We start from the raw sequence: 536629 nt of genomic DNA, 5'->3' as shown, positions 1-536629 counted from the left end.
GAAGGAGAAAGAGAACTGAATTTATGCCCTGGAGTCTCAGAGCATCTTACAATCTCCTTCTCTTCCTCTCCTCATAACAGATACCTTGTGAGGTAGCTGGGGGCTGAGAGAGCTCTTTCGAGAACTACCCTCGAGAGAACAGCTCTGAGAGAACTGTGACTGATCCAACATCACCCAGCAGCTGCAGGAAGGGGAACCTGGCAACCGTACTTTGGACACCATCCCGCTCCCCAAGGAGAAAGCGAGCCCCACTCACAGCATGTGTGGCGCAGTTGGCAGCGTGCTCGTAATCCGTCGGCTGGTACCTGCGGTTGGACGGGACCCTGTGATTCATGAACCTGAAATCAAGAGCACGGAGATGGAGCGTCGGCACACAGAGACGAGACGCTACTAGCAGGCCAGCCTGGGCCGTAAAAGCATTTCTGAAACAGGAGATCACCAGGAAACCACACACAGCCTAAGGATACCGGTGAACCATACGCTCTGTGTGATTGCTGGAGGCTACTGCATTCCATTTGAAAGAAACTTGATTGAGACACTCATTGAGGAAGGACAGAGCTCTTGACGAAGGGATCCTTCTCTCCTCTTTTGGGACCGATTCCCCACTAGCCTTATGCCGGTCTCACGCTCCTCTTCTCCGCAAGGCTTCGGTTGGATTTCACACTATCTGCCCTGGGGCTGCAACTAGCTTTGCCTTTTTCACAGGGCAAACAGAAACTGGGTTTTAGAGGATCTTGTTTGCTGTGCAAAAAAGGCGGAACAAGTTGCAGCCTTGGGCGGATAGTGTGAAATCCCATGGAAGCCGTGCGAAGAAGAGGTGAGGAATCGGTCTGTCTCTTGTTCAAGAGAAGTCCCATTGGCTAAAGGAAGAAAGGAGGAGAAAAGCACTCTCTATGGGACTATATTTGTAGAACACCTGCTTTTGGACTGAAAAGGTGTTTCACCTTTTCATGGACTGTATCTATATTGTTTTACTGTTCTACACTGTAATATACTTACATGTATGTTTGTTGTGAGCTGCGTGGTCCAGCAAAATTCTCACAATGGACCCCAGAAGCAAGTATTTGGAGGGGGGGTTAAGAAAGAAAGAGCACAATAAAATTTAGAGGTTCCGGAGCTCCGTTCCTGTGAGCTCCTGTCCAAAATGAGGCCTGGATCCCAGCCCATCTTATTAATCTTGCCAACTCCTTCCCTCCTAGAATCCAGGTTCCAGCTAACAAAGAAACGTTTGCCTCCCCTCTACACACACACACCGCTGCCCCCCCCATGCCTGGATTTGCACATTCCATCTCAAATAGAGCAACCGTATCCCGCAAACAACAGCACATTATTCTCCCTGTTGTGGTTGCTTGGCAACCATCCAGGGCCTCACCAGAAACCCTCCATTTGGGTGCTTTTCATCTGTTGCTTTTTAAAAAAATAAATAAAATAACCCAAACCCTGAGCACAACAAGGTGACCACAGAAACGCATGGGAGACATTTTGAAATGCACGCATACACACACATACATAAAAGTCCTTGCTTGTCTCTCTCTCTAGCTTAACTCTGGAGAGAAGTAAAAGACCGCTCAGGAGCGTCACAAAAGATCCCAACAACGGCTCATGGTGGCCCACTCATGGGAACACAGTTTGCAGACGTTCCCTGCGTCAGCCGTGCCTGAATTGAAAAGCCCATGGAGTGGAAGCACTGCCAACGCTGATCTGCCTTTTGATCTCTCTGGGACTTTTAAATCACATTCCCACCCCCACCCCCAAAGGAGCTCAGGAAGAGGGGTGTACATGGTTCTGTTCTCCACTTTCACCTCACAAACAACTCCATCAATGCTGCAGCCATGCTACTAATGGGGCTCCCTTGGCAGGAGCACATTCAGCCTGTGTTGAGGGCACTGCGCTGGCTGCCTATTGCATACCGTATCCATTTTCAAGGTGCTGGTATTAACCTTCAAAGCCCTACATGGCCTAGGATCTTCCTATCTGCAGGACCGCCTTGCCCCACATGTTCCCCCAGAGAGCACTTCGATCACGTTCTCAAAATCTTCTGGTTGTCCCTGGGCTAAAAGAGGCTAGGCTTAATTCCACCAGAGCCTTCTCTGTGGCAGCCCCAGCAATCTGGAACAACCTCCCAGAAGCCATCAGGGCCCTGTGGGATTTATCACAGGTCCGCAGGGCCTGTAAGACTGAATTGTTCTAGACGGCATATGACATCTGAATAGGAGAGGGCTGCCACCCCACCTGGACTTATCTTGTATTAATACCAACTGCCTAGGATTCGATGGCTTTGGAGAGAGGATGACACCGTAGGATCCTGCCTATCAAAGATGTAGTAGCACCACTGTGGTTTTATTTGAGTGCCTCAGGGCTTTTTTTTTTGTAGCAAGAACTCCTTTGCATATTAGGCCACACCCCTGATATAGCCAATCCTCCAAGAGCTTACAGGGCTCTTAGTACAAGGCCTACTGTAAGCTCCAGGAGGATTAGCTACATGAGAGGGGTGTGGTCTAATATGCAAAGGAGTTCCTGCTACAAAAAAAGGCTCTGAATTGTTTTATTGTTATGGTTTTAATACTGGTTCTAATGTTGCCTTTGTTTGTTTTATGTTGTTAGCCGCCCTGAGTCTTCACAGAATGGGCAGGATAGAAATCGAACAAAATAAATAAATGAACGAGCCAGGTCCGTTTCCCCCTGTCTTCCCGTCCCGGTTTTTGGAGGCCAGCCCGATCCACGCTTCTTGCCACTGAACACTCAAACACGTTGCTAGCATCAGGCCCACTAGGCTGTGCTGATTTATTTGCCGTTCCCTTCCTTTTCTGGTTTTCTGTGCTGCTTTTAACAGCGATTTATGCCTTCCGGTATTTTTAAAACACTCCTTGCATTCTATATTGCAACCAGGGGCTGAGAGAGCCGGGCAGTTCCTGCCTCAGTTCTCTACACTCTTATGGAGGATTAGGTCAAACCACCTGGAGTTTACAGTAGGCCCTATAAGAAGAGCCCTGTAAGCTCTTTGAGGATTGGCTACATCAGGGGTGTGCGGCCTAATAGGCAAAGGCGTTTCTGCTAAAAAAAAAAGCCCTGATGATGTATGAGATTGGATATTCAGGTGCACCTTTTGGGTTACCGCTATCCCTTCTGGCCCTCCTGTGCTTTTAGAATACAGAGACATGGCGCAAGGAAAGTTTTGCCCACCAGGTCTTCCACTGCCAGGGAAAAGCGGTCCGTGGAACTGGCTGCCCATCAAAGGCACAGGAACGAGGATCCATTTAACTGATGTCAGAGAGTTGCCAAGTCCAATTCAAGAAATATCTGGGGACTTTGGGGGTGGAGCCAGGAGCAAGGGTGTGGCAAGCCTAATTGAACTCCAAAGGGAGTTCTGGCCATAGCATTTAGAGGGACGGCACACCTTTTAAATGACTTCCCTCCAACGGAATTAATGAAGGATGGGGCACCTTTTTGGGGGCTCACAGAATAGGACCCCTTGGTCCAATCCTTTTGAAACTTGGAGGGTATTTTGGAGAGAGGCAGTGGATACTGTGCTGCAAATTTGGTGCTTCTACCTAAAAAAACTGCCCCCCCCCGAGCCCCAGATACTCGCGGTTCAATTCTCCATTATTCCTTGTGGGAATTGGTCTCCATAGGAAATAATGGAATGCCAGGCAGACATTTCCCTCCCCCACTTTCTGAAGTGGGGGAGGGCCTCCAAACCAGGGGATCCGCTGCCCCCACCTGGGGATTGGCAACCCTACAGGGATTGAACCTGGGCCCTTCTGCATGCCAAGCAGACGCTCCACCACTGAGCCACTGCCTCTCTGCCTGCATTGGCAGGAAATACACAGAGAAACTTTTCAGCCGCGTGGAGATCCACGGGGAAGCCAGCGAATACCGGCACCTCATACGGCTGTTCAAGACATCAAGGACAGGCAGAGCGTTGGCAGCCTCACCAAGCAGAGATGGCGGGTTTGGGTGGCATTAATATGCACCGGCTGTGAACGGCCACTGAAGGGCTTCTCACCACCCTCTTCTGTGCCGGTCTTTCCCAGGGAGGTTTCCAAAAGAATGGTCTCAAGCCCCCACCCCACCCCGAGCTTTCTGGACTTGGAAACAAAGAGAGGCTTGTCTTGCCGAATCAAAGAGAAGGCCAAAGCCAGTCTCCCACATCCCCTTCCCTTTGTGTGGGTGTGTTTGTGTGTCACTCGCTTGCGCTCAAAAAGAAAGACCTGACGTTGAATGTCCAGCAGACGGAGCATTTGTTTTGGGGGGGTTTTTTGCTTTATATGTTGGGCTGATGGATTCTGAGAGGGAACGGGGGAGAAGAGAAGCCGAATGAAGAAAGGGAAAAGGGGGCATCTGAAACTTGAAGCACAATTTGAGACGGGGGCGGGGTTAGCTGCAGTTAGGACGCACCTGCCCCAGTTCCCCCTTTGATACAACATAGGGTTGCTAGGTCTGACTCAGGATTTTGGGGGCGGAGCCAGGAGACTTTGGGGGTGGAGCCAGGAGAAAGGTTGGGACAAGCATGATCGAACTCTGAAGGGAGTTCTGGCCATCACATTTAAAGGGATTGTGTTCCTTTTAAATGCTTTCCCTTTGTTGGAAATAATGAAGGATGGGGACACCTTCTTTTGGGGACCATGGACCCCCTGGTCCAATCTTTTTGAAACTTGGAGGCTTTTTTTGAGGAGAGACCCTAGATGCTATGCTGAAAATTTGATACCTCTGCCTCAAAAAACAGGGGGGCTCCCAGAGCCCCAGACACCCACACATTGATTCTCCATTATACCCTATGGGAATCGGTCTCTATAGGATAGGGGTGGTCAAACTTGCTTAAGACAAGAGCCACATGGAATAAATGTCAGATGTCCGAGAGCTGCAAGACATGAACATCAAATGTCCGAGAGCCACAAGACATGATTGTCAAATGTTTGTGGGAAGGAAGGAAGGAAGGAAGGAAGGAAGGAAGGAAGGAAGGAAGGAAGGAAGGAAGGAAGGAAGGAAGGAAGGAAGGAAGGAAGGAGGGAAGGAGGGAAGGAGGGAAGGAGGGAAGGAGGGAAGGAGGGAGGGAAGGAGGGAGGGAAGGAGGGAGGGAGGGAGGGAAGGAGGGAGGGAGGCAAATCAATGGGGCAGGGTGGGAGAGGTAAAAATAAAGCAATTTTAACTTGAAATGCATTCTCCAAGCTGCCATGTGGCATGGCTTAGAGGAGCATTTTAAAGAGATTTCTGAGCCACACGATATGTGTGAAAGAGCCACATGTGGCTCCCAAGCCACAGTTTGGCTACCGCTGCTATAGGGTATAATGGAGTGCTGAAGTGGACATTCAACCACTGCCCCCACTTTCTGATAACCCTGAAGCAGGGGGAGGGCCTCCAAACCAGGGGATCCCCTGCCCCCAACCGGGGATTGTGTAAATAAAAAACCTGCTAAGAGACACCATAAATTTTAAACAAGAAGACAGTGTAATGCAGAGGTCAGTGGTGCACTGACCAAGCTTGCACATAGAACTTCAAATAGAAAGCATGTAGCAAAAAAAAAACATAAACAGAAGACAATTCAAAAGCAGTCTTCCCAGTCACAACGGAGTGACAAAAGTCCAGTATTTAGTTCATGGAACTAAAAGAAGCCCTTCCAAAGATGTCTGTTCTAGATATCAAGACGTTTCAAGATTTCCAGGTTCACACAACAGCAGAAGGTGGCAGCAAGCATCTCCTTGTCTCCATCGGACTTTTTAAAAGCTTTTCACTCACTTTGTGGGTCCCACTCCATGACTGACGCATGCCCGATTTCTCTCAGTCATGTTAAAATGATGCATTTGCACCCCTAGATCTGGATGAATTTGTGCTTGTTTGTGCCCGGTTTTAAGGACAAACAAGCTTGTTTCCTTTCCTCCACAGTGAAGCATGTTCAAATTTTAAGAAAACAACTGAAAATTGAGAAGTTAAACTGTACGTCAGTATTGGAATAGACCAGTGTTAGAGCAATCTACTCGGTCACCACACCACAAAAAAGATATTCTCTCTCGGCTTGGCTTCGCGAACGAAGATTTAAGAAGGGTGCAATAGTCCACGTCTGCTGCAGGCTCGCTGGTGGCTGACAAGACCAATGCGGGACAGGCAGGTCCGGCCACAGTGGCTGCAGGGAAAAGTCTGATTTAGGGTTGGTGCTGTAGCAGTGTGATTCTTCCTCAATCTCCTTTTGTCCTCAAGACCAGCTATGCGTGCGTTCTCAAAAGAAGAGACAGGCTGGTGGATGGTGTGCCTCCATGCTTTGCGATCTGAGGCTAGGTCAGACCACTGGTGATGGTTGATGTGACAGGTGCCAAGGGATTTCTTCAAGGAGTCCTTGTACCTCTTCTTTGGTGCCCCTCTATTTCGATGGCCGGTGGAGAGTTTGCCATACAGGGCAATCTTGGGAAGGCGGTGGTTTTCCATCCTAGAAATATGCCCTGCCCAGCGCAGCTGCGTCTTCAACAGCAGTGCCTCGATGCTGGTAACCTCCGCCCGCTTGAGAACTTCAGTGTTAAGAACATAAGAACATAAGAGAAGCCATGTTGGATCAGGCCAACGGCCCATCAAGTCCAACACTCTGTGTCACACAGTGGCAAAAAATGTTATATACACACATACACTGTGGCTAATAGCCACTGATGGACCTGTGCTCCATACACTGTGGCTAATAGCCACTGATGGACCTGTGCTCCATATTTTTATCTAAACCCCTCTTGAAGGTGGCTATACTTGTGGCCGCCACCACCTCCTGTGGCAGTGAATTCCACATGTTAATCACTCTTTGGGTGAAGAAGTACTTCCTTTTATCCGTCTTAACCTGTCTGCTCAGCAATTTCATCGAATGCCCACGAGTTCTTGTATTGTGAGAAAGGGAGAAAAGTACTTCTTTCTCTACTTTCTCCATTCCATGCATTATCTTGTAAACCTCTATCATGTCACCCCGCAGTCGACGTTTCTCCAAGCTAAAGAGTCCCAAGCGTTTCAACCTTTCTTCATAGGGAAAGTGCTCCAGCCCTTTAATCATTCTAGTTGCCCTTCTCTGCACCTTCTCTAAAGCTATAATATCCTTTTTGAGGTGCGGCGACCAGAACTGCACACAGTACTCCAAATGAGACCGCACCATCGATTTATACAGGGGCATTATGATACTGGCTGATTTGTTTTCAATTCCCTTCCTAATAATTCCCAGCATGGCATTGGCCTTTTTTATTGCAAACGCACACTGTCTTGACACTTTCAGTGAGTTATCTATCATGACCCCAAGATCTCTCTCTTGATCAGTCTCTGCCAGTTCACACCCCATCAACTTGTATTTGTAGCTGGGATTCTTAGCCCCAATGTGCATTACTTTGCACTTGGCCACATTGAACCGCATCTGCCACGTTGACGCCCACTCACCCAGCCTCAACAGATCCCTTTGGAGTTCCTCACAATCCTCTCTGGTTCTCACCACCCTGAACAATTTAGTGTCATCCGCAAACTTGGCCACTTCACTGCTCACTCCGAACTCTAAATCATTTATGAACAAGTTAAAAAGCATGGGACCCAGTACCTGTCGGAGCGGGAGTAGCAGAGTGAGGGAGATGACTTGCCCGACACAGGGCTTCAGGAAAGAAAATCAGGCAGACACGTGCAACTAGTGCCAAAAGGTGTATTAACATATATACACGACAAGTGCTCTCTTGTGCAGTCTATACAATATCACCTCCACGGACAAAGTGCTTCGCCTAACCACCATCTCACAGGGAGAGACCTGTGTGATGCACACACAGATCATATATAGTCCAAGCAGCCAATCCTGGCCGTGCTGACTCAGCAGATTGCATCACTTGGCTTCTGCCGGCTCAAGCCGGTCTGCTGATCAGGTCACTGTGACCTAGCCTGGCAGCTAGATCACCAGCTGTCATACTGTAGCTGTCAGACTGGGTTTATGTAGATTCTTGCTCCAACACACCTCCTAATCTATTTAAACCCAGTGCACCAAAACACTTTACACAGTTTACATACATGTCCACCAGCAACATTACAGTTCATATTTACGTAGCTCGGAACCCTTTCCGGAATTCGTTCAGGAACTCATCATGATTGTAAAACACATCATCGTGTTCCTGTTCAGCCAGCTCTTTCAGACGCTTGGCTTCAGCCTCCTTCTCCCTTGCCTCGCATTCTGCCACCCAGGCTTTCCATTTCTTAGCCTTTTCTTTTAACATTTCCTCAAATCCGGGTGGGTCTGGATTGACAGTCAGAGTGACATAGGGACACTTGTACCTAGCGGGACGTTGGCCTTTGGTGGACCTGGCAGACACCCGTGGCCCTGTGCTTGGACCAGCTTTGTCTTCTTCGGGTTGCTCTGTTCCCACCTCCTGGGCTGGTTGCTCTGCCCCTGTAATTGGGTGTTGAACCTCCTGACTCTCACACTTTACCTCCAGTTCCTGCATTTGAGGCTCTGCCTCCTGACTCTGCTCGTCAGGCTCTGTGCCAGCATTCGGCTCACCTTCTCCAGCCCCACTGGGTGCCACCTCCTGGGCTGGAGTTCTGGGCTGCGCTCCAACATCGTTATCGCTACTTGGCAGCAGGACAAATTGTTTCTGCAAGGAGTGCAACCTTGGCCAGCTGCTTTCTTCATTGAACTGGGCACTCTTACTAAGTGTTATCTTGCTTTTGCTATTGCAGAAACGATAACACCTGGCCCTTGGCTTGTAGCCCAGAAAAATTAGGCTCTCTGCCCGGACATCCCCCTCCCCGCTACTCGTGGAGTGGATGCCAACCCGAGCCCGTGACCCAAAGACTTTTAAAGAACTCAAATCTGGGGTCTTGTTCAACAGTAACCTGTAAGGCACATTTTTCACAGTATTACACCAAACCCTATTTTGCAAAAAAACAGCTGCATGTATGGTTTCTGCCCAATAGGTCATTGGCAGTTGTGCATCCTCTAACATGCAATACATCACATTCTGCAATACAGCCCCATGCCCATTTTCTCGGGGCGTTGCCGGGTTCGTCAGACGGTGGGCGATGCCCTTGTTCTCCAGCCAACGTTTCATCTGGTTAGATAAGAATTCCCCCCCTCTGTCGGTTTGTACAGCCAGGAGATTAACCCCTAATTGTCTCTCCACTGCTTTGACCCACTTGGTGAATGTCTTATACACCTCAGACTTATGCACCATGGTGAAAACCCACGCGTACCTCGTGTGGTCGTCGGTGGCCACCAAGCAGTATCTCCTCCCCGACAGACTCTTTGGCAATGGGCCAATAACGTCTAAATGGACTAGTTCCAGGGCTCGTGTGCTTTCCCTTGAGCTTTCTTTAGCAACAGCACACGCCTTGCTTTTGGTCTTCTTGCAGACCTGGCAATCCAAGTAACATTTGCAAGGATTTACTTTCAAACTAGGCACAAGCTCCAGGGTTTTCTTTAACGCCCTAAATCCGCAGTGCCCGAGTCTCCTATGGAGCAAATGTATACAATTATTGTGCACAGGCTCATTCGACACCTGAGCCACCTGGGCACAATCACTCTGGACCACATACAGTTTACCTTCCCTCTTTCCTGTCACAAGCAACTTTCCCCCACCTCCCAGGATTTTGCAGCAGGTTTTCTCAAATCTCACCTGGTATCCCTGGTCAAACAGTGTGCTAACACTCAACAGGTTAGACTGCAGTGAGGGTACATACAACACATTTTGCAACATACATTTCAGTGCAGGAAATTCCACATTGCCTGAGCAAACAGAATTGGCAGTGGTCCCATCAGCCAATCTCACATACTTATGCTCAGGACTGTCAATGTTTTTCAACAACTCCTTCTCGCAGCAGAGATGGCTCGTTGCCCCGGAGTCTAAAATCCAAGCAGACCCTGTGCTCTCTACTGCAGACGTGACCAGCCGGGTTGCTTCCTCACACGGGCTGGCGGTCCTCCGCTCTCGCCGCACACGCCCCCGCCTCTTCTCCCTCTCAGGGCAAGCTCGGAGCAGGTGCTGCGACGACCCGCATCCATAGCAGCGACGGACTGCAAACGCAGTCGGCTCCACTTCCTCCACCTTCGGACGCCTGCCAGCAGCAAAAGCTGGCTCATTCTTGGCTGTCTTCCCGGACACACCGATAACAGCACGCTGCCCGGCCGACACCCCCGGACAGCTCACGGCCGCAATTCTCTCTTGGAAGTCAAGCAGGTGGGCACAGACGTATTCCATGGTCAGGGTCGCTACGTCCACCGTCTCCAGAGAAGTTATCAGGGGAGTGTACTCAGGTGGCAACGACGACAGCAAAATGTACACTCTGTCGTCTGGAGCTACAGTCTTGCCTCTTGCCTCCAGCTCAACGAAACAGTCCGTTAGCCGTTTGATGTGATCTTTCACACACCCTCCAGCCGGCATAACGGTGCGGAACATCCTCCTTGTCAAGGCCATGAGGGAACCAGCAGTGGTGCTAACATGCACCGCACTCAACGCGTCCCAGGCAGCCTTGGGAGTGTCCTTCCCTCGCACATAAACCAGCTGGTCATCTCCTATGTTGGCCAGTGCCTTATCCGATAACACAGTCTCGGCAGGAGATAAGTCAGCAGGGGGGTTACTCACGAACAGCCATTGCCCTTCACGCTTGAGGTAGTGTTGCATTCTCAGGCTCCACACCGCGTAGTTGGCTGAGGTGAGCTTCTCAACGGCTACTCCAAGCTGTTGCTGAGCCATCGTGCCGACTCCTCCTCACGGCTGGCTGCCGACGTCCCTCTGGCTCTCAAACAGAGAACGGTGGTGCTTCTGTGTCCTTCACCGGCGTTCCTCGCCTCCGGCTCTTTCCAAACTCACAGTCAGCTCAACTCTCAACTCTCTCCTCCGCGCAGCGGAAGCGTGCTGGGCCCATAACCCTGTCGGAGCGGGAGTAGCAGAGTGAGGGAGATGACTTGCCCGACACAGGGCTTCAGGAAAGAAAATCAGGCAGACACGTGCAACTAGTGCCAAAAGGTGTATTAACATATATACACGACAAGTGCTCTCTTGTGCAGTCTATACAATATCACCTCCACGGACAAAGTGCTTCGCCTAACCACCATCTCACAGGGAGAGACCTGTGTGATGCACACACAGATCATATATAGTCCAAGCAGCCAATCCTGGCCGTGCTGACTCAGCAGATTGCATCACTTGGCTTCTGCCGGCTCAAGCCGGTCTGCTGATCAGGTCACTGTGACCTAGCCTGGCAGCTAGATCACCAGCTGTCATACTGTAGCTGTCAGACTGGGTTTATGTAGATTCTTGCTCCAACAGTACCGAGCCCTGCGGCACCCCACTGCTTACCGTCCTCCACTGCGAAGACTGCCCATTTATACTCACTCTCTGCTTCCTATCACTCAGCCAGTTTTTGATCCACAAGAGGACCTGTCCTTTTACTCCATGATTCTCAAGCTTTCTAAGGAGCCTTTGATGAGGAACTTTATCAAAAGCTTTCTGGAAGTCAAGGTAAACAACATCTATCGGGTCTCCTTTGTCCACATGTTTGTTCACCCCCTCAAAGAAATGCAACAGGTTAGTGAGGCAAGATCTTCCCTTGCAGAACCCATGCTGAGTCTTCCTCAATAACCCGTGTTCATCAATGTGCCTACTCATTCTGTCCTTGATAATGGTTTCTACCAACTTTCCCGGTATTGAAGTCAGACTGACTGGCCTGTAGTTTCCCGGATCTCCTCTGGAACCTTTTTTAAAGATGGGGGTGACATTTGCTACCTTCCAGTCCTCAGGAATGGAGGCAGATTTCAATGTTGGTCACAAAGTCACTCCAGTGGATGTTGAGGATGGTGCGAAGGCAGCGCTGATGAAAGCGCTCGAGGAGTCGCAGGTGATGACGGTATAAAACCCACGATTCGGAGCCGTAGATGAGGGTTGTCATCACAACCGCTTTGTAAACATTGATCTTTGTGCCTTTTTTCAGATGCTTGTTGCTCCACACTCTTTTGTGCAGTCGGCCAAAGGCACGGTTTGCCTTTGCCAGCCTGTTGTCAATCTCCTTGTCGATCTTAGCATCTGAGGAGATGATGCACCCCAGGTAGCTGAACTGCTGGACTGTCTTCAGAACTGATTCACCCACAGTGATGCAGGGAGGGTGATAATCTTCCTGGGGTGCAGGCTGGTGGAGAACTTCTGTCTTCTTCAGACTAACTTCTAGGCCGAATAGCTTGGCAGCCTCTGCAAAGCAGGACGTCATATGCTGCAGAGTTGATACCGAGTGGGAGACGAGTGCAGCATCATCAGCAAACAGTAGCTCTCGGATGAGTTTTTCCATTGTCTTGGAGTGGGCCTTTAGTCGCCTCAGGTTGAACAGGCTGCCATCGGTGCGATAGCGGATGTAGACACCATCGTCATCATCTAGATCTACTGTGGCTCTTTGAAGCATCATGCTAAAGAAGATCGTAAAGAGAGTTGGCGCGAGAACGCAGCCTTGCTTTACACCTGTGCCTATTGGGAAGGGCTCCGAGAGGTCGTTGAAGTGTCTGACTTGGCCTCGCTGGTCTTCGTGTAGCTGGATGATCATGCTGAGGAACCTTGGGGGACATCCTAAACGTTCCAAGATTTGCCACAGGCCTTGCGTTGGGAAAACCCAGAAAAGGGAAAAGAGAATGATTCAAGGGTTGGAACACTTTCCCTGTGAAGAAAAGTTAAAGCGCTTGGGGCCCATTAGCTTGTAGAAATGTCGACGGAGGGGTGATATGATAGAGGTTTGCAAGATTATGTATGGGACAGAGAAGGTAGAGAAAGAAGCACTTTCCTCCCTTTCTCACAATACGAGAACTCGTGGACATTCAATGAAATTGCTGAGCAGCTGGGTTAGAACGGATAAAAGGAAGTACTTCCTCATCCAAAGGGTGATTAACACATGGAATTCACTGCCACAGGAAATGGTGGCAGCTACAAGCATAGATAGCTTCAAGAGGGGATTGGATCAACATATGGAGCAGAGGTCCATCAGTGGCTATTAGCCACAGTGTATTGTTGGAACTCTCTGTCTTCGGCAGTGATGCTCTGTATTCTTGGTGCTTGGGGGGGGGGGCAACAGTGGGAGAGCTTCTGGTGTCCTGGCCCCACTGATGGACTTCCTGATGGCACCTGGGTTTTTTGGCCACTGTGTGATACAGAGTGTTGGACTGGATGGGCCATTGGCCTGATCCAACATGGCTTCTCTTACGTTCTTAGTCCCAGAAAGTGTTCCTAGGATTATGCTGTAATGTAATTGAAATGTTTGTACCCCTCTTTTCTCCAAGGATCAATAGATTTGTGTGTCTCTCGCTTATCACACAACCCTACAAACTAATGACCTCCAAAATATCCTGTTGTTAACTGCTTTGTTCTGGTCCTGCAAACTGAGGGCATGGTCTCCTTGACAGAGTCCATCCATCTCATGTTGGGTCTGCCTTTTTTCCTGTTTCCATCAACTTCTCCTTGCATTCTTGTCTTTCCCAGTGACTCTGGTTTTCCCGTAATGTCATTAAAGTATGGTAGCCTCAGATTAAATCATTCTAGCTATATCTGAAAAAATGAGCAGCGATTCCCAAAAACTCATTCCTTGCCACAAATTTTGTCTTTAAGACGCTCCTGAATTCTTGCTCTTTTCCGTAGCCTGTTTTCGCTTCTTCTAGGGTGAATTTGATCCAGGCGATGTAGTTTACAATGTCTAATTAAATGGCAACCAATCATGAAAACTCCCAAATCCCTCCCCGACCTGATAAAATTTAGCTAAGCGCAATAAAAACTTTAGGGTTCCAGAAGATGTTGCTGACTTTAGCAGCAAAGGTGAACTGTTTGTATTAACTTCAGCTTTTGGGTTGAAGTTCCTAAACAGACGGGTACTGCGACCTCAGAGGCGCAGTTTAACCGCTTGCAGCTCAAATGCAAAACAGAGGACTTTGAAGAAGAGGTGCTGCTATCAGTACCTTTGCTCTTATCAATAGGAAACACTTTTACGGTTCAGGTAGGGCTCGGATGCACAGTGCTTGCTAACTGCCCTCTAGGGCAGGTTCAGCTAAGAAAGAGATAATGTGCATATTTGATCACAGGACTATTTTTGTAGCAGGAGCTCCTTTGCATATTAGGCCACACACCCCTGATGTAACCAATCCTCCTGGAGCTTACAGTAGGCCCTGGACTAACAGCCCTGCAAGCTCCAGGAGGATTGGCTACATCAGGTGTGTGTGGCCTAATATGCAAAGGAGTTCCTGCTACAAAAAAAAAAGGCCCTGCTTGATCATCATGGCAGAGTGGGGATTCAGTCCTGGGTCACCCCAGTTCGTAAGGAAGCTTACAAAACCCCCCTCGTCCAAATCTCTCCCTGGATTTGGGATTTCCACAGGGCCTTACAAATAAACCAGAATGAACACATTTGAGCAGGATTTTTTTTAGTAGAAATAGCCCAGCAGGAACTCATTTGCATGTTAGGCCACACCCCTTGATGTCACCATTCTTTCGCCCAGGGCTTTTTTAAAAGGTTTAGCAGGAACTTTTTAAAAAGGTTTAGCAGAGCCAGTTTGGTGTAGTGCTTAAGTGTGCGGACTCTTATCTGGGAGAACCAGGTTTGATTCCCCACTCCTCCACTTGCAGCTGCTGGAATGGCCGTGGGCCAGCCATAGCTTTGGCAGAGGTTGTCCTTGAAAGGGCAGCTGCTATGAGAGCCCTCTCAGCCCCACCCACTTCATAGGGTGTCTGTTGTGGGGGAGGAAGGTCAAAGAGATTGTGAGCCGCTCTGAGACTCTTCGGAGTGGAGGGCAGGATATAAATCCAATATCATCATCATCTTCTTCTTCACACTCCCTGATGCCAAGCCAGCCGGAACTGTGTTCCTGTGCATTCCTGCTTTAAAAAAAATCCAAAAACCTTCATTTGCGCCCACTCCAAATTCTGAACAAGGGATTGAACACATCCCCACTGAATATGTGAAGCAGCCTTCTACTGAATCAGACCCTCAGTCCATCAAAGTCAGTATCGTCTACTCAGACTGGCAGCCCCTCTCCAGGGTCTCAGACGGAGAGCTTTCACATCACCTCCTGCCTGGTCTTTCTTACTGGAGATGCCGGGGATTGAACCTGGGACCTTCTGCATGCCAAGCAGGTGTTCTCCCAGTAAGCCGCAGTATCAGTCCTACCCCTGTTTGCCCAGCAAACAGTCCATAGGGTTCAAAATGGTTCCTTTTATTCAAGCATCAGGAAATTGATGATATTGATGAGGATGATATATTGGATTTATACCCCGCCCTTCACTCTGAATCTCAGAGTCTCAGAGCGGCTCACAATCTCCTTTACCTTTCCCCCATATAACAGACACCCTGTGAGGTGGGTGGGGCTGAGAGAGCTCTCACGGCAGCTGCCCTTTCAAGGACAACTCCTACAAGCGCTATGGCTGACCCAAGGCCATTCCATCAGCTGCAAGTGGAGGAGCAGGGGATCAAACCCGGTTCTCCCAGATAAGAGTCCGTGCACTTAACCACGACACCAAACTGTCCCAGCCTTTGGCTCTGTTTGCATGTATGTTTCCCTTCCAGTTTTGCAAGACACTGGAAACCGCATGCAGGGAACCTTTCAGCTTCTTTTTCAAAGCATTTTCCTCTCATTTGCACATTGCTTTGCATTTTCTCGAGTTTTTTTTCTCAGCTTGCAATGCGATCGCGTGTCGAGGTGTTATCAGGATTCTTCAGACAGCTTCTTGCAGACCACGCCAGGGGATGCCCCCAAGAAATAAAAACAGAGAAAGGGGAAAGTAGGACCCAAATCGGTAGACGTCTGCCAGAGGCAGGAGTTGTCAGGGAAACAGAGCTCTGGGGAAAGCGGAATGGAAACGATCGCCCTCGGTGTAAGGGTAAGAGCGATGTTTTCAAAACCCAGCCATTTCAAACGCAACAGGAGCTCACAGACACTTGCTTCCAACGGCAAGCCCGGCCTAGTAAGATTCCGTAACGATTGTCAATGCAAGGGAGCTTCTGAATTTGAACAAAGTATTTTCCCCTTCACAACAGGGCCAAGCATCACAGGATACTGAGGCCCCAGAATTGGATTCCCGAACAAAAATCTGAGAAAGCTCCCTGGAGGGAAGTGTGAGAGCAACTGGCAGAAGAAGGCTAGGAAGAGGAGAGACGGGTTTCTCCCAAGGCAACCTGTTCCAGTTTGGTGTGGTTAAGTGTGTTGACTCTTATCCGGGAGAACCGGGTTTGATTCCGCACTCCTCCGCTTACAACTGCTGGAATGGCCTTGGGTCAGTCATAGCTCTGGCAGAGGTTGTCCTTGAAAGGGCAGCTTCTGTGAGAGCTCTCTCAGTCCCACCCACCTCACAGGGTGTCTGTTGTGGGGGGGAGAAGATAAAGGCGACTGTCAGCCTCTCTGAGTCTCTGATTCAGAGAGAAGGGCGGGGTATAAATCTACAGTCTTATTCTTCTTCCTAACCTCCATGGCTTTTCCAGGCTCTTTTAGGCCTAGGAGGGAAGACAGGAACCCGTATTGTCATTTCCAAGAAATTCCACCTCCCCAGAGAAGCTGTTCTCTCAAATGCAGTTCTCAAAAGAGCTCCCTCAGCCCCACCTCCCTCACCGGGTGTCTATTGTGGGGAGAAGAAGGGAAGGAGATTGTAAACCACTCTGAGATTCTGAGTGAAGGGTGGGGTATAAATTCCTCCTCCTTCCTTCCTTTCTCCCCCCTCCTTCCTCCTCCTCCTCTTCTTCTTCCACCGCCATGATATCAGATTCAATTGGAGGTCTAAGAACACTGAATGCCATCCTAAATCACACGGAATTAGCACCAGATTGTTTCATTTAAACCAAATTGTTTTAAATTGTTTATTTTAATGTTTAATTCAACTGTTTTTATTGTTATTCTATTGTGTTTGTGAGCTGCCCTGAGCCTGCTTTGGCGGGGAAGGGTGGGATATAAATCAACTAAACTAAACTACACTTCTTCTCTCCTAGCTGTTCACTGGGTTCTCTCATCTTGATAACAAAACAACATGCTAGGTAATAGAACTACATCTCTGAGTCATACCGGACAGCATATCTCGCTCTGTAAGCCTGTGGCTTACGGCCAAGAATTCGTCCTGTGTGAATCTCTGACCAGCGGGAGGGCTAGATGCCTGTAGTGTATCCTATTCAGCTACAATCCCATAACACTCCGGTGACAAGTTCTAGCAATAGGATCCTCTCTTATCCTCCTGCACTTATGAACAGGCCGCTTCTTGAGAATTTTAGAATGCATTTTTGAAAAGTGAGAATCATCTCAAAGACCCACCCTGATCCGGGTTGCTAACCATGAGGTGGTTAGCTGGAGATCTCCCAAAATTACAACCGGTCTCCAAGCAACCAAGATCAGATCCCCTCGAGCAGATCCCCGCGTGTGGCTCTTTCACACAGATTGTGTGGCTCTCAAAGCCCCCATTGCCTGATTGCCTGGTTTGCAGAAGGCATTTGTCTCTTTAAATCACTTCTTCAAACCAAGCCAGGTTGGAGAAATGGAGAATACATTTAAAGTTAAAGTTGCTTTCTTTCCACCTCTCCTTTCCTCCTTCCCAGGCTTCATCCCCAACCTCTCTAGGAATTTCCTAACCCAGAGCTAGCAACCCCAGCAGGAACAGACAGAAGTCCTCTCCCCTGCTCACGAATGGTCCTCAGTTTATCATGGAGGCCTTCAGCTTTCTGGAAGAGCGTCCTCTCCTATGCTCAAAGATAGAAATGCTCTAGACAGACAGGCAGAACCATCAGGCAAGCAGCTGCAGTCGTGGGGGTGAGATGAACACATGAACATATGAAGCTGCCTTCTAGTGAATCAGACCCTTGGTCCATCAAAGTCAGTACTGTCTACTCAGACAGGCAGCGGCTCTCCGGGGCCTCCAGCTGAGGTTTTTCACGCCTATTTGCCTGGTCCCTTTTTAGTTGGAGATGCCGGGGACTGAACCTGGGACCTTCTGCTTACCAAGCAGACGCTCTACCACTGAACCACCATCCCTCCCCAAACTATATGGAATTAAAGGCTTTAAGCCACATGAACCACCAACAGTTGGAGAACCAGTTTGGTGTAGTGGTTAAGTGTGCGGACTCTTATCTGGGAGAACCGGGTTTGATTCCCCACTCCTCCACTTGCACCTGCTGGAATGACCTTGGGTCAGCCAGAGCTCTGGCAGAGGTTGTCCTTGAAAGGGCAGCTGCTGTGAAAGCCCTCTCCAGCCCCACCCACCTCACAGGGTGTCTGTTGTGGGGGAGGAAGGTAAAGGAGATTGTAGGCCGCTCTGAGACTCTGTCCTTGAAAGGGCAGCTGCTGTGAGAGCCCTCTCAGCCACACCCACCTCACAGGGTGTCTGTTGTGGGGGAGGAAGTTGAAGCAGATTGTGAGCCACTCTGAGACTCTTTGGAGTGGAGGGCGGGATATAAATCCAATATCTTCATCTACCTCACAGGGTGTCTGTTGTGGGGGAGGAAGGTAAAGGAGATTGTGAGCCGCTCTGAGACTCTTCGGAGTGGAGGGGGGATATAAATCCAATATCTTCTTCTTCTTAACATGCATGAGGGTCAAAAAGACATTAGCATGTGAAATTCATTGCCACAAGAAGCATTGGTGGCTACAAGCATGGACATCTTCAAGGTGGTAGGCCCATCAGTGGTTATTACCCCCAATGTAGATGGAACGCAGTGATGCTCTGTATCCTGGGTGCTTGGGAAGGGGCCACAGTGGGAGGGCTTCTGGAGTTTTGGCCCTGCTGCTGGACCTCCTGATGGCACCTGGGATTTGGCCACTGTGTGACACAAAGTGTCTGACAGGATAGGCCACTGGCCTGTTCCAGCATGGCTCCTCTGATGTTCTTATATCTGGGGCAGTGATGCTCTGTCTTCTTGATACTTGGGGGAGGGCAACTGGCAGCAGCTCTCCAGGGTCATAGAATCATAAGAGTAGGAAGGGGCTGTACAGACCATCTAGTCCAACCCCCTGCTCCATGCAGGATCAGCCTAAAGCATCTCCGACATCATCCAGCTGCGTTTTGAAGACAGCCGAAGAAGGGGAGCTCACAACTTCCCTAGGCAGCTGGTTCTACCCCTGAAGTACTTGGACTAAAAAAAAATTTCTTCCTAATATCCAGCCGGTACCTTTTTGCGTTTCATTTGAGCCCACTGCTTCAGGTCCTGCCCTCGGCTGCCAAGCGGAACAGCTCCTTGCCCTTCTCTAAATGACAGCCTTTCGGATATTTAAAGAGAGCCCTCATGTCTCCCCTCAATCTCCTCTTCTCCAGACTGAACATTCCCAAGGCCCTCAGCCTTTCCTCACAGGGTTCTTCCTCCAGGCCCTTGGACATCCTCGTTGCTCTCTTCTGCACCCACTTGATTTTGTCCACATAAGAGAACATAAGAGAAGCCATGCTGGATCAGGCCAATGGCCCACCCAGTTCAACACTCTGTGTCATATAAGAACATAAGAGACGCCATGCTGGATCAGGCCAATGGCCCACCCAGTTCAACACTCTGTGTCACATAAGAACATAAAAGAAGCCATGCTGGATCAGGCCAATGGCCCACCCAGTTCAACACTCTGTGTCACATAAGAACATAAGAGAAGCCCTGTTGGATCAGGCCAATGGCCCACCCAGTTCAACACTCTGTGTCACATAAGAACATAAGAGACGCCATGTTGGATCAGGCCATTGGCCCATCCATTGCAACACTCTGTGTCACATAAGAACATAAGAGACGCCATGTTGGATCAGGCCAATTGGCCATTCAGTGCAACGCTCAGTGTCACATAAGAAAAGCCATGTTGGATCAGGCCAGTGCCCCATCCAGTCCAACACTCTGTGTCACATAAGGACATAAGAGAAGCCATGTTGGATCAGGCCAGTGCCCCATCCAGTCCAACACTCTGTGTCACATAAGAACATAAGAGAAGCCATGTTGGGTCAGGCCAATGGCCCATCTAGTCCAACACTCTGTGTCACATAAGAGAAGCCATGTTGGGTCAGGCCAATGGCCCATCCAGTCCAACACTCTGTGTCACATAAGAACATAAGAGAAGCCATGTTGGGTCAGGCCAATGGCCCATCTAGTCCAACACTCTGTGTCACATAAGAGAAGCCATGTTGGGTCAGGCCAGTGGCCCATCCAGTCCAACACTCTGTGTCACACAGTGGCAAAAAAAACCCCCAGGTGCCATCAGCAGGTCCATCAGTGGGGCCAGGACACCAGAAGGCCTCAACCTGTTGCCCCTCCCAAGAACCACATCTTTTTTGAAGTGAGGCCTCCAGAACTGCACACAGTATTCCAAGTGTGGCCTGACCAAGGCAATATACAGCGGAGCTATTCTATCTATCTATCTATCTATCTATCTATCTATCTATCCATCCATCCATCCATCATCCATCCATCTATCATCCATCCATCTATCATCCATCTATCTATCATCCATCTATCTATCTATCATCTATCTATCTATCTATCATCCATCTATCTATCTATCATCCATCTATCTATCTATCTATCATCCATCTATCTATCTATCTATCATCTATCTATCTATCATCTATCTATCTATCATCTATCTATCTATCTATCTATCTATCAATCTATCTATCTATCATCTATCTATCATCTATCCATCTATCAGATTTATATCCCGCCCTCCCCCGACAGACTCAGGGCGGCTAACAACAGTTTAAAAACATTGGCAATTTACAAACATATTAAAATTAAATACATAAAAAAAACATTTCCATACATATTAAAAATCCAAGACGGCAAGCTTCTGCTTTCCATTGTATTAGTTCAGCGAGATTGTCGGTGCTGAAGGTAATAGCCGCCTCCCCCTAACCATTAAAGGCGAGTTTGAATAGTTCGGTCTTACAGGAGCTGCAGAACTGTGGCAGGTCCCACGGGGCCCTGATGTTTTCGGGGAGGGCGTTCCACAAAGTGGGGGCTATTACCGAGAACACTCTGGCTCTAGCGCTGGTCAATCGAGCTTCTTTCAGTCCAAGGATCTTAAAGAGATTCTGAGACCCTGAATGTAGCGCTCTCTGAGGTGTGTATGGGGAAAGATCCCAGGAGGAGATCTTTCACATCACCTCCTGCCTGATCCCTTTAACTGGAGATGCTGGGGATTGAACCTGGGACCTTCTGCATGCCAAGCAGAGGCTCTTCCACTGAGCCACAGCCCTTCCACTTGAAAATTACGGGCACTATCATATCAGGTCTCTGCGGCAACTGAAGGCGCTCCAGGAAAACAACATACACAGTCCTCGGAAGGCTCTGTACCACTCAGATGGGGAGGCTGCTTGCATTCAGACCCGAAACTGATTCTCCTGCCACCTGTTCTTCAGGATTTTCCAACAGCAGCAGCAACGACAAAATGACTAATGCAATAATCTCAGCTCTGCCTCCTTAGCAGAGCCAGGAACACCTACACACGCATGCAAATATCTGTGCTGTACCCTGTTTCCCTAAAGAGCAAACGCTCCTTGGTTCATGTTATTTGTATCCCGGTTCTCCTACGCTTCCCATATGGAGCACCAGTTTGTGGAAGGTGAGAAACAGCCACCCTCCGTCTTCCATGTGGCTCTCCTTCCAGCTCTGGAAGAAAAACACCCAAATTGGGGCCAAGCCAGTGGAGGAGGAAGAAGAAGAGGAAGAAAATGATGATATTGGATTTACATCCTGCCCTCCACTCTGAATCTCAGAGTCTCAAAGCGGCTCACAATCTCCCACAACAGACACCCTGTGAGGTGGATGGGGCTGAGAGAGCTCTCCCAGAAGCTGCCCTTTCAAGGACAACCTTGAAGTGGAGGAGTGGGGAATCAAACCCGGTTCTCCCAGATAAAGAGTCTGCACACTTAACCACTGCACCAAACTGGTAGGGAGGGTGCAAGGCCTCTCCAGCAAGTGATTGCTGCAGGCCGATTAATTGCCTCATTTCCTGTGCAGTGCGCACTCGCCACGTCTCTGTGGACAGGTCCGTCACAACACTGGTAGAACTGGGTGGCCCGGTGAAAATAGCAGGTGATGCGGTGAATCCCTTTTATCCAGCATCACTGGTCCCCTCCCCCCCAAAAAAGATGCAACACTGACTGCCTTGCTCCTTTGTCCCGTCTACCCTCCCCAGTTCAAATTTTACCACTGCTGCTGACTGCACAAAAGCTGCCAATGTGTTCCACATGTACTATTCAGATCAGGGGTGTCTAGCTTGTGGCTCTTTCACACATATTGTGTGGCTCTCAAAACCCCCACTGCCCTGCTGGCTGCCTTGGAGAAGGCCTTTGACTCTTTAAATTACTTCTCCAAGCCAAGACAGCTGGCAGCTTGGAGAATCCATTTAAAATTAAAGTTGCTTTGTTTCCACCTCTCCCTCCCTCCATCTATTTTCCTTCCTTCCTTCCTTCCTTCCTTCCTTCCTTCCTTCCTTCCTTCCTTCCTCTCAAACACTTGAAGTTTATGTCTTGCAGCTCTTGTTACGTTAAGCAAGTTTGGCCACCCCTGATTCAGACCAACTCTCGTAACAGCACAAAAGGATGCCGAATGTACCCCATGGTTTTCAAGCCTTCTCATGGCTTACAATCTCCTTCCCTTCCTCTCCCCACAACACACCCCTTGTGAGGTAGGTGGGGCTGAGAGAGCTCTGAGATAACTTGTTACTGGTCCAAGGTCACCCAGCTGGTGGCTGTACATGGAAGAGCGAGGAATCAAACCCAGTTCTCCAGATTAGAGTTTAATGCTCTTAATCACTACACCAAACTGCAGGGCTAGAGGCTGGGTCCTTTTTTTGGAGCAGGAACGCACAGGGACGCACTCCCTGGTGGCTTGGTGTCAGGAAGTGTGGCTTAATACTCAAATGAGCTCCTGCTGAGCTTTTTCTACAAAAAAAGCCCTGTGTGAAACAATGGTGACATCAGGGGGTGTGGCCTAAAATGCAAATTAGTTCTGGGCATCTCACGCAGGGACGGTCTAGGAATTCCTCCCCCTCCATCTATTTTCCTTCCTTCCTTCCTTCCCTCCTTCCTTCCCTCCTTCCTTCCTTCCCTCTTTCCTTCCCTCCCTCCTTCCTCCCTCCCTCCTTCCTTCCTTCCTCCCTCCCTCCCTCCTTCCTCCCTCCTTCCTTCCTTCCCTCCCTCCTTCCCTCCTTCCTTCCTCCCCTCCTTCCTTCCTTCCTTCCTTCCTTCCTTCCTTCCTTCCTTCCTTCCTTCCCTCCCTCCTTCCTTCCCTCCTTCCTTCCTTCGGTTTCTTGTGGGGATGCTCTAGCAATTTGGGGAGGAAGCCAGGGGACCTTGGCAACCCTACTTCTTTGGGTTAAATTTTTCATCCCCTGTTTTTGTTTCCGGTCTTTAAAATACTCCCAGATTCAATTCAGAGCTTTGCAACGTAAACTTCAGCCACTTTAAATGGAAATTTTTCAAGTCGGTAGTCCCTGTGTAGTTCCCAAGACTCCAAAGCCAGGGAGAGAGAGAAGGGCCTCCTCTTACTTCTGCTCAGATTGCATCGATTATGAACTTCCGCCACCCACTTCACACCCAAGACAGTGTGACAAAAGACACTCGGCCAGCAAAGCAGCGTAACTTACACTGTGCCAGACGCTCTCGGGTCACGCAAAACAATGTAATTTATCTCTCCGAGGTGGTAAAACCGAGAGGAGGAAGCAACAGGAAAAACTGCTAACCGGAGGGTGGAAAGATAAAGCCGAAGGAACCCGATCCCCTTTGTCTTGGGGAGTAATTGACACCACTACCCCATTTGCGTCATGGCTGAATTTGGGCCCACAAGCGTAGAAGGTAATCCATAATCCCCCGCTGCAGAGGAAAGTGACTCACACCGCAGGCTCACCCGGTTAGGAGTGCCAGAAGGCATCACAGCCGCTGAACTGTGTTCACAACCCGCTTTGTTTCATGGACAACAATTGTTTGTGTGTGTTGTTTCTCGTGTTCCTGTTTTTGGCACCCTTCCAGCCATTGCCCTCACTGCCTTCCGCTTCCCTGCCCTCGCTGCCCTCTGGTCCATCTTCCCACAGCGACTTTTAGATCTACTGGCAACTGTGACCGCGAGGGCTTTTTTGGTAGCAGCAGCTCCTTTGCATATTAGGCCACACACCCCTGATGTAGCCAATCCTCCAAGAGCTTACAGTAGGCCCTCTACTAAGAGCCCTGTAAACTCTTGGAGGATTGGCTACAGAAGAGGGGTGTGGCCTAATATGCAAAGGAGTTCCTGCTACAAAAAGCGCCCTGATGACCCGTACAACTTTGTTAATGGCGTCCCGCTATTACATCCAACATCACAGACACCAACTAAAACTGGGAAAACACAGAAGGAAGGGAAAGTGCTGAGGTTAGGTTGCCAGCCTCCAGCTGGCACCTGGAGATCTCCTGCGATTACAATTGATCTCTCTAGGACCAAGATTTTCTCCTCTGGAGAAAATGGCGGCTTTGGCAGGTGGTTTCTATGCCGTTATACCCCTTCTGAGGTCCCACTCCAAAATCTGCCCTCTTCAAGCTCCACTCCCCAGATCTCTAGGTTTTTCTGAAACTGTAGCTCGCAACTCTGAGACACAGCAGTGAATCCTCTTGCAGACCAATGCAGGCGTCTTGAGAAATGAATATTTTATCCAAATTTATAGATCGCCTCTCCAGATACCTGCTCCAGGGCACATAACAGGACAACACAAATTTAACTCCACAATTAAACAATTTCGTCAAACAAATCTCCCTGCAATAAACTTAGAAGTAATTGGGCTGGGTGGAATAGGCAACTTCCAGAGCAAATCTTGAAATGTTGGAGAACATTCCATGCCCACCTGTATTTAGCACCCCGCCCCCCCACACTCAGCCGAACACTCATCTCCAAGTATGCAGTGTACCCTTCCCCATGGATGCAATCAGAACTTTGAGCTGTGGCCATCTTCAAAGGCAGACCCATGCAGAAAAAGTTTCAGCTTGTTGTGATTCTAGGCCAAATTCGCTTGACAAAAGAGCCACAAAAATAAACTGGAGAGCCAGTTTGGTGTAGAGGTTAAGTGTGCGGACTCTTATCTGGGAGAACCGGGTTTGATTCCCCACTCCTCCACTTGCACCTGCTGGCATGGCCTTGGGTCAGCCAGAGCTCTGGCAGAGGTTGTCCTTGAAAGGGCAGCTGCTGTGAGAGCCCTCTCCAGCCCCACCCACCTCACAGGATGTCTGTTATGGGGGAGGAAGGTAAAGGAGATTGTGAGCTGCTCTGAGACTCTTCGGAGTGGAGGGCGGGATATAAATCCAATATCATCTTCTTCTTCTTCTAAATGCCAGATGTTTGAGAGTCACAAGATATGACTGTCAGATAGAGCCCCAAATCATGAATGACAGATGTTTGACTGCTGCAAGACGGAAGGAAGGAACGAAGGAAGGAAGACAGATGGGGAGGGGAAGGGAGGTGGAAAGAAAGCAGTTTTAACTTTAAATGCATTCTCCAAGCCTCCAGCTGGCTTGGAGAAAGGGTTTAAAGAGACAAATGCCTTCTCCAAGCCAGCCAAGAGTGCAGTGGGGGCTTCAAAAGCCACACAATACGTGAGCAAGAACCATATGTGGCTCCCAAGCCACAGTTTGGCCATCCCTGTTCTAGGCAGACAGACGTAGCTACCTGTTGCCTGCTTTGCATGCGGGGGCTGCTGTTTCTCCCATTGCAAGGGGGGCAGCATTCTGACCTGGGCACCCATGCCTACTCCAAGGGCATTCCACTGCAAAATCGGGACCCCCAATTCACAGCCAGCAAGGGCATTCCACTGCAAAATCGGGACCCCCAATTCACAGCCAGTGCTGTTTTGCATGCACGCCTTCGGTCTCTTTCCGCTGCGGCCCTTGTCTGTCTCCACAAGAGATGTCTGCTGCATTCTCCTTTTCAGAGCGGAGGTTGTGGCAAAGCTTGCCAAAAAAACAACAACAAAAGGAACAACAACAAAACCAGACTCGCAAACCCTTTTTACATGCTGGCTGTACCACGAGGGAAGTAATGTAAGGCAATCAGCAGGCTGGTAAATTATCGTGGGAGTTTTGCTGGTCCCCCCTTGGGGAAAGCCACACTGGAGATAAGAAAAATCTACAAAACCATCCAAAAGATTGTTGTGGTCACGATTCTGTGCACAGCAATAATATTTTAACTCCGTGCCCTCTAGGGGAGCCAGGTTCCTCCAGCCATGAGGGGGAGATGGGGATAGGGTTGCCAACTCCAGGCTGGAAAACTCCTGGAGATTTGGGGGTGGAGCCTGGGGGTGGACAGAGAGGTAACAATGCCAGAGAGTCCCCCCCTCGAAAGCGGCCATTTTCTCCAGGGGAACTGATCTCTATAGTCTGGAGATGAGCCGTTATTCTGGGGATCCCCAGGCTTCAATCGGAGGCCCGGACAACCCAAAAATACTGCGGAAAATTAAAAGTATCATGCACTAAAAATTACTACTATTGAACCTAATTCCAAAAGTATCTTAAAAGTGAAACAGTCCAAAGTTAGAATACATATCCCAATATTATATATATTTCATAACTATCACAATAAACTCTAACAATCAAACATAAGTTATAACAACCAAATTCTCCATTCATTCAGTCACACATAAGTGTGTCAGTTTCCGGCTTCAGTCGCTTATTTACCACTTCAGTATCTTCGCCACACGCTTCTGTGGGACAGGTTAAAGTGCTAGTGCTCGTGCTGATTCATCAGAGAAAATGCCTTCTGATTTTTGGCAGTTCTTTCCTATTTCTAAACAGCAATTATAACAGCTTCAAACATCAACAAGTTGGGAGGAGGGAGAGAGGGAGGAAGGAGGGAGGGAGGGAGAGGGAGAGGAAGGGAGGGGAGAGAGGGAGGAAGGGAGGGAAGGTGAGGGAGAGGGAGGAAGGGAGGAGGGAGAGGGAGAGAGGGAAGGGAGGGAGAGAGGGAGGAAGGGAGGGAAGGAGAGGGAGAGAAGGAAGGGAGGGAGGGAGAGGGAGAGAAGGGAGGGAGGAGAGAGAGAGGAGGGAGGGAGGGAGGAATGGAGGGAGAGTGGGAGGGAGGGAGAGAGGGGAGGAAGGGTGGGAGTGGAGAGGGGAAGGAGATGTGAGGGAGGAAGGAGAGAGGAAGGAGGAAGGTGTGGGAGGGAGAGGGATGGGAGGTGAATGATGAGAGAAGGTGATGATGGAGAGGTGAGAAGGCGAGGAGTGTTGATAGACTGGAAAGTAGGAGTGAGGAGATTGAGGAAGGAGGGAAGTAGGCAGGGATGCTCGAACTAGGCTGCTTAGCAGACCTCAGTGCTTCTTCAAGTGCACCCTGACAACAGAATCAAAGCTCTCTGGTCTCCTGACAAGTCATTAAGTTCAGAACCCTACTGTCTCCTCCCCCACCCCTAGAAGCCAGAATCAGTTTTGGTTGGAGGGAAAGAGACCAGGGCTTTTTTGGTAGAAGAAGCCTAGCCGGAACTTATTTGCATATTAAGCCACACACCCCTGACATCACCACTGTTTCACACAGGGCGTTTTGTAGGGAAAAGCCAGCAGGAACTCATTAGCATGCTTAGGCCACAACCCCCTGACATCACCACTGTTTCACGCAGGTGTTTTTGTATGAAAAAGGCCCAGGAGGAACTCATTTGCATACTTAGGCCACACCCCCTTACATCACCACTGTTTCACGCATGGGTGTTTTTGTAGGAAAAGGCCCAGGAGAACTCATTTGCATACTTAGGCCACACCCCTGACATCACCACGTTCACGCAGGGCATTTTTGTAGGGAAAAGCCAGTAGAACTCATTGCACATTAGGCCACACCCCCTGCCACTAACCAGCTAGAACTGTGTTCCTGTACATTCCTGCTCAAAAAAGGGAAAAGCCCCGAAAGAGACACTGTTCCCCAAATTTGTGGGGTTTGTGTATGTTCCCTGGCCAGAGCCATTAGGAGGTCTGTGGCCAAGCCAAGGGGAAAAGAAGGGTCCGCTGTGTAAGCACCATTCGTTTCCGACTCTGGGGTGACGTTGCTTTCACAACGTTTTCACGGCAGACTTTCTACGGGTGGTTTGCCATTGCCTTCCCAGTCATCTACACTTTCCCCACAGCAAGCTGGGCACTCATTTTGCCAATCGCGGAAGGATGGAAGGCTGAGTCAACCTTGAGCCGGCTACCTGAAAACCCAGCTTCCACGGGGATCGAACTCAGGTCGTGAGCAGAGCTTAGGACTGCAGTCCTGCAGCTTTAACACTCTGTGCCACGGGGCTCTTATAAGCCAAGGGGACACACCTCTAAATGTGCTTGTTATACTGGTCAGTCACTGGTAGCACACCACCAGCGTTCCCTCTAAGCTGAGTTAGGGTGAGCTAGCTCACAGGTTTTTTTAGCCTCCAGCTCACACCTTTTTGTCTTAGCTCAGGAAAAAGGGCCCCAGAGCACACTAACTGATGCAGTCGCTCACCACTTTCACGCCAGTCGCTCACAACTTGAATACTAGTAGCTCACCAAGTAGAATTTTTGCTCACAAGACTCTGCAGCTTGGAGGGAACACTGGGCACCACCCAAAGGTTGCTTTTCTTTTCTTCCTTGTGAAGCCCCTGTGGATTTTATCCTCAGCACCCTGGGCCACCCCGTGGCATCTTCGCCGGCGTGTTGAAGACTGCCAGAGAGACACCATTTCTCCCGTCACACCCCAGATGGAGAATTAAGGAAAGTTGATAAGTTCCTCTCAACAAAAGAGGAACAGAAACAAAGGGGGAGCGTGCTTGCACTGAACCAGGGGTGGCCAAACTGTGGCTTGAGAGTCACCTGCGGCTCTTTCACACATATGGTGTGGCTCTTGAAGCCCCCACTGCCCTATTGGCCGGCTTGGAGAAGGCCTTTGTCTCTTTAAATCGCTTCTCTAAGTCAAGCCAGCCAGTAGCTTGGAGAATGCATTTAAAGTTAAAGTTGCTTTCTTTCTACCTATCCCTCCCCCAGGAACCCCGTGGTGTAGAGTGGTAACGCTGTAGTACTGCAGTCGGAGCCCTCTGCTCATGACCTGAGTTCAATCCCAGTGGAAGCTGTTCAGGTAGCTGGCTCTAGGTTGACTCAGCCTTCCATCCTTCTGAGGTCGGTCAAATGAGGACCCAGCTTGCTTGGGGGGGGGGGGGAAGTGTAGATGACTGGGGAAGGCAATGGCAAACCACCCCGTAAAAAGTCTGCCATGAAAACGTGAAAGCAACGTCACCCCAGAGTCGGAAACAATTGGTGCTTGCACACAACTTTTACATTTTTTTTTTAGCAGAGTGATATAAATTTTATAAAGGACACAAACACAAATGTATTCTTTAAAAAAAAAACTTAAAACATGCTTAAAACGTTAGCACTCATTGGTCTTAAGGATGCTTTCTTTGTATCTCTTCTGTGGGATCCAGGGAACTGAGGAAAGGAAGCTCTGACTCTTTCCTTCCTTCCCCAGGGTCTCGGGGGGGGGGGGGAGCCTCAGCCAATAGAGAGAGGCTTGGCTCAGTAGCTCTGCTGTGCAACTGAGAGAGCTTGGCAAAGCAAGCTATTCCTCTTCAAGGGAGGAGCCTCAGCCAATGGAGAAAATAAAGGTTTTGCTCTGTAGCTCCTGCGCAATTGAGCAATCCTTGCAAAGAAAGCTGTGATGCAGAAGGAAGCAAGATATAGGGAGAAGGAAGCAGATGACAGCCAGTTGCTTGGGGGCCTGATAGGAGACTTCCGGGGGCCTGATTCAGCCCCCAAACGGCATGTTTGACACCCCTGGTCTAGGGCAAGCCTTGTGCCCCAGAAAGCTGCACCAGAACCCACGGGTTGAAATGGAATCAAAAGAGTTCCTGGCTAAACATTAGGAAGAACTTCCTGACAGAGCGGTTCCTCAGTGGGACGGTGGAGGAGGGACGGTGGCTCAGTGGTAGAGCATCTGCTTGGGAAGCAGAAGGTCCCAGGTTCAATCCCTGGCATCTCCAAAAAAGGGTCCAGGCAAATAGGTGTGAAAAACCTCAGCTTGAGACCCTGGAGAGCCACTGCCAGTCTGAGAAGACAATACTGACTTGGATGGACCGAGGGTCTGATTCAGTATAAGGCAGCTTCATATGTTCATATGTTCAGTGGAACAGGCTTCTTCGAGAGGCGGTGGGCTCTCCTTCCTTGGAGGTTTTCAAGCAGAGGCTAGAGGTCCCTCCGACAGCAATGAAGATCCTGTGAATTGGGCAGAGCGTGAGAGGAGGGCAGGAAGGGCTGCATCAGGGCTTAGCTCTCGTGGACCTTTCTTACACACCCAGGGAAATGCTGATGGCCACTTTGGGATCAGGAAGCAGTTTTTCTGCAGGCCAGTTTGCCCAGGGATCTTGGAGGGGGTTTTACTTTTGCCACCTTCTGGGCATGGAGCAGGGGTCACTGGAGGTGTTTGCAGAGGGAGGGATTTGTGAATGTCCTGCATTGTGCAGGGGGTTGGACTAGATGTCCCTGGAGGTTCCTTCCAGCTCTAGGATTCTATGAACTCTTTGCCTCCCTGTGTTCTCCAATCGCCTAAGCACCCACCGGTTGCTCCGCTGCAAGAGTAGCCCCAAACTTCACCCCAGCCGCTCTCCAAACAGCCTCGGCCCACCTGCGATACATAACCCCTAGCCTACCTTGTAGGATTGTTGTAAGGGCAAGCCACAAGAAGGAGAAAATCCAAAATAAGAAAAGAACCTCTAAACACAAACGCGGAACAAAGCAGCCCCAGGGAGCAAATCCAGGCTTTCAAATTTGATCGAACGCAAGTGAAACACTTTTAAGTCGCCTGCGCAACGGAAGTCACTGTTGCCATGACGAGAAAATCCAGGGGAGAAAAGCCTTTTTGAGAGAGAGAGACACAGAGAAAGAGAGAGAGAGTCCAGGAACACCTTTAAGACTAACACATTTTATTGTAGCCAGGGGTGATTTTGTAGAAAAAGAGGTACCATAACTCATTAGCACAACTCTTTTGCATACGCCACACACAACCTGACATCACCGGAAGGTGTACTGAATTATATCAGCTCAGCATCTACCTTCAAATGCTTCTTGAATCATAATGGTCATCATAAAACCTGACTCCCCTCATACTTTTTAAATGACTTTCTCCTCTGTGGCCACAGTGGCATGAGGAAATTTCCACCTGCCTGCTTTCTATGTTTTGGTTCTTTCCCCCATTTTTTGAGGGAAAGAATATTGGAAAGTTTGCCAAATCTTATCGTTCAGCAAAATTCTCCCAGGGGGTTTGAACCATGGAGACTGGAAGCCACTATTTCGGGGGGGGGGGGGGGGTTTAAGAAAAAAAGAGCACAATAACATTTTGAGGTTCCGGAACTCCGCTCCTGTGAGCTCCTGCTCAAAATGAAGCCGGATTGTAGCCTAAGCTGCTGAGAAACACAGCTCTCCTGCTCAAAATGAAGCCGGATTGTAGCCTAAGCTTCTGAGAAACACAGCTCTCTTCGTCAGATGCACGAAGAGTGCCGTGTTTCTCAAAAGCTTAAGCGACAATAAAATTGGTTCGCCTAAGGCCTCATTTTTCTAACATTTTTCCTCACAAAAAAAATGTGGAAATAAGCAAAACGCAGAAAGAAACAGACAGAAATCTTCCTCGTGCTGCTGCGGCCACAGAGGAAAAAGTCATTTGAAAAGTCTGAGGGGAGTAAAGTTTTCTTACGACAATTCTAACTCAAGAAGCATTGGAAGGCAGATGCTGAGCGATTTAATTGAGTACACCTTCCGGGGATGTCAGGGGTATGCGGGAGGGCACACAGGAGTTATGCCCATGAATTGTGCCCATGAGCTCCGGCACCTCTTTTTCTACCCAATGACTCCTGGTTAGCCTTAAAGGTGTTCCCAAACGGTGTTCCCTCTAAGCTGAGTTAGCGTGAGCTAGCTCACAGATTTTTAGCCTCCATCTCCCACCTTTTTGTCTTAGCTCAGGAAAAATGGCCCCAGAGCACCATAATGTATGGAGCAGCTCACAACTTTAATCCCAGTAGCTCACAAAGTAGGATTTTTGCTCACAAAACTCCATGGCCTCAGAGGGAACATGGCTTCTGGACTATTTTGCAGCAAACAGACTCCCAGGGCTCATTTCCCACCCACCCCCCTCCCCGATCTTACAAAAGAGAGACTTTTTACCTTGCATATCTGGTCTTCTGGAAATCCAGCAACCTGGACACGAACATCTTGGCAGTTCCATGAGAAGCCAGCTCTGGGCAGGAGAGGAGCAGGCGGTGGGGGGTGGAGGTCAGCAACGGCTCAGCGGAGAGGGCTCCGAGAAAGCCAACCGAGGGATTGGGGAGAAGGGAATCTCTTTGCACTTCCCGGGAGCCCCGGTCAAAAAGCGGGACCGGCAGCCCCCACCCACCGTCCCCAACCGCTTGGGAAGCCGCTTCATCTCGCCTGCTCTCCAAAGGCAGGCATGGGCTGGGGGCTGGGGAGCCGCAGCTGGATCCCCCCCAAAAAGGACTCTAGCTGGGCAGGGGCTTCTCTTGCAAAGGCTGGCGGCTGGAGAGCGGCATGCGGGAGGGAGGGAGAGCAGGAGGCTTCAAGGCACGTGGAGCTGCCTGGGAGGGGAGAGGAGGAGCTGCATGCAAAAGGCTGGAGATGCAATTGCAAGGGGGAGGGTGGGAAGGAGGAGAAGGGGGGGGGGGCTTGGAAAAGCAGCCTCGGGCTGCCTTCGTGCTGGAGGGGGCAAAAAGCCAGGCTTGCAATGCCCGGCGGCCGACCCCCCGAAAGCCACTTGTCCAATCCAACAGGCAGCGAGAGAGAGAGAGAGAGCTCGGCTATAAATACCCTCCTCTCCCGGCGGGGATCAAATGGCAGCGGATTTGAATTTGGGAATGTAATTAAAGCATCTGGGGAGAGGGAGGGGAGGCAGGCTGGGCCGGGCCAGAAACTCACACACCCCGATCTCCCCTCCCGGAGGGGACAGCCCTTCTTCTAGGAAGAGTGGAGGCCACCCCCCACCCCCCACAGTCTGGCCCCCAGCGGTGGCCAAACTTGCTTCACGGAAGAGATAACAGAATAAACGCCAGATGTTTGAGAGCTGAAAGGAAGGGAGGGAGGAAAAGAGACGGGGATGGAGAGGTAGAAAGAAAGCAACTTTAACTTTTAAAAAGAGATAGAGTCCATCTGACAGTAAGAAGGAAGGAAGGAAGGAAGGAAGGAAGGAAGGAAGGAAGGAAGGAAGGAAGGAAGATAGACGGGGAGAGAGGTGGAAAGAAAGCAACTTTAACTTTTTAAAAAAGAGATAAAAGAGTCCATCTAAGAGTAAGGAGGAAGGGAGGGAGGGAGGAAAACAGATGGGGAGGGAGGTAGAAAGAAAGCAACTTTAACTTTTAAAAAGAGATAGAGTCCATCTGACAGAAGGGAGGAAGGAAAATAAATGGGGAGAGAGGTGGAAAGAAAGCAACTTTAACTTTTTAAAAAAGAGATAAAAGAGTCCATCTAAGAGTAAGGAGGAAGGGAGGGAGGAAAACAGATGGGGAGGGAGGTGGAAAGAAAGCAACCTTAACTTTAAATGCATTCTCCAAGCCGCCAGCTGCCTTGACTTGGAGGAGCGATTTAAAGAGAGAAATGTCTTCTCCAAGCCAACCGATGGGGCAGTGGGGGTTTCAACAGCCCCACAATATATGTGAAAGAGCCACATGTGGTTCCGGAGCCACAGTTTGGCCACCCCTGCTCTGGCCCTTAGGCACCCGTTAGGCTGCTTTATGCAGAGGTAAGCCTCACCTACATGCAAGAGGCTTCCTCCCAAGAGACTCTGTGCACGGGATTCAGGCAACTCAGCATCCGATCCTGTGCATTTTTGCACCCTTGCCCTGGTGCTTCAGGCGGGCCTACGGCAGAAGCCAGGCAGCTTTCCTTCTGAGTGCACCTGCTGAAGCACCCAAGCCCTGCAAAGCACAAGCGTGGGCTGGTTTACTCAGAAGTCAGCCCCACTCTGCCCAAGAGGGGCTTTGCCCCTGCTGGAATTCACTGCACGAGAGCAGGGCTTCTTTTGTAGCAGGAACTGTTTTTGCATATTAGGCCACACCCCTGATGGAGCCAGTCCTCCTGGAGCTTACGGTAGGCCATGTAAGAAGAGCCATGTAAGCTCTTAGAGGATTGGCTGCATCAGGGGTGTGTGGCCTAATATGCAAAGGAGTTATATATATATATATAAAAAACCCCTGTACCAGGAGATTGTAGCTCAGTGCCTTTTCTCAGAAGAGAATTCCACCACATGCACTTCCAAGGAAGCTACAGCAAAGCTAAACTGGAAAGCAAGAAATTAAGAAAGGGCCATACTAGTCATAATAGCAAAATACATAGACACACACACACACAATTGTCCCGTGTAGAAAGATGGGTTGGGTGCTGGTGGCATCTGATCTTTACATTAAAAAAAAAAAGGCAAGGAGTGTAAAACTGCCTTCTGCAGCCCGGTGCTATCCACATATCCTCATAAATCAGTGTTTATTTACCCAGAAGTTAGTGGTGATGCTCATGATCTACCACGTGTGATCCCCGGGATCCCTGAGCAGATGTCTCTGCATGTTCTTCAACCAGTTTGTGTCCTTACTGGTGTTATTTATAGTCCGTCCATCTCACAGGGACTCAAGGTGGATTATGTGGGATAAGTCCAAAACAATCAACAGGATGAGATGTCTAGTAGACAGTGCGGTAGGGTTGGAGGCATTCCTGGTGCGTGGGGGGGCAAGGGTGGGAAAACTTCTGGAGTTCTGGCCCCATTGATGGACCTCCTGAGGGCACCTGGGTTTTGGCCAATGTGTGACAAAGAGTGTTGGCTGGATGGGCCATTGGCCTGATCCAACATGGCTTCTCTTCTGTTATTATGTCTGGAGTAGTGATGCTCTGCATTTTTGGTTCCTGGGGGCAACAGTGAGAGGGCTTCTGGAGTTCTGGCCCTGCTGATGGACCTCCTGATGGCCCCTGGGTTTTGGCCGCCGTGTGACACAGAGTGTTGGACAGGATGGGCCACTGTCCTGATCTGACATGGCTTCTCTGATGTTCTTATGACTTGTTAGAAATCTCTGGAACCAACCATAAATCAGAAGCAATTGTGATGCAAACCATAAGTATTTTGTAAAATAGCTGTTATTTAAAATTATGAACAAACAAAAAATACAGTATTACTTCAGATACAGAACAAAAGCATCTTACTTTTAAGTTTTTGTATATTATAAGTTTCCTTTCCAATGTTTGTTTCTGCTGTTGTATTTTATCAAACTATTATCATATCTATGCTGAAAGAAAATTCCAGAAAAAGAAAACCATTCTGAAGCAAACTTTGACTTGTATACATCTGTATCTTTCTGCACTAGAGATTCTGATATGTTATATAATATACCAACCTTGCATGCCTTGGATATCCAGTCAGAAATAGCAAAACATAAGTATTAACATGACACATTAAAAAAATACAAAAATCACGTAGTGAAGAAGAAGACTGCAGATTTATACCCCGCCCTTCTCTCACAATCAGAGACTCAGAGCGGCTTACAATCTCCTATATCTTCTTCCCCCACAACAGACACCCTGTGAGGTGGGTGGGGCTGAGAGAAATCTTCCAAAAGGTACCCTTTCAAGGACATCCTCCGCCAGAGCTATGGCTGACCCAAGGCCATTCCAGCAGCTGCAAGTGGAGGAGTGGGGAATCAAACCCGGTTCTCTCAGATAAGAGTCCGCACACTTAACCACTACACCAAACTGGCTCTCTGTTGAACAGGATGGGCCACTGGCCTGATCCAAGATGGCTTCTCTGATGTTTTTATGACTTGTAAGAAACCAGCAATGGTGAGGACCACCTGACGCTTTTGCACAAAGTATGAGTCCAGTGGCATCTCTAAGACCAATAAAGTTTTAGTCACACTCTATGAGCTTTCATGTGCATGCACACTTCCTCAGATACATTGAAATGGAATTTGCCAGTCCATAAATATAGACAGAGGTGGACAGTAAATTAGGATCTAACAGGAATAAAGAGTGCTTAAAAATGAAAATGGTTTCCAGTCCTGAAAAACACAAAATGCTCTACAGCTTACAACAGCACTACAGATAAGATTTGAATTCCAACAGCCATTCCATATGCAAAGAACTTCCTAAGGAAAGCTCCATATGCAAAGAACCTCCTCAGGAAAGCTCCATATACAAAAGAACCTCCTCAGGAAAGCTCCATATACAAAAGAACCTCCTCAGGAAAGCTCCATATGCAAAGAACTTCCCCAGGAAAGCACCATATACAAAAGAACCTCCTCAGGGAAGTTCCTCCATTAACATGTCACAGCCTGGGAAATTCCTACAAGATGTGAGCCCTACCCCACCTTCCTGAGTAGATATAAATTCCTACCATTTTCTTTTTCTTTCCTCTCACTTTGATACAGAGAGAACTCTATCTTTCTGTGTTATACCTCTGAAGATGCCAGTCACAGCTGCTGGCGAAACGTCAGGAACTACTATGCCAAGACCATGGCCATACATCCCAGAAAATCTACAACAACTAAATAATGATTTAGCATTTAGCATAATGAAGATGTTTGGTCTTTGCATCTGTTAAAACATCTTTGTTATGTTAAACAGTAACCATATAAACTAAGCTTGCTATTCCTGAATCTGATAAATATTCCCGAATCTGATAATCTTCAGACCCACACGGATCTATCCATTAGCTCTTAACTCTGAAGAAAGGAGTCTGCTATTTGCACTAAGTTTACCCTAGATGGCAACAACTGGACAAAATTTCCTTATAAAATGCTTATGCCAGCCAGTGAAAACCCAAGATGAAGCCATGTTGCAACACCTTTGGAAAATGTGAAAACTGAAACTCAAAAGATTAATTCCATTTAATTCCATTTTGTTCAGAGCGCAGTGGATTTCTGCAGAACAACTATTGCTGTTTTTAAAATAGTTAGTTCAAGTGCACTTGAACGTTTTTAACTGCACTTCAAAGAACGAGAAATGTACGTGATTGGGCGTAATCACCTCGTAGTTACACTGCACCAGAGACTTTATAGTCTTTGTATCCTTGTAGGCTGCAGAGAGGTACCTCTGCATGTTAGCTTCCTCCAGCGACTGGCACGCTTGCAAGCCAGACATTAATTCTGCCAGTTCTTTAGCTGATCAGATTACCGCCAGGGATGTGGGCAGGAGGAGGAAACAGCAACTGGCACGCACAGCCAGTGACAAATCGTTCCAAGTTCCCATCACAACAGTGATCTCTTCTAGGATATTGTGGAGTCGGAGTCATACCAGCCTGGCGCAACACAGGAAAGGATTCTGTGGTCCCTTTGGGCTTGACAGGTACATGGTATGTATCTGCCAGTTCAGAATCCACCTCATGCATCACATGATAATGCCTCTGTGTACAGACCCTAAACAACAGTTCCTGTCATGCCCCTTTCAACAGCTAAAACGAACCCAAATTGTATTTCTCCTTTGCTAGAAGGGCAGAGAGCCCCGTGTTAGAAATTCTTAAGGGCATGAGAAACGTTAAACCTTTTCCCAACCAGCGCTATTCTTCGGTGGGGGGTGGGAATGGAGAGTAGAAGCGTTCAATTCAAGCACCCCTGTTTTCCCATGCTCTAATTTAAATCATCAAAAAAAAAAAAATCACCCCTCAAAACATGTACGAGGAAACCAATAACTATATGTAATACCAGGTTGTATTCACAGAGCAATTAGCCAGACGGCCAACATAGATAATAACATGTATTAAACAAAGACAAAAATACAGAACCATGGAAATACACGGTAGTGGATTCAGCACTGTCAGAACCCCCAGGGCTAGGGGTCACCTCCTCACTGGGATATACCATCTTCAGGTAAGGAAAGGGCATCGAAAAAACATATGAGTCATCGACTCCACCTCTCCCATAGCACAAGGACAGCGTCGGTCTTCATACGGGACTTTTCTATATTTCCCTTCTAGCACCTTTGAGGGCATGGCTGCGCATCGAGCCAACGTAAAGGCTCTTCTGTGGGCTGGTACCTCCAAATAAAAAAAGTACTTGGCCGTCCTCATAACATATTTGGTCTCAGTAGCTGCTAAAAAAGAGGGGGCCTGTTCTAGATCCCTTTGTCTCTCTATATCGCAGATTCTTTGTTTGATAATACTTTTTGCTTTGGCATAGCTCTGCGCCAAGAGGTTTTCAAGTGAGAATCCTACACTTTCTAAGTTGCTTCTGACCAACTGCAGCCACCTTGGCCTATAGGGGTCTTGAGTTATTAAAGGGAAGAGGCCTTTTTTGTTTTTATGGATCCTTAGCCATTGATATGCCGAAGATAACATAATTCTGGCCTCACGCAGTCACGCCCCATTCATGCCAGTTTGCCAGTCATCTGAGAAAAGGAAGTCCTTCTTCACCCAACGATACCTGGAACTCAATGCTGGAGGCAGTGGTCGCAGCTACAAGCACAGACGGCTTCATGAGGGGGTTGGATAGACAGAAGAAGAAGAAGATATTGGATTTATATCCTGCCCTATACCCTGAATCTCAGAGTCTCAGAGCGGTCACAATCTCCTTTTTACCATCCCCGCCCCCCCACAACAGGCACCCTGTGAGGTAGGTGGGGCTGAGAGAGCTCTTACACAGCAGCTACCCTTTCAAGGACAACTCCTACGATAGCTATGGCTGACCCAAGGCCATTCCAGCAGGTGTGTGTAGAGGAGTAGAGAATGAAACCTGGTTCTCCCAGATAAGAATCCACGCACTTAACCACTACACCAAACTGGCTCTGAAGCAGAAGTCGTAAATAAATGTGAGGAACCAGTCAAGGTCAGCTTGGAAGGGTGACCACAGGGAATTTTTTCTGTCACTTTCACCCAGTACCTCAGGCACACCAAATAAAATCCTGTCAGAAATCAATGAGTGTTTTGTTAGCCACAAGGCATAGGTGGAACACTATGTACGGGGCAGTAACGCTCTGTATTCTTGGTGCTTGGAGGGCAAGAGTGGGAAGGCTTCAGGCCCCATTGGTGGACCTCCTGATGCAACCTTGGTTTTGGGGCTGATGGTCCTCCTGATGACACCTGGTTTGGGTCACTGTGTGACACAGAGTGCTGGACTGGACAGGCCATTGGCCTGTTCCAACAGGGCTTCTGTTATGTTCTTATGTCTGGGACAGTGATGCTGTGTATTCTTGGTGCTTGGGGAGCAACAGTGGGAGGGCTTCTGGGGTTCTGGCCCTGCTGGTGGACCTCCTGATGGCCCCTGGGTTTGGCCACTGGGTGACACAAAGTGTTGGACTGGATGAGCCATTGGCCTGATTCAACATGTGTAACGTACTCGAAGCGGAGACGAGAGTAGGGCAACATAGTTTATTAGGAGCACGTTGCAAGAGAGAGAACACGCGGGCCGGGTCCCACTTATATACAATTCCCGGTACAGCCTACTGGGCCGGTCAGGCCAATCCTGACCGGTTGAACTTCCCGCCACAGCTGTTGATTGGCGGGGGATTCCGCAGCCGGCGCTGGGGCGTCTGGGACAGCCCAGTTGCCCCCGCGCCTGGTCGCATGTTGTTACTGATACACTACACCCCTCCCCCCCTGGTTAATGAACATAGTCTTGCAGATACGCGGGAGGACGGCGCTCCCGGGTGGACCGTCTAGGGAGGTCCTGTGGGGGAGGCGCGGCTACCGTGGCTGGTGCTTCGGTGGGCCCTGGTGCGGACGGATGCGGCGGGACTGGTTCTGCGGATCCTTCGGGCTCTGTCGGTTCCGATGCTTCCTGCGCCGGCGTTATGGGTGTTGGGGCCGCGTCCTCCGGTCGGCCCCTGGTTGGCTCCTCCCCGGATCTTGCCTCTTCTGTGTCCGCCGGCTCCTCCAGTAGCGTGCGGCGCCGTAACTGGTCTATGTGCCGTCGTAGTACCTGGCCCCCCTCGGTTGATATATCGTAGTGGCGGGACCCGGTCACCCGTAGCACTCGGCCCGCCACCCAATCGGGCCCCTTTGCGTAGTTCCAGGCGTAAACCGGGTCGCCCGCAAAGAAACCCCTGACTGCGTCCCGGACCTCGGGGCTCTCGCGGGTGTCTGAAGCCCGGTCGGGATGTAGTCTGTCCAGTCGGGTTATGAGCTTGCGCCCCATGAGGAGCTCTGCCGGACTAACCCTTGTGACCGGGTTGGGTGTGATCCTATTATCGAAGAGGAACGCGGCCAACCTGTGGTCCCAGTCGCCCTGTACAATTCGGCTCAGGGCTTCCTTTGTTGTGCGGACCATCTGCTCTGCCTGGCCGTTGGTGGCCGGGTGGAAGGGGGCCGACCTTACGTGCCTAATCAGATATCGCTGGAGGAACGCCTGGAAGTCGGCTGAGGTGAACGCGGTCCCGTTATCGGAGACTATGGTGTCCGGGATACCGTGTGTACATAAGACCCTGCGCAGCGCCTTGATTGCGGCGGCTGACGAGGTGGACCCTACGGGAATGACCTCCAGCCATTTGGTGTAGGCGTCCACGATTATCATGAAGATCTGCCCCTGGAATGGCCCCGCGAAGTCGAGGTGGAGCCTCGACCATGGTTTCCTGGTAGACTCCCACCGTGTCGCGGGGGCGCTGGGAGGCTCGGGCCGCGTTTCCTGGCATGTCTGGCACCTCCGAACCCAGGTCTCAATCTCCCCGTCCATCCCCGGCCACCAGACGTAGCTCCTGGCTAACGCCTTCATTCGGACTATGCCGGGATGGGTCTCGTGTAGGGATTCCAGGACCCGCTTCTGCAGCGGGGGCGGGACCACCACCCTGCTTCCCCATAATAGGCACCCTTTGTGGGCTGCTAGTTCCTCCCGCCTGGTCTTATATGGCTTGAATTCTTCCCCCATGTTCCCTTCTGGCCAGCCCCTCACCACCCAGTCGAGCACCCGTGCCAGTGTCTTGTGTTTCTGTGTGGCCTTGGCTACCTCCGCTGCGTGGAGGGGCTGCTCCGGGAGGCTCTCCATCAGCATGACCTGGTGTGCGGGGGCGGGGTCTGGACCCGTTTCAGGAAGCGGCAAGCGGCTGAGCGCATCCGCGTGACCCATAGCCTTGCCGGCCCGGTGAACCAGTGTGTACGTGTATGAGTTGAGGAATTGGTTCCACCTCAACACGCGCTGTGAGAGTATTTGGGGGGTTTGTCGGTCTGGGGCCAGTAGACCTAAGAGGGGCTTGTGGTCCGTGGCAATGGTGAACCTTCTCCCGTATAGATACTCATGGAACTTGCGGACCCCCGCCACGATTGCCAGGGCCTCCTTATCTATCTGCGCGTAGTTGCGCTCGGCTGGAGTGAGTGTGCGGGAGTAGTAAGCGACCGGTACCTCCCTCCCGTCCGGAAGCTGGTGCCCCAGGACTGCTCCCACCCCATAAGGCGACGCATCGCAGGCCAGGATGACGGGGAGGGCCTCGTCAAAATGGTGGAGCACCGCATTGGACACCAGGACGTCCTTGACCGCCTGAAACGCGGCGGCCTGTCGTTTGCCCCAAACCCAAGGGGCTTTTTTGTCCAGCAGCCGGTGAAGGGGCTCTGCCAGGGCTGCCTTTTGGGGGAGGAATGAATGGTAAAAGTTGAGCACCCCCAAGAAGCTTTGTAGCTCCGCTTTACCCGTGGGGGCCGGGGCTTGCACGATGGCTCGGATCTTTTCTTCCGTTGGGTGGATTCCTGCCGCGTCTACGGCGAACCCCAGGAACTCCACCCGTGGGACCCCCAGCAAGCATTTCTCCCTCTTAACCTTGAGCCCCGCTGCCTGGAACCGGCGGAGCACCTCTCGAAGGCGGTTGCCGAATTCTTCGGGGTCTGGGGCAGCAACTAAAACGTCATCGAAGAACGGCTGGACTCCTGGGATCCCTTTAAGGAGAGTGTCCATTATGCTCTGGAAAATCCCCGGAGCGACGCTAACCCCAAACTGTAGCCTCTTCACCCGGAAGGCCCCCCTGTGCGTCATGATCGTTTGGGCCTCCGCCGTCTTGTTGTCTACTGGGAGCTGCTGGTAGGCCTGTGCCAGGTCTAGCTTCCCAAATATCTTAGATCCCGCTAGGGCGGCCAGGACGTGGCTCACCACCAGCACTGGATAGGGGTTGTCCTGTAGTGCCCTATTAATGGTGCATTTATAATCGGCACAGATCCGCACCTCCCCGTTTGGCTTGATGGGGGTTACGATGGGGGTTTCCCAGGTGGCGTAGTCCACCGGCTCGAGGACACCTTGGGCCGTGAGGCGGTCTAGCTCTGCCTCTATTTTAGGCTTCAAAGCGAACGGGACCCTCCTCGCCTTGAGCCTAATCGGCCTGACTGTGGGGTCTAGTGGTAGGGAAATGGCTGGCCCTTTGTAGCTCCCTAGGGACCCATCGAACACATCCGGGAACTCTCGGCATATTTCCCCGAACCCTCTGGGCGTTAGGGTTTGCCCCACCCCCTCCAAGCGGATCCCCAAGGGTTTGAACCACGCCAGTCCTAGCAGGGTGGTAAGCTGGCGCTTTACCACCAGGATATCCAGCGGGCCATAGAAGGGCCCCCGCTCGACTTGCACCCGCGCCCACCCCACGATTTGCACCGGATTCTTCTGGAAGTCCCGGAGTATGAAGTCCGCCGGCCTTAGTTGCAGCCGTTGGCGGGGGCACAGTTTCCTCAGGGTTTCCTCCGCTATGATGGAGATGGAGGAACCCGAGTCCACCTCTATTTGGCAGGGGTTCCCTTCTATGAGGACCGCCATTTTAATTTTGTCGGGGGTGGCGAGGGGCAAGTTCAGTACCTGAAGGGACGTGGAGTCTGTGGAGTGGAACTCCGCCGACTCGTGATGCTTGGTCGACTTCCGCCGGTTGGGCTTGGCCCGGCAGGCCCGTGCGATGTGGCCGGTCTTCCCGCAGCTCCGGCAGTCCCAGGTTCGGTACTGGCAGTCCCTCCTGTCGTGGGGGTCGCCGCAGCTGGCGCACTTGGTGGCGGGGACCCTCTCCGTCGCTGGGGGTCGTTCGGGCGCTCGGGGGCGTTGGGCTGCTCGGCTGTATGGCCCGGCTGGGCGGCGCAGCTGGTAGGCTTCTTCCTCCTCTGGGCGGTCGTGGTCCAGCTCCTCGCGGTGGACGGCGTCTGCCCGAGCCTTGGGGAAGGTCCTCGCGGTCCTCTCGAACGCCACTGCTTCGTTGAAGGCGTTCTGGAGGGTGAGTTCTTCTTTGGCGAAGAGCTTCTGCTGGAGCCTCGCGGAGGCCCCACGTGAAGCGATCGGCCAGGGGTCTTCCAGCTGGGGGAAGTTGCAGTTCCCGGCGATCCTGCGGAGGGCCGCCAAGTAGTCGGCGGCCGATTCTCTGGCCACCTGGTCCCTTCTGTGGAACAGGAACCGGCGGGCCACCCGTGAAGGCTGAGGTAAGAAGTGGCCGGTGAGGAGTCTGCTGACCTCGGCAAAGGACTTCTCCGTGAGGCGGGCGGGGGCCGAGAGACCCTTGGCGATCTCGAACGTGGCCGCCCCACAGACGCTCAGGAGAACGTCCCTCTTCATGCTGTCCTCCGTGACCTTGTTGGCCCTCAGGTAGCATTCGACCCGTTCCAGGTAGGATTCCCAGGCCTCTGGATTCGCGGGGTCGAACAGCTCGATGTGACCGGTGTTTCCGCCCTGGCTGGCCATGGTGGCTGCGGCAGCGGTCGTGGCCGGGTGGTGCCCTTGATCTCCTTCGTAGCCGATGAGGCTAGAATCCCACCTTCGTCGCCAGTGTAACGTACTCGAAGCGGAGACGAGAGTAGGGCAACATAGTTTATTAGGAGCACGTTGCAAGAGAGAGAACACGCGGGCCGGGTCCCACTTATATACAATTCCCGGTACAGCCTACTGGGCCGGTCAGGCCAATCCTGACCGGTTGAACTTCCCGCCACAGCTGTTGATTGGTGGGGGATTCCGCGGCCGGCGCTGGGGCGTCTGGGACAGCCCAGTTGCCCCCGCGCCTGGTCGCATGTTGTTACTGATACACTACACCATGGCTTCTCTGATGTTCTTATCATCACTGTCTGCTTCCACCCAGGCTTTCTCACCATGGGTCCTGTCTGCAATAGGGCTGCCAACCTCCAGGTGATAGCTGGAGATCTCCTAGGATTACAACTGATGCTACTGGACTCTTGTTCTTTTCTACTGTTGAAGGAAGAAGAAGAAAAAGAAGAAGAAAAAGAGAAGGAGGAGGAAGAGTTGGATTTATACCCCACCGTTCGCTCAGAGTCTCAGAGCAGCTTCTGATCTCCTCCCCTTCCGCTCCCCACAACAGACACCCTGTGAGGGAGGTGGGGTTGTGAGAACTCTTTCAAGAACTGCTCTGGAGAAGGCATTATTCTCTTTAAAATCAATTATGTAAACTAAGCCAGCTGGCAAATTGGAGGGTGCATTTAAAGTTGCTTTCTTTCCACCTCTCCTTCCCCTCCATCTTTTTTTCTTCCTTCCTTCTCCCCTCCCTCCCAGCTCTCAAACAACTGACATTCATAACTTGCGGCTCTCAAACATCAGAGAGATGGGCCAAACTTGATTTTTTGTTGTATGGAGCTCATATGTATCATGTTGTTGTGCTTGGTAAATAAAATCAATAATTTAAAAAACAAACAAAACAAAACCCTTGGTGCAACACACTTCCAGTGCAGCCTGGAAGCGACACATATTTCACACACACACACACACACACTCCACCACTGCTTTTCTCTGCCAGCTAGCCCTTACGTAAGTGTCCATGTGCTCTGACAGAACCCACTGGTGGTTTTCTATGCTTCTCTCTCCTTTCCTCTTCAGTACCCACAGCATGGGAGAGTGAAAGCTAAAGAGCTCCGAGCATCACTTAGTAACCCCCCCTCCCCTCTTTCCTGGATCCACCCCATCTGGGAATAAGACTTCTCCCCCTTCCCCTCCACACCTGCACACCACTGTGCCCTTTGCTTCTCTCTCCCCTGAAATGCGGGCTCTAGCCTGAAAACCCAGTCTGAAACAGAGGGGACCGAAGCCAAGAACACAACTGGGGAGGGAGAGGCGGGCTGAAAGCGGCTCCCATTCATTTAGCAAAAGAGGTCAGCTTTCCTGGCTCGGTCACCTACGTGTTCTCTCCCAGGCGAGACCTCCTCCCTCTAAGCCGTGGAGTCTTGTGAGCAGAAATTCTGCTTTGTGAGCTGCTGGCGTTCAAGTTGGAAGCAACGGCATCAATCAGTTTGCCTTGGGGGCCCTTCTTCCTGAGCTAAGACAAAAATGTGTGAGCTGGCTCACACTAACTCAGCTTAGAGGGAAGTTGGATGGGAAAAACTTCTGTGACAGAAATGCCCTCATTTTGGCCCAGGCTTATAAACAATAGAGTGATTAGCAGACATTCTCACATTTTGACAAGCTACTGTTTTATCGTAGATAGATCCAAGCGGGCAGCCGTGTTGGTCGAAGTGGTTGAACAAAGCAGGAGTCAAGGCGCACCTTTAAGACCAACCAAGTTTTATTCAGATGAAAGCTTACGTTCTGAATAACACTTGGATGGTCTTAAAGGTGCACCTTGAGTCCTGCTTTGTTCTACTGTTTTATTGGTTTCTCACACTCATGCTACCCAGATCAAGGATTTGCTCAATTTGTTAATTTTGCTATTCTGTCATTGGATTTTAAATTTGTACCATTTTGCATTCTGAACCACTGCCTAACAGCTATATGTGGTTCTGCTCACTGTACCTGATTCCTCGTCTGAAGAAGGGTGCTTAGAGCACACAAAAGCTTACATTCCAAATAAAACTTTGTCGGTCTTAAAGGTGTGACTTGACTCCTACTTTTTTCTGCTGCTTCAGACTAACACGGCTGCCCACTTGGATCAGCTTAGAGGGAACATTTTCCAACATGATAATGACACCAAACACCCTCCCAAAACGACCACTGCCTTGCTAAAGAAGCTGAGGGTAAAGGTGATGGACTGGCCAAGCATGTCTCCAGACCTAAACCCTTTTCAGCATCTGTGGGGAATCCTGAAACGGAAGGTGGAGGTGCGCAGGGTCTCTAACATCCAACAGCTACGGGATGTCGTCGTGGAGGAGTGGAAGAGGACTCCAGTGGCAACCTGTGACGCTCTGGTGAACTCTATGCCCAAGAGGGTTAAGGCAGTGCTGGAAAATAATGGTGGCCACACAAAATATTGATACTTTGGGCCCCATTTGGACATTATCACTTAAGGGTGTACTCACTTTTGTTGCCAGCAGTTCAGACATTAATGGCTGTGTGTTGCGTAATTCTGAGGGGACAGCACATTTACACTGTTATACAAGCTGTAGACTCACTACTTTACATTGTAGCCAAGTGTCATTTCTTCAGTGTTGTCACATGAAAAGATATACTTAAATATTTACAAAATGTGAGGGGGTGTACTCACTTCTGTGACATACTGTATCTGGAGCTCTGGAGGGTTTTTTTTTTTTGGAGGGGGGGGTAGAGGCTCCAAATTTTCACCATAGCATCTGGTGCCTCTCCTCAAAACACCCCCTGTTTCAAAAAGATTGAACCAGGGGGTCCAATGCAATGAGCCCCAATGAAGGTGCCCCTAGCTGTCATTATTTCCCAATGGAGGAAAGGCATTTAAAAGGAGCATGGTCCCTTTAAATGTGATGGCCAGAACTCCCTTCAGAGTCCAATCCTGCTTCTCACACCCTTGCTTCTGGTTCCCCCTCCCCCCCAAAGTCCCCAGATATTTCTTGTGGAGGACCTGCCAACTTTAGCTCCAATCATTTTTTTTTATCATATTTTAGCCACAGTGTGTGTGTGTGTGTGTGTGTGTGTGTATATATATATATATATATATATATATATATATATATATATATATATATATATATATATATATATATATATATATATATATATATATATATATATATATATCCAGTGTTGGACTGGATGGGCCACTGGCCTGATCCAACAGGGCTTCTCTTATGTTCTTATGTGACACAGAGTGCTGGACTGGATGGGCCATTGGCCTGATCCAACATGGCTTCTCTTATGTTCTTATGTGACACAGAGTGTTGGACTGGATAAGCCATTGGCCTGATCCAACATGGCTTCTCTTATGTTCTTATGTGACACAGAGTGTTGGACTGGATAGGCCATTGGCATGATCCAGCATGGCTTCTCTTATGTTCTTATGTGACACAGAGTGTTGGACTGGATGGGCCACTGGCCTGATCCAACATGGCTTCTCTTATGTTCTTAATGCACAGAGCGCACGTCATACTGAACGCATGTGTTTATTTAGGTCAGGTGTGGCCACACTTGCTTAAGATAAAAGCCACATAGAATAAATGTCAGATGCTTGAGAGCCACAAGACATGAACCTCAGATGTTTGAGAGGCTCCAGGAAGGAAGGAAGGAAGGAAGGAAGGAAGGAAGGAAGGAAGGAAGGAAGGAAAGAAAATAGATGGGAGTAGAGAGGGAGAGAGCGAGGTGGAAAGAAAGCAATTTTAAATGCATTCTCTAACTTGCTGGCTGGGTTGGGTTGGAGAAGTGATTTAAATACAAATGCCTTCTCCAAAGTAGCTGATGGGGTGCTGTGGGCTTCCAGAGCCACACAATATGTGTGAAAGAGTCACATGTGGCTCCCGAGCCACAGTTTGGCCAGCCCTGATTTAGGCATTTATCTGCAAAGCTTGCTGGGGGCAAAGTGCAGATGACTGGCGAAGGCAATGGCAAATGAGGCAGTAAAAAGTCTGCCGTGAAAACGTTGTGAAAGCAATGTCACCTCAGAATTGAAAGCGACTGGTGCTTGCACAGGGGACCTTTCCTTTCCTGCAAAGCGTAACAGGTAGAACTTTCATTCCTCTGTCTGTTAGCCCCTGCTTTTATTTTTAAATCTCTTCCTTATGAACAAATGTTTGTGCACACTTGTATAGTTTACAAACTTGTAAGGTTTCTAGCTCTGGAATGAGAAATTCCTAGAGATTTGGAGGTGGAGTCTTGGGAAAGTTAGGGTTTATGGGGTTATGGAAGGGGGGAGGGTCCTCACCGGGATATAACTTTATGGAGTCCACCCTCCCAAGCAGCCAATTTCTTTGGAGGTCCTGATCTCTGTCATGTGGGCCTCAGCAGCACTTCCAGAAGGTTGGCAACCCAGAGTGCAGGACACACAACCCACTGCATTTGATGGTCTCTGATCCTCATCCCCTCTTTTCTCTTTTACCATCAGAATTTTTATTGTTTCGGGGTGCAAAGGCTCTCCCATCTCTTACCCTCACACCAGTGTGGTGTAGTGGTTAAGTGTGCAGACTCTTATCTGGGACAACCGGGTTTGATTCCCCCCTCCTCCACTTGCACCTGCTGGAATGGCCTTGGGTTAGCCATAGTTCTTGTAGGAGTTGTCCTTGAAAGGGCAGCTGCTGTGAGAGCCCTCTCAGCCCCACCCACCTCACAGGGTGTCTGTTGTGCGGGAGGAAGGCAAAGGGGATTGTGAGCCACTGAGTGGAGGGCGGAATATAAATCCAATGTCATTGTCTTCTTCTTCTTCTTCTTCTCCTCCTCTATAAAGTGCAGAAGAATAATTAACCATAAAGTGATTTAAAAAAAAAAATACCCACATGACCCCTGCCCCCCTCACACTTGACTTCCTTACAGCTGACACATAATCCCCTGTTGGTTTTGTGGCCTGGCCCGAGACCAAGCACTAAGCGGAGTGTTAAGACTCGCAGATCGCTTCGATGCTGGGCATTGGCAGAGTGCTAAAGCCTGGGATTCCAGGGATCTGCCAGGTTGACTGGGCCTTACTCCTTGGCTTGGGAATTCTTCAACAGGCATCTCTCTGGGCTTTGATTCGCAAGACAGCAGGAACTTTGGCTGCAAGCCACAAGGCGGTATAGGCAGGGGACTGAGGTTTCTGTTTCTTGAGCCAGTGCCAGGTTCTGGAATTGTTAGGGGGGGTCTTGAGGAATTACCATTTTATTTCAGCACTGGAGAAGGGGACGGAGGGGAGGGACTCTGCTGGTCTTTTAGCTTCATCCCCTTCCTTTGACCGCGCCCAGGGCTTTTTTTTGTAGCAGGAACTCCTTTGCACGTTAGGCCACGCACCCCTGCTGTAGGCCAATCCTCCTGGAACTTACCCAAGGCCATTGCAGCAGGTGCAAGTGGAGGAGTGGGGAATCAAACCCAGTTCTCCCAGATAAGAGTCCGGCCCGCACACTTCACCACGACACCAAACTGGCTTTAACCAGGGCTGAGCCTGCTGAGCTTCCAAGGGCTGATGAAATCAGGCTGTCTCGGGCTATCCGAGTCAGGGCAGATTCTAATGATGGCAGAAAGGGCCATCTGCAACTGTCTGCACGGCGACTCTGTGGGGTTTTTAAGACCAGCAGCGTTCATCAATGGTTTGCAATCCTCTGCTTCTCCGTGGCCACCGTGGACTTCTCTAGGTGGAGTCCCATCCAAGGCCGACGCTGCTTAGCTTCTGAGATTTGATGGAATCAGGATAGCCTGGGCCAGGGGTGGCCAAACTGTGGCTCGGGAGCCACATGTGGTTCTTTCACACATCCTGTGTGGCTCTTGACGCCCCCACTGCCCCATTGGCCGGCTTGGAGAAGGCATTTGTCTCTTTAAATCACTTCTCCAAGCCAAGCCAGCTGACGGCTTGGAGAATGTATTTATAGTTAAAGCTGCTTTCTTTTCACCTCTCCCTCTCCCCCCAATCTATTTGCTTTCTTTCCACCTTTCCTTCTGGCCCTGTGGCTCTCAAACATCTGACATTCATGTCTGGCAGCTCTCAAACATCTGACATTTATTCCATGTGGCTCTTCCATTAAGCGAGTTTGGCCTCCCCGGGCCTGGGCCGTCTGCGTTCACGCCCCTGGTATTCCTTGGAGGTTGCCCTTTCAGTTCCTAGCCACGGCTGGCCCTGTTTAGCTTCTGAAATGCAAAGAAAATACGTGCCAAGGCAGCAATGCAAAGGGATGATTTGTAGATTTTCTGTGCATATTTTTATTGTTATTGTTACCATATTGCATTCGTTGTCACACCCTTTTTTGCCTTACGTGCTTTTTTGTACGTCCATTCACTTCCAGTTTACTTTGCCTTTCCTGAGACTTCCGTAGACTCATAACAGCCCGTGGCTAATTACAATAAATGAACTGAACTGAGCACTGAGCTTCTGAAATTCTATGGGATCAGACTTGCCTGGGCTGTGCAGGTCAGAGTCAGTTCCCCCGGAGAAAATGGATGCTTTGTGTGTGTGTGTGGGGGGGGGGGAGGGGGGTGTTGTGGACTTTATGGCATTGTACTCCATTAGGGTTGCCAAGTACAACTCAAGAAATATCTGGGGACTTTGGGGGTGGAGCCAGGAGCAAGAATGTGACAAGCACAACTGCACTCCAAAGGGAGTTCTGGCCATCATATTTAAAGGGACTGTGCTTCTTTAAAACGCTTTCCTTCCATTTCGAATAATGAAAGATAGGGGCACCTTCTTTTGGGGCTCATAGAATTGGACCCCCTACGCCAATCTTTTTGAAACTTGGGGGGTATTTTGCAGAGAGGCACTGGATGCTATGCTGAAAATATGGTGCCTCTAGCTCAAAAAACAGCCCCCCAGAGTCCCGGATACCCATGGATCAGTTTTCCATTATACCCTATGGGAATCAGTCTCCACAGAGAATAATGGGATGACCAGAAGACATTTCCTCCCCCCCCCCACCGCTTTCTGATGACCTGGAAGCAGGAGGAGGGCCTCCAAACTGGAGGATCCCCTGTCCCAACCTGGGGATTGGCAACCCTATACCTCCCCAGGCTCCATCCCCAAATCTCCAGGATTTTTCCAACCCGGATCTGGCACTGGGGTGGCCAAACTTGCTTAACTTAAGAGCCACATAGAATAAACGTCAGGTGTCTGAGAGCTGCAAAACATGAACATTAGATGTCTGAGAGCCACAAGACATGACCATCAGATGTTTGAGAGTCGTAAGACAGGGAGGGAGGAAAGCAAATAGGGAGAGGTGGAAAGAAAGCAACTTTAAATGCATTCTCCAAAGCTACCCGTTAGCTTGGCTAGGAGAAGTGATTTAAAGAGACAAATGCCTTCTCTAAGCTGGACGACAGGGCAGTGGGGGCTTCAAGAGCTGCATAATATGTGTGGAAGAGCCACATGTGGCTCCTGAGCCACAGTTTGGCCATCCCTGATCTGGCAGCTCTATTCCACATCCCCCAGGAGCAGCCAGGGGAGACCTAGCAACCTACGGTAATGAAAGACAAGGTGAAGGAAGTGGACCTCTCTGCCCCAGTGCAACTCTATCTCCCGGCTCTAGCCTGGGTGGGGAAGAGGAGGGAGATGTTCCAGGGATCATTGAGACAGAAGAGAGATACCTGAAATAAACCCACCCGGATAAAAATAGCATTGGCCCTAAGGGCAAAAGACGAGCTGAGTGAAAAAATAGGCAGCTATTTTTAAACCCTGGATGGGGTTGTTATGGCAACGAGCGCCTCTTGAAGCAGAGTAGGCCTAACGAACAGCAGTGCCGTAGGACGCTTTGGAGCCCAAGAGGCGCGTCAAGTCGCAGACTGTCTCGAGAGGTCTTGGGACCAAGGGAGGAACGTTGTCCCCCTCCCCCCAGGCTGTCAACCTCCAGGATGGGCCCTTGAGATCTCCTAGACTTGCAGTCGGTCACCAGACTACAGAGATCCATTTCCTTGGGAGCAAATGGCCACTTCAGAGAATGGATTTTATGGAATCGCATCCCAGCTGAAGTCCCTCCCCTCCCCAAACTCCGCCTTCCCAGACTCCGCCCCCCAAGCAACCAGAAAGTTCACAACCCAAAGTTGGCGACCTTATGCCCCACAGGGTTGCCAGCAGGCCTTTTTTTTGAGCAGAAATGCACAAGCAACAGGCAGGCCGGAGCATTCTCCACCATTAATGTTACCCTATGTGGTAGGGTTGCCAAGTCCAATTCAGGAAACATCTGGGGATTCTGGGGGTGGAGCCGGGAGACATTGGGGGTGGAGCCAGGAGCAAGGGTGTGACAATCATAATTGAACTCCAAAGGAAGTTCTGGCCATCACGTTGAAAGGGACTGCACAGCTTTTAAATGCCTTCCCTTCATTGGATATAATGAAAAATAGGGGCACCTTCTTTTGGGGCTCATAGAATTGGATCCCCTGGTCCAATCTTTTTGAAACCTGGGGGGGGGCATTTTGGGGAGAGGCACTGGATGCTGTGCTGCAAATCTGGTGCATGTACTTCAAAAAACAGCCCCCTCCCCGAGCCCCAGATATTTGCAAATCAATACTCCATTATTTCCTATGGGGAAAAGACTCCATAGGGAATAATGGAGTGCCCAGCAGACATTTCCCTCCCCTCCCCCCGCTTTCTGATGACCCTGAGGTGGGGGGGAAGGGGCTCCAAACCAGGGGATCCCCTGCCCCCAACTGGGGATTGGCAACCCTAATATGTGGTTGTGGGGCTCTCCTGGGTTTGTTGAGGGAATTAGCTGCTAGGAGACCCGAACAAGTGAGAAGGGGTAACAAGCAGGATCACCAGCTACGTTTACCAGAATTTTTCCCTCAGGAGAACTCTCAAATGAATCAGGCCTTAATTAATGAAATGGTTTTTTATTAAAGAAAATTAAAAGAAATTAAAATCAAAGTCATTAATTGAAAAAGCACTTTTTAAATACACAGGTTCAGAAAATAAAGGTGGTAGCTTTATAGAGACAGGAAGGGAACTTATTGTACACAGGACTCTATTTACCTATTCCGGAACAGAGATTCGAGGAGAAAGGTGAGCAGGACGAACCAGCATTCCACTCAAGGGAGAGGATGTACCCAGTTTTGTTTTGGGAGTGTAATTTAATGGATCTCCAGATAATGCACACACAGACACAAGAATGTAGCCATTGTTATTTGCAAAAATGGAAACGTTCAATATTACCCGCAACTCAGGAACAGTTGATGAAGACGATGGAACTTGCAGAGATGGTTAAACTTACTTCTTTGATGAGAAGAGAGACATTATTGACATTTCTTGTTAACTGGAAACCCCTTATGGGCTTTTTGCATGAAACGGCGAGCCTCTGACTTCTTGAAGCTAGATGAAGGCATGTATTTCCTAAGTGTTACTGACCTCCAGTGGTACCAACCAGAACTGTAAAAACAATCCAAATGGTACAGGCCAAACTTACTTAAACTAAGAGCCACATAGATTAAATGCCAGATATCTGAGAGCCACAAGACATGAACGTCACACATCTGAGAGGTGCAAGGCATTGAAGTCAGAGGTCTGAGATCTGCAAAACATGAACGTCAGATGTCTGAGAGCCACAAGACAGGGAAGAAGAGAGGGAGAGAAGGAAAGTGAACAGATGGGGAGAGGTAGAAAGAAAGCAACTTTAACTTTAAATGCATTTTCCAGCCTGCCAGTTGTCTTGGCTTGGACAAGTGATTTAAAGAGAGAAATGCTGGCCAACTGGGCAGTGGGGGCTTCAAGAGCCACACAATGTGTGTGAAAGAGCCACATGTGGCTCCCAAGCCACAGTTTGGCCATCCCTGTTACAGGCCAAGGCACGAGCTGACCATTGTGGGTCAGGGATATGCATTTCTTCCCAAATGAATTTTTTTTGGGGGGGGCACAGACAACAATCAATGTATTTTGAATGAATAAATGCCTCCGATTGCCTCTTGAACTGCCATCTTCCCTTCTACGTATCAAAAACGTGGCAGAGAGGATTTCTTTATGCATTACAACCCAACTGGACCAAAAGCGAAAGACATAAGTTTCCCATCAAACCCAGCATAACCATTGCGTTTTTTGAAAATTCAAGCTTATCCAGGCGGGCAGCATCTGAACCCACATCTTCCCAGGGCTAGGTCACTATTTTGTTCTCATTATGAGACTCAAAGAGAACAAACATCAGTAATAATGAATGTAACAAAAGGGAATAAAACGAGAGTGGCCAAACTTGCTTAATGTACGAGCCACAAAGAATAAACGTCAGATGTTTGAGAGCTGCAAGACATGAATGTCAGGAAGGAAGGAAAAGAAGATATTGGATTTATATCCCACCCTCCACTCCAAATCTCAGAGTCTCAGAGTGGCTCACAATCTCCTTTATCTTCCTCCCCCGCAACAGACACCCTGTGAGGTAGATGGGGCTGAGAGAGCTCTCACAGAAGCTGCCCTTTCAAGGACAACTCTGTGAGAGCTATGGATGACCCAAAGCCATTCCTGTAGGTGCAAGCGGAGGAGTGGGGAAACAAACCCGGTTCTCCCACATAAGAGTCTGCACACTTAGTCACTACACCAAACTGGCTCTGGAAGGAAAGGAAGGGAAGGAGAGGAGAAAGGAATATAGATTAAATAATAGTAAAAAAATCCCTCACAGAGACTGGCATTGCAGCATGAGCAGAAAGTAAATGGTTTGGGGCTTGCAGCATTTGGGGACTGATCCATAAGCAACAACCGACAGTCAATAGTACAAGCAGGGACTTGGGAAATTAACAAGACTATAGTGGTATTTCTGACCACAAGCTGCTCCAGTCAGGGCCGGTTCCACATTCCTGGCGTCCCAGGCTCCTCTCCTCTCCTCTGCCTATCACTAGCACCCAGCAGTGCTCCCTGTAAGCACACAACTTTCATGCCAGTAGCTCACAAAGTACCACTTTTGCTCACAAGACTCTGCAGCTTAGAGAGAGCATTGCTGAGCATCCCTGTACTTCCCCTTCCCCCCCTCTCTTCCTCCCCCCCCTTACCATAGAGTTGCCAATCCTAAAGTGGGGGCAGGGGATCCCCCAGTTTGGAGGCCTTCCCCCCATTTCAGGGTCATCAGAAAGTGGAGGGAGGAGAGGGAAATGTCTGCTAAAGGTAAAGGTGGTTCCCTGTGCAAGCACCAGTTGTTTCTGACTCTGGGGTGACGTTGCTTTCATGAGGAAGTCTATTATTCAGTTTGGTGTAGAGCCAGTTTGGTGTAGTGGTTCACAGACTCTTATCTGGGAGAACCGGGTTTAATTCCCCACTCCTCCACTTGCGGCTGCTGCAATGGCCTTGGGTTAGCCATAGTTATCACAGAGGTTGTCCTTGAAAGGGCAGCTGCTGTGAGAGCCCTCACAGCCCCACCCACTTCAAAGGGTGTCTGTTGTGGGGGGAGAAGATATAGGAGATTGTAAGATGCTCTGAATCTCTGATTCAGAGGGAAGGGCAGGATATAAATCTGCAATTCTTCTTCCCTATGGAGACTTATTTCCATAGCAAATAATGGAAAATTGATCCACAGGTATCTGGGCTCGGGTGGGGGGCTGTTTTTTGAGGTAGAGGCACCAAATTTTCAGTGTTGTATCTAGTGCCTCTCCCCAAAATACCCTCCGAGTTTCAAAACGATTGGACCAGGGGGTCCAATTCTATGAGTCTCCAAAGAAGGTGCCCCTATCCTTCGTTATTTCCTATGGAAGGAAGGCATTTAAAAAGGTGTGCTGTCCCTTTAAATGTGATGGCCAGAACTCCTTTGGAGTTCAATTATGCTCGTCACACCTTTGTTCCTAAGGCTGTCAAGTCCGAATCAAGAAATATCTGGGGACTTTGGGGGTGGAGCCAGGAGACTTTGAGGGTGGAGCCAGGGTGTGACAGGCAGGATTGAACTCCAAAGGCAGTTCTGGCCATCACGTTTAAAGGGACAGCACACCTTTTAAATGCCTTCCCTCCATTGGAAATAATGAAGAGGGGCACCTTTTTTAAGGGCTCATAGAATTGGACCCCCTGCTCCAATCCTTTTGAAACTTGGAGGGTGTTTTGAGGAGAGACACTAGATGCCATGCTGCGGATGTGGTGCCTCTACCTCAAAAAACAGCCCCCGCAGAGCCTCAGATACCCACAGATCAATTCACCATTATACCCTATAAGAACTGGTCTCCATAGGGAATAATGGAGTGCCCAGCAGACATTTCCCTCCCCCTCCCCCCATTTTCTGATGACCCTGAAGCGGGGGGAGGGCCTCCAAACTGGGAGATCCCCTGCCCCCACCTGGGGATTGGCAACCCTACTTGCTCCTGGCTTCACCCCCAAAGTCTCCAGGCTCCACCCTCAAGGTCCCCAGGTATTTCTTGAATTGGACTTGGCAACCCTACCTCACCATCCCTCTCAGTCCCACCCACCTCACAGGGTATCTGTTGGGGAGATGATCTAGGAGATTGTAAGCCACACTGATTCAGAGAGAAGGGCGGGGTATAAATCTGCAATTCTTCTTCTTCTCTCACCACCTACACTCACAGATGTCTGCACCACCACATGCCTGTTTGCTGACAATGATGGGGACGGAGTGCACATGGCTGGGAGCATGGGTGGTAGAATGTTTGTGAGCCAGCAGCTGGGCAGCGGGAGGCACGTGGTCAGCCACAGTGAACCCTGCCTGTGAGTCCTGGGCCCCGGCATCTGCCCCTTTGCTGGTGCCGGCCCTGTCTCCAATGCTCTGAATTCCATCTCATGGTTCTTTTAGTATCTGTGTTCTTCCACCCCGCTCTGTTCTTCCTCATGAAAACTGATCCTGACATCTCCAGAAGGAGCTCTGGGGTAAGCAGATCTGTTCTACTTATCAGCTAATGAAGAAACCAGCCCAGGCAGCCTTTCCTGGGGTCAATCGCTGAGGCTGTTTTAAATCATTCCCCCGTTTCCCTCCTCCCCCTTCCTGGCTCATCTTCTGCTCTCTGGCTGCTGTATAATCCAATTCAGCTCAACGGCAGATCAAGTTAGAAACTGCCTGAAGGGGGAGAAAAAATACCTAAACAAAAAGTCCCTCCCGGTTTCTGGAAATGAAAATTACAGTTGTCTGGGACTCTCTGCCGGACAAAGGCATTACCATTTAGCAACAGAGCACTGTAGACGGTAAATATTTAATTCAGAACTGCACTGTGCTGAATCAGTCCTCCACAGTGCAGGCAGCAGATGAAAAGGAATGGATTATAAGTGAGCCCTGTGCTGTATCCTCTTTTTCCCCAAGTCAGCTACATATCAATCCCAGTTAGCTTGATGCTGGACTGCTTTGACGGGTACAGAGAATAAACGAGGAAGGCTTCATCTGATTTTGGCGGCTGATGAAACATAGAAGGGGGTGCCCTGCTGGCTATTCTGTTCTAGAAGTGATTCACCATAAGCCTGGCCTTTCGTGTCCAGCGCTTCCACACAAATGTCCACATGTATGCAATTGGCACATGCACAGTAGCCAAATGCAGATTTCATTATTTCCACGAAATCTCTATGAAAAATTCAAGAGAGAAATAATCTGTTATTTTCCCAACTGTCTGACAGGCAGAAACTCTGCCTGGCAAGCCTCTTTCCCTTTGTGCTTCTACACCCCCAAAAAGCTTCATTTGTTGAATTTCTGCCTGTCTGGAAGTTGACAAAATATCCTAGGGGTGCCGTGCCAGGGAATACTGATGGCTGCTTCTCAAGCAGCTCACCAGAAGCCTGCTTTCCTAGGAATTCCCACTCCAAACTCTGTGTTGATTCCTTAAAGCTGTACAGTATGTAAGGAAGTAAAACAAAAGTTCGGTGGTACCTTAAAGACTGATATGTATTAAAATATGAGCCACGCTCATGGCTGAACATGGATTCCATTGCTCCCCAAAAGTGATTTGAAAAATTAAATCAGCAAAAAAATAACCACCTAGGTATTTTAACAGCTGCCAGGCAGGGAGATATTCAGTGTAAAGTCAGTAAATGTAAAGGGGCCTTCACTAGTTGAATATCAGTCTATTAAAAGGCAGGCAGTCAACAGGTGAAGCCTTTTTTCATTTAACCCCTGTACTCTCCATGACAACTTCACCTCTGAAGATGTGTGCATGCACACACAAAAGCTTGTCCTTTGAATTAAACGTTGTTGGTCTTAAAGGATTTTAAGTTTGTACCACTTTGTATTCTAAACCCCACCAGCTATACACAGCTCTGCTTACAGTACCTCATTCCTCGTCTGAAGAAGCGTGCATACACATGAAAACTTACATTCTAAATAAATATTCGTTGGTCTTAAAGATGAAGCTTTTTTTTCTAATTTAACGACCGCATTCTCCATAACTACTTCACTTTTGCTGAAGCGTGCATGCACACGAAAGTTTATCCCTTGAATATAACTTTGCTGACCTTAAAAGTGCTACTGGACTCAAACTGTATTTAGCTTCACCTACTGAACGTCTACCTGTCTGGCAGCTAGTTGAAACATCTAGGGGGTTAATTTCCGGCTGATTTAATTTCTTTCCCCAGTTCCTCTTCCGAAGCGTCACCTCTTTGCCCAGCCTCCCACTCAATCCCACCACCCGCTTTGCTCCACTGCAGCTAGCAACAGAGAGCAAAGGGAGCCACGGTGCGCATGCGCCATAAGGACCGGCTCGCCGGCGCGCCAACCCTACGGTGGCCGCTCGGGGACCTTCCCGGTTCAGGCGCGCCTGCGCCGAGCCGAGAAGAGTTGTGGGTAGGGGGCGGGATGGCGCAGGCGCGGTCTGGCTCCGGCGGCTCCCGGAGCGTAAACAAGGCGCTGCCGTGAGGGATGAGGAGTCGGCCGGAGCCGAGCGGGGTCGCCGGGAGCTGCCGAGGCTGAGCCTCCTTTCGCCTTCCCCCGCCGGTCGGGGGCCGAAAGAAGCGCCATGAACTTGGCCAGTCAGAGCGGCGAGGCCGGCGCCGGCCAACTGCTCTTCGCCAACTTCAACCAGGACAACACGTAAGAGGGGGCGTGGCCAGAGGAGCAGGCGTGGGGGGTGGCATGTGGGGGCAGACGGTGACGTCACGGGGGCCTTCCTAGGCAGTCTTTTTCTACCCCCTCCCCCTTCTTTTTGTGCTGTCGGTTGCATTGCTTGTTGATTGATTTGCTGGAGAATTGGGTTTTTAAATTTTATTTTAAAGGCTTTCCATCACACTAGTCCTCAAGGAGGTCCCAGTTTGCTTGCTGCGCGTCCCTGCGTTGGGAACCTCGCGCCTTTAGGATTGCTACATTAGGGGAGGTAGTTTTAAACATAAAAGAAGCCATGTTGGATCAGGCCAGTGGCCCATCCAGTCCAATACTGTGTCACACGGTGGCCAAAAAACCCACGTGCTATCAGGAGGGCCACCAGTGGGGCCAGGACACTAGAAGCCCTCACACTGTGCCCCCAAGCACCAAGAATACAGAGCATCGCTGCCCCAGACAGAGAGTTCCATCAATACACTTTGACTAATAGCCACAGATGGACCGCCACTCCATAAGTTTATCCAATCCCCTCTTGAAGCTGTATATGCTTGCAGCCACCGCCACCTCATGTGGCAGTGAATTTCATGTATTAATCACCCTTTGGGTGAAGAAGGACTTCCTTTTATCAGTTCTAACCCAACTGCTCAGCAATTTCATGGAATGTCCACGAGTTCTCGTATTGTGAGAAAAGTACTTCTTTCTCTACTTTCTCCATCCCAGGAAGAATCTTGTAAACCTCGATCATGTCGCCCCCTCGGTTGACGTTTCTCCAAGCTAAGGAGCCCCAAGCGTGTTATGTTAGTTTTGTGTTAGATGTGTCCGCTATGGGCTTTGAACCAGGATGGCTCAGCAATCAGAGGTAGCATATCACTGGATGAAATGTGCTGCTTTCTACTAAACAAAGGTGGAATCCACTGGCACCTTTAAGACTGATAAGTATGATTCTGGGTATGAGCTTTTGTGTGCCTGCGCACGACAGTTTATACCCAGAATTGTTGGGTCTTAAAGGAGCTGCTGGAATTCCAGCTTTGCTTCTGATCGACATGGTGACCCACCAGAATCTCTGTATGCAAGTCTTGAGCAGCATTCCCTCTAAGCTGAGTTAGTGTGAGCCTCTGGTTTTGAGCCTCTGGTTCACATGTTTTTGTGTTAGCTCACAAAAAAATGGCCCCAGAGCAAACTAATTGATGCACTAGCTCACAGCGTTAATGCCAGTAGCTCACAAAGTAGAATTTCTGCTCACAAGACTCCGCAGCTTAGAGGAAACATTGGACTTGAGGAGTTGGTTTCAGTGTGTTTGAAGAAGTGTGCATGCACGCAAAAATTTATGCCCACAATCAAACTTTGTTGGGTCTTAAAGGTGCCCCTGGACTCCAGGTTTGTTCTCTTCCTTCAGACTAACATGGCTGCCCACCTGGATCTCTCTACCTACATAGAACAAAGTTGGAGTCCAGTAGCCCCTTTAAGACCAACAAAGTTCTGTTGAGAATGCAAACTTTCATGTGCTTTACATTCTCAATAAAACGTTGTTGGCCTTCAAGGTGCCGCTGGACTCCAACTTTGTTCTATTGCTTCAGACCAACATGGCTGGCCACCTGGATCTCTCTACGTACCTGTAACGCTTGAGGAGTCAATTTCAGTCTATCTGAAGAAGTTTGCATGCGCATGAAAGCCTAGCTTCTACCCAGAATTAAACTTGTCGGTCTTAAAGGTGCCACTGCACTTGAACATTTTTCTGTTGCTTCATAAATGAATCTCTCTACCTATACATGAGGCTTTAGGAAATTGGTTTCAGGGCTGCCAGTGGACTCCGAACTGTTGCTTCAGACCACAGGTGGTCAAACTGTGGCTCTTTTGCACATATTGTGTGGCTCTTGAAGTCCCCGCCACCCCATTGGCCAGCTTGGAAAAGGCATTTGTCTCTTTAAATCTCTTCTCAAACCAGCTGGCAGCTTGGAGAATGCTTTTAAAGTTGCTTTCTCTTCACCTCTCTCTCCCCATCTATTTGCCTTCCTTCCCCTCCTCCCTACTTCCCTTGTGGCTCTTGTACACCTGTTGTTTATTCTGTGTGGTTCTTAGGTTAAGCAAATTTGACCACCCCTGCTTCAGACTAGCACGGCTAGCCATCTGAATCTGCCTTCTGCTGTATTAGATTCTTGGTCTATCGAGGTCAGGGAAATACCTTAAGATTTTGGGGTGGAGTTTGAAGAGGGATGAGAGTTCAGTGGGGAGGCAATGCCTGCCATTTTGTGCAGAGAAGCTGATCTTTGTAACTGTGGAGATGAGCTGTAATTCTAGGGCCCACCTACAGATCGGCAACCCTAATCAAGGCTAGTCTTGTGCAGTCTGGCCAACAGTGTCTTTCCTGGGTCTTGGGGAAGAGCTGTCTTTCAGCCTGCCTCCTACTCAGTCCTTTTAATTGGAGACGGCGGGGATTGAACCTGGGACCTCTTGTGTGCAAAGCAGATGCTCTTCAACTCAGCCACAGACCCTCCCTGGCCCCAGTTGCTTGAGAAGGGAGGGGAGGCAGTGGCCTCTTTGTCTCTTCTCATAGGCCAGGGGTGGCCAAACTTGCTTAACATAAGAGGCACATGGAATAAATGCCACATGTTTGAGAGCCGTGAGGCATGGACGCCAGATGTTTGAGAGCTGCAAGACAGGAAGGAAGGAAATAGATGGGGAGGGAGAGGCGGAAAGAAAGGAACTTTTAACTTTAAATGCATTCTCCAAGTTGCCAGCTGGCTTGTGCTTTAAAGAGACAAATGCCATCTTCAAGCCAGCCAGCAGGGTGGTGGGGACTTCAGGAGCCATAAAATATGTGTGAAAGAGCCACATGTGGCTCCCGAGGCGTAGTCTGGTCACCCCGTCGTAGGCCATCTGGGGCAATTAGTTGACCACGGTGATATGCTCATCTAGAAGGCCATTTGTCTGTTCCAGTGGTCTCCGTGGCAGCTAGGTATACGAGAGGACATCGGGAACCCTTTCTTTAAAAATGTACTTTTGGCAACTGCAGCTCGGCTTGCAGGAAAGAGGAAAGCAGGAGGAAAGCAGCACCTTCTGAAGCTGTGTGCTGCTGTTCAAGTTTCTCCCTCCCCTCGTCTGCTTTTCTCTTCCAAGCAAAAAACATCCTAGAAAGAGATAACAGCAATGATGATGCTACCACAGCTCCTTTTAGGTCACGGTGTAATCCCCTTGTAGGTGCTGACAGCATCTGAAGGCTGGTGTAAAAATTGCCTACAGATGCCTAAAACCGCTGGGTGGCTCTCTGAAATTCCAGTATTCTCAATGGAACTTGAGCCTTAGAGCGCTGTGGCTCAGAAGGAAACGGAGAATGTGTTTTGCATACCAAAGGCCCCCTGCTCAATCCTGGATATTTCCATTTTTTAAAAAAAGGATCTGGGGTGAAAGGCTTGGCTTTCTGCTTATTGGGCTAGACCAGGGGTGGCTAAACTGTGGCTCAGGAGCCACATGTGGCTCTTTCACACACATTGTGTGGCTCTTGAAGCCTCCACCGATCCATCAGCCGGCAGAGAGAGCACACTTTGTCTCTTTAAATCACTTCACCAAGCTAGCCAGTGGCTTGGAGGATGCATTTAAATGTGCTTTCTTTCCACCTCTCCCTCCCTACCTCTATTTGCCTTCCCTTCTTCCTGTCTTGCGGCTCTCAAACATCTGATGTTCATGTCATGCAGCCATCAAACATCTGACATTTATTCTGTGCGGCTCTTACATTACACAAGTTTGGCCACCCCAGGGCTAGATGGTTTGCTCCCTGAGTGGGTTGCTCCTTGATGTGATTACTCTTGCACTTGGCAGAGATTAACCTACAGTGACACTGTTTCCAGGTGTATAGCTGACTACAAACACTTGACTTGTACGTGTTGAAAGCGTCCACATTATTCAGGCATTTGTCATGCTCCGAGCAGTTGTCATGTGGGTAAAGCAGGATGAACAAACAATGGGATAGATTAAGCGTTACTTGCCATTGCACTTTTCAGTGTAAATTTACAATGGTCTTGAGGGACTGCCACTGTAATATTAGTGAGGTGCATCCAAGTTAGGAGAAGGAAAGTGGGATGCAGTCCGCTGTAGCAGATTGGAAAGAGGAGAGGGCAAGGAGGAGATCCGTTGAGGCTAGTAACATGTATCGGGAACTGACTGGAAGCTGCGGTAGATCCTTCTTGTGGTAGAGAGCCAGTTTGGTGTAGTGGTTAAGCGCGTGGACTCTTATCTAGGAGAACCAGGTTTGATTCCCCACTCTTCCACTTGCAGCTGCTGGAATGGCCTTGGGTCAGCCATAGCTCTCGTAGGAGTTGTCCTTGAAAGGGCAGCTGCCGTAAGAGTTGTCTCAGCCCCACCTACCTCACAGGGGGTCTGTTGTGTGTGTGTGTTGTGTGTGGGGGGAAGGTAAAGGAGATTGTGAGCCGCTCTGAAACTCTGAGATTCAGAGCATAGGGCGGGATATAAATCCAATATCATCATCTTCTTTAGATCACCCTCCAGGGTGTGTTGGAGTTTCTAGTGTGTGTTGGATCGAGGGACATGGGAGAGTATGCAGTTCTGCGCTTGTTCTAACTGGTGCTGTATCACAGTTAAATACCTGCCTGTCTAAGTCATTTTAACCCACTCTTTCCGCCAAAAGCACCGGAGGCAGCTGAAAACGATACAAACAATTAAAAAGCAGCAGTGCCAGTTGCTCACTGGAGCGGCAAAAATAATTTGCACAAAAATCGGAGCAATCGCAGCGAATGTCTTTTGCCACCTCAGGGCAAGAGTAGCAATATGATAAAAGGTTGAAGTAAGCACAGCATCAGAACTAATAACTGAAATTAAACGTTGGTTTTTTTCCCACAATGTAGACCTTAAGCGTAGGGAAAGTCGCGCTTTGGCTTTTGAAGCAGTCAGGTGGTTTGCGGACCATCGCTCATGTGCGGGAATTGAAGCCCAACCGCGAGGCAATTATATCTTGTCAAACTAGTCAGCTGATGGTCCTGTCATCCAAGGAGATTAACTTCTGCCCCCATCTCGAATGGGTGTGACCTAGATTTTTTTTTTAATTACACAATGTCTGATCAATAAAATAGAGATGAACCAGCTTCTCAGATGGCAGCCGGACTGAGAACTTTTTCTTTATCGGTGAACTGTAGATAAAAGATGGGGATTAGGCCTTCATTTTCTAATTGGGCCCTTGGTAACCCTGCTTCTTCATGTCTTTGGATGGGAGAGAGAAAGTCTTCCTTATCTCAAAACTTTAAGCTTTTCTCTAAACGTTTTCAATTTCCTGCTGTAGGACTGAACCAGCTTGCCGTAATTCTGTCCAGTTTGGTGTAGTGGTGAAGTGTGCGGACTCTTAACTGGGAGAACCGGGTTTGATTCCCCACTCCTCCACTTGCAGCTGCTGGAATGGCCTTGGGTCAGCCATAGCTCTCGCAAGAGTTGTCCTTGGAAAGGCAGCTGTTGCAAGAGCTCTCTCAGCCCCACCCACCTCACAGGGTGTCTGCTATGGGGAGGAAGATAAAGGAGATTTGTGAGCCACTCTGAGATTCAGAGTGAAGGGTGGGGTATAAATCCAATATCATCATCAATATCACTGCCAAGTCTGCCTTTTTCCATCTGCGGCTGATATGGCAGTTGGCCCCTTTTTTGGAGCACTGCGACTTAGCAGTGGTGATCCATACTACAGTCACCTCGAGAGTAGATGACTGTAATGCCCTCTACATGGGGCTGCCTTTGACTCTGACTCAGAAACTGCAGCTAGTGCAGAATGCTGCAGTGCAGTTGTTAATGGGGCTCCCTCAATGGGAGCACATTCAAGCAGTGCTGAAAGAGTTGCACCGGATGCCTATTGTGTTCTGAGTCCGTTTCAAAGTGCTGGTCTTGACCTTTAAAGCCCTATATGGCCGAGGACCTTTCTATCTAAGGGACTGCCTTTCCCCATATACACCCCAGAGAGCTCAAAACCTATGCAGACTCAATGCGGCTAACAGCATAAAACACACAAACAATAGGCAATATTAAAACAATAAAACAACCAAATAAATTACGGTGGTGCTACTTCAGGTGGCTCATATAATATTTTTCTTTCTCATCGTGTACAGATCCTAGGCAGTTAGTGCTAAAGTGCGATAGATCCAGATGTGGTGGCAGCCGTTTCCCATTAGGTGTCATATGCCATCCGAAACAGTTCAGTCTTGCAGGCTCTGCGGAACTGCGATAAGTCCCGCAGGGCCCTGATGGCTTCTGGGAGGGTGTTCCAAAGTATTGGGGCCACGACCGAGAAGGCTCTTACTCTGGTGGAGTTAAGCCTAGCCTCTTTTAGCCCAGGGACAGCCAAAAGATTTTGAAAGCTTGATCACAGTGCTCTCTGGGGAACATGTTCCTAGTTTTGTGTGCTTTTTTGAAGACCCAAGCTGCTGCCAGCAAATGCTTTACCCTGGTCTTTGTTTTGCTGAGTCTCCTCACTGAAATAACATCAGGGTTCTGTTTTTTTTCTTCTTTCTGATGCTCGTCTCCTTGTAAAAGGCCCAGCATCGCTAGGGCGGATAGAGAGCAACGAAAGTTTTAACGCTGGTGATTTCCGTTGATATTCAGGATAGTTTGCTCAGCTCTGCATAGCGTGCGCGAGTTATCTTTGGAGATATTTTATCTCGATGCATTCTCTCTGCGCCAGTAACATCGTTAGCGTCATTATTTATTGTAAGCGTTTTGTTCTTTGTCAGTGTTTTGGCAAAGGGGAGAACAACTGCCCAACAATCTCTCTTCTTAGGGTGGCAAGTTAAAAACAACGACATAACTTTCAACTTTTTCAAAGCATGTATGCGTACAGGGAGGGGCTGTGGAAAAGTGGCGGAGCATGCAGAAGGTCCCAGGTTCAATCCCCGGCATCTCCAGTTAAAGAAGGACCAGGTATGCCCTGACATGGGTAGCCCAAGCAAGCCCAATCTCATCAGCTCTCAGAAGCTAAGCAGGGGCAACTCTGGCAGTTATGGGAGACCTCCTTGGAATACCAGAGGCGGAAGGCAGGGGCAGGCTTTATTCAGCCACCTTAATATCCTTCAGGCCTCCAGTAGGGGTCAGTTACCAGAGGTCGCGATGACTTCCAGAAGTCTGTGTATGAGCACACACATGCACATAAAAATACTAAAAAAGGGGGGGGGACCAGGCAGGAGGTGATGGGAACGACAAAGAAATGGGGAAGGGGAAAAAACTCAACCCAAATCTGAACAGTGGAAAAGAGAGTCAAGCTGCCTATACACCATTCATAAAATGTATAACATTTAAAGAATAACATGAGAGCCAGTTTGGGGTAGTGGTGAAGTGTGCGGACTCTTATCTGGGAGAACCAGGTTTGATCCCCCACTCCTCCACTTGCACCTGCTGGAACGGCCTTGGGTCAGCCAGAGCTCTCACAGGAGATGTCCTTGAAAGGGCAGTTTCTGGGAGAGCTCTCTCAGCCCCGCCCACCTCACATGGGGGAGAAGATATAGGAGCTTGTAAGCCGCTCTGAGTTTCTGATTCAGAGAGAAGGGCGGGTATAAATCTGCAGACTTCTTCCTCCTCCTCCCCCCAGAACAAGAACTCCCAATTCTTGCGCTAGTGATCAAAGAGAGCCTGTAGCAGAGATTTGCGAACGCATCCATGAATGAATTCAGTGTACTGGGGCTCCAGTAAAAGCAGCATTGAGAGAAGACTGTCGAAGGGTTACTCCTATAAAACCATAAATAATCCAGGAAATACGGTCTTTGTTCTCTCTAAGAGAAGTTGTACAGAAGGACGCACCCAACTCCACCCGAGGTCCGGACTGCAAAAAGCGGGAGAAGGCAATGCCTCTACGACCTTGACAAGGAAAAACCGACTGGGGGAGGAATGAGAGGGTGTGTGTTCTAACGTTTTGCTGCATGTATTGTTTTATATTGCACTTATGCTTATTTATTTACGCACTTTATGTGTGAGAGTAATAATTCAACCGGTGCAGTTTTGAATTTTGCCATTGTTGATACACCGGTGCCTGTGTTACTGCATCACTTTGATGTAGTACGCTGGCTTAAGTGTGTGAGCTGGGAACATCCCTGGTTCAGTCGTGAGTTCAGGAGGTGGTTCTGTGCTCACATGTGTCCTGTCCCTCTCTTTCTGTGGTAGGAAACTTGCATAAAACACCTTCAAGAGGTTTGGCTGGATAAAATGTGCCGTTCAGGGGCCACATAGAGCCACATAGAATAAACATCCGATGTTTGAGAGCCGCAAGACATGAACATCAGACGTCGGAGGGAAGGCAGGCAGGCAAATAGATGAGGGAGGGAGAGGTGGAGAGAAAGCAACTTTAAATGCATTCTCCGAGCTGCCAGCTGGCTTGGCTTGGAGAAGTGACTTAAGGAGAGAAATGCCTTCTCCAAGCTGGCCGGCAGGGCAGTGGAGGCTTCGAGAGCCACACGGTATGCGTGAAAGAGCCACATGTGGCTCCTGAGCCACAGTTCGGCCACTCCCGCGCTATATGACCGGAGGGACAGTGGCTCAGTGGTAGAGCATCTGCTTGGTAGGCAGAAGGTCCCTGGTTCAATCCCCGGCAGCTCCAACTAAAAAAGGGTCCAGGCAAAATAGGCATGAAAAACCTCAGCTTGAGACCGTGGAGAGCCACTGTCTGAGTAGACAACACTGACTTTGATGGACCCAGGGATTCAGTATAAGGCAGCTTCATATGTTCAAATGGTCTCTTTTCAAAAGAAAAACAAGGGTTGCCTAACAAACGGATATGTTAAAATTAAATTTTAAAAAGTGAAATAATTTGTTTCTGTCCCATCGTGGATGGCCCAGGCTAGCCATTGTCTGATCTCATAAGCTCAGACGCTCTTGTCTGATCTCATAAGCTCAGTGCTGGCAAGCACTCGGATGTGGGACCACGAAGGAAATCTAGGGTTGTTACTCAGAGGCTGGCAATGGCAAACTACCTCCGTTCATCTCTTGTCTTGGATACCCCGTGGGGGCGCCGTAATGCAGTTGCAGCTCGATGGTGTTTTCTACCACCACCAAGCTGTGTCTCCTTCTGTCCCCCCACCCCACCCCCGTCCTGGCACACTGGGGGGGCCCAATGGGGAGAGGCCAAGTAGCTATTGCTCCCTGGCAGGTCAATTGAAAGGGCCCTTCTTCCCTCCAGGCTGCCAGACTGCGGGCCAGGTGAATGAAAACCGTTACAACCACATCTGCGGGAAGTGAAATGGAAGGGATTGCAAGTTTATCGTGCCAGTAAAAGATCTCGACCCTCTGCCTTTTCAGGGTTATAACCCATGTCTGCTTGAAGTGGAATTTGCAGGGATTGTAAGTTTATTGTGCCGGTAAAAGGTCTTTGACCCTTTTGCTTTTCAGGGTTTTAAAAGCACACACCATAAAAAAATTTCCAGCATTCTGGAATGTGCTGCTCCCCAAGGGCAGCCTTGAGATGATACAGGAGAATCTGTTCTGTTGACGATCTGAAGTTGGGCTTATGGGTGCCCCAGACGAGAAGCAGCATCAGGCTGAAATGCTCACACACAGTCCTTCTCCTCACCTACTTTTGGGGGACTTGATGGGAAGCTATAAATACACTCTGGTGGGAAAAACAGGGAATTCTGACTGGATTGTTTGTGCCAGAGGAGCTTTTCTTGCGTGGTTGTCCTGCTGCAGTGCTCAAAAGGAACTCTTGAGGGTCTCATGGGCGATAGGTCAGTGGCCTTTCGAAACCTCAGGGAAGATGGCTTTGTTGCAGTACTTAAACTTGGCTTCACTCAAAGTTATCCTTCCAGTTGGCAGTGGGAAGATTCCAAGAGCTTGGGTGTATTTGTCACTGATAGCTTGGCAGTGTAAAAATGCACTTCCTTAACCTTGCTGATACAGTTTTGGTACACAATAGTGTGCTTGGTGTTACACAGACATGCATAACGATTTGGCAGTTTGGGCTATCAGCAGTTTTGAGTGGGCTTCTTCTGCCACTGAAGAAGAATTGCAGATTTATACCCCGCTCTTCTCTCTGAATCAGAGACTCAGAGCGGCTTACAATCTCCTTTATCATCTTCCCCCACAGCAGACACCCTGTGAGGTGGGTGGGGCTGAGAGAGCTTTCACAAAAGCTGCCCTTTCAAGGACAACTCCTAGGAGAGCTATGGCTAACCCAAGGCCATTCCAGTAGTTGCAAGTGGAGGAGTGGGGAATCAAACCCGGTTCTCCCAGATAACAGTCCACACACTTAAGCACTACACCAAACTGACTCTCCTTTGATCAGAGACCTCAGTATTTGCAGAAACAATGCAAGTTTCTAGTCCTTACCGTTATTCGTCAACATTTTTATGCCACCTGTGCACCTGGCTTAGGATCCCTGTGACCGTGAACAATCAAAACCTTTCCAGCAAGTTTTTAAAAAATGCATAACAATAAAAAAACATCAGTTAAATAAAAACCAGGAATGAGGTTCAGTGAGGTAATGCGAGTTTATTGTGCCAGAAAAAGATCTTGGCCCTTCGCTTTTCAGGGTTTTAAAAGCATACACACACACACAAAATCCAGCAAACAGATAAGTCTTTGCCCCCTGCTAGAAGCCTGTGACCGAGAGGGACCTCCCTAGGGAGGGAATTCCATAATTTTGATTCCTTGACCAAGAAGGGCTCCTGAACATATGAACATGTGAAGCTGCCTTCTGCTGAATCAGACCCTCCTTGGTCCATCAAAGTCAGTCTTATCTACTCAGACTGGCAGCGACTCTCCAGGGTCTCAAGCTGAGGTTTTTCATGCCTACTTGCCTGGACCCTTTTAAGTTGGAGATGCCGGGACTTGAACCTGGGACCTCCTGCTTACCAAGCAGATGCTCTACCACTGAGCCACTGTCCCTTCCCAAGATGTCCCTCCTGAAGATGACCACAATGGTGTCAGTTAGGTGAAAGCAGCAGCGGAATTCTAGCAGGAGCGCCTTTGCATATTAGGCCACACGCCCCTTATGTAGCCAATCCTCCAAGAGCTTACAAAAAAGAGCCTTGTAAGCTCTTGGAGGATTGGCTGCATCAAGGCCTAATATGCAAAGGAGCTCCTGCTAGAATTCCACCCCTGGGTGAAAGCAGTATACATTTTGCAAGGGCCCTGTTTGGTTAAGTTTCCCAGCCCGGAGGAGATTCAGGCAACTCTTCTGAGCAGCTGATTGTTAGCGGGTCTGAACTTGACCTAGACTGGGTGGCATCAAGGCACAAAAGGTTGTGGGGGCAGAACTGTAGGGGCTTGCGTCCTGCGTCGTAGGTTTCCTGGAATCAGAAGGATGGGCTGAAACTGTAGCTCTGCCAGTGAGAAGAACGTCCTCGGCTCTTTACTGGAGTCGTGTAAACAGATGCCCTGTTTGTCCCGCCTTTTGAAATCCTTTCTGTGACGTGCCTGCTAGCTGCCAATCAACTTGAAGGCGTCACCGACAAGGGGCTTCATGTTGACTTCCAAGATTGGCGTGTTCTCTGTGCAGTGCCTTTGTTTGCCCCTCCATTGTCACTGCAGATTGAGCAAATACTCGGAAGGGCGACCGAGGCCACTGGGGAGCCCACATTGCGATGGGTTAAAGCTGTGATCTCCAGAGCTGCGTTGCCAGCGCTTGGGTGTCACGTGGGGGAGGAGTGAATGAAGAGACTGAACTCGAAGAACCCTGCTCCCACGCGGAGGCAGAGAGGGAGCTGTCTTACATGGTAGTAATTCACAGTGCTGGCAGTGCCTCTTTCCAGTCAGCCTCTGCTCGGTTGCGTAAAAACTGGTATAACAAAATTATGGAGCAGGGCTAGCCTGTCTTCTGCACAGGTGAAATATAGGTTGGCCTTGTTACGACCAGGAGGTCTGGGGTGTCGAACTCATTTGTTATGAGGGCTGGGTCTGGCATAAATGAGACCTTGTGCAGCTGGGCCATTTGTGGACCTATTTAAGATTAGGTAGCAGAGATATCAGCTTTATAAAGGACACAAACACAATTAAAGGGTTTTTTTTGTTTAAAAAAAACTTAAAATATGCTTAAAACATTAGCACTCTTTGGTCTTAAAGGTGCTTTCTTGGTATTTCTCCCATGGGATCCAGGGAACTTGGCAAAGGAAGCTCTGGCTCTTTCCTTCTTTCCCCAGGGAACTAGAAGGGGAAGGAGCCTCAGCCAATAGAAGGAAGAGAGGCTTGGCGCAGTAGCTCTGCTGAGTGATTGAGAGAGCCTGGCAAAGCAAGCCATCCCTCCCCCCCCCCCCTTTCCTCCCCAAGGGAGAAGTCTCAGCCAATTGAGATAATAGAGGCTTTGCTCTGTACCTCCTGTGTGATTGAGCAAGCCTTGCAAAGCAAGATGTTATGCAGAAGGAAGCAGAGAGGGAGAAGGAAGTAGACGACAGCCAGTAGCTTGGGGGCCTGATAAGAGAACTCCAGGGGGCCTGATTTGACCCCCGGGCCACATGTTTGACACCCCACATGTGTGACACCCCTGCAAGAAAGACCTCAACCTGAGACCTTGAAGCAAGGGTGGCCAAACTGCAGCTCAGGAGCCACACGTGGCCCTTTCACACACATATTATGTGACTCTCAAAGCTACCTGCCTTCTCCAAGCCAAGCCAGCTTGTGGCTTGGAGAATGCATTTAAAATTAAAGCTTCCTTCCTTCCTTCCTTCCTTCCTTCCTTCCTTCCTTCCTTCCTTCCTTCCTTCCTTCCTTCCTTCCTTCCTTCCTTCCTTCCTTCCTTCCTTCCTTCCTTCCTTCCTTCCTTCCTTCCTTCCGACATTTATTCTATGCGGTTCTTACATTAAGCAAGTTTGGCCACCCCTGCCCTGGAGAGTGGCTGGCATTGAGAGACTGGTGATCTGATTCAGAAGAAGGTGATTTCATGTATATACTGTTGGCTCTGATATCCGATCCGCTATCCCAAAGAGTGCTGTTGAAGCACCCAGTAACCAAACCAGAGGTAAAGAAGGTGGGTGCAGAGGAAGCACTGCGGAATATAGGTCTTGCTAGCAGGGAATGATGGTGAGGGAGAAGAGGGGCCATCGCTCTGCTTGGCATGCAGAAGGTCCCGGGTTCAGTCTCCAGCATCTCCAGTTAAAAGGACCAGGCAAGGAGGTGATGGGAAAGACCTCCGTCTGAGACCCTGGAGAGCCATGAAGTGGTGCTGTGGCTCAGTGGAAGAGCGTCTGCTTGGCATGCAGAAGGTCCCAGGTTCAATCCCTGGCGTCTCCAGTTGAAAGGACCAGGCAGTAGATAATGGGAAAGACCTCTGCCTGACACCCCAGAGAGCCACTGCCAGTCTGAGTAGACAAGACTGACTTTGATGGTCTGATTCAATATAAGGCAATATCATACGGTCGTGTGCGCTGCTTGCACAAGAGCCGGTCCATGGAGTGATCAGCTATGTTGACTGCCTGTTATTTTTATCATGGTGAACTCTTTTCCTGAAGCTAAGAACTCCACTGTGTCAGTGGCAGATTCCCTTTGAATTTTGTTGCAGCGTTTCCAGGGCTTTTCTTGTAGTAGGAACTCCTTTGCATATTAGGCCATACCCTCCTGATGTAGCCAATCCTCCTGGAGCTTACAGTAGGCCCCGTACGAATAGCCCTGTGAGTTCATGGAGGTCTTGGCTACATCAGGGCTGTGTGGCCTAATATGCAGAGGAGTTCCAGCTACAAAAAAAAAAAAAGCCCTGGGTGTTTCTATTCTGGTCCAGGATAGGCAGGAAGGCCGGTGTTCTGATGATAACCTGCTATGACTGCAGGTACCTCCAAGCAGGAAGGGGCCACTGCAGTGAAGGACCTGTCCCTGTTGCTTTCACCTGCATCACGGTCCACAAAAACAGTGCCTCTTGGGCGGGTTCATACGTGAGGAGGCAGTCCTTCAAGAGTGTGCTTCATGCAATTAGGGCCCGGGCCCCGGGAATTAGATCAAACATGTGGTCGCCACTGAAAATTGTAGTTTTCTGTTAAGCTTGCTGCCTCCTCATTCTGTAACATAATTGGGGAGATGTTAAAGAGCCCCATGGTGCAGAGCGGTAAGCTGCAGTCCCAGCTCTGCTCGTGACCTGAGTTCGATCCCGGTGGAAGCTGGGTTCAGGTAGCCGGCTCAAGGTTGACGCAGCCTTCCATCCTTCCGAGGGCGGTAAAATGAGTGCTGGGGGGTAAAAAGGGAGATGACTGGGGGAAGGCAATGGCAAACCACCATGTAAAAAAGTCTGCCAAGAAAACGTGATGTGATATCACCCCATGGGTCGGTAACAACTCAGTGTTTGCAGAGGGGACTACCTTTACCTACAGCCAGAGGTGTGTTTCCTGGGTCGTAACAGCTTGGTGCTTGCACAGGGGACTACCTTTACCTACAGCCAGAGGTGTGTTTCTTTGTGTTTCTTGGGTCACTAACAGCTTGGTGCTTGCACAGGGGATTACCTTTACTTACAGCCAGAGGTGTGTTTCTTTGTGTTTCCTGGGTCACTAACAGCTTGGTGCTTGCACAGCGGACTACCTTTACCTACAGCCAGAGGTGTGTTTCCTGGGTCGTAACAGCTCGGTGCTTGCACAGGGGACTACCTTTACCTACTGCCAGAGGTGTGTTTCCTGGGTTGTAACAGCTCAGTGCTTGCACAGGGGACTACCTTTACCTACAGCCAGAGGTGTGTTTCCTGGGTCAGTAACAGCTCGGTGCTTGCACAGGGGACTACCTTTACCTACGGCCAGAGGTGTGTTTCCTGGGTCGTAACAGCTCGGTGCTTGCACAGGGGACCACCTTTACCTACAGCAAGAGGTGTGTTTCCTGCGTCGTAACAGCTCGGTGCTTGCACAGGGGACTACCTTTACCTACGGCCCGAGGTGTGTTTCCTGGGTCAGTAACATCTCAGTGTTTGCACAGGGGACTACCTTTACCTACAGCCAGAGGTGCATTTCCTGGGTCGTAACAACTCGGTGCTTGCACAGGGGACTACCTTTACCTACAGCCAGAGGTGCGTTTCCTGGGTCATAACAGCTCGGTGCTTGCACAGGGGACTACCTTTACCTACAGCCAGAGGTGTGTTTCCTGGGTCGTAACAGCTCGGTGCTTGCACAGGGGACTACCTTTACCTACGGCCAGAAGTGTGTTTCCTGGGTCGTAACAGCTCGGTGCTTGCACAGGGGACTACCTTTACCTATGGCCAGAGGTGTGTTTCCTGGGTCGTAACAGCTCGGTGCTTGCACAGGGGACCACCTTTACCTACGGCCAGAGGTGTGTTTCCTGGGTTGTAACAGCTCAGTGCTTGCACAGGGGACTACCTTTACCTACAGCCAGAGGTGTGTTTCCTGGGTCGGTAACAGCTCGGTGCTTGCACAGGGGACTACCTTTACCTACAGCCAGAGGTGTGTTTCCTGGGTCGTAACAGCTCGGTGCTTGCACAGGGGACTACCTTTACCTACAGCAAGAGGTGTGTTTCCTGGGTCGTAACAGTTCGGTGCTTGCACAGGGGACTACCTATACCTACAGCAAGAGGTGTGTTTCCTGGGTCGTAACAGCTCGGTGCTTGCACAGGGGACTACCTTTACCTACAGCAAGAGGTGTGTTTCCTGGGTCGTAACAGCTCAGTGCTTGCACAGGGGACTACCTTTACCTACAGCCAGAGGTGTGTTTCCTGGGTCGTAACAGCTCGGTGCTTGCACAGGGGACTACCTTTACCTACAGCCAGAGGTGTGTTTCCTGGGTCGTAACAGCTCGGTGCTTGCACAGGGGACTACCTTTACCTACGGCAAGAGGTGTGTTTCCTGGGTCGTAACAGCTCGGTGGTTGCACAGGGGACTACCTTTACCTACGGCCAGAGGTGTTTTTCCTGGGTCGTAACAGCTCGGTGGTTGCACAGGGGACCACCTTTACCTACGGCAAGAGGTGTGTTTCCTGGGTCGTAACAGCTCGGTGCTTGCACAGGGGACTACCTTTACCTACGGCCAGAGGTGTTTTTCCTGGGTCGTAACAGCTCGGTGGTTGCACAGGGGACTACCTTTACCTACAGCCAGAGGTGTGTTTCCTGGGTCATAACAGCTCGGTGCTTGCACAGGGGACTACCTTTACCTACAGCCAGAGGTGCATTTCCTGGGTCGTAACAACTCGGTGCTTGCACAGGGGACTACCTTTACCTACAGCCAGAGGTGCGTTTCCTGGGTCATAACAGCTCGGTGCTTGCACAGGGGACTACCTTTACCTACGGCTACAGGTGTGTTTCCTGGGTCGTAACAGCTCAGTGCTTGCTCAGGGGACTACCTTTACCTACAGCCAGAGGTGCGTTTCCTGGGTCGTAACAACTCGGTGCTTGCACAGGGGACTTAGCTTTACCTACAGCTAGAGGGGCGTTTTCTGGGTCATAACAACTCGGTGCTTGCACATGGGACTACCTTTACCTACAGCCAGAGGTGTGTTTCCTGGGTCGTAACAGCTCAGTGCTTGCACAGGGGACTACCTTTACCCACAGCTAGAGGTGAGTTTCCTGGGTCGTAACAACTCGGTGCTTGCACAGGGAAATGCCTTTACCTCCAGCTAGAGGTGCGTTTCCTGGGTTGTAACAGCTCAGTGCTTGTACAGGGCACAACCTTTGCCTACAGCTAGAGGTGGGTTTCCTGGGTCATAACAACTCGGTGCTTGCACAGAGGACTACCTTTACCTACAGCCAGAGCTGTGTTTCCTGGGTCACTAACAGCTTGGTGCTTGCACAGGGGACTACCTTTACCTACGGCCACTGGTGTATTTCCTTGACCCGTGCTCCACACGTTCAGTTGGGGCAGGGAAGCACGATAGAGGGATGAGTACATTTCCCTTCACTTTACAGCGGGAGAGGGAGTGAGCCGAACCCACAGCCGCCCGTTTTGGAGGTTGCAGAAGCCTGGCGGGTGCTTTTCGACATATCACTCTGTCTCCGAAACAGAGTTCCGCCTGGGAGCTTGCATCCTGTGGCCGCTTGCAGCGCTGGGCGTAATCAACAAATCAGAACAGGAATGCGGCGCTTTCTGGCTGAGCCTTGGTGAATGCAGAGAGGGGTCTCCTGGGAGCCTGCGCTGCTTCTTCTGCTGGAGGGGGGGGGGGGATGCTTCGAGCCGAGTGTCTCGCAAACCACAGCCCAGTTCTGGTTTTCTGACAAATGTTGTCTTAATTATTAATGTTCCTATCTCGCAGCATGTCAGTAATTGATCTCTGGCGCTGTTCCGGAAAGGTAATGGAAGGCCGAGACTGTGTGCCCGAAAAGCAAAAAGGCGCTTTTGTCTTTCAGGCCCGTCGAGAGCAGGTGGCAGAGAAAATAGAGCAAAGTCTCTGTTTTCTCCATTGGCTGACCAACGCCTGAAGTCCTGCTGCTCCACAAGGACTGCAGCTATGGTGCTATATTTTTTTCTGTGTGTGGGTGGGGGGAGGCTTTGTTGCAAAATCAACACAGCATCTTTGAATTTCCACCTTTAAAAAGCCGGTTCTGTACATATCTGGCTTCAAACCCGGCTTGGGTCAGGGGCATCGGCGTTCATGTTGCGTGAATCAGTTTGGGTGGGTCGCTGCACTAAATACCTCAAGGGGTTTCTTGTAGCTGCGTTGACGCATGTTTCGTGGAGTGGCTGACTTGGATTCTAATGGGGAGGGGTATAAGACGCAAAAACAGAAGACAGAACGGTCACCCTCCTTCCTGGTCCACAAATAGCAGCAGACCCCAGTGTCCTCTTTTGATCCAACTAAGAGAAGGACCATTTTCTCCTGTATGTTCCCACCTCGACTGCCTTGTTGACCAAAGAAGCTGGTCTGGTGGGTACACAAGAAAGGGAAGGGCCTTTTCAGTGGTAGCCCCACGGTTCTGGAGCGACCTCTCCAAGGATGTGCACCTGGACCCCACATTTGCAGTCTTTAAACAGTTTTATCTACGAGGGCATTTGATTAGTTCTGCCGCAGAAATTTTAAATTACTGATTTTTAACTAGTGGTTTGTATGTATTTTACTATTATATATATCGTAAGCCACCCTGGGCCCTGACCTGGGTAGCCTAGGCTAGCCCAATCTGGCCAGATCTCGGAAGTAAATCACAGTCAACCCTGGCTAGTATTTGAATGGGAGACCTCCGGGGGATACCAGAGTCACGGCACGGAGACATATTGCCTTTGAACGTCTCTTGCCTTGAAAACCCCCTGTGTGTCAGCTGTCTTTCCGCCCCCACCAAGCTGCCTTGAGCTCCTGTAAGATAGAGGCAGCTGACAGACGTTTTAAAGAAATAATTGCATACTTGTGGAGAAAGAAACTTAGCATAGGAACTTAGTTGGATTCACAGCCCGATCCGGCAGCTCAGATACATGTATGTATGAGTCACCTTCACAGTATTTGAGCCCACTTGTTTCAGAGTGGAGGGCAACGGAGGGGGGAGGGGGGCTGGGTCCCGTGTCCTGTCTTGCTGCTCCATGAGGACCGTAGCCATGGTGTTATATCCGGGGGGGGGGGGGGGGCTTTGTTGCAAAACGAACGCAGCATCTTTGAATTTCCTCCTTGTATCCCTTTTTTTTTTTAAAGAGCCCCGTGGCGCAGAGTGGTAAAGCTGCAGCACTGCAGTCCCAAACTCTGCTCACGACCTGAGTTCGATCCTGGCGGAAGCTGGGTTTTCAGGTAGCCGGCTTGAGGTTGACTCAGCCTTCCATCCTTCCGAGGTCGGTAAAATGAGCCCCCAGCTTGCTGCGGGGGAAAGTGTAGAGGACTGGGGAAGGCAAAGGCAAACCACCCCGTAAAAAGGTCTGCCGTGAAAACGTTGTGAAAGCAGCGTCACCTCAGAGTTGGAAATGACTGGTTGCTTGCACAGTGGGCTACCTTTTTACCTTTATCCCTTTTTTATTTCCTCAGCCGGCTTGTCTGTCAAAAGCACACTCAAATACATATTCTGGGTTCTCGAACATATGAAATGTAGCGTTGATGTTGGCTCATATCAGATGATTTGCTGAGCAGGTAATAAAAACCGATCCTGCGCTTCCTCTGCCTGACGATCCCTGGCTGGCAAACGACGGGATTATTATTAATCTGCTTCCCTCGCAGAGAGTCGGGCATGTTTGCTGGGTCGTTGACACAAGGGATTGCGGTCTGGTCCAGTCGCTTGATGTAGCATCTGTTGGAGCTGATAATGATTTCTGAATAGCAGGTGGTTTTGCAAATCTGTAGACAGTAACTAGTTTAAAATTGTCTCCTTTTAGTATGTTGTGTTAAGCCTTCCAGCCTTCCTACAAAGCTGTGTGAGTGTGTTTTTAAGGGGGGGAATGCCCTGTTCCCTAACTTTCCTCCCATGCTAACATGCAAACAGTTTTGGCTGTCCAGTGTCTGACTGTCTTGAGGAAGGGTGTCAAACGTGCAGCCTGAGGGCCAGATCAGGCCCCCAGAGAGTTCCTATCAGGCACACAAGCAACTCACTGCCATCTGCTTCCTACTCACTCACTCACTCACTCACTCACTCACTCACTCTCTTTCTCTCTCTCGCTTTCTTCTGCATCACAGCGTACTTTGTCAGGCTTGCTGAATCACACAGGAGCTACAGACCAAAGCCTCTATTTTCTCCATGAAGCAACTTATGGACAAAAGCTTGCAGTGCCCAGCCATTTCATGTTTCCCCCCCGAGTTTTAGGCTCAGAGCATTGACCGTGAGAGTTCTGTAATGAATGTCAGTAAATCAAAAGTAGACTTGCAGCTTATAGACACACACCTGACCAACACCCAAATGACATTCTCAAGATTACTACATCACTGACGTTGTCTCCAGATTTTGATGCAGGGATTCAGAGCAAGAGGTGTCAGTTATAAATAGACAATATTGCAAGAATGCTAACTTTTAAGCATGTCTGTTAAGGGTTTTTTAAAAAATATATTTAATTGTGTTTGTCTGTATCCTTTATAAAGTTTACATCCCTGCTACCTGGCATTACATTTTGTGATACGCATGGCCCGGCCTGATCTCATATATGACACATCCGGCCCTCATAACGAATGAGTTCAACAACCTTGTTCTTGAGGGTCTTTTCTCAGTTTCCTGGCAGAGACGCTCACCCAGCTTCTCCCAACCACTCCAGTAGAAATTCTTTCTATGGAGCCAGGCGTTCAGGGTGCAAGCAAAGCATTATCTTCTCCAAAGGTGCAAGCAAACCTTTACGGATGATCTCGATGCAGGTAGCCCATTTTGCTTATATTACTTATAGCCCGCCTTTTCTCTGGAACTGCAATCAGAAAGCATTAAGGCGTCCATACAATGGAATAGGGTATGGATTGCAGAACGAGAAAATGGAACAAATGGAAAACCATTGAAGGCGGTAAACAGTGCAGAATGTAGATCACAAACCTAGAAGGATAAAATGCAATTTATTTTGGGGCGCTCCAGCCCCCTTCCCAACAGCTGACAAACCATTTTTGCATTTCTGTTTGTGACAGTCTGTTCTGGAGCCATGGTCTGTGGCTCTTCTGGGGTCAGGAAAAGAGGCTAAATATATATCTCGAGAATTGCATCTGCTGTAGTTCCGCAAGTAGCCGCTTATTTGAGCGCTGAAAACTGCAAGACGTGGGATGACCTCTGGAGAAATGGTGGGGTTGGATCTACTTTGGGAGCAGGAGGGCAGATAGCTGCATTATGTGGGCAATGCTGAACTTGTGTGATTCCCACGTTTGACTTAACCTCTTGTACCCCTTTTGCAGGTCCCTGGCTGTGGGCAGCAAATCAGGTTACAAATTCTTCTCCCTTTCTTCTGTGGATAAACTGGAGCAGATCTACGAATGCAGTAAGTGTTCATTTCTGTATTTTCCTCCCATTTCCCCACCGCCACCACCACAAAAAGCCTTTAGGAAAAATCATATGGATCGTTCTTAAGAAGAGCCATCCACACCTCCACCATGTATCCATTCATCCTCTCCCTGGGTCCTAGCACTCCCTTTTTCCCCTGAAAAGAATGGCTACATGACGTCTTCCCAGGTGGCAGTTTGCTTTCCCTCTTGGAAGTTTTCCTTCACCTGTAAGAAAGCAAATGGGTCGCTTCAGATAACCCTGTTCTGGCACAACTCTCCTAAGCTGTGGTCCTGCCTCTCTGGTGTCATGGGAATGTTTTCCCCCTCCGCTCACTCTGGGGAATTTGTCACTTTACGCCCCGCCATGGCATCTGATTCAGCCCCAGCTGCTTTCAGCTCGAAGCCTGTGGCACGGTACTGCGGCATGTGTGGAAGTGTCACAGCCCGTGGTTTGTGCTGTCACATGACCGAGAGGCTGCATCACCCTCCGGGAGAGGAGTAGGTGTGTGGGATGAATATTGCCTCTCTGAAATCTGAAGAGCTTCATGCTTGCCAGCTCCATACGGGGAACGTAAGAGAAGCCATGTGGGATCAGGCGAGTGGTCCATCCAGTCCAACACTCTGTGTTACACAGTGGCCAAACCCCCTCCCCCCAACTTGGTGCCACGAGGAGGTCCACCAGTGGGCCAGGACACTAGAAGCCCTCCTACTGCTGCCCCTCAAGAACCAAGAATAAAAGAGTATCACATGCACTAGACAGAGGATTCCATCTATACCTTGTAGCTAATAGCCACTGATGGACCTCTGCTCCATATGTTTATCCAGTCCCCTCTTGAAGCCATCTATGCTTGTAGTTGCCACCACCTCCTGGGGCAGTGAATTCCATGTGTTAATCTCCCTTTGGGTGAAGAAGCACTTCCTTTTATCCATTCTAACCTGACTGCTCAGCAATTTCATCGAATGCCCACGAGTTCTTGTATTGTGAGAAAGGGAGAAAAGTCCTTCTTTTCCTACCTACTCTATCCCATGCATAATCTTGTAAACCTCTATCGTGTCACCCCTCAGTCGACGTGTCACCCCTCAGTGGGAAAATAGAGTTGCTGCAGGAGCCCCGGAGTTGTCGGCACCAGCGTTTCTGTGTATGACGTCTGCAATGTCAAATGGCCCTGTGTAACCAAACCACCTGATACCATCACTTACACATAGCACCAATGAGGTTAAGCAGCTAATGTTTCCTCTCTCCAGAAATCAGGAAGTGATTGTCCTCCTCGTGCCATTGTCATGTTTAGTGCAAGAAGAGACCCTCTGCTTTCTCAAACGTATGCAAATAACAGTGGGCAGTTTGAGATTTTGTACCAGAGTTTCCATCAAAATGTGTGCTGGTCCACTGACCAACAAGAACCCTATTTACTATACAGCCCTTGTGGTTTAGCAAGCCTCTGAATCCCAAAGCCAGGAGGCAACATCAGGGGAAGGCCTCAGCCTCTAGACCCTGTTGTTGGCCATCTGGAGGAAGTGATTGGCCACTGTGTGAGACAGGATGCTGAACTAGATGGATCACTGGTCTGACCAAGCAGGGCTCTTCTGATGTTCTTATGAAGGTCTCGGCCCATGTGCCTATGGTTGGCTGTCCAGAGGAACTGGTTGGCTGCTGTGTGAGCCAAGATGCTGGATTAGATGGACCATTGGTCTGATCCAGCAGGGCTCCTCTTCTGTTCTCATGGAGACTCGGCCTCTGTGCCCTGTGGTTGGCCATCTGGAGGAACTGGTTGGCCATTGTGTGAAGCAGGATGCTGGTTTGTATGGATTATTGGTCTGATCCAGCAGGGCTCTTCTAATGGTCTTATGAAGGCCTCATCCTCTTTGCCATGTTGTTGGCCCTCCAGAGGAACTGGTTGGCCACTGTGTGAGACAGGATGCTGGACTAGATGGACCAGTGGCCTGATCCAGCAGGGCTCCTCTGCTGGAGAGCCAGTTCGGTGTAGTGGTTAAGTGTGTGGACTCTTATCTGGAAGAACCAGGTTTGATTCCCTACTTCTCCACTTGCACCTGCTAGCATGGCCTTGGGTCAGCCATAGCTCTGGCAGGAGTGGTCCTTGAAAGGGCAGCTGCTGTGAGAGCCCTCTCCAGCCCCACCCACCTCACAGGGTGTCTGTTGTGGGGGAGGAAGGGAAAGGAGATTGTGAGCCGCTCTGAGACTCTTCGGAGTGGAGGGCGGGATATAAATCCAATATCTTCATCTACCTCACAGGGTGTCTGTTGTGGGGGAGGAAGGGAAAGAAGATTGTGAGCCGCTCTGAGACTCTTCAGAGTGGAGGGTGGGATATAAATCCAATATCTTCATCTACCTCACAGGGTGTCTGTTGTGGGGGAGGAAGGGAAAGAAGATTGTGAGCCGCTCTGAGACTCTTCAGAGTGGAGGGTGGGATATAAATCCAATATCTTCATCTACCTCACAGGGTGTCTGTTGTGGGGAAGGAAGGGAAAGGAGATTGTGAGCCGCTCTGAGACTCTTCAGAGTGGAGGGTGGGATATAAATCCAATATCTTCATCTACCTCACAGGGTGTCTGTTGTTGGGGGGGGGGAAGGGAAAGGAGATTGTGAGCTGCTCTGAGACTCTTCAGAGTGGAGGGCAGGATATAAATCCAATATCTTCATCTACCTCACAGGGTGTCTGTTGTGGGGGAGGAAGGGAAAGGAGATTGTGAGCCGCTCTGAGACTCTTCAGAGTGGAGGGTGGGATATAAATCCAATATCTTCATCTACCTCACAGGGTGTCTGTTGTGGGGGAGGAAGGGAAAGGAGATTGTGAGCCGCTCTGAAACTCTTCAGAGTGGAGGGCGGGATATAAATTGAATATCTTCTTCGCATGGAGACCTCAGCCTCTGTGCCCTGTGGTTGGCCATCTGGAGGAACTGGTTGGCCACTGTGTGAAGCAGGATGCTGGTCTGTATGGATTATTGGTCTGATCCAGCAGGGCTCTTCTGATGTTCTTATGAAGGCCTCATCCTCTTTGCCCTGTTGTGGGCCCTCCAGAGGAACTGGCTGGCTACCGTGTGAGATGTGGTGCTGGACTAGGTGGACCAATGACCTGATCCAGCAGGGCTCTTCTCATGTTTAAATAACAGCAAGGGAGGCCTGTGTTCAAATTTCTGCTCAGCCATGAGTGGAATCCCTGAGGCAGTCACTCGCTCTCAGATTCATCTATTTGATAGGGTTGTTGGGAGGACAAAATTGAGGGGAGAGGAGAGCTATGTCCACCATCCTGAGTGGAAGGGGTGGGGAGGATGTAACCTATGATGCCAATAGAGGAGCCGTAAATGGAGGGAAGGATCTCAGTGGGCTGGAAGGAGCCCAGCACAGGGCAACATATTTGGTAAGTAAGTGAGTAAATTTTTTATTTATACCCCGCCCTCCCCGCCGAGGCAGGCTCAGGGCGGCTTATGGAGCATGATACGAAATCATGATATCACAATGACAGATAAAATCAATAACAATATAAGTACAAATATAAATTAATTTAAAAAGTTAAAACAATACAGTGGTGCTACAGTCTCTATTTATCTGGCAGTGTAATATTTATTCTGGTTACATCTTAAAGGCTTCTTGGGAGAGGGCAGTTTTGCAGGCCCTGCGGAACTGATTGAGGTCCCGCAGGGCCCGCACCTCCTCCGGCAGCTGATTCCACCGTTGGGGGGCTTTTATGGAGAAGGCCAGCTCCCTGGTCGTTTTAAGTTTGGCCTCCTTAGGCCCAGGGATTTCCAAGAGATTTTGTGAACTGGAGCGCAGTGCCCTCTGGGGAACATATGGAGAGAGGCGGTCCCTGAGGTAGGCAGGTCCTCGGCCATATAGGGGTCTGGAGACCATGTCCTGTGAGAGAGGTTGAAGGCTCTGTTGAAGAAGATGATGATGATGGATTTATATCCCACCCTATGCTCTGAATCTCAGAGCGGTCACAGTCAACACTCCCTCTAAGCTGTGGAGTCTTGTGAGCAAAAATTCTACTCCGTGAGCTACTTGCATGAAAGTTGTGAGCGACTGTATAAATTAGTTTGTTCTGGGGCCATTTTTCCTGAGCTATGGCAAACATGTGTGAGCTGGTGGCTAAAACACTGTGAGTGAGCTCATGCTAACTCGGCTTAGAGGGAACACTGGTCACAATCTCCTTTATCTCCCCCCCCCCCACAACAGGCACCCTGTGAGGTAGTTGGGGCTGAGAGAGCTCTCCCACAAACTGCCCTTTCAAGGACAACTCTTGCAAGAGCTTTGGCTGACCTAAGGCCGTTCCAGCAGCTGCAAGTGGAGGAGTGGGGAATCAAACCCGGTTCTCCCAGATAAGAGTCAGCACACTTAATCACTATACCAGACTAGCTCTCAAGAGACATTTGCCAGCTGGTAGGATTATCCCCTTCTAGTCCCTAAAGGGACACCGTGTGGATGATGGGGCAGGTATGTTTTTGATTGCGTTGGATGTCAGGATTCAGACCAGTAGATATAAACCACAGCAAAGGAGGTTTCGACTAAATTAAAAGAACTCCCTGCCGGTGAGGTGTGTTTGATGCCAGAACAGTCTCCCTCCTGAGCCAGTGGATTCTTCCTCGACGGAGGTTTTAAAGTTTCGATTGGATACTTGCTTATTGGGGATATTGCGGCTGCAGCTGTTCTTCTGGCGGTCGGTTGGTCTAGATGACCCCAGTGGTCCCTTCCGGCCCTTGAGGCGAAATAAATAAAAGGCTTTCACTTCCTGGCACCACTCCTGTTTGGCAAGCGGCAGCTGTTGCACTGCTCAGTACATTAGATTTCTCCTAACAGTTCTGGCTCTGGAAGGCTGGCTCTCTGCCCACTGTCTGTCTAATGGCACAAGCTCTTAGCAGCTTCCCCCCCCCCCCCCAACTTTCCAGCTGTAAAGTTTCTGGCAAGCATAAGGCCAGCACCCTCTGGCTCAGATGTCTTCACGCTCTTAGCAGCTTTGATCCTTCAGCTGTCACATCGCAAAGTCTGTTTACCGCCAGATCCAGGAGGGCAGCCGGGTTGGTCTGAAGCAGTAAAGCAAAGCAGGAGTCAAGTGGCACCTTTAAGACCAACCAATTTTTATTCGGAACGTAAGCTTTCGTGTGCTCTCTAAGCACACTTCATCAGACGAGGGGATTGGGTATTGTGAGCTGAAATACAAGCGGTTGAACCGCTTGTATTTCAGCTCACAATACCCGATCCCCTCGTCTGATGAAGTGTGCTTAGAGAGCACACGAAAGCTTACGTTCCGAATAAAAATTGGCTGGTCCTAAAAGTATCACTTGACTTCTGTTTACAGCCAGCCGTCCTGCAAAACGCCGATCTGTTGATCTGCAGCAAAGAGCGAAGCACAGAGCCTTCATGGAGCGCCTCCTCCAGCTCTGGCTGCCATGTCCGTCCCTTCCATGTAGCTGCGGTGTGGTCTGACACTTGGGGTGGCCAAACTGCGGCTTGGGAGCCATGTGTGGCTCTTTCACACACGTTGCGTGGCTCTCGAAGCCCCCATCGGCCAGCGTGGAGGAGGCTTTTGTCTCTTTAAATCAGTGGTCCCCAATCTTTTTGGCACCAGGGACTGGTTTTGTGGAAGCCCATTTTTCCATGGAGCTGGGAGTGGGGGGAAGAGAGTCTTGGCTTCGGGATGATACAATTGTGCACTTTATTTTGGTGTGGTGGTGAAGTGCGTAGACTCTTATCGGGGCGGGGGAACTGGGTTTGATTCCCCATTCCTCCACTTGCACCTGCTGGAATGGCCTTGGGTCAGCCATTGCTCTTGCAGGAGTTGTCCTTGACTGTCTTTCAGTTTAAAATGAAAGGGGAATATTCAAGAATGTGGGAAAACATGGCAAATTTTGTATGAATGGCTAGCTTCAGCCTTCCCAAGGCGCTGGGTGATTGGGAAGGATAAATGGACGTATAGAATGTGTGGAATGCGTGTAGAAGTTATGGAATCTATGGAATGTACAGAGAAGAGGATGTAGTATGTAAGTTGATTAGATAGTAGGATATATGAAGAAAGGGGTCGGCATTAAACGAAGGTGGTGACAAGAAAGTAAAAAGTTGGAGTTTAACAGGGAAAAGGAAATGTAATTGAATTAGATAGATCCTTATGCCCTGCAGTTTAATTGTCAATTGTTAGTTTGTGGTATGTTATTTGTAGTTGTTATTTGTATTTGTTTCTTTTGTGTGTGTGTTGGTCAACCTTCTGTTGTGTATGGTGTTAAATAAAAAATCTTATACTGGCTATTAAAAAAGAGTTGTCCTTGAAAGGGCAGCTTCTAGGGAGAGCTCTCTCAGCCCCACCTACCTCACAGGGTGCCTGTTGTTGGGGAGGAAGGTAAAGAAGATCGTAACCTGCTCTGAGATTCAGAATGGAGGGCAGGATATAAATCCAATGTCGTCGTCTTCTTCTTATTACTATATTGTAATATATAATGAAATACTTATACAACTCACAGCTCGGTTGCTAAAAGGCCACGGACTGGTACTGGTCCACGGGCCAGGGGTTGGGGACCCCTGCTTTAAATCACTTCTCCAAGCCGAGGCAGCCAGCAGCTTGGGAAATGCACTTAAAGTTAAAGTTGCTTTCTTTCCACCCCTCTCTCCCTCAAACATCTGACGTTCATGTCTTGCGGCTCTCAAACGTCTGACATTTGTTCTGTGTCTCTCTTACGTTAACCACGTTTGGCCACCCCGTCCTACATAGATGAGTCATGTTTCCGACTGAGGTCTTCTCGTTAAAACAATTTTATTTGGTAACGTATGGTAACAAATTATATTTCTTGCATCATTAATAACTTTTTTTATCTATCCCATATATTACTTTCTACCCACACCTCCCCCCATTACTTGACCCCCGCCGGTGTTATTTACTTAAAGTACTAATGTTTAAAGGTACCCTTAACTAATAAAAACAAAAATTAATATTCTTTTTTCTAAGACTTAATAATTATCAAAAATTGTCCAATGTCCTTTTATTTCCCACTCTTTTTCTATGTATCTTCTGAACTTTTTCCACTCCATCTTAAATACTTCTAAATCATAGTCTCTTAAGGTTCTTGTTAACTTGTCCATTTCACTCCATGTCATAACTTTTACAATCCAATCCCATTTCTCTGGTATTTTTTCTTGCTCCCACAACTGCACATACAATGTCCTAGCAGCTGAGAGCAAGTACCAGATTAAAGTTCTATCTTCTTTTGGAAATTTTTCCATTTGTAATCCCAACAGAAAAATCTCTGCAACTTTGTTAAATTCGTATCCCAAGATCTTAGAAATCTCTTGTTGAATCATCTGCCAATACTTTTTCGCTCTTTCACAAGTCCACCACATATGGTAGAAAGAACCTTCATGTTTTTTACATTTCCAACATCTATCTGGCATCTTATTGTTCATCTTTGCCAACTTTTTAGGAGTCATATACCATCTGTACATCATCTTAAAACTATTTTCTTTAATACTCTGACATGTTGAGAGTTTCATAGAGTTCTCCCACAAATATTCCCATGTGTCCATCTGTATTTCTTTATTTACATTAATTGCCCACTTAATCATTTGAGATTTCACTACTTCATCTTCCGTAGACCATTTTAAAAGTAATTTATATAATTTTGAAATTAATTTTTCGTTATCTCCAAGCAGAACTTTTTCCATTTCTGTTTGCTCTTTTCTTATTCCTTCAGTTTTAATATCACCAAGCTCTTTATTTGTTGCACTTGAAACCAGTCAAATTTATTATTCAACTCTTCAGCAGTTTTCAATTCTATTTTACCACTTCGTGGTTTTAATAATTGATTATGTGACAACCACTTTTCTTCACCCGTCTCAGCTGTTATTTTTATCACTTCGGCTGGCACTATCCATAACAGTTTTCTCTCATCTCCATATTTCTTATATTTCATCCATGTATTTGGCAAGCTGTTTCTTATATAATGGTGAGAGAAAAAGCCGTCTATCTTTTTTCCCCCCATAATACATATAAGTGTGCCAGCCAAATTTATTTCCATGACCTTCCAACGCTAAGAGTTTTTTGTTTAACAACATTATCCATTCTTTTATCCATACTAAGCAAACTGCTTCATGATATAATTTTATGTCTGGTAACTGAAATCCGCCTCTCTCTTTTGCATCTGTTAAAATTTTCATTTTAATTCTTGGTTTCTTCCCCGCCCACACAAACTCTGAAATTTTTCTTTGCCATCTATTAAATTGTTTACTGTCTTTCACAATCGGAATAGTTTGAAACAAATACATTATTCTTGGTAGAATATTCATTTTAATTGCGGCTATTCTACCCAACAGTGACAAATTAAGTTTATTCCCCTTTAACATATTTTCATCCATTTTACGCCATAGCTTCTCAGAATTATTTTTGAACAAATCAATATTCTTCATTGTTACCTCCACACCCAAATATTTTACCTTGGAGGTAACTTCACAGCCCGTTAGTCTCTGCAATTCTTGTTGCTTATTTATTTGCATATTTTTACATAGAAGTTTTGATTTTTCTTTATTAATACAAAGTCCCGCCAACTCCCCATATTCTTGTATTTTGGCTAACAACAAAGGTGTGACTTGTATGGGGTTTTCATTTATAAACATTATATCATCTGCAAATGCTCTGTATTTGTAAGTAAATCCTTTTACTTTTAATCCTTCTATTTCTTTATCTTCTTGAATTTGCATCAGTAATATTTCAAGAGTCATTATAAACAACAGTGGAGAAAGTGGACAACCTTGTCTTGTACCTTTACTAATTATCATGTCTTCTGTAAGATCAGCATTTATACATAACCTTGCATGTTGTTCAGTATATATTGCTTTTATCATTCTTATAAAGCTTTCTCCCAGCTCCATTTTCTCCATTACTGCAAACATAAAATCCCAATTTAAATTATCAAATGCTTTCTCTGCATCCACAAAGAATAATGCTACTTCCTTTTCTGGATATCTTTCATAATATTCTACAATATTTATAACAGTTCTGATATTGTCTCATATTTGCCTTTTGGGAAGAAACCCCGCTTGATCTTCCTTTAAAAAATTTATGAAATATTGTTTAAACCGTTCTGCCAAGATTCTTATATATATTTTATAGTCATTATTTAATAATGAAATTGGTCTATAATTTTTTACGTTCGTAACATCTCTGTCTTCCTTTGGAATCAACGAAATCATAGCTTCCTTCCACGTATTTGGTATTTTCCCCTTTGTTCTTATCATATTCATCAATTTCTGAAGTTTCAGGATTAACTCCTCTTTGAGGGTTTAAAAAATTTAGCTGTATATCCATCTGGCCCAGGTGCTTTTCCATTTTCCATTGCATTAATTGCTGCTTCAATTTCTATTTTTTCAATTGGATCGTTCAAAACTTTTCGCATATTTTCTGCTAAGGGTGCTATTTTTATCTTTTGTAAGTACTCATCCATCTTTTCTTTCCTTACTTTAACACCTTTAAATAACTTGGCATAATACTTAAAGAATTCTCTTTTTATTCCTTTTTTGATCTACCACCTCTCTTCCATCCACCACAATTTTATTAATAATTTTACTTTCTCTCTTTTTCTTCAGTTGCCAGGCCAAATATTTTCCGGGTTTGTTTGCTCCCTCGAAATATTTCTGCTGCAAACTTTTCAGATTCCATTCCAGTTCTTTATTTAACAAATGTCTCATTTGCGTTTGTAATATTGTAATCTCCCTTATAATTTTCTTCTTCCCTGGCCTTTTTCTCAGTCCCCCTTCTTTTTTCTTTATTTCATTTTGAATGTCCAACATGTTTTTCCTTTGCCCTCTTATCTTTGTTATTCAATGTAATCAATATTCCTCTCACTGCTTTATAAGCATCCCAGACAGTCTGAAATTCTATATCCTCTTTATCGTTTATTTGGGAGAAAGCTTTAGTTTCATTTTCTAGAGATGTCACTATTTCTTTATTCTGTAGTAAATCCTCATTCAATCTCCATCTTCTCAACTTCTTAGACAATTTTGTAATCCACATTATTAGGTTATTAGGGAGGGAAATGTCTGCTGGGAACTCTGTTATTCCCTATGGAGATTTATTCCCATAGAAAATCATGGAGAATTGATCCGTGAGTATCTGGGGCTCTGGGGGGGGCTCTATTTTGGGGTAGAGGCACCAAATTTTCAGTATAGCATCTAGTGCCTCTCCCCAAAATACCCCCCCAAGTTTCAAAAAGATTAGACCAGGGGGTCCAATTCTATGTGCCCCAAAAGAAGGTACCCCTATCCTTCATTATTTCCTGTGGAAGGAAGGAATTGAAAAGGTGTGCTGTCCCTTTAAATGTGATGGCCAGAACTCCCTTTGGAGTTCAATGATGCTTGTCACAGCCTTGATCTTGGCTCCACCCCAATGTCTCCTGGCTCCACCCCCAAAGTCCCCAGATATTTCTTGAATTGGACTTGGCAACCCTAATAAGGCCTAAGTCTTTAGTGCCCCACAACATGTCAATTCTGGAAAAAGTTTTATGTCTTGCTGAAAAAAAGGTATAGTCCCGCACTTCAGGATTAAATTTCCTCCATATATCCTCCAAATTTTCTTGTTTGACCAATTCAAAAAAAAACTTTGGCAATTTTCCTTCCTTACTATTTTTTTTACCCCCAGACCTATCCAGTGTGTTCTTAATTGTTCCATTAAAGTCCCCCATTATCAAAACTTGGTCATAAGTAAAGTTCATCAAATTGTTGTATAATGTCTTTTTAAAAAGCATCCTTTCCACCATTTGGTGCATACAGTCCCAATAACAACGGGTTTTTTGCGTTTAATATTATTTCTACCGCTACAAATCTTCCATCTTTATCTTTAAACACTAATTTCGGCTCCAATTCTTGTTTAATATAGAAAATCACTCCCCTTTTCTTCTGTTCAGCCAGTGAATAAAATTCTAGTCCCAGTTGTTTATTCCATAAAAATTTGTAATCCTTTTGTTTGATATGCACTTCTTGTAAACAAACTATATTACAATTTTGCTTTTTAATCCAATGAAACGTTGCCTTTCTTTTTTGTGGTGAATTTAGTCCATTTACATTCCAAGATAATAATTTATAATCCATCATGGTGCAAATTCTCTATGTTCTTCATAAAACCTACGCAGTTCCTGTGTGCTTGTAATTGTAATCCTTTTTCCTTGCAGCTCAAAGCTCAGACCTTCAGGTATTATCCATCTATACCTCATTTCATTGTCACGTAGTTTTTCTGTCAATTTTTTATATGCTTTTCTGTCATTTATCACTTGTCTTGGCAATTCTTTCATGATTCTTACTCTGCTGCCTCCCACTATCAATGTCTTTTCAAAATTTTTATTCAAGATTTTCCCCACCATTTCTTTTGTCATATATCTTATAACCACATCTCTTGGTAGACTATTTTTCTTGGCATATAGTGAGTTCACTCTATACATATAGTCATACATGCTTCTAGTTCCTTCAGGATCTTCCTCCAAAAATTCTGCAATTATTCTTATTATATATCCTTTCAAACCAGTCTCTTCATCGTCAGGTACTCCTCTCAGACGTATCTGAGTTTCCATCAATTTGCAGTCATGAATTGCCACCTTTTCTTGCATTTTTAACAAGGTGGAATCATGTAACTTCACTCTCTCTTCCACCTCTTGCACTTTCTTCGATGTTACCACAGTCTCATTTCTGAGATCTTTCCTTAGTTCTTCAGTGTCTTTTCTAATTTCTTTTTTAGAGGCATGTCTCTCACCCCTTTCATCATCCTGGCTTCCATTGCTTCTAATTGCTCTTGCATTTTCTCCATTGAGGCAGTCCTTGCACGGGTTAACTTATGCTCTGACATTTTAAAAAAAACACCAAAAATTTTGACCTCTCCAAAATAAATTTAAACTATCAGGTTTGATAGAGTAAGGCTTGCCCTTTTCAATAAGCCTAATTTTACCATCCCCAGAGCCTCCTGGGCTCAGATATTAATTTTTGAAGTTTTTATTTCTTTCAAAATGGCGGTCGCGACTTTCTGCTTCCCTTTAAAAAAAATTTCCTTCAAAAGGCTTCTAAAATAATTATCAGCGATAATGTCCAATAGTATTTACCTTATAATTGTCACCTCTGTCAGCTTCACCAATTTTTAATGTCCCGAACACTTTAAAATCTTTGTTTAAATTTTGACCACCTAGCAATGGCCGCCGATGTTTTTCTATGATATTATAGTCCTAGAGTAGGCTAGCTTCTTCAATGATTTTCCTTTTCCATCCGACACTTCCTTCTTTTCTTGCCACCAAATCCCGTTTTCACTGGTAAAAAGATCTCATGATGTTTGACGTATTTCCTGTGTTGACTGTGAGAGCTGCAAATCTGAGACGATGGGGCTTTTTCACCAAAACCGCAAGTAGACAAAACAATAAATTCCTTTCCACTTTTTAGCACTGTCCTTTGAATTTACAAAGTTCAAATTTCGCCCCTTCTCCCCTTCTTCTTCCAAGCTTTCTGAATCTCTATTTCCCACCTTCTGATTTTATTTTGTTTAACTTTAAATAGTCCCGGAATGAAGATAGTCATCAGTACCTTTTTCTGAAGTTATCCAGATCCAACACCAGTCTTGTATAGCTTTAGATGTTTAGCAGTCTCAAAGAAGGTTAGGATCCTGTCGAGCTTATGTCAAATAAATGACTCTGGAAACTTCTGCAGATGATGAATATGCAACTCGTGTCCGGAGACCCCTCAAAGGAGCCCCCCCCCCCCGGGACTCCCTTTTAGCCAAGGTAAATCTCCTCAGAGTTTCCTGTTCATATCTTGGACTGATCTCTGACTGAGAAAAGTAGGCAGTAGGCATTAAACTGCCCTCCACTACCCCGAACAGAAGCCCCAGCCTACTCCCCTTCTGAGAAGCAATTCAGCTCGTCATTTTCCAACCCCGGAAGTCCATGTTTCCGACTGAGGTCTTAAGAGGCTGACTATCCTCCGTGTGCTCACCAGTGCCGGATTAAACTTGTAGACGCCCCTTGGTAGTTGAAATCTCAGGGGCCCCCTTGCAAATGATCTCCTAATGCATGCAGGCCGTGAGGGCTGCAAGCAGAGGGGAAACTGGGTGGGGAAGCCAGCCCAGGGCCCCTAAAGACATGGGGGCCCATAGGCCAGTGCCTACTCGGCCTATTTGTTAATCCGGCCCTGGAGTAAGTCTCCATTTGGTTGCCAGGCGATCAGCAGGCATTGGCTGTTTGACCCTCCTGCAAACAAACTGTGTTCAGATTTTTCCACCTTTGCGCATCAGCTCAGCTGCTAAGGAATTCCTGATTACACTGTGGATTCTGGTGCACTGGTCAGGTGGGAAGCAGCGGATGGCCCTGTTGCATGCCCCTTGGTGAAGCGGCAGCGCATCACCAACATGCTGCAGGTTGCCAGGGAGGATAAGAGGAAACTAGTCTACTGTTGCCCAGACCTGGATGGCCCGGGCTAACTGGTCTCATCAGACCTCGGAAGCTAAGCAGGTTAGTTCTTGGATGGGTGATCACCAAGGGAGTCCAGGGCTGCCTCACGTAGGCTGGCTGGGACTTGACAGCAAAAAACCCAAAGTCTAATGGGTGTTAAACGTGCGGCCTGAGGGCTGGATCGGGCCCCTGGTGGGATTTTATCAGGACCTCGAGCAACTCACTGTCATCTGCTTCCTTCTCTCTCTCTTGCTTCCTTCTGCATCACAGCTCACTTTGCCAGGCTTGCTCAATCACACAGGAGCTACAAAGCAAAGCTCTATTTTCTCCATTGGCTGACCAGCACATGAAGCATCTTATGGACAAACGCTCACCATGCCCAGCCGTTTCATGTCTTCCCCTGGGCCTTAGGCTCAGAGCATTGACCGTGAGACTTATGTGACGAATGTCAATAAATCAAAAGTAGGCTTGCAACTTACAAAAACACCCGAACAACACCTGAACAGCATTCTCAAGATTGCTACAGCACAGACATTGTCTCTAGATTTTGATGCAGTACTTCAGAGCAAGAAGTGTCAGTTATAAATAAACAGAATTGTAACTTTTAAGCATGTTTTATTTTAAGGGTTTTAAAAAATATATTTAATTGTGTTTGTCTGTGTCCTTTATAAAGTTTACATCTCCATTACCTGGCATTACATTTTATGACACACATAGCCCAGCCCGGCAGGATCTCATTTATGTCAGATCCGGCCCTCATAACAAATGTTTGAGACCCCTGCTTTATCATGTCACCCCACCATCATCATTTCTCCAAGCCAAAGAGCCCTGAGGGTTTTAAGCTTTCTGCTTCACGGTGTGAAATCTCTTCGTGGTAACATTGCGGTGTTTTCCCTTTGTTTCCCTTCCCTTCTGACCTTCGCAGCTGACACGGAAGACGTGTGCATCGTGGAGAGGCTCTTTTCCAGTAGCCTGGTGGCCATCGTGAGCCTCAAGGCCCCCCGCAAGCTGAAAGTCTGCCACTTCAAGAAGGGGACGGAGATTTGCAACTACAGCTATTCCAACACGATTCTGGCGGTCAAGCTGAACAGGCAGGTGAGTGACCAGAGGGAGGGTCCTTTTCCTAAGAGCTATTTGTTTTCCTTTGACAAAACCATATGAGTTGTAAATCCTCATTTCCCTCTCCCTCGTTATATTGCTTCTTCGCATCGTGAATGAAATAACATCCAACCAGCTTTTATATTTATTTGAGTTTTCCTTACTTTACTGGATTTTCTTCCCAACATGTAATTACTAGACCAGAGGTGTTAAACATGCAGCTCGAGGGCCAGATCAGGCCCCCGGAGGGCTCCTACCAGGCCCACGAGCAACTCACTGTCATCTGCTTCCTTCTCTCTCTCTTGAGAGCCAGTATGGTGTAGTGGTTAAATGCGCAGACTCTTATCTGGGAGAACCGGGTTTGATTCCCCACTCCTCCACTTGCAGCTGCTGGAATGGCCTTGGGTCAGCCATAGCTCTCGTAGGAGTTGTCCTTGAAAGGGCAACTGCTGTAAGAGCTCTCTCAGCCCCACCTACCTCACAGGGGAAGGTAAAAGGAGATTGTGACTGCTCTGAGACTCTGAGATTCAGAGTATAAGGTGGGATATAAGTCCAAGTTCAATATCTTCTTGTTTCCTTCTGCATAGGGTGACCATAATGTCTGAAGGCCAGCCAGGGACACCTTGGGGGGGGGGAAGGTAGGGGCGCGGGCGCGCAAAGCGCGTGCGCCGCCGGAAACAGGAAGTGACACCACTTCCTGTGACATCATTTCCCCGCGTCACCTGCCGGAAACGGGAAGTGACATCACTTCCTGTGACATCACTTCCCCAAAATGACATCATTTCCCCCAAATGCCACTGCCGGAAACAGGAAGTGACTTCACAGCACTTCCTGTGACGTCCCCAAAAATCCCCCAAATATCACCGCCGGAAACAATTTTGTTCTGAAATCCTGTATATACTTCATCAGTATATGGGATAAGGCACTTTCTCAACTGTGCTGCATAATGCAGCCTATTTATTTTGTCCTGTTTGCTCTGTTGGCTCTATCTGCGCCACCTTCATCACTTTCGGGGTGTGGATCCCCCAGTGGGGTGGTCTCCCGACTCCCTCCGCCGGCTGTTTCTGATAGCCCTGCACCCCCTCTTTCATTTGATATGTGTCCCGTGCGGGTGCCACCCTCCCTCCATGAGATGCCGCAAAATGAGCCCCCTTGAGGCTTATGGCGGCAGGGCTCGGGGGAAGCGAGCTAGACTGCTGTTCTTTTGAGGGGTTATAGAGTGTTTCGAGCCCGTCCCTGTGGCATCGGTCCCATCGTTGTGGGACCCAGGGGGCCGGCGCAGCGGCACGCCGAAGCAGCCTGTCACTAATAACACAGGTCGAGATGCAGGACAGGAACCCGGAAGTGACCGACAGGCTGCTTCAGCGTGCCGCTGCGCCGGCCCCCTGGGCCCCACAACGATGGGACCGATGCCACAGGGACGGGCTCGAAACAATCTATGACCCCTCAAAAGAACAGCAGTCTAGCTCGCTTCCCCCGAGCCCTGCCGCCATAAGCCTCAAGGGGGCTCATTTTGCGGCATCTCCCGGCGGGAGGGTGGCATCCGCACGGGACACATATCAAATGAAAGAGGGGGCGCAGGGCTATCAGAAACAGCCGGCGGAGGGAGTCGCGAGACCACCCCACTGGGGGATCCACACCCCGAAAGTGATGAAGGTGGCGCAGATAGAGCCAACAGAGCAAACAGGACAAAATAAATAGGCTGCATTATGCAGCACAGTTGAGAAAGTGCCTTATCCCATATACTGATGAAGTAAATACAGGATCTGAGAACAAAATTGCACCAGAAGACACAAACACAAAGCTCCCTTACACTGAATCAGTGCTTGGGTCCACCAAAGTCAGTATTGTCTACTCCAGTCACAAACACAAAGCTCCCTTACACTGAATCAGTGCTTGGGTCCACCAAAGTCAGTATTGTCCACTCCAGTCACAAACACAAAGCTCCCTTACACTGAATCAGTGCTTGGGTCCACCAAAGTCAGTATTGTCTACTCCAGTCACAAACACAAAGCTCCCTTACACTGAATCAGTGCTTGGGTCCACCAAAGTCAGTATTGTCACATAAGAACATAAGAGAAGCCCTGTTGGATCAGGCCAGTGGCCCATCCAGTCCAACACTCTGCGTCACATAAGAACATAAGAGAAGCCCTGTTGGATCAGGCCAGTGGCCCATCCAGTCCAACACTCTGTGTCACATAAGAACATAAGAGAAGCCCTGTTGGATCAGGCCAATGGCCCATCCAGTCCAACACTCTGTGTCACATAAGAACATAAGAGAAGCCCTGTTGGATCAGGCCAGTGGCCCATCCAGTCCAACACTCTGTGTCACATAAGAACATAAGAGAAGCCCTGTTGGATCAGGCCAGTGGCCCATTCAGTCAGGAAGGGAGGAGGGAGGGAGGGAAGGAAGAAAGGAAGGAAGGGAGGAGGGAGGGAAGGAAGAAAGGAAGGAAGGGAGGAGGGAGGGAAGGGAGGAGGGAGGGAAGGGAGGGAGGGAAGGAAGGGAGGAGGGAGGGAAGGAAGGAAGGGAGGGGAGGAGGGAAGGGAGGGAAGGAAGGAAGAAAGGAAGAGAGGAGGGAGGGAGGGAAGGAAGAAAGGAAGGAGGGAGGGGGGAGGAGGGAGGGAAGGAAAGAAGGAAGGCCAGCCGCCCCCCCCCGCCAGCCGCCCCCCCCCCCCGCTTTCGGCTTACCTTGATCCAGGGCGGTGGCGGCCTCTCCTCCGGGCTGCTGGTGGGGCTGGCGGCAGCTGCGGAGGCCGGGAAGGCGGCGGAGAGGCCGGCGCTGGTCTCTGGAGGGCCTCCAGGGACCAGCGGCGGCCTCTCCGCTTCCGGCGCTGGCCTCTGGAGGCCTCCAGGGACCAGCGGTGGCCTCTCCGCGGGCCTCTGGAGGGCCTCCAGGGACCAGCGGCGGCCTCTCCGCTTCCGGCGCTGGCCTCTGGAGGCCTCCAGGGACCAGCGGTGGCCTCTCCGCGGGCCTCTGGAGGGCCTCCAGGGACCAGCGGCGGCCTCTCCGCGGCCTCCGCGGGCCTCTGGAGGCCCTCCAGGGACCAGCGGCGGCCTCTCCGCGGCCTCTGCGGGCCTCTGGAGGGCCTCCAGGGACCAGCGGCGGCCTCTCCGCTTCCGGCGCTGGCCTCTGGAGGCCTCCAGGGACCAGCGCCGGCCTCTCCGCTTCCGGCGCTGGCCTCTGGAGGCCTCCAACGACCAGCGCCGGCTTCTCCGCGGCCTCCGCGGGCCTCTGGAGGGCCTCCAGGGACCAGCGGCGGCCTCTCCGCGGCCTCCGCTGGCCTCTGGAGGCCCTCCAGGGACCAGCGGCGGCCTCTCCGCGGGCCTCTGGAGGGCCTCCAGGGACCAGCGGCGGCCTTCCCGTGGCCTCCGCGGGCCTCTGGAGGGCCTCCAGGGACCAGCGGCGGCCTCCGCTGGCCTCTGGAGGCCCTCCAGGGACCAGCGGCGGCCTCTCTGCGGGCCTCTGGAGGCCCTCCAGGGACCAGCGGCGGCCTCTCCGGCCTCCACCACCGCTGCCGGACCCCGCGCGCGGGCGGGGAAGGCGGGGAGTGAGGCAGCCAGCGTCCCTGCGCGTGCGCACACCGCCGTGCGCACGCGCAGGGACGCTGGCTGCCTCACTCCCCGCCTTCCCGGCCCACGCGCGCGGCCCTCCGGCTCCCCGCTGGCTATACCGGGACTTTGTAATGGTCCCGGTATAGGCAGCCCGGGAGCCGGGAATTGGTGGCCAGAACCGGGAAAGTCCCGGGAGACCGGGACGGTCTGGCCACCCTACTTCTGCATCACAGCTTGCTTTGCTAGGCTTGCTCAATCACACAAGAGCTACAGAGCAAAGCCTCTGTTTTCTCCATTGGATGACCAGCACATGAAGCAACTTATGGACAAAAGTTTACAATGCCCAACCATTTCCTGTTTTCCCCTGGGTCTTAGGCTCAAAGCACTGACCATGAGATTTCTGTAATGAATGTCAATAAATCATAGGTAGGGTTGCAACTTACAAGCACACACCTGAACAACACCTGAACAACGTACTCGGAGAGAAGGGCGGGGTATAAATCTGCAGTTCTTCTTCTCCTTCTTGTAAGCTGCTCTAAGTCTCTGATTCAGAGAGAAGGGCGGGGTATAAATCTGCAATTCTTCTTCTTCTTATGTCTCCATGAACGTAAGATATGCGCCTGCTTTGGAGCATCTTGAGGACCTAGTTGTCCGATTAGCCTGCCAGGTTTTCCTCTGTCCCCCCCCCCCCAGCTTTTGCAGCTTCCCCCCACTTCATATATGGCATGGAGGAGCACGTTGGCAAGCCAAAGCCCTCTCGCCCGAGGCATATTTCTGAACCCGTTTCAGAAAATTGTCATTCAACAGTTTGGGGCCTCAGGGGCCGGAGACGATGTCTCGATATCAAGTTCGCTGTGTGGAATTCACGGTCCCTTCAGCCACAGAGTTCAAAATGCCTGGCTTGGAAAAGAGGGACAGAACAACAGGAAGAGCAAGAGCCCGGTTGCCTGCAGGCTGCATCTGCGTCTCCACCTGCTTTGGGGGCTCCGCATTCGAAGCTGGCTCTTTCTGTCTCCAGCAGCGCCAGCCCTGGAAACAGGAAGAGCCAGCGTCCAACCCAGAGCCTTCGAAAGCAGGCGGAGGCCCAGATGCGACCCACTGTTCCTTGAAACGGCCCTCGAGCGATGTCATCTTTTGGTGGCAGCATCTGCCCCCCCTAGACTAGGCCACCATCCGGGCAGCTGGCGCTCTTGGCCAGGTTTACATCTCCCCCCCTACATAAGGCCTCGGAAATACCGGGCGAGTACATTTGGTTCCGTCAGTTGTTATAGGTGGCCTGCGTAAGTGATCGGGCGGGTGAAAAAGTTTGCCTGGAGTCGAAATCGAGGCTGCTGGATTTAAAGCTGCCCTGTGTTTTTTTATTGGGCGAGCTGGACCAATCAGAAAGCGTTTTTAACACTTCAGCAAGCCCGTTAACTATTTCTAAGAAATTTAGCGCTGCAAGGTTGTGTTGCTGCTGTGTTTTTCATCTTTGTTTTTCTCTTCCTCTCTGATTTTTTTCCCCTCCCTCCAGAGGTTGATAGTATGCCTAGAGGAGTCTCTGTACATCCACAACATACGGGACATGAAGGTGCTGCATACCATCAGGGAGACGCCCCCAAACCCTGCAGGTGAGAGCCAGAGGGGGTCGGTTCTTTCCGAACTCTTCTCACCAGCCCATACAGTCGGCTGTTCGCGTTTCCCAACTTTATTTTTGACAAAGTTGCCATTCTCTGTTTGTGAATAGCAGCTTCAAATAATGTCTGCAGCTAATTGCATAATAATTGCAGCAAGATTATGATTAATAGGAATTCTCAAAGATTTCAGGTTTTCACGGCTGGCATCATCATTAGGGTTTGTAGAATCTTTCGGGCTCAAGTGCCGTGTTCTGCTGGAGAAAGTTTTTCTTCCAGACGTTTCGTTCTCAGCTGCGGAGAACATCCTCAGTGGCGTTGCAGCCGGCGCAGGCGCTCTGACCTTCCGGCTGCAACGCCACTGAGGATGTTCTCCGCAGCTGAGAACGAAACGTCTGGAAGAAAAACTTTCTCCAGTAGAACACGGCACTTGAGCCCGAAAGATTCTACAAACCCTAATAGAAATTCTGTCTTTCTTTGGGCATATAATTACTTTAAAACACACACACTCATTGCATTACACTTCCAGTCTTAAGCTTCTGAGCTGTTTTAAAGAAAGAATAATTTTTGTTTTGAATTCTGCACGCATTCTAACTTTTCACATATGAAGGGACAACGCGGAAGAAAGCAGCCAAGCCAACTTGTCGGACATCCCATGGTAGCCCCAGCAGTTGTTTTGCTTGTAGCAAATACTATTTTGCCTTTCATTTTACACTTCTCTCCCAATTTTTTTCCAACAAACTCAGGGCGATACACGTAGCCTTGGATCCTAAGTTGCCTTTCGGCTCCCATAAGAAAAGGCCAGGATTGGCTTTGGGTCCCACAAGGCTTCTGATTTGATCTTGTGAAGATGTGATTGGCTGTGCATATTTTTCAGAAATGTTGCTTCGGCTGCAACGCAACACAAGTATCTTCACTGGTCAGCTGCACCGGCCGTCGTCGTGGCAGCCGTTTTGTGGCTGTGCCCAACACGCGGCGCCAGAATTCTGAGGGAGCCTGCAGACTCAAAGAGGTCAGCGCCCCTTCTGTAGGGTGTTCAAGGCAAGAGGCGTTCAGAGGTGGTTTGCCCATCACCTGCCTGGACTTCCCTGGGCTAGCAACCCTGGGCTTCCTTGGTGGCCTCTCGGCCATGTACTAACCCGGGCTGACCCTGCTTAGCTTCCAAGACCTGATGAGATCGGGCTAGCCTGGGCGCTCCAGGTCATGGCGGGCAGGAAAGTTGGCACGGTCCAAGAATTCTCTGAAGGGCATTCCTGTTAGATCCCGACAAAGTGTCAGACAATGGAGCTTCAAATTAGGCAGACTTCCATTTGTTTCAATGTTAAGACTTTATTTGATAGTTCATAGTTTCTGAGCATGGATACATTGGAACTGATACTCTCTCCTAGAGCGTAGATGTTTTAACTAGATGCACATCGAAGGTTTTCTAAACAAATCTACATTCCCACATTAGAGTGATACATTTCACACATTTGCTTTCCCTTATCTCGTTGTGGTTCCCATTCTCACAGGAACAGCTCTGCTGGCCCTCCCGGAGGCATTTTATCTTCAAAGGGTTGTTGCCTTTGTTAGTATCAAGGACAGGAATTCACAGTAGGGTTAGTAACAGCTTCATTTCTACTTTGATATTCAAGGTTTCTATTTGGGGTTAGTAGCAAATGTTAGAAAATGGAGTCAGTTAGGTCAGGCAACACATTGCAGTTTGAACACAGCATCATATCTTATCATGAAAGCTTTCCAGTGTCTGACACAAAGCCCAGACTTCCTTGCTTCGGAAATGTGACCTGCTTCCTGACCTGGATAGAGCCCAGGGGCAAGCCCGATCTCATCCTGGAAGCGAAACAGGGTTGACTCTGGATGGGAGACCTCCTTGGAATACCAGCTCTGGGAGGCAGGGGCAGGCTTTATTCAGCCACTTCTCTGAGGCCACCGTGACTTCCAGGCGCACTCACATCCAAACACACAAACGGACACAAAAATACATCTCCCGTCCCCTGGAAAAAAAAAAAGTGCCTTGCATCATCACACGCTTCAGTCATTTCCCCACCACAAGTTCACCAGAATGCTGCTTTTAATCCCTCCCAGTTCCTGACGTCACCGGCTGGGAAGCAAAAGGGCAACGGTCGGTGTTTCCCTTTCTCGGAGAGCGGGAAGAATTCCAAGCCGTTCAGCGCAACCCTGGAGACTGGCTACTTCCCTGCTGCAAAGCATGTCATGGCCGGAGACGCTGACCCACCTTTTCCTTCTCTTCCTAGGCTTATGCTCTTTGTCGATAAACAACGACAACTGCTATCTGGCCTACCCAGGGAGCGCAACCATTGGAGAAGTGCAGGTCTTCGACACCATTAACCTGGTGAGCTTCCCGAGAAACTCAGTATCCGCAAGCCAATCGCCCGCGCTTGTGGATCTGGTCGTGTGCTGGCTGACCAGGCTGGGCTAACGTCTTCATTCGTCATCACCTTTCTTCCCCCCCCCCTTCCTTTCCCCCAGAGAGCAGCGAACATGATCCCCGCCCACGACAGTCCTCTGGCTGCGTTAGCCTTCGACGCAAGCGGCACCAAGCTGGCCACGGCGTCCGAAAAGGTATGGTTCCGATTTAGTTACAAGGCTCTCTTTTTTTGTAAGCTCTTGGAGGATTGGCTACATCGGGGGGGGGGGGTGTGGCCTAATATGCAAAGGAGCTCCTGATAGGATTCCATCCCTGGTCGTGCCCCTATGGGAGCTCAGCAAAGACTGGGCAGCAGTTTATAGAAGAGAACAGAGATCTTGTTTTAGAAGGAGCTTCCGGCTTGCTTGTGCAAACCCCTCCTCCTCTCTCATGTTCTGGAAAGCAACAAGTAAGTCCCTGCCTTACGGCCAACCGGGTTGCGGCAGCGTCGGAACCAACAAATCATGATTTGTCGAACTGTGGTTTGCGCTCCTGCAAATTACAGTTTGCTGGTTCCTTGCAAGCTGGGCAGAGAAATCATACCCGCAAGTCCCAAGCTCCTTCCACAGTTGTTCCATGGGGCCTGTCCAGGGTTTGTTGTTCCGTCTGAACCGAGTGAATCGTGCCAGTACTGATTTATTTCTTTTTATTTCTTTACATTATTTATAGTCTGCCTTTCTAAGCAGACCGAAGGCAGATTATGCAGCCATTCCCACTGGCGTTAAGCTTTCCTTTTTTTAGAAACCTCTAATTTAACGTTTGTGCTTCCGACTGGGATACCGTTTGGGCCAGTTGGCGCATGCTGGACATATGTTTGTTTTTTAAGGCATCCTGAACTGTACTTGCCGTAGGAAGGAACATCTGTCCGCCTGCTGACGCTTTACATCGGCTGGAAAAAAGTCTCGGTTTTGCACAAATTGGCACAAGCCCTGGGGAAGAGGGGCTGGGATTTCGCACGATTCCCTTTCTGCGAGCTCTCTCGTTGTGTTCGGTTATGCTTCGGGTCTCTTACTGCGTCCGGGAGGGGCACGGTTTTGTACCGCTTTTTAAAGTGTTGTGACGCTGTTTGGTTTCTCTTGCAGCCGAGTCACGTTCCTTGCTAGTGCTTTCCCACAGCTCCTGATGGGAGCATCCCCCATCCCAGGCAATGATCTCCCGTTAGCCCCTCCTTCTGTATCCCCAGGGCTTTTTTCTGTAGCAGGAACGCCTTGCAAAGTAGGCCACACCCCACACCCCCTGATGTAGCCAATCCTCCTAGAGCTTACAGTCGGCCCTGAAAGAAGAGCCCTGCAAGCGGAGTATTGGCTGCGACAGGGGTGTGTGGCCTAATATGCAAAGGAGCTTCTGCCAGAATTCCACCCCTGCTCCTTTGCTTATGAGGCCACACACCCCTGATGTATCCATTCCTCCTGGCACTTACAGTAAGCCCTAGATGAAGAGCCCTGCAAGCTCTTGGAGGATTGTCTACGTCAGGGGTGTGTGGCCTCATATGCAAAGGAGCTCCTGCCAGAATTCCACCCCTGCTCCTTTGCTTATGAGGCCATACCCTCCTGTTGTAGCCAATCCTCCTGGAGCTTACAGTAGGCCCTGTAAGAAGAGACCTGCAAGCTCTTGGAGGATTGTCTACGTCAGGGGTGTGTGGCCTCATATGCAAAGGAGCTCCTGCCAGAATTCCACCCCTGCTCCTTTGCTTATGAGGCCATACCCTCCTGATGTAGCCAATCCTCCTGGAGCTTACAGTAGGCCCTGTAAGAAGAGACCTGCAAGCTCTTGGAGGATTGTCTACGTCAGGCGTATGTGGCCTCATATGCAGAGGAGTTCCTGCTACACACACAAAAAAAGCCCCTGTGTATCCCACATCTGATACTAAGCCTAATTATGGGACTTTGTTTCCCAGTGCTGAAGGCAGAGATGATGGTCAGGATCCCCCCCAAGTTAGCTTGGCCCCCGACAAGAGATGTATTTGGGCTTCGATGCTTGCGGTGCACCACGGTCCTGACGAGAGCTCCCAAAGAACGCAGCATGCCAAAACAGGTCCCGTCACTCCATCCATGATAACGAGAGCTCCCAAGCAGCCATTGTACCTCAAACCCTGTGATCTCTCTTGGCTCCTGTTTCTTCTCCTAGGGGACAGTGATCCGGGTATTTTCCATTCCAGAGGGGCAGAAGCTTTTTGAATTCCGAAGAGGAGTGAAGAGGTGAAGTAAACTTTCAGATCTCCAAAGCCTCGCGTCTTTGCCGTAGTCTGTGGCTGACCCCTTGCGTACAATAACTGTGGATTGTTACAGGTTGCCACCCGTGTTCCCTCTAAGCTGAGTAAGCGTGAGCTAGCTCACAGATTTTTAGCTTCCAGCTCACACATTTTTGTCTTCGCTCAGGAAGGAGGACCCCAGAACGCACCGATTGATGCAGTAGCTCACAACTTTGTTTTTTCTTTTTTAATTTTAACCTTTTTAATATAACAAAAAAAAATGGTTCTTATACAATTCCATAAGCATTGTAGTAGGCACTCACATGATATCCATCACAAATATAGAACTTCATTAACATTACGTTGTTTATAAATGATAAAATCCAACAGTTCGGGTGATATCGATTCCACTGCAGAAGCATTTGAATTCACATATTCCGAATATGGAAACCATTTCTCCAGCAACGTGTTTTTACAGTTAGATGATTCCGTAATTAGAATTTGTGTGGACAGTTTGTCTTGAACCATTAATTCTCTAACCTTCACACGCCATTCTTCAATGGAAGGGGCGCCACTTGTTTTCCATTTCTGGACCAATAATATTTTACCAGCTAACAGCAATAATGAAACGAGGTCTCTGCGTAATGGGGTTGAAAAATTTTCCGGCCAAAGATTTAATAATATTGAGTCTGCCGTAAGTGGAACTAGGCAACCTACAATTTCTGATATTTTGGCCACTATAAGGGCCCAGTAGTTTTGAATTTTTGGGACAGGACCACCAACAGTGGAAAAAGTTACCTTTAATGCCAGTACTTTAATGCTCACCACTTGAATGCCAGTAGCTCACAAAGTAGAATTTTTGCTCACACGACTCTGCAACTTAGAGGGAACGTTGCTTTCCACTTGTTCTCTGGGACTGGATCCATGTTGAAACGAGTCATAGATAGCAGGGGTGGCCAAACGGTGGCTCGGGAGCCACGCGTGGCTCTATCACACATCTTGCATGGCTCTTGAAGCCCCCACCGCCCAGTCGGCTTGGGGAAGGGGTTTTTCTCTTTAAATCCAGCAGCTTGGAGAATGCATTTAAAGTTAAAGTTTCCTTCATTCCATCTCTCTCCCTCCCCAGTCCCCTGTCTGTTTGCTTGCCTGCCTTCTTTCTCTCAGGCATCTGACATTCTTGTCTTGCCCGTTTCCCTCCAGGTGCGTCAGCATCTCCTCATTGGCCTTCAGCATGGACGGCATGTTTCTGTCGGCATCCAGCAACACGGAGACGGTGCACATTTTCAAACTCGAAACTGTGAAAGAAAAGTAAGTCGTCCCCCCCATCCCGGCAGCCCTGGGGAAATGCACGCAGTCTGTTAGATCCGGGGTGCCCCCCACCCCCGGTGGTGACCTGCAGCTACATCTAGCCACCGATGGCATCGTCAGACTTAATTTCGTCAGACTTAAATTCATAGAATCCTAGAGTTGGAAGGGACCTCCACGGTCATCTAGTCCAATCCCCTGCTCAGTGCAGGAAATTCACAAATAACTCCACTACACACAGACACAGCGAACCCCCTGTTCCAGGCCTGGAAGATGGCAAAATTGTGAGGTGAGGAGTGGTTTGCCTGCAGTTTCACATTCACAAAATATTTATACTGAGTCTGTCTGTCTCTCTCCCCCCCAATCTCTCTCTGATTTTTGTACATAACACCATTGTTCCTGTGCTCTGTAACTGTGAAACTCAAGCTTCTTTTGTGGTGGCAGACCACTGACTGAAGCTGTCTTGAGTCCAAGGAGATAAGGGATGTGTGTGAATATTTTTAAATAAATGACTTAAAGGAATCTTGGTTCAGGTCACAATGTAATGGTGTTGAAGCCCAGTCTTTCTTTGAGTAGAACAATCTTTGGTTGGTTGGGGGTTTTTTTTGGGGGGGGGGGGAAGTATTCTGTAGTAATGTATGGCTGTGAGAGCTGAACCATAAGGAAGGCCAAGCGCAGAAGAATAGATGCTTTTGAGCTGTGGTGCTGGAGAAGACTCTTGAGAGTCCCTTGGACTGCAAGAAGATCCAATCAGTTAGTCCTAAGGGAAATCAACCCTGACTGTTCCCAGGAAGGTCAGATGCTGAAGCTGAAGCTCAAATACTCTGGCCACCAAATGAGAAGGGAGCACTCCCTGGAGAAGATCCTGATGCTGGGAAAGACAGAAGGCAAAAGAAGAAGGGGACGGCAAAAGAGGAGATGTCTGGACAGCGTTATTGATGTAACTAACACAAATTTGAGCAGGCTTCAGAGGATGGTGGAAGACAGGAGGGCCTGGCGTGACTTGGTCCATGGGGTCGCAAAGAGTCAGACTCGACTGTGTGACTGAACAACAGCAACAAAGTATTCTGTAGCTATTTATTAGAGGTGGGGTTTTAAGTCCCTCCCATTCTTCACAACTTTCCGGGGAGCATTTGTGTTTCCACCCCACCCTAGGCCGGTAGCTACAGGAGGGCCCTCTGGGGGCCACACCCCGGCTTATAGCAGAGCCTTCCCAACTCAGCGCCCCCAAGCTGGCCCCACCTCTCTTCCTCCCCTTTTCAGCTTAGCAGGACAGGCAAGTGATAGGTGGCAGGTCTCCGTGCTTCTCCGTGATTCCCCAGATGGGGCAGGTCCAAAGGGACAAAGTCACTTCAGTCAAAGAAAGTCCTCATCAAGTGCAGATTCTTCCAATGCGCAGAGTGTATCCTTTTAGCAAATGCGCAGCTGTGCACGATCCATCCTCGTGCAACAGGACGGTACTCAAGTTCCCTGTTCCACAAATGCTTTTTCCAGCTCCCTCCCTTCCCAAAATGTTTTTTTTATGTATGTTGTATATTGGTATTCTGTTAGTGGTTTGAACCATTGATATTCTCTTTGTAAAATGTATTTTACAAATAAGCATCATAGTGATACTTATTTTCTGAGGCTGATTATCTCGATACTTTGGGTTTTTTTCTCCCTGCTTCCTGGGGATCGAGCAGAAGGATTTCCTGGTGCTTTCTTCTTTCCTTCTCTCTGCTGTCCACATTCCCATCACTCAGTCCTCGTTAAGCCTGTTTGGGACTCCTCTCCCCAGAAGGAAATCTCCTGTCTTTGAGTCGCCCTGATTTGTTGCTTTTGACCATCCAATATTGGCTGAGACTCATTTTTTTATCCCAAAGGGCTGGCAGGCTTAATCCTTCAAGATATTATAGAGCCCCCATGACTGAAAGCAATAGAGGAAAGACTTCCCTCTTATGGCCTCTCAAGTCAATACCTTAGCAACCTGGCACATGATAAGGCAAGAGTGATGGTGGCACAAAGGATATTAGATACCTCTGGACAAACTGGCCTAAATAACTCACAAAAATGGCACGCCTTTGTAGAGCCGTTTCGTAGGTTATCTCCCATGCCATATTTGTTTCATCTAGAAAACCATGAATACAGACGAATATTCTCCCTTATGAGGTGGGACGCCCTCCCTTCTGCAGTGACAGAGGGCAGATACAGGAAAATCCCCTATGAAGCTCGTATATTCCCTTGCTGTAATGATGGCATAGAGTCATTAGTTCATGTCTTTTATGATTGCAAGGTGTACAGTAAGCACAGGGAATCCCTCCTGACTTCCATGATTACTCCCCCGACTAGCAGTCCAAAAATATGCCAACGTAAAGAACTCCTGGAGGGCAGATATCCTGCAGTTACTCTTAAAACAGCTAAATTTGGTTGGTTTGCCTTTAGGTTGAGAAAATTACTAGTAAGCCTAAGATGCCGGAGTACGTTTGTTTTAATGGCCGTTTCTGTATATTTTTCAATTTTAATAGCGCTATAACACTTTTGTCACGCTTTTGCAGATAGTTCTTATGGCTATATATAGTTATCGCTTTTGTTTAAGACGATGGCTTTTGCCGTAAATAAAATCTTATCTGACTATCTGACCACCTGATGGCTAGCCTTTACCTCTGTTAGATGGCATGAGGAGCGTATTTGTAGAACAGAAAGCCATCAAACAGAAGAAGGGCTCTCGCTGCCCCTGAACGGTAACCAGATATCTGCCTGAAGCTCTCCTTTCCCCACCTCACTTCCAGACCTCAGGAGGAGCCCACAACCTGGACAGGCTATTTCGGCAAAGTGCTGATGGTCTCCACCAACTACCTGCCCGCCCAGGTCACGGAGATGTTCAACCAAGGCCGAGCCTTCGCCACAGTCCGGCTCCCCTTCTGCGGGCACAAAAACATCTGCGCTTTGGCCACGTGAGTGCGGGCATCGGGGTAGGACTGTGAAAGGCCCCCCTGCATTTGCGTTTGGCATGAGTGGGCATGACAAAGTTGTGCTTGTAATGTGTCTGACTTTTATAGAACGTTGTGTCCTCCAATTAAAGGGACAATGTGTGAAAACTAGGGTGAATTTTAGTTAGGGGTCAGTTTGGCTGTAATGGTTAAGAGCGGGTGACTCTAATCTGGAGAACCGGGTTTGATTGCCCACTCTTCCATGTGCAGCCAGCTGGGTGACTTTGGGCCATTCACCGTTCTCTCAGAGCTGTTCTTTGAAGAGCAGTTCTCTCAGAGCTCTCTCAGCCCCACCTACCTGAGTCACAGGGTGCCTGTTGTGGGGAGAGGGAGGGAAGAAGATTGTAAGCCGCTCTGAGACTCCCAAGAGAAAGGCAGGGTATAAATCCAATCTCTTCGTCCTCTCTGGGTGACCTTGGGTCAGCCACAGTCCTCACAGAGCTGTTCTGCTCAAGAGCAGTCCTCTCAGAGCTCTCTCAGCCCCACCTCCCTCACAGGGTGTCTGTTGTGGGGAGAGGAAGAGAAGGAGACTGTAAGTCACTCTGAGACTTGGAGTGAAGGGTGGGGGTATAAATCCAGCTTTTTTTCTTCTTCTTACTTGGAGGCCTCTGAAAATCAGAACCGCGAGGTCTAATTCAAGGGCCCCCAAACTGTTTGAGACAGTTTAAGACACAGGGCTTTTTTTTTTTTTTGTAACAGGAGCTCTTTTGCATATTAGGCCACCCCCCCCCCCGATGTAGCCAATCCTCCAAAGGTTTACAGGGCTCTTCTTACAGGGCCTACTGTAAGCTCCAGGATGATTGGCTACATCAAGGGGATGTAGCCTAACATGCAAAGAAGTTGCTGCTACAAAAAAAAAGCCCTGAGTACAACCAGAAAGGGGCTGCCACAAAATGACTGCTGCAGCAGTTTACAGTCACACAGTGAAGTGCCACGGTGGCAGCTGCTGCCGAATCAGCATTTTAAAAAATCTGGACAGTCAATCAGAAGCCCTCCTGGGCAAGAACCCCAACTGGCCACATGCGCCTTCTGAAAACACTGGGGGCAGCAGGACAGGTGTCCGTTAGGGATCCCTGGTGACTTGTAAATTTACCAGCACCCAAATCCATGCAGTTCACTTTGACTTGCTCCCGAGTAGCATTACGCAGCTCAACTGTATGCAGGAATGTAACTTGGATGCATTACGTATTTTTTCAAAAGACACAAAAGGTATCCAAATAAAAATATGTATTGATTGAAAGAACACATAGTCTTGCATGCCCTTCAGACAAGAGGCAAAGGGATTATCCACCTTGGAGCCCCAGATAAGTTAGCTTTTAGGGTTTGTAGAATCTTTCGGGCTCAAGTGCCGTGTTCTACTGGAGAAAGTTTTCCTTCCAAACGTTTCGTTCTCAGCTGCGGAGAACATCCTCAGTGGCGTTGCAGCCGGAGCAGGCGCTCAGACCTTCTTGGCTGCTGTGCGCCTGCTCCGGCTGCAACGCCACTGAGGATGTTCTCCGCAGCTGAGAACGAAACGTTTGGAAGGAAAACTTTCTCCAGTAGAACACGGCACTTGAGCCTGAAATATTCTACAAACCCTAATGATGTTACCAGCCGTGAAAACCTGAAATCTTTGATAAGTTAGCTTTTGCTAACCCCCAAGCAATGCAAACATACTCTGTCCTTGGAAAGCCATAGATCAGGGGTGTCAAACTGATTTGTTGTGAGGGCCAGATCTAACATAAATGAGACCTTGTCAGGCCAGGCCATGTGTGTACCTATTTAAGATTAGGTAGCAGAGATGTAAACTTTATAAAGGACACAGACAAGCACAAGTAAAGATTTTTTAAAAAAAAACCCCTTAAAACATTAGCACTTGTTGGTCTTAAAGGTGCTTTTTTTGTATTTCTACCATGGTTCTAGTGAATTGGGGAAAGGAAGTTCTGGCTCTTTCCTTCCTTCCCTCCCCAGGGGACTAAGAGGGAGAGGAGCCACAGCCAATTGAAGGAAAAGAGGCTTGGCTCAGTAGCTCCGCTGTGCGATTGAGTGAGCCTGGCAAAGCAAGCTCTTCCTCCCCCCTTCCTCCCCAAGGGAGGAGCCTCAGCCAATGGAGAAAATAGAGGCTTTGCTCTGGAGCTCCTGTGCGATTGAGCAAGCCTGGCAAAGCAAGCTCTTCCTCCCCCCTTCCTCCCCAAGGGAGGAGCCTCAGCCAATGGAGAAAATAGAGGCTTTGCTCTGGAGCTCCTGTGCGATTGAGCAAGCCTGGCAAAGCAAGCTCTTCCTCCCCCCTTCCTCCCCAAAGGAGGAGCCTCAGCCAATGGAGAAAATAGAGGCTTTGCTCTGGAGCTCCTGTGCGATTGAGCAAGCCTGGCAAAGCAAGCTGTGATGCAGAAGGAAGCAAGAGAGAGGAAGAAGGAAGCAGATGCTCGGGGGCCTGATTCAGCCCCTGAGCCACGTTTGACGCCTCTGTCGTAGACGGTACATGGCACTTTTTTTAAAACTCAAAAATAAACTACGTGCTTAAAACTTCTTGTCCAAAGATATTTTAAAAATTGCATACAGAGGTCTATTACAAATAACACATTTTACGAAAATAAGGATTGGAGGGGGGAAATTTTGCAGGAGACAAATATTCAACAATAGGAGACCACAGTGTAATAAATTTCTGTCGTCCACCAAACTCAATAGGCATCGATGCATTACTTATTTTCCCCATTATAAAAAGGTCCCCTAATTTATTGGCCCATTGTTCAACTGTAGGTATTGAAGAGTCTTTCCATTTTGCTGTGAGTAAAAATTTAGCAGCTGCTAACAGTATCACCAGCCTTTCAGAATCTATTTTACCTAGTTGTAGGTCAGGCCAATATTCTAAAAGAACTATTTCAGGTATTGTTATCTAGTTGGACCCTTGTAATCTGTTCTGTTTGGGAAAGAATTAGATCCCCCAAAAGCATAAATTTTAGAATGCGCCCACCAATTATGCAAAAAAGTCAGAACTTCCACATAAACTTCCAGCAGAATGAAGTAGCATAGTGGAATGTACCATTTTCAGGCTGCAGGTGTGGGGAGCATATAACATTTGAATGGTCCCTAGGGGAGACTTTAGAGTGCGATTGCTTGTTTGCAGCCCCCAAACAGTACAATTTTAAGTCTCTAGTGTTTAGAGTTATCGGATCATTTAAATTAAAGTTTAATTAATGCATTGACTGTTCGACTGGGAAATAGCAGGGCTTCGTTTTGAACCTTGAACAAATAAATCTCAAAATCTCCCTTGGAGACAGAGGGCTGTGCCCGGCAAAGATTGAACGTTTTTAGGTTGCAGCCCGGAGATGTAGCGGTCAATGCATTACTTTATTTCAGTCAAAGAGGTTTGAAGTGGCCTAGGACCTGTCTGCCTCCAGGTCCACCTCTCCCCATATGAGCCTCAGAGAGCACTTTGATCAAGTACACAAGATCTCCTTATGATCCCCAGGCCAAAAGAAGCACGGCTGGCCACCACCATTTGGAATACTGTGTACAATTCTGGTCGCCGCACCACAAAAAGGATATCGTAGCACTGGAAAAAGTCCAGAAAAGGGCAGCTAGAATGATTAAAGGGTTGGAACCCTTTCCCTATGCAGAAAGGTTAAAACTCTTGGGGCTCTTTAGCTTGGAGAAACGTCGACTGCGGGGTGACATGATAGAGGTTTACAAGATAATGCATGGGATGGAGAAAGTAGAGAAAGAAGTACTTTTCTCCCTTTCTCACAATACAAGAACTCGTGGGCATTCGATGAAATTGCTGAACAGTCAGGTTAGAACGGATAAAAGGAAATCCTTCTTCATCCAAAGGGTGATGGACACGTGGAATTCACTGCCACAGGAGGTGGTGGCGGCTACAAACATAGACAGCTTCAAGAGGGGATTGGATAAACATATGGAGCAGAAGTCCATCAGGGGCTATTATCCACAGCATATTATTGGAACTGTCTGGGGCAGTGATGCTCTGTATTCTTGGTGCTTGGGCGGGGGGGCAAAGTGGAAGGGCTTCTAGACCCACTTGTGAACCTTCTGATGGCACTTAGGGGTGTTTTTTTTTGCCACTGTGTGACACAGAGTGTTGGACTGGATGGGCCATTGGCCTGATCCAGCATGGCTTCTCTTATGTTCTTATGTGACACAGAGTGTTGGCCTGGATGGGCCATTGGCCTGATCCAACATGGCTTCTCTTATGTTCTTATGTGACACAGAGTGTTGGACTGGATGGTCCATTGGCCTGATCCAACATGGCTTCTCTTATGTGACACAGAGTGTTGGACTGGATGGGCCATTGGCCTGATCCAACATGGCTTCTCTTCTGTTCTTATGTGACACAGAGTGTTGGACTGGATGGGCCATTGGCCTGATCCAACATGGCTTCTCTTCTGTTCTTATGTGACACAGAGTGTTGGACTGGATGGGCCACTGGCCTGATCCAACATGGCTTCTCTTCTGTTCTTATGTGACACAGAGTGTTGGACTGGATGGGCCATTGGCCTGATCCAACATGGCTTCTCTTATGTTCTTATGTGACACAGAGTGTTGGACTGGATGGGCCATTGGCCTGATCCAACATGGCTTCTCTTCTGTTCTTATGTGACACAGAGTGTTGGACTGGATGGGCCACTGGCCTGATCCAACATGGCTTCTCTTCTGTTCTTATGTGACACAGAGTGTTGGACTGGATGGGCCATTGGCCTGATCCAACATGGCTTCTCTTATGTTCTTAAATTCTTATGTACCACCAGAGCAAGAGCTTTTTCAGTGGCAGCCCCCACTATGTGGAATGCCCTCCCCAAAAGCATCAGGGCCCTGCGGGACCTGCCACAATTCTGCAGGGCCTGTAAAACAGAATTGTTTAAACCAGCATTTAACAAATAACGGGGAATAACTGCTATTCCACCATCCCACAGCATTGACACCTGAACCATCCCAGTACAAATCCAGAGTGCCAAATGACACCTTATAATATTATTATGAAGGGCCCCGTGGCGCAGAGTGGCAAAGCTGCAGTCCTAAGCTCTGCTCACGACCTGAGTTCGATCCTGGTGGAAGCTGGGTTCAGGTAGCAGGCTTGAGGTTGACTCAGCCGTCCATCCTTCCAAGGTCAGTAAAATGACTCCCCAGCTTGCGGTGGGAGGGGAAGTAGAGAAGACTGGGAAAGGCAATGGCAAAACCACCCCATAAAAAGTCTGCCGTGAAAACGTCGTGAAAGCAACGTCACCCCAGAGTCGGAAACGACTGGTGCTTGCACAGGGGACTACCTTTACTTTTAATATTATTACATGCATCGCTCAATAAGAATTAAAACCCGCCATCTGGATCCTGGCGAGCGAACCTGGAACCGTACTACGTATTTTAAATTGCACGAACTGTTGAGATGTTTTAATGATTTTATTGTACTGTATTTATTGTTTTGCACATTTATAGCCTGCCCTTTCCCGTGAAGGGCTCAGGGTGGATTCCAGCAAGCTAAAACAGTAAAATCAACAATGAAACATCAGAACAGTTAAAACAATGAAGCCAATAAATTAAAAGTAATTATTCAAGACGGCATGGATGGTTTGAGCACACGGGGCGTAATTATCCTGGGCGGCCTCAAGCTGCCCTAAGATGTCAACAGTGTTGGCCCCAGTTGAAGCAGTAGTCGTTGCCTGGAGGCCAGTTAGAGGGTATAATAGGATGAAGGACGTCCACTTGCCTCAACCATAGACCTGGCGGAACAGCTCCATTTTGCAGGCCCTTTGATTTTAACACTCTGTTAGTTTAACTGTTGTTAGCCACCCTGAGCCCATTAAGGGAGGGCGGGATATAAATGCAATAAAATAAGATAAAAAAAATAAAGTAATGCCCCCTCACAGATGGGTGCGGTCAGTGATCACAATTCTGAATAAATAGTGGTTAATAGTGGAGAGCCAGTTTGGTGTTGTGGTTAAGTGTGCGGACTCTTATCTGGGATAACCAGGTTGGATTCCCCACTCCTCCACTTGCACCTGCTAGCATGGCCTTGGTCAGCCATAGCTCTGGCAGAGGTTGTCCTTGAAAGGGCAGCAGCTATGGGAGCTCTCTCAGCCCCATCCACCTCGCAGGGTGTCTGTTGTGGGGGAGGAAGGTAAAGGAGATTGTGAGCCGCTCTGAGACTCTGTCCTTAAAAGGGCAGCTGCTGTGAGAGCCCTCTCCAGCCCCACCCACCTCACAGGGTGTCTGTTGTGGGGGAGGAAGGTAAAGGAGATTGTGAGCCGCTCTGAGACTCTTTGGAGTGGAGGGCAGGATATAAATCCAATATCATCTTCTTAAAAAAAAAAAATTGGAAAAGAAAAGGTCCCCTGTGCAAGCACCAGTCGTTTCTGACTCTGGGGTGACGTTGCTTTCATGTTTTCACGGCATACTTTTTACGGGATGCCTTCCCCAATCATCTACACTTCCCCCCCAGCAAGCTGGGTACTCATTTGACCGACGTCAGAAGGACGGAAGGCTGAGTCAACCTTGAGCCGGCTACCTGAAAACCCAGCTTCCGCCGGGGATCGAATTCAGGTCATGAGCAGAGCTTAGACTGCAGTATTGCAGCTTTACCACTCTGACCAGGCCTCAATTGCTGGGTTTGACTGCTCATAAGGAAAGGTAAGGTCCCCTATGCAGGGTCCTCATTTTACCGACCTCGGAAGGATGGAAGGCTGAGTCAACCTCAAGTCAGCTACCTGAAAACCAGAGATCGAACTCAGGTCGTGAGCAGAGCTTAGGACTGCAGTACTGCAGCTTTAACACTGCACCACAGGGCATTGACCTGGCCTCAGTTGCTGGGTTTGACTGCTCATAAAGCACTGTGTATTTTATGGCGGCCGTTTAAACAGTAGGATTTTGGTCTGGGTTTGTCTCCCGCTCCAAAGGGGTGAACGTGGGGGCTGCGCAGACTTGCCCGTCACAGGCGGCTGTCAGAGCAATAGTCTTCACCGGCGTAGACCAGATCCTTGGGAATTAATTAATCAAGCGAATTGCTGCTTGCGCGGTTAAACGAGGCTTTCAGCGGTAATTGTACAAAACTTGCAGCCCTCCGGTCTCCCAGGGCAGGAGAGGCTGCCTCGTGGCAGAAGCGGTCTGATTTCTCCAATGGCCGGCGTTCCAGATGACAGTCACAAAATTACCTCAGTTGCAGACGAGCAGCTGTCAAGCTCCCAGTGGGGGTGGGGGCCGCTGCGTGGAGGAGAGAGGCGTTTTCCCTTCACTCCTCGTAACATTAGGAGCAATGAAATAGATCCACCGAAGGTTCGAGATGGAGGAACTGAAGTGGCTTTGTGCAGGGCGGGGCAGGGGGTGGACACTAATGTTCCCTCTAAGCCAGGGGTGGGGAACCTTTGTTCTGCCAGGGGCCATGTGGATATTTATAACATCATTCACGGGCCATAAAAAATTATCCACTTAAGAAACAGTGCTCCGCTGAGGGAGAATGATTCAGGCCCGCAAAATTAATGCAAATAATTGTTTTTCTATTTGAAGTCATGTGGGGAGAGCCTAATCTGGCACACACACACAGCCTGCCGCCCTAGGCAAATGCATAGGTCCAGGGCTTTTTTGTAGAAAAAGCCCAGCAGGAACTCAGTAGCATATTAGACCACATCCCCTAATATTAGCATATTAGGCCACACCCTCTGGGAATAATCAAGTGCAAATTGAACTGTGACAGTAATTTATCCAGGCCCTGCAACAATTCTGGCCGGCCAGCCAGGCCCTAGGGAGGCTGCAGCACAGTACATCTGGGCCCTGTGATCCCTGCCTGGCCCTGGGGAGGCTGCTGCACAGCGCGGCTGGGCCCCACGATCCTCGCTGGCCAGCCAGGCCCCAGGGAGGCTGCCGCATGGCTCAGTTCGGCCCAGCAATCCCCGAGGGCCACACCAAGTGACCTCGGGACTGAGGCTCCCCACCCCTGCTCTAAGCTGTGAAGTCTTGCAAGCAAAAATTCTGCTTTGTGAGCTACTGGAATTAAAGTTGTGAGCCGCTGCCTACATTAGTTTGCTCTGGGGCCATTTTTCCTGAGCTGAGACAAAAATGTGTGAGCCGGAGGCAAAAGCAAAATTGTGAGCGAGCCCACACTAACTCAGCTTAGAGAGAACGCTGGTGGACACCATGGGAAATTTCCACCAGCAGAAAGGACAGCTCTGCCAGAGCTGTGGCTGACCCAAGGCCATTCCAGCAGCTGCAAGTGGAGGAGTGGGGAATCAAACCCGGTTCTCCCAGATAAGAGTCTGCTCATTTAACCACTACACCAAGCTGGCTCTCCTGTCAAAAAGCATTTTACATAGTATAATACGGTAGGTCTTATGAACCATTGGGTTCAATGGGATGGATAGGAAAAAAGGACCAAATAATAAATCAGAGCCAGTATAAAGAGGAACAATGAAATAAAATATGGACGGGGTAGATCTGCAGGGCTCTTTTTCTAGCAGGGGCTCCTCTGCATATTAGGCCACGCCTCCCTGATGTAGCCAATCCTCCAAGAGCTTAGAGGTGTCTTCGTACAGGGCCTACTGCAAGCTCCAGGAGAATTGGCTACATCAGCGGGCGTGACCTAATATGCAGAGGAGCTCCTGCTAGAAAAAGAACCCTGTAACCTGTATACCAAAAGAGATGAGAAGAACAACAAAGGGCAGAAGATAAGGGAGAGGACAGATCAGATAAGAAGTACGGATTTTGCAGTTGGAGAGAGGAGCTTATTGACAGCTGTTAACCAAGTCCCCATACAGAAGAAGCTGGACTGAATGTTGGCGATGAATGGGGGGACTGCTTGTTGTCTTGACACTCTCATAAGCTCCCCAAAAGTCTCTTTCAGGCCACCTTTGGCAACAGGACACCTGTACTCCAATCCATAAGCATTGGCAGGGGTCGTTTTGTAGAAAAATAGGCGGTGGAGCTCATCCAGGGATCGTGATGCAGCTGCAATACTATTCAATGGACAAGGAGGTGGAACTCTCAGAAGGAGGAGGAGGAACTCTCAGAAAGGTGCAGGAGCTGTGCTCCTGTGAGCTCCCACTGAATTTGAGGCCTGAGCATTGGTGTTGTATCATGGTGCGTGCAACCAGTCTAGCAAAAAATCAGCCAGGAGGGATTTCTCATTTCTTAAACCCTGCCGTTTCCTGCCCTTTCCAGAATCCAGAAGATCCCTCGCCTGTTAGTGGGAGCCGCGGACGGGTATCTCTACATGTACAACCTGGACCCCCAGGAAGGAGGCGAATGCACACTGATGAAGCAGCACAAGTAAGCAGTTGCGTGGCTCCCTCGTGGGCAGCCCTTGTTTTGCATTCGAGCTCTTTGAGGGTCATAGAATCATAGAGTTGGAAGGGACCTCCAGGGTCATCTAGTCCAACCCCCTGCACAATGCAGGAAACCCACAGATACCTACCCCGGTCTTGAGGGTCCCCAGTCTTGAAGTAGAAGCAACCGCTGGAGCGTGTACTGGGCTGGTCTCCGGTAGCTGCTGGGATCGAGAGGGCATTTTAAGAAACTAGGCGTGGCTCAGCAGCAAATAACAAGGGGTTTCAGCTGCAGCCTTGCCCACTTTTCCCTATCCAAAAGTCACAGGCGTCACGGCCTAGAATACAGCAAAGCTAAACAAGAAGAAACCTGTCACAAAAAGCGCTGCACACCAGTAAAGGGTGTGTTCAAAATACTAAAGTTCAAATTTTAAAGCAAAAGTCCAATAGGAAAGCAAATATAACTGCACAGTTCCAGTTAGAAGATGATGATGATGATATTGGACATATCCTGCCCTCCACTCCGAAGAGTCTCAGAGCTGCTCACAATTTCCTTTTTCTTCCTCCCCCGCAACAGACACCCTGTGAGGTGGGTGGGGCTGAGAGGGCTCTAACAGCAGCTGCCCTTTCAGTGACAACCTCTGTCAGAGCTATGGCTGACCCAAGGCCATTCCAGCAGGTGCAAGTGGAGGAGTGGGGAATCAAACCTAGTTCTCCCAGATAAGAGTCCATGTACTTAACCACTACATCAAACCGGCTCTCTTCAGTGTGCAGTTAGAGAATCCTGGTCTAGAACATGGTGTCTGGATTCACTCGGGAACGTTTCAATGATGGGGTAAGTCTTCCCCAGCTGGAACCAGAAAAATAGCAAAGCTCGGCGACGTCCTTAAATATTTTTCAATTTGTTCTTTAGTATCCAAGTGTAATTTTTCAAGGAATGTAGTTCTCAACCATTTTTGTAGTCTTCAGTGGTCAGTGAAAATGCATCCATACAGAGAATGTAAAATACAGTGACCCAAAATACAGGCACCCTGCCAACAAAAGTCTGTATAAAAGCGATGGTATTCCCAGTAGTAATGTATGCCTGTGAGAGTTGGACCATAAGGAAGGCCGAGATACTTTCAAGTTGTGGTGCTGGAGAAGACTCTTGAGAGTCCCTTGGATTGCAAGAAGATCAAATCAGTCAGTCCTAAGGGAAATCAACCCAGACTGTTCCCTGGAAGGTCAGATGCTGAAGCTGAAGCTCCAATACTTTGGCCACCAAATGAGAAGGGAGCACTCCCTGGAGAAGACCCTGATGCTGGGAAAGACAGAAGGTAAAAGAAAAAGAGGACGGCAAAAGATGAGATGGCTGGACAGTGTTACTGACGTAAATAACACGTATTTGAGCAGACTTTGGAGGATGGTGGAAGACAGGAGTGCCTGGCGTGACTTTGTCCATGGGGACGCAAAGCGTCGGATTCGACTGTGAGACTGAACAACAACAGTTGGACTTTTGCTTTAGAATTTGGACTATATTGAGTCTGTATAAACTTTGTAACGCTTTTCCCTATTGGCAAGTCTTTTTGGACTTAGTTTTGAGTAAGCTTGCATTGTCCAGCTGTTGCACGTACCCAGATGCAGACAGTTCTGTGCAGAGAGAGAGAGACGGACGCCACATCAAGAGAGCCAGGGCATCAGGGGCGCTTCCCTCATGGACTTCAGGGCTCCTTCCTCATTCCTCCTTGGGTTCAAATCCTCTGGTTTTCAGAGCTAGCATGGTTGAGTGTTAATGGTGGTGACCTCACAAGCTGGGTTTTTTTTTTGGCTCTTCCCATAGGCTGGACGGGAGCATGGAGCCAGCCAACGAGATTTTAGAATCGGCGTCCCACGACCGGCCGCTGGTGGCACAGACTTACAGCGCTGCTGTGACTAAAGGTACTTAACGTGAATTCTTTCCCTGTGAGGCATGGTAAGAGTTAAGCCAGAGCTGCCAAGCAGAGCATGGATGGAACGCAGGGCTTTTTTTTGCAGCAGGAGCTCCATTGCCTATTAGGCCACACACCCCTGATGTAGCCAATCCTCCAAGAGCTTACAGGGCTCTTCTTACAGGGCCTACTGTAAGCTCCAGGAGGACTGGCTGCATGAGGGGTGTGTGGCCTAATATGCAAAGGAGTTCTTCTTCTCCTTTTCCTTCTCCTCCTCCCTCAATTCCTCTGCATGCTTCAGTCATCCCTAAGACGCTTCAGATGCATTTTGGAACATCCCTTCTCATCCCACCCTCCATTTTGTCTATTTCTTCAGCTTACACCGAGGACCTAGGTGCAGTCGGCGGCGCTTGCCTCGAAGACGACACCAACACCCTGCGATTGGACGAAGACAGCGAGCACCCACCAATGATCCTCCGGACGGACTGAATCTTAGACCCCGCTGACCGGCTCCAAAGGGCAGAGAGCTCCGGCCCGGCCTTCCCGGAAGACGCTCGCCGTCTGCGCTGCTACGAACTTTGACCCGGATCATGAGAGACAGAGAGAAACGATGGACTCTCAAATAGCTGTTAACACCGACGGAGATAACCCCGTTCTAGCTGTGTAATTTCAATTTGACGCCATTAGGAGAGGGGCGGGGGTGGGGGAAAAATACATGGTTTCGCTCGGGTGGCTTCCAAAAAGGCCTGCTTTATCTTTTAGCTGTGAAGGATATATCTCTATCTACATATATATATATATCTATTTTTTGCTCTTCCTGTTTGCCAAAAACCTGCGGCTTGTGCAGCCTCTGGCGTTCCCCAGCTTTGCATGCCTTCTTGTGCCAAGCGAGCAGATTCACTTTATAGCGAAAAAAGGTTTTCCATTTTTTTTAAAAGAAGTAAATCGACACACGTGCGTAACACCCGGATGCCCATCCGGGAGCAGAGAGATTTCGGTTCTGGGATCCACGGCTCGTTTTGCTCAGACGTGCGGGTCTTCGCACATGGCCTCGCTGGGGCACGTGGGGACAGAATGCCACCGTTAGGACGCTTTTGTTCCTTTGGGCTCTCCCCCCCGCCCATCACCGCCACCCCTCCCTCACCACCTCTTTCCCGCCAACCCTCACCCGCTTCTCTTTTCCTGGACCACTTTGTTAATTAAAACTCCTTCTGAACGCCGCCTCGCTTGTGGGACTTGTTGTTATATTCTCCGAACAGGGGCAAGGTCTCTGCTTCGGATATCGTTCCTTTTTGGGTTTTTTCCACCTATGGAGGCAACGCGGACTGAACGGTACGACGCGCACGTTTTGGCAGAGGGAACCTGGAATTAAAAGCCTTCTCTCTCGGGCCGCGTCGGCTTTGCTGCTCGTCAGGCGGGCCGAGCCGGTGCGTCAGGTGTCAAAAGATGCGTTACTAACCCCGGAAGCATGCTTCTCCTTAAAAAGCCGCCCTCCCGCCTTAAACGCTTTCCTTGATCCTCCAAAAGCCATCCATCCTTGCTAACAGCTAGACGTTGCTCCCTTCAGAATTTGGAGACCCTTGTCTTAGGTTTTGCAGTTCAGTAGGCTTCCCCCCTCCCCCCCCCCCCCCGGGCTCTTCCAAGCTGGTAGAGGAACACACTGAAAATGAAAGCAGCCCTCTGGTGACAGCTGTTCACTTCTCCGCCGCGTGTGATTGGCTGCCGCTAAGGGGGACGAGGAAACGCAGAACGGGATAATGCAGGATAAGATACTTGTGCATAACGATGGGAGAGAACTCGACACTGGTCCTCTGCTCCTGGGAAGAAAGGCGAGGCGATCCCGTGTTTCTCGCGGAACGTTGCCGCACCCTCAGACAAAGGCCAGGCCTTGCCGCTCGGCATTCTGGGCTCCCAGGTTGAGCCACTGCATGTTTCTGTGTCCCCGTTCTTGAGCTCTTCGCCCCCCTCGCACCCTCTTGCTCCACCTCTCCCGAGGTCTCTTGCGTGGCGAAAGTGTTATGTCGTCTCCCGTATCAGCAGTTTCGAGTGGCATCGTGGAAGGGGGAACGGATCCTCGTCTGGAACCCGCCCGGACTCTGGCAAAGGAGTGACCAAAGTTGGGCGAAACTGCCACCCGCTTTTACAGAGCTGTAATGTGCCTTTTGTGGGGGCAGGGGGTTTGTGTTGTCGTTTTTTAAAACCTTTTAGATCTGTTTCATTGGGGGAAAAAAATGATGTATAAACCCTTCGGGGTGTGAACCTCTTGTTTCCGTAGATTGTTAGCTATCTCCCCCCCCCCCCCTCGATTAAATTATTACTCACTCTCCTTTTTCATGGCGTCCTCTTCCAAAAGAAAATAAAAGTTTCTGACAAAACCGAGAAAGGGTTGGAATCTAAACCAAGGGGAAAGGGTGATTCTCAGGAGAGGAAGAGAGAGACCTGGATTGTGTTGGAATAGCAGTAGTTTGAAGGACATTCTGGGAAGCTTTTGAGTATTCTGGAAGCTTCCTTGGGGTTCCAGAGAGCCAGTTTGGTGTAGCGGTTAAGTGTGCGGACTCTTATCTGGGAGAACCGGGTTTGATTCCCCACTCCTCCACTTGCACCTGCTGGAATGGCCTTGGGTCAGCCATCACTCTGGCAGGAGTTGTCCTTGAAAGGGCAGCTGCTGTGAGAGCCCTCTCAGCCCCACCCACCTCACAGGGTGTCTCTTGTCGGGGGGAGAAGATACAGGAGATTGTAAGCCGCTCTGAGTCTCTGATTCAGAGAGAAGGGCAGGGTATAAATCTGCAATTCTTTTTCTTCTTCTTCCCTAATGGCGATATCATGAATAGAGGGGGGGAAACCACCTCAAAATCTATTTTATCTCTCAGCATTCTGTTGTTTTGGGAGAGTAACAACACATATTCAGTAATTCTCGGACCGTTTGTTTGGAGGGGCCTTCTTTAACATATAGTTTTTCTCCTGTGGTGGGCTTCACGTATGCAGAAATCGGGGTGGGGGAAGAGCCCCGTCTCACTGCTCTGCTGATGGGCACAGGTCCCTCGAGTTCGTTATGACGCAGGTCTTTTTTGTGGCAGGAACTCCTTTGCATATTAGGCCACACACCCCGATGTAACCAGTCCTTCAAGAGCTTACAGGCCTACTGTAAGCTCCAGGAGGACTGGCTGCATCGGGGGGGGGGGTGTGGCCTCATATGCAAAGGAGTTCCTGCTACAGAAAAAGCCCTGGTTATGAGCAATACTCCCTCTAAGCTGTGGGGTCTTGTGATCAAAAATTCTACGTTTTCAGCTACCGCATCAATTAGTTAAGATAAAGATGTGCAAGCTGGAGGTTGAAAAACTGAACTGGCTCACACTAACTCTTAGAGGAAGTCCGCTTAGAGGGAACATTGGTTATGTTTTTCCTGTTTGTATGAGGTGTGCCAAACCTGTTGGTCTCAACTCCTTGTCGTTCCTTCTGTAACCACTAGATGGTAAACCTCTCCCGGGTTTGCACGCTTGAAAGAAGAACGCAGCCCCAATTAATCCGGTCACCTGTGGAGAGCAGGTTCTTGCTGCTCCAGGGGAAGAAATCCCCGGAGAGGAATGCAGAGAGCAGGTGGTGGCAGTCTGACGAAAGGAAGATTTCCCCCCAAAGCAAGACAGTTGAGAGGGGGCGGGGGTTGAAAAGTGGAAAGTGCAGAAATCCAGCATGGTCAACAAATGGCTTTGCAGTCAAGGCAACTGTCTAAAGTGGCACATTGTAAGGAATTTGCCCTCTGTTTACCTGGTACATCTTTTTTATCATGGAAAGAAAAAGATGATATTGGATTTATATCCCGCCCTCCACTCTGAATCTGAGTCTCAGAGCGGCTCACAATCTCCCTTTTCTCCTTCCCCCAAAACCGACACCCTGTGAGGTGGGTGGGGCTGGGAGGGCTCTCACAGCAGCTGCCCTTTCAAGGATAACTCCTACGAGAGCTATGGCTGACCCAAAGCCATTCCAGCAGGTGCAAGTGGAGGAGTGGGGAATCAAACCCGGCTCTCCCAGATAAGAGTCCGCGCACTTAACCACTACACCAAACTGTCTCTCCAGAGTCATCTAGTCCAAGCCCAACAAAGCAGGAAACTCGCAGATACCTCCCCTCATTTTCCTGCCATTCCCTCAAGGAATTCAGAGTGGCGTATATGGTTCTCCCCTCCTTTTATCCCCACACCGACCCTGTGAGGTAGGCACAGGTGACCAGCCACAGGTCACCCAGCAACATGAATTGTTCTTCCTAATTTTATCCTCACGACAGCTCTGAGAGGGAGTGATTGGCCAGCCATCCTTGTCTGCAGGAGGGTTGCTCCAAAGGGGGATCGGTCCCGGGCCTTTTTTTGTAGCAGGAACTCCTTTGCATATTAGGCCAGATGTAGCCAATCCTTCAAGAGCTTACAGGGCTCTTCGTGCAGGGCCTACTGTAAGCTCTTGAAGGATTGGCTACATCAGGGGTGTGTGGCCTAATACGCAAAGGAGTTCCTACTACAAAATCCCTAAAGTAAAAAGGTAAAGGTAGTCCCCTGCGCAAGCACCAGTCATTTTCGACTCTGGGGTGATGTTGCTTTCACAACGTTTTCACAGCAGACTTTTTACAGGGTGGTTCGCCGTTGCCTTCCCCAGTCAACTGCACTTTCCCTCCAGCAAGCTGGGGACTCATTTTACTGAACTCGGAAGGATGGAAGGCTGAGTCGACCAGAGCTGCCGGGATCGAACTCAGGTCATAAGCAGAGAGTTCAGACTGCAGTACTGCAGCTTTACCACTCTGCGCCATGGGGCTCTTCAGTCCCTAGAGTACAGAACCTCAATTTATTCAGAATGCAAGGAGAAATTGGAGCACGGCCAAGAAAACCCTTTGCCATCCCCATTCCTCTTAGATTCCGCCGTTGACCTTCCTGCCATCTTAATGTGGAAGTAATTCAACATGAATGGTATTAACACTGGGAGTCAGTTGTCCCTTTTGCGTACATGATAGGAGTGTGCTTTGAAAAAGAAGACTGCAGATTTATACTCCGCTCTTCTCTCTGAATCAATCTTAGCGGCTTACAAACTCCTTTATCTTCTTCCCCCACAACAGACACTCTGGGAGATGGGTGGGGCTGAGAGAGCTCTCCCAGAAGCTGCCCTTTCGAGGACAGCTCTGCAAGAACTATGGCTGACCCAAGGCCATTCCAGCAGGTCCAAGTGGAGGAGCGGGGAATCAAACCCGGTTCTCCCAGATAAGAGTCCGCGCATTTCACCACTGCACCAAACTGGCCCTCACTTCGTTTTTGAAATGAGTTAGTGCAGGGGTGTCAAGCATGCAGCCCAGGGGCCGAATCAGGCCCCCAGAGGGCTCCAATCAGGCCCCTGAGCAACTGGCTGTCATCTGCTTCCTTCTCCCTCTTTCTTGCTTCCTTCTGCATTACAGCTTGCTCAATTGCACAGGAGCTACAGAGCAAAACCTCTGTTTTCTCCAGTGGTTGAGGCTCCTCCCTTGGGATGGAGGGGGGGAGGGAGAGCTTGCTTTGTCAGGCTCTCTCAATCGCACAGCAGAGCTACTGAGTCAAGCCTCTCTTCCTTTTATTGGTTGAGCCTCCTCCCCCTCCTGGTCCCTGGGGAAGGAAGGAAAGAACCAGAGCTTCCTTTGCCCAGTTTCCTGGATCCCATGGGAGAGATACAAAGAAAGCAACTTTAAGACCTCTGAGTGCTAATGTTTTAAGCATGTTTTATTTGAAGGTTTTAAAAAAATCTTTAATCATGTTTGCGTCTTTATAAAGTTCATATCTCTGCTACCTAATCTTAAATAGGTACACGTATGGCCCAGCCTGACCTGGCCCGGCCCAACAAGGTCTCATTTATGTCAGATCCGGCCCTCATAACAAATGAGTTTGACACCCCTGGCCTAAATAGCTTCTGCTGATCTAAATACAGTTTATAACAATAGGTCTCATATAACCAAATTATGCTTGTCGTTCCACCCCCCCCCCCCCCGATTGAAACTTCCTTGAGAATTAAGAGGTCTTTAGCCACTAACATTTCCCACCCACCCCCCGCCATGAAAAATGGACTCACAAAGGAGACACTGGATACATCCGCTTACTTTGCCCCATCCTTATTACTATTCATTCCCTTATTTATTGACTTTACAGAATTTATTAATTGCCTCTCTGTTAAAAAGCACTCAAGGCAATTTGCAACCAATAAAAACCGAAAAAGGTACCCAGACGACAGAAACAACAGCATCGATAGCATGTCGGCAGCTAGCCGAAGTGCTATTCCTGTGTTTGTGGTAGAAAATGCCAGCTAAGTGGACCTTTGGTCTTCTGGATGGAGGAGGTATAAAGTGAAGGCAGCTGCTCTGTAAATGCCAAGTTTTACCCCTGGTCCATCAATCCAGTTTATCTCTGTCTCTTGCAGCTGTTGGGGTCTCTGGTCAAGAAGTGTCTTTCTACTAGAGAGCCAGTTTGGTGTAGTGGTTAAGTACGTGGACTCTTATCTGGGAGAACGGAGTTTAATTCCCACTCTCATTTGCAGCTGCTGGAATGGCCTTGGGTTAGCCATAGCTCTCATAGGAGTTGTCCTTGAAAGGGCAGCTTTTGGGAGAGCTCTCTCAGCCCCACCCACTTCACAGGGTGTCTGTTGTGGGGGAAGGAATAAAGGAAGAAGATGAAGATATTGGATTTATATCCCGCCCTCCATTTCGAATTTCAGAGTATCAGAGCGGCTCACAATCTCCTTTATCTTGCTCCCCCACAACAGACACTCTGTGAGGTGGGTGGGGCTGAGACCAGCAGCTCACAGCAGCTGCCCTTTCAAGGACAACCTCTGCCAGAGCTCTGGCTGACCCAAGGCTATTACAGCAGGTGCAAGTGGAGGAGTGAGGAATCAAACCCCGTTCTCCCAAATAAGAGTCCTCACACTTAACCACTACAAACTGAAGGAGATTGTAAGCCACTCTGAGACTGATTCAGAGAGAAGGGCGGGGTATAAATCTGCAGTCTTCTCCTCCTCCTCCTTCCTAGAGATGTTAGGGACCTTCTACAAGCAAAGCAAGAGGTCCACCGCTAAACCTCAGAATCAAACCAAGGGAGGAAGCCTTTGGAGTGCCTTACATGCTGCCCGTGGAAGTCACATCTTTCCCAGCATCCACCAAGTGTTTTCAGAAAGCAGGCAGGGCCAGAAGGGGTGATTGGCTGTGCAGATTTTGGAAAATGTTGCTTTTGCAGCAGCTATCACCACAACACAAGGATCTTCAGGGGACGACTGAAGGTAAGTGGTGGCAGCCATTTTGTGGCTGGCTCCGCCACCTCCAGCAGCTGCAGTTTTGTGGCTGCGCCCACCATGATGTGGCAGGATTCCAAAGGTGTCCACAGGCTCAAAAATGTTGAAGACCTCTGGTCTGAGAGCCAGTTTGGTATAGTGGTTAAGTGCGCAGACTCTTACCTGGGAGAACCAGGTTTGATTCCCCACTCCTCCACTTGCAGCTGCTGGAATGGCCTTGGGTCAGTCATAGCTCTCGTAGTTGTCCTTGAAAGGGCAGCTGCTGTAAGAGCTCTCTCAGCCCCACCTACCTCACAGGGTGTCTGTTGTGGGGGTGGGGAGGTAGAGGAGATTGTGACTACTCTGAGACTCTGAGATTCAGAATATAGGGTGGGATATAAATCCAATATCATATTTTTCTTAGAACGTATCTACCCACTGAGCTTCTGTTTCCTTCCATTATTCCAGCAATCCGCCAGGTCAGGGGTGGCCAACAATAGCTCTTCAGAAGTTTTTTGCCTACAACTCCTATCAGCCCCAGCCAGCATAGCCAATGGCTGGGGCTGATGGGAGTCGTAGGCAAAAAACATCTTGAGAGCTACCATTGGCCACCTCTGCTCCAGGTATTTAAACCTGAGCGTGGCTCACAACTTGTGTCCTTTAATGAGCCATATGAGACCAGCGCTGTATTACAAACTTGTTTCTCTTGATTTGACTATTGCACTGCTTCTAGAAGTTGGAACGATTTTTTGAAATTGGCTGCTTCTGCTTTCATACTTTAAGAAAACATTCTGGTTTTATTCTTACCTTATTTTTAATCGGGATCTACTCTGCCCAATGGCAGTGCTTTCCCCCCTTGTGCAACACAGGCTTCTAACTAGAAATGTACAAAAAAAATTTGGGGGGGGGGGGTAAAATTCAGATTGGGGGCAATTTGGGGGCAAAATATTCAGGGGGCCAAATATCAGATTCGGCAGCCCATCTGGATTCGGGAGATATACGGCTATTCCCGAACATAAGGCTCCATTATATTCTATTGGCCATTGAAGTCAATAGCAAAATAGGGTATAATGAAGACGAGGACAATGAGGATGACTGCAGATTTATACCCCACCCTTCTCTGAATCAGAGCAGCTTACAATCTCCTATATCTTCTTCCCCCACAACAGACGCCCTGTGAGGTGGGTGGGGCTGAGAGAAATCTTCCAAAAGGTACCCTTTCAAGGACAACCTCTGCCAGAGCTATGGATGACCCAAGGCCGTTCCAGCAGGTGCGAGTGGAGTGGGGAATCAAACCCGGTTCTCCCAGATAAGAGTCTGCACACTTAACCACTACACCAACTGGCTAATGAAAAGTGGCTTGCAGCGGTGGGGCAGAGGATTTGAAGGAGAGCTCCCAAATTTGCAGAGCAGCTGCAGGAGCCTCTCCCCCACAGAACCCCCAAGTTACAAAAACATTGGACCAGGGGGTCCAATTCTCCATGCTTCCCTATGGCAGGAGGGAAAGGTGTCAATTTTTTCCATGGTGGGAAAGTTGACACTGTGGAGGAGGGGGTTAAGGGAGAGGCAATGGACCCCTAGGCACCCAAAGAGGTTGCCTCCATTCCCTCCTTGGCCTCCTATGGTTGTCTAAGACACCCCCCTCCCCAACCGTATACATTACCCCTGGAGTGTCGAACATATTTGTTATGAGGGCCGGACCTGACATCAATGAGATCTTGTGGGGCTAAAAGCTTAAAATAAAACTTGCTTAAAATAATAGCACTTGCTGGTCTTAAAGGTGCTTTTTTGTATCTCTCCCATGCCATCCAGGGAAATGGGCAAAGGAAGCTCTGGCTCTTTCCTTCCTTCCCTAGGGGGACCAGAAGGGGGGAAGAGTCTCAGCCAATAGAAGAAAGAGAGGCTTTGCTCACTAGCTCTGCTGTGTGATTGAGAGAGCCTGTCAAAACAAGCTCTCCCTCTCCCCCATCTTCCCCAAGGGAGGAGCCTCAGCCAATGAAGAAAACAGAGGCTTTGCTCTGCAGCTCCTGTGTGATTGAGCAAGTCTGGCAAAACAAGCTGTGATGCAGAAGGAAGCAAGAGAGAGGGAGGAGGCAGACAACAGCCAGTTGCTTGGGGGCCTGATAGAAGCCCTCCGGGGACCTGATTCGCCCCCTGGGCCGCATGTTTGAAACCCCTGCATTACCCTATGTTTTGCCATTGACTTCAATGGCCCATAGGGAACAATGGAGTGGTGGGGCTAGATTGATTAGCATTTCTTAAGAGGTAGCTGAGGTGAGCCTGGAAAGCCATCTAACTGACTGCCTTCCTCCTCCCTGCCCAGAGAGAGAGAAGGGAAAAAACTTTTAAAAACACAAAGTGAAGGTTTTGCTCATTTCCACCTCCAAAGAAAAACTGCATTTTTTCCCCTACACCTTGCAGGTAGCCGAACTTCGGCAGAGACCTTCTTCACTGCTCTTGGTGCAGCTGGGTCTCAACTGCTAAGTGAGGTTGCCAATCCCCAGGTGGGGGCAGGGGATCTCCCGGTTAAGCTCTTCCCCCTGCTTCAGAAAGCGGGGGGGGGGGGAGGGAAATGACTGCTGGGCACCCCATTCTTCCCTATGGAGACTGATTCCCATAGGGTATAATGGAGAATTGATCCACGAGTATTGGGGGTTCTGGGGGGGCTGTTTTTTGAGGTAGAGGCACCAAATGTGCAGCATATCATCCAGTGCCTCTCCTCAATATACCCTCCAAGTTTCAAAAAGATTGGACCAGGGGGTCCAATTCTATGAGCCCAAAAGAAGGTGCCCCTGTCCTTCATTATTTCCCATGGAGGGAAGGCATTTAAAAGTTGTGCTGTCTCTTTAAATGTGATGGCCAGAACTCCCTTTAGAGTTCAGTGATGCTTGTCACCACCTTTCTTCTGACTCCACCCCAATGTCTCCTGGCTCCACCCCCAAAGTCCCCAGATATTTCTTGAACTGAACTTGGCAACCCTACTGCTGAGAGTAAGGATCAGGAAAGGGGTTCCGCATTTCCTGGAATGGGGAGAAAGAATGCAATAGTGCAGATTTCTTCTCAGCTCCGGGTTGTGCAGATTTATTGTGCTTTTGCTTTCAGGGCCAGCATTGAGAGAGACCTGCAGTCCAGTCCAGGGTGAGCGGTTTGCTCGCTGGGTAGCTTTAGAATTTGGCCATATTTTCACACACGGTAAAGTGCTGGGACAAGGCAATGCTTGTTTTGTTTGTATGCTTGGAGGTCAAGAGCAGAGACGATGAGGAGGCACTTGAGAAAAGATGGAGGGTGCAAAGTGGCGAGAATGCACATTGCCCGGGGCTGCAGGCGTCCGAAAGGTTGGCGTATTGATCTGAAACAAGCAACCTGGCCTTTCGGCTGTAAACCTCCATTCCAATTCTGAACGTCTTCTATTAAGGACATTCTAATTTTAGATATTTGATGCTAGTGGAAGCAGCCTGAAGGAGGACCGTTTGGGGCTGTGTTTCATAAGGTGGTGGGGGGGGGGGGGTTGGAATCAACATGGGCAAATGCTGTGGATTCAACCCCCCCCCCCCAATTATTCTGGGCCTTGCTCCTGATTCATATTAACTCGGGGGTGTCAAACCCATTTGTTATTGGGGCCGGATCTGACATAAATGAGACCTTGTTGGGCCAGGCCGTGTGTGTCCCTATTTAAGATTAGCTAGCAGAGATATAAACTTTATAAAGGACACAAACACTAAAGATTTTTTTTTTAAAAAAACCTTAAAATAAAACATGCTTAAAACATTAGCACTCGTTGGTCTTAAAGGTGCTTTCTTTGTATCTCTCCCATGGGATCCAGGGAACTGGACGAAGGAAGCGCTGGCTCTTTCCTTCCTTCCCCAGGGGACCAGGGGGTGGAGGAGCCTCAGCCAATAGAAGGAAGAGAGGCTTGGCTCACTAGCTCTGCTGTGCAATTGAGAGAGCCTGGCAAAGCAAGCTATCCCCCCTCCCCCTTCCTGTCCAAGGGAGGAGCCTCAACCAATGGAGAAAATAGAGGTTTTGCTCTGTAGCTCCTGCGTGATTGAGCATGCCTGACAAAGCAAGCTGTGATGCAGAAGGAAGCAATAGAGAGGGAGAAGGAAGCAGATGACAGTCAGTTGCTCAGGGGCCTGATAGGAGCCCTCTGGAGGCCTGATTCAGCCCCCGGGCCACATGTTTGACACCCATGTGCTATAGAGTCCACCCTCCAAAGCATCCATTTGCTCCTGATCTTGGTCATCGATTGTAATAATGGGAGATCTCCAGGTACCACCTGGAGGTTGGCAACCCTGAAACCATCAAGTGAGGGAGCTCAAAAACAGGTAGGGGAAGGACCCACAGACTCCTTGGGTCTTTTAGGAAAAAAAACTCTATGGTTATAGAGTTTATTCCCAAATGCTAGAGTGTCCCCCGTATGATGATGTCTCCCCCAGCCAGCGTGTACAAGCCGTGCAGTTGGGGAAGGGCAGAGGAAAGCAAGGAAAGGGGGAGACAGATACAAATCAGCCTTATTTTGAACTTCAGAACTGGAAGTTGATCGCTGCAGGCTGAGCTCCAGGAAAGGTAGAAGGGAAATCAGAGCTTACATGCAATTTAAATCACACTGGAGAGGGGAGGGAGAGGGGTGGCCCCCACCCTCTTGCTCTCACCGCCATGGCCCCCCCCACCCTGTGACTCTTAGCTATGGGGCTGGGTGGGGTCCTCAACAGCTGGAACCTGTTCTGGAGAAGGCTTCCTGCTCCACAGTGTTTAAGAGGGGAGGCCAGGGATGGAGGTGAGCTGGTGGCCTCTTCTTTCTCCACATAAGAACATAAGAGAAGCCATGTTGGATCAGGCCAATGGCCCATCCAGTCCAACACGCTGTGTCACACAGTGGCCAAAAAACCCAAGTGCCATCAAGAGGTCCACCAGTGGGGCTAGAAGCCCTTCCACTGTGCCCCCCCCCCCACAAGCACCCAGAATATAGAGCATCACTGCCCCAGACAGAGAGTTCCCACAATAAGCTGTGGCTAATACTACTGGAGTTCTGCTCCATATGCCACCTGAAACCACATGCGATGCAGGAAGATACGACCCATCACAGGCCACGTAAACCCTGTCGTGTCAAAGATCAGATGCAAAGCTTGTGTCACGGCTGGGGCCGGGTCAGGCAAAGTCCAGAGGCAGTCCGAGGTCTGTAGCCAGTAAGCAGGAGGGTCCGAGGCGCCAAATCCGAATCACTGTAGAAGTATCGCAGGTCTGAGGTCCAGAAGCCGAGGTCAGGGAGTCCAGAAGTCCAAAGCCAAAGTCAGGGAGTCAGGAACCAAAGTCAAGCCGGAGTGGATGCTAGAATGTCAGGGAGATGACTAGTTGCTTCCACAAAGCTTCCTCCCAAAGCCCACAGCTATATAGCCCTCTGCTGGCTGTTGCCCGTTTGGGCTAATTGCTGGCTCAGGGAGGCAGCCAGGATCCTGTTACCACTCAAGCATCCTTGCTCTTAGAAGGGCCAGAATCCTCTCAGAACTCAGGGCTCAGGGAGCGTCTTGCTTGTGAGCGTGCCGCCCTCCTCCGATCCCTGAGGTCCTGCCGGAGGCGGTCACGCACACGAGCCACCCGAGAGGGCGAGGCAGGGGGGCTGGGATCTTCTCCAGCAGGAGGCAGGGGCACTGGTGCAGGTGGCAGGGGCACAGTTTCCTCATCAGACTCAACTTCCTCTGAAGGGTCCCCAGCACCCATGACACTATCCCCCCCCCCCAGGGCCCCCCTCCGTCGAGGGACCTGGAAGGTCGGGGTGGTCGTTGTGGAACTGGTGCACCAAGTCCGGGGCATGAAGATTGTCCTCGGGCTCCCAAGACCGGTCTTCTGGGCCGTATCCCTCCCAGTCCACCAGGTACTGGAGGCCTCCACGATGGTACCGGGAGTCCAGGATCTGGCGCACCTCATATTCTTCCTCGTCATCCACCAACACTGGTGGTGGCGGCGGTGGGGAAGGAGTCCGAGCTGGGTCAGGGGGTGCAGCCGGAACAAGGAGGGAGCGATGAAACACGGGGTGAATGCGGAGGTGGGGTGGCAACTGGAGCCTGAAGGCGACGGGGTTTATTTGTTCAACGACGGGGTAGGGTCCAATGAACCGTGCATCCAGCTTGTGAGACCGACCAGGCCGGCGCAGGTAGCGAGTTGAGAGCCACACCTGATCCCCCGGCTGCACTGGAGGGCCTTCTTGCCTCTTTCGGTCCGCAGCCCGTTTATATGCCTCCTTGGCTTGCTGTAGCTGCCCTCGGAGCAAGTCTTGGCTGGCACGGAGTTCTTGCAGGTAGGCATCGACGGCGGGGACATTCATGGGTGGTAGGATCGCTGGGAAGAACCGAGGGTGGTACCCGTAGGTTGCAGCAAACGGGGTCATTTGGGTGGATGAATGGACCGCGTTGTTGTATGCAAACTCCGCTAGGGGCAATAGAGTGGTCCAGTCATCCTGCTGGTAACAGGTGTAACAGCGGAGATATTGCTCTAGCGTGGCATTGGTGCGCTCTGTCTGGCCATCTGTCTGTGGGTGGTAGGCCGAGGACAGGTGCACTCGAGTACCCAGGCTGGAATGGAGGGCTTGCCAGAACCGAGAGGAGAACTGAGGGCCCCGATCGGAGATCAGATGGGCTGGGAGTCCATGCAGACGAAAGATGTGTTGCAGGTAAAGCTGGGCCGTCTCCTGAGCTGTGGGGAGTTTCGGGCACGGAACAAAGTGGGCCATCCTGGTAAATAGGTCGACGACCACCCAGATACAAGTCTGACCCTTGGAGCGTGGAAGTTCCGTGATGAAGTCCATCGAGATGGTATCCCAGGGTCCTGAAGATGTGGGCAAGGGCTGCAGCAACCCTGAGGGTTTGGCTGGGATGTCTTTGGCCCGTCGGCAGACGTCACAGGAGCTGACATAGCGGGCAACATCAGCGCGAACTCGTGGCCACCAGAATTCCCTTGTCAGCAAGTGGGTGGTCTTATGCTGTCCAAAGTGCCCGGCGGGTAACGAGTCGTGGGTCAGGCGTAGCACTTCTGCCCGCAAGGGCCCGGGCGGCACATAGAGGCGTTCGCGGTGTAGCAAGAGGCCGCCTCGAGTCGTGAACTCCCCTGTTGGGTCATCTTGGAGAGCCTGGAGGTGTTGCTGGACCCAGGGATCATTGGCCTGGCTAGCCCGAATGTCCTCCACGAGTGCTGGTGAAGTGGAGGTGGCTGCAAATACTGAGGGCGGCAGGATTGGAGCAGCGGGCGCGGTCTCAGTTGAGGCAGGGGCGTATTCCGGTTTCCGGGAGAGCGCGTCTGCTTTCCGGTTCTGGGTATGGGGGATGTAGGAGATCCGGAAGTCGAAGCGAGAGAAGAATAGGGACCACCGGATCTGGCGCTGGTTGAGACGGCGGGTGGTCTGGAGGTGTTCCAAGTTCCGGTGATCGGTGAGCACTTGAACAGGGTGGCGAGCCCCTTCGAGGTAATGTCGCCAAACCTCAAACGCCGCCTTGATCGCGAGCAACTCCCTCTCCCAGATGGTATAGTTCCTCTCTGCAGCAGTGAGCTGCCGCGAGTAATAGGCGCAGGGCTGTAGTGGCTGGGACGGCTCCTCGCGCTGGGACAGCACTGCTCCCAGGGCCACGTTGGAGGCATCAGCTTCCACCGTAAAGGGAAGCTGGGGGTCGGGGTATCTCAGGAGTGGCCCGGTGGCAAAGCGAGTCTTCAGGGTGGAGAAGGCGTTATCGGCCTCTGGGGACCAGTGGAAGGGTTCTTTGGGGCGGAGTAGTTGAGTCAGGGGTGTGGTCAGGGATGCGTAGGCCGGGATGAATTGCCGATAGTAGTTGGCAAAACCGAGGAACCGCTGCAGGTCTTTGCGATTCTGAGGAGCCTGCCAGGTCAGGACCGCTTCTACTTTTTTCGGGTCCATGAGGATCCCCTGCGGTGACACGATGTGCCCAAGGAACTCGACGGAGCGCAGGTCGAAGTCGCACTTCTCCAGCTTGGCGTAGAGACCATGGGCTCTTAGGCGCTGCAGGACCTGGCGGACGTGCTCGGCGTGCTGGGCAGGATTGCGGGAGTAAATTAGGATGTCATCCAGGTATATGATCGCGAAGCGGTCGAGCAGGTCCCGGAATATGTCATTCATGAACCTCTGGAAGACAGCGGGGGCATTGGTCGGTCCGAAGGGCATTACCAGGTGCTCGTACTGCCCGTATCGGGTCCCAAACGCGGTCTTCCATTCGTCTCCGGGCCGTATGCGCACCAAATTGTACGCTCCACGGAGGTCCAGCTTGGTGTAGATTTGGGCCCCCTTTAGGCGATCCAAGAGTTCAGGGATCAGTGGTAGAGGGTACCGGTCGCGGATGGTGATCTTGTTCAGGGCCCGGTAGTCATTGCACAGCCGGAGCTCCCCACTTTTCTTCTTCACGAAGAGCACTGGAGCAGATAGGGGAGAGGTTGAGGGTCGGATGAATCCGCGTTTCAGGTTCTTGTCCAGGAAGTCTCGCAGAGCTGCCAACTCCGGCTCCGACATTGGGTACAGACGCCCCACCGGGAGTGGTGCCCCAGGTACCAAATCAATGGCACAGTCGTAGGGCCGGTGAGGGGGAAGCTGATCAGCTCCTGTCTCTTCGAAGACATCAGCAAAGTCCACATACTTCTGAGGGAGCTGAGGACCACCACTCGGGATGCCAGCTGCTAGAGTGGTGGGAGGAGTCAGATGGGGGCATGGGTCTCGGAAGCGTAGTTCCTGCTGGGCCCAGTCCACGATGGGGTTGTGCAGCTTCAGCCAGGAAAGGCCTAGAATCAGCGGGAAGCGAGGCATGCGGGCGACATCAAACCGCAGCTGTTCTTGGTGCTGCTGGACGTGGAAGGTGATGGGACAGGTCTCCTGGGTGACGGGGCCAGAACGGAGGAGGCGCCCGTCAATAGCCTCCACCAGCGACGGAATCCCTTTTGTCTGCACAGGGATCTGGTGCTGCTTCACAAAGGCGGCATCTATAAAACAGTGGGCCGCTCCCGAGTCCAGCATGGCATACACGAACAGCCAGCGTTCGTCAGGCAGACGGAGTTTGACTGGTAGCAGGAATGGCCCTGGGGTATCAGCCCGCTGTTCGGAGGACCCAGCTAGTCGCCCCAGGCTGGGGGGTCCACTTACGCCTGGGGCTGCCCTTTTGGCGGCGGTGGCAGCGAAGGTCCAGGTATCCGATGCTTAGCAGGGCAGCCAGAGGCATAGTGGCCTGCCGTGCCGCAGTAGAGGCACAGATTCTGCGTGCGGCGTCTGGTCTTTTCCTCTGGGGTCAGGCGGGGTCGAGCAGCTCCAAGCTGTATAGGCTCATCCTTGGTGCTGGTACTAGCTGGGGACGGGCGAGGAGCCAGGTAGCGCGGCGCAGGGAGCTGGCGCCCTCTGGTCTTGGCTTGGCGGCGACTTTCCAGGCGGCCATCGATGCGGAGGCAGAGGGTGATAAGTTCTTGGAGCGTGGGTGGCTGCTCCACCCTGGCCAGTTCATCCAGGACCTCCTCTGCCAACCCCTCAGTAAACTGGTCCATCTGGGCAGCCTCATTCCACGCCAAGTCCTGGGTCAGGAGCTTGAATTCAGTGGCATATTGAGCCACCGAGGAGTTGCCTTGTTTCAGTGCCCTGATCTTCCGGTTGGCTGTGGCTGCTTGGACTGGGTTTGAGAAAGCAGCAGACAGGTGGGCCTCAAACCCCTGGTAATCAGTCAGTAGGGGAGAGGACGCGACCAGTAAGGGTGTGGCCCATTTGGCCGCCTGCCCCTTTAACAGACTGATGACGAAACACACCTTGGTTTTGTCATTGAGGAAGTCCCGTGCTCTCAGTTCAAAGTACAGCCGACACTGTGCTAGGAAGGCAGGAAATTCTTCCACGGCACCCCCAAATCTGTCAGGTTGGGGAACTGGGCACTTGGCTGGAGCACTGGCCGCAGGTTGTTGCTGCAAGTGCACTACTGCCTGTGTTAGCTGCTGTACCTGGGCTTGGAGCGCAGCCAGTAGTTCTGTGGTTTCACTTGCTTCAGCATCCATCCTGTGGAGTGGGTGTTTGTCGGTGGAAGCAATCTGTCACGGCTGGGGCCGGGTCAGGCAAAGTCCAGAGGCAGTCCGAGGTCTGTAGCCAGTAAGCAGGAGGGTCCGAGGCGCCAAATCCGAATCACTGTAGAAGTATCGCAGGTCTGAGGTCCAGAAGCCGAGGTCAGGGAGTCCAGAAGTCCAAAGCCAAAGTCAGGGAGTCAGGAACCAAAGTCAAGCCGGAGTGGATGCTAGAATGTCAGGGAGATGACTAGTTGCTTCCACAAAGCTTCCTCCCAAAGCCCACAGCTATATAGCCCTCTGCTGGCTGTTGCCCGTTTGGGCTAATTGCTGGCTCAGGGAGGCAGCCAGGATCCTGTTACCACTCAAGCATCCTTGCTCTTAGAAGGGCCAGAATCCTCTCAGAACTCAGGGCTCAGGGAGCGTCTTGCTTGTGAGCGTGCCGCCCTCCTCCGATCCCTGAGGTCCTGCCGGAGGCGGTCACGCACACGAGCCACCCGAGAGGGCGAGGCAGGGGGGCTGGGATCTTCTCCAGCAGGAGGCAGGGGCACTGGTGCAGGTGGCAGGGGCACAGTTTCCTCATCAGACTCAACTTCCTCTGAAGGGTCCCCAGCACCCATGACAGCTTGCTCCCCAACCCCAAATCCTTTGATACAAAAGTACTTTCTCACAATACAAGAACTCATGGGCATTCAATGAAATAGCTGAGCGGTTGGGTTAGAACGGATAAAAGGAAGTTCTTCACCGAAAGGTTGATTAACACGTAGAATTCACTGCCACAGGAGGTGGTGGCGGCTGCAACCATAAGCTTCAAGAGGGGATTGGATCAGCATATGGAGCAGAGGTCCATCAGTGACTATTAGCCACAGTGTATTGCTGGAACTCTCTCTGGGGCAGTGATGCTCTATATTCTTGGTGCTTGGGGTGGGGGGTGGAAGGGATTCTAGCCCCACTGATAAACCTCCTGTTGGCACATGGGAGTTTTCTTGTTTTTGTTTTTGGCCACTGTGTGACACAGAGCGATCCAACATGGCTTCTCTTATGTTCTTAATATCAGAAAAACTTGATAATTCCAATTTGTGGGGAAAGGTGTCTGTGAGAGGTGCCCCGCTGCCGTCTGTAAATCCAAGGGGGTCCGTACAAGGCCATTCCAGGTTGTTCATTTAGCTTCCTCTCTTTGGCTCTCAAAGCAAACAGTCAGCTCTGGTGTGTTTGATCTGTATTCCGCCTCCCCCCACCCCCACCCCGCCCTACTTAGGGTAATTTAGTTTGCTGTAGAGAAACAAGAAGGCTAAACTGTAATCTTATTTTGCATGCTCGAATTTATGCCTGATCTTGTTTTGAGCACAGAGACATATGTTCTGGTTTTCAGAGTGGGCGGGGAATCTGAGTTTTATGTGTATGCATGACAGCAAGCAAATAAATGGGATGAGAGTGTAGTTTGTGTTCAGCGGCGTATGTTTTCCTCTGACAGCATGATGAAAGTCTTTCCCAAAATGCCTGTTGGGTGAGGCATGCTTTTATTTCCTAATTAGAATAGTTTATGCCCCAAACGAGCTAAGAATTCTCTGCCCTCCAAGGAGCTCAGCTCCTACTGGCTAGTACTCATAACATCGTGTGCATTATCTCCCTCCGTTCCACTCCAACAAGGCAACACTTTGCAATATTTCTGAATAAAGTTTCTAATTCCCAGGAGGAGGCAGGGGATCCTCTGGTTCAGAGGCCCTCCCCCTGCTTCAGGGTTATCAGAAAGCGGAGGGTGGGAATGTCGAACGTTTGCTGGGCGCTTCATCATATCCTATGGAGACTGGCATAATAATCAATCTGTGGGGCTCTGGGGGGGCTGTTTTTCAAGATAGAGGCACCAGATTTGCAGCACAGCATCCAGTGACTCTCCTCAAAACACTCTCCAAGTTTCAAAAAGATTGGACCAGGGGGTCCAATTTTACGAGCCCCCAAAGAAGGTGCCCCATCCATTATTTCCAACGGAGGGAAGGCATTTAGAAGGTCCCTTGAAATGTGATGGCCAGAACTCCCTTTGGAGTTCAATTATGCTCATCACACCCTTGCTCCTGGCTCCACCCCCACTGTCTCCTGGCTCCACCCCCAAAGTCCCCAGATATTTCTTGAATTGGACCTGGCAACTCTACTTCTGAAGTGTCTTTGTGGTAAGGCAAAGGTCAGATAAATCTTTTCAGTTGTTCATGCGTGCACAGTTGTTGTTTTTTTAATTAACTTTCAGATTGTTTACAATAAGCAAAATAAACACCAGAAATACATTTTTAAATCAGTATGGTATAAACCAGGAAAGCCAAATTTATAACGCCTAGGATGGAATTTTTTAAAAAAACGATACAATGGCCTTTTTTTTGTTCTTCTCTGGAGTATATGCAAGGCAAAATAAATATTAAAAACTATCACCGAGAGATAGTATTTACAAATAAAAATACATGTCAAACCATTATTGTCGTTACTAAGCTAGGTAACCAAGTTAGATGATCAAATCCCAAAAGGTAAGATATAAAAGGCATTCAAACGGAGTCAAAGTTAGTGCTTCATGCATGCACAGTTTAAAAAAAACAAAAAAAGATAAGCAGCCTGCCCGAAGCAAAGCATGACTGAAAATAGACCAAATTTTCATTTCACCAGGCTGAAACAATGTACAAGAAGGTACACAGGGTCAGACCTGGTTAGTGCTTGCATGGGAGACCACCAAGGAAGTCCAGCATTGCAACAACTCAGGTAGCCAGGTCTCCCCACCACCACCACCCCTGGCCACCAACAGGGAATGAGGGGGTGGGGTTGCCAGATCCATGTTGGCAAATTCCTGGAGATTTGAGGGTGGAGCCTGGGGAAGACAGGGCCCTCAGTTGGTGGAGCACGATGCCCTAGAGTCCACCCTCCAAAGCCTCCAGGGGAGCTGATCTCTGTAGTCTGGAGATGAGCTGCAATTCTATGACCTCCCCAGGTCCCACCTGGAGGCTGGCATCCCGAGATGTACTGCTGAGCTTTCCAAAAAAAGGGACTGCAGAAAATAAAGCATCTCAGAAGTAAAAATGCAGAGCTTTTTTCTTTTTCTTTTTTTTGGCAGGAATGCACAGGAGCGCAGTTCCAGCTGGCTTGGTGTCGAGGGTGTGGCCTAATAGGCACATGATTTCCTGCGGGGCTTTTTCTACAAAAAAAGCCCAGAGTGAAACCATGGTGATGGCAGGGGGCGTGGCCTAATATGCACATAAGTTCCTGCTGGGCTTTTTCTACAAAAAAGCTCAGAGTGAAACAATGGTGATGGCAGGGGGCGTGGCCTAATATGGACATAAGTTCCTGCTGGGCTTTTTCTACAAAAAAGCTCAGAGTGAAACAATGGTGATGGCAGGGGGCGTGGCCTAATATGGACATAAGTTCCTGCTGGGCTTTTTCTACAAAAAAAGCCCAGAGTGAAACAATGGTGATGGCAGGGGGCATGGCCTAATATGTACATAAGTTCCTGCTGGGCTTTTTCTACAAAAAAAGCTCAGAGTGAAACAATGGTGATGGCAGGGGGCGTGGCCTAATATGCACATAAGTTCCTGCTGGGCTTTTTCTACAAAAAAGCTCAGAGTGAAACAATGGTGATGGCAGGGGGCGTGGCCTAATATGCACATAAGTTCCTGCTGGGCTTTTTCTACAAAAAAAGCTCAGAGTGAAACAATGGTGATGGCAGGGGGCGTGGCCTAATAGGCACATAAGTTCTTGCTGGGCTTCTTCTACAAAAAAGCCCAGAGTGAAACAATGGTGATGGCGGGGGGCGTGGCCTAATATGCACATAAGTTCCTGCTGGGCTTTTTCTACAAAAAAAGCTCAGAGTGAAACAATGGTGATGGCAGGGGGCGTGGCCTAATATGGACATAAGTTCCTGCTGGGCTTTTTCTACAAAAAAGCTCAGAGTGAAACAATGGTGATGGCAGGGGGCGTGGCCTAATATGCACATAAGTTCCTGCTGGGCTTTTTCTACAAAAAAAGCCCAGAGTGAAACAATGGTGATGGCAGGGGGCGTGGCCTAATATGGACATAAGTTCCTGCTGGGCTTTTTCTACAAAAAAGCTCAGAGTGAAACCATGGTGATGGCAGGGGGCGTGGCCTAATATGCACATAAGTTCCTGCTGGGCTTTTTCTACAAAAAAGCTCAGAGTGAAACCATGGTGATGGCAGGGGGCGTGGCCTAATATGGACATAAGTTCCTGCTGGGCTTTTTCTACAAAAAAGCTCAGAGTGAAACCATGGTGATGGCAGGGGGCGTGGCCTAATATGCACATAAGTTCCTGCTGGGCTTTTTCTACAAAAAAGCTCAGAGTGAAACCATGGTGATGGCAGGGGGCGTGGCCTAATATGGACATCAGTTCCTGCTGGGCTTTTTCTACAAAAAAGCTCAGAGTGAAACAATGGTGATGGCAGGGGGCGTGGCCTAATGTGTACATAAATTCCTGCGGGGCTTTTCCTACAATCCCACCCTGTAAAAATTAATTTAATTTAATTTCAAATTAAATGTAAATTAAATTTAAATGTCATTTCAAGTTACACCCCCTGACACCAAGCCAGCTGGAACTGTGCTCTTGTGCGTTCCTGCTTAGAAAAAAAAGCCCTGCATTTTTACTTCTGAGATGCTTTATTTTCTGCAGTCCCTTTTTGTAGAGAAAGTCCAGCAGAAACTCATTAGGCCACACCCCCTGCCATCACCATTGTTCAAATCGCAAACAGTCCTACGCATGCGTGTTCTCCGACGATGCTGGGCTCGGAGAGCCACCCAACCTTTTCTGCACTCCAATAATCGTCCCTTCCCACATCGCCGCCTTTTAGATCCATGTGGCATTAACAGATGCGCCGTAAACTGTTCAGTTGCCCGCTGTGCACTGTTGGCAACGTGCAAGCTGTCACCGTAGTAATGAGGCCATTTCATTGGCTTTTAAAAAAAACATACGAGAAGCCGAAGGGAAGAGAAGCACCGGAGAGAACATCTATTGCCTTGGGAAGATGGGGTGGGTGGATGGAATCCAGCTCTCAAAAGCAAACCTGCTTGGAGGGGGCGGGGGGGGGAATTATCTGCAAAGAAGAAGGATGTGGTGGGAGGGGTGGGGGTGGGAGAGAAAAAGGCTCTTAGCTATTTTTAGCGCTTCCTTCAGAAAGGCAGCAACGGCCGGGCTGTTTTCGAAAGTTCTCGGCTCACCTCCGGAGTGAGATGGGATATTTATAGTGAAGAAGCAGAAAAGGGAAGGGGAGTGTGAGGTTGCGTCAAAGCAAGGCCGGAAAGCTGGGCAAAGTGGGCATCCAAAGAAAAACCCAGGCCAGGATGAATGCTGAGTTTGAATTAATGTCCTGCCATGGATGGTGCAGCCTCCTTTGGAGTACTGTGTGCAATTCTGGCCACCGCAGCTCACAAAAGATATTATAGCATTGGAAAAAGTGCAGAAAAGGGCGACTAGAATGATTAAAGGGTTGGAACACTTTCCCTATGAAGGAAGGTTAAAACGCTCGGGGCTCTTTAGCGTGGAGAAACGTCGGCGGAGGGGTGACATGATAGAGGTTTACAAGATTATGCATGGGATAGAGAAGAAGGTAGAGAAAGAAGTCCTTTTCTCCCTTTTGCACAATACAAGAACTCGTGGGAACTCAATGAAATTGCTGAACAGTTGGATTAGAACGGATAAAAGGAAGTCCTTCTTCACCCAAAGGGTGATTAACACGTGGAATTCACTGTCACAGGAGGTTGTGGTGGCTACAAGTATAGCTAGCTTCAAGAGGGGATTGGATAAACATATGGAGCAGAGGTCCATCAGTGGCTATTAGCCACAGGTTATTGTTGGAACTCTCTGTCTGGAGCAGTGACGCTCTGTCTTCTTGGTGCTTGGGAGGGGCAACAATGGGAGGGCTTCTAGTGTCCTGGCCCCACTGATGGACCTCCTGATGGCCCCTGGGGTTTTTTGGGGGGTTTTGCAACAGTGTGACACAGAGTTTTGGACTGGATGGGCTATCGGCCTCATCCAAAATGGCTTCTCTTACGTTCTTTTTTGCTTTCTTATAATTTCTATTCTGTAAGCCACCTTGGGCATGTTTAGGGTTTGCCAGGTCTGATGCAGGAAATATCTGGAGACTTTGGGGGTGGAACCAGGAGACTTTGGGGGTGGAGCCAGGAATAAGGTTGGGACAAGCGCAACTGAGCTCCAAAGGGAGTTTTGGCCATCACAAATGAAAGGGGCTGTGTTCCTTTTAAATACCTTCTGTCCACTGGAAATAATGGAGGATTGGGCACCTTCTCTTAGGGCTCATAAAATTGAACCCCCTGGTCCAATCTTTTTCAAACTTGGGGGTCTTTTTAGGGAGAGCCATCAGATGCTATGCTGCAAATTTGGTGCCTCTACCTCAAAACACAACCCCCCCCCCAGAGCCCCACAGATTGATTCTCTATTATGCCAGTCTCCATAGGATATAATGGAACACCTAGCAAATGTTCAACATTCCCACCCATCCTTCCGCTTTCTGATAACCCTGAAGCAGGGGGAAGGCCTCTGAACCAGGGGATCCCCTGCCCCCAACTGGGGATTGGCAACCCTAGGCAGGTTGTTGGAAAAGCAAGATTTTTGTTGTTCATTCGCACAGTCGAGTCCGACTCTTTGTGACCCCGTGGACAAAGTCACGCCAGGCCCTCCTTTCTTCCACCATCCTCCAAAGTCTGCTCAAATTCGTGTTAGTTACATCAGTAACGCTGTCCAACCATCTCCTCTTTTGCCGTCCCCTTCTTCTTTTGCCTTCTGTCTTTCCCAGCATCAGGGTCTTCTCCAGTGAGTGCTCCCTTCTCCTTTGGTGGCCAAAGTATTTGAACCTCAGCTTCAGCATCTAACCTTCCAAGGAACAGTCAGGGTTGATTTCCCTTAGGACTGACTGATTGGATCTTCTTGCAGTCCCAGGGACTGTCAAGATTCTTCTCCAGCACCACAGCTCAAAAGCATCTATTCTTCTGCGCTTGGCCTTCCTTATGGTCCAGCTCTCACAGCCATACATTACTACTGGGAATACCATCGCTTTGACTATACAGACTTTTGCTGGCAGGGTGATGTCTCTACTTTTTATTATACTGCCCAGGTTCACCATAGCTGTCCTCCCAAGGAGCAAACGTCTGTTAATTTCACGGCTACAGTCACCATCTGCAGTGATCTTGGATCCCAGAAATGTGAAGTCTGTCACTACTTCCATGTCTTCCCCTTCTATTTGCCAAGGTGTGATGGGGCTGGATGCCATGAACTTAGTTTTTTTGATGTTGAGTTTCAAGCCTACTTGACAGAGGCAAGATAACAGTGTTCAAAATAACTAAATCATGGCGCTTGCCGCTTGCCTGTAAGAGCAAACTGAGTATAAGTCCACGGTGGCTTGCAGGTGTTTGCAGCGATAATTCAACCAGTGGGAATGACTCTGAGGGAATGCAGTCATAAGGCAACACTGGTCTAATCTCCTCGCTTCTTTTAAGCCACTGAAGTACCAGCAGAGTGAACTGAAAACCCCTCGCTCTCAGATTTTATTAATTATTTAGCCCATGCGCCTGGCCCAGGCGCAACCTCCCCAGCCTCCAGAGACCGCCTTTGGTGTAGCTCATGCGCAGAAACGAAAACCGGCATCAGGCTTCAAGGCTGGGCTTTTGTGTGTCATCTTTCCTCTGCGCCGAACCCTCAAGTGGGTTGGCGTCCTTCTTCTCTGAACTTTGTTGCGTGTGACACTCTGGTGCGTGACAGCAATAAAAGCCTGAAGCAGCTGGCTTCATGGCGGTGGGGAGAAAGAGATGCTCAGCCCACCCCCTCTTTAAAATGGCAAAATAATTGCAAAGGCTCTCAAACAGAGCAGAACCATACTGGGCCTTTGGAGTTCATGAATATTATTAGTGTTCTTTGAGAGGCTTTGATGAATGGCGTTGAACGGGTTTGTTGCCTGGCTGCTCTAGAGGACTCCTGTTTGAACTTTTTTTTTTTAATCACATTTGTGTTAAATTAATTTTCCTTATTTAGTAAGAGTGATGAGCAGCCACGTGACTGATCCATGGGGCATATACGCAAGCATCAGGGAGCGGTGTTTCTGATCATCTACCATTTTCTTATTCATCCTATGCAGGGCTTTTTGGGTAGAAAAAGCCCAGCAGGAACTCATTTGCATATTAGGCCACTCCCCCAGACACCAAGGAACTGCATTCCTGTACGTTCCTCCTAAAAAAATTAGGAACTCATTTGCATCCCCTGACATCACCGTTTTTTCACACAGGGCTTTCTTGCTAGAAAGGTCTTTGTTGTGAGCCGCCCTGAGCCACTTGTGGGAAGGGCGGGATATAAATCATTAAATAAATTAATAGAAAAGGCCCAGCAGGAACTCATTTGCATATTAAGCTATAAGGACATAAGAGAAGCCATGCTGGATCAGGCCAGTGGCCCATCCAGTCCAACACTCTGTGTCACGTAAGAACATAAGAGAAGCCATGTTGGATCAGGCCAGTGGCCCATCCAGTCCAACACTCTGTATCACACAGTGGCCAAAATACACACACACACACACACACAGTGCCTAATAGCCACCGATGGACCTCTGCTCCATATTTTTATCCAATCTCCTATAAGCCACACACCCGACATCACTGTTGTTTCACACAGGGCTTTCTTGGTAGAGAAAGCCCAGCAGGAACTCATTTGCATATTAGGCCACTCCCCCGGACATCAAGAAACTGCATTCCTGTACGTTCCTCCTAAAAAAAAGCCCTGATGTATCTTATGCATCTGAGAGAGAGAGGGAGGGAGGGAGGAGGAGGAGGAGGAGAAGAAGAAGAATTGCAGATTTATACCCCGCCCTTCTCTCTGAATCAGAGACTCAGAGCGGCTTACAATCTCCTATATCTTCTCCCCCCACAACAGACACCCTGTAAGGTGGGTGGGGCTGAGAGGACTCTCACAGCAGTTGCCCTTTCAAGGACAACCTCTGCCAGAGCTCTGGCTGACCCAAGGCCATTCCAGCAGGTGCAAGTGGAGGAGTGGGGAATCAAACCTGGTTCTCCCAGATAAGAGTCCGCACACTTCACCACTACACCGAACTGGCTGCAGAGAGAGAGAAAGAGACAGAGAGAGAGAGGGAGACAGAGAATGTAGCAGGTTAAATATGCTGTAATTGTTTGGGCAAAGCAGGGCACGACCGGGTTTTGCTGTGTCTCCAAATTGTGAAACCAAGCCTCTGTTATCAGTCGCTCGTTTGCAGATGGCAGTCCGGCTCTGGGGCGAGATCGTTTTCGCAAAAGCCTCTTCCACAGAAACCTGCGGGCCCTGGAGATTAGAAGATGGATGTTCCGTTGTCTAGCTGCGACGTTATCAGTGCACACAGCTTTGGCAGATCTCTGTTGTCCCGGTGGCCCTGTCAGCAGGCTGGCACGCGGCCCCTGACTCGTGTGCATGCGTTCTTCAACCTGAGCAGCTGTCTGATTGGGATCTCTTTGTCACCGAAGGGCTGGACTTTTTTTCCGCTGAACATTCAGGACAATTTGCAGGAGGCTGATTTCGTTGGCGCTAAATCTTAAAAGGCAGGAGTTGTTTCCTGTTTTGTTTTGGTTCCCCCCCCCCTCCTCCCTGACAGATAAGGCTTGCAAACAGCAGACCTCTGGAAGCAGCTGTTTGCATCTGATGTGGATCCTGCCTTGCTGTTTCTCCTCTTGCAAGTCTGTGGGTGAAAGCCAGCTGAATGGTTCAATGCAAAGGCAACCAATGAGAGCAGCCGTGTTAAGAACAGAAGAGAAGCCATGTTGGATCAGGACAATGGCCCATCCAATCCGACACTCTGTGTCACACAGCGGCCAAAAACCCCAGGTGCCATTAGGAGGTCCACCAGTGGGGCCAGGACACTAGAAGCCCTCCAACTGTGGCCCCCTGCCCCAAGCACCCAGAATATAGAGCATCACTGCCCCAGACAGAGTCCCAACGATACGGTGTGGCTAATAGCCACTGATGGACCTCTGCTCCGTATATTTATCCAGTCCTCTCTTGAAGCTGTTTATAAGAACATAACAGAAGCCATGTTGGATCAGGCCAATGGCCCATCCAGTCCAACACTCGGTTTCACACAGAGGCCAAAAAACCCCAAGTGCCATCAGGAGGTCCACCAGTGGGGCCAAGACAGTAGAAACCCTCCCACTATTGCCCCCCGCCCCGCCAAGCACCAAGAATACAGAACATCACTTGCCCCAGACAGAGAGTCCCAACAATAGGCTGTGGCTAAATAGCCACTGATGGACCTCTGCTCCAGATGTTTGTCCAATCCAGGGCTGTAGCCAGGATTTCATGTTTCATCCTCACAGCAGGATTTGTTGTTTTTGGGGGGGGCAGGGAGGCCATCTGGTTTGGGGCAGCCCAGGGCTCTCAGCACTGAGTCCCACAAACTAAACCCCCCTTTGTGCCTGGGCAGTCACAGCAGCTCTGCTCCCCCACCCCTTTCTTAAGTGACCCTCTCTCAGAGAGAAAGAGAACTCTTGACTCTCTTCCCCCACCCTTTGCTCTGCAAGGTGTGTTAGGAAGAAGAAGAAGAAGAAGATATTGGATTTATATCCCGCCCTCCACTCCAAAGAGTCTCAGAGTGGCTCACAATCTCCTTGACCTTCCTCCCCCACAACAGACACCCTGTGAGGTGGGTGGGGCTGGAGAGGGCTCTCACAGCAGCTGCCCTTTCAAGGACAACCTCTGCCAGAGCTATGGCTGACCCAAGGCCATGCTAGCAGGTGCAAGTGGAGGAGTGGGGAATCAAACCCGGTTCTCCGAGATAAGAGTCTGAACACTTAACCACTACACCAAACTGGCATTTTCATGGCAGACTTTTTACGGGGTGGTGTGCCATTGCACCGTGGTGCAGAGTGGTAAAGTAGCAGTACTGCAGTACTGTGGTCTGAACTCTCTGCTCACGACCTGAGTTCGATTCCGGCGGAAGCTGGATTCCGGTATCCGGCTCAAGGTTGACTCAGCCTTCCATCCTTCTGAGGTATGTGAAATGAGTCCCCAGCTTGCTGGGGGGAAGTGTAAAAGACTGGGGAAGGCAATGGCAAACCACCCCGTAAAAAAGCCTGCTGTGAAAACGTTGTGAAAGCAACGTCACCCCAGAGTCGGAAGCGACTGGTGCTTGCACAGGGAACCTTTCCTTCCTTTCCTTGCCATGGCCTTCCCCAGTCATCTACACTTTCCCCCCAGCAAGCTGGGTCCTCATTTTACCGACCTCAGAAGGATGGAAGGCTGTGTCAACCTTGAGCCGGCTACCTGAAAACCCAGCTTCCGCCAGGGATTGAATTCAGGTCGTGAGCAGAGCTTTGCACTGCAGTACTGCAGCTTTAACACTCTGCACCATGGGGAGGAAAGAGAAGAGGAAAAAAGCGATAAGACCAGCAGCAATGCTATTACTTGTTCAGAGTGGCGGTGAGCAAAGGGGACAGATTGGGGGCCCTCCAATGAGGGGGCGGCATATAGTTGGAAGGGGGGGGGATTGAAAGGATGGGCCTGGTCCCTCCCAGGCCCCGCTGTAGCTACGGACCTGGTCCAATCCCCTCTTCAAGCTGGCTATGCTTGTAGCCGCCATCACCTCCTGTGGCAGTAAATTCCATGTGTCAAGCACCCTTTGGGTGAAGAAGGACTTCCTTTTATCCGTTCTAACCTGAGTTTTGTTCCGTTTCCCCCTCCCTCAGAGGGGGAGCTCTGATATATAGCAGAGAGGCCACTGGGTTAATCAAGTGGCAGTATGCCTGAGGCCTTTTTTTGTAGCAGGAGCTCCTTTGCATATTAGACTACACCCCCCCCCCCCTGATGTAGCCAATCCTCCAAGAGCTCACAGTAGGCCCTGTAAGAAGAGTTCTGTAAGCTCTTGGAGAATTGGCTACATCAGGGGTGCGTGGCCTAATATGCAAAGGAGCTCCCGCTTAAAAAAAACCCCACACTGTTATGGTGCTGGATTTAGGCTCCATGCATTTTGGTGCCATGGGTTCAAATCTCATCACTGCCAAAGATGCTCTGAGAAGGTCCCAGTGTTACTTATTGAAAGCAGGGCTTTTTTGGGGTAGGAGCACACAGGAGCGGAGCTCTGCCTGGGCGGGCCAGGGCTCCGGCTGGCACTCTGGGGAAGGCACAGGGAGACATCTTTAAATGCCGCCCCGATGGCTTCAGCCTTCCCCCGTGTGCCCATTGCGGCAGGCACATGGGGAGAGGCATGGAGGAGCTCCCGCTGGCCTTTTTCTATAACAAAAGCCCTGACTGAGAGAAATCAGCTCTTAAGGAGACCTTTAGCTTAGCGAGAGGCAGGTTACTGCTGAGATCTCCACGTCCTGACAGCCAGTTTGGTGTAGTGGTTAAGTGCACGGACTCTTATCTGGGAGAACCGGGTTTGATTCCCCAGTCCTCCACTTGCACCTGCTGGAATGGCCTTGAGTCAGCCATAGCTCTGGCAGGAGTTGTCCTTGAAAGGGCAGCTGCTGTGAGAGCCCTCTCAGCCCCACCCGCCTCACAGGGTGTCTGTTGTTTGAGAGGAAGGTCAAGGAGATTGTGAGTCACTCTGAGACTCTGTCCTTGAAAGGGCAGCTGCTGTGAGAGCCCTCTCCAGCCCCACCCACCTCACAGGGTGTCTGTTGTGGGGGAGGAAGGTCAAGGAGATTGTGAGCCACTCTGAGACTCTTCGGAGTGGAGGGCGGGATATAAATCCAGTATCATCTTCTTCGTTTACAGGGATTTTTCAACACCCCCAGCTCCAGCTATAAAACCAGGCAATAGGTGACGTCAGAGACCTCTGCCTGAGACCCTAGGGAGCCGCTGCTAGTCTAAGTAGATGAAACTAACTTTGATGGATGAATGGTCTGTGAGAGAGTGTTGCAGGTTTAGGTGTTCCTCGGGCTTTCTGTGAGCTGCAGAGTTTCAAAGCTTAAATTGTGGCTGGGAGAGCGAGACAGTGAGAGAGAGGTTCCCAGAATTATTCAAATGATGATAAATGTACTTCCTGCCCAGACATAATGTGACCGCACTTTAGTTGTCCCCAGTGGCAGAGCATCTACTCGGCATGCAGAAGGTCTCTGGTTCAACCCTCGGCTTCTCCAGATAAGAGAGCCAGCTTAGTTAAGAGCGGCGGACTCTAATCTGGAGAGCTGAGTTTGATTCCCCACTTCTCCACATGCAGCCAGCTGAGTGACCTTGAGCCAGTCCCAGTTCTCTCAGAGCTGTTCTCTCAAGAGCAGTTCTCTCAGAGCTCTCTCATACCCACCTGCCTCATAAGGGTGCTTGCGAGGAGAGGAAGGGAAGCCGATTGGAAGGCACTCTGAGACTCCGAGTGAAGTCGTTTGCTGGCCAATTTGTTCCTAGCCTATTAACTGAGCCCTACCAGCCCCGTGGCGCAGAGCGGTAAAGCTGCAGTACTGCAGTCAAAGCTCTCTGCTCGCGACCTGTTGGATCTCAGCGGAAGCTGGGTTCAGGTAGCTGGCTTGAGGTAGACTCAGCCTTCCATCCTTCCGAGGTCGGTAAAATGAGTTCCCAGCTTGCTGAGGGGAAAGGGTAGATGACTGGGGAAGGCAATGGCAAACCAACCCGTAAAGTCTGGCGTGAAAACGTCATGATGCGACATCACCCCAGAGTCAGAAACGACTGGTGCTTGCACAGGTGACTACCTTTACCAGCCAATTTTGTCCCCAAGGGTTTGTGTGCGTGTGCACATTTGTCTATCCATCATCTATCAGCTACCATCCATCCGTCCGTCCGTCCATCCATCCATCCATCCATCCATCCATCCGTCTGTCTGTCCGTCTGTCATCTGTCTGTCGTCAGTATCTTGAACATATGAACATATGAAGCTGCCTTATACTGAATCAGACCTTTGGTCCATCAAAGTCAGTATTGTCTTCTCAGACTAGCAGCGGCTCTCCAGGGTCTCAAGCTGAGGTTTTTCACACCTATTTGCCTTTTTTTTTTTTGGAGATGCCAGGGATTGAACCTGGGATCTTCTACTTCCCAAGCAGATGCTCTACCACTGAGCCACCGTCTGTCTGTCTGTCTATCATCCATCTATTTATATATTTAACTTAAGCAAAACTCTTTCACCACCTTATACGGACAATACAATGTCTTAAGTACAGATCACAGGGCAGAGAGAGATCTTCCCCCACCCCGTAACATATGGCCTTCAGAGGTTCTTTCAATAACTGGGTGGCGAGGGCTATAGAGGTCTGGAGCCGATAGACACCTATAGACCTTAATCTCTCCTGGCTCCTGTTCCCCCCTTTCCAATCCACTTGATTCTGCTATATATGTGCGGACGTACATACGAACACCCCAGATTATGTACACGGTTGTAAATGAATGCATTATTCAATTAGGCATCTCACCACGTGATCCAGCGACGGTTTAAGAGGATTTTCTATAAGGTGGGATTTAAATAGCCGAGCGCGTTCAGGAATGCATTCTCTTAACTGGTTGATTCCTTTATCAGATTTCTGTCCCCCCCCCCCTCACTTTCTTCTCCGCTAAGCTCTTTAATGCATTTACATATTTTCCCCCTTCCTGATATTGCGGAGCTGTTTCTCAAGGCTTCTCTCACCGCCGTTTATGCAAATCCTTCGTAAGGCGTTTAAAGGGGCTGGCGTTTTGTTGAACAGAGAGCTGAATCTCTGCATCATAGTATTAGGCTTCACACCGATTAGGAATGGGAGGGGTCCAACCTTGGGTGAGGGACGTGGCCTTTCTACTGCGTCTTGGATGCTTTCGCTAGAGCCTGTGTCCTCCCCTCCTTTTCACTCCTCTCTCATTGACCCACTGTTCAAGCCAAAAGCCCCCTGACAGCAATACTGAAAATCTTACAGGTTTGTTGTTTTAATGGGGAATCTGGAGCCAGCCACGTCTGGATCCATTTCTCAGCTTGTCACTCCAGCATTGGGATAAGGTTGCCAGGTCCAATTCAAGAAATATCTGGGGACTTTGGGGGGGGGAGGTGGAGCCAAGAGCGAGGGTGTGACAAGCATACTTGAACTCTTAAGAGAGTTCAGGCTATCACGTTGAAAGCGACCGCACACTTTTTAAATGCCTTCCCCCCCCCCACTAGAAATAATGAAGGATAGGGGCACCTTCTTTTGGGGCTCATAGCCAGTTTGGTGTAGTGGTTAAGTGTGTGGACTCTTATCTGGGGGAACCGGGTTTGATTCCCCACGCCTCCACTTGCACCTGCTGGAATGGTCCTGGGTCAGCCATAGCTCTGGAAAAGTTGTCCTTGAAAGGGCAGCTTCTGTCAGAGCTCTCTCAGCCCCACCCACCTCACAGGATGTCTGTTGTGGGGAAAGAAGATAAATGAGATCATGAGCTGCTCTGAGACTCTGAGATTCGAAGTGGAGGGCGGGATATAAATCCAATATCATCATCATCAACAACATTATAGAACTGAACAGAGAGCTGACTGGTACCATAGAGTTTTCCTCCCAAATTGCTAGCATGTCTGGGGAAACCATAGAGTTTTCCCAGAAGCTCCTAGAGCGAGTGGTGTGCGATGTTGCTGCTGTGATGACATTACTTACGAGTGACATCATCACACCATGCGTGTGTAAAAAAGTCCCCCACCAGAGGCCACGGGGGACTTTGGAACCCTATTATGCGCTCTCTGAGCTTGCCTATATTTTGGCAGCTGGATCCTCAAACCCTTAGTTGGTATATGGCTTAATAGTTCTACAGCTCATTTTCAAGGACTCTAGAGGTCTCCCACCCCATTCTCCAGCATTTTGGCCTCGAGGTCCTTTGGACCTTGCTGGATTTTGCCCTATTGTGGTTGATTTAGAAGGGGCCCCCATTCCAGTTTAAGCTTCAGGGCCCCAAAAATGTTGGTCTGCCACTGCATCAAAGATTACTGATATGGAAGTCCAATCCATGAACTAATACTGAAAGATATACAGATTTTCTAATTCAATTCCAACAGGTGTCATGAAGAAGAAGAGGAGGAGGAGGAGAAAGAGGAGGAGGGGAGAAGGAGAAGAGAGGACATTGGATTTATACCCTGCCCTTCACTACTCAAAGGAGTCTCAGAGCGGCTTACAATCTTCTTCGCTTCCTTTCCACATAGCAGACACCTTGTGAGGTAGGTGGAGCTGAGAGAGCTCTGACAGAAACTGCTCTTGAGAGGAACAGCTCTGTGAGAACTTATGTCTGACTCAAGGTCACATAAGCATGTGGAGGAGTGGGGTATCAAACCCAGTTCTCCCAGATAGGATAGATACTACACTTGATCTTCGCCAAAAGACTGAGAAGCAATAAGAGTCCGCGCACTACACCAAACTGGCTGTTACGATGCTGAGGGAATCGCGAACCTAACCTACGAACGTGGTGCTAAATCTACCAAAATTCACAGCTGGCTTTGATTCTCCTCATGGAGATTCTCCTCTGTATCAGAAACCCAAAGATGCCCACGGGGGAATCCTGGTCTAAGTTCAGGCAGGACATTTGACCGTGTGAAACCTGACCAGCATGTTCTGGCCGAGAAACATCGTCTGCTTCCCAAAACTAAATGAATACATAATATGAGCAGTGAGATGAAGCGAGAGGAAAAAAGAGAGAATGTAACAAGCGGGGTGGTGGTGGGGAATATCTGTTTTTAGATGAGGTTAGAAATGAGTGCAGCAGCCAGTGAAGCAAAGAGACACAAAACTGCTTCAGCCCCTGCAGACTTTAGCTATTTAATTGCCAGCAAAGCCCGTGTACTTTCTCCTCTTCTCTCCTACACAACTAATCTTGGCCCCTCGTGGAGCTGCTGTAATCTCCACCCACTCGACAAGCGAGAAGGAAAATATTTTCGACACCATAATTTTTATCTTTGTGCATAAAGGAAGCTTTTTTTCTCTCTCTCTCTCTGCAGAATTCTGAGGTAAAATGCCTTTAAAAAAACTGTTTTCAACCAAAGTACAATTTCTACTTTCGGTATCCGGATGCTGTCATTGTGAATTTTTGCTTCACAAAGATCGCAAACTTCAGGCTACTCTGAAGAATGGAAGAGTTGTGGATTTCCTTCCCGCTGTCATGTGGGAGAGTGAAACAAATTTGGTAAGAAATTACAAGGGTTTATGATAGAAGCACGGAAATATCTACATGAGGGGCCAGAATATGGATGAATTCATATTCTTAAGTGTCCAAACCAGGAGTGTCAAACGTGTGGCCCGGGGGCCAAATTGGGCCCCTGGGGGGCTCCTATCAAGCCCACAAACAAGTCTGCTTCCTTCTCTCTCTCTCTCTCTTGCTTCCTTCAGTTATCAGAGACTATTAAATAAAATACTGCAAGAGCAGAGTTGTCAATCCCCAGGTGGGGGTAGGGGATCCCCTACTTTGGAGGCCCTCTCCACCCTCTCCAGGGTATCAGAAAGTGGGCGGAGGGAAATGTCTGCTGGGCGCTCCATTATTCCCTATGAAAATCAATTCCCATAGGGTTGATCCACGAGTATCTGGGGATCCAAGGAGGCTGTTATTTGAGGTAGAGGCACCAAATTCTCAGCATAGCATCCAGTGCCTTTCCCCAAAATACCCTCCAAGTTTCAAAAAGATTGGACCAGTGGGTCCAATTCTATGAGCCCAAAAGAAGGTGTCCCTATCCTTCATTATTTCCAATGGATGGAAGGCATTAAAAAGGTGTGTGGTCCCTTTAAATGTGACAGCCAGAACTCCTTTTGCAGTTCAATTATGCTTGTCACATCCTTGCTCCTGGCTCCACTCCCAAAGTCTCCAGGCTCCAGTACCCTGGCTCCACCCCCAAAGTCCCCAGATATTTCTTGAATTGGCCTTGGCAACGCTATGCAAGAGTGCCAGTCTCTTAAGCATGTTTTATTTAAAGGGTTTTTTTTAACCATTTAATTCTGTTTTTCTGTTTCCTTTATAAAGTCGATGTCTCCGCTTCTTGGCATTACATTTTGTGACACACACGGCCTGGCCCCACAAGGTCTCATAACAAATCCGTCCCCCGTAATAAGAACACCACCCCTGTCCTACACTGTTCCCTACAGGTTGTGCTACTATACCTCAAGGGACGGGTGATGTGGACATTCCACATGGAGGTCCATGCATGTGGAGATGCTATTCTTTTTCCTCAGAAGAGGGCAGAACAGTGCACAACTCAAGCAATATCTGGTTTACAAAGAAGAGAAGACCACCCTGAAATGGGCAGCAAGAAAACAGACAAAATAGAAGAAGAAGAAGAAGAAGAAGATATTGGATTTATATCCCGCCCTCCACTCCGAAGAGTCTCAGAGCGGCTCACAATCTCCTTTACCTTCCTCCCCCACAACAGACACCCTGTGAGGTGGGTAGGGCTGGAGAGGGCTCTCACAGCAGCTGCCCTTTCAAGGACAACCTCTGCCAGAGCTATGGCTGACCCAAGGCCATTCCAGCAGGTGCAAGTGGCGAAGTGGGGAATCAAACCCGGTTCTCCCAGATAAGAGTCTGCACACTTAACCACTACACCAAACTAGTGAAGACAGCACCTTCTTTAAGTGCCAGACAAGGAATGTCTCCAGCTTCTAGCCCAGAAGAAGAATATACCACTGTGTTGTGAATGTTACAGAGAGGGCGCTTTTTTTAGCAGAAACTTCTTTGCATATTAGACCACACCCCTCCAATGTAGCCAATCCCCCTGGAGTTTATAGGGCTCTTATTCCTGGGCCTACTGTAAGCTCCAGGAGGATTGGCTACATCAGGGGTGTGTGGCCTAATATGCAAAGGAGTTCCTGCTACAAAAAAAGCCCTGATTAAGACTCCAGAGATAAGGAGCATTAAAATAATATATTGTGGATACATAGTTTTGAGAACCTCAGTATAAAGACTTAAATTGCTTATATGTGCATCTCTTGATAAAGACATTCATCAAAACAGGAAGTATAATGATCAAAGTTCCCTTGAGGACCTACTATTCTTGAGTGTTGAATATTTTCTACAAATCACTTGGAAGCCTTGAATTGTATTAGAACGTGGTGGTTTCAGTTTATTTTTGTACTTATTGGCAGCAGGGTATTACGACATTTGGACCTTTTTTTTTGCCATATCATTACTAACGTTTTGTTATTTTTCATGTGTTTTGTGTAATTTAGTACATTGTTTTCATTGAAAAAAGAAGATATCTGGAGTCTCCAGGTGGTGAGGGGAAATCTCCCGGAATTACAACTGGTGTCCAGGTTACAGAGATAAGTTCCCCTGGAGAAAACCAGAGCCAGTTTGGTGTAGTGATTAAGTGCACGGACTCTTATCTGGGAGAACTGGGTTTGATTCCCCACTCCTCCACTTGCAGCTGCTGGAATGGCCTTGGGTTAGCCATAGCTTTTGCAGAGCTGTCCTTGAAGGGGCAGCTGCTGTAAGATCTCTCTCAGCCCCACGTACCTGACAGGGTGTCTGTTGTGTGCGGGGGAAGGTCAAGGAGATTGTGAGCTGCTTTGAGACTCTGAGATTCAGAGTGTAGGGTGGGATATAAATCCAATATCATCATCTTCTTCTTCCTCCTTGGAAAGTGGATTTTATGGTATTATACCCCACTGTGGTCCCTTCCCTTCCCTTTCCCAAACTCCACCCTTCTCAGGCTCCACCCCCAAAGACTCCAGGAATTCCCCAACCCAGAACTGGTAGCCCTAATTGCAGAAACAGTAAATGTTATAAAGGTGAGGACAAGCAGAAGTTTATAATATATGTTGGGGGGCGGGGGAGAGCTAGGATGTTTAGCACTGGAGCCCCCGTGGTTGATGAAAGGCCTGCTGTTAGACTCTTCTAAAACCGTTCTTGGGACAACCCCCCTGGGAATGGAGTGAGCAGTATTTGTCAAATCCTCTGGCTCGTTTGTTTCCTTGCAGGCATCAGTAATTCATGAATTCCTGAGCCGCCGAGCATCTTCGTTTCTTAGGCTTCTCTTGGGGGAAAAAACTAGCTTTGTGGCAAAGCCTCTTCTCTTTCCTCCCTCCCCTATTTCTTCAGCCCCATTTTCTCCTCGCTCTGCTTTCTCTCCTGAGCTGCCCTGGTGGAAGGTGTACCTGGGAGAGGGGGTGGTATTTTGAAGGGGGGGGGACTGGATAATTTATTGAAAGCAGCAAGTTTTCCAGACAAGATGGTAGCCAGGTGGAAGATCAAGGGAAAGTGTTTGGTACAGAAGGAATGGGAGATACTCAAATTGACTGACTGGCCAAGGGTAGGAGGCTCCTGAGATAAGAAAACAATATATATTTGCATGGTATGATTGTGAAATAAGGAGTGTGAAAGCCTGACCATGTGGGGCATGGGGGTTTCCTGCTATTACAAACAGGCCTTGAATTCAGCAGGAGCTCACAGGAGCACAGCTCCTGAACCTTTCTGAGGGTTCCCCCTCTTCCTCCCCACCTACCTTGTCCACTGAATAGCAGGTGCAGCTGCATAACAATCCCTGGATTAGGAGAGCGGGCAGCCAGCCAGCCACCCGGGGCTTTGCCACGCCCCCAGCAGCCCTCATTAACCCCTGGAGAAGCCCGTGCCACCATTTCTCTACTTCTGATGTGATTTTGGGTGGCAGGTGGCTTGCTGGCCTTTTGACTGGGGGGGGGGGGGAGGTGGCCAAGGAGAGCCGAGGTGAGTGAAGCCTGCTTGGGTTGGCTGGATCTCTATCCAGTCCAAGCAGGCCTTGCTTGCCCGCGGCTCTTTTCTTGCATCGGGTTGCGTTTGGCTGGGGGAAGGCATATGCTAATGAGCACCACCTATTTTTCTACAAAATAACCCCTGATTACAACTGATCTCCAGATGACAGAGATCAATTCCACTGGAGGAAAGGCCACCTTTAGAGGGTGGACTCTACGATATTAGACTTGGCTGAAGTCCCACCCCTCTCCAAACTCTGACATTCACAGGCTCCACCGCCCCCCCCTCAAAAAAAAAAACTTAAGGTATTTTCCAACACAGAGTTGACAACTCTAGTCTAGCTAGGTCACTGTTCGCCTTCCCCTGGGACAAAAGAGCATCAGAAGAGCCCTGCTGGATCAGACCAGTGGTCCATCTAGTCCAGCATCCTTCTCACACAGTGGCCAACCAGTTCCTCTGGAGGGCCAACAACAGGGCAGAGAGGCTGAGGCCTTCATAAGAACATCAGAAGAGCTCTGCTGGATCAGACTAGTGGTCCATCTAGTCCAGCATCCTGTCTCACATAGTGGCCAACCAGTTCCTCTGGAGGGCCAACAGCAGGGCAGAGAGGCCGAGGCCTTCATAAGAACCTCAGCAGAGCCCTGCTGGATCAGACCAGTGGTCCATCTAGTCCAGCATCTTGTCTCAAACAGTGGCCAACCAGTTCCTCTGGAGGACCAGCAACAGGGCACAGATGCCAAAGTCTTCTTGTGATGTTACCTCCTGGCTCTGGGATTCAAAGGTTTACTGCCTCTAAATGTGGAGGTTCCCCTCAAGTCACCATGCCATTGATAGACTTCGCCTCCATGAATCTATCTGATCCTCTTTTAAGACTGTTTATTCCTGTGGCCATCACTACACCCTCTGACTGCCAATTCCACATTTTAATCACTCTCTGGGTAAAGAAGTATAAAGGAAGGCACTCCATTTCTCCTACAATTTCCCCCTAATGAGATGCCCCATCTCAGCTTCTACTGGGTCGCTGGTCTCACTTCAGCCAAGGCGAGAACGCCCCCCCCCCCAAACCATTCCCTCTCTTCCAACACCGAAATCATTAGCTTTGAAGTCATCTGGGCTCTGGGATCCTGTGAAATGAACACACAGTTGCCCCCCACGCAGGAACAGAACATGTTGCTAAAAATGGGAGAAGCGCTGATGGAAGCAATCAAACGGCTGCTCTTTGATGTTCAGTACAAGTCAGATTAGGTCATCACCAAACGCGCGCCCAACAAGCAAACAGAACGGATTGGAAGGTTGCCAGGGGGTTTGGGTTTTTTTTGTAGCAGGAACGTCTTTGCATATTAGGCCGCACCCCCCTGATGTAGCCAATCCTCCTGGAGCTTACAATAGGCCCTGTACGAAGAGCCCTGTAAGCTCTTGGAGGATTGGCTACATCAGGGGTGTGTGGCCTCATTTGCAAAGGAGCTCCTGCTAGAATTCCACCCCTGCTCCTTTGCATATGAGGCCACACACCCCTGATGCAGCCAATCCTTCTGGAGCTTACAGTGGCCCTGTACTAAGAGCCCTGTAAGCTCTTGGAGGATTGGACACATAATGGGGTGTGTGGCCTAATATGCAAATGAGTTGCTGCTACAAAAAAAGCCCTGGTTATACCTTGTCTTGGCTACGAACTCACAAGATGGTCACGGGGACAGCCGCTGTTTTCTTGTACTCAGCATCCCTTTTTCCATCGCCTGTCAGAGATAGGGTTGCCAATCTCCAGGTGGGGCCAGGGGATACCCCGGTTTGGAGACCCTCTCCCTCACTTCAAGGTCAGCAGAAAGCGGGGAGGGGGGAATTACCCAAGGAGACCGATTCCCACAGGATATAATGGAAAATTGATTTGCGGGTATCTGGGTCTCTGGGGGGCCTGTTTTTTGAGGCAGAGGCACCAAATTTGCAGCATAGCACCCAATGCCTCTCCTCAAAGTACCCTCCAAGTTTTGAAAGGATTGGACCAGGGGGTCCAATTGCATGAGCCTCCAAAAGAAGGTGCCCCTATCCTTCATTATTTCCAATGGAGGGAAGGCATTTAAAAGGTGTGCGGTCCCTTTAAATGTGATGCCCAGAACTCCCTTTGGCGTTTAATTATGCTTGTCACCATCTTGCTCCTGGCTCCACCCCCAAAGTCCCCAGATATTCCTTGAATTGGACTTGGCAACCCTAGTTGGAGATGACAACAGTTTCCCCACTTTACAGACCTGCTCATGCGCTTCAGCGCTTTGTGGCGCTGTATAATAATTCTCACAATGATCAGAGACGTCAGGTTTTTCTTGCCACGCCCGTCTCTGAGCCAGACGTAAGAAATGCAATCTCTGCGGCAGGCTTTGGGCTTCTGTCCAACATCAGAAAACCAATGTCATAAATATGCTGATTCGGTCAGCGCAAAGCAAGACAGAAAATGCACAGGGCTGGCCCTGTCATTAGTTAGATTGCACAGCTTGTCCAAGGCATGATTGAATTAAGAGGCTGACCTCTGTCTTGGCTCCTGGTGCTAAAAACTGGCTGGAGTGTATGTGGGTGAAGGCGGGCGGGTCTCTCCTGTGGCCTACGGAAGCTGAGTAAAGAAAGCCAGTTTGTTGTAGTGGTTAAGTGCACGGATTCTTATCTGGGAGAACCAGGTTTGATTCCCCACTCCTCCACTTGCAGCTGCTGGAATGGCCTTGGGTTAGCCATGGCTCTCGCAGAGCTGTCCTTGAAAGGGCAGCTTCTGGGAGAGCTCTCTCAGCCCCACCTACCTCACAGGCAGAGTTCCCTCTGCACGGAGTTAGTGCGAGCTAGCTCACAGATTTTTAGCCTCCAGCTCACACATTTTTGTCCTAGCTCAGGGGAAATGGCCCCAGAGCACAATAATTTATGGAGTAGCTCACAACTTTATTGCCAGTAGCTCACAAAGTAGAATTTTTGCTCACAAGACTCTGCAGCTTAGAGGGAACATTGCTCACAGGGTGTCCGTTGTGGGGCAGGAGGAAGGTAAAGGAGATTGTGAGCACTCTGAGACTCTGAGTATAGGGTGGGATATAAATCCAATTTCTTCTTCTTCTCCTCTCCAATTTGCACTGTAGCAGCAGGGCAATGAGGGGAATTATGTGCATAGGCACGATGCAGTTTCCCTTGCTGTGCTCAGGGCTTTCCCCCTAGAAAACCTTCAACAGGAACTCGTTTGCATATTAGGCCACACCCCCTGATGTCACCATTGTTTCACATTGGACATTTTAAAGAAAAATCCCAGCAGGAACTCATTGGCATATTAGGCCACACCCCCTAACACCAAGCCAGCCAGAACTGCGTTCCTGCTAAAAATAATAATTTAAAAAGCCCATCCGTTTCCATATACAAATAAACTGCTCTCATTGGCTTTTACGCTCCATTCACAATCTTCTCCTGAGAGAACCGTGTCGTGCAGGTTGTGAATGGAGCGTAAAAGCCAATGAGAGCAGTTGCCTAAGCACGGGTTCCTTCTAGCAGAAATATGCAGCCTGTTGAAGTTTAAATGAAACATGGGAATAGCCGGAATCGTGTTGCCTGAAAGGAAAGGAATTTGAATGCACGGTACTTCCTGCGAGTAAAAGTCACACGGGACAGCAGGTGTTGGTACCTTACAACGAATTTGTCATCCAAGAATGGATGTTTTTGATCTTGTGTTATGAAATGGACTGTGAAGGATTCTGAAAAAACTTATAAGGACAGAAGTGTCTGGAAAAAGGTTATATAAATAAATGGTGTAATGAATATTTTAATCATATTGTGCACAGCTTTGGTTCTACATGTTTAATTATCTGCAAGCTGTGGTTTCCTGTTATGTTTGCTTAATCCCCAGGTGGGGGCAGGGGATCCATTGGTTTGGAGGCACACCCCCCCCCCCCACTTCAGGATCATTTCTTTTGAGGTAGAAGCGCCAAATTTTCAGTATAGCATCCAGCGCCTTTCCTCAAAAGACCCTCCAAGTTTCTAAAAGGTTGGACCAGGGGTTTCAATTCTATGAGCCCCCAAAGAAGGTGCCCCTATCCTTCATTATTTCAAATGGAGAGAGGCATTTTAAAGGAGTGTGGTCCCTTTAAATGTGATGGCCGGAACTTCCTTTGGCGTTCAATCGTGCTTGTCACAACCTTGCTCCTGGCTCCACCCCCAATGTCTCCTGGCTCCACCCCCAAAGTCCCCAGGTATTTCTTGACTTGGACTGGCAATCCCACTCAGGATTCACAATCCTATTCGCACCTCTTGAAAAATACATTTGCCCAGCTTGGCTGCTTTTAGGGTGATTTTACATTCAGTTTGATCCAGAGTTTTAGAGTCTTCAAATCGCCTGCCACTGTTCCTCTTTAATTATTTCCCTTTTACATTTAAGCTTTTCAATTTGGGGGGGGGGGGGCGAGTTTCTGCTCAGAGGGCAGCCAGAATACCAGTGCTTAGTTAAATGTATATCAGGGGTGGCCAATGGTAGCTTTCCAGATGTTTTTTGCCTACAACTCCCATCAGCCCCAGCCAGCATGGCCAATGGCTGGGGCTAATGGGAGTTGTAGGCAAAAAACATCTGGAGAGCTACCGCTGGCCACCCCTGATGTATATGATTGCTTGGAAATCCTGTCAACACTGCAAAAACAATGCAAATTTAAATTACTAGATGAGGCAAGCAATGATATGCAAAAATGTCAAGTGCTTTCAGTTCTCATGCAGATTACTGCACCTTGTGGTGGCTTTCGGAGGAGTCTTTTAAAAAACGCATGAAAACTTCTACAATACAAGCTTGAAACGCCTGTAGAGAAAAGACCAGATCAAAACTAGTGTGGAGAAAAATATTGCAACAGCAGCTCCAAAACTCATCTCACCGAAACAAATGTAGATGCTTCGGGCAGCGACGATGCAAAACAGTTGTGAGACCGTTAGGTAATGTAAAAGGTGAGTTTCCAATGCGGTGATAGAGAGTCACAAACTGCCAGTGTAAAAACACCCTTAGTTTAAGGCTTTGGCAAGCCGTGTGTGTTAGGCTAAGCCTATAAGCCGCCCATTGAGGAACACTGCTTTCGACAAAGTAGCGCCTAAACATGCATTTATTAAGGGCGCATGCCCGATTCTTGCACGGCTCGGTGTTTCTTCTGGGCTGTAATTGGGCTGCTCTGGAATGTGAGCGGAGGCACCAAAACTCTGTTTGGGGGGGAATTGCCCAGAGGCATGTCTTGAGTTCCGCAGGGCTTCAGAAAGACAGGTTCCCTGGGCCTGATGCCACAAATGAGGAGGCTCTGTATAGCTCGTCTTGCCAAGTGTGTGATGAAATAATGGTTTTGAGGAATAACAAGGAAGTTGTCACGGCATCCCCCAGGCTGGGAATGCCTTGTAGTTCGAAATCTGCTTTTGATCCCGGTGGATATAAGATGGAAAGAGCCGAAAGCAAAGGGTATTATTTGCTCAGACCTCGTGCGCTGCCTGCTGCTGAGCTAATTGACAAGAACTCGTACGCTGTATTCAAGCTCCCGGAAACTGAAATGCATTGTAGTGTGAATGCTATAGCATCGCTTCGGCAGAAGAGTGGGGACTCTCGATGCTTCGGCTTTGTCATCGGGTCTTGTTTTCAAATGGCCATTTGGGGCTGGAAGGGGCTTCATGTTAACACCTGATGGTTGAGGGCTATTGGCTAGGGAAGGGGTGGCCAAACTGTGGCTTGGGAGTCACATGTGGCTCTTGCACACATATTGTGTGGCTCTCAAAGCCCCACCACCCCATTGGCTGGCTTGGAGAAGGCCAGGACTTTTTTTTTTGTAGCAGGAACTCCTTTGCATATTAGGCCACACACCCCTGATGTAGTTAATCCTCCAAGAGCTTACAGTAGGCCTTGTAAGAAGAGCCCTGTAAGCTCTTGCAGGATTGGTTACATCAGGGGTTGTGGCCTCATATGCAAAGGAGTTCCTGCTACAAAAAAAAGCCCTGGAGAAGTCATCTGTCTCTTTAAATCAATTCTCTGAGCCAAGCTAGTCAATGGCTTGGAGAATGCATTCAAAGTTGCTTTCTTTCCACCTCTCCATCTCTCTTCCCCATCTATCTGCCTTCCTTCCTTCCTTGCAGCTCTCTAACATCTGACATTTATTCTATGTGGCTCTTCCAATAAGCAAGCCTGTCCACCCCTGGGCTAGTGAACGCGTCCTTCCTGCCCAGTCAAGGACCGAGAGAAATCGGCTATTAGTTAAAATGCAGCCCAAAATGGAATTTGAATGTTGCAGCTAACTGCAAAGAAAGGGGTGTGCTGCTAATGTCTGATGTTCCGGCAGGTGGAGCTGATCGGGTTGCCAGCTCTGAGTTGGGAAATACCTGGAGATTTGGGGGGGGGTGGAGCCTGGGGAGGGCGGGGCTTGGGGGAGGGGCTTAAAAGGGATATAATGCCATAGACTCCACCATTTAAAGTGGCCATTTTCTCCAGGTGAACTGATCTCTGGTTTCAGTTGTGTTCCCAGGAGATCTCCTGCCACTCCCTGGAGGCTGTGCAACAAACAGAGAAACACAGCAGAGAGTGATGGGAGAAAGCCCCACAGAGTAGCCAGCCTCCAAAGAAGCATAAAGACACTTATACAAATATACAAAACACACTTCTATATTATTACAAACGCTCTCAGACAAACCGTCTTATAAGCATACCCTGATATTTTTGTTGTTGTTCAGTCACACAGTCGAGTCCGACTCTTTGTGACCCCATGGACCAAGTCACGCCAGGCCCTCCTGTCTCCCACCATCCTCTGAAGTCTGCTCAAATCCGTGTTTGTTACATCAGTATCGCTGTCCAGCCGTCTCCTCTTTTGCCATCCCCTTCTTCTTTTGCCTTCCGTCTTTCCCAGCATCAGGATCTTCTCCAGCGAGTGCTCCCTTCTCCTTTGGTGGCCCAAGTATTTGAGCTTCAGCTTCAGCATCTGACCTTCCAGGGAACAGTCTGGGTTGATTTCCCTTATGACTGACTGATTTGATCTTCTTGCAGTCCCAGGGACTCTCAAGAGTCTTCTCCAGCACCACAGCTCAAAAGCAACTATTCTTCTGTGCTCGACCTTCCTTATGGTCCAGCTCTCACAGCCATCATTACTACAGGGAATACCGTTGCTTTGACTATACGGACTTTTATTGGCAGGGTGATATCTCTACTTTTTATTGTACTGCCCAGGATATACAGAGCACCTAAAGTGAAAACAAAAGAAGGACACAATCTAGGAAGTCCATAATAAGCCGTCCCATGTAGTCAGCAAGACTCGCAAGGCTTTTTGAAAACCGTAAATGAACTGTGTGCAAAGAATTGGAATCTCGCTGCGCTCTGATAGAGTTATTGAAAGCTGGTCCAAGCTTCTAGCGAAACGAGGGAATATAAAGTACTGCCTCGTCGCTGTGTTATGCTTTGTATATAACATGTTTGGAATTGGGACTATTCAGAAACACTGCAGGGTCTCCTCAGGAGCAACTGGACCGAGGATTCCTTTGAATGTGGAAGGACTGGTTGTTGACTACGTGGTGTAGTCAACCGGTTATGAGTTGGCATCATTTTGGGGTGAGGGAGGTGCTTGTGTTGCTCCTCCCCTTCATCAATGATTCATTCATTGGCTTTTCAGCCTGCTTATTATGAACTTTCTAGCTTCTAGCTTCTTTGGAGGCTGGTGATCACGGAACCTTAGTAGGGTTGCCAAGTCCAATTTAAGAAATATCTGGGGACTTTGGGGGTGGAGCCAGGAGACATTGGGGTGGAGCCAAGATCAAGGCTGTGACAAGCATCATTGAACTCTAAGGGAGTTCTGGCCATCACATTTAAAGGGACGGCACACCTTTTCAATTCCTTCCTTCCATAGGAAATAATGAAGGATAGGGGCACCTTCTTTTGTGGCTCATAGAATTGGACCCCCTGGTCCAATCGTTTTGAAACTTGGGGGATATTTTGGGGAGAGGCACTAGATACTGTACTGAAAATTTGGTGCCTCTACCTCAAAAAACAGCCCCCCCCAGAGCCCCAGATACCCACGGATCAATTCTCCATTATTTTCTATGGGAATAAATCTCCATAGGGAATAACAGAGTTCCCAGCAGACATTTCCCTCCCCTCCCCCCCCCCCCCCGCTTTCTGACGACCCTGAAGCAGGAGGAGGGCCTCCAAACAGGGGGATCCCCTGCCCCCACCTGGGGATTGGCAACCCTAAACCTTAGGGTTTTCTCTCGTCACTACCTGGAGACTGGCAACCCTTGCAGCTGACAAGGCTCCAGTATATAGATTCAGCCATGTTGGTCTGAAGCGACAAGACAAAGTTGGAGTCCAGGGATCAAGTTTTATTCTAGGCATCAGCTTCCCTGTGCATGCACACTTCCTCAGATATACCCTCCCTCTCTCTACTTATATGTAAGGCTTGAGGAAATTGGTTTCAATGTACCTGAGGAAGTGTGCGAGTACACAAAACAGGGTTGCCAGGTCCGACTCAGGAACATTGGGGGTGGAGCTGGGAGACTTCGGGGGCGGAGCCAAGAGCAAGGTTGTGACGAGCACGATTGAACTGGGAAAGGAGTTCCGGCCATCACATTTAAAAGGATTGCACTCCTTTTAAATGCTTTCCCTTCACTGGAAATAATGGAGGATGGGGGCACCTTCTTTGGGGGCTCATAGAATCGAACCCCCTGGCTCAATCTCTTTGAAACTTGGGGGGGGGGGTGTTGAGAAGAGGCACATGCCTCTGCCTCAAAAAACCAGGGAGCCCCGTGGCGCAGAGTGGTAAAGCTGCAGTACTGCAGTCTAATCTCTCTGCTGGGTCCAGGTAGCCGGCTCAGTGTTGACTCAGCCTTCCATCCTTCTGAGGTCGGTCAGATGAGGACCCATTGCTGGAGGGGGGGAAGTGTAGATGACTGGGGAAGGCAATGGCAAACCACCCCGTAAAAAGTCTTCCAGGAAAACATCGTGATGCGACGTCACCCCGTAGTCAGAAACGACTGGAGAGCCTGTTTGGTGTAGTGGTTAAGTGTGCAGGACTCTTATCTGGGAGAACCGGGTTTGATTCCCCACTCCTCCACTTGCACCTGCTGGAATGGCCTTGGGTCAGCCATAGCTCTGGCAGAGGTTGTCCTTGAAAGGGCAGCTGCTGTGAGAGCCCTCTCAGCCCCAACCACCTCACAGGGTGTCTGTTGTGGGGGAGGAAGGTAAAGGAGATTGTGAGCCGCTCTGAGACTCTTCGGAGTGGAGGGCGGGATATAAATCCAATATCTTCTTCTATCTTCTTCTTCTTCTTGCACAGGGGATTACCTTTTTTTACCTTTACCTCAAAAAACAGCCCTGCCCCGAGCCCCAGATACTTTCCCCAGTAACTCAAGTACCGTAAACAGTCCACTTTGTTGAATGGCAGTTTTATTCAGTCACTGATGCTACTGGATGCAAAACGGGTTTTGCTAAGACTATACTTTATCCTTTAACATAACGGTTACACTTTCAAAGCAAGGCTGGAAGCAAAGTGTGGGCAAGCATAACCCCGCCCCGATTGTCCAGTCCCTTTCTCAAAACAGGGGCTGCACTATCAATAGCCTGTCCTTGAGGTTCTGTCTCTGGCTGGAGAAAAGGAATCTTGCTACTTGTTACAAAAATAAAGGAGCAAAGGAGCAGACAATTAACAATTGGTACTGAAGCATAAATCATGGCAAGGCACTTGACAGATACCCTCAGATTAGGGGAGGAATGGTGGCTCAGTGGTAGAGCATCTGTTTGGGAAGCAGAAGGTTCCAGATTCAATCCTTGGCATCTCCAACTACAAAAGGTCCAGGCAAGTAGGCGTGGAAAACCTTAGCTTGAGACCCTGGAGAGCCGTTGGAGTAGACAATACTGACCTTGATGGACTGAGGTTCTGATTCATTATAAGGCAGCTTCATATGTTCAGATTGATTCTCCATTATACCCTATGGGGACCAGTGGACATTCAACCTCGCCCTGCTTTCTGATAACTCTGAAGTGGGGAGGGGGCCTCCAAACCAGGATCCCCTGCCCTCACCTGGGGATTGGCAACCCGAACACAAAAGCTTATACCCCGGAATAAAACTTTGTCAGCCTTAAAGGCCGCACCAGACTCAAACCTTATAGGACCTGTATGTACATCATCCCATGCCACCGTGTTTGGAGGTAAGACTGACATTTAAAACAAAAACTACAACCTGGTTTCTTCTCCCTATGTCTTCTTAGGCTGTTAAAATTTAATTGGGCTCCTAAATAATTTACACGGACTTGGCTTTCTGTGATGTTATGTATGTGGACTCAAGAGAAGACTTGGATATTCCCACCGGCTGATTGGAGCCAGGCAGACTGAGCTTGGGAACGTGGGAACAAAGGGCTGCAGGATCCAAATTCCTGCAGCTCTAGACCAACCACAAGCCCCCACCGGTTTGAATGACCCAATGGTGTGCTAGCGCAGGAACCTAGAGATGTATATAAATTGGGCCTGCAGGCCCCATCCTCAGTCTTGTATTGTAACCCTTTACTATGCGAATCCTAATAAAGAGCTTGTTATCACTATGCCGAGACTCCGCCATGCATAGAACCCACTATACGATACGTCTCTTGTTTGTAAGCAAAACAGATTTCAGCATCACTGCTTGATGGGGTGAGCAGGAGTTACAAGGAAGAGAAGCGTAAAAAGCGTGGGTCTCTGCAGAGAAAGTCCCCCTGGCTTATTTCACTCGTGTGTTTCCCAGGTCTGGGCAAGTGGTTGCTGGCTCTGGGTCGGGAAATTCCTGGAGACTTGAGAACAGGGCTTTTTTTTGTAGCAGGAATTCCTTTGCCTATTAGGCCACACCCCTCTGATGTAGCCAATCCTCCAAGAGCTTACAGGGCTCTTCTTACTAGGGGTACCAATCCCCAGGTGGGCAAACAAATACTGCTACAAACAGTACTGTTGCTGACAATAACAACAATAGGATTTGGATTTATATCCCGCCCTATACTCTGAATCTCAGAGTCTCAGAGCGGTCACAATCTCACCTTCCAGGTGAAGCCAGTTTGGTGTAGTGGTTAAGTGTGCGGACTCCAAACCAGGTTTGATTTCCCACTCCTCCACTTGCACCTGCTGGAATGGCCTTTAGCCATAGCTCTCCTAGGAGTTGTCCTTGAAAGGGCAGCTTCTGGGAGAGTTCTCTCAGCCTCACCCAAATCACAGGCTGTCTGTTGTGGAGGAGGAAGATAAAGGAGATTGTGAGCCGCTCTGAGACTCCGAGATTCAGAATGGAGGGCAGGATATAAATCCAATATTTTCTTCATCTTCTCCTCCCCCCCACAACAGACACCCTGTGAGGTAGGTGGGGCTGAGAGAGCTCACCCAGAAGCTGCCCTTTCAAGGATAACTCCTATCAGAGCTATGGATGACCCAAAGCCATTCCAGCAGCTGCAAATGGAATCAAACCTGGTTCTCCCACATAAGAGTCTTCTCACTTAACCACCACACCAATACATATGCTTAAATCCTTATATAATTTAAACCAGTGTATACAATGTCCTCATACCTTCCCCTCAAAGAAATTACAATTACAATTCATTAGAAATCAATTTCTGCAGTGTCCAATAGAGGGATTAATAGTCTTCAAACCATTCCTTCCTTCAATAAATAAAGTTCATAATACAGTCCATGAAAAGTTCTGAAAGTTTTTCAAGTAGGAAGGACCAGGAAATCCTTACAGCCTTCATAAAATGTCCCCTCTAGATTTCAAGACGTTTCAATACTGGACTTCTTCAGTTAGGCTGTCAAACCAGAACCCGATTTCAATGACTTCTAACACAGACTCAAGGTTCATCAGAACAAGGCAGCAGACAAATGCACCTTTAAGACCAACTAAGTTTTATTCAGAATGCAAGCTTTCATATGCTCTTAAACAGACTTCATCAGACAAATGAATCTATCTTCAAGGTTCTACTGGGATCTATCTTCAAGGTTCATCACTCACAGTAGAATCAAGACGTATGTTAAGTTGTGTCATATTCTTTATTAATTACACAAATTGATTCCGCAAGGAAGGCCAGAGTGCAGCAATGGTCCATAGCAGATTTGCCTTTGGAGAAGCCAATCTGTTCAGGACCTATGATGTTGCCTAGGCACATCCAGTCAGTTAATCGGAGTTCTAAATGTTTGGCATACAATTTGCCCACTATAGATAATAAACTAATGGGGCGGAAATTTTTGTAAATTGGGATAATTATAGAATCAAGCCAAGAGTCTGGGATGGAGCCATGCAGATCAGTAAAAGAGAACAATTTTGCAAGGGGCAAGACAGCAAACTTTGTGAATACCTCAGCGGGAAGGCCGTAAGGGCCTGGTGCTTTACCCGCTTTTAAATCCTTCAATAAATCACTAATTTACTCTAGAGTTACTGGAGGCCAGACCGGCAAATCAGTGACTGTGGGGTTTGCTAAGATAGGAGGGGGATACACATGGAGCAGCAAGAATGTTGGAGAAGTAATCAACCCATGTTTGTGCAGAAATATTTGGGTCAGTAACAGAATTGTTTTTTAGATTACCCCAAATGATTCTCCAGAAAGCCTTATTATCATTAGATTTTATCGAGTGGTAAAGTTGGTCCCATTTATTCTGAAAGTCCAGGATCACAAATTGATTCATTTAAGCAGTAAGAGTGCCCAGGGCTTTTTTTTTTGGTAGAAAAAGCCCAGCAGGAACTCATTTGCATATTAGGCCACACCCACTGATGTTTCCATTGTTTCACACAGGGAGGGAGGAAGAAGGAAGGAAGGAAGATGGGGAGGGAGAGGTGGAAAGGAAGCAACTTTAACTTTACATTCATTCTCCAAGCTACTGGCTGGCTTGACTTGGAGAACTGATTTAAAGAGAGAAATGCCTTCTCCAAGCCGGCCAACGGGGGTTGGGGGCTTCGGGAGCCACACAATACGTGTGGAAGAGCCACATGTGGTTCCTGAGCCACAGTTTGGCCACCCCTGCCTTAAGGTTTCTATACTTTAGACTTTCATACTTGCTATTGAAAATGACATGGACTAAAAGCTTGATTATTAATATTTACCAATATTGGCATTAGTAATTGTTCACAGGGTCCCCGTCCCCCCCTCCTCCCCGTGGCTTTATATCAGAATCAGGCCTGCGGAGAATAATCCATAACACTAGAAATGGCAGGTTTGGCTGAGTTGTTAATGGAATGCGCCTTTTCAAGCAGACCAATTTATTTAAAAGCAGAATCACGAATGCTGCCAACTTGCAAAGTAAAAAAAAAAAGATGTTGACTGACAAGGATTTCTCTAGGGTTTGTAGAATCTTTCGGGCTCAAGTGCCGATTTCTCTCCTGTACTGTCCCTCAGGTTCATTAAAATGAAAGTTGCTGGGGAATTTCTCTTCCTACTTGGGGTGTTAGTCCTGGGACACAAATATAGAGCTGGCAGCTCAGGGTAGGGAAATCCCTAGAGATTTGGGGGCTGACATCTGAAGAGGGCAGGGGGGGGGTTTCGGTGCAGGGGGAAAGGACCTCAGCAGGATATAATGCCACAGAATTAGGGATCCATCTCTGGAGATTTGGGGGTAGAAGAAGACCATAGATTTATACCCCGCCCTTCTCTCTGAATCACAGTCTCAGAATGGCTCACAATCTCCTTTACCTTCCCCCCTCCACAATAGACACCCTGTGAGGTGGGTGGGGCTGAGAGGGCTCTCACAGCAGCTGCCCTTTCAAGGACAACTCTGTGAGAGCTATGGCTAACCCAAGGCCATTCCAGCAGCTGCAAGTGGAGGAGTGGGGAATCAAGAAGAAGACTGCAGATTTACACCCCATCCTTCTCTCTGAATCAGAGTCTCAGAGCGGCTCACAATCTCCGTCATCTCCTTCCCCAACAACAGACACCCTGTGAGGTGGGTGGGGCTCTGAGAGCTCTTGCAACAGCTGCCCTTTCAAGGACAACTCCTACGAGAGCTATGGCTGACCCAAGGCCATTCCAGCAGGTGCGAGTGGAGAAGTGGGGAATCAAACCCGGTTCTCCCAGATAAGAGTCCGCACACTTCACCAATGCACTAAACTGGCTCTCTGAGAATATTTAAATTGGAAGAGGGAGGTTTGGGGGAGGGAGAGATCCTTGAGCACTGGAAAATAATGCACAGCCTCTGCTCTGCCAGTTGCTCACAGGCTGCTTATAGGGATGGAGACCTCCCCCGCAGTGGGAGCTGGGGTCTCCTACTGCTGCCAGACAGAGGGGGGGAGTTACCCTTCAAAAAAAAGAGGAACACTGGAAATTAAAGTGACATTCCTACATGACCCGGAAGTAATCTAAGCACGTTCAGGACATTGCGGGTGATGCTCTGGGTTTGGGACCAAAAAATCTATGATAGAAGCTAATTCTACCATAGAGTTTTGCCCCCAAACCAGATCATCATCTCCTGATGGGTCACGTAGGCACATCACTGAAATTCCATGCATTCCTCCCATCTCCTAGGGATGCACTCGGCACGATGATGTCACCCGGAGGTGATGTCATCATGCCAGGGACATCACGCCAGGGACACTCTAGGAATCACAGTAAAACTGAATGTTACCATAGAGTTTTATCACAAATCCTAAGTGTCCCTGGCTCTAGGACTCGCAGTAAAACTCTGTGGTACCATAGAGTTTTATTGTGGGTCCTAAAGTGCCCCTGGCATGATGACATCACTTCCGGGTGAGCTCATCGTGCCGAGTGCACTTTACACATGAGAGAGAACAGTCCCCACTGCAACGGTGGAGGAACTTGGCAACCTTACCAGATCCAACCCCAAATTTCCAGGAATTTCCCAACCTGGAGCTGGCATCCCTATGCCCCCACCTCCTGCCAGTGGCTTGGGGGGGGGACCTGCTAAGCCTACCTGCTCCCAGTAAGTGCGCCCCCACCCCTCTGGCTGCTTGGAGGAACCTGGCAATCCTAGCCAGATAAGAACCCTGAACCGGCCAGTTCTGAACCATGGACCATATGTTTGACACCTCTGCTATAGAGTTCTCCCTGTGAGAGCCAGTTTGGTGTAATGGTTAAGTGTGTGGACTCTTATCTGGGAGAACCGGGTTTGATTCCCCACTCCTCCACTTGCAGCTGCTGGAATGGCCTTGGGTCAGCCATAGCTCTGGCAGAGGTTCTCCTTGAAAGGGCAGCTGCTGTGAGAGCGCTCTCCAGCCCTACCCACCTCACAGGGTGTCTGTTGTGAGGGAGGAAGGTAAAGGAGATTGTGAGCCACTCTGAGACTCTTCGGAGTGGAGGGCGGGATATAAATCCAATATCTTCTTCTTCTCCTTCTCCCTCCAAAGCAGCCATTTTCTCCTGTGGAACCGATCTTATACATCTAGAGATCAACTGCAGCAGCAGTTGGCAACCCTATGAGTGACACTTAAAAACCAAGCCGTTGGACCAAAGTGGTAATTATCCAAGCAAATTTTTGCCCCTTTAATTTGTGATAAGTAAGGCACAAAATCAATCAGTCAGCATCACAAGAGGAGCATAGGGAGTACACCTAGATATGGTCCGGGCCTCCCCTAGCAACTGCTTCCCCTAGCAACGGGCCCGAGCCTGCTGGGAAAGGCCTAGCATCTTCTTTAGGCCCGGAAAGCATAGCTATATGCTGCACCAGCACAGTCCTTTCTGGAGTTTTTGAGCTCTGACGCTTGCAGCCCTGCTCAGGAGAATAACTGTCACCAAAGAAGAAAACATCTGCATGACGCAACCAGGGCCTCACATGTTTCTGTCACCGGCATGTGCCTTTCTGGTGACAACGTCATTGCTATGGCGACTGCAAATTGTCCCTTTGAACCATCTTTGAGCCTTTTTTTTTGCGGGGGGGGGGAGGTCTTTGAACCAGGCAGAAGCCCGATGTAAACGAGCCTAATAGATTTTAACTTAATAACCGTAAGGATAAATTAGGTTTTGTCCCTGAGTGAGGCAGATGGCACGGTGGCGCTCAAAGGCCTAGTCCATTAGAGCCAGGCATATTTATTTACAAAGGAATCCACAATCTATATCTCCGCAGCCTCGCAGGATCGGAACGAATGTTTTGACTGAAGAAACAGAACGATTTTTAGTGATTTGCGTTTATGTTCAGCAGAGGCCTTCCAGGTTCATGTTCGTGAAGCCTCGGTCATGTATTCCGGCTCAGGATTCAATATGCGCCTGACCTACAGACAGCCGATACCTGAATGCTAGGCATGCTAGGGCTTAGAATAGGAACGGGTTCCAAATACTCTGCATGCTCTCACGTGCCTTATACTCAATCAGACCCATCACAGTGCAATCTACTGATGCTGCCTGAAGCTCTCCAGGGACACTGGCAGAAGTCTTTCACATCACCTAGGACCCAGGGCTGGCCCACCCACTAGGCAAGCTAGGCATTTGCCTAGGGTGCTGGCAAGGCAGGGGCGCCGAAGTTGACTCTTGCCCCCACCCAGCCCCCTAGGCAAATCCCTTTTTGCCTCCCCCTCCCTCCCTGACCCAGTTTGGTGTAGTGGTGAAGTGTGCGGACTCTTATCTGGGAGAACCGGGTTTGAGTCCCCGCTCCTCCACTTGCAGCTGCTGGAATGGCTTTGGGTCAGCCAGAGCTCTGGCAGGGGTTGTCCTTGAAAGGGCAGCTGCTGTGAGAATTCTTTCAGCCTCACCCACCTCACAGGGTGTCTGTTGTAGGGGGAGAAGATAAAGGAGATTATGAGCCACTCTGAGATCCAAAGTGGAGGACAGGATATAAATCCAATATCTTCTTCTTCTTCCCTTCCTCACAATTGTAATGCCCGGGAACAAGTGGTGAAGTGCCGCGCTCCCCAGGCTCTTTAAAGGCTGCCCCCTGCCAAACAGCGGATCAGCGGGTAAAACCGTGCCCAAGGCAGGCAGCTCCTATGCCGGCCTTCAGGCACTCGCAATCTGTGCAGGGGCAGCGGTGGCAGGAAGGACAAGGGAGCTGCCGTTGCTGCCTCCTCCCCATTTCCTCCCCATGCGATCCAAGAAGGAAGTGGGGAGTAGGCAGTAGCAGCGGCTCGCTCGTCCTTCTCACTGCTGCTGCCCCCAAGCTGACCATGAGCGCATCTGAGGGCTCTGCCGCGGTTTTACCCATTGATCAGCTGATCAATCGGGGGGGGGGGGACAGAAAGTGCAACTGACATGTGTTGATTCGAGTTTGTAAAAATTTGTACTGAGGCTCCAGGATAAACTATTGAGAGAAAAGGCTGATGAAGGACCAGAACTGGGAAACCGTGAGGAATCCTGGGCAAAGGGTTCCTTACTCTCTCGGAGACAAGTTTTGCTGGAAATTGGAGGACTCCACCCAAGTCACTGGACAGAAGCTGGAATAACGGGAAGGCTTCTTAACTCTGAGGAATCATATATGGTGAACTTTATACAACAGACTGTTTGGGGGAGTGAATAGAACTCTATTTCCAGTTGCGATTGTTGAATTATGAATTATGAGTGGTTATCAGTAATAGTGATGTTTGTTGTGAGGCATGATCTTTGATAAATGTAGTTTGCATATACACTATTTGTGTAAAGGTATTATTGTTATCTGGTGGGTTTTGTCTAGATCAGGGGCGTCGAACTCATTTGTTATGAGGGCCGGATCTGACATAAATGAGATCTTATTGGGATGGGCCATATCGGATTGGGCCGAGCCATGTCGGGCTGGGCCATGTGTGTGCCTGTTTAAGATTAGGTAGCAGAGATATAAATTTTTTAAAGAACATAGACAAACAGAAATATATATTTTTTAAAAAACTTAAAACGTGTTTAAAATGTTAGCACTCCTTGGTCTTAAAGATGCTTTCTTTGTATTTCTCCCATGGGATCCAGGGAACTGGACAAAGGAAGCTCTGGGACTGGGAGGGGGAGGAGCCTCAGCCAACAGAAGGAAGAGAAGCTTGGTTCAGTAGCTCTGCTGTGCGATTGAGAGAGCCTGGAAAAACAAACTCTGCCTTCCCCCCTTCCTCCCCAAGGGAGGAGCCTCAGCCAATGGAAAAAAACAAAGGCTTTGCTCTGTGGCTCTTATGCGATTAAGCAAGCCTGGCAAAGCAAGCTGTGATGCAGAAGGAAGCAAGAGAGAGAGAGAAGGAGGCAGATGACAGCCAGTTGCTTGGGGGCCTGATAGGAGACCAACGGGGGCCTGATTCGGCCCCTGAACTGCATGTTTGACACCCTGGTCTAGATATTCCCCTGGAGAAAACGGCTGCTTCGGAGGGTGGACTCTGTGGCCTTGGACCATGCTGAGGCCCCTCCCCTCCCCAAACCCCGCCCTCTCCTGGATCCACCCCCAAAGTCTCCTGGAAATTTCCATCCCAGGCCTGGCGTCCCTAGTTGCACCTGATGAATTTCTGCCTGGCAGCCAGCCGTCTAACCGTTGCCAGCGTGTTGCCGTTTCCCTGCCTCCTCTTATCGTCCTCCCTGTGCAGGCAAGCAAAGCGGCTTTTATCAGCTCCACAGTTAATTTCCTGGCCTGCTCCTACCAGCTGCCTCTGCCGCTTCCGCTTGTTGTGCCACAGCAATGCGCCTGTTGCCTCGACTGGGTCGATGCCACGAAGGCGTGAAAAATGCCATCCGGCCCAAAGCAGGATAAATGACGGATGCTCCCAGACTCCAGCGTGGCTGGGGAGAGGCCTGCTGGTCCACGCAGGCTGCGCTCTTCTAATTGGCTTCATTTTTCACCCTGGCAGGCAGCGTTTTTTGAGCGAGGGGGTGAGGTTAATGGGGGAAGAGAGGAGTCCATCTGAACCCCACTCTGGGGTTGTCGTTCAGCCGAGGGTTCTGTTGCGACAGGCCTGTTTTTGCCAAAGGTCTTTGATGTGCATCCTTTCTTTGTTTTGTCGGTTTCCCCATAGGCTTTCCCAGCTGTCTGGAAACGCCTGGGAGAGAATGAAGATTGGCGGTGCTGGTTCTGGTATGTAAACCTCTCAATCTCAAAGCTTCATTCAAGAGAGCCAGTTTGGTGTCGTGGTTAAATGCGCGGACTCTTATCTGGGAGAACCGGGTTTGATTCCCCACTCCTCCACCTGCACCTGCTGGAATGGCCTTGGGTCAGCCATAGCTCTCTTATCTGGGAGAACCGGGTTTGATTCCCCACTCCTCCACTTGCACCTGCTGGAATGGCCTTGGGTCAGCCATAGCTCTCTTATCTGGGAGAACCGGGTTTGATTCGCCACTCCTCCACCTGCACCTGCTGGAATGGCCTTGGATCAGCCAGAGCTCTCTTATCTGGGAGAACCGGGTTTGATTCCCCACTCCTCCACTTGCAGCTGCTGGAATGGCCTTGGGTCAGCCAGAGCTCTCTTATCTGGGAGAACCGGGTTTGATTCCCCACTCCTCCACCTGCACCTGCTGGAATGACCTTGGGTCAGCCATAGCTCTCTTATCTGGGAGAACCAGGTTTGATTCCCCACTCTTCCACCTGCACCTGCTGGAATGGCCTTGGGTCAGCCATAGCTCTGGCAGAGGCTGCCCTTGAAAGGGCAGCTGCTGTGAGTGCTCTCTCAGCCCCACCCACCTCGCAGGGTGTCTGTTGTGGGGGAGGAAGATAAAGGAGATTGGGAGCCACTCTGAGATTCAGAGTGGAGGGCAAGATATAAATCCAATATCATCATCTTCTTCTTCTTGTGGCTGGACTGTTGTTGAAGGTTGCCAACTCCAGTTTGGGGAATTCCTGGAGATTTGGGGACACAGCCAGGGTTTTTTTTGGGGGGCTCAGGAATAGGGTTGCCATCTCTGAGTGGGGAAATACCTGGAGATTTGGGGGTGGAGCCTGGAGAGGGCGCGGTTTGTGGATGGGTGGGACCTGCGGTTGCCACCCTCCAGGTGGGGCCTGGAGATTTCTTGCTTTTTCAACTGATCTCCAGCTGACAGAGATTGGATCCTCTGGAGAAAATGGCTGCTTTGGTGGACTCTACAGCACTGTACCCTGCTGAGTCCCCTCCCCTCTCCAAACCCCGCCCTACCCAGTCTTCATCCCTCAAATCTTCAGGAATTTCTCAACCCAAACTTGCAACCCTGACTGAACTGGTGCATGACTTTAGGATTTGTGAAATCAGTCAGTCCTAAGGGAAATCAACCCGGACTGTTCCCTGGAAGGTCAGATGCTGAAGCTGAAGCTCCAATACTTTGGCCACCCAATGAGAAGGGAGAACTCACTGGAGAAGATCCTGATGCTGGGAAAGACAAAAGGCAAAAGGAGAAGGGGACGGCAAAAGAGGAGATGGCTGGACAATGCTACTGATGTAACTAACACGAATTTGAGCGGACTTTGGAGGATGGTGGAAGACAGGAGGGCCTGGCGTGACTTGGTCCATGGGGTCGCAAAGAGTCGGATTCGACTGTGCAACTGAACAGCAACCTTGTGAGCAGCATCAGCTTGCCCTATAACTTGGAAGATATAAGCTTGCCAACTCCTGTTTGGGAAACTCCTGGAGGTTTGGGTGTGGCACTTGAGCAAGGTAGAGGGGTTTTTTTTGGGGGGGGGACTTCAGTAGGGTACAACGCTTTAGAGCAGGTGTGGCCAAACTTGTGTAATGTAAGAGTCAGATGTTTGAGAGCCACAAGACACGAACATCAGATGTCTGAGAGCTGCAGGAAGGAAGGAAGGAAGATTGATGGGGAGAGAGGGAGGGATGGAAAGAAAGCAACTTTATATGCATTCTCCAAGCTGCTGGCTGGCTTGGCTTGGAGGAGTGATTTAAAGAGAGAAATGCTTCCTCTAAGCCAGGCAACGGGGCAGTGGGGGTTTTGAGGGCCGCACAATACGTGTGAAAGAGCCACATGTGGCTCCCCAAGCCAGTTTGGCCGCCTCTGCTCTAAAGTCAGCCCTCCAAAGCATCTGTTTTCTCCAGGAGAACTGGTCTCTGTCATCTGGAGATCCATTGTAATTCCAGGAAATCTCCATCCCCCACCTGGAGGCTGGCAACCCTCGGGCTGAGAATCCTTTTGCATTGTTCCCGACTTCCTGGCTGCATGCTGTGCCTTGTGCTATGCTCTGCAAAGCACTCGATCCACTTTCATTTAGGCACAATATAAACTTTAAATATAGCCCTGGAAGCGTGGCTGTTCTGTTATGCAAAATGGTGAGGCGGGAGAAAAAGCTAATTTCCACAGCTCGGGCGGCCTAGTTATGGAGGAGGAGCCAGGGGTGAACTGCTCCACACGCAGCCCTTGTCCTTCTTGACGTGCCCTTCTTCTTGTTCTTGTTGGGGCATCGAGGGCTTTTTTTGTAGCAGGAGCTCCTTTGCATATTAAGCCACACCCTCCTGATGTAGCCAATCCTCCTGGAGCTTACGGGGCTCTTCGTACAGGGCCTACTGTAAGCTCTTGGAGGATTGGCTACATCAGGGAGGCCTAATATGCAAAGGAACTCCTGCTACAAAAACAGTCCTGAGTATACAAGAGCTCCACTGTTATAACGAGAAGTATTCCACAGAGCCTGCTGTCTCCTTGAGATTTTAACTGCATCGCTAGCTCGCTGTTCAGTATTTAAAATATTAAGAAGTATGACTTTTCCAGCGTCGAGTGGTGATAATTGCTTCCAATGTCCATCATTTTGTTCTGATCTGATATGTCTCATTTGAATATCTTGGAATGGATGTATCGAGCCCAAATGGACTTGACTTTGTTGCTTTTCAGTGTTATTAAGTAAGATTTCGGTCAGAGTTGTTCAACAGTGGAATTGGCTACCTCGGGAGGTGGTGAGCTCTCTCTCATTGGCAGTCCTGAACCAGAGTCTGGGATGCTCTAAGCCAGGGATGGCCAAACTATGATTCAGGAGCCAAATATGGCTCTTAGAATCATAGAGTGGAAGGGACCTCCAGGGTCAGGGTCCAGAGAGCCAGTTTGGTGTAGTGGTTAAGTATGCAAACTCTTACCCGAGAGAACCGGGTTTGATTTCCCACTCCTCCACCCACAGCTGCTGGAATGGCCTTGGGTCAGCCATAGCTCTGGCAGAGGTTGTTCTTGAAAGGGCAGCTGCTGTGAGAGCCCTCTCAGCCCCACCCACATCACAGGGTGTCTGTTGTGGGGGAGGAAGATAAAGGAGATTGGGAGCCACTCTGAGATTCAAAGTGGAGGGCAGGATATAAATCCAATATCATCTTCTTCTTCTTGTGGCTAGATTGGTGTGAAGGTTGCCAACTTCAGTTTGGGGAATTCCTGGAGATTTGGGGGCACAACCAGGGTTTGGGGGGGGCTCAGGAATAGGGTTGCCATCTCTGAGTGGAGAAATACCTGGAGATTTGGGGGTGGAGCCTGGAGAGGGTGTGGTTTGTGGGTGGGACCTGGGGTTGCCACCCTCCAGGTGGGGCCTGGAGATTTCTTGTTTTTCCAGCTGATCTCCAGCTGACAGAGATTGGGCTCCCCTGGAGAAAATGGCTGCTTTCGTGGACTCTAGAGCAGATGCTGAAGCTGAAGTGCAAATCCTTTGGCCACCAAATGAGAAGGGAGCACTCCCTGGAGAAGATCCTGATGCTGGGAAAGACAGAAGGCAAAAGGAGAAGGAGATGGCAAAAGATGAAATGGCTGGACAGCGTTAATGATGTAACTAACATGGATCTGAGCAGACTTCGGAGGATGGTGGAAGACAGGAGGGCCTGCCGTGACTTGGTCCTCTCAGCCCCACCCACCTCACAGGGTGTCTGTTGTGGGGGGTGGGGGGAAGATAAGGAGATTGTGACCGCTCTGAGACTCTGAGATTTTAGAGTACAGGGCAGGATATAAATCCAATTTCTTCTTCTTCTTCTTCTTCTTCTTCTCTTCTTCTTCTTCTTCTTCTTCTTCTTCTTCTTCTTCTTCTTCTTCTTCTTCTTCTTCTTCTTCTTCCTTCTTCTTCTTCTTCTTTCTTCTTCTTCTTCTTCTTCTTCTTCTTCTTCTTCTTCTTCTTCTTCTTCCTCCTCCTCCTCCTCCTCCTCCTCCTCCTCCTCCTCTTCTTCATCTAGTCCAACCCCATTTCACACATATTATGTGGCTCCTGAAGCCCCCACCACCCCATTGGCCAATTTGGAAAGGCATTTGTCTCTCTCAATCGCTTCTCCCTAGCCAAGCCAGTGGCTTGGAGGATGCATTTAAAGCCCCCATCTATTTGCCTTCCGCGCTAGAACTTTGAATCTTGGTTCAGTCCTGTCCCCAAGCTGACATTCTACACCAGAATAATAGAAACCATCTCTGTGAGTCTGTGATACTAGTGTAGAAAATCAGTTTGGGGGACAGGGCTGAACCGGGATTCAAGGTCTAGTGTGGCATTGACTGAAGTTAAATTCCTCACCGGTGCTGTCTCTCTTTCGGGGAACTGGATCAGAAGATGGGAGACAGCTCTTTGGCTGTGTTCTGTGCCCAATGTGGCCAGGTCTTGGAAACTAAGCAGGGCTCAGCCCTGGGTGCTATTTGAATGGGAGGACAGCCAAAAAAATACCAGGGACGTGATGCAGAGGCAAGGAACAGCAAACCACCTCTCAACGTCTCTTGCCTTGAAAACCCCACGGGTTCCCCATAAGTCTACTGTAACTTGATGTCACTTTTCTGTCCTCCGTTCTGTTCTGTACCCTCTTTACTAGCTTATTTGCTGGGCCTTTTTTTGTAGCAGGAACCCCTTGCATATTAGGCCGCACCCGTCTGATGTAGCCAATCCTCTTGGAGTTTACAGTAGGCCCTGGAATAAGACCCTGTAAGCTCTCGGAGGATTGGCTACGTCAGGGGTGTGTGGCCTATAGGGTTGCCAATCCCCAGGTGGGGGAAGGGGATTCCCTGATTTGGAAGCCCTCCCCCAGCTTCAGGGCCATCAGAAAGTGGGGTGAGGGGGGAAATGTCTGCTGGGCACTTTATTATTTCCTATGGAGACGGATTCCCATAAGGTATAATGGAGAATTGATCTGTGGGTATCTGGGGGGACTATTTTTTGAGGCAAAAGCATCAAATTTTCAGCATGGTGTCCAATGCCTCTCCTGCAAACACCCTCCAAGTTTCAAAAAGATTGGACCAGGGGGTCCAATTCTATGAGCCCCCACAAAATGGTGCCCCTATCCTTCATTATTTCTAATGGAGGGAAGAAGATACTAGATTTATATCCCGCCCTCAACTCTGAATCTCAGAGTCTCAGAGTGGCTCCCAATCTCCTATATCTTCTCCCCCCACAACAGACACCCTGTGAGGTAGGTGGGGCTGAGAGGGCTCTCGCAGCAACTGCCCTTTCAAGGACAAACCTCTGCCAGAGCTATGGCTGACCCAAGGCCATTCCAGCAGGTGCAAGTGGAGGAGTGGGGAATCAAACCCGGTTCTCCCAGATAAGAGTCAATGCACTTCACCACTATGCCACTGGCACTACACCAGATTTGGATTTCAGGCTGGCTTCGGTTGGCTCCTTGGAGATGCCGACGACTCCTGTATCTCTTGGTGTTCCGAGAGCCAGTTCAGTGGGTGCCCCTGAGCAGCAGCTGCTAGAGATGCAAGTAGGAGGGCCGTTGTTTGTGTGCCCTGCCTGTTGAGGTTCCCACGGACATCCAGCTGGCCATTGTCAGAAACAAAACAGGCGCACGGGCTGCTGTGATTTGTTCCCAGCCCAGCGGGGCTCCTTTCGCATCCTTAATTGCGACGTCCAAAAAAAGACAAAACCACCCAATCCCTTTGCAAGGTGTCATTTCAATGCTAATTTGCTGTCTTGCCTGGGAATCAGAGACCAGCACAGAAGGAGGCAAATAACTCGATTCCTTTCTGCGGCCCACCTTCAGGCTCATTGGAGGGGAAGGAAAACTGAGCGACAAAGGATCTCCTGGAGCTGTTCTTTGCTGGCTTCCCAGAGGAACCATCTTCTGCAGGGGTGGCCAAATGTAGCTTGGGAGCCACATGTGGCTCTCAAAGTCCCCCATCGCCCAGCCTGCAGAAGCCATTTGTCTCCTTAAATCACTTCTCCAAGCCAAGCCAACCGGCAGCTTGGAAAATGCATTTACAGTTAAAGTTGCTTTCTTTCTACCTCTCTCTCCTCCCTCTCCTCATCTATTTCCTTCCTTCCTGTCTTGTGGCTCTCAAGCTCTGAAACATCTGATGTTCATGTCTTGTGGCTTCCTCCAGGAGGGCCAGTTTGGTGTAGTGGTTAAGTGTGCGGACTCTTATCTAGGGAACCGGGTTTAATTCCCCACTCCTCCACTTGCACCTGCTAGCATGGCCTTGGGTCAGCCAGAGCTCTGGCAGAGGTTGTCCTTGAAAGGGCAGCTGCTGTGAGAGCCTTCTCAGCCCTGCCCACCTCACAGGGTGTCTGTTGTGGGCGGGGGAGGGAAAGGAGATTGTGAGCCGCTCTGAGACTCTTCGGAGTGGAGGGCGGGATATAAATCCAATATCATCATAAGAACATAAGAGAAGCCATGTTAGATCAGGCCAATGGCCCATCCAGTCCAACATTCTGTGTCACACACACATTCTGTGTATACACACACATACACACTGTGGCTGATAGCCACTGAATGACCTCTGCTCCATATTTTTATCTAACCCCCTCTTGAAGGTGGCCATGCTTGTGGCCGCCACCACCTCCTGTGGCAGTGAATTCCACATGTTAATCACCCTTTGGGTGAAGAAGTACTTCCTTTTATCCGTTTTAACCTGTCTGCTCAGCAATTTCATCGAATGCCCACAAGTTCTTGTATTGTGAGTTCTTGTATCATCTCCCTCCCTCAAACATCTGACATTTATTCTGTGGCTCTTATGTCAGCCAGCTTGGAGAAGGCATTTCTCCCTTTAAATCATTTCTCCTAGCCAAGCCAACTGACAGCTTGAAGGATGCATTTAGGAGTAAAGTTACTTTCTTTCCACCTCTCCCCCCCTCTATTTTCCTTCCTTCCTGCCTCCCTTGTGGCTCTCAAACATCTGACATTTACTCTATGCGGCTCTTATGCTAAGCAAGTTTGGCCGCTCCGATCTTGTGCTTCTGTTGTCTAACCGAAAGCAATGTTAAATTGCACATAACATGCCTGAGCATTGTGTGTGGAGGGAAACAAATGAGTGCGGTGTTCAGTTGTAACCCTTCCGGCAGAGTGCTTTCTTTTCTTTATTTATAGCACAGCGCCTTTGCTTTCTCACTCTGAGATATGATACGATTATTATTTTAATGTAAGGAAATCTCTCTCCATTGTAACTTCTCTCCTTCTCCCCTCACGCCCTCCCCCCACCTGGCCCAGGTTAGCATCCCTCCACCATATTAAGTAGCGTGGATCGTTGCCCAGAGTGCGCCACTGTGGCAGAACAGGTTGCTTTGTCTCCTTAATTTCTTCTGGCACGCACAACGATACCATCGCCCCCACTGGACCTACAAACTGAGAGATGGCGGCTGGCATTTATTGACTCCGAGTAGATTGCAATTCATAACCTGGGTTCACAGTATTCACAGCTGGTCCTTGTGAGGAGGTGAAATGCTCCCTTTTAGTCATTCCCCCACTTTGCTCCTCTCTCCTGTTCCGCCTTCTCCCCTCCCCCTCTGCTGGCAGGGCGGCCATTTTCTTAATAAGAAAGCCACACCGGTTTAATGTTCTTGAGATGTGGCCAGCCCTGCATTTGGCGGATGACTTCAGAGGGCATATTTGGGACAGCGTGAAACGATGGCCGTTTGTCAGTTATTTAATACGGTGGTGATTTATGAGACTGAAGGGCTCGCCACTTGGATTTTACCACATCCGTCGGCGTCTCTCATGCTTTTATCCTACTTCTACAGACTTCTGTGTGCCTCTCCTTCTCCATTTCCTTCTCACAGAAAACCCTGTGAGGTGTTAGGTTGAGTCAGAGAACGAGGGGGTTGAGGTAACCTACAGAGCTAGAATTTGAACTCAGGTCTTCCCCGTTCTAGTCCAGTACAAAAGTGCAAGAATCCAGTCACACCTTCGAGACTAACAAAATTGGTGGCAGGGTAGGACACAGCTAGAACAAGAGTCCATCTGCCCTCTGTTTTGGAGAACAGAGTGATTTCAGAGTCTAGGGTGGCCATAATATCTGCAGGCCAGCCAGGGACACCTCGAGGGGGGAATGAATGTGTGTGTGTGCGCGCGCAAAGCGCGCGCTGCTGCAAACAGGAAGTGCCGTCACTTCCGGTGACGTCATGCCATCGCCGGAAACAGGGCAAGCGGGCGGGTGGGTCTCCCACCAGGTGGCGGGACCCAAGAGAGCGGGGGTGAGGACTCCTCTGGGTGCCCGCACGGAGGCTTGGGGGGCAAGACCACCGTGGCGTGGAAGAGAGGGAGCTCTCCGTCCGAAGGGTGTCCTCCCAGACCGTGGCCCCTCGGATGGGCGTGTCGGGTCTGCGGGCTGCACAGGTGGGCGGAACCCGCCGGTCGGGGCGGCCTCGAGGCCGGCTGGAGCTCCCCGGCAGAGCGCAGGCCACTCTGGGCAGGCATCATCCCCGCAAGTCCTGGGGGGTCCCGCGCGCCTCTGCGCCACTGACCGTGCCCAAGGACGGGGCTGTACTTACTCGCCAGCAAAGGCCGTTGAAATGCCGACTCAGGCTTTGAAATGTTCTTATACCGCGATGATCATCCGGCAGCTGCCCAGCCATCCCCGCCTGGCTCCGAGGGTGCGCCCAGCCGCCTTCCCCCACGCAAGCCTAGGATCTCCGCCTGAGCGGGATTTTGGCGAACCCGGGATTTGATTGGTCCCGGGTTAGCCAACCCGTGAGGCGGGAATTTGGGGGCAGGGGCGGGACTTTCCCGGGTGGGTGGGACGATCTGGCCACCCTATTTCAGACGTCACCCCACTCTCCGATTGTAGCTCTCTTTCAAAGAAAGGGGGGTAGAGTTACCAGTTCCAGGTAGGGCAGCCAGGCCAAAATACGTGGAGAGTTTGGGGGTGGAGCCAGAAAGGGTGGGGTTTGGGGAGGGGCCTCAGCAAGGTACAGTGCCATAGAGTTCCCCTTTCGAAGCAGCCATTTTCTCCAAGGGGCTGCAAAGATGGAAAACACCATTTAAAAAAAACTAAAAAATTCACAAGTACCAGTAGACATCAGTCTATAGCAGGGGTAGGAAACGTTGGCTCTCCAGATGTTTTTTGCCTACAACTTGTGGGCATTCGATGAAATTGCTGAGCAGACAGGTTAAAATGGATAAAAGGAAGTACTTCTTCACCCAAAGGGTGATTAACATGTGGAATTCACTGCCACAGGAGGTGGTGGCGGCCACAAGCATGGCCACCCTCAAGAGGGGTTTAGATAAAAATATGGAGCACAGGTCCATCAGTGGCTATTAGCCACAGTGTGTGTGTGTGTGTGTGTGTGTGTATAAAATTTTTGGCCACTGTGCGACACAGAGTGTTGGACTGGATGGGCCATTGGCCTGATCCAACATGGCTTCTCTTATGTTCTTATGTTTAACTCCCATCAGTCCCAACCACTGGCCATGCTGGCTGGGGCTGATGGGAGTTGTAGGCAAAAAACATCTGGAGAGCCACTGTTCCCTACCCCTGGTCTATGGAAACATAGTCATAGTAAATACAGATAATGAAATAGAATCGGTGGCCACAATTCCAATACAGTTAGTAAGAAACAAATATCACAATTCAAGAAACAGTCTTCAGTAGTAAACATGAATCCAACAACAGACTCCTCTTCCTATAACAGTGTCCAAAAGACCTCCTAAAGTTCAAAGAGAAGGCAGAGGATGTTCCAGAGAAATTTCTACGGCACATACATCCTTCCCAGGTATACGTTTCAAAACAATTCTTCATCAGTTATACGGTTGAAAAGTGGAACCCACTTTCCACAGTACTCTAGGCACAGCTCATATCTCAAATGGAATCTTGAGGAAATATCTGGGGACTTTGGGGGAGGAGACTTTGGGGGGTGGAGTCAGGAGCAAGGTTGTGACAAATAGGATTGAACCCTGAAGGAGGTTCTGGCCATCACATTTAAAGGGACTGTGCCCCCTTTTAATGCTTCCCTTCCATTGGAAATAATTGAGGATGGGGGCACTTTCTTTTGGGGGGATCATAGCATTGGACCCCCTGGTCCCATCATTTTGAAACTTCAGGGGTTTTGAGAGGCACCAGATGCTATGCTGAAAATTTGGTACCTCTCCCTCAAAAAACTGCCCCCCTCCCCGAGCCCCACAGATCAAGTCTCCATTATACTCTATGGGGACCAGCCTCCATAGAGTATAACGGAGTGCCCTGTAAACGCTCAACACCTCCCTCCCGCTTCCAAACAGATTGGCAACCCTACTGAAGACTAACACAATGAAGATACCCGAAGAAGTGACTCACGACAGCTCCTCCCGTACCACCAATTTTGTGAGTCAAAAAGAAGAAGAAGAAGAAGATGATGATGATGATATTGGATTTATAAATGATAAAGGTAGTCCCCTGTGCAAGCGTCAGTCATTTCCGACTCTGGGGTGACGTTGCTTTCACAACGTTTTCACGGCAGACTTTTTATGGGGTAGTATGCCATTGCCTTCCCCAGTCATCTACACTTTCCCCCCAGCAAGCTGTGGACTCATTTGACCGACCTCGGAAGGATGATAGGCTGAGTCAACCTTGAGCTGGCTACCTGACCCCAGTTTCCACTGGGATCGAACTCAGGTTGTAAGCAGAGTTTAGGACTGCAGTACTGCAGCTTTACCGCTCTGCACCACGGGGTTCTTATATCCCATCCAATACTCTGAATCTCAGAACGGTCACAATCTCCATTAGCTAAGTCCCCCCTCCACAACAGACACCCTGTGAGGTAGGTGGGGCTGAGAGAGCTCTCCCAGAAGTTGCCCTTTCAAGGACAACACCTGCAAGAGCTCTGGCTGACTCAGGGCCGTTCCAGCAGCTGCAGGTGGAGGAGTGGGGAATCAAACCCAGTTCTCCCACATAAGAGTCCGCGCACTTAACCGCTCCACCAAACTGGCTCTGGACTCTTGCTCTTTTCTGCTACTACAGACAGACTAACGCAGCAACCCATCTTGATCTGTCTCCCGGGAGGGAGGTGAGGCTGTGAGTGCAGTACCAGCCCAAGGTCACCCAGTGAGCTTCCATGGCAGATTTGAACTCAGGCCTCTGAGATCCTGCTCCAGCCTTCTAACCACTCCACGACAGCAGCTTGGGTTTAAAAAAAACACACAACAAATCAATAAAAGACACTCTTTGAAAGGGGTCTTGTTGACTCCTCATGTCGGAGGAGGAAGAAAAAGGCCAGGGATTGGGGAGAAAAAAAGAGGCATTCCACCCGTGTGAGGCAGACAGAGAGGAGGCCACCACAGTGCCCAATGAAGTAAAAAGGTCAAGGTAAAGGCAGTCCCCTGTGCAAGCACCAGTCGTTTCCGACTCTGGGGTGACGTTGCTTTCACAGTGTTTTCATGGCAGACTTTTTACAGGGTGGTTTGCCATTGCCTTCCCCAGTCATCTCCACTTTCCCCCCAGCAAGCTGAGGACTCATCCTTCTTTCCTTCCCTCCCTCCTTCCTTCCTTCCTCGGGTGGATGGAAGGCTGAGTCAACCCGGAGCCAGCTACCTGAAACAGCTTCCGCTGGGATCAAACTCAGGTCGTGAGCAGAGAGTTTGGACTGCAGCACTGCAGCTTTACCTCTCTGCGCCACGGGACTCTTCTGTGTGCTGTAGTGGTGCAGTTTATCATCTGTTTGGCATCCGAAGAGCACTGGAGTCACCCGTTCTCGCAGGGCCCTAGCGGTGGGAGCAGCCACAGCTTAGAAAACCTTCCTGACCCAGAACGGAGAATGGCAACCTTTTTAAATTGCAGTTTAATTGCCTTTCCAAAGGCCGGGGAGGCCATTTGCGAATGGAGCGCCCATTCTGGAAGGTTAAGAGGCAACAGTAACTAGCTGTGGGGCTGGAAAAGCATGGTGTGGGTGTGTGTGTAATTAAAGGATGTGATTTTCCTGGGGTCTTTGTTCTAGCTGTATTTTAAGAAAAAGGGAATGCGGGCACAACAATATCCAGGAGATGCGGCTGAATTTGGCCACGTGTGTGGGCACCCAGGTTTGTACGCTGTCACAGAGCTGGGAGAAGCTGAAGAAAAGGAAATTCTGGTCTGCTTGCCAACCTGCAGGTGGTGGCTGGAGGTCTCCTGGAATTATAACTGATCTCCAGGCTACAGAGATCAGTTCCCCCGAAGAAAATGGCTGCTTTGGAGGATGGGCTCTATGGCATTGAACCCTGCTGAGGTCCCTGCCCTCCCCAAACTCCACCTGGCTCAAACCCGCCCCCCCCCCCAAATATCCAGAAATATCCCAGCCCAGAGTGGTACTCGTACCATGTGGCACAGAACAGTTGCGAGAGTGCTAACCAGAAATCCAGTTTTGGACTCCAATAGCAGAAGAAGAAGAAGAAGAAGAAGAAGAAGAAGAAGAAGAAGAAGAAGAGGAAGAGGAAGAGGAAGAGGAAGAGGAAAAAGAAGAGGAGGAGGAAGAGGAAGAAGAAGAGGAAGAAGAAGAGGAAGAAGAGGAAGAGGAAGAGGAAGAAGAGGAAGAGGAGGAAGAGGAAGAAGAAGAAGAGGAGGAGGAGGAGGTTTTATACCCCACCCTTCACTACTGAAAGTAGACTCGTTGACAATCTTCTTCCCTTCCCTTCCCCTCCCCACAACCACAACAGACATCCTGTGAGGTAGGTGGGGCTGAGAGAGCTCTGCTATTTGGAGAACAACTCTTTCAAGAACTTAGGACCGACCCAACATCACTCCAGCAGGCGCCTATGGAGGCAAGGGAAATCCATCCTGGTTCTCCCAGACTGGAGTCTGCACACTTAACCACTACACTGAACTTCACGTCCAGTAGCCAGTGGCCAAAGTCCCCAGGCTCAAATCCCACTGGTGCCACGGCTTGCTGGGTGACCTTGGGCCGCCCCGTCCCCAGACGCAAAATAGAGAAAAAGAAAATGATGTAAGCTGCTTTGGGTTTTCACTGGGGCAAAAGGTTGGGTAGCAGTTTTAAAACCAGCCTGTTCCCCCCACCCCAAGCGTGTAGGCTTTTGTGAGTCAAACCTCATAGGCCTAGAGAGCTGCCTATCCCAACACAAGGTTGCCAATCTCCAGGTGGGGCCTGGAGATCCCCTGGCATTCCAATTGATCTCCGAACTACAGAGATCAGCTTTGGAGAAAATGGCTGCTCGGGAGGGCAGAGTCTATGGCATGATACCCTGCTGAGGCCCCTCCCCTTCATGAACCCCACCCTCCCCAGGGTCCACTAGGGGGTAGGGTTGCCAGCTCCAGGTTGGGAAACTACTGGAGAGTTTGGGATGGAGCCTGCGAGGACAGGGAACTTGCTGAGATACAATGGAGTCCACCTTCCAAAGCAGGGGTGGCCAAACTTGTTTAACATAAGAGCCACATAGAGTAAACATCAGATGTTTGACAGCTGCTGTCAAGCATGCTATTTCTAATTACTGTACCTAGTAAACAGACTAGAGTTAAAGCAGAATATCACCTTTGTCCTTTCCCCTTTCTTCTTCTCCCCCTTCCTCTCCTTTCCCCCCTTTGGATGTATAATAAATCCATCTGGACCCAGGATGTGCAGTGTAACCTTGTGTTAACGGTGTAGAATGCCTCTCCCCCAGATTCACACAGCCATGCCTTATCAGCTCGCAGAGAATGTGTGAGAAATGGAGATGTTGTCATTAACTAACATTCCTTAGCCATAAAAGAGATACTAGTGAATAGCCTTTGAACCCCCTCAACTCAATTTACATCTTTATGTTATTCTTTTGAAGTTATCTGTAATTCTTTTGAAGTTATCTGTAATTCTTTTGAAGTTTGCCTATAAGATACTATTCAATACTATGTATGCCATTACTTCCAAGGAATCCGTCCTTGGAGCAAGCTATGGAGTTTTACAACAAAGCAGCTTGAGTATTGTGAAATATCAATGCTTGACAGCTGCAAGACAGGAATGTCAGATATTTGAGAGAAGGAAGGAAAGAAGGAGGGAAGGAGAGAGGGAGGGAAGGAAGGAGGGAGTGAAGGAAGAAGGGAAGGAGGGAAGGAAGGAAGGAGGGAAGGAAGGAGGGAGGGAGGGAAGGAAGAAAGGAGGGAAGGAGAGAGGGAGGGAAGGAAGGAGGGAGGGAAGGGAGGAGGGAAGGAAGGAAGGAAGGAAGGAGCAAACAAAGGAGGGAAGGAAGAAGCAAAGGAAGGAGGGAAGGAGGGAGCGAGGGAAGGAAGGAAGGAAGAAAGGATTGAAGGAAGGAAGGAGGGAGGGAAGGAGCAAAGGAAGGAGGGAAGGAAGATGGAGATGGAGGGAGAAATGGAAAGAAAACAACTTTAAATGCATTCTCCAAGCTGCCAGCTGGCTTGACTTGGCGAAGTGATTTAAAGAGACAAATGCCTTCTCCAAGCCAGCTGATGGGGTGCTGGGGGCATTGAGAGCCACTCAATATGCGTGAAAGAGCCACATGTGGCTCCCGAGCCATGTTGGATCAGACCAATGGCCCATCCAGTCCAACACTTTGTGTTACACAGTGGCCAAAAAAAACCTGGTGCCATCAGGAGGTCCATCAGTGGGGCCAGGACACTAGAAGCCCTCTCACTGCTGCCTCCCCCAAGCACCAAGAATACAGAGCATCACTTACCCCAGAGAGAGAGTTCCCATCTATGCCCTGTGGCTAATAGCCACTGATGGACCTCTGCTCCATATTCTTCTCCTATCCCCTCCTGAAGCTGTCTACGCTCATAGTCGCCGCCACCTCCTGTAGCAGTGAATTCCATGTGTTGATCACCCTTTGGGTGAAGGACTTCCTTTTCTCTGTTCTAAACCAACTCCAGAAGGTAGGACCAGAACCAACAGGTTGAAATTAAATCAAAAGAGTTTCCGACTCAACATTAGGAAGAACTTCCTGACCGTGGTTCCTCAGTGGAACCGACTCCCTCGGGAGGTGGTGGGCTCTCCTTCCTTGGAGGTTTTTCCCCAGAGGCTAGATGGCCACCTGACAGCCATGAAGATCCTGTGAATTGAGGGGGAGGCGTTTGTGAGTTTCCTGCATGGTGCAGGGGGTTGGACTAGATGACCCTGGAGGTCCCTTCCAACTCTACTCTACTTCTATGCTCAGCAATCTCAAATGAAATTGGGGGCAAATGAAAGTGTGTGTGTGGGGTGGGCCGTGGCGCGAATGTTGGGAGCCGAGCAAGGGAGGAGGAGAGAAGATCGCTCTTTTAAGGCTGCCGTTCCTTTTGCGCGCTCCCCCCCTCCATGCGCGCCGCCCAACGCGCAGCCTGCCCCCGCCTGCTCGGGCTCCGCTTCCCCGCCCGCTGTGGTTGCTGCTGCTGGTGCCGCCCGGCGCCCCCTTCGGAGTTGGCACGAAGGCGCACAGCCGGCGGCGGGTGCCATGGGAGCTCGCCCCGAGCCAGCCGGAGCCGGCCGGCCGAAGCCACCCCGCCGGGGGCGCTGATGCTCAAGCCAGCCGCTTGTGCAAGCAGCCAGCCAGCCCCGCCGGGCTGAGAAAGGCGAGGGAAGGAGAAAGGAGAGGTAAGTGTGCGCCTAGGGCGCATGGGAGGAGGAGAGGGGGGTAAACCTGTTGGCCCTGCGAAAAAGGAGACCGCTGGCGGGGGGGGGGGATCTGGGCTTTTGTCTGATGGTTTCTCCCCCCCCCATCCCCCCCTCCGGCTCTCTGCCTTCCTCGCTGCTTCCCCCCCCCCCTTTCCCAGCCGAACAAAGAGGTTTGCCAATTGGAGAGGGGAGACTGGGAAGCGTGGGGAGGCGCCGGCACCCTTCCCCACACACACTCTTGGCCCCTCAAATACGACCCAGGTTGAGGAGCCGGTGCCCCCCCCCCTTTTAGTCCTCCAGGAGCCACTGATTTGCAGTCAGGAGGATGGAGGACCCCCCCCTTCCCCTTTTTATTGTCCTTTTTTTAAAAAAAGGGTTTTAAAAAACCCAATTGGCAACCTCTTGTTCCTGTTGACACAGCGCCTCTCAGCGGTGTCAATTTAGGACACCCCTCCCCTCCCGTCTTCCTGTTTCTCCAGTGGGTCCTCTCTGTGGTCCTGATCTCTAAAAGGGGGAGATGATTTTGTTTGGGGTGGGGGAAGGAAAAGGAAAGGGCTGCTTCCACCCCGCAGGAATAATAGAACAAGTTCCACAGGGATGGCTGCCTTTTGCTTGGTCGCCTATGGCGAGTGGAAATCGCCCCGCAGGCGACCAGGTGAGGTGTGTTTTCTGAACAGGGAGAGAATGAATTCTTTTGGACCTTTGGCATTTAATCATATAGGTAGAAGTGCGCAGGCGGCCTGAATTTCGGGAAGTTCAGGCGGGAGTAAGTCGGCGCAAGATTGCCTCGGGAGCTGGCTGCTTTCCTCAGCCGCGTCAAATCGACCCTGCCGAACAAATCTGCAAAAGTTATTAGCCCAGGAGCATCTGAATAGCTGGTCTGTTTACTGCTGTGGAGACGCTTGCTTGCAGACATGGCTGTCGATAAGGCGTCCTGTTTTTTGTCGCGTATCTCATTTGCAGCTTGTGCTGTTGTCTAGAGAAGTCCGTGATCTGAAAAGGGGAAGATCAGGCCAAGATATTCTAGACATTCTGCTCTCTGTCATATAGGACAGGGATGGCCAAACTGTGGCCTGGGAGCCACATGTGGCTCTTTTGCACATATCGTTTGGCTCTTGAAGCCCCCACTGCCCTGTTGGCCAGCTTGGAGAAGGCATTTGTCACTTTAAATCACTTCACCAAGCCAAGCCAGCCGGCAGCTTGGAGAATGTATTTAAAGTTAATGTTGCTTGCTTTCTACCTCTCCCTCCCCAGTGTATTTGCTTTCTTGCCACCTTTCCTTTCTTCCTGTCTTGCGTCTCTCAAGCACCTGACATTCATATATTGCGGCTGTCAAACATCTGACGTTTATTCTGTGTGGCTCTTATGCTAAGCAAGTTTGGCCATCCCAGATATAGGGAATGCTCCCTTCCCATTCTATATAAACTTCTCTCAGGAACAAGTCCCAATAGACCAGGGGTGGCCAACGGTAGCTCTCCAGATGTTTTTTGCCTACAACTCCCATCAGCCCCAGCCGTTGGCCATGCTGACTGGGACTGATGGGAGTTGTAGGCAAAAAACTTCTGGAGAGCTACTATTGGCCACTTCTGCCATAGACGTTCCACTACATCTTACTCCTGAGGAAGTGGTGATTTAGTTATTACTTCCTTCCTACCCTGCCTTTCTCCCCAACGCGGCTTACAGTGTTCTCCTTGCTTTTGTTTTGTCCTCACAACAACCTTTGGAGGTAGAACGAAGCAGAAGTCAAGTATCACCTTTAAGACCAACAAAGTTTTATTCAGAATGTAAGCTTTCGTGTGCTTTAAGCACACTTCATCAGACAATAGTATGGAATGGCAAGCGGTCCTAAATATAGAGAAAGTGGGTTAGTATGCAGAGTCACGGAAATGTTTTTAGCAGATTAAAAGAATTATGAGTTGGGGTCTGGTGTGTTAGTGTTAACTGGGCTGAAACAGCAACAAAAGGTAATATAAAGCAGATTGATGTACTAAACCCATAAGTTATCGTGAAGTGAAGTGCAATAAATGAGAGTCTGTTGTGATGTTTTTGTTGTTCAGCCTCCGGGTTGTGAGGTAGGTTAGGCTGAGGCAGTGTGACTGGCCAAAAATCCCCCAGTGGGTATTGATGAGGCCTCAGATAGACTCTTTAATATTTTTTTACCTCATACGTAGAGACTTTGAAAATGTGTAGTTGGTAATCGTGTATTTCAGTGATGTGTGAACATAGGGTACCCGGAGACTTCCGGAAGAATAGCTTCCCTGTATCCGCTTTCATTGATTTCAGAAGAGCAAGCTTGGTTTTCTCTGGTTTCTTCTAAGTGGAAGTGTTTATTTCTGCTGAAACGGAAGGTAATGCCTTCTCTCTGGGCCTGGCAAAGCTCCAGTTTGGTAGCGGATGTGAGAACAAAGGTAGACCCGCTCCTGAACCCATCCAATCTCCGTGTGTACCCATCGTTTTTCTGAGACCCTCAACGGAGTCTCTGAAGTTCATAACAAAATGGCAGCAGGTTTTGGCCTCCTGTGGTTCAGTTCAGGGAGAACAGGCTACAAACCGCCTTTGTTTACATGCTCAAGGATTGAATCAGAGATCGAAAATGTGTTTCAGGATCAGTGTTCCCTCTACGCTGAGTTAGTGTGAGCTATCTCAGAGGTTTTTTAGCCTCTGGCTCACACAGATGTTTTGTCTTAGCTCAGGAAGGGTGGCCCCAGAGCACACTAAAGTACGCAGGAGCCAGATCGCTCACTCACAACTAATGCCAATAGCTCCCAAGGTAGAATTTTTGTTCACAAGACTCCAGAGCTTACAGGGAGCGTTGTTCAGGATATTGAGCTACCCCAGAAAAAAACATAGAAAGAGTTGGAAGGGACCTCCAGGGTCATCTAGTCCAGGGGTGGCCAAACTGTGGCTCTTTCACACTTATTGTGTGGCTCTTGAAGCCCCCACTTCTCTGTTGGCCGGCTTGGAGAAGACATTTCTCTCTTTAAATCACTTCTCCAAGCCAAGCCAACTGGAAGCTTGGAGAATGCATTTAAAGTTAAAGTTGCTTTCTTTCCACCTCTCTTCTCTTCTCTTCTCTTCTCTTCTCTTCTCTTCTCTTCTCTTCTCTTCTCTTCTCTTCTCTTCTCTTCTCTTCTCTTCTCTCCTCTTCTCTCCTCTCCTCTCCTCTCCTCTCCTCTCCTCCCCTCTCCCCTCCCCTCCCCTCTCCCCTCCCCTCCCCTCTCCTCTCCCCTCCCCTCCCCCTCCCCTTCCCCTTCCCCTTCCCCTCCCCATCTATTTAATTTCCTTCCTCCCTCCCTCTCTTCCTTCCTATTTTGTGACTTTCACACATCTGATGTTCATGTCTTGTGGCTCTCAGACATCTGACGTTTATTCTATGTGGCTTTTACGTAAAGCAAGCTTGGCCATCCCTGATCTAGTCCAACCCCCCGCACAATGCAGGAAACGTACAAATACCTCCCACTAAATTCACAGGATCCTCAGGGGTATATCTCTTTGCCACTGCCCTCCCCGGCAATAAATTATGTCTGCCAAGGAGTAAGTTGGTTGGTTCTGATGGATTGGGGGGTGGGGGTGTCATAGTTCCTCATAGGAATGTGGGAACTTGTGAAAACCCTTTGGAATCACCTAGTGTCGGTCCTCGAACCGTGCGCCTGCAAAGCTACTATTCTCTTATCGCTGAGTAATGACAGCTGGTCCGAATGTGTCTCAGGTCCGGGACGGGGTTATGATTTCTAAGCAGGCTGTAAGGTTGGCGCCTCTCCTTCTCGAAATGAAATACTGATCTGCAAGGCCGAGAGGCGAGAGGGAGCATCTGTGACTGCACAGCGAGGCCTCGGCATGGACCGGAACCTCTAGGGGGCCAGGCCTGTTTTTGTGACACAGCCAAAAACCTTTCTGAACAGGTGGAGGAGCGTGAAGTTGCAGCTGGCGTTTGTGGCAAGGCGTTTGCACAAATTGTTCCCCCTCCCGATGCATTTGGAGACTGAAGTCATAAGAACAGAAGAGAAGCCATGTTAGATCAGGCCGATGGCCCATCCAGCCCAACACTCTGTGTCACACAAGAACATAAGAGAACCCATGTTGGATCAGGCCAGTGGCCCATCCAGCCCAACACTCTGTGTCACACAGTGGCCAAAAAAACCAGTGCCATTAGGAGGTCCACAGGTGGGGCCAGAACTCCAGGAGCCCTCCCACTGTTGCCCCCCCCCCCCCCAAGCACCAAGAAGACAGTGCATCACTGGCCCAGACATAAGAACATATGAGAAACCATGTTAGATCAGGCCAATGGCCCATCCAGTCCATCACTCTATGTCACACAGTGGCCAAAACCCAGGTGCCATCAGGAGGTCCATCAGTGGGGCCAGGACACAAGAAGCCCTCCCACTGTGGCCTCTCCCCCAAGCACCAAGAATACAGAGCATCACAGCCCCAGGCAGAGAGTTCCAACAAACGCTGTGGCTAATAGCCACTGATGGACCTCTGCTCCATATGTTTCTCCAATCCCATCTTGAAGCCGTCTATGCTTGCAGCCACCACCACCTCCTGTGGCAGTGATTTCCTTGTGTTAATCAACCTTTGGGTAAAGAAGTACTTCCTTTTATCCGTTTTAACCTGTCTGCTCAGCAATTTCATGGAGTGCCCACGAGTTCTTCCCTCCATGAAGGACCAGGGCATCTTCTTTTGGGTTCATATAATTGGACCCCTTGGTCCAATCCTTTTGAAAATTGGAGGGTATTTTGGGGAGAGGCACTGGGTGCTATGCTAAAAATTTGGTGCCTCTACCTCAAAAAACAGCCCCCCTAGAGCCCCAGATACCCACAGATCAATTGTCCATTATACCCTATGGGAATAATGTCCCTTTTGCACTCTTGAATCTCTCTTAACTCATTCGGAATGCCCAAAAATTCTGGGAGCTTTCAGTGCTGCAATGAAGTGTGAGAAGGAAGTGGAAGCGAGCAGACTTTCTGTTGTATGACCCCTCACCTTTGTTGGCAGAGTAATATATGCGGCAATGGTACACAACCTGATTAAAGAGCCGATAAAGGTTTATTTAGGAACTAACATACTTGATAGGAAAGAGGAGAGACAGAGATAGGTTCTTAACTGCATCTCTAGCTGAGAGACAGAGAGAGCGAGCAAGACTGAGTTTGGCACTTCTGCGAAGAAGCAGAATATTGCTCTTAGAGTAGCAATCTGGAGATAGACGAGGAATGGCACTTAGCAGGAGAGAAGGTGCTACTGGCCTCACTATCCTATCTGTCTTCTGGGTGCCTCTTCCAGGGTCTTCTTCTTTGTACAGCAGATGTTGCCTTTGCCAACGCCCCTTTTTAAGGTCCAATGTTCAAAGTTCACAAGATCCATCTTCTTCCATAGACTTTCAAGCTTTTCTCAAAAAAGCGGCGTGGGGAGCGCATCTCCAGCCGGACACAACTCCATCTCGACAAGCTCTTCTCCTTGCATGTTTCTTACTAGGGGATACTTCACATCTGTGCGTTTAAGTTCTTGAGTTGATCGTTTCCATCTGTGCGAGCTTTCTGAGATGTTGGTTGTCTCTTCCGAGAGTTGTACTTACTTGGGTTCCTCTGTCCCAGAGATGACCAAACTATCGCTAAGAAGCCACATGTGGCTCTTTCACAAGTATTGTGTGGCTCACGAAGGCCCCCTCCCAACCTCTTGGCCAGCTTGGAGAAGGCATTTGTCTCTTTAAATCACTTATCCAAGCCAGTTCTTGTCTCGGACAAAGCATTTAAAGTTAAAGTTGCTTTCTTTCCACCTCTCTCTCCCCCACCTATCTTCCCTTCCTCCCTCCCTCCCTGTCTTGCGACTCTCAAACATCCGACATTTATTCTATGTGGCAAATTTGGCCACCCCTGGTTTAGATTGTTTCCTTCTTTTCAGCTTCTCCCTCTTGAAGAAGATGATTTTTGGAAATTTTTGAGGGAAAATTTTCAGGGGAAATTTTGTCTGTGGGGGGGGGTGTGCATCTGTGGCAGATAGGATCCATCCCGTTGTCTTGAGAGGAAGCAGAATTTGCTGTAATATAAACCAGGGATGTCAAATTCATTTGTTATGAGGGCTGGATCTGACATAAACGAGACCTTGTTGGGACGAGCCATGTCGGGCCGGGCCGTGTGTGTACCTACTTAAGATTAGGTAGCAGAGATAACAACTTTATAAAGGAAACAGACAAACACAATTAAAGGTTTTTTTAAAAAAAAACTTAAAGCATGCTTAAAACGTTAGCACTCGTTGGCCTTAAAGATGCTTTCTTTGTATCTCTCCCCTGGGATCCAGGGAACTGGGCAAAGGAAGCTCTGCTGGGTCTGTCCTTCCTTCCCCAGGGGGCCAGGAGGGGGGAGCCTCAACCAATAGAAGGAAGAGAGGCTTGGCTCAGTAGCTCTCTGTGTGATTGAGAGAGCCTGGTAAAGCAAGCTGACTCCCCCCCCTTCCTTCCCAAGAAGGAGCCTCAGCCAACGGAGAAAATAGAAGTTTTGCTCTGTAGCTCTTGTGCAATTGAGCAAGCCTTGCAGAAGGAAGCAAGAGAGAAGGAAGCAGATGACAGCCAATTGCTTGGGGGCCTGATAGGAACCCTCCGAGGGCCTGATTTGGCCCCTAGACTGCATGTTTGACCCCCCTGGTATAAACTCTAACAAATATTTCCCCAGTACCACCCTTGTGCTGTTTTACAGTAACCGTAAGACAGGAAGGAAGGGAGGGAGGGAGGAAGGGAGGAAGGCCAATCGATGAGGATGGGGAAGGTAGAAAGAAAGCAACTTCAGCTTTAAATGCATTCTTCAAGACGCTGGCTGGTTTGGCTTGGAGAAGTGATTTAAAGAGAGAAATCCCTTCTACAAGCTGGCCGACAGGACAGTGGGGGCTTCAAGAGCCGCACAATATGTGTGAAAGAGCCACATGTCACTCCCTGGGCCCAGTCACAATTTACATGCACAATTGTCTCAGAGAGTCAATTTAGAAATGCCCCAAGGCCCCAGGTTATTCAGAAGAAGAAGACAGCAGATTTATACCTTGCCCTTCACTCGGAGTCCCAGAGCGGCTTCCCTTCCTCTCCCCACAACAGCCTGCGAGGTAGGTGGGGCTGAGAGAGCTATGAAAGAACTTGTGACTGACCCAAGTTCACCCAGCTGGCTGCATTGGGGGAGTGGGGAATCAAACCTGGCTCTTCCAGATTAGAGTCTGTGCTACTACACCAAACCGACTCTCAATGGTTTACTCCCAGGAACATTTCCTTAGGGTTGCAGCCTTTGTCCTTTCTGGCATCTATAAATCAGTTTGCTACGGGGAACTCGCTACCGGTCTCCCATAAGTCCCCACTTAGACCACGCGTCTAATATAATGTGTAGTCTGGACCATAGGGGTACTATCTGGAATGACCCGTCGCCAGGTGTTTTCATGGGTACCAGGGGTGGAATTCCAGCAGCAGCTCCTTTGCATATTAGGCCACACACCCCTGATGTAGCCAATCCTCCTGGAGCTTATAAAAAAGAGCCCTGTAAGCTCTTGGAGGATTGGCTACACCATGGGGGTGCGGCCTAAGATGCAAAGGAGCTCCTGCTAGAATTCCACCCCGGGGTACAGCCTGTGAAAAAATATGCTATGTTTCCTTTTTCTTACCCACTGTTGTTAGACCTGTGATATAAGATCGAGGAGAATTAGTTCCAGTCTTCGATTAGATCAAGGTTAATAAAAGAGAGCTGCTTTTGGCATTGCATCCATGCGAGAAAACATTACTATTTTATGTGGTGGATCTGTTGTTTAAATATTGACAAGCATTAGATAAGAGGTTTTAAAATAGGGCTGCTATTTTAAAAAAAGCAAACAACCCACACATCTGTGCACGGTTGGTGCATGGAGATCATTTCCTGTCTGGCCTTATCGGGTTTGAGTTTTTTCCCTTTTATTATCCTGTGTTTGCAGGAAGAGATATTGGTCTGTGCAGTTGCTTCTTAAATACATACTGGCCGTTTGTCTTCTTGTATTCTTCAGCGGAACAGAGTTAGTGTAAGGTTAATTAAACCGGAGATCATCGGGCTAAGAAATAATGCTGGGGACATCTGTACCCCTTCGAGCGACTGGGACTGTAAAAACTGATGACACTAAATGTCCACAACAACAAAAGATACCGTGATAGGCTTGAATTGAAGAGATTGCCACAGCACCAGTTGTGTGCTTCACCGCAGCTGTGTGTGTGTTTGTATAACATGAAAAATAAGCTGGGTTTCCCCCCTTTTTATTATCCTGTGTTTGCAAAAGCAGAGATAGTGGTCTGTGCAGTTGTTTAAAGCAAATGAAAAATCATTTGAGAAAGCTGTTAAGAGGACAAAGAGGATAAGAGAGGCTATGAATGTTTGGAATGAAAAGAATTTAAAACTTCTTTTTTATACCAGGAATACCTGATGTGTACGCCCAGTATGAATCATGCAGCTAGGGTTGCCAGGTTGAATTGGAAGCAATATCTGGTGACTTTGGGGGTGGAGCCGGGAGACACTGGGGGCGGAGCCAGGAGCAAGGTTGTGACAAGCACAAGGCCTTGACGTCTATGCTGGGCTTGATGCTGGGCTAACGGACCACTGGTGATGTTCTTATGAAGGCCTTGACCTCTCTGCCCTGTGGTTGGCCCTCCAGGGGAACTGGTTGGCCTCTGTGTGAGACAGGATGCTGGACTAGATGGACCACTGGTCTGATCCAGGAGGGCTCTTCTGATGTTCTTAGGAAGGCCTCAGCCTCTCTGCCCTGTTGTAGGCCCTCCAGAGGAACTGGTTGGCCTCTGTGTGAGGCAGGATGCTGGACTAGATGGACCACTGGTCTGATCCAGCAGGGCTCTTCTGATGTTCTTAGGAAAGCCTCAGCCTCTCTGCCCTGTTGTTGGCTCTCCAGAGGAACTGGTTGGCCACTGTGTGAGACAGGATTTTGGACTAGATGGACCATGCGCCTGATCCAGCAGGGCTCTTCTGATCTTTTTATGAAGGTCGTGGTGAGCTGGCTTTAATCTGACTCTAATTCCAGCTCTTAAAGCCAGAGGGGAGCCCAGAAAATTGCCATCAGTGAGAGGAAACAGTATCACGTCTATGAATGTTCATGTTTATTCACACATGTAGCTCACATGGAGTCATAGTTAAAGTGTTCGGGTTCGAATCTTCACTGTGCCATGGAAGCTTGCTGAGCAACCTTGGGCTAATCACACGCTCTCAGCCTAAGCTACCTCACAGGGTCGTTATGAAGATAAAATGGAAGAAAAGAGAATGCTGTAAGCTGTGTTGGGTCCCCATTGGGGAGAAAGGCAGCGTACAAATGAAGTAAATCAATATAGATGGCTGGAATTCAGCATTTGCTACTAGCAATCTGAGAGTTGAGCGTTTACTACTTGCAATTTGAGAGCCAGTTTGGCGTAGTGGTGAAGTGTGCGGACTCTTATCTGGGAGAACTGGGTTTGATTCCCCACTCCTCCACTTGCACCTGCTAGCATGGCCTTGGGTCAGCCATAACTCTGGCAGGAGTTGTTCTTGAAAGGGCAGCTGCTGGAAGAGCCCTCTCGGCCCCACCCACCTCACAGGGTGTCTGTTGTGGGGAGGGGGAAGATAAAGGAGATTGTAAGCCACTCTGAGATTTGGAGTGGAGGGCGGGATATAAATCCAATATCCTCTTCTTCCTTTGTTAGCCCTTTATTGTATTATATATACAATTAATTATTGCATGGCACGGTCAATGTTCCCTCTAAGCTGCAGCAAAAATTCTACTTTGTGGAGCTACTGGCATTAAAGTTGTGAGCCGCTTCATAAATGATTGTGCTCTGGGATCCTCCTTCCTCAGCGAAGACAAAAACGTGTGAGCTGGAGGCTAAAAATCTGTGAGCTCGCTCATGCTAACTCAGCTTAGAGGGAACACTGGGCACGGTGTGTAGTATAGCCAGGGAATTCAAAGATCGTCTGGCAGCTTTAAGTTGTAGTTCTTTTGTGGCAACCTAGACATTTTGGGGGGTAGGGGCTGAGAGAGCTCTGAAAGAGCTGACCCAAGGTCACCCAGCTGACTGCATGTGAAGGAGTGGGGAGTCAAACCCGATTCTCCAGATTAGAGTTTACCGCTCTTAACCACTACACCAAATTGGCTCTCATATATACAGGCATGCAGACATATATTGTGCCATCTAAGGTTATTTATCATCCCTGGCCAAATTCCTGTCGTTTGAACTGCAGAACTTGCCTGGATACAGATAGCCTATCTGTTAACGGCAGTGTGCTATTTGAGCCCTGTTTTCCACGTAAGGAAGCGCTCAGATAAATCTCATTCACCAGGGATATGTCGTATATCCCAGTGAAAGAAAGACTGTTACAGGAACCATAATTCTCATTGACACAGAGAGTTATCTCAGCTGGACTACTGCAGTGTGCTGTATTTGGGGCGACCCTTGAAGAGTGTTCTTGGAAAAAACTGCTGCAGGTTGTCTTTTAGATAGAGTGTGGGGCAATGGGCCAAGCTCTCCTGGCTGTGCTTAAGTTTATTATATTCTCCCCTCCCCCCTTTTTTCATTTCTAAGCCAACAGCCATGGGTTCTGTAAGAGGAGACCACTTCAAGGACATCAGCCCCGTGATAACGCCGGAGGGGAACGTGGTGATGAGCTTCAGTTTCGACAGCTACCAACTGGAAGAAGAGGAGCTCCAGGCCAAAGGGTGCCAGGCCAAAGGAGTCCTCACCTTCATGGAGCCAGGTAAGCAGCTACATTTCCCAATGTAATCCCCAGAGAGAGGGGATTATCTCAGCTGGACTACTGCAGGGCACTTTACTTGGGGCTATCCTTGAAGACTGTTCCGAAGCTGCAGCTAGTGCAAAATGTTGCAGCCACATCAGATGTTTGAGAGCCACAAGACGTGAACATCAGATATTTGAGGGAGGGAAGGGAAGGAAGGAAAATAGGGAGAGAGAGAGGTGGAAAGAAAGCAATTTTAACATTAAATGCATTCTCTAAGCTGCTGGCTGGCTTGAAGAAGTGAGTTAAAGAGAGAAATGCCTTCTCCAAGCTGGCCGATAGAGCGACGGAGGCTTTGAGAGCCACACAATATATATATCTGGCAGAGCCACATGTGGCTTCCGAGCCACAGTTTGGCCACCCCTGTGCAGGTTATCAGATCCAGCTTCAGAAGACAGTGTTTTATTTTACCGGATTCTCCAACATGAGGTATTGCCTTGGGGGAACAAGGTGAGCAATGCAAAACCAAATAGTTCAAGAGGACTTTTCTGTGCAGGTCTTTGGGCTGCACCGGACAAAATGGTTTTACAAACTTGCTTGAATAAATCCAAGTTCTCATATTTTGAAAAGCAAAGTTTCTTGACCGGCTGTTTCAAACAAGGGATCACAAAGACAAATCTCATTTCTAAATACTCCTATTATTTCAACTGTGATCATTGCTACTTACTAGGAATAGCCTTGATATTCCAACCCAAGAAGAGGACATTTTCACCCGTCTTCTTTTTCTTAAAAAAAAAAGAGTCCAAAAGAGAAGAGACACCAAAAAAATGAGGGCATGTCTTCTAAATGCAGGTGCGTAGCTGCAGAGTGGTGGTGCAGAGTGGTAAAACTGCAGTACTGCAGTCCGAGCTCTCTGCTCACGACCTGAGTCCAATCCTGGTAGCCGACTCAAGGTCGACTCAGCCTTCCATCCTTCCGAGGTCGGTAAAATGAGGAACCAGCTTGTTGGGGGAAAAGGGTAGATGACTGGGGAGGACAATGGCAAACCACCCCATAAAGTCTGCCATGAAAACGCCATGATGCGACATCACCCCAGAGTGGGAAACGACTGGTGCTTGCACAGGGGACTACCTTTACCTTTTAGAAGAAAAAGAAGACTGCAGATTTATACCCTGCCCTTCTCTCTGAATCAGAGACTCAGAGCGGCTTACAAGCTCCTATATCTTCTCCCCCACAACAGACACCCTGTGAGGTGGGTGGGGCTGGAGAGGGCTGTCCCAGCAGCTGCCCTTTCAAGGACAACCTCTGCCAGAGCTATGGCTGACCCAAGGCTATGATAGCAGGTGCAAATGGAGGAGTGGAGAATCAAACCTGGTTCTCCCAGATAAGAGTCCGCACACTTCACCATTACACCAGACTTTTAGGAACAGTTTTAACATTCCAACCCAAGAAGAGAACATTTTAATCAGTTTTAACATTCCAACCCAAGAAGAGAACATTTTAATCTGTTTTCTTTTTTTCCTTTTTTTTTTTTAAAGAGCCCCAAAGAGAGAGACACCAAAAAAGGGGGGCATGCCTTCTAGTCCTCTAGTGACTGACCCCTATTGGCTTTGTTGATCTGAAGCAATAAAGGAAAGGAAAGGTCCCCTGTGCAAGCACCAGTCTTTTCCGACTCTGGGGTGACGTTGCTTTCACAACATTTTCACGGTAGACTTTTGACGGTTTGTCATTGCCGTCATCTACGCTTCCCCCCCAGCAAGCTGGGGACTCATTTTACCGACCTCGGAAGGATGGAAGGCTGAGTCAACCTCGAACCGGCTACCTGAAAACCCAGCAAACAGTCCCTAATGATTGATTCTAGGACTTAATTTGTGTCCAGAGGCACTTTTAAGACCCAACAAGTTTAGTTCTGGGCGCAGAGCTGTGTTGGTCTGAAGTAATAAAACAAAGCACTAAACGAACAGTCCTTAAGCATTTCTCCTATGTCCTAGGATAAACTATTAGGGATTGTTTGGTTTAGTGGCACTTTTAGGGCCAACGTTTAATTCTGGGTTTATAGCTCTGTTGGTCTGAAGCAAGAGAGCAACGCAAACGAACAAGTTTGCCCTGTTGGTATGAAGCAATAAAACAAAGCCATAAGTTTAATTCTGGGTGTCAGCTTTTGTGTGCATGCACACTTCTGAAGAAGTGCACACGCGCGCACAAAAGCTTATACCAGGGATGGCCAAACTTGCTTAACGTAAGAGCCACATAAAATAAATGTCAGATATTTGAGAGCCACAAGACAGGAACGCCAGATGTTTGAGAGCTGCAAGACAGGAAGGAAGGAAGGCAAATAGATGGGGAGAGGAAGAGAGGAAGGAGGGAGAGGTGGAAAGAAAACAACTTTAAATGCATTCTCCAGGCCACCAGCTGGTTTTGCTTGGAGAAGTGACTTGAAGAGAGAAACGCCTTCTCCAAGCCAGCCAATGGGACGGTGGGGCCTTAAAGAGACACACGATGTGTGTGAAAGAGCCACGGTTTGACCACCCTGTTCTAGTGGTGCCAGATTTCTAAAATCCTAATGCATAGGTTATCGCTTGTCCCGAGGGCTGCCAAGCCCCTGGTTAGGGCAAGGGTTCCCCCGCCTGGGAGGTTCCCAACCCCGCCCCCCACATTGCTGGCATGATGACATCACCCAGAAGTGACATCATTGCGCCAGCAGTGTCGTGCAGCGACCACTCTAGGTGTTTTTGGGAAAACTCTACAGTTTTCCCGGACGCTCTAGCCATTTGGGAAGGGGAAACTCTATGATCCCTATAGAACGCAGTGGACTTGGCAACGTTACTTGTCCCGTTGTGTGGATTGTGCTGACTCACTATATGTGGCCCAACTTACGTCCCTGTGAGGAAGGCAGACTAAAAATAACGTAAAGAAATAAAATAAGAACGACCCTGCAGTTCGCCAACCGGATAAAGGCAAAGTGATTTGGAAACTCAGGAAAGTTTCAGAAGCGGTTGGTGATACGAGAGGGGCCGCGTCGATGTGTGAACATGTGTCGGTTGTTCAAATCTGGATTCATGCAGGCCTCTGGGCACTCTCCTGCCAGATAACTGAATTGTAGAGGGATTGCTGACCATCTGTAACCTTCCAAACGAGACCGTTCTTTCTTGAAGACAGCCACGGGAAAAAGGCAATTAATTCCTGTGCAGCCTGGAACCGCGGTAGTGATTCTCCGAGTGTTTTGTGTCTCGCGCTAGCCATCTCTCAGAACCCCAAAGGTATAGTGTGTAGAGAAGAACAAAAATCCACAGCCAGGCAGCCAGACACAGAAACCCAAGGACGTAGATCTAAGAGTTTCTCAGATGTCTATCTTGCCCTTTCTCCAAGAATCCCAGAACAGCACAGAGAGTTCTGTTGCATTTAATCCTCGTGACAACTCTGCAAGTTGAGTGGGTAGAATTTGAACTCGGCACCCAGCATTCTAGCCATAATAATAATAATAATACTTTTTATTTATATCCCGTCCTCCCCGCTGAGGCAGGCTCAGGGTGGCTCACAACATATAAATACAATGTACAGTAAAACCATAATACACGATAATTATAATTATAATTATATAAAACCATCATTAAATCAACTTGTATTAAAATTAACATTATGGTGCTATGACTCAGATCTTCTATAAAATTCAGTGGCTAAAACATTTCCAGCGAATCTATCTTGGCTTGGCATTAAGTGAAGGCTATTTTAAAGAGGTAGGTCTTGCAGGCCCTGTGGAATTGGTCTAAACACCGCAGGACCCGCACCTCCTCCGGGAGTTGGTTCCACAGTAGTGGAGCTGCAATAGAGAAGGCCCGATCCCGAGTAGTCTTCAATCTGGCCTCCCTTGGCCCAGGGATATTCAGCTGGTTCTTTCCAGCTGACCTCAGCGCTCTCTGGGGTTCGTGTGGGGAGAGACGGTCCCTCAAGTAGGCAGGTCCTCGGCCATATAGGGCTTTAAAGGTAATAACCAGCACTTTGTAACGGACTCGGTACACCACTAGCAGCCAGTGCAGTCCGCGCAGCCCCGGCCATATGTGCTCCCACCTTGGGAGCCCCAACAACAGCCTAGCCGCCGCGTTCTGCACTAGCTGCAGCTGCCGGGTTCGGCACAAGGGCAGCCCCATGTAGAGGGCGTTACAGTAGTCCAGTCTCGAGGTGACCGTTGCATGGATCACCGTTGCTAGGTCCCGGCGCCCAAGGAAGGGGGCCAACTGCTTCGCCCGTCGAAGATGAAAAAAACGCGGACTTGGCAGCGGCCGCTATCTGTGCCTCCATTGATAACGAAGGCTCCAGAAGAACCCCCAAGCTCTTGACCTTATGGGCCGCTTTCAGCGGCACACCGTCAAAAACCGGAAGAGGGATTTCCCTTCCCGGGGCACCGCAGCCCAAGCAAAGGACCTCTGTCTTTGTTGGATTCAACTTCAGCCCGCTCAGCCTGAGCCAACCTGCCACGGCCTGCAATGCTAGGTCCAGGTTTTCTGGGACGCAGTCAGGCCGGCCGTCCATTAGTAGATAGAGCTGGGTGTCATCTGCATATTGGTGGCACCCGAGCCCAAACCTCCGGGCAATCTGGGCAAGGGGGCGAATGTAGATGTTAAACAACATCGGGGAGAGAACTGCCCCTTGTGGCACCCCACACACTAGTGAGTGCCTCCGGGACAGCTCTCCCCCAATTGCCACCCTTTGTCCCCGTCCGTCAAGGAAGGAGGAAAGCCACTGCAAGGGCGACCCCCTAATCCCTGCGTCGGCGAGACGGCGGGCCAGTAGCCGATGGTCGGCCGTGTCGAACGCAGCCGACAGCTCTAACGACATCAGCACCGCCACGCCGCCTCGATCCATACTGCATGCACCTCTGGCTGTGTTGTGCTGCAAACGAATGCAGGGCCCCAAAGTTCCCAGAATTTGATCCTGGACATCCAGTTGCCTAGAAGTGCATAGTGGAATATTGTGTGCGCATTTACTCAGAAGTAAAGAAGAGTTCAAGGCTAAGTTAGCAGACAGAGGGTTCTGCTCGTCTTGTTGGTTTTGCAGATACAGGGAGCCCTTCGCGCGGAGCAGAAAATCCTGACACGTAGCTGCCATGTTGCCTGCAGGGGTTTTTTTTTTGTAGCAGGACCTCCTTTGCCTATTAGGCCACACCCTCCTGATGTAGCCAAGCCTCCTGGAGCTCTCAGTAGGCCCTGTAAGAAGAGCCCTGTAAGGAATTCTATCAGGACCTCCTTTGCATATTAGGCCACACCCTCCTGATGTAGTCAATCCTCCTGGAGCTCTCAGTAGGCCCTGTAAGAAGAGCCCTGTAAGGAATTCTATCAGGACCTCCTTTGCATATTAGGCCACACCCTCCTGATGTAGCCAATCCTCCTGGAGCTCTCAGTAGGCCCATGTAAGAAGAGCCCTGTAAGGAATTCTAGCAGGACCTCCTTTGCATATTAGGCCACACCCTCCTGATGTAGCCAGTCCTCCTGGAGCTCTCAGTAGGCCCTGTAAGAAGAGCCCTGTAAGGAATTCTAGCAGGACCTCCTTTGCATATTAGGCCACACCCTCCTGATGTAGCCAATCCTCCTGGAGCTTACAATAGGCCCTGTACTAAGAGCTCTGCAAGCTCTTGGAGGATTGGCTACATCAGAGAGGTGTGGCCTAACAGGCAAAGGAGTTCCTGCTGCAAAAAAAAGCCCTGGCTGCCTGCATTCTGGAAGGGTAGAATCCCCAGATGGCTTGGATCGAAGTGGACCTTGCTTGCGTGTCCCAGTCTTACTACTGGCCCTTCCCAATGAACCCCACTTCTTTCACAACACGGTCTGTGGGCCACCCATTATCACTGGTCGCTCAAGCACCAAATTGTTCTTCTGCTTCGCACCAGCTCTCACACTGTGAACGCACAGGAAGCTGCCTTACAGCGAATCAGACCGGCAGTCCCTCAAAATCAGTGTTGTCTACCTGCCCTGGATAGCCCAGGCAAGCCTGATCTTGTCAGATCTCAAAAGCTAAGCAGGGTCGACTCTGGCAAGTACTTGGATGGGAGATTGTCCTTGGAATACCCAGTCAGAAGGCAGGGGCAGGCTCTATTCAGCCACTTCCCTGTATATCCTCCAGGCCCCCAGTAGGGATCAGTCACCAGAGGTCCCAAGTCAGTCACCATAAGTTCAGTCACCATAAGTTCCAAGTGCACACACACACACACACATACAAAAATACAAAACAAAAAAGCCCTGACCTGGATAGCGCAGACAAGCCCAATCTCATCAGATCTCGGAAGCTAAGCAGGGCTGACTCTGGCAAGTACTTGGATGGGAGACTGTCCTTGGAATACCCAGTCGGAAGGCAGGAGCAGGTTTTATTCAGCCACCTCCCTGAATACCCTCCAGGCCCCCAGTAGGGGTCAGTCACCAGAGGTCACCATGACTTCCAGGTTCTTCTCTGGCAAGTGCTTGGACGGGAGACCTCCAAGGAATACCAGCAGTCAGGAGGGCAGGCTCTATTCAGCCACCTCCCTGAATATCCTCAAGGCCCCCAGTAGGGGTCAGTCACCAGAGGTCAACAGGAATTCTAGGTGCAGACACACACAAAAGCAAACAAAATACAAAAATACCGCCCCCCCCCCCCCAACCCAGTATTGTCTACTTTGACTGGCAGCAGCTCTCCACAGTCTTGGGTGGAGGGCTTTCATGTCACCTACGCACCTGATCCTTCAAGCTGGAGGTGGCAGGGAATTGAACCTGGGACCTTCTGCATGCAATTCTGAGGCTCTTCCCTCTGTGCCGCAGCCCCCCATCAAGATCACTATTGTCTATTCTGACTGTCAGCAGTTCTCCAGGGTCTCAGTCAGAGGTCTTTCATATCACCTACCGCCTGGTCCTTTTAATTGGAGATGTCGGGGATTGAACCTGGGACCTTCTGCCTGCAAAGCAGAGGTTCTTCCACTGAGCCACAGCCCCTGCCCTTGAGGGTCTCAGGCAGAGAGAGGCTCTCTCCAGCACCAGCTCTTGTGCTTTAACAAGGATAACAAGGATAAATGTAAAGTTCTGCATTTAGGTAGGAAAAAGACAAAGCGCGGTTATAGGATGGGGGAGTCTTAGCAGTAGTATGTGCGAAAAGGATCTCGGGGTCTTAGTGGACCCTACGCTGAACATGAGTCAACAGTGTGATGTGATGGCTAAAAAGGCAAATGCGATTTTGGGCTGTATCAACAGAACTATAATGTCCAGATCATGTGGAGTGATGGTATTTGCTCTGGTAAGACTTCACCTGGAGTATTGTGTTCAGTTTTTGGCACCACATTTTAAGAAGGACATAGACAAGCTGGAATGGGTCCAGAGGAGGGTGACGAAGATGGTGAGGGGTCTGGAGATTAAGTCCTATGAAGAAAGGTTGAAGGAGCTGGGTATGTTTAGCCTGGAGAGGAGGCGACTGAGTGGTGATATGATCACCATCTTCAAATACTTGAAGAGCTGTCATATAGAGGAAGATGCGGAATTGCTTTCTGTGGCCCTGGAAGATAGGACCAGAACCAACAGGTTGAAATTAAATCAACAGAGTTTCCAGCTCAACATTAGGAAGAACTTCCTGACCGTTAGAGTGGTTCTCCTCAGTGGAACAGGCTTCCTCGGGAGGTGGTGGGCTCTCCTTCCTTGGAGGTTTTTAAACAGAGGCTAGATGGCCATCCGACAGCAATGAAAACCCTGTGAATTTAGGGGGAGGTATTTGTGAGTTTCCTGCATGGTGCAGGGAGTTGGACTAGATGACCGTAGAGGTCCCTTCCAACTCTATGATTCTATGATTATTTTAACTGGAGGTTCCCAGAATTGAACATGGGACCTTCTGCATGCAGGGCATCTGCTCTTCCACTGAGCCACAATTGGTTCTGCTTGCTTATGCCTGCACCTAGTCCAGTCTGGAAGTGTGGGGCTTTAACAGTGCTTGAGGGCTTGTGAAATGTGAAGACCGCGGCAGGTTTTCTCTTCCCCTTTGCCGATGTGCCCGGCGTTTCAATAGATTTTCTTCAGAGGCATTCAGAGAAGGCCAAAAGGTCCCCGCAAGGACACAAAAGCAATTCGCGCAGACCCGTCCGGGCTTCCCTCTTATGTATTCGTTCCATTATCGACAGCATTGCTATCCCGGTATTTCCAAACAAATTGTGCAAGGAAGCCCACAAAAGTACAGACTGTGCCGGCAGCAGTTTCATTAAATTTGTAAGGAACGGGGGTGGGGGGGTGAGAGAGCAGTTATCAATAAAACTTTAACGATAACGCTAAGAATGTCACGCAGCAGTGGAAGGCGACGCTTTCCTTTTTACGATTGCGAAAGGCACAAGAAAACAAACCAATTTTGTTCCTGGGCCTGAAAGAACGCAGCACGCTTCCTAAATTGTGATGCTGCAACTAGGGTTGCCAATCCCCAGGTGGGGGCAGGGGATCCCCTGGTTTGGAGGCCCTCCCCCCACTTCAGAGTTATCGGAAAGCAAGGGGAGGAGAGGAAAATGTCTGCTGGGCACTCCATTATACCCTAAGGAGACCATAGGGTATAATGGAGAATTGATTTGTGACTCTGGGCGGGCTGGGGTTTTTTGTTAGGTAGAGGTACCAAATTTTCAGCATAGCATCCAGTGCCTCTCTTCAAAACACCCTCCAAGTTTCAAAAAGATTGGACCAGGGAATCCAATTCTATGAGCCCCCAAAGAAAGTGAGCCCTAGAAGAATGTACCCCTATCCATTATTTCCAATGGTGGGAAGGCATTTAAAAGGTGTGCTGTCCCTTTAAATGTGATGGCCAGAACTCCCTTTGGAGTTCAATCGTGCTCGTCACACCCTTGGTCCTGGCTCCGCCCCCAAAGTCTCCTGGCTCCGCCCCCAAAGCCCCAAGATATTTCTTGAATTGGACTTGGCAACCCTAGCGGCAACCCAGAGGAATACCAGGGGCGTGACGCAGAGGCAGGCAATGGCAAACCACCCCCTGAAACATCTCTTGCCTTAAAAACAGGTCTAGCTCGCCACCTAGTGGTGCTTAATGTAAAAGAGGTAGAGCTTACTGTCTGCCAGACCGTCTTAGGATCTCCTGCCTATTCTACACACACTGCCATACAATAATAATACTCCACACCCTCACTGATTCTTTAACTTCCAGTTAAAAAAAAAATCCACCTGTGTTCAGTTGTTCAGCTAATCTTGGAGTTCTGGCGGGCAGAATCCTGAATCATAAAGGAGGGGCCGTGGCTCTGCTTGGTGTGCAGAAGGTCCCAGGTTCGATCCCAGGCGGCTCAAGTTTTAAAAGATCAGACAGTTGGTGATGCAAAAGACCCCTGCCTGAGACCCTGGAGAGCGGCTGCCAGTCTGAGTAGACAAGACGGACCTTGACGGACCTGTGGTTTGATTCTCTAAAAGGCAGCTTTGTGCGCCCCCATCTAGCCAGGCATCCAGACAACTTGCTCACCCTGAAAGATGGCGACTCCCTCCTTGTAAGTCACGATCTTATATTTGCCGAGCTTCTCTTAGACCAATATCCAGTGCCTCTGCCCCTTAATCTCTCTACATATTTGTTGCCCTTCCCTCTTTCTGAGAGGTGGTGTTTGGTGGCGAGGCGCCGCAAAGATCTGGTATTTGAGCAGCCTCCCGGGTATAAGCTGAAAGGTTGCCATTCGCCGAACGGAATTTAATCAGAAAGGGATTTATTGTGTGGCGCGCATCGCCCCTACGGGCGTGAGGCACCCTGCAAAACCCTGCCATTTGCAGACATTAAAAGCCTGCATTTTTTTAAAAAAAACTGGAGCTGAAAACGGTGTTTAAGTCCCCCTTTCTCCAGCTGGAAGGAGGATCTGGAAGGCTAGCAGCTGCCTGTTGCAAAAATGGCAACGGCACGAGAAAATCTCCTTCAAGGCCTCGCTTGCCTGTTTCTCTGGGGGGCTGCAGTTCTCTGCAGGCTTTCTTGGGAGTAAGCCCAATCGATCTCGACAGGAGCTGCTGACAAAGTCAATGTTTATTTTTCTTTCTTTCTTTTTTTGCGTGCGTGAAATATTTATATCTCGCGCTGTCGATGAAAACGTTTCTGAGGCAGCCCGCAATATCCGTTAAAAACGGCGGAAGGTTAGAAACAAAAATTGGCAGCGCAGCGATTTAGGAAACATTGATCTAATAATTCATCAAAGCAGGGGTGAAAAAAATGGGAGACGGGTACGAAGGAAGGAAAGCAACACTCGGCGAACCGGCAGAGAGGAAACAGGGCAGGGCTAGTCGCTTCACAAAACGGTTTTGGAAAAGAAAACACTGTTTTCGTTTTCACTGAGAAACGATTTTGTGAACAGCATCTTGTTTTCAAGGGTTTTAAAGGGCTGGTGATGATTATATTGGATTTATATCCCACCCTATAATCTGAATCTCAGAGTGGTCAAAATCTCCTTTACCTTCCTCCCCCCCACACACAACAGACACCCTGTGAGGTAGGTGGGGCTGAGAGAACGCTGACAGAAGCTGCCCTTTCAGAGACAACTCTGCAAGAGCTATGGCTGACCCAAGGCCATTCCAGCAGCTGCAAGTGAAGGAGTGGGGAATCAAACCCGCTTCTCCCAGATAAGAGTCTGCACACTTAACCACTACACCAAACTGGCTCTCTGGGTTAATCATGGCAGAGTGACAACAGATTCAACGGCCAGTGAATTTCTGTTGGGATTGAATTTCTGGGGGCCACCACAGAAGAAGATCCTGTCCTTCATGCTCATCCTACTTCGGGAGGAACTGTGGTTCAGTGGTAAATATCTCCTTGCAGCCTCAGGATCAGCTGGTAGGAGACCTCAACTCGAGGCTTTGGAACACCACTGCTGGTCAAAGGAGATGATACTGATACACAGACACAGGAAGCTGCCTTCGACTGAATCAGACACATGGCCCATCAAGGTCAGTCTTGTCTACTCAGGTTGGCAGCAGCTGATCTCCAGCGTCTCAGGCGGAAGTCTTCCCCATCACCAATCGCCTGGTCCTTTTTAACTGGAGATGGTGGGGATTGAACCTGGGACCTTCTGCATGCAAGGCAGACGCTCAAGCACTGAGCCATCACCCTAGTGGTCCGATTCACCATAAGGCAGCTTGGTGTGCTTCCGAAAGGGAGGGCGCACCAAGGAATTGGCCTGAAGCGTCAGGCGGATTCATACGATGTATGATATTTTTGATGGCTGTAAAAATGTGATTGTGCCTGTGTTTAAATGATTAGCTGCCTTGATGCCCATTAGGAGGACAGAAAGGGAGAATTTAAAGTTTGCCAATAAATGCATAAATACAAGAGAAGGCTTACACATTAACTACTGATGGTGTGAATTATGTCCGGAAGCATGTGGGGTAGATCTTTTGTAACCTGGCAAGGTACGATCATAGCTTCCCCAGCATGCAATTCTCCAGCCACGTGAAACTTCCGCACAGTCTTCAAGGGCAGTCTCTTGTAGAGCTCGTTACAGTAGTCTAAGCTGGAATGTAACATAGGGTAATTTTGCACAGCTCTTACTAGAGGAGTTGAGATAATCCTCCCTGCTCCCTTCCCTGAACTTCCTGTTGATATACCCTAGTTCAGAGGTGGCCAAACTATGGCTCGGGAACCAAATGTGGCTTTTTCACACACATTGTGTGGCTCTTGAAGCCCCCACCACCCCATTGCCCATCTTGGAGAAGGCATTTGTCTCCTTACATCACTTCTCCAAGCCAAACCAGCAGGTGGCTTGGAGAATGCATTTAAAACTGCTTTCTTTCCACCTCTCTTTCTTCCCTTCCTTCCCAGCTCTCAAACATCCGATGTTCATGACTTGTGGCTCTCAAATACCTGATGTTCGTTCTAAGTGGCTCTTACATTAAGCACGTTTGGCCACCCCTTCCCTTGTCCATCCCGTCACCTTACTCATAACTGTTCTCTCTCCCCCTCCTTCCCTTTGGAGGTACAGCCTGTGAAGACCCCGAACCCCAAGACCGCTACCATGGTATTTATTTTGCAATGCTGCTTGCGGGAGTTGGCTTCCTCTTGCCCTATAACAGCTTTATTACGGATGTGGACTATCTTCATCATAAATACCCAGGTATAATACCATTTTTTGGGGGGGGGGGGAGATTGTATTTTATATGTGTGTGACCTGAAAGTCATGGTGCCCTCTGGTGACTGACCCCTCCTGGGGGCCTGGAGGATATTCAGGGAGGTGGCTGCATAAAGCCTGCCCTGCCCTCCCGACTGCTGGTATTCCAAGGAGGTCTCCCATCCAAGTACTTGTCAGAGAAGAACCTGGAAGTCCTGGCGACCTCTGGTGACTGACCCCTACTGGGGGCCTGGAGGATATTCAGAGAGGTGGCTGCATAAAGCCTGCCTCTGCCCTCCTGACTTCTGGTATTCCAAGGAGGTCTCTTATCCAAGGACTTGCCAGAGAAGAACCTGGAAGTCCTGGTGACCTCTAGTGACTGACCCCTACTGGGGGCCTGGAGGATATTCAGAGAGGTGGCTGAATAGAGCCTGCCCCTGCCCTCCCGACTGCTGGTATTCCAAGGAGGTCTTCCATCCAAGTACTTGTCAGAGAAGAACCTGGAAGTCATGGCAACCTCTGGTGACTGACCCCTACTGGGGGCCTGGAGGATATCCAGGGGGGTGGCTGAATAGAGCCTGCCCCTGCCCACCCCACTGCTGGTATTCCAAGGAGGTCTCCCATCCAAGGACTTGACAGAAGAACCTGGAAGTCCTGGTGACCTCTGGTGACTGACCCCTACTGGGGGCCTGGAGGATATTCAGGGAGGTGGCTGAATAAAGCCTGCCCTTGCCCTCCTGACTGCTGGTATTCCAAGGAGGGCGCCCATCCAAGGACTTGCCAGAGAAGAACCTGCTTAGCTTCTGAGAACTGGCGCGATGAGGCTTGCCTGGGCTATCCATGGCAGGGTTAGTATCTTAATGGGTGTGGCCTTCATTTGGATTTCTTTGCTTTTCTTTCCCTCAGCTGTCCGTCTCTTTCCTGTAACTCTTGTTGAAATGAAAGCCATCAGACACTTGTGGCGTTTAATTTTTCAAAGGAAAGCGCTGATGTCACATCACTGAATCAAAACTGAAATTGTATATTGTAACACACACACATACAGATACACATAATATATAGCAGGGGTGGCCAACGGTAGCTCTCCAGATGTTTTTTTGCCTACAACTCCCATCAGCCCCAGCCATTGGCTGTGCTGGCTGGGGCTGATGGGAGTTGTAGGAAAAAAACATCCGGAGAGCTGCCGTTGGCCACCCCTGCTTTATAGCATATTACTTTACTGTGCTGCTTCTGTTTTGTAATGTCTGTTTTTACGGTTTTAACTCTGCTGTTTTATTGTTGTGAGCCGCCCCGAGCCCGCTTGCAGGATAGGGCAGGGTATAAATCTAAAAATTAAATTAAATTATATATAATTGGATGCAGTCAGGGCTTTTTTTGTAGCAGGGACTCCTTTGCATATTGGGCCACACCCCCCTGATGTCGCCAATCCTCCCGGAGCTTCCAGGGCTCTTCCTACAGGGCCTGCTGTGAGCTTGAGGACTGGCTACATCGGGGAGGTGTGGCCTAATATATACATTTTTTATTTTATTTTATCAGATTTATATCCCGCCCTCCCCTGACAGGCTCAGGGCAGCTTACAATTAAAGCAACATAAAATATTAAAACAGGATATACGATCAAACCGTTCATACATTTTACGACCATTAAAACCAAGATGCACGTTGATGATTCTGATGTGCCTACTATGCAGAGAAGCTCCTGCTACAACAGAAGCCCGGGATGCAGCTCTCATAATAAGGTGCAGTAATACGTATGTCTGCGTAGTCCTGGCCTGGATAGTCCAGGCGAGTCCGATCTCATCAGATCTCAGATGCTAAGCAGGAGGAAGTCCCGGGTTAGTATGCAGTGGCAGGTAACGGCAGACCCATCTCTGTTCATCTCTTTCTTGGGGTGATTTGAGGACTATGATAAGGCGATAAGAGCCAGTTTGGTGTAGTGGTGAAGTGCGTGGACTCTTATCTGGGAGGACCAGGTTTGATTCCCCACTCCTCCACTTGCAGCTGCCGGAATGTCCTTGGGTCAGCCAGAGCTCTCTTATCTGGGAGAACCGGGTTTGATTCCCCACTCCTCCACTTGCACCTGCTGGAATGGCCTTGGGTCAGCCAGAGCTCTCTTATCTGGGATAACCGGGTTTGATTCCCCACTCCTCCACTTGCAGCTGCTGGAATGGCCTTGGGTCAGCCAGCGCTCTCTTATCTGGGAGAACCGGGTTTGATTCCCCACTCCTCCACTTGCAGCTGCTGGAATGGCCTTGGGTCAGCCAGCGCTCTCTTATCTGGGAGAACCGGGTTTGATTCACCACTCCTCCACTTGCACCTGCTGCAATGGCCTTGGGTCAGCCAGCGCTCTCTTATCTGGGAGAACCGGGTTTGATTCCCCACTCCTCCACTTGCACCTGCTGGCATGGGCTTGGGTCAGCCATAGCTCTGGCAGAGTTATCCTTGAAAGGGCAGCTGCTGTGAGAGCCCTCTCAGCCCCACCCACCTCGCAGGGTGTCTGTTGTGGGGGAGGAAGATAAAGGAGATTGTGAGCTTGGATGGGAGAAGAAGATATTGGATTTATATCCCGCCCTCCACTCCGAAGAGTCTCAGAGCGGCTCACAATCTCCTTTACCTTCCTCCCCCACAACAGACACCCTGTGAGGTGGATGGGGCTGAAAGAGCTCTCACAGAAGCTGTCCTTTCAAGGACAACTCTTGGGAGAGCTACGGCTAACCCAAGGCCATTCCAGAAGCTGCAAGTGGAGGGGTGGGGAATCAAACCCGGTTCTCCCAGATAAGAGTCCAGACACTTAACCACTACACCAAACTGGCTCTCCACCACCAAGGAAGTCCAGGATCGCAACACGAGAGACAGGCAATGGCAAACCGTCTCTTGCCTTGGTAGCCGCATGGGATCACCATAAGTCTGCTGCAACTCGAGGGCACGTCCCACCGCCCCAAATGCCATGGGGAAACAACACCATTTTGTGATCCTTCATTATCTGTTTCCATTCTTCTGCAGGAACTTCCATTGTGTTTGACATGAGCCTTACCTATATCCTGGTAGCTTTGGTGGCCGTCATCCTCAACAACGCCCTGGTGGAGATGCTGAGTCTCCACACCAGGATCTCTGTAGGTGAGTCTAAGCCCCCAGAGCCCTTCCGGACTCTGGGTTTAACCGTGTTTATCTGAGAAACTGCCTCTTAAGCAATTCATTGAGAAGATATTTCAGAAGAGAGATGATTCAGGATGGTGACTGGAGGTTGCTGGGCTCTGGCACCTGGTGGGCTCTTATCTGGAGAACCGGGTTCGATTCCCCACTCCTCCTTCACATGCAGCCAGCTGGGTGACCTTGGATCAGTCACCATTCTCTCAGAGCTTTCTCAGCCCCACCCACCTCATAGGGTGCTTGTGGCGAGGAGAGAAAGGGAAGGAGATTGTAAATTGCTCTGAGACTCCTTTGGGTAGTGAAGAGTAGGGCATAAAACCAACTCTTCTTTTTCTCCTGAGAGAAGGAAGGGATCTCTCTGTCAAGAGTTATCCCTTCTGTATCCCTCTTGTCATAGTTTTGCTGTAACTGTACTATTTGGCTTGAATGCATTCCTTGGTTCTGCATGCTTATCTGAGGAACTTCTTATTGAAGCAGTTTCTACCGACCAAGGTCAGATGCTAATGAAGTATAGATAACCACCTGGACTCCAAGACTTGGGGGGGGGGGGGAGGAGTGGGTGCCGCCAAAAGCCGCTTTTGCTTTGCCGTGCTTTGCACTTGAATTATAACGGTTGGAACGAGGGGATAAATAGAGTGGCACTGGGCTAAGATGTCAGTCTTAGCAAGGATCTGGTGTACTGCCTCACAATACCTAGAATAAACTACTGAACTGTTTACCTGAGTTGTTCCTTGAGTCAGGGTCCTGACACTCTCAACAACAGCAAGTCTTTCCTTGGCTCTGAGCAGATGGAAGCCTAACATCTCCTCTCCTCTCCTCTCCTCTCCTCGTTTGCTGCAGGGTATCTGTTTGCTTTGGGGCCTCTCCTCTTTGTTAGCCTCTGTGACGTCTGGCTGGAACTTTTCACCCGGCAGCACGCCTACGCTATCAACCTCATCGCGGTGGGCGTGGTGGCCTTCGGCTGCACAGGTATGTGTGGGAATAGGTCTGAAGCAGATCTTAGAGCGGGGGTTTTCAAACTCATTTGTTATAAGGGCCGGATCTTTAATAAATGGGACCTTGTCAGGCCGGGCTGTGTCGGGCTGGGCCGTGTGTGCACCTATTTAAGATTAGGTAGCAGAGATATAAACTTTTTAAAGGACACAGACAAACACGACTAGAGATTTTTTTTAAAAAAGCCCTTAAAATAAAACATGCTTAGAACATTAGCATTCGTCGGTCTTAAAGGTGCTTTCTTTGCATTTCTCCCATGGGATCCAGGGAACTGGGCAAAGGAAGCTCTGGCTTTTTCCTTCCTTCCCCAGGGGACTGGGAGGGGGAGGAGCCTCAACCAATGGAGAAAATTGAGGTTTTGCTCTGTAGCTCCTGTGCGATTGAGCATGCCTTGCAAAGCAAGTTGAGATGCTGAAGGAAGCAGGACAGAGGGAGAAGGAAGCAGACAAGAGCCAGTTTCCTTCCTTCCCCATGGGACCAGGGGGAGGAGCATCAACCAATGGAGAAAACTGAGGCTTTGCTCAGTAGCTCCTGTGTGATTGAGCAAGCCTTGCAAAGCATGTTGAGATGCAGAAGAAAGGAAGAGAGAGGGAGAAGGAAGCAGACAAGAGCCAGTTGCTTGGGGGGCTGATAGGAGACCTGTGGGGGCCTGATTTGGCCTTAGGTTCGATCCCAGCCTTCTCCGGATTGTTGCAGAATTTCAGCCTTTTGGAGCTTGGTGGGAAAGGCTGTGGCTCAGTGGAAAAGCCTCTGCTTTGCATGCGGAAGGTCTCAGTTTCAGTCCCTGGCACCTCCAGGTGAAAGGAGCAGGTAGGAGGTGATGGGAAAGACCTCCACCTGGCTTAGTGATAGAACATCTGCTTGGCATGCAGAAGGTTCCAGGTTCTTTCCCTGGCACCTCCAGGTGGAAGGATCAGATAATAGGTGATGGGAAAGACCTCCTCCTGGTTTAGTGGTAGAGCATCTGCTTGGCATGCAGAAGGTCCCAGGTTCAACCTTTGCCATCTCCAGAGGAAAGGAGCAGGTAGGAGGTGATGGGAAAGATCTCCACTTGGCTTAGTGGTAGAACATCCGCTTGGCATGCAGAAGATCCCAGGTTCTTTCCCTGGCACCTCCAGGTATAAGGAGTAGGTAGGAAGTGATAGGAAAGACCTCCACTTGGCTTAGTGGTAGGACATCTGCTTGGCATGCAGAAGGTCCCAGGTTCAATCCCTGGCATCTTCAGGTGAAAAAATCAGGTAAGAGATGATGGGAAAGACCTCCATCTGAGATCCTGGCTCAGTGGCAGAGCCTCTGCTTTGCATGCAGAAGGTCCCAGGTTCAATCCTGAGCATCTCCAGTTAAAAGGATCAGCTAGGAGGTGATAAGAAAAAGCCCCTGCCAGTGAGAATAGACAATGCTGACCTTGATGGACCAGAAGTCTAAATTCAGATTCAATCTAAAGCAGCTTCAGATGTCAGGGCTTTTTTTTGTAGCAGGAACTGCTTTGCATATTAGGCTCCACCCCCTGCTATAGCCAATCCTCCAAGAGTTTACAGGGCTCTTAGAACAGGGACTACTGAAAGCTCCAGGAGAATTGGTTGCATCGGGGGGTGGAGCCTAATATGCAAAAGAGTTCCTGCTACAAAAAACCAAAAAAACCAACCCTGGATGTCTTCATGATTCCCAGCCCTGGAACTTCACAATCTTGCTTCTTGGTCACAGAGTAAAAACGGTTGTCCATGTTCTCTCTTCTCTGTGTCTCCCTCTTGAAGTGCAGCAATCCAGTTTCTACGGCTACACCGGGATGTTGCCCAAACGCTACACCCAGGGAGTCATGACGGGGGAAAGTGAGTACTTTTTCCTAAATTTGCCCCTTCAAGAGCTTCCTGGCCCAGTCACTCAGTCGTCCCGGCCCCCAGTGGCGTGAGAAGGAAGATGAGTGTTAACTGGGGGGGGGGGGGATGGAGACTGAAATGACACGGAGGAAGAAGAAGAAGAAAAGAAGAGGAGGAGGAAGATTTTTGGTGGCTGTTTAAATGGTGGTTATTTGCTGTTTTTAGGAGGTTGTCACTCATTTTGGACCCTTTTTTTCTGAGAGAAAGGCAAGTTGAGAGAGAGAGAAACCACGCTATGGCTGGCTACTTTTAATAGTGGCCATTTGCTGCCTGAAGGATGTGTTTGATTTCATGGTTGATACCTATCCTGGGCCCACGTTTTCAGAGAGAAAAGTGAGTTGAGAGAGACAGAGAGGAACCATGTTATTGCTGGTTATTTTAATGGTGGTGATTTGCAGTTCATAGGATGTATTTACCCATCTTGGGCCCTAGTTTCCTGAGAAGAGGGGTTGAGAGAGAGAGAGGGGGGAGCCCTATTATTTGATTTTATGGTTGCTACCCAGGTTGAGCCCTCGTTTGCTGAGAGAGAGGTGGATTGAGAAAGAGAGGAACTATGTTATTGCTGGTTATTTTAACGGTGTTCCTTTGCAGCATGTAGGGTGTATTTACCCATCCTGGGCCGTAGTTTTCTAAGAGAAAAGCAAGTCAAGAGAGTGAGAGAGGAACCATATTATTTGATTTTATGGTTGATGTTACCCATTTTGGGCCCTTGTTTTCTGAGAGAAATGATTTAAATAAATGAAGATGAAGGAGAACATTGAGGAGGAAAATGAGACCTTGGGACAGTGAAAGATGAGAAGAAGATATTGGATTTATATCCTGCCCTCCACTCTGAATTTCAGAGTCTCAAAGCAGCTTACCATCCCCTTTGCCTTCCTCCCCCACAACAGACACCCTGTGAGGTGGGTGGGGCTGAGATAGCTCTCACAGCAGCTGCCCTTTCAAGGACAACTCCTACGAGAGGTATGGCTGACCCAAGGCCATTCCAGCAGCTGCAAGTGGAGGAGTGGGGAATCAAGCCCGGTTCTCCCAGATAAGAGTCCGTGCACTTAACCACTCCACCAAACTGGCCAGCTGAGGGAAAACCAGTGGTAGGGATATGAGTGGGGCTAGAACCAGGGTCCGGACAAGAGGTATGGGTTTGTATCGGATCTGAGAGCGGATGGAAAGCCAGCGCTGAGGCATGACAAAGCGGGCGGTGCTTCTGATTGTTAACCCACCGTTCCCTGTCCTCCCTTTCTAGGCACTGCCGGCGTGATCATCTCCCTCAGCCGCATCTTCACCAAGCTCCTTCTCTCCAACGAGAAGGAAAACACCATCATCTTCTTCTTCATCTCCATCAGCCTGGAGCTCACTTGCTTCATCCTTCACCTCCTGGTGAAACAGACCCAGTTTGTGAAGTATTACACGGCGCGATCCCGGGACGGGGGCCCCGCGTTCAAAGGAGCCGCGGTGGACCACGGCACCGGGTACAGGGTACACCACGACGTCACCACAGAAGATGTCCGATTTGTAGGTTTCCTTTTTAAGCGGCAAGCGAGAGTGTTTTGTCCCTCCCTCCTCAGAGTAGGGAAGCGTCTTTTATTCTTATCCTGCAAACACTTTGGAGAGAAGGCAGTTAAATGAGAGAGTTGTTGACAGGCAGAATGGTCTCTGCACGTTTTGGGGATTCCTGTGGGTTTGGGAATTTCTGAGGCAGAGACACTGAAGTCCTTTAATTGAGGAAGCGGAGCACGCCCTCTACTGGTACTCCTCAGCTTTGCGGGCCAGACCGAACTAAAGCTGACAGATGCAAATTTGACTGTGGAAAAATGCAGTTTAAGGCACAGTGCGTGTCTCTCTGTCTTGTTTGTATCCCACTCTTGCGGCATCTCAGATTCTGACATGGCTACCCCCGTGGCTTTTTTTTTTAATCAAGAACTCCTTTGCATATTAGGCTCCACCTCCCTGATGTAGCCAATCCTCCAGGAGCTTACAGTAGCCCTGTAAGAAAAGTCCTGTAAGCTCTTGGGGGATTGGCTACATCAGAGGGGTGTGGCTTAATATGCAAAGGAGTTCCTGCTACAAAAAAAAAAAAGCCCTGGCTACCCCACTGCAGAACACTGATTCCTGTGACCAACGAAGACGGGGACCTTCCCCACTTTAGGCTGTGTGACTCGCTGTTGCAATTTTGCCAGCCTCTAGAGAAAGCTGAGAATGTGCTTTTCCCTCCATAGTGGCTAAGAGAAGGCGCTTTGGACAAGAAAGTCCTCTGTTTGAATTTTGCTCGTACCATATATAGACCAGGAGGCCTTAGGCAGCCGCTCTTTCGCAGTTAGCGATACTGGCCTGCCTTACGGGGCTGTTGTGAGCAGGGCTTTCTTCTGTAGCAGGAGCTCCTTTGCTTATTAGGCCACACACCCCTGATGGAGCCAATCCTCCTGGAGCTTACAGTAGGCCCTGTAAGAAGACCCCTGCAAGCTCTTGGAGGATTGGCTCCATCAGAGGTGTGTGGCCTAATATGCAAAGGAGTTTCTGCTACAAAAAAACCTCTGGCTGTGAGAATTATCACATGCTAATGAAGGGCTCTGGAGATGAGCGCTTACAGAACTGTGGACGGTTCTTGTTGTTCCTTTCTTCCCCTCCCAGGAAAACCGGCCCTGTGGGCAAGAGGGGTCCCCTCCAGAAACCTTTGGGCAAGAAGATGAACTGGCTGGCAGCGGCACTTATATGAGGTTCGACGTCCCACGCCCCATTGTGAAAAGGAGCTGGCCCAGCTTCAGAGGTGAGAACGCAGCGACGCTTGGGCAACGTGCCCGTGTGAAGGCCGAATTCTCAAAACACCAGCCTGGCTGTCATGACTCAGCAGGGTCTTACCAAGTGCTGCCACCACTCTGGGTTAAGGGTCTCCCTTGAGAAGGCCCAGAGTCCCCTCCCAAGCCCTTCCAGACCTCCCTTAGCTTAGGCCAAATAATGGGCATGAGGACCAGGGAGAGTGAACAGGGGGGGAAAAAAGGTTTATTTAAAGGTCACTGCAATAGGAAAGGTCCCCTGTGCAAGCACCAGTCGTTTCCGACTCTGGGGTGACATTGCTTTCACAACGTTTTCACGGCAGACTTTTTATGGGGTGGTTTGCCATTGCCTTCCCCAGTCATCTACGCTTTCCCTCCAGCAAGCTGGGTACTCATTTCGCTGACCTCGGAAGGATGGAAGGCTGAGTCAACCTCGAGCCGGCTACCTGAAAACCCAGCTTCCACCGGGGATCGAACTCAGGTCGTGAGCAGAGCTTAGGACTGCAGTACTGCAGCTTTAACACTCTGCGTCACGAGGCTCTTCTTTGCGCCACAAGGCTCTTCTATATAACAAATATAACAAACAAGGTGCATAAAACAGTAAAAGGGGAGAAGGGAAAAATAAACAAATGCCCTAACGCATCTATTTTACAGTCCCTACTCTAATACCAACACTTACCCCCAAGGTCTTTCCCTTGCTTCAAGCTCTCTAGGCTGCAGCCTGCCTCCAGCTCAGCCTTCCAGGAAAAGAACATTCCCTGCCTGGGCTTGGCCCTTTTATGTCCTCCTCCCAGGCCCGGTGGCGCAGAGTGTTAAAGCTGCAGTCCTGAAGTCCTAAGCTCTGCTCACGACCTGAGTTCGATCCCCGGTGGAAGCTGGGTTTTCAGGTAGCCGGCTCAGGTTGACTCAGCCTTCCATCCTTCCAAGGTTGGTAAAATGAGTGCCCAGCTTGCTGGGGGGAAAGTGTAGATGACTGGGGAAGGCAATGGCAAACCACCCCGTAAAAAAGTCTGCTGTGAAAACGTTGCGAGAGCAACGTCACCCCAGAGTTGGAAACGATTTTAATGTTAACATATATTGTATAATTTATATTGCTCTGTTTATTGACTGTATTATTTTGTTTTATTGTTATACCATGATATTTTATATCATGCCTTGTAAGCCGCCCTGAGGGCGGGGTATAAATAAAAAAAATTATTATTATTATTATTATTATTATTATTATTATTATTATTATTATTATTATTATTATTACTACTACTACTACTACTACTACTACTACTACTACTACTACTACTACTACTACTACTACTACTACTACTACTACACAGGGGACCTGTCCTTTTCTTCCCTTCCCCCAGGCCCCACCCCTCTCTGGGCCAGTTTTCCTCCAAAACCTGGCCACCCAATCAGAGGGACAGGAGGGATCCTGGGAAATGTAGGCTCTTCCCAGTAACTCCTAAGCAGGCTTTCCTGGGGCCTGCAGGCCTCACAAGTCCAATTCAAGAAATATTTCGGAACTTTGGGGGTGGAGCCAGGAGACATCGGGGGTGGAGCCAGGAACAAGGGTGTGACAAGCATAATTGAACTCCAAGGGAGTTCTGGCCATCACATTTAAAGGAACAGCACACCTTTTTAAATGTCTTCCTTCCATAGGAAATAACGAAGGATAGGGGCACCTTCTTTTGGGGCTCATAGAATTGGACCCCCTGGTCCAATCGTTTTGAAACTTGGGGGGTACTTTGGGGAGAAGCACTAGATACTATAAGGAAAATTTGGTGCCTCTACCTCATACAACAGCTCCCCCAGAGCCCCCAAAGCCTCCAGATCAATTCCCCATTATACCCTATGAGAATCGATCTCTACATAGGGAATAATGAAGTGCTCAGCAGTCGTTCCTCCCCCCTCCCCCCCCCCGTTTTCTGGCGACTCTGAAGTGAGGGATTGGCCTCTCTGCTCACGAGTTGCAGCCAACTTCTTTCAAGTAACACAGACACCCCATCCCAAGAGGAAGCCTTTCCAATCGGAGACTGGAGCCTCCGGAGGGGAAAAAATCACATGGTGGCTTTGGGGGCGGGGCTTTCCTCCGCCGGCCAGCTGACTGGGAAAGCGGAAGAACCCCCCCTGGGACCTGGGGATTGGCAGGCCTACTAGATCATGACACTGGCGTAGGCACATGACACTGTTTCCAGGTGGGCTTCTGTCGCAAGACGGCAGGCCCAGGCCCATAGCTAACTAGGGGACCATGGGACCTGACCCCTGTTAAGTTGTTTTTGGGGAGGGGGCCTTATCCCCCCCCCCGTCCCAGGGCTGCCCCTTTCCTCCTTCTCCTGTGTGCTGCACTTGCTTCTGTCCCATCCTGCGTGGATGTAAACGCGGCCGCATGGTCGATACCGCAAGGCTTTGTGTCATGGGGGCCTACCACAAATGTGTAAACTGTGCTTGGAGGACTTTGGCGCTAGAAAGATAGCCTCAGTGTTCGCCCCAGTTTGGAAAGGCTGAATAGCCAGGTGCAAAGGATTCTGGGTTGCACCTTCTGTTTGCAAGGAATTCCATCGTCTTGTGGGGCAGTGTAACTTGCTTGCCTCAAGCCAGAACTGTCAGTTCCTAACTTGATACATGTTCCTTTGGCAGTTCGGTGTAGTGGTTAAGTGTGAGTGAGGACTCTTATCTGGGAGAACCAGTTTTGATTCCCCACTCTTCCACTTGCAGCTGCTGGAATGGCCTTAAGTCTGTCATAGCTCTTGCCAGGAGTGCAATTCTAACAGGAGCTCCTTTGCATATTAGGCCACACACCCCTGCTGTAGCCAATCCTCCAAGAGCTTACAAGGCTCTTTTTTGTAAGCTCTTAGAGGATTGGCTACAGCAGGGGTGTGTGGCCTAATATGCAAGGGAGCTCCTGCCAGAATTCCACTCCTGGCTCTCGCAGAGCTGTCCTTGAAAGGGCGGCTTCTGGGAGAGCTCTCTCAGCCCCACCTACTTTACAGGGTGTCTGTTGTGGGGGAGAAAGCTAAAGGAGATTATGAGCTGCTCTGAGATTCAGAGTGAAAAGCGGGATATAAATCCTATATCATAATCTTCTTGATCATCTTCTTCCCGTAGATATGATGCTCCACCGGTACATAGTTTCCAGGGTGATTTGGGCCTACATGTTGTCCATAGCGATGACTTACTTCATCACACTGTGCCTCTTTCCTGGACTGGAGTCTGAGATCCGGAACTGCACCCTGGGGGAGTGGCTCCCCATTCTTATCATGGCCATCTTCAACCTCTCGGACTTTGTGGGCAAGGTAGGATCCGGCCTGCCTCTTGGCAGAGTGCAAAAGAAACAGTGTTTTGTTCCCCTTTTTTTGGCCGTGCTGTGCCTGACGTAGCTTGGCTCGCTGGCTTGAGGTACCTCTCTGCTGCCGATCTGCCCAGTGAGCCCACAGAAGTGACTCTCCCCCCCCCCCCCATGTATTTTTAGGAGCTTTCCCAACTACCTACGAGCTGTTTTTCTGGCCTTTAAACTTTTTAAAACAAGAAGAGCCTCTCTTTCAGTATCAATGAGGTCGCAGAGGCTGGGAAAGACCTTTCTCTGCCCCAGACTCTGGAGAGCGCCTGCCATTCAGAGGCTGCCATGCTGAGCAGTATAAACCATGGGTCAGATTTGGTTACGGCAGCTTTATTTGCTCCCTGACTGGTTGGTTGGAAGTGATCTGTACTGTAGGTAATAAGGCTGGTTGAAGCTGCCTTATATTGAATCATCAGACCATTGGTCCATCAAAGTCAGTATTGTCTGCTCTAGGGGTGGCCAAACTGTGACTTGGGAGCCACATGTGACTCTTTCACACATATTGTGTGGCTCTCGAAGCCCCCACCGCCCCATCAGCTGGATTGGAGAGGGCATTCGTCTCTTTAAATCACTTCTCCAAACCAAGCCAGCCAGCAGCTTGGAGAATGCATTTAAAGTTAAAGTTGCTTTCTTTCCACATCCCCCTCCCTCTTCCTTCCTTCCTTCCTGCTCTCAGACATCTGACATTCACGTATTGCGGTTCTCAAACAGCTGACATTTATTCTATACGACTCTTACATTAAGCAAGTTTGGCCACCCCTGGTCTACTCAGACTGACAGTGGCTCTCCAGGGTCTCAGGTAGAGGTCTTTCCCATCACCTTGGTCTTTTCTAACTGGAGCTGCTGGGGATTGAACCTGGGACCTGCTGCATGCAAAGGAGGGACTCTTCTAGTGAGCCACGGCCTCTCCCAGGTCTTAGAAGTCTTCAGTTGCTTTTTCCAGTATGTTTGATCTCTGCTTGCAACGTGCTGTGGATAGATGGTTGGGGTGGATCTGTTCTCCCTGGAAATGCCTCCTGGCCCCTTTTCAGCACACTGATCAGGGCTGACTTGTCAGTGGAGGGGCATTGAAGTTTCAAGAATGAAGAGACTTGTCTTTGTTCAAAACTAAGTTTCCATTTATTGATTACAACAATGTTACTCTCTATGCAGGTTAATTGATACTAATAGTGAGTCAGGTATGACCTTAGGCATCAAAGCATAGGGGTTTTAAATCACTTCTCACAATAAAGCGGAGGCCCTTCCGCTGAAAGTAACCAGTTCCCATATCTGTTATCTCCTCACTTGCACAGCCTGTCACTCCTCCCCTGCTGTGGCCTTGCTCGTTCCTGGCAGACGCCTGGGAACCGGCTAGATGTTTTACACTTCAAAGACCTTTGGCACCTTAATCACTCCTCCTGTCCATCCTTCGCATTCCCCTGTATGCTGGTGTTAGTGAGGCCAGAAATCATCGGGTTAGTAGGTTAGCAGTAAATAAATATTTCAACTAAAAGTAAACTTCTTCCCTCCCTCATCTTCCTTCCTCCCTCCATCTTCCTTCCTCCCTCTCTTTCCTGTCTTCCTTCCTTCCTCATCTTCTTTCCTTCCTTCCTCCCTCATCTTCCTTCCTTCTTCCTTCCTCCCACCCTCCATCTTCCTTCCTCTCTCCCTCCCCATCTTCTTTCCTTCCTTCCTCCCCATCTTCCTTCCTCCCACCCTCCATCTTCCTTCCTTCCTTTCTCCCCCATCTTCCTTCCTTCCTTCCTTCCTTCCTTCCTTCCTTCCTTCCTTCCTTCCTTCCTTCCTCCCTTCCTCTCTCCCTCCCCCATCTTCATTCCTTCTTCCTTCCTCCCACCCTCCATCTTCCTTCCTTCCTCCCCATCTGCCTCCCTCCCTCATCTTCCTTCCTTCCTTTCTCCCCCATCTTCCTTCCTTCTTTCCTTCCTCTCTCCCTCCCTCCCTCCCTCCCTCCCTCCCTCAGGGCTCTCAAACCTCTGACCTTTATTCTATGCAGCTCTTACGTTAAGCAAGTTTGCCCCCCCCCCCCGTTGTAGACAATAGTCCTGCCGCTGGATCAGCCCATCTTTCTCCTTTCAGATTCTGGCTGCTCTGCCTTATGACTGGAGGGGAACCCACCTTCTCGTCTGTTCCTGTCTGCGTGTCGTCTTCATCCCGCTGTTCATCATGTGCGTGTACCCCAATGGGAAGCCCACCTTCGGCCACCCGGCCTGGCCGTGCGTTTTCTCCCTTCTCATGGGGATCACCAACGGCTATTTTGGCAGCGTTCCCATGATCCTTGCGGCTGGCAAAGTGAGCCCGGAGCAGCGGGAACTGGCAGGTCAGTGGGGTGACCCATCCGACCCTTCAATAAAACAAGCGACAGTCTCTCCAAAATGGTAGCAAGGTCCCACTGGCCAGGCGTTCCGTCTGGATCAGCGATCAACGCAACGCCCTGACAAACTCTCGCAAAGGCCTTCCCATGGGGCCCGTCCTCCAGCAGCTGGGATTCCACTTTGAGAGGCAGTTTGGTGGAGTGGTTACAAGCGGCAGACTGTGATCTGCAGAACTGGGTTTGAGTCTCCACTCCTCCACACTCAGCCAGCTGGGTGACCTTGGGTCAGTCACAGTTCTCTCAGAGCTCTCTCAGCCACACCTACCTCCCAGGGTGTCTGTTGTGGGGAGAGGAAGGGAACCTGCCCAATTGAGAAATGAGTCTTTCTGAATGGTCCTGTGGATTTGGCCTAGAGGTCTCCAGGACTCAAAGATCCTTGGCCAGATACCAGATTTGACATGTTGACTTGCAGGTCTGCTTTTAGACCAAGCACCCAAAAGGGCTCAGGCAGGCACAATGAAGAGAGTGCTGAGGCCCCTCATGCGCTCTGCTGGTTCCTGGTTGTCGATAGTCTAGGAGGGGGCTGGCATCACCTCCCAGATCCATGCAGCCAGATACATGCAGCTAAAATGTCAGAGGGTCTTGGTCTGAGAGCCAGATTTGGTGTAGTGGTTAAGTGCACAGAGTGTGGCCCCGTGGTGCAGAGTGGTAAAGCAGCAGTACTGTGGTCTGAACTCTTTGCTCACGACCTGAGTTCAATTCCGGCGGAAGCTGGATTCAGGTAGCCGGCCCAAGGTTGACTCAGTCTTCCATCCTTCTGAGTAAAATGAGTCCCCAGCTTGCTGGGGGGAAAGTGTAAAAGACTGGGGAATGCAATGGCAAACCACCCTGTAAAAAGTCTGCTGTGAAAACATTGTGAAAGCAACGTCACCCCAAAGTTAGAAACGACTGGTGCTTGCACAGGGGACCTTTCCTTTTCCCTAAGTGCGCAAACTCTTATCTGGGAGACCTGGGTTTGATTCCCCACTCCTCCACTGGTAGCTGCTGGAATGGCCTTGGGTCAGCCATAGCTCTCAGAGAGTTGTAATTGAAAGGGCAGCTTCTGGGAGAGCTCTCTCAGCCCTATTCACCTCACAGGCGGTGTTCCCTCTAAGCTGAGTTAGGGTGAGCTAGCTCACAGGTTTTTAGCCTCTGGCTCACACGTTTTTGTCTTAGCTCAGGAAAAATGGCCTCAGAGCAAACTAATTTGGGCAGTCACTCACAACTTTAATGCCAGTGACTCACCAAATAGAATTTTTGCTCACAAGGCTCCACAGCTTAGAGAGTATATCGCTCACAGGGTGTCTGTTGTAGTGGAAGAAGATAAAGGAGATTGTGAGCCACTCTGAGACTCTTGATTCAGAGAGAAGGGTGGCGTATAAATCTACGATCTTCTTCTTCTTTGTGCCTAGCTGTCCAGTGCTGTGGATGTAGGAGGGAACCATTGTGCCTTGGTTGATTGGGGCCCAAGGCTCAAACCACCTGTAAGATTGTGTTTGACCTTCTCTCCCTATCCCATTTTTTGTCATCTCTCCCAGGTAACACCATGACGGTCTCCTATATGACAGGGCTGACTCTGGGCTCCGCTGTGGCCTACTTCGCTTACAGCCTCACCAGCACGTCTCATAGCTCCTGCTTCCACTCAGAAACCTACAACGGATCGGTCTCAGCAGGGTACTGAACGGAGCTTCCTTTGGGTAGCTGCAGGAAAGCGAGGGGAGGGTCACGTCGGCCTTCAGCCCCGCAGGACCGGCCCATGACATTTCCGGCACCTGGGGTGGTGGAATCAAAACGACTCCCCATTCCTGTCCATCGCAGTTTAACGTCAGAATTCCGTCCACCAGAATGTTCTCCGCCATGTTGGACTGGGCGGAGGTGAGCCACGTTCTTGCCAGCAGGAATTCCTGGCGGATGTGGCCCCTTGGTTCTGATTTGTCTCCTGGTTCGACACCCCAAATCCACGGCCTGAAGCACCCACCACTTTCCGTCCTTCTCTGCGGGGCCCGCTCCATCACCGAACGAAACCGTACTGTTTCTACCAACAGCCTACCTATGAATGGTGTGAATCGTTCCAGGTTTGGGCAGCTGGAAGGATCGCCACAAAAATGGGAGGGTGGGTGTGGCTTGGGAGTGTCGAATGGCTGGATTGTCGGGTGCGCTGCTGTCAGTCTTTTTGCCTTGGTACGAAAGGGATGAAGAAGGGAAAGGGCTCTGTCCAAAACGGGGGTCAGCCACTTCCTTGGACTTTCCAGGTGACTGGGGTGGGGTGCTGGAGGGCTCGAAGGCCTTTTCAATGTAGCCGCAGGCTGGTTTTATCAACTTACCTGTATTTCCCTGAAAGGGATGGGAAAAGAATTCTATGCCCCTGGTTTACGGTACGGAGGAGTGCAGGAGCTGATCTGTGTATGCAGCATCTGGACTTTTCCCCGCCTGTACAGTTACTAACTGCAAGAGAGGAGCACTCATGTTTGAGTTAGGGTTGACAGCTCTGGATTGGACAATTCCTAGAGCTTTGGGGGTGGAGCCTAAGGAGGGCGGAGCTTAGAGAGAGGAAAGACCACAGCAGGGATACGAGGCCCTAGTGCCCACCCTCCAAAGCAGCCCTTTCCTCCAGGGCCCTGATACGTTGTCTGGAAATCAGTCGTAATTCCAGGAGGTCTCCAGGTCCCACCTGGAGGTTGACAGCCCTAATTTGAATGCGCCTTTACTTTAAAAAGAGTCCAAACGAACCCTAGCTACCCGCCCCCCCCCAAAATCTCTGTACCTAACAAAATTAGCACCTCAGGCAAAAGCCTGTCTAGAGCCCTTCCTAGTGCTAGATTTCTAGGTGCAGGACGGTTTGCTGTAGTGGTCAAGAGTGGTGAGTTTTAATCTGGGAGAACCGGGTTTGATTCCCCGCTCCTCCTCTTACATGCATCTGCTGGGTGACATCTCGGACCCACCTACCTATATGCAAAGGAGTTCCTGCTACAAAAAAAAGCCAAACAAACTTTTGAGCCCAGAGGGGAGGAAAGAACTCTCCAAGAGGAAACCCCACCCCTCCGCCTTGCAGGTGTTTGGCAGGCTGGGTTCCTTGCACCCAGGGCTTTTTTGAAGCAGGAACTCCTTTGCATATTAGGCCACACCTCCTTGATGTAGCCAATCCTCCAAGAGCTTACAGTAGACTCTGTACAAAGAGCCCTGTCAGCTCTTGGAGGGTTGGCTCCATCAAGGGGGTGTGGCCTAATATGCAAAGGTGTTCCTGCTACAAAAAAGCCCCGCTAGCACTATTTCCGATTCCCATCATCCCTCTCTCCCCTCCACATCCCATACCAAATGCCCGAGTCTTATCTGGACCCCCACAGAATAGCCACAGCCCCGGTTCAGTTGAGCGCTGGCCACTTCTCAAGGTGCGCTTGCCCTTCGAAAACACTCGTGCCCCCCAAGGGTGTCGCCCATCAGCTGTCTGACCCCTCCCACTGTGTGCATGCTCCTCTGTGTTTGACACGGCTCAGCTGGCCTCGCTCTCGGCCACGGGGCTCCAGCGCCTCTGACCAGGCTGCGGGGAAGCAGTCTTGCAGGAAAGGCCGAGACCTTCGCTTCCGTTTCTCCACCGTCCACTCTTTGTCTGTGTGCCAGTGTGTGGTTGCTGATGAATAAAACTATTGGTTTTTTTTCTTAAACGCATTGGCTTCCTGGCTCCAGTTCTTTTTCTTCTCAGACAGGAAAGGATGGCTTCTCAGGCTTGTAGCTACCATGGGAGGGGCAGGGCACTCCATTCAACCCCCCCACCTCTTCCATTTGTATGGCCCCTCCATTGGAGGGCCTCCAACTGGCTCCAGAGTAGGGTTGCCAATCCCCAGGTGGGAACCAAAGAAACGCTGCGTATTAAGCACTGCAAACGCGCATGCTACATCAGTGAATACACTTATATCTTACCTGCATTTATATCAGTACGGTTCATACTTTTTCAGTCGCTTTCAAAGTCCAAAATTCATAAACATAAATTGAAATCCAATCCGGATGCTTGAAATGAAGAAAAAATGGTACCAAATCCTGTGGTGCTCATGTATTTCCGGACTCAGGTAGTACCATAGAAGCACTTACATTCCTTAAAGCAGCAATCCTCTTGTTCGACCGGTGCGGCCACACGATACCGGCTATTCTCATGTTTCATTTGCCACTTCCTTTGGCCGCATTAGTAAACTAGAAACCCGTGCTAAGACAATGGCTCTCGTGTGCATTAGCTCATCAATTTGCATGTTAAGGCGGGGGCAGGGGATCACCCAGTTTGGAGGCCCTTCCCCCACTTCAGGGTCATCAGAAAGCGGCGGCTGGGGGGGGGGCGGTGGGCGGGAAGAAGGAAATGTCTGCTGGGTACTCCATTATTCCCTATGAAGACAGATTCCCATAGGGTATAATGGAGAATTGATCTGCAGGTATCTGGGGTGGCTGTTTTTTGAGGTAGAGGCACCAAATTTTCAGCATAGCATTCAGTGCCTCCCCAAAAAATACCCGCCAAGTTTCAAAAAGATTGGACCAGGGGGTTCAATTCTATGAGCCCTAAAAGAAGGTGCCCCTATCCTTCATTATTTCCAGTGGAGGGAAGGCATTTAAAAGGCGAGCGGTCCCTTTACATGTGATGGCCAGGACTCCCATTGGAGTTCAATCGTGCTTGTCACACCCTTGCTCCTGGCTCCACCCCTAAAGTCCCCAGATATGTCTTTAATTGGACTCGGCAACCAGAGCAGCAGCAGGAGGCGGCAGTAGGATTGCCAAGGCCTTTTAAATGCCTTCCCACCATAGGAAATAATGAAGGATAGGGGCACCTTTTGGGGGGGCTCATAGAATTGGACCCCCTGGCCCAATCCTTTTGAAACTTGGGGGAGAGGCACTGGATCCTATGCTGAAAATTTGGTGCCTCTACCTCAAAAAACAGCCACCCCAGATCCCCACAGATCAGTTCTCCATTATACCATATGGGAAACAGTCTCCATAGCAAACCATGTTTGCTTATCTCTCGCCTCTTGAAAACCCTAAGAGGTTGCCATAAGTCAGCTGTGACTTGAAGGCACTTTCCACCACGACTAAGAATGTGGAGCTAAGGGCGGGAGGCTCAAGAAGGATGCACTGCAGCAGGTCCGACCGAAAACCGGCCTCGGTTCCCCTCCACTCTTCCCCTCTCAATGCAACTCGGCTTTCATGAAGAGGACGGGTCGAAGCCACGCTTACACCACGCTCCCTGTCGCTTGTAACCGAACCTGTACATGACCAGTTCTTCTTCTGCTTTTTCTACCTCTTAGGCTAAGAAACCGGGTGCGCTTTTATAAAAGGTCCCGCGGAAACTCGGGCTGCCGCTTTGACCGTTCCTCTTAAGACTTCACCGGCTGCCCGAAGACGCCAAAAGGCAGCCCGACATATATATAAACCGGGGAGGAAGGATCATTACTCTGCGTGGAGCTTCAGCCTGGCCCAGCCTTAGTGTCCCCTGCCCGGATGCCTTAGCGCTGCTCTTGCTAGAGCATTAGGAAAGGACGATGATCGGGGGAAGGGCTGGGACTGGGAGGGAGTTCTGGGGTGGATTTGCCTGGCATCTAAGGTTGCCAGCTCCAGGCTGGGACACGCCTGGAGATTTTGGGGGTGAGGCCTGTGGAGGGGAGGATTTGGGGAGAGGAGGGACTTGAATAGGACATAACATTCTGCCATATAGAGCCCACCATCTAAAATGGCCATTTTCTCCTGGTGAACTGATTTCTATCACCTGGAGATCGAGCGCTTCAGCCACCACTTGAAGGTTGGCAAGCCTACTAGCAGGGCTTTTCTCGTAGAAAAAGCCCAGCAGGAACTTATTTGCTTATTAGGCCACACCCCTGATGTCACCATTGCTTCACATAGGGCTTTTTTGTTGTTGAGAAAGCCCAGCAGGAACTTGTTTGCATGTTAACCCACACCCTCTGACACCAAGCCAGCTGGAACTGCATTCCTGCTAACCCCTCCCCCCCAAAAAAGCTGTGTCTATTAGTATCCTATTAGTCTACTAGTATCTACTGGTAAGACCTCACCTGGAATATTGCGTTCAATTTTGGGCACCACATTTTAAGAAGGATGTAGACAAGCTGAAATGGGTCCAGAGGAGGGTGACGAAGATGGTGAGGGGTCTGAAGACCAAGTCCTATGACGGAAAGTAGAAGGTGCTGGGCATGTTTAGCCTGGAGAAGAGGTGACTGAGAGGTGATATGATCCCCATCTTCAAGTACTTAAAGGGCTGTCATATAGAGGATGGTGTGGAATTGTTTTCTGTGGCCCCAGAAGATAGGACCAGAACCAGTGGGTTGACATTAAATCAAAAGAGTTTCTGGGCTCAACTTTAGGAAGAACTTCCTGACCATTAGAGCGATTCTTCAGTGGAATGAGCTCTCTTGACCGTTAGAGCGATTCCTCAGTGGAACGGGAGGTAGTGGGCTGTCCTTCCTTGGAGGTTTTTAAACAGAGGCTAATGGCCATCTGACAGCAATGAAGATCCTGTGAATTTAGGGGGAAGTGTTTGTGAGTTTCCTCCATTGTGCGGGGGGTTAGACTAGATGACCCTGGAGATCCCTTCCCACTCTATGATTCTGTCCCCTGCAATGCTGCTTACATGCAAGGAAGAGGAAAGTTTGACTTGTTCCCACTGACCCTGCTATGGCATTCTTGGAGATGAGAGAATATGCATTGAAATTTATGGGCTTTGAAGGATGTCATGATGACTTCAGGCTGCACTCAGCCTCTGTGGCCTGGCATCGCCCTGCTCCTTGGTGATCAGGGACAACCACAGAGGCACTAGATTTCCCCAGCCCAGTCATGGTCAACCTTTCTTTTCCTGCTGTCATTCCCTAGACAGCTACTATGCCCTGAGCATCCAGATGCTTTGCCTGGGCTGTGACCCATCGCTTCACAGTCAAGCATCTACCCATCTTTGAGTAGGAGGCCATGAAGAATTAGCATTAGCTTTTTTGCTGGGGCTGCCAGCCTCCAGGTGGGGGCTGGAGATCTCCTGGAACAACAGCTGATCTCCAGGGTGCACAACTTATTTAAAACATCCCACTTTTCTGGGAGACAACAGCTGCTTCCGGAGGTGAACTGTATGATATGCCAGGGGTGGCCAAACTACTGGCTCAGGAGCCACATGTGCCTCTTTCACACGTATTTTGTGGCTTTCAAAGCCCCCATTGGCTAGCTTGGAGAAGGCATTTGTCTCTTTAAATCACTTCTCCAAGTCAAGCCAGCCAGTGGCTTGGAAAATGCATTTAAAGTTTCCTTCCTCTCTCTCTCCCTCCCGGCTCTCAAACATCTGCTGTTTATTCTGTGTGGCTCTTGCATTAAGCAAGTTTGGCCACCCCTGCATTATACCTTGCTGAGGTCTAAATCCCCACCCACAAATCTCCAGGTATTTCTGAACCCAGAGTTGGCAACTGTAGCTGTGTCCATTGCACCCCTTTTGATGCCGGGCACATGGCGACACAGAAATTCTGGTTGTGGGAGTAGGTCAAGCCTTTGTATTCAGTCATCCTTCAAGCACCTTCCCCCTTGTTCACACTGCGTAGCCAAGACGGCTCATCCGGCCAGTAAACAAATGGAGTTAATAAACATCGCTTGGGACCCAGAAAGTCAGCTGCCTTTGGACCCCCCACCCCCACCCCCCCTGATGCTTGGAAACATGCAGATGGCAAAATATTTTATACAATAGGAAAAATACCAGGGGAGCAAATAGCCTATTAGCCTAATTAAAAAGAAGCCGCAACGGCATAGGTGTGTGTTAAGTACTATAAAGTGGCTTCCAGCTTATGGCGACTCTTATGAATACATGACCCGCACAACATCCTCTTGTCAACAGCCTTGTTCAGGTTAGGGTTGCCAAGTCCAATTTAAGAAATATCTGGGGACTTTGGGGGTGGAGCCAGGAGACATTAGGGGTGGAGCCAAGATCAAGGCTGTGACAAGCATAATTGAACTCCAAAGGGAGTTCTGGCCATCACATTTAAAGGGACGGCACACCTTTTCAATGCCTTCTTTCCATAGGAAATAATGAAGGATAGGGGCACCTTCTTTTGGGGCTCATAGAATTGGACCCCCCTGGTCCAATCTTTTTGAAACTTGGGGGGTATTTTGGGGGGAGGCAATAGATGCTATACTGAAAATTTGGTGCCTCTAACCCAAACAACAGCCCCCCCAGAGCCCCAGATACCCGCAAAGCAATTCTCCACGATTTTCTATGGGAATAAATCTCCATAGGGAATAGCAGAGTTCCCAGCAGACATTTCCCTCCCCTCCCCCCGCTTTCTGATGTCCCTAAAGCTGGGGGAGGGCCTCCAAACCGGGGGATCCCCTGCCCCCACCTGGGGATTGGCAACCCTAGTTCCGGTCTTGCAAATGGAAGGCTGTCGCTTCCTTGGTGGAGTCCACCCATCTCACTCTGGGGCTTCCTCTTTTCCAGCTCCGTTCAGCTTTTCCCCGGCTTTGTTGTCTTTTCCAGTCTTCTCAGAACATGCCCAGGGCACAAAGCCTCAGTTTAGTCATTTTAGCTTCTAGGGAGAGTTCAGACTTGTTTTGATCTACGAGACACGTATTTGCCTTTCTGGCGGCCCACGGTATCCACACGACTCTCCTCCAACACATTTCAAAGGAATTAACTTTCGTCTCACTAGTTTTCTGCACTGTCCAGAATCCAGATTTTCAATTCGTATATAGTTATGGTATGAATTATCTTGGTTACCAATGCCGCATCCTTTCACTGAAGAGCGTCTTCTAGTATGTTGTCAAAGGCTTTCATGGCCAGAGTTCATTAGCTGACGTAGATTTCCCAGGCTGTATGGCTGTGGTCTTGGTATAGTAGAACCTGACTTTTGGCATCCTCAGAGAAGGCAAGAGTTCTCTTCTCCCTTTGACACAGAGGATGTCTGTAACAGCTGCTGGCCAAACGTCAGGTTCTACAATGCCAAGACCACGGCCATAGAGCCAGGAAAATCTACAACAGCTAATTTCTTCTACCTCCAGATTATTGGAAATCACAAAAATGCCCTTAGCTCCTTGTGTGTCTCACAGAATCCAATCTCTTAATTTGGTGTAGTGGTTAAGTGTGGACTCTTATTTGAGAGAACCAGGTTTGATTCCCCACTCCTCCACTTGCAGCTGCTGGAATGGCCTTGCGTCAGCCATAGCTCTTGCAGAGGTTGTCCTTGAAAGGGCAGCTGCTGTGAGAGCCCTCTCAGCCCCACCCACCTCACAGGGTGTCTGTTGTGGGGGGAGAAGATATGGGAGATTGTAAGCCGCTCTGAGTCTCTGATTCAGAGAGCAGGGCAGGGTATAAATCTGCAGTCGTCTTCTTAATATGCAAATATAAATTTATCTCTTCAATAGGTGAGGACTTGCAATCTTCTCAAGTTAATGAGATAATTTAAAAACTCAAAGCCCATGAAACCCCTGGAGACAGATGGATTTAAAGCACAGACTCATCCCTGTCAAATGTCTGTGGTACTTTGCTAGTATTACTGGCCAAAATTGTTAATTAATACACAATATTTAAAAAGAAGAGTCCAGTGGTGCCTGAGAGATCTGACTCTCAAAATCTCACTTCAAAGATCGTCTTGGCCTCTGACATGGCACTGGATTCCAATCTAAATCTACTTAAAAGAGAACTTTCCAAACAGCACCATGCATTAGATGCAGCCCAGCCCATGAAAAGCAACTGGAAGTCTACACAGCTTACAGCAACTTTAAGAAAGTCCTATTATTCCCTGCTACTTTTCTAGCAGATAGCTGCTGGGGAAGGAAGAGGTATAGAAACCAAGCTACTGGAGAGCCTGGCCGATTTCCCACTCGCCTTGTTCCAGTCTCATTGCTCCTCTTCCCACGGCGCTTCTGGATTTCGCACAAGCTGCCCCAGGGTGGTGAGTTGCCCCGCTTCTTTTCAAGTTCCCTCCGCTGAAGGCAGAAACCAGTTTTTAGAAGATCCTGCCTGCTGCGGAGGGAACTTGAAGAGAGGAGGGCCAACTCATCGCCCCGGGGCAACTTGTGCAAAATCCAGCAGAAGCGCCATGGGAAAAGGAGCAACAAGACCAGAACAAGGCAAGTGGGGAATCCGTGCCAGTTTAATGTAATGGTTAAGAGAGCAGCCCCATGGCGCAGAGTGTTAAAGCTGCAGTGCTGTAGTTCTAAGCTCTGCTCACGACCTGAGTTTGATCCTGGCGAAAGCTAGGTTTTCAGATAGCCGGCTCCAGGTTGACTCAGCCTTCCATCCTTCCAAGGTCGGTAGAATGCGTACCCAGCTTGCCGGGGGGGGGGGGGGGGGAAGCATAGATGTCTGAAGAAGGCAATGGCAAATCATTCCGTAAAAAGTCTGCCATGAAAACGTTGTAAAAGCAACGTCACCCCGGAGTTGGAAACGACTGGTGCTTGCACAGGGGACCTTTCCTTTCCTAAGAGAGCAGCAGAGACTAATCTGGAGAAATGATTCCCACTCCTCCATATGAAGCCAGCTGGGTGTTCTTGGGTCAGTCACAAATTCTCAGAGCTCTCTCAGCCCCACCTACCTCAAAAAGTGTCTATTGTGGGGAAAGGAGATCGTAAGTCACGCCGAGACTCCTTTGAGCAGTGAAAGGTGGTCTATAAAACCAACTCTTTTTCTCCTCCCCCCCAAAAAATGTTCTCTGAGGGACTCAGAGCAGCTCTGTAAGATCAACGTGGATGTCCGCAAATTAGGGGGGTTTGACCCTGATCTCGGCCCCTCCCTACTAACCTGTCTCGTCGTTCGCCTGCAGTCTTGAACTGCTGAGATCAGACCAGTTAGTGGCGATATGTAATTTTTGTTGCCTCTTATTGTGCTTTGAAATGAGATTCTTTAGAAGGACAGAAAGGATTTCTTATCCGGGCACTACTGCAACTCAGATGCTGTGGCCATAGGGTGGTGTGTGGTACGAGGGTCTCCTCCCGGGCTGATGTTCCGTATTAAGGATCTGGTCCTTCGTGGAGGTGGGAGATTTGAGCCACCGAGCCAGAAGCCCCGTTTACAACCCAACCGTAGAATACCCACCAGTATATAGATGAAATTAACTTGAATGTAACTTGGTCAGATTCCACCCCCCTTCCCCTATGATATCAATGCTCCTGGGTGCAAGAGCCAGTTTGGTGGGGTGGTTAAGCACGGCAGACTCTAATCTGGAAAGCTGGGTTTGATTCCCCATTCCTCCTCCACATGCGGCCAGCTGGGTGACTTTGAGTCAGTCACAGTTCTCAGTCTCCCAAATAAACCTAGCTCCCCACAAAAAGAGCTAGAGTTACAGGTTTCTAGACCAGTGGTCCCCAACCTTTTTGGCACCAAGAACCGGTTCTGCGGAAGACAATTTTTCCATGGACTGGGAAGGGGGGGGGGGGGACTGGTTTTGCAATGATACAATTGTGCACTTTATTTTGGTGTGGTGGTTAAGTGTGCAAACTCTTATCTGGGAGAACCGAGTTGGATTTCCCACTCCTCCACTTGCAGCTGCTGGAATGGCCTTGGGTCAGCCAGAGCTCTCGCTGGAGTTGTCCTTGAAAGGTAAACTGCTGTCAGAGGGTCTCCTCCTCAGCCCCACCCACCTCACAGGGTGTCTGTTGTGGGGGAAGAAGATAAAGGAGATTGTGAGCCACTCTGAGATTCGGAGGGGAGGGCAGGATATAAATCCAATGTTGTTGCTGTTGTCTAATTATTTACTACACTGTAATATATGAGATAATTATGCAACTCACAGCCCGGTTGCTAACAGGTCATGGCCCACGGGTTGGGGACACCTGTTCTAGACAATCTGCAGATCTCCTGGCTATGCTACACCCATAATTAATGATAATTAATTAAGATGTGGGTGCGTTTCATTGGGAGATAGAGGGGCTGGCCAGTGTTAGGTTGTCTGTTGTGGGGGAGGTGAAGACGACGACGACTGCAGATTTGTACCCCGCCCTTCTCTCTGAATCAGATACTCAGAGCGGCTTATAATCTTCTTTATCCTCCCCCCACAACAGACACCCTGTGAGGTGGTTGGGGCTGAGAGGGCTCTCAGAGTAGCTGCCCTTTCAAGGAGAACCCCTGCCAGAGCTATGGCTGACCCAAGGCCATTCCAGCAGGTACAAGTGGAGGAGTGGGGAATCAAACCCGGTTCTCCCAGATAACAGTCCACACACTTAGCCACTACGCCAAACTAAAGGAGATTGTGAGTGATTCAAAGAGTAAGGTGGGGTATAAATAATCTCCTCCTTTGCAACTGGCCTGAAGCCGGCAGCCTTCGCAGTAGGGTTGCCAAGGCCAACCCCAGAAATATCTGGGGACTTTGGGGGTGAAGCCAGGAGACTTTGGGGGTGGAGCCAGGAGACACTGGGGTGGAGCTAGGGGGGAGGAGGGAAATGGCGCCGGGGAGCGTGGCGAGCCGCTGCGCCGCTGCCACCTCTTCTCTGCTCGCCGTGGCTGCTCCTCCGAGATGGGCTCAGGCTGAGCCCATCTCAGAGGAGCAGCAATGGCGAGCAGAGAAGAGGCGGCAGTGGTGCGGCGGCCTCGCCCGCTCTGCCTCTGGGGTAGAAGCGGAGGGGGGGGTGGAGGCGGGCCGGGGGCATGGCGAGCCGCAAGTCTGGGTCCTAGAAGGGCCCGGATTCGCGGCTCGCCATGCTCCTGGCCTGCCTTGCCTTCCTCTTCTCTGGTTTTGCCTGCTCCTCCGAGATGGGCTCAGCCTGGGCCCATCTCGGAGGAGCACCCGCGGTGGGCAGGGAGGGAGCAGCTGCGGTGGGCAGGGAGGGGGTGGCAGCAGCGCGGCGGCCTCACCCGCTCCAGGATCGGGCGGCTTGCCATGCTCCCCGGCGCCATTTCCCCCCTCCCCCCGCTTCCATTTTTTTGGGGAGCGGGGGAAGAGGGTGGAAATCCTGGGGTCCCCAGCCAGGGCGGAAGGGTTGAGAAGCCTACTTCGTAGCGCCGTGATGTGGGGAGAAGGTTTTCCGGCAGCAGGAGGGAAGGAATCCAAGTGTACCTTCTCACAGAAGAGTCCCCCCCCAACCTTTTCTTTTTAAGCCTGCAGGCACCTTTGGAGGCTGGGACAGTGTGGTGGGCACACAGACACAAAATGGCTGCTGCAGGGGGCGGAGTTGCCACCAAAGCAATATTTTTTTAAAAATCTACACAGCCAACCAAATCTATGGCCAATCTGAAGAAGCCTTGCTGGATAAAAGCCTCACCTGTCAAAGTCACCTGTTCATGGGCAACAGGAAAGGTATCTGCAGGCACTGTGACACCTATGGGTACCATATTGGGGACCCCTAAGAACGTAAGAGAAGCCATGTTGAATCAGGCCAGTGGCCCACCCAGTCCAACACTCTGTGTCACATAAGAACATAAGAGAAGCCATGTTGGATCAGGCCAATGGCCCATCCAGTCCAACACTCTGTGTCACATAAGAACGTAAGAGAAGCCATGTTGAATCAGGCCAGTGGCCCACCCAGTCCAACACTCTGTCACACAGTGGACAAAACCCAGGTGCCATCAGGAGGTCCACGAACAGGGCCACAACTCCAGGAAGCCCTCCCATTGTTGCCCCCCAAGCACCAAGAACACAGAGCATCACTGCCCCAGACATAAGAACACAAGAGAAGCCATGTTGGATCAGGCCAATGGCCCACCCAGTCCAACACCCTGTGTCGCACAGAGGACAAAACCCAGGTGCCATCAAGAGGTCCACAAACAGGGTCACTACTCCAGCCCTCCCACTTTGCCCCCCCCCCCCCGAACTAAGAATACAGGGCATCACTGCCCCAGAACATAAGAGAAGCCATGCTGGATCAGGCCAATGGCCCATCCAGTCCAACACTCTGTGTCACACAGTGGCCAAAAAAGCCAGGTGCCCTCTGGAGGTCCACCAGTGGGGCCAGAACTCTGGAAGCCCTCCCACTGTTGCCCCCTCACAAACCAAGAATACAGAGCGTCGCTGCCCAAGACAGAGAGTTCCATCAATACCCTGTGGCTAATAGTCACTGATGGACCTCTGCTCCAGATGTTTCTCCAATCCTCTCTAGAAGCCATCTATACATGTAGCTGCGACCACCTCCTGTGGCAGTGAATTCCAAGTGTTCATCACTCTTTGGGTAAAGAAGGACTTCCTTTTATCCCTCCTAACCCTACTGCTCATTAATTTTATTGAGTGCCCACGAGTTCTTGCATTGCGAAAAAGGGAGAAAAGTACTTATTTTCTCTACCTTCGCTATCCCATGCATCATCTTGTTGTGGCAGAATTTCTGGGATTGAGCCTCTTTATGAAATTGGCAACCAGGTGTCCAAGCTTTTCAGCACTATTAAGCATTCATATCGCTAACAGCTTCGGCTGAGAATCTAGGTCAGTAAAGTAAATGTGGGTGAAAGCTGTCTCGGGATAGGAAAAGCCTTATATGGTATTGTCATGAGCTGTGTAGGACTGGGAGGCGAGGCCTAGGCCTAGGCCTAGAGACCAGAGTGGGAGTCGAAAGCAGACACAGCCTACAATCCCCACAATTCTTGGCGCTCGCTGTAACCAATCAGTGTCCAGGGATTGTATGAGGAGATTGATATAAATTTTGTGGGCTGTGGAACTGTGTTCTTTTCTCTCACAAGCGTCAGGCTGGGAGGGCAGTCTGTGGCTGAGAGAAGCATCCCTCATTCAGAAGGTAGAGTGAGTCACAGGCAGTCAGCCTGGGAAAAAGGGCTGTGGGCCCTGACGACTAACAGGCTAGGGGGAAGTACAGGCAGCCGCGTTAGGCTTTATTTTCATTTTCCTTTATCCATTGTTATATCTATTAAGCACCTTGTCTTGTTGAAATACCCATCTCTCTATTAATAAAACCTTTTATCTTTTTAATGTTCTCTGCCTGGGCACCACGCCTGTGTTTCTTGGCTAAAAGGGGCATTTTTGGGTTGACTGTGAGCCTTCCCAAGGGACCATAAACCCAGAGTGAAGGCAGTGTTAGGCAGCAACCCATCTGGGTCATGAGAGGTGTGGACAGGAACTGGTTAAGTGCAACAGATAGCTCACTGCATCTGTAAAATGCAGCTGGAGATTCTGGAATGCATAATATCGGACCTGACCTGGTGGAATCAGCTCCCTGTGGCGGTTCGGGCTCTCCCGGATTTGTTACCATTCCGGAGGGCCTGTAAGATGGAGCTGTTCCACCGGGCCTATGACTGAGGCAGACGGACATCCTTTTCATTTAAACCGCTCCCGCCCCGCACTGATTGCTTAAAACCGATATCGCTGAGATTTTTGAACATCTAGGTTGGGACAAGTATAAATTGATCTCTCCATACCATCCATGCTGCCTTAACCAATGTGAGCTGTGGCTCAATTGCCTTAATTTTAAACTGTTTTAATTGTTCTTAAACTGTTTTGATTGTTTTATTATGTCGGAAGCCACCCTGAGCCCACTAGGGGAAAGGGCGGCCTATAAATCTACAGAAATAAATAAATAAATACATAAGATAGCATTAACTGAAAGTTTTCTGGGGATAAGACTTTATATACCCTGGGCTTTTGAGCAGAAGGGGCTGGTCTGCATGAGAGACATGGGGTCTCTCTGGTCAAGCCAAGAAATTAACCACCTTCGTTGATTTCAAGCCACGAATTTAACATCTCTTGCTTGAGGCCTCAACCGCAGAGTGAAGAATGGGACTTAGGTTTTCATAGATTTAATTCTCTTTAAAGGTATTAGATTAGAAAATAGAGTAAGCTTAGCTATGAGAATTGGGCGAAGTTCATCTGAATACTAAATGCATAACCCTTCTACTGTTATCTCTTGTTCTGCCTTTTGAGTTGTGTATCTTTAAGTATCTTGAGTTATGTATCTACTCTCTTTGGAGTAGAAACTTAAGTGGAATAAAGTTTATCTTTAGAAGTTTCTGAGTTGTTTGGGTTACTGAAGGTACGAAGAGGTGTACATAGGTAATCCCGCTACAGTTGTAAACCTCTATCATGTCACCCCTCAGTCAATGTTTCTCCAAGTTAAAGAGCCCCAAACGCTTTAACATTTCTTCACAGGGAAAATGTTCCGACCCTTGAATCAGAAGGACAAGACTTCAAAAAAACACATCATGACCAAAGGCGGTAGAGTTTTGTTTTCCATTGATTTCTTTTTTTTATGAAAAAGGATCACACATAATTGGCCAACGAACAATGCAAAAAAAAAGGAGGGGAAACCTTGAAAAACATAAAACGTAACAACGGGAAAAATAACAGGACAAAAAAAAAATTAATAACCTGGCTCCTTTCCTCTCGATTGTCTGGAAAAAATCCTTGTGTTCCATAGAAGGCAATGGGCAGCTAAGTGCTTTCTATTCGACATTCGCATAAATTCTCTCTTTCTGTGTCTCGGAAGATCTGCGCAACGCAAGTCACTTCCAACGAGCACGAGACACAGTTTGTTACATAAGCAGGCGAGAATCTCCTGTTCCCCTGTTTCTTTCTCTCTCTCTCTCTTTTTTTTGTACAGTCACAATCCAACAGGAAATAAAAAATAAAAAGTCTAAATGTCAGACTGTGTGTGTGTTTTTTTTAATAATTTCATACTTTTTTCACAGTTTTTAAAAAAGTTTATATATTTATATATATTTATATATTTATATTTTATATTTATAATTAAAAAGCTGAATTCGTTTTTTTGATTTGTTTTCCTTTCCGTTAAAGAGGTTTTTTATAATACAGGGGAAAAGGGCATTCATGAAGTCTTATGGTACATTAAAACTGTACAGAGTTTTTGTTTGCTAAAGAAAATTTATCTACCGAAGTCCTCGGCAGCCGTGGTCCAGAAGGCAGGCAGTACGGATCAGCACCACTGTGGTTCTTTCAGAAGTAGGTTGTGAAGGATTCTTTAAAAAAAAAGAAGAAGAAAGGTGCCTCTCTCGCTCTTGTCCACACCCGGCTACACGTCTTTAGTTCTTGGTAAGTACTGTAGCAGATAAATCTGTCCGTGGAAGTAAGTATGTATCACCCCCCACCCCACCCCTGTAGTGCTGGAATGGTATGCTTCGTTCCGGGCTGAAACAATCGCAAGGTCTTAGGTTGTATGGGGTCTTAGGGTGTGTAGTGTATGTTTGTTTTTCTAAGTGCAATTGTGATGCTGCTCCTCTCCGTTTCTCCCCCTTCCCCTCCCCTTCGTCCCCTGCTCTCCTACGTCACCGCCACAGCTGTTCAACCTTCTCTCTTTGTCGATAAGTGTCCACATTTGGGCTTCTGCCCTGCCTTGAAACGAGCTCGAGGCCCGTGACAAAAACAAAATGGCAGAGATGGATGGAGGAGTGACCGGACAGACAAGGAAATGGAAAATGTCTGATTGGCATCAGTTGGGGGGTGGGGGGGGAGAATGGTGTTGTTCACTCTTAGACCCAAGTGAAAAAGCATGCATCATCAAGTCAAACGCAGGTTCCCGGATCCCACCAGCCAGCGCTTCCCAAATTGATAAGCTCAAGGTTCACCCAAGTGCTGTTGTGCGGCAAGGGGAAAGGGAGGTGGAGAAATTCGTTCTGTACGAACATCCAGGAGTCCTTTGAGAAGAAAGTTCACTGGAACAAGATGACACTCAACAGCATCTCTTGGCTTCCTGCCGTAAGAACAGCAAGCGGATGACAGTGTGCTTTCTGAAACACGCCTCTCTCCCCTCCTCCAAAAAGTCGCACTGTACACTTAGGGAGGGGCTGATTAAACAGAGAACCGTGTTTCCCGTCAGTCCTTAGAAGGACTTACATTCAGCGTACGTGAGAAAGGAAAACGGGGCTTTGTTTTGTTCAAGAGGTTACATCCATATCAGAATAAAAGAGCTCTCCCTGGCAAAGGTTTAAAAGGGGCAACTAGCCGGATCCAGTTGATTTGGCAAACAAAATTATTTTGAAGAAAGTTCCCAGGCTGTCCCGTTGAATGTCCATTCTGTGCCAGGGATCAGAAAGCAAGCTTTCGAGGCAAAGAAGTCAAACAAAAGTTCTAATGGTTGCTTGGCTTGTCCTCTGTCCCCCTACTTTCCTGCAAGCTTGGTGTGTGGACATGAGGGAGGACGGATGGGGGCCCCAAAAGACCAGAGAGTATCGACTCTGAATGAAAAGTTGCCCTCTTCAAATGTCCTATAAAACTGTCCATGATTTATGCTCCTCCCATTGATATCCTCTGGTGTGCCTGTTCTTAATGGGCAGGAAAATAAAGTCTATCGTGCTTGTCCAGAATCTGGGAGGGGGGGGGGAAGGGGGACAGTGCCCCAAAACAAAAAACCTCAAAACTCTCCTATGCTCTTCTGCCCCAAAATCCAAGCAATTGGATCCTTGCTGTCACCCTGAGCTGTTTCCAGGAAGTCCCTCGAAACAGAGTCTCTCTTTTTTAGAAATCTTTGTCGTGATGAGTGCGAGCGTTAAACAATCATGCTGTCGTTAACAGGCACATACTTTTTTTGTTTTGTCCCATTCTTCTCCCATACAGGTTGTGAGTATGAGCGAATGCTTTGGAAGCGTGGGGCGGGGTTGCAGGGGGAGGGGGGGATGCCTCCCAGAATTCCCTTTTCCCAAACTAGTTAGCAGATGACAGGGACCCCGTCTGTGTTGAATATCATTCCTGTAGTAGGCTCATACGTCCCCGCTAGGTAGTAAAGGTCTTCGCTATCTTGATACTTTTTCGTCTTCAGCATCTGTTCGTACTGCTCCAGGTCAACCACCAGGCACTTGTGCGAGATGGTCTGGACGTCGTTTTCATCCACGTGAGAAGACTGATACAGTGCTCGCTGGATTAGAAAGGGTGGGGGGAGGGAAAGGGAGATGTTGTTAGACGGGCCGTCTGGAATATCCCGTCTAAGCTGTAGACACCCAGACCCAAAATGCAAGGCAAAATAGCAAGGATTTCTCACCTAGGAGTTACAAGCTCGTCTTCAGTTTCTACACTCGCTTCAGGTTCCTAGCTCATGTATGTCTAACGCTCTCCATTTGCTTGACCCTCTCTTATTCTACTTGCAAGTTTCTCAACCCCTTTGTTTCTTCCTCCCATGCTTAGGGCCCAGATATATGTATATATAAAGCCCTATATGGCCTGGGACCTGCCTACCTTCGGGCTCGCCTCTCCCCATACGTGCCCCAGAGAGCACTATGTTCGGGGTCCCGAAACCTCCTGCAGATCCCTGGACCAAAAGAAGCTCGACTGTTCACCACCAGAGCCAGAGTTCTTGGTAATAGCCCCTGCTCTGTGGAATGCCCTCCCCGAAAACACCAGGGCCCTGACGGGACCTGCCACAGTTCCGCAGGGCCTGTGCGACTGAATTGTTTAACACTGCTTTTAACAGTTGAAGGGAGGTGGCTGTTATTCCACACCACCGACAGTTCTCGCTGAGCTAATGTAACCGAACCAGGAACGTCGGAATAATCAGAAACATCAACGCGCATCTTGGTTTTAAGGACTGTAAAATGCATGGATGATCTTATTGCATATTTTGCTCTAATATTTTATGTTGTTTTAACCGCTGTTAGCCGCCCTGAGCCCATCGGGGAGGGGGGTGGGATATAAATTTGATAAAGTAAAATAAAAAACAAAAAGAAATGTACTTTGGCCCTCTAAAAATGTGAACTTCTGCTTCGCGAAAAGCCACGTATCAAGAGCACCTGGATCAGAGTCCAGTAGCACCTTAAAGGTCAAGGTAGTCCCCTGTGCAAACATCAGTCGTTTCCGACTCGGGGGTGATGTCACATCATAATGTTTTCACGGCAGACTTTTTATGGGGTGGTTTGCCATTGCCTTCCCCAGTCATCTACACTTTCCCCCCAACAAGCTCGGTCCTCATTTTACCGACTTTGGAAGGATGGAAGGCTGAGTCAACCTCGAGCCGGCTACCTGAACCCAGCTTCCGCCACGATCGAACTCAGGTTGTGAGCAGAGAGCTTGGACTGCACTCTGTGCCACGGGGCTCTTGCCTTAGAGACCAACAAAACATTCAGGTTATGAGCTTTCAGGACTCATCGCTCCCTTCCTCAGATACAAGGGGGAGCTTTGACTCTCAAAAGCTTATATGCTGGAAATCTTGCTAGTCTCTCGAGTGCTACTGAACTCAAACCCAGGCCTTCTGTTGCATAACAAAATGGCTACATGCCTGAAATTAATTAAGAAGAGTTAGGGTTGCCAATCTCCCACTGGGGGCAGAGGATCCCTTGGTTTGGAGGCCCTCCCCCCCTTCAGGGTTATCAGAAAGCGGAGTGGGCTGAGGGGGTTTTCTGCTGGGCACCCCATTATAATCACTTATGGAGACTGGTCTCCATAAGGAATAATGGAGAATTGATCCGTGGGTATCTGAGGCTCTGGGACATATTTTTTTTTTTTTAGGTAGAAGCACCAGATTTTCAGCATAGCATCTGGTGCCTCTCCTCAAAAAACCCAAGTTCCAAAAACACTGGATTGGGGGTCCAGTTCTATGAGCCTCAAAAGAGGGTGCCCCATCCTCTGTTATTTCCAATGAAGCGTAAGGCATTTTAATCTGATGGCCGGAACTCCCTTTGGAGTTCAATCGTGCTTGTCACACCCTTGCTTCTGGCTCCACCCCCCAAAGTCCCCAGATATTTCCTGAGTTGGACCTGGCAACGCTAGAAGAGGTTCGTGTATTTATTTGGGTTGTATAATCGTTTGCTGCTTCCACTCATAAAGGGGGAGGTATCAAGTATCCTGTGGGCATGGAAGCCCCATCTACACACACACACACCCTGAGGTGCTGGCAACACACTTCCAGTGCTACCTCGCCCTGCCTGACTTTCTTTAAAAAAGCAGCAGCTCTTCTTTTGAAAAAAAAAAAGACGGAAAACCCACCTGTTCTTCCACTGCAGTATCCTTCCACCCTTGAGCATCAAGGCTGCCAAGACCGCCACGAGAAATATCTGCACAGTCTTCTAAAACCAACCTCATGGAGGTGTGAAAAAAGACTGTGGGAGGTAGCGATTTTGGCAGCAATTTGATGCAACTGGTGTTAACTGACTCAAAGTGGACCAAAGGGGTGGCAGAGAATGGGGTGCAGGAATCATGGTGCCATGTAACACTTTTTAAACTCCAAATCATGCAACGCTATGCCCACCACCCTGTCTGCCTGTCATTAACTCAGGGGACACACCAGAATATCCTCTTTGGTCATGTCAACTTGCATTGCCTGGCTGCTATCTGCTTCTGGGATCTGATACTGAATGCTGGTTGTTAGTCTTTAAAGCTGTACGGGGCCTTGGGTAGGGCACACCAAGGAAGGGGGCAGCCCTGATCCGATGGGGTTCCCCCTCCATACATGATGTTACTTCTGCTTGCTTGGGCCTCATGGGGGTGTCCCCTCCATACATGATGTAACTTCTGCTTGCATGGGCCTCTTGGGGGTAGCTCCTCCATACATGATGTAACTTCTGCTTGCATGGGCCTATTGGGGGTGGCTCCTCCATACATGATGTAACTTCTGCTTGCATGGGCCTCTTGGGGGTGGCTCCTCCATACATGATGTAACTTCCACTTTTATTTTGTTTTGGTTTTGCCTGCAGGCAAAAGGATCTAAGCCTAGCCTGACTACATACCTCCATGAAGTCTTTCCTCTGGCTGGAGGCCTGCAGAGCACTAGAGAGGCTTCTGCCGGATTTCTGATCCCAGCGCTGAAATCGGGAGGAGTGAGCGAGGAGGGGAGAGAAACAAACACAAAAGGAAGGGCTAGATTAGAACACAAAACCCAGCATTGTTCAAAGGGCACCTTCAGACATCCTTGTCCGAGAGCAGTCATTCTCTTCTACCTTACTTAGTGTTTTCTTCATCCCGGACATGTGGGCATGCCAAATTGCTGATGAGGAAAAGGCACTCTGCACATGGCCAGGGGCACCCGGTTTTATGATTTTTCTTATTCTAATGCATTGGAAAGGTTTTCTGAGATCTTTTCAAAAGATTTACATTAGAAGAAAAAAGAAGGTGTGTACAAACACATCATGCCAAAAGGATGGAAAGTTTTATTGGAACAAAAGCATAGCTGTTTCCTGGCCTCCCTCCACGTGAACGAAAACTAAGAGCCAACAGCCAGCAGAGGAAAATGAAATGAAACTTTTTCAGCCCTAAGGGACCAAGAGAGATTAACTAAAAAGTTCAATAACGGAACATCACCAAATTCACACTTGCCACGATGTAATCCATGGAATTTCTTGCCAGGGTGCTAAAATCCCAGCCAGCCCAGGTGCAAATGACGAAACCCCAGTTCATGTGGATCACTATACAGATATTGCCCCCACAGCATGCATCAGGACTGAAGAAGGCTGTGGATTTATACCCTGCCCTCCTCTCTGAATCAGAGAGGCTTACAATCTCCTCTATCTTCTCCCCCCACAGCAGATACCCTGTGAGGTGGGTGGGGCTGAGAGAGCTCTCCCAGAAGCTGCCCTTTCAAGGACAACTCCTGCGATAGCTATGGCTAACCCAAGCCCATTCCAACAGCTGCAAGTGGAAGAGCGGGGAATCAAACCCAGTTCTCCCAGCTAAGAGTCTGCACACTTCACCACTACACCGAACTGGCTCTCAGTTCTGTGGGCAGGCACAACTGGCCATCGGTAGATGTTTTGCATGCACTTTCCTTTCTGCAGGCACCTTCAAGTCTGGGAAATTTCCAGTAACGCACGTGGAGGTTTCTGAGACAATGAAAGGTAAGGAAGCTTCTGTTAGTGTAGAGGTCCACGTGTGCACAGGAGCCCTCTTGGACATTAAATTCAGGGCCGAGAAAACAGACAACCAAACGAGCACCAATGATATTGGCCTCACTTTTCAAGCAATAAGCAGCAGTGTTCCTCAGTCTCTCCAAACAGGAACCCTGGTTATCCTATCAGAAAGGGATTCTCAGCCCAGGCAAGTCCAATCTCATCAGATCTCAGAAGCTAAGTAGGGCCGACCCTGGCAAGTACTTGGATGGGAGACCACGGAATACCAGGAGGGGGAGGCAGAGGCAGGCTTTATTTAGCCACCTCTCTGAACATCCTCCATGTCCCAGCAGGAGTCGCCAGAAATTGCCATGATTTCCAAGCATGTACGTACACATAATCATACATGCACACACACACACACAAAATACAGAAAATACCAAAAGAATGAGAGAGAGAGAGAGAGAGAGAGAGAGAAAGAGAGAGAAAGGGATGCTCAGCCAACTCACCTTGCCTTCATTGAGTTTCTTCCCCGGGTTGGTTTCTTCCGGGTGGTAAAACCACTTGACCCTGACGACCATGTTGTTCCCCCATGACTCCCACATGCTCTGGATCCGGCCGATGTACGGCAGGTTGGGCCGGCCGGCGGATAAGAAGACGGCGCAGTCTCCGATGCGAATTATCTCCTTCCCACGGACGATGGCTTTGTAGAAGAGCTTACGGGCCTTCCCCTTCATTCCGCGCCTCTGTGGAGTCAAAGGGCACCGAACCCCTGAGTGCCAAGAGCGCATCTCTCACATCCTTTTGATGCCCATTTTATCCCACCTTCCCTCCAAGGAACGTGGAGCGGTGCCCGTGATTCTCCTTCCCTTCTTCTATCTTCACAACAACCCTGCTAGGTAGGTTCAGATGGAGCACGTGGCTGATCCAGAGTCACTTTGCAAACTTCAAATTTGACCAGGGTGTTTAAAACTCCAGTCAATTTGGTCCTAGTCCAGTCCTCTCATCACTACCCTGTTGGCTTGCTACGTTTTATTTAAAAAATTTTCTTAACTGATGGGGGCGGAAACAGCCATCAAGCTGCAGTTGACTTACGGCAACCTCGCAGGGTTTTCAAGGCAGATGGCCTCCCATTGCCTGTCTCTGCGTAGCAACCCTACACTTCCTTGGTGGTCTCTCCCATCCTAGTATGGCTGACTCTGCTTAGCCTCTGCAATCTTACAAGACAGAGCTAGCTTGGACCATCTAGGTTAGGATGGAGGTGGTTCACCATTGCTTGCCTCTGCATAACAACCTTCGACTCCCTTGGTGGCCTCCCATCCAAGCACTAACCAGGGTCAAACTTGCTTAGCTTCAGAGATCTTATGAGATCAATCCAGCCTGGGCCATTCAGGTCAGGGTAGAGGTGGTTCACCATTGCTTTCTTCTGCGTAACAACCCTGGACTCCCTTGGTGGTCGCCCATCCAAACACTAACTGGGGCTGACTCTGCTTACCTCCTGAGATCTTATGAGACTGAGCTAGCCTGGGCCATCCGGGTCAGGATGGAGGTAGTTCACCGCTGCTTGCCTCTGCATAACAACCCTCGACTCCCTTGGTGGCCTCCCATCCAAGCACTAACCAGGGTCAAACTTGCTTGGCTTCAGAGATCTTATGAGATCAATCCAGCCTGGGCCATTCAGGTCAGGGTAGAGGTGGTTTGCCATTGCCTGCCTCTGCGTAGCAACCTTGGACATCCTTGGTGGTCTCCTTTCCAGACACTAACTGGGGCTGACTCTGCTTACCTCCTGAGATCTTATGAGACAGAGCTAGCCTGGGCCATCCAGGTCAGGATGGAGGTAGTTCACCGTTTCTTGCCTCTGCATAACAACCCTCGACTCCCTTGGTGGCCTCCCATCCAAGCATTAACCAGGGTCAAACTTGCTTGGCTTCAGAGATCTTATGAGATCAATCTAGCCTGGGCCATTCAGGTCAGGGTAGAGGTGGTTTGCCATTGCCTGCCTCTGCGTAGCAACCTTGGACATCCTTGGTGGTCTCCTTTCCAGACACTAACTGGGGCTGACTCTGCTTACCTCCTGAGATCTTATGAGACAGAGCTAGCCTGGGCCATCCAGGTCAGGATGGAGGTGGTTCACCATTGCTTTCCTCTGCATAACCACCCTGGATTCTCTTGGTGGTCTCCCACCCAAACACTAACTGGGGCTGACTCTGCTTAGCTTTTGAGATCTGATGAGATCAATCTAGCCTTGGTTGTCCAGGTTAAGGCATACCCCACTGTTATTTATCTATCAATACATTTATACCCTGCTTTCCCTCCTGATTCTTCCCATCGGGGGACTACAACATTCTCCCCTCCTTCGTATAACCCTCGCAACAACCCTGCAAGGTAGGTTAGGCTGAGAGGGAGCGACCAGCCCATTGCCACCCGGGACAGAGCGGGGATTTGAGCCTGTGTCTCCCAGATCCTCATCCCATCGCTCTAACCACTACACAACCTTCGTGAGACATGCCTCCATCTACTAGGCTGTGTGCACTGGGAATGGAACAAAAAGCGTTTGAAAAATGGGTGTATGAATGCAAGTAGATCTAATAGGGAGCCGGGACTCACTAGTAGCCAAGCCTCATCTAAAAAGACGAAGTTCCACATGCACAACCGTTCGGGGGCTTTGATGTCTAGCGATGCTGGCTACCTGAGCAATAGAATCCGGCTCCTACCATAGACTCTGGTGCAAATGCAGAAAAAGCCTAACAGTTGTATCTTTTGCAAATGCAGACACATTTAAAGGTACGACGGCAAGGTTTACTACTATGAGGAGCTCTGTCTCTCAAATACCAGAGCATCACCTGGAAGTTGGTGGTATGATGTCACTTCCGGCAACGTGGCCGAGGCCTTCTTTCTGCTGGGTAGTCTTCCCCCCGCCCTCGCCTGATAGCTGATCAGCAGTTGGGGGCCAGAATATGGCAGCTGGGGGCTCCAACCTCTCCTGGGAGGGGGCGTCTGGCAACCCTATAACCAGTTGGCCTAGGAAATGTTACTCTGGCCATAGCAGAAGGCACTGGGCTCCCAAGTGGTGGCCCCTCAAAAACCCCCAGAAAAATGGGAAGGTCAAATATCAGTGCAGACCCCTGAAATCTGATCCACTGTTTCATTTTCTCTCTCCCCACCCCCCTCTACTTCCCTCCCTCTCTGCTTCACCTTCCAGCTCTCCCCTTTGTTCCCACTATCCATCCCTGTAGGCCCTTTTTGTTTGTCTTGCAAAGGCAGAGCCCGGAAGAGTGTCAATCTCACCTGGGTCGGCTTCCCAAACCACTTCCAAAGCTGCCGGGCAGGCAGAAAGGCAGCAATCTTGGGCCTGTTCTCCACGGAAGGGAGCCTCTGCCGCTTGGCGAGCTCCTTGGTGGTGGGAAGGTGGATCCCCTCGCGCTTTTTGGGCCGGTTCTTGTTGCTGTTCTGCTGCTGTTTCTGGGCTGTCCCCTGCTGCTGCTGCTTGGGACCTGCAGGTTGGGAAGCTGCCCGAGACTTCCCTGCCTGCTTGGCTGTCTTTGGTGGGAGAGCCTGCTGGACAGAAGACGTGCCAGGCTGGGATTCAGCCGCCTCATCGTCGGAGCTGCAAGAAGAGTCTTCGTCGGTGGTGGATGAGGAGGAGGACGAGCTGGAACTGGAGGAAGAGGAGGTGGAGGAGGAGGAAGAGGAGGAGCTGGAGCTGGAGGAAGAGGAAGTGGAGGAGGAGGAAGAGGAAGAAGAGCTGCTGCTGCTGGAGGAAGAGGAGGAGGAGTTCGACGAGGACATGGGGGTCGACACCCTCGAACTGGCCGAGCTGCTGTCCTGAGCACCGCCCCCATTTTTCTCCGCCTCCTCCTCGCCTTCGGACTCCGAACTGCTGCTGTTGCTCTCGGACTCGTCGCCAGCTGGCGCAACTTGAGCTTTGTCCTCTCGATCCTTCGAGGAGGCCTGCTTCTCTCTGCCGCCGCCGAACTTGCTGCTGAATTTCGGAGCGGAAGGTTCTCTGTTGGTCGCTTTGCTTTTGGGAGGTTTCTGCTTTGTGTCCGAACCAGCAACGGAGGTGTAAGTCAGCCCTACGATGTTCTTGGCCTCTCTTCTGCTGGCCAGGTTCGAGTCACCCAACATCCTCATGGCTTCCTTGGTCTTCTTTGTTTTTGGAGACATGACCCCCTCATGGTCCAACTTGATGAGGATCTCGCTGTCCGGGATCTTCCTCTGAGCCTTGGCTGTGGACCCAAACTCTTGTAATTCTTCGGCAGACTTCCCTTTCTTAGATTTGACTTTCCCAGAAGAGTTTTCCGATGGGCCAAAAGCTCCCAGCGTGCCTGGCAACTCGGCATAGGACTCGCTCCCGCGAATGTTACTGAACACTGGAGATTGGAACGGGGGATTTGGGGAACTGGGCAGTTTGGCGGAGAGCTTCACCTTGTTGCTTTTCCCGTGCTGTTTTTCTTCTGTGGAGATGGAGGATGAGCGAGCTGGGATTGGCTGTGCTTTTTTCGAACTTTTTATAGACTGCTTGCTAAGGCAAACAGGCTTTTCGGGCACAAGGGAAGGGGCTGGTGGTGTTTCTCCCTGGTCCATCTCTTCCGTCAGGGTGGTTTCATCTGTAAAGCAGCAGATGGTGAACGCTTAAAATGGCATTTACGGCACACCAAAATGTCTGTCCTTCTACTCTCATAGGGCCATACTCTGGGACTAATTTACTAATATGTATGTAGCCGTTTCAGGATCATCTATCCCACAAGCCCATGTGCTGTTAATGCTTTTACACAACCAAAATATGAAACCCAGGATGGGCCTCAACCAACTGGATTGGGCTTGATTCTCCAAGCAAGACTGGACAGGGGTGGACAGCAGGGGTAGCCGCCACCCTAAAAGCATCCCACACCCTGGCAACTGCTCACATCTACAGGAAATACTCCCATACTGCACTTTGAGAAGGTGTTGTGGAAAGAAATAAACCTGTCTCTTGAGAAGCCGGCGAGTCTGACCTGTACTTGTGGCTGGTTCACATTATTCTGCTGCCCAAAAGAGGATGCCCCCAATCCACTGTCCGAGCCGAGCCCCTACAGCTGGAAGCTAGCTGAATCTCCACAGTGGACCGGTACCTTCCTCACTGTGCTGCCATAGATCGACTCTGTTGGGTGGCTCGACTGGAAAACCAACACAGCCTGTAGGCTTCAGAAGTCCCAGGGCGCATGTGCAAAAGAGATCCATACACTGCACCCCAGGCACCTGTGGTAGATGAGTCCCTCCTCCCCACGGTAACAACACCATTTACAGAATGCTTTCTTTTAGGTTTCTAAAAGCATTGTGTATGTTATCTCGACTTTCTGCACAAGCGATCCTTTACATCTGCCTGTATGCTTATCTCCATGTGGGAGACCAGGCGGTGGAGATCAAGTGGCTTGCAGAAGATCACTTGCTAAGCGCCTAGAGATGGTTAAGCATAACACAGTGGCATTTCTAGATTTGGGAGTTTCTCCCCAAATTCCAGCCTGCCTGAGTCCCAAACAAATACTGTTTGTTCTAGCAATGAAGTTGGGTGAAGACAATCCACCACTCACATGTATCCTTTTCTATCGAGTGGGGGTGGAGGAAATAGGATCCTTGGTAAGGAAAGTCATGGTAAACTTTAAGGAAGGGATCACAGCTCTGTTCATTGGCCAGCTGAAGCAGACAACACTAAGCAAGAAGGAACAGCGGGTCCAACACTTCATATTTCAGCCAAGGAGGCTGAGGGACTCAAACCCCTCGGATCTGCTTTCCTCTCTGTTGCCACCAGCTCAAAAGGACGCAGTCTGGCCGAGCCCATGTGCGTAAGCAGGCAAAATTTTAAAAAGAGGTTGGCATCTCGTACCAGCTTTTTGCTTGACGCTCGGTTTCCTCCCGCGAACTTTGCCCTTTGCTGCTTGCTCCTCTGATCCCATCCCGCTTCCCTCTTTCCTTTCTCCAGTATCCTTACTGGACTTGCGGCTGCGACGCTTCGTGCTGGGCACCAAGAGGGCGGGCGAGGGCTCCGCACCTGTAACAGTCAACGGCCGTCCTTGGCTTCAGCATCCTTGGTGCATCTCTTCAGCCACCCTGCCCACCCACCGACCAAGCACGGGTGTCTACGAAGTGCTTGTGAGCTCTGGCATCGCTCCCGCTCACAATTTTCTGGTGGTTGCTTGTACGCCCCCTCCTCCCAAATAACGGCAGGCCTGAAAATGAATGCGGTGACACCCGAAGCAACAAACCCTTTACGAGGCCCTTGCTACCGCCTCCTGTGTGGCCTGCCTATTCCACAGAAGGGAGGGAGTCAGGAGGGTTGTGCCACTGAGACCATCCTGCAGAGACTCAAAAGATGGGCCCTTGAAGTTAGGGTGCAAATAATCGGACAGTGTGGGCTCTGGCTCATAAACGCTTTGGCAACAATAAATTCATTAGTCTGTAACGCGGCCCTGGAGACATTTTGTTATTCTGTTATTCGCAGGGGATTAACACGTCCACCCCCTCTGGGACTACCCTTACAGGACTGCAGGAAGTCAAACTTACACTGGATCTTGTAGTCGGGTGGCAGCAGGCGAATGTGAGACAAGGGGATCCGCCCGGTGTCTCCATCGTCAAATTCCACGGTTATTAAATCCCCGTCCTCCTCCTGATCGTGAGCCCCTGTAGATAAAATAGAAGATTCACAGGTAAGAGATAGATGCCCACCTGTTATTGTCTGTCCAGGACGTGGTTATCTCCAAAAAGAGAGTGACAGGGTATGTATAGACAGAAAAAAGCCTGGGCCCCCATCTGAAGACAAAAGAAAGTAAGCAAAGTGTTCTGGATCAGACCAGTGGTCTGCCTAGTCCAGTAGCCTCTTTTACATAGCAGCCCACCAATTGCCCTGGAGGGCCAAACAAGCAGGGCATCGAGGCTGAGGCTTTCCCTTGTTGCCTTGCATTGCTGCCACTGTAGTTTGAGTCTCCATCCAGTCACCATGTCTAGTAGCCATTGATGGAACTCTGTGAATTTGCCTAACTTCCCCCCCCTTTAAAGCCATCTATGCCTCCACAGGCAGGGAATTGAAGCAGTTGATTGAAGCAGTACTTCCTTTTATCTATCCTCGACCCATCTGCCAACCATTCCATTGTGTGCTCCCAATGGAATGGCGCCCATTGATAACCCTATGCCACCACCAATCCTTTACCCATCTGTGTGTCCGGCTAAACCTTAAAGAATCTCACAAGGGACCTTACAAGGCCTAACAGACACAAACAAGGCACAATCCAACTTCATGGGCAGCTTGTAGTAGAAGGTGCAGGCATCTGTGTGGCCCATCCCTTTTTGACTTGTGTTTTGTAAGAAGTGCAGAGCAGTCTCACCTCGGACAACTGTCCCTGGGTACAGGCAGCGGTACTGTTGACTCCAGTAGGCAGCAATCCTAGTGCCCTCTGGCAGGAACCGCACCGAAGGGGGTTTCACGTCGATGATCTGCGTGGGAGGAAAGGGGAGGATGGAAGGCTTAGAAACAGTTCTGTCCTGCACAAGGCCTTGGTTGTACAAATGACCCCAAAAGACAACAAGGGCTGTCCATTCCAACTCAAGGTGATCAACCCGCTACAGAAAACGGCTCTGTCCCTTGCCCCAGTTTCATTGCAACATAGTGCCACCATGAGGTGCAGGAATGGTACAGAGAAGTGACTCCCAGCTCTGTGGCCAAAAGAACCACAGTCTGCGATGCATTTGTACATCTGATTTGTAGATGGGCCCATAGCATAGTGAGTGGAACACCTTCTTCCTACACTGAAAGTCCCAATTTTGATCCTTGGCAACTGCAGTTCAACCATCTCAGGAAGTCAGTGCTGGGAAAGCACTTCCTGTTTCTGAAATCCACTGACAGTGGGAAATACTGAGCAAGAGGGACCAATGGTACAACTCAGTATATTTAAAGTATTTATATACCAGATAGTTCAGGAGAGCTCAGAAAAGGACTGTGCACAGAAATTAAAACTGAAAAACCATTACTGACAACACAACATTCTACAGACGAGGCCAAAGCAAGGGCAAAAGAAAGCATGAAATATTCAGGGAATATGAATGCATGGAATATCCATATGGAATACAAATGCAAGGAATATTCGAATCAAATACAAATGCACAAAATATTCATATGGAATACGAATGCACGAAATATTCATATGGAATATGAATGCACGAAATATTCATATGGAATACAAATGCAAGGAATATTCGTATCAAATACGAATGCACGAAATATTCATATGGAATACAAATGCAAGGAATATTCGTATCAAATACAAATGCATGAAATATTCATATGGAATACAAATGCAAGGAATATTCGTATCAAATACGAATGCATTAAATATTCATATCTGGAATAAAAATGCAAGGGATATTCATATTAAATACGAATGCATGGGATAGTCAGGGTGAGGGAGGGAGGCTGACCCACAGAAGATTACTGTGCCTGACTTACCGCCTCCTGCAGCAGCTGTTCCAAACAGTAGATGTGGGGGCGGTTCCCTCGCTCCCCTTCCACCACTACCCGGTATCTGAAAGGCACAGACCCAAAACACAAGTGAAGGAGGAGAATGGAGTGGCAGCTGAGATACACAGAGATGGAAGGATGGGCAGAGGCTGCAATACATTTTCCAGAAGCACTGTTATTAAAAAATTATTTATTCTGCGCAATTTTATCCCGCCCTTCCTTCAAGCAGCCAACATTTTAAGAGCACAAATGTGACACTGCACACAAAACTTCTGTCATTACGGATGAAATGCAAAAGAAGCATGGACTATAATCTATCCAGATGTTTGATTCAGTTTGGGGCTGCATGAACAGAAACCGTTGTTCTTGCCACTAGATAACTTTCTGCTGCAGATTTAAAAAAATTTATATCTTCTCTCCTAAAGGCGTTGTGGTTTTCTCATCATAGCTGTTTTGCTTTTTCTCTGGTCTGTAGAAGCCGCTGCAAAGCTCTCTTGAGGGTCAGAAACCATCCAGGAAATGTCAATTGTCAACATTAGACATATCTGTATCTACTTGCTGGTTTTGAATGCGCAGTTCTCTGCTTCCACTAGCCATGGGGAGGCTCAGCAGAACAGGAGAGGGGCTGTATCTCAACAGTAATCTGCGTGGTATGCAGCAGGTCCCAGGTTCAATCCCAGTTAAGAGGACCAGGCAGGTAGTCTCTGCCTGAGACCCTGGAGAGCTGCTGCTGGCCTTAGTAGACAATACTAATTCCTGATGGACCGAGGGTCTGATTCAGTAAAAGGCAGGTTCATATCTTCAGCACTGAAGCTCTTCCCCATCACCATCAGCTTCCGAGATTTCAGAGTGGACGGCTCAAGCTTTTGTCAAGCCCAGGGGTGGCCAGACTGCGACTTGGAAGACACATGTGGTTCTTTCACACATATCGTGTGGCTCTCAAAGCCCCCACCCCATTGGCCAGCTTGGAGAAGGCATTTCTCTTTTTAAATCACTTCTCCAAGTCAGCCAGTGGCTTGGAGAATGCATTTAAAGTTAAAGCTGTTTTCTTTCTACCTTTCCCTCCCCCCCTCCCCCATCTATTTGCCTGCCTTCCTGTCTTGTAACTCTCAAACATCTGATGTTTATTATAATGTGGCTCTTACACTAAGCAAGTTTGGCCATCCCTGGTCAAGCCTGTCATTGAAACGGTAGACTAGGAACTCGATATTTCTTTGGGGAGAAAAACAGAAGCCCTCGTGCAGAACTGTAGACCCCACTGCCCATTCAGCTCACTCATGCTGACCTCTGACCAAAGTATGATCAATGTACGTGCTGACATCAGATAGGGCACCTTGACCTTCCCCCCGGTTCCCTTTGCAAGTAAACCCAAGCCTTGATTTTTTTAAATGTGCTGGACACCATCACCGTGTACTGAATTCTAATATGCAGGAGCTGATCAGGAAAACTATTTTGGGTATTAGAAAAGGGTGTATGAAAAATATCACCACCATGTTCCTTCTTTGCTTACATGTCAGGAGAGTGAACCGTCTTCACGTGCCCAGCGTAGAGCAGTTTGTCGTCCATGGGGATGAGGACCCGCAAACCATCCTTCAATTCCTCTTTGTCGATTATACAAGAACGTGGGGCTGTTGGATGTGGGAGGAAGGGAGAGGAGTCAGAAATGCTTTCGAGTGGCATCAGCTTGCTCTTACATCAGACAGTTTACTCGCACTGTATCTCAAAGTGGTTGCCGAATCTGGATCCAGCAGACACCAGGGCTGGTTTCTGAGATTGATTATTCATGACTGACAGCTCCTGCTCTACTGTTTTGATTGATGTACATTAATATCCAGGAGTTTAGAAACATTTTTGACATTTGTGACTGTGTGTATCACTGCTTTGGGGATAGTCATTTCCAGAGGTGGAATTCTAGCAGGAGCTCCTTTGCATATTAGGCCCCACATCCTTGATGTAGCCAGTCCTCCAAGCGCTTACAAAAAAGAGCCTTCTAAGCTCTTGGAGGATTGGCTACATCAGAGGGGTGTGGCCTAATATGTAAAGGAGCTCCTGCTAGAATTCCACCCCTTTTAGAACCCACTCATGTATCTGATTAAAAGACCCCTCACTTCCAGGTGTCAGTAACACCATGATTGTGTCCAACTGTTCCCACAGTGTCCTGAAAGCATTCCGCTCACCATGTGATCTCTGATTGGTTGGGATTTTCCCATATTGTTATTTTGAAAAAAAGGAAACAGCAAGTGGGGGGGGGGGAAGAGACGAGACCCAGAAGTGGTAGGCCACGGAAAGCATTGTGCCAAACAGGATGGTTGGGATTTTCCCATATTGTTATTCTGAACGAAGGAAACAGCAAGAGAGGGGGAAGAGACAAGATGCAGAAGTGGTAGACTACAGAACCATTGTGCAAAACAGGACTAACTCTTCCTTTCCCCAAAAGTAAACATTTGCAAGATTCGGAGATTAATTTTCATGACAACAAAAAATCTGGATAGGAACGGTTTGGATGCAGAATTAGAAAGAAAGGCGGTTGTGAGGAAAAGACAAACAGCTGACCCCCACATGGTCAGTGTGAGGTCACAAGCTCTCAATTCCCATGATTTCTGAAACAGGGAGCTTGCTGTTCACCTTAAACCATGATAGCAGGGGTAGAAAGTATCTGACTTCATTGGGCCCGAAACGTTAATAGACTCTGAGTGCATGTGTTGGTTCCCTCTCCAAATTACTCCAGTCTATTTAGCTCACAGCCATAAAAAAGCTTTTAAACTAGATTTTTTTTTAAAAAAAAAAGGTTGATGTGAAGACCTCTGACTGGCTCGTACAAATTAGGATGCTTCAAATCCCTGAATCTGCCGCTGTCATGGAAACAGAGAACCATCAAAAGGAAGGGAAGCAAATGCCTCACCGGGTAAAGGTCAGGCAATACCTTCGTCAGTGCCAATGTTCATCCTAGATCTATTAAGGGACAGGAGGGCTGGGCATAGCTGGGCCCGACCTAGATTCAAATCCCAGGCAGCCTCGAAATGCACTAGATGGCTTGGGAGAAGTCGCTGCATGGACCTATTTCAACATCAAGTGAAGCGCAAAACTAACCAGGGGGTAGTAAGATCATCCGAATATAGGCCGCTCCTCTAAGGGTACTAAAGGCAAGATCTGCCACTCGTTTATTAAGCACAGGTCGTCTGATCGATGACTTTGTGTGATGTGTGAATGTAGAATCCAGGTCAAATCCAGAGAAGTCATTCTCTGGAAAAGCCCACTGAGGGCAGAGAGCAAATAAGCGAAACCAATGTTTTTTTGAGGCAAAGCAGGAGGTGAGTGAGCCGAAGCCGAGTTTCAAAAAGTGCCCATTGTTAAGACAAACCAGGATTCCATATTACATCGGAATTTATATACCACAGAGTTAGTTACAAGCGCAAAGGACACATGGAGAGTTTACAATCCAAAACGAACCTTTCACTTCAGGTAGGGAACTGTGAAAATTTCACTAAAAGTGAGGAATGAATCATCAGCGAAACTTTCGTTGAAGACTGGGAAGAAATCTCAGCAAAAAGGGAAGGGAGTTACTCGGTGATTGACCCCTCCACTCTCACCTGGTGTGGGTGGCCTTTCCAGGAGCATGCTCAGTGGCATGTTTTCGTCCTCCGAGAAGCTGCTGTCTTGATTGGGCTCGAAATCCTCCTCGGCAGCCATGCTTTCCATGAGCTTGCTAACAGCCCCGCCTTTCCCTCGGTTCTGGGGGTATGGTAGGCAAAAAAGGTGCAGAACGGGGAGGTAAGTGAGCAAGTATCGCTTATGTGAATGTATGAAGCTGCCTTCATATTGAATCCCTTCTGTTTGGCACTGTCCAACTCTGACCGACAGCATTCTGGGTCATTCCTGGTTTCTGCTGGCTCAAGATGGTGACCAAACCTGCATGCAAGCAATTCTATGTTGCTAGGGCCATAGCTCCTCCTGGACTCCAGGGGAGAGATATAATTTTTAAACATTTTTTAAAACAATTTTTGTCATACAGAAGGGGAGACAAGGAAGCAGAGCTAGATCCTGTCTGCTGCTCTAGGGCCGAAGGGAATTTGTTTCTTTTAATGCACAGCAGCATTCAAAAAGCCCCGCAGAGCTGACCTTGGTAAGTACCTAGAAGGGAGCCCTCCTGGGAATACAAGGATCAGGAGGCTGTATCAAGCCACTTCTGAATATCCCCAATGCCCCAGTAGGGGTCATCAGAGCTTTTTTTTTTAGCAGGAGCACACAGGAACGCAGCTCCAGCTGGCTTGGCATCAGGAGGTGTGGCCTAATATACAAATGAGTTCCTGCTGGGCTTTTTCTGCAAAAAAGCCCTGCGTAGACCAATGATGCTGTCAGGGGGTGTGGCCTAATATGCAAATGAGTCCCTGCTGGGCCTTTTCCTACAAAAATAACCCTGGGGAGGGGATCACCAGAAGTTGCCACAAAAATACCCCAAAAAGCGCCCCATGGTCTAAATTGGACATTCCCTCTAATGATGTCATATCATACCATATCAGTTTTATTTATATCCCGCCCTCCCCGCCGAAGCAGGCTCAGGGCGGCTCACAACACAAATCAATACATTAATTTTACAAAACATTTAAACAATAACTAATTAACAATTTAATTAAAATTCTACTAAAACTCTAAAATCAATAAAATTAATATGGTGGTGCTATTATACAGATGGTGAATTTCATTAGCAGTTTCCCCCTTAGTCGGTGAAGGCCAATCGGAAAAGGATGGTCTTGCAGGCCCTGCGGAACTGTTCAAATTCCCACAGGGCCCGCATTTCCTCCGGAAGCTGGTTCCATAGGCGTGGGGCCATAACAGAGAAAGCCCGATCATGGGTGCTCTGAAGCTTTACTTCTTTCGGCCCGGGGATAGTCAGCAAGCTTCCCAGCTAATATGATAAAAGCGCCCCATGGTCTAAATTGGACATTCCCTCTAATGATGTGGGACCTAATGCCTCACTCTGTTACATGAGTTGACCAAGTCATCATTTATTTGGATTACCTGGGCTGTACAGGAGGTTAATTTCTTGAGTCTGAAATTCACACAAGCCAGGAGACACATTTGTTGCCTCCGCCACCACCAAGCCCACTAATACTCCGCCCTCACTTCCTCTCCTAGTCAAAACGGTCGCATTGCAACTGATGCCCTTTGGTGGCGCCAACCCTCACCTCCTTCTTCACCTCTTTGGCTTTCATCTTGGCCTTGCTCTTCTTGCTGGAGCTCAGGGAATTTGCCAGGCTGGCGCGGATGTCAGGTGGGGAGCTGGTGATGCCAGGAGGAGAGTGGGAAGAGGAGGAGGAGGAAGAGCAGAAAGGGCTCTCCTTATTTTTCTTCTTCTGCACAGTGAAAAGAGACGAGCACAGGAAGTTCTCCAGTCAGCATAAGCCACCAAGACAAGAATCAGTGAGGTCAGCAGAAGTGCAAGGGAACGGGGCTCCCCTTACACTACTGCGGGAGCAGACTTCAGCATGCCCAAAATCATCTCCTCTCCTCTGCCCTCTAATGTTTTAATTGCTTTTACTGCTCAGTTCATTGCACTGATTTTTAAAAAATGCTGCAAGGTGCCCTGAGCTCCCAGTGGAGAGAGGATGTAGAGCAGGGGTGGCCAAACTGCGGCTTGGGAGCCCCATGTGGCTCTTTCACATCTATTGTGTGGCTCTTGAAGCCCCCATCGGCCAGCTTGGAGAAGGCATTTGTCTATGTAAATCACTTTTCCAAGCCAAGCCAGCTGTCAGCGTAGAGAACGCATTTTTAAAAAGGTGCTTTCTTTCCACCTCTCCCCTCCTCCTCCATCTATTTGCTTTCTTCCCACCATTCTTCCCCACCCTTCCTTCCCGTCTTGTGACTCTCAAACATCTGACATTTATTTTGTGCGGCTCTTACATTAAGCAAGTTTGGCCACCCCTGATGTAGAGTATTAATTCATTAATTCCAGAGGGTAGCTAATTGTTGGAGGTGGGGGGAAATATGATGTTCTGCACATATTAAGGACTCACACTCTGCTCATGGTCAAGGATCCAGTAAAGGACCAAGACGCAACAAGGCAATGGTGAGGTCTGAAGGGGTTCACATTATTTGCAATGTGGGTTGGGGGAAAAGGTGCTCGCATATCTGAATCAGACATCACAGGTCAACCGACGCAGACAGAACAGCCCCACACAATGGTGGATGCCCATCCAGTACTTGCCCCAAAATGAAGGGGATCGGAGGTGGCACAATGGACTTCTGACTCTAAGTGGGGATCATGTTTTTTAAAAGCCCTAAACAGATGCTGCAAGCTAGACAACAGAGATAACTTCATTTTACCTAACAGACTACATTTCTGCTTGCAGTGTATTTAACATGGGGAAGCAGTGTGATATAGCAGGGTTCAATCTAGCACTTCAGGGATCAGCCAGCTTCTTCTTCTGTATGTCTAGACTGGGCTTCTGTGTCACGGAACGGGGAAGGTATGAAAACAGCCCTAAGGCTGGCTATTCTACAAAAACTTCTGGTTTTGTTTACAGACAGAACTTCTATGAGAAGAAGGGGAGGACAGTGATTTTCATTGATTCTCCTGCTCCCACATTACAATCCCCTCATGGGCAGTATCTGTCCTGGAGTCTGCCCTGCCCCAGCCTGCAGTCTTACCTCCAGTGGATCCCACTGCTGACAGGATCTGCATCTATTCAACCCATCCACTGTCTCTCCCCAAAGCCTCCCCTGCCCGGTAGGAGTGGTTCATACCTTGACAAGATCTTTCCGCTCCTTTCCTTTGCTCCCATCTTTTTTGGGACTCAGGGGAGTCCCCTTCACACAGCGGCTGGCCTTGGACCCGGATGTTGAGCTGCTCGGTGTGGTGGGGGATAGTACTGCCGACGACATGGTGGCGTCGTGAAGGAAGATCCGCTCGCTTCGTCGCCGGTTCCATAGGTCATCATCGCTCATCTCCAGTCCAAATTCAAAGCTCAGGTCTTTGGGCGACTTGAGCTTCTTCAGCTTCCGGCTCTTCTCGGACACCATCTTGGCCTTGTCCAAACTCACCCCGGAGGTGGAGTCCATGGAGTTTGCGGACTGTACAGGAGTGGTGTTGCCTGACTCCAGCAATCCCTTTTTCCCACGCAGCAACTGAGAAGGAGACTTCTTCCTGATCTTCACCTCGCTTTCCGAATCTGTGTACTCAAACTCTGTCCCTTAATGCAAAAGAGGAGACTGAATCAAGCCAACTGCCATTTTGATTGGATCTGACCCAACAGATCCTTGTCTTGGTGCTGGACTCCGTATATCCGGCCCTGTGCCTGAAGGTTACCAAAAGAACAACAAACCCACCCTTGAAATCCCTCAGGCATTTTGTTTTTTTTAAAAAACAATTCAACTCGTTTTACCTGCGGGCTATCAGAAATATTTGCAGCAAATGCTAGCCAAACGCCTTGAAGTGTGAGAAAAGGAGGTTAGAGAGCACGGAATACAAATTGTTGACCTGAATTAGAGGACGGGCCCACAACTCGGTGATAAGAGCATCTGCTTTTCATACAGAGGGTCCCAGGTTCAATCCCTGGTATGTACGCTTAAAAGGGTCAAGCAGAAGGTGATGTGAGAAACCTGCGGAACTGAAATTGTGGAAAACGGCTGTCAGTCAGAGGCACAAGGCTGACTTTGACAGATGAGGGGTCTGACCAGATATGAGGCAGCTTCAGGGGTGAATCAGAGCAAAGCATCCCCCAAAGATTCAAATCAAGAATCGTCAGTATATACCAAGCGATGCTTATCGTTCCTTTTCCACCTTCATCGTGTACTAATGTACTAAAATAAATCATCTCCCTGACTTCTCATTTCTCGTTCTCTTTTTCCCTTAATTCTTACTGCTGCTGGGTGAAAACTGGGAAATCATGGATGTGGTCGCGTTTGGGACTTCCTACTTTGGCTAACTATGACATTGGAAGACCCCGTGAGTCAGATCACTGGATGACCTTGGATCAGTCATCGTCCTCACCTGCCTCTAAGAAATGTTGACAGCACCCACCCCAAATATCCGCAAAACAAGGGTCCAACTTGGATGCGGTCTGATCTAGATGAGTTTCAGTCAGCCCCTAAGACTAACTCAGCACGTCCAAAACTGCATCCAAAAAAAGGAGCCCTTATCCCACATCCAAAGAAATTAATGCGCTGGGTGTACGTGATGGAGGACTGGACCTATATTCATGTTTCTCTGTAGAGGATTCTCTGAGAAAGACACCACTTACAGGGGGATTGCAAGCATGTGGCAGATCCAGAACCTAGATAATTTCTTTTCTTTTTGGGGGGGGGGGCGTGGGGCGGGATCATCCTGTGTGCTAGCACCAGGCTTTTTTTGTTACTATTTCATGGTGCTTCCTGCCAGTCCCATCAAAACAGGTTTGGATGTCAGGTGAAAAGAAATCAGTCTTAAAAACACAAATAGAACGCTTGTCTCAAGCAGCATACACAGAGACATCAGTGGCCCCTGGAGAAGGGCTCAAAGGGCCCGTCCCCTTCCTCCTCAGATCTCACCACTTGTGGGACCTAATCTTTTGGGATTTCACACATGAGGGGAGAGAGAGAGAGCACGCATCCTACCTGCTGAATTGTAGTTTCCCAATGCCTGAGGTAAGGAATCCCCTCAGATTTTGGTCACACCTTTGCCAAGGTTGGTCACGTCCAGATATATGTGAACAGGCTGGACCTTAGAAAACTATCTTGCCTTTCTGGCCAAATTTGTCCTCCTACCTCACTTCTCAGCCTGAAATGACACCCAACTCCTCCATTTTCCACAACGAGGTAAGGGGAAGCCCCTAGACATTGAGTTACGTTGTGACGCTCCAAAAGCAGTGGAAATTCCCGCAATGCTGTCTTCCTGTTCGCAAAACGGGCCATGGGATTGTTCAGCCTCGCAGGCGGATACCCAAGATCTCATTCCCGTCTGTCGGGACTTGCCTCAGAAAACCCCCTCACGCCTCTCTCCCGAAGGGCTCACCTGCTTCAACGCAGGCCCGCCCAACAAAATGCACTGGGACGAGCAGGCAAAAACCGATTTTACAGCGTCTGTCATTGAAGCTTGGGTTTACGGTTTACTTGATTGAATTTTCAATGACGGTTTTTTGGGATTCTTAATATTTCCCATAAGAGGCCTTTTATGATTTATAGTTTACAAACCGCCCTGGAAGCTCTGCTAAAAATATACAAGCCGAGCAAAACAAATAGGACATAATCCACAGAGATGCTCTAATCCAGGGCGTGTTGAATTCATTTGTTATGAGGGCCACATCCTACATAAATGTGACCTCACAGGCTGGGCTATGAGCAGCATAAAATATAATGCCAGGTAGTGGAGACACAAATGTTATAAATTTAACGAAATTAATTTAATAAAATTAAAGGACACAGACAAACACAACTAAAGATTTTAAAAACTTAAAACATGCTTAAAACATTAGCATTCGTTGGTCTTAACGGTGTTCTCTTTGTAGCTCTCTCGTGTGATTCAGGAAACTGGGCGAAGGAAGCTGTGGCTCTTTTCTTCCTTCCCCATGGGACCGGGGGGGGGGCAGCTTCAGCCAGTAGAAGGAAGAGGGGTTTGGTTTAGTAGCTCTGCTGTGCGATTGAGTGAGCCTGACAAAGCAAGATATCCCTCTCCCCACCCTTCCTTCTCAAGGGAGGAGCCTCAGTCATTGGAGAAAATAGAGGCTTTGCTCTGTAGCTCCTGTGTGATTGAGCAAGCCTCGAAAGGCAAGCTGTGATGCAGAAGGAAGCAGACAAGAGGCAGTTGCTCGGGGGCCTGATAGGAGCCCTCTGGGGGCCTGATTCAGCCCCCGGGCTGCATGTTTGACACTCCTGCTCTAATCCATTCCATCAATGCCCCTAAGGGATCCAGTCACAGCAGTTTTGGAACCGAAGCAATACAACGCCCAACTCGCCCGTGACCCATCCCACGTCCTTCCTGCTAGGACTCAACAGCCCTCATCCGGAACTAGGTTGCCAAAACCTTTCCCAGAATGGACAAAACTAACCCATTCTCATCTGCCTTTCTTCTGCTTGCCTTAAAAATGCCTATCTTACTGTTTTAAAGCACACCCGAAGATATAAATCAGAGGTGTAAAAAGAAAAACTTGCTGCTCATTAACGGTTCTGCTGAAATAAAAATTCCAGGTCAACTTGTCTAAAAACCCTGCAGCCTGAGTTCAGAAAGCTTCCAGCTGTATATCTGACTTAGGCAAATTTGCATCTCTTTGCATAATTTATTCTGGTCAAGCCATGGGATGAGGAGTATGAAACTCTGATGTCAGGACACTGGGAAGCTTCCACAGGCAAACACTTTTGTCATCCAGCTTCTGAATTCTTGGCAGCCAATGATTTTGGAACGGAAGCCAAGTGTTTACCAAACCGCATTTTGTGGCTCAGACTCCACTTCTGCGCCCCCTCCAGTAGCCAGGCAGAATTGAGAAAGACACACTTCTAACACTTTTTTTCTCTCTTTGCTGTCAAGTTACAGCTAACTTATGGCAACCCTGTAGGGTTTTCAAGGCAAGAGACATTAGAAAAAGAAGAAGAATTGCAGATTTATACCCCGCCCTGCTCTCTGAATCTGAGACGCAGAGCGGCTTACAATCGCCTTTATCTTCTTCCCCCACAACAGACACCCTGTGAGGTGGGTGGGGCTGAAAGAGCTCTCACAGCAGCTGCCCTTTCAAGGACAACTCCTACGAGAGCTATGGGTAACCCAAGGCCATTCCAGCAGCTGCAAGTGGAGGAGTGGAGAATCCAACCTGGTTCTCCCAGATAAGAGTCCGTGCACTTAACCACTACGCCAAACTGGCTCCCGACAGATTTGGAGGTGGTTTGCCATTGCTAGCCTCTGTGTAGCAACCCTGGATGTCCTTGCTGGTCTCCTGCCCGAGTACTAACTAGGATCAACATGAATGCTACCCCTTTGGTAGACTGAGGGGTGACATGACAGAGGTTTACAAGATGATGCATGGGATAGAGAAGGTAGAGAAAGAAATTCTTTTCTCCCTTTCTCACAATACAAGAACTCGTGGGCGTGAAATTGCTGAGCACTCACATAAAAGGAAATGCTTCTTCAACCAAAGGGTGATTAACAGATGGAATTCACTGCTACAGGCAGTGGCTGCAAGCATAGACAGCTTCAAGAGGGGCCTGGATAAACATATAGAGCAGAGGTCCATCAGTGGCTATTAGCCACAGTCTATTGTTGGAACTCTCTGTCTGGGGCAGTGATGTTCTGTATTCTTGGTGCTTGGGGGGGGGGCACAGTGGGAGGGCTTCTAGTGTCTTGGCCCACTGATGGACCTCCTGATGGCACCTGGTGTTTTTTTGGCCACTGTGTGACACAGAGTGTTGGACTGGATGGGCCATTGGCCTGATCCAATGTAGCTTCTCTTATGTTCTTATGTCTGGGGCAGTGATGCTCTGTATGTTGGGGGGGGGCAACAGGGGGAGAGCTTCTAGTGTCCTGGCCCCACTGATGGACCTCCTGATGGCACCTGTTTTTTTGGCCACTGTGTGACACAGGGCGTTGGACTGGATAGACCATTGGCCTGATCCAACGTGGCTTCTCTTACGTTCTTATGAAGGTGAAGCCAGTGGGACTCCCATCCAATGCAGGTCACGGGGCGACACCTTCTTGATCCCATTCTGCTTCCCGTTGGCTTTCTGCCCATGCACAGCTGCCGTGCCCCCCTACGCCACGCCGCTCAGAACGCAGGGCAACGCAGTGCCTCCAGGGTTGCATGGGCATCATCATCTGGGCTGCCGGCGCCGGCTGAGGCAGGCAATGCCACGTGACCGTAGCAACTTCACACGAGGCGATCGCTCAAAAGGTTACTGGAACAGTGTGGGACTGAGCCACAACACAAGCAGGAGGTGAAGATGTGGCTGTAATTAGAGCACGGGCTGTCCTTCTAATTAATGTGTACATTCCCAGACAGCGAGGCAGGGCACACCAGGGTTACGCAAGGTATAAATTAAAGACTTCTTCCTAACGTGGCACACATGGGGAGGGAGGCTGAACTGCTGCCATTTCTGCGTGATTTACAGCTCCATCACCTGGCCTCTGTTCCAGCCACCTCTCCTGGAAGCGAACAATTATATCGCAGCTCTGCACTGGGTACAAGTGAATGATCTAGTAACTTAATGCTGTAGAAGTGCAACTGCGCCGCCCACCCTCAGAGGAGGATTTCTGTTGAGCCTCTGGGTGAATCATGGTCCTAGGATTCTTCCCCATTCCAGTTGGGAGGGGTGTTTAGAAAGGGCCCCGTGGCGCAGAGTGTTAAAGCTGCAGTCCTGCAGTCCTAAGCTCTGCTCACGACCCGAGTTAGATCCCCGGCGGAAGCTGGTTTTTCAGGTAGCCGGCTTGAGGTTGACTCAGCCTTCACATCCTTCCGAGGTCGGTCAAATGAGTCCCCAGCTTGCTGGGGGAAAAGTGCAGATGACTGGGGAAGGCAATGGCAAACCACCCCGTAAAAAGCCTGCCGTGAACACATTGTGAAAGCAACGTCACTCTAGAGTCGGAAACGACTGGTGCTTGCACAGGAGACCTTTCCTTCCTTTCAGAACTCATGCAGGACAAAGGCAATTCTTCCTATTTCACACACTCTACAGTAAACCTTTTTTAAAGGGTTCATAGAATCAGAATCATAGAATTGGAAGGAGCCTCCAGGGTAATCTAGTCCAACCCCCTGCACAATGCAGGGGATTCACAAATACCGCCCCCTCTCCCCCCTAAATTCACAGGATCCACCTTGATATCAGATGGCCAACCCAGCTGGGTTGCCAATCCCCAGCTGGGGGCCGGGCGTCCCCTTGTTTGGAGGCCCTCCCCCTGCTTTGGGGTTATCAGAAAGCAGGGGGTGTGACTGTCGCTGGACACTCTATTATACTGTATGAAGACTGGTTCCCATAGCGAATAATGGAGAATTGATCTGTGGGTATTTGGGGCTCTGGGGGGAGGCTGGCTTTTTGAGGTAGAGGCTCCAGATTTTCAGCATAGCATATCCTCTAACCCCACCCCCCACCCCAAGTTTCAAAAAGATTGTACCAGGGGGTCCAATTCTATGAGCCCCAAAAGAGGTGCCCCTATCCTTCATCATTTCCCATGGAGGGAAGGCATTGAAAAGATGTGTGGTCCCTTTAAATGTGATGGCCAGACCTCCCTTTGGAGTTTAGTTCTGCTTGTCAAAACCTTGCTCCTGGCTCCACCCCAAAGTCTCCTGACTCCACCCCCCAATTCCTCAGTTATTTCCTGAATCGGACCTGGCAACCCTCTTTTGGAGGGAAATGATAAAGGATTCCTGTGATTTTAAGTTGTGGGAAGGGGGATATGTCACACAGCTTATCAAATACGGGAGTAATACTATTATAAAAGGCACAAACGAGCCAAGTAAATTTCATCCCTTGTCAGTGGGGCAAAGGAGAGAGGCAGGAAAGTGCCAGAACAGATCGGCCAAGGCCCAGGATGCAGCACGGAGAGACGGCTGGCTAAAAATAAGCCAGCTTCCCACGGAAGACATCGTTTTCTATTCTGAAGCCCACTATAAATCCCATTATCATTTAATACATATTAATAAAGGGTTTATAAATGGAGGGGTTTTTTACAGAGCTGCCTGGCTGAGAAAGATGTTGCCCTGGGGCTACTTCTGCAGCCAGCGGCTCCGCAAGGGAATTAAAAAAAGCAAAACGTCAATTATTCATGGGGAAAGGGGGGTGGCGGAGGGGGAGGGGGAAGGGGGAGAGGAGCCGGAGACAGTTGGAGAAGCGGCGCTAGAGAGGACTGCACTCCAGTGCCTGGGGCCTCATCCTAATCCCTGTTCCAGAATGCCTCTTGTGACTTGGACCCGGGATGTGTTCAGGCACTGTAAAAAACACCCCGACTACCGCCACCACCACCACCACAGTTTGTGTAAAGAACTCTGGTTTGCCTTGAGTCACAATGGGGATGGCCTGTTTGTCAGAAATGCCTAGGCCAGGGGTGGCCAACGGTCGCTCTCCAGATGTTTGTCTACAACTCCCATCAGCCCCAGCCATTGGCCATGCTGGCTGGGGCTGATGGGAGTTGTAGGCAAAAAACATCTGGAGAGCTATCGTTGGCCACCCCTGGCCTAGGCAATTGTCTATCTAGGGCAGGGGTGGCCAAAGTGTGGCTTGGGAGCCACATGTGAGAGCCAGTTTGGTGTAGTGGTTAAGTGTGCGGACTCTTATCTGGGAGAACCGGGTTTGATTCCCCACTCCTCCACTTGCACCTGCTGGCATAGCCTTGGGTCAGCCAGAGCTCTGGCAGAGGTTGTCCTTGAAAGGGCAGCTGCTGTGAGAGCCCTCTCAGCCCCACCCACCTCACAGGGTGTTGTGGGGGAGGGAGATAAAGGCGATTGTGAGCCGCTCTGAGACTCTGAGTGGAGGGCGGAATATAAATCCAATGTCATCTTCTTCTTTCGCACATACTGGGTGGCTCTCGAAGGCCCCACTGCCCTGTGGGCTGGCTTGAAGAAGGCATTTGTTGCTTTATATCAGGGGTGGCCAACGGTAGCTCTCCAGATGTTTTTTGCCTACAACTCCCATCAGCCCCAGCCATTGGCCATGCTGGCCGGGGCTGATGGGAGTTGTAGGCAAAAAAAAACATCTGGAGAGCTACCGTTGGCCACCCCTGCTTTATATCACTTCTCCAAGCCAAGCCAGCCGGGAGCTTGGAGAATGCATTTAAAGTTAAAGTTGCTTTTTTCCCACCTCTCTCTCTCCCCCCTATATATCTTCCTCCCTCTCTCCCTCCGGCATTCCTGTCTTGCAGCTCTCAGACATCTGATGTTCATTCTGTGTGGCTCTTACATTAAGCAGGTTTGGCCACCCATATTCTAGCTCTTTTAGTGTTATGCACCACTAGGTGGCGAGCTGGTCTTGTTTTTTAGGCAAGAGATGTTTCAGAGGTGGTTTTGTCAGTGCCTGTCTCTGTGTCACAGCCCTAGCGTTCCCTGGGACTAACTCATGTCAGTAGCTGCTTTCCAAGATCTCAAAGGCCTTTCCCAGCTCTGCTACCAGAGATCCTTCAAAACGGGGGAGGATGAAGATTGAACCCCGAACCTTCTTGCGCAGGAAAAGAACATGAGCTGCGGCAGACTTACCCATCAAACTTTGCCGCTCTTCCTTCTTCTTTGCCTTCTGCTTCGCTTCCAGCTGAACGATGGAGAGAGAAGGCGGGATGATGGGGCTCGGCATAGCGCTGGCAGCGAATCTCGCGAGTAGACCCAGACCGCTCTCATCCAAAGCAGGGGGTGAGAGCCTCTCGCCCCCACCCAGTCTATAGTCTTCGGCTTCCTCTTCTTCCTCCTCCTCCTCCTCTTCTGAGGTAGAATCTGTGACGCGGGAGGATAAAAAAGAGGCCCTGTTACGAGTCCAACTGGAATTTCAGGCGTCCGCTCTTCAAGCTTGCTAGATCCCGCCCTACGGCAGGCAACCTCTCCGCAATATTCAGTTCTCGCGAAAAAGAGGAGTAAAGGTTCGCAAGGAAAGAGCAGAGCAGGAGTCAAGGAGAACCCCACCGTGGACAAAAGAATTGGGTCACATACCATCAAACCCCCACGCCCCCAAATGCACGAACAATACAGAGATCAAGCACCCCTTGAAAACCCAACCTGTATGCAATTGCTGTTCACCTCCACATATCTACAAAGCATCCCCGCGTCCTCTTCAAATGGATTAGACAAGCCTTGTTTGTGGGCCGATAAACATAAATGGGGCTGTGTACGTTCTCTGTTTCCACACGTAACATTGTGAATGCTGCTGACCGTAGAATTCAGCCTCCTGAAAAGAATGGCTTTATTTGTTTAAGACAAGTTGCTAGGCCTCATGGCTTCTAAGCCAGGCAGCAAAAGCGTGTGGTGATGACTGACAAACCTCTGAAATCATGGGGGGGGGGGGGCGGGGCTTAGCACAATTGCCTGTGGACATTTATATAAGGTGGCTGAAGGTTTGTATAGAATTTTCTCAATGCACAATTTGGGTTTACTAGAATGTGGACTGTCTAAAATTCTTTTAGCACACAAGGCAAATCCCCAGTTACAGCTTAGGGGCTCCACACCTGCTCGCCTACCATCACGAGTTTGCTGCTCAGCATGCAGCTTTGCTAATGGGTGGGGGGTGGTGACCCCCCCCACACACCTTATACTCATGGTACCCAATTGATGTGACCAAGCTGGGGTCTCCTAGGCAATAGCCTGTGTAGCGTTGAATCTCATGACCCCTCTGTCAGAGGAATTCTTTCTCCACCAGAGGAAGACTTAGCATAGAAACACAGAACCCCCCATTCAACCCAGACTTCCTAATTCAGAGACACTCCTTTACATCATTTCAGGAAAGGCTGTTGGCGGACGGGCCCTAACCCGAATTCCTCTCTTTGTGACCTTGAACTCCCTTGCCATCAAAATTTCAGTTCCAAATTGACTTAGGAACACCTAAGGTTGCCAGGTGTGATGATGTCATCCAGAAGCGGCGTGATGACGTCACCCGGAAGTGACATCATCTCATAACCAACATCGTGCGGCGACACTCTGGTTTTGGGGCAAAGCTCTATGGTGGAATTGGCTAGAAACCATAGAGTTTTGCCCCAAAACCAGGGCATCATGCCCCGTGGCAGCAATGTGATGATGTCACTTCCAGGTGACGCTATCAAACACCAATTCAGGCAAGATCTTCATTGGCCTGAATGGCATGTTGGGTTCAAAACCTCCACCTACAGCAGGCTCGGAGCCTGGGACGACATTCTGCCAGTACTGCAGCTCCCTTCCCTTCCCTTCCCCTGCCCTGGCTACGGCTAATCCACTTTAGTTCAAAAATTGCAAACTATTCTGAGCTGAGGTGAGGAATCGCTTGGTCATTTATCACACTCCTCATGCTGCAAATTCCAACCATCGCTGGGTTCTACTGCGGTTGACACATACCAAACGTCCTATCATTACAAACAAACAGGAGTAACACGCATAAGAATGCAACTCGGTCTCCCGCACCCTACTAACACAGCAAAGAAACTAGGCCTTTCATGTTGTTTGGTATAGTCCAGAGGTGGCCAAACTTGCTTAATGTAAGGGCCACAGAGAATAAACACCAGATGTGGGAGGGAGGGAAGGATAAAAGATGGGGGAGGGAGAGGTGGAAAGAAAGCAACTTTAAATGCATTCTCCAAGCAGCCAGCTGGCCTGGAGCAGTGATTTAAAGAGACAAATGCCCTCTCCAAGCCGACTGATGGTGCAGTGGGGGCTTCGAGAGCCACATGTGGCTCCTGAGCTTCAGTTTGGCCACCCCTGAGTCCATCCAGGATATGGGAGGCCCAGGTTCGAATCCCTGCTCCACCGTGCAAGCTTGGGTCAGTCACATACTCTCAGCCTAACCTAAGATGAGGAAGGAGGAATGTTGTAAGCCACTCTGGATCCCCATCAGGGAGAAAAGGAGCATATAGATGAAGTTAAGTAAATACAATTTTTAAACAGCTTATGGTCTGCTGTTAAAAATTTTCACTCAACTGCTCTATAAAATTTGGATCAGTCATGGGTTTAAGTGCTTAAAAACAGACTTAAAAAGGGGACCCCAATTAATCAGACAGTTTTTAAAAATATAGCTTTTTAATGCAAATATAACTATGGGCAACTGTATGCAACAAATCAAAGATGCAAAAAGCCAGCTTTTTCATTTTGACTCACATGCAAACTTATAAAGAGGACATCAACCTATCTAGGCGCTTTAATCAATTACTCAGTTGAGGGGTTGGGTTTTTTTAACCAGGGGGAGGGGGACACCAAGAACTCATGACTTAATCCTTAAAAAGAAGTCAAAAATGAGAGCGATGTGCCCTGATGGTCCAGGAGGGCAGGATACAAATGATTTCAAAATGGATAACCTCCCCCTTACCTGTGCCAATTTTTTTGTGCTTATAAAAGAAAACAAAAAAACAAAACCCCACACCCTGACACCTGTAAGCCATTATTTCAATAAATATTATGACCACCTACTGTCACGGATGGTAAATACACTAGCGTCTCCAAACGGTGTAATGCTCTTTAAAATGAATTTGGAGAAATGCACACCCATGCTCCTTTGTCAAGTATCCTTCGCTAAGTGCAATATAAATCCCATACACGCAGGAACGTCATCGACAATGAACACCACATCGGCTATCTCCAGGGGTGGAATTCTAGCAGGAGCTCCTTTGCATATTAGGCCACATGCCCCATGATGTAGCCAATCCTCGAAGAGCTTACAAGGCTCTTTTCTGTAAGCTCTTAGAGGATTGGCTACATCGTGGGGTGTGTGGCCTAATATGCAAAGGAGCTCCTACTAGAATTCCAGCTCCGGCTATCTCCGTCCATCATCCTTCACCCTCAGCTTGCTCAATCACACAGGAGCTATAGAACAAAACCTCTATTTTCTCCATTAGCTGAGGCTCTTCCTGTCTGTGTCTGTCTGTGTGTCTGTCTCTCTCCATCCATCCATCCATCGCTTTTTTTGTAGCAGGAACTCCTTTGCATATTAGACCATGCACCCCTGATGCACCCAATCCTCTTGGAGCTTACAAAAGAGCCCTGTAAGCTCTTGGAGGATTGGCTACATCAGGGGTGTGCGGCCTAATATGCAAAGGAGGTCCTGATACAAAAAAAAAAAAGCTCTGGATAGCCCACAGTGACCTCAAAGATACCTTGAGGAGCTGTGTTCAAAACTGAACACTGGCCAAACAGCCCCCCTATCTTGGGAAACAGATCAAGATGGGTCACCGTAATAGTCTGTCTGCAGCAGTACAAAAGATCAAGAGTCCATTAGCACCTTAAAGACTAACAAAAATGGTGGGAGAGCATGAGCTTTCATGAGTCATGGCTCATGAAAGCTCACACCCTGCCACAAATTTTGTTGGTCTTTAGGGTGTTAATGGACTCCTGCTCTTCTCTACTGTCTTGGGAGACACGTGTGTCTCTGAACCCCAGACCAAACTTACAGGCAGAGGGTGCATACCGAAATCTTACTTAATAACAATGCTGAAAGAAGAAGAAGAAGAACTGCAGATTTATACCCCGTCCTTCTCTCTGAATCAGAGACTCAGAGCAGCTCATAATCTCCTTTCCCTTCCTCCCCCACAACAGACACCCTGTGAGGTGGGTGGGGCTGAGAGGGCTTTCACAGCAGCTGCCCTTTCAAGGACAACCCCTGCCAGAGCTATGGCTGACCCAAGGCCATTGCAGCAGGTGCAAGTGGAGAAGTGGGGAATCAAACCCGGTTCTCCCAGATAAGAGCCCGCACACTTCACCACTACACCAAACTGGCTTTCCTGAAAAACTGGCTCAACTGAAAAGCAACAAAAGTCCATTGGGGCTTGATTAAAACACATCCATTCCAAGATATTCAAATGAGACATATCAGATCAGAACAAAACTATGGACACTGGAAGCAATGCATTACTCCAATCACCACTTGACTTGTTGGAAAAACTCATACTTTTTAATATTTTCAGGGCTTTTTTCTGTAGCAGGAGCTCCTTTGCATTTTAGGCCACACACCCCTGATGTACCCTATCCTCCTGGAGCTTACAGTGGGCCCTGTATTAAAAATCCCTCTAAGCTCTTGGAGGATTGGCTGCATCAGGGGTGTGTGGCCTAATATACAAAAAAAAAAGTCCTGTATTCTAAATACTGAACAGCTAGCTAGCTAGCTAGCTATGCAGTTAAAATCTCAAGAAAAGAGTAGGCTCTATGGGTTACTTCTCATCTTAACAGTGGAGCTCTTCTATACTTGGGGCTTTTTCTGTAGCAGGAACTCCTATGCGTATTAGGTCACACACCCTTATGTAGCCAATCCTCCAAGAGATTATAGTAGGCCCTGTAAGAAGACCCCTGTGAACTATTGGAGGATTGGCTGCAAAAAGAGGGGGTGTAAGCCTAATATGCAAAAGAGTTCCTGCTACAAAAAAGCCCTGTGTATACTTGGCATACCCTGAATCTCTGCAGATTCTCTCTCCTTAAACATCAGGTTATCACGACCACAAGGACTAGTAAGCTATTTTTTAATTTAAATGAAAGCTGGAATGGCTCAAAACCCCAGCAAGAACTGTTGACACACGACCCAAGTAATGCATTTTTAAAAACTGAATCAGACCCTCAGTCCATGAAGGTCAATATTGCCCACTCAGAATGACAGCGGCTCTCCAGGGTCCCAGGCTGAGGTCTTTCCCATCACTTAGTGCCTGGTTTCTTCAACAGAAGATGCCGGGGATCGAACCTGGGGATCTCTGAACACCAAGCAGAGGCTCTTCCACTGAGCCACGGCCCAAACCGATGGCCCACACGTACAAAGTTCACTGCACCAATCATTAAGCACACGTTTGGCTTGTAGATAGATCCAAGTGGGCAGCCGCGTTGGTTTGAAGCAGTTGAACAAAGCAGGAGTCAAGTGGCACCTTTAAGACCAACTAAGTTTTATTCAGAATGTAAGCTTTCGTGTGCTAAAAGCACATTTCTTCAGACGAGGGGATCAGGTACAGTGGGCTGAAATACATGTAGTGTTTGCCCTCTTAACCCACCAACTACCTGTATTTCAGTCCACTGTACCTTAACCCCTCATTTGAATAAGTGTTTTTTTAGCACATGAAAGCTTACGTTCTGAATAAAACTTTGTTGGTCATAAAGGTGCAACTTGAATCCTGCGTTTGGCTTGTGACATTCATCAATTCAGTACCAGGATTTCTGGTGATAACTCCCCTCCCCCTCAAACAATGGCCCCTCCCCTAAAAAAAAAAACCCAGTCTAAGCAGAAGGAACAACAACTTGGTTAAAAAAAACAGGCAAGACAGTTGTTAAAAAGTCACCACAAATAAATTACAAGAGAAGTTACCACAAAGAAATGTAACAAGATGACCGGGAACAGCAAGGGAATGCGATGAACAGGGGGCAGAGGGAGAGGTAGAAATGCACGTTTAAGATTAATTATGTATTGAAGCACATATATATTATATATATGGATAATATATACGTATATTATAATATATATAATACATTATATATTATAGCAAACAAAGCACAGTGCCATCATTTTGCCAAGCAGACCTACAGCATACAAAGCTGGCTAAGCGCAGGCAGACTTTAGACAGCTATTGGGTCCTCTGCACGTGGCTTAGATTGGCCAACCGAGTTCCGCCATTAGCAAGGTTTTCTTTTTTCAGGGGTCCAAATGGCGTAAACCTCCATATTTAAAAATAACAACCGTGTTTCATGCTGCTGACTCCAGAAACGGATTTCTTTTCATGTCCTTCGGAAGTCTATACGTGTTTTTTGAATAAGATGTTTTTCAAAATGTGGTTTCTAGTGAAAATGGCAACCTGCATTACTATATCTTAAACCGGTCGTCGGTCACTGAGGAATGCATTTCCCCAGTCCTTTTTCATGTCAGGGGCTGCTTAGGAGGGCAGTGGAGTTTGGTTTTTTTCTTTTAATGCAGCCTCATATACTTAATGCAAGTTCATACCAGATGAGACATTCTACGGTAAAATCATACCTCTGTGAGTTTCTCTCCATCAGGGGAGGGCAGGATATAAATATAATAAAATTTAAAAATTTTTAAAAGTATCTTGTGAGAAACCTTCAGGATGGAAGCCACAATGTAAACATTTTAATCCATCCATCCCTAAAAGGTCATCTAGAGGAAAATGACATTCAAATCATCACAACATCAAAGTATCGCCCGATTTCCTGCCCCAAATATTGTCATTTGAAATTTGTGCCGGATAAGAAATCACAAATGGTCTTCTAAGAAGACAAATTAAGACTTTTGGGGGAAGCCCGAGATAGTCATCCCATCTGTGGGTATTTCTTTGCTCCTTTAAATTATTTCCACAGCCAGTTTACTTGGATTTGAAATGTTAGCCTTCAGGACATTTTCAAGAATTTTCTGGAGTCCACAGCAATCGTTTCTTTTTTTCTTTTCAAAAAAGCAAAATCAGACTGGACAAACCAACATTCCTTTTCATCGAGGAGGAAAAACCCAGAATTTTTTCCCCCAGTTTCATTTATCGAATGGGGCAGAGTCAACTGGAGACTGCAAAACCGCCGAGGGTTTTGTTCGTTCTTTGAAACAGTGCTTATAAAAGGAAAAAAAAAAAAGAGGAGATAACTTTTGCCTACCTACATAATAGGGGACCCTTCGCTGAGCTGTGTCTGCCCTACTCCAAAAGCCAATCGCTTTGCTTCTTTAGTGGAGCGCGAGAACAAATGGAAGGGGCCGATACAGACACTCAAAGCATCATGGGTAGGGGTCAGGGGTGAAGGGAGTGGCCAAACAGCTGCAAGGAGAAAGCAAGCACGCTAGAAAAGCTGAGGTTATTAACGGTTTTAGTAAATCAGGGAAAGCCATCAAGATATGCTATTACCCAAATATCCCTTAAAAGAAAACAAATAGAATAAGGCATTCATTTCTTTTAAAAATTCCTTTGAAAAAGCTCTTCCCTGCCACCCACCTCCCAGCCCACCCCCATCTCGGACATTTCTTTTTCCTCTGTTCTCGCGACAGAGTAATGAAGAATACTTGAAAAACTGTTTCTCCTCTACAACCGTTCCCTAAAACCCTTATCTTGGGAAAAGATGGACTGGGAGGGGAAATTCTCTTTGATTGTCAAGAGCAAAACATTGGTTAGCAACAAGATCATCTGATACTCCTCCAAAAATCTGCATTACAAAAATTTCTAAAAATATAACTAGGAAGTTTAGGAAGAACTATCACATATTTTTAGAGCCACACCTGCCTTTTCATTGAAAAATTACCCCTGGATTCTGTTAAAAGCTATCTATCATCTATCAATTTATCTATCTATCCATCTAATAAATTAAATAGATTATCTATCTTTCATCGTGTCTGCCTGTCTGTCATCTCTCTATCTATCTCTTTCATCGTGTCTGCCTGTCTGTCATCTATCTATCTTTCTGTCTGTCTGTCTCGTTCTTCATGTCTGCCTGTCTGTCATCTGCCTGTCTTTCTATCTATCTATCATCTTCCAATTTCTTTGGACTATCCTGATATTATTTCTTAACTTTTAGCCACTTTCCCCTAGCTACTGCGCTGTATTTTTGATTCCCAAAAGTGAGCGAGCTCGGGGAGGACAAGAAGTCAGCAGAAGGACAACTCCAAAGAAGCCTTCTACGATGGCACGGAGAGCTCCGAGTTAATCTTTCCTGGCAACTTTTCCTAAGAAACCTTGGACGGATGAATAACAATGCAATGGTCACTTCCTCAGCTTACAGTTCAGAGTAGCCATGCTTTTATGGGCCGATTAGATTCCAAGTTGGAGGGGCTCATTCAAATGATTTCTCTCTCTCTCTCTGTGTCATTGTTATTCTATAATGAGTGAACTCTAAAACACAGGGGGAAATTCCTTGTAGTCTAGATGCCCTTTCCCACATAGTCATCACTTGCCCTTCTCTCTTTCTCTCGCTATTCCCCCCTTCTCCAAGAGAGAGGCAAACTCATACAAAGCAGACATTTTTTAAAGGCCCCACTGCAGACAAATCTCTCCCCCTGCACTGTGCCTGAGTAGAGCAGGGCTTGGGGAAGGGAGAGACTTCGATAGGGTATAAGCATAGAGTTGCCAGCCTCCAGGTGGGGCTTGGAGATCTCCTGCTGGTGGAGATCAGCTCCCCTAGAGAAAATGGCTGCTTTGAAGGGTGGGCTCTATGGCATTGTACTCTGAGGCCCCTCCCCTCCCCAAATCTCACCCTCTCCTGGCTCCACCCCCAAGGTCTCCAGGTATTTTCCAACACAGACCTGGCAACCCTACTATAATGCCGTAGAGTCCACCTTCCAAACTGGCCATTTTCCCCAGGTGATTTGGTCTTGGTTTGCTTGGAGATGAGTTGTAACAGCAGATCTCCAGCAACCGGGAGGTTAGCAACTCCAGCTTGGTGCCCAATTTGAAATATTCATAATCCACTTGACTTTAAAAATTAAATGCGGAATAAAGGGGGGGGGTAGAGTCTCGCATTGTTTAAACTGATTAGACCCCAATTAGATCTGACAGTGAAAAAACTGTTTCATTTTAGACTTCAAGAGGGAAAGAAAGAAAGAAAGAAAGAAAGAAAGAAAGAAAGAAAGAAAGAAAGAAAGAAAGAAAGAAAGAAAGAAAGAAAGAAAGAAAGAAAGAAAGAAGCTAACAAGCTCACTGATTTTCCCATCTCTTTTCCAAAATATATTTTGTGGAGAAAACCCCCCACAAACATTTTAAAAGAAAAATGAGGGGGGGGGACCAAGCTCCTGTTTGAATAACACCTGTGAACAACGTGAACAGACGGTGTTCCCTTTCAAAGAAAAAGGAGAAATCAATGTATAGATCTGCTTCCCCACCCCCTCCTGAAAAATAAAAGCCACCTTAAGCGAATTGCAAGCCAGGGATATTTGAATAATAGAGAAAACACATCACAATTTGGGTTAAGTCCTTTTGCTAACATTCTTTGGGAGTGATGAGGGAACAGCGGGATGGAGTGAAGCGTCAAGCTATATCACCTAGTGAGAGACACAGGAAGAGAGACAAGGCAGACGGGTTTAGTTAAAAACAGACTGGATATTTTTAATACAAAGCTTGGTACCAAATTGCAATACAAACATCACGGGGAGGAGGGCGGGGGAGGGGGGGAACCGCTCCCACATAACACGTAGTCTAGTTTTACAAACGTCCTCCCGAGTCTCTACACATGCCAAAAATTAAATTAAAATGAGAATAATAATAATAATAATAAAAGCCACGTAACAGCAACAGTGATAGCAACAGGAAATGAAGGGTCGCGGGGGGAGGGGGGGGAAGTTGAGGACGAGGAGATGGGAAATAGAAAAGGAAGGTTAAGGCAGAGACTAGACCCCCAGTTGATTGGAGAGCTCTAAGAAGAGTCGGCGAGTAATAAAATAATAAGCATTAGTGACACAAAAACAGATTCTTTTGTTTATATAAAAGGTATACTGAAAAAGAGAGCCAGAGGCAATTTTTTTTAAAAAAAAAATGATTGTCACCCAAAATGGCCAATCATGAGACTATCCAAGATGGCGGATCACAGAACCCTCTCCCCTCCGCCCCGTTCCCACACACACTCAATCACTTGAAACGTGGACGCTTATTTGATTTTTTTTCCTTTGCGTTATTAATCTAGTTATAACCTCGCCATCTAGTCATAACCTTATAATCTGTTATAACCTTGATCAAACGAGTCCTCCGAGGAATCGCTGAAGGAAGATCCGGCTTCGGCCTCTCTGGGCACCATACAAAATGGCTGCTTCCGGCTGGCAGCCATTTTAGATTTGAGAGTCCTAGCAGTGGGTAAGCCCTTCTTGGAGGGCTTGAAGCCTCCGGCGATCTTGCTGGTCTTTTGGCCCGCTGCACTGTACAGGCTGGGGGGCCTCATCCTGGCACTGGATGAGGTCTGGAAGGGCCATTCATCCTTCAGGGATTCATCATCTTCCTCTGAGTCTGTATCTGCAATCAAAGTAAAGTTTCGGGGCAGGGAGTGGGGAGAGGTTCGTTAAACAGTTGAGTCAGCAAATTACTGTTGCTGACATCTGTCTCAATGGTTACTGTATAACAGCACAAGGGGGGTAGTGGGGGAAAAAAACTGTTTGATATACTACAGCAAATTCCACATCCTCTCAAGACATCTAGGTCCTCCCCCCACCACCATCACGGCAAAATTTTCCCTGAAAAATTTCCAAAAATCACCTTCCAGAGGTAGTAGCTGAAAAAAAGGAAACAATCTAAACCAGAGGTGGCCGAATTTGCCACATAGAATAAATCTCAGATGTTTGAGAGCCGCAAGATAGGAAAGGAGGGAGGGAGGGAGGAAGGAAGGTGGAGGTGGAAAGAAAGCAACTTGTAACTTTAAATGCTTTCTCCAAGCTGCTGGCCTTCTCCAAGCTGGGGGAGTTGGTACTTCAAGAGCCACATAATATATGTGAAAGAGCCACATTTGACTCCAGAGCTGCAGTTTGCCCACCCCGATCTAAACCTCTCCCCCCACCCCCACCCTGCCCCGTCCTGTGCCATTATGTCAAATCCAAGCCAGTGCAGAAAGACAGTCAAGCAGCAATTGCCAGCATGTGGAGATGTGACTCCAATATAATGCCATATTCACAGATTACCGGGGTGGTATGACAGCTCGCCCCCTTAGCCTGGATCCCACACCACTCTGGTTGCTTCTACGACTACACAGCTGGCCAAATTATAGAGTTCTTTCCCATGCTGCTGCTACATTTCCACAGGGATTGGCAAGGCTGGTTTCAGAAGTGTTTCCTAATTCCCTTTAATAGGTTTCACTAGAAAAAGTATGGTATCTACCACACAAAAGCAGCCTCCCCACTACTACTGAGCTTGTTCGCAGAAAGGGCAGGATAAAAACCAAATAAGTAAATGCTCTAGTGCTATGGATTGGGCCTCCAAAGACCAACCGAAAGCTAGTTCTCCTCTTCTGTTTACAATACAGTTGACGGAATTCATGCAATCGTTAATTGCAACGGCTGACCGAAATAAATCCTTCCCCCATTTTGAGCAAAGTCACGTGCCTGAGATCTTGCAGATGTGACCACGCCTAGGTAAACAGCTCCTCCCAGCCCACCATGAAACAAAACTCAGCTGCAGTCACTGTGAGACATACAAGATTGAACCTTTACTTCTGACTATACCCAAAACACAAACGGGAAAAAAACAACAACCCTTAAGTTACTTACTGTAGGAATAGCTGCTAAATTCAGATATTGCTGGTGAAGAAGTAACCTTCAGGTGACCCTTGAGTTTTAGCCCCACCTCCATCTTCTTCATTTTGGCCGCCATTTTGCTTTTACCTTCTTTGGAGGCTTTCAGGGAGAAGCTCAGAGTGTTGGACAGGCTCTTCTTTTCCTTGCGGGGCAACAGGTATCGGCTGCCCCCGCAACCGCCATTCTTCTGCTTCCCTCCGGAGCTGCCCGTGCACTTAAAAGGGGACTTCAACTTGCTGTGCCTGGACAGCGAGAGGGCTTTGTCCAGCTTGCTCACCAGATGCTCCTGGTCACAGGCTAGCTTCTTCTTCTTAATCTTTAGCTGCAGAGAAGGAAAGGGCGCAACAAGCACAGAGTTGTTCACTCGCAAACACCTTTTGTTGTTCTCCCCTTATGCCTGACTTCACCTAGTTCAGCGGCCTTTTGGCCTTCAGGGAACCCTTCCTGGATTGACTTTGTCTGCCACGGAGCCCCCTCAGGAGACCACAGAGGATTCTGGGGTATAATTCAAGGGCACACACACTCGGCTCCTACGTGACACCGAGTAGTCCCATTGGACCTTCCCGATCTCTTTGGCGAACCAGGAAGGGTCTGCATATTGAATGGGGAGATCAATTGTGATGGGAAAGCAGTTATTTTCGGGGCACCTTTTCTGCCGTTGCCGAGAAGCTTCCAAGAAATCTGACAGTTTGCCACAGAACACAGTTTGAAAAACCACAGGCAGACCTAGATGTGAAACTGGAAACCCATGACAGAGGGGAAGGAGTAAATTCCAGTATTATTTCCTCACATGCTGCCAATTAGCAAAAGAAAAGAGTATTCCTCGAGGACCTCCTTGGCAGAAGTTTCCTCACAACGAGAAGGGAGTTTTGATTCTCGAAAGCTTATACCCCAAAACTCATGTTGGTCTCGGAGGTGCTACCAGACTCAAAATCTAACAGCTGTCACCCTCCCAGAAATGTAACACTGTTACTCTCAGTTACCTTAGGATGAGAGGGAAAAAGTAGGATGTCTTCCACCATTTTAGGGTGCATTTTGTGCCTGAACTTTACTGAGGGTTCATGTCATATTTTTTTTTTTACTTTTCAGACCCCTTCTCATTTGACATGGTGGGGTCGATGGTGGCGGTGAATTGTCTCCTTCTTTAGAGGTTTTCATATAGAGGCTAGGCGGCCATCTGACAGCCATGCTGATTCTGTGAACTTAGGCAGATCGTGAAAGGGAGGGCAGGAAGGGCTGCATCAGGGCTTCGTTCTCGTGGCCCTTTCTTACACTCCCAAGGAAATGCTGATCGCCACGTGGGGGTCAGGAAGCAATTTTTTTTTTTCTCCAGGCCAATTTGGCTAGGGATCCTGGAGGGTTCCCTCCCACATCTTCTGAGTCATTGGGGGTGTGTGGGGGGGGGAGGTATTTGTGAAGTTCTTGCATTGAGCTGGGGGTTGGACCCTGGAAATCCCTTCCAACTCTATGATTTTAAACCTCAGATATTAGGAGAAAGTCAACCCTCAGTAACTTCAGTTTTCACACAGAGTTGCCAATGAAATTTTGAGCAAACAAATAGAGCGAGTGGGGTTTTCCTCAATTAGGACACGTAAGGAACTTCTGAGGAAAACCCAAGTGCATTTTAATTTGGACTAGCAAAATTTTTTCAAAGGAGAGCTGCCTCATATCTCAGACAATTCCGTGAGGTAAATCATTTAGCCCTGTGGAAAGAGATCACGGAGCAATGATATACCACCCAATAAGTTTCGCGCCCTTGCCTTGGAGAATTTACAATTCCTCCACACTCAGAAAATACTTTCTCAAGGGCTGTGTTTTTGATTCCTTAGACTCACAAGGGCTTCTCCTAGCACACAGGCCATCTTACATACTCTGCGGTCTGCAATGCTGTTGCTAAGTGAATATCCCACTCATTCCACACCCAGATTCAAATCCTCATCCATAAATCTGCCTGTGAACCTAATGTACCTCACAGCTATTTGTCACATAAATTAAGGTAACCGAGATGGTTTAGCCTACTGATCCCATCATGGAACATCATTTGTGACATTCCAGTCCGCTGAGGTGAAGCTTCCCCAAGAATGCATCACTCTGTGGCCATATTTGCACTTCACGGCATCCTAAAGAATGTTCTGGAAACCCTAAGAAGAGATCAAGAACCCTGCTGGATCAGACCAATGGTCCATCTGGTCTCAGCATCCTGCTTCCAGCAGAGGTTGCCAAGAGAACTCTAGGAGGTCTACAGAGCAAAGCACAAAGCCAGACTCCCCTCTGCATGCTATTACCCTCCCAAAAATGTATATTCAGAAGTACATTTGCCCCTAAACATGGAGTTTCCATAAATAAAATATCCATCATGGCTTGTACTCACTGGTGTTAGCACAGTCCCCATTTAAAGCCATCTCAAGTTTAAAGTGGCAGTAAATTCCATAGGCCGGTTTATGCCTTCTGGGACTTTTCTTATCTGTCACGAACCTACTACCCCTCAGCTTGTCGGGTTGCTCCCAAGAACTAGCATTACATGAGAGGGAGAAAGTAATCTCTCAGTCTTCGTTCTCTATGGCCAGGGCCAGCCCTAGACTGTCTGGCACCCTAGGCAAGGCTAACCTTCTGCCGCACCCCTCCCCCTGCACTGATAACATCACCAAGTCACCTGGAGGCACCCAATTTGGTGCCCCTCAGAAAGCCGGCGCCCTAGACGATTGCCTAGCGGCAGAGCTGGCCCTGTCTATGGCAAATGTAACTCGATATCTAGCGTGCCCTTTTCTCCTAATCCGAAAAGAAAGTTTCGGATGTTTTCGCCTTTTCTTTGTAGAGTAGATGCTTCGGTCCTAACTTTTCTCCAAACTGCAGCTAAGCGTAAATTCGATGTATGCAAGAGCAGCATTTACACATAGAAGCTTTGCATCTGGTGACACTTCCCTTTTGGATACGTTCGTATAAGACTCGAACCTAAATTTTTGAGCTAAAAAATGGGTTTCACACATCAGAAAACCCAACTGGCAGGGCTTCTTCTGTAGCAAGAGCTCCTTTGCATATTAGGTCACACCCCACTGATGTAGGCAATCCTCCAAGAGCTTCCAGGGTTCTTCCTACAGGGCTTACTGTAAGCTCCAGGAGGACTGGCTACATCAGGAGGGTGTGGCCTAATATGCAAAGGACTTCCTGCTATAAAAAAAAGCGCTGCCAACTGGCAGTAGCTCGCCTGGGCAGGAGAGGTACCAACCTCGGTGGAAAAGCTGGCCAGCACGTCGTGCTCGTCCCAACTGCGGTTCCTCCCTTTCGCCTTCCCACTTCTGCTGTCCGTGTCCTCTTCCTCGTCCAGGAGGAAGCCCCTGTGCCTTTTCCTCGTTCCTTCTCCCGCCTCTGAGTCTTCGGAGAGCAGCAAGGACTTGCTCAGCCTGAAAACCAGACAAAATGGGATCAGTGTGACCGAGATCCAGCGTGGCCGTCTTGTAGGATCGGAGAAATAAGCAAGAAAAAAACCAAAGATCCGTAAAAGCTCCTCTTGAACATGATCCAATGTTCTAGACCAGGGGTGTCAAACATGCAGTTCGGGAGCCGAATCAAGCCCCCAGAGGGCTCCTATCAGGCCCGCGAGCAACTGGCTGTCATCTGCTTTCTTCTCCCTCTCTCTTGCTTCCTTCTGCATAACAGCTCGCTTTGCCAGGCTTGCTCAATCGCACAGGAGCTACAGAGCAAAGCCTCTATTTTTTTCCATTGACTGAGGCTCATTCCTTGGGGAGGAAGTGGGGGAGGTGGAGCTTGTTTTTCCAGGTTCTCTCAATTGCACAGCAGAGCTAATGAGCCAAGACTCTCATCCTTCTATTAGCTGAGGCTCCTCCCCCACCAGTCCCCTGGGGAAGGAAGGAAAGAGCCAGAACTTCCTTTGCCCAGTTTCCTGGATTCCATGGGAGAAATACAAAGAAAGCATCTTTAAGACCAATGTGCTAACATTTTACGCATGTTTTAAAGTTTTTTTAAAATTTTACTTGTGTTTGTCTGTGTTCTTTATAAAATTTATATCTCTGCTACCTGATCTTAAATAGGTACACACATGGCCCAACCCGACATGGCACATCCCAACAAGGCCTCCTTTCTGTCAGATAACAAATGAGTTCGACACCCCTGGTCTGAGCTAGCATCCGCTTGAGTTTCCAAATGCAAAAGGTCAAAAGGCAGGACTCCCCAACGTGCCTGTGAGAGGATGCCCGTTGACACCTTTTCTGGCTCAAGTGTTTTTAGAATAAGTAAGCGAGGCAGGGCGGGGCTTTTCCCCAGCAAGGCTTCCGACTGGCCAGTGGCAATTTGATTGGCTGTGCAACTTTTTAAAGCACTGCTTTGTCAGCAGCGGCGCTCTGTGACTGAAGGTCCGATGCAGCAATCGTTTTGTGGCTGGCTCCGCCTTCTGCGGCAGCCATTTTGTAGGCACGCCCACCGTGATGTCTCAGAATTCCAAAGGCTTTTTACAGGGTGGCTGCCTTCCCCAGTCATCTACGCTTTCCCCCCAGCAGCTGGGGACTCATTTTACCAACCTCAGAAGGATGGAAGGCTGAGCCAACCTGAAGCTGGCTACCTGAACCAGCTTCCGCTGGGATCGAACTCAGGTCGTGAGCAGAGGGCTCCGACTGCAGGACTGCAGCTTTACCACTCTGCTCCACAGGGCTCATATATATATATAATCTGACAAGCATTGCGTGTTCAATAATTTTTTATATATATATATATATACATACATACATACAAATTATTGAACACGCAATGCTTGTCAGATTATATGAGCCTTATTTAGAAGCAGCGGAAATGATAGTTTACTCAACATAAACCTTCATTCACAAACTTATGCAGTACGAATATTTCAACAATCACCTGAAATCTATATGGTGTGATTCCACATAATGCCTGCTGCTGAAGAAGAAAAGTTTGGATTTGTACCCCGTTCTTCACTACCCAAAGGAGTCTCAGAGCGGCTTACAATCTTCTTTCCCTTCCCCTCCCCACAGCAGACACCCTTGTGAGGTAGGTGGAGCTGAGAGAGTTCTGACAGAAACTGCTCTTGAGAGGAACAGCTCTGTGAGAACTTGTGACTGACTCACGGTCACATAAGCAGGTACAAGTGGAGGAGTGGGGAATCAAATCCGGTTCTCCCAGATAAAAGTCTGCGCACTTAACCACTACACCAAGCTGGTGATCCAAGTATGCCTATTTTGGAGTACCGCCAATGTTATTGTGAGTTCTTCCTTCAGTGTTAATTTACTGTTGCATCCCTGTTCTTTAAAATATGTTACAACTGTTAGTATTGTCCATAAGGGTTGCTAATAAATAAGTAGCATTCGAAGAAAAAGGAATCCGAAAAACCAAAATCAGTATTCGTTTGGGTTCAGAAAGCCTGTTTTTCAAACTCCTTGGATGAAGGCAATTGCTCCCTATAACACACAGTCACACAAATTTCCAGGTAGCACTGAGCTTCCTTTGCCAGGAGACCACAGCAGATCAACAAAACACAACATTACAAAGGAGGGGTGAAGATCTGTAAAAGACACACAGGACAGACAGCAAGAAACAGACAAACAAGACTGCTGTTGATTATCCTTGGTAATAACTCCCATCGAGCACACCGCCAATGCTAACAACTGGCTTCACCTGAAACGACGCTACAAGCTCAACTTCATACAGTCTGGTTGAAATCCGTTAACCTCCCCCAAGTTTGCAAAGAAAATTTTTTTAAAAACCTTGAAAACAAACTGGAATAATCCATGCACCTGGAGCAAGATTCTAACCTTGTACAAAAGAGACCGGGGAGGGGGGGAGGGAGGGAGAAGGAAAAAAGGAGAAGAGCAAACATTGGGAACCATGGCGAGATCACAACATCAACACGGATACGTGGTGGATTTCTGGGACCCCAGGAGAGCCCAGAATTCACCACAAGACTCAGAGTCGCATGCGCTAAATTGGGGGCCTTGGTTTATTCCCTCCTCACCTGCTATTCTATAGTTTCACTCGGGTGGAATTCTAGCAGGAGCTTCTTTGCATATTAGGCCACACACCCCTGATGTAGCCAATCCTCCAAGAACTTACCAAAGAAGACGACGACTGCAGATTTATACCCCACCCTTCTCTCTGAATCAGAGACTCAGAGAGCCTTACAAACTCCTATATCTTCTTCCTCCACAACAGACACCCTGTGAGGTAGGTGGGACTGAGAGGACTCTCACAGCAGCTGCCCTTTCAAGGACAACTCCTACGAGAGCTATGGCTGACCCAAGGTCATTCCAGCAGCTGCAAATGGAGGAATGGGGAATCAAACCCAGTTGTCCCAGATAAGAGTCTGTACACTTCACCACTACACCAAACTGGCCTTGTAAGCTCTTGGATGATTGGCTACATCATGGGGTGTGGCCTATATGCAAAGGAGCTCCTGCTAGAATTCCAGCCCTGGCTTCACCACTGCATCATCTTTCCATCCTGCTCGGTTCATCCGTGCCACGTGCCGGATGGCTAGACTCTGTCAACCCGCTACATGGGACATGCTTTGTCCTCATGCCCCGTCCGCTGGGCAGGCTAGCTGTGGCACCGCACCCCAAAAAACCTTGCACGTGACATGCCAGCCGCCGCCAACCTGACATCACGTCTCCCCACCCCGCCAGCCTGGGACGGTGACCCTACTACGCCCCGCTTCCCCCGCCATCCAGCCTTACTTTCCGCTCCTGCCGTCACTCTTCCCTCTCTCCTTAGGGGGCGACAGAGCAATGGATCCGTGCTTCCTCTTCCTGGGCCTTCCCGGGCCTCGTCTTCCCAAGCTTCTACTTTTCTCGTCATGCTTTTCCCTTTAAAAAAACCACACGCTTGACTGTTAAACCAAAAGCAAAACTAAAAACGTAAAAATAAAGCATTGGGTGGGGTGGGGGGGGGGGAAGGAAAGCCTTGAAGAAACCCCAAACCTGGAACAAAACCAAAACAAACCGAATCATGCGCCTCCATCCATAGGCAAACCTCTACGCTGACCGGCACACACACACACACACAAAAATCCAAATTCTCCAGGAAGGCTAACAAGAGCATAGATCTCACGCAGTCCTAAAACACGACTGGCACGGCTCATGTCCCCGAGCCAGGGGGGGGGGGCATTGCCTGTCCCTCTTCAATGCCTAATTTCAGCACATTAGTGTACCACGAGGGGGACTGGGAAGGCTGAGACGATGTGTGGGTGCCCCTCCGGTCGGTCAAGAAAGGGGGGGGGGTCCATGCTACTTACTCCGAGTCTCTCCGACGCTGCAGCTTCACCAGTTCTCGCTGCTTTTCCTTGTAGCGCCGCTGCAGTTCGGCCAGCCTCATTCTGTAGTCCAGCTCCATGGCATCCATGTTCTCGATAGCCGACTTGATGGAGTACATCTAAGATGAAGACGGGAGCCAGCCAGCAAAGGATTTGGGGGGGGGGGGGGAAGGATGGAAAGGGGGTCAGAAATAGACAAGAACACACCTGGGCTCCTAAATTTTTTGTGTGTGCATATACATGCTTGAAAGTCATGGCTGATTTCTGGCAACCCCCTAGTGAGGCTTGCTATTGCCTGCCTCTGTGTCCCAGTCCTGGTATTCCTTGGAGGTCTGCCATCCTAATGCATGCCTAATGCTTCTGAGATCTGACCAGATCGGCCTTGTCCCAGGTCAGGGCTGGCTCCTAAACTTGTGACACGAGGTCAAAATTTTTTTTAACAGGGTCTGGAGGTGATTGTTTCTGTTCTATATTACAGTGGCTCCCAACCTTTTTGGCACCAGGGACCGGTTTTGTGGAAGACAGTTTTTCCACGGACTGGGGGGGGGGGGACACACGGCATTGGGTTTTTTGCCATCCCAGGCTGCCCCCCAACCGCGCCTCATCCCTGCCCCCCATGGGGGTCTTTAAATGGAGGAGAAGCTGGGGCTGTTTCTGCTGTCTCCCCCTTCCATTTAAAGATCCCCACCGATCAGCTGATCAGCGGGGGCCTATAAATGAGGAGTAGGCTAAGGTCACAGCACTGCTGCCCCTTCTCCCAGCCCAGGACCCGGGTGGAATAAAGAGGTGGTCTGGCCTCACTGTGTGGCCCGGTTGCTAGCACGCCACGGACCGGCACCCGTCCATGGACCAGTGGTTGGGGACCCCTGCTATATTAGATCTGATTTGATCATTTCTGTTTGCATGGGGGGGTTTTTTGGGGGAGGGGAAGAGAACCTGCATAAAAATAAATCTAGGTTACTTTTATCCTTCTGGGCTGATGTCTTATCCCCATTTCTGGAGAGTTTGGGGAGTTTTTTTTTTAACTGACTTTAATGCTTCCTTTAATATTTCGACTGACTCGGTTGCTTTTACTGGAATGTCGTTTCAAGGAAATCTGATTTTGTTGACTGCCTTGAGACGCCTCCGGTTGAAAAGCAAGACAAAGGCATTTTTGAAAGGAACGCAGCCAGGTTCAATCGTTCCTTTCAAAATGATCTTTTGCTCTGACTGAATCTCCAGCGAGTTCTGACTTGCGGGGAATCCCATGCCACCACATCGAGAATGCTTGCTTTGTGTTTGTAAGATCCCAAGTTCAAACCCCGACCTCTCCCATAAAAGGAGTAAAAAAGTTCTTTTGCTTTAGGCCTCCGAAAGCTGCTAACAGCAAGAATAGACAACACAGAGTGAGACACACCAGTAGCCTTAAGCTGCATGACCGTGTTTCCCAAAGTGAAGTCAGAAAATTCTATCCCCACCACTTCCTTTTATCTCTTGATATCCCCCTGCACCCAAGTTCCTAAAAATTTATGTGTGTGTGTGTGCATACACGTATGCCCGGAACTCATGGCTGACATTTCAGAGAGGTGGCTCGCTATTGTCTGCCTCTGCATCCCAGCCCGGGTATTCTTTGGAGCAGGACTTTTTTGGTAGCAGGAGCTCTTTTGCATATTAGGCCACACACCCTTGATGTAGCCAATCCTTTAAGAGCTTACAGGGCTCTTAGTACAGGGTCTACTGTAAGGTCCAGGAGGATTGGCTACATCAGGGGGTGTGGCCTAATATTTATTTTATTTAATCAAATTTATATCCCGCCCTCCCCTGACGGGCTCAGGGCGGCTAACAACAAATAAAAACAGCATCAAATATTAAAAACAAATATACAATAAAACCACTTCCATTCTATAATCATTAAAAGTCCGAGATGCACGTTGAGGCTCTATTTATTCTGATGTTTCTCGTTTCAGTTGTATTTGTTCAGCGAGATTGTCAGTGCTGTGGAGTAACAGCCACCTCCCCTTAACCATTAAATGCAAAGGAGTTCCTGCTACAAAAAAAAAAAGCCCTGCTTTGGAGGTCTCCCATCCTAGGAGGAGGAGGAGGTCCTTTGAACGGATTCCCCATTCTCCCACAACCCTAGCACGTTTCCCCCCTGCCCCGTATCTGCCTTCCCTCCAGTGCCGAAGGACTACTCACAGGCTCGTCTTTCTTCTGCATCCAGCTGTACTTTTTGTTGGGGTTCAGCTCGCGAGGCAGACGGATGTTTCTCAGGCTGTCCATGAAGGGGTCTGAGAGGACCTCCATCAGCATCTGAGTGCTGGCAGCCAATAGGGTCTCCAGGGTTGGCCGGACCGGAAAGCTCTCTTAAGTTTGAAGAGACAAAACTGGTCACTCAGGCAAGGACAGGCACGTGTCTTCAGCCTTTCTAGACCTGCGATCTACTTTTAACATTTCACACACGGACAGTGGGACAGGACCCTGCAAATTATGAGCGTGTGACGAGAAGTGACACCACACCCAGCCTCACAAAGGGAAGCGGATGGTCAATAGGGTTCAAGATGGACAAACGAAAAATGCTGCTTTACACGGAGAGTGATTAAAATGTGGAATTCTTCTCACTGTGTTCTGCCAGAAGATATATTTGTTCATCAGCTGTTCCTCTGGAGTAAAGCAAATAATCTTATTTTTAATGTAAATAAGACAAAGGAAATTATAGTGGATTATAGGAAGAGTAGTCTGGACATTCAGCCGTTGTTTATTGATGGGGTTATAGTAGAACAGGTGACAGAATGGAAGTTTTTGGGAATTACTATGAAACAGGATCTAACATGGGGAGCAAATACTTTAGCTCTAGAGAAAAAGGCCAGCAACGACTATACTATTTAAGACTCTTAAGATCACAACAACTGTCAGGGAGTCTGCCGGTTGCCTTTTATTGTAGTTCCATTGAGAGCATTTTATCTTATTGCCTCTGCGTGTGGTTTGGGAGCTGCACGGAAGCAGAGAGAAGGGTGCTCCAAAGAGTGACGGTGAGAGCACAGAAGATTTGTGGATGTTCTCTCCCCTCATTGGTGGATCTGTATGATATGGGATGTAGAAGGAAGATACAAATGATCTTAAGGGACCCTTCACATCCGGGACAATCGCTATTTGAGATTTTACCGTCATGTAGGCGATATAGAGTGTTGAAGGCAAAGACAAATAGATTCAAGGGCAGCTTCTATCCAAGTGCTAAATGCAGGGTTATGAATGGTTATGTGTTTTTAGATGCATTTAAATGGTCTATGTATATGTCCTTTTTGGGGGGTGTTGATGTGTTGGTATGTTTGTGGAAGAGCACCTCATTTCGTTGCTCTCATTTTCTTTTTTGAGAACAATGACAGTAAATTTATCTATCTATCTATCTATCTATCTATCTATCTATCTATCTATCTATCTATCTATCTATCTATCTATCTATCTATCTATCATCTATCCCTCTACCCTCTTCTTTCTATCATCTATCTATCTATCTATCTATCTATCTATCTATCTATCTATCTATCTATCTATCTATCTATCTATCTATCTATCTATCTATCTATCTATCCCTCCCTCTACCCTCTTCTTTCTCTCTCTCTCTCTCTCTATCATCTATCCCTCTACCCTTTTCTTTCTTTCTTTCTTTCTTTCTTTCTTTCTTTCTTTCTTTCTTTCTTTCTTTCTTTCTTTCCTTCTTTCTTTCCTTCTTTCTTTCCTTCTTTCTTTCCATCTATCCATCCATCTATCCATCCATCTATCTATCTATCTATCTATCTATCTATCTATCTATCTATCTATCTATCTATCTATCTATCTATCTATCTATCTATCTATCTATCTATCTATCTAGCGGTGACCACAGGCACAGATGGCTTTAAAAGCGAATTACACAGATTCATGGAGGACAGGTCTAGCTGCGGCTACTAGTTATAGGACTAAAGAGAACCACCATGTTCAGAGGAAGTTAGCCTCTGAATCTCAGAGCCAGGAGCCAACATCAAGGGAAGGCCTCAGCCTCTATGCCCTGTTGTTGGCCCTCCAAGGGGAAAAGGTTGGCTGCTATGTGAGATGGGATGCTGGAGTAGATGGACTACAGGTCTGATCCAGGAGGGCTCTTCTGATGTTCTCATGAAGGCCTCGGCCTCTCTGCCCTGTTGTTGGCCCTCCAAAAGAACTAGTTGGCCACTGTGTGAGTCAGGATGCTGAACTAAATGGACCTTCACTGGTCTCATCCAGCAGGGATCTTCTGATGTTCTTATGAAGGCCTCGGCCTCTCTGCCCTGTTGTTGGCCCTCCAAAAGAACTAGTTGGCCACTGTGTGAGTCAGGATGCTGGACTAAATGGACCTTCACTGGTCTCATCCAGCAGGGATCTTCTGATGTTCTCATGAAGGCCTCGGCCTCTCTGCCCTGTTGTTGGCCCTCCAAAAGAACTAGTTGGCCACTGTGTGAGTCAGGATGCTGGACTAAATGGACCTTCACTGGTCTCATCCAGCAGGGATCTTCTGATGTTCTTATGAAGGCCTCAGCCTCTCTGCCCTGTTGTTGGCCCTCCAGAAGAACTGGTTGGCCAGTGTGTGAGATGGGATGCCAGACTAGGTGGATCCTCACTGGTCCAGTCCAGCAGGGCTCTTTTTTTTTTTTAATTAATCAGATTCTTATTAACAGAGGTTCAGTTTACAATAAAGAACACTGTAATCTATCGCCTCAAATAATGCAGCCTTACTGAGGATATAATAAACAAATTTAAAACAAAAACAAGAAAAAGAAAGAGGAATCCATAAAATAGAGAACCAAGGAGCAGTCATACAATTATACTGAGGAGCATCCAGTGAAAATACACTCTATTGACTGATTCTACTGTAGGGATGTACAAATAACTGTCCCAATATTCTATTAAGGAATCCAGTTAATCAAACTCAACTAATTGGAGCTCACAGTTTTCTGTATTCAGACCAGAGGAGAGAAAGTGAGCCCAGAACATATTAGAAATCGAGCATATCAAGATAAAACCGTTTTTTGGGGGGAGAATATTATGTTTGGTGAGATATTCCACTATTTGGAACCAGAACACGGTAAATTCCGTACGTTCTGTCACAGCATCAGCACTATAAATTGAGATTTTACTTAGGAGGAAATAATCCCACAGTCGGGTTCTCCAAGCATGTATTGAAGGCAGAGCCTCGTCTTTCCAGTGTGCAACAACAGTAGGGCTCTTCTGATGTTCTTATGAAGGCCTCAGCCTCCTTGTCCTGTTGTTGGCCCTCCAGAAGAACTGGTTGGCCATTGTGACTCTAAAGACACAGCAGATTACAAGGATAACTAGTGGCCCTGGAAGAAGACACAGAAGAATAAGCAAGTGAGCAAAACACAACCTCTCTCCCACAGACACTCACTCAGCCCTTGCCTCCAATCCATCCAATGGGCCCGATCCGATGCATGTGTACTCAGAGGTGGAATTCTAGCAGGAGCTCCTTTGCACCTTAGGCCACACACCCCAGATGTAGCCAATCCTCCAAGAGCTTACAAAAAAGAGCCTTGTAAGCTCTTGGAGGATTGGCTACATCGGGGGGGTGTGGCCTAAGGTGCAAAAGAGCTCCTGCTAGAATTCCACCCATGTGTACTCATAAATAGGTCTTGTAGTGCGCTAACCAGGTCTCCAGGCAAAGGAAGCCCAGCCCTGAACTCGCAGCTCACCTTCGCTTTCTTGCCTTCTTTTCTCCAGCTCCAGCTCGGCGATTTCGCTCAGCAGCGTGATCCCTTGCAGAAAAGTGTGCTCCGGCAGCAGGCTCGAGGAGACCTCCAGGTTCACCACTGCCGCTTGCACCACATCGTCGCTCATCTGCAGCAAACACGCCTGAGGCAGTTCGGCCGCCGCAGCCAAGGCGTTCATGCCGGCCAGCGGGTCATCCGGTTGGATGTCCGTGGGAGGCACCGGGCAGGATATGTCCTCATTCCCATAGCTGGGAGTTTCCAGGGGCAGCTCCCCCTCTTCCTGAGGCATGCTGGGAAATTCCCTTCCCTGGGGAGAGTTGACGTGAGGCAGTTCTGTAGCGAGAGAAGCTTCTTCTGGCGGAGGCGTGAGGCCCATCCTAGGCGATTCACTGTCCCTAGATAACACCCCCCCATCGTAGCTCAAGTGAACTGGGCAAGGTTCACTCTCGCTGGCAGCATCTTCTTGGGTTCCCAGTTCTGCAGAGCACGCCATCACTTGATACGCGGGTTGGCAATCCTGGATTGGTTCTTCTTCATCTTTCGCGCTGCTCAAGGCTTTGCGGTGGTGCAACAGAAGGCCGCAAGCGTTCACGTCCTGAACGGGGAGCGCGACGGATGTCGCCATGTTCAGAGAGTCCACGTCCTGCTCGCAGAGGCCGCCCTCTTGGATCTCGTCCATCTCGACCTCGGTCTTCACCCGCTCTTCCAAGGACTCCTCTTCCTCCACAGCCTGGATGGGTTGGACGATTTTGGACGGAGAGAGGTGGATGGGCTTGACCTTGGGAGAGAGGGCCATGCGCTCGGAATCCCCAGTCGGCAGTGGGATGTCGGGGGCCAAGCCATCTGCGTCCGACGCCGCGGTCGGCTGGAGGAGGTACGGGTAGTGCCTTCGGAAGGAGGCAGGCAGGGATTGGAACGGATACCCAGAAGGGATCTCTGCAAGAGAAGGAACGGCTGGTGTGATGAACAGAGATCCACGATAAGGCGTCTCTCCTTCTCCCCTAGGCGGGTTTCCTAATTGCATCACACAAATCGGCAACAAATAAGTTTCTAGCCCTCAAGTTCACAAAAATAACCTTAAAAACAATTGCTATTAAAATTAGCATTAGTTATAGACATTCGGGTGCTTTCACACGAGCTGAATGATGCACTTTCAGTCCGCTTTGCAAATGGGTTTTACTGTGTGAAACAGCAAGATCTGCTTGCGAATTGTCACTAAAGTGCCCTGGAGGGACATTATTCACACATGCTGAATAATGCACTTTCACACAAGCCGAATAATGCACTTTCAATTTACTTTGCAAACGGGTTTTACTGTGAAGTGGCAAAATCTGCTTGTGAGTCATCACTAAAGTGCACTGGAAGTGCCTTATTCACTTTGTGAGAAAACTCCCATTCTTATAGTCCCTCTTTCTTTTTGGAAGTGGCAAGCAGCATTGCTATTTTTACCCCTCCGATTAATCTGTAAGGTAGAGTTGAGGCTAAAAAGCACTAACTGAGCTAGTGTTCAGCCTCCATCTCCCCAGCCTCAGCCCAGCATGCCAATGGCTCGACCAAGCTGGCTCTCGGAGGAAGTGTCAAAAGACCAATTTTTTTTAAAGGGAGAGGCACAGCTCCCAATGCCCTAGAAACGGGGTTTTATTCTAGTGAGTGATATGCCCAATGCATTGTGGCATCACCCCAGGATTTCAAACTGGGATTTGTAGCTGGATCGTTAACCATTGCCGGTACTAATTGCGGTTTGTTGCAAGGTCAGGCATCGCAAACCACAGTTTGTCAAGCAGCTCTGTCCTTGGAAGAGACCTGGCCAGAGACACCAGCATAGGTTTGATGTCCTCCCTGGTGGAGGTGAAGAGAAGGTGAGAAGCAGGCAGCCCAGGGTTCGCGAACAATCCATGATTTGACGCATTCGTCCGGTAGACTAACCGGGGTTTTTAACACAATGGCTTAAACAAACCGTGGTTGATTACCGTGTCTGAACGCAGCTTAAGTGCTGTGTGTTTCACTAGAAGGCGTGGGGCTATATCACTTGGGGAGGAGGGGGAGGAAGACAATCAGGCAGGAAAGAGAAAAGGTGGGGGGGAAGCAGGAGAGAGAAAAAGGAAGACAAGGATAAAACGCAAGGGGACTCGGCCCACCTATCTTACCTGGGAACAAAGCCTGGTACGGACTGGAGGTCTCTTTCTCCCGCTCCATTTCTTTCTTCTCCAAGCTCTCAGGCTCCTCCTCCTCTTTTGCGGGGATGGCAGGGGCAGGGGGCGGAGAAGCAGGGGGCGGACTAGAAGGATGGGAGATGGGAGTAGCAGGATAGGAGAAGGCGGGCTGCGTAGGCGGCTCTTCCATCTTTTGGATAACCTCGGCTTTGAGCCCAGACACAGGCGAAGCTCTGGGAGACAGGGGAGGGGGACTCACAGCCTTGCTGTATGATGCGGAAGTGTTGTGGGACAGAACCGGAGGCTTCCGGGGCAGGAGGCCAGAGCCAGAGGAGGAGAAACCCGCTTTGCTGCTATCCAGGCTCCGTTTCGTGACCTTCTCTTCCATCTCCACTCGCTGTTCGCTAGCTTTTAGCCTCTCCTGCTGAGAAAAGGAAAAAGGAGGAAACTATGAGGGTGGCGATCGATGTGGTTAACCTACCAACGGGATCGAGTGTGCAGGATTTCCCTGGTCCCTTGTCGCTCTTCCTGGACATACAATAGTTATCTATAACCCACTAAAATAATTTTTCAGACATCTTCTCGCTAGGCAATATGCAAGGGCAGAAGAAGGCTCACGGATTTGATTCAGGATTTATTAGCAGTGACCAAAATGTATCTAGACTGGGAGTGGCCAAACTTGCATAATGTAAGAGCCACACAGAATAAGCATCAGATGTTTGAGAGCTGGAAGGGAGGGAGGGAGGGAGGGAGGGAGGGAGAAAAAATAGATGGAGGAAGAGGTGGAAAGAAAGCAACTTTAACTTTAAATCCATTCTCCAAGCCACTGGCTGGCTTGGCTTGAAGAAGTGATTCAAAAGAGAAATGCCTTCTCCAAGATGGTCGATGGGGCAGTGGGGTCTTCGAGAGGCACACAGTGTGTGTGAAAGAACCACATGTGGCTCTCAAGCCACAGTTTTGCCACTCCCTGGTCTAGACTTTGGAAAGAACCCAGATGTGAAAATATGGTTCACTGGAATCTGGGCTTCAGGAAGGCAGTAGGCTTTGCACCAGAATCTCTCTTTACACCTTCCTAAGTCAAACAGTGTCGACGGATACACTTGCGGAAAGGACATGCAAATAAGCAAAGGGAGCGCTACAGCTTTTGTGCCCTGCTGGTGGGCATTCCAGAGGTACCAGATGGGCATTGCTGAACATAGCCCAAGGTGAGGTTCCCAAAATGGTGCTTCTGTTGGGTGCCGCGGTGTCTGTTGGCCAGGGATCCTGGAGGTTTTTTTTGCCATCTTCTGGGCATAATTACAAAAAAGTGATACTCCATGTAGAAAATGCCTCTTCCCCAAGGTCAAATATTCTCAAATGTCCCACAAAGACGCTCTCTTCAATAAATATGGAAAATTCAATTTCTTTACTCGTATCAAAAATTCATAGCACATCGATGAATTGTTGCTTATTTTTCTTGTGTAGATTATTAATGCATTTTAATTCTTCATTTTACTGTTAGAATTTTTGTGTTGTGAGCCGCCCTGAGCCCGCTTCGGTGGGGTAGGGCGGGATATAAATCGAATGAAATAATAAAATAAAATAAATACACCATTCACAATAATTCTGGATTAGCTCTCTGTATGCATAGGTAACTAAATTTCATTTCCCCAAGTACTATCAGCTTACAGGCATAACCGGTCTGAACTTCCTGTTTTGCATTACCTGCTTTATCCAAGCTAGAATTGCACACCGCTGTACTGCTTCACTCTTCTCACTCAATAATACACCTTATTTTACTCCACCACATTTGCTGAGAGCAAACTCAGCAAATGTCAGCAGTCATTGCAACAAGGATGTATGAATGCCTTGTTTCAGTGTTGCTTCTTCAAGCTTCAAAAATCCATTTCAGAGACAAAGGTGTGATGGGCTACTACTGAGAGGTATGCACTGATTGGCTTGAAGAGACTTGTATTGTTGTGATGTTCACACCCTTGTCTCCGAAATGGATTTCTGAAGCTTGAAGAAGCAACAGTGAAACAAGGCATTCGTACATCCTTGTTGCAATGACTGGACTGCTGGCTGCCTCATGAATTATGAATTTAAAGTTGGACTAAACGTGGCATCAATCTTCATCAGTCTTCTCCGGATATCATCGGACTTTTTGGCTAAGAATACAGCAGTGGACTGCTCTGAAGTTGGACTTTATATTCTACGGTTGTTTGGTGATGTTCCAATCTGTATAATTTTTGCATTGATTTTGCTTATAGTCTGGTCCACAATATAGTAAAGGTAAAAAGGTAGTGCCCTGTGCAAACACCAGTCGTTTCCGACTCCGGGGTGACGTTGCTTTCGCAACTTTTTCATGGCAGACTTTTTACAGGGTGCTTTGCCCTTGCCTTCCCCAGTCATCTACACTCTCCCCCCAGCAAGCTGGGTCCTCATTTTACCGACCTCAGAAGGATGGAAGGCTGAGTGGACCTGGAGCCAGCTACCTGAACCAGCTTCCGCCGGGATTGAACTCAGGTCGTGAGCAGACTGCAGTACTGCAGCTTTACCATTCTGCGCCACGGGGCTCTTTCACAATATAGTTTTGATAACATTGTTATTTGTGGCATTTGATTGAGGTTGGCAATCACGGAAGCTTTGTGCTTATTTCTTTGCTATCTTCTGGGCATGGAGCAGGGCTCACTGGGTTTGTGTGTGGCAGGGAGGTATTTGTGAATTTCTCGCACAGACGACCCCGGAGGTCCCTTCCAACTCTATGATTCTATTCACTTGAGAGATTCCTTCGGCACCTACCACCAGCTGGGCGCTCCTGTGCATTTCCATGGCGTGAGCAGCCTGCTGCTGAAGAAGATACAGTTCGTGCTGGCGGAGCAGCTGCTGGTGGGACAACAGCTGGAGCTGGTGGGCGTGTTGCAGGGAGTTCCGGGCCGAGGGGTACATGGCGGGCCAGAGCGGTGGCGCCCGATCCATCAGCTCCGCTGCAGATGAGAGGCAGACAGGCAGGGTATCACAACTGTGTCGCTTCGAAAATGAACTTTCAAAAGCATCGGAAAATAGACTTCTCCAAGGTGTAGTTCGACAAGGCATAAGGTTGTCTATATCCAAAGCAAATTCTACACTGAAGCCACGTGTATTCTTTCCTATAAAAAGCTGAGCATGGCAACTTACAAAATTATACAATGGGGGAGGGGGAATGCTGCTTTACCAGCTCGATGGAGCGGTTAAGTGCGCAGACGGGGGAATGGGGTTTGATTCCCCACTCCTCCACATGCACCTGCCGGTGTGACCTTGAGTCAAACACAAGTTCTCACAGAGCTGTTCCTTTCAAGGGCAGTTTCTGTCCGAGCTTTCTCTGCTCCATCTACCTCACAGGCAGCATTCCCTCTAAGCTGAGCTAGCTCACAGATTTTTAGTCTCCGGCTGACGCATTTTTGTCTTAGCTCAGGGAGGATGACCCCAGAGCACAATAATTGATGCAGTCGCTCACAACTTTTAATACCAGAAGCTCACAAAGTAGAATTTTTGCTCACAAGACTCTGCAGCTTAGAGAGAACACTGCTCACAGGGTGTCTGTTGCGGGGAGGGGAAGGCAAAGGAGATTGTAAACTGCTCTGAGACTCCTTCATGTAGTGAAAGGCGGGAACCAGTTTTGTGGAAGACAATTTTTCCAGGGACCCGGGGCGATGGTTTTAGGATGATACAATTGTGCACTTTATTTCTATTAGTTTGGCATGGTGGTTAAGTGTGCAAAGTCTTATCAGGGAGAATTGGGTTTGATTCCCCACTCCTCCACTTGCACCTGCTGGAATGGCCTTGGATCAGCCATAGCTGTCGTAGGGGTTGTCCTTGAAAGGGCAGTTTCTGGGAGAGCTCTCTCAGTCCCACCTACCTCACAGGGTGTCTGTTGTAAGGGAGGAAGGTAACGAAGATTGTGAGCCACTCTTAGACTCTGAAATCTGGAGTGGAGGGCAGGAAATAAATCCAATGTTGTCTTCTTCCGTTGTAATATATAATGAAATAATTTATACAACTCACGGCCCAGTTGCTAACAGGCCATGGACCGGTACTGGTCCACGGCCTGGGGGTTGCGGACCCCTGATATAGAGGATGCTGTGGGGTTGTTTTCTGTTGCCCCAGAAGGTTGGATCAGAACCAACAGATTGAAATTAAATCAAAAAGAGTTTCCAGCTTAACATTAAGAAGAACTTCCTGACGGTTAGAGTGGTTCCTCAGTGGAACAGGCTTCCTCGGGAGGCGGTGGGCTCTCCTTCCTTGGAGATTTTTAAACAGGGGCCAGAGGGCCATCTGACAGCAATGCTGATCCTGTGAACTTAGGCAGATCCTGAGAAGGGAGGGCAGGAAGGGCTGCATCCATGCTGAGTTCTCATGGTCCCTTCATTCCCACACAGAGAAAAGCTGGTTGCCACTTTGGAGTCAAAAAAGCAATTTTCCTCCAGGCCAGTTTGGCCAGGGATCCTGGAGGTTTTTGCCATCTTCTGGGTGTAGAACAGGGGGTCACTGAGGCTTGGGAGGATATTTGTGAATGTCCTGCATTGTGAAGGGGGTTGAGAGTAAATGACCCTGTAGGTGCCTTCCAACTCTAAGATGCTATCCCTTTCCAGGATGCATTTAGAAGAAGACCACCATAGATTTATACCCCGCCCTTCTCTCTGAATCAGTGTCTCAGAGCGGCTCACAATCCCCTTTATCTTCTTCCCCCACAACAGACATTCTGTGAGGTGGGTGGAGCTGAGAGAGCTCTGACAGAAACTGCTCTTGAGAGGAACAGCTCTGTGAGAACTTGTGACTGACTCAAGGTCGCATCAGCAGGTGCATGTGAAGGAATGGGGAATCAAACGGGGTTCTCCCAGATAAGAGTCCACACACTTAACCACTACACCAAACTGGCTCTCAGAAGAAGAGATTGATTCAGAGAGAAGGGCGGGATAAAAATCCAGAGTCTCAGAGCAGCTCACAATCTCCTTTCCCTTCCTCCCCCACAACAGACACCCTGTGAGGTAGATGGGGCTGAGAGAGCTCTTGCAGCAACTGCCCTTTCAAGAACAACTCTGCGAGAGCTACAGCTGACCCAAGGCCATTCCAGCAGCTACGAGTGGAGAAGTGGGGAATCGAACCCCGTTCTCCCAGGTAAGAGTCCACACACTTCACCACTACACCAAACTGGCTCTCAGAAGAAGAAGAAGAGATTGGATTTTTATCCCGCCCTTCTCTCTGAATCAGAGTCTCAGAGCAGCTCACAATCTCCTTTCCCTTCCTCCCCCACAACAGACACCCTGTGAGGTAGATGGGGCTGAGAGAGCTCTTGCAGCAACTGCCCTTTCAAGAACAACTCTGCGAGAGCTACAGCTGACCCAAGGCCATTCCAGCAGCTGCGAGTGGAGAAGTGGGGAATCGAACCCCGTTCTCCCAGGTAAGAGTCCGCACACTTCACCACTACACCAAACTGGCTTTAGATAAACCATCTCCCCACCCCCCACCCCGCCGCACTCCGAGCAGGCACATTCAGAACAATCCTCCCCAAGAGCAGGACACCCCTTGACTCCTGGAATCCAGGCTGATCCAGATTCACGCGCTTGGGAAAGGATCCTTTCCAACAACCCGCTTTGTCTCGCTACTCACCAAAGTGCGGCAGGTGTTCGCTGGGGATCACGACGAGCTGCCCGGACTGGGGATCCCGGGCAAACTGATAGGCGGAAGGGAGCGCCGCCCCCATGCTAGGGGGGAATCCGGGAGCCATGCCTTGGTGCAAAGAGGGGGGTCCCAGGCCTGAGACAGGGAGGAGATGCTCATTAGAACAGGGATTGAAGGAGGGGGGAGAGAAAATAACTCCTTACAGGCATTGGGCACTTCTCTTTGAGGTGACCGGTCCACCCACTCTGCATAGCGAGCTGGATGCATGATGGTTCCGACATCCAAGCCGGGTTCGTCTTACATGCCCGTTGTAGGCGTGAGTGGAGCAAAGACGCCCACTAGGCTCTGGAGATGCCTAGGGGTTTTTTTGCATCAGGGACTCCTTTACATATTAGGCCACACACACTCCGATGTAGCCAAAGTGCACCACAGGCGGGAAGGGCACATATTACAGGATAAGCAATTATAGGCTCAGATCAAACGATGGTAGTAATCGCAGGATAGCACTGTAGTCGGACACAATGCCGCCCGCTACAAGGGAGGCCAACGGATGGAATAATGGCTGGAATAGGACGCCCACTGCCTCAGCCAGAAGCCCGGCGGAATAGCTCCGTTTTGCAGGCCCTATGAAATGGCAGTAGCTCAGGTAGGGCCCGGACCTAACAAAGTAGCTCAGGTAGGGCCCAACAAAGTTTTATTCTGGGCATCAGCAGGGCTTTTTTGTAGCAGGAGCTCCGTTGCCTATTAGGCCGTACACCGCGGATGTAGCCAATCCTCCAAGAGCTTACAGGGCTCTTCTTACAGGGCCTACTGTAAGCTCCAGGAGGACTGGCTACATCGGGGGTGGGGGGGGGTGGCCTAATAGGCAAAGGAGCTCCTGCTACAAAAAAAGCCCTGCCAAGCAGACTTTTAAAACTGGACCAGGGAAAAGACATGGGGGTGCTTTCACACGCGCTAAATAATGCAGTTTCACTGCATTTCAAGTGACAAACATTTCAAGCTTCTTCACCCAAAGGGTGATTAACATGTGGAATTCACTGCCACAGGAGATGGTGGCGGCTACAAACAGACAGCTTCAAGAGGGGGTTAGATAAAAATATGGAGCAGAGGTCCATCAGTGGCTATTAGCCACAGTGTGTTGGACTGGATGGGCCATTGGCCTGATCCAACATGGCTTCTCTTATGTTCTTATGACAGTTTGCACGTGGATCTTGTCATTTCACACAGTAAACTTCAGTTGCAAAGGGCACTGAATGCAGATTGAAAGTGTGTTATTTAGTGTGTGTGAAAGCATCCACGGTTTCAATGCAACTGTAAATCTTCCATACATTTCTGGGACATCTCTGTCTTACAACCATGAGAACCCAGATCCCAGTGCGGCTCTCCCGTCCTTAAGTTCTTTGAATCTTGGGCCCAGCCAGCTTTCCTGTGCAGGAGCTGAGGCCTTCACCCATCGTGGTCCCCCTGCCAACTCACCGTAGGGGTGGCCCGCAAGCCACATGGAGGGGCTGCCGGTCCTCGGTAACCAGGGGTGGGCTGCCAAGTGGGAGGCCGGATCGGCAGACCATCGCCCCGAGCTGGTCAGGGGAGGCCCTCCGGTCACCATGAGGTTGGAGTTCAAGCCGTTGGTGGCGCAGCTGGCGGGATGGATGCGAGCAAAGTCGGCCAGCTCTTTGCTTTCTCTGGAGGGGAAGGAGAAAGAGTGAGGGGGATGGAGATGCTGAGAAGGAAGGAAGGAAGGAAGGAAGGAAGGAAGGAAGGAAGGAAGGAAGGAAGGAAGGAAGGAAGGAAGGAAGGAAGGAAGGAAGGAAGGAAGGAAGGAAGGAAGGAAGGAAGGAAGGAAGGAAAATAGATGGGGAGAGAGGTGGAAAGAAAGAAAGAAAGAAAGAAAGAAAGAAAGAAAGAAAGAAAGAAAGAAAGAAAGAAAGAAAGAAAGAAAGAAAGAAACAGACAGACTTATGAACCCTATCCCACCCAGAAGTATTGCAAGGTGTGAATAAATGCCAAAAACAACCACCAAGGGTGTAAAATGCCTGATTGGGAGGGGGACGGTTCTGGAGGACTGTGCTTTAGAACTGGAGGAAAGAGGAGATGCTGATAGCATTGTTAAAGGTTCGTGTGCAGGTCACAGCCGGACTGGATGGGTGCAAAGCATTCCATGCAAAGGGGCCTCAGAAGAAAACACAGGATCTTCCAATTGTTCTAAGAGGCAGTCGCCAGATTATTGACTGCAGCCTGCCGTGGGTGAGTCCAAATCAGGGTTGCTAGGTCCCTCCTGGCAACCAGTAGGGGGGGCTTAATGGGTACAGGAGGATGGCCCAGCCAACACTGTAGCAATGCGCAGGGCTTTTTTGTAGAAAAAGACCAGGAGGAACTAATTTGCATATTAGGCCACACCTCCTGCCTTCGCCATTGTTGCACACAGGACTTTTTTGTAGAAAAAGCCCAGTAGGCAACTCATTTGTATATCAGGCCACACACCCTGATGTCACCATTGTTTTGTGCAGGCCTTTTGTAGAAAAAGCCCAGGAAGGGCTTATTTGCATATTAGGCCATGCCCCCTGACACCAAGTCAGCCAAAACTGCGTTCCTGTCTGTTCCTGCTCCAAAAAAAGCCCTGGCAATGTGCCTAGGTCACTTCCAAAGTGACCTGGAAGTGATATCACTCAGTGCTATTGGAGTGATGCAGCAACTTTTAAGCCAAAACTTTATGGTAAATTTGACTTCCATCATAGAGTTTTGGCCCAAATACCAGAGTGTTACCCTGAGGCTACCTACATGATAACGTCACTTCCGTGTCATGTCAGAAGTGACGTAGACACGTGGATGCAACATCTGCTGGGCCTCGCTCTTTTCCCAGGGAAGTCCCTCCCTGCCAGCCAGCTGATTGGCAGCAGGGTGGTGGGGAACTGTCCGCAGGGGACCCCCCACCTTCACTGTGTGTGTGTCTGGCAACCCTAGTCTGAAGTTCAGCACTATGCCAATTTCACTGGTAACCTAGTTCTTTCTGGGCCCAGCTCAAAGTGCTGGTTTCAACCTTCAAAGCCTGTAACAGATCTTAAGACCTGTCTACTTCCGCATGGATCTATCGGGATATCATCGGAGGGCTGATCTGAGCCCCCCGCTCCATCTAAGACGTGGTGGTTTGGAACACACAGGGCTTTTTTTTGTAGCAGGAACTCCTTTGCATATTAGGCCACCCTCCCCTGATGTAGCCAATCCTCCAAGAGCTTACAGTAGGCCCTGTAAGAAAACCCCTTTAAGCTCTTGGAGGATTGGCTATATCAGGGGAGGGCGGCCTAATATGCAAAGGAGTAAGTCCACCTTTCAGGGAACAGCGAAGACGTGCTCGTTTCCCAAGCCTTCTGGGATTGCCGGTATATTGATTTCCATCCTCTCTCTCTCTCCTCTCGCTTTGCTGCTATAGCTATGCACTGCTATCGTTCGTAAAATAACTTATTCCTGTTATAGACCGCAATTTTGCGTAATGTGCCTGGTGAGAAAGGACGGCCGCAAATAACATAAATATAAATAGTCTTGCATAGTGTTTTACGATCTTTGGGCTCAGTCCAAAGAAGGGCGAAACAGAAGGTGAGAAATGGCACCTTTTGATGGGTTTCCCCTGAACAGGGAGAGCCCTGCCTCTAGGCGAACTAGGTGACTCCCCAGGGCGCCGGCCTTCTGGGGGCACCAAATTGGGTGCCCCTATGTGACTTGGTGATGTTATCAGTGTGTGTGTGTGGGGGGGGGCATCGGAAGTTAGCCTTGCCCAGGGTGCCAGACGGTCTAGTGCCGGCCCTGCCCTGGAAAATACAAAAACCACATGCAATGGGCAGGGGTAGAATTCTAGCAGCCACTTCTTTGCATATTAGGCCATACACCCCTGATGTAGCCAATCCTAGTCCAAGAGCTTACAAAAAAGGGCCTTGAAAATTCTCAGAGGATTGGCTACATCAGGGGGTGTGGCCTAATATGCAAAGGAGCTCCTGCTAGAATTCCACCCCATGGCAATGGGTATTTTTAGGAATGCAAGGAGGAGCTGGAAAACTCCAAGGTCAGGGGAGAGATCCTAAATGCCTATGGGCCACCTTTGGACTTCTACATGGATGGTGTTGGTGGATGGGGCCTCTCTCCAAAGGGATATGACATGCTATCGACACTTAGATGTTGATGCTCATTTTCCGCCTCCGCCTAGAGCGCAAAGCACGTCTCACGATGCTCCGAACAAAGCCGCCCCCCCAAAAGAAAAGTCACCTGAGCAGCTTCTCCTGGTCTCGTTCCAGACGACTGGCCAAGAGGTGGCTGTCCCGGTGGCACGACCGGTCGTCCCCGCAGTCCTCGTCTGAGCGCCCGTGTCCTGGAGTACAAGGGAAGTACAGTCATCAACAAAGAGCTGAGGCCGGTTTCTCGCAAAAATTCAGGAGGGCCCTAAGAATTCTCCAACAGGAGAATCCGTTCTTAGCCCTGACCTGGACAGGACAGGTAAGCCCAATCTCATCAGATCTCGGAATCTAAGCAGGGTCGACTCTGGCAAGTATTTGGAGGGGGAGGCCTCCTTGGAATACCAGAGCCTGGAGGCAGGGGCAGGCATATTCAGCTTCTTCTCTGAATATCCTCCAGGCCCCAAGTAGGGGTCAATCATCAGAGACTCTCATGACTTTCAGGTGCACACACACACAAAATGCAAAACAAAAAAGGGAGAGAATTCAAGTTCTTTTCTGGTTCTCTCAGAACTACAATCCCCATAATTCCAATGTGCTAAGGGGAATAGGGTCGGTTGCACAGCAAGCTTCTTGCTAATCGAACCACAAGTGCTGGGCATCGCACAGAGACCTTTGGAGGTGGGAGTGGGTGGGGATACAGCCATTGGGACAAAAACTTGAACTCAGAGCACAAGGTTTCCACAACAAACAAAGCCTGAGTGACGATATGTAAAAGACAAGGTTTAGAAAGGCAAGGTGAAGACAGAGCAAAATTCAGAGTTTTCATAAGTGAGGCTGAAGATTTTTGTATAATTTGAATGAATTGAGATATTGAGTAATGCTGGGTTTTCTTACATTATCTTTGGGTTATAGTGTTCCCTCTAAGCTACAGAGTCTTGTGAGCAAAAATTCTACTTTGTAAGCTACTGGCATTACAGTTGTGAGCTACTGGGGTCCTCCTTCCTGAGCTAAGGCAAAAATGTGTGAGCTGGAGGCTTAAAATCTGTGAGCGAGCTCACACTAACTCAGGTTAGAGGGAACACTGGTTATGATACTTCCTTCCAGAGAGCCGGGTGTAGTGGTTAAGGGTGCGGACTCTTCTCTGGGAGAACCAGGTTTGATTCCCCACTCCTCCATTTGCAGCTGCTGGAATGGCCTTGGATCAGCCATAGCTATGGCAGGAGTTGTCCTTGAAAGGGCAGCTGCTGTAAAAAGCTCTCTCAGCCCCACCCACCTCACAGGGAGGGTCTGTTGTGGGGGGAGAAGATATAGGAGATTGTAAGCCACTCTGAGTCTCTGATTCAGAGAGATGGGCAGGGTATAAATCTGCAGTCGTCTTCTTCTTCCTGTTTTGGCTTGCACCAGCCTGGAGGTTGGTTTAGGCCGCCGGCTGCAAACGGTGGGCCCCCGGCCGCTGCTTAGGCTGGCTGGTTTTATGGGCCGCTTTCCTGAGCTGTGCAAGCTGAAATCCAACAGTCAGCACATTTTATACTTAACTGTGCATCTTAATCTAGCTGCGCTAGTCGGGACCTCTCCCACTCTTGCCTTCGCACAGCCCCCTCCTCTTCTGCAGCAGGAAAAGTGCTTAGGAAGGAGTCTAATCATTTCTGAATGTCATTTTTGTAGGAAGGGTGCATACTGGATGCTATTGTGAAGGACCTTACCCTCCAAAAAAGAAGAAAGAAGAAAAAAGGAGGAAGGATTAAGCAGAAAGGAGGGAGGAGGAGAAGAAGAATGCAGATTTACACCCTGCCCTTCTCTCTGAATCAGAGCGGCTTACCTTCCCTGGGGGAGGGAGGTAAAGGAGGTTGTGAGCCTGAGACTCTTCGGAGTGGAGGGCGGGATATAAATCCAATATCTTCTTCTTCTTTTCCCCCACAACAGACATCTATGAGGTGGGTGGAGCTGAGAGGGCTATCACAGCAGCTGCCCTTTCAAGTACAACTCCTGTGAGAGCTACGGCTGACCAAAGGCCATTCCAGCAGGTGCAAGTGGAGGAGTGGAGGAATCAAACCCGGTTCTCCCAGGTAAGAGTCCGCACACTTCACCACTACACCAAACTGATTCCCAAATCCCTCAAGTTCCTAGTCCGGGTTTTTGGCATCAGCCTTGTCTGGTCCCTGTTTTGCCTTTAGAGGATGCATTTAAAAAACGACCCACGTTTCTGTTTCTCCAAAAATCTTACTGGCCTTGAAACAGGGTTGCCAGATCCAGGTCAGGGAACTCCTGGAGATTTGGGGATGGAGCCTGAGAAGGACTGGGACCTCAATGGGGTGCAACGGCATAGAGTCCCCCCTCCAAAGCAGCCAGGGGAACTGATCCCTGAAGTCTGGAGATGAGCTGTAATTCCCAGGGGTCCCCAGGTCCCACCTGGAGGCTGGCAGCCCTATTTTCGGTCATATTTGGCACCAAGAGCCAGTTTGATATAGTAGTTAAGTGTGCAGACTCTTATCTGGGAGAACCAGGTTGGATTCCCCACTCCTCCACTTGCAGCAGCTGGAATGGTCTTGGGTCAGCCATGCCTCTTGCAGAGTTATCCTTGAAAGGACAGCTGTTGCAAGAGCTCTCTCAGCCCCACCCAACTCACAGGGTTTCTGTTGTGTGTGTGTGTGCGCGGGGGGAAGGTAAAAGAGATTGTGAGCCGCTCTGAGACTTTGAGATTCAGGGTACAGGGCAGTATATAAGAACATAAGAGAAGCCGTGTTGGATCAGGCCAATGGCCCATCCAGTCCAATACTCTGTGTCACACAGTGGCCAAAAAAAACAAAACTCCAAGTGCCATCAGGAGGTTCAGAATTGGGGCTGGAAGCCCTTCCACTCCCCCCCCCCCAAGCACCAAGAATGCAGAGCATCACTGCCCCAGACAGTTCCAACAATATGCTGTGGCTAATAGCCACTGATGGACCGCTGCTCCATATGTTTATCCAATCCCCTCTCAAAGCTGGCTATGCTTGTGGCCACCACCACCTCCTGCGACAGTGAGTTCCACATATTAACCACCCTTTGGGTGAAGAGGTCCTTCCATTTATCCATTCTAACCCGACTGCTCAGCAATTCCATTGAATGCCCACGATTGTATTGTGAGAAAGAGAGAAAAGGACTTTCTCTACTTTCTCCATCCCATGCATAATCTTGCAAACCTCTATCATTTCACCCCTCAGTCGATGTTCCTCCAGGCTAAAGAGCCCCAAGCGTTTTAACCTTTCTTCATAGGGAAAGGGTTCCAACCCTTTAATCATTCTAGCTGCCCTTTTCTGGACTTTTCTCAATGCTATAATATCCTTTTTGAGGTGCGGTGACCAGAATTGTACACTGTAGTCTAAATGAGATTGCACCTCAATAAATCCAATATCATAATCATCTTCTTCCTTCTTTTTCATGGCGGTGAGGGTGGGGGGACTGCTGGTTGGGAAACTCCTGGAGATTTGGGGATGGAGCCTGGGGAGGACCGGGACCTCAGTGGGGCACAATGCCACACAGTCCTGCCCTCCAAAGCATCCATTTCTTCCAGGGGGAACTGATCTCTGCAGTCTGGAGATGAGCTGTAATTCCAGGGGGTCTTCAGGTCCCACGTGGAGGGCTGGCATCGCTGAGCCTCAATAGGGTACAGAGCACCTTCCAAAGCACTGATCTCTTATTGTTTGGGGATGAGCGGATCCCCAGGTCCCACCTGGAGGCTGGCATTCTTATCACTAAGGCGCTACTGTACTAAAATCTAGCGCAGGGGTGTCCAACTCATTTGCTATGAGGACCAAATCTGACATAAATGAGACCTTGTTGGGCTGGGCCATGTGTGTACCTATTTAAGATTAGGTAGCAGAGATATAAACTTTATAAAGGACACAGACAAACACAATTAAAGATCCAACAGAAGGAAGAGAGGCTTGGCTCAGTAGCTCTGCTGTGCGATTGAGAGAGCCTGACAAAGCAAGCTCTCCCTCCCCCCTCCCCAAGGGAGGAGCCTCAGCCAATGGAGAAAACAGAGGTTTTGCTCTGTAGCTCCTGTGCGACTGAGCAAGCCTGGCAAAGCAAGCTGTGATGCGGAAGGAAGCGAGAGAGAGAGAGAGAAGGAAGCAGACGACAGACAGTTGCTTGGGGGCCTGATAGGGGCCCTCCAGAGGTCTGATTCAGCCCCCGGGTTGCATGTTTGACACCTGTAATCCAGCAGTTCTGTAGTAGACTGACACAGCTACCCCGTGAGACTGCATTTTCCTGGTACACCTTTAATCAAAAGAATAAATACAGTATTTAGGGGGTTTTTTTAAAAAAAAAAGTGCAGAAGATATTATTTGGTGAGGAAATAATTGCACTGTACAGTCAGCGGAAAAGCTTTTAGTGGCAGGAGAGAGCGGCACAGGCCACAGGTCTTGATGGAAGCATATAAACTGGTCCCCCCCTCCTTCTAATCCGGGGAAATGTCGGGAGGCCATCCAAACCCGGAGCCTCACAGCTAGGTTCCCTCAAGCCTTCCTGTGGAGACCCATACCCCGACAGCTCATGCTGCGGCGTGCGCCACTTGCCAATTTTTGCAGCTAAAACACACACACACACAAAACTGTGTATTTAACGCCGACTAATGTGGGTTATTTTAGCACTCACAAACCCCAGCCAATAGGCAGCCTGCGTCAGCCCTGGGTTCTCCCCCCTCTTCTCTTTTCAGGGTTTTTATTTAATAATAAAAAAAAACGCCGCCTGGCTGCCGCTCCGTTGGCTGGAGAAGGAACTGAACCTTTGACTGAATGTCTGGGGCTGGATTCCACCACCTCCTTTTCGTCCTCCTGCGCGCGCCAAGTCGGTTTCAGAAGCCAAGTCTCTCTCTCTCGCTTTATCTTTTTTTTTTTTTAAAGTTGCCTTGATATTTATTTTGCCAGAAATATTATTATTTCAAGCTGTTATTTATGAAGGGGAGTGGGGGGTTCCTTTTAAAGCCCGTCACCGACGCAAATAATTTTAACCATGGGCGTCGTCCCAGTGTGCTTGGCGCATAATATCGGCCGGTTCCTGCAAACAGGACGGCTCGTTCCCCCTACCCTGCCCCCCCCCCCGTTTACAAACCAGCAATTGTCTCTCGAGACTCAATGGCCGGGCCTTGTCTTTATAAATACACCAACATGACGCACGAAGCGCATACAAAATTCAATCAGTTATGCACAGTGTGTATGTGTGTGTGAGAAAGGGGAGTGCGGGGAGGCGGGAGAGAGCCTTATGCCCGGTTTCCATGGCGACCAGTGCCCCACATTAAACGCGGCCCGGTTTTACTTGCCAAATCCTACAAGATTAGTCAAGCAAAGCCTTGCTTTTCTCCTTCTTAAAAGGTTTTGAACGTTCAAGCACCCTTCACTCGGGGCGCAAGCAAACTAATGTTATTAGTAAAACGTCTCTTGGCACACAAGGACGGGAAAGAGCTGGGGGTTTTTTGGAGGGGGTGGGGGACAGAGAAAAGGAAGGCCTTGTTTTCCTCATGAAAGCCAATTCCATTGCTTAGCAACGGCCCCGACAGCCCGGCAGAATGCAACCCTTGTTTGCAGGCTTTTAGTTCTACTCAGTAAATTACATTTAACGCAGCCGGAGGGGGGGGGGCAGGATTGGGGGGCGGCGGAGGGAGATGGGGGGGCGGCACCCCCCCCCCAGACGGCTCAAACAAATCTCCATCGGCCACCAGACCCCCGTGTCTCGGCTCGAAACAAAGCGAAGGGGCGAGGGAGAGCGAGGCTGTGGGAAACCGAGAGCCAAGCCCGAGAGGTTGCCAATCTCCTTAGCCAGGCGCTCTTCCAGACTTACAACGGCTCTTCAGACGGCAGAGGTCAGTGCCCCTGGAGGAAATAGGGTTGCCAAGTCCAAGTCAAGAAATATCTGGGGGCTTTGGGGGAGGAGCCGGGAGACTTTGGGGGTGGAGCCGGGAGCAAGGTTGTGACAAACGTAACTGAGCTCCAAAGGAAGTCTTGGCCACCACATTTAAAGGGACCGCGCACCTTTTACACGCCTTCCCTTTATCGGAAATTATGAAGGATAGGGGCACCTTCTTTGGGGGCTCACAGAATTGGACCCCCTGGTCCAATCTTTTTAAAACTTGGGGGGTGTTTTGAGGAGAGGCACCAGATGCTATGCTGAAAATGTGGTGCCTCTGTCTCAAGAAACAGCCTCTCCAGAGCCCCAGATACCCACAGATCAGGTCTCCATAGGGTATTATGGAGTCCCCAGCAGACGTTTCCCTCCCTCCCCCCCGCTTTCTAATGACCCTGAAGCTGGAGGACGGCCTCCAAACCGGGGGATCCCCTGCCCTCACCTGGGGATTGGCAACCCTAGGAGGAAATGGCATTTTTGGATGATGGACTCTAAGGCATCGTACCCTACTGAGGTTCAAGTCACTCCCCAGGCTAACCTGCACGCCTCTGGGAACTCCTAAACCTGGCGTTGGGAACGCTAGAAGCGGCGTAGAAAAGGGTTGCTGATGGAGAGGAAGAAAACGAGGCCCTGATAACAAAAGCATTGAACTTCCCGTGCCACGGCAGGCGGATTGATAGATATCCAAGTCTCTCCCCTCTCTTTCGAAAATAAAGCTGATGGGGGGCGGGGGCAGACGTCTCTCCATCAGAATGAATGAGTTTGCTTCTTGCCAAGGCATCCGCCAGCCCGACGCCAGGAGCGCATGTTGGCAGAGCCCAGCAAAGGAGGGAGGGAACTGGGCAGTTGCAGGGTGGGGGTGGGTGGGAACGGCTAGGTCAGAGACCGTGGGGTGTGCATGGAAAGGAACACAGCGTGGGGAGCAAGAAAATGCCCCCCCCCAAAAAAAGGTCCACATCAGATTTCCTTCCCCTGCTCGTAAACTGAAGGCACATTCTGCAAAGGCTATAAATCTAAAATGCCTTCAATTTTTCCTCTCTCTCCCCTACACACATCTCAGACAACACAATCACTGAACAACACAATCATCCTAGGTCTATTCACTTGCTTATCTTCTAGCGTTGTACATGCCATTAAATCCAGCAAAGCCCTTCAGCTCTCTACAGTGGGCAAACAGGTCAAACCCTACGCCAAAGGGTAAATGGACACAAATCTGACACTGCGAATCACAAAACTGAAGAATGAAGAACAATTCAGCCATTCAGGACATTCAATGGGAGACCTCAAAGTGGCTATTTTATTGCAGAGGAACTTCAGAAACAGACTAGAATGAGAAACTGCTGAGTTATAAGTTATTACAACACTCAGGACAATGAAATGCTCCAGGATTTAACGGATTATCTCAGATTGTTGTACACAGCAAAGAGCCCCTTTTGGTCAAATTAACAGACCAAAAGTTCTCTACATTCTACAAGATCGAATATAGCAGGGGTGGCCAACGGTAGCTCTCCAGATGTTTTTTGCCTACAACTCCCATCAGCCCCAGCCACTGGCCATGCTGGCTGGGGCTGATGGGAGATGTAGGCGAAAAACATCTGGAGAGCTACTGTTGGCCACCCCTGGAATACACATTCTAGCAGGGGGGTTTTTTTGTAGTAGGAACTTCTTTGCATATTAGGCCACACCCTCCTGATGTAGCCAATCCTCCTGGAGCTTACAGTCGCCCTGTACTAAGAGCCCCGTAAGCTCCTGGAGGATTGGCTACATCAGGAGTGTGCGGTCTAATATGCAAAGGAGTTCCTGCAACAAAAAAAGCCCTGGATTCTAGATAAAAATATACATTCAGAATAGAACATCTAAGTATAAAATCATATTTCTCAAGAAGTGGGCTTACACATGAAAGCTTATTCCCAGACTAAAACTTTGTCGGTCTTAAAGGTGCCACTGGACTCCTACTTTGTTCTGCTGCTTCAGACCAACATGGCTACCCCCCCCCCCCCCCCGAATCTATCTACACACAAAACTAGTCTCTGTTAAGTCTGGGCGACCATCTCATCCATTCCACAGACAGGTCTCATAGAGGCCAAACCTTGCATGAACTGGGAACCATTTGCATCTTGGACCCGGGCGCAGATTTTAAAATGGATTGGTAAATGACTGTGCATTCCCCCATGCTTTTTTTGGAGGGAGAGGAACGACACACAGTATTTTAAAACATGCAACTATGTATGCGTTTTATGCTATATTGCTTCTGGTGCAGATTAGAATGCGCAGAAATACGGCTTGGAGACGTTGAGATATTTTGTTTAGACAGCGCTTTTATTTCCATTTGGCAAGGGGGATGCAACTCCCCCCCCCCCCCACGACAGAAACCACTGAGATGCTGTGCTTTCAGGAGTGATGGGGGGGCGCTTTTGGTGATCCAGGTTTGAATCTCTTCTCGTCTCGCCAAATGGTTTTGGGCCAATCATCTTCTGTCAGCCTAGCCAACCTCCAAATTCAGAGCACAAGATGGAGACGAGAAGAAATTGTGAATCCAGCTAAGGTTTAAAAAAAAAAAAAATCTAAAGTCTCTCTTGTGTTTTCGTGTACTAACAGATACCATATCCAGGCATCTCTGCAGTTCCAAGCTAACCAATAATCTCTTTATTTCCATTTGTACATGCGAGAAGATTGATTGCTGGAAATGCAGCAAAGATATTTCCCTCCTCCTCCCTCCGCCCCGTTGTCATTTTGCTGTCTGGACCAGCTCGGTTTTGGCAAACACTTTCCCGTCTGTTCACACTGGCGTTAGCATACTCTTTGGCCTATTCAGTGCTCTTCTAAGTCCCCCCTCCAAAAAAAAAAATATTGACTTACAGCTGACAGATGGAGTGGCAGGGTAGCAAGTAAAAAATGGTCAAAGCATCGAAGGAAGGGGACCAAATGCAATCCTCCAGTTTGTGTATGCACACCCATGTTTGGCCTGATCATTAATTTCATTCCGCTAACTGGTCCGTTTCTGTCGCCCGTGACTCGTACAATTGTATTACGAAATGAAATCACTCCGCGTACGTGTGTGCATGCACACATATACACACTTTTTGTGTTTAAAAAACTTATATAGGCTTATATAAGAAAAAAATTAAGGAAAAAAAATCTTATCTAAAGAAAAATGATGCTCAGTCTCTGTGTCCCCACAATTTAATATCACCATTGTTTCTTGGCTGTTGGGTCTAGGATAGAGTCTGGTAGGCAGCTGTTAGGGTTGCCAAGTCCAATTTAAGAAATATCTGGAGACTTTGGGGGTGGAGCCAGGAGACTTTGGGGGTGGAGCCAGGAGACTTTGGGGGTGGAGCCAGGAGACTTTGGGGGTGGAGCCAGGATGTGACAAGCATGACTGACCTCCAAAGGGAGTTCTGGCCATCACGTTTCAAGGGACCGCATGCCTTTTAAATGCCTTGCCTCCTTTGGAAATAATGAAGGATAGGGGCACATTCTTTCGGGGCTCATAGAATTCGATCCCGCAGCCCAATCTTTTTGAAACTTGGAAGGTATTTCGGGGAGAGGCACCTGATGCTGTGCTGAACATTTGGTGAATCTACCTCAAAAAACAGCCCCCCCCCCTCCGAGCCCCAGATATCCAGAGATCAATTCTCAATTATACCCTATGGGAATCGGTCTCCATAGGGAATAATGGAGTTCCCAGCAGACATTTCCCTCCCCACCCCGCTTTCTGATGACCCTGAAGTGGGGGGAGGGCCTCCAAACCGGGGGATCCCCTGCCCTCACCTGGGGATTGGCAACCCTAGTAGCCACGCTGGTCTGGAAAAAGTAGAACAAAATTAAGAGTCCAGTAGCACCTTTAAGACCAGCAAAGTTTTATTCTCGGGTATAAGCTTTCATGTACACACATACTTCATCAGACCTGCTAAAGTGTGCTTGCACATGAAAACTCCCACCTTAAATAAAACTTTGTGAGTCTAGTAGGAGTTACCGCCTTCCAACAGTTAATTGCTCTCACATGGCTATAGCACCTCTGTACTGTAGCAAAAATGGCTACAATCCCATGTTTATGATTATATTGCAGTGTCGATCCCCCATCACTGGAGGGCGCTATTGATTGCAGTTCATCACAATAAGGTTTTGCTTTAAATTTAAATCCAGAGAATGCCAGATATCTCCCTGGTACAATGAAAACAGTGTAAATTACACAAACACATGAAAAATACACACACAAAACTAGTAATGCTTGGGGGAGGGGGGGGAGAGTCAAAATGTTATAACACACACACACTGTTGCCAATAATTATATTCATCTGAATAACAAAAACCAAACCACCAAATTTCAATACAATTCCAGGCTCCCAAGAGAGATGTAAAGAATGGTCAATACGCAAAAGTAGTATGAATGTAAATTCTCCAAATGTGCATAAGGTAGATTCTCAACAGAATTTCAATCATTATACTTCCCATTTCAATAAATATCTTTATCAAGAGATGCACTTATAAACAACCTAAGAATACAGAAATGAACAAACAACATAGATAGAACAAACTCAGAAGCCTAGAATTGTATTGGAACTTGGTGGTTTGGTTTGTGTTATTCAGATGAATGTAATTATTGGCAACGGTGTGTGTGTTATAACATTTTGACTTTTTTCCCCACAAGCATTACTAGCATTTTGCGTATTTTTCATGTGTTTTGTGTAATTAAGTACACTGTTTGGTGTTCTCTGGTTGTGTAGTCTTCCTCCCCCCCCCCCCCCGTTCAGCAATCCAAGCCATGAAATAAGCGATTGAGGAACAAAAAAGAAAACAAACAACGTACACACACACACACACACACTTACACACGCACGCACACGCACAGTCATCTCTCTTGTTTGCAGCTGCTGGACTTTTCAGCTTTTCCAGATGAGAAGGGGTATCACGCTGTTGTTTTCATTCCGCATTTCAAATTGCGTATTCAATATTTACTCCTTTCTAAAGTGCGGACTGTTCTTTCTTCTCATGTACTGTTGTATTATTTTGTCTAAAAGCCTAAGCACTATGCAACTTCCTGATCTAAACGAAAAGTCACTGTTGTAGCAAAACCAAAAAGGATTCACCATTTTAAACCCCCCCCCCTGCATCGACATCTAATAATATGCCATTCTTTGATAGCACTCGCCATCCAGGTAGGGTTGCCAAGTCCAATTCAAAAAATATCTGGGGACTTTGGGGGTGGAGCCAGGAGACATTGGGGGTGGAGCCAGGAGACTTTGGGGGTGGAGCCGGGAGACACTGGGGGTGGAGCCAGGAGCAAGAGTGTGACAAGCATTACTGAACTCCAAAGGGAGTTCTGGCCAACAAATTTAAAAGACTTGCAGTCCCTTTAAATGACTTTTAAATGCCTTTCCTCCATCGGAAATAATGATGGATAAGGGCATCTTCTTTCGGGGCTCATAGAATTGGACCCTTTGGTCCAATCGTTTTGAAACTTGGAGGGTGTTTTGAAGAGAGATATCGGATGCTATGCTGCACATTTGGGTGTCTCTACCTCAGGTAACAGCCCCGCCCCGGATATCCGCAGATCAATTCTCCATTATACCCTATGGGAATCGGTCTCCATAGGGAATAATGGCGGGCCCAGCAGACATTTGCCTTCCCCCACCCCACTTTCTGATGACCTTGAAGGGGGGGGAGTGTCTCCAAACTGGGGGATCCACCGCCCCCATCTGGGGATTGAAAACACAGAGAGAGGTCACTCTAGATGGCAACTGGAAACAACCCACAGGGTTATAGTGAACACAATTACTAAGAAATTCTTGCACTATATAGCAATTGTGGTCACTATAACCCTGTGGGTTGTTTCCAGTTTCCCACCTGGGGACTGGCAAGCCTACATCCAGGCTGCTGGTCAGCAACTCTGCAGTGGTCCCTAGCCTCCTCGGGGCTCAGAGAGACAGGAATCTTCTCCCCACAGCTCTGTTCTTTCCCCCAAACTGTTAAGACTTCGGCTTCAAGCCCTGAAATCATAGGGTTGCCAGGCCCGAGTTAGAAAATGCCTGGAGACTCTGGGGAGTGGAGCCGGCGGGGTTTGGGGAGGGTGCCTCCCCAGGGTACAGTGCCCTAGAGTCCACCCTTCACACTTTCTCCAGGGGAGCTGATCTCCACCATCTGGAGATCAGTTGGAAAAGCGGGAGATCTCCAGGCCCCACCTGGAGGTTGGCAATCCTACTGGGGAGGGAGGGGAAGGACCTCAGTGGGGTGCGTAGGGCTGCCAGGTCTATGTTGAAAAATACCTGGAGACTTTGGGGGTGGATGCGGGAGAGGACGGAGTTTGGGGAGGGGCCTCAGTATGGTCCAATGCCCCCCCCTTTAAAGCAGCCATTTTCTTCAGGGGAGCTGATCTCTGCCAGCTGGAGATCTGTTGGAAAAGTAGGAGACCTCCAGGCCCCAACTGGAGGCTGGCAACCCTAAAATCACCATTTTTCCCCCTTTTAAATTCACGAGCTAGCAACCTGCCTTCGCACTTCAGCCAGGAACAGCCGGTGGAATGTGAACCGAACCATATTTATAGGCAACTTTTGAAGAACACAAGACCATGTTCATAAGGGTGCTCAGTTTCCAAAGACGGAAGCTCAGGGGGTTTCCCCATCACAAGATTCTTGCTCTGTGTCCCAGAAGGAAGCCCTGTCTTTATTCTAAATGTAGAGAATGGGCTGCAGTAGCTTAGTGGAAAGAGAGTGATAATTTGGACAGGATCTGATTCCATTTTTTTTCACAGGCCGGAGCCCCTTGTTACTGGTCTACAAAGAAGAAGACGACGACTGCAGATTTATACCCCACCCTTCTCTCTGAATCAGAGACTCATGAGTGGCCTAACATCTCCCTATGTCTTCTCCCCTCGCAACAGACACCCTGCGAGGTGGGTGGGGCTGAGAGAGCTCTCCAAGAAGCTGCCCTTTCAAGGAGAATTCCTGCCAGACCTATGGCTGACCTGAGGCCATTCCAGCAGGTGCAAGTGGAGGAGTGGGGAATCAAACCCGGTTCTCCCAGATAAGAGTCCGCACACTTAACCACTACACCAAACTGGCTCTAACCACTATACGAAACTGTGCCCCAAACAGTTTAACTACTCCGCATGCTCGCACAGACTTCTGTCAGTCATCTGTAACCTAGGGAGCTAAAACGACAACGATAACTGTGAACTCTCACAGGCTGGTCATCTAGATGCAAACTCCTACTCGCCCCAGGCGAGCAATTCGTTATGAGCTTGATCGATGTTGCTTCTGACCAACAGAATGGCTGTCAGCTACTGGACCAGCCTCTAACAGCAGCTTCATCCTCAGCAGTTTGGCCCTTGTTTCATCCAACACGAGTAAGTCAAAACAAGACCGCATGCAAAAAAAAAAAAATGACAAATTTTACAATTCAATAAACCGTGGCTTCCTCCGTTGAAACGCACCGGTGCGGCTTCAAGGCGTTTTGACAGCACAACAACTTTCACTGATAGCTTGACTTTTTAAAAAGTCAGACAAGCGACCAACCTTTTGCTTAACAGCTCCAGAGGAGACAGTTGTGTTAGTCCGCTGCTGCAAAACGGTACAGAGACCAGCAGCTAACCCATTTTATTGCAGCATAAGCTTTCGAGAAACACAGCTCTCTAGCGAGAGCTGTGTTTCTCAGAAGCATACACTACAATAAAATCTTTTGTTTAAGGTGTACACCTGTAGAAAAACACAACCCGCCACCCCCCAGTAGGATGAATGACGCAACAATTCTGAAATGTGGCCAACTCAACCAACTGCAGCCAGAAAAGAGGAAGACCCGGAGGAGTCAGCTGTGTTAGTCTGTCGCTGCAAAATAGTACAGTCTGGTAGAGGGTTGCCATGTCTGGTTAGCCAGCTTCAAGAGGGGACTGGAGAAACATTTGAAGCAGAGGTCCATCAGTGGCTATTAGCCACAGGGTATCGATGGAACTCTCTGTCCAGGGCAGTGATGCTCTGTATTCTTGGTGCTTGGTTGGGGGGCAACAGTGGGAGGGTTTCTAGTGTCCTGGCTCCACTGGTGAAGCTCCTGATGGTGCCTGGGTTTTTTGGCCACTGTGTGACACAGAGTGTTGGACTGGATGGGCCACTGGCCTGATCCAACATGGCTTCTCTTCTGTTCTTATGTGACTCAGAGTGTTGGACTGGATGGGCCATTGGCCTGATCCAACATGGCTTCTCATATGTTCTTATGTGTGACACAGAGTGTTGGACTGGATGGGCCATTGGCCTTATCCAACATGGCTTCTCTGATGTTCTTATGTGACACAGAGTGTTGGACTGGATGGGCCATTGGTCTGATCCAACATGGCTTCTCTTCTGTTCTTATGTGACACAGAGTGTTGGACTGGATGGGCCATTGGCCTGATCCAACATGGCTTCTCATATGTTCTTATGTGTGACACAGAGTGTTGGACTGGATGGGCCATTGGCCTTATCCAACATGGCTTCTCTGATGTTCTTATGTGACACAGAGTGTTGGACTGGATGGGCCATTGGCCTGATCCAACATGGCTTCTCATATGTTCTTATGTGTGACACAGAGTGTTGGACTGGATGGGCCATTGGCCTGATCCAACATTGGCTTCTCTTATGTTCTTATGTGACACAGAGGGTTGGACTGAATGGGCCACTGGCCTGATCCAACATGGCTTCTCTTATGTTCTTATGTAAATAAAAGTATAAAAGATATAAATAAAATATACAAATAAAAATATAAAAGATATAAATAAAAGATATAAATAAAAATATAAAAGATATAAATAAAAGATATAAATAAAAATATAAAAGATATAAATATAAGTTTATTATTATTATTATTATTATTATTATTATTATTATTATTATTATTATTATTATTATTATTATTATTATTATTATTATTATTATGTGATTCAGAGTGTTGGACTGGATGGACCATTGCCTTGATCCAACATGGCTTCTCTTATGTTCTTATGAAAATACCTGAAGACTGTGTGGGTGGATCCGGGAGAGGGTGGAGTTTGGGGAGTGGAGGGTTCTCAGCAAGGTCCAATGCCCTAGAGCCCACCCTTCAAAGCAGGCATCTTCTCCAGGAGAGCTGATCTCTGCTAGCTGGAGATCAGTTGTCAAAGTGGGAGATCTCCGGACCCCACCTGGAGGCTGGCAACCTTAGGGAGCACCTTCAAGTCTAACAAATTTTATTGTAGCATACGCTTTTGAGAAACACAGCTCTCTTCATCAGGAAGTGTACGTTACAATAAAATCTTTTGCTAAATGTAAAAAGACACAACCCCGCCCCTCTCCGCTATGATGAATGACAAAAACAATCCTGAAATGTAGCCAAGTAAACCAACCACATTTTTTTAAAAAAAAACAATCAGGCACACTCAATGGGAAATGCATGACTTCAATTCAAAAACGGATCTAGCTTGGGGCAAGGACTACAGCCCTCTACATGTTTACACAGGAGGAGGCCCCAGTGAGATTTTATTTCCCCATAAAGAAGTCGAAGGTTGAGCTGTAATATTCTTCGCTTTTTTTTCCAATTTCCTGCAGGAAACTTGGGTGGCACAAGAGTGACCCCCCATGGTTGGTCTGACTCGTTGCAACATGGATTGGTCCAAGGTGGTTCTCTCTAGGGAAATGGGGCACGAACTGGGAAAATGTGGTTTGGTTCGTGGTTCGGGATGCGCCCTGTCCGCGAACCACAGCCCATGATGAATTTTCAGCCGCCTTGCAAACCGGTTCCGTTTGCGAGACAGCAGAAGGCCCTCCAGTTTGCTAGAGACACGGAATTCGCGGGGGGTCACCAGCTGATTTTACTCTACCTGCCCTCCAAGTTTGGTGAGGACTGGATTTGCAGGGTCATAGTCGTGCCCCCAAAGAAAGTGCCCCCAGGAAAGTACTGTCTGGGAAAATAACCGCATGTTTGTGTGTGGGGGTGTAACTCAGACCCCGTAAATCCAATGCTCACCAAACTTGGTAGGCAGGTAGAGGAGTGTCAATCAGAGATCCCCGGTGAGTCTGATGTCTCTAGCTCCATTCTATACATTTCGGAACCTACACCTATCAAAATGGCAGCTGAAAGGCAGCCATTTTGATAGGTGCAGGTTCTGGAGTGTATAGAACGGATCCCTGTGCAAGCCAGAGACATCCAACTCACAGCAAGACCTCTTCTGGATGCTCCTCTACATGCCTTCCAAGTTTGATGTTCAAAAAAAGAGTAGCCAACATTCATCAGTATCGGGAAAGAGAGAGAACCCAGAAAGAAGTATCAAAACAAACAATGGCGTTCACTGGTTTGTGCCTATCTCCCTATGGATCCACTTAATGGTAGCTCAGAGACTGCAGGATTTCGACAAGGTCTGTGAGAATGGCTTTTAGCGAGGGGCAGGGCTTTTTTAGTAGCAGGAACTCCTTTGCATATTAGGCCACATCCCCCTGACGCAGCCAATTCTCCTGGAACTTACAGTAGCCCCTGTAAGAGGAAGCCCTGCGAGCTCCAGGCGGATTGGCCACATCAGGGGGTGTGGCCTAATATGCAAAGGAGTTCCCGCTAAAAAACAAAAAAGCCCCGGCGAGGGGTATTATCTGACGAAGGGACACTGGAAAGCTCATGCTCTGAAAATCTCATTGGCCCCTGAGCTGCTGCCGGACTAGAATCAAGTTCTTCCACAACAAGCCAATATAGCAAGCCTCTGAAACTAACAAAGGGTTGCAAACAATTGGGGGCCAAAAAACCCAGTCCTACGTGGCGAGTCTCCCAAATACTGTATTTTCAGCCACCAAGCCAGACTCCACCATCTCCTTCCCACGCCTCTTTGAAAGCCGAACCACGTCTTACCTTTGACGCTGCCCAGGGAGAGGGAGCGATCCCGGTCCAGGATGTTCGGCCCCGGCTTGTTGCTGCTGTTGTCTTTTTGCCGGGCCACGGCCACGGCGATGCCCACGGGGAGGTGCCGCACCTCCACTTCCCCCTGAGATCCGATGCTCTCGCGCCCAAAGGACTTGGCGCTCTCTGGCCTCTCGGGCTCCTTCTTTAACTGCTTGCTGGTTTGGTGCGGCAGCAGCTGCTGGATCTTGGAGATGCCCTGCTGGGAGGGGTCTAGCTTCATGCTGCCCAGGCCCCCGAAAGGACTCTTCTTCCCGCCGCTCTGCCGTGCCGCCGTCTCCTTGGCAAAGCTGCCGCTGTACTGGATGAGGCTTTGCATGGCGGAGCCTTCGCCGTGCGAGGTAGGGTGGAGGCCTTCCGGGGCGCTCCGGGGACCTGCCGCCGTGGACCTCTGCAGGCCGCTGGGGTCCAGGTATGCTTTCTTGGCCTCTTCCTCCACCCGGTTGGCGTGGTTGTGCTGGGCGGCCAGGACAGCCATCTGGGTGGTGGCGAAATTGCCCATCTCGAAAGGCTTCCATTTCTGCTCCGGAGGCTTCAGTTGGCCGTGCTCAAGATGCTGCCGGGAAGAGGAGGAGAAGGAGGATGAGGGAGAAGAGGAGTCCAAAGTGCCGTATATCTTTGCTGCCTCTTTGCAGCCTGATCTCTGAAACCGATCCCGCTCGCAGGTGCGGTGTTCCACCTCCGGGCCGGGTTTTAGCAAGTCTTTTGAGGGGAGGAACTCCCTGTTTTCGGGGGAGCTCAGCCTCGGCCTGTTCGAGGCGTTTTCCGAAGCCATCTGTTTCTTCAGCACCATGGAGTTGGCCCGAATAACAGAGCTTTTCTCCTTCAGGACTTCCATGTGTTTGGCATCACCATGGCCGGGGAAATCTTGAGACAAAAGGTTGCGGGACTGGTCGCTCGGACACCTGTTGGGCAACGACTGCAAGACGCCCACTCGGGCCGCGGCAGCACCGCAGGCGTCTCTCTCTTTCGCTTTGCCGTTGTCCCGGGCCTGCGAGGCAATCTGGATGGGGCCGTTCCTCTCGTCGTAGGCCTCGACCGAAGGCACGAAGGTGGGGGCAATGACTTTGTGTTCCCTCCCCGGCTCCTTGGTCAGCGGAAAGATAGTGTACATGTTGGAATGGACAGGCTGGGGCGGGAAAGCCGAGGAAGGGGTCAGCTTCCCCGCTTGGGGCGGGTGAGGGGAGGGGCAACTGCAGGCGACGTGCAAAGCGGCGACGGAGCCCATCACAGAGTCTCCCCTTTTCAGCTGGTCCGGGTGCGAGGTGTGAGGAGAAGGCCTCATGTTCTCGTCGTGTCGGTTCAGGTCCTTGGCACAGCGGTCTTGCTCGGAGCCCAGCACTTTCCCCAGGAGATCCCCGCCGCCATTGCAGTTGTTGAGCGAAGAGGTCTGCAGCGGGTTCTTGGACTTTGGTTCGCTGCTAAGGCTCCCCCGATTCGGCACGTGCTCGGCCAGGAAAGGGGACAGCCGCTCCCCAGCCTTGACCGCCTTCTCGGGGCCGCTCACTTTCCTGTCACTGTCGGGCTTCGTGTCCAGCGTGAGATCCACCACGCTGTGGGGCCGGGCCTCCTCCTTCAGCTTGCCCTCCTTCTTGGTCATGGGCAAGGAGAGGTCGCTCCGGCACACCCTCTCCTTGCGGGCGGGGTCTTTCAAAACTTCCTTTGAGTTCCTGTGCAGGGGGCCAAAGTCCTTCTCGCGGAGCAAGGAGCTTGGCGTGGGGTTGGACGCTGTCCGCGAGGGAGGGCCCGGGGGGTGCAAGGCAGACTGTCCCGCATGGCTGGTGAGGTAAAATCCATCTGCAAGGAAAGGGGGGGGGGGAGAAATTAGAAAGATTCCTGTTCTGGGCCCTGTCCAGGGCTGTACATTCTAGCGAGGAAACGCTGCACTCCACAAACACTCTCATTCACAGCAGAAGAGGAGGAGGAGGTTTTCATACGCCACCCCTCATTACCCAAAGTCTTCAGAGCAGCTTACAATCTCCTTCCCTTCCTCTCCCTACAACAGACACCCTGTGAGGTCGGTGGGGCTGAGAGAGCTCTGAGAGAACTGCGACTGACCCAGGTCACCCAGCTGGCTGCATGTGGAGGAGTGAGGAAATCAAACCCGGTTCTCCAGATTAGAGCCTGCTGCTCTTAACTACTACACAAAACTGAAGAAGAGATGGCTTTTATGTTCTGCTTTTCTCTACCATTAAGGAGCCTCAGAGCGGCTGACAATCTCCTTCCCTTCCTCTCCCCACATCAGGAATCCTGTGAAGTAGGCGGGGCTGAGAGAGCTCTGAGAGAACACCTCTTGAGGGAACAGCTCCGAGGGAACTGTGACTGACCCAAGGTCACCCAGCTGGCTGCATGTGGAGGAGTGAAGAATCAAACCCAGTTCTCCAGATTAGAGTCTGCCGCTCTTAACCACTATACAAAATTGAAAGACCTGCATGCTCTGAAACCAGGATCTTGAAAATATGAACATATCAAGCTGCCTTCTACTGAATCAGACCCTCTTTGGTCCATCAAAGTCAGTATTGTCTACTCAGACTGGCAGCGGCTCTCCAGGGTCTCAAGCTAAGGTTTTTCCTGCCTGTTTGCCTGGACCTTTTTTAGTTGGAGATGCCAGGGATTGAACCTGGGACTTTCTGCTTACCAAGCAGATGCTCTACCACTGAGTCACCATCCCTCCCCAATGTTGATGATATTGGATTTATGTTCCACCCTCCACTCTGAATTTCAGAGTCTCAGAGTGGCTCACAATCTTCTTTACCTTCCTCCCCCACAACAGACACCCTGTGAGGTGGGTGGGGCTGAGAGAGCTCTCCCAGAAGCTGCCCTTTCAAGGACAACTCTGTGAGAGCTCTGGCTGACCCAAGGCCATTCCAGGAGCTGGAAGCGGAGGAGTGGGGAATCAGACCCGGTGCTCCCAGATAAGAGTCCGCACACTTAACCACTACACCAAACTGGCTGTCTTTCGGGTGCAAAACGATCTTCCGGCTCTGAAACCGAGATCTTCCGGGCGCAAAGCGAGTGGAGGACCCTGCCAAAGGAGGGGCAGAAAGTGTGAAGGAGAGACTGACTGACCTTTCGGAGACTCAAAGAGGCTGTGCTGGCCCAGCTGAGCGAGCAAAGGGCTCCCGCTGTTATGAGGCTCCAGGTGACTCAAGGGAATGTACGAAGGGTACAGACCGTTCGGCAGGTGGGAGAAACCTGAAAAGAGAAGGGGGGAGATCAATACATACTTATGTGGAAATGCGCTTCCGAAATGCTCCTGCTATTACATCGGCACCTCTAGTGTGCAACAGATGGCCAGGCCTGGCGATGCAACCCCCCCACCCCCTTCTAGTTCCCCCATCCTGGGCCAGTTAGTAAAGACACACACACACAGGCTCTCTATTTATCCATCAAGAGCAAACACATACATATCTACACACCCTTCTCTCTCTCTCTCTCTCTCTCTCTCTCTCAAAACGTTCTGCCGCTCTTCCGTGCGTTCAAGCAACAGGACTGATGCAGAATTGAACATATGAAGCTGCCTTATACTGAATCAGGCCCTCGATCCATCAAAGTCAATATTGTCTGCTCAGACCGGCAGCTGCTCTCCAGGGTCTCAGGCTGAGGTTTTTCACGCCTATCTGCCTGGACCCCTTTTTAGTTGGAGATGCCGGGGATAGAACCTGGGACTTCCTGCTTACCAAACAGGTGCTCTACCACTGAACCAAGTAAGTATTGTCTACTCAGGCAGGTAGCCGCTCTCCAGGGTCTCAAGTGGAGGTTTTCCACGCCTATTTTGCTGGACCCCTTTTTAGTTGGAGATGCCAGGAATTGAACCTGGGGACATTCTGCTTAGTAAGCAGATGCTCTACCACTGAGCCACTGTCCCTCCCCAACATATATGAATACATGAAGCTGCCTTATACTGAATCAGACCCTCGGTCCATCAAAGTCAGTCTTGTTTGCTCAGACTGGCAGTGGCTCTCCAGGGTCTCAAGCTGAGGTTTTTCACACCTATTTGCCTGGACCCTTTTTTGGAGATGCCAGGGATTGAACCTAGGACCTTCTACTTCCCAAGCAGATGCTCTGCCACTGAGCCACAGCCCCTCCCTGTGTCTCTCCAGGGTCTCAAGCGGAGGTTTTCCACACCTATTTGCCTGGACCCTTTTTTGGAGATGCCAGGGATTGAACCTGGGACCTTCTGCTTCCCAAGCAGATGCTCTGCCACTGAGCGACCGGCCCTCCCCAACTGCTAGGACAATCAGAAGTACTCTCGATTCTAAGCGGCTGCATTCCCACAAAGACGGGGGACCTGCAGTTTAGGGTTGCCAGACTCCAGATGGGGATTAACAGAATTCTGAACCTGCCCTGTGTGGACAACGGAATACCAACTTCATTAGGAGTGTTGTCTTTAACAGATTTTCATGCTTCACTGGGGGAGCATTACCTTTAACGAACCTGCATATTTTTGTGTATTGATATTAGGGTTGCCATGTCTGGGTTGGGAAATACCTGGAGACTTTGGGGGGGGTGGAGCTGGGAGAGGGCGGGGTTTGAGGAGGGGAGGGGCCTCAGCATGGGACAAGGCCACAGAGCCCACCCTTTAAAGGAGCCGTTTGCTCCTTTGCCTCTGACAATAGCAAGAACACTTGAACCTTCCTGAGCATTCAATGGGTGACCTCAAAGCAGCTGTTTTACCGCAAAGGAACTTCAAGAACAGAACGGAGGGAGAAATTCCTGAATTACAAATTATCATGAAACTTGGGACAAGCACCTCCCCAGGACTGAACAGGGATATTGGCTTTTTTATCTCATTACAGATGCTAAACCCACTCTCACTGAGTATAGCTGTGCATCCACAGGGTTCCAATGTACTTCTCTTTTAGAACAGTGTATCAGGATAATTTTTTTTGCGTTGACATGCACAAATGAGGGATGTGGGCTGTTTGTTTCATTACATATACTAACCCACCTTCCACTATACTTTAATGCACCCTGTTTTTCTAATGGCTAACTTGTATTATTTCTCTTTTAGAACAGGGTATCAGAATATTTGGGGTTTTTGTTTTTGTTTTATTTGTATGGATATACTCAAATGGGGGATATTGGCTGTTTGTCTTATTGCATATACAAACTCATCCTCCTCTGTATTTTAATGTCTTCTTTTTTTCTAATGGCAAACTATAATGGATGTTATAACCTCTTGAGAAACCACGCCCTCTATTTAAACTAAGAAAGCCAGAATGTTACCTAGATTTATGGCACTTCGCACCTACAACAGCCGTCTGCTTTTTATCACCCTCCAGTGTTGTTTCAGCCTTGCTTTGTTCTAACACCAACAAACACATTTCCCTATTTGTGATTCTTTTAATCTGCTAAAAACATTCCCATGATTCCACCTACCAACTCACTGCCCACTTACATTAAGAGCTGCTGCTTGCCATTCCCATTTTGTCCGATGAAGTCTGCTTAAGAGCACACGAAAGCTTACGTTCTGAATAAAACTTAGTTGGTCTTAAAGGCGCACTCGTCTACTGCTTTGTTCAATAGCAAGAACTGTTTTCTTGCAGCACGGCGCCCGCCCAGACCTCAAAAGGGCGCTTCTGTTCAAGAGGAAGGCCACCTTGCCGCCCCGGTTTTCCGCCTCTGCCATCCATCTTACCAAAATGGGAACAGCAGCCGTTAGCGATATTTCACCGAGAAACTTGCCACCACAGGGCAGGATCTCTGCACCCAGAGGGGGACTTGCACAACCTCTTGCGGAGCCATGTCGGCCACAGCAACAGGCCGGTGGCCATCGAAGGGAAGTGAGAAATCTGTGGTGGAAATCTCATTGCGCACATTTCTTTACTTTCTGTTCCTTTGCCAACCTCCCGGGCTGAGCTCAGCCCCTGGGTCTGCCGTTGGAACCTAAAAGGAACAGGTCTGGGTGGGCCATCTCACAACGATTGCCCATTTTGTTAGATACGTGACTGGGGGGGGCCAAAGCACTCCCAATCCTGAAAGAATCTAAAACATGGCTTCCTAGGGAATAGGCTGTCAAAACCACAGACGACCGGGCCTTTCTGAGCAGCAGATGTCAACGCTTTGACAGGCTGCATCTGCAGAAACGGAAAACGCCAAACCAACCAAGCAACCATACATTTTTATCTATTTATGTAAGTCAGAATCATAGAATCATAGAGTTGGAAGGGACCCCTAGGGTCATCTAGTCCAACCCTCTGCACAACGCAGGAAACTCACAAATTCCTCTCCCTAAATACACAGGAGCTTCACTGCTGTCAGATGGCCATCTCGCCTCTGTTTAAAAACCTCCAAGGAAGGAGAGCCCGCCACCTCCCGAGGAAGCCTGTTCCACTGAGGAACCGCTCTAACGGTCGGGAAGGTCTTCCTAATGTTGAGCTGGAAACTCTTCGGATTTAGTTTTAATTACATGATCAAGAAATGGCATTACAAACAAGTTTATGCAGCGGGAGGGAGACCTAGAATCACAGAGCTGGAAGGCCCTGTAGAGGCCATCTGGTCCAATTCCCTGCTCAATGCGGGATCAACCTAGAGCATCCCCGACAAGTGTTTGCCCAGCCGTTGTTAAAAAACTGCCAGTGGGGGGGGGGGGGGAGTTGATCCCACTGTTGGAACAACTCATACTGTAAATAAGTTTTTCCCAATACCTTCCTGCCCTTAATTAAAACCCATGACTGCAAGTCCTCTCCTCTGCTGCCAACAGAAACAGCTCCCTGCCGTTCTCCTCTAAGTGACAGCCCTTCAGGTACTTATAGAGAGCAATCATGTCTCCCGCCCCCCGCCTCCTCTTCTCCAGACTGAACACTTCCAGGTCCGTCCCCCCCACCCCCCAGTTCAGTTTATTAGGTTAAAAAGCCACAGGCCATACACCAAGTCCCTCACTCGCCGGCTAGTGAACTGATTCTGCAAAACACACGACAGACAGAAGAGGTGACAGGATAGAGGTTTACCAGATTATGTACGGGACAGAGAAGGTAGAGAAAGAAGTCCTTTTCTCCCTTTCTCACCAATACGAGAACTCGTGGACATTCAATGCAATTGCTGAGCAGTCGGGTTAGAACGGATAAAAGGAAGTCCTTCTTCACCCAAAGGGTGATTAACGCATGGAATTCACTGCCACAGGAGGTGGTGGCAGCTCCAAGCATAGCCAACTTCAAGAGGGGTTTGGATAAAAATATGGAGCAGAGGTCCATCAGTGGCTAATAGCCAGAGCGTATTGTTGGAACACTCTCTCTCTCTGCTCTGTAGTCTTGGTGCTTGGGGGAGGGCAACAATGGGAGGGCTTCTAGTGTCCTGGCCCCACTGATGGACCTCCTGATGGCACTTGGGTTTTTTTTGGCCACTGTGTGACACACAGTGTTGGACTGGATGGGCCATTGGCCTGATCCAACATGGCTTCTCTTATGTTCTTATGTCTGGGGCAGTGATGCTCTGTATTCTTGGTGCTTGGGGGGGCACAGTGAGAGGGCTTCTAGTGTCCTGGCGCCACTGATGGACCTCCTGCTGGCACTTGGGATTTTTTGGCCACTGTGTGACACAGTGTTGGGCTGGATGGGCCACTGGCCTGATCCAACATGGCTTCTCTTATGTTCTTATGTGACACAGAGTGTTGGACTGGATGGACCATTGGCCTGATCCAACATGGCTTCTCTTATGTCTGAGGCAGTGATGTTCTATATTCTTGGTGCTTTGGGGGGGGGCACAGTGGGAGGGCTTCTAGTGTCCTGGCCCCACTGATGGACCTCCTGATGGCACTTGGGGTTTTTTGGCCACTGTGTGACACAGAGTGTTGGACTGGATGGGCCACTGGCCTGATCCAACATGGCTTCTCTTATGTTCTTATGGTGAGGAAGGCAACCGAGAGGCACTTCCCCAAGAGCCAGGAAGTCACAGCAGCACAGTCAGAATTGGCTATGGCTGCACCGGATGCCATTAGTGCAACATCCTGAAAAGTTTCACAAGCCCCTCGCCCTTTCACGTTGTTTACAACCATGAGCACATTACGCACTTGAGCATGGCTAGGTTCCCTCCCCCCCCCACACCCCGCAAGGCACTGGCTGGTGGAGAATGGCAAGCAGACAAAATGAAGTCGAGGGAGCCGACTTCATTGGCGCAAAGGGTCTCAGGCCAGGCAATTCCATTAGTCACGACATAAACAGCTTGCATATTCCTAGCTCCATTGTAGCCACCAGGCAGGGGTTATAAGCTGCATATGCTGCAAGGGAACAGAGCTGTGTCCCCCCCTCCTCCCAGTAGCCACATGTTCAGCTGAGCACGCGTCGTCCCTACACCCATGCAGAAGCATGTGCTCCTTCATACAACCAGGGAAGGGCAAACACCAATGCTCCAAATCAGGGGTGAAATTCTAGCAGGAGCTCCTTTGCTTTTTAGGCCACACCCCCTGATGTAGCCAATCCTCCTGGAGCTTACAGTAGGCCCTGTAAGAAGAGCCCTGTAAGCTCTTAGAGGACAGGCTACATCAGGGGTGTGCGGCCTAATATGCAAAGGAGCTCCTGCTAGAATTCCACCCCTGCTCAAAATACAAACAGCTTGCCACAGGTCACATGGTTGAACACACAGCTCTACCCCACCTCCCCTGTATGCGCATACTGGGCACACGATTGACACCATCTCACATGCGTGTACACACAAGCTTTAGCCTTTCAGTAGAACAGGATTTCAAAAACCAGGCCAGGAAGTCACAGGATCTGCTCCTTTCTATTTCTCTGTTTCAAGAATGGCAGGGAAGACATCTCTTGAAGTGCTCTGCGGTTCCCATTTGTGCGTTTTATGAGGAAACTGATCAGGGCGGCTGGCTCTGTGACAGGAACCTGGCCTCCCCAGGAGAACAGCTGTGGTGGGGGGGAGAGATGGATTCCTTGAAGGCAGAGAACTGGGATGATTCTGACAACTGGGGATCCGAAGGGCGAAAAGAGGAATGGCTCCAGGAACTTATGAGGCCCTGATTTTCCAAAGGGAGGAAACCTGCTACCCAGGGAAAATCCTAGGTAGGGGACCAGGGTCCGCTATCAGTAGAAAGAAGATGAAGTGTTAATTCAGAGGGATGTTTTTAAGTGCCGAAAAAAGGACATTTTTGCCCTGCCCTGGATAACCTTGGCAAGCCCATTCTTGCCATATCTCAGAAAGCTAAGCAAGTCAACTCTGGCAAGTACTTGGATGGGAGACTGTCCTTGGAATACTCAGTCAGGAGGCAGGGGCAGGCTTTATTCCACCACCTCTCTGAATATCTTCTTGGTCCATAATAGGGGTCAGCCACCAGAGGTCACCCTGGCTTCCAGGTGCACACACATGCACATATAAACACACACACAAAAAGAAAAAGAAAATAACATTTTTAAGGAGACTTGTCCACTGAGGCGCGGGGGGGGGGGGGGAGACAGCTGGTTTCTAAGTTTTAAACTCTAGATGAAACGGTGGCATTTGCACTCGGCTCTACCCTGGGCAGAGAGACATCCAGGGAGTTCTGCGGATGCAAGGAGATGTGAATAAGGCTCCCTGATTCTCATGTGGCATTCTACCCCTTAAGCCAAAGGTCCCCAACCACCGGTCCACGGACCAGTACCGGACCACGACCTGATAACAACCGGGCCACACTGCCCCTTCCACCCACCCGGCACCCAAGCGGATGAAAGAGGCAGTGTGGCCTTGCTTGGAATGCTGCAAGGGAACAGAAGAGGGAGCAAGGCCACACCACCTCTTTCGTACACCGTGTCCCAGAAAGGTGAAGCATGGCAACGGCCTTCCCCTATTCCTCATTTAAAGCCCCCCACCTGATCCGTGGGGCTCTTTAAACGGGAGGGGGAGGCATATCGGCTGCTTCTGCCCCTCGCCACCTAGTGGAAAGGCAGCCCCAGGCCCCCATTTACAGGCTTTCATGGGGGGGGCAGGAGGGGGGCCGCAAAAACTCCAGCACTGCCCCCCCTCCCTCCCCAGTCCCTAGAAACCAGTCCTTGGTGCCAAAAAGGTTGGGAACCATTGTCTTACGCCAGGGGCCCTCAACCTTTCTGAGCCTGGGGGCACATTTGGGATTCCAGCTTGGAATGGTGGGTGCATAGGGTTGCCAAGTCTATGTCAGAAAATACCTGGAGACTTTGGGGGTGGAGCCAGAGACGGCGGGGTTTGGGGAGGGGAGGGGCCTCAGTGTGATACAATGTAGGGTTGCCAGGTCTGTGTCAGAAAATACCTGGAGACTTTGGGGGTGGAGCCAGAGACGGTGGGGTTTGGGGAGGGGCCACAGAGTCCACCAAAGCAGCCATTTTCTCCAGGGGATAATATAAGGAAATCACCGGAAACAATGTAACTTTCACAAAACAGTGTACAAATATATTTTGTGCAAACTGAATTGAACAAAAAGAACAGAACACTGAGTATACAGTATAAATAATGTCCCCGCAAAGTCTTTTCACAGCCTGAAAGTCGGCTTCAGGGGAGCTGATCTCTGCCAGCTGTAGACCAGCTGTTAAAGTGGGAGACCTCCAGGCACCATCTGGAGGCTGGCAACCCTATGCAGTAACAAAATGGGTGCTGCAGAAGGCGGAGCACTACAGCTTAACCTCAGTAATACAACATCGGTCCTTGGGCTGTGGTTTCCGCTGCCGCCAAAGAAATGCTTAAAAATAAAACCTGTGCTGCCAATCAAATCACCAATAGCCAATCATAAGCCTTGCTGAGTAAAAGCCCTACCCGGCCCACTTCCTAAAAACACTTGGCGGCTTGCAGCAAAGATGCTGGTGTTGAGGACCCCTGCACCACCATATGCCTGGTGAAACAACTCTGATTTACAGGCCCCATGGAATTGGACACAGGTCTAACTAGACACAGAGTTCCACCAGGTTGGGGCCAGGACTGAAAAGGCCCTGCACCTGGTTGAGGACAGCCAGATGACCAACTGCAGACCAACACGATAAGCCTTTGAAACTCCCAGCCCTCAGAGAACTTTGCAGTGAGGGCTCCCAACCGGGAGAGAGCGCACAGCAGTGTTGCTGAGACCTTTCCCCCTCAAACCACACACGGGTTAGAAATTTCCAATCTAGACAAAAACAAAAAAAGGAAGAGTTTCAAAACCTCACAAGAGTTGCATAACGCACCGCTGAGCAATCCGGTTTTAAGCCCAAGCCCCAAAGGGCTAGCTGGAGGCAGCGTCTGCATTTTTGGAAGAGGAGGGAGAGAGGCGATCGCGATCAGTGAGACTGGTGTCCTTCCCCCAAGTCCCCCTAGATCTGGAAAAACAGGGGCAGGGGACCTAAACTGGCTGCAAGGTTACCTTCCAGCCCCCCTCAACTTCCACAGCCTCACTTTCTCCCCCACCCCCTCCGCCTGCTCGCTCGAGCATTCAGCTACGCGTGGTTTTTGCGGTCAGGTTGATGTCTAATCTTATGACCGGGCGCTTCCTCTCTTGACGATGAGTCATCCCTGTTGTGTGCACCCGTCTGTTTGCAAACCCCACCCTGCGCTGTTTTGAACACAGCACAAAGATTACTTTTTCTGATTCCCCCCCCCCTCCCTTCGCTGAGACAACTGGGCTTGCCGAGTTCCTGCAACAACACCTCTTCCGCGCCGTCTTCAACTGGTCCCGCCGAAGTAGGTCAAAACCATTAGCCCAATTTGACAGAGAAGGCCACTGAGCAGCCATGGGGAACCTGCAATTACTCGTGAGTCAGCTTGGGAGAGGTGGATCTCACTCTCTGGCACGGCCTGGTTCCCAAGACACTGGCCCGACTGTCTTCCCGCATTATGCAACCCGCCGAGGCGATAGGGGCCACACCCTACCCCCCAATAAATACAAGCCAGATTGGCGACGGAGTCTTGCGTCTGCTAAGGTCACCAGCGCTGAGTTGGGAAATTCCTGGAGATTGGGAGGGGGGGTGGAGCCTGGGGAGGTTGGGTTTGGGGAGAGGAGGAACCTCAGCAGGGTATAACACCACAGACTTTGGGAGGGGTCACGGCTCGGTGGCATAGCGTCTGCTTTGCATACAGAAGGTCCCAGGTTCAATCCCGGGCGTCGCCAGTGAAAAGGATCAGGTAGGAGATGATGGGAAAGGTCTCTTCCTGAAGCTCTGGCGTGTGGGTGCCAGGCAGAGTAGACCATGCAGACCAGGGGTGGCCAAACTTGCTTAACATAACAGTCACATAGAATAAACATCAGATGCTTGAGAGCTGCGAGGGAGGGAGGAAGGAGAGGTAGAAAGAAAGCAACTTTAACTTTAAATTGCATTCTCCAAGCTGCTGACCGGCTTGGCTTGGAGAAGTGATTTAAAGAGAGAAACGCCTTCTCCAAGCAATCTAATGGGGCAGTGGGGGCTTCAAGAGCCGCGCAATGTGTGTGAAAGAGCCACATGTGATTCCTGAGCCACAGTTTGGTCACCCCTGAAACAGACCCTGATGGCCTGATTCAGTATAAGTCAGCTTCATGTATACTCCACCTTCCAAAGCAGTCACGTTCTTCCCGGGAACTGATCTCTACTGTCTGGAGATTAACTGCAGTTTTAGGAGATCTCCCGGCCCCACCTGGAGGTTGGCAACCTGCATGAAGGCACCCTCGCCAGCAAAGACCTCTCTGCACTTCTCGAAGTACTGCTTCTCTTCCACAGAAGAGTGTATCTGATTTGCAAGAAGGAAGATCATACACACAATGGCATGTTCTCCCTTGCACAGTGAATAGACAATTGGGCAGTGATGGATTTCTAGCAGGAGCTCCTTTGCATATTGGGCCCCACCCCCCGATGTAGCCAATCCTCCTGGAGCTTACAAAAAAAGAGCCTTGTAAGCTCTTGGAGGATTGGCTACATCAGGGGGGTGGGGCCCAATATGCAAAGGAGCTCCCTCTAGAATTCCACCCCTGCAATTGGGAACAACTTTGTGGAGGAAAGGATGCTGGAAGAGGAAACGAGACTAGTGAAAACAGGGTGAAGCCCCAATCTGCCAACAGCTTCCTCCTGCAAACGTAGGTTGCCAAGTCCAATTCAAGAAATATCTGGGGACTTTGGGGGTGCAGCCAGGAGACATTGGGGGTGGAGCCAGGAGCAAAGGTGTGACAAGCATAATTGAACTCCAAAGGGAGTTCTGGCCATCACATTGAAAGGGACCGCACACCTTTTACATGCCTTCACTTTATTGGAAATAATGAAGGATAGGGGCACTTTCTTTTGGGGCTCATAGACTTGCACCCCCTGGTCCAATCCTTTTGAAACTTAGGGGGCATTTTGAGAAGAGGCACCAGATGCTCTGCTGAAAATTTGGTACATCTACATCAAAAAACAGCCCCCTCCCCCCGCCCCGAGATCAATTCTTCATTATACCTTATAGGAATCTGTCTTCACAGGAAATAATGGCGTGGCCAGCAAATAATATCTCCCTCCCTCCCACCGCTTTCTGATAATCCTGAAGTGGGGGGAGGGCCTCCAAACCAGGGGATCCCCTGCCCCCACCTGGCGATTGGCATCCCTCTGCAAATGGCATGCCCTGCGGTGGTTTTGCTGAAGGTCATAGCCCTGTGCTAGCTTCTCAATGCATAGATAATTCTAGCAGAGCAGAAATCAATTGGGTTTTGGGGGGGGGGCATTTCCTTAGTTTTGCCTTCTGGATCAGAGCAGACACTGCACACAAGGGTGATAGAAAGCGGAACATTCCAGCTCACCAAAAAATGGGGCGATGGGGGGGGCGGGACCCTCACACAACATTCAGGGTTGCCCCATCACCGGAAGCCAACGCAAAGGAGGATGCTGGGAGCTGGAAAGCCAGGGCAGACAGTAATTTTCACACCGACACGTGGCTGCAAGCTGAGAGCTGCTATGGAGCATCATGCAAGACGGGCAGTTCGCGCTACCCTGGAAAATTCGAGGAGGTTTGCACTACACTGGAGAATTTGAGGAGGTTCGCGCTACCCTGGAGAATTTGAGAAGGTTCGCGGTACATCGGCAAATTTGTGGAGGTTCACGGTACACTGGAGAATTTGAGGAGGTTCACAGTACACCGGCAAATTTGAGGAGGTTCACGGTACACTGGAGAATTTGAGGAGGTTCACAGTACACCGGCAAATTTGAGGAGGTTCACGGTACACTGGAGAATTTGAGGAGGTTCACAGTACACCGGCAAATTTGAGGAGGTTCACGGTACACTGGAGAATTTGAGGAGGTTTGCACTACACTGGAGAATTTGAGGAGGTTTGCGGTACACCGGCAAATTTGAGGAGGTTCATGGCACACTGGAGAATTTGAGGAGGTGCACGGTACACCGGCAAATTTGAGGAGGTTCACAGTACACTGGAGAATTTGAGGAGGTTTACGGTACACTGGAAAATCTGAGGAGGTTCGCGCTACCCTGGAGAACTTGAGGATATGTGAACCAGCTTATGCTCAACGGCAACCCTAGCTGTACGTTGCAACTTCAGAGCGAAATCTCCGGAAGTGTCAGAAATCAGTCCGAGAATTCTGTTGAGCTTTAGACTGACTTAGACCAGGGCTATGTAGATAAAGGCAACTTGGAATCGACTGGTGCAGGGATCAGATCCAAACCTTTGGTTCACCACTTTACTCACTGGTGAATCATGTGCACTCGTGCCTACGAGGAAAAGCAAAGCCATTTTTCAGGCCTGACTGAAGGGATGGCACGATGCTCGCTAGAGGAGGCGCATTACCCAAGGTAAACTACTCCCATGCAACAGTAGAGCAGATGGGGCTCGGCAGCCAAGCAGTGACTTTGCTAACAGGTGGTCCCGGGTTCCATTCCTGGAAGAACCCGGGACCTGGAAGAACTAAGTTTGACTCCCCACTCCTCCACTTCCACCTGCTAGCATGGCCTTGGGTCAGCCATAGCTCTGGCAGAGGTTGTCCTTGAAAGGGCAGCTGCTGTGAGAGCCCTCTCCAGCCCCACCCACATCACAGGGTGTCTGTTGTGGGGGAGGAAGGGAAAGGAGATTGTGAGCCGCTCTGAGACTCTTCGGAGTGGAGGGCGGGATTTAAATCCAATATCTTCATCTACCTCACAGGGTGTCTGTTGTGGGGGAGGAAGGGAAAGGAGATTGTGAGCCGCTCTGAGACTCTTCGGAGTGGAGGGCGGGATATAAATCCAATATCTTCATCTACCTCACAGGGTGTCTGTTGTGGGGGAGGAAGGGAAAGGAGATTGTGAGCCGCTCTGAGACTCTTCGGAGTGGAGGGCGGGATTTAAATCCAATATCTTCATCTACCTCACAGGGTGTCTGTTGTGGGGGAGGAAGGGAAAGGAGATTGTGAGCCGCTCTGAGACTCTTCGGAGTGGAGGGCAGGATATAAATCCAATATCTTCTTCTTCTTCTCCACTTGCAGCTGCTGCAATGGCCTTGGGCCAGCCATAGCTCTGGCAGAGGTTGTCCTTGAAAGGGCAGCTGCTGTGAGAGCCCTCTCCAGCCCCATTCACCTCACAGGGTGTCTGTTGTGGGGGAGGAAGGGAAAGGAGATTGTGAGCCGCTCTGAGACTCTTCGGAGTGGAGGGCGGGATATAAATCCAATATCTTCTTCTTCTTCTCCACTTGCAGCTGCTGCAATGGCCTTGGGCCAGCCATAGCTCTGGCAGAGGTTGTCCTTGAAAGGGCAGCTGCTGTGAGAGCCCTCTCCAGCCCCATTCACCTCACAGGGTGTCTGTTGTGGGGGAGGAAGGGAAAGGAGATTGTGAGCCGCTCTGAGACTCTTCGGAGTGGAGGACGGGATATAAATCCAATATCTTCATCTACCTCACAGGGTGTCTGTTGTGGGGGAGGAAGGGAAAGGAGATTGTGAGCCGCTCTGAGACTCTTCGGAGTGGAGGGCGGGATATAAATCCAATATCTGGTGGCTCTGGCTAACAGAGGTCAGGGAGCTGGTGCGGAGAAAGAAAGGCCTTTTTTAGTCTGGGGATCTAGAAAGCAGCTGCCAATCAGAAGGGGACCAAAACTCAGGGAGATGGGCCAATGGTCTGTCTCCATAAAAGGCAACTTCCTATGTTTATTTAGCTCATTCGATGCATCATTCTAAGGGAGCTGAAGCGGGAACACCGAAAGTTCCCTTATATGGAGGCAGAGCATCCGTTTCTCCGGAGCAGGGTCGTCTTATTCTTAACTGGCAGTGGCTTTCCAGGATCCATCTTAGTCAAAAGCCCTTTGTCCTAAGTAAGATCTGTGAGTAGAGCAGGGGGGTCCCCAATGTGAGCAGAGCAGGGGGGTCCCATGCCCTCTTCTGGTGCTCGCCAAGTGTTTTTTTTGAAAGTGGGCAGGGCCAGGTGGGGCCCTTGGAGAGTGGGGCCAGCTTCCTATTGGCCCTTGGAGATCCAAGTGGCTGTGCAAAAACATTGCTACGGTAACAGCTGCTGCCACAGTGGAAGGACCTTCGCTGCAAGGCTGAAGGTAATCTTCGGGTGTGTAGAAAGGTCTGGATGTGAGAAGATGTTTTGAAACAATGCATTCTAAAAGGCGTGCTGCTAAAGCACAGCTTCCATCTGAAATGCTGAAGTACTACTACAAGGGTTATGCATAGTCTCATTCCTTGACACTGTGTTTGGCTCTGCCTCCTGTAGCAATCATTTTGCGGTTGCACCCACCACTTATGAGCTTCAAAAGGCAGGTAGAGCCCAAGTTCTAATCCATGGCACTGGCAAGTAAGAACATAAAAGAACATAAGAAAAGTCATGTTGGGTCAGGCCAATGGCCCATCCAGTCCAACACTTTGAGTCACATAAGAACATAAGAGAAGCCATGTTGGATCAGGCCAGTGGCCCATCCAGTCCAACACTCTGTGTCACATAAGAACATAAGAGAAACCATGTGGGATCAGGCCAGTGGCCCATCCAGTCCAACACTCTGTGTCACATAAGAACATAAGAGAAGCCATGTTGGATCAGGCCAGTGGCCCATCCAGTCCAACACTCTTTGTCACATAAGAACATAAGAGAAGCCATGTTGGATCAGGCCAATGGCCCATCCAGTCCAACACTCTGTGTCACATAAGAACATAAGAGAAGCCATGTTGGATCAGGCCAATGGCCCATCCAGTCCAACACTCTGTGTCACATAAGAACATAAGAGAAGCCATGTTGGATCAGGCCAGTGGCCCATCCAGTCCAACACTCTGTGTCACATAAGAACATAAGAGAAGCCATGTTGGATCAGGCCAATGGCCCATCCAGTCCAACACTCTGTGTCACATAAGAACATAAGAGAAGCCATGTTGGATCAGGCCAATGGCCCATCCAGTCCAACACTCTGTGTCACATAAGAACATAAGAGAAGCCATGTTGGATCAGGCCAATGGCCCATCCAGTCCAACACTCTGTGTCACAAAGTGAACAAAACCCAGGGGCCATCAGGAGGTCTACCAGCAGGGGCAGAGCTCCAAAAGCCCTCCCACCGTTTGCCCCTCAAGCACCAAGAAGACAGAGCATCACCGCCCTAGACAAAATGCTCCATTTATACCTTGTGGCTAATAGCTTCAACCCCCTCTTGAAGCTGTCTATGCTTGTAGCTGCCAATGTTTCCTGCGGCAGTGAATTCCACGTGCTAATGATTCTTTGAGTGAAGAAACGACTCTTTGAGTGACTCTTTGTGATCAGGTCACAGGTGATGCAAAACACCTCATTCTCAAGACCCCAGAGAGCTGCCAACAAGAGTAGATCAAGACTGACATTGAGAAATTCAGTGGAAGGCGGGTTTGTGTGTTAGCCAGCAATTCCAAGGACTGAATTTTAAAACAAATTTTTAACATAAGACACATGCTGCGACCACTTCCAATTCGGGGGGCGGGGGGGGGGGGGGTAAGATCGTTTCCATGTAGAAGGTCCCACAAAACTAGATTAAGAGTCACACACACGCCCCCTGATATTTATTCCAGCATGAACGATAACCACTAAAAGAGGAAAAATATTTTTAAAAACTTAAATGGTCTTGAAACCAGGCAAGTCCCCCCACTCCCTAGACCAGGGGTAGGAAACCTTTTTTCTGCCAAGGGCCATATGGATATTTATAAGATCATTCACGGGCCATAAAAAATGATCAACTTAAAAAAACAGTGCTCCACCGACGGAGAATGATTCAGGCCAGCAAAATTAATGCAAATAATTGTTTTTCTATTTGAAGTCATATGGGGAGAGCCTAATCTGGCACACACACACACACACACGGCCCACCGCCCTAGACAAATACATAGGTCCAGGGCTTTTTTGTACAAAAAGCGCAGCAGGAATTCAGTGGCATATTAGATCACATCTCCTGATATTAGCTTATTAGGTCACACACTCATTAGCATGTTAGGCCACACCCTCTGGGATAATCAAGTGCAAACTGAACTGTGGCAGTAACTTTTCCAAGCCCTGCAGCAATTCTGGCTGGCCAGCCAGGCCCCAGGGAGGCTGCCGCACAGTACATCTGGGCCCAGTGATATCTGCCAGGCCCTGGGGAGGCTGCCGTATGGCTCGGTTCAGCCCCGCAATCCCCAAGGGCCACACCAAGTGACCTCGAGGGCCGCATACAGCCTTCGGGATAGAGGTTCCCCACCCCTGCCCTAGACCCAAGAACACGGCCTCTCTCCAGCTCCTCGCCAGATATTTCCCTCTTCCACCCCCTTTGGCAGAATGGCCCGAGAGCACCAACATCTCTCACTTTAGCTCTTTTCGACCATCAGGAGCCGACAGGTAAATGGCTGGGGGGTGGGGTGGGGAGCCAAGGCCTTTTGGACGGAGACAGGCTCCGCTTGGGACAGGAATGCAGTTACGTGGCCTGAATGGAATTTGGCCTCCCTGGGGGCCGGCTTCTCAATACATGCACAGGCCAGTCACGGGTCTCCGGTAAGAAAAATCACTCAGAGACGGGTGCTCTAAGAAACAGATGGACAGCTAAAAGCACCAATCTACACTATACAGATGTACAAGGTGGGTGGGAGGGAAAGGGGCACAGGATCCCCCAAAATAGCTTCTGGGGTCATCTTGTCTTGAGGAGGTTTCTGTTTGACATTGCTGTCTCTTCTATGCCGACCCTCTTGATGTTCCTGGGTTATTCTCTCTCTTTTTCTTTTTTAAGCTGCAAAGTTCATCATCTGCTACGCGACAAAGAGATTGTCCCCAGTACCCGACCTTCAACTGCCACCATCTCAATTTTCACCCCTGCCGAGCCCTGAGCCGATTGTCACTCTGGAAGAGTTTCATTTACACCACTGATCTCGTCCAATATCCCCTGGAGAATCCTGCCGGTATTGGCTGCGTTTTCTTCCCTTCGTCCACGGTGGCGACATCCATTTGCCAGGATGTCTAATCTTCCAAGGGTCGCTGGGGCTTTGGAGATATCCCTCGACAGAAGTGATCTGTGTGCCTCCGGAGCAGGTGGCTTCGTGGTGTAACGTCTTTTGGTGTTTCAAGCGTGGCGCGACACTTCCTATTGCCGGCAGATCACCATCTTTAAAGGGAAGTGGTAGGAGCCGGAGCAAATCACGACCTCGTCTCATTTAGTATAGCAAAATACCCAGTGTGATCACAAGCAGGGTGGGGACGAACAGAAGGCTTATGGCGAGGCCACAGCACATTACTGTCTAAATGGGCAGGGCTCCCACACAAGGGGATTGTGGCTCAGTGGTAGAGCATCTGCTTGGCATGCCGAAGGTCCCAGGTTCGATCCCCGGCATCTCCAGTTAAAAAGACCAGGCAGTAGGTGACGTGAAAGGCCTCGGAGAGCTGCTGCCAGCCCGAGTAGACAATATTGACCTTCACAGAATCCCAAGAGATGGAAGGAACCTCCAGGGTCATCCAGTCCAACCCCCTGCACAATGCAGAAAATTCACATCGAGAGATCGGTGGCCATTTGGACAAGGATAGCAGATTGACATGGAAAACAGGGTTCAAATTTGGACTCAGCCATGGGCCAGTTAACTCACCTTTTGAGGGAGGGGCTGTGGCTCAGTGGTAGAGCATCTGTTTGCCATGCAGAAGGTCCCAGGTTCAATCCCCGGCATCTCCTGCTAAAAGGACCAGGCAGTAGGTGATGTGAAAAACCTCTGCCTGGTACCCTGGATGTCCACTTTCAGCCTAAGCAGACAATACCAACCTTGAGAGATCGATGGTGATTCGGGCAGGGATAGCGGATTGATCTGGATCGCAGGGTTCAAATTTGTATGCAGCCATGGACCAATTAACTCATCTCTCAAAGGAGGGGCCGTGGCTCAGTGGCAGAGCATCTGCTTGGCATGCAGAAGGCCCCAGGTTCAGTCCTCGGCATCTCCAGGAAAAAAAACCAGGCAAGTGATGCCAAAGACCTCCATCTGAGACCCTAGTGAGTTGCTACCAGGTGAAGCACGCAATATTGACTTTGACGGACCCTGGCACCTTAGGAGCTCTTACAAAACCATAACCATGGCAAGAAACGATTCCAGACGACTGTGAGGAGATGCCACGTTTTCCGATTTTATGCATGGCCAAAGATATGCCCCAACGAAAGGTCCGTTTGCAAAGAAGCCCTGACGATACCATTGCTCCACCCCCATCTGGCAGTTTGTTCTGATCGGACAAGCTTTCCAAACTACTGATCGTAAGCCAGCAAAACTCAAACACTGTTGGATCGATGCACCGCTCTCCGTTGACGCGCTTGTTGATGCCACCTCCTGTTTGTTCGGCCCGTGCGATCGGTTGTAGATCCTACGGGTTGGGATGGCTGGTCACTTGCCACTCAAGTTTGAAGAAGACAACATTGGATTTATACCCCGCCCTCCACTCTGAATCTCAGAGTGGCTCACAATCTCCTTTTTCTTCCTCCCCAACAACAAACACCCTGTGAGGTGGATGGGGCTGGAGAAGGCTCTCACAGCAGCTGCCCTTTCAAGGACAACCTCTGCCAGAGCTATGGCTGACCCAAGGCCATTCCAGCAAGTGCAAGTGGAGGAGTGGGGAATCAAACCCGGTTCTCCCAGATAAGAGTCCTCCCCCACAACAGATGCCCTGTGAGGTGGGTGGGGCTGGAGAGGGCTCGCGCAACAGCTGCCCTTTCAAGGACAACCTCTGCCAGAGCTATGGCTGACCCAAGGCCATTCCAGCAGGTGCAAGTGGAGGAGTGGGGAATCAAACCCGGTTCTCCCAGATAAGAGTCCTCCCCCACAACAGACACCCTGTGAGGTGGGTGGGGCTGGAGAGGGCTCGCGCAACAGCTGCCCTTTCAAGGACAACCTCTGCCAGAGCTATGGCTGACCCAAGGCCATTCCAGCAAGTGCAAGTGGAGGAGTGGGGAATCAAACCCGGTTCTCCCAGATAAGAGTCCTCCCCCACAACAGACACCCTGTGAGGTGGGTGGGGCTGAGAGGACTCTCGCAGCAGCTGCCCTTTCAAGGACAACCTCTGCCAGAGCTATGGCTGACCCAAGGCCATTCCAGCAGGTGCAAGTGGAGGAGTGGGGAATCAAACCCGGTTCTCCCAGATAAGAGTCCGCGCACTTCTGAATGATGTTTTGCCGATGGCTGTTCTGTTTTTCTACTGACGTGGAACCTGCAGATTTCTCCCATTCTGTTTGCTGTGGCCGGCGGCCAACAGAACAGATTACTTAGCTAAAAATAACCACTGACTTTTCCCCTGAATTCTCTGGCCCTTTCTTGCAAAGGCCTCAAGTGACTCGTATCCCATCGTAGCTCAGGCATCACCTTCCAAACAGAACTGATTTATTTACTTCGTTCCCGCTCCCCCCCCCCCCCCAGCCCTCTCTCCTAACGGGGGGACCCAAGCGGCTTACATCATTCTCTTCCTCTCGATGTTATCCTCACAACAACCCTATGAGGTAGGTTAGGCTGAGAACATGGGGCTGGCCCATGTGAGTTGCCAATCCTCAGGCGGCAAGGAGAGAAGCTAAGCCTCTGTCTAGGTCAAGCATGGGGAACCTTTTTTCTGCCAAGGGCCATATGAATATTTATAACATCATTCGAGGGCCTTAAAAAAATGATCAACTTAAAAAACAGTGCTCCGCCGAGGGAGAATGATTCAGGCCAGCAAAATTAATGCAAATAATTGTTTTTCTATATAAAGTCATGTGGGGAGAGCCTAATCTGGCGCACACACACACACACCCGGCCCGCTGCCATAGGCAAATGCATAGGTCCAGAAGGAACTCAGTAGCATATTAGACCACATCCCCTGATATTAGCATATTACATCACACACTCATTAGCATATTAGGCCACACCATCTGGGGTAATCAAGTGCAAACTGAAGAAGATGATGAAGAAGATATTGGATTTCTATCCTGCCCTCCACTCCGAAGAGTCTCAGAGCGGCTCACAATCTCCTTTACCTTCCTCCCCCACAACAGACACCCTGTGAGGTGGGTGGGGCTGGAGAGGGCTCTCACAGCAGCTGCCCTTTCAAGAACAACCTCTGCCAGAGCTATGGCGGACCCAAGGCCATGCTAGCAGGTGCAAGTGGAGGAGTGGGGAATCAAACCCGGTTCTCCCAGATAAGAGTCCGCACACTTAACCATTACACCAAACTGGGACAGTAACTTTTCCAAGCTTTGCAGCAATTCTGGCCGGCCAGCCAGGCCCCAGGGAGGCTGCAGCACAGTACATCTGGGCTCTGTGATCCCTGCCTGGCCCTGGGGAGGCTGCTGCACAGCACGGCTGGGCCGCACGATCCTCGCTGGCCAGCCAGGCCCCAGGGAGGCTGCCTCATGGCTCGGTTTGGCCCAGCAATCCCCGAGGGCCACACCAAGTGACCTCAGGTTCCCCACCCCTGCTCTAGATACTACTAATAAGAATTTCTTAATCAAGCACAAGCAATAGAAATAGAAACATCTTAAATGCCTATTATTAAATCACAATATGCATCCGTACAAATATACCAACAGAGTAGTGCATTTTAAAGGGAAAGCAACAGTCAATTCTCATACAGTTCACACTTCTCAGTGGAGAGCCAGTTTGGTGTAGTGGTTAAGTGTGCGGACTCTTATCTGGGAGAACCGGGTTTGATTCCCCACTCCTCCACTTGCACCTGCTCGAATGGCCTTGGGTCAGCCAGAGCTCTGGCAGAGGTTGTCCTTGAAAGGGCAGCTGCTGTGAGAGCCCTCTCCAGCCCCACCCACCTCACAGGGTGTCTGTTGTGGGGGAGGAAGGGAAAGGAGATTGTGAGCCGCTCTGAGACTCTTCGGAGTGGAGGGCGGGATATAAATCCAATATCTTCATCTACCTCACAGGGTGTCTGTTGTGGGGGAGGAAGGGAAAGGAGATTGTGAGCCGCTCTGAGATTCTTCGGAGTGGAGGGCGGGATATAAATCCAATATCTTCATCTACCTCACAGGGTGTCTTTTGTTGTGGGGGGGGGGTGGAAGGTAAAGGAGATTGTGAGCCGCTCTGAGATTCTTCGGAGTTCAGGGCGGGATATAAATCCAATATCTTCATCTACCTCACAGGGTGTCTGTTGTGGGGGAGGAAGGCAAAGGGGATTGTGAGCCGCTCTGAGACTCTTCGGAGTGGAGGGCGGGATATAAATCCAATCTCTTCATCTACCTCACAGGGTGTCTGTTGTGGGGGAGGAAGGTAAAGGAGATTGTGAGCCACTCTGAGACTCTTTGGAGTGGAGGGCGGGATTTAAATCCAATATCTTCATCTACCTCACAGGGTGTCTGTTGTAGGGGAGGAAGGGAAAGGAGATTGTGAGCCGCTCTGAGACTCTTCGGAGTGGAGGGTGGGATATAAATCCAATATCTTCATCTACCTCACAGGGTGTCTGTTGTAGGGGAGGAAGGGAAAGGAGATTGTGAGCCGCTCTGAGACTCTTAGGAGAGGAGGGTGGGATATAAATCCAATATCTTCATCTATCTCACAGGGTGTCTGTTGTGGGGGAGGAAGGGAAAGGAGATTGTGAGCCGCTCTGAGACTCTTCGGAGTGGAGGGTGGGAAACAAATCCAATATCTTCATCTTCTTCTTCTTAAGTCCAGTTCCTTTTCTTTCCAGGGTGACTGTTCGCTTCTCCCACTTTATGTAGATATTAAGACAGACTTCGAGACGCAGAAAAATGTGCTCCAGTCCGAAAGAAGGTTTTTCGATGTGCAATAATTTCCGATATCCTCTGTGCAGGCTAAATGGGCCTCCCGGGATGTTTAGACCTCACTTTCACCCCAAAGGACTTTATCCAAGCTTTCATACATGTCAGTACACTTCCAGCTGATCTAATGTTTCAAACTCTTAACACTCCCCATCAAGGTTTCAGGTGGGGCCTGGAGATCTTTTGGAATTACAACTGAACTCCAGACTACAGCAATCAGCTCCTCTGGGGAAAACAGGGGCTGTGGAGGGTGGTCTTGATAGCATTATACCCTGCTGAGGTTTACATAGGAGCTACCCCAAAACACCAGGAAGTTTACAACCCCAAATCAGAAACCCTATCGCCCTGCAAGCTTCCACAGCAAGAGAGCACTTGTGTTTTGTAGCTTGGACCCCCCTACTGTGACTCGAATCCCCCACCATCCCTTTGGCCAACTTGGAGAAGGCATTTCTCTCTTTGAATCACTTCTCCGAGCCAAACCAGCCAGCAGCTTGGAGAAGGCATTTAAAGATAAAGTTGCTTTATTTCCACCCCTCCCTCCCTCCCTCCCTCATCTTCCTTCCTTCCTTCCTTCCTTCCTTCCTTCCTTCCTTCCTTCCTTCCTTCCTCTAACATTCACGTCTTGCGGTTCTCAAACATCTGATGTTTATTCTATGCGACTCTTATGCAAGTTTGGCCACCCCTGGGATACACGGCTCTATCCTCCATCTTCTCCTCACCTCTTTGTCTTATCCACGCAACAACCCTATGAGATAGGATAGTCTAAGAATTATCATTTTAAGGTTTTTAGGTTTTAAATGTTTGAATTTAAATGTATTAATTTGTTCCGATTTTATTGTTTTATTATTTGTTGTAAGCCGCCCTGAGCCACTTGTGGGAAGGGCGGGATATAAGTTACGGAATAAATAAATAAATTATTATTTAGAAAAATTATATCCTGTCTTTCTGCCCTCGCAAGGTCCACCAAGGATCTGTTAATTTTTTAAAAAAATACATGATAAAAACCACTTTTTAGAACCATTAAAATCAACTCCTCCCCCCACCCAAAAAAACCCCCAAGACCGAACTCTTTCGGCTTGCATTTAACACCCAAGGCAGGCAACCGCTATATTATAATATTTACATCATAGCTCTGAGAGCCCAACTGGCACTATGTTAACAACATCTGAGCACCAGAACAACAGTAGTAATGGCAGCAATATATGAGCGCCAATGCAATAATAGTAAACGAATCTTGGATGACCAGCTTATAGAAGACGATGACATTGGATTTATATTCTGCCCTGCACTCAAGAGCCTCAGAGTGGCTCACAATCTCCTTTACCTTTCTCCCCCACAACAGACACCCTGTGAGGTGAGTGGGGCTGAGAGAGTTCTCCCAGAAGCTGCCCTTTCAAGGACAACTCCTATGAGCCAGTTTGGTGTAGTGGTTAAGTGTGTGGACTCTTATCTGGGAGACCTGGTTTGATTCCCCACTCCTCCACATGCACCTGCAGGAATGGCCTTGGGTCAGCCATAGCTCTGGCAGAGGTTGTCCTTGAAAGGGCAGCTGCTGTGAGAGCTCTCTCCAGCCCCACCCACCTCACAGGGTGTCTGTTGTGGGGGAGGAAAGTAAAGGAGATTGTAAGCCACTCTGAGACTCTTCGGAGTGTAGGGTGGGATATAAATCCAATATCATCATCATCATCATCTTCTTCTCTATGAGAGCTATGGCTGACCCAAGGCCATTCCAGCAGCTGCAAGTGGAGGAGTGGGGAATCAAACCTGGTTCTCCCAGATAAGAGTCTGCACATTTCACCACTACACCAGACCGGCCTTGGGTGTTATAGTTTTCTAAATTGTTATATTGTTGTTTTCCTTTATTGTCTTGTTTTTAATTCTGAATTGTTGTCTTTAAAATGTTGTTAGCCCTGAGCCCGTAAGGGGAGGGCGGGATACAAATCTAAATAAATAAAAACATGCATCATGAAAGCAAAATTTAAAAAAAATTAAAACATGCGCAAAGACATAAACACAGTAATTGAAACATCTGTCAGGAAGGAGGGATCACTGAGGTGACACCAGGTGAACCAGAAAAATCTTCAGTCCCTGGCAGTGATAAAAGGGGCCAGACAAATCTCCCTGGGGAATTCCAGGGGCCCCTCTCGAAAAGGCCCAGTCCTGAGTTGCTGGCTGCCTAATCTCAGAAGGCGGGAGCAACCACAGTAGGGCCTCCATATATGACCGTAGTGGTTATTTCATAAGAGAGTAGGTGTGTCCTTCAAGTATGCTAGTGCCTCGAATTGTGCCTGGAAACAAATCAGGAGCCAGTGTAGATGGGCTAAGACCAGAGCAATATGGTTGGTCTCCGTTTACCCAGAGTAATGACTAGGTTGCAGGCAGATGCTCCAACCACATACCACTCCGGCACAACTGAACGGAGAAGGTTCGCTCGGTTCGGAGCCTTTGAGAATATTCATTTTGGGTGCTCTGTGCGTCTCACAGCAGCGGAATAAGAATCAGCCTGTTGGCTCCCCCCCCCGCTGCCCCCCCAAGGCTGTTTCCAAGGCCGTTTGGCGGCAGAGAGAGATGGCTCCAGAAACGCGCTTCATCGCCCTGCCAAGCAGATTCCGTATGCCCGCCATGCGGCTGCTCTAACCTTCCCACAGATCAGCTGGCATCGCCCTCTCTGCAAACACGCATGGTCCCCAGAGCGGCCCTTGGAGGGGCAGAGGGATTCTTTACCGGTGGCGCGAGGCTTTCTGCCAACTGGCTGAGTGCTTTTGGCTGAGGCGTACCGTTCGGTGCTGCTAGACTTCCCACGAATCCCCTCCGATGACGGCAAGAGATCAAACCACTACCACAAACCCTCCTCCCTTCCAAAAAAAGAGACCCCCAAATTCCTTGATAAGCCAAAACACACCTCCTCCCTCTGACTTTTACTCTGAAACCCCTTATGCACAATGCCTGAAGTGTGTCTTTGAATCTAACAGTGGCCCTCCCAGATCAGCTCAGTGGTCCACCTTGTCCAAAGTCCTGTTTTGCACAGTGACCAACCGGATGCCCCCACAAGGCTGGTAAGCTAAACCCTACTGTGGTTTCTCAGGGCTGCTATTCACAGAGTGACTGCTTCAGATCATGGAGGTTCAATCATCATTGGTGGGACTCTCCATGAGTCTGTCTAACCCCTTTTCTAAAGTCAACTAAACTACCGGCCATCGCTATGTCCTGTGACAGTAAGTCCTACGATTTCATTACTACTTGAGCAAAGGAGGAATTCCTTTGGGTCGCCCTGAATTTTACTGTTCCACAGTATCGTTGGATGACCCTGATCTCCATTTCTTCACACTGTGGGATAGTTTCACAAAGTATCCCCACCATTCACCTTTTCTCTAAACTAACCCCCCCCCTCCCCCACAACTTCGTAGCTTTTGTTCGTTGGGAAAGTGCTCCAAGCCCTGGATTGCTTTGCCTGCCATTTTCTGCTCTCTTCCGAGTGCTACAAAATCCCGTTCGCGATACAGCAATCAGAACTGCGTGCAGGACTCCAAAGTGGATGCACCATAGATCTAGATGAGGAGACTACGAAGCTGGTCCTTTTTAGTCTTACACTCCTTCCTAATAACCCCCGGACCCGAGTTTGCCTTTTCCCACCGCTACCAGGGACAGAATTGGTGTCTGCGCTGAGCTATCCACCAGAACCTTGAGGTTTCTTTACCAGTCAGTCGCTGCCTCTTCAGATCCAATAATAATAATAATTATTATTATTAATTTTGAAACCAAGTAAAATTGATTCAAAGCAGCAAGGAAGAGTTAAAGTTTAGGAGGGGGCAGTGGAGTAACCAAGCCCCTTCCTTTAATCCTCTCTATTCCTGGCATCTTGCCGGCACCAGCAAACTAGAAATAGTTCTATTGAGAACTTTGTGGATTATATCACATGACTCCGTGTGTATTTTGAATTTTAGTGAACGGTTCTCAAAGAAGAATTTTGGAAACGGCAGGGGAACTAGCCCTCGGGTGAATCGTTCTGCTATATGGACCCAGATTTATATTTCTAGAAAGACCGTATGCGAGTCACCTTAAAGAATGTAGTCACAGATTTGTATTGATTCCGAGATTTGTGTAATAGAAACAATGTGATAAAACTCCACACGTTTATACTCTGTTCCAAGCTTGGTTCTCACGGTGTTTAGTTATTCTTTAATATTGTGGCACTACCAAACAGCCCGGTCGGGAAGAGTCGGATCTGTCCGGCTGAAGAAACTGGCAGGCTGCTCGTGCTCCGTAAGAGACAGCCGCACCACTACTTGTCAACGAGGGGAGCCCGATAAAATAGGGCAGGGGTCAGGCACACCCCGTGGATTCCCATGGGGCCTTCTCTGGTGTAAAAGGTTCAACTAATCCCTGCTCGGGGAAGTTCAAAAATCTTGGCCTGCTATGTAAAGTGATAACTCCGGGCTCGGGGGATTTAAAAAAATAATAAAACCAAAGGAGCGGCATGGGGAGGAGAGAGGCAGACCTGCTCTGACCGAGCCCCACAGTTCTGATCTTTATCATATACATTCTCCTAACGCTGGTTTTTGAGAGCAACCCTCATATCGATTCATCTCGGTGGGCAGCCGTATTGGTCCGAAGCAGCAGAACAAAGTTTGGGTTCAGTGGCACCTTGAAGACCAACAAAGTTTCATTCAAGGTATGAGCCTCTCGGTGCAAGCACACTTCTTCAGATACATGTATCAAGAAGGAGGAGGAGATTGGATTTATACCCCACCCTTCACTTGGAGAACAGTTTACAACCTTCTTCCCTTCCTTTCCCCACAGCAGACACCCTGTGAAATAAGTCGGGCTGAGAGAGGTCTGAGAGAACTGCTCTTGAGAGAACAGCTCTGAGAGAACTGTGATTGACCCAAGGTCACCCAGCTGGCTGCATGTGGAGGAGTAGGGAATCTCCGATTAGATTCCACTCACTTAACCGCTACACCAAACTGGCGTGGTGGTTAGGATGCGGAAGACCCAGGTTCGAATTTCCATTTGGCCACAGAAGCTTGCTGGGCGGGCTAGCTACACTCCCTCCGACTAACCATCTCAACAGGGTTGTTTGTGAGGATAAAAGGTGGGATAGCGAAGGAAGCCGCTTTGGGTGCTCACCAGGCAGCAAGGGGAGATAGAAAGCAAAATAAACCCAAGAGTACATTCCAATCTCACTGAGCGGGATCTGCCGGTCTCTAGTGGTGTTGGTGTTGGGTGACTCTGGGCTGAAAACAGTAGGCAGGGGGAAAGGGTTGAAGCACAGAACTCCAGCATTGCATGCAGTTTTTAAGAACATAAGAGAAGCCATGTTGGATCAGGCCAGTTGCCCATCCAGTCCAACACTCTATGTCACACAGTGGCCAACCCCCCCCCCCAATGCCATAAGGGGGTTCACAAGTGGGGCTAGAAGCCCTTCCACTTTGCCCGCCCCCCCCCAAGCACCAAGAATACAGAGCATCACTGCCCCAGACAGTTCCAACAATACGCTATGGCTAACAGCCACTGATGGACCTCTGCTCCGTATTCTTATCCAAACCCCTCTTGAAGCTGGCTATGCTTGTAGCCGCCGCCACCTCCTGTGGCAGTGAATTCCACATGTTAATCATCCTTTGGGTGAAGAAGGACTTCCTTTTATTCGTTCGAACCCGACCGCTCAGCAATTTCATTGAATGCCCACGAGTTCTTGTATTGTGAGAAAGGTCCTTCTTTCTCTACTTTCTCCATCCCATGCATAATCTTGTAAACCTCTATCATGTCACCCCGCACGTATACACTGGAACTCTTTTCTGAGAACAGTACCCGAAGTTCAGAGGGCCATCCGAGCAGGGAAGAAGAACTCGTACGGTTAGGATATTAGCGTTCTTGTCCTTCCGCTTCCAGCCACGCTGGCTACAGGCCGCTGCTCATCAATATTGATTACTGCCCATCAGTTCTACGTATTTAATTTCTCAATGGGAGGCCCAGGACGACAACGCCACATAGGTTAGCGTAACCTGCCGGTGACCTGGTCTTAAGTCACCAGGACTGAAAATAGAACCCTGTGTCCCCCCCTCCCTCCTCCAGGGCATGGCTAATGAGCCTGGGAAAGATGGAAATCAGCTCTCCTACGGGCAGACGGTAATTGCCCGCTGCCAGCGGCTTGGCACGGGTGAGAGGGGTGCCAGCCCTGTCAGGAAAAACAACTCACTGACCTTGGGAGGGAACCCTCTCGCACTGAAGAAGCGACGCCGCTTAAGTCGGCGTATCTAGGAACCGCCAAAGTTATTAAGAGCTGGTTGAAGCAGTGCGGGGAAGGCAGTTCCCTCTGCCACAAACCTGCCCAGCCCTGCCCTGAAGCCCTGGGTCACCGGAGTGCACTTGGCAAGAGTTGATTACCAGTGCATTAATGCGCATGGCCTGACGCGAGCCACCGTTCCTCAGCCGCATCGGAAACACCAAAATGCACCCTACACTCTGCATCAAACCATCAGGTGCTTGAGCCCAGCAATGTCTACGCCAGGGGCCCCCAACTCAGTGCCCTGGCTCCTGCGGCACCTTTCCTGGTGCCCACAAAACAAGGTTGCCAAGACCCTTTGCTGCTGCGGCGGGGAACTTCTCGCACTCGGCGCGCAATGACATCACCTGGAAGTGATGTCATCGTGTCGGGCATGTTGCATGGAGGGGGGGAACGCTCTAGGAATCGTTGTAAACCCTGTGGTACCGTAGAGTTTTACTGCAATTCCTAGAGAGTCGTGCCAGGGACATTCTAGGAATCACGGTAAAACTCTACATTACCATAGAGTCTTACCGCAATTCCTAGAGCATCCCCCCTATGCGATATGCCTAGTACGATGACATCACTTCCGGGTGAAATCATCACACTGCACGTGCCGCACAGCAACAGGGCTCTTCAGGCACGGGGATCCCCCCAGCAGCCTCCTCTCCTTGCTGGAGGGCTGGGGCCCCCCAACTGGGGAAGCTTGGCAACCCTAGCACAAAATGCTTTTGGAAAGTGGATGTGGCCATGCGGGGCTTTCGGCCGGCAGGGTTTTTGATTGGGCATGGGAGCTCGGATCGTCTCTGCCAATTAAAATAATGCATCAGTGGAAGCTGCCACCCCAGAGCTGGTTTTCTTCTTTCCTACCCCTCTCCTCCCGATATATTTTTTTTAGGATCACCCCTCGTCTCTGCTGCACGTGGGTCTTCCTCTGTGGGGCCGGCTTGGCTTCCTGTAGCATCCGATTTATATTTGTGCCCACCGCCCTGCATGAGGAGGTCACACCAGCAGTTGAATGTGGAGGAGGAGTGGGGAATTGAACCCAGCTCCCCCAGATTACAGTCCACGCTTCTAACCACTACACCAAACTTCATACATCCCTGTGAGTGCCGGATTCATCCAATACAGCCCCTTTCTTTTCCCAATGTACATCTCAGGACTTCTGATGGCGCCTACTTTAGGAATCAGGGACGCAGCGGATCAACGATCCCACCACAAACCTACAAGGCAGCCGACAGATTCGACTGGCAGCACAGAGCCATGAGCGAGCAGGGCCTTGATAAATACACTCAACAGTGAAACCTGATTAAACAAACGCATGACGCACCCTTAAGTGGAAATCCAAAAGATAGAGAAAGCGCGAGCAAACAGTTCAGGCCGCATGGATTAAGTTCTGCAAATGTCACATGCAAATTTAAATAGCCTGGCGCCAGGGGCTTTGGGCCAAGTTTGCCCCCGTCGAAGCTTGGGCCATCTGAACGAGCATGGAGGATTGCGACCTGCAGATCCGATGCGCGTGGGCAGGCTGGGGCCCAGATTGGCCATGATGTGAGTTTTGGAGGGATGCCGAACTGGAGTTTGAACCTTCTTGGAATCCTCTGGCCTGTTAAAAGCTCAACTATTCCTGCCCTGACCTGGATAGTCCAGGGCAAGCCTGGCCTCATCACATCTCGGAAGCTAAGCAGTGCCAACTCTGGCAAGTACTTGGGAGGCCTCCTTGGAATACCCAGTTGAGAGACAGGGGCAGGCTTTATTCAGCCACCTCTCTGAATATCCTCCAGGACCCCAGTAGGGGTCAGTCACCAGAGGTCAATATGACTTCCAAGTGCAGATCCACACACAGACAGACACACACAAAATCACAAAAATACCAAAAAGTGGGGGGGGGGGGGGAGGACACGAAATGATCTCTGACCTGGGTAGCCCAGGGAAGCCCGATCTTGTCAGATCTCAAAAGCTAAACAGGGCCGACTCTGGCAAGTGCTTGGATGAGAGACCTCCTTGGAATACCAGCAGTCGGGAGGGCAGGAGCAGGCATTATTTTATTTATTTAAATTTATATCCTGACCTCTCCATGGACAGACTCAGCCACCTCCCTGAATATCCTCCAGGCTCCCAGTAGAGGTCTGTCACCAGAAGTCACCATGACTTCTAGGTGGGCACACACACACACACAAATTCCACCTCCCAAAAGAGCTCAAAGATTCAATCAAACTGAAAGCAACAAAACTTACAGCCCCATAAACTCAGTTGATGTAGTGGTTAAGTGCACGGACTCTTCTCTGGCAGAACCGGGTTTGATTCCCCACTCCTCCACATGCAACTGCTCGAGTGATCTTGGGTCAGTTATAACTCTCTCAGAGCTGTTTTCTCAAGAGCAGTTCTCTCAGAGCTCTCTCAGCCCCACCTACCTCACAGGGTGTCTGTTGTGGGGAGGGGGAGGGGAAGGAGATTGTAAACTGCTCTGAGACTCCCAAGTAAAAGGCAGAGTGTAAATCCAATCTCCTCTTCTTTTTCTTCTACATAGACCTACAGACATCTCTATGTAGATCACATAGCCAGTTTCCAAACTGCTATCAGGAAAAGTTAATGGGGCAAAGCAGAGAGAGACTACCAATAAAGCCCAATGGTCTCATCTTTGGACATGCCAGGTCCAAAAGCCATACTCTGAACCCACAAGTCTCTAACTGGAATTTCGTTTCTGTTTCTCCCAGGACTGTCCAGAGACTTCATAATCTAACAAAAGATTAAGTGGCATTTGCAAATCCAGTAAGAGGCTCTCCATCCTTCTGAAAGCACCAAATAAGCCCGTCAAAACTAAAGGGGTGACAGCGTCATTTGCATCAGGACCAAAAAAGGTCCCTCTTATCTAAACCATCATTTAGGGAAGGTGGTACAGTACAGCCTGATCTCATCAGATCTCATAAGCTAAGCATGGAGGACACTCTAGGAATTGCGATAAAACTCTATGGTACCATGGAGTTTTATTGTGATTCCTAGAGTATCACACTGAATCACAACCAACCTGTAGCCAGAGCCTGGGGCTCAAACCAGAATTTGGGTGGGAGACCACCAAGACTCTGCCTTCACCTCTGCTTCTCACTTGCCTTGAAAGACTCTTGCTGGGGTCAGTACTAGGATGGGAGACCACCAAGGAAGGCTCTGCAGAGGAAGGCAAATGGCCAACCACCTCTGCTTCTTATTTGCCTCGAAAGCTTTTTGCAGGGGTCACTATAGGTTTTGGATGGGAGACCACCAAGGAAGACTCTGCCGAGAAAGGCAATGGCCAACCACCTCTGCTTCTCCCTTGCCTTGGAAGCCCCTTGCTGAGGTCACCATAAGTCATGGATGGGAGTCCACCAAAGGGGACTCTGTAGGAAGGCAATGGCCAACCACCTCTGCTTCTCCCTTGCCTTGGAAGCCCCTTGCTGAGGTCACCATAAGTCTTGGATGGGAGACCACCAAGGAAGGCTCTGCAGAGGAAAGCAATGGCCAACCACCTCTGCTTCTCCCTTGCTTGGAAGCCCCTTGCTGGGGTCACCATAAGTCTTGGATGGGAGTCCACCAAAGGGGACTCTGCAGAGGAAGGCAATGGCCAACCACCTCTGCTTCTCCCTTGCCTTGGAAGCCCCTTGCTGAGGTCACCATAAGTCTTGGATGGGAGACCACCAAGGAAGGCTCTGCAGAGGAAAGCAATGGCCAACCACCTCTGCTTCTCCCTTGCTTGGAAGCCCCTTGCTGGGGTCACCATAAGTCTTGGATGGGAGTCCACCAAAGGGGACTCTGCAGAGGAAGGCAATGGCCAACCACCTCTGCTTCTCCCTTGCTTGGAAGCCCCTTGCTGAGGTCACCATAAGTCATGGATGGGAGTCCACCAAAGGGGACTCTGCAGAGGAAGGCAATGGCCAACCACCTCTGCTTCTCCCTTGCCTTGGAAGCCCCTTGCTGAGGTCACCATAAGTCTTGGATGGGAGACCACCAAGGAAGGCTCTGCAGAGGAAAGCAATGGCCAACCACCTCTGCTTCTCCCTTGCCTTGGAAGCCCCTTGCTGAGGTCACCATAAGTCTTGGATGGGAGACCACCTAGGAAGGCTCTGCAGAGGAAGACAACGGCAAACCACCTCTGCTTCTCACTCGTAAGTCCCTTGCAACTTAACAGCTCTTAGATATGTTGCTATCTTTGTGAGGATTCACTCCCCTTTTTCAAACAGCTAGTAGAGAACACTTCTCCAAACACTTTGAAACCGTCACTTTCGTTTCTGGGTGGTAAACATTCAACGTTGAAAAGATTCAGCAAAAAGGGGGGGGTTGTTGAACACCAATATAATGTTATGAACGCTTCTAAATATTCCCCAAGGCTTTGGAACGTGGCAAGACATTCCTTGTGAATTTCAAGACCATCTGTTCCTATAGAACGTGGGTTTGTTTCCTGGTGCCAGCATCCATGCTAACTGTCCGCGCACAAGACTGAAACGGGAGACCTTTCGCATGTTAGCTTATTAAACAAATTTTATGTTCTGTTTCATTCAGACTTCACAGAGGCTTTCTCTGAGGTTTCGCCATAGACACGTATGCAGTATGTGCACGAGACAGCAAACCAACCAGGGAGATCTGGGTTTGAATCCCCACCAGGAAACGGGCAATCGGCTTAAGCATGTGCCCTCTTAACTCTCTCTCCAAACCAAACTTACCGCACAGAGGGATAAGCGGCAATAAAACCTAATAACCCGCATGGGTGCCGCCACCCGCCTCGCAGGAAGGGTGGGAAACGCCAACGCAGTAAGCAAATAACACAAAATTGCTTAATCGTTTCCAAGTCGGGAGAGCCAATCGGCACCATCTTTAAGCGGGCGGTGGGCCGAGTTCGAAGGCTCGCCAATGAAACGCAACTGCTCCGTCAGCTCCTCTTGTTTAGGCGGCAGCTATGCCACAGCACTGGAACTGCCACGAGAAAGTCGGCAGAGAAGGAAATGCGGCGTGCAGCTCCTGACACAGAAGGAGAAAGCAGTTGGGGTGCAGAGTCCAATTCAAGAAATATCTGGGGACTTTGGAGGTGGAGCCAGGAGCAGGGGTGTGGCAAGCATAACTGAACTCCAAAGGGAGGTCTGGCCATCACCTTTAAGGGACCGTGTTCCTTTTCAATGCCTTTCCTCCACTGGAAATAATGGATAGGGGCACCTTCTTTGGGGGCTTATAGAATCTGATCCCCTGGTCCAATCTTTTTGAAACTTGGAGGGTGTTTTGAAGAGAGGAACTGGATGCTCTGCTGCAAATTTGGTGCCTCTATCTTAAAAAACAGACACCCCCCCCCAAGATAACCACAGATCAAATCTCCATTATGCCCTATGGGAACTGGTCTCCATAGGTCATAAGGAGCGACCAGCAGACATTTCCCTCCCCCCCCCCCCCGCTTTCTGGTTACCCTGAAGTGGGGGGAAGGGCTCCAAACTAGGGAATCCTCCCCCCCCCCGGGGATTGGCAACCCTAGAAAGCAGACAGGAAGCCTGGGGATTTTTCAAGGAAGAAATACAGACATTGAATCACAAGCAACCTGTATTCAGAGCCTGGGGCTCGAACCAGAAGCTCACCGCATGCCCCTGGGTAGAGTTGGCAACTCTACGTTCGGAAACTCCTGGAGCCTGGGGAGAACAGGGACTTTGGTGGGGTATAATGCCACACAGTCCACCTTCTAAAGCAGCCGTTTTCTCCAGTAGGGATACATGGTTTAAACAAAACAACAATCGTTGCTGAGATCAGATGCAATTCTGGGAGATCTCCAGACACCGCCTGAAGGTTGGCAACCATATTGGTCACGCATTGTGGTGTTTGGCATCTTTCCAAGCAAGTCCTCAAGAATTCTACCTCTTTGGCAGCCTGGAAAACAACCCAGGTTTAGCCTGAGTGAGCACCTGGGTCTTCCAAAGCGGGCAGCCGCACAGGTCAAAGGGAAACAAAACTCCAGGAGCATCTTAAAGCAGAAGTGGCCAAACTGTGGCTCGGGAACCACACGTGGCTCTTTCACACAGATTGTGTGGCTCCTGAAGCCCCCACTGCCCCATTGGCTGGCTTGGAGGGTACATTTAAAGTTAGAGTTGCTTTCTTCCCACCTCTCCTCCCTCTCACCTATTTGCCTTCCTTCCCTCAGCCATCTGACGCTCCCGTCTTGCAGCTCTCAAACATCTGATGTTTATAACATATGAACATATGAAGCTGCCTTATACTGAATCAGACCCTTGGTCCATCAAAGTCAGTATTGTCTACTCAGACTGGCAGCGGCTCTCCAGGGTCTCAAGCTGAGGTTTTTCACACCTATTTGCCTGGATCCTTTTTTTGGAGATGCCGGGGATTGAACCTGGGATCTTCTGCTTCCCAAGCAGATGCTCTACCACTGAGCCACCGTCCTTCCCAATTCTATGCGGCTCTTACGTTCAGCAACTTTGGCCATCCCTTGTCTTACAGAATAACAACCCACGTCCATACAAAGCTGCCTTATACTGAATCCAACCCTTGGTTCATCGAAATCAGTGTTGCCTGCTCCGGCTGGCAGCCGCTCCCCGGGGTCTCAGGCAGAGGTCTTCCTCATCACCTGTTGCCTGATCCTTTGAGCTGGAGCTGCCAGGGATTGAACCTGGGACCTTCCGCACACCAAGCAGGTGTTCTGCCAGTGACCTAAGGGCCCTCCCCCTGATTTCATTGGCCATTCGCTTCTTCAGCCACGAGGAAATCAAACTGGAAATCCTTATGTGGGAAACTGGGAGGGAGTTGAGAATTCCATCACAAAGCTTTTAAGAGTAAATTCTCTCATGGAAATCATTCTGTGGCCCAAAGTAGTCAGCCTACAGTCCCCAAAGGCCTCCACTAGGAGGAGGGATGTGGTGCGGTAGCTATAGTCAGATGAAGCTCTGGAAGGCCCAGGTTCGAATCCTCACTCAGCCATGGAACTTAACAGGTAACCCAGGAGTAGCAACTCTAGCCTGAAGGTAAGGTAGTCCCTTGTGAAAGCAGCAGTCGTTTCTGACTCCAGGGTGACGTTGCATGATGGTTTTCATGGCAGACTTTTTACAGGGTGGTTTGCCTTTGCCTTCCCCAGTCATCTATACTTCCCTCCTCCCGCCCAGCAGCAAGCTGGGCACTCATTTTACCGACCTCGGAAGGATGGAAGGATGAGTCAACCTTGAGTTGGCTACCTGAACCCAGCTTTGCCACTCTGAGCCACTAGGCTCTTACCCTACACTATTTTTTTTATTTAAAAAAAATGTATCAGCCACCTTTTTACATTGCGGAACTCAAAACAGGTGACAATGTAAACAAAACTACAATTATAACATATACGCAAAAGACCACAATTTAAAATCTCTAATAGGACTGCCAATATATTTTTTTAATTAGGCATGCAGTCCTAACCAGCTTCTAGCCCAACTGCTGGACCTCCTGATGGCACTTGGGTTTTCTGGCCACTGTGTGACACAGAGTGTTGGACTGGATGTGCCATTGGCCTGCCAACATGGCTTCTCTTATGTTCTTATGTGACACAGAGTGTTGGACTGGATGGGCCATTGGCCTGATCCAACATGGCTTCTCTTATGTTCTTATGTGACACAGAGTGTTGGACTGGATGGGCCATTGGCCTGATCCAACATGGCTTCTCTTATGTTCTTATGTGACACAGAGTGTTGGACTGGAGGGGCCATTGGCCTGATCCAACATGGCTTCTCTTATGTTCTTATGTGACACAGAGTGTTGGACTGGATGGGCCATTGGCCTGATCCAACATGGCTTCTCTTATGTTCTTATGTGACACAGAGTGTTGGACTGGAGGGGCCATTGGCCTGATCCAACATGGCTTCTCTTATGTTCTTATGTGACACAGAGTGTTGGAATGGATGGGCCACTGGCCTGATCCAACATGGCTTCTCTTATGTTCTTATGTTCTTAAAACTGGGTGGATGATAGACAGATGATAGATAGATAGATAGATAGATGATAGATAGCTAGAGTCTATGCTAAGATTAAACATATTTCCTCCTACTTTCCGGAACATATTCCTTGCAGCACCTTGCGTAATAGGCAATCAAAATCACAATATGTAATTAAAACTTAAGATAAAACAACAAGAGCAATTTGAAACCATCGCAGATGAGTCAGAGACCAATTAGAATGATAGCTGGAGTTGCAACGCAACTATTGGAACTTACTGCCAGTTTCCCCAAAAAACAGAGCTAGCCCGAAGCAAAAGGAAATAAAAAAAGTCCTTGTCTGATGCTCAAATGTCAACAGTATCGTCGCTACATGAGTGTGGTAAGGAAGGGAGTTCCAGACATGCTGGGCCACAACTGATAAGGCCTTGTTTCTCCAGTTGCCAGCCAGTTCACTAGGCTGGGGTACACAGAGAAGTCTCTCTGAAGAACAGACCAGCAGGTCCAGATAACCTGCTTTTGTTTTTAAATCGTATAGACCAGGGGTGGCCAAACTGTGGCTCAGGAGCCACATGCGGCTCTTTCAGACAAATTGTGTGGCTCTCAAAGCCCCCATCATCCTATTGGCTGGCTTGGAGAAGACATTTCTCTCTTTAAATCACTTATCCGAGCCAAAACAACCATCAGCTTGGAGAATGCATTTAAAGTTGCATTCTTTCCAGCTTTCCCTCCCTCCCCATCTATCTATCTATCTATCTATCTATCTATCTATCTATCTATCTATCTATCTATCTATCTATCTATCTATCTATCTACCTACCTACCTACCTACCTACCTACCTACCTACCTACCTTCCTCCCTCAAACATCTGACATTGATGTCTTGCAGCTCTCAAACATCTGATGTTTATTCTGTGTGGCTCTTACATTAAGCAAGTTTGGCCACCCCTGGTATAGAGCTTTATTTATTTTGCCATCAAGTCACACTGACTTACGCGGACCCAGTAGGGCTTTCAAGGCAAGAGACATTCAGAGGTGGTTTGCCGTTGTCTGCCTCGGCACCCCAGCCCTGGTATTCCTTGAAGGTCTCCCATTCAAATACTAGCCATGGGGTGACCCTGCTTAGCTTCCGAGACCTGATGAGCTCAGGCTCTCCTGGGTTATCCGGGTCGGTCACGGAAGCAAACCGGAAAAGCGGCAAAGATCTTGGAATGGAAGAGTCCCAAGTTCAGCGGAGCCACCACATTTCGTTCCAGCTGAAGCTGCCGGGAAAGTTTCAAAAGCCACGCGTTGCGCAAACAGCTCTGGATGCAGTGGGCGCCGACTCATCAGGAGGTAGACTTTATCCCAACAAAGGCTATTCAGGAACCACTTTGATTTCTATGTTCAGACAGGTATCTCTTACTATACTAGAATGAAGTCCAGGGTTGCCACTGGAGGGGGATGGTCAGTTGTCAGCTCCAGGATGGGAAACTCTGGGAGATTTGGGGATGTAGTCTGGGGAGGACAGGGACCTCAATGGGGTACAATGGCATAGAGTCCCCCCCTCCAATGCAGCCATTTTCTCCAGAAGAACTGATCTCTGTAGACCAGTGTTCCCTCTAAGAACATAAGAGAAGCCATGTTGGATCAGGCCAATGGCCCATCCAGGCCAACACTCTGTGTCACACAGTGGCCAAAAACCCAGGGGCCATCAGGAGGTCCACCAGCAGGGCCAAAAGGAAACAAGAGAGGTCATGTTGGATCAGGCCAATGGCCCATCCAGGCCAACACTCTGTGTCACACAGTGGCCAAAAACTCAGGGGCCATCAGGAGGTCCACCAGTGGAGACATAACGGAAACCATGTTGGCTAAGTCCAATAGCCCATCCAGGCCAAACCCTCTGCGTCACACAGTGGCCAAAAACCCAGGGTCCATCAGGAGGTCTACCAGTGGGGCCAGGGCACTAGAAGCCCTCCCACTGTTGCCCCACCGCAAGCACCAAGAATACAGAGCATCACTGCCCCAGACAGAGAGTTCCATCAATACGCTGTGGCTAATAGCCACTGATGGACCTCTGCTCTAAGCTGAGTTTTAGTGTGAGCTCAGTTTTTTAGCCTCTGACTCGCGCATTTTTATCTTGGCTCGGGAGGAATGACCGCAATGCAAATTCATCAATGCAGTCGCTCACAACTTGAATGCCAGAAGCTCACACAGTAGAATTTTCATTCGCGAGGCTCCCCAGCTTCGAAGGACCACTGCTGTCGACTGGAGATGAGCTGAAATTCCAGCGGATCCCCAGGTCCCACCAGGAGGCTGGTGTTCCTCAAGCCACTCTAACCACATGAAACTGGAGATGCCAGGGATGGAATCTGAGTCTTTTTCCATACAAAGCGACTGCTTTCCTACTGAGCCATGCCCACCTTCTCACAGAGAGCCCGTTTGGTGTAGTGGTGAAGTGCGTGGACTCTTATCTGGGAGAACCGGGTTCGAATCCCCACTCCTCCACTCGCAGCTTCTGGAATGGCCTTGGGTCAGTCATAGCTCTGGCAGAGGTTGTCTTTGAAAGGGCAGCTGCTGGAAGAGCCCTCTCAACCCAACCCATTTCATAGGGTGCCTGTTGCGGGGGGAGAAGATAGAAGAGATTATAAGCAGCTCTGAGTCGCTGTTTGAGAGAAAAGGGCGGGGTATAAATCTGCAGTCTTCTTCTTCTTGCAGTTGGCATGTCATGAGCATGCTCAAGCCCCCGTACCACAAATCTACCTGCTGACCCCAGAGTTGGAGAGCGTGCCCTATGGGCCTGGACTGGGCTGCCTGAAGCCTCAGCCAGGCCAAAGTCTGCTCCTCTCCAGAGGGTATATCCCTCGCTCTTTCTATGCTTCTGCGGCCCAGACGCAGCACAGTCAAGACAGGGCACCTGGCTTATCTTAAAACCCTGAAATTGCTGGAATCCAGAGACGAGGAGAGCCCCAACCTAGACAGCCCAGGCCAGCCCGATCTCGGAAGCTAAGCAGGGCCAACTCTGGCAAGTACTTGGAAGGGAGACTGTCCTTGGAATACCCAAGTTGGGAGGCAGAGGCAGGCTTAATTCAGCCACCTCTCTGAATATGCTCCAGGCCCCCAGTAGGGGTCAGTCACCAGAGGTCAACATGACTTCCAAGTGCAGACACACACACAATCACAAAAATACTAAAAAGGGGGCAAGCCCAATCTCATCGGGTCTCAAAAGCTAAGCAGGGTTGACTCTGGCAAGTACTTGGATGGGAGGCCTCCTTGGCAGCAGTCAGGAGGGCAGGGGCAGGCTCTATTCAGCCACCTCCCTGAATACCCTCCAGGCCCCCAGTAGGGGTCAGTCACCAGAGGTCCCCATGACTTCCAGGTGCAGACACACACGCACACAAAAATACCAGAGAGAGAGACAGACAGAGACAAAGAGAGAAAGAGACAGAGTCCATTTTACACATCTTGATGGCTTATGTGTTTTATGATCTATACCAGGGCTGCAAGCTTTGCCCCAAGGGGAAAGGCAATTTCAAGGGCCATTTGAGATCGCAAGTTCCCCTGAAACGTATCATAATTCCCAGTATACCAGAGTAGAACCCACTACGTAGAGGAGGTGGATTTATAACGCTGGGTCCCCTTCTAGCAATCCGTGCCCCAGTTCCTTCTTGAGGCACAGGAGGCCAGGGTGTGTGCCCCCCCCTCTCTCCAAAGCTTATTTGGGGAGGGGGCCCTTCATAAGGCAACATAGAGGACATTCCCAGAAGGGGACCTGGGTCACCGGCTACCAATCCTCCCCAGCAACAAAATGCTTCAGAGAAAGGCAGACTGCCTGGAATGCTTTTGTAGTTTAGATGGGGCGACAAGAAGAGAGTTGGACAAATGTCCCGCAAATGCACACAGAATGCTCCCCTCCCCCAGAGTCCACTGTACAAGTTGCCAAGTCCATTTCAAGAAGCATCTGGGGACACTGGGGATGGAGCCAGGAGACACTGGGGGTGGAACCAGGAGCAAGCTTTTGACAAGCATCACTGAACTCCAAAGGGAGTTCTGGCCATCAGACTGAAAGGGACTATGCATCTTTTAAATGCCTTCCCTCCACTGGAAATAATGAAAGATAGGGGCACCTTCTGTGGGAGCTCAAATAACTGGACCGTGCTGGGGCCCCTCCCCTCCCCAAGCCACACCCAGATCCACCCCCAAAGTCACCAGATATTTTCCAGCCCAGTCACCTGGCAACCCTATTTCAGCCCTGCCCTTGTTCTCCTGCTTTCTTTATGCCTCTTTAAGGAGGTAGCAAGCAAGAGAGGAGGGCATGGGATGAATGGGGAGAGCTGGAGCACACAAAAGCTAGGGTTGCCAAGTCCAATTCAAAAGATACCTGGGGACTTTGGAGGTGGAGCCAGGAGACATTGGGGGTGGAGCCAGGAGCAAGAGTGTGGCAAGCATAACTGAACTCCAAAGGGAGTTCTGTCCATCACATTTAAAGGGGCCGCACATCTTTTCAATGCCTCCCGCTCCATTGGAAATAACGAAGGATAGGGGCACCTTATTTGGGGGCTCATAGAATTGGACCCCCTGCTCCAATCCTTTTGAAACTTGGAGGGTCTTCTGAGGAGAGGCATTGGATGCTATGCTGCAAATCTGGTGCCTCGTATCTCAAAAAACAGCCCCCCCAGAGCCCCGGATACCCATGGATCAATTTTGCATTATACCCTATGGGAATCTGTCTCCATTGGGAATAATAGAGTGCGCAGCAGACATTCCCCCCCCCCAGCTTCCTGATGGCCCCGAAGTGGGGGGAGGGCCTCCAAACCTGGCCACCTGGGGACCTGCAACCCTGGTGTACGTGCAGGCAGACAATGCCACCGAGAAACCCGAAACTGGCTTCTCAGTCTCCACAATTCTCCTCCCCCGTTAAGCATCCGGTGAGTCTGCTTTTTGTTTGTTTTGGCCTAGCAGAAAGATTTTTGAAGTCTTTTTTTTGTTGGCGGATTAGTACTCCCTGAGAGAGACTGACGTCTCACTTAATTCAATGGGGTTTATTTCCAGGGAGCCGTGATTGGGTCCTTTTTGCAGTAACAGAAAGCGAAGTGAAACGAAGTTTTGAGTCCGGTGGCACCTTTGGGGGGGGGAGTTTTATTCTGGGTAGAAGGTTTCTTCGTGCGCATGCACACTTCGTCAGATACAGTGAAACAGAAGTCGCCGACCATGTCATCTGAAGAACGAGTCTTTCTGGGAAAGCGTATGCGTACATGAAAGCTGATTCTCCAGGCCTTTTTTTGGTAGCAGGAACGCCTTTGCATATTAAACCACACCCTCCTGGTTGTAGCCAATCCTCCAGGAGCTTGCAGGAGGCCCTGTACGAAGAGCCCGATAAGCTCCAGGACGATTGGCTACAGCAGGGGGGGTGTGGCCTAATAGGCAAAGGAGTTCCTGCTACAAAAATTGGCCTGCGGATCCCCAGAATAAAACTTTGCTGGGCTTAAAGGTGCCACTGGAAATATTAGTTTGCCATAACCGCGAAGATGTACTCAAAAGGAACATCTGCTTATTTGTTATTGTTTTAGTCAAACACGAATTCCATGAGCGGTCCTACAAAAGATGTGTTGAAAGAGGATACATTTCTATTTCCACCCAATCTAGAGGAGACTCAAGAGGTAGCCGCCTTCAACAGAGGGTCTATATTAGCTGCTCCAAAATATGCAAACAAATTTGATATATAAAGACCCCCATAAGCTGTTGATTTGGAATACTGTGTACAATTCTGGTCACCGCACCTCAAAAAGGATATTATAGCATTGGAAAAAGTGCAGAAAAGGGCAACTAGAATGATTAAAGGTTTGGAACACTTTCCCTAAGAAGAAAGGTTAAAACGCTTGGGGCTCTTTAGCTTGGAGAAATGTCGATTGCAGGGTGACATGATAGAGGTTTACAAGATTATGCATGGGGTGGAGAAAGTAGAGAAAGAAGTACTTTTCTCCCTTTCTCACAATACAAAAACTCGTGGGCATTCAATGAAATTGCTGAGCAGTCAGGTTAAAATGGATAAAAGGAAGTACTTCTTCACCCAAAGGGTGACTAACATGTGGAATTCACTGCCGCAGGAGGTGGTGGCGGCTACAAGCATAGCCAGCTTTAAGAGGGGATTGGATAAAAATATGGAGCAGAGGTCCATCAGTGGCTATCAGCCACAGTGTATATATATGTGTGTGTGTATACATATACACATACACACGCGCATATACATTGGCCAGTGTGACACAGAGTGTTGGCCTGGATGGGCCATTGGCCTGATCCAACATGGCTTCTCTTATGTTCTTATGTGACACAGAGTGTTGACCTGGATGGGCCATTGGCCTGATCCAACATGGCTTCTCTTATGTTCTTATGTGACACAGAGTGTTGGACTGGATGGGCCATTGGCCTGATCCAACATGGCTTCTCTTATGTTCTTATGTGACACAGAGTGTTGGACTGGATGAGCCATTGGCCTGATCCAACATGGCTTCTCTTATGTTCTTATGATCTAAGGATCGTGTTTGCATTAATTCTTGCTTTTTTTATAACCCCAGAAAAAAACGGTTTAGCTCACTTTGTGCCATTTCTTAAAAAGAACTTCAGTTATAGAAACTGGAATTTACCGACATAAATATAAGCAGGGCTATTTTTGTAGCAAAAGCCCAGCAGGAATTCATCTGCATATTAGGCCACACCACCTGATATCACCATTGTTTCACATTGGGCTTTTTTGTAGAAAAAGCCCGGCAGGAGCTCATTTGTATATTGGGACACACCCCCTGACACCAAGCCAGCCGGGACTGCGTTCCTGTGCGTTCCTGCTTCCCAAAAAAAAAAGCCCTGAAAAGAAGTATTTTGGAAGAATAAACACTTTTGAAATATGAATTCTATCCACCCAAGAATGCAGCTTAGGATTCCAGCTGTTTAAAATTAGTTTTATTTCTGTTCCAAGTTTATCAAAATTAACAGAAAAGAGTTCCAGACTATTCTGAGGAATAAATACCCCGAGATATTATCGTCCTGCTGCTCCAGCCCAACATGGCGACCCGCCTGTATCCATCCTCAAAGAAAGCAAAGTGATTGGTTTTGCTATTGCATTAGTTTTGGATCAGGGTTCCGGGGGCAGCCCAGGTGGAATTGCTGTCAGGGACCTGTGCTGCTCCCTACCAAAGAAAGAAGAAAGCTTCTTTCTGAAAGAAGAAAATTAGACAACCGCTCTGCTAGCTCTTAATCGGGTGCCTCTGATAACAATGGCGCTGAGAAGCGATGTCGGATCAGACCAGTGGCCCCTCCAATCCAACGCCCAGTGGTCCAAAGCCAGGAGCCATCATGAGAGCCACCAGTGGGGCCACAACTCCAGAAGCCCTCCCACTCTTGTCCCCCCAGAAGCACCAAGAATACAGAGCATCACTGCCCCAGATCTAAGAACAGAAGAGAAGCCATATTGGATCAGGCCAATGGCCCATCCAGTCCAACACTCAGTGCCATCAGGAACTCCACCAGTGGGGCCGGAACTCCAGAAGCCCTCCCATTGTTGTCACTGTTGCCTCCCCACAAGCACCAAGCACTGTTGCCCCCTAAGCACCAAGAATACAGAGCATCACTACACCAGACGCAGTGTTCCATATACCTTACGGCTAATAGCCACTGACGGACCTCTGCTCCGTATGTTTATCCAATCCCTTCTTTAAGCTGTCTGTGCATACAGCCACTACTACTTCTGTGGAAATGAATTCAGCTTGTTAATGGCCCTTTGGCTGAAGTACGTCCTTTTATCTGGCTTTAGCAGGTTCTAAGCTTACTGTTCTTTCATTTCACTGAGTGCCCATGAATAAGAACATAAGAGAAGCCATGTTGGATCAAGCCAATGGCCCACCCAGTCCAACACTCTGTGTCACATAAGAACATAAGAGAAGCCATGTTGGGTCAGGCCAGTGGCCCATCCAGTCCAACACTCTGGGTCACATAAGAACATAAGAGAAGCCCTGTTTGATCAGGCCAGTGGCCCATCCAGTCCAACACTCTGTGTCACATAAGAACATAAGAGAAGCCATGTGGGATCAGGCCAATGGCCCATCCAGTCCAACACTCTGTGTCACATAAGAACATAAGAGAAGCCCTGTTGGATCAGGCCAGTGGCCCATCCAGTCCAACACTCTGTGTCACATAAGAACATAAGAGAAGCCATGTTGGATCAGGCCAGTGGCCCATCCTGTCCAACACTCTGTGTCACATAAGAACATAAGAGAAGCCATGTTGGATCAAGCCAATGGCCCATCCAGTCCAACACTCTGTGTCACATAAGAACATAAGAGAAGCCCTGTTGGATCAGGCCAGTGGCCCATCCAGTCCAACACTCTGTGTCACATAAGAACATAAGAGAAGCCCTGTTGGATCAGGCCAGTGGCCCATCCAGTCCAACACTCTGTGTCACATAAGAACATAAGAGAAGCCCTGTTGGATCAGGCCAGTGGCCCATCCAGTCCAACACTCTGTGTCACATAAGAACATAAGAGAAGCCATGTTGGATCAGGCCAGTGGCCCATCCAGTCCAACACTCTGTGTCACATAAGAACATAAGAGAAGCCCTGTTGGATCAGGCCAGTGGCCCATCCAGTCCAACACTCTGTGTCACATAAGAACATAAGAGAAGCCCTGTTGGATCAGGCCAGTGGCCCATCCAGTCCAACACTCTGTGTCACATAAGAACATAAGAGAAGCCATGTTGGATCAGGCCAATGGCCCATCCAGTCCAACACTCTGTGTCACATAAGAACATAAGAGAAGCCATGTTGGATCAAGCCAATGGCCCATCCAGTCCAACACTCTGTGTCACATAAGAACATAAGAGAAGCCATGTTGGATCAGGCCAGTGGCCCATCCAGTCCAACACTCTGTGTCACATAAGAACATAAGAGAACCCATGTTGGATCAGGCCAGTGGCCCATTCAGTCCAACACTCTGTGTCACATAAGAACATAAGAGAAGCCATGTTGGGTCAGGCCAGTGGCCCATCCAGTCCAACACTCTGGGTCACATAAGAACATAAGAGAAGCCCTGTTGGATCAGGCCAGTGGCCCATCCAGTCCAACACTCTGTGTCACATAAGAACATAAGAGAAGCCATGTGGGATCAGGCCAATGGCCCATCCAGTCCAACACTCTGTGTCACATAAGAGAAGCCCTGTTGGATCAGGCCAGTGGCCCATCCAGTCCAACACTCTGTGTCACATAAGAACATAAGAGAAGCCATGTTGGATCAGGCCAGTGGCCCATCCTGTCCAACACTCTGTGTCACATAAGAACATAAGAGAAGCCATGTTGGATCAGGCCAGTGGCCCATCCTGTCCAACACTCTGTGTCACATAAGAACATAAGAGAAGCCATGTTGGGTCAGGCCAAGGGCCCATCTAGTCCAACACTCTGTGTCACATAAGAGAAGCCATGTTGGGTCAGGCCAATGGCCCATCCAGTCCAACACTCTGTGTCACATAAGAACATAAGAGAAGCCATGTTGGGTCAGGCCAAGGGCCCATCCAGTCCAACACTCTGTGTCACATAAGAACATAAGAGAAGCCATGTTGGGTCAGGCCAAGGGCCCATCTAGTCCAACACTCTGTGTCACATAAGAGAAGCCATGTTGGGTCAGGCCAATGGCCCATCCAGTCCAACACTCTGTGTCACACAGTGGCCAAAAAACCCAGGTGCCATCAGGAGGTCCATCAATGGGGCCAGAACTCCAGAAGCCCTCCCACTACTGCTCCCCCAAGCACCAAGAATACAAAGCATCCAAGGTAAACCATTCAATATCACAGTAATCCAAGTCTATGGCCCAACCACTGATGCAGAAGAGGCTGGAGCGGACCAGTTCTATGAAGATCTACACCTTCTAGAATTAACACCAAAAAAAGATGTCCTCCTCGTCATAGGAGGGCTGGAATGCCAAAGTGGGAAGTCAAAAGGTAACTGGAACAACTGACAAGTTTGGCCTTGGAGAACAAAATGAAGCCGGGCAAAAACTAATAAGAGTTTTGTCAGGAGAGGAGGTAAAGCATCCAGCTTTACCTTCCCCGTCCCTCCCCCCTGCGCGCCACGTCTGGGTTTCCTGCGGCCCCACCCAGCCACGCTGGCCTGTCTCGAGCCACGGGCACAAAGAACCGTCTGTTCCCCTCCCTGGTCTTTTCACAGGGCTGGCGTTATTGAAAAGTTAATGTGAAAAAATAAATACAAGGAAGCGGAGGGCGGGGGGGGGGGGGCAGCTGCCTCTCAATCCCGCCCTGCCCCATGGAGGTAGAGGGAACTCTACCTGGAGCAACACCTCTTCCCCTCTCCCCCCCCCCCCTTCCACACACCTCAGTTGAAAAATAATCAGCCTCACAAAGGACTGGGCACTGCGCTATTTTTAAAAGGGGGCATCCATTAGGATATGGGGACCCACCTGAGGTCACTTTTCCCTGCTCAGATGTAACATTTGTGGGGATGACATTGCTAAAAGTCTCACCTTTGCAAAAACTCACCTGGACATGGTTGCCAGGGGAACTCTAAATAGAAGAAGATGGTATTGGATTTATATCCCACCCTATACTTTGAATCTCAAGAGTCCCAGAGCGACTCACAGTCTCCTTTACAATGGTGTAGTGGTTAAGTGCGCAGAATCTTATCTGGGAGAACTGGGTTTGATTCCCCACTCCTCCACTTGCAGCTGCTGGAATGGCCTTGGGTCAGCCATAGCTCTTGAAGTTGTCCTTGAAAGGGAAGCTGCCGTAAGAGCTCTCTCAGCCCCACCCACCTCACAGGGTGTCTGTTGTGGGGGAAGAAGATAAAGGAGATTGTAAGCCACTCTGAGTCTCTGATTCAGAGAGAAGGGCGGGGTATAAATCCAATATCATCTTCTTACCTTCCCCCCCCCCCCACGCACACACACAACAGACACCCTGTGAGGTGGGTGGGGCTGAGGGAGCTCTCCCAAAAGCTGCCCTTTCAAGGACAACTCCTGCGATAGCTATGACTGACCCACGGCCATTCCAGCAGATGCAAGTGGAGGAGTGGGGAATCAAACCCGGTTCTCCCAGATAAGAGTTTGTGCACTTAACCACTACACCAAACTGGCTGCATTTGAAACAAAAGTGTTAACCGAATTGCACATGGGAGTGTAAAGTGCTTTCGGGTCACAGCCGACTTTTGGCAACCTCATGGGGTTTTCAAGGCAAGAACAGAGGTGGTTGGCTGTTGCCTGCCTCTGTGTAGAAACCCCTTTGCTCTCTTGGCTCCCATCCAAGCACTAACCACGACTAGAACTTGCTCAGGACCCCAGATATAACCACAAAGAACCCCGAATGGGAGTGTGGCGAGTCAGCAGAGCCACGTGACTGTTCCCAGTGAGTCTGTGAATTTTATGTTCCTTTCCAAAGTTGTTTGCACAGTAAAGAGCAAACTAGAACCTTTCGTTTCCTGTTAGTCTGAAGAATTTGGTGGAAATACAGCAGTTGGTTTCATCTAGCTGCTCCTGTGAGTAAATTGCCCCAGTGAGATCACAAAAAGTGTGCACTTGCAAACTGCATTTATTTGGGCTGCTTTGTGAGCGTATGTGTTGCGTTCACTTTCATTTCATGGAAGTGCAGCCAGCGGCTGGGGGACGAAGAAATGAAGACTGTATCCAGGGGAAACGTACTGCTGCATTTTTATTTCTTTTAGGGAATGGGATAGCCTCCTGGACCCACCTCCAAAGTCCCAAGGTATTTTCTGAGTTGGACCTGGCGACCTTAAGGAGCACAGCCACAAAATGGTTGTCTCAAAAGATGGCCCACATGCACAGCTGAAGACCAACGGCAGGGGAGAAAAGAAGTGGATTCTAAAATACGCTGGGAAAGAGAGGTAATAAAACCAATGCTGTGGTGGCAGCTGCCACTGAAGTGATCTCATTGGCATCCGCACAGCTTCTTTAGAATCAGATGGGCGGTGACCAAACAGAAGCCCTGCTGGGTAATAGCCCCGCCTACATTCTAAAAGGTGGGGGCCAGCACTGTGGTGCCCATGAGTCCAACGTTGGGGATCCCTGGTTTAAGGTGTAATAGGAAGCAGCCTTTAGCCTCCCCCTACCAAGGACCCCACCCTCAAGGGAAATCTCCAGTTTTAGCCTCCACATCCTATTCCCCAGCTGTACCTATTTAAGAGACTACCTGTTTTCTTCCCTGTGTGTATCAGATGTTGCCGTGTTGTATCTAAAACAGGAACAAACCCTTCAGCTGTGCCGACTGGAAGTGGCATGAGGCCAGGTGTCTCGCTTTTGAATCAAATCCAATTTTTTTTCTTCTTGGCACACAGAGCTTCAGGATTCACGGGGCGGGGGGGGGGGGAGAAGGGAACAGTATGGATTTGGGAAGTTCGTAAGGACTAGGGGTAAGGCGGGGACTGGTAAACATGTGTCTAAACATGCACGGTTTTCTTAGAAGGTGGGGCAAATTAGATTTAGAAGGGGTGGCATCCAAAACTCTTGGAACCGGATGTTCCAGCTTATGAAGGGAGCTTAGCACACCCTTTCTGCCTTCCTTCTTATAAAATGTATATTGTAAGTTCCTCGGGGCAGGCACCTATGCCCCAATCAGCATGTTCAATTGGAGGTGTAATAGGCATCCCGAATGAAGACGACATTGGATTTATATTCCATCCTCCACTCAGAGTCTCATAGAGGCTCACAATCTCCTTTATCTTCCTCCCCCACAGACACCCTGTGAGGCGGGGGGGGGGGGCTGAGAGAGCTCTTACAGCAGCTGCCCTTTCAAGAACAACTTCTGTGATAGCTATAGGTGACCCAAGGCCATTCCAGCAGCTGCAAGTGGAGAATCAAACCCAGTTCTCCCAGATGGGCCCTCTAAGTGCACCCTTTTAATTTCTCCAACATAGGAGGAACTGTACTGTGTTTGAAGAGACTCAGTGTGTTTGGGGAGAGCCAGTTTGGTGTAGTGGTGAAGTGTGTGGACTCTTATCTGGGAGAACCGGGTTTGATTCCCCACTCTTCCACTTGCAGCTGCTGGAATGGCCTTGGGTCAGCCAGAGCTCTCGAAGGAGTTGTCCTTGAATGGGCAGCTGCTATAAAAAGCTCTCTCAGCCCCACCTACCTCACAGGGTGTCTGTTGTGGAGTGGGGGAAGGTAAAAGAGATTGTAACTGCTCGGAGACTCTGAGATTCAGAGTATAGGGCGGGTTATAAATCCAATTTCTTCTTCTTCTTAGGAGTGGGCATAGATTGCTCTCTGTCCCGTCTATGTGGGCCAAAGAGACATAGGGCAGCCCCGAGTGGTTCCCACCATAGGGAAACCTCTGCCTCTTCACCCAACGTAACCCACAATGAGAACAGTGACTTCTTAAGACACTGCAGGGAGTTCCACCTTTCCCAGTATGGAAAACAAGCTTGCCTGTCACTCCTGGTAGAAGAAGTCTAAATTAACAGCAGTTGGTCTGCATGCATTTGCACAAAGGCAGCCAATGGTCCTGAACGGAGGAGGGGAAAAGCAATAACCTGTTTGTTTTGCAATGATAATTTGCATAGGAGGTAACGTCTGGGAAGAAGCATTCACCTGTCATTAGCAGAGAGACAAAACGAGGGATGATTCTTCCAAGACAGCACCCCCACCCCTGGATTTATAATTACTTGCATCAGATATAATTTCTTCTTTAGACACACCTCCTGTGTCACTAACTGGGGCACCTTTTGAATCCCTTGACCATTTTCTTCCCCTTTCCTGAGAGCCAGCCAAAAAGAATTTTAATAAATGTGTCGACCAGACGTTGCAACTGCAAAAAAGAAGCCAGCCCCCCCACACTCCCATTTCTACCAAAAAAGGGAAAATGTCAGCCATGCCCGGATTTGAGGGCTGGAGGAGGGTGACCCCAATTCCACTGACTTTGCACACCAAAAACCATCTGCCGATCGGTCATCAAAATCCAACAAAACCCTTGCCAAGCGAAGACCACACTAACTCACTTACGTATACAGAAACAGCCCGCTTACAGCGCAACACTAAGCAGTTACACCTTTCTAAATCTACTGAAGTCAATGGGGCCGGAAAGGTGCAACTCTGTGTAGTTTATGGGTTAAAAAAAAAAGAGGGCAGAGAGAACCGACTTTTGCACAGTTTCGCCCACCCACTCGCCTTTGACGACCAAGCAAAGTGACTACTGGCAAGCCCGGCTTACAGTTGGAAGATTCCCACCCCCCCTTCGATAAAGGGCATGGAAACCTGACAGCAAACATAGGGGGAACAGCCTAAAGACAAAACAAAAAGCTAAGCAGAAGGTAGGCAGCTCCTCTTAAAGTGTCGAAATAACAATACCGGCTCTGAAGGTTCCAACCTCCTTAAATATCCATGCTCAAATCACTTTAAGCTGTTCTGCTCAGCTTGAGATCGTCCGGAGGAAGGGGGGGGAAACAGTTTAGTTTTTAAAAAAGACTAGCCACTGCCAGAGAAGGCACAAGGGGGAGGGAAGGGGGGGGGTTAAATTTTAAAAGGCATTCTGCTGATGTAAAACAAAGCAGTAGACGAGTGCACCTGTGCACCTTTAAGACCAACTAAGTTTTATTTAGAATGTCAGCTTTCGTATGCCCTTAAGCAGACTTCATCAGACAAAATGGGAATGGAAGCAGCAATTCTTAATATAAGTGGGCAGTGAGTTGGTAGGCTAGACATCATGGGGATGCTTTTAGCAGATCAATAAAAGAATCACAAATAGGATCTGCGTTTGTTAGTGTAGAACAAACAGGGTTAAAAAAAACATCGCCGTGTTAAAAAGCAGACTGCCGTCATAGGTGCTGGTGCCATAAATCTAGGTAACATTCTGGTTTTGTTACTTTAAATAGAGGGCATGGTTTCTCAAGAGATTATAACCTCCATTATAGTTTGCCATAAGATGGGTTGGTATATGCAATAAGACAAGCAGCCAATATCCCCCATTTGAGTACGTCAATACAAAAACAACAACAAATATTCTGATACACTGTTCTAAAAAGAGAAATAATACAAATTAGCCCTTAGAAAAACAGGGCGCATTAACGTATTGTGGAAGATGGGTTAGTATATGTAATGAGACAAACAGCCCACATCCCTCATTTGTGCATGTCAACACACACAAAAATTATTCTGATACCCTGTTCTAAAAGAGAAATAATGGAAGTTAGCCCTTAGAAAAACAAGGTGGCATTAAAGTATAGTGGAAGGTGGTTTAGTATACGTAATGAGACAAACAGCCCACATGTGTTGTCTTTTTATTGCTTCGCCTTCCCCGCCTCTCGTTTTAGCACCTGGAAAATTGGGGGTGCCGCCTCTCCGAAAAAACCAATAAATCTCCTCTCCCGGACTCAGTCGGCTCCCTCCCCCGCACAGGCTGGCAATCGGGTTTGCCAAAATTTCAAAGCCGTCCATTCCATGTGGATAAAGGGGGAGAAGGTTTCACTATTGCAACACTTGGTCACTCCTGCAATCCCTTAAGCAGATTTGGAAGTCACCACTCCCACGCCCAGGTTAGGGGAGAGGGTGGAGAAGAGACATACACAGTGTCCTAAAGAAAGCCTGTTTGAACTTCAGATGCCATTCCCAATCTCAAAAGAGCTGTCGAGACACAAGAAAGATCCAGGGTGTAAACTTGGTCACTAGACCAATCCCTTAAGCAAAAGTGAGGTCACCTCTCCCACCTCCGGGGTTGAGGGAGAAGAGGAATACTCTAAAGAAAGCCTGTCTGATATTTAGATTTCATCCCAATTCCAAAAGAGCCATCGAGATACCAGGATATCAAGTCCAAAAGATCTAGGGCAGGGGTGTCAAACACATTTAAGAACATAAGAGAAGTCATGCAGAATCAGGCCAATGGCCCCATCCAGTCCAACACTCTGTGTCATACAGTGGCCACAAAAAAACAAAAACAAAACCCAAGTGCCATCAGGAGGTCCACAAGTGGGGCTAGAAGCCCTTCCACTATGCCCCCCCCCCGCCACAAGCACCAAAAAGACAGAGCATCACTGCCCCAGACAGAGAGTTCCAATAATACTCTATGGCTAATAGCCACTGATGGACCTCTGCTCTCTGTTTATCCAATCTCCTCTTGAAGCTGGCTATGCTTGTAGCCGCCACCACCTCCTGTGGCACATGCTAATCACCCTTTGGGTGAAGAAGGACTTTCTTTTATCCGTTCTAACCTGACTGCTCAGCAATTTCATTCATAGAGTTCTTGTATCGTGAGAAAGGGAGAAAAGTACTTCTTTCTCTACTTTCTCCATCCCATGCATAATCTTGTAAACCTCATTTGTTATGAGGGCTGGGTCTGACATGAATGAGACCTTCTCAGGCCGGGCCATGTTGGGCTGGGCCATGTGTGTACCTATTTAAGATTAGATAGCAGAGATATAAGCTTTTTAAAGGACACACACACACAAATACAATTAAAGATTTTTTTTAAAAAAAACTTAGAACATGCTTAAAACCTTTGCACTTGCTTGTCTTAAAGGTGCTTTCTCTGTATTTCTCCCATGGGATCCAGGGAACTGGGCAAAGGAAGCACTGGCTCTTTCCTTCCTTCCCCAGGGGACTGGGAGGCAGATGAGCCTCAACCAATAGAGAAAATAGAGGTTTTGCTCCGTAGCTCCTGTGCAATTGAGCAAGCCTTGCAAAGCAAACTGAGAAGCAAAAGGAAGAAGAAGATATTGGATTTATATCCCGCCCTCCACTCCAAATCTCAGAGTCTCAGAGCAGTTCACAATCTCCTTTCCCTTCCTCCCCCACAACAGACACCCTGTGAGGTGGGTGGGGCTGGAGAGGGCTCTCACAGCAGCTGCCCTTTCAAGGACAACCTCTGCCAGAGCTATGGCTGACCCAAGGCCATGCCAGCAGGTGCAAGTGGAGGAGTGGGGAATCAAACCCGGTTCTCCAAGATAAGAGTCCGCACACTTAACCACTACACCAAACTGGCTGGCTACACCAAGAGAGGAGAAGGAAGCAGACAAGAGCCAGTTGCTCAGGGACCTGATAGGAGCCCTCTGAGGGCCTGGTTTGGCCCCTGGGCCACATGTTTGACACCCCTGATCTAGGGTGTACAGAAAAGGCACCAACCCCCCCCCCCATTTATAATGGAATGTTCCGCTCCAGGGTCTGCTCATCTGCCAGAGGTTGCCAGCTGTTTGGAAACCTAGCCCTGGGTGGGTCATCTGAGTGGAATATTTAAAACAAAAAAAAAAAATCTAATTTGGGGGAAAAAGGTGGGGGGGCAGGCGACTTCAAAGTACCATTTTATACCTTAATAGGGAAAGTGCCTAAAGCATTTGGAACAATTGCTCCCATCAGGCCAGTAAAGGGCTTTTTAAAAACATGGGAGGGGAGAGAATCAGGATTCCACACGCACAACTGTTTTCTCTCCATTAAAAATAATGTTTTTAAAGAACAAACTTCCAACTGTTTAGCTTTTACAGAGTTCCCCCCACACCTAACTACAAAGATCCATCCTATGCTCCGATGAACGCACACACAGGCGGTGTGAGGCTCCAAAGGTTTTCCAGTGTGGCTATGTGTGCATCCACATTTAATGCCCCTCTGACTCCTCACCCCCCCCCCCAGTATAATCTCCCCCCCCCCCCCATTTTACCTCTGAAGAGACAGAAAAGAGCCCAGGGAGCGGGGTAGGCTGAGAATGCGCTGACTTTTCACACATTTTTTAATTGTGTGCACACACAAATGCGTCCTTGCATGCACACTGACACACACACACAGAGCTGCTGTTTAGTTCAGGAGAATCCAGTTTGCACAATGAATTACAGAATGGGAGATGGAGGGGCAAACAAAACTGGACCACGGGACGCGACTGGTTCTGGTGCAGAGCAAAGCCAAATTTTTTTTTAAAAGCACAACCCCAAAACAGTCTTCCTTCCACCACCCCGAAAATAATTCTGTTTTAATCCTGAAAACCAAGTTCTTTTTTTAAGGCTTCTGTTCTCTCTCTCTCCCCCCCCCCCAAATTTTAAAAATAAAAACTTTTTTTCTCAAGCAGTTAAAATTAAACACCAAACACAAGGGAAAGCGACCAGCTATTTCTGCCTGGTGCAGGCCGCCAAAGGCAGCCTTCAAAATCCAACAGAGCAAACAAGACTTTCGAGCAAGACAAAAAGAATGCCAAAGCTATTTTTAAAAAGCTTCCCAGTTTAGAAAGGGGGGGGGGAACGGCTTCGCTTCCCCCCCCCCTTCTTTTCCGATCTCCACCTCCAGTGACAGAGGATACCCAAGCAGCAATTAAACATTTTTTTTAAACTCTCTCAAACACAGGTCTCATTCAAATGTTCTTTGGTGGAAAAAATGGGCGGTGGGGGGGAGGGAGGGGAGGAGAGACATTTTAAAAATATGTGCTCAGCCCTTCTGTTCCCAACTATGAATACTTGCAAGCTGAAGTGTCCATAAAACTCGCGGATGGCTTGCCAAATAGCATAAAACCGGTTAATGCTTAAACCTACAGTCATGCACAACATGGGGGGTGGGGGGATAGATTCTCCACCCCCACCCGGGAGATGCCAGAAACAGTTCTGCAAAATGCAAGGGGGGGAGGGGATGAGAGAAACTACCTGGAGAATAATTTCTACACAAGGCAAAGCTCGCAACTGGAGAAAGACCTTTGCAACCATGATCTAGCAAGAAAAATAAATAGCAACGGAGGATAAAACTTCCAGAAAGCTGAGATTGCACATTACAGGCATTGAAGGACAGGGAATATCTAAATATAGAGAAAGGGGGGGGGGGGTCACTTCCAGCTTCTTAAAGGTAGGGGCGGGGGGGGGGGGAAGAGGCCGTTTCACAAATATATGGGATTTTTTTTTTCTTTTAAGGATCCAAGTTCCCCCCAGACAGCAGCCAGGAAACAGAGAAACCTAGGGCAAAACAGATCAGGGATTCACATGCCTCTTAAGCAACCAAGTGGGGCTTAAGCAATCAGTCTGGGGGAACGACATTCCCTTCCAGGGGTTCTTCCTACAAATGGGCAGTTTTCCTGGAAAGTATCTTTAGGGAGAAGGCGTCTATGCATGGGGTGGGGATGGTGGGGAGAGAGACAAGGGACATCTGTGATCTCCTTCCCCCTCCCCTCCCCCCCCCATCCCCTGCAAGTCCCATCTTGGAAAATTATCTATATGCACTGAAGGGAAATCAAAATCTCAGAGGAACCCTAGACCTTGGGATAATATAGGATTATCTATAGGACTTAATTGAAATGAGTTTTCCGTCCTCTCTTGGAAAGGGCAGATGGGGGGGAAGGGGGCGGTTTCTGTTCTGCATACCGGGCAGTCTAAAGAACAGAGAATCTGCAGCTAAAGAAGGGGTGTATTTTAGGAACAAAAGCCCCCTTAAGCCAGGAAGGGGTCTTTGGGGGAAGAAGCCTACGCGTTTGGGGGGGGGGGGGGACAGGAAGCAGTTTAAAAAACTGCAAGTCCCATCTCAGATCGGTACCCTAGACCCTGGGATAATATAGGATTAGGTATAGGATTTAACTCAAATGTGTTTTTCCCCATGTCTAAGAACAGCCAAATCCTTGGGGGGGGGGGGTGTCTGCTCTGAATAGGGGGCAGCCTAAAAAACACTGAATCTTAGGGGAGGGGGCTTAATTTTAGGAACAAAAGCCCCCTTAAGCAAGGAGGGGGCTTGAAAAGCATTGGGAGTGGGGTATTGCCAGAAGGAAAACTAGAGCTGGGAAGGGGGCAGCCCCCTCCCACCCCCCTTGAGCAAGGGAGGGGGGTCTTGAAAGCAGGGGGCTATTGCAAGAAGGAGCACTGGAGGAGGGGGAAGCTCACCGCCCTGCCCCCTGCCCCCTTAAGCAAGGAGGGGAGATCTTTAAACCATGGGGGGATTGCAAGAAGGACCATAGGAGGGGGAGCACCACACTCCCCTGCCCCCAGCCCCCTTGAGTAAGGAGGGAGGGGTGTCTTTAAACCATAGGGGGGGAATCGCAAGAAAGAGCATTGGAAGGGGCCACACACACCCCTGTCCCCAGCCCCCCCCCAGTAAGGAGGGGGCTGTCTTTAAACCATGGGAGGGATTGCAAGAAAGAGCACTGGAGGGCCCCCCCCATGCAACCACCCCCTTGAACAAGGAGGGTCTTTAAACCATAGGGGGGGGATCGCAAGAAGGAGCAATGGAGGGCGCCCCCCCCTGCAACCAGCTCCCTTGAGCAAGGAGGGAGGGGAGATCTTTAAACCATTGGAAGGGGGGGGGTGTCTTGCAAGAAGGAAAACAGGAGCTAGAGAGGAGCACCACCCCCGCCCCCTTGAGCAAGGAGGGTCTTTAAACCATGGGGGGGGATCGCAAGAAGGAGCAATAGAGGGCACCCCCCCCCCGCCCATGCAACCAGTTCCCTTGAGCAAGGAGGGAGGAGAGATCTTTAAACCATGGGGGGGTGTCTTGCAAGAAGAAAAACAGGAGCTAGAGGGGGGGGAGGACACACCCCTGCCCCCTTGAGCAAGGAAGGTCTTTAAACCAGGGGGGGGTCGCAAGAAGGAGCACTGGAGGGCCCCCCCGTGCAACCAGCCCCCTTGAGCGAGGGAGAGGTCTCGAAGGTTGGGGGGGGGGGAGAGGGGGCCATTGCAAGAAGGAAACCCGGACCTGGGGGGGGGGGCGCGAGAGCGACTCACTCACCGGGGTGGGCGTGGAGGTTGAGGCCGGCGGCGAGGTACTTCCCGGGGGCGGGCGGCAGGCCGGCGGCGGCCAGGCGAGCGGCGGCTGCGGCGGCTCCGGCGGCGGCCACCCGGTGCTGGCTTTCCATGGCCAGGCCGGAGAGGAGCGGCGGGGGGGACGTGGAGCGAGCGGGGCCCTCCCAGGTCTCTGCCATCCATCCTCCGCGGGCCCCGCGGGGCAGGGCGCTCAGAGGCCGGGCAGGGAGCGGCGGCGGCGGCCCCCCCGGAGCGCCTGCAGCGGCTCCATCCTCTGCCTCCTCCTCCTCCCGAGGAGGCCTCCGGACCCGGGCTGCCTTCGCCTAGGAGGGGAAAAGACGCAGATGCGTTAGGGGGGCAGAGAGCGCCCTTGGCAAAAGCAAAGAAAGCCACGCAGGGGGGCTGGTTTCACATAGGAAGGGGGGGGAGGCTTTGCAATGCAAAAAAAAAAAAATGGTTGCAATGCAAAAAAAAACAAGCACAGAGACACAAATGGTCCAGACATCGCTAGTAGCCCCCCCAGAAACCCCCCCCCCGTTCCCTGCAACAATTTATCCACCAGGGAAAGACACATATGCGTTAGGGGGAGAGTGCAGTTTGCAAAAAAAGAAATAAAGCCACTCAGGGGTGTGGGGCTTCACGTTGGGGGTGGCTTTGCGATGAAAAAAAAACCCACAATAAACGTGGGGATCCAGACAACGCTAGCAGCCCCCCCCTCCAAAAAAAAAAAAAAGCCCCACTGCCCTGCAACAGTTTATCCATTAAGAAAAGACAGCAGATGCATTAGGGGGAGAGTGTAGTTTGCAAAAAACAAATAAAGCCACGCAGGGGGCTGTTTTCACATTGGGAGGGGGGAGGCTTTGCAATGCAAAAAAAGAAACAAACATGGTCAAGAGATCGCTAGCACACACCCCCCCCCAAGAAAACCCCAGTTCCCTGCAACAATTTATCCACCAGGAAAAGACGCAGATGTATTAGGGGGGGGGGGAGTGCAGTTTGTAATAATAATAATAAAGCCACGGAGGGGGCGAGTGGGGGGTTTCACATTGCGGGGAGGCTTAATTTAATTTTAATTTCATTTTTTTTCGATTTATACCCCGCCCTATCCCGCAAGCGGGCTCTGGCGGCTTACAACATTTTCCAATGGAAAAAAAAAAATGGTGGGAGGGGGGGGGGGTCCAGACATCGTTAGCACATCCCCACCCCCCAAAACTCCCAGTTCCCTGCAACAATTTATCCACCAGGAAAGGACGCAGGTGCATGGGGGGAGGGGGGGTGCAGTTTGCAAAAATAATAAAGCCACGTAGGGGGTGGGTGGGGGTTTCACATTTGGGGGGGGAGGCTTTGCAATGCAAAAAAAAAATGGTGGAGATCCAGACATCGCTGACATCCCCCCCCCCAAAAAAAAACCCCCAGTTCCCAGCAACAATTTATCCACCAGGAAAAGACGCATACGCATTAGGGGGGGGGGGGAGTGCAGTTTGCAAAAAATAAAGCTACGAAGCGGGGTGAGTGGGGGGTTTCACACTGGGGGGAGCCTTTGCAATGCAAAAAAAATAGTGCAGAAAAAGACGCAGATGCATTGGGGGGCAGTTTGCAAAAATAAATAAAGCCATGCAGGGGGTGGGGGTTTCACATGGGGGGGATTTTCCAATGTAAAAAAAAACCCGGTGGGGGATCCAGACATCTCTAGCATCCCCCCCCGCAAAAAAAACCCCTGGTTCCCTGCAACAATCCATCCAACATTTTCAACATTTTTCAAATACATGCAAAAGGAAACAACGTGGAAAAGGTGAAGCGTGCAAAGGGAAGAAGGGGTTGGAGAGGCGCTTTTTGCAAAGGGGGGGGGGGAGGGAACCAGACAGACTTCTCTCTCCCCCTCCCCTCCCCGGGTGCTGTTGTGTTTTAAATTTGACCTCGCAAACGCCCCGCGCTCCTGCTCCAAAAGCCGCGCCTTGACTCGGGTGCAAAGACCCCTTCTCGATGGCACAGGGACTTTCCCTTGTAAAGTAAAAGGAAAAAAAAGCGGCAATCTGGCTCAAAAGCCGCCGCCGACACTCCCCCCCCCCTCCCTACCAAAACGTGGCTCGGATCGGGGCCGCCTCTTTCCCGGGTGAGCAAGCCCGGCCTTGCTTGGAGCGGGCAGCAAGAGCTTCTAGGAGAACTACTACTAAATGTGGTTGACTCTCAAAAAAGGAGAAAGAGTTTGCTCCCTCTCTCTCTCCTCTGACCACAGGCAGCGGAGGGGGAAGAAGGCGCTTAAAGAGCCCCCCCCCTTATGAGATTTATATCAAATTCACAATTTTAATTCCCATTTTTCCCTCCTCGGCCTAGAGCTGGACTCCCTTACTTCCAGCTTCCACCTTGAAACAGATCATCTTTGGGTAGAGAAAAATGCGTGCCTGGGTGATTGGCACACACGGGGTCCCTGGGACCTGGGTCTGTTTAATAGTTAACCTTTTTTAAAGGTCAGAAAACACATCTACAAGCCCTTCCAATCCAGCACTGGACAAAGGGAGATTCGATTCCCCTAAAGTAGTTTGCACAGAAGGGTTTTGTTGAAGGGCAACTGGATTTTATGACTTAATAGGAAACCAACGCCCCCCCTCCCCCAACTTAATTTAGACATGAGTTAAAAATTAAGATACCCTACGTCTGTCTGGACAGACAAAACAAAAATGTATTTTTAAATAGTTTCTTTTCTTTCTTTCTTTGTTTTAAAAAAAGTACTCTACATTACTGAAAACAGGCGGCCTTGTTGATTTCAACGGGGGAGGTGGACTTCCCGGTAGAATAGGCTGAAGGAAAGCAACTAAGAAAATGGGCTCTCAAAATAGTTCCGTGTGTGTTCCACGCCTAGAATTCCTTCAAGGTAGTTTTATAGAACACGGGATACACAAGGCCCGTTTAGCACAATATTTCCCGCTTTAAATATTCCCAAATGCTTGAGCTATTTAAAAAAAGGGAGGGGGAAGTGTTTAGAAAGGGACTTAGCTGTTTTGTTTTTTAAAAAACCCTATTTTTTAAAACTGACTTTTAAAGAAAACCCTCTACTCAAAGACTCCTAAATATCTTAGCAATATTCTTAGCTTCCTCTGGTTTCTGGGGAGGGGTGGTGGGGAGAGAAATCCTTCGGCCAAATCAGTTCCCACTTTTAGTTGACAAAAAATGCAATCCACTAAACACACACATTTTTTTTAAAAAAAAAGATTGTTTAAATTAATAATTTCTTGCTTTAAACCTGGTTCAATTCAAACTACCACCTGGTTTAAAGATACACGTTCACCCCAACTCAATAGGACAACATTAGCTCTGACTTTTCTCTCTTAGCTATTAAAAAAAGATGAATTGTTGGCTGTTACAAGCTTTCTATTTTAAGCACAGGGAGAGCTCATAGGCCTGTGTGCTGAAAATATACAAATGACCTTTTTCCCTGCTTAATTTCTATAAGATTCCCTACATAAGCTTAAACTAATACATGGACCTCTCTTGTCTAAATATAGACAGGCAAGACACCCGCAGTTTAGCTCCACAGCATTCAAGAACCTGATGCAAACCAAGCCAGCGATTTTTTTTTTAAAGTTTGCATTTTTGTGAATATCCGAAATATCTATCGGGACCTAAAGAGATCAATGCACTCACAGGCTTGGTTCAAGATAATTTAAGGATCCGATGAAATGAATAAGTAGAGGGGGAGGGAATATTCAAGTTGGGCTTGAGGGGAAACAGGCCCTCTTCATCGAATTCTCTCCTCCTTTTCCTCCTTCATCCCAGCTCACCCGCCCCCCCCCCCTCTCCGCCAGAATATGGCCAGATTCCTGATTTTAATTAAAAACAGCCTAGCCTCGGGAGAGAGAGAAAAAAAATACCCCCGTCTGCTTCTTGGCTTTCTTTCTCAGACCGGCGTTTGCCAAAAAAACAAAATTCTCTGGAACTGCTGTTCCAGCTGCTTCTGCCGTTCTTATTTGTGGGTGCTTTTTTTTTGGAGGGGGGGTTGAAAGAGAAAAGGCTTGGGATTCTCAAGCTCTGATCTACTTCTGGGACTCTACTTGTGGGTCGGGAGGGGGCTCATTCAGAAGGGGGGAAAAAACTTTTTTTAAAAAGCTATTACAAAGCAGAGAATCGGTCTTACCTGCTTTAAGAGATTCCCTCCTTTGAATTCCGCTCAAGCCCTCTTCTTTGGCATACTTTAAGCTGGGTTTGTTTGTTTTTTGCGGCTCCCCGAAATTCCTCTCAGAAATTAGATCCAAACCAAGGCTCTTCTTCCTTCCTTCCTTCGGGTAGCCCACCCCCTCGCAGCCCGTCCCCCCCCCAAAAAAAATTAAAATGTTCTTTCTTTTTACTGGTCTGCGGGGCTGCAAAGTCGTCTCCCCCTAGGAAAAAGGCAGCGGCCGGCAGACGGGTCAGATTCTCTGGGCTGCTCTGCAAGAAATCCAACTTTGCTGCTTGTCTTTCCTCGGCGTCAAACTCCCGGTCGCGCTGGCTGGAGAGGCTTCCAAAAGCTCCATAGGCAGCTCCGGGTTGGAAAAAGGTACATTAACACAAACTCCCCCCCTCCCTCTTTCAGGTTCCTCTTGGTGGATCTTAGAAGGAAAAAAAAAAGAAAGAGGAGAGAAGGGGGGAGGGGAGGGGGGGGAGAAGCTCTTTAGCAATGAAGCAAGCATTGTTCCTCCTGTCCCACCCACCCCCTCCCCCCCCCCACTGGCCTGCCCCAAATTTCACCGCCGGCCTCCCATTGGTCGCTCCCCTTGCCACTCAAGCCTCATGTAAACACTTTGGCCCCGGGCCATTCCTATAAAACCAATTATGGACGGGGGGGGGGAGGCTGTGGGGGAGGGGCCACGAGAAGTTTCCAGGCGCTTTCCCCCTCCTCCCCCTCCCCGGGCAAGGCTGAATGATCCGAAAGGGGGAGGCGGAGAGAGGGAGACGGTGGGAATTCGGAGAGGCGGTTTCAAGGCTGCCCCCTCTTCTGCCCTCCCCTCTCGCGCCGGTCTGGGCTGGTTGATCAAAAGGAGGGCTTGGCTTGCAAATGCAATTCGCCTTCTTGTTCATTTCTCCCGCTATTTAGGGGAGACGGGGGGGGGCGCAGATCCAGCCCCCCCTTCTACCATCACCCCCCTTCTCTCTTCCTTCCCCCCACCCCGCTACGGTCCCTGGGAATTTTTCTGCAGCAGTTTTTTTTTTTTTAAGGATTCAGATGGAAAAAATGTTTGCAAAAAAATCCGCGGGGGGGGGGGGAGGCTATATGCTTTTTTTGGTTTTGCAATCGGTCTTACAGCCTCTGCGTGTTTACTTGGGAGCAAGCGGCGCCGCTCCACCGGGGCTTTCTTTGCAGGGCGCCGGAAAGGTCGGCCGCCGGGCCGCGGGCGAGCTTGATAGGCGGGATTACTCGGAAGTAGACCCGGTTGACGTCAGGGCTGCTTCCGAGTAAGGCGCCGAGGCCGGGGTTGCTTTTGTGTGTGAGCCCTGAAAGTGGCCGGGACTGGCTGGAGGGAGGGCTTACTCGCGAGTCGGAGGCGCACCTTGCCCCGTCGGAGGAGCGAGGCCGGCTGAAGGGGGCGATCCGCCGCGCCTCCTTTTACCCCAAGAGTAAGCAGCCGTGCAACCTTCGTGGGACACTGCAGGGAGAGGCGTGTAGGGGGTCGCGGCCCCGAAGCTGGGGGGAGGGGAGGCTTTTGCTTCCAAGCCAGCGTGCCTGGATCGGGGCTGCGGCGGGGGACGTTTTGGCGGAGTGGTCCCAGCGCACACCTACGTCGGAGGGGGGAAATTGCTTGCAAGCGACGTTGGGGAAGAACTTCGATTTTGCAAACGTGGCGGGAGCTGGGGAAGGGCTGCGAACTCCCCAACGGGGCGGGGGGGGGATACTGGAAACCGAATGGGCCACGCTTGGAATCTCGACCGGGGCACGGCGGGGTCTGCACCCCCCCCCCCCCCCACCAAGGAAGATCTACTGTCTTCGACCTCAGGGTTCCTAGAGAAACTTGGTTTGCAGAGACAGAAAAAGAAGAGCGCAGAAAAGGAGAGCTGAGCAAATAATTTGGGGAGTTAAAGTCCCCCCCCCCATCAGACGCCGCTCCCCTCCCCCATTTTTGGCAGAGCTCCCCCCTCCCTTTCCAAAATCCGATTCAAGTCCAGCAGTCTCTGCGATCGACTGGGGGGGGGGGAGATCCGTTTTCACAATAGGATTTCCTGCAAATCGGGTTTTTTTTGGGAGGGATGTTTACAGAATTCTACCCCTCCGTCTTGATCTGCGCCCCAAAACTGCCTGAGAAGCTGCCGGACTCAACAGGGGGGCGGCAAGAAACCACCTCGCCTTCGTGGCTTTTTGGCGCAAACCCAGTTTCACGCCGAATTCGCTCGTTTAGGGTTTCAAAGCCCCCACCCCCTAACTTCCCTTCGCCTTAAAGTTTGGGATTACCCAGCCTCTCTCTCCCCCTCCCCCCCCCTTGTTGCGATCCTGTGCACGGGATCTTTCTCGGGAGTAAGCCCAGAGCTCTGCTAGGGCCTCCTTCTGTGTAAACACGTACAAATGCGGCGGTTCGAGACTTCCCGGGGCTCTTTGATTCCGTCCATCTTGGTCATCTCTAGACATCAAAAAAACTTTAAAAAAATTACTACATTTTGGACAGATGTTTAAACCCAAATCCTCGCCAGAAAGAAAAAGAAGTAAAAAAATGCAACCTTACATATTCTTCTCTGGTACTTCTGCTTGGGTTGGGGGGATGTTTTAGGAATCTCCCTGCTTGGGTTTTTTTTGGGGGGGGGGGGGCGTGTTTTAGGAATCTCCTGGGATAGTTTCTTTTTTTCGTGGGGGGGCAACATTAAAGATTAAAAATACAGATCAATTTCGCACTAGACCTTAACTCCTGGTTTAGCCCTGTCCTCAAACTGACATTCTACATTAGAATCAGAGAAACCAACTCTTACTATTCTATGATTTTAGTGTAGAATGTTAGCTTGGGGACAGGGCTAGACCAGGATTAAAAATCTTGTGTGAAATTGGTTACGGTGTCCTGGGTGCGGATCCAGTTCAGACCCAGTGCCAGATTTATGTATAGGCTAAATAGATTGAAGCCTAGGGCCTCTAAATTTGGGGGGCCTCCACAGCTCCCCCCGCCCCAAGTGGGCAGTCTCCCCTCTCCCAAAATTGCAAACCCAAGACTTCGTGCAAGGGCGGGGCAACTCGGGCCCAGCAACAGTGAGACTCGAGGTCAGCCAGCGGGGCCCAATTTGAAATGCTGGGGCCCAACTGGAAACATTTTTGTGGGGCCCCAGTTCACAGCCAAAGTCTGCAGAATCTTAGAGATATAAACAAAATCTATCTAGATTGCCCTGGTGCGGGGCCCCCCTTAGGAACTGTTTGCAGGGGCCCAATTTGGCCAAATTGCTCCAATTGCCTTGAGGCTAGCCCTGATGAGACTATGCAGGGGTTGGACTGACAAGCCCCGCCCCTTCTAGGTCCCTGGTGCCACTATTCAGAGTACAGACTCCAAAACTCCAGAGCCAGCAGCCCGGAGTTAACAACCAGCTGCACAGCCTTTCCCAGCTCAAGGGTCAGGTCAGTAGTGGTACGTGCTGCACTTTAATCTGTGGGAGAGTGCGAGTGGGGGGCCGGCTGGGGCAGATAGACCAGGCAAGCAAGCTCTCCCAAGTCCCTTCCATTCCTTCACTCCTCCTTGGCTTGAACAGAGCAAGCATATGTGACTGGCGCTGGCCTCACCCCTCCCAGGCAGGGAAGTCTATCTTTCACGCTTCACAGAGCCCTGTCGATGCCCGCAGCATGCACTTGCAACCCCTTTCTCAGAACTTCTGGGATATGAAAATAAATATCGATGGTGTCGATTGTCATGCCACTAAATCCAAACAATACTGCTTCACACATTAATAGCAGATTAATTGTTCTAAAGCCATTGCAGAGTTTTACATATTTATTTTATATAACATTTTTTGGCAGTTGGCTCTTTTAAATGGCTAGTATTGATTGCTGGATGGGAGCCTGGTGTTGGTTGCTGCTGGAATTATTAGATGAGAAATTATAGTTAATTTTTAACTTATGTTTTTGCATCGTTTTCAAGTCTCCTAATTGCATGTGTCTTGGATAAATTTGTTTTGAATCCTTTTGGCAATTTAGGGGAGCTTATAAACTTTTCAAAATGTTTAGATTGGAAAATGATGTTGTGCTATAGGGTTGGCTTGTTGGATGTGACAGAACAGACTCCATCTTGTATTTGCTTTAGTTGAGGTTGTTTAGTTTAGTTAAAATGGCCACCCACCTTGGGAAGTAGGGAAAAACAGCATAGGCCTACAAATCCCAGATGCCTCTATGGCCGAAAAGTGTGGGAAAGCCAGGGGGTGGCATCAGAAGATAAATGCCCCAGCCAGCTTGGAAGGGGGGAATCATCCTGCAACCCTCAGAGAGGCCAGGAGGCTCTTGCTGCAGATTGCTCACAGGCAGAGAGAGGCCTTGGGGATCAGGAAAGGAGGCAACACTGGGAAGGGATCCTCGGAGGGATCCAGAACTACCTGTAGAAGGCAGGAGGCCAGACTGCAGGTTGGTAATTGCACCTCAATAAAATCTTTGTTCTTTGTTTAAAACCCCAGTCTGGTGCTCTGACCATGGCGTCTCCCCCTGCTCTGCCCACTACCAGTGCCTTAAGAAGGGTCCTGGGAGGGGAAAAGCCCAAAAATGTGCAGGTGTCATCCCTCCAGGAGAAATGCAAAGTTAGGGGTTTTCATTTCCAACCCCCAGGAGTCAGCCAGAGAGGTCTCACTGCCCCTCAAGAAAGGTTTAGGGAAGTCAGTGAGTGGTGCCAGCTACTGAAGAGTGACAGAAGCCCACCAAGGAGGTGGGAAGGCAAAGCGGGGCTCATGAGCCACAAGCTGGCTACTCAGTCCCCCAGGGCTGAGGGTGGCTGCCCATTTTGCCACAGTGGAAAACGGAATTCTGTAAGCCTTCAGCAGCAACCATCTATATCTTGTGCCAATAGCCCTGATGGACCTCTGATCCATGTGTTTATCCAGTTGAAGATTAATTTCTTTTTCTTTTTAATTCTAATCTGAGCATGAGTAAAAGATCTGAAAGTGGTGCTAGCAAGCGCAAGAGAAAGGGACTTGAAAATGCTATGGTAATGAAGTTGAGACCAATCACTGCTTTTGTGCATCAACCACTCATTGAAGCAACAAGAGCCAGCAGTGGAGTTATCCAGCCTGAGCCAACTACTAGCGTGCAACCAGACAAAAACCTCCCTGAAAGAGAAACAGCGAAGCAGGATGTGGAACAGCAAGCTGATTATGAGGAAGCAGCCATGATGCTGGCTCAAACTGAAAATATAGAACTAATTCAAGAGGCTCTTACTGGACAGGGAGATGCTGAAGAGCCACAAGATAATAATGTAAATAGTCAGATTTTGCAGTTCACACCTGGTAAAATAGGCCAAGTCCAAGGTGTTCCAGATGCAGATAAAGATAATGCCAAACACAGGTTTACTGTAACAGATGTTGGTTTGTGCCAAAAAAAAGCAGAACAGCAGTACTGGTGGCATGTCATGAATTATTTCTGTAATATGCACTCTTGTAGAATGAGGGTTATTATTCAGAGGAGACAATGAACATTTTGGATCTCCAAATAGTGGCAATTATCTTGGTCTCAAGCCGAGAGAGAGAGAACTAGTGGCAAAATTTGATCCATTTTTACTTGCTCATATTGATTGGTGTGGACATTCTGGATCAGGCAATCCCTCCTATTTGTCAAAAACCTGAGTTCGATCCCAGTGGAAGCTGGGTTCAGGTAGCCAGCTCGAGGGTTGGCTTCTTGGATGACTCAGCTTTCTATCCTTCCGAGATCGGTCAAATGAGTCCCCAGCTTGCTGGGGGGGGGGGGGGCGGGGAAGTGTAGATGACTGGGGAAGGCAATGGCAAACCACCCAGTAAAAAGTCTGCCATGAAAACATGATGTGACGTCACCCCAGAGTCGGAAACAACTGGTGCTTTCACAGGGTTTATCTTATATGTGAGGAAATGATTCAACTCATGGCAAAAAAAAGTTAAGGATACAATTCTGGCTGATGTGACAAAGGCTGGATATTTCAGCTTTTCAGTAGATTCCACTCCTAACATTTCACATAATGATCAGTTGATTTTAATTATTTGAAGATGGTTTGCCAACTGAGAGATTTTTAACTTGCCTTGAGCTAAAAGTCCGCTCAGGAGAAAGCATGGCTGATTTAGTGTTCAACTCTTTCACTTCTGAGCATGATATTGACTTTAGAAAATGCCACAGGCAGTCTAATGACAACGCTGCCAACATGGCTGGTAAGTACAACGGTATGCAGCAAAAAATCATCAGAAAAAACCTAATTTGCAAGATTTATTCCATGCGCAGGTCACTCTTTAAATCTGGTGGGCCGTTAAGCTGTGGATTGCTGCCTTGATGCAGCGAACTGTTTTGGCATTATCAATGAAATGTATACCTTTTCATCCTCCACAAAGAGATGGGCAGTTCTAATATCATTTTTGCCACCTCAGTGTCTAAATATTTGTCAGATACTAGGTGCGATGCACACCCAAAAGCCACAGCTGTTTTGGAAAGTTACAGTTACATCTCTAATGCCCTCAGTCACTTGTACTCTGACATTAATGGGAAGGGGGAGACCAAGCTAACAATCTTTTGCAGAAAATGGAAGAACTGGAATTTGTGTTTATGCTGCATTTTTGGACCCGTGTGCTAGGTCATTTTCATAAGGTCAGCAAAGCCCTTCAGAAATCAGACCTGTTATTGAGTTCTTGTGCAAGTTTGTACAGTTCACTTCTGGATTTTTGAAGGAAAATTAGAGAAGATTTTGATGAGCCTGAGAAACAAGTAAAAGCCACCTTGTCAAATGTTAACTACAAAACGAGACAAAGTGCAAGGGATCGGCAAAGAAATGACAAGTGCACCTGATGCCTTAGATGCGCTTTCTTCAAAAGATAAGTTTAGGATAAAATTCTTTATTCCTATATTAGATGCACTTGAAGCCAGTTTAAAAAGAAGTACTGTGTACAGTGATGTTGAACAATTGTTTTCCATTCTTGCTAATCTGACAGCATCTAAGCAAGAAATGCAGCAAGGTGTTGAACTGTTGATAGAAGCATACCCAGAAGATATTGACCTGAAACTTACTGAGGGACTTTTCCACTTTCACCTGTACCTGAGACAAAGTCATAGGCTTACAGAAGAGCACTCTCTGTCTCATACAGACCTTTATCAAATTATATACAAGGAAAAAATTCAGATGGCCTTTTAGCTTTATGGTCACTAACTGCTCGGGAGAGAGGAGTTTTTCAAGACTCAAAAGAATTAGAAATGAATTAAGGACCACGATGTCCCAAGAGAGGTTGTCCGCACTGAGCATTCTGTACATTTAAAGTGACAAACTTTGACAAACAAATTTTGATGAAGTTTTGGATGATTTTGCTATGAGGAAGGCTAGAAAAGGGCATTTGTACTGTATTTGATGGTTGTAGTTTACTTGCAGGGGTCATTTTTTAGAAAAATAGGTAGTGGAGCTCATCCAGGGATTGTTATGCAGCTGCACATACTATTCAATGGATAAAGAGGTGGAACTCTAAGAAGGAGGAGGTGGTATTCTCAAAAAGGTTCAGGAGCTGTGCTCCTGTGAGCTCCCACTGAATCCGAGGCCTGGTCATATGTATTTTAAAACTGACTGTTTAATGACAACATAAAGTAGATTCTAAAATGCCACACTGCCTGGTAATCATGATAATATTATTTACACTTCCCAGGCAATATAATTTGTAAACTCAAGGTTGGTTTGTTTTTAAGAATAATATTACAACTTCATTTTCCTAAAAACTAATGCTTATTCCACAAAAGGCTGACAAAGTTATCACAAAAGTTTTTCCAGTGTTCATTTTAACATTTATGCATTTTCCCCCAAGCACTATGCTATTTCGCAATAACGTCTTATGTCCTTTAGAGGAGAAACTGTGAATTGCAGAATTTTAAATACCCACCATCATCCTTGCTTTCACTCAATTTTGTTCATACCCCTCTTCCATTTTCTTCTAGTCCGGAGGGTGGGGGATTGGGAGGGGCCTCACAAGTGGAGTAGTTTAGGGCCTCTCTTCATTTAAATCCAGCCCTGTCTGTGGGTTGGTTGGGGTTTGTTTGTTTTTTTGCTTCTTCCTTGCATTCCTTTAGTTAGATCGCGTCCATTTCCTTAACTGATTTGTGCCTTTTAAAAGTATTTTGTACAAATAAAATATATGTATATTTTAAAAAAAACTTGCCTAGCTCTCTCTCGTCCTCCCCCTCCCCTTTCAACACACTTTCCCTCTCGCCTCTGCTGGGAGGGGAGGGGGGAGGGAGAGCTCGTTTAATTCCAGCGCAAATGTTAAAAAAAAAAAAGTCGAGCAGTTTCAAATTGCCCCAAGCTCTCCCGCGACGGTTTCCAGGCTACCCTCTTTTTGCAAAGCAAGAGAAAACACAAGGGGGTGGGGGGAGAGACGGAGGGAGGAGAGGGTGAGAAAAAGCGACCGAAAATAGCAATGGGAGCCGAAAGAAGAAGGTGAAGGGGTGCTTTTAAAAATATATGCATATATTATTTTTTTTTAAATCCCTTGCAAAGCAAATGAGAGAGCAACAATGTGGAAGGCGGGCGGCCGGCCGAAAGCCCCCCCACCCCCCCTTCGCGACGACTTGGCAACGGGACTTAATGGATGGACTCCAAATTAGCAAAGGATCAACAAGAAGATGGAGAAATAGGGGGTGGGGGAGAGAAGGCAGCGATTGCAAAGCAGCATGCGGTTTGCTCTGAATGGCAGCGACGCTCTATACTCCGGGAGGCGGGGGGGGGCTTGGAAAAAAAACCCCTCCTCATTTCCCCCCTGAATTTTATTTGCTGCTTGCTGATCTCCGTTTTCCCCCTCTCTCCCCCCCTCACAGCCGATCCCTGCTTTGCTGAGCTTGCAGTTTTATTTTAATTTTGCATAACCGAAACAACATTGCCCAACGTTTCCTTCCAGCCGCGGATCGACGAGGGGGGCGGGGGGGACTGAGCTTTTTCTTAGGGGGTGGGAGGAGAGTTTTGCAGAGGCAGCGCTGCAAGGGGGGGGGGGATAAAGATCTTTATCCCCCCCCCCTACAAAAAAAAGCAAGCTGGTTCATGTGTTCGCACCTGGATCCTTCCAAGAAGGTGTAAGTTTGGGGTACGTATAGAATACATTCTCGGGCTGCTGAAACGACCCGCGTTTTCTGTCTGCTGCAGCCTCGATTCCCCTCCCCTCCCCCGCTTCGAAGTGTTTCTTCATCATTGCATTTTATCTTTCCTTTGGGCGCTTCAAAGGTAATCCTTCCTTTCTATCTCCCCGCCTCCCCCGGTTTAATTTTTGCATCCTTTTCGTGTTTCTCCTGCAATTAATATCCCCCCCCCCCTTTTCTTTTTCTCCCCTGGGGATTCCAAAGTTAAAAGTGTGGGGTTTTTTAGTACTGCAAAACATAACAGACGGATGGAAGTCAGGGTTTCTCCCCCCCCCCTCTTTTGCCCTCCCTCCGAACGGGCTTTCTAATCCTCTTTTATATTATTATCGTTCTTATTGTTTTCTAACAAATGCCTACTGGGTTGGATCTTTTGCACTGGATAGCAAAACCCCAAAAAATAGACAAGGGTGGGGGCTGCAGATTTTTTCCTACTTTTGAAAACATTTTTCCTTCCCCCCCCCCCTTTTTTTTTGCTGCAGTCTGATAAACAGCGGGTTGGGAGCCATCTTGCATCCATGGTGGAGTGTTTGCGGGAGCCGAAGGGGAAATGCAACGTTTTGGGGGTGGGATTTTTTTTGCTCATAAGGAAGATGACTCGGAGATCCCTTTCCCCATCTCTCTGCACCCCTCCCCCACCCCTTATTAAAATCTGGTTTTGCAAGCTGCAACAGACCGCGCTCCCAGGTTAGTGAGTATGTACAATATGTAGCCATGAAAAGTGAAATGCTTTAAGCCGACTGCTGGGTCTCCGGGGTTGTATCGCTTGTGTCAATTTCATCAACATTGGGGGGGGGGGGCGGTTTGCTGTTGTTGTTGCTTTGGCGCCCCGCCTTTTAAAAAGGTGAAGCCAATTCATCTGATCTGCTCTTTGACAGGTGGAGGGGGAAAAGGGCTTGTGGTTTTTGTTACAAACCAACTCTTGTTTTACATAGACAAAAAAGTTATTTCCCCCCTCCCCCTCTCTCCAGTCCCCTGCAAATGTATCCACATCCTATTACTTTCTGCGTTTAGGAACAAGATGGATACTTGGAAAAGAAATTAAGTGTATATATCTCTTTTGGGAACATTGTAACATTGGAGTGTAATTTTTCCCCTTTTCCTTATAAGGGCCTGGTTGACTTGACTGGATTGGGGATGGTAAACCAAATAAAAAACTGAATTAAAATGTATTAAAGATGCTGTGTCCTTCCTGTTCTTTAAAAACACTTCCTCTCTTCCCTCCCTCCAGTTATATTTAATGGGCTTACAGTCTGTTGGGTGGTAAAACAGTCAGGATCCACACACCCCCGTCAACCACGTCTCAAATCTCAGTTTAAGGCTTTCTGCACTGTTGTGTCCTTTCAAACATATACTTCTCTTTCAAGGCATCTCCAATTCTAATCCTTAAACAGCAAACACATGAAAGGATGGTAGATTTTTTTTGGGGGGGGAGGGTGAGGAGGGCTTGTTGTAGTACCTTTACTGAGATGTGGGGGGGGGGGGCTGTTGTGACCCACATTACAAAACTGTAACCAAATTAAAATCAGTTTTACCCAGGTTACCTCAGCTGGTAAAACTGTTTCATACTTTTCTTTCCCTTTCAAAACCACATGCTGTTCTGTCTGGGGGTGGGTGGGTGGGTGTGTTAGATTTAATAAGAGAGAAACACTCCTGTTTCCATAGGAATGCTGGTTAAAATTCCCTTGTATTAATTTCTGGACATCTTCGTTTTGTGATTCTTCGTCAGTTTTGTTGGAAGGACCTTTTTTCAAACCCCTTCTTTGAGCGATGCATCAAAATCCTAAGGAAAACTACCCCCCCCCTTTCCAGATCTCCATTTTGTGTAATAGGAATGCCTAGCCGCCCCCCTCCAACTTTCTATTTTCTAATAAAGCTTTCATGTATTAGATCAAAGCCTTCCCCCACTTGTTTCCTGCTTTATAAGGCTCAGAGTTTGAACCAAGCTGCACATTACAAAGCCGTCCAGTCTTTCCCTCCCATAACATTTTCTTCTGCCTTCCCCAAAGTAATCCTATTCATTCAGTGCCCAGTTTAATAACCCTGAACTGGTTTTTGCATGGGATGTTCATATATATATATATATACACCCTTGCCAGCTCTTGTGATGACAGTTTCAATTTTAATCACAGCCTTCCTTGATAAATGATGGGAAATCGTTTAGGATTGGGGGTTTTTCCTATAAAGTCTGTCTGGGGGTGGGGGTTGATGGATTATAGTACCTTTTCCCCATGAGCAGATTTTTTTTACAAACTCCCTTCGATGCCTCCAGGGTGTCAGAAGAGAATGTATTTCAGGCCTGTCCATTTGGCCAGAAACCTAACTTTGAGCCAAATATAGCTCACCCAAGAAAAGAGCTCTAAATACTTCGTGGGCACGATAATTTATCTTGCTGTGCATCTGTCAGCTCACACTCCTAGACACACACACACACATATACATGCACACAGAGGATATAAATTGTGATATCACAGAGTCTTCTGCTGAAAATCTCTTTTTTTGGCTTTTTAGAACTGCATGGTTGTTGTTGTTTTTTTTAAAAAAAAAAACCCTGCTCCATCTTCCAGGTTGGGAAAGAACTGTGTGAATCCCTCCCCCTACACACACACACACACACCACCACCACTGCCCAAAGAGAATCCTCCCCCCCCCCCGCCACTTAGGTGTTAAAAGTTTGCATTTCTCAACTGGATCTGAAATCTCTTCCATTCCTTTAATCAAAACCTAGCCAGCGGACTTCTGGAGGGTTAGCTTTGGGTAGCAACAGCCAAGAGGTAGGTTCGGGTTCTGTTTCTTTCTAATCAGACCCAGCATCTGAGGGATAGCTGGTACAACATCCCCAAGTGCCTACTGTTTGAGGCATCCTTGCGACGGAGCTCTGGAGATGTGGGACTCCCAATTGTAGTCCTCTCCTTTGGGGTCTAGGTGCCAGCATGGTTTAGGGGAGACTCTGCCCTGTGGTGCAGAGTGTTAAAGCTGCAGTGCTGCAGTCCTAAGCTCTGCTCACGATCTGAGTTTGATCCCCGGCGGAAGCTGGGTTTTCAGGTAGCCGGCTCGAGGTTGACTCAGCCTTCCATCCTTCCGAGGTAGGTCAAATGAGTCCCCAGCTTGCTGAGGGAAAAGTGTAGATGACTGGGGAAGGCAATGGCAAACCACCCCGTAAAAAGTCTACCATGAAAACGTGAAAGCAATGTCACCCCAGAGTCGGAAATGACTGGTGCTTGCACAGGGGACCTTTCCTTTCCTTTCCTTTCCCTGGGTAACGCTGGTTCAAATCTCCATTCTGCCATGGAAGCTTGCTGGGTGACCTTGGGTCAGTTGTGTTCTCTTTGCCTAACCTCCTTCAACAAGGTTGTTATGGGCATAAACCAGCGAAGGAAGAATTATGTACACCGACCTTAACTTCTCAGCGAAAGCACAGGGTGAAGATATAAACAAATACCTCTGATGCCAAAGGCATTTACCAAGCTTGTGGGGGGGGGGGAGACTCCTTTCTCTGTACCTGGCAAGGTATTCCATGAACTTTCTATCTAAAAGACCTCTTCGTAGACCGTGTTTACTGTACATGGGTTGATGCAGGTGTACATAAATCCGGAGGGGAATGACACGGGGCGAAGCGATAATAAGGATGGGATTAGATGTGCTACGAAATATATTTTCCTCTCTTCTTACCCCTGGCATGTATCAACAGAGAACCTGAAGACAGCCTTTCCCAGGAAAGAAGGGGGGAGGGGAAGGTTGCATCCGCACTTCATTAGATATTGTGCAATCGTTGCACTCTTAACAAGTCTCATCTGCATCGTTGCAGATTGTCGCTATACGGCAATACCAAATGCTGTGTAGAACCCGGCTAAGATTCCGTCTCTGTGTGTAAGTCGTTCGTGGAGAACTGGGTAAGAGGGGGAAATGTTGTTTGGAATGGCTGGATATCGTGCCACGATTTCTTACGGTATCTGCATTACACGCTGGGCATGTCCGCTCTCTCGTTTTTGTTACCTGTCCCTTCCTCCGTCCCCCAAACCTGCTGAAATTCTCAGGGGGAGAGGGAGTCGTCTTCCTCCTTGACTCGGCTTCACAAATATAATAACGGAGTCTCAACAGACTTGGGGGAGGAAAGCGTTTGTCCGAAATATTAAACTGAAATTACTTGACGTAGGATAAATAACCATCTTTAAAGCGCAGAGAGAGAGAGAGTCCAAAATCCTTTCTCAGCACACGCACTCTTTTCTGCAGGGGGTTTGCCCAATGAAACTAGTAAGGGTGGGGGCTGCTAAGCACACAGATCCAGCCTGGGGGGGGCAGGATTGTGCTATCTGCACTCTCTCTGATTATAAAACCCCACGGTGCAGCAGAGGAAAATGTAGCAGGTGAAGCTAACGTTGCTTAGCGAGCTCGATCCGATGCCTTGGAATATGGCTGATCCCGTATGTATCGTACACATATGCGCAACTAATACAGTTTGCATTGGCCTGAAGAAGAAGAAAAAATAACTGCGGGTTGCGTGTGGCGTGACATTATATAGATAACACACACGCCAAGCCGCTGCTGTGCTTCATGAATATGCATCGCCAGGTAACTACTTAAATCTAGAAAGTCCCATTTCCAAAGGTCATTGTTATGCATTATTTTTGCAGAACTGTTTCAGTTTACCGGAGCCTCTCAACAGTTCCCTGGTTCGTTCACAGGCGATAAGGACATCCATTATTTTGGGATGTTTACCTGTTTCGAACCAGCCGGTTTTACAAGCACCCACGGTTTTACGCTTTGGGGGCTGTTCAACAAGGAGGGTCATTACGTTTTTCAATTAAAGCTTTTTTCTGGGATCAGTGAGAATCACTGGGTTTGTCAAAGAGCTCCAGTTTGCAGGGGCAGGGGAGGCGGTAACAGAATTCTCTCCATTTAAAACAGCTAGTTCAACCACCCTGCACGCAAGAAAAGAAATGGCATAACCAAGGTTCCCTCTAAGCAAAAATTCTACTTTGTGAGCTACTGGTATTTAGGTTGTGAGCAACTGCCATTAAAGTTGTGAGCTGCTGCGTCAATGATTGTGCTCTGGGCATCCTCCTTCCTGAGCTAAGACAAAAATGTGTGAGCTGGAAGCTAAAAATCTGTGAGCTAGCTCACGCTAACTCAGCTTAGAGGGAACACTTGGGCATAACCCACATGTACAAACCACATAAGCAGAAAAACAGTGCATGACTCCCATGTCTCGGTTTGCCAGCGCTGAGTAAATGGAAACCCACCCCTTCTTAGCATGCTTACTCCGAGAGTAAAGTCCTACAGTGGCCCTTCCTTGGAAGTAAATCCATACCGGATCATGCAGTAAGCTCGATAGGAGTAGCTCCTATCAATCCAGTCTCTGGCAGTCTTATTGGTAGATCCCGGCTCACCCGAATCCCGATGCCTTTCCCTTCCTGTTTCTTAAAAGCTGTCGAGATTTCAGTGCAGGCTGTGAGATTCTTAACCAAGAATCTGACAGCTGGACTCAGCATCACCTTGGCGAAAATCCTAACGGAAACCGCCGGCAGAGTCCCCCCTATGCTTTCTGAAGCAGTACCTGTTTTTGGCCGCTATCTCATAGTCGACTGGTATCCCGGAGCAAAAAAAACCCTATGCACCCATTCCTACTGTCTCCCCCACCCCACCCCCCACCACAACATGACAGTAGATGTGCTATTAACTTACTGCTGTCTTCCTTATCGAGGGGTGAGCTGAACTGGCACGAGGACAAGAGCAGGTGTGGGTAAACCAGATCTCCGAGCGATTCTCCAACCAGGCTTGGGATGTCCGATTTTCTCGAAAAAAAACAGCCTGCTGTAAAAGAAGGGGGCTTTACTCGAGAGGTGACTCCCGGGCGAGGTAGTTTCAGAGCGTTAGCCGTGCCAGTCTGCAGAAGAAACAGCTGGATTTGAGTCCGGTACCACCTTAGTTAGCTAGGTGAGCTACATCACAGTAACCGACCCAGCCCCCTCCACTCCCCCTTTCTCTGTATCTTGCTTTAAAAAAAACCCTTCTTCCCACCGACCCCTTTCCATCAATAACTGTCCCCCGCTATCAGATAGTATTTCATTTGGAATCAGAATAGAGTGTTGCAGCATCTTTTGATTTCTTTCTCTTCCCACCCCCCACCACCCCACATCTGGTATAGAGTTTGCTTTGAGCTATAAATCCCTGGAGAGGAGGGGGGGGGGGCGCAGTTAAAAATCTGCAGTCACACTTCCAGAATTAGAGTGTGCTGGCAAAGCATTTTGGATGCATTTTTAATGTGTTGGTTGTTTTTCCGCCCCCCCCCCCCTTCCCAGAGCACAGTGAGAGAGATACTTAAGCATAAAGCGAGGTTTCTAATGTAGACGTCTAACGTCGTCGAAAGCCCACAAATGTACTTCGAGGGTGGCGTTGATTTTGTTGTCCCCCTCCTCCTTGAACCCACCCCAGCGAATCCTTTGAAAGGAAAGCCAGTTTCAAAAACAAGGGGCTGTATTAAAAGATGGGGTGGCGGTGGGGGGAGGAGAGAGAGGTCTGAATCCATCCCCCAGAGGCAGTGGTTGATTAAGAAAATAAGAGAAGCCAAATTGGATCAGGCCAATGGCCCATCCAGTCCAACACTTTGTGCCACACAGTGGCTAAAAAACCCCCAAGTGCCATCAGGAGGTTCACAAGTGGGGCTAGAAGCCCTTCCACTTTGCCCACCCCCACCCCCCCAAGCACCAAGAATACAGAGCATCACTGCCCCAGACAGTTCCAACAATACACTGTGGCTAATAGCCATGGATGGACCTCTGCTCTATATTTTTATCCAATCCCCTCTTGAAGCTGGCTATGCTTGTAGCCGCCACCACCTCCTGTGGCAGTGAATTCCACATAATCACCCTTTGGGTGAAGAAGGACTTCCTTTTATCCATAAAAACATAAGAGAAACCATGTTGGGATAAGAGAAGCCATGTTGGATTAGAACAGTGGTCCCCAACCTTTTTGGCACCAGGGACTTATTTTGTGGAAGATTATTTTTCCACAGACCCTGGAGGGGAATGGTTTTGGGATGATACAATTGTGCACTTTATTTCTAGGAAAATCACAAAAAACAGGAAACACACAAACACCATTTTTACTTTCTTAACTTTAAATACAAACATACTTAAAACATTTAACAGGCTTGCCATACTTCGTTGCTGATGCCCCAGTGCTGCCTGGAGTGGAAGAGTCCACAAAACCAAACTGGAGTGTTTGTCTACAAAACTAGAGTCTTCCCCAGAAAAATAGCTACAACTCCTAAGAGGCAGTACAATAACAGAGAGACAGCTAGGCACAGTGGTCAGTACGAGCCTACGTTTTGGGAGGCTTACGTTCAAAATTCCCAGGCTATAAAATAACATGCGCTGGGTGAACTCTCACACAAACAGAGTGGGGGGGGGGCAGGTTTCCAACTTTCCCTTGCAAACAGAGATGGGGCGGGATGGGAGAGTAAGAAAAAGAGATGTAAAGGGCCTCTGGGCTCCAACTTACCTTTGCTAACTGAGATGGAGGATGCGGGGAGAGGAAGGGAAACAGATCCGGTTTGGTGTAGGGGTGAAGTGTGTGGACTCTTATCTGGGAGAACCGGGATTGATTCCCCACTCCTCCACTTGCGCCTGCTGGAATGGCCTTGGGTCAGCCGTCGCTCTGGCAGAGGTTGTCCTTGAAAGGGCAGCTTCTGGGAGAGCTCTCTCAGCCCCGCCTACCTCACAGGGTGTCTGTTGTGGGGGAGGAAGATAAAGGAGATTGTGAGCCGCTCTGAGACTCGGAGTGGAGGGCGGGATATAAATCCAATATCATCATCTCCTCCTCCTCCTCCTCCTCCTCCTCTCTCGAGCTTTCTGCAATGTGGGAAGCCTGAGCAGGGTTAAGAGCTTGTGTTGCACTCCCCCCCCCCGACCCCACTCAGGCTGCTCCAACTTTCCTTTGCAAAGAGAGGGGGCGGGGAGGAAGATCAGCTCCCATGCGGCCCGGTTGCCAACAGTCCGCGGACCGGGACCAATCTGCGGACCAGGGGTTGGGGGACCCCTGGATTAGAGAACTTGCAGACAAGTTCAGGAAATTGAACCCTCAACCCAAACGTCTTTGGCCATTGCAGACCAGCTGAACTTTGCTTGGACTGGGAGCCGGGAACGGAACGCTGGGGCTTCTGCAGTGCATGGGATGCCTGTTGATCCATGAAGCACCAGGGTGCGACCACTTCAGAGGCAGGGGAGAGGGGAGGAGCGACGGAAGGAGAAAGAGCTGCCACCGTTGTCTGAAAATTCCCCAAAGAGCAGATGGCTGCTGGAACCTGCCGACAAGTCACCTGAAAGGAGGCGCTGGGAGTTGGGCTCAGCCAAGCCACGAGTTTGTGGCACTGCCTGCACCACAAGAGGGTTTGGATGATAAATTTATTTTATTGGATTTATATCCCACCCTCCCCGCCAAAGCAGGCTCAGGGGGGGCTCGCAACAATAAAAACATGTACAGATGTTAAACATTAACCAATTAAAACCTTAAACAATATAACAACTAAAATATTTTAAAAAAACAATTTGGTGCTAATAATGCATTCCAGTAATTTCAGTCTTCTTGAGTATCCTCAGATGTGGCCATCAATTAAAAGCAAGTTGAAATAAAGCTGTCTTGCAAGTTGAAATAAAGCTAGATGACTTCCCTTTCTCTAGCCCCCAGTGCTTCTTGCAGTAAAGCAAGATGCGGACAGGATCCGTGCAGCTGGGTTCACATCCAGTAGCGCCTTAGAGACTTGTCACAAGCAGGGGACCAGGGAGGGCCTCTACAGGCTGCCACCATTCTGGTACGGGTCTGTCCAGGAAAGCCCAGAGCACCCACCCAACCCCTCGGTCTTCCTTCTCAGCAAATACCTTCCTCCATGAACAAAGAGGCATGAGGACCCAAGCAGTATAACAATAATAGGTTTATTGTAAGTGCTCAAGAACCATCAAGTGGGTTTTAATTATTAGTGGAACAGTGGGAAAAGAGGGGAAAACAATAAAGGTGGTACAAAGAAAAGCCCTGATGTGACTAGCTGCACACTCCCTCCTTCTGCTTCCAACTCACTCACTGCTCTTTGGATGAGGGAACTCTCCTGCTGCAGCCTCTCTCCAGCTCAGCCTTTCCAGGTCTGGCTGCTACTCTGCTACAGGCTTCCCTGGAGCCTGCAGGCCAAACTAGGCCTAGGATAACGACAGAGACCAACAAGAGCTTTGGGGTATGAGTTTCTGGGAGTCAGCAGTCTCTTTGTCAGCCATGAGAAATGAAGAGCCATATAGGAACTCTTATTGACCATCACTGTTATACCTACTACCAACCAGAGTAACATCAGTAAAGTGGGGGGTCTGTGCCCTGCAGACTTTGCTATATATATGGGGGGGGGGAGCTGACAAAGGGAGGAGATGAAAGGGAGAAACAAGGGATGACAGGGAGCAAAGAAATCCATGCTAGCTGTCGACAATATTCCGCTCTGAGGAACAGAACCTATGAGAAAGTGAATTTTGAGTCCAGTGGCCCCTTTAACACCAACGAAAGTTGCTTTCGTGTGCAGGCGCGCTTCCTCGGATATCTGAGGAAATATCTGAAGAAGCGTGCATGCACATGAAAGCGCATACCCTGAATAAACTTTTGTTGGTCTTAAAGGGACTATTGGAACCAAGGTTTGCTTTAGGGTTGCCAAGTCCAATTCAAGAAATATCTGGGGACTTTGGGGTGGGGCCAGGAGACATTAGGGGCGGAGCCAAGATCAAGGCTGTGACAAGCATAATTGAACTCCAAAGGGAGTTCTGGCCATCACATTTAAAGGGACGGCGCACCTTTTCAATTCCTTCCTTCCGTAGGAAATAATGAAGGAAAGGGGCACCTTCTTTTGGGGCTCATAGAATTGGACCCCCTGGTCCAATCTTTTTGAAACTTGGAGGGTATTTCAGGGCGAGGCACTAGATGCTATATGGAAATTTGGTGCCTCTATTCCAAAAAACAGCCCCTGCAGAGCCCCAGATACTTGCAGATCAATTCTCCATGATTTTCTATGGGAATAAATCTCCATAGGGAATAATAGAGTTCCCAGCAGACATTTCCCTCCCCTCCCCCCGCTTTCTGATGACCCAGAAGCGGGGGGAGGGTCTCCAAACCAGGGGATCCCCTGCCCCCACCTGGGGATTGGCAACCCTAGTTTGCTCTACGGCTTCAGCCCAACATGGCTGCCCACCTGGATCTATTAAAAAGCAAGACAGATGTCAGCCCCGCTGGGGATTAATTAGGCAGCTTCCCCAAATGCGCACCCTCAAAATGTGGCCCTCTCCCAAAGCCCTCATCCTCTCTGATGCCTGACCAATCACCTGAACATTGAAATGAAGGCATAAAACTTGGCATTGATTTGGAAAAGGAAGAAAAAGAAGACTGCAGATTTATACCCCGCCCTTCTATATGAATCAGAGACTCAGAGCGACATACAATCTCCTATATCTTCTCCCCCACAATAGACACCCTGTGAGGTGGGTGGGGCTGAGAGGGCTCTCACAGCAGCCGCCCTTTCAAGGACAACTCCTGCAATAGCTACAGCTAACCCAAGGCCATTCCAGCAGGTGCAAGTGGAGGAGTGGGGAATCAAATCCGGTTCTCCCAGATAAGAGTCCACACATTTAACCACTACACCAAACTGGCTCTGGAAGCAAAAAAAAGGCCATTTGGGAACTATATTAATAGAGGCGATTTGGACGACTGCTATAGATAGGGTTGTTGTGAGGGAAAACAGAGTGATGGAGAACAATGTAACCCATTTCAGGTACTCACTGGCAGAAAAATGGGGCATATGCATCACATTGTGCTACAGTGATTGATTGCAACTGGATTTTCGGCATGTGGACATAAGAATGTAAGAGAAGCCATGTTGGATCAGGCCAATGGGCCATCTAGTCCAACACTCTGAGTCACACAGTGGCCAAAACCCAGGTGTCATCAGGAGGTCCACAAGTGGGGCCAGAACTCCAGAAGCCCTCCCACTGTTGCTCCCTGTCACAAGCAAGGGACCAGAGAAAGGCCTTCTGATGGCTGCCACCACTCTGATAAGGGTCTGTCTGGGAGAGCCCAGAGCACCCACCCACCCCTGCCTCCCTTCTTAACAAACTCCTATCTGTGACTAAAGAGACGTTACCAAAGAAACAAATGGGTTGTAAAAACATTTACTGCAGTGGTGAATATGAAAACAGTAAAAGTGGTATAAAGCAAAATAACAGTCCTAAAATGACTAGCTGTACATTCCCTTCCTCTAATGCCAACAGACTCACCACTCCTTGGGTGAGGGAACTCTCTTGCTGCAGCCTTTTCAGAGAGAACTCGCTGTCCTGACTGCAGCCTCTCCAGAGAGAACACTTCCCCCTCTCTAGCTTGGCCGTTTATTTTCTTCCTTCCAGGTCCCACCCCTCTGGTCTCCACTGGGCAAGCTTTCCCTCCAAAACTGCTGCCCACCCAATCAGAGGAGACAGAAGGGATCCTGGGAAATGTAGGCCCTGTAGTTGCTTTAATTCAGGCTTCCCTGGGGCCTGTAGGCCTCACTAGGCCTAGGATCATGACACTCTCCCTCCAAGCACCAAGAATACAGAGTGTCACTGCCCCATATATAAGAACATCAGAGAAGCCATTTTGGAACAGACCGATGGCCCATCTGGTTCAACTCTGTGTCACACAGTGGCCACAAACCAGGGGCCATCAGGAGGTCCACCAGCGGGGCCGGAACGCCAGAATCCCTCCCACGGTGGCCCCCCCAAGCACCAAGAAATAACCCACTTGTAAGTGCTACAGCAAAGGATGGCAGTCTCCAAGAAGATACCAAGGCAGACAGAGTCAGTTCAGACTCTGGGTTCAGCAAAAAGACCCTTCACTGCTTTAGGGTGTTTTTTGAATACCATGTTTTGAAGTAGTAGTGTCCAAAATCTACTGATCTTAGTTTTTTCACCATGCAGCCAGGATATTTTGAAGCTAAACCGCACCTCAAAAAAGATAATAGCATTGGAAAAAGTGCAGAAAAGGGCAACTAGAATGATTAAAGGGTTGGAACACTTTCCTTATGAAGAAAGGTTAAAACGCTTGGGGCTCTTTAGCTTGGAGAAACGTTGCCTAAGGGGAGACATGATAGAGGTTTACAAGATTATGCATGGGATAGAGAAGGTAGAGAAAGAAGTAAGGTACTTTTCTCCCTTTCTCACAATACGGGAACTGGTGGACATTCAATGAAATTGCTGAGCAGTCGGGTTAGAATGGGTAAAAGGAAGTCCTTCTTCACCCAAAGGGTGATTAACACTTGGAATTCACTGCCACAAAAGATGGTGACTGCTGCCAGCATAGACAGCTTCAAGAGGGGATTGGATAAACATCTGGAGCAGAGGTCCATCAGTGGCAATTAGCCACAGCGTATTGTTGGAACTCTCTGTCTGGGGCAGTGATGCTCTGTATTTTTGGTGCTTGGGAGGGGGCCACAGTGGGAGGGTTTCTAGTAGGGTTGCCAAGTCAATTTCAGGAAATATCTCGGGACTTTGGGGGTGGCACCAGGAGCAAGGTTGTGACAAGCCTAATTAAGCTCCAAAGAGAGTTCTGGCCATCACATTCAAAGGGACCGCACACCTTTTAAATGCCTTCCCTCCATTGGAAATAATGAAAGATATTGGCACCTTCTTTGGGGGCTCATAGAATTGGACCCTCTGGTCCAATTCTTTTGAAACTTGGTATTTTGAGGAGAGGCATCAGATGCTATGCTATCGTGCCTCTATCTCAAAAAATAGCCCCCCCCCCCCACAGAGCCCCAGATACCCGCAGATCAATTACCCATTCTACCCTATGGAAATCAGTCTCCATTGGGAATAATGGAGTGCCCAGCAGGCATTCCCCCACCTCCTGCTTTCCGATGACCCTGAAGCAGGGGGAGGGCCTCCAAACTGGGGGATCCCCTGCCCCCACCTGGGGATTGGCAACCCTAGCTTCTCTTGTCCTGGCCCCACTGATGGCGCCTGGGTTTTTTTGGCCACTGTGTGACACAGAGTGTTGGACTGGATGGGCCATTGGCCTGATCCAACATGGCTTCTCTTATGTTCTTAAGTCTGGATCCCAGGAACTGTGAAAGCTGCTTATAGAACCTTCTACAATCGATGCCTAAAAATACACCCTCTGGAATCAGTATCTGAGGCCTAAGCCTGTAATAATGACATCTAAAATAAAATCTACCATCTGGGACTGTAAAGAATTAGGGCGATTTCACACACACTTTCAACCCACTTTGCAATGGGATTTTACTGTGTGAAATGGCAAAATCCCCTTGAAATGTCACTGGAGTGGATTGAAACTGCATTATTTAGCATGTGTGAAAGCATCCTTAATAACCAAAAGCAGAAAGAGTGGCAAGCCAGGTAGGTTATCGGCAAGCGAACGGCACAGCGCTCGTCTCCTGCATCTTAAAGATCGCATCATAAAAGCCGGGCCTGGATTCCTAATTGGAGAGCCAGTTACACCAGAGAGATGGGCAATTTTAATCTATTCATGAGTCCAGAAGTTTGGCAGTGAGCCAGCAGAGTAAATTAGGTAGTGTACTGGTTTGAAAAATATATATACACTTAGTAAACAGACACCTAACGTGCATGCAAAAATAAAATAAAATCATCTTTGAAAAGACTCAGCTGGCTACGTAATGATCTACAATTAGTTATCCTTTCTGTTTTGACCTTTGAAGCCAGAATTGATCAATAATGGGGCAGAATGAAACTGGAGAGACGGGTAAAGGCTTGTGTTATCTTTAAAATTCCCTCTAGACGCTGACTTCCCCAGTTGGTGGCACAACATTGTTTTAATGCCCTGCTACTTAGATTCTGGCTGCAATGAATGTCAGCTTAAGGACTGGTTTGTGAGAAGGAGGGTGGGTGGGAAGGATTTGTTTTGGGGGGGGGAACAGCCTGTACGTTAGGAGAAAGCTTTTCGCAGTCCTTTGTTATCTCCTAACAAATGTATATCTGATAATATGGAAAAAAGATGCCTGAAGAACGACTACAGACTTGCATATAAATATTAAATTTAGATGCATTTTGCATATCCTATAGATCAGCTCGAAAGTTAACATGGAGTCACTTGTGGCTCCTTCATAGGGTTGCCAATCTCCAGGTGGGGGCAGGGATCCCCCGGTTTGGAGGCCCTCCCCTCCCCCATTTCAGGGTCATCAGAAAGCGGTGGGGGGGGGGGGGAAGGTCTGCCGGGCACTCCATCATTCCCTATGGAAATGGATTCCCAAAGGGTATACTGAAGAATTGATCTGCGAGTATCTGGGGCTCCGTGGGGGCCGTGTTTTGAGATAGATGCACCAAATTTGCAGCATGGCATCCAGTGCCTCTCCCCAAAATACCCTTCCAGTTTCAAAAGGATTGAATCAGGGGGTCCAATTCTATGAGCCCAAAAGAAGGTGTCCCTATCCATTATTTCCAATGGAGGGAAGGCATTCAAAAGGTGTGTGGTCCCTCTAAATGTGATGGCCAGAACTCCCTTTGGAGTTCAGTTATGCTTGTCACAACCTTGCTTCTGGCTCCACCCCCCAAAGTCTCCTGGCTCCACCCCCAAAATCCCCAGATATTTCTTGAATTGGACTTGGCAACCCTAATCTTTCACACATATTGTTGGCTCTTGAAGCCCCCATTGTCCAGTAGGTAGGTAGGTAGGAAGAAAGTGGTGGAGGAGGGAAATGTCTGCTGGGCACTTCATTATTCCCTATGGAAACGGATTCCCATAGGGTATAACGAAGAATTGATCTGCGGGTATCTGGGGCTCCGGGGGGGCTGTGTTTTGAGATAGATGCACCAAATTTGCTGTATGGCATCCAGTGCCTCTCCCCAAAATACCCTCCCAGTTTCAAAAGGATTGGATCAGGGGGTCCAATGCTATCAGCCCCCAAAGAAAGTGCCCCTATCCATTATTTCATATGAAAGGAAGCATTTAAAAAGTGTGCGGTCCCTTTAAATGTGAGGGCCAGAACTCCCTTTGGAGTTCAGTTATGCTTGTCACAACCTTGCTTCTGGCTCCACCCCTCAAAGTCTCCTGGCTCCACCCACAAAGTCCCCAGATATTTCTTGAATTGGACTTGGCAACCCTACATCTTTCACACATATTGTGTGGCTCTCGAAGCCCCCCCCCCTTCAGGTAGGTAGGTAGGAAGGAAAGAAGGAAGAAAGGAAATAGATGGAGGCAGAAAGAAAGCAACTTTAAATGTATTCTCCAAGCTGCCAGCTGACTTGGCTTGGGGAAATGATTTAAAGAGAGAAATGCCTTCTCCAAGGTGGCTGATGGATGGGGCGGTGAAGGCTTTGATATGCGTGAAAGAGCCACGCGTGCCCCAGTTTGGCCACCCCTCTTATAGCTCTTATTGTCTGATTTCGGAACAAAAGAGAAGAATCCAGATTCATTGTGATTTTCCATCTTCTGCATAACCAAACTCACCCCCGCCACCCCCCCCCCCCCGAGCTTTCTTGCAGAAGGATTGTTCCCAGTTTTCAGGACTCTGGATTAGATCTATTCAGGCCACAGGCATTTTTTTAAAAAATTAAAAAATACAGGGCAGAAGGGGAAACCTTACCTGTTGATAAACACAGAAGGGAAGACGAGAACCTCACCGCCCGTTCTCCAATGAGGGAAAAGGTCAGATGTGAAGTCACCAGTCAAAGTGTCCTTTGTCCCCTGTGTTTGCAAAGGGAGAAGAGAAACGGTGCCAACGGTTGTATTTTTCTCAAAGGTTGCTGTGTCAGAGAGCTACATAAATTTATTTATTTAAATAAATAAAGCCCAATCGTAGCTTCTTTAAACAACAAAAAAAAAAGGCACGAAAAACGTTGCTTGCTCATTAATTAGAATTTGATTAGCGTGCTCAATTGTTGATGCTTCATCTCCTAAACTGGTCATTACCAATCTGTGTGCTTTCAGGAAAGGGAGGGAGGGAGATTAATGGAACAGAAATGCAGCTCTTGTGAGCCCAAAAGCACCCACCGGAGAGGCTTTCTGTTGCGTCTCTGCTTGAGTCACTGTTCGGGGTTTGCTTCATGGCGGTCAAGCAGAGGCTGCAGGGAGCAGGCTCCTCTTATGCAGAAAAGTGGCAGAAGAGATCTCAGTTTGAAACCAGTTGCCCTGGCATTTCCAATTTAGCTCATTCCTTAGGTGGGGCGGCTAATGCAGTCTTTCCCCCCATAAGCTCTGTCCACCACAAAGGTTTGCCAGGTCCAACTCAAGAAATATCTGGGGATTTTGGGGGTGGAGCCAGGAGACTTTGGGGGTGGGGCCAGGAGCAGGGATGTGACAAGTACGGCTGAACCCCGAAGGGAGTTCTGGAAATCACATTTAAAGGGACTGCACACCTTTTAAATGCCTTCCTTACATAGGAAATAATGAAGGATAGGGGCAATGTCCTCTCTAAGCCGGGGGTGTCAAACATATGGTCCAGGGGCCAAATCAGGCCCCCACAGGGCTCCTATCAGGCCCCCAAGCAACTGGCTTCTGTCTGCTTCCTTCTCCCTCTCTCTTGCTTCCTTCTGCATCTCAACTTGCTTTGCAAGGCTTGCTCTATCGCACAGGAGCTACAGAGTAAAACCTCAATTTTCTCCATTGGCTGAGGCTCCTCCCCTTCCCAGTCCCCTGGGGAAGGCAAGAAAGAGCCAGAGCTTCCTTTGCCCAGTTCCCTGGATCCCAAGGGAGAAATACAAAGAAAGCACCTTTAAGACCAACGAGTGCTAATGTTTTAAGCATGTTTTATTTTAGGGAAAGGAGATTGTGAGCCGCTCTGAGACTCTTCGGAGTGGAGGGCGGGATATAAATCCAATATCTTCATCTACATCACAGGGTGTCTGTTGTGGGGGGGGGAAGGTAAAGGAGATTGTGAGCCGCTCTGAGACTCTTCGGAGTGGAGGGCAGGATATAAATCCAATATCTTCATCTACCTCACAGGGTGTCTGTTGTGGGGGAGGAAGGTAAAGAAGATTGTGAGCCGCTCTGAGACTCTTCGGAGTGGAGGGCGGGATATAAATCCAATATCTTCATCTACCTCACAGGGTGTCTGTTGGAGGGGGGGGAGGAAAAGGAGATTGTGAGCCGCTCTGAGACTCTTTGGAGTGGAGGGCAGGATATAAATCCAATATCTTCATCTTCCTCACAGGGTGTCTGTTGTGGGGGAGGAAGGTAAAGGAGATTGTGAGCCACTCTGAGACTCTTTGGAGTGGAGGGAGGGATATAAATCCAATATCTTCATCTACCTCACAGAGTGTCTGTTGTGGGGGAGGAAGGTAAAGGAGATTGTGAGCCGCTCTGAGACTCTTCGGAGTGGAGAGTGGGATATAAATCCAATATCTTCATCTACCTCACAGGGTGTCTGTTGTGGGGGAGGAAGGGAAAGGAGATTGTGAGCCGCTCTGAGACTCTTCAGAGTGGAGGGCAGGATATAAATCCAATATCTTCATCTACCTCACAGGGTGTCTGTTGTGGGGGAGGAAGGTAAAGGAGATTGTGAGCCACTCTGAGACTCTTCGGAGTGGAGAGTGGGATATAAATCCAATATCTTCATCTACCTCACAGGGTGTCTGTTGTGGGGGGGGGGGAAGGGAAAGGAGATTGTGAGCTGCTCTGAGACTCTTCGGAGTGGAGGGCGGGATATAAATCCAATATCTTCATCTACCTCACAGGGTGTCTGTTGTGGGGGAGGAAGGTGAAGGAGATTGTGAGCCACTCTGAGACTCTTCGGAGTGGAGGGCGGGATATATATCCAATATCTTCATCTACCTCACAGGGTGTCTGTTGTGGGGGGGGGGGGGAGGTAAAGGAGATTGTGAGCCGCTCTGAGACTCTTCGGAGTGGAGGGCAGGATATAAATCCAATATCATTATCATCATCATCATCATCATCATCATCATCATCATCATCATCATCATCATCATCAATCTTTTTGAAACTTGGGGGTTGTTTTGAGGAGAGGCACCGGATGCTATGCTGCAAATTTATGCTAAGCATAAATCTGAAGGAAATACTGGGTATTCAGTTCTTGAATTCAAGGCTTTACCTAGGGTACTGCAGCCTCAAGAAGGCGAATGAAATGAATAGTTACCTGGGCAATGCATTTCTGCTGCTGCAACATCAACCCTCTGTTGTCATTTTGCCAATTGTTGTTAAAATCTGGCATCTAGTGTTTTTGGTTAATAATACTGATAACAAATTGTTTGATTCAAAATACAGAGCAGCAATCCAAGACTTGTATTAACAGTTGGGGAGGGACGGTGGCTCAGTGGGTAGAGCATCTGCTTGGTAAACAGAAGGTCCCAGGTTCAATCCCCGGCATCTCCAACTAAAAAAGGGTCCAGGCAAACAGGTGTGAAAAACCTCCGCTTGAGACCCTGGAGAGCCGCTGCCAGTCTGAGTAGACAAGACTGACTTTGATGGACCGAGAGTCTGATTCAGTATAAGGCAGCTTCATATGTTCAGTCGCTACTTCTGTACAGTTTTTCCTTTTGTTAGACCATATTGCTTTTCTGTATTAATACAGCACCATGAAATGTTTGAAATAATTTAAATATGTAATTATGTTTTATATGTTTTATTGGTTTTGAATGGAATTAATGTGATGTTGTGAGCCGCCCTGAGTCCGCTTGCGGAGAGGGCGGGATATAAGCTTAACGTAATAAATAATAAAATAAATCTGTATAGCCATCTTTTTTTGTGTAATCCCCAGGTGGGGGCAGGGGGTCCCCCAGTTTGGAGGCCCTCCCCCTGCTTTAGGGTCATCAGAAAGCGGGGGAAGGGGGGGAAATGTCGGCTGGGCACTCCACTATTCCCTATGGAGACCAATTCCCATAGGACAGGGATGTCGAACTCATTTGTTATGAGGGCCGGATCCGACATAAATGAAAACTTGTTGGGCTGGGCCATGTGTAATGCCTAGTAACAGACATATAAACTTTATAAAGGATGTAGACAAACACAGTTAAAGATTTTTGAAAACCTTAAAATAAAACGTTTAAAACATTAGCACTCACTGGTCTTAAAGGTGCCTTCTCAATCACAGCCCCTTGCTGGTGGAACCAGTTACCGGAAGAGGTCAGGGCCCTGCGGGATATTGGACAATTCCGCAGGGCCTGTAAGGCAGTCCTCTTCCGGTTGGCCTATAACAGACCGGCATCAAACCACCAAACTATCAAAATGTTGAAGGAAGTGTATAGATTGTATGCTGTTGGACTGATTCACTGTTTTAATGTTTTTAATGTTTTAATTTTCTAATTATGTATATTCTTATTATATTTAAAATTTGAATTTTATGTTAGAATCCTTGTGTTGTAAGCCGCCCAGAGCCCGCTTCGGTGGGGTAGGGCGGGATATAAATCAAATCAAATAAAAATAAATAAAATAAAATAAATTTCTTTGTATCTCTCCTGTATGATTGAGGGAACTGGGCAAAGGAAACTCTGGCTCTTTCCTTCCTTCCCCAGGAGACCAGGAGGGGGAGGAGCCTCAGCTTATAGAAGGAAGAGAGGCTTGGCTCAGTAGCTCTGCTGTGCAACGGAGAGAGCCTGGCAAAGCAAGCTTTCCCTCCCCCACTTCCTTCCAAAGGGAGGAGCCTCAGCCAATGGAGAAAATAGCGGCTTTGCTCTGTAGCTCTTGTGCAATTGAGGGAGCCTGGCAAAGCAAGCTGTGATGCAGAAGGAAGCCAGAGAGAGGGAGAAGGAAGCAGATGACAGCCAGCTACACGAGGGCCTGATAGGAGCTCTCCAGGGGCCTGCATGTTTGACACCCCTGCCAAAGAGTATAATGGAGAATCAATCCGTGGGTATCGGGGGGGGAGCTGTTTTTTGAGGTAAAGAGGCACCAGATTTTCAGCATAGCATCCAGTGCCTCTCCTCAAAACACCCCCCCCCAAGTTTCAAAAAGATTGGACCAGGGGTCTAATTTTATGAGCCCCCAATGAAAGTGCCCCTATCCTTCGTTATTCCAAATGGAGGGAATGCATTTAAAAGGTGTGCCGTTCCTTTAAATATGATGGCCAGAACTCCCTTTGGAGTTCAATCGTGCTTGTCACAACCTTGCTCCTGGCTCCACCTCAGAGTCTCCTGGCTCCACCCCCAAAGTCCCCAGATATTTCTTGAATTGGACTTGGCGGCCCTATACCAGACATGAGTTGAGCTTTGCACTGTTGAGGGGACGGGCAGGGAATCTGCTTTCCTGAACTGCCTGTCATTTAAAAATCAAGAGCGTCATTCTCAAACTGCTCCATGTCTGAATGCCAGAGTTGTCTCAAAAGGCTAACTCCAAGACTTCTCTTTTTCCATCCCCACAACAGCCACAGGTACCTGAATATGCATTTGGGCAGGGATCGTTTTGTACAAAAACAGGTGGTGGAGCTCATTAGCATATGCCACCCCACCCCCAGCCAAAAGCAACCTGATGCAAGAAAGGAGAGCCCTGGGCGAGCAAGGCCTGCTTGGGATGGCTAGAGATTCAGACAGCTCAAGCAGGCCTCGCTCACCTGGGGCTCTCCTGGGCCGCCCGCCCCATCAAAAGGCCAGCAAGCCACCTGCCACCCAAAATCACATAAGAAGTGGAGAAAGGGCGTTGCGGGCTTCTCTGGGGTTAATGAGGGCTGCTGGGGGTGTGGCAAAGCCCCTGGTGGCTGGCTGGCTGGCCCCACTCCTAATCCAGGGATTGTTATGCAGCTGCACCTACAGATTCAATGGACAAGGTAGGTGGGGAGGAGGAGGGGGAACGCTCAGAAAGGTTCAGGAGCTGCGCTCCGGTGAGCTCCTGCTGAATCTGAGACCTGCATTCTGCGGGGAAATTATTCTTCTCCCCGCCCCATGCATGGAAAATATTCACGGCTGCCTTTGCCATTTTAAGGTGATACCCTGACAGGGTCATTTGAAGGTGAGCTGGGTTTGGAAGATCACAGAGCATTAACACAGCAGGAGACGGCGGGGAAAGAAAAGTAGAAAAGTTGCCTCTGCAGCTCTGCGCCTCCGCTGTGCCCCTTTTAACAGTCCCCTCTGCTCTTTTAAAACAAGCAGAATTCTTTTCTCCCCCCCCCCACCCCCGCCAACTGGAAAATCCAGATTTGCAATACAGGTCCTTGAAACCAAGGCTTTCTCAATACCCTGAAAAATAAAGACACTTTTTTTTTTTTGGCCCAAGGTAAAATTCCACAATATGCATTTGGAACAAAACAATAAATGGAAGATAGCATTTCCCCCCCTTCAAAATAAATAGCCTGGTGGAATTTATTTTGCAAAATAGCAGCTGTTTGGCCTGGGAATGAACTCTCTGTTTTTGGTAACCCCTGGGTGTCTGGCAAATGGGGGACTCCTTTTTTCAGCGAGTTTAGAAGAGCAACCGTGCCTCGCCCCCACCCCACCCAGCCGTGTTATTTCCAGTTTCCTTAATAACAGGGAATACTAGGCTCAGGAACAAAAGAAAAATAATAGTCTAGCAATTCTAAGTTCCCAGAGAGGAACATGTCTGATGATAAAAGGCGGGGGTGGCCAAACTGCAGCTCTGAAGCCTCATGTGCTGTTTCACACATATTGTGTGGCTCTTGAAGTCCTCACCGCCCTGTCAGCTGGTTGGGATAGAGCATTTGTTTCTTTAGATCACTTCTCCAAGCCGCTCAGTGGCTTGGAGAATGCATTTAAAGTTACTTTCTTTCCACCTCTCCCTCCCTCCTCCCCTATTTGCCTGCCTGCCTTTCTTCCTTCCTTCCTGTTTTGTGGCTCTCAAACACTGGACATTTATTTTTTGTGGCTCTTACGTTAAGCAAGTTTGGCCACTCCCCATAAAAGGATATCTGTAGAGGTGCCCGTAAAAAGAATAAGAACAGACATTAAAATCTACACAATCAAATGAAGCGGCCAACACACACACAAGCAAATACCCAAACACTCAGCAATGCGATCCTAAACAGAGTTGTAGCCTGCTAAATCCAGGTGGGGCAGCTGTGTTGGTCTGAAGCCGCAGAACAAAGAGTCCAGGGAGCACCTTGAAAATCCACAAACGTTTATTCAAGGTATGAGTTTTCACGGGCAGTCATGCCTCTTCAGATATGTAGAACTTTGAAGAACTGTGCTTGGACACAAATGTTCACTTGAATAAACTTTTGTTGGCCTTCAGCGTGCCGTTGGACCCAAAATACGTTATACCGTAAGTTCATTGATTTCAATGGACTTAGAAGAATATAAATGTGTTTAGGATGGTGTTGTATGAGAGAAGTTCTCACGAGAGTAGTTCTCATGAACTCAACAATGTCTCTGACTGATTATTAAAAGTATACATAATTAGAGGTATACTGTCTTGGCACAGGGAGGTTCTATAGCAGGGGTGGCCAAACTGTGGCTCTTTCACACACATTGTGTGGCTCTCAAAGCCCCCACTGCCCTGTTGGCATGAAGGAATTTCTCTCTTTAAATCACTTTTCCAGCCGACTGGGAGAACACATTTAAAGTTAGTTGCTTTCTTTCCACCTCTCTCTCCCTCCTCTCCATCTATTTTCCTTCCTTCCTTCCTTCCTTCCTTCCTTCCTTCCTTCCTTCCTTCCTTCCTTCCTTCCTTCCTTCCTTCCTTCCTTCCTTCCTTCCTTCTGTTTGGTGTAGTGGTTAAGTGTGCGGACTCTTATCTGGAAGAACCGGGTTTGATTCCCCACTCCTCCACTTGCACCTGCTAGCATGGCCTTGGGTCAGCCATAGCTCTGGCAGAGGTTGTCCTTGAAAGGGCAGCTGCTGTGAGAGCCCTCTCCAGCCCCACCCACCTCACAGGGTGTCTGTTATGGGGGAGGAAGGGAAAGGAGATTGTGAGCCGCTCTGAGACTCTTCGGAGTGGAGGGCGGGATATAAATCCAATATCTTCATCTACCTCACAGGGTGTCTGTTGTGGGGGAGGGAGATAAAGGAGATTGTGAGCTGCTCTGAGACTCTTCGGAGTGGAGGGCAGGATATAAATCCAATATCTTCATCTACCTCACAGGGTGTCTGTTGTGGGGGAGGAAGGTAAAGGAGATTGTGAGCCGCTCTGAGACTCTTCGGAGTGGAGGGCGGGATGTAAATCCAATATCTTCATCTACCTCACAGGGTGTCTGTTGTGGGGGAGGAAGGTAAAGGAGATTGTGAGCCGCTCTGAGACTCTTCGGAGTGGAGGGCGGGATATAAATCCAATATCTTCATCTACCTCACAGGGTGTCTGTTGTGGGGGAGGGAGATAAAGGAGATTGTGAGCTGCTCTGAGACTCTTCGGAGTGGAGGGCAGGATATAAATCCAATATCTTCTTCATCTTCTTCTTCCTTCCTTCCCTCAAACATCTGATGTTCATGTCTTGTGGCTCTCAACCATTTGACATTTATTCTGTGCGGCTCTTACGTTAAGAAAGTTTGGCCACCACCCTATTCGATTGTGTCATCACAGCCAATAACTCTACATCCACCTATCTTCGGTGAATTTAGGTCCTCCTTTTTTGGCGTTTAGTCAGATTTCTTTACACAACGAATGCCTACAGCAATGGGAACTTGGGCTCCCTGTTTTGTGATGGGCATCGGCAGAGAGCACCAAACCTACCTGTTGACAAACGCCACTGTCAGATCACGCGGCAGTGAATTCCTCAAGGAAGCCGCATGCTGTGCCCAAAAGTCTCTGCACTACACTCAGCTGAAGTTAGTTTCAAGGGGGTAGCAGCCATGGAAGAGCTAGATTCAAGACTGATAGCGCCTTAGATACCAACAAGCTTTTTAGGGCGAAAGCAATTGAGCAAGCAGTCTTGATTCTCAGAAGTGTATATCCTGGAAATTTTGTTGGTCTTTAACGTGCTACTGGACTCAAATTCAGGGCTTTTATTTTTGTAGCAGGAACTCCTTTGCCTCTTAGGCCACACACCCATGATGGAGCCAATCCTCCTGGAGCTGACAGTCGGCCCTGGAAGAAGAGCCCTGGAAGCTCTTGGGGGATTGGCTACATCTGGGAGTGTATGGCTTAATAGGCAAAGGAGCTCCTGCTACAAAAAAAGCCCTGCTCAAATCTAGGTCATTTTTGTTAGTGACCAACAGTGCAATCCTGTGCAGTTAATCCAGTCTAAGCCTATACGTGGGCTATGACTGCAGTAACTCTGCAGAGAGAATACCGGGCAAAAATCCTAGTGTTACAAGAGAAGAACAGAAACATCCTTTCCGTGCTTTTGATGGTTTTATAAATCTGCATTCTGCCTCTCCTCCCATTTCTTCGTCTCTCTCCCTGAACCCCCCGCCCCAGAAGCTCCAAATGTCTTGGTTCCCCCCCCCAACTCCCCCCAAATCATTTCATTGCTACGTGGAATGAACAATATAGACTGAACTACTAGATTATTAATGGATGTGCCATTTATGCTCCAATATTATCGGGAGGGAAGCAGCTGAATATTTTGACGGCGGCACTGAAATACCTGGCGGTTCAAAAGGAAAAACCAATATGGATCCTGACAAGTAATTCTCCACCAGGCGTTGTACTCTGTTGGGAATTTGGCTGTTACAAGCCCGGCAAATAAGAGCAAATCCGAAAGGCTGTTAGCAGCTATTTTAAAGTGGGAGCCGTTCTCAGAGGCGACATTTGCATTTTTCCAGTCGTGATGCATACCCAAATTGCTGAGTCCATTCCAGAGATTATTTTAGGGAAGGCAACGCACCATGGCAGGGAGAAGAAGCAGAGTTGGTTTCTATACCCCACTTTTCTCTACCTGAGTCTTGGAGCGGCTTACGATCTCCTCCCCTTCCTCTCCCTGTGACAGACAGACACACCGTGAGGTCGGTGGGGCTGAGAGAGCTCTGAGAGGACTGCTCTTGTGAGAACAGCTCTGAGAGAACTGGGACTGACCCAAGGTCGCCCAGCTGGCTGCATGTGGAGGAGGAGTGGGGAATCGAACCTGGTACTCCAGCTTAGAGTCTGCTGCTCTTAACCACTTCATCAAACTGACAGCGAACTTACTGGCTGGCAGGATTGCCAGCTCCAGGTTGGGGGGTGGGGTGGAACCTAGGGAGGGTGGGGCTTGGGGGAGGGGAGAGGGAGGGGCCTCAGCAGGGTATAGTGCCACAGGGTCCACCCTCCAAAGCAGCCATTTTCTCCTGGGGAACTGGCAATCAACTGTAAGAGCGATGGGAGATCTCCACATGCCCCCTGGAGGCTGGCAATCTTATTTACAGGATTGTTATAAGAAGAGGGGTAGGGTTGCCAGCCTCCAGGTGGGGCCTGGAGATCTCCCGCTTTGACAACTGATCTCCAGCTGGCAGAGATCAGCTTCCCTGGAGAAAATGGCTGCTTGGAAGGGTGGTCTCTGTGGCATTGCTCCATGCTGAGGCCCCTCCCCTCCCCAAACCCCACCCACTCCTGGCTTCACCCTCAAAGTCTCCCGGTATTTTCCAACACATGCATGAGGAGAGATAAGTCTTAGTGCATGCCACCCTAAGTTCCTTGGAGAAACATTGGGATAATAATTTACGTAGCTCTCCTTGGGTTTGATTTCTTAACCATGTTGGAGTCAAAAGTCCAAGAAATAGTAAGCTTGGAACTCAGTGCTAGAGCATCTGCTTTGTGCCCAGAAGGTTCCAGGTTCAATCCCCCACATCTCAGGGAGGAGGTGATATGAAAGACCTCGGCCTGAGACCCTGGAGAGCTGCTCCCACTCTGGGTAGACAATACCAACCTTGATAGACCAAGGGTGTGTTCTAGTAGAAGGCAACTTCATGTGAGGGACCGTGGCTCAGTGGCAGAGCATCTGCTTGGCATGCAGAGGATCCCAAGTTCAATCCCCCACATCTCTGGTTAAAAGAACCGGGTAGAAGGTGATGTGAAAGACCTCAGCCTGAGACCCTGGAGAGCAGCTGCCAGTCCGAGTAGACAACACCCACCTCGATAGGGCACAGATCTGACTCAGAAGGCAGCTTCATGTGTGTTTGCATGGTTCATTTGTCAGTGGTAGAGCCTCAGCTTGGCAGGCAGAAGGTCCCAGATTCACTTTCACTTTCAAAACCTTTAATGGCATAAATCAGGGCTTTTTTTGTCGCAGGAACACCTTTGCGTATTAGGCCACGCCCCCTGATGTAGCCAATCCTCCTGGAGCTCTCAGTAGGCCCATGTAAGAAGAGCCCTGTAAGGAATTCTAGCAGGACCTCCTTTGCCTATTAGGCCACACACCCCTGATGTAGCCAATCCTCCTGGAGCTCTCAGTAGGCCCTGTAAGAAGAGCCCTGTAAGGAATTCTAGCAGGACCTCCTTTGCCTACTAGGCCACACACCCCTGATGTAGCCAATCCTTCTGGAGCTCTCAGTAGGTCCTGTAAGAAGATCCCTGTAAGGAATTCTAGCAGGACCTCCTTTGCATATTAGGCCACACACCCCTGATCTAGCCAATCCTCCTGGAGCTTACAGTAGGCCCTGTACGAAGAGCCCTGTAAAGAATTCTAGCAGGACCTCCTTTGCCTATTAGGCCACACCCCCCTGATGTAGCCAATCCTCCTGGAGCTCTCAGTAGGCCCTGTAAGAAGAGCCCTGTAAGGAATTCTAGCAGGACCTCCTTTGCATATTAGGCCACACACCCCTGATCTAGCCAATCCTCCTGGAGCTTACAGTAGGCCCTGTACGAAGAGCCCTGTAAGGAATTCTAGCAGGACCTCCTTTGCCTATTAGGCCACACCCCCCTGATGTAGCCAATCCTCCTGGAGCTCTCAGTAGGCCCTGTACGAAAAGCCCTGTAAGGAATTCTAGCAGGACCTCCTTTGCCTATTAGGCCACACACCCCTGATGCAGCCAATCCTCCTGGAGCTCTCAGTAGGCCCTGTACGAAGAGCCCTGTAAGGAATTCTAGCAGGACCTCCTTTGCCTATTAGGCCACACACCCCTGATACAGCCAATCCTCCTGGAGCTCTCAGTAGGCCCTGTACGAAGAGCCCTGTAAGGAATTCTAGCAGGACCTCCTTTGCCTATTAGGCCACACCCCCCTGATGCAGCCAATCCTCCTGGAGCTCTCAGTAGGCCCTGTACGAAGAGCCCTGTAAGGAATTCTAGCAGGACCTCCTTTGCCTATTAGGCCACACCCCCCTGATGCAGCCAATCCTCCTGGAGTAGGCCCTGTAAGAAGAGCCCTGTAAGCTCTTGGAGGATTGGCTAAATAAGGGGTGTGTGGCTTAATATGCAAAGAAGGTCCTGCTGCAAAAAAAGCCCTGCATAAAATAACCAAACAAAACCACAGGCAGGATCCAAAATGGGCGAAACGGAGTAAAAATTATGCTGGCAGTCGAGACAACCCCACAGAAAAACCAATCAGATATTCCTTGCCCTTACCCAACATTATGACAGCCCCTGTGCAATACAACAGCCACACACCCGCCCCCAGCCCCACCAGTTTGGGCTACCCGCCAGCAAGCAAATACTGGGCAACTCCCCCAGGATTCTGGAGTTTCTGGAAAGGTCAGAAGCGACAGGATCACAAGTTGCCCATGAAACCCACAGGACACCGGGCAACGGAGCGAAATATGAGCAACTGACTCGGGCTCCGACAAGCAACACCCGCATAGTCTCTTCTGAAAAGAACAAATATTCAGTCCAATGAGCATAGAAGGCCAATGCTGTCAAGGGACAACAAGGCCACAAATGCAAGCAACTCCTCGGCTCGCAACGGGCAAGAAGCCAAAAAGGCACAGAGAACAAGATGGGGTGCGATAGAAAACGTATATAAAACGAGATGGGACAGAGAAGGTGAAACGGGAGGGGGAAGAACAGGCAAGGCAAATAGAGCAAGGTAGAGAAGGGAGGGGAAAGGTGCACCACTGACGAAGAAGAAGAAGAAGATATTGGATTTATATCCCACTCTATAGTATGAGTCTCAGAGCAGCTCACAATCTCCTTTACCTTCCCCCCCCCAACACTCCCCTGTAAGGTGGGTGGGGCTGAGAGAGCTCTCACAGCAGCTGCCCTTTCAAGGACAACTCCCACGAGAGCTATGGTTAACCCAAGGCCATTCCAGCAGCTGCAAGGGGAGGAGTGGGCAACCAGACCCAGTTCTCCCAGATAAGAGTCCGCACACTTAACCACTACACCAGACTGGCTCTCCCCTCTCTCTTGAGGGGAAAAGGACAGAGACCTCCGGGGACAAGAGAAGCAAACTGATGGAAAGGAAGGAAAGGTAGGGCTGCAAAGACTACTGGAGGGATATGGTGGGTGGGGAAAGGAAGAGAGAAGAAGGAGGAGGTCCCAGGTTCAATCCCTGGCCTCTTCAGTTCCAAGGGCTAGGTAGTGGGTGATGGGAAAGACCTCTGCCTGAGACCCTGGCTTAGTGGCACAACATCTGTACCACATGCAGAAGGTCTCCGGTTCAATCCTCGGCATCGCCAGGTAAAAGGATCATGCATTTGGCACATCAGCCTGAGCTGCCCACATTGTCTCTACTTTTTATTATACTGCCCAGGTTCTCCATAGCTGTCCTCCCAAGGAGCAAACGTCTTTTAATTTCACGGCTACAGTCACCATCTGCAGTGATCTTGGATCCCAGAAATGTGAAGTCTGTCACTACTTCCATGTCTTCCCCTTCTATTTGCTAAGGTGTGATGGGGCCAGATGCCATGATCTTGGTTTTTTTGATGTTGAGTTTCAAGCCTATTTTTGTGCTCTCCTCTTTCACCCTCAACAAGAGGTTCTTTAGGTCCTCCTCACTTTCTGCCATTAGAGTAGTGTCATCTGCATAGCTGAGGTTGTTGATGTTTTCCCCAGCAATCTTAATTCCGGCTTGTGCTTCATCCAGGCCAGCATTCCGCATGATGTACTCTGCATATAAATTAAATTAGCAGGGTGACAATATACATCCTTGTCGAACTCCTTCCCTATTCTAAACCAATCAGTTGTTCCATATCCCGTTCTAACCGTTGCTTCTTGACCCTTATAAAGGTTTCTCAGGAGACGTGAAATGGTCTGGTACTCCCATCTCTTTAAGGACTTGCCACAGTTGTGATCCACACAATTAAAGGCTTTAGCATAGTCAATGAAGCAGAAATAGACGTTTTTCTGATACTCCCGTGCTTTCTCCATAATCCAGCGAACGATGGCAATTTGATCTCTAGTTCCTCTACCTCTCCAAAACCCAGCTTGAACTTCTGGTAGTTCCTGATTGACACTGCTGAAGCCTAGCTTGTAGGATCTTTAACATGACCTTGCTGGCATGTGAAATTAGTGCAAAGGTGCGAGAGTTTGAACATTCCTTGGCATTACCTTTCTTTGGGATTGGAATATAAACTGATCTTTTCCAATCCTGTGGCCAACTGCTGTGTTTTCCAAATTTGTTGGCATAATGTGTGCATCACTTTAACAGCATCATCTTTTAGGACTTTGAATAGCTCAACTGGGATACCATCATCTCCGCTCGCTTTGTTGTTAGTAATGCTTTCTAAAGCCCATTTGACTTCACACTCCAGGATGTCTGGCTCAAGGTCAGCGATTTCACTGTCATGGTTGTCCAGGACATTGAGATCCTTCTTGTATAATTATTCTGTGTATTCTTGCCACCTCTTCCTGATCTCTTCTGCTTCTGTTAGGTCCCTACCATTTTTGTCCTTTATCATAGCCATCTCTCCTTGCTGTTCTCTGGAAATTTGCATTCAGTTGGGTGAATCTTTCCTTCCCACCTTTGCCTTTTGCTTTCCTTCTTTCCTCAGCTATTTGTAAAACTTCATCAGACAGTCACTTTACTTTCTTGCATTTCTTTTTCTTTGGAACGGTGCTGATTGCTGCCTTCTGTACAATGTCATGAACCTCCATTCATAGTTCTTCAGGCACTCTGTCTATCAACTGTAGTTCTTTAAACTTATTCTTCACCTCCACTGTATATTCATAAGGGATGTGATCAAGGTCAAACCTGAATGGCCTGATGGCTTCCCCAGTTTTCTTCAGTTTAAGCCTGAATTTTGCGATGAGTAGCTCATGATCTGAGCCGCAGTCAGCTCCAGGTCTTGTTTTTGCTGACCGTAAGGAGCTTCTCCATCTTTGACTGCAGAGTATATAATCAATCTGATTTCTCTGTTGCTCATCAGGTGATGTCCACATGTAGAGTCACCTTTTACGTTGTTGGAAGAGGGTGTTTACTATGACCAGCTTGTTCTTTTGACAAAACTCTATTAGCCTTTGCCCGGCTTCATTTTGAACATATGAAGCTGCCTTATACTGAATCAGACCCTCGGTCCATCAAAGTCAGTATTGTCTACTCAGACTGGCAGTGGCTTTCCAGGGTCTCAAGCTGAGCTTTTTCAGACCTATTTGCCTGGACCCTTTTAGTTGGAAATGCCGGGGATTGAACCTGGGACCTTCTGCTTACCAAGCAGATGCTCTACCACTAAGCTACCGTCCCTCCCCTAATTTTGTTCTCCAAGGCCAAACTTGTCAGTTGTTCCAGTCACCTTTTGACTTCCTACTTTGGCATTCCAGTCCCCTATGATGAGGAGGACATCTTTTTTTGGTGCTAATTCTAGAAGGTGTTGTAGATCTTCATAGAACCGGTCCACTTCAGCCTCTTCTGCATCAGTGGTTGGGGCATAGACTTCGATTACTGATATTGAATGGTTTGATTGGATACGGACCGAGATAATTCTGTCATTTTTGAGACTGTATCCCATTACTGCCTTCCTCATTCTCTTGTTAACTATAAAGGCCACACCATTTCTTCTATGAGACTTTCGGCCACAATAATCGATGTAGTGATCCTCTGAGTTAAATTCACCCATTCCCATCCACTGATTCTCAAGATGTCAATGTTCAGTCTTGCCATCTCTTGTTTGACCACATCTATCTTACCTTGATTCATAGATCTTACATTCCACGTTTCAACGCAGTATTGGTAGAGGGACAAATAAGAGCCCCGTGGCGCAGAGTGGTAAGGCTGCCATGCTGCAGTCGGAGCCCTCTGCTCACGACCTGGGTGTCACGAGCTGGGGCTGAGTCAGGCAAAGTCCAGGGGCGGTCCAGGGTCTGCAACTGGTGAGCAAGGTGGGTCCAAGGCGCCAAAACAGAATCGTAATCCAGGTATCACAGGTCAGAGGTTCCGAAGCCAAAGTCAGGGGGTCCAGAGGTCCAAGCCAAAGCCAGGAATCCAAAAGCCAAAGTCAAGAGCCGGAGTGGATGCTAGGATGTCAGGTATGTGACTAGTTGCTTCCACAAAGCCTCCTCCCAAAGCCCACAGCTATATAGCCCTCTGCTGCCTGTTGCTCATTTGGGCTAATTGCTGTCTCAGAGCAGCAGCCAGGATCCTGCCAAAACTTAAGCATCCTCACACTTAGAAGGGCCAGAATCCTTTCACCACTCAGGGCTCAGGGAGCGTCTTGCTTGTGAGCGTGCCGCCCTCCTCCGATCCCTGAGGTCCCGACGAAGACGGTCACGCACACGAGCCACCCGAGAGGGCGAGGCAGGGGGGCTTGGATCTTCTTCAGCAGGAGGCAGGGGCACTGGTGCAGGTGGCAGGGGCACAGTTCCTTCTGCAGGCTCTGCAGGCTCGGCTTCTTCTGCAGGGTCCCCAGCACCCATGACACTATCCCCCCCCCCAGGGCCCCCCTCCGTCGAGGGGCCTGGGAGGTCGGGGTGGTCGCTGTGGAATCGTTGCACCAAGTCCGGGGCATGAAGATTGTCCACAGGCTCCCAGGACCGGTCTTCTGGGCCGTATCCCTCCCAGTCCACAAGGTACTGGAGGCCTCCACGATGGTACCGGGAGTCCAGAATCTGGCCATCTGTTTGTGGGTGGTAGGCTGAGGACAGGTGCACTCGAGTACCCAGGCTGGAATGGAGGGCTTGCCAGAACCGAGAGGAGAACTGAGGGCCCCGATCGGAGATCAGATGGGCTGGGAGTCCGTGCAGACGAAAGATGTGTTGCAGGTAAAGCTGGGCCGTCTCCTGAGCTGTGGGGAGTTTCGGGCACGGAACGAAGTGGGCCATCTTGGTAAATAGGTCGACAACCACCCAGATACAAGTCTGACCCTTGGAGCGCGGAAGTTCCGTGATGAAGTCCATCGAGATGGTATCCCAGGGTCCTGAAGATGTGGGCAAGGGCTGTAGCAACCCTGAGGGTTTGGCTGGGATGTCTTTGGCCCGTCGGCAGACATCACAGGAGCTGACATAGCGGGCAACATCAGCGCGAACTCGTGGCCACCAGAATTCCCTTGTCAGCAAGTGGGTGGTCTTATGCTGTCCAAAGTGCCCGGCGGGTAGCGAGTCGTGGGTCAGGCGTAGCACTTCTGCCCGCAAGGGCCCGGGCGGCACATAGAGGCGTTCGCGGTGTAGCAAGAGGCCGCCTCGAGTCGTGAACTCCCCTGTTGGGTCATCTTGGAGAGCCTGGAGGTGTTGCTGGACCCAGGGATCATTGGCCTGGCTAGCCCGAATGTCCTCCACGAGTGCTGGTGAAGTGGAGGTGGCTGCAAATACTGAGGGCGGCAGGATTGGAGCAGCGGGCGCGGTCTCAGTTGAGGCAGGGGCGTATTCTGGTTTCCGGGAGAGCGCGTCTGCTTTCCGGTTCTGGGTATGGGGGATGTAGGAGATCCGGAAGTCGAAGCGAGAGAAGAATAGGGACCACCGGATCTGGCGCTGGTTGAGACGGCGGGTGGTCTGGAGGTGTTCCAAGTTCCGGTGATCGGTGAGCACTTGAACAGGGTGGCGAGCCCCTTCGAGGTAATGTCGCCAAACCTCAAACGCCGCCTTGATCGCGAGCAACTCCCTCTCCCAGATGGTATAGTTCCTCTCTGCAGCAGTGAGCTGGCGCGAGTAATAGGCGCAGGGCTGGAGTGGCTGGGACGGCTCCTCGCGCTGGGACAGCACTGCTCCCAGGGCCACGTTGGAGGCATCAGCTTCCACCGTAAAGGGAAGCTGGGGGTCGAGGTATCTCAGGAGTGGCCCAGTGGCAAAGCGAGTCTTCAGGGTGGAGAAGGCATTATCGGCCTCTGGGGACCAGCGGAAGGGTTCTTTGGGGCGGAGTAGTTGAGTCAGGGGTGTGGTCAGGGATGCGTAGGCCGGGATGAATTGCCGATAGTAGTTGGCAAAACCGAGGAACCGCTGCAGGTCTTTGCGATTCTGAGGAGCCTGCCAGGTCAGGACCGCTTCTACTTTTTTCGGGTCCATGAGGATCCCCTGCGGTGACACAATGTGCCCAAGGAACTCGACGGAGCGCAGGTCGAAGTCGCACTTCTCCAGCTTGGCGTAGAGGCCATGGGCTCGTAGGCGCTGCAGGACCTGGCGGACGTGCTCGGTGTGCTGGGCAGGATTGCGGGAGTAAATTAGAATGTCATCCAGGTATATGATCGCGAAGCGGTCGAGCAGGTCCCGAAATATGTCATTCATGAACCTCTGGAAGACAGCGGGGGCGTTGGTCAGTCCAAAGGGCATTACCAGGTGCTCGTACTGCCCGTATCGGGTCCCAAACGCGGTCTTCCATTCGTCTCCGGGCCGTATGCGCACCAAATTGTACGCTCCACGGAGGTCCAGCTTGGTGTAGATTTGGGCCCCCTTTAGGCGATCCAAGAGTTCAGGGATCAGTGGTAGAGGGTACCGGTCGCGGATGGTGATCTTGTTCAGGGCCCGGTAGTCATTGCACAGCCGGAGCTCCCCACTTTTCTTCTTCACGAAGAGCACTGGAGCAGATAGGGGAGAGGTTGAGGGTCGGATGAATCCGCGTTTCAGGTTCTTGTCCAGGAAGTCTCGCAGAGCTGCCAACTCAGGCTCCGACATTGGGTACAGACGCCCCACCGGGAGTGGTGCCCCAGGTACCAAATCAATGGCACAGTCATAGGGCCGGTGAGGGGGAAGCTGATCAGCTCCTGTCTCTTCGAAGACGTCAGCAAAGTCCACATACTTCTGAGGGAGCTGAGGACCACCACTCGGGATGCTGGCTGCTAGAGTGGTGGGAGGAGTCAGATGGGGGCATGGGTCTCGGAAGCGTAGTTCCTGCCGGGCCCAGTCCACGATGGGGTTGTGCAGCTTCAGCCAGGAAAGGCCTAGAATCAGTGGGAAGCGAGGCATGCGGGCGACATCAAACCGCAGCTGTTCTTGGTGCTGCTGGACATGGAAGGTGATGGGACAGGTCTCCTGGGTGACGGGGCCAGAACGGAGGAGGCGCCCGTCAATAGCCTCCACCAGCGACGGAATCCCTTTTGTCTGCACAGGGATCTGGTGCTGCTTTACGAAGGCGGCATCTATGAAACAGTGGGCCGCTCCCGAGTCCAGCATGGCATACACGAACAGCCAGCGTTCGTCAGGCAGACGGAGTTTGACTGGTAGCAGGAATGGCCCCGGGGTATCAGCCCGCTGTTCGGAGGACCCAGCTAGTCGCCCCAGGCTGGGGGGTCCACTTACGCCTGGGGCTGCCCTTTTGGCGGCGGTGGCAGCGAAGGTCCGGGTATCCGATGCTTAGCAGGGCAGCCAGAGGCATAGTGGCCTGCCGTGCCGCAGTAGAGGCACAGATTCTGCGTGCGGCGTCTGGTCTTTTCCTCTGGGGTCAGGCGGGGTCGAGCAGCTCCAAGCTGCATAGGCTCATCCTTGGTGCTGGTACTAGCTGGGGACGGGCGAGGAGCCAGGTAGCACGGCGCAGGGAGCTGGCGCTTTCTGGTCTTGGCTTGGCGGCGACTTTCCAGGCGGCCATCGATGCGGAGGCAGAGGGTGATAAGTTCTTGGAGCGTGGGTGGCTGCTCCACTCTGGTCAGTTCATCCAGGACTTCCTCTGCCAACCCCTCGGTAAACTGGTCCATCTGGGCAGCCTCATTCCATGCCAAGTCTTGGGCCAGGAGCTTGAATTCAGTGGCATACTGAGCCACCGAGGATTTGCCTTGTTTCAGGGCCCTGATTTTCCGGTTGGCTGTGGCTGCTTGGACTGGGTTTGAGAAGGCAGCAGACAGGTGGGCCTCAAACCCCTGGTAATCAGTCAGTAGGGGAGAGGACGCAACCAGCAAGGGTGTGGCCCATTTGGCCGCCTGTTCCTTTAACAGACTGATGATGAAACACACCTTGGTTTTGTCGTTGGGGAAGTCCCGAGCTCTTAGTTCGAAGTACAGCTGGCACTGCGCTAGGAAAGCAGGAAATTCTTCCACGGCACCTCCAAATCTGTCAGGTGGGGGAACTGGGCACTTGGCTGGGGCACTGGCCACAGGTTGTTGCTGCAGGTGTACTACTGCCTGTGTCAGCTGCTGTACCTGGGCTTGGAGCGCAGCCAGTAGTCCTGTGGTTCCCCTTGCTTCAGCATCCATCCTGTGGAATGGGTGTTTGTTGTGGGTGGAAGCAATCTGTCATGAGCTGGGGCTGAGTCAGGCAAAGTCCAGGGGCGGTCCAGGGTCTGCAACTGGTGAGCAAGGTGGGTCCAAGGCGCCAAAACAGAATTGTAATCCAGGTATCACAGGTCAGCGGTTCTGAAGCCGAAGTCAGGGGGTCCAGAGGTCCAAGCCAAAGTCAGGAATCCAAAAGCCAAAGTCAAGAGCCAGAGTGGATGCTAGGATGTCAGGTATGTGACTAGTTGCTTCCACAAAGCCTCCTCCCAAAGCCCACAGCTATATAGCCCTCTGCTGCCTGTTGCTCATTTGGGCTAATTGCTGTCTCAGAGCAGCAGCCAGGATCCTGCCAAAACTTAAGCATCCTCACACTTAGAAGGGCCAGAATCCTTTCAACACTCAGGGCTCAGGGAGCGTCTTACTTGTGAGCGTGCCGCCCTCCTCCGATCCCTGAGGTCCCGACGAAGGCGGTCACGCACACGAGCCACCCAAGAGGGCGAGGCAGGGGGGCTTGGATCTTCTTCAGCAGGAGGCAGGGGCACTGGTGCAGGTGGCAGGGGCACAGTTCCTTCTGCAGGCTCTGAAGGCTCGGCTTCTTCTGCAGGGTCCCCAGCACCCATGACACTGGGTTCGATCCCAGCGGAAGCTGGGTTCAGGTAGCCTGCTCGAGGTTGGCTCAGTCTTCCATCCTTCTGAGGTTGGTAAAATGAGTCCCCAGCTTGCTGGGGGGGAAAGTGTAGATGACTGCGGAAGGCCATGGCAAACCACTCCGTAAAAAGTCTGCTGTGAAAACACGGTGATGCGACGTCACCCCAGAGTTGGAAACGACTGGTGCTTGCCCAGGGGACTACCTTTACCTTTTTTAGAGTGACAGATAGCTGAAACCTCCTGCCCGTTCAGACCGACCTTCGTTCCTTGAATTTTATTTCAGAAGGATCTGAATTCCCATGCAGATCCAGACCGCTAGCCGGAGTGGCCGCACAGATGCACACCCCCGTGATATAAATTCACTAGCTGCAGAGAGCCTGTCATGACAAGGCGAAATCAATAAATCTCACACCAGTTGCAGCTTATTTCTGCATGTCAACTTGCATTTTGGCATGTTGACGTCTCGGGCGCTTTCGGTACATTTCCCGCCTTTTCACCTCGGCAGCTGTGATTTTTTAGGAGCCGCCAGGCTGGTGGCAAACGCGAGGGAAATAGAAGGCAAAACGTCCCGCCTGCCTTCAGGGAGAACCAAACGGGAGGCTTACATAGATAAAACAAACTGACACAGATTGCCGGAAAGCACAGACTGGGAACATGGCTTTGAACGGAAGGAACAAACTGCTTTGGAAATGCTGGGGCAATAGGGTTGCCAAGTCTAACTCAAGAAATAGCTGGGGATTTTGGGGGTGGAGCCAGGAGACTTTGGGGGTGGAGCCAGGAGCAAGATTGTGACAAGCACAATTAAACTCCAAAGGAAGTTCCAGCCATCACATTTAAGGGGACCACACATCTTTTAAAGGCCTTCCCTCCACTGGAAATAATGAAGGATAGGGGCACCTTCTTTCGGGGTTCATAGAATTGGACCCCCTGGTGTTTTGACGAAGGTGTTTTGACGAGAGGCATTGGATGCTACCCTGAAAATTTGGTGCCTCTACCTCAAAAAACAGCCCCCCCAGAGCCCCAGATATCTGCAGATCAATTCTCCATTATTCCCTAAGGGAATCAGTTTCCATAGGGAATAATAGAGTGCCCAACAGATATTTCCCTCCTCCACTACTTTCTTCCTACCTACCTACCTACTGGATAATGGGGGCTTCGAGAGCCACACAATATGTGTGAAAGATTAGGGTTGCTAAGTCCAATTCAAGAAATATCTGGGGACTTTGGGGGTGCAGCCAGGTGACTTGGGGGGGTGGAGCTAGAAGCAAGGTTGTGACAAGCATACTGAACTCCAAAGGGAGTTCTGGCCATCACATTTAGAGGGACCACACACCTTTTGAATGTCTTCCCTCCACTGGAAATAATGAACGATAGGGGCACCTTCTTTTGGGGTTCATAGAATTGAACCTCCTGGTCCATTTCTTTTGAAACTTGGAGGGTGTTTTGACGAGAGGAACTGGATACTATGCTAAAAATTTGGTGCCTCTACCTCAAAAAATACCCCCTACAGAGCCCCAGATGTCTGCAGATCAATCCGTGGACCAGTACCGGTCCGTAGCCATTTAAGCCTGTGCCCAAAGCGAGAGGCTGAATTTTGCTTTTAAAGAAATGGCTAAAAAACTGTTCTAGCAAACAGGCCAAATTTCTGATTTCAAAAAGTTGTATATGTCAGGGGTCCCCAACCCGCAATCCATGGACCAGTACTGGTCCGTGGCCTGTTAGCAATCGGTTCGTGAGTTGTATAATTATTTTATTATATATTACAATGTAAGAAGAAGAAGATGATGATATTGGATTTATATCCCATCCTCCACTCTGTATCCCAGAGTGGCTTAAAATCTCCTTTACCTTCCTCCCCTACAACAGACACCTTGTAAGGTATGTGGGGCTGAGAGAGCTCTGACAGAAGCTGCCCTTTCGAGGACAACTCTGCGAAAGCTATGGCTGACCCAAGGCCATTCCAGCAGCTGCAAGTAGAGGAGTGGGGAATCAAACTCGGTTCTCCCAGATAAGAGTCCGCGCACTAAACCACTACACCAGCTTTCGATGGGGCGCCACTGGTACCAGTGCGCAAAGTCAGGAGCTTGGGAGTGCTACTGGAGTCTTCCTTGACAATGGAGGCCCTGATAGCTGCCACTGCCAAATCCACCTTTTTTCATCTTAGACGGGCGAGGCAGTGGGCCCCCTTCTTGGAACGAGGCGACCTGGCAACAGTGATCCATGCGACGGTCACCTCGAGATTGGACTACTGTAATGCCCTCTACATGGGGCTGCCCCTGTACCGAACTCGGAAACTGCAGCTAGTGCAGAACGCAGCAGCCAGGCTGCTAGTGGGACTACCTCGGTGGGAACATGTGCGGCCTAGGCTGCGGGAACTGCACTGGCTGCCAATTGTATACTGGGTTCGTTACAAGGTGCTGGTTATCACCTTTAAAGCCCTATATGGCCGAGGACCTGCCTACCTCAGGGACCGCCTCTCTCCATATGTTCCCCAGAGCGCACTGCGTTCCAGCTCACAAAATCTTTTGGAAATCCCTGGGCCTAAGGAGGCCAAACTAAAAACAACCAGGGAGCAGGCCTTCTCCATAAAAGCGCCCCAATGGTGGAATCAGCTGTCGGAAGAGGTGCGGGCCCTACAGGATCTTAATCAGTTCCGTACGGCCTACAAAACTGCCCTCTTCCAATTAGCCTTTTAAGACGGAACCGGAACTAATATTACGCTATCTTGGACAAACAGAGATTGTAGCCCCATTGTATTGCTTTAGCTTCATTTTAATATTAATTTATATATTGTATTTATGCGGTTGTGGATTGATTTTATTATCTGTTTATTGTTATGCATGATACTATATCATGCTTTGTAAGCCGCTCTGAGCCTGCCTCGGCGGGGAGGGCGGGGTATAAATAAAAACTTATTATTATTATTATTACACCAAACTAGTAGAAATAAAGTGCACAATTGTACCATCCCAAAACCATTGTTCCCCCCACCCCCCCGGTCCATGGAAAAATTGTCTTCCACAAAACGGGTCCTGGTGCCAAAAAGGTTGGGGACCGCTGGTGTATGTGATCGGATATGAATAATGTATGGTGTTCTTGCCTGCTCATTGGAGCCTGAAGGACCGAGCTTGGGGACTTGGGAACAATGGGCAGAAGGATCCAAATCCCTGCTGCCCTGCTCCAATCACGGGCCCCCTGCTGGTTTGAATGGTCCAATAGCATGCTAGTGCGGGAACCCTGAGTGTGCATATACAGTTGGCCCAGTCTGCAGTCTTAGAGCACAGCCCTATACTATGCTACGATCACTACCACCTCGCCTCTTCCTTGCGCTGAACCGATTATATTATATCGACACAAAGAGCGACTCAAATTTGGGCTACTGGCCCAGTGGTCGGAAGAATCTGGGACGCCATTTCTTTTTCTGGTCAGTTGGCAATTGTCATCTGTGTCCCCCCCCAGCACACACACGCACACACACACACACACTCTTTAATCAAGCACCCGGCAAAGCTCAAGAGATGTCCGCTGCTGCCTTTTCAATTATTATTTCCTTGACAACAAGGAGAGGCGACCAGGGATGGTGCGAAAAGGTCCTTCTTATAGCAACCTGGAATTTCATGTCGTAACAACTGTTTTTCTGCAGCGTGTGTCAAAGGAAGATGCTCTCCGGGAGGGGAAGCGGAGGGGCTTAATTATAGAGCTGCATTGTGCAGTTTTGCGAGTGCCCGCATTCACAGGGTTCGCTGTTATAAATCTGGTTACGAGCGTGACTTTTAGGACCACACGCATGCCCGAAAAGGAAGAAGGGAGGCAAACTATTTCAGCTAGGGTGTTTTCCAGGATAAGCAGTGATTTGGGTTTCTCAAATGAAGGTACTGATCAAAGCAGCACAGCGAAGTAGGGAGGAATGAACAAAATCTGCGTTGTCTAGGACAGCAGTCCCCAACCTTTTTGGCACCAGGGACCAGTTTTGTGGAAGACAATTTTTCCACAGACCGGGGGGACAGGGGGCAATGGTTTGGGGATGATACAATTGTGCACTTCATTTCTACTAGTTTGGTGTCATGGTGAAGTGCGCAAACTCTTATCTGGGAGAACCCGGTTGGATTCCCCACTCCTCCACTTGCAGCTGCTGGAATGGGCTTGGGTCAGCCATAGCTCTCGCAGGAGTTGTCCTTGAAAGGGCAGCTTCTGTCAGAGCTCTCTCAGCCTCACCTACCTTACAGGGTGTCTGTTGTAGGGGAGGAAGATAAAGGAGATTGTAAGCCACTCTGAGATTCAGAGCAGAGGATGGGGTATAAATCCAATATCACCATCATCTTCATCTTCATACACTGTAATATATAATAAAATAATTATACAACTCATGGCCCTGTTGCTAGCAGGCCATGGACAGGTACTGGTCCATGGACCAGGCGTTGGGTACCCATGTTCTAGGAAATGAAAGAAACTGGAGTGGGGGGGGGGGGGGAATCCAAAGAGAAATCTTGAAGATCTGATTCAACCTCCCAATTGTTGAACTGCTTTGGAAGTCGACCCAGCCCACTTGGCGAGATGCAGCCAGAGAGCTGGATGCGGCCACAGCGAGCGAGACATCGCTTTCCGTGGCATGTGCACCTTTCTTTTGTGCTTTGCGTCTGATTGAGTTTTCAAAGCACTTGCCAAATCCCGACTATCTGTTTAGCAGCGGCAAACAGAAAATACCCCTCTTTGGGAGGAAAATGGAATCAACCAATAACTGTTGTGGTGTCTAGAAAAGGCTTAATGCGGAGAAATTGAACAGAAGGAACCCTTTTTTAAAAAATTGGAGCTGCCCAATTAAATCGATTAGCAGTAGATTCAGGAAAGACTAAAGGAAGCACTTCTTAACTGAATGTGTCATTAACATATGGGACTCACTGTACACTGCTGGCTGAAGATGGCTTTAAAAGCGGATCGGACCAAGCCACGGGAGGATTGGGCTAACCGTGCCTATCACCGTTGATAGTTTAATGGACCGTCCGTCTTTCAGAGTCGCTCTCCCCCAGAGTACCGGTTGCTAGGAGATGCAACCATGGGTGAGGGAGACAACTGGTTTCTGGTCCGCTCTTGGGAGGACAACGAGAGGTCTTACGTGAGCCACCATTGTGGGAAACAGGATGCTGAATGAGATGGACTCCGGGTCTGATCCAGCAGAGCTTTTCTTAGGTTTCCGGTCTTAGAGGTCTGTAGCTGTTTCACAGCTAGAAGTCTTCAGGATTACGTTCATGGGGATTGTTGAGAATTACCCCAAACCATGGTAGAATCAGTCCAGCACGATGCTCCAGAATTGCTCTTTCTTTTTTTCCTATTTATTTTTAATTTTGTGAATTTATAGTCTGCCCTTTCCCAGGATGGTCTCCTATATCAAACCAGTTTGTCCGGCTCAGGGTGGAATTTGATGCACTAAAAGATTTCAGGGTTGCAAAAAAACCCAATTAATGATTTTTTTAAAAATAATATAATCATTTCCAGGCCTCCTTTTGGGCAGAGCTCCAAAGACTCTAAGTTTTATTGTTCTCTTTCTTTCTTAACCCCTCCCCCAAAATACTTGCTTCTGGGCTCCATTGTTCAAACCCCCTGTGAGAATTTTGATGAACTCTAAGATGTGACGAACTTTCTAATATTTCCCCCCCACACAAAAAATGGGGAAATAACCAAAACATGTAAAGCAAACAGATGGAAATCTTCCTCGTGCCACTGTGGCCACATAGGAGAAAGGAATGTGAAAAGTATGACGGCAGTAAGGTTTTATTATGACAATTATAATTCAAGAAGCATTTTAAGGTAGATGCTGGATGTGTGGCATATGCAAATGCGTTGTGCTAATGAGCTCTGGCACCTCTTTTTCTACAAAATAACCCCATTTCTTCTATGAAGGCTGTTGTTGTTGTTCAGTCGCACAGTTGAGTCCGACTTTGGTGTAGTGCCAGTTTGGTGTAGAGCCAGTTTGGTGTAGTGGTTAAGTGTGTGGACTCTTATCTGGGAGAACCGGGTTTGATTCCCCACTCCTCCACTTGCAGCTGCTGGAATGGCCTTGGGTCAGCCATAGCTCTGGCAGAGGTTGTCCTTGAAAGGGCAGCTGCTGTGAGAGCCCTCTCCAGCCCCACCCACCTCACAGGGTGTCTGTTGTGGGGGAGGAAGGTAAAGGAGATTGTGAGCCGCTCTGAGACTCTTCGGAGTGGAGGGCAGGATATAAATCCAATATCTTCTATCTTCTTCTTCTTCTTCTTTGCGACCCCATGGACAAAGTCACACTAGACCCTTCTGTCTTCCACCATCTTCTGAAGTCTTCCGAAGTCTGCTCAAATTTGTGTTAGTTGCATCAGTAACACTGTCCAGCCATCTCATCTTTTGCCGTCCCCGTCTTCTTTTGCCTTCTGTCTTTCCCAGCATCAGGGTCTTCTCCAGGGAGTGCTCCCTTCTCCTTTGGTGGCCAAAGTATTTGAGCTTCAGCTTCAGCATCTGACCTTCCAGGGAACAGTCTGGGTTGATTTGACTGATTGGATCTTCTTGCAGACCAAGGGACTCTCATGAGATCTTGCAGTAGAATCATGAGATCTTCTTGCAGTCCAAGGGACTCAGCACCACAGCTCGAAAGCATCTATTATTCTCCTCTCGGCCTTCCTTATGGTCCAGCTCTCACAGCCATACATGACTACTGGGAATACCATCGCTTTGACTATACGGACTTTTGTTGGCGGGGTGATGTCTCCACTTTTTATTATACTGCCCAGGTTTGCCATAGCGGTCCTCCCAAGGAGCAAACGTCTTTTAATTTCATGGCTACAGTCACCACCTGCAGTGAACTTGGATCCCAGGAATGTTAACACGCTGAAATCCGAAGTTCTATTCAGCACAAGCCCCCCTGGACCGGATCCTTACTTTCAGTACACATTAGGCTTATTTAGGTACACGCTGCGGTCTGTACAAACCCTTTCTAGTGGCATTTCAGACAATGCGATTATTTCCCCTAGGGGGTAACGTCCTGTAATTTGAATTTAACAATGGGGAACACATTACTGACTTAGAACGAAAAAGGTTTCCATCCACTCCGAACGCTTTGCAGCCTGCAAGAGTCAAGAGCGCGACTGTGTTGATCAAATGGATTTCTTTTCCACACGCACACAAACAAAACAAAAAAACTGGGTTGACTTTTAATTAAATTTTCAGAAGAGCTTGGGATAAAAAGTGCATGGGGGGGGGGGTGGAATTAAGAAACAAGGCAGTTCTGCCAGGGTAGTTTGAAAATCCTCGCCCCAGCCAGAAAGCTCGGGATAAAAGGATCAACCCTTCATTGGTGTGGTTCCCAGACGCTGCAACTGAAAGCAAGAGTGTCACAAACCACATCTCCTGACTGTGATTTTTTTTTAAAAAAACCAGCTGTACGGCAACAGAGCAGTTTCCTCAAGTTCGGGGCAAGCCAGCATTAAGAAGCTTAGCAGTTAAGCCAACAGCCTCCTCAAAATTCTGATAGCCGACGCCTCCGTTAGGGTTGCCGGATCCGACTCAAGAAATATCTGGGGACTTTGGGGGTGGAGCCAGGAGACATTGGGGGATGGAGCCGGGAGCAAGGGTGTGACAAGCATGATTGAACTCCAAAGAGAGTTCTGGCCATCACATTTGAAGGGACCGCACGCCTTTTAAATGCCTTCCCTCCACTAGAAATACTGAAGGATAGGGGCACCTTCTTTGGAGGCTCATAGAATTGGACCCCCTGGTCCAATCTTTTTAAAACTTGGAGGGCGTTTTGAGGAGAGCCATTGGATGCTCTGTGGCAAATCTAGTGCCTCTATCTCAAAAAACAACCACCCCCAGAGCCCCAGATACCCATGGATCAATTCTCCATGATACCCTATAAGAATTGGTTTCCATAGGGAATAATGGAGTGCCCAGCAAACATTCCCCACCCGCCGGCTTTCTGATGACCCTGACACGGGGGGGAGTGCCTCCAAATCGGGGGATCTTCTGTCCCCACCTGGGGATTGGCAACCCTAGCCCCCCAGTCATCCCCCTGAGATAAAATCAGAAGCAATTTGTTGCTTTTAGACCTGAAACTGAGGCAAGTTCAGAACCGCGCACCTTCGAATGAGCATATCATGAAACATCCCCCCTTACTGGATAGACACCCAGCCAAAGTGGGAATCTGCGCAGAGGTGCAGAAGTCATCTCAGATTAGCGTGGCTCGTTTCCGCCACACCTTTTAATACAGCTCAATGGGTTGCCAGCCTCGTCTCCCCAAATTACAACTGACCTCCAGGTGATGGAGATCTGTTCTCCTGGAGGAGATGGCTGCTATGGCTTTATAGCATTAGATACTACTGAGGTCCCACCTTCCTCAAACCCTGCCCTCCCTAGGCTCCTCCCCCAAATCTCCAGGAATGTCTCAACCTAGAGCTGGCAAACCTCCTGCTCAGGCATGCTCAGCGCAAAGATTTACCCACTTCCAGTGAAGGCTGATTGGAGGGACACAGATTCATTCGTTTATTCCAGGACATTGGTGTGGCCTCGCTCAGGGGCGGCTGGACTCGCTTAATGTAGAGCCATGTAGAATAAACGACAGATGTACAAGAGCCACAAGAGGGAGGGAGGGAGGGAGGGAGGGAGGGAGGGAGGAAGGAAGGAAGGAAGGAAGGAAGGAAGGAAGGAAGGAAGGAAGGAAGGAGGGAGGGAAGGGAGGGAGGAGAGGAGGAAGGAAGGAAGGAAGGAAGGAAGGAAGGAAGGAAGGAAGGAAGGAAGGAAGGAAGGAGGGAGGGAGGAGGGAAGGAGGGAAGGAAGGAAGGAAGGAAGGAAGGAAGGAAGGAAGGAAGGAAGGAAGGAAGGAAGGAGGGAAGGGAGGGAGGAGGGAAGGAGGGAAGGAAGGAAGGAAGGAAGGAAGGAAGGAAGGAAGGAAGGAAGGAAGGAAGGAAGGAAGGAAGGAAGGAAGGAAGGAAGGAAGGAAGGAAGGAAGGAAGGAAGGGAGGGAAATTGATGGATGGAGAGAGGTGGAAAGAAAGTAACTTTAAATGCATTCTCCAAGCTGCCAGCTGATGAAGCAGGGGGGCTTTGAGAGCTACACAATATGTGTGAAAGAGCCAAATGTGACTCCCAAGCTGCAGTTTTGCCACCCCTGTTTTAAATAACATAATTTTAAATAACATAAATTTAAATAAATCAATTTATGTATTTAAATAAAATAAATTTATTTAAATAAAATAAATAAAACCCTTGTTTTAAATAAATAAATGAAACATGGTTGGCCAAGAAGACAGCTGCCTGAAGTTTGCAGCTTGCCAACAAGAAGGGGCCCTGATGGAAGCCGAGGGGCGGGAAGGTCTGCTGAGGCCTGCCTTTTCTATCTGGGGGGGGGGGGGGAGCAAAGTTTTGGGTAAACTTAGGAGCATCTCTTCAATGCTTGCCAAATGCTCAGTTTACATATTTGCAAATCAGCAGAGAGGCTTCATCCCGCAAACACTCCCCAGGTCATAACACTCTCTCGTTATAAGCAAATGGACTTTGCCAAAGAAATTTGAAAGTATGAATCCACTAGAGGAGGAGGAGAAGGAGAAAAAGGAGGAGGAGAAGGAGGAGAAGAAGAAGAAGAAGAAGGAGGAGGAGGAGAAGAAGAAGGAGGAGGAGAAGAAGAAGAAGGAGGAGAAGAAGAAGAAGGAGCAGGAGGAGAAGAAGAAGAAGGAGAAGAAGGAAAAGGAGGAGAAGAAGAAGGTGAAGAAAGAGAAGGAAAAGGGGAAGAGGAAGAGGAAGAGGAGGAAAGGAGGAGGAGGAGATTGGATTTATACTCCACCCTTCACTCAGAGCATCTTACAATCTCCTTCCCTTCTTCTCCCTGCAACAGACACCCTGTGAAGTAGGTGGGAGAGCTCTTTCAAGAACTGTGACAGACCCAAGGCCCCCCAGCTGGCTGCATGTGGAGGAGGAATCGGGACTCAAACCCAATTCTCTAGATTAGAAACCAGCAGCTGTCCGGGGTCTTGGGCTGAGATCTTTCACACCACCGACAATCTCATCCCTTTAACTGAAGGATGCTGGGGATTGATCCTGAGACCTTGCGTATACAAGGCAGATGCTCCACCACCGATGCCAGAGCCCCCTCCCTTTCCTTTGGAGAGGGGGAAACAGCACAGCAGGAATATGAAGGTCCCCACGGCCTAATGCAATAGTGCAGGGGTGCACTGTACCCCACTCGCCGTTTCATCAGCTACAAGGCTACAGGCTTTAGGAGCAGGGCCAGATTAACAATGAAGCCAAGTAGAATCATAGCATCATAGAGTTGGAAGGGACCTCCAGGGTCATCGAGTCCAACCCTCTGCACCATGCAGGAAACTCACAAACACCTCCCCCTCAACTCACAGGATCCTCATTGCTGCCAGATGGCCCTCTAGCCTCTGTTTAAAAGCCTCCAAGGAAGGAGAGCCCACCACCTCCCTTGAAAGCCTGTTCCACCGAGGAACCGCTCTAACGGTCAGGAGGTTCTTCCTGATGTTGAGCCGGAAACTCTTTTGATTTAATTTCAACTCATTGGTTCTGGTCCTTCCCTCTGGGGCCACAGAAAACAATTCCACACCATCCTCTAGATGACAGCCCTTCAAGGACTTGGAAGATGGTGATCCTGTCACCTCTCAGCTGCCTCCTCCTAAACATCCCCAGCTCCTTCAACCTTTCCTCATAGGACTGGAAACCCAAGTAGGCACTGGCCTATGGGCCCCCATGCCTTTAGGGGCCCCGGGTCAGCTTTCCCCCCAGTTTCCCCCCTGCTTGCAGCCTTCCCACCCTCTTTGCGCAGCCGGCAACTGAGCCGCCCTTTGCTTGACTTGCCTGGTGCAGCTGCTGCTGGCGTTGTCGCCAAGTTTGCCTCTCTCTGCCTCTCCCTCGCAGCTTTGTCAAAGGGGCCTGCAGGCTGCCGCGGGGGCCACAGGGTGGGTGCTCTGGCTCTGCGGTTATTTCCAAGGGGGCCCCTGAGATTTTGACTGCCTAGGAGCCTCCATAGGGTTTCATCCGGCACTGTTTAGGAGTGTTGAGATAGCAATGCCAAATCCGACTCAAGAAATACCTGGGGACTTTGGGGGTGCAGCCAGGAGACTTTGGGGGTGGAGCCAGGCGTAAGGGTGTGGCAAGCACAACTGAACTCCAAAGGGAGTTCTGGCTGTCAAATTTAAAGGGACCGCACACCTTTGAAACGCCTTCCCTCCATTTGGAGTAATGAGGGATAGGGGCACCTTCTTTGGGGGCTCATAGAATTGGATCCCCCTCAGTCCAATCGTTTTGAAACTTGGAGGATGTCTTGAAGAGAGTCACTGGGTGCTATGCTGAAAATGTTGTGCCTCTACTTCAAAAAGCAACTTCTCTAGAACCCCAGATACCCGTGGATCAATTCACCATTATAACCCTATGGGAATAGGTCTCCATAGGGAATCATGGAGTGCCCAGCAGACACTTCCCTCCCCCCCCGCTGTTTTCTGATGATCCTGAAGCGGGGGGAGGGTCTCCAAACCGGGGGATCCCCTGCCCCCGCCTGGGGATTGGCAACCCTAGGTACTAATAACAGGTAGTGGCCATAAAAAAGAAGATACAACCAACCAACCTCAGCTTCTCCCCCCTTGGAATCTCCCCCACTTCCATTCCTGCAGTTTCTACCCCCCCTTCTCTGCCCCTTTAAGATGGAAAGCCTGCCCCGCCCCACCTGAGATACTGTCTGCCTTTGAGCAGGAAATGGTATCCAAAGGACTCCAGGACTCTGCGATGCCCCTTTAAGGTAATCTCCACACATCTGTGCATTACACGGCTTGGCAGATTGATGTTAATGGAAATGCACAGTTATGTTATGTAATAGAAAGCCTGTCGAAAGACAGTGATGGATGAGTTATGTGTAAGCAGAGCATTAACATAACTTACATTATTGCTTTTCCCATAATCTTGGGGAGGACGGAGAGGACCACCCAACAAGGAAGATTAGTGAGGGAGAGCGGGGTTGGGGGGTGGGGGAGCGGCGTATTTTTCAGCCAGTTGCGGTGTAGTGGTTAAGTGCGCGGGCTCTTATCTGGGAGAACAGGGCTTTATTCCCCACTCTTCCACTTGCAGCTGCTGGAATGGCCTTGGGTTAGCCATAGCTATTGCAGGAGTTGTCCTTGAAAGGGCAGCTTCTGGGAGAACTCTCTCAGCCCCACTCACCTCACAGGGTGTCTGTTGTGGGGGGAGAAGATAAGAACATAAGAGAAGCCATGTTGGATCAGGCCAATGGCCCATCTAGTCCAACACTCTGTGTCACACAGTGGCCAAAATATATATATATATATATATATATACACACACACACACACACACACACACACACACACACGGCTAATAGCTACTGGAGATACAGGAGATTGTAAGCCACTCTGATTCAGAGAGAAGGGCGGGGTATAAGTCATCTCCTTTGTCTTCCTTCTCCTTTTTAGATTCAAAGCCAGTCACCAGTTAATGCAGTGGTCTCAGCTGAGAACTGTGGCTTTTGTTAAAATGGAAGATTTTCAGATGCAATGCTCTGTCGAACGGCAAATTAATGGTTCGGGCCAAGCTGTGTGCTGATGTTGCACTGTGACAGAATGGCAAGCAGGAAGGACAGAGGTACACATCCCATCAGCATCGCAACAACGACCCTGCGCAGCCATGCCAGGTAGCGCTGCCAATCCCCTGGAGGGCAAAGCAAGAAAAACACCGTGCACCAAATGTTGCAATATAAGTGCAAAACACTCTTTTACTCAACCACTTTATCGCTGTAATTCTTAAATGTCCTTCAAAGCAAGCAAATAGTCCTTAGCAGAAATCTGCGGTCTTCTTGTCTTTCTGTTGAGAGACGCAGATAGCCCGGCTGTTCCTCTTTGAAGAGTAATTCAACAGGTGTAGTAGCAGCAACACGAGTCCTAGGTTCAAGTTTGTGTTTCCTTTACGCTTCCTCTGGCTGCTATTTTTACACTCCGGAACCTGTGCTTAGGCAACAGCTCACAGTCATATCTTATCAGTATGCAAGAACCGTTTGTGTATACTGATAAGATATGACTGTGAGCTGTTGCCTAAGTTCCGGAGTGTACCCGCTGATGTAGCCAATACTCCAAGAGCTTACAAAAAAGAGCCTTGTAAGCTCTTGGAGGATTGGCTACATCAGGGGTGTGTGGCCTCATATGCAAAGGAGCTCCTGCCAGAATTCCACCCCTGAACAGTGCTCAAATGGGCTCAGGAAAGGGTGCGGGGTCCCTTCAAAGGTGTTTCAGGAGCCTTATGTTACTACAGCTATATTTGAACCCAGTAGCAGCTTAGCAATCAACAAGATTTCCAGGGTATAAGCTTTTGAGAGTCAAAGGACTTGGATGAAGGGAGCATTGATTGTTGAAAGCCATAGCCCAAAACTTTCACTGGGCTCTAAGGTGCAGCTGGACTTGAATCTAGCTCTTCTTCTGTAGACCGACAAAGCTTCCCTCTGAAGCTTGCTTTTTTTTTTTTGCGAAGAAGAGGAGGAAGAAGAGGAGAAGATGATACTGGATTTATATCCTGCTCTACACTCTGAATCTCAGAGTCTCAGAGCGGCTCACAATCTCCTTTCCCTTCCTCCCTCACAACAGATGCCCTGTGAGGTGGGAGGGGCTGAGAAAGCTCTCCCAGAAGCTGCCCTTTCAAGGACAACTCCTGAGACAGCTATGGCTGACCCAAGGCCATTCCAGCAGCTACAAGCGGAGGAGTGGGGAATCAAACCCACTTCTCTCAGATAAGAGTCCATGCACTTAACTGCTACACCAAACGGGCTCTCAAACAGGAGTCTCAGTGCAGTTTACAATCTCCTTCCCTCCCTACAACAGTCACCCTGTGCGGTAGGTGGGACTGAGAGAGCTCTGAGAGAACTGGGACTGGCCCAAGGACACCCAGCTTTCTGCAAGTGGAGAAGCGGTTAATCAAACCCAGTTCTCTCCATATTAGAGTCTGCTGCTCTCAACCACTACACCAAACTGGCTCTCAGTCATAGCTCTATGGACCTCCATGCGGTACAATGCCCTAGAGTCCAGGTTTCCAAGCATCCATTTTCTCCAGGGGAACTGATCTCTGCAGTCTGGAGTTAAAGCTGTAATTCCAGGAGATCTCCTGGCCTCACCTAGAGGTAGGCTTCCCAAACCCCCTGCCCTGCCAGGGGACCCCTGGATTATAAGCCTCCTCCCCCGCTCTCCAAAAATCTGGAAGCGGGGGTGGGGCGGCGCCATGTCTCTTTCCCTGTCTGCCTCCCTCCCTCGCAGGCTTCAGGCTTCTCCCTTTCTCTGGGTTACAAAGACCCGCCCACCGTCAGCCTGCTATTTGCTCCAGTCCGGTCTCCCTTCGCGAGGTGCATGCTGGGACTCGTAGTCCTTGCATCCTCTCCGGCTGCGGGTGGCGTCTCCTAAGGGAGTCTGGCCGGCAGGAGGGGGAAGCTCCGCCCCCAGAGGACCATGTGCGTTTCTACTTTCAGAGGCTTCAGTCTCCGATTGAAAGGCTTCCTCTTGGGATGGTGTGTCTGTGTTACTTTGAAGAAGTTGGCAGCAACTCGCGAGTAGAGAGGCCAATCCCCCTTCAGTGTTGCCAGAAATGGGGCGGGGGGGGGGGGGGGAGTCTGCTGAGCACTTCATTATTCTCTATGTGGAGATCGATTCTCATAGGGTATAATGGGGAATTGATCTGGAGGTTTTGGGGGCTCTGGGGACGCTGTTTTTTTGAGGTAGAGGCACCAAATTTTCAGTGTAGTATCTAGTGACTCTCCCCAAAGTATCCCCCAAGTTTCAAAACGATTGGACCATGGGGTCCAATTCTATGAGCCCCAAAAGAAGGTGCCCCTATCCTTCATTATTTCCTATGGAAGGAAGAAATTTAAAAAGGTGTGCGGTCCCTTTAAATGTGATGGCCAGAACTCCCTTGGAGTTCAGTTATGCTTGTCACACCCTTGTTCCTGGCTACGCCCTGATGTCTCCTGGCTCCACCCCCAAAGTCCCCAGATATTTCTTGAATTGGACTTGGCAACCCTACCTAGAGGTTGGTATCCCTACTCACTAGGTGACCTCAAGCCTGTTCTTCAGCCTAACTTTCCTCACAGAATTGTTGTGAGAACCAAAAGGAGCAAAGAGTAACAGTTCCTGAGTGGACAGGATAAAATGTAATAGAGTAGCAAAAATAAAATGCAATGGATTTTTTTTTTAAAAAAAACCCTCTATCCCTGTAAAGTGGGTCATAATAATCTAGTAGGGGTCCCTAAACTTTTGGGTTTATGGGCGCCTTTGGAATTCTGACACAGGGTGGTGGGCCCGTAACCACAAAATGGCCGCCACAGGAAGCACAGCCAACCACAAAATGGCCGCCACAGGAAGCACAGCCCACCACAAAATGGCTGTCACAGGAGGCAAAGCCCATACATAGCAAGAAGCCCAAGTTTAGGGGAGAAGAGGGGCAATTAAAAATACACTGGGAAGAAGGGGTGAAAGAGAATAAAACTAACACTGTGGTTGGCAGCAGTGGCTGAAACAGTGTTATTCTAATCTGTCTTGCCAGTCTGATCTTTAGTGGCCAATGAGAAGCAGTACTGGGTAAGCACCTCACACAGCCTGCCTACTTCCAAAAAAACCTTGGTGGGCCTTGTGACGCCCATGGGCCCCATGCTCAGAACCCTATTAGGGTTCCCAAGTCCAACCCCCAAAATATCTGGGGACTTTGGGGGTGGAGCTAGGGGGGAGGGGGGAAACGGCGAGCCGCCCCTGCGCAGCTGACGCCTCTTCTCTGCTCGCCGTGGTTGCTCAGCCTGAGCCCATCTCGGAGGAGCAGCCACGGTGAGCGGAGAAGAGGCCGCCGCGCCGCTGCCGCCTCGCCCGCTCCGCCTCTGGGGTGGAAGTGGAGGGGGGGGTGGAGGCGGGCCGGGGGCGTGGCGAGCCGCGAGTCCAGGTCCTAGAAGGGCCCAGATTCGCGGCTCGCCATGCTCCTGGCCTGCCTCGCCCTCCCCTGCGCTGCTGCCGCCTCTTGGCTGCTCCTCTGAGATGGGCTCAGCCTGGGCTCATCTCGGAGGAGCAGCTGCGGTGGGAGGGGAGGGGGCAGCAGTGGCGCGGCGCGGCGACCTCGCCGGCTCCGGGATGCGGTGGCTGGCCATGCTCCCTGGCGCCGTTTCCACCCCCTCCCCCTGCTTCTGTTTTTTGGGGGAGCGGGGGAAGAGGGTGGAAATCCTGGGGTCCCTCGCCAGGGCGGGAGGGTTGGGAAGCCTAGACCCTATAGACTCATTTGTTATAAGGGCTGGATCAGACATAACTAAGACCTTGTTAGGCTGGGCCCTGCCATATCTGGCCAGGCTATGTGCGTACCCAGGGTTTTTTATTTAGAAAAGGCCCAGAAGGAGCATATTTGCATGTAAACCCACACTCCCTGGCATCACCATTATTTCATATTGGTCTTTTTGTAGAAAAAGCCAAGCAGGGACTCATTTGCATATTAGGCCACACCCCCTGACACCAAGCCAGCCGGAACTGTGTTTCTGTGTGTTCCTGTTAAAGAAAAAAAAAAAGCCCTGTGTGCACTTACTTAAGATTAGGTAGCTGAGATATAAACATACACTTTCCCTATGAAGAAAGGTTGAAACGCTTGGGACTCTTTAGCTTGGAGAAACGTCGACTGCGGGGTGACATGATAGAGGTTTACAAGATAATGCATGGGATGGAGAAAGTAGAGAAAGAAGTACTTTTCTCCCTTTCTCACAATACAAGAACTCGTGGGCATTCGATGAAATTGCTGAGCAGACAGGTTAAAACAGATAAAAGGAAGTACTTCTTCACCCAAAGGGTGATTAACATGTGGAATTCACTGCCACAGGAGGTGGTGGCGGCCACAAGCATAGCCAGCTTCAAGAGGGGTTTAGATAAAAATATGGAGCAGAGGTCCATCAGTGGCTATTAGCAACAGTGTGTGTGTATATATAAAAAAATTTTGCCACTGTGTGACACAGAGTGTTGGACTGGATGGGCCATTGGCCTGATCTAACATGGCTTCTCTTATGTTCTTATTATAAAGGACACAAACACAATTAAAGATTTTTAAAAAACAAAAACTTAAATCATGCTTAAAACATTAGCACTTGTTGGTCTTTAAGGGTCTTTCTTTGTATTTCTCCCATGGGTCCTGGGAACTGGGCAAAGGAAGCTCTGGCTCTTTCCTCTCTTCCCCAGGGGACCAGGAGAAGGAAAAGCCTTAGCCAGTAGAAGAAAGAGAGTCTTGGCTTAGCAGCTCTGCTGTGCAATTGAGAGAGCCTGGCAAAGCCAGCTATTCCTCCCCCCCCTTCCTCCCCAAGGGAGGAGCCTCAGCCAATGGAGACAACAGAGGTTTTGCTCTGTAGCTCCTGTGCAATTGAGCAAGCCTGGCAAAGCAAGCTGTGATGCAGAAGGAAGCAAGAGAGAGGGAGAAGGAAGCAGATGACAGCCGGTTGCTTGGGAGCCTGATTTGGCCCCCGGGCCACATGTTTGACACTCCTGATCTACAGGTTACTGAAAGACAGTGTGTAGGGCTGCCAGCCTCCAGGTGGGGCCTGGAGATATCCCGCTTTTACAGCTGATCTCCAGCTGGCAGCAATCAGCTCCCCAGGAGAAAATGGCCGTTTGAAAGGGCGGGCTCTAGAGCATTGGACCGTGCTGAGGCCCCTCCCCTCCCCAAACCCCGCCCTCCCCCAGATCCACCCCCAAAGTCTCCAGGTACCTTCCACCACAGACCTGGCAACCCTAGAGAGCAGCCTGCTCTTGCTTGCGGGTGATGCTCATCCAGTTCAGACCCATGTCGAGTCCCTCTTGTCTCCTGGATTGTGATGGACTCCGACAGGAGTAACTGGGCTCTGGCAGAGAAGCTGCAGGAAAGAGCGGAAGGTCGAGGCAAGGACAGCAGCGGCCCAGTGAAACGGGAGCTACTCTGCGCGCCTTCCAGAAGTCCCTTTGCCTTGGCAACCGTACAGAAAGCCGCCTCCAAGAGCCAGGCGATGGCTACCGGTTGCTCCTGGCAGCGGCTCCGCCGTCAGCCCACATTACGCTCTTGACATTTGCATCTGTGTCGAGTCACGTCCCCGTCTACTAACATCAATCATATTTCTGAATGGCCACCGGATCAGAATTCTGCCTCTGCCAAAGCCACGTCCAGTCTCAAGCAAGGGAGGAGGTGCCTTTTTCTGGGGGGGGAGGAGTGCCCCTCCAGTAGCCCCTTTCAAGACCCCATTCATTTTCTTCCTTTCAAAATCCTCTTTACAAGCTACAATGAACACCAGTACAATCCATGTACAGGGAACATTTGGTTTTTCTTTATGTGTGTGTTGAGGGATTCTCATGTTGCATTCTACACTGGACACATGATAGAAGAAGAAGAAGAACTGCAGATTTATACCCCGCCCTTCTCCCTGAATCTCAGCCCCACTCACCTCACAGGGTGTCTGTTGTGGGGGAAGAAGATATAGGAGATTGTAAGCCGCTCTGAGTCTCTGATTCAGAGAAGAAGAATTGCAGATTTATACCCTGCCCTTCTTCCTGAATCAGAGAGAAGGGTGGGGTATAAATCTGCAGTCTTCTTCTTCTTAGCCTACCCCTCATTTATAGACCCCCGCTGATCAGCTGATTGGAGGGGGTCTTTAAATGGGAGGAGGAGGTGATTGGCCTTCTGCTGGCTGGCCACCTAGCGGGGAGGCAGCAGAAACAGTCCCAATCTTCTCCCCCCACAGGGGGCAGGAATGAGGCACGGGTGGGGTGGGCAGCCTGGAGTGGCAAAAACCCCAGTGCCTCCCCCCACCCCGCACTGGTCTGTGGGAAAATGGTCTTCCATGAAACCGATCCCTGTTGCCAAAAAGGTTGGGAGTCGCTGCTCTAGAACCCACTCTTCCATGCAGCCATTTCCTCCAGGAGAGCAATGGTAAAAACAGGAGATCTCCAGGCCCCACCTGGAAGATTGGCAACTGAAGTGAGAATCGCTGTAGGGAGGGAGGAGAAAAAGGCACGTCTGAGAAAAAACCATTCACATTATTCTCTTCAAGTACTATCACATCTTCTTAATAGCTTGAAACAAAACTGATAATATTCCAAAAATACAGAACTTCAAAACACAGAACACAAAACGGAAGACTGAGCATCACAATAGCTCACAAGCACGGAATCGATTGAAAATGTAAGAGTCGAAGTTTGGATCTGAGAAAAAGCCTCGTCTATTTTGGCAAAAGCGCGGTTGGAAAAGTTCAGGAAATGAAAATCAGCTAGAAAAGTCTGTGAGCTGCGTTTGAGAAAGGGCAGGGACTGGTGTCCTTTGGGAAGCTTTTTGCTGCATTACGGGAACGAAGGACATTCGCCTAAGGAAGAGGAAGGAAGGTATTTATGTTGTCAATATTTTGAACTGTAACTGGGTGTCTTGTGAGGTCCAGCCTTCTGTTTTGTGTGTTTTGAAAGTTCCATTATTGTTGGAACATCAGTTTTGCTTCAAGCTATTAATAGATGTGAAAGTACTTTAAGAAAATAGGGTGAATGGTTTTTTCACGGAGGCTGTGCCTTTTTCTCCTCCCCACCTGGAGGCTGGCAACTCTATAAGGTATGCGCCAGCCCGACAAGGTCTCATTTATGTCAGATCTGGCTCTCATAACAAATGAGTTTGACACCCTTGCCCTAGAGGGCTCCTATCAGGCCCCCGAGCAACTGGCTGTCCTCTGCTTCCTTCTCTTTCTCTCTTGGTTCTTTCTGCATCACAGCTTGCTTTGCCAGGCTCCCTCAATCGCACAGGAGCTACAGAGCAAAACCTCTATTTTCTCCATTGGCTGAGGCTTCTCCTTTGAGGAGGAAGGGGGGAGGAATAGCTTGCTTTGCCAGGCTCCCTCAATCACACAGCAGAGCTACTGAACCAAGCCTCTTTTCCTTCTATTGGGTGAGGAAGGAAAGAAAGAGCCAGAGCTTCCTTTGCCCAGTTTCCTGTATCCCATGGGAGAAATATAAAGAAAGACCTTTAAAGACCAACAACTGCTAATGTTTTAAGTTCAAAAAAAAAATCATCCATTGTGTTTGTCTGTGTCCTTTGAAAAGTTTATATCTTTGCTGCCTGATCTTAAATAGGTACACACATGGCCCGTCCCACCAAGGTCTCACTTATGTCAGATAACAAATGAGTTCAACACCCCTGCCCAATAGGGTCTTATGTGTATACATGGCTTTACTCTTTGGACCTTTCAACAGCCCAAACCTGGATGAGTCTGTTGATGCCCTGAAACGGAATGCATTTGTACATTAACTTAGAGAAAATGCGTGCTGCCTCTCCAGAGACCTTGTCTGAGGCAGCTCGCACGTGAACACCCCGATCAAACCAACAAAATACACCTTAAGACTCTCCAGGATTACGCGGAGCCATTAAAAATGAGCCTGGGGCAAAATTCCTCCTTCCCAAAGCCCATGATCAAACCATATAGTCAAGAGATCCATAAATCTGTCCTCGGCCTAGAAGGAGACTGATTGTTACCCTGCCTTGATGCTGGTAGAGTTGCCAAATCCAAGTTGGGAAATTCCTGGAGATTTGGGGGCGCGGCCTGGCTAGGGGACCAAAACAGGATATAACGCCCCAAATTTCGCCCTCCAAAGAAGCCATTTTCTCCAGGGGAACTGATCTCTGTTGCCCGGAGATTGGTTGTAATTCTGGGAGTAGAGCTGCCAGATCTGTGTTGGAAAATCCCTGGAGACTTTGGGGGTGGAATCCACCCGGTGGATCCAAGAGAGGGTGGGGTCTGGGAAGAGGGGAGGGGCCTCAGCAGGGCACAATGCTGTAGAGTCCACCCTCCAAAGCAGCCATTTTCTCCAGGGGAGCTGATTTCTGCCAGCTAGAGATCGGTTGGAAAAGCGGGAGATCTCCAGACCCCACTTGGAGAGTGGAAACCTTATCTGGGAGATCTCCAGGCCCCATCAAGAACTTGGCAACCCGAGATACTGGGGATCTGAGCTTGGACCCCCTGCCCAGCGGTGTGACTCAGCTGGAAACCAATGGCCAAAGTCCCCCTCCCCCCAACTCCCGCTTGGGAAATACCTAGAAATTTGGGGGGGGGGGGCGGCACCTAGGGAGGGTGGAGTTTGGAGAAGGTAAAGACCTCAGCAGGGTACAATGCCACAGAGTTCGCCCTCTAAAGCTGCCGTTTTCTCCAGCAAAATATACAGGCAGAACACAGTACTAGGACTGTTGTTCAATCGCACAGAGTCCGACTCTTTGCGACCCCACGGACCAAGTCACGCCAGGCCCTCCTTTCTTCCACCATCCTCCAAAGTCTGCTCAAATTCGTGTTTGTAACATCAGTAATGCTGTCCAGCCGTCTCCTCTTTTGCCATCCCCTTCTTCTTTTGCCTTCTGTCTTTCCAAGCATCAGGGTCTTCTCCAGTGGGTTCTCCCTTCTCATTGGATGGCCAAAGTATTGGAGCTTCAGCTTCAGCATCTGACCTTCCAGGGAACAGTCTGGGTTGATTTCCCTTAGGACTGACTGGTTTGAACTTCTTGCAGTCCAAGGGACTCTCAGGAGTGTACTTGGACTACAAACAAACAAAACTGGAACAACTGTTTTATACCATGATATATAAAATATATTTACGTATATATTATACTCTCATCACAATAACTGTGTTGCCAAAGAACTACAGAAGACACCAGGATATTATTTCTTCTCAAAGGTAAGTTTCCTTCCCAAATAAGTTTCCTACTCAATGAGAGTATAACATGTACATAAATATATTTTATATATCATTGTATAATGCAGTTGTTCCAGTTTTGTTTGTTTGCAGCCATTTTCTCCAGGGCAACTTCTCTCTATCGTCTAGAGATCAGGTGTAATCCCAGGCACTCTCCAGCCCCCACCTGTAGGTTGGCAACCCTATGGCCTGTAAGGATTAGGCCGGGGGGGGGGGACTAATTCTTCCTCCATCGGCCATCTTTTCAATCAGAAATGACTCCTCCTCCCTTCTTTAAAGCCCCTTCAGGGGCAAGTACTTGAGGGAAGACACTTCCAATTTTCAAAAAGTTCAAGGTGTGAAGAGTTACGCTCCCCTTTCTCCAGTCCTAGGGTTGCCAACCCCCAGGTGGCAGCTGGAGATCTCCTGCTATTACAACCAGGGCCTTTTTTGTAGAAAAAGCCCGGTAGGAAATTTGCATATTAGGCCACACCCCTGACATCACCATTGTTCTGCACAGGGCTTTTTGTAGAACAAGCCCAGCAGGGACTCATTTGCATATTAGGGCACACCCCCTGTCACCAAGCCAGCCGGAACTGTGTTCCTATGCCTTCCTGCTAAAAAATAAGAAGAAGAACATAAGAACATAAGAGAAGCCATGTTAGATCAGGCCAGTGGCCATCCAGTCCAACACTCTGTGTCACACAGTGGCAAAAATTTATATATATATATATATATATATATATATATATATATATATATATATATATATATATATATATATATATACACACACACACACATACACACTGTGGCTAATAGCCACTGATGGACCTCTGCTCCGTATTTTTATCTAAACCCCTCTTGAAGGTGGCTATGCTTGTGGCTGCCGCCACCTCCTGTGGCAGTGAATTCCACATGTTAATCACCCTTTGGGTGAAGAAGGACTTCCTTTTATCCGTTCTAACCCGACTGCTCAGCAATTTCATCGAATGCTCACGAGTTCTTGTATTGTGAGAAAGGGAGAAAAGTACCTCTTTCTCTACTTTCTCCATCCCATGCATTATCTTGTAAACCTCTCTCATGTCACCCCGCAATGAAGCCCTGATTACAATTGATTCCCAGGTGACAGACATCCATTCAGCTGGAGAAAATGGCCGCTTGGGAAAGCGAGTTAGGCCCCTCCCCTCCTCAAACCACACCCTCCTCAGACTCCACCCCCCACATCCAGGTATTTCCCAACCTGGAGCTGGCCCCCCTGCCTACAACCCGGCTGTCACACCTACACACGCATGCTGCTGGCTGCTTTTGCGCTGCTAAAATTGCGTTGCATTGGAAACCCCCAACATTTGACCCGAACAAACAGGGTTCCTTTAAGGCAGGGGTCCCCAACCCCCAGGCTGTAGACCAGCACCAGTCCGTGGCCTGTTAGCAATCGGGCCGTGAGCTGTATAATTATTTCATTATATATCACAATGTAGTAATAATAACAAGGAGACGACATTGGATTTATATCCTGCCCTCCACTCCAAATCTCAGAGTGGCTGGCTCACAATCTCCTTGACCTTCCTCCCCGACAACAGACGCCCTGTGAGGTAGGTGGGCCTGAGAGAGCTCTCCCAGCAGCTGCCCTTTCAAGGACAACCTCTGCGACTGCTATGGCTGACCCAAGGCCATTCTAGCAGCTGCGAGTGGAGGAGTAGGGAATCGAACCCGGTTGTCCCAGATATGCGTCCTGGCACTTAACCACCGCACCCAAATAAAGTGCACAATTGTATCATCCCGAAAGCATTGCCATGGAAAAATTGCCTTCCACAAAAATGGTCCCTGGTGCCAAATGGTACCACTGCTTTAAGGTGCCACCAAACCATCTGTTGTTTTTATGCAGCAGACAATTGCCCCGTAGAGCCTGTGAGCGTAAGGGGCTTAAAAATATGCGCTTGTCTTGTTTTTCTGCAATTTAATCCTATATCCAAGAAGGAGCTTTTGCGAACCTTGCCCCGCGTCTCATTTCCCCTTCAGAAATCTCTCCTCTGCCCTGCTGAAATCCGAAATGCAGCGCCGCTTTCCGGATCAGCGGTTCTCACCATCTCCATATATCTATATTACTTTCCGTATAGAAATAAAACTGCCGACTCGAAAGCATTACAGAACATGGGCTTATCTTTGAAGGAATGAGCCCAGATGCAAAAGGAATAAGCATCAGCCAGGTCAAGGGAGCAATTGGGAGATCAGAGATAAAGAAACAGCCGGCTTGGAATTTATTTACAGGGCAGTAAATTTGGAAGCTTTGAGCTGTTCAGTGTTTTCCCCCCTGAGAGGGTTTACCGAGTGTTCCCCGGACTAACCAAGAGTAAGTTAACTTTTTCAGCCAGCGACTGCCGCTCGGCTAATGGTAGACAAAAGCACAGGTGTGAGCAAAGGGTCATTTCCCTTTCTATGCTGTAAAGACCTTCATAGGCCAATTTCAGCCTCCAAGAGCGGCTGTTACAAGACACTCAGAGTAAGCCAGTCTTCATCTTCGCCTAAAATGGGAATATAAGGAGACAGCCGGTCTGAAGGTAGTGGGTTATTTCAATAGATTGTTCACAGCCAGATAGATAGATAGGATGTAAGAAGAGCACTGCAGGATCAGCACAGTGGTCCATTCGGTCCAGTTTCCTGTTTCACACAGTGGCCAACTAGTTCCTCTCGATGGACGAGGACAGGGCAGAGAGACTGGGGTTTTAGTAGGAACATAAGATGAACTCTGCTGGATCAGAATGACAGTTCATCGGATTCAGCATCCTGTCTCACGCAGTGGCCAACCGGTTCCTCTGGAGGGACAACCTCTGGGCAGAGAGGCTGGGGCTTTAATAGGAACATCAGAAGAACCCTGCTGGATCAGACCAGAGGTCCATCCAGTTCAGCGTCCTGTCTCACACAGAGGCCAACCAGTTCCTCTGGAGAGACAACAACAGGGCAGAGAGGCCGAGGCCTTCATAAGAACATCAGAAGAGCTTTGCTGGATCAGACCAGCGAGGGTCCATCTAGTCCAGCATCCTATCTCACAGAGTGGCCAACCAGTTCCTCTGGAGGGCCAACAACAGGGCAGAAAGGCCGAGGCCTTCCCCTGATAGGAACATCAAAAGAGCCCTGCTGGATCAGAGCAACAGCCCATCTAGTCCAGCATCCTGCCTCACACAATGGCCAAACAGTTCCTGTGGAGGGACAACAACAGGACAGAGAAGCCGAGGCCTTCCCCTGATAGGAACATCAGAAGAGCTCTGCTAAATCAGACCAATAGCTCATCTAGCCCAGCATCCTGTCTTACGCAGTGGCCAACCAGTTCCTTTGGACAACAGCAGGGCAGAGAGGCCAAGGCCTTCATAAGAACCTCAGAAAAGCCCTGCTGGATCAGACCGGTGGCCAACCAGTTCCTCTGGAGGGCCAAAAATGGGCACAGAGGCCGAGGCCTTCCCCTGATGTTGCCTCCTGGCTCTGGGATTCGGAGACTGACTGCCTCTGAATGCAGAGGTTCCCTTTAGTCACCACGGCTAGGAGCCACTGATAGATCTCTTCTCCATTAATCTATCTAATCCCCCTTTAAAGCTGTCTGTGGCCCATTACGCACGCACATCTTATTGCAGATTTTCAGAGCAGTAAGCCTTTAATCTCGACTTCAGATTCCATGCCGCCTTACGCACCATTCTTTCTCCTCCAGTGTATTTATTCTACAGCTGCAATTTAACAACTGCACTTTTCTAAATCAGGATGGAACATCCCTTGTGACGTGCGGGGGGTGGCATCTGAAGGCTGTTGCTGTTGTTATTGTTATCATCATCGTCGTTATTATTATTCACGCAATTGCCGTATCACAGCTGAGCAGCCGCGTCTAGCAAGCACCTTCCGTTTAAATCTTCAAGGTTCAGGGTTTGCAAAATAGTTTGTTGAATGAAAGGAACAGAAAGGAAGGCAGGCAAAGGGAGGGGGGGAAACGCTGTTGAAACTGACCAGACTTTTTCTGAAACTGGCAAAGCCCCATTTCCCATATTGCTGAAGCATTGGGGGATTCTCTGCTCTATTACTGGCCACTGTGAAAAATGGGAAAGCGTCACACGATCTCATAATATGGGGGAACATATTGAGCGTCCAGAATGCATGGTAGAACCCACTGACACTGGCATTGCAGGCTGTGGTTGTTGGCAATGTGTGTGTATGCCCACACACGCCTGTGCAAAGTTGGCTGCGATTTTATAGGGGAGAAGTCCTCTAGCAGGGACGTCGCACGTGTGGCCCGGGGGCCGAATCATGCCCCCATAGGGCTCCTATCAGGCCCCCAAGCAACTGGCTCTTATCTCCTTCCTTCTCCCTTTCTTGCTTCCTTCTGCACCTCAACTTGTTTTGCCCAGTGTAGCCAATTCTGGAGCTTACCGTAGGCCCTGCAAAAAGAGCCCTGTACGCTCTTGGAGGATTGGCTACATCAGGGGTGTGCAGCCTTATATGCAAAGGAGCTCTTGTGACAAAAAAAAGCTCTGCTCTCCATCAAAAAAGCCACAAGAAAAAACAGAGACTGCTTCTCCTCCTAAGTGCCAGCAGCCATGCCCCTGCGGACCCAAACTGTCTCTCCACTGAGTCCTAAGCAACCTTTACATACCGTGCCAGAGCCCCGCCTCTCACCAGGTGGTCAGGTGATCGCTTCACTACTGTCATCCCCCACGGTCCTAGTTTCCTGCCTCCTCTCTGGCTCCTCGCCTGCGAAATCCGTTGCCGACTTCTTTACACCTTGGCCCTTCTCTTGGCACAATGGAACTTTTTAAAGTGGCACCATGCGGCAGCTGAAAGAATCCTTGCGGCTGAGGGGCGCAGTTGGAATTACCTAAGATCTGGAGTTAAAGGGTTTGCATTTCCCCTGCCAAGTAGGTATGCTGGGGAGAACAGGAGCGACAAAATAAATTATGTACAAATTCACCAATTCCAGAGATCCAGAGAGAGAGAGAGATTGGGGGATGGAGGGGGTGTGGAAGGAGAGGATTAAAGTTAACAGCTTTCGTCTGTGTTGACTCCAGCAGGCCCAGGCACGTTATATTACAAAACCCCAACACAGCAGCCTTTTAAAAAAAACCCTCGAGGTATCCAGAACGGTGAGCTTACTCACTTTGCCACTTGGGTGGTGGAAACCGACCGAGAATACATAAAAGAGATTCTTCTTACAAAATGCTAAGTTGGCAAAGATGTAAGGAGGGGGGCACTTTTATCCCCCCCCCCTTTAATGATATTCCAGCGGTACTTTATTTTTCTGCGGCAGATTAAACACAATGCAAACCAAACAGACGGATCCTGCAAAGTGCTGTAGCAGCACAGAAACGCGTAAAAATTTGGAGCAGCTGCCTATCAATATCCATTTTGTGTGGAGAGGGGGTGGGGGAGATTGTCTACTGACACCCAGTGATAGGATCTATATTTGAATTAGCTCCCCCTGCTCACAGCTTATGCTTTCATCTGCCACAAACACTTCTAACCTGGGCTTTTCTTTTTGAAGCAGGAACTCCTTTGCATATTAAGCCACAGACCCCCTGATGTAGCCAATCCTCCAGGAGCTTACAGGGGTCTTTGTGCAGGGCCTACTGTATAAGCTCCAGGAGGATTGGCTACATCGGGGGGGGCGTGGCCTAATATGCAAAGGGATTTCTGCTACAAAAACAGCCCTGCTTCTAGCAGTGCACAAACAGTGAGCTCAGGTTAAATAAAAATGCTAAATGAGGGTAGGCAACTGTTTTGCTCAGGGCCCAAAACAAAAGTTTCCTGCATAGGTGAAATGGCAAACAATGTGTGTGGGGGCATGGGGGGGGGGGATGAGGATTGTCTTTGGTCAGACACCTTGGGTGCAAGTTGAATCCCAGCTTAAGAACATGAGCCCTGATGGATCATACTAGTGAGGGTCCATCTAGTCCAGCATCCTGTCTCACACAGAGGCCAACCAGTTCGTCTGGAGGGCCAACATCAGGGCAGAGAGGCCGAGGCCTTCATAAGAACATCAGAAGAGCCCTGATGGATCAGACCAGTGAGGGTCCATCTATTCCAGCATCCCGTCTCACACAGAGGCCAACCAGTTCGTCTGGAGGGCCAACATCAGGGCAGAGAGGATGAGGCCTTCAAAAGAACATCAGAAAAGCCCTGATGGATCAGACCAGTGAGGGTCCATCTAGTCCAGCATCCTGTCTCACGCAGAGGCCAACCAGTTCCTCTGGAGGGCCAACATCAGAGCAGAGAGGCCGAGACCTTCATAAGAACATCAGAAGTGCCCTGATGGATCAGATCAATGAGGGTCCATCTAGTCCAGCATCCTGTCTCACACAGAGGCCAACCAGTTCCTCTGGAGGGCTAACATCAGGGCAGAGAGGCCGAGGCCTTCATAAGAACATCGAAGAGCCCTGATGGATCAGACCAGTGAGGGTCCACCTAGTCCACCATCCTGTCTCACATCGTGGCCAACCAGTTCCTCTGAAGGGCCAACAACAGGGCAGAGAGGCCGAGGCCTTCATAAAAACATCAGAAGAGCTCTGCTGGATCAGGCTAGTGGTCCATCTAGCCCAGCCTCCTGTCTCACACAAGGGTGTCTGTTGTTCGGAGAGGAAGGGAAGGTGATTGTAAGTGAAGGGCAGGATATAAATCCAATCTTCTTCTCCTCTTCCTCTCCAGGTCCCAAGTGGAAGTTGGTCAGCTCTACCCTAAGGCATTGTGCCCAAACAGTTGCTTGGGGTCTCATAGGGAGACCCAGCCCTGCATGGAGGGGGACTCCTGAGAAGGTAGCATCAATGTGGAATCAGATTTGTCCCTCCCAAGGCTGCAGTCCGCCTGCCAACCTGCCACAAACTAATAACAAGAGCTCCGTCTCTCTCTTTTCCCCCTTACTATTATAGATTTTGGTGCCTGAAAGAAAATCCATATATCCTCTCTGCCACCCTTTTCAATCTTAATGGCAAAATTATAAATTAAATAATCTGCAATTTTCTGCCTTTCTCTGGCGCTCTCAAACACATCGCCCGAGGCAAGCCTCTTCGCCCCGGCTAATGGTAGGGCCGGCCGGAGTGCAAATTGCTCCCTCCAGAGAGCAATTTGAGGATAAAAAGCATTTGAGAATAAAAGCATAAGTTGCAAAAAAAAAAATGCCCTAAACCCTATAATGTAAAGATCAGGTGAATATTTTCTGTAATAACGCTGCACGTTTCCGTGAGTCTGGCAGCTTTCCTCCCCCTGGCAGCTTTGCCGTTGTGGGTAGGGCGTGGACCGTTGGAAAACTGCTAGGAAGGAAGCGGGTTGTGCTTGTGGAGCTGGCAATCACACACTCGGGGTAGGGTTGCCAATCCCAGGTGGGGGCAGGGGGTCCCCCGGTTTGGAGGCCCTCCCCCCGCTTTAGGGTCATCAGAAAGCAGGGGAGGGGGAGGGAAATGTCCAGTGGGCACTCTGTTATTCCCTATGGAGACCAATCCCATAGGGCAGGGGTGTTATGAGGGCCGGATCTGACAAAAATGAGACATTGTTGGGCCGGGCCAAGTTCAGTTAAGAACATAAGAGAAGCCATGCTGGATCAGGCCAATGGCCCAGCCAGTCCAACACTCTGTGTCACATAAGAACATAAGAGAAGCCATGTTGGATCAGGCCAATGGCCCATCCAGTCCAACACTCTGTGTCACATAAGAACATAAGAGAAGCCCTGTTGGATCAGGCCAATGGCCCATCCAGTCCAACACTCTGTGTCACATAAGAACATAAGAGAAGCCCTGTTGGATCAGGCCAATGGCCCATCCAGTCCAACATTCTGTGGCACATAAGAACATAAGAGAAGCAATGTTGGATCAGGCCAATGGCCCATCCAGTCCAACACTCTGTGTCACACAGTGGCCAAAAAAATTATATATACACACACACACACACACACACACACAGTTGGACCAGGCCAGGCCGTGTGCGTACCTATTTAAGATTAGGTAGCAGAAATATAAACTTTAAAAAGGACACAGATAAACCACAAATATTTTTTTTAAAGAAACTTAAAGCATGCTTAAAACATTAGCACTCGTTGGTCTTAAAGGTGCTTTCTTTACATTTCTCCTGTGGGATCCAAGGAACTGGGCAAAGGAAGCTCTGGCTCTTTCCTTCCTTCCCCAGAGGACAAGGAGGGGGAGAAGCCTCAGCCAATAGAAGGAAGAGAGACTTGGCTCAGTAGCTCTGTTGTGCGACTGAGAGAGCCTGGCAAAGCAAGGTCTACCTTTCCCCCTTCCATCCCAAGGGAGAAGCCTCAGCCAATGGAGAAAATAGAGGTTTTTCTGTTTAGCTCCTGTGCAATTGAACAAGCCTTGCAAAGCAAGGTCTTATGCAGAAGAAAGTAAGAGAGAGGGAGAAGAAAACAGATGACAATTAGTTGCTCGGGGGCCTGATTTGGCCCCTAGGCCGCATGTTTGACACCCCTGCCATAGGGTATAATGGAGAATTGATCCATGGTTATCTGGGGCTCTGAGAGGGGATTTTTTTTTTTTTTTTTAGGTAGAGGCACCAAATTTTCAGCATAGCATCCAGTGCCTCCTCCCAAAATACCCACCATGTTTCCAAAGGATTGGACCTGGGGGTCCAATTCTATGAGCCCCCAAAGAAGGTGCCCCTATCCTTCATTATTTACAATGGAGGGAAGGTGGTCCCTTTAAATGTGATGGCCAGAACTCCCTTCAGTGTTCAATCGTGCTTGTCACACCCTTACTCCTGGCTCCACTCTCAAAGTCCCCAGATATTTCTTGAGTTGGACTTGGCAACCCCATTGGGGGGAGACCAGAGCCTACCCACCCACCCCTCCTCCAATTCCCCTCCTCTGAGGAACCGCATCGCAGTCAGCGCAGCTCTCCTCTGAGACAGTCCTCAGCATCTTTTACATTACTTGTGACATCAGCAGTAGTCATACCAGTCTCCACCCTCACCTCAGGTCTATTTGCATGTCCAGCAACCAACCCATTTCCACAGCATAGAAGGGGCTTGAGAAGGGCAAAGACCCCCGACCTGGATAGCCCAGGCAACCCTGATCTCGTCAGATCTTGAAAGCTGAGCAGAGCTGATTCTGCCAAGTGCTTGGAGGGGAGACCTCCCTGGAATACCAGCAGTCGGGAGGTGCAGGCGGGCTTTATTCAGCCGCCTCTCTGAATACCAGGGCCGTTTTGTTGTTGTTGTTCGGTCGCACAGTCGAGTTTGACTCTTTGCGACCCTGTGGACCAAGTCATGCCTGTCTTCTGCCATCCTCCGAAGTCTGCTCAAATTCGTGTTACTGACATCGCTAACACCGTCCAGCCATCTCCTCTTTTGCCATCCCCTTCTTCTTTTGCCTTCTGTCTTTCCCAGCATCAGGGTCTTCTCCAGGGAGTGCTCCCTTCTCCTTTGGTGGCCAAAGTCTTTGAGCTTCAGCTTCAGCATCTGGCCTTCCAGGGAGCAGTCAGGGTTGATTTCCCTTAGAGTTGACCGATTCGATCTTCTTGCAAGGGACTCTCAAGAGTCCTCTCCAGCGCCACAGGGCCATAGTCAGGATTTTAAAAGTCGAGGGGGGGGGGAGCTTTTTAAAAAGGGGGGCAGCCTTTCCCATCCACTGTGGGCCTTGCTGCTTCTCAGAAGCTTTCTGGGGCAGGAGCAAAAGCGGGAGGCTCTGAATGCGGCCAAATTGAGGCAGCCGATCCTAAAACTTTGGAGTCAAGAAGGGACTGCAGCGTGTGTGCAAGTGGAGGGGGGTTTCCTTCCATGGCCCTCTCCCCCACCCTGATACTTTGCAGCCAGCAGCTCCATCAATCCCCCCTCCCCATCCTGTCCCACGTGGCTTCCTCTGCCTCCCTCCTCTCTGCCCGCTGCTGCTGTGCCCTGTGCCCTGCTCAGCTCTCCCACCTCTGGCTGCCGCTGATGAGGCTTCACCTGCTCAGCCGTGGCAAAAAGACTGGCTGCACCCCGGAGGGCCCGCTGGGAGTTGGGTGCTCTGCCTGGAAGGCTCCAGTAGGAGTCAGTCACCAGACGTTGCCATGACTTCCAGGTGCACATGCATGCACACGCACACACAACTCCCTCCCTCCCTTCTGAATATAAGAGAGGCCATCTTGGATCAGGCCAATGGCCCATCCAGTCCAACACTCTGTGTCACACAGTGGCCAAAACCCCCCAAGTACCATTGGGAGGTCCATCAGTGCGGCGAGGACACTAGAAGCCCTCCCACTGTTGCCCCTCCAAGCACCAAGAATACAGAGCATCACTGCCCCAGTCATAAGAACAAAAGAGAAGCCATCTTGGATCAGGCCAATGGCCCATCCAGTCCAACACTCTGTGTCACACAGTGGCAAAAAACCCCCCCAAGTGTCATCAGGAAGTCCATCAGTGGGACCAGGACAGTAGAAGCCCTCCCACTGTGGCCCAAGCACCGAGAGAAGCCATCTTGGATCAGGCCAATGGCCCATCTAGTCCAACACTCTGTGTCACACGGTGGCCAAAAAAAACCAGGTGTCATTAGGAGGTCCATCAGTGGGGCCAGGGCACTAGAAGCCCTCCCACTGTGGCCCCCCCCAAGCACCCAGAATATGGAGCATCACTGCCCCAGACTGAGGGTTCCAATGATAAGCTGTGGCTAATACCCACTGATGGACCTCTGCTCCATATGCTTATCCAATTCCCTCTTGAAGCTGGCTATGCTTGTAGCCACCGCCGCCACCTCCTGTGGCAGTGAATTCCATGTTAATCACCCTTTGGCTGAGGAAGTACTTCCTTTTACTCCTTCCTTCCTTCCTTCCTTCCTGCTCTCAAACATCTGACATTCATTCTGCTTGGGTCTCACATTAAGCAAGTTTGGCCACCCCTGCTTGAGAGCAACAGGGCTGCCCGCCTGGCTCTACCCCTTGCAAACTGACACCAAGGCATCTACAGCTTCCGGCAGACATTTTCTGGCGGTTTTCGTCCCCTCGTTTGCCCACCGATGCAAATGGAAGCCGAGAGAGAGATGAGAGCGAGGCAGAGACGAGAAACAGCTCGATGTTCTTTCCATCCCTCGGCGTCATAAGAGTTCTGAGCCCCGGATCAATATCTGATCTTTCCCTCCCCAACCTCGGCATCTTTCATCTTGTCGAGCCGCAGAGTTAATCTTCTGCTGTCAGATCGATGTCAAAGCGCTGGCATGGACGCCTCGGGGCCCAATCACGTCCTGCCTCTGTCATCCTCCCTTCAGGGCTGTGGGGGGACCCCAAACACGCCCCCTGGGTGGGGAGTCACCTGCACCCTGCAGGTGAAGGGAATGGAGGTGCAGCCAAGGGGGGAATGGGGAAGCGAGGCGGAAAACCGGCACCGCCATTTCTAGCTAATGAGCCATTTGCCTTTGAGCAGACGAGTTTTGTCGATCCCACGTCCACGAACCAGTGTAGCGTGCTGGTTAAAACGTCAGGCTTGAGGCTTTTAATCAGGAACGCAGTTCTAGCCGACTCGGCATTGGGGGCGTGGCCTAATATTCAAATGAGTTCCTCCTAGACTTTTTCTAGAAAAACAAAGCCCTGGTCAGATTAGATTCCAGGAGCGGCCAAACTGCGCCCCGGAGCCACAGGTGGCGCTTTTACATCACACGTCCCGTGCGCCTCCCAGAGGCTGAGGAGGAACTTGATGAGGATGATCATGATGAGGAGGATATTAGATTTATACCTCACCCTGCGCTCTGAAACACGGAGTCTCAGAGCGGCTCCCAATCTCCTTTACCTTCCTCCCCCACAACAGACACCCTGTGAGGTGAGTGGGGCTGAGAGAGTTCTCCCAGAAGCTGCCCTTTCAAGGACAACTCTGTGAGAACTATGACCGACCCAAGGCCATTCCAGCAGGTGCAAATGGAGGAGTGGGGAATCGAACCCGGTTCTCCCAGATAAGAGTCGGCACGCTTAACCACTACACAAAACTAATAGAAATAAAGTGCACAATAGTATAATCCTGAAACCATCCCATCCCCCACCCTCCACCCCGGTCCGTGGAAAAATTGTCTTCCACAAAAGCGGTCCCTGGAGCCAAAAGTGTGCCAAAAAAGTTGGAGACTGTTGCTTTAAATCACTTATCCAAGCCAAGTCAATTGACAGCTTGGAGAATACATTTAAAGTTCAAGTTGCTTTCTTTCCACTTCTCTCTCCCTCCTTCCTTCCTTCCTTCCTTCCTTCCTGCCTGCCTGCCTGCCTTGTTGCTCTCAAACGTCTGACGTTCATGTCTTGCAGCTCTCAAACATCTGATGTTTATTCTATGTGGCTCTTACGTTAAGCAAGTTTGGCCACCCCTGCTGTAGGCAAGAGATATGCAGAGGCAAGAGATATTAAGAGGTGGTTTGCCATTGCCAGACCGATTTCGCACTAGGCTTTTAATCCTGGTTCAGCCCTGTCCCCAAGGTGACATTCTACACTAAAATCATAGAGTCACAGAGTTAGTTTCTCTGATTCTGGTGTAGACTGTCAGCTTGGGGACAGAGTTAAACCAGGATTAAAGGTCTAGTGCAAAATTGGTCCCAGTCTCTACAGGGCAACCCTGGTATCCCTTGGTGGTGTCCCCTCCAAGTAGGAACCGGAAATGCCCCCACAGCTTCCAAGATCTGGCAAGATGGGGCTAGCCTGGGCCATCCAGCTCAGGGCAAAACACATTGCCTGAGCGGCTGTACTTCCAAGGAAAACAGCGGTGGAACTGTTGGTGCATCAAGCAAATCAGATCTCAAGATAAGGGCATCGTTGGTATACAGAGCAAGCCAACGAGTTCAGGTGCTGCAATTTTCATCTGTGGGATATTTCTGCAGCGCCTTTGCATCTTTCGATTGGGGGCGGTGGGAGGTGGGGAGAGTCAGGAGTGCCTGAGAGCAGGAAAAAAGAATGATCCCTTGTTTCTGCTCCTCATAGTTAAAGCTGGCCCTGCCACTAGGCAAAATAGGGGATCGCCTAGGGCGCTGGCCTTCTGGGGGTGCCGAATTGGGAGCCCTGCCATGCAATTCAGCAACATTATCAGTGCAGGGGAGGGGGTGCCAGAAGTCAGTATTGCCTGGGGTGCCAGACAGCCTGGAAAAAGAAGATGATATTGGATTTATACCCCACCCTACACTCTGAATCTCAGAGTCTCAGAGCGGCTCACCATCTCCTTTATCTTCTTTTCCCACATCAAACACCCTGTGAGGTGGGTGGGGCTGAGAGGGCTCTCACAGCAGCTGCCCTTTCAAGGACAACTCTTGCAAGAGCTACGGCTGACCCAAGGCCATTCCAGCAGCTGCAAGTGGAGGAGTGGGGGAATCAAACCCGGTTCTCCCAGATAAGAGTCCGCACACTTAACTGCTACGCCAAACTGGCTCTCAATTAACCACGACACCGAACTAGGGGCGGCCCTGGTCACAGTACAGAAGGATGAAAGGAATAAACCACTGTGGGAAGAAAAGCTCGATAAAAATAATCACAGCTGCAAAGGCAGTCTCCCCCTGCTCCGGGCTTGCTGTGCCCCAAGTGTACAGTGGCACCCAAACAAGATTGGCCTGGCATCCCCATACACTTTAAAAACAAACCGTGCACCAAAAAATATCTTCCCACCCCCACCCAATTTCTAATTTGAGGGTTTTCTGCTCTCTCCTGAGCTAAACCATAAAAAAACCTTTTATTTGTCGATAGCCAGAGAGAAAGAAGAAGGAGAGAAAAAATATAGTGGGGGGGGGGAGAAGGAGAGGGAAGACGAAGATACCAGATGCTTGCTGTGTTTGTTTGTGAGCCATTCCAGGGGAAAAAAGGAAAGAATAGCACAGGCAAGCTGGATAAACACAACTGTTGTCCCAGTGACCCTGCAGAATCAGACAGCTCCCATCTTGTTCTTGGCTTTCCACCTTGGCATATCCCACTGGACCAGATTTCGAAGCGAGAGCGAGTTACTCGTGAGGAACCCCACCGAGCAGCAGGGATAGGATAAAGCAGGGGTGGCCAAACTGTGACTCGGGAGCCACGTGTGGCTCTTTCACACCTATTGTGTGGCTCTTGAAGCCTCAACTGTCCCATCGGCCAGCTTGGAGAAGGCATTTGTCTCTTTGAATCACTTCTCTGAGCCAAGCCAGCCAGCAGCTTGGAGAATGCATTTAAACTTAAAGTTGCTTTCTTTTCACTTCTCCCTCCCCATCTATTTTCCTTCCTTCCTTCCTTCCTTCCTTCCTTCCTTCCTTCCTTCCTTCCTTCCTTCCTTCCTTCCTTCCTTCCTTCCTTCCTTCCTTCCTCCCTCCCTCCCTCCAACATCTGACATTTATTCTATGTGGCTCTTACATTAAGCAAGTCTGCCTGACCCTAGGATAAAGCTTAAAAAAACAACACTCCCTGAAAATACCTCATTGCTGAAATACTCCATGCAAACAGTTAAAGGCAAGGAGAATTCAGCCTAGTTCCTTCCCTTGCCATGCTATTTTCTATATTCAGTGATTTCTTTATTGTGTGTGTGTATGTGGGGGGGATTCAGACTGAATCCACCAATCTGGAGTGGCACAGTTGAGGAACGACTTTATCCACAGATTCAGCTGAATTAGAGCACATATCAGCCACATGTGGCCTCTAAAACCTTAAATGTTTCAGAAACCCAAACAAACTTCGTGCAAAATAAAACTCCTGCACACAACCGATGCCTGCCAACTCCTGCAAAGTGTCTGGAACAAGATCTCCAGAGCACAAGTTCTGCTTTGTGCCGCGCTTGGATGCCACGATGATTCACGGCTCTCCATGTGAAGAGCCAGTTTGGTGTAGTGGTTAAGTGCGCGGACTCTTATCTGGGAGAACCGGGTTTGATTCCCCCCTCCTCCACTTGTACCTGCTGGAATGGCCTTGAGTCAGCCATAGCTCTGGCAGAGGTTGTCCTTGAAAGGGCAGCTGCTGTGAGAGCCCTCTCCAGCCCCACCCACCTCACAGGGTGTCTGTTGTGGGGGAGGAAGAGAAAGGAGATTGTGAGCTGCTCTGAGATTCTTCGGAGTGGAGGGCGGGATATAAATCCAATGTCTTCTTCTTCATTAAAGCTCCACGCTACAGACTCTGAGGCGCTTTCACGTATACCCTAAATCAGGAATCCCCAACCCCAAGTCCGTGGCCTGTTAGCAACCAGGCCGCGGAGTGAAGCAGAGGTGCTGTACCTCCCGCTTCAAGAGGGGATTGGATCAACATCTGGAGCAGAGGTCCATCAGTGACTGTATTCCAATGTATTTCTCTTTTAGGATAGTGTATCAGAATAACGCTTTTGTATTGACATACTCAAAGAAGGGATACTGGCTGTTTATCTCATTACATATACTAAACCCATCTTCCACTATATTTTAATGTATTCTTTCCTAATGGCAAACTAGAGCGATGTATATGTTTATGTTACATGTTAAAAGGTAAATTAGTTGGACAGGAAAAACTTCTGGGAAAGAAATGCCCTCATTTTGACCCAGGTTTATTAGCAATAGAATAATTAACAGGCATTCTCACATTCTGACATGTTACTGTTTTATGGTTTCCCATGCTGATGCAGCCCAGATCAAAGGTTTTCTGAATTTGTTAATTTTACTATTCTGCTATTGGATTTTAACTTTGTGCCACTTTGTATTCCAAACTCCACCAGCTATATGTGACTCTGCTTACTGTACCTCATTCCTTGTCTGAAGAAGGGTGCATGCACATGAAAGCTTACGTTCTGAATAAAAGTAAGTTTGTGTCCTGTCCTGGCTGAGACGGGACTCCTCCGGGAGCCCCCCCCCCCACAACCCCCGGGGCCCCAAAATACCTCACAGCCTCCAGGTGAGGTCATAAGAACATAAGAGAAGCCATGTTGGATCAGGCCAATGGCCCATCCAGTCCAACACTCTGTGTCACACAGCGGCCAAAAAAAATGTATACATATATATACACACATATATACACACACTGTGGCTAATAGCCACTGATGGACCTCTGTGCCATATTTTCATCCAACCCCCTCTTGAAGCTGGCTATGCTTGTAGCCGCCACCACCTCCTGTGGCAGTGAATTCCACATGTTAATCACCTTTTGGGTGAAGAAAGACTTTCTTTTATCCATTTTAACCTGACTGCTCAGCAATTTCATCGAATGCCCACGAGTTCTTTTATTGTGAGAAAGGGAGAAAAGTACTTCTTTCTCTACTTTCTCCATCCCATGCATTATCTTGTAAAGCTCTATCATGTCACCCCACGGTCGACGTTTCTCCAAGGTCCCGTCGGAGGCACCTGCTAGTCCGAAGAGCCGACGCGCTCACCCCTGGGACCGGGGAAGCTGGCGGAGCCACAGTTGCAGCAGCAAGGAGGGCGAGGCCCAAACAACGCCCCGCAGAGAGAGCGAGGAAGGCCGAACCCTCAGGCCGCGGCGGCACCCAAACACAACACCGATGCCCCAGCCACCTCAGCAGACCCAAGAAGGGTACGCCCCTGGAAACCCCACCTCAGCGTCCTCACTTATGAGTGAGGGCGGAGCCAGCCAGGGATGGGACCTGGGAGGCGGGGAGAGGGCCGGGGGGAAGGATAAAAGGCCAGAGGCTGTGGGGTTGAGGAGGAAGTAGGTTGATGCAGTGCAAGGGCGGCCAACAGAGAGAGAGGGAGTGGAGCCTGAGCACAGCCGGGGAGAGGCAATTCTGAGACCTCCAGGACGCCTGGACGGGCCCAGAGCAGAGTCAGGGCACACCCAGAGCAGCGGCCATGGCGGGGGCCACCAGGGTTGTGACAGTTGCTCTTAAAGGTGCAATCGACTCCTATTTTGTTCTACTACTTCAAACCAACATGGCTGCCGACTTGGATCTATTAGCCATAGTGTATTGTCAGAATTCTCCGTCTGGAGCTGTGATGCTCTGTATGCTGGGTGCTTGGGGGGGCACAGTGGGAGGGCTTCCAGTGTCTTGGCCCCACCGATGAACCTCCTGATGGCACCTGTGGGGGGGTGGGGTTGGCCAGATTAGAGTCTGGACTGGATGGCCTGATCCAACATGGCTTCTCTTATGTTCTTTTGTCTCTCAAGATTCAGTGATCGATTTGTATTTCTCTCTCTCCTGGGAAAAGACTGGCAGCAGATCGTGTGGGCGCTTTTGCCACCCAATAATCCAAGAGCCGCAGGCAAACACCTCTCGCGATGTCAGAGGATGCTCGGATCCGCTTCTCCATTTCCCTGCCACAGTTGCCAATCTGTCTTGCTCATCCAGCTAGAGGAAAAGCCCAGGGCAGGAGCAGAACTCAGCAGTAATAATACCAGTCTGGCAGGGCGCAGCGCTCAAGTTCAGGCTGCGAAGTTCAGAGGGTTTGAGCGACTGGCAAGCTTGCAGACAAGGGGATCCCACACCCAGGGCTGCTGCTGCTGCTGCTGCTTTTTTTGTAGCAAGAGCTCCTTTGCATATTAGGCCACACATCCCTAATGTAGCCAATCCTGCAAAAGCTTACAGGGCTCTTCTTGCAGGGCTTACTTCAGGCGGATTGGCTACATCAGGAGGGTGTGGCCTAAGAGGCAAAGGAGTTCCTGCTACCAAAAAAAGCCCCACCCACGCCTTCATGGGACACCGTCTGCCAAAACGAATGAATGAATGAACAAACGAAGAGTTGGATTTATATCCTGCCCTTTGCTCAGAATCTAAGAGTGGCTTACGATCCCCTTCCTCTCCCCACAACAGACACCCTGTGAGGAAGGTGGGGCTGAAAGAGCTCTTTCAGGAATTGCTCTTGAGAGAACAGCTCGGAGGTAACTTGTGACTAACCCAAGGTCACACCGGCAGCTGCATGTGGAGGAGAAGCAGGGAATCCAACCTTGGTTCTCTAGATCAGAGTCCGCACACTTCACCACTACACCTAGCTGAGACTGCTGCTGGAGAACCACACTAAGTTCTCTTGCTGTGTGCAAGAGAACTTCCCGATGGAAACTGAGGGTCTCCCCCCCCGCTTTGCGATTCCTGTAGAGGAGGAGGAGGAGGGCATTGGATTTATACACCACCCTTCACTCAGAGTCTCAGAGCAGCTTACCATCACCTCCTTTCATTCCTCTCCCCACAACAGACACCCTGTGAAGTGGCTGGGGCTGAGAGGACTCTTACAGCAGCTGCCCTTTCAAGGACAACTCCTACAAGAGCTATGGCTGACCCAAGGCCATTCCAGCAGGTGCAAGTGGAGGAGTGGGGAATCAAACCCGGTTCTCCCATTTCAATGGGCTGCATGTGAGAGCACTTCCCGATGGAAACTGAGGGTCTCCCCCACTTCGAGATTCCTGTGGAGGAGGAGGTGGAGATTGAATTTATACCCCACCCTTCACTCAGAGTCTCAGAGCAGCTTATCATCAATGAGGTAGGTGGGACGGAGAGAGTCAGTTGGTGTAGTGGTTAAGTGCGTGGACTCTTATCTGGGAGAACAGGGTTTGATTCCCCCCTCCTCCACTTGCAGCTGCTGGAATGGCCTTGGGTCAGCCATAGCTCTGGCAGGAATTGTCCTTGAAAGGGCAGCTTCTGAGAGAGCCCTCTCAGCCCCACCCACCTCACAGGGTGTCTGCTGTGGGGAGAGAAGATATAGGAGATTGTGAGCTACTCTGAGACTCTGATTCAGAGAGAAGGGCAAGGTATAAATCTACAGTCTTCTTCTGTCCCTGAAAGGGCAGCTGCTGTGAGAGTCCTCTCAGCCCCACCCACCTCACAGGGTGTCTGCTGTGGGGAGAGAAGATATAGGAGATTGTGAGCCGCTCTGAGACTCTGATTCAGAGAGAAGGGTGGGGTATAAATTATTAGTATTAGTATTATTATTACTATTATTGTTTATTTATATTCCACCCATTCCCCCATTTGGGGGCTCAGAGCGGAGTACATCAGATAGAAATAAAATCACAATAAAATCATAAGAAAACCAACTTCAACATTCAGTAAAGTGCAACAAGATGATTCAGCAAGCTGATACGACAGCGAGGTGGTATGGCACAGAAGTAGTACCACAACACAGCACCACAATACCGTAGTGCAGTAGGGCCATAGGGGGAGGTCAACCGGTCTAGTAGAGGGATGTCCACTGAAAGACCTGGGACTGGTCCATGGTCACCCAGCTGGCTGCAAGTGGAGGAGTGGGGAATCAAACCCGGTTCTCCCAGATTAGAGTCTGCACGCTTAACCACTACACCAGACTGAGAGAACGGCTGGAGAACCGCCGTCTTTTTCAATGGGCTGCATGCGAGAGAACTTCCTGATGGAAACTGAGGGTCTCCCCTTCGCAATTCCTGCCTGGGACGCTGCGGAATCTCTGCCCCATTTCCATATAGGGGAAAAGCCCTGCCTGTTTGACTACAGGATCACCTCCCTCCCCCCCTCTGCTCGAAGGCAACAAGCTCCAGTCTCCCCGGGCCCATCCCGTGAACGTGAGTGCTGCCAAGAGACGCAAGGCTAGTAAAACAACAGGAACCCTTCTGATTTATCGTTCCCGGGAAGAAACAGAGCATGCCCGAAAGAAAGCACAGGAAGCCTGGTGGATAATAAATCTTGCTTTAGGAGCCGAGATAAAGAAAACACGCTTCCATTCTTTGAGGGAGGTTGGGAGGAGGATGCTGCTGGGTGGGCTGCCCACTCACATGCAAGGGAGGGTTTTTCCAAAAGGAATGGGGACGGCCGTAGTTGTGGGCCTAGGAGGGGCTTGTGCCCTTGATCCACGTTCCTGGGCAGCTCCAAGCAGCTCCTCCAACTCCTCGTGCCTCGTAGCCTCTTGCTTTTCCAAACTTGATTTCAGGGAACCGGTTCCAAATCGACCCACATGAGCATGGAAACACAGGAAGCTGTGTTCTACTGAATGAGACCACTGGTTCAACAAAGTCGGTATCTGATAAAACTGATAAAAGGAAGTCCTTCTTCACCCAAAGGGTGATTAACGCATGGAATTCACTACCACAGGAGGTGGTGGCGGCTATCAGCATAGACAGCATCAAGAGGGCATTGGATACGCATATGGAGCAGAGGTCCATCAGAGGCTATTAGCCACAAGGTATAGGTGGAACTCTCTGTCTGGGGCAAGTGATGCTCTGTATTCTGGGTGCTTGTGGGGAGGGCACAGTGGGAGGGCTTCTAGTGTCCTGGCCCCACTGGTGGACCTCCTGATGGCACTTGGGTTCTTTTGGCCACTGTGTGACACAGAGTGCTGGACTGGATGGGCCACTGGCCTGATCCAACATGGCTTTTCTTATGTTCTTATCATCCACTCAGACTGGTAGCGGCTCTCCAGGGTCTTGGGCAGAGGTCTTTCACATCACCAACTGCCTGATCCTTTTAACTGGAGATGTCAGGGAAGGAAGGAAGGAGAAGACTGCAGATTTATACCCCGTCCTTCTCCCTGAATCAGAGACTCAGAGTGGCTTACAATCTCCTATAACTTCTCCACCCACAACAGACACCCTGTGAAGTGGGTGGGGCTGAGAGGACTCTTACAGCAGCTGCCCTTTCAAAGACAACTCCTACGAGAGCTATGGCTGACCCAAGGCCGTTCCAGCAGCTATAAGTAGAGGAGTGGGGAATCAACCCTGGTTCTCCCAGATTAGAGTCCGCACACTTAACCACTACACCAAGCTGGCTCCAGGATGGAAGGAAGGAAGGAAAATAGATGAGATGGGAGGAAGAAGGGAGGGAGGTAGAAGTGATTGGATTTGTACCCCACCCTTTGCTCAAAAGTGAGAGCAGCTTACCATCTCCTTCCCTTCCCCTCCCCACAACAGACACCCTGTGAATTAGGTGGGGCTGGGAGAGCTCTGAGAGGACTGCTCTTGAGAGAACAGCTCTGAGAGAAATGGGACTGACCCTAGGTCGCCCAGCTGGCTGCATGTGGAGAAGTGGGGAATCAAACCCGGTTCTCCAGATTAGTGTCCGCTGCTCTTAAACACTACCCCAAACAGGCTCTGATTCAACCTGGGACAAAGTTGCTTGCTTCCTGACAGGTGTCCCTCTGGACTAGGCAAAGGACCTAACGAGAAGCCTTTTGACGGCACGCATCTCCAAGCCAGTGTGCTGTCTCTTTAAACCCCATCTGAGCATACAAAGGTGCCTTACATTGCTCATCATGTTGTGTTCCTCTAGCCTAGTATTGTTCTCTCTGACAAGGGGCAGCTCTCCTAAAGCAGAAAGCTTTCCTGCACTCTGCTAACCAAGATCCCATTGGCACCAGGGACCGGGATCTTCTGCAGGCGATTCACACACTCTATCAGTGAGTAATGGCACCTTGTAAATTTGCTTGTAAGGTAAGTCTCAGGCCTCAAACACACTCTACCAGTGAGCAATGGGCACCTTGTAAATTTGCTTGTAAAGTAAGTCTCAGGCCTCACAGAGAGCTGCTTAGGCATATAAATGAACCTGAGGTTGTTGGAGCAACACCTGCCTCTCATGGGAGCTCTCCTAGGTCCTGATTCCCCATGGGAGCTCTCCTAGGTCCTGAACCTCCTCTCAATGTAAGCTCCGCTCAAGGCTTCACAGCGTCCCACAGATTTTCAGATCTGTCCTGGATGAACCACTGCCCTGGGAAAATAGCCACATAAAGAAATCAAAGGTTCGGGTACATCAGGAGAGGTCCCCACTGCTGGTTGTCATAACATGTGGAATTGTGCTGATACTGATTCTGCCGAGCTGGTCACACCAGGCTCCTATGGAGGCAGAATCTAGGTCGCCTACCAGGTAGCATAAAGCCATCAAAGGCCCAGGTACATGATCAAACCAACCCTTCATCTTTTCATTTGCATGCCTTCTTGCACATTCTGAAGTGACCTCAAAGTCAGGAAAAGAATGCCTGGTAAAATCAGAGGTTCCTGCCTCCCCCCCACCGTTTTTCAGGGCCAGAGTATACTGTCAGGCAAATCAAAACTGGAGGGAGCATCAGAATTCAGATTAAACTTTTTTGTATTTTTATATGCGTGTGTGCGCATGCATGTGAGCGAGTGTGTGCACCAGGAAGTCATGGCGACCTCCTGTGACTGACCCCTACTGGGGGCCTGGAGGATATTCAGGGAGGTGGCTGAATAGAGCCTGCCCCTGCCCTCCTGACTGCTGGTATTCCAAGGAGGGCTCCCATCCAAGGACTTGTCAGAGAAGAACCTGGGAGTCCTGGCGACCTCTGGTGACTGACCCCTACTGGGGGCCTGGAGGATATTCAGGGAGGTGGCTGAATAAAGCCTGCCTCTGCCCTCCTGACTGCTGGTATTCCAGAGGTCTCCCATCCAAGGACTTGCAAGAGTTGACCCTGCTTAGTTCCTGAGATCTTACAAGATTGGGCTTGCCTGGGCTAATTGTTTTGAAACATGGGGTGGGGGTGGTTGTTTTGTTTGTTTTTTGTTTTTTTAGGAGAGGCACCAGATGCAATACTGAAAATCTCTACCAGAAAAAACAGCCCTCCCAGAGCCCCAGATACCCATGGATTGATTCTCGATTATACTCTACGGTGACCAGCCTCCAGAGGGTATAGTGAACATAAGAGGAGCCATGTTGGATCAGGTCAATGGCCCATCCAGTCCAACACTCCATGTCACACAGGGGCCAAGAAACCCCAGAAGCCATCAGGAGGTCTACCAGTGGGGCCAGCACACTAGAAGCCTTCCCACTGTGCCCCCCAAGCACCAAGAATACAGAGCATCACTGCCCCAGACAGAGAATTCCATCTATACCAAGGTGGCCAAACTACGGCTCGGGAGCTCTTTCATGCATATTGTGTGGCTCCTGAAGGCCCCAATTTCCTGTCGGACAGTTTAGAGAAGGCATTTGTTGTTGTTGTTATTATTATTAGTTATTATTGTTATTATTTTTAGTTTATCTATATTCTGCCCATTCCCCCAGGGGGCTCAGGGTGGAGTACATCAATATAGATAATAATAAGATCACCATAGAATTGCAGTAGAAATCAGTTACAATAACTAGTTAATAGTACTCATTGAAGTAGTCTCATTAAAATCACTTTGCCAAGCCAAGCCAAGCTAACCTGCAGCTTGGAGAATGAATTTAAAGTTGCTTTCTTCCCACCTCTCCCCCATCTCTTTGCCTCCCTTCCCTCCCTTCCTTGCAGCTCTCAAACATCTGACATTCCTGTCTTGCAGCTCTCAGACATCTGACATTTATTCTGTGTGGCTCTCACATCAAGCAAGTTTGGCCACCCCTGGTCTATACCTTGTGGCTAATAGCCACTGATGGACCTCTGCTCTATAGCCCCTTCTGTGATTCTAAGCTGGCTGCAACCTGAAGTCATATTCCACCATCACCAGCAGACAAGAACCCCAGGTTGTATTAAGAAGCGCGCAGTTAGCCATCAGGTTCAAAGGGTCTCACTGAAAGTGTGCCTGAGGTCTGTTATCGTATGCAGCGATTGCAAATATTCCCAAATAAAGCTGCCTTGCCTCAAATGCAATTTTTGACGTCCTAGGTTTTTCGACGTGGCTTCTGGGAGCACCGGAGAGATAACGCTGCATACTTGTGGGGGCAGCGCTGGATTAAAGATTAAAAACCGCAGTCGTAATAAGTTACGGCGCACCGCTAGATTAACGAACCGTACAGCCTCTGCGCGAAACAGATGTAACCTATTAAGCCGAGGCCATTGATGATCATTAGGATTCCTTTAATAAGATTCCGGATTGGGAAAGCATGGCCCTGGCATCGAGGGACGCTCACCGTAAATAGGAGGAAGAAAAAGAAGAAGAAGAAATTGGATTTATATCCTGCTCTCCACTCTGAATCTCAGAGTCTCACAATCTCCTTTATCTTCCTCCCCCACAACAGACACCCTGTGAGGTGGGAGGGGCCAAGAGGACTCTCACAACAGCTGCCCTTTCAAGGACAACCTCTGCCAGAACCATGGCTGACCCTAAGCTATTCCAGCAGCTGCATGTGGAGGAAGAGTGGGGAATCGAACCCGGTTCTTCCAGATAAGAGTCCGCACACTTAACCACTACACCAAACTGAGAGGACAAGAGAATTGTTCTGACTGCTTTAATGTTTGGAAACGGCTACATGGTAACCTTGACTCAAAGGTTAAATCCGTCCTCCCCCTACTTCCTCCGGGAGCCAGGATCTCAAAACTGGTCACATGGCGAGGCCGAATGGCAGAGGTGTCCAGAACAGAAGTTTGGGCTCGGGGCCAAATCGCCCACCCTGGCCAGAAAGAAGTTATGCAGCCAGGCTGGACCAGGAAGAAAAAATGGATGGCTGCGGGGAGGGTTGAAGCCCCCACTGCCCTATTAGATGGCTTGGAGAAGGTGTTCTCTCTTTAAATCACATAGAATCGTAGAATCATACAGTTGGAAGGGACCTCCAGGGTCATCTAGTCCAACCCCCTGCACCATGCAGGAAACTCACAAATACCTCCCCCTAAATTCACAGGAGCTTCATTGCTGTCAGATGGCCATCTAACCTCTGTTTAAAAACCTCCAAGGAAGGAGAGCCCGCCACCTCCTGAGGAAGCCTGTTCCGCTGAGGAATCGCTCTAACTGTCAGGAAGTTCTTCCTAATGTTGAGCTGGAAACTCTTTTGATTTAATTTCAACCCATTGGTTCTGGTTCTACCTTCTGGGGCAACAGAAAACAATTCCACACCATCCTCTGTATGACAGCCCTTCAAGTACTTGAAGATGGTGATCATAACACCTCTCAGCCGCCTTCTCTCCAGGCTAAACATCCCCAGCTCCTTCGACCTTTCCTCATAGGACTTGGTCTCCAGACCCCTCACCATCTTCGGTGCCCTCCTCTGAACCCGTTCAAGCTTGTCTATATCCTTCTTAAAATGTGGTGCCCAAAACTGAACACAGGACTCCAGGTGAGGTCTTACCAGAGCAGAGCTGGTGGCTTGGAGAATGCATTTGAAGTGAAAGTTGCTTCCGATCCATGTCCCCCTCCCTCCCCCATCTATCTGCCTGCCTCCCTGCCTGCCTTGCAGCTCTCAGACACCTGATGTTCACGTCTGGCGGCTCTCAGACACCTGATGTTCACATCTTGCGGCTCTCAGACACCTGAGGTTCACGTCTTGCGGCTCTCAGACACATGATGTTCACGTCTGGCGGCTCTCAGACACCTAAGGTTCACGTCTTGCAGCTCTCAGACACCTGATGTTCACGTCTGGCGGCTCTCAGACACCTGAGGTTCACGTCTTGCAGCTCTCAGACACCTGAGGTTCACGTCTGGCGGCTCTCAGACACCTGAGGTTCACGTCTTGCAGCTCTCAGACACCTGAGGTTCACGTCTGGCGGCTCTCAGACACCTGAGGTTCACGTCTTGCGGCTCTCAGATACCTGATGTTCACGTCTTGGGGCTCTCAGACACCTGATGTTCACGTCTTGCGGCTCTCAGACACCTGAGGTTCACGTTTTGCGGCTCTCAGACACCTGAGGTTCATGTCTTGCGGCTCTCAGACACCTGATGTTCACGTCTGGCGGCTCTCAGACACCTGAGGTTCATGTCTTGCGGCTCTCATACACCTGAGGTTCACGACTTGCGGCTCTCAGACACCTGATGTTCATGTCTTGCGGCTCTCAGACACCTGAGGTTCACGTCTTGCGGCTCTCATACACCTGAGGTTCAATTCTTGCGGCTCTCATACACCTGAGGTTCATGTCTTGCGGCTCTCAGACACCTGAGGTTCACGTCTTGCGGCTCTCAGACACCTGAGGTTCACGTCTTGCGGCTCTCAGACACCTGGAGAGCTACCGTTGGCCTCCCCTGCGCTATATCTTGCTTCCTTTTACATAACAGCTTGCTTCGCAAGGCTTGCTCAATCGCATAGCAGAGCTACAGAACATAACCTCTGTTTTCTCCATTGGCTGAGGCTCCTCCCTTGGGGAAGGCAGGAAAGAGCCAGAGCTTCCTTTGCCCAGTTCCCTGGATCCCATGAGAGAAATACAAAGAAAGCACCTTTAAGACCAATGAATGCTAACATTTTAAGCATGTTTTAAGTTTTTAAAAATATATATATTAGTCTGTGTTCTTTATAAAATTTATATCTCTGCTACCTAATCTTAAATAGGTACACACATGGCCCGGCCTGACATGGCCCGGCCCAACAAGGTCTCTTTTATGTCAGATCCGGCCCTCATAACAAAGGAGTTCGACACTCCAGGTCTAGAACTAGTCAGTGATAATTTCAGGAGAACTTCAGGGCTCTCCAGGAAGTTAGCAACCCTCATTTTCATTCCAGAGAATCAATAAGGATGGGAGAGAGAAAACATCAGGTTGAATTAGGAATATATTTGCTGGTAAGAAGGGGGCATTTTTTTGTAGAAAAAGCCCAGCAGAAACTCACTTGCATATTTGGCCACACCCCCTGACACCAAGTCAGCCGGAGCTGTGTTCCTGTGCGTTCCTGCTCAAAAAAAGCCCTGCTGGTAACTAGCACAAGGAAAAGAATGTACTCCAAGAGGTGCTCATGAACCAGAGAGAGAGAGAAGGTGGGAGAGAGGATGAGGAAGACAATTTAGAAGAAGAAGAAGAAGAATTGCAGATTTATGCCCCGCCTTCTCTCTGAATCAGAGACGCAGAGCGGCTCACAATCTCCTTTATCTTCTCCCCCCACAACAGACACCCTTTGATGTAGGCGGGGCTGAGAGAGCTCTGACAGAAGCTGCCCTTTCAAGGACAACTCCTGCCAGAGCTATGGCTGACCCAAGGCCATTCCAACAGCTGCAAGTGGGGGAGTGGGGAATCAAACCCTGTTCTTCCAGATAAGAGTCCGCACACTTAACCACTACACCAAACTGTGCTCTTAGAGAGCACAAGAGGAGGCAGGAATTGCAAACACAACAGAACAAAGTTTATGAATGCTTTTAAACCTCTTCTTCCCCACTAATGTCCATTTTTCACGCAAAAAAAGTCTTTCCAATCACCGCCCCGTCCAAAGAGCAGTAATCGTGCTTGTTGCGACAGCCCTCGAGACACCCTCACAATCAATAGTGCGAATATTAAAAACCATAAATCTAGCCAACCTTTGACACCAAACGCCATGGCTCCCCGGCCTGACTTCGCAGGTGTGATTTTTCATCCAAGGAGTAACTCGAGGGGCTTTGGAACAACCCCTGGATTAAAGGGTCAATTCATTTTAACGTCACTCCTCGCCAACAGTATTCCCTTTGCCCGCACATACACGCGCCTCTTCTGTTGCTGAACGGCGCGATTGCTTTGGATGCTTTACAAATAAATAAATAGGGTGAAGAAAAAAGCGCTGGCACATCTCCAAGGCTCTCAGACACAAACCTGTGGTGGAAAGATAGCCTATGAATAGAAAGCACACCACTGAACCCAGGAGGTAGATCCCGCCACGGCGGCTGAAAGTGCACTTTAAGTGAGACTTACGGAGCTCAAACAATCACAGAAATACACCGCTGCAGAAGCAATTTCCCTTCTCGACTGCCGAGCGCCAAACACGCCGTCGAATAAATTTAAAGCGAGAGCGTGGAGGGATTCTGGGACAGGCCGTACAGAGCTGTCCCGAAGTCTCTCGTCGGTGACCTGTGGAAAAGAAAAAAAAAAGAAAAAAGGAAGAAAAGAAAGAAACAAATAACTCATTTGGGACACACACAGTTCTTCCAATCTAAACCCACTGATTACAACAGGTTTAGATTGGAGTCATTTGGCACTGAGATGGTACGGTTAATTGTTTAAATGTTTATGTTTAATTCGATTTATACCCCGCCTTCCCCGCCGAGGCGGGCTTATTGATTAATTGGTTAATCAATGAAAGCAGCTTGAGAGGGACTGAAGAAGTGTCCCGCAACTGGTCAGTCAAGTCAAGTTTAACAGTCCACAGGCCATGCGCTATAAAACAAATGTAAGAATTTAAAATCATAGAATCATAGAGTTGGAAGGGACCTGCAGGGTGTCACGAGCTGGGGCCAGGCCAGGCGAAGTCCAGGGGCAGTCCAAGGTCTGTAACCGGTGAGCAAGAGTGTCCAAGGTGCCAAAGCCAAATCGTTGTCCAGGTATCGTAGGTCAGAGGTTCAGAAGCCGTAGTCAGGGGGTCCAGAAGTCAAGCCAAGGTCAGGAGGTCCAAAGTCAAAAGCCGAAGTGGATGCTAGGACGTCAGGTAGATGACTAGTTGCTTCCACAAAGCCTCCTCCCAAAGCCTACAGCTATATAGCCCTCTGCTGGCTGTTGCCCATTTGGGCTAATTGCTGGCTCAGAGAGGCAGCCAGGATCCTGTTGCAACTCAAGCATCCTTGCTCTTAGAAGGGCCAGAATCCTCTCAAAACTCAGGGCTCAGGGAGCGTCTTGCTTGTGAGCGTGCCGCCCTCCTCCGATCCCTGAGGTCCTGACGGAGGCGGTCACGCACACGCGCCACCCGAGAGGGCGAGGCAGGGGGGCTGGGATCTTCTCCAGCAGGAGGCAGGGGCACTGGTGCAGGTGGCAGGGGCACAGTTTCTGCTGCAGGCTCAACTTCCTCTACAGGGTCCCCAGCACCCATGACACAGGGTCATCTAGTACAACCCCCTGCACATTGCAGGAAACCCACAAATACCTCCCCTAAATTCACAGGATCCTCATTGCTGTCAGATGGCCATCTAGCCTCTGTTTAAAAACTTCCAAGGAAGGAGAGCCCACCACCTCCCGAGGAAGCCTGTTCCACTGCAGAATCGCTCTAGTGGTCAGGAAGTTCTTCCTAATGTTGAGCCGGAAATTCTTTTGATTAAATTTCAATCCATTGGTTCTGGTCCTACCTTCTGGGGCCACAGAAAACACAGTAAATCACAGTAAAGCAAAAGTTTGCCACGCCCACAATCTGGCTTTAGCAGAGGTGACTCAGAAGTTATCTTAATTTTGGTCAGGAATGGTTGAGTATTTCAGCAGCCCTTTTCTAAGAAATCTCTCTCTGGCTGCTGCACACATCGGACAGTAGAAAATGGTATGCAACAATGAATCAGCCACTGCCAGTCACAAAAGCACTGATCTTTGGTGCTGTCTTAAGGAAATGGCCCTTCATCTGGGCTCCTGGAGGCGCACTGCAATGTGTGATCATACAGGACTATCTCAATTTTGGAAATGAAGTGGTCAGTAGGGGTTTTTAAAATAAAAAATTACAAGTCCTTGTAAGAACTGCAGTTGGCACAGTCACCCTTCCGGAAGAGGCATTCCGCTCTGGGGGAGAAAGGCTGGGGGATTCAGATACAAAGAAATTCAGAATTTGGTCCTCTTGTATGAAATTAATGGAGCTAATGGCCATTTATAGAGCCCCGTGGCGCAGAGTGTTAAAGATGCAGTACTGCAGTCCTAAGCTCTGCTCACGACCTGAGTTCGATCCCCGGCGGAAGCTGGGTTTTCAGGTAGCCGGCTCGAGGTTGACTCAGCCTTCCATCCTTCCGAGGTCAGTAAAATGAGTCCCCAGCTTGCTGGGGGGGGGGGGAGCGTAGATGACTGGGGAAGGCAATGTAAAAAGTCTGCCGTGAAAATCTGAAAGCAACGTCACCCCAGAGTCGGAAACGACTGGGGCTTGCACGGGGGACCTTTCCTTTCCTAATGGCCATTTAGAGCATGGGTGGCCAAATTGTGGATCGGGAGCCACACGTGGTTCTTTCAGCCCCGGCCCAGTTCAGGCTCCCCACATTGCAGGTAGTCTAACTGGAGAGCTACGAGGCCTGCGCACTGCACTCCTTGCAAGAAGTGCGATACGCAAGCACCAGCCCCAGGTCCCAGCTCCACTCAGGGGAGAGATGGGGAGCCCAGTGGGGCCCCCCAGGTGGAGTGGCGCCTGAGGCGGCCACCTACTCTTAATGTGCCGGCTCTGGGCAAACCACCCTGTAAAAAGTCTGCCGTGAAAACGTGATGCGACGTCACCCCAGAGTCCGAAGCGACCGGTGCTTGCACACGGGACTACCTTGACCTTTAATTCGTAGCATCGCCGTTAGTGGGAACTTCACACACACACAACGATCAGTTCCAGCTGCCAGCAGGGCTTTTCTTTGTAGCAGGAACTCCTTTGCATGTTAGGCCACACCCCCCCGATGTAGCCAATCCTCCAAGAGCTGACAGAGCTCTTTGTGCAGGGTCTACTGTAAGCTCCAGGTAAAGGTAAAAGTAGTCCCCTGTGCAAGCCCCAGTCGTTTTCAACTCTGGGGTGACGTCGCATCACGACGTTTTCACGGCAGACTTTTTATGGGGTGGTTTGTCAGGAGGATTGGCTAGATCCGGGGTGTGTGGCCTAACATGCAAAGGAGTTCCTGCTACAAAAAAAGCCCTCGTTGCCGGGTCTGTGTTGGAAAACACCTGGAGACTTTAGGAGTAGATCCAAAAGAGGGCGGGGTTTGGGGAGGGGAGGGGATAGTGCCCTAGAGTCCACCATTCAAAGCAGCCCTTTTCTCCAGGGGAGCTAATCTCTGCCAGCTAGAGACCAATTGTAAAAGCAGGAGATTTCCAGGCCCCACTTGGAAGCCGGCAACCCTAGGATTTGTATATTTGGGCCTGCATGGACTCAAAACTACCAATGCCTGACTCCTCTTCCGTCTGCCTTTAAGTGCCCTTCCAGACAATAAATGCGACCGAATGAGCTTGAACTGAAAAGGGACAGTCTTCTGGATGAGAAACAAACATTCTATTCTTAATTTTTCTTTTTCTTTTAAAAGAGAAGTGTTAAAGCCGGCTTCCTAATAGACTCAGCAGGCTTTGGAAAGTCACCGCAAGATGGATTGTTACTGAGTAAACTAACTGAATACGCCACAGGGAGAAGCAAAAAGCAGGCAGAGGAAAGTTAACCGCTGATGTTCAAGCTATGCTCCTTGGTATAAAAATTATAAATATACACGCAGTTAGCCCTGTTTTCATCTGTGCCGTGCCGTCAGGTACAAAAGAGATACACAAAAGGCAGAAATGCAAGAGCTGGAACTATTTTCCTAGATACAGCCAGCTCTGGATTGAGAAATACCTTGAAGTTTGGGGGTGGTGGAACCTGAAGAGGGTAGGTAGGGTTGCCAAGTCCAGTTCAAGAAATATCAGGAGACTTTGGGGATGGAGCCAGGAAACTTTGGGGGGTGGAGCCAGGAGCAAGGCTGTGACAAGCATAATTGAACTCCCAAAAGAGTTCTGGCCGCCACATTTAAAGGGACTGCACACCTTTTAAATGCCTTCCCTCTATGGCAGGCATCCCCAATCCCTGGGCTGTGGACCAGTACCAGTCTGCGGCCTGTTAGCAACCAGGCCATGAGTTGTGTAATTATTTCACTATATATTACAATGTAGTAGTAGTGGTAATAGTAGTAATAGTAATAATAATAATAATAATAATAATAATAATAATAACAATAATACATTGGATTTATATCCTGCCCTCCACTCTAAATTTCAGAGTCTCAGAGCGGCTCACAATCTCCTTTACCTTCCTCTCCCACAACAGACACCCTGTGAGGCTGGGTGGGGCTGAAAAAGCTCTCTTCAGAAGCTGCCTTTTGAAAGACAATCCTGCAAGAGCTCTGGCTGACCCAAGGCCATTCCAGCAGCTACAAGTGGAGGAGTGGGGGATCAAACCCGGTTCTCCCAGATAAGGGTCCGCACACTTAACAATCGCACCAAACTAATAGAAATAAAGTGCACAATTGTATCATCCTGAAACCATAGCCCCCTCCCCGGGTCCATGGAAAATTTTTCTTCCACAAACCCGGTCCCTGGTGTAAAAAAAGATTGGGGACTGCTGCTCTATGGAAATAGTGAAGGATAGGGGCACCTTCTTTTGAGGGCTCATAGAATTGAACCCCTGGTCCAATCTTTTTGAAACTTGGGGGTGTTTTGAGGAGAGGGACCGGATGCTGTGCTGAAAATTTGGTGCCTCTACCTCAAAAAACAGCCTCCTCCAAGCCCCAGATACCCACGGATCAATTTTCCATTATATCCTATGGGAATTGGTTTTCATAAGGAATAATGGAGTGCCCAGCAGACATTTCCCTCCCCTGCCCTGCTTTCTGACAACCCTAAAGTGGGGGGAGGGCCTCCAAACCAGGAGATCCCCTGCTCCTGCCTGGGGATTGGCAACCCTAAGGGCAGGGAAGAAGAAAGACTTCGATGCAGTATAAAGCTATACAGTCCACTTTCCAAATCAACTGTTTCCTCCAAATGAACTGATCACTGCCTGGAGATCGGTTGTGATCCCAGGAGATCTCCAGCTGCCACATGGAAGTTTGTGCAACCAAAACAGAGAATCCCGGCAAAGAAAGGCAGGGGAATCCATAAAGCGAGGGCACCAGTATGACCTTGTTGCTTTATGGACCGCTGGCTGCACATATCAAGAAATACTGGACAGTTTTGACATCATTCTCTACTTCACCTGGATTTTCCTGATATGATTTGGCATTAATTTGCTGGGGAAAAATGGGACTGGTTTCCGGTGAATGCATTTCTTGTTTTGTATAAGGAATTCCTTGTTTTGTATTCCTTGTTTTGATTTAGTTGTCTGTTTGAGAATATATTTACACTAATCGTTTAAAGAATTTTGATTTGGGGGGGGGGGGGGTTGGAGACTGCTTTTCACAGAAGCCTTGGGCTTTGGATTCCCCTGCCACTTAGAAGCTGGCAAGGTTAAGTGAGAGTCCACAGGCCTTCCATGCCACTCATTCCATTTTGCTTGGGGGCCCTGTCAGCCCACCCAACGCACCTGATGCCCTACCTCCTCCTCTCCCCTCCCTTTTCTCTTCACAATGACCTTGTGAGATGGGTTAAGCCAGCTGAGAGCAAGTGCGACGGGGCCAAGGTCGTGGCAAAGCAGAGATTCAAACCCAGGTCTCCTGGATCCCAGGGCGATAACTCTAATCATGACAGACTGTGAAGGAGGACAAGTAAAAAGACTTCAGCATGGGGCACGGCAATAGCCAGCAACAGCCTACAACAGGGGTGGCCAAACTCACTGAACTTAAGAGCCGCATACAATTGATGTCAGTCATATGAGAGCCGCAATCCATGAACATCAGATGCTGGAGAGTCACAAGACAGGGAGGGAGGGAAGAAAGGTGGAAAGAAATCCAATAGATGGGGGGGAGGGAGGGAGAGGTGGAAAGAAGACAGAGACATTGGATTTATATTCCGCCCTACACTCTGAATCTCAGAGTCTCAGAGCAGCTCACAATTTCCTTTATCTTCCTCCCCCACAACCAACACTCTGTGAGGTAGGTGGGGCTGAGAGAGCTCTGACAGAAACTGCCCTTTCAAGGACAACTCTGCGAGAGCTATGGCCATTTTAGCAGGTGCAAGTGGAGGCGTGGGGAATCAAACCCACTTCACCACTACACCAAACTGGCTCTCCTGGGGACCTGTAAGAAAGCAACTTTAACTGCATTCTCCAAGCTGCCAGCTGGCTTGACTTGGAGAAGTGATCTATCTTTTCTAAGCCAGCCAATGGGGCAATGGGGGCTTCGAGAGCCACACAATATGTCTGAAAGAGCGACGTGTGGCTCCCAAACCGCAGTTTGGCCACCCCTGGCCTACAATATAATAATGGTTTTCAGCCGTCGGCCATTTGGCTAGGGATGGCACTTCATTTGTCACGCTAAACGTTATAGCGGCACTGTAGGGTTGCCACCTCCAGGCTGGGAAATCCCTGGAGATTTTGGGGGTGGAGCCTGAGAAGGGCAGAGGTTGGGGAGGGGAGGGACTTCAGTGGGGGGGGGATAATGCCATACAGTTCACCTCCTAATAGAAAAAAAGCAACTGTCCAGTGGCCAGTGTTCCCTCTAAGCGGAGTTAGTGGGAGCTAGCTCAGTTTTTTAGCCTCCAGCTCACATCTTTTTGTGTGAGCTCAGGAAAAACGGCCCCAGAGCAAACTAATGTATGCGGTCACTCAGAACTTGAATGCCAGGAGCTCATGAAACAGAATTTCTGCTCACAAGACTCCACGGCTAAGAGGCAGCATTGTGTAGCGCCTTGAAGACTCGCAAAATTTGTGGAATGTATGAGTTTTTGTGAGTCGCTGCTTGCTTCTTTAGATAAGAAGTGAGAAGCGACTCGTGAAAGCTCATAAAAAGGTCAAGGTAGTCAATCCCCTGTGCAAGCAACAGTCGTTTCCGACTCTAGCGTGACGTTGCTTTCATGTTTTCATGGCAGACTTTTTAAGGGGGGGCGGGTTTGCCGCTGCCTTCCCCAGTCATCTACACTTTCCCCCCAGCAAACCGGGAACTCATTTGACCAACCTCAGAAGGATGGAAGGCTGAGCCAACCTTGAGCCGGCTACCTGAAACCAGCTTCCGCTGGGATCGAACTTGGGTCGGGAGCAGAGAGCTCGGACTGCAGTACTGCAGCTTTACCACTCTGCGCCACGGGGCTCCTTGTGTGTTAAGGGGGGGGGGGGGAGGGCATATAAAGCCATAAAGTTAATGGCCTCCAGAGCTTAATTTGAAATGCCAGGCAAGGCTCAGCTCCCCCCGCCCCGCCCCCAAGCACACTGATGGAAAAAGGAAGCTGCGTTGACAGTTTTGGAACCAAGAGGAAAGGAGGCAAAAACAGCAGAGGCCTGTTCCAGCAGCTGACCAACCCCACCTTTAAGCGGTTTTCTCCTCGCTGACTTCAGTAATTATGAAGGATTATCAAGGACCGAAGCCATGCTTAGAACCTGGAGCAGAGAGAAAGATCAACTGGGGATTAAGGTATGTATTGGACACAAGGACACAGCCTACCGAGAAGTAGAGAAGGAGGAGGAAAGAGGGTTTCTTTTTTAAAAAAAACACTTTAAATACTTCCTCCGAGGAACAGATCTTCCGCCGGGATCGAACTCAGGTTGGGAGCAGAGAGCTTGGACTGCTGTACTGCAGCTTTACCACTCTGCGCCACGGGGCTTGCATTCTGCCACAAGTTTTATGAGGTCTTGAAGGTTCCCCTGGATGCTTGCTCTTTTCTGCAGCTGCAGATAGACTAAAATTGGCTACCCATCTTGCTGTCTGAAGGAGTGAGCAGTGACTCACGAAAGCTCATATGCCTCGCCACAGAGTTTGTTAGTCTTGAAGGCATTCCGAGACTCTTGCTCCTTTCTATTGCTACAGACAGAGTAACACGGCGACCCATCTTGATCTGTCTTCTCCTTCTTAAGCATCCTTTTTCTCCAGGTGGACTGATCTCTGTTGCCGGAGACAGAACGAAGTTTGAGTCCAGTGGTACTTTGAAGACCAACGAGTTTTAATTCTGGGCGTAAGCTTTTCTGCACATGAAAGCTTATTCCCAGAGTTAAACTTAGAATCATAGAGTTGGAAGGGACCTCCAGGGTCATCAAGTCCAACCCCCTGCACCATGCAGGAAACTCACAAACACCTCCCTCTAAATTCACAGGATCCTCATTTCTGTCAGATGGCCATCTAGCCTCTGTTTAAAAACCTCCAAGGAAGGAGAGCCCACCACCTCCCAAGGAAGCCTGTTCCACTGAGGAACCGCTGTAATGGTCAGGAAGTTCTTCCTAATGTTAAGCCAGAAACTCTTTTGATTTAATTTCAACCCACTGGTTCTGGTCCTACCTTCTGGGCCCACAAAAAACAATTCCACACCATCCTCTATAGGACAGCCCTTCAAGTACTTGAAGATGGTGATCCTATCACCTCTCAGCCGCCTCCTCTCCAGGCTAAACATGCCCAGCTCCTTCTACTTTCCTTCATAGGACGGTCTCCAGATCCCTCACCATCTCCGTCGCCCTCCTCTGGACCCGTTCCAGCTTGTCTCTATCCTTTTTAAAATGTGGTGCCCAAAACTGAACACAATACTCCAGGTGAGGTTTTACCAGAGCAGAGTGAAGTTATACCATCACCATCAGTTTGGTGTAGTGGTTAAGTGTGCTGACTCTTATCTGGGAGAACCGGGTTTGATTCCCCACTCCTCCATTTGCACCTGCTAGCATGGCCTTGGGTCAGCCATAGCTCTGGCAGAGGCTGTCCTTGAAAGGGCAGCTGCTGTGAGAGCCCTCTCCAGCCCCACCCACCTCACAGGGTATCTGTTGTGGGGGAGGAAGGTAAAGGAGATTGTGAGCCGCTCTGAGACTCTTCGGAGTGGAGGGCGGGATATAAATCCAATATCTTCTTCTTCTTCTTCACGTGATCTGGACACTATATTTCTATTGATACAGCCCAGAATTAAACTTGTTGGTTTTAAAGGTGCCACTGGATTCAAACTTTGTTCTGGGGATCAGCTGTGAACCTAGGAGATCTCCAGCCACCGCCTGAAGGCTGCCAGCCCTATTTGTGATCTTACCTGACAGTACCTGCTTACCTCTGTTACTGCCAAGAGCTACCGCCTGTCTCTGTTAAGGCATCCGTCTTACGCAACTCAACCGGCATAATTCCGTACCAGGAAAGGCCTGCAGAGATCAGGAAACGCAACCAAGGGAAACCCCAGAGCGAATGTTTTTCGAGTTCGTTTGCCGAGAGGGTGCCAACAATCTGTCAGAGCGACGGCAGGGGAAAGAAAGAGAAGAGAAACAGAATGAAAACCTTCGTGCGAGGCTGTGTCTGAACTGGTTTTCGGGGAGGAAGTAAAACCCTGCTCGGGGTGGAGAAGGACTCGTCTGTCACAAGGGACGGGGCGATGGCACGCACCGGGCTTCGGACCGGGGTCACCGTTAGGGGAGGCACCCGGAGGGCCAGGGCCCCAAGCCTCTGCAGCTCTTCGGAGCCACTCTGTTATTCGCAGGCGTCCTCGACTGCTTCAATCATAACAGCGGGGATATTGACAACTGCAGAAAAAATTGATAGTCTGGTCAGCATTCACTGCAGCAGCATTAGGACAGGGGAGGGGGAGGCGGGGGGGGGAAGAGAAAGAGAGAGAGAGAGAAAGAGGCAGGCTGTCAGGGCCGGATTAAACCCTGTAGAGTCCTCTAGGCAGTTGAAATCTTGGGGGGTTCCTCACAAATTATCTCAGAGTTAGAGCACCCGCCCTGCCACCCACAGCCCCTGCTGCTGCCCGCAGGCCCCTTCTCAAAAGCCCCTTAGACAAAGCTGCGGGGGAGAGGCAGAGAGAGGCAAACTTGGCAACAACGCCAGCAGCAGCCGCACCAGGCAAGATGGGCAAAGAGTGGCTCAGTTGCTGGCTGCCCATGCAGGCTGGGAGGGCTCCAAACAGGGGGGAAACTGGGGAGAGAAGCCAACCTGGGGCCCCTAAAGGCATTGGGGCCCATAGGCCAGTGCCTACTTGGCCTAATTGTTAATCCGGCCCCGCAGGCTGTAGTCCAGGGGGCAGGGTCCACACTTTGCTTGCAGAAAGGTCCAGGTTCAAATAACCCGTGCTTCTCTCCCATCTGGGTTGGAAAACGAGGGGACAGCCTTTCAGTCAAAACACATTCCGGAGCCAAGCTGAGCATCTTTTATTCAGCACGATATTGAAAAGTTCCCGGTCTGAAAGCCCTAAAGCAGTGAGCTGGTTGGTAGATAAGACAGGCTTTTCGTATCCGTCTTCGAACTGACCACCTGAATTTCTGCAGCAGCGTGAATCGTGGACGTATAATGCTTCTTTATGAACATATGAAGCTGCCTTCTACTGAATCAGACCCTCGGTTCATCCAAGTCAGTATTGTCTACTCAGACTGGCAGCGGCTCTCCGGGGGCTCAAGCAGAGGTTTTTCATGCCTATTTTGCCTGGATTCTTTTTAGTTGGAGATGCCGGGGATTGAACCTGGGACCTTCTGCTTACCGAGCAGATGCTCTGCCACTGAGCCACTGTCCCTCCCCAACATATATGAACACATGAAGCTGCCTTCTACTGAATCAGACTCTGGGTCCATCAAAGACAGTATTGTCTACTCAGACTGGCAGCCGGTCTCCAGGGTCTCAAGTGGAGGTTTTTCATGCCTATTTTTCCTGGACCGTTTTTAGTTGGAGATGCCGGGGATTGAACCTGGGACCTCCTGCTTACCAAGCAGATGCTCTACCACTGAGCCATTGTCCCTCCCCTTTCTTTGCCGTTCCTCACAATGGTGGCAAAGGTTGCCCCCCCCCCCTTGGCTAAGGTTGCCAGGGCTGTGTTGGAAAATACCTGGAGACTTTGGGGTTGGAGCTGGGAGAGGGCGGGGTTTGGGGAGGGGAGGGGCCTCAGCATGGTCCAGTGCCAGAGAGTCCACCCTTTAAAGCAGCCATTTTCTCCAAGGGAGCTGATCTCTGCCTGGTGATAGGGTTGCCAGGCCTGTGTTGGAGAGGGCGGGGTTTGGGGAGGGGAGGAGCCTCAGCAGGGTACAATGTCCTAGAGCAGGGGTGTCGAACTCATTTGTTACGAGGGCCGGATCTGACATAAATGATACCTTGTCGGACCGGGCCACGCGTGTCATAAAATGCAATGCAGCAGTGATATAAACCTTATGAAGGACACAAACACAAAGAATTTTTTTTAACTTAAAATAAAACATGTTTAAAAGATTAACACTCTTGCAGCACTGCGCCTATTTAATAGTCTCTGATAACTGACACCTCTCGCTCCAAATTTTTGCATCAAAATCTGGAGACAGTGTCTGCGCTGTAGCAATCTTGCTGTTTAAGTGCTGTTCAGGTGTGAATCTGTAAGTTGCAAACCTACTTCTGTTTTATTGACATTCATTACAGAAATCTCGTGGGCAATGCTTTGAGTCTAAGACCCAAGGGAAAACGTGAAATGACTGGGCATTGCGAGCTTTTGTACATAAGTTGCTTCATGTGCTTGTCAAGTACATGTGAAGGCACCATGACACAGACTGAGGGCTATTTGTCTACAAAACTAGTCTACCTCAGAGAAGTAACTACAACTCCTAAGTTGCTTTCTTTCCACCTCCCCCCATCTATTTTCCTTCCTTCCTTCCCGCTCTCAAACATCTGATGCTCATGTCTTTCAGCTCTCAAACATCTGTGTATTCTATGCGACTCTTACATCCCCCATTTTCCTTCCTTCCTTCCATCCTTCTCTCAAACATCTGACACTCATGTCTTACGGCTCTCAAACATCAGACATTTATTCTATGTGGCTCTTAAGTTAAGCAAGTTTGGCCACCCGAGAACAAGGACACTGTGAGAGGCCACAAAAGTTTTCACTGCAGAGTTACACTCGGGGACAACCCCTTTGTACATGCAAATAATCAGAAGTTGCTGTTCTCAACCACGAAATGCTTCCGTGACCCAAGCCAAGTCGTGGACTGACAGGGCAAGCGAGCTGCTTCCTGCTGAGTCCGGCTACTGCCCACCGAGTTCAGTGTTCTGCTCTGAGCGGTAGCAGCTGGAGAGGCTTCTCGGGCAAAGAGAAAGATTTTGTCGCAATGCCTGCAGCTTCCACATCCATGTGTGGAGGCAGTCCTTTGGGGCTTCCTATCATGCATACGCGGGGGAGAAAGAAAGATGTTCCGTGCCACTGTCTATGCATCTTGGGTACACGCAGGTCTTTTCAACACGGATATCACTGGGGAGGGGGGGGAAGCAAACCGGCTAGCTGTACCAAGCCAGCTCTCCTCTGCAGTACTACGTGCATCCCTGCATCTTATCCCTGTTACTAAGCACGGTTAGCAACGAGTGGATGCAGGGAAACTTCACTAGTTGCTAGTTGGAAAAAAATCTATCTGCGGAAAAAGGAATCCAAGCTGACTGTCCCTTTCAGGAGCTTTGAGGGCCAGGTCATTTAAGATCCGGCCCATAGTCCAAGCGACCTTTGGCAATATCCTTGAAGAAAGGAGGTTCACGTAACCATCCTACCCTATCTGGTTCTGCAAGCTCGCAGTGTCCTCACGTTTAACCCCTGGCCCTTACGCATCGCTTCCCGCAATTATCACTGCTTGCCATCAGCTCAGTCCTTGTCCAAGTTCTCGAGAGAAGGGGGTGATTTCTCACTCCACCCCAGTGGATTTTCTCTAACAAGTCAAGGCCTCCTTTGGGGCCTTCAACAATCCCCCTCTCCGTGAGAGGATCTTCTTCTCCCATGTGTCTTGGCAAGCTCCAGCCCGCCACAATAAAAACTCAATTTTTTAAAAAGAAAAATTAAAATTAAGAAGGGATAAAAAACGAGACCCGCTTTGATTTCAAGACTCGAGGTAGCGGGGGTGGAACAGCAACCCTTTGAGCTGACGATTTCTATCTCACGTTTTAATTAGTGTGGCAGCGCGGCTGAGACACATGTTTTTTTTTTCTTTCCTGGTTCTCGATATCTTCTGATATGGCATGAGATCAGACACTTGAATCAACGTATCTGGAGGGGTAAACAAGATGGGATACGTTTGTGCCAGAAAAAGAATGTGGGGGGAGAGAGAGAGAGAGGAGTCTGAAACAAAAAATAAAAGTCAATTTTATTTCCTCAACTTTGAAAGTGTTTCCACGAAATGCCCCACGTCCTCATGGGAGAGCTCAGGCTTCCCACGAATAAGATCCCTGGTTCTGTTCCCGAGCACGGGAGTTCTCAAGTGTGGCACCTGTGGGTCCCAGGGCTCCCATGGACACCTTCCCTGATGCCCACCAAGTGTTGTGGGTGGGGCTCTTGCCTAGCGGGGCTTCTGAGTGGCCACTGGAGAACCAATCAGATTTGAAGAATTTGTTTCCGTGCCAGCTGTGACCATAGCGCGGGTTCATTCTCTCTCGTTCCTCTTTCCCAATGTATTGGTTAAATTACCCTCCTTCTCTCCTGCACGTCTGTGTGGTGGGCTCCGCCACTTGTGGCAGCCATTTTGTGGCTGCATCCACCACCTTGTTTGGTCTAGTGGTTAAGAACAGTCAGTGCGGTGACCTTGGGTCAGTCACAGTTCTCTCAGAGCTGTTCTCTCAAGAACAGTTCTCAAAAGAGCCCCACTGACCTCACAGGGTGTCTGATGTGGGGAGAGGAAAGGAAAGGGAATAGTAAGTGACTCTGAGACTCCAAGTGAAGGGTGGGGCATAAATTCAGTCCCTCCTCCTCTTCTTCTTTTCTTCTTCTTCTTCGTCGTCTTCTTCTTCCTCCTCCTCCTCCTCTTCTTCTATCTCAGCCCCACCTACCTAACAGAGTGTGTTGTGGGAAGGGGAACGGAAAGAAGATTGTGAACTGCTCTAAGACTCTAAGGGAAGAACAGGGTATAAATCCAACTTCTCCTCCCCTTCTTTTTCCTCTTCCTCTTCTTCTTTTTGTTGGAATTCCAAAATTGCCCAGGGGTTCAGAGTTTGAGGACCCCTAATATACACCATCATGAGCTTCGGGGAGGAATATAACAAGGAACAAACACAGTCCTCAATTTGCACGTCTCCGTGGCTCGCTCGCGTGCTGAAGCCAACTTGCCGGCCCAAGAGAGGGGTAAGCCGAAGTTCCTGTCACGGCTCACCCTTAGGAAGTGAGGACGAAAGGCCTCTTTCCTCCCAAACCTTTCCAACCTGGCTCACAGTACGGCCCACATTAAAAAAAAAATGGTGACCTCGGCCTGCTCAAGTTCTGCAGAGTCTACCTCCCCACCACAGCCTGTTTAAAATTCTTCACAGTTGGAGGAACATGGAGGGGGGTGGGAAGAAGAAACATGCTGTGTCTGATTAAATCAAGATTCTATATAGGTTGCTGAAAATCCTCCCTTCTGTCCTCACAACACAGCCACTCCTCCCCGCCCCCAAGCTTCTCCCCTCTGCCGCCTTAAATGGAGCAACAAACCCCTCTCTCCCCACTTCTCCACTTGTTCACTAGGGTTGCCAACTTTGGGTTGAAAAATTCCTGGAGATTTGGGTGTGGAACTTGGAGAGGGTAGGGACCTCAGCGGTAGGCTTCCCAATCCCCAGGTCCCAGAGGGGGATCCCCCGGTTTTACAGGCTTCCCCCTTCCCCCAGCCAGCTGGCCAGCGGGGGAAGCCCCACCCCCACAGCCATTATGAGCCTCCATGAACAATTCCCATAAGGAATGATGGGGAATTGATCCACGGGTATCGGGGGCTCTGGGGGGGGGCTGTTTTTTGAGGTAGAGGTGCCAAATTTTCAGTATAGCATCTAGTGCCTCTTACCAAAATGCCCCCCAAGTTTCAAAAGTATTGGACCAGGGGGTCCAATTCTACGAGCCCCAAAAGAAGGTGCCCCTATCCTTCATTATTTTCTATGGAAGGAAGGCATTTTAAAAGGTGTGTTGTCCCTTTAAATGTGATGGCCAGAACTCCCTTGGAGTTCAATTCTGCTTGTCACACCCGTGCTCCTGGCTCCGCCCCCAATGTCTCCTGACCCCACCCCCAAAGTCCCCAGATATTTCTTGAATTGGGCTTGGCAACCCTACTCAGCGGGGTGCAATGCCATAAAGCCCACCCTCCAAAGCCGCCATTTTCTCCAGGGGAACTGATCTCTGCCGCCTGGAGATCAGCTGTAATAGTGGGAGACCTCCAGCCATCACCTGGAGGTTGGCAACCCTAGGGCTAGCAGTCACCCAAACCGTGTTGGTGCAGAATGTCTACACCGGCGGTGATTCTGTCTTTCAGGGAAGACAAGGAAATGATGAAGCCCAGTAACATGACAGAGGATTTGGGGTACGTTCCGGAGGTTCATGTTCTGTTCAGGTTAGCTGGGCCCATTTCTCACCTCCAGCCACCATCGACCAAAAGTTAATGTGTCACAGAAGGCCCTGCACTGGGGCTGCATACCGACCTAGTCAGTATCGAGAAAGTGTGTGTGATGTAATGGGAAGATCAGGGGTGGCCAAACTTAACATAAGAGCCACAGAACGTTGGTTACGGCTACATTTCTACCCTGATTCGGAGAGCCTTCTATATCAACTGCTCTCAGAATCCAATATGTCAAATTGGTTAGTATTTATTGAGAGGAAAAGTAAGTCTATGGGCATTGATATAGATTCATTTTTTATGCTATCCCTAAAAGATGCATTCTTGAAACTTAAGCTTAGAATCTTGGATATCGAAATGCAAGCATTATATAGCCTGGCCAACAAAACTTGCTCCCCGCTGAATTTTGAACTTCCCCTTTCTGTAGGGAAATTAGCGTCATATTTCTCCTCTCTGCAAGCACCACAACAACGGCGGGCTTTCTCGTTAACGAGAAGCAATGCATTACCATCTGCTATTTTATTTGGCAGATTTAACAGGATTGATTACTCTGCCAGACATTGTCTTTGTAATCCCAAACGTATTGAAACCATCTCCCATGTATTATTGAATTGTCCCCTTTATGATGATATTCGTCGTACATATTTGAAAGATATTTTAGCAGATATGTTGAGCTGTGCTGATTCGGGCAAAGTCTACAGACTTTTAAATGACATCTGCTCTGAGTTAACTTTACACCAGTTTGGTGTAGTGGTTAAGTGTGCGGACTCTTATCTGGGAGAGCCGGGTTTGATTCCCCACTCCTCTACTTGCACCTGCTAGCATGGCCTTGGGTCAGCCATAGCTATGGCAGAGGTTGTCCTTGAAAGGGCAGCTGCTGTGAGAGCCCTCTCAGCCCCATCCACCTCACAGGATGTCTGTTGCGGGGGAGGAAGGTAAAGGAGATTGTGAGCCACTCTGAGACTCTTCGGAGTGGAGGGCGGGATATAAATCCAATATCTTCATCTACCTCACAGGGTGTCTGTTGTGGGGGAGGAAGGGAAAGGAGATTGTGAGCCGCTCTGAAACTCTTCGGAATGGAGGGCGGGATATAAATCCAATATCTTCTTCAAAAAATATCTTCTTTAATGGTTGCCGAATTTCTTCAACAGGCCATGGAAATCCGACAGAGACTGGCTCTGGAATGACCGTATCTTATTTGTTTCATTCATTTAATTTTGTTAAACTTGAAATTACATATATTTTACTCATTTTATGTACATTAGCTCCCCTGCGTACTCTATTATCCAGGATTTTATATTACTTATATTGTTATTTGTACTGCTAAAATCTGTTTTATGCCAATAAAGGCTTGTTGTTGTTGTTATAAGAGCCACAGAACAAAGGTCCGATGTTTGAGAGCTGCAAGACATGAACATCAGATGTCTGAGAGCAGGCAGGCAGGCAGGAAGGAAAATGGACGGGGGAGGGAGAGGTGGAAGGAAAACAACTTGAACTTTAAATACATTTTCCAAGCTGCTGGCTGGCTAGGCTTGGAGAAGTGATTTAAAGAGGAGAAATGCCTTCTCTAACCCAAACGACAGGGTGGTGGGGGCTTTGAGAACCACACAATATGTGTGAAAGAGTCCCATGTGGCTCCCAAGCCACAGTTCGGCCACCCCTGGGAGATCTGAGTTCAGTCACCATGCAGGTGTGATGCTCGGTGGATAGCTTTAGGCTACTCACTGTTGCTCATCTAAGGCCGGGAACTAGTATACCCTTATGGACCGCCTACTCCTGTACAAACTGGCTCAACCGTTACAATGTTCTTCAGTGTCCCTTCTTTGGGAGGCCCTATCATCTGAGGTGAGAGGAGAGGCAACTCAAGGAAGGGTCTTCTCGGTCATGGCACCAAAATTATGGAATCCGCTCCTCAAGGGGATTAGTCTTTCCCCCTTAATCACTGTCTTCCTCCAGCGGGTGAAGATTTTTCTGTTTTGTCTGGCATCCCTTAATTGACCCATCCTCTTTTTTTAATTGCTGGTTCTATATGTGTATATTCTTTCTTAAAAGTTGAATTTAATGTTTAATCGCTGCTTTTATACGTGTGCTGTTTTTTGAAGCTGTTTTTGAAGTCTTTTTTCTCCTCTTTTTTTGGGGGGGGGAGGTGAGTATTGTGTGTGAGTGCGCATGCGCACCTGGAAGCCATGGTTGACTTCTGGCGCCCCCTACTGGGGCCTGGAGCACAAACAGAGAAGTGGTTTGAGACAGCCTGCCCCCACCTCCCAACAGCTGGTATTCCAAGGGGGTCTCCCATTTAGGTACTTGCCAGAGAAGAACCTGGAAGTCATGGTGACCTCTGGTGACTGACCCCTACTGGGGGCCTGGAGGATATTCAAAGAGGTGTCCGAATAGAGCCTGCCTCTGCACTCCTGACTGGGTATTCCAAGGAGGTCTCCCATCCAAGGACTTGCCAGAGAAGAACCTGGAAGTCCTGGCGACCTCTGGTGACTGACCTCTATTGGAGAACTGAAGGATATTCAGGGAGGTGACTGAATAGAGCCTGCCCCTGCCTTCCCGACTGCTGGTATTCCAGTGAGCTCTTCCATCCAGATACTTGCCAGGGTTGGCCCTGCTTAACTTCTGAGATCTGACGAGGATCCGGCTTGCCTGGGATGTCCAGGTCAGGGCAGGTTTTGTAGTCTTTTTAAATTGTTTGTCACCTTGATGGATCTAATTAGGCAGCAAGGCAGCATACAGATCATTTTTAAAGAAAGAAAGACACCTTGCCTACCTGACAGGGGTGTTGTGAGGATAAAATGAGGAGAGAGTCCCATGGAAGGAAGGCAAGACAAATCTAATAATATCAGTAGGAGGCCAGTAGTGATGCAGTGGTTTGAGTGCTGGTGGGTGATTTGGAAGAGCAACATTCGACTGTCCGCTCTGCCATGGAAGACCACTGGATGACCTTGGGCCAGTCACAAACTTTCAGCCTAAATTACTTCAGAGCAGGGGTGGAATTCTTGCAGGAGCTCCTTTGAATAATAGGCCACACACCCGCTGATGTAGCCAATCCTCCAAGAGCTTACAAAAAAGAGCCTTGTAAGCTCTTGGAGGATTGGCTACATCGGGAAGGGTGTGGCCTTAGATGCAAAGGAGCTCCTGCTAGAATTCCACACTTGCCTCAGGGAATTGTTGTGAGGGTAAACTGGAAGAAAGGAGAACAACATTAGCTGCTTCGGCACCCCAGTAGGAGGGGGTGAGGAGGAGGAGAAGGATATTGGATTTATACGCCACCTTTCACTCGGAGTCTCAGAATGGCTTACAATCTCTTTCCCCTCCCCCTCCCCACAACAGACACTCTGTGAAGGAGGTGAGACAGAGAGAGCTCTGAGAGAACCGTGACTGATCCGAGCTCACCCAGCTGGCCGCATAGGGGAGAAGTGGGGAATCAAACCTGTTTCTCCAGATTAGAGTCACTGCTCTTAATCATTACAGCAAACTTGGAGGGAGACCTTCAAGGAACTGTTATTATTATTGTTGTTGCTGTTGTTGTTATACTGGGCCCTTCACTCAGAGTCTCAGAGGGGCTCTCAACCTCCTTCCCTTCCTCTCCCCGCAACAGACACCCTGTGAGGGAGGTAGGACTGTGGTGGGGACAGAACTGTGGTTGCATCACTACTGCATCGCTACTGGCCTCCTGCTGATATTATTAGATTTGTCTTGCCTTCCTTCCATGGGACTCTCTCCTCATTTTAGGCTGCGTGTGGTGGAGGAGTGGGAGATCAGACCCGGTTCTCCAGGTTAGAGTCCGCCACTCTTAACCACCGCACCAAGGGGTATAAACGAAGTAGGCACGTGAATTATATAGCTCTCTTTCAGGAAAGCTCTTCTTCTTATTGAGTAACCTGTCTTACAGTCCCGAGTTCCACTGCTGAACATATATGTACGAGTCAGGGCTTTGTTTGTAGCGGGAACTCCTTTGCATATTAGGCCACACACCCCAGATGTAGCCAATCCTCCTGGAGCTTACAGAGCTCTTCATACACGCCCTACTGTAAGCTCCAGGAGGATTGGCCACATCAAGGGAGGGTGGCCTAATATGCAAAGGAGTTCCTGTTGGTGCAAAAAGCCCTGGTGTGCATCATATAAATGTCTGCACACACAGAGAAATTTTCAAGTGTACCTAGTAGGAAAAACTGAATGTTGGAGGCGGGAGGTTATGTGTTATGCCTTTCGTACATTAAAAAGGTAAAGGTAGTCCCCTGTGCAAGCATCAGTCATTTCCAACTCGGTGGTGATGTCGCATCATGACGTTTTCACTGCAGACTTTTTTACGAGGCGGTTTGCCATTGCCTTCCCCAGTCATCTACACTTCCCCCCCCCCAGCAAGCTGGGTCCTCATTTTACCGACCTCGGAAGGATGGAAGGCTGAGTCAACCTTGAGCCGGATACCTGAACCCAGCTTCTGCCGGGATCGAACGCAGGTTGTGAGCAGAAAGCTCAGACTGCAGGACTGCAGCTATAACACTCTGCGCCACTCCTGTACATTAAGCAGGTCTAAAACAGGGGTGGCCTAACTGCGGCTTGGGAGCCATATGTGGCTCTTTCACACATTGTGTGGCTCTCAAAGACCCCACTGCCCCGTTGGCCAGCTTGGAGAAGGCATTTGTCTCTTTAAATCTCTTCTCCAAGCCAAGCCAGATTGTGGCTTGGAGAATGCATTTAAAGTTAAAGTTGCTTTCTTTTCACCACTCCCTCCCTCCCCCTCCCACATCTATTAGCCTTCCTTCCTTCCATCCTGATGTTATTTATTTATTTATTTTAAGATTTATATCCCGCCCTTTCCACTAGGTTCATATCTTGCAGCTCTCAAACATCTGACGTTCATGTCTTGTGGCTCTCATACATCTGACATTTATTCTACGTGGCTCTTACGTTAAGCAAGTTTGGCCACCCCTGGTCTAAAACAAAATGGGATTTGATTAACGACAGTAACACAATGACGATGACTTCATTAGCATAGGCGCACCACGCTTAAGGTCTTCCGCTTGCTCGCCTGAAAAATAAAAATCACTGCTGAGAGGACAAAAATTAGATTTATAAACGGGAGATGCTTTTCTGGCCGGCGCCAAACTCACTTAAGTCTGACACGTAATGAGGACCTTCATCATGGCTTGGAAAGTTATCGATTCTATCGACACATTCCAGGATGAAAGGATTAGTGTGTTCCACTCTCCTTCGACGGTCTGAAAGAACTTGATCGGTTTTGGGTTTCTTGGGTGAAGACGCAAAAAGGCAACGGGCTGAATATGCTCCCAGTCATGCTGTTTGAGGTCCCCTGGAAACCTCAGAAGTTTTCCTGAAATGCATTTGATGGCCGAGATCCAAACCCAGCAGAGAATTCAGCCCATATTAAACCCCATGCTATAAACATATACCAGTTTCACCCCTTGTTAGGCTTCCTCCGAACAGAGAGCCAGTTTGGTACAGTGGTTAAATGCACAGACTCTTATTTGGGAGAACCGGGTTTGATTCCCCACTCCTCCACTTGCAGCTGCTGGAATGGCCTTGGGTCAGCCATAGCTCTTGCAGAGCTGTCCTTGAAAAGGCGGCTTCTGGGAGAGCTCTCTCAGCCTCAACCACCTCACAGGGTGTCTGTTGTGGGGGAGGAAGGTCAAGGAGATTGCGAGCTGCTCTGCTGATTCAGAGAGAAGGGTGGAGTATAAATCCAACGTCGTCGTCTTCTTCGTCTTCTTCAAAGTTCCTTGGGGGCTGAGGTTTGGTACAGGAGGCTGAAAATTCTAAGGTGCTCCACTGCTCCGTCTAACAACTACACTTCCCAGGGTTCCTTGTCGAAAGGAAAAGACTGCTAGACCCATGGTATAGACGTGCTTTCTGTGCTGTTCTTTTGCCACTTGTTAGAATTTGCTGGCCTGCAATTTACCTGCATTATTCATTGAAACTGTCAAGAATGCAACATATGACAAAGAGAGCTGTGTGTCTCAAAAGCTTATGCTACAAGGCCTGCAAGACTACCCTCTTTCAGCTGGCTTTTTCTTAATGTGGAATCTATTGTACCGTCGTCACGAAATACTGTAAGATGAGTAACATCGAGACTGTAGCACCAAACTAATTTGCTGGAACTGAATTTGATGGTTCTAATTAGATGGTTTTAATGTAATAGTATCTACGTAAGTGAATTGTAATATGTAATATGTTCTGTAAACAGTGTGCTTTTATTACTGTAATGTTTGTATTTTATGTTATGCTATGTGAGCTGCCCTGAGCCTGCTTCGGCGGGTAGGGCGGGATACAAATTAAATATTATTATTATTATTATTATTATTATTATTATTATTATTATTATTATTATTACAAGAAACTGTATTAGTCTTAAAGGTGCTGGTAGACTCTTTACTGTTAAGAATGCGAGAGGCACGCAGGAGCAGGCGCCGGACTCCTGGGTGATTAAGAAAATAAGAGAATCCATGTTGGATCAGGCCAAAGGCCCATCCAGTGCAACGCTCTGTGTCACATAAGAACATAAGAGAAGCCATGTTGGATCAGGCCAATGGCCCATCCAGTCCAACACTCTGTGTCACATAACAACATAAGAGAAGCCATGTTGCATCAGGCCAATGGCCCATCCAGTCCAACACTCTGTGTCACATAACAACATAAGAGAAGCCATGTTGCATCAGGCCAGTGGCCCATCCAGTCCAACACTCTGTGTCACATAAGAACAGAAGAGAAGCCATGTTGCATCAGGCCAATGGCCCATCCAGTCCAACACTCTGTGTCACATAACAACATAAGAGAAGCCCTGTTGGATCAGGCCAATGGCCCATCCAGTCCAACATTCTGTGTCACATAAGAACATAAGAGAAGCCCTGTTGGATCAGGCCAGTGGCCCATTCAGTCCAACACTCTGTGTCACATAAGAGAAGCCATATTGGATCAGGCCAATGGCCCATCCAGTCCAACACTCTGTGTCACATAAGAACATAAGAGAAGCCATGTTGCATCAGGCCAATGGCCCATTCAGTCCAACACTCTGTGTCACATAAGAGAAGCCATATTGGATCAGGCCAATGGCCCATCCAGTCCAACACTCTGTGTCACATAAGAGAAGCCCTGTTGGATCAGGCCAATGGCCCATCCAGTCCAACACTCTGTGTCACATAAGAACATAAGAGAAGCCATGTTGGATCAGGCCAGTGGCCCCTCCAGTCCAACACTCTGTGGCACATAAGAACATAAGAGAAGCCATGTTGGATCAGGCCAGTGGCCCCTCCAGTCCAACACTCTGTGTCACATAAGAACATAAGAGAAGCCATGTTGCATCAGGCCAATGGCCCACCCAGTCCAACACTCTGTGTCACATAAGAACATAAGAGAAGCCATGTTGGATCAGGCCAATGTCCCATCCAGTCCAACCCTCTGTGTCACACGGTGGCCACAAAACCCAAGGCCCACTGATCAGCTAATTGGTGGGACTTTTCACTGGTGTGAGGAGGGCAGCAGTTGCTCCTGGGGGGCCTCCCACATGGTTTAAATTGCTTGGGAAGAATGGGGCAGCCCCCGCCTTCCCAGGGGGCACCCAATGTGGTGCCCCCCAGGGCCATGCCCTGGGCGACCACCTAACCTCACCTAGCAGGCGTGCCGGCGCTGCATGTCTGCGCGCACGCACACACTTGCCCTGCTGTGCTCTATGGACATTTCCCAGTTTGCAATAATTGACATGTAGGAAAGTTGTACAGGGACTTGAGCTAGAGATGATTGCAGTTTGTGTCATTTTTTTTTTAAAAAAAATTACTTCTGTGCATAGAAATGGAATCATAGAGTTGGAAGGCACCTCCAGGGTCATCGAGTCCAACCCCCCAGCAAGTGGTGGGTTCTATGTTTGGTGGTGTTGGGAGTTTTTTTGCTCTTCATTCTTTCAATCACTTGAGCCAAACACGATCACAGATCCTACAGGCCTTGAACAGGCCTTTAAAATTTTGTTGACATTTACTTCATCAAAGAGCAGGCACTTCTTTTACTTTCAGTTCCATTAGCAAAACAGATTTTCCATGAAGGGTTTTTTTTCCGGGGCGGTGGGCATGGGGTGGGGACTGCTGCTGCTAACAGAATCCCTTTTGCATGCTGGCTTCTATCCAGGACATTTTTTTTTTTAGCAGGAACACCGTTCCAGCTGGATTGGCGCCAGGGGGTGTGGCCTAATATGTAAATGAGCCCCTGCTGGGCTTTTCCCTACAAAAAAGCCCTACTTCTATCAACCCGACTCCGGAACGAACAAACTGAAAAACGGGTATCTCATAAAGGTGGTTAGAATGTCCGTTGAAGCCAGAAAATGAAAAATAATGATCTTAAAAAGCAAGTGGGTCTCTTGCAAGGAGAAATGCCTTAGAGGAGAACTCTTGAGGTTCCAGTTCATCCAAGTGATCAGTGAAGTGGGGGGTGGGGGTGGAACTGGAGGGGGGGTGCAGTACGTACCACAGGGACGGAAAGATCCTTGCCATCCTACCTGCTCTCTAATTCTGCAGAGTCCAACCGGTGTTAAGGGTTCCCCCCAGCTCAAGGGTGTTTTAAAACAGGGGTCCCCAACCCCAGTACCGGGCCGTGAGCTGTATAATTATTTCATTATATATTACAATGTAGTAATAATAAGAAGACATTGGATTTATATCCTGCTCTCCACTCTGAATCTCAGAGTGGCTCACCATCTCCTTGACCTTCCCTCCCCCACAACAGACACCCTTTGAGGTGGGTGGGGCTGAGAGAGCTCTCCCCAGAAGCTGCCCTTTCAAGGAAAACTCTGCGAGAGCTCTGGCTGACCCAAGGCCATTCCAGCAGGTGCAAGCGGAGGAGTGGGGAATCAAACCCGGTTCCCCCAGATAAGAGTCCTCACACTTAACCACCGCATCAAAATAAAGTGCACAATCGCACCAAAATAAAGTGCACAAAATAAAGTGCACAATCATTGCATCATTTCAAAACCATCACCCCTCCCCACCCCCGGGTCCGTGGAAAAATTGTCTTCCACAAAACCGGTCCCTGGTGCCAAAAAGGTTGGGGGTCACTGTTTTAAAATACCCTGAATTTTACTCACTTGCCACCCCTATTTCTTCCTTCCTAGCTGTTCTTTAAAACTGTGTCAGTCGTGCTATTTCCCCCCATGTAAAACTTGTTCCATATTACCTTTTTTAAAACTGTGCCTGCAGCCCAATCCCATTTTATATCTGTGTGTCTTTTACAAGGGCTTTTTTGGGGTGGGGGGTGGAACCCAGCATATTTTGAGGTGCCAATAGCGTTCACATATATGTGCACGTGCATTACATTCTTACCTACCAAATCTCTCTCTCTCTTTCTCTCTCTCACCCACCCTGTATATTTTAGTGCCATCTACACAAATTAATTCCACTAATGGAGCCACCGGTCGCGTGCTGTGCATTTCAATTAAACGGTTCGTAATATTTTATAAACCAACCTGTAACTCTGCAGGGGCGGAAAATTGCCTTACATGGGAAAAATGAGGAGAGGGGGGCTACCTTTTTTTGCCAATAAAATCTCCCCAAAGAAGAGTACCCCAGCCCCTGGAAGATGAATAATGCACACAAGTATAGAAGGAGCTGAAATCCCCTTGCAAATTAAAAATACAAGCCAAGCCGAGGTTTACTTTCGATGCATGCACCCTAAGCATTTTTGACGGGGAAGGAAACTGAAAAGAAGGCAGAGGCCAACCCAGCAGCAAGCATTTTTCAGATTTCAGAGAACCAGATGCTGGTTTTTTTCAAAAGATACCCAAGGTTTATTGCATTGGCTGTGGCGAAATCTTACATTTTAAAAATCTCTTTTGCCACGCCGCACTAAGAGCCACCCTAGGGGCTCCCCCAAATCAAGCCCCCATCCTCAAAACAGCACCTCAAAGAGAAACAGGAACACACGACGCCCCTGCAGCAGTTTCCCCATCGCATCTTCAACCTGGATCGGACGCAGAAGCCTTTCCCTTTAAAAAAACAATCAAAATTAAATCCCTTTTACAACAGAGAAGCCCCAGTTGCAGCCGTCCTTCCATGACCTTGAGGAAGGAGGAGAGCTCTTACTCATATAAGAGACGAGATTTGGCAACCCTGGAGAGAGAGAGAGAGAAAGAGAGAGGGGCAAAAGGGGCCACCCCATTAGAAAATTGACTAGAGAGAATCAAGCAAAAGGCCTCTTGGCTTGCCTCTAGGGAAAGGTCCCAGCAGAGAGCCCAAGAAGCCACTGCAGCCAAGCTGGGCTTTATTTTTAGATTCTCCCCTCCTTCCCCAATCCACAAAAGAAGAAAAAGGCAAGCCCCCCCCCCTTTCTTCTTTTTGCAAAGGTGGACGGCATCAGGCACACCTCCCGCTGTCAGCCGATGGCGGCTGCAGCAGCCTTTTTGCCGGCGACTTCCCTTCTGCCAGCTTTGTAAAGCTGGGCTGTGAGCAGAAAGCCAATTCAAGGGCTGCGCGGGGGGGGGGGGGGGGGTGCTGTTCCAGGCAGCCAGCCTCCCTCCCTGAGAGCCACCTCAGATCCCCAGCCTCCCCCCCCCCCCAGGGCTTTGCAAAGCTCTTGAGTAAACAGTCGCTTCCTCCCTCTGCATTTGGGTGGGTTTTTTCCCCTTAACGTGTGTGTCTCTGTGTGGGGGGTGTGTGTGTAAATCCAGCCGAGCCCCACAGGTAGGGTGGCATGCTCTCCCAGGAGATCTCTCAGAGTCCCTTTTTTGCCCAGCCTGGCTGAAAGGCAAAAAGGATAGGGATGCGGGGCCTTATTAAGGTTGCCAGGTCTGTGTTGGGAAATACCTGGGGGTGGAGCCAGTAGAGGGCGGGGTTTGGGGAAGGGAGGGGCCTCAGCATGGCCCAAAGCCCTAGAGCAGGGGTCCCCAACCCCCGGGCTGTGAGCTGGTACCGGGCCGTGGCCTATTAGCAACCGGGCCGTGAGTTGTATAATTAATTCATTATATATTGCAATGTAGTAGTAGTAGTAATACATTGGATTTAAATCCTGCCTTCCATTCCAAATTTCAGAGTCTCAGGGCTGCTCACAATCTCCTCTATCTTCTTCCCCCACAACAGACACCCTGTGAGGTGGGTGGGGCTGAGAGGGCTCTCACAGCAGCTGCCCTTTCAAGGACAACCTCTGCCAGAGCTATGGCTGACCCGAGGCCATTCCAGCAGGTGCAAGTGGAGGAGTGGGGAATTGAACCCGGTTTTCCCAGATAAGGGCCCGTGCACTTCACCACTACACCAAATTGGCTCTCAGGAGACAGACACCCTGTGAGGTGGGTGAGGCTGAGAGGACTCTCACAGCAGCTGCCCTTTCAAGGACAACTCCTACGAGAGCTATGGCTGACCCAAGGCCATGCTAGCAGCTGCAAGCGGAGGAGTGGGGAATCAAACCCGGTTCCCCCAGATAAGAGTCCGCACACTTAAGCACCACACCAAACTAATAGAAATAAAGTGCACAATTGTATTATCCTGAAACCATCCCTCCTCCCCACCCCCCACCCCCGGTCAGTGGAAAAATTGTCTTCCACAAAACCAGTCCCTGTCAGATTTAGTAATGTTTTAATTAAGTATTGATTGGTTTTAATGTTAATTTAATGTTTTTATTACTGTATTGTTTATTCTCGGATGCTGTTAGCCGCCCTGAGCCTGCTTGGCGGGGGAGGGCGGGATACAAATAAAATTTTACTTCCTTTACTTACTTACTGGTGCCAAAAAGTTTGGCAGCCATTTTCTCCAGGGGAGCGGATCTCTGCCAGCTGGAGATCAGCTGTAAAAGCAGATCTCCAGGCCCTACCTGGAGACTGGCAGCCTTCTGTGCACCAGAAGCTGTCAGATTTCCCCTTTGCCTGCGGGAAGCACAGCCCGAATAACGACAGTTGTCAGCTCCAAGTTCAAAAATACCTGGAGATTGGAAGGTGCAGAAACAGGGAGAGCAGAGTTTAAAAGAAGAAGAAGAATTGCAGATTTATACCCTGCCCTTCTCTCTGAATCAGAGACTCAGAGCGGCTTACTATCTCCTTTACCTTCTCTCCCCACAACAGACACCCTGTGAGGTGGGTGGGGCTGAGAGGGCTCCCACAGCAGCTGCCCTTTCAAGGACAACCTCTGCCAGAGCTGTGACTAACCCAAGGCCATGCTAGCAGGTGCAAGTGGAGGAGTGGAGAATCAAACCTGGTTCTCCCAGATAAGAGTCCACACACTTCACCACTGCACCAAACTGGCTCTCAGGAGGGGAGGGAGGGGTGGGACCTCAGTCAGGTTTCCTGCCATGCAGGCTGCTTTCCAAGGCAGCCATTTTTCTCCAGGAAGAGTAGAATCAATGGTTGTGTTCACACTATACAAAATAATGTGTTTTGCAAATGGATTTTTACAAGGAAGGAAGGAAGACAGACAGACAGGGTGGCTTGCTGGCCTTTTGACGGGGGGTGGGGGGGGGGGGGGGCAGGAGAGCCCCAGGTGAACAAGGCCTGCTTGGGCTGCCTGGATCTCTAGCCAGCCCAAGCAGGTCTCACTCGCCCGCGGGTCTCCTTTCTTGCATCGGGTTGCTTTTGGCTGGGAGGGGGGGGGGCAGCATAAGAAGAAGAATTGCAGATTTATACCCCACCCTTCTCCCTGATTCAGAGACTCAGAGTGGCTTACAGTCTCTTATATCTTCTCCCCCCACAACAGACACCCTGTGAGGTGGGTGGGGCTGAGAGAGCTCTCACAGCAGCTGCCCTTTCAAGGACAACCTCTGCCAGAGCTATGGCTGACCCAAGGCCATTCCAGCAGCTGCAAGTGGAGGAGTGGGGAAATCACACCTGGTTCTCCCAGAGAAGAGTCCATGCATTTAACCACTACACCAAATTGGCTCTCATATGCTAACAAATTATGCTAATGAGCTCCACCACCTATTTTTTCTACAAAACGACCCCTGCCTCTACCAATGACCTGGAGAGCTGCTGCCCATCTGAGTAGATAATACTAACGTTCAGGGCTTTTTTGTAGCAGGAACTCCTTTGCATATTAGGCCACACACCCCTGATGTCGCCCATCCTCCTGGAGCTTACAGGGTTCTTCTTACAGGGCCTATTGTAAGCTCTTGGAGGATTGGCTACATCAGGGGTATGTGGCCTAATATGCAAAGGAGTTCCTGCTACAAAAAAAGCCCGGTTACTTTGATAGACGAAGGGTCTGATTCAGCATAAGGCGGCTTGTGCTGTTCCTGTTTTTGTGAGTGAGTCCCTGTCAGATCAACAGGCCAACTTGGGTTTATGTACCAGTGGGGCCCAAAACGGGACGCTTTGGGGGGAGCGACTGTGGTGGCTTATAGGTAAAGCATGCATTTGCAGTGCAGACGGTCCCAGGTTCGATCTCCAGCATTCTCCCCTAAAACCATCAGGCCATAGGTGATGCAAAAGATCTCTGCCAAAAACCCTGGAGAGCTGCTTCTAGTCTGAGTAGACAATCCTATAAATTAATTCATCAATAATAATTATCCTATAGTAGTGTAGTATAGCCAGGAGATCCTAAGATTGTCTGGCAGCCTGAAGTTCTAATGCTTTTTAGCGTTATACACCACTAGGTGGCGAGCTAGACTTGTTTTTTGTGGCTGAGAGAGCTCTGAGAGAACGGTGACTGTTCCAAGGTCATCCAGCTGGCTTCAATGCGGAGGTGTAGCGAAATCGAACCCGGTTCTCCAGCTGAGAGTCCGTCGCTCTTAAGCACTACACCAAACTGGCTTGTAAACCAGACTGACCTTGACGGACTGAAGGTCTGATTGTGTGTGAGGCAGGTTCACTGACTTACCTGTTTATTTTTGTTTTCAATTTATTGTCCCCAGGGTTGGAATTCTAGCAGGAGCTCCTTTGCATATTAGGCCACACACCCCTGATGTAGCCAATCCTCCAAGAGCTTACTACAAATTAAGCTCTTGGAGGATTGGCTACATCAGGGATGTGTGGCCTAATATGCAAAGAAGCTCTGCTAGAATTCCACCCCTGATTGTCCCAACCTTTTGGCCAAGACGAGCGCCTTCCCTTCCACCCCCGTGCAGTTTATGAAGATGCACCATACAGCCAGCATGGCGTAGTGATTAATGTGGTAAAACTTGGATCCGGGAAACCCAGGTTCGAATCCTCCTTTTTGCCATGGAAGCCTGGGACAGTCACCCACTCTCAGCCTGACCTACCTCCCAAGGTGGTTGTGAGGATAAAACAGAATGATTTTAAGTCCATATCCGGGTTAAAGTTATGATATAAAGTCAATAAACATTCACAACTGCAACTGTCAACCGCTAGCCGACGAACCATCTGTCTTTTAACCAGTCTATTACACTGAAATAAAAATGTGCATATTACTTCTGTCTTTGTTTAGGTGCCTCTTGGAGATCTGGAGTGGAGTATGGGAGATTACTTCCCATTTAATAAGCAAAGCTATCACTCACTGTCGAAAGCAAGAGGTCATCTTTAATATTTCCCTTCTCGCTCCCCACGGCGCTAACACGCTGGCACCAAAAGCAGCCAGTAAAATAAACAAGTACCCTTATCGTGAAGTCCCGGTGCTTAAACTTGGCCGGCACCAATTAAAAGAGTCCTCTGCTTTTTAATCAAGCTGTTGGCCTTAATTGATTTATCTGCCCATTAAGGCTCGAAACCATAATTAAAACCAACTTAAAAAACACAACAGCCGCTATAAAACAATAGGATTAAAATGTGCCCGTCGCTGCAAAGAACGGCAAAGGGAGCGGGCCCTGGAATAATCGTTATCCCTTCAGGTATATGAACGCACAACCTCAAAGGTCTTCAAACGCAGGAAAGGTCTTGGTTGGCTTCCTGAAGGTTAAGTGAGGAAGAGTGCCTGGCGGGTCTCCCTAGGGAGGGGAATTTCACGGAGAGCCAGTTTGATGTAGTGGTTAAGTTTGCTGACTCTTATCTGGGAGAACCGGGTTTGATTCCCTACTCCTCCACTTGCACCTGCTGGAATGGCCTTGGGTCAGCCATAGCTCTGGCAGAGGTTGTCCTTGAAAGGGCAGCTGCTGTGAGAGCTCTCTCCAGCCCCACCCACCTCACAGGGTGTCTGTTGTGGGGGAGGAAGGCAAAGGAGATTGTGAGCCGCTCTGAGACTCTTCAGAGTGGAGGGCGAGACATAAATCCAATATCATCTTCTTCTTCACAAAGAGTGTGCCACCACCAAGAAAGTCCTGATCGCCACAGCCAACAAATTCAACTTCCGGAGGCAGAATCTGCCAGAACAATGTCTGATGTATTAGTCTGAGTTAGGGTTGCCAAGCAGTGAAATACCTGGAGATTTTGAGGGTGGAGCTGGAAAAGGGGAAGGACTTCAGTGGGATGCAATGCCATAAGTCTACCTTCCAAAGCAGCCAATGTTCTCTAGGTGAATTGATCTCTGTTACCAGGAGCTCAGTTCTAATCCAGGCTATCTCCAGCCACCACCTGGAAGTTGGCAAGCCTAGTCTGCGTTTCACTAGCAACCCCCCCCACCCCCACCCCCGGGTGTGGGATCAGATCCTGGCAGGTCACTGAAAAAAACTAGATTGGGATACCCAACCTTTTTGAGCCTGTGGACACCTTTGGAATTCTGACACAGGCCAGTGGGCACAATAGGGTTGCCATTTTGAACTCAGAAAATACCTGGGGACATTGGGGCTGGAGCTGGGAGACTTTGGGGAGCTGGGAGACTAAAATAAATACATAAAAATACGGCAGTGCAGTTCCCCTAAATAACACCTTCATTTCCCCATCCCCCAGCAACTGGCCTGCACTTCCACTAAATGAAAGTGAACACCCCCCCCCCCCCCAAACACACTCACAGAGGAGCCAAAATAAATGCAGTTTGCAAGTACACATGTTTGTGATCTCACCGGGGCAATTTACTCACTGGAGCTGCTAAATGTAACCGTCTGCTGTATTTCAACCAACTTCTTCTGATTAACAGGAAAATGAAAACAGCCTGGGGGGGTGGCAGTTTTCCTGTAAACAAACAGATGGACTCAGCTTGCTTCTCTTCCTTTCACATACTCACTGGGAAGACCCACTGTGCCTACTCTCCCCGCCCATTCAGCTTGCCTCTTGGTCTTCCATCCAAGTACTAACCCCCAGGATTTAAAGGTACACACACAGTCCAAAACACAGGAGGTTTTCATGCTTCTTCTAAGCCTGCCCAGATATAAAGGCGCATGTTGGCTGTGGGGCAGGGCTTTTCCCCCACCGACCAGCTGGCCGGCAGTGGGGAGGAGCCTGCAAAACCAGGGGATCCCCTGCCCAGACCTGGGTACTAGCAAGCCTAAGGCACCAACACAAAATGGCTGCTGCAGAAGCCAATCACAGAATGGTTGCTGTAGGAGGTGGAAGCAACCACAATATGTCAGGGGACCGAGGTTATATAGAGAGTCAAGTTTGGTGTAGTGGTTAAGTGTGTGGACTCTTATCTGGGAGAACTGGGTTTCATTCCCCACTCCTCCACCTGCACCTGCTGGAACGGCCTTGGGTCAGCCATAGCTCTTGCAGGAGTTGTCCTTGAAAGGGCAGCTGCTGTGAGAGCCCTCTCAGCCCCACCCACCTCACAGGGTATCTGTTGTGGGGGGAGAAGATAAAGGAGATTGTAAGCCACTTTGAGACTCTGATTCAGAGAGAAGGGTGGGGTATAAATCTGCAATTCTTCCTTCTTCTTCTATACATAATTCTAATAGTAACTCTTCAACATTTCAGACAGAAGCTCTGTTTAACAAAGTGCCTTTTAATCTCCATAATCAGAAGCTCTGCTGGGTAAAAGCCCCACCTACTTTCTAAAAACACAGGGCAGGCATCCGAAGAGGTGTTAATGGGCGCCCTTGGTCACTGTGTTGAGGGACCACAAGCCTAGATGAACCTGAAAAGATAGAAGGGCTTTTTTTGTAGCAGGAACTCCTTTGCATATTAGGCCATACCCCCCAGATGTAGTCAATCCTCCTGGAGCTTACAGGGCTCTTAGTACAGGGCCTACTGTAATCTGTTGGAGGACTGGCTGCATCAGAAGGGTGTGGCCTAATATGCAAAGGAGTTCCTGCTACAAAAAAAGCCCTGAAGAGCAAATCCAGGTCAGACCATTAACACTTCAGAGCAGAACCTGGTAGGGTACGGGATTGACTGAAGTTTTGGGGCACCTTAACACGGTTTTATTCCACTGTAAACTTTTGTGGACTTCACAAGCGTTATTTAATCTGAAGAAGCCTCCTGTGGTCTACAAAAGTTCGTGCTGGAGGAGAAAAAAAAACTACCTCAGTTAACTTTCCAGGTGCTGCAGCTCTCCTGCTTATTTTTGCCGCCAACAAAATGACACAGCTACCCTTCCGGAATCTTCTCATTCTTTTCTCCTGCTTATCCAAAGGTGAAGAGACACACGCTGAAGTGTGACAGGAATCTTGTTTGTTATATTCCAAGGCCTTGGTCTCCGAGGCAGACAAGGCATCTCCAAGCCTCTTCTTGCCATGCTTCAGAAAAGGGTTCCTCAAAACGGTGCCCACCTTTCCTGGCGCCCACCAAATGTTTTTAGAAGGAGGGTAAGGCCAGAATGGGGCTTTTGCCCAGTAGGGTTTCTGAATGGCCATCAGAGAATGGCCATTGGCTAAACAAATTTCTAAAAAGTTGCTTCAGCAGCAGCTGCTACCACAACACAAGTATTTTCACTATAAGACTGAAGAGAAGTCGCAGTGGCAACAAAATGTTTTAAGACCCATTTTTTATCTTAAAAGGTGTCCTCTTCAACTGAACGGTGACTTCTAGAGTTCTGCATGATCTCAGCCCCTGAAATTCAGTAGTCGGCACTGTCTCCTGTGGCAGCCATTTTGTGGTGGCGCCCGCCATCTTGTTTCAAAATTCCAAAGGTGCCCACAGGCTCAAAAAAGGCCAGAGACCCCTACTTTAGAATGTGGATCAGTTTAAACATCAAGGTGGCAGGTTTGTCTTGGAATGTCTGGCTTCAGGCTATGGGTAGAGAGATTATATACCTTTAAAAACCTCCCTGTGTGTGTTTTTTTAAAAAAATGCACTACAATATCAGGGTGAACAGTTCCTCCTCAGCCCTTCCTTGGCCTGTTATTTTTCTGCACGTAATACACTCTCATTAAGGAACAATCCGGCATTTGACACCTTTCTGTTTCACTGGGGGGAAGAAAGCAGATTGTATGGAGGGGAGGAAACCCAACCCACCACATCGGTTTTGTAGAGGCAAGTTTCTCCAAATACATTTCTTTCTTTCTTTTGGTCTGGCATGCCTGTGTGGCAAGCGGACCGGTCTAGACAGGTTCTACCGGTTCTTCTTGCTGCCCCGCAGGAATGGTGAAACAAGATCTCTGTTCTGTCTCCTGCGTAAAGCCAAGCGATGGGTCGGGGAGTGGGGCTAGCCCTCTCACACCAGCCACACACTACGCTACTTTCTCCCATAAGGTTGCCAGGTTCCCCGGCTCTTGGTGGGAGATGGGGGTGGGGGGGTAAAGGTCCAGGTTGGGAGACTCCAGGAGATTTGGGGGTGGAGTCTGGGGAGGACATAGGATTGCCAAGTCCAATTCAAGAAATATCTGGGGACTCTGGGAGTGGAGCCAGGAGACTCTGGGGGTAGAGCCAGGAGCAAGGTTGTGACAAGCATCGTTGAACTCCATAGGGAGTTCTGGTCATCAGGGACTGCACACCTTTTAAATGTCTTCCCTCCTTTTGGAAATAATGAGGGATAGGGGCGCCTTCTTTGGGGGCTCGTAGAATTGGACCCCCTGATCCAATCTTTTTGAAACTTGGAGGGTATTTTGAGGAGAAGCATTGGATGCTATGCTGAAAATTTAGTACCTCCACCTCAAAAAAAACACGCCCTCCCCCAGAGCTCCAGATGCCTATGGATCAATTCTCCATTATGCCCTACTATGGGAATCGGTCTCCATAGGGAATAATGGAGTAGCCAGCAGACATTTCCCTCCCCACCCCGCTTTCTGATGCCCCTGAAGTGGGGGAGAGGGCCTCCAAACCAGGGGATCCCCTTCCCCCACTCGGGGATTGGCAACCCTAGGAAGGCAGTGGGATATAATGTCACAGAATCCACCCTCCAAAGGAACCATTTCATCCAGGGGCGCTGATCTCTGCCAGCTGGAGATAAGTTGTCAAAGCCAGAGATCTCCAGGCCCCAACTGGAGGCTGGCAACCCTAGCCTTTCCCCTGCAAGGAATTTAACCGCTGACCCATCTCTGTTTGGCAGGAAGTATTTCCAGAGCACAGAGCAAAGTGTCTTGAGAAGAGTTTAGCTGAAAAGAAACCCAGAGCACTAAATACAGAGCTTGTGTGTTAAGGTAAAAGGTCAAGGTAGTCCCCTGTGCAAGCACCAGTCGTTTTCAACTCTAGGGTGACGTGGCATCACGACATTTTCACGGCAGACTTTTTTACGGGGTGGTTTGCCATTGCCTCCCTCAGTCATCTACACTTTCCCCCCAGCAAGCTGGGGACTCATTTGACCGACCTCGGAAGGATGGAAGGCTGAGCCAACCTGGAGCTGGCTACCTGAACCCAGCTTCCGCTGCGATTGAACTCAGGTCGTGAGCAGAGAGCTCGGACTGCAGTCCTGCAGCTTTACCACTCTGCGCCATGGGGCTCTTTGTGTGTTAAGGGTGGGGGGAGGGCATATAAAGCCATAAAGTTAATGGGCTCCAGAGCTTAATCTGAAATGCCAGGCAAGGCTCAGCTCCCCCCCCCCCGTGCCCCCCCCCCAGCACACTGATAGGAAAAGGAAGCTGCGTTGACAGTTTTGGAACCGAAAGGAAAGGGGGCAAAAAAACCCCAGCAGAGGTCTGTTCCAGCAGCTGGCCGACCCCACCTTTAAGCGGTTTTCTCCTCGCTGACTTCGGTAATTATGAAGGATTATCAAGGACCGAAGCCATGCTTAGAACCCGGAGCAGAGAGAAAGATCAGCTGGGGATTAAAGAATGTATTGGACACAAGGACAGAGCCTACTGAGAAGCCGAGGAGGAGGAGGAGAGAGGGTTATTTAAAAGAAAAAACTTTAAATACTTCCTCCAAGGAACAGATCTCTGCTATTTCAGAAACCGAACATTAAAAACAGATTGAGCCGGCGTTACCAGAGCTTATAGGATTTCACAAACCAAGTGGAAAAGGAACATATCAGTGGCAGAGGAAGCCATCCAGCTGGAAGGGATCTGGGCCGCAAAAGAGCCCCAGCCGCCTTGCTGGAAGGGGAGGAAACGCTGGCCCGCTCTCCACGCATACTTGGACTGGGCCTCTGGCGTTGTCCTTCTGTAGGAGGTCATGGCTTTATATTTTTGGGAGCTCCGGCTCAGCGGGACGGCTGGTCTGCCAACGGAGCCGTGGGAGAGAGGATCGGAGAAGAAAATTCCATTTTAGAGCAGAGCGCCAAAGCTGGCGACCTCGAAGATGGCTGAAGAAACATCTGGCGGTCGACCCAAGCTGTTTTTGGGGAATCTGACTTGCGGAACCCCCAGCGGTGAGATGTCATGGCGACCACTGGCTTAGCTGTGGTTAAAAGGAGGTTAAATACACTGAGGAAGGACAACAGGATTGCCAACCTCCTGGCGGGGTCTGGAGATCTTCTCTAGGTGGGACCCGGGGAGCCCTAGAATTACACCTCATCTCCAGACCACAGAGAGCAGTTCCTCTGCAGAAAATGGATGCTGTGGAGAGGGGAACCCCTTGGCCCTGTACCCCACGCGCTCCCTGTCCTCCCCAGGCTCCACCCCCCCCCAAAGCTCCAGGAGTTTCCTAACCTGGAGCTGGCAACCCTACTGTCCCATTGGTGGTCAGGAGGCAAGCGTATATCCAGACTAAGAGTGCATGCGCACCAAAGCTCATACCTGGAATAAAAGTTTGTTGGTCTTAAAGGTGGCCCCACTGGACTCAAACTTTGTTTTAGTGCAAACTTACTTAGCTCAAGAGCTGCACAGAATAGACGTCAGATGTTTGAGAGCCACAAGACAGGAACGTCAGATGTTTGAGGGGAGGGAGGGAGGAAGGGAGGAAGGAAGGAAGGAAGGAGGGGAGGAAGGAAGGAAGGAAGGAAGGAAGGGAGGAAGGGAGGGAGGAAGGAAGGAAGGAAGGAGGGAGGAAGGAGGGAGGGAGGAAGGAAGGAAGGAAGGAAGGAAGGAGGGAAGGAAGGAGGGAGGGAGGGAGGAAGGGAGGAAGGAGGGAGGAAGGAAGGAAGGGAGGGAGGGAGGGGGAGGAGGGAGGAAGGAAGGAAGGAAGGAGGGAAGGGCAGGAGGGGGGAAGGAGGGAGGAAGAAGGGAAGGAAGGAAGGAAGGCTAGTAGATGGGGATGGAGGGAGAGGTGGAAAGAAAGCAACTTTATATGCATTCTCATTATATGCATTATGTTCATATCTCCCAGATTAGAGTCTGCACTCTAATTTTTATTGTGCTGCTATAGTATAGCCACCTTCAAGAGGGGTTTAGAAAAAAATATGGAGCACAGGTCCATCAGTGGCTATTAGCCACAGTGTGTGTGTATATATATATAAAAAAATTGCCACTGTGTGACACAGAGTGTTGGACTGGATGGGCGGTTGGCCTGATCCGACATGGCTTCTCTTATGTTCTTATTGCTATAGGGAGCGATGGTGGCTCAGTAGTAGAGCATCTGCTTGGTAAGCAGGAGGTCCCAGGTTCAGTCCCTGGCATCTCCAACTAAAAAGGGGTCCAGTCAAGTAGGTGTGAAAAACCTCAGCTTGAGACCCTGGAGAGCCGCTGCCAGTCTGAGTAGACAATACTGACTTTGATGGACCGAGGGTCTGATTCAGTAGAAGGCAGCTTCATATGTTCATATATATGTTCATATGTTCTCCAAGCCAATGGCTGGCTTGAAGTGATTTAAAGAGAGAAATGCCTTCTCCAAGCTGGCTGGCAGGGTGGCGGGGGCTTTGAGAGCCACACAATATGTGTGAAAGGGCTGCATGTGGCACCCAAGCCCCAGTTTGGTTACACCCGGCTCATACCCTACCACAAATTTTATTAGGCTTTAAGGTGCTACTGGGCTCTTACTCTTTTCCATTAATTCACAGGGTCACCGCAAGTTGAGAACAACCTGATGGCACTAAACGCATGAACATACACCATACAAATGCTTCTTAGCTTAAGCTGAGAAGTGGGAAGATTAAGCAAATACATGTATTTTATCCTCACTACTGTCCTGTGAAGTCGGTTAGGCTAAGGTACAGCAAGAAAGTCAAAAGGGGTCACTTACTGGATCAGAACAAAAGTCTGACTGCTCAGGCGGATTTCCTCCAGCGGCTTTCAGATGCTTCTATGCCAGGGGTGGCCAAACTGCGGCTCAGGAGCCACGTATGGCTCTTTCTCACATATCGTGTGGCTCTCGAAGCCCCCCACCACCCCATTGTCTGGCTTAGAAAACGCATTTGTCTCTTTAAATCACTTCTCCAAGCCTAGCCAGCCAGCAAGCTGGAGAATGCATTTAAAGTTGCCTTCTTTCCCCTTCCCCATCTCCCTCCCTCCCTCCCTCCACGTTCATATCTTGTGGCTCTCAAAGAGCTGATATTTTTTCTATGAGGCTGTTACAATAAGCAAGTATGGCCGTCTAGGACACTGACTTGCACGTCATGAAGTCCACAGCTCTCCCCTTGCTGGTTTTGCCTCACTCCCAGCCATTAATATCTGTTGACAGGACAACCCCACTCCCCAAATTTATCTAATGGCTTTTAAAAAGCCATGTAAACTAGGGAAGAAGGTAGGATTGCCAAGGGAATTCCAGGATTGCTATGCAGAAGGCAGCAATAGCAAACCACCTCTGTTCGTTTCTTGAAAATCCTACACAGGGGTGTCAAACGTGACCCGTGGGCTGAATGAGACCCCCGGAGGCCCCCGAGCAACTGGCTGTAATCTTCTTCCTCCTCCCCTCTCTCTTGCTTCTTTCTGCATAACACCTTGCTTTGCCAGGCTTGCTCAATCACACAGGAGTTGCAGAGCAAAGCTTCTATTTTCTCCATTGACTGAGGCACCTCCCTTGGGGAGGAAGGGGGAGAGGAGGGAGAGCTTGCTTTGCCAGGCTCTCTCAATCGCACAGCAGAGCTATTGCGCCAAGATCAACAAGTGCTAATGTCTTAAGCATAAGGTTTGTTTTTTTAAAAAAAATCTGTAATTGTGTTTGTCTGTGACCTTTATAGTTTATATCTCTGCTTTTGTTGTTCAGTCGCACAGTCGAGTCTGACTCTTTGCAACCCCATGGACCAAGTCATGCCAGGCCCTCCTGTCTTCCACCATCCTCCGAAGTCTGTTCAAATCCGTGTTTGCTACATCAGTAACGCTGTCCAGCCATCTCATCTTTTGCCGTCTCCTTCTCCTTTTGCCTTCTGTCTTTTCCAGTATCAGGGTCTTCTCCAGGGAGTACTCCCTTCTCATTTGGTGGCCAAAGTATTGGAGCGTCAGCTTCAGCATCTGACCTTCCTTCTCTGCTACCTAATCTAAGCCCTATATGGCCGAGGACCTGCCTACCTTAGAGACCGCCTCTCCCCATATGTTCCTCAGAGAGCACTGAGATCTAGTTCTCAAAATCTTTTAAAAGTCCCTGGACCAAGGGAGGTTAGATTGAAAACAACGAGGGAGCAAGCCTTCTCAACAATGGCTCCCCAATGGTGGAATCAACTACCAGAGGAGGTGCGAGCCCTGCGAGACCTAAATCAGTTTCGCAGGGCTTGCAAAACTGCCCTCTTTCAGCTCGCTTTAAGATGAAACCCGGGAAATGACATCCAGCCATCCTACACATAGTCTGAACTGTAGCACCGAAATGTATAACTTATAATGGTTTAACTGCCTATTTAATTTTAACTTAATTTATGAATGTAATTTTATCTATTTTAATTGTTTTATAGAAATGATTGTATTTTACTGTAATCATGGTGCATACCATGTCTTGTTAGCTGCCCTGAGCCTGCCTTTGGCGGGGGAGGGCGGGATATAAAAATAAATTTATTATTATTAAATAGGTACACAATGGCTTGGCCCGACAAGGTCTCATTTATGTCAGATCTGGCCCTCATAACAAACGAGTTTGCCACCCCTGCTCTACAGGGTTGCCGTAAGTTGGATGGAACCTGACGGCACTTCAAACACACACGCCCTAGAGAAAGCAAGGATGCCCTAGGGATCAAACGCAGCTCATGACGGAAAGCCTTCTCCCATCGGGCAGAGCAATTAGGGGGCAGATCTTCTGACTTCCCAAATAAAAACACACCTATAATTTTCCTAATCAGTCTTTTGGGGGAACAGCAGTATTCCCAACGCTGCTGCTATTAGGGACTTATTTACCTGGGCGTTTCCAAGAAATTTAATTCTTAAGGTGGGAACGACATCAGCGGATCTCCCAGGTTTATTCCTGCTGATGCCTCAATTCCAGAGGGATGTTGCGGGGGGCGGTTTCTACTACAACCCAAACAACCAAGAGCCACATGGCTTCTTACAGACTAGCACAATTGTTGTGCAAAAGCTTTTGGGATCTAAAACCCGCTTCTTTAGAAGCATCGAGTCTTATCCTCAGTGTGAAGAGAGACAGAAAAACACACCCACACAGGGCCGGAGGAGAAAATCACAAAAATCAAACTGGAGCACGCAGCAAAACAAGAGATAGGTGTGCCACATTATCAGCAGAAAGACATGTTTATCAGCGGGAATGCAGATTCATCACATTCTCATCCTCTCTTTTCTCCAAGGAGCGTGGCGTATTGTAAACCAACCTTTGTCAGCCTGTGAGCGCTTTTGGAATTTGGACACAATGTAGTGTAGCCACAACATGGCTGCTGCAGGAGGCGGAGTCAGTCACAAAAAGGCTGCCACAGCTTGCCTTCAATCACACAGTGACCCCAGCAAAGAGCTTTCAGGGCAAGGGAGAAGCAGAGGTGGTGACCATTGCCTTCCTCTGCAGAGCCTTCCTTTGTGAACTCCCATCCAAGACTTATGGTGACCCCAGCAAGGGGCTTCCAAGGCAAGGGAGAAGCGGAGGTGGTTGGCCATTGCCTTCCTCTGCAGAGTCCCCTTTGGTGGACTCTCATCCATGACTTATGGTGACCCCAGCAAGGGGCTTCCAAGGCAAGAGAGAAGCGGAGGTGGTTGGCCATTGCCTTCCTCTGCAGAGTCTCCTTTGGTGGTCTTCCATCCAAGACTTATGATGACCCCAGCAAGGGGCTTCCAAGGCAAGGGAGAAGCAGAGGTGGTTGGCCATTGCCTTCCTCTGCAGAGTCCCCTTTGGTGGACTCCCATCCATGACTTATGGTGACCCCAGCAAGGGGCTTCCAAGGCAAGGGAGAAGCGGAGGTGGTTGGCCATTGCCTTCCTCTGCAGAGTCTCCTTTGGTGGTCTTCCATCCAAGACGTATGATGACCCCAGCAAGGGGCTTCCAAGGCAAGGGAGAAGCAGAGGTGGTTGGCCATTGCCTTCCTCTGCAGAGTCTCCTTTGGTGGTCTTCCATCCAAGACTTATGATGACCCCAGCAAGGGGCTTCCAAGGCAAGGGAGAAGCAGAGGTGGTTGGCCATTGCCTTCCTCTGCAGAGTCTCCTTTGGTGGTCTTCCATCCAAGACTTATGATAACCCCAGCAAGGGGCTTCCAAAGCAAGGGAGAAGCAGAGGTGGTTGGCCATTGCCTTCCTCTGCAGAGTCTCCTTTGGTGGTCTTCCATCCAAGACTTATGATGACCCCAGCAAGGGGCTTCCAAGGCAAGGGAGAAGCAGAGGTGGTTGGCCATTGCCTTCCTCTGCAGAGTCTCCTTTGGTGGTCTTCCATCCAAGACTTATGATGACCCCAGCAAGGGGCTTCCAAGGCAAGGGAGAAGCAGAGGTGGTTGGCCATTGCCTTCCTCTGCAGAGTCTCCTTTGGTGGTCTTCCATCCAAGACTTATGATGACCCCAGCAAGGGGCTTCCAAGGCAAGGGAGAAGCAGAGGTGGTTGGCCATTGCCTTCCTCTGCAGAGTCTTCCTTGGTGGTCTCCCATCAAAGACTTATGGTGACCCCAGCAAGGGGCTTCCAAGGCAAGGGAGAAGCAGAGGTGGTTTGCCATTGCCTTCCTCTGCAGAGTCTCCTTTGGTGGTCTTCCATCCAAGACTTATGATGACCCCAGCAAGGGGCTTCCAAGGCAAGGGAGAAGCAGAGGTGGTTTGCCATTGCCTTCCTCTGCAGAGCCTTCTTTGGGGGACTCCCATCCAAGACTTATGATGACCCCAGCAAGGTGCTTCTAAAGCAAGGGAGAAGCGGAGGTGGTTGGCCATTGCCTTTCTCTGCAGAGTCTTTCATGATGGTCTCCAATCCAAGACTTATGGTGACCCCAGCAAGGGGCATTTTTTGTTTTAACTGCGTGTGTGTGCATGCACGTACATGCCTGGAAGTCATGGTAACTTCTGGTGACCCCTACGGGGGCATTTAGGACGTTCTGAGAAGATGCTTGCTACAGCTGCCTCTGCCTCCCAGTCCTGGTATTTCTTGGAGGTCTCCCATCCAAGTACTCCCAAGCAAGGGGCTTCCAAGACAAGGGAGAAGCAGAGGTGGTTGGCCATTGCCTTCCTCTGCAGAGTCTCCTTTGGTGGTCTTCCATCCAAGACTTATGATGACCCCAGCAAGGGGCTTCCAAGGCAAGGGAGAAGCAGAGGTGGTTGGCCATTGCCTTCCTCTGCAGAGTCTCCTTTGGTGGTCTTCCATCCAAGACTTATGATAACCCCAGCAAGGGGCTTCCAAAGCAAGGGAGAAGCAGAGGTGGTTGGCCATTGCCTTCCTCTGCAGAGTCTCCTTTGGTGGTCTTCCATCCAAGACTTATGATGACCCCAGCAAGGGGCTTCCAAGGCAAGGGAGAAGCAGAGGTGGTTGGCCATTGCCTTCCTCTGCAGAGTCTCCTTTGGTGGTCTTCCATCCAAGACTTATGATGACCCCAGCAAGGGGCTTCCAAGGCAAGGGAGAAGCAGAGGTGGTTGGCCATTGCCTTCCTCTGCAGAGTCTCCTTTGGTGGTCTTCCATCCAAGACTTATGATGACCCCAGCAAGGGGCTTCCAAGGCAAGGGAGAAGCAGAGGTGGTTGGCCATTGCCTTCCTCTGCAGAGTCTTCCTTGGTGGTCTCCCATCAAAGACTTATGGTGACCCCAGCAAGGGGCTTCCAAGGCAAGGGAGAAGCAGAGGTGGTTTGCCATTGCCTTCCTCTGCAGAGTCTCCTTTGGTGGTCTTCCATCCAAGACTTATGATGACCCCAGCAAGGGGCTTCCAAGGCAAGGGAGAAGCAGAGGTGGTTGGCCATTGCCTTCCTCTGCAGAGTCTTCCTTGGTGGTCTCCCATCAAAGACTTATGGTGACCCCAGCAAGGGGCTTCCAAGGCAAGGGAGAAGCAGAGGTGGTTTGCCATTGCCTTCCTCTGCAGAGTCTCCTTTGGTGGTCTTCCATCCAAGACTTATGATGACCCCAGCAAGGGGCTTCCAAGGCAAGGGAGAAGCAGAGGTGGTTTGCCATTGCCTTCCTCTGCAGAGCCTTCTTTGGGGGACTCCCATCCAAGACTTATGATGACCCCAGCAAGGTGCTTCTAAAGCAAGGGAGAAGCGGAGGTGGTTGGCCATTGCCTTTCTCTGCAGAGTCTTTCATGATGGTCTCCAATCCAAGACTTATGGTGACCCCAGCAAGGGGCATTTTTTGTTTTAACTGCGTGTGTGTGCATGCACGTACATGCCTGGAAGTCATGGTAACTTCTGGTGACCCCTACGGGGGCATTTAGGACGTTCTGAGAAGATGCTTGCTACAGCTGCCTCTGCCTCCCAGTCCTGGTATTTCTTGGAGGTCTCCCATCCAAGTACTCCCAAGCAAGGGGCTTCCAAGACAAGGGAGAAGCAGGGGTGGTTTGCCACAGCCTTCCTCTGCAGAGTCTCCTTTGGTGGTCTCCCTTTCAAGTATTGACACTGTGTAGCTCCTGAGATCTGATGGGCCAGTTTGGTGTAGTGGTTAAGTGTGCGGACTCTTATCTGGGAGAACCGGGTTTGATTCCCCACTCCTCCACTTGCACCTGCTGGAATGGCCTTGGGTCAGCCATAGCTCTGGCAGAGGTTGTCCTTGAAAGGGCAGCTGCTGTGAGAGCCCTCTCCAGCCCCACCCACCTCACAGGGTGTCTGTTGTGGGGGGAGAAGATATAGGAGATTGTAAGCCGCTCTGAGTCTCTGATTCAGAGTGAAGGGCGCGGTAAAAATCTGCAGTCTTCTTCTTCTTCTTCTTCTTCTTCTTCTTCTTCTTCTTTACTTTCTGCCTTCCTTCCCAACTCTGTCGCTACGTCTAATAGTGAAATGGCTGGTGCCTGACCCAAGAAAGAGAGCAGGATGAAATGGCCACCCACAGATAAAGTTGGGGTCCGTCCATAGGATATCTCTCTCTGCACCCATAAAAAAATAAGACTTTATAAATTAGCCAAAGGAAAGAGAGAGAAATAAAAGCGGTAATAAAAAAAATAAAATAAAAGATGGAACGAACAGGGCATCTTGGCTGGAAAGGGCTGTCCGTTCGCAGCTGACTTAGAGTGTCATTCTAGGGCGGGGTAGCCAAACTTGCTTAACGTAAGAGCCACGTAAAATAAATGTCAGATGTTTGAGAGCCGCAAGACGTGAATGTCAGATGTTTGAGAGGAGGCAGGGGGGAGGGAAGGAAGGAAGGAAGGAGATGGGGGACGGAGGAGGGAGAGGGAGGTGGAAAGAAAGGAACTATAAGTTTAAATGCACTCTCCAAACTGCCAGCTGGCTTGGCTTGGAGACGGAATTGAAATAGACAAATGCCTTGTCGAAGTCAGCTGACAGGGTGGTGTGGGCTTTGAGAGTCACACAATATGTGTAAAAGAGCCACATGTGGCTCCTGAGCCACAGTTTGGCCACCCCTGCTATAGGATTTTCAAGGCAAGAGACATTCAGAGGTGTTTTGCCGTTGCCTGCCTCTGTGGACATGCAAATACTAGCCAAAGCCAACCCTGCTTAGCTTCTGAGATCTGACAAGATCAGGCTAACCTGGCCAGTCCAGCTTTGCCAGGACACAGGGTTGCCAGCCTCCAGGTGGGGCCTGGAAATCTCCCGCTTTGACAACTGATCTCCAGCTGGCAGAGATCAGCTCCCCTGGAGAAAATGACTGACCTGGCAACCCAAGGTGCCATATTTTAATATGACCCACACCTAAGACCAGGGGTGGCCAAACTTGCCTGATGTAAGACCCCCGCTGGTGTTATATGCTTAAAATCTTAATATTAAAGGTACCCTTAATTAATAAGAACCAAAATTAATATCCTCCTCCCTCTTATACTTAGTCATTATCAAAAATTGTCCAATGTCCTTTTATTTTCCACTCTTTTTCTATGTATCTTCTGAACTTTTTCCACTCCATCTTAAATACTTCTAAATCATAGTCTCTTAAGGTTCTTGTTAACTTGTCCATTTCACTCCGTGTCATAACTTTTACAATCCAATCCCATTTCTCTGGTATTTTTTCTTGCTTCCACAACTGCGCATACAATGTCCTAGCAGCTGAGAGCAAGTACCAGATTAAAGTTCTATCTTCTTTTGGAAATTTTTCCATTTGTAATCCCAACAGAAAAGTCTCTGCAACTTTGTTAAATTCGTATCCCAAGATCTTAGAAATCTCTTGTTGAATCATCTGCCAATACTTTTTCGCTCTTTCACAAGTCCACCACATGTAGTAGAAAGAACCTTCATGTCTTTTACATTTCCAACATCTGTCTGGCATCTTATTGTTCATCTTTGCCAACTTTTTAGGAGTCATATACCATCTGTACATCATCTTAAAACAATTTTCTTTAATACTCTGACACGTTGAGAGTTTCATAGAGTTCTTCCACAAATATTCCCATGTGTCCATCTGTATTTCTTTATTTACAGTAATTGCCCACTTAATCATTTGAGATTTCACTACTTCATCTTCCGTAGACCATTTTAAAAGTAACTTATAGATTTTTGAAATTAATTTTTCATTATCTCCAAGCAGAATTTTTTCCATTTCTGTTTGTTCTCTTCTTATTCCTTCAGTTTTAACATCGCTTTCCACCAAACTTTTTATTTGTTGCATTTGAAACCAATCATATTTATTATTCAACTCTTCAGCAGTTTTCAATTCTATTTTACCGCTTTGTATTTTTAGTAATTGATTATATGGCATCCCTTTATCCTCTCCTGTCTCAGCTGTTATTCTTATTACTTCTGCTGGCACTATCCATAGTGGTTTTCTCTCATCGCCATATTTCTTGTTCTTCATCCAAATATTTAGTAGATTATTTCTTATATAATGGTGAGAAAAAAAACCATCCAACTTTTTCTTTCCATAGTACATATAAGCGTGCCAGCCGAATTGGTTTCCATTACCTTCCAACGTTAAAAGTTTTTTATTCAACAGCGTCACCCAATCTTTTATCCACACTAGACAAACTGCTTCATGATATAATCTTAAATCTGGTAGTTGAAATCCTCCTCTTTCTTTAGCATCTGTTAAAACTTTCATTTTAATCCTTGGTTTTTCCCCGGCCCATACAAATTCTGAAATTTTTCTTTGCCATTTATTAAATTGTTTACTGTCTTTCACAATCGGAATAGTTTGAAACAAATGCATTATTCTCGGCAAAATGTTCATCTTAATTGCAGCTATTCTACCAAGCAAAGCGACTTTAACTTTAAATGCATCCTCCAAGCCGCTGGCTGGCTTGGTATTGGCAAAGCAATTTAAAGAGACAAATGCCTTATCCAGCTGGCCTCTGGGGTGGTGGGGCTTCAAGAGCACACAATATGTGTGAAAGAAACACATGTGGCTCCCAAGCTGCAGTTTGACCACCCCTGGCCTAAGACGTCTGACCAGAACAGCAGAGCGTGGGGGCTTTTTCTGTCGGTGGAACATCCCCCCATTTCTGTCGAGTGGAACATCTCCCCATAGAAAGCCAGTTTGGTGTAGTGGTTAATGTGTGCGGACTCTTATCTGGGAGAACCGGTTTGATTCCCCACTTCTCCACTTGCACCTGCCAGAATGGCCTTGGGTCAGCCAGAGCTCTGGCAGAGGTTGTCCTTGAAAGGGCAGCTGCTGTGAGAGCCCTCTCAGCCCCACCCGCCTCACAGGGTGTCGGTTGCGAGGGGAGAAGATATAGGAGATTGTAAGCCGCTCTGAGTTTCTGATTCAGAGAGAAGGGCGGGGAATAAACCTGCAGTCTTCTTCTTTCAAGGCCCTGCTTCAGCTGAAACCATCCGCAGAGGACATGTATTATGGCTGTCGTTCTGGCCTGCTGCTGGTTCCTTTCATTTTCTCCCTCCTTGCAGAAAGCTCTCTCCTTTGGGGGGGAATTGTCTAGAGTCAGCACTTCTTTCCAGAAGGGGAGCAAAGCGAATGATATCTGGCTGCGGTCGGAAGGGGAGAGGGGGAGGGGATCCGTATCATCTGGAGTGGCGTCCCTTGGGGAAATACAAATAACATGTTCAGCGAGGGGATCTGTTACTTGCAACTTAATGGCAAAAGCTTCCGAAGCACTTCTGCTATGCACCGAGTCCCTGCTGGAACTGGCACCGTTCCGTTTACCGAAGATTTTCCAGCCCCTTCCTGCTGGGAAGGAAACCGCAGAGAGGACGAAGAGCCGCGGAATCTTATGAAAAAGAAAAAGAAAAAAGGCTGCCACAGCTTTTTGATGTTCTCAGGCAGAGACAGAAGGAGAGGAAGCGCGAGTCCAGCGCTCTAGCAAGGGATGCCAGCCTACAGGTGGGACCTGGAGGCAGGGCCGTAGCCAGGATTTCAGGTTGGGTGGGGCCCACACCGGGATTTGTTGTGGCCGGGGGGCCGCCTGGTTTGGTGGCCCTGGGCTCTCGGCACAGAGTTCCACAAGCTAACCCCTCTTTGCTTGGGCAGTCACAGCAGCTCTGCTTCCCCCCCCCCCTTTCTTATGTGCCTCTCAGAGAGACAGGGACCTCTTGAATCTCCCCCCAGACCCAACTTTGCCCTGCATGCTGTGTTAGGGAAGGGGAGAGAAAAAAGCAAAAAGACCAACAGCAATGATGCTACTTGTTCAGAGTGGCGGTGAGCAAAGGGGACAGATTGGGGGCCCTCCAATGGAGGGGCCATACAGTCGGAAGGGGGGGACTGAAAGGATGGGCCTTGGCCACCCCTGGCCCCCAGCTGTAACTACGGGCTTGCCTGGAGATCCCTTGGAATGGCAACTCATCTCCGGACGCAAAGCCGGATTAACAATTAGGCCAAGTAGGCACTGGCCTATGGGCCCCCACGCCTCTAGGAGCCCCAGGACGGCTCCCCCCCCCCATTTCCCCCCTGCTTGCAGCCCTCCCAGCCTGCACGGGCAGCCAGCAACTGAGCCGCCCTTTGCCCAACTTGCCTGGTGCGGCTGCTGCTGGCGTTGTCGCCAAGTTTGCCTCTCTCTGCCTCTCCCCCGCAGCTTTGTCAAAGGGGCTTTTGAGAAGGTGGCTGCAGTGGAGGCTGTGGGCGGTGGGGCGGGTGCTCAAACTCTGAGATAATTTGCAAGCCCCCCCCCGCAAGATTTTGACTGCCTAGGGCCTCCACAGGGTTTAATCCAGAACTGTCCAGATGACAAAGATCATTCCCCTGGAGAAAATGGCTGTTTTGGAAGGCAGAGTCCAAATTTGCTTCGCGTAAGAGCCACATAGAATAAACATCAGATGTTTGAGAGCCAGGAAGGAAGGAAGGAAGGAAGGAAGGAAGGAAGGAAGGAAGGAAGGAAGGAAGGAAGTGTGCGGGACTCCCCACTCCTCCACTTATAATTACTGGAATGGCCTTGGTCAGCCAAAGCTATTGCAGGAGGTCCTTGAAAGGACAGCTGTTGTGAGAGCCCTCTCAGCCCCACCCACCTCACAGGGTGTCTGTTGTGGGGGAGGAAGAGAAAGGAGATTGTAAGCCTCTCTGATTCAGAGAGAAGGACGGGGTAGAAATCTGCAGTCTTCTTCTTCTATGTAAAGAGAAGAAGAAGGAAAGATTGCTCAGGGAGCTGGTGCTACTTCCAAGGAGACCGTCTTCATTGAGATGGCTCAGTGGTCTAACGCTCCTGGGTCAGGGAGTCATATGATTTCTACTAATTCCATTCCAATCCTGTCTCATGGGGTCAGCACAACAGAACGGAAGAGTTCCTTCGCCGGGGTCACCAAACACTTTCAGCCTGTGAGCCTTTCTGGAAGGTTGAGAAAGGGCAGCGGCTGCACAAAATGGGCGCCAGGAGAGGCAGTGCCAATCACAAAATGGCTGGCCTGGATCAGCAGTTACAAAGCATCCTCTTAGGATACGGAGGGTTACCACTCTCCGGTGGGGCAATTCCTGGTGATCTGGGGTGGAGCTGGGACGGGAGGAGGAGGAGAGTTGGTTTTATACCCTGCCCTTCAGTACCCAAAGGAGACTCATTGGTTTGCAATCTCCTCCCTCCTCTCCACACAACAGTCACCCTGTGGGTTGGGGGGGGCTGAGAGAGCTCTGAGAAAACCGCGACTGACCTAAGGCACCCTGCTGGCTGCATGTGGAGGAAAAGTGGGAATCAAACCCAGTTCTCCAGATTAGAGTCCGTTGCTCTTAACCCCTTCACTATAATGCCACATGCTATACTCTCCAAAGCAGCCATTTCCTCCAAGGGAACTGGTCTCTGTCACCTGGAAATCAGCTTTAATTCCCAGAGCTGGAGGTTGGCAACCCTAAGGCAGAGGCAACCATTCTGGATGACTGGTGTCTGCAGACCCAAATGTGACATCTTCCTCATGTCTTCTGAATCATCCCCACCCCCACCCCAGGGCTGACCCTGTCCTAGAACCCTAGGCAAGGTAACTTCTGGTGCACTGATATCATCACCAAGTCACATGGGGAACCCATTTGGTGCCCCAGAAGGCTGGCGCCTGGGCAGTCGCCTAGTTTGCCCCTCCGAGGAGAATTGTGACTTCCTCTGGGTTTTGTGAAAAGAGTCGTGCTGGGAGACACTCAAAAGAGACAGCATGGCCCCAGGGCTTTCTCTGCAACAGGAGCTCCTTTGCATATTAGGCCCCACCCACCCCTGATGGAGCCAATCCTCTTGGGAGCTTCCAGTAGGCCCTGGAATAAGAGCCCTGTGAGCTCTTGGAGGACTGGCTACATCAGGGGTGCATGGCCTAATATGCAAAGGAGTTCCTGCTACAAAAAAAAAAAAGCCCTGCATGGCACCATTAGGGATTACTGCCCTGTACTGCCAGGCTAGCTGGGGAATGCCCAAATTCGTAGTCATAAACCATCCTTGAGTGAAACAAGAGCTAGTCAAGGGCTTTTAGGGCCTCCAGCAAGGCCATTCCAGTCCAGTGCCTTGGAATGTTTTACCTGGCCTCAGCCTTCCCCAGAGGGAAGCAAAAAAGCTTTGTTCAGACAAGCATTCCAGGAGAGGGTGGTGGTTTGGACGGATGGCTTAACACGGACTATGTAGACAAGGATTGTTGTAAAGGTTATATCTTTTTTTAAAAAACCCCAACTAAATGTTTTTCTAAAAAGTGGCATTGCAGAAAAACCCAAACCCAGAATTATTCTGCAGAGCGAAGTTGGAGTGCAGCGGCACCTTTAAGACACACCAAGTTTGATTCTGGCTATAAGCTTCCGTGTGCGCACATGCTTCTTCAAAATTATTATGCTTCTTTTGCACAGGGACCTTTGAATCGGTGCAGCCTTCCACTGAAGACAGGCAACATACAGAGAGCTATAAATCCTGGACGTTCTCCAACTGAGATTTGCCTCTGCTGTGAGATTCCCAGTAGACTGCAGGGACGACTCAAAGGTTACAAAGCCCATGTGGCAGGTCTGTGGATGAAGACAGCTGTGCCGGAAACAGAGTTCCCAGGTGTGTAGGGGCCAGATTCACAGGAGGACAAAGCACACAGGGAGAGGTGGCTCCTTATTTGAAACAGCTCCAAGAGCAGGGGTGGCCAAATTGCGGCTTGGGAGCCACATGTGGCTCTTTCACACATATTTAGTGGCTCTTGAAGCCCCCCCCCCCCGCCCCTTCAGGTGGCTTGGAGAAAGCATTTCTGTCTTTAAATCACTTCTCCAAACCTGGCCAGCTGGTGACTTGAAGAATGCATTAAAGTTAAAGTTGCTTTCTTTCCACCCCTCCCTCCATCTATTATCCTTCCTTCCTTCCTTCCTTCCTTCCTTCCTTCCTTCCTTCCTTCCATTCCTTCCTTCCTTCCTTCCTACCTACCTACCTACCTACATCCGATGTTCATATTTTGCAGCTCTCAAACACCTGACATTTATTCTATGTGGCTCTTACGTTTAGCAAGATTGGCCACCCCTGCTATGGCCAAATCAGCTCAAAACCAGGCCGCTGCACAACTAGGAACTGAATTCTCAGCACGGAACTCCAGGAGTGGCTCTGACACAAAGTGAGGTGTGAACGAGCTCTTAATTCTCTCCCAGCCTGCTCCACTGGTTCTGGAACCGGAGTTGCCATCCTCACTTGGACAAGCAAAAAAATGTGCCGCATCTCTTTAAATAACCAGCCACGCGTTTTATGCATGGCTGGGTTATTTAAAAAGACACAGTATACTTTCGTGCTGGCCTAACCTGATACTGCGTGTTAGCCAGTGTTTGTTTAATCCTCAGTTGGATGCAGGTAGGGTTGCCAGTTTCCAGGCGGGGCCTGGAGACCTCCCGCTTTTACAGGCATGATCTCCGGCTGGCAGAGATCAGATCCCCTGGAGAAAATGGCTACTTTGAAGGGTGGACTCTGCGGACATTGGACCATGATGAGGCCACTCCCCTCCCCAAAACCTGGCCTCTCCCGGATCCATCCCCAAAGACTCCAGGTACTTTTTCAACACAGACCAGGCAACCCTAGGGGCAGGGGATTCCCTGGTTTGGTTATCAGGATTATCAGAAAGTGAAGCCGAAATGTCTGCTGAGCACTCCATTATACCCTATGGAGACCCATTCTCACAGGGTATAATGGAGAATTGATTTGTGGTATCTGGGGTTCTGCAGGGACTGTTTTTTTTAAGGTAGAGGTACTGTATTTGCAGCATAGCATCTGGAGCTCTCCCCAAAACAACCCCCAAGTTTCAAAAAGATTGAACCAGGAGGTCCAATTCTATGAGCCCCAAAGAGGTGCCCCTATCCTTCATTATTTCAAAAGGAGGGAAGGCAATTAAAAGGCGTGCGGTCCCTTTAAACGTGATGGCCCAGACTTCCCTTTGGAGTTCAAATTGTGTTTGTCACACGCCTGCTTCTGGCTCCACCCCCAAAGTCCCCAGATATTTCTTGAGTCAGACCTGGCAGACCTGGAATCCGGAACTAACCTAACTCAAAACCT

General features: G+C 49.3%; 4 protein-coding genes and 2 non-coding genes across 8 annotated transcripts in view; 3 read left to right on the top strand and 3 right to left on the bottom strand.

Annotated features, from left to right (window-relative positions):
* MMD2 (monocyte to macrophage differentiation associated 2) overlaps positions 1 to 32149 on the bottom strand; it is a 32972-nt gene extending 823 nt beyond the window's left edge. Inside the window, exons 1-2 of the mRNA XM_060261022.1 lie at positions 32058 to 32149; positions 211 to 338 (exon numbers count right to left, since the gene is read on the bottom strand). Of these exons, the coding sequence (XP_060117005.1) occupies positions 211 to 338; positions 32058 to 32104 (175 nt within the window). The 5' untranslated portion in view covers positions 32105 to 32149. The remainder of the gene's footprint in view (positions 1 to 210; positions 339 to 32057) is intronic.
* A 26118-nt stretch (positions 32150 to 58267) lies between these two features.
* On the top strand, positions 58268 to 294564 carry WIPI2 (WD repeat domain, phosphoinositide interacting 2). 2 transcript variants are annotated; one of them, XM_060260764.1, is made up of 13 exons: positions 58276 to 58515; positions 79168 to 79250; positions 93593 to 93762; positions 98835 to 98931; positions 101190 to 101287; positions 101425 to 101517; positions 103490 to 103560; positions 104754 to 104861; positions 107627 to 107791; positions 116966 to 117073; positions 118889 to 118986; positions 119353 to 119478; positions 294552 to 294564. In XM_060260764.1, the coding sequence occupies exons 1-12, from the start codon at positions 58442 to 58444 to the stop codon at positions 119463 to 119465; spliced, it is 1278 nt and encodes a 425-aa protein (XP_060116747.1). In that variant the 5' UTR covers positions 58276 to 58441; the 3' UTR covers positions 119466 to 119478; positions 294552 to 294564. The 2 variants fall into 2 exon arrangements, with proteins under 2 accessions (XP_060116746.1, XP_060116747.1); XM_060260763.1 differs by lacking the exon at positions 294552 to 294564 and having other exon boundaries at positions 58268 to 58515; positions 119353 to 121302.
* SLC29A4 (solute carrier family 29 member 4) lies at positions 201855 to 230256 on the top strand. Of its 2 annotated transcripts, none has more exons than XM_060260577.1 (10): positions 201855 to 202022; positions 213940 to 214071; positions 217068 to 217181; positions 218055 to 218183; positions 219962 to 220036; positions 221328 to 221596; positions 222713 to 222848; positions 225958 to 226145; positions 228266 to 228506; positions 230078 to 230256. In XM_060260577.1, exons 1-10 carry the CDS (start codon positions 201860 to 201862, stop codon positions 230218 to 230220), a joined length of 1590 nt encoding a protein of 529 aa, XP_060116560.1. In that variant the 5' UTR covers positions 201855 to 201859; the 3' UTR covers positions 230221 to 230256. The 2 variants fall into 2 exon arrangements, with proteins under 2 accessions (XP_060116560.1, XP_060116559.1); XM_060260576.1 differs by having other exon boundaries at positions 213934 to 214071.
* Positions 245283 to 387227, bottom strand: TNRC18 (trinucleotide repeat containing 18). Its single transcript, XM_060260759.1, is given in 29 exon segments — positions 245283 to 247289; positions 250090 to 250164; positions 251694 to 251930; positions 254473 to 255794; positions 257051 to 257215; positions 257728 to 257844; positions 258546 to 258654; positions 259664 to 259739; positions 261186 to 261303; positions 263266 to 263407; positions 264862 to 265029; positions 266420 to 266865; positions 274819 to 275049; positions 284901 to 285179; positions 286424 to 286772; positions 289677 to 289851; positions 293149 to 293277; positions 293706 to 293842; positions 295899 to 296063; positions 299409 to 300451; positions 301585 to 302011; positions 304372 to 304556; positions 307219 to 307365; positions 308707 to 308912; positions 311485 to 311587; positions 328116 to 329960; positions 331233 to 331358; positions 387031 to 387188; positions 387190 to 387227. Coding segments are annotated over 29 exon segments (8925 nt in total). The 3' UTR covers positions 245283 to 247082.
* TRNAS-ACU (transfer RNA serine (anticodon ACU)) lies at positions 331956 to 332039 on the bottom strand. Its single transcript has one exon. It is a non-coding gene; the product is annotated as a tRNA-Ser (tRNA).
* Positions 348067 to 348138, top strand: TRNAG-GCC (transfer RNA glycine (anticodon GCC)). Its single transcript has one exon. It is a non-coding gene; the product is annotated as a tRNA-Gly (tRNA).
* Positions 387228 to 536629: the final 149402 nt, after the last annotated feature.

The sequence above is a fragment of the Heteronotia binoei genome, chromosome 20 (genome assembly GCF_032191835.1).
Source record: "Heteronotia binoei isolate CCM8104 ecotype False Entrance Well chromosome 20, APGP_CSIRO_Hbin_v1, whole genome shotgun sequence".
Classification (NCBI taxonomy): domain Eukaryota; kingdom Metazoa; phylum Chordata; class Lepidosauria; order Squamata; family Gekkonidae; genus Heteronotia; species Heteronotia binoei.
The sequence above is the reverse complement of the archived record's forward strand: the minus strand, read 5'-3'. Positions and strand labels throughout refer to the sequence as shown.

Bases quoted from the DNA above. Each gene is read 5' to 3' on its own strand.
- WIPI2 (XM_060260764.1), top strand. From the start codon at position 58,442: ATGAACTTGGCCAGTCAGAGCGGCGAGGCCGGCGCCGGCCAACTGCTC. The intron at 107,792-116,965 runs GTGAGTGCGGGC...TGCCCTTTCCAG, and splicing joins AACATCTGCGCTTTGGCCAC to AATCCAGAAGATCCCTCGCC. The intron at 117,074-118,888 runs GTAAGCAGTTGC...CTCTTCCCATAG, and splicing joins ACACTGATGAAGCAGCACAA to GCTGGACGGGAGCATGGAGC.
- SLC29A4 (XM_060260576.1), top strand. From the start codon at position 201,860: ATGGGTTCTGTAAGAGGAGACCACTTCAAGGACATCAGCCCCGTGATA. The intron at 202,023-213,933 runs GTAAGCAGCTAC...TTCCCTTTGGAG, and splicing joins CCTCACCTTCATGGAGCCAG to GTACAGCCTGTGAAGACCCC. The intron at 217,182-218,054 runs GTGAGTCTAAGC...CGTTTGCTGCAG, and splicing joins CCACACCAGGATCTCTGTAG to GGTATCTGTTTGCTTTGGGG.